This window comes from Arvicanthis niloticus, chromosome 3 (assembly GCF_011762505.2).
Source record: "Arvicanthis niloticus isolate mArvNil1 chromosome 3, mArvNil1.pat.X, whole genome shotgun sequence".
In the NCBI taxonomy this organism is placed as follows: Eukaryota; Metazoa; Chordata; class Mammalia; order Rodentia; family Muridae; genus Arvicanthis; species Arvicanthis niloticus.
The window spans coordinates 93464263-94040978 of record NC_047660.1 but is presented as its reverse complement, the minus strand read 5'-3'; the positions used below and the strand labels follow the sequence as shown (position 1 = coordinate 94040978).

Genomic DNA, 576716 nt, shown 5'->3' with positions numbered 1-576716 from the left:
CTTCCTAATTTCATACTGAAGTACAACAGATTCTAATATTAAATTCTATTTTTCATTTTCCCACATTGTTGAAAGTACACACTTATCCATGGTCAACAAAAATTCTTTGATTCAGTATGTGTTTTTTTGGTGTAGGTGGGAGTTTTAATATCACACTGGAAAGCACAGGGTTAGAAGTCAGACATGTTTCTTAATACTATCCACCTGAGCCAAAGCTAATTTAATTCAGAATGCACAAGCCACGTTAAAGTCTCTAAAATGTTTTGATGTTTTTTTAATTTAAAAAACTGAATGTGAGATTAATGAACTCACCCTGGATTATTCTCATCTTTACACTGATACATTCATGAAATTTACCTTGAAATATTCTAGAGGAGGGACCACACAAGTACAAGTCCTGAGGTTTCAGGAGAGTCAGGATGCAGTTGTGTAGCAGAGTGGGTTTCCAAGAGTGTTTTCAATCTTCCTAAGGGTCAGTTCATCATCAGTGAGGACAACAGTGGTACTTACGTCTCTGATGAGGCATATGCAGTCTGAGTTACAGAAATGACCTTTTTGATAGGCATTCTGAAAGAGCCTGCCTCCTTTTGGTTAGTACTGGTCATGTGATCAGTTCTGGCCACTGAAATGTCAGCGACTTTGCTGTCTCATTTCCAGGTGAGTACACTTAATGGCAAATGTTAATAGTCAACCTTTTCTATTCAGCCTTATAGATCATGGCAGGATGCATGGACAGGAAAATGTGATACAGTTAAAGCAAGTTGGCTTGCCAGGCTGAAACTCAGAGTGGTTCTGCCCTGGAAGACTTCCTTGTGGCTTCAAAAGGCTTTCCAGAAGCAAGAAACAGCATTTGATGCATTAAACCCCTAAACTTGGGGTTATTTGCTACTCTTGTAGAACTTCAGTTGAATCAGTTGCTGTGGTAGGACTGTAATGATTTAATAAGGTCATATACATTAAAAATACATAAGCATCATCAGAGGTGGACATGAAATAATATAGTGTAAAATTACAGTTTCTGCACAGTACTTTACCTATAGTTACAGTTCTCTTCAATAGATGGTTACCCGAGATCTTGCTGTTATTGTTTGTGTTTAAATCTTAACTACTTGGTGTGTAGCAGTGTTTTCCAAATTGAAATATTCACTTCTGCAGAGATGAGGGAGCCTTTTAAGACTCATAAAGTAAATAAAACATCTCAGCCAGCTCCAAACTTGCAAGGTTCTAACCACAGTAAGCAATTGCTGGGAAGAGGGGACCCTCCAACCAGTGAGCTGCCTGCAACTGTCCAGGGAGCTCCAGGGGTGCAGCTTTCATGAGCTGTCACCCATGCAGGAGTGACTTTCCAGTGATGAAGTTGCCTCCAGGACAGTGCTGCTTCAGGTTTTAGCTCATCATGCCAGCTTGCTTCAGCTGGCACCTTTTCCTGTCAATGCCTCCTGCCATGAGGCATTACGGTGGTAAGGCTGACACTGTTCTGATGTAACCCGCAAGTGCCATTTGAAACTATCCCTTCTGTTTATCATCTAGGTCAAGTCCCCTTCCCAGCTACACTGGCTACGTGTCCTGCTCCACACAATCTGCTCCTGGGTTTGACAACTTTCTTCCTTACTTTGTGATGATGGGAAGCTTCAAAAGTAAGATACTCTTGACAATCAGGTTAGCGGCCATGTAGACTCTAAATTATGAAGCACAAAACAGAAATTCTCTGGAATCTCTGTCACATGCTCCAAGATTGCAAATTAGCCACTTTTTACTTAGTGACATATGAAGTTTGACTCTTTACCATAAGAAAGAAAGAAAGAAAGAAAGAAAGAAAGAAAGAAAGAAAGAAAGAAAGAAAGGAAGGAAGAAGGAAAGAAAGAAAGAAAGAAAGAAAGAAAGAAAGAAAGAAAGAAAGAAAGAAAGAAAGAAAGAAGAAAAAGAAAAAAAGAAGGTAATAAAGTAATAAAGTCCAGGACAATGAGAAGGAACTAAAACCAGGGAAGGGAAATTATATTGTGAATATTTGTGTACCAATTTTTAAATATGAGAACCAGAGACAGAAACAGGTCAAGCGCACAGCAAAAAGGACCTAGAAATCGAGTCTAAGTCTTGTCTTTGGCAAGAAATGCAAGCAATGTTATAGCTAGACACATTGATTTATGCCCCCGCCGAAGGCCAGACATGCCAGAAAGTGATCTGGCCAGAGGCACAGTGGTATACAAGAGAACCAGCAATCCAGCCACTCATGAGTAGGCCAACTGTACCCATCACTCCTGACCCTCCCAGTGCTTCACCTAGAGTTTACCATCAGTCATACCAAAAGCCTCAGAGGGACAGCAGTCTAGTGCTATCTGGCTCTGGGGATCTGCTCACAGCAGCCCTGTTTTTTGGATTCTCCTAACCTATCATGTGTGCACTCATAATAAACTCTTTTCTAAAAGTTCACCCTCCTTGCAGTCCATAAAATTTCTTTTTCAGATTTACAAGGCAAAAAGGGCATGGAGCCACAGACTTGGTGGAAGTTTGGGGACTGTGAGCTTCTAGAACCCTAATTCCTGAGTTAATCCCTCCTGATGTTTGAAAGCCTGTCTCTCCTCATTGTATTAATAAATAGTTTCATTATTTGATATGCAATAATATGGGATTCATATGTGTACTCATATATACACACATATGTATATATATGTGTGGGTGTATATATATGTGTGTGTATATGAGGTATTGTGTAAAATATGTTACAGATACAATGCAGGTATATATATTATACATACGCTGGATAGTTATTATATACATGGTTTATTTCTGAACAGAAGAATTTGAGCAACATTCCTAGATAGTTCCCAGGAACCAATGACTAGGTGTCTAAATAATATATAATTAAAGCAAAAGCTATGTAAAAATCTATGTGTCTGTGACTGTCAACAGTTATATAGAAAGATGTAGGGACATTAGAACCCTTGCACACTGCCAGTCAGAATGTAACATTGCATGGCAACTGTGGAAAATATCATATTAGACCTTTAAAATTAAGTCTTGCCTTATTAAACAATGCAGAAAGTCTACTATTGGGTACCTAGCCCAAGTAAATGAAATGTGGAACACAGACAGTTTTATACCTATGTTTATTGATGCATCAATCTCATTAGCTAAGAGACAAAAAGTCTGAATGCCCAATGACAGTAATTAAAAACAAAAAAATGGTACATATAACAGTGACATATTATTGAACCTTGGAAATAGGAAAATCCTTGTACCTGCTACATAATATACATAAACCCTGAAGTTATTCATAAGTAAAATAAGGCCATGAAAAAAGACAAATATTCAATCCTAACTATATGTGGAACTTGCAGTATCCAAACACACAGAGGCAGGAAATGAACTGGTAGTTGCCAGGATGTCAAAGTTCCAGGAATTAATGGCAGTGATGGTCTCAATAGCATTGCAAATGCACTACACACCATTGAACTGTACACCCAGAAATAGTTAAACTATGAATTTGATGTTAAGTATAGATTTGTACCACAGAGTTTAAAAAAATACAAAAGCTATTGGAGCCACAAAGCAAGTGGAAGCCACCAAGAAAAGTCCCGTGTGCAAGCTTAGTGCTCTTTCCCGATGGCAAGAGCAGGGCAGCATCCTTGAGGAAGTGGGGATGAGGGTGACAGCAGCCCCGGCATGCCAGCCAAACAGTTCAGTTGAAAGTGCTCTGACATCTAATTTACCTCCACTTTCCAAAGCCTCCAGTGCTTTCCCACGTCAGTGAGAACCTTTCATTGCCATGACTGCTCTGCCTATGGAGTCTGGGAGATCTTTCCAGCTTCATTCCAGAGAGGAGGTACAGATGGCAACATTTCTTGTCTCCTTGTCCCCTGCCAATCCATGTGGCTTTCTTTCCAAGACACCCATGTGTGTGAATCACTCTCCTTTTCACCCTCACCGTTCATTTCTTTGCCTGTCTGAGACATATGGAGGCTGTGAGTCAGTGTGGGCTGTTTCCTATGCCACTGTCAAAGTTAAAGGCAGCTCCAGAACCTGGGCAGCTCATCTTCCACCTGTGGAGCTGACTAGGAGGCTGGATCAAAGTCTGAAATACTAAAATAAAAATGGCATGGGGACAGACATTAGCCTGCTCAACCCAGAAAATAACTCAGGACCTGTTGGCAAAGAAAACACGTTAATTTGTATCAATCAGCATTAAAAAGCACCACAAGGCTGTTCAATGGGATGTTGGCTGAATCAGGGGCACCTAAGAAATGTGTCTGTCAATGATAGGCCCACTAAATGTACTGTGGAATACTGAAAGGGGGGTACTGTTAAGTGCCCTTGTGTAAATGGGACAACATTCATGTCAGAATTGGCGGTGAGCCACTTGCCAAAAGGAGTCATCTTGCCCACTTTCTGGCTACAGCTCTTAATGGAGTCTATGCCCCCCAGCTCTCTCCCCTAGTAAGGGTGGAGTGATACATCCACATGGGATAGGAAGTTTGTGTCTCCTGAGAAATTCAGCACTCTACCACATGGCCCAGCCATCTTAAACATATTTTCCCATGGAATTTAAAGCATAATTCCATACATAGATTTAAGCTAAAATGTAATTATACTGCCACTGTAGTTAAACTACCACACACTGTAGGGTTTTATTTGTATGCATGTTTTCAAGGCTGACCTTGGTATTAGATAACATCTGGGGAAGGCTATTTCTGCTGCTCTCAGCTTTCCTTAGTTACTTAGTTCTTTGTCTGGGATGAAGGCCTCCAGAACTTTCCCCTTCACATTGGCATGTCTATTGGTGTAGTCTTTGTTTAAGCAAAGATTGTTTCTTTCTGGTCTTGCTTAGGCAGACTATATGGAAATTAGTATGGAGACTTCTCAAAAGACCAAAATCTGGACTCCACATGCCCTGAAGAAGTCCAAGTGACCGTATCACAGAGATGCATTGCATTTATGTTTATTGCTGCATTGCTCACAGGTACAAGACTGTTAATATTTTCCTACCATCATTTCTCAACATGTAAGGATCAAAACAATGTCCCTTTGGATTAAATTGTATTCAAATGCTTGATTTTAAAAACTGCCATTTGATTCTTTGAAAATCCATCTTACCCAATCAGAATGGCTGTCAACAAGACAGCAAATGCTAATGGGTCCTGCAAAGATCTGGGGAAGGAAGAACATCCCTTTCACTGCTGTTGGGGGTGTAAACATGTGTGGCCACCATGAAAGTCAGTATGGATGTTCTTCACTAAGCTAAACATAGAACTATCTGTGATCTAGATATACCATCTTGAGATACATGTTACGGGTTCTCTATCAACGCGCCACAGGTATGTACTTACTGTGACACTGTATGAAACAGCAAGGAAATGGAGCAAGCCTAAAAGTCCCTCGATGATGAATGGATGATGAATGTATGAGGTAAACTTGGTGTATATACAAAGTGAAATATTAGGTAGCCATGAAGAATATGAAACTATGACATTTATAGGAAATGAATACAACCAAAAATTATGTTAAACAAAATAAACTAGGCTCATAAAAGGAAAATACTACATGTATATCTTACATAAATAAACAAGATTGAAAATTATATGTCTGTATATATGCATATATGTTTATATATGTATTTGTCTGTGTGTGTGTGTGTGTGTGTGTGTGTATTTGTATGTAGGGGAAAGGTCATAAAACTAAAAGGGGGATCATGAGCAAGGACAAAAGGAGATGGGAATACAGTAACAAAAAAAGCAGAAGGGAGCTGCAGAGATGGCTCAGTGGAAAAGTGCTTGCCACATAAGTATGAGAACCTGTGTTCAGATTGCCAGAACCCTTGTAAACCCGATGTGGCAGTGCTCACTGTAATCCCAGCACTCCTAAAACAAGATGGGAGACAGAGAAACAAGTTAAACATCATATTTCAAAGGATATGAATAATGGAAAGTGCATTGAAGCAGAGTCATTTTTACAATTAATCTTCTATACACATTCCGGAGCAGTCATGAGCTATACACTCAACATAGTACTTCATTTGACCAAATCAAATACGTAGAATCCCAGTTTTGAAGAAAGCCAAACTGGCCTAAAGGAGAATACAGTTAAAATGCCCAGAGCCTATCACCCAGCAGTCGCAGGGGTGGGACTCATGCTTTGCTCTGCCTAACTTCAGAGCATCTGCTCCCAATAGCTGTGAATTATTCTCTCCAATGCAAAAATGTTCTGGGAGACCAGGCCTAAACAGCCCTTTGGGTCAGTGCCACTTCAGAAGAGGTACCAGAAGTCATTTCACAGATGGAAAGACCAATGCGGGGAGGAGGTGGGCAGGTTTTCTCTAGTCTATGAATCAAGCTTTACCCTGGTTGTTACATTTTAGTCCAGAAATGAAATCTCTCAAACAGTCAGAATATCAATATCAACAAGAAAATCTTGGCTGAGTAGCTAAGATTTCATGCGAAACTCATGAAGGCATTCCACAGAGTGTGAGTAAGATCGTCCTGTTGGAGGAACTCATTAAGACTATTTGAACTATCAAGGGTTGATTGTTATCATTAGCTCCCTGTTTGTATCTGCTTGTATAGGCAATTTCCAGGTTGTTAATGGGATCTGTTTTTAAAGTTCACATGGCAATCAATGATTTAGAAATCAGACTGTATTTTTGCCATAGAAATAATATAACAAGTGCTTCCAGGGTAGCCTATTAAACCCCTTTTAATACACAATGGCTAAAGTACAGTACACAAAAGACCACTTTCCTGCAGGTTTAAAAATAAAACGTTTAATAAGATGCCAAGCAAGTTTTAATTCAGAAATCTATGAATGGAGTTTGTTCTCTACCTGCACTTCAAAGCAGAAGAGAGAATTATTAAAAAAAAATCCATCTCCCAAGAGATATGAATGTTTTCAACTGCCTTATAAGACAGAATAAACTGTAGTTACATTTAGTTTTAAATAACTGATTTCATCAAATATGTAAAGGATAGTTATATAAACCTGTTCATGTTTTAATCATCAAAATATTCCTAATAACAAGATTTTCATTTTTGTACTTAGTATAAATAGGCTGTCATACCAAAATACCATGGACTAGATGGCTTAAATAACAAAAATTCATTGACTCACATTTCTGGAAACTAGAAAGGCTAAGAGTAGGTTTCCCAACAATTTGGTTCCTGATGAGAACTATTCTCCTGGCTTGAATAAAAAGAAGAAAGGGAGGAGGGAGAAAGAGGATCAACAAAGAGTGATGTGCCTGTACACATGCATGTGGAGACCACAGAGCACCCTTGGGTGTGTTCCCCCAGCCATTCCTCTTGTTGTTTTTGTGACAGTGTTTCTCAGTGGTCTGGAACTCACCAGATAGGATATACCTGGTTTGCTATGAAGTCCCAGTACCTGCCTGTTTCCATCTCCCAATGCTAGGATTATAAGCAATCTCTACCAGAACCAGCCTTTTCATGTGTCTGTGGGATTGCTTGGGTCCTTACACTTACAGTGTTTGGGTATTTTTATTTACAATACAGATGTCATCCCTTTTCACCATTTCCTCTCCCTAGAATCCCCTATCCCATCCCCCTCCTCCTTTATGTTTTTATACCATCTTGATTACATGCTTGTATTAAGTTCAGTTCTAGGTTGAGAGTCTAGTAATATAATAAATGCAAATACTCAAGGAACAAGCAATACAATAAACACAAATAGTCAAAGAAAAAGCAAGGCATTAAACCCAATTACGTGAACACTCCCGTGATCACTGTTTCTAAGGGCTTATCAGGATGACCAAAGTATCTGAATCTACTTCCCTGTCCTAGCCCAAGGTCATTTTCATGTCTGAAGCCTATTTCCTTGTTCTAGCCTAAAATTTAGATTCCAGTCTGAAATTACTTCTTTGTTCTAGCCTAATATATAGGTTCCTGCCTGAGATTACTTCTTTGTTCTAGCCTAAAATTTAGATTCCTACCTGAAATTACTTCTTTGTTCTACTCTAATGTCAGATTCCTGCCTGAAGCCTACTTCCTTGTCCTTGGCCCATGTCAGATTCTTGCCAAGCAGCCCCAAAGGTCTCCATCTCTCCCTATTTTTTTATTTCATTAACAAGACTGAGCCTGTCTTGGGTCATTCTAACAAGTATTCCTTCTTACCCATCATGGAATATGCATTATAAAAAGCAATGCACTTCTATCCTAGGCTTATACCTAGGCTGTGCAGAATCTTACCCATCCTTGGCTTGTCAGCCTGTTAATTTAATAACTCTGTCTGGGGGTCCATTTTCAAGTTTAAGCCATGTACTTGGCTGCCAACATGATGTTGTTAAAGACAAGCTTTCATACAATGGGCAGGAATAAAAGTATTCCCAGGACAAAAATGACTAGCATGATCAAGCTATATATGCCATTTTTGAAGCTTGACCAAAATAGAAATACTGACCTCAAGCCATGGGTAATTTTATCTGCAGTATCTACCACATCAATGCTTACTTCTCTATGATGTTAAGTTAGCAAGAGATAAAGTTGAGGCAGGATCTGGATTTCAAACAGGTGTTAACACATGTTTTAAGGCTCTTTTAATTGTCAAGTTAAAAATACTTTTGTTTCTTCTACAGTATTTAATGTAAGTTGCATTGATTGTACACCTTCTAATTGTGTTTGTGTTTTGAAATCTGGCATGTCAGTTATGGAGGTCTATCAACCAGCTTTTGTTTTAGTGCCCTGAGTATCATAGAACCTTGATATTCTAAAAGTAGCTTGCAAGTACTGTAAGAAATGAGCCAGGCTTTAAGCAGAAGCAAGAGGGTAGTGGGCTTGATTATTGCTGGTATAACAGCTTTAATTACATTAATTGCTAGCACCACTGCTTCTGCAATTGTTAAGACACAAGAAATTAAAATAGCTACTTTTGTTAATCATTTAGCAAAAAATGTTACTAATGTGTTGAATATACCAGAGGATTTAGATAGGCATTTGGAAGAATGGATTGATGCTCTTTATCCTATTCAAGTTACTGGAAGGAGGTTCAGAATTTAAGGGTAAGGAGCCATCTTGAGTGTCATGCCAAATACCATTGGACTCATGTTAGCTCCACAATTTACAGTGGTAGTCATTATAATTAGGAATAAGTTTAATGACACGTGCAGTGTATTTGGCATAATCCTAACACCTCTCGAGATGTTTTAACAATACATAGGGAGCTTATGAATTTCAAGAATGCTGCTCTACAACAAACACTTTAAGAACCAAGCTATTTCCACAGACCTAAAGAACTTCATCTTCTTGGTCCAAATTTCTACTGACTTAGGACTCATCCTTGATAACCCCATTTAATGTTAATTACCTCCTAAAATGCTATATACCAATGCACATACATCATGAATTAAGTCTCAACATCTCATGGGATAAGAGTGTGTGATTAAGTACATAGTGCAAAACTTGACAATAACAATCATTTCTAAATCATGAATAAGTTACACAAAAGTGTTTTCATGCAATCCTGCCTTACCCCCTGATATAAGTAGAAGCTGTCAATTGGGCTATAAGTGGGGACATGATCAGCCTGGTCTCCTTATTTGAGGCTGTGGTGCCTATGAGGTTTTTTGGAGGCTCATGTTAATTGTCAACTTGAAGCCCAGCAGGCCAGCCTCTAGCAGACCTGTGAGGGATTGCCTAGTAAGGCCAGCCTCTGAGAATGTCCCTAAGGCATTACCTAGATTACATGACAGCGGGGTGGGAGGACCAGTTTCAGTTGTGGCTGGCACCACTGCTGGGCAGGGCATCCTGGGCTGCATATCTGAGATGGAAACAGTGATCTGAGCTCTAATGTGCCTGCATCACTCCAATGCCCTCTACTCTTGAGCAGTCCTTTCAAGCTCTTGCCATGGAATTTCCATCACAAGGTTCTGTCATCAGGAACTGTGAGCTGAATAAACTCTTTTGCCCTTAAGTTGTTTTGTGCAAGTATTTCATCCCAGCAGCAGAAAGAAGCTACAACACCTTACCTCTCATTTCAGTCTGATCCAGCTGAGGAGGACCTTCTTCCTGTCCTCCAAGCCCAGTAAGTAGAAAGGCACCACACCCCGTAGCAGCATCTCATTTAACACCAACAGCGTTCCTTCTGCTACCCTCCTTGCTGTCTACCATCCTTCCTTGTTTAACTATCAACCACAAGACATAACTCACTTGCTATTTTTCTGTCATCTCATCACCCCCGCTGACATGTTAAATCCTTAACAGCAGGGATTTTGTCCTTTTGTTCTTTCCAAGAGATGTCATACTTCAGGGTTCCAAAACCTGCAAACCCCAGTTTCACAATCTCTGTATCTACATGTGCATTCTTTAACTAATGTGTTGTTATTGGACTGTCTTCCTTAAGTCTTCTTCATAAATAGAATAGATTCTCTTCTGTCTGGCAGACGATTTATTGGAAGATTTATAATAGGTCCTCAGATCTGCAGATTGAAAATTCATTGTTCTGACATTTGGCAAGCAGCCTTTCCAGGAGTCCTTGGTTTTCCAGTCATTCCTGTAAAATTCATGTTTCCTGTGTTTCCATAGAGTGGTATAAATCTAGCTAAGGCTGTTCTCTAATCAACACTCATTTGAATTGTGCAACTGGGCAATGTTTTATCACCCAGTAAAATTATATCTGCAGTCAATGATGTATTTATTCATGGGTAACCAGGATTGTATTATTTAAAACCCAAAATTATATCTATGGTGAAAAAAAAGACCTAGCTCAGTGATTATGATCATTTGATTTCGTTGAATTAAATTTTACTACTTCCTTAAATCTGCTTTTTATCAATTTGGGTTTTAAAAAAAAATCACCATCATTGTCAAAAATAAATCTCTTTCATTGCTTCCAAGTAGTTCTTAGAACTGTACTTCTGTCTTCTGTTGGTGCAGTTCCTGTCATGCAGCTTTGCTCAGATGTTGCTGCCTTGAAACCCATTCACTCTGACTTTCAATCAGCTGGACTTGTTCAAACAGGTTCCAAGAAGGCTCCTAATGGTGCTAAAGTGATAAATGAGTTTGCAAGACTTGTAACCTGGGAGGTAGCCTGTGAAATCAAATTGCTTTTTAACTTTAGCTGAGAGCTGAGAGAGAATGCATTGTGTCCTGCCTATGTTTTCATAGCAAGACTTGCATTTCACGGGTTTTGTCCATTGATATCAGTCCTTCCTGTGCATTACTCAAAATGCAACCTTGAGTTGAACACAGTCTCAAGCATGCTCCTTTGCAGGATCTGTTCCTCTAAAATGTTAAGACGACATCTAAATACCACAAGGCTACTTGCATATTTTAAAAAGTTCTGTCACTTGCAGGGAAATGGATATGACTGGGGAGTATCATACTGAACAAATTAAGCCAGTTTCTAAAAGAATATACCGGGTGTTTTCTCTTCTTTATGGGTTTTAGGGTGTTTTTTTTTTTTTGGTGTATGGAAAAAAATTTATTAAGTTTTTACAATGTAGTCATTGCCCCCCCCCCCCAGTCCACCCTCTTCCCACAGTTTCTTGTCCCATTCTTCCTCCTTTCTGTCTCCAAGAGCATGTTTCCTCAGGCCCTGCCAGGCCTCTCCACTGAGACGGGGCCTCAAGTCTCTCAAGGGCCAGGAACATCTCCCACTGAGGCCAGACCAGGCAGTCCTCTGCTGTATATGTTTCCTGAGTCTCAGACCAGCTAGTGTATGCTGACTTGTTGGTGGCTCAATGTCTGTAAGATCTTAGGGGTCTGGGTTAGTTGAGACTACAGGTCTTCCTATAGGGTCACCCTTATCCTCAGGTTCTTCCAGCCTTTCCCTAATTCAACTACAGGGGTTCCCTGACTTCAGTCCAATGGTTGGTTGTAAGTATCTGCATGTGTCTCAGTCAGCTGCTTGTTGGGCCATTCAGAGGGCAGCCATGCTATGTTCCTCTCTATAATCACACCATAGTATTACTAATAGTGTCAAGCTTTGGAGCCTCCCCTTGAAATGGATCCCAAGTTGGAATGGTTTTCCTTAGTCTCTTCTCCATTTTTGTCCCTGCAGTTCTTTTAGACTGGAACAATTCTGGATCAGAGTTTTTGGCTGTGGGATGGCAACCCCATCCCTCCACTTGATGCCCTGTCTTTCTACTGGAGACAGACTCTACAAGTTCCCTCTCCCCACTGTTGGGCATTTCATCTAAGGACCCTCCCTTTGATTCCTGAGAAACTCTCACCTCCCAGGTCACTGGTACTTTTTAGAAGGTACTTTCTAGCTGCCCTCAGGGCTTCTCTTCTGTCTCTATCCCCATACCTGATCATGTTCCCCTTTTCCCTCCCCCTCTCCTCTTCTACCCAGATCCCTCCTTCCCTCTGCCTCCCATGATTGCTTTCTTCTCCCACTCAAGTGGGATTGAAGCATTCTCACTGGGACCTTTTTGGCTTATTAACCTTCTTGAGTTCTGTAGATTGATATCCTAGGTATTCTGTAATTTTTTGGCTAATGTCCACTCATTAGTGAGTACATAACATGCGTGTTCATTGGGATCTGAGCTACCATACTCAGCATAATGTTTTCTAGTTCCATCCATTTGCCTTCAAAACTCAGGATGTCCTTGTTCTTAATAAATGAGTCATATTCCATTGAGAAAATGAACCACACTTTCTGTATCTATTCTTTCATTATTGAACATCTGGGTTGTTTCCAGCTTCTGGCTATCAAAGATAGGGCTATAGTGGAGTACCTGCCCTTGTAGTATGGTGGAGCATCTTTTGGGTATATGCCCAAGAATGGTATAGCTGGGTCTTCAGGTAGATCTATTTCCAATTTTCTGATGAACTTCCAGATTAATTTCCAGAGTGGTTGTATCAGTTTGTAATACTGCCAGCAATGGAGAAATACTCCTTTTTCTCCACATCTTCACCAATATGTGTTGTCACCGGAGTTTTTGATCTTAGCCATTCTGATCAGTGTAAGGTGGGAGATCAGGGTCGTTTCTATTTCCATTTCCCTGATCACTAAGGCCTTTGAACATTTCTTTAAGTGCTTCTCAGCCATTTGAGGGTCCTCTGTTGTGAATAATCTGTTTAGTTCTATACCCCATTTTTGTTTTTTTTTTTTTTTGAGGTTAGCTTCTTGAGATCTTTATATATTTTAGATATGAGCCCTCTATCAGACGTGAGGTTTGTGAAGTTTTTATTTTCCCAAGCTGTAGGTTGCCAATTTGTCCTATGAACCTTACCTTACAGAAGCTTTCCAGTTTCATGAGGTCCCATTTATCAATTCTTGATCTTAGAGCTCGAACCATTAAAATTCTGTTTAGGAAATTTCCCCTGTGCCAATGAGTTTGAGGCTCTTTCACACTTTCTCTTCCATTAGATTCAATGTATCTGGTTTTATGTTGAGATCCTTGATCCACTTGGACTTGAGTTTTGTGCAAGGTAACAAATATGGATCTATTTTCATTTTTCTACACACTGACTGCCAGTTAGACTAGCATCATTTATTGAAAATGATTTCTTTTCTTCTATTATATACTTTTTGCTTCTTTGTCAAAGATCAAGTGTCCATAAGTGTGTGGGTTTATTTCTGGGTTTTGAATTCTATTCCATTGATTGACCTGTCTGCTTCTCTACCAATACCATGCAGTTTTTATCACTATTGTTCTGTAATACAGTTGAGGTCAGGGTAGGTAATTCCCTGAGAAGTTCTTTTATTGTTAAAAGTTGGTTTTGATATCCTGTTTTTTTTTTTTTCATATGAAATTGAGAATTGCTCTTTCCATTTCTGTGAAGAATTGTGTTGGCATTTTGATGGGGATTGCATTCATTCTGTAAATTGTTTTTGGTAGGATGGCCATTTTTACTATGTTAATCCTACCATTCCATGGGCATGGGATTCTTTGTGTGGTTTAGGTATCAGATGAATTGTGGCTTCATAGAATGAATTAGGTAGTATCTCTTCTGTTTCTACTTTATGGAATAGTTTGAGGAGTGTTGGTATTACTTCTTTGAAGATCTGGTATAAATGAAACTGTTTAGATTGTTTACTTGCTCTTGATTTAACTTTAGTACATGTTTGGTACATTTCTCTGTCCTATAGTTAGTTTAGCTAGGGGTTTATATATCATGTTGATTTTCTCAAAGAACCAGCTTTTGGGTTTGTTGATCTTTTGTATAGTTCCCTTTGTTTGTATTTGTTTGATTTCTGCCCTGAGTTGGACTACTTCCTGTCATCTACTCCTCTCCTCTCAGGTGTGTTTGTTTCTTTTTGTTCTAGGGCTTTCAGGTATGTTGTTAAGTTGCTAGTATAGGATCTTTCCAATTTCTTTCTAAGGGCACTTAGTGCTGTGGCTTTTCCTCTTAGCTCAGCTTTCATTGTGTCTCATAATTTTGTTTATGTTGTCATCATTTTCAATGGATTCTATGAAGTCTTTAATTTCTTTCTATATTTCTTCCCTGACCAAATTATTATCGAGTAGACACTTGTTCAGTTTTTATGGGTATGTGGGTTTGCTGTTGTTTTTACTGTTATTGAAGATCAGCCTTAGCCCATGGTGATCTGACAGGATACATGTGATTATTTCAATCTTCTTGCATCTGTTGAGGCCTGTTTTGTAGTTAATTTTAGAGAAGGTACCATGAGGGGCTGAGAAGAAGGTGTATTCTTTTGTTTTAGGGTGAGATGTTCTGTAAATATCTGTTAACTCCATTTGGTTCATAACCTTTATTAGTTTCACTGTGTTTCTGTTTAGTTTTTGTTTTAATGTCCTGTCCACTAGTGAGAGTAGGGTTTTGAGATCTCCCAGTATTATTGTATGGGGTTCAATGTGTGCTTAGAGCTTTAGTAAAGTTTTTTAATGAATGTGGGTGCCCTAGTATTTGGGGCATAGATGTTCAAAATTGAGATTTTTCCCTTGGTGGATTTTTTTCCTTTGATGAATATGAAGTTTCCTTCCTCATCTCACCTGAAGACTTTAGGTTGAAGGTGTATTTTATTGGATATTAGAATGGCAACTCCAGCTTGTTTCTAGGGACCATTTGCTTGGAAGACTTTTTCCAGCCTTTTTCTCTGAGGTAGTGCTGTCTTTGTCATTGAGGTGTGTTTCTTGAATGCCACAAAATGCTGAATTCTGCTTGCATAGCCAGTCTGTTAGCTTGTGTCTTTTATTGAGGAATTGAGTCTGTTGTTATTGAGAGGTATTAAAAACAGATGATTGTTAGTTCCTGTTATGTTTGATGTTGTAGGTAGCATTATGTGTATGTGATTCCCTTCTTTAGGTTTTATTATGAGATAATTAATTTCTTGTTTTTTTCTTTGGTGTAAGTACCCTCCTTGTGTTTGAGTTTTCCTTCTAGAATCCTCTGTATGTCTGGATTGGTAGATAGATACTGTTTAAATTAGTTTTTTTCATGGAATATTTTTTTCTCCACTGATGATGATTGAGAGTTTTGCAGTGTATAGTAGGGCTGACATTTGTCTTCTCTTAGAGTCTGTGGGACCTTTTTTTCAGGTTCTTCTTGTTTTAGGGTCTCTGTTAAGAATTCTGGTGAAATTCAGATAAGTCTGCTTTTGTATGTTACTTGGCCTTTTTCTTTTACAGCTTCTAATATTCTTTCTTTGTTCTGTGCTCATCTCTGTGTTCATTTACTGTTTTGTTTATTATGTAACAAGATAATTTTTTCTGGTCCAATCTATTTGGTGTTCTATAGACTTATTGTATGTTTATGGGCATATCTTTCTTTAGGTTGGGAAAGTTTTCTTCTATGATTTTGTTGAAGATGTTTTCTAGTCCTTTGAGCTGGGAATTTTTGTTCTTTTCTATTCCTATTATTCTTAAGTTTGTTCTTTTCATTGTGTTCTGGATTTCCTGGATGTTTTGGGTTAGGAGATTTTTATGTTTTGTATTTTTTTAACCATTGTGTCAGTATCTTCTAAAGTATCTTCTATGCCTAAGATTCTCTCTTTTATCTCTTGTATTCCATTGTTGTTGCTTGTATCTGTAGTTCCTAATATTTTTCCTAGGTTTTCCATTTCCAGGGTTGCCTTCATTTGTGATTTCTTTATTGTTTACTTTTATTTTTAACTCTTAAACCGCTTTAATTTTTTTACCTATTTGATTGCATTTTCCTGTATTTCTTTAAGAAATTTATTTGTTTCCTCTCTAAAGGCTTCCACCTATTTACCTGTGTTTCTCTGTATTTCTTTCAGAGAGTTATTTATAATCTCTAAAAAGACCCTATTATCTTCATGAGATAGGATTTAAGTCAGAATCATGGTTTTCAGGTGTGTTGGTGTATCCAGGGCTTGTTGTGGTGAAAGAACTAGATTCTGATGGTACCAAATTATATTGGCTTCTGTAGCTTATGGTCTTCCTCTCACCATCTGGTTATTTCAGGTCTTAACTGGCCTGTGCATCTCAGTCTGGACCCTGCCTCCTGTGTCCTGGCCCTGGCTGCAGCAGATCTTTTTGGAGGCCTCAGACTGTGGAGTCTGTTGCCCTGGGTACAAAAGATCTCCTGGGAGACCTTCAGACTGTGGGGTCCTCATAGAGTCAGACACACTGATGATCTATCTCAATGGAAGTCACAGACTCATTTCTTATATTTTATATAGGTAAGTAAAATTATGAGCAGTGTTGAAGTAGAAATGAAATTGTCTAGAATAACAAAGGAAACTAATGGGAGTGAGAGGGTATGGAGATATGTGAAAGGTATACCCCTCCCCCCATAGACTCATGTGTTTCAATTTATGGCCCATAGGAAGTGGCACTATTAGGAAGTGTGGCCTTGTTGGAGTAAGTTTGTCCTTGTTGGAGTAGGTGTGTTCTTGTTGGAGGGAGTGTGTCACCGTGGAGGTAGACTTTGAGGTCTCCTATGCTAGGGCCATACCCAGTGTGCAACGTAGCCTTCTTTTGCCACCTGCAGATCAAGATATAGAACTCTCATCTCCTTCTCCAGCTATGTCTGCCTGCATTCTGCTATGTTTCCTACCCTGACAATAACCTCTGAAACCATAAGCTAACCCCAAGTTAATTGTTTTCCTTTATAGATGTTGTGGTGGTCACACTGTCTCTTCACAGAAAAAAAAAAAAAAAAAACACCTCTAAGTCATAGGAGTAAAAAAGGAAATAGTAGGAGCAGGTAAAAGGAAATGTGCTCGATATACCATGTATGCTCATGTAAAGATGACCTATGCCACATGAACAGTGAAAAAAGTTAAATCTCTTTCAAATTAATTAAGTGCATTGGAATTCAGTCTTTGATAATCATTTAAGGCACTAAATTTTAAAAACTTGTAAATGGTAACCAATGACAATATCAAAACCCTATGAAATAGCAAATATGTATAGTGTCTACTATGTGTTCACCCTTCCATAAAATACAAGTAAGAGCAACACATGGGCTATACCTTTGGGAAACAATAAGCCAGTCTATCCCCAGTTCAATGAGATACTCTTTCTCAAGAGAGTAAGACTGAGTATGGCAAAGTAGAACATTTGCTGTCCTCCTCTGGCCTCCATGTGTAGACAGATGTATGTAAATCCATCCACACAGACATGTGTGTATACCACAAAGAGGGGGTGGGTATTACATTGGTGCTTATAAATAATGGATAAATAATGAAATAATGAATGTTATAAAATATCCCAAGAACTTCAGACATTGCCTCCTGATGGGAACTCTGCAGTTGTCATGGCAGGGAAGTGAATCCACTTCCCTGAAAGAGATGAGAATAAAAACATAGGTCATATGACTTCACCAACCTGTATCAGACTTTAGGGAGTCTATTGTCAGGCAGTTCATTGTTGGTAAATTTTAAACACAGTACAATTTGGGAAAAAATTTCAGGCAATAATCATTCAATTCCAGGTTCACAATAAAGCTTAAGGTGTGACTATGTAGAAACTCCTGTACAAAATACATGTGACCATGAGGTTGGCTTCTATAGATAAAAGACCAAGAATCTAATGTGGTCTCTGACAGATAGTATAAAGATCATCAGGCAATAAAGTAGGAGTGATATCTCTCCTAAGGATGTGTAACAGGAAGAGAAGAGTCTGCAAACATTATTCTAGGGAATTTGGGTGTGGTCTGCCTCCAAATATAGAAGAAAAAAAAGTCATCTGCTCGTTAACAAAATCTACTCCACCTTCTGTGTGGGCAGTTATTATATCTCCTCCACTACGAAAAGGCCCTGTATGTTTAACATCCCTGGTTTCCCTAGTGATCTGTGATCATAAGGACCTTTGTGCCCCCAACATCTCCTCCTTTATAATATTTCTAAAGAAAATAAATAGTGGCTGTAGTAGAGAACATAGCAGCATTCATTGCTTCCATGGTTATTCTAATTTGTATAGACAAGCACAAGAGAATTATAAGACTAGATAACAGAAGACCAAGAAAGGGGGGAATCCATCCTCAGTTTACCCACCTCTTAATTACCACTAATATTTTTGCTGTAATCAAATGATTATAATATTGCCAATTCCACACAAATCTTCGTAAACAACTCTTAGCATGACAAAGAATAGCATACTGTCTCCTGTCACAGGTGTGTTTTTTATCTCTCCTGACAAAAGGAATTTGGATTTTGCATTGCTGAGAGTTAACATGCAGTATGGTCATTAGCATACATAACATCATTTTGGGTTTAGTCTTTGTTGTTTTCCCAAAGTCTCAGCTTGATAAGTTAAAGTCCTAATATCTCCTCAAGTTTTCAGCTTACTCCTCCTCTTTGGGGTGTTGCTTTTTGATGGATTTTTTTTTTGTCTACCTTCATATGTTTCATTGGTCCAATGGTCTCTGGATGTCCTGGTTGGATGCACCTGATGAGAAGTGTTCAGGGACTTAGTTCATTTTCTGGGAATAGATAAGCATAACCTCATCCAAATAGTAACATTGGGTCTTTTTCATGATTGATTTCTAGATCATTTCTTTTAACATATTTTAGACTGCATCTCCTTTATAACAAAATGCATTTGAAGAGCAGAAAAAGCATTATCTGTAGTGACAATTTTTGGAGTTTCAGTTTCTTTGAAAAACACAGAAGTATGGGAATGTGCTTTTTAATCCCAGTGTGGAATATGGGGCTGCTTCAGATCATTGACAGAAGCTATGATTTGCCTTGTGCTCTAGCAGGAAGTAGTCTATTGATAACTGATGAGTTATTACTCCAACAGTATGATGAGTATTATTCTGGCAAAATGAGCCAATTCAAGCCAGATTAGAGTATATAAAGGTAAGCTTATGAGTGACTTTCCTGGTCCCAAGGAACAAAGCTAAGGGATGTTGCCATGGGGAAGGAGACAGAGGCGGGGAGAAGAGAAAGAAAGTGACCTCAGAGAAAGAGAGGGGGAGGGGGAGGAAGAGGAGAAGGAAGAAGAGGAAGAATAGAGATGGAGGGAGAGAAAGGGAGGAAAAAGGAGAAAGAGAAAGGGAGAGAGGAGGGAGGAGACAGAGAGAGAGAGAGAGAGAGAGAGAGAGAGAGAGAGAGAGAGAGAGAGAAATTTTTATAAGAAAATGCCACTGAGAGAGAGGAAGCCAAGCACCTGGCTAGAAAGTTCAGAGTAGTGGACAGGGTATGCAAGGTAGTGACTGAGGGATACAGGGAGGATCTAAAGGCCAGGTCCACTTTGCTATGGTAAATATGCATTTCAGCTGCTTGTTTCAGGTCTGATTCCCAACATCTCAGCCTTTTGTTGATAATAAATGAATAAGGGGCAATGAAAATAGTGACTACTTTCTGCTGACACTAAGGATGACATCATCTTTGCAGATCCTAAGAAAACTGGGATGCTGGTCAAGTCCTGGGGAGCTGATTGTCTCACTGCTGTCTAGGCCATGGAGCTCTCTGAGAGTAGGAGTGTGCAGGTCCAGTTAAAACAGCCTGTGGGGCTGGACCAGAGAACCTGTGGGTAACTGCTTTGGTGCTGTCCCAGATGCATACTTTGAGTAAACAAAGTATGAGTAAACTTTGAGTCTTAGCAGGATACTGGAACGGAAGCATAAAGTGGCAGAAGATAAAGTTAAGTAGCTTAGGTAGAAAATTTATTTTCTTAGGTGTACATTTGAAACTTTTAGGACCATGGTCTTGGTAGTTGGAGAAGAAGGAATCCCAGGACCAGGGAAAGAGAATAAATCCCACCCTCATAAATAGGCAGATGGGAAGAGAAACAGGCTATTGATTGGTAGTACTTACCTAGAGTCCACTTGACGTGTAAGAGGTGGATTCAAGTAGATTCCCTGAAGTTTATAAGAATCTTTTAAGTTTACAAAAAGAGATAAATTTTACAAATATCAGCATTGCCCCTATTTAATGTTAAAGCTCTGAACTTTGAAGTCTCAATACAACAGTAGGACAGCAAAGTGGAAGAAATATGAATCATTTTTCCTTCCTCCCATGTACCTTAAATCACTTTCCTACCATCAATCAAGTTTTTCACATCCTCTAACATTCATAATTTACATTTACCAACCCCAAAGCACCTCCCTAGACACTCAAACACTTTCTTAGATCCTCAAACACTTTCTTAGAAGCTTTCATATTCTCAGAACTTACATAAACTTTAACCTTTATGCTTTCTCCTGTCAAACAGTGATGGTTTGAATATGTTTGGCCCAGGGATTGGCACCATTAGGAGATGTGGCCTTGTTTGAATAGGCATGACCTTGTTGGAGGAAGTGTGTCATTGTGAGCATGGTCTTTAAGACCCTCATCCTAGAAGTCTATCTTCTCCTAGCTGCCTTTGGAACAAGAGGTAAAACTCTCAGCTCTTTTAACCTCATGACTGCCTGGATGTTGCCATGATTTCACCTTGATGATTATGGACTGAGACTCTGAACCTGTAAGCCAGTCCCAGTTAAATAAGTTGCATTGGTCACAGTGTCTGTTCAGAGAAGTGAAGCCCTAACTAACACACCAACTATTCACCATGAGACACAGGTGGTGGATTACTGGGAGCAGTCATTGTAAAGTAAGTTCCTTTAGATAAAGGAATAATAAAAAGTTACTTCTTTCACGAGTCTTCAAAACCCTTAGAGATCTGAGAAGGATAAATTTTACCAGTAAGCAGGAAGTATAATCCAAATGGCCTATGTACTAATTAAAATAGCAAACATCCATCACCTAGATGGTTGCCCCACAAAGTTTCAGTGATGTTGATGTCTTAGTTGGGGACACAGGGCCCAAAGTAGGATCAGTTTTCAGCTGCCAGGCCCAGCAAATCTGAGAGGCCTTCCTGTGGAGCAGGAACTTAGAATACTGTCCTTGAGGTAGGCCTGGTGTCCTATTTGTCCACAGTTTGTACAGGTTCCTGGCAGCAGGAAAGACATTGGGGCAGTATGCTCATTGGTTATCATACCACAATCTAGGTGAAGCCATTTGTCATTGTGCCTATATCTTCTTGGAGACCTAATAGGAAGTCACTGTTAGAATTTGGGAGTCTATCTGTTTTGGTAAGTTTAACCATCTTAGATGCCATATTCAGCATGTCTTTAAAGTGCCTGAGGACAATTATGCTCAGATTGTGGAGTTCCAAAAGACCACCAAGGAACCAATTTTGATGCAAGTCACACAAGGGTCTTTTATTACAAGCTTGTTGGAGCTTGTAATCCAATCCCGTGGATCGAAAATAAAAGCCCTGATAGCAGGAGGTAGAGCTTTTGTAGGGAATGTGGCAGAGTCATTAATTTTCCATATAAGTAGGCTTCTGATTGGTTAGTATTTCAAGCTTGTTTTTGTGCCACAAACAGGCAGGACCAGTTACAGAGTGGTTACAAAGGTCATCCCTCATGACTGTTGAGTCATTTATCAGCAAAGACTCCTGGCCTCCTTAGAAAAACACAGACTTCTCCTGATTGGCTGTTGCTATGGGAGATGGCCCTGATCTCTTGCTCAGGCCTTGCCTATGGTCTTTTCCTGGGACTAGAAAGCTTGGTGGGGCTGCGGTTGGTACATACAGGGGCCTGCATTCAAAATGGAAGACAAGGACCATCTATCTATCTATCTATCTATCTATGTAAAGTATATTTGAATAGACAAACTTTGTTTGTTTCTAGTCACCCATCCTAGGCTTTACCTTGAAAACTTATATGTGGGTAAATAAGGTTTGAGATTATCTGCTCTAAACTGTACCTGTAATATTAAAATAAGGTACCTTTTAAGAGTGAAGACATACAGCATAACCATAATTTTCAGAAGACAAAAAACAAGTTCTAATAAATGTAAATAATTTAACTGTCTCCATGATCAATAGCAAGTAAGTTAATATTATGTTACAAGATTTGGCTGTCAAGGTTTGCTGCTAAGCAAGGTACACTGCTGTTTTTCTCCCTTTCCTTCTCCCTATATTCTGTTTCAAAAAAAAAAAAAAAAAGGTTGGGAGAGTGGCTATGCAATTGCAGGTGAAAATGTGGGGATCTGAGAAAAGCAGCTGAAATGGGAAAACTGAAGGGTTCACTCTGCTCTGTGTTTTTAAAAAGGTTGCAGAGTTTGGTGTGCAAATGGTAAACTTGAAGATGGTAGTGGAAGTGCTGGAGAGGCAAGGAACAGCAGGAAAGGGAGAACAGAAAGGTTCGATTCAGCTGATTGGGCAAGAAAGCTGGGGTTTCTCACAGAAGAAAAGAGGAAAAGAAACTGTGCCAGAAGGCAATTGGGTCAGAGAAAAGCTGAAAAAGTAGGAGGACATTTAGAGAGAAAGAGTTAATCTCAAACCAACTGGACTGCCATAGTGAGAGGGGAAGGGACTGGGGTTACTAAATCACCATTGGTTTTCCCAGTGGTCATACAAGGTCTGATATCAAAATGCCTGGTGCCTCAATTGTAGGAAATACGGTTATTTGCAGAGACTATGACCAAACTGCAGAAGGTCTCAGATCCCAAAATGCCAGAAGCATTAACTGTGAGATATATGGTACTTTCTGCCAGAAAGGTGACCAAGACAGCTCTAAGGGCAATGTTTGGTTTTTTTTCTAAATGTAAAACAAAAAGAAGGCCTAGGCTTCCAGGGGTGTGCAGGCAATATGGCAAGGGTTGCCACTGAAACAATAAGAATGTATGTCCAAGAGATATATCCAAGACAATTTCATACCATCAGGAACAATCCTTGGAGACCTGGCTCAGCCCTGCCCCTGTCCCCACCCCATAGCAAAATTAATGAGCCATTTCGATCAAGGAACAACAGCAACTGAGAGACACTGGGTTATAGAAAAAAAACTGTGGAATTAATGCGGCCTATATACTATAAGGATATATTAATGGAAGAAGAAATTAGATATCCTGACAATGAAGATCAAACTTGCCCCAAAGAACTCTATGCCCCTAATCAACAGGAAGCAGTCTAATGATAAATTGCCCACTTTCTGACCCTGATTTTATTCAAGGAGTCTCTTTCCTTTCACTTCTATCCTTTTTCCTCTCCTATCCAGTGTCAGGAGGTTGAAAAATTAGAAAAAAAGTGGTTGGAGAGGAGTGGAAGAAAGGAGAACTCACGAAATAGCCAAATACTAGTGATGATTATCCTTTAAGATGAAAAATTTTATTTAAAAGTTTAAAGTTAGCCATCCCCTACCTGCAAAACTAAAAGAAGAGAAGCACACATAGACACAAACATACATATGCGTGCACAAGCACTCACATAACTACCACCACACTCAAAATAATAAGAATAAACAATCATTAGTCATTATTTTTTAAAGATGTATTTATTTATTTTATGTATATGAGTACACCATTGCTCTCTTCAGACACCCCATAAGAGGGCATCAGGTCCCATTACAGATGGTAGTGAGCCACCATATGGTTGTGGGGAATTGAACTCAGGACCTCTGGAAGAGCAGTCGGTGATCTTAACTGCTGAGCCATCTCTCCAGCCCAAGGTCATTATTATCTCTCAACATCAGTGGACTCAATTCCCCAATATAAAGATATGGGCTAACAGAATGGATGCAAAAATAGGATCCTTCATTCAAAACTACCTCAGCAACAAAGATTGACAGTACTCTGGAGTAAAGGCCTGGAAAAAGGTTTTCCAAGCATGGAGTAGCCATTCTCACATCTAATAAAATGGACTGTCAACCAAAGTTAATTTTAAAAAAATGGAGAAGGACATTTTATACTCATCAAAGAAAAAAAATCCATCCAGAGAAAGTATCAATTCTGAATATCTATGCCCCAAATGCAATGGTATCATGCTTTGTGTAGCTTTTTGCTACCCTACCTATGCTCTGGGAATGGTGCTACCAGCCTGCATCCAGCTTCCCTTGAATCCATGGATAAAACATACACACACAGTTGGTCCTTTTCAACTTGCCTTTTTTTTCACAATTGCTGGACACTACTATCACCTGCCTGGATAACATGCCCTTACCTAATTTAGTTGGTCAATTGAATCTAGTCCCTGTTAAACATCTTTGACCACCTGCCTATAGGAGCAGCCACAGCAGACCACTCCTTCCAAGACCTCACATGGTTGCCTAGTTCTCCTCTCTCCAAAGCATGGTGAACTCCCTCCTCTTCTTTCTTGCATCTTCTCTTTTCCTCCAGGGACCTGGAAGCCTCACCTGTACCTTCCACCCAACAATTGACCCATGGCTTTCTTTGCTGACAGAGCAAGAACCAATTGGGAAACAGGACCTTAGCATCAAAAACCACTCCTACAGCACCACATTTTTCCCTTTTTGATTCCTCAGCTGAGACAGAAAGAAAGATGATTTATTGTATACAAGTTATCCCTGGCCTCAAGTGAGAATACAACTAGTCCAGAATGCCAAAGGTCCAGGACAGAGGAACAACAAGACTGTTTTCGTTGTAAGAAAGGTAGCTAGTTTCTCAGGTAATCTCAGTGAGATTACCAGGTCCAGGTTCGCTGAGACATTTTACTTACAACAGCATACAGTTCAACAACTTGTACCAGCACCCCCATCTTCAGCATCCTTTACTTTGGCTGCTACAGGCTTTGTGGGTGCAATAGCCAAATTACATGGACCTCTGCCTCTTCTTTCTTTTCTTGTGTGTTAGCCTGCCCATTTGATTCTTCTGCCACTTTGCTCTCACAGAACAGGAGTTTCGACAAAGATGATGCTAAGGCCAAGAACTGCACTAACATTTGTAAAAGAAACATTTCTTTTACATATTGAACCTTACATATCAATAATGCCAGACATCAATATGTCACTCTCACCACTGGACCTGTCATCTAGATAAACTAATCAGAGAAACAATGGAGCTCATAGATATTATGAATCAAACAAACCAAAGAGATACCAACAGAACATTTCACCCAAACATAAAAGAATAGACCTCCTTCTCAGCACCTCATGGAACCTTCTCCAAAGACTGACTATATACTCCATCTCAAAGTAAGTCTCAACAGATACAAGGAAATTAAAATTCCCCCTATATCTTATCACACCACCCAGGATTAAAGCTGTGCTTTAACAACAACAGAAACAATAAAAAGCCTACAAACGCATGGAAACTGAACAATTCTCTACTCACTGACCACTGACTGGGTCAAGGAAGAAATGAGGAAAGAATTCAAAGACTTCCTAAAATTCAATGAAAATGAATGCAAAGCATACCCAAACTTATGGGACATAATGAAAGCAGTGCTAAGAGGAAAGCTTTTAGCACTAAGTACCTTCATAAAGAAATTAGTGATGAGAGGTCGGAGTTATCTAGAGCCAGTCTGACTCCATGAAAAGCTACGAACTGGAAGTTTGGGAGACTAGGCCTAAGTTTCTGTTTCCAAGAAATGAGAATCAGGATCTAGGAACCAATGGTCAGCCAACCACAGCTGTTAGCAGCCAATCAAAACAATGCCTTGCCACCTTGGAAAGTCCCCAGAGCCCTAACTAATCACAAAGGCGCCCATACACCTGGAGAAAGAACTAATCAATCAAGGAAAAGAAAGGTAAAAGTCACCCACTCCTACCCAAGCAGGCTTTAAATTATCTCTAAATTATTATTTAAATACACAGATATGTGTATTTTTTGTTTTTATTTATTTTAATTGGATATCTTATTTACATTTCAGATGCCATCCCCTTTCCCCATTTTCCCTCCTTAGAAAACCCCTATCCCATGCCCCCTTCTCCTTTTTGCTTATATACAATTTTTAAAATGTTAATCAAAGGCTGTCTAAGTTTGTTAATGCTCAATATCAATCAGAAGTGTAACCTAACACCCAACCCAGATATATCAACTAATTTTGACTGTTGGAGACATGTAAATATCTGCCTCCATGTCTGGCTCCCCTCTTTCTCTCTCATCACCTAGCTCCTCCTCTCCTTCTCCTCCTCTTCTCCTTTTCCTCCTTCTCTCCTTACTCCTCCTCTTCCTCTCCATGCTCCTCCCACCTTAGCTCCTCCTACATACCACCCTTCCCATTAAAATAAAACTTTTCTCTCAAAATACAGTTAGAGAATAACTATACCAATTTATGTCAGTAAGGCGCAAGATAGACCTAATACCCAGTCTATCATTTTGTTGACTAACCAGAACCACTGTCATCTCTCCTAAATAAAAGAATTAGTTCTGACTCTGGCTTTTTTCTTGGCTTTAGAATGAATGTCAGCTGAAAACCATCCTCTCAAATTTTTTCTCTCAAAGTAAATAGCTGGGATTGGCTATGAGACTATAAGTTTCAACCCCGTCAGAAATCCAGAATAACTGAGTTAACAGAAATTATGTGAAGCACAAAGCATAGCTTCTAAAACTTAGCCAATTTATAGAGACCACTGAACACCTGGACAGTCTCTATACTACAGAACGTTGGAACATCTGATCTTCAGCCTTCTGGCCCAGGATCATCTGACAGACCTAGTGATGCAGAATTATTAAGGGCCAATTACTCTGTCTTGGCAGATATAATCAGTCGACTATTCTGCAAGTGTGTCCTTTTCTGGACAGTAATTTGTCTGTAGATGGAAAGAGGCAATTCTTGCCTAGTGGCTGTCTCACCACAATTGGAATAACTCCAAAGATGCTCAATTTCTTCTTAAAATCCAAGACAGGAAGCTATCAAGTGCAGACAGGTCTCTAATCAAAATGAACACTAATACAGAAATGTTTGTAAGGTCAATTCTATGGATTTATGATGTTTTTAAAACCAACTATCCATGTAAGGCAATCTGGACTGTTGTCTGTTAACTCCTCTCAGCTATTTCTAAATAAAATATAGAAAACACCCTAACAATATGCTCAAAGCCATGAATTTGTTATTGGTTCTTAACTCACAGTCTAACCATCTCAAGTAAGTTAAAAAAAGTTAAAGAAGGACTGGGTCTAAGCCTTGTATTCTTAAATGTGTTATACTGGCACAATGCCTATGAGAGTAACACTATTCATCTCGCTTTTATATTAATAAGAAGCTCGTACCAATGAAAACCTTAAATTTGAAATCAAAGTAAATTTTATATCATTTAAAAAATTATAACTTCATCTTGATATTAATTATACAGATTTCTACCAATAGGTTATGGCTATGCAATAATTCCTAGCTAATCCTCCCTGTTCCAACAAAACCACTACTTTTCCCTAGAAAGACAGCCCAATATTAACCACCTCAGTCCCTAAGCCCAGGGAATAGGGGCGCCAACTTTTCATTAACTTCTTCAAGCTAATTATGGGTGTTGAGATATTAGAAAAGGGGTTGTGGGAAGAGTAAATTGATAAGCCTCTGATGCTGTGTCTTCACTGCATCCAGCTGGAATTCCAGAACATCAGAGGTTCCAGCAGGTCTGCTCAGCTTGCCTGATGAGTAGATACACCAAGGCTATGTGTTCTGCAATATACAATTCTCAAAACAAATTTTAGTATCAAGATAATTTTTTGTTTGAATTCTGAAATCTAGTCTTCTGGCGGCCTGCCTCTGTCATGTCTAATCCACATAATTCTAAGAGTTTCTATGTGGGTGTGCTCTTACCATTCTCCCATTCCTGCTTCCCTGCTCTCAAATTCCCCAACACTAGGGAATCCAAACTTTCTGGCACCAAGGTCCTCCACTTCCACTGATGCCAAACCCCTTACCCCATCCCCCCTCCTCCAATTACTATGAAGGTATGCTCCCACCATCCTCCCATTCCCACCTCCCTGCTTTTGCAACTCCCCAACGCTAGGGAATCCAGACTTTCAGGTACCAAGGCTGTCCACTTCCACTGATGCCTGACAAGGTCACCCTCAACTACCTATACAGATGGAGCCATGAGTCCCTCCCTTTGTGTTCTCGGGCTGCAGATTTTAGAATGGCTACTCCAGCTTGTTTCTTAGGACCATTTGCTTGAAATTTTGTTTTCCAGCCTTTTACTCTAAGGTAGAGTCTATCTTTGTCACTGAGGTGGGTTTCCTGCATGCAGCAAAATTCTGGGTACTGTTTATATATTCAGGCCATTAGCCTATGTCTTTTAATTGGGGAATTGAGTCCATTGATGTTAAGAGATATTAAGCAACAGTGATTATTGCTTCCTGTTACTTTTGTTATTAGAGGTGAAGTTAACTTTATGTGGCTATCTTCTTTTGGATTTGTTGGGAGATGGTTACTTTCTTGCTCTTTCTAGGGTATAACTTCCCTCCTTGCATTGGAGCTTCTCTGCTATTATCCTTTGTAATGCTGGGTTTGTGGAAAGATATTATATAAATTTGGTTTTGTCGTAAAATATCTTGGTTTCTTCATCTATGGTAATTGGGAGTTTTGCTGGGTATAGTAGCCTGGGCTGGCATTTGTGTTCTCTTAGGGTCTGTATGACATCTGTCCAGCATCTTCTAGCTTTTATAGTATCTGGTGAGAAGTCTGGTGTAATTCTGATAGGTCTGTCTTTATATGTTACTTGGCCTTTCTCCCTTACTGCATTTAATATTCTTACTTTGTTTTGTGCACTTGGTGTTTTGATTATTATGTGACGGGAGGTATTTCTTCTTGTCTAGTCTATTTGGCGTTCTGTAGGCTTCTTGTATGTTTATAACCATCTCTTTCTTTATGTTAGGAAAGTTTTCTTCTATAATTTTGTTGAAGATATTTACTGGCCCTTTAAGTTGAGAATCTTCACTCTCTTCTATATCTATTATCCGTAGGTTTGGTCTTCTCATTGTGTCCTGGATTTCCTGGATGTTTTGGGTTAAGAGCTTTTTACTTTTTGCATTTTCTCTAACAGTTGTATCAATATTTTCTATGGTATCTTCTGCACCTGAGATTCTCTCTTCTATCTCTTGTATTCTGTTGGTGATCTATGACTCCTGATTTCTTTCCTAGGTTTTCTATCTCCTGGGTAGTCTCCCTTTATGATTTCTTTATTGTTTCTACTTCCATTTTTATGTCCTGGATGGTTTTGTTCAATTTCTTCACCTGTTTGGTTGTGTTCTCTTATAATTCTTTAAGGGATTTTTGTTTTTCCACTTTAAGGGCTTCTACCTGTTTACCTGTGTTCTCTTCAAATTCTTTGAGAGTGTTATTTATGTCCTTCTTAAAGTCCTCTATCATCATCATTAGAAGGGATTTTAAATCTGAATCTTGCTTTCCTAGTAATACGAGGAATTCGGGACTTTCTTGTGTGGGAGAACTAGGTTCTAATGATGCCAAGTACCCTGGGTTCCTAATGCTTATGTTCTTGTGCTTGCCTTTTGCCATCTGTATATCCTTAGTGCTACCTGCCCTGTCTCTGACTGGAGCCTGTCTTTCCTATTATCTTGGTTGTATCAGAACTGTGTGGGGTGGGTGTAACTACTGGGGTAAGAGCTGGAGCCCAAAATCTGCTCAGTGCTCAGGTGCAGACAGGATACTGCCCAGGTTAGAGCTCTGGGAGCCCTGCTTCCTCTGAGTTCTTAGAGATTGGGGGCAGAGCTGCCACCCAAGATCTGCTCAGTGCTCTGGCCCAGACCGGAAGGTACCAGTGCTCCGGGCTGGGAGTAACTTCCTGGGTCTTTATGGGTCCAAGTTACTCCCTGTTTGGGGCAGACGTTGCTGTCTGCTTACCTAAGATACTGCCTAAGTTAGAGCTCCTGGGAGCCCTGCTTCCTCTGGGTTCTCTGTGACTGGGGGCAGAGCTGCCTCCGGGATCTGCTCAGTTCCTGGGCCCAGACCAGAAGGCCCAATTCCTGTGTCTCAATTCCTGAATTGGTAGACTCATGCATGCAGGAAATTCTGCTAAATAAAGACTTTTTGCTTTTGAATACTATTTGAGTTTGGGGTATCATTCTCCAGTAATTCTTAAACCCTTATATTTGTATGTTCATCCAGGATTTTCTGGAGAACACACACACACACACACACACACACACAGAGAGAGAGAGAGAGAGAGAGAGAGAGAGAGAGAGAGAGAGAGAGTGAGAGGAGAGAGAGAGAGAGAGAGAGAGAGAGAGAGAGAGAGTCAAATAGCTAAGTGTTTTGGGAAAATTTCTTTCCCAGCTAATTAGTAAGTTGGGAGTGCTTCATCTCTGTCTATATCTGTTTCTGCTTTTCTGTTGTCAATCTGAAAGCAAAAAAGAACAGGAGACATGTATTCTGTCACCCACCCTGGGACTATAGAAGATGCTCCTGAAACACATCTGGGAAAACTTGCTAGTTCTCATCTGATATTTGAATTGCCTATAGGTCTGTGGACCTTCTATGTACAAGAAGGAAGACCATCTAAGACAACCTTTTTCTTTTTGGTTTTGCTTTCCTGGGAACACCTTTATGTGTCTGTGTTTTATGTGCCTGCACATTGTTTGTTCTCCCCTCTTATCTTGAGAGACACCACAGGCAGACAGACAGCTTCATTCCTCTGGACCTAGTCCAGTTACACTTCAAGGACTTCAGATGCCTGGCAGAGAATCTAAGCTTAACTGTATGATTGGAGAAACTAACCATATTTTGCAGAACAAATAGCTAGCAGGTTTATAAACTCTTGTTTTTTATCTTTAACTCCTGAACTGTGGAATGTCTGCATCCTTTTGGCAGTACATCTGGGTTTGGGGAAAAATGGTAAAAACTTCATTTGCTGACTCTTCACCCCTTGATTTAGTTTGAAGATTTTTAGAAAAAAAAAAGTGGCTAAACTGGAAAAACAAAAACTGATAAACTGGTGCTGCCCTTGGAGCCCTGCTTTCTGCCTGGATCAGGCTGGCAGCAAGCAAGCTTGGTCTATGCAAGGTGCTCTTACAGGGCCAGCAGCTTCCCAGATTCTCTGGTAAGAAAACTGATGGCTGTTTCTCCTACAAAAATCTCTGTGCCCCCCAAAATTGGATTCAAAAGGTGACAAGGTACTCTGATTTTGAAATTACAGCTGAAACTGAGTAAGAAAAAAAATCTGTCTAGTCTAAATATATAAGTATATATGGCCACTTCATGTTTGTTTCTGACTAGTCTTAAATGTAGAAATATGTTCTACATGTCTTGGTTACAGATTATTGGCTTATAAATTATTGGGTATGGTTAAAAATCTGTAACATTAGTAACAAAAAGTTAGCTTAAAACTGGTAACTCAGGGTTCAAGCCACTCTGAGCGACAATACACAGCATGAACCAAGCCAGAGAAACAGGTCTCTAAAGACACTGTCAAATTGGGATGGTATTTTTATGTAGTTCCTATCCTAAAAATCAGACTTATAAAAGATATGATTTTTAAAATTTTTCTTTAATGAGGTATTAAAGCTTCATCTTCATGCATTGGTATACAAGAACTTTTCTCGCTGGCAGCCAAACTTTGTAACATAAAAGTATGCACTTGATATTAGTTTTAGAAACACTGAATTCTTTAAACTGTTTAAAGACATTTTAAGTTGTTTGTCTTCTAAAATTATGGTAATACTGTTAGAACTTGGTTTTGTCTTCTAAAAGTTGTAATTATGCTCTATGACTTCATTCTTTTAAAAAGATACTTTATTTTGATATTGCAAAAGGAACTTTTAAAAAATTATATAATTATGGGACATTTTAAAACTTATTAAATAATTAAAACATCGGTGGTGGTGTGATGGTTATAATAAAAGTTTTATTAGACAACAATAATCAGGTTATAAACCTATGGGGGGGAGACAATTTTGATGGAAAAAGCTCAAGCAGTCTCTGTGAAGATAGTTATGGATCTGATGTTAAAAATAACAAATATAGCAACAAAAATGATCTTGATGAAAAAAATAAAGAGTTGTCAGGAAAACTGCAGGTTAATTTGAGATAGTGATTCCAAATGAATTAGAAAAACTGTAAAAAAAAAAAATGCCCCAATAAAACCAATAATCTATAGTTAGAAAAGTTACTACAACTTAAAAAAAAAAAAAAAAAAGACCTTATTGTTCAGGGCTGTCATAGCCACAGTTTGCAAAAAATTCAGCTATTGATTAGTGCTATGATATCAACTAAATATTCATTCCTGAGGTTTTTAATTTGTTGTAGCTTTGTCTTTTTCTAATATCAAGTATTTATTACTCTGTGAATTATAATAATTATACCAGCAATGAAAATTAAATAATTTGATCATTTTAAAACTGTAGTTAAAAGTCAAAACATTAAAGTTAAAATTTACTGGTTTTTAAAATCTACCTCCTCTTTTCAGTTTGCCTGAGCTCTGGCAGAGCTTCAGAAGCCCAGAGACTGATAAGAGTTTTCTCAGCCCCAACTTATTAACCTTTTGCTGTCTTGATACTGGTTTCAGCTTAAACTTAACTATAGGGAAACTGTTAGGTTCTGTTTTGTAAGTCTCCTTATGGAGTATGCTTTTGGGTTAAAAGTTTTATTTTAATACTAGAAGAGCCTCAATTAAAAAGTGAACTTTAAGGTCAAACTTAACAGAAATCTATTGCCAGACTAAAAACTGACACAGTTAATAAAAGACTAAGCTTTATTTAGTCTCCTGTTTTACATTTGAAAGTTACAGTTTAGAATAGATAACTGAAACAACAATTGTTTAGCTCAGATATGCTAGGCAGGTACTGGCCCTCAAACCAGAGATACACTGAATATGGCATGTAATGTGGTTAAATTTACTGTAACTGAAAAAGACTCTCAAATCATAACAATGCACCCTCTCATGGTCTCCAAGGGAAAAGGGCACAACAACAAAGACATCCACCACCAGGATTGTGGTATGCTAACCACTGGATTAACTGTCCCACTGCCATGCCAAGTGCCAGGATATTCTCTGAACTGTAAACAAACAGAGGACACCCAGAGAATTGATTGACAAGTTAAGGTTATCCCTACTCCTCAGGAGAACCTCTCAGAATTGCCTGGCAGTTGAAGACTGATCCTACATTGAGACCTTTGTTTCCAAGGAACTCATTGAAATCATGGGAACCTAACAGAGTGGCCATCTTGATAATGGGTAAATCTGTCATTTTAATTGATAAATAGTGAGTTTATTACAATTTACCTGTCTTCAAGCTCTCTTGTTGCATTGACAGCTACTTGCAGTTTAACAGATAAACAGGCAACTAGCTCCTTACATTATAGTAATCCACTACTGTATTAGTTGATTATTGGTTAATTTATTAGTTAAATCTACTAGGATTCTTGTTTAAAAAGTCAGACAGGTTTGCTTTACTAACTAAAATATAAACAGAATTCAGTTGTAGCTTTTTATTGTTCCATTTTGAAAACTTCCTTTGCAATAGCTGTTTTCAGTAATAACTACTCATGCTTCTGATAAACGATTAGATGAAAAAAGGGTTCAAAGTCTATGCAAACTCCTAATGTACTACAGCATATAAAAGTCTGAGGGTGTAAAAGCTTAGGTTCTGAGGACCTAGAAATTATCTAAGGAGTGTAACTCCAAATTGTAGAGATATAAAAAAAGCAATTTAAGCTATCTAAAAAAAATAAAATGTTTCAGATTTCTTTACCTCATCTGTGCTATTATTACATTAAGATTTTAAATGTTTGAAACTTTAGTATTGATCAATGAAGCTCTGATAAGCAAACAGAGCACTGGCTGCTAATGATTCAGTCACAAGCTCAAGGTTTTGTGTCTTTTGTTGTCTTGTAAATGTAAACTTAAAGGTCTTTCTCATCATTTTAAAAACATCTCTGTACAATCTGTATATCTATCCCTCTGGACTGAAGAAAATGTTCCATTCCTTTTAACACAAAACTATAGCTTTTACTAGGTCTCGAAGACATACATCTATTCCTATTATCTTACAGACACCTGTTAACTGCTTTTCCTAAGATAAGATTTCAATGCCACAGTAAATATGCATTGTATAACCTCATGTAAAGTTCACATAATCTTCAGAAAAACAAAAGTTCTAAGATTTGGATCTACTTACCACAGACCAGATAGACATCAGATGGGTATGCCTATCTGTTCTTGAGACTAGAATTTATTCTTTGGTCTTGGGGTTTTTCTTACTTTCCCCAATTACTAGACAAATTTTAATTTCTATCCCTAGTCTCTATTTGTCTCAGCAGATCTTCACCTGGCTGACAAACTCCATCCAAGGACCACTTGTGGAGCTACTGAACTCTACACTTGCTGAAAGCTGATGTTAACCAGCCCAACCAATGTGATGGCTCCCTGTATGTCACCTGGATCAGATACTAATTAGACACTTCTAATAAATGCCCCATTGCCCAGCCTTTGACTAACGTTTCAGTCTTCTTGTGCTCCTTTGACAATGTCCTAATGCCAACAGGAATCAGTTACAGGATCCAAGCTAATGTTATGAGAAGCTGCAAACTGGAAGTTTGGAAGACTAGTCCCAAGTTTCTGTTTCCAAGAAATGAGAATCAGGATTCAGAATCAACAGTCAGCCAACCACAACTATTGGCAGCCAATCCAAGGATGACTTGCCACCTTGGAAAGTCCCCAGAGCCCTAACCAATCAAACAGGCACAAATATCTCTGGAGACTGAGCCAACCAACCAAGGAAAGGAAAGGTAAAAGTCATGCACTCTTACCCTAAACAGCTTTAAATTGACCTTGCATAGCGCACATCTGTGTCTTCATTCCTGGATGGGGAGACCTCTGCATGAAGGAAATTCTTCTGAATAAACACTTTGCTTTTGTATACTATTTGAATTTGGGGTATCATTCTCCAATGATTCTCATACCCTTACAGTGAGATCTCATAATAGCAATTCAGAATCTCTGAAAGTTCAAGAACAAAAAGAAGCAAACATACACAAGAGGAGTAGATGGCAGAAAATAACCAAACTTAGATATGAAATCAATAAATTAGAAACATAGAGAATGGTGCAAGGAATCAATGAAACCAAGAGCTGGTTCTTTGAGAAAGTCAACAAGATAGGTAAAAATCTCTAGCTAAAAATAACTAAAAGGTAGAGAGAAAATATCAAAATTAACAAAATCAAAAGGTAGGACATGAAAATAGAGGACATCCAAAGAATCATTAGGTCATACTTCAAAAACCTGTACTCTACAAACTGAAAAATCTAAATGAAATGGATAATTTTCTTGATAGATACAGCTTTAAAAAACTAAATCAAGACCTAACCCTTAAAGAAGTAGATGCAGGCATTAAAAGTCTCCCAAAATCCACACCTCCAAAAAATAGCCCAGAGACAGACTACCGGTCTGGTTCAGAATTCTACCAGATTTACAAAGAGCTAATACCAATACTCCTCAAACTATTCCACAAAATAAAAACAGAAAGAACATCGCCAAACTTATTCTATGAGGCTGCAGTCACCCTGATACCTAAACTACACAAAAACTCACCAAAGAAAGAGAATTTCAGACCAATTTCACTTATGAACCTTGATGTAAAAGTATTCAATAAAACATTTGCTAACCAAATTCAAGAACACATCAAAAACATCATCCACCATGATCAAGTAGGCTTCCTACCAGAGATGCAGGGATAATTCAGCATATGACAATCTAACAATGTAATCCACCATATAAGCAAACTGGGGGGAAAACATATGATTATCTTAGTAGATACTAAAAAAGCATTTGACAAAATTTAATACCCCTTCATAATAAAAGGCTTAGACAGATCACAGATATAAGGCACATACATAATTACAATAACAGTAATGTGCAGCATGCTAATAGCCAACATCAAATTAAATGCAAAGAAACTTAAAGCAATTCCATTAAAATCAGGAACAACACAAGGCTGTCTACTCACTCTGAATCTGTTCAATATAGTACTTGAAGTTCTATCTATAGTAATAGGACAACAAAAGGAGATCAAGGGGATACAAATTGGAGAGGAAGAAGTAAAAGTATCACAATTTGAAGATGATAGGATAATATACATAAGTGACCCACAAAAACGCAACCAGCTGATATACAAACAGCAAAGAGGCTAGAAAGAAAATAAATTCAGAAAATTAGTAGCCTTCCTTTATACCAACATTAAAAGAGCTGAGAAAGAAAGCAGGGAAACAACACTTCAAAATAGGCACAAATAATATAAAATATCTTGTTGTGACTCTAACCAACCAAATGAAAGACCTGTATGACAAGAATTTCAAGTCATTGATGAAAGAAACTGAAGAAGATATTAGAAGATGGAAAGATCCCACACTCATGCATCCATAGGATTAACTTAATAAAATTGGTTATATTACCAAAAGTAGTCTATAGATTCAATGCAATTCCCACCAAAATTCCAACACAATTCTTTACAGGCCTTGAAAGAACAATTCTCAACTTCATGTGGAAAAACAAAAGACTCACAAAATCTAAAACAACCTTGTATAATAATAATAATAATAATAATAATAATAATAATAATAATAATAATCTTCTGGAGGTATGATCATCCCTAATCTTAACTGTACATACAGCAATACAAACCACAGGATATTCACACACACACACACACACACACACACACACCAAGACACATTCACCAATGGAATAGAATTGAAGGGCCAGAAGCAAACCTATACAACTATGGACACTTGATTTTTAACAAAGAAGCTAAAACTCTACAGTGAAAAATACAAAGCATCTTTAACAAATGGTGTGGGACTAACTGGATGTCTGTATGTAAAAGACTGAAAATAGATTCATATCTATCATCTTACACAAAATCAATTCCATGTGTACCAAATGCTTCAACATGAAACTGGATATATTGAATCTAATAGAAGAGAAAATAGGGTATAACCTTCAATGCATTGGCACAGGAGACAACTTCCTGAACCAACAACTCAGGCACTAAGACAAACAATTAATTAATGGGACCTCATGAACCTGAAAAGCTTCTTTAAGACAAGGACACGATCAAAAGGACAAAATGGCAGCCTACAGAATGAGAAAAGACATTCACCAAGCTTACATCTGCCAAATGGCTAACATACAAAATGTAAAAAAGCTCAAGAAATTAGACATCGACAAGCCAAACAACCTAATTTTAAAAATTAGGTACAGATCTAAACAGAATTCTTAATAGAGGAATCTCTAATGGCCGAGAAGCACTTAAAGAAATGTTCAGCATCATTAGTCATCAGGGAAATGCAATTCATAACGCTAAAGATCCATCTTACACCTTTCAAAGCGGCCAAGATCAAACACTCAAGCTGTTGAGGATGTAAAGCAAGGGGAACACCCCTCCATTGCTGGTTGGGGTGAAAACTTGTACAACCATTTTGGAAATCAATCTGTCAGTTTCTCGGAAAATTGGGAATAGTTCTACCTCAAGACCCAGCTATAGCACTCCTGGGCATATACCCAAAAGATTCTTTACCATACTATAAGGATACTTGTTCAACTATGTTCATAGCACATTTATTCATAATAGCCAGAAACTGGAAACAACCTAGATGACCCTGAGCTGAAAAATGGATAAAGAAAATGTGGTGAGTTTACACAATAGAATATCACTCTGCTACTAAAATACTGACATCATGAAATTTTCAGGCAAATGGATTGAACTGGAAAAAAATACCCTGAGTGAGTTAACCCACACCAAGAAAGACAAACATGGTATGTACTAACTTATAAGTGGATTGTAGGCTTAGATTTTTCAAAACTTACTTTTAGTAAGAGTTCTATAATGCTTTGACTCACCCCCTTTCTAGCCCAACATCCTAACGTAGGGAGAAAAGATGGTAAATAGGTCAAGAAGTTGTGCAACTGTTTATAAGTAGTTATTTGGAGCAATTCCAATCTCTGTATGTCATGATACCAGAATTCCAGTTCATTAGTGTCACCAAGTACAAATCAGTATCAGTGACACAATCCACCAGAAACATCTCCATGACTTCATTCTTTAAAAAAAGATACTTTATTTTGATATTGCAAATAGAACTTTAAACCATAAATATAGTCACAATGACAAACATACATATCAATGGATATTAGCCATAAAGTACAGGACAACCATGCTACAATACACAAATCCAAAGAAGCTAACTACCAAGGAAGACCCAAAGGGTGTTGCCTGAATCTTATTGAAAAGAGGAAATAGAACATATGTCAGGGGCAGACAGATGGGGAAACTGGTTGAGGAAGGATCGGGGAGAGGAGCAGGATGGATCAAGTGGAAGGAAGTCAGATGGAGAGAGTACTTGGAGAGAGAACTGGAATTGGTGGGGAAGGGAGCATCTCTGGGACAAACTAGAAATCTTGAACAATAGAAACTCCCAAAACTCTTTGATCGTGACCTAGCTAAGACTCCTAGCAATAGGAAACATGGAAACTGAAATGGCCATCTCCTGTAACCAGAAAAGACTTCCAATGGAGGTACTGAGACACCAAAACAACCACAAAACCTTAGACCCACAATTTGTCCTGCCTACAAGATTTGTAGGAGTAAAGACTGAACAGAAATTGAAGGATTGGCTTACCAGTGACTGGCCCATCTTGAGACCCATACCATGAGAGAAAGCTCACCCCTGACACTATTGATGATATTCTGCTGTACTTGCAGAGTGGAGCCTAGCATAACTGTCCTCTGAGAGGCTTCACCCAGCAGTTGTCGGAAACTGATGCAGAGACCCATAGCCAAACATTACTTGGAGTTTGGAGAACCCTGTAGAAGAATGTGGGAAATGGATTAAAGGAGCCAGAGAGGTCAAGAACACCACAAAGGAACCTACAGAATCAACTAAACTGGACCCGTAGGTTAGTTGACTGACCTGCCACTCAGAAAGCATGAATGGAATAGACTTAGGCATTTGGCACATACATAACTGTTGTGCACCTCAGTCTTCAAGTGAAACTCATAACAGCAGGAGTAGGGAATGTATCTGACTCTGTTGCCTGCCTTTGGATACCTTTCCTTCAACGCAGCTGCCTTGCCTAGCTGCAATGGGAGAAGATGCACCTAGTCCTACTGTAACTTGATATGCCAAGGCAGGTTGTCCTCCCCTTTTCTGAGGAGAAGAGGAAGACAGGAAGATGGGAATGAGAGGGAGGGACTCAGAGGAAAAAAGGGAGAAGAAGATGCAATCAGCATATAACATAAATTAAAAATAAATAAATAAGTAGAAAAGTTTAAATTTAGCATAAATATTATGCAAGGATTTAGGTAGGTTTTTAGAATATTCCTATTTATTTACTCATTTATTTATATATAACATGTCAATTAAATATAGTGTGACCCTATGAATAGTAAAGCATTTTAAAAACATGATTAATATTAAAAAATTTTAAAACATTGGGTAGTATACTCACGACTATTATAATATTTTAGTTGTAATGTGTAGGACCCTGAAAGGCAGCCTGGTTCCTGGTTAAGCAAAGGCTAGAAACCCCGTGACCCTGAAGGGGCAGAAAGCATTTCGCCCTGCTCCTAGGCACCCGGCTCCTGTCACGTAGCTGCAGCCCCCCACAGCCCTCCATAGAACTGTGGCCATCAGTCACATAGGAGCAGAACCCCAAGCCCCTCCACAGATAGAGATTGTGACCTGTGGTCACAGATCTCCATTTTAATGAGGTACCTAAAGGCCTGGTGAACTTAGCCAATTAACTTTCCTTCCCAGAAACTCCTCCCTCCAAAAGACCTGCCCTGAGGAATGGGGTACAGTTTTACTCATTCACTTTCTGCTATGACAATAAATGTCTTAAAAACATGGACTGCCTCTGTTCATTGGGATCCACCATGGGAAGCCAAGGAGAAGGCCTTCACCTAAAGAGTCACTGTCTAAGATGTCTAACCTCCCATAGAAGGCCTCTCTGTGTTCCCAGCCATGGCTGCCAAACCAGCCAAACCCAAGCCAGCCACCTTCCAACCAAGACAAGACAAGCCCAGCCACAGCTGCCCACTGACAAACCAAGGACTCATCCTTGCAGGATCCAGTTGTAGCTCTCCCCTCTTTATCCCCCTTGGCCAAGGGCTAGATCATACTCAGTTCTCAGCTCTTCTGCGGCTCCCAGAGGCACCTTAGGTGACCAAGATCCTGAGGACCAGATGTCCCAGGCCTCCCTGCAGGTCTGGAGACCCCTGAGCCAGCTCTAGCTGTCCCCAGGACCTCAGACTGCACTTCTCCAACCCCAGAGCGGTGTCTGTGGCTTTCCTACAGCCCAAAACTTGCCTGGCGATGGTGTGGTGTAAGTGCAGTCTAAACTCCCTCGGTCCTGCCCCCCTGAGCAGCCTGAGCCCTGTGGCAGAGCAGACACAGGGCCCACTAACCCTACAGTAATGGGTCATACAAATGGGACATACATAAAGGACTCTTTGGCAAAGTTAAGTTTCATATACGACACAGTGGTATTTTTCTAGAGTTCCCAGTGTTCCACACTACATTTAGAGCTGTGTTCTGTAGTTGACTAGTTAGGGACAGTCGTTGTGCGTTCCTGTAGTGCACTTTAAGGACATATCTCTACCTGACAGCAGAGACTGTCTAAGACACAGAAAGACACAGAGACAGATATTTTCAGATAGCAAACTGACGTCCATTCTCTATTAATTATGATTAGAAGTCAGCAATACTGTATAAAATTTGTCCTTATGCTATAAAAAATGAATGCCTTTAATAGGGAAACGCTCTCATGAACTCCTTTTTATTTTCCTTACCAGAGTCTGCTCTATTGTCAGACCAGGGAAAAACATAAAACTAAACAACAAAGAAAACTATTTAATTAACAATGGTCATTAACTTTTAAAACTTTTAAAATTTAAACTCAAAGCTTTTACCCTGGAATTTTGGAGTCTTTAAATTTTAGGACAATTTTAATTTTGATCTCAGGAAGACTTGTCTACTAGGTATCAAGATATTTAGAAGTAGCTGAGTGAGAAAAAAAAAAAAAAAAAAAAAAAAAAACAGCAAACCCCGAAGTAGAAAACAATTGGGTTTTCCCATGTATTCAAGAAAGTAACTATTTGACTGATTCTATAAATGAAACAAAATTGTGAATAATATCAAAGCATAACAGTTTCAGATACGAAGAAGTTGTTAGAAGGTTCTAGTTATTATTTGTTTGTTTTAAAATTTATTATTTATTTATTTATTTATTTTATATGAGTACACTATCACTGTCTTCAGACACACCAAAAGGGGGGATTGAATCACATTACAGATAGTTGTGAGCCACCATGTGGTTGCTGGGAATTGAACTCAGGACCTCTGAAAGAACAGTCAGTGCTCTTAACCACTGATGGCTCTAGTTTTTAATACATTCAATAGGCTGTTTAGAGAAACAGATTCTCAGGCTGCACCAAAAGTAATTTTAAGTCAAAACTTCAAAATAATCTTATTTTCATTGATTGTATTTTTGGCTAAACTCTTTTGGCCTCTAAGGGGACCTAAGAAACATACAATATGTTTGCATATTTTTGAATACTGTATTATCCAGAAGAAAAATTTCTTGATTCCAACTCTCTACTCAATGATAACTTGGTCAGGAAAGAAATAAGAAAGAAATTTAAGAATTCCCAAAATTAAATGAAAATGTTGACATACACCCAAATTTATGGGATATAATGAAAGCAGTGCTAAGAAGAAAATTCGGAGCTCTGAGTGCCTCCAAATAAAAACTGGAGAGAGCATTCACTAGCATCTTAACAGCACACAAGACAGCTCTAGAACAAAAAGAAGCAAACATACCCAAGAGGAGGAGACAACAGGAAATAATCAAACTCAGGGCCAAAATAATTAACTAGAAACAAAGAGAACAATAGAAATAATCAACAAAACCAAAAGCTGTTTCTTTGAGAGAATCAACAAGATAGATAAACCTTTAGCCAAACTGACTAAAGGGTCCAGAGACAGTATCCACATTAACAAAATCAGATAAAAAGGGAGACATAACAACAGAAACTGAGGAAATTCAAAAAAATCATCAGATCCTACTACAAAAGCCTATACTCAACAAAACTGGAAAATCTAGATAAAATGGATGGTTTTCTAGACAGATACCACATATCAAAGCTAAATTAAGAGCAGGTAAATTATCTAAACATGCCCATATCCCCTAAGAAAATAAAAGTCATTAAAAACCTCCCAATCAAAAAAAAAAAAAAAAAAAAAAGCTTAGAGCCAGATGGATTTAGTAGAAAATTCTACCAGACCTTCAAAGAAGACCTCATACCAATATTCCTCAAACTATTCCATAAAATAGAAACAGAAATAACACTACCTAGTTTATTCTATGAAGCCACAATTACTCTGATACCTAAAGCATACAAGGACCCAACCAAAATAAAGAACTTCAGACCAACCTCGCTTATGAATATTGATGCAAAAATACTCAATACAATTTTTGCAAACTGAATCTAAGAACATATCAAAACAATAATTTATCACAATAAGTAGGCTTCATCCCAGAGATAAAAGGTTGAGTCAATATATACAAATCCATTAACATAATCCATTATATAAACAAACTCAAAAATCACATGATCATTTCCTTAGATGCAGAAAAAGCATTTGACAAAATACAACACTCCTTCAGGTGAAAAGTATTGGAGAGATCAGGAATTCAAGGCCCATACCTAAACATAATAAAAACAATTTACTGCAAACCAGTAGCCAATATCAAATTAAATGGAGACATACTGAAGCAATCCCACTAATATTGGGGACAAGACAAGGATGCCCACTTTCCCTATATCTATTCAATATAGTACTTGAAGTGCTAGCTAGAACAATAAGACAACAAAAAGTAATCAAGGGGATACAAATTGGCAAAGAAGAAATAAAGATATTACTATTTGCTGATGATATATTATACATAAACCACCTCAAAATTTTACCAGAGAACTTCTCCAGCTGATAACTCAAATAAGTCAGTAGCCTTCCTTTATACAAATGATAAACAGGCTGGGAAAGAAATTACGGAAACAACTCCCTTTACAATAGCCACAAATAATATAAAATATCTTGGGATAACTTTAACCAAACAAGTGAAAGATCGGTATAACAATAACTTCAAGTCTCTCAAGAAAGAAATCAAAGAAGATCTCAGAAAATGGAGAGATCTCCCGTGCTCATGGATTGGCAAAATTAACATAGTAAAAATGGTCATCCTACCTAAGGCAATCTACAGATTCAATGCAATCCCCATCAAAATCCCACAATTCTTCAAAGACAGAAAGAGCAATTCTCAAATTCATCTGGAAAGGCAAAAACACCCAGGAGAGTGAAAACAATTCTTAGCAACAAAAGAACGACTAGGGGAATCACCATATCTGACATCAAGCTTTACTACAGAGCAATAGTGATAAAAAAACAAACAAACGAACAAAAAACTGCATGGCATTGGCACAGAAACAGACACATTAATTAATGGAAGAGAATTGAAGATTCAGAAATAAAACTACACATTTACAGACTCTTGATCTTTGACAAAGAAGCCAAACATATACAATGGAAAAAAGAAAGCATCTTCAATAAATAGTGCTGGTCTAACTGGCTGTCTCTATATAGAAAAATGAAAATAGACCCATGTTTGTCACTTGCACAAAGCTCAAGTCCAAGTGGATCAAGGACCTCAACATAAAACCAGGTAAACTGAATCTAATAAAAGAGAAAGTGGGAAAGAGCCTTGAACTCGTTGGCATAGGGGAACATTTCTTCAATAGAACTCCAATGGCTCATGTTCTAATATCAAAAATTGATAAATGGGACCTCATGAAACTGGAAAGCTTCTGTAAGGCAAAAAACAGTCAATAAGACAAATCAGCAACCTACAGCTTGGGAAAAAAAATCTTCACTAATCCTACATCCGATAAGGGGCTAATATCCAAAATATATAAAGAACTCAAGAAGCTAACCACCAAAAAAAAAAAAAAAAAAAAAAAAAAAAAAAGCAAACAAATCAATCAAAAATGGGGTGTAGAACTAAAGCAAGAATTCACAACAGAAGAATCTCGAATGGCTGTGAAGCACCTAAAGAAATGTTCAAAGTCCTTAGTGATCAGAGAAATGCAAATCAAAACAATCCTGAGATTCTACCTTACACCAATTAGAATGGACAAGTTCAAAACCTAAAACATGTTTGTGAAGATATGGAGAAAGAGGAACGCTCCTCCATTGCTGGTAAGATTGCAAACTGGTACAATCACTCTCAATCTTGAGGCTCCTCAAAAAATTGAAAATAGATCTAATAGAAGACCAAGCAATACTACTCTTGGAAATATACTTAAAAGATGCCCCACCATGCCACAGGGGCAAGTGTTCCACTATGTTCATAATGGCCTTGTTTGTGATAGCCAGAAGCTGGAAACAACCCAGAATTCCTATGACAGAAGAATGGATACAGAAAATATGGTTCATTTACACAATGGAATATTACTCAACTATTAACGACTAGAACATCCTGAGCTTTGTAAACAAATGAAATGAACTAGAAAATATCATCCTGAGTGAGGTAACTCAGGCCCAAAAGCACATGTATGGTATGTACTCACTAATAAGTGGATATTACCTTTAAAAAAGTGTAGAATACCCAAGATACAGTCCACAGAACTCAAAAAAGTTAACAAGCTGAAGGGCCCAAGTGAGGATGTCTCAGTCCCATTTGGGAGGGAAAAGAAAGTAATCACAAGGTGTGGGGAGGGAGGGAGGAAGGGAGGGAGTGAGGGAGGAATCTGAGAGGGAAAATTAATGGGGGTAGGGGAGAGAAAGAGGGCAGTACGATCTGGTATTGAGTGAGAGAAAAGGACTGAAGCCCTGAGGGCCAGCAGAAATAATGGAAACAGGAAACCTTGGGACATAGGAGGTTAGGGGCACCCTCCATAATGTACCAGAGACCTGAGAGGTGAGAGACTCTCAGAACTCAAACCTGAGATGAAATGCCCTACAGAGAGGAGAGGAAATTTGTAGAGCCCACCTCCAGCAGAAAGAAAGAGCATCAAGTGAGAGATGGGGTTGTCATCCCACAGTCAAAACTCTGACCCATGATTTTTGTCTGAAAGAACTGCAGGGATGGAAATGGAGAGGATCCTGAGGAAAAGAAGGTCCAGTGACAGGTCCAAAGTGGAATCCAGCTCAAGAGGAGGTCCCTGACAGGTCCAAAGTGGAATCCAGCTCAAGAGGAGGTCCCAAGGCCTGACACTATTACTGAGGCTGTGGAGGCACTCACAAAAGAGACCTATCATGACTGCTTTCTGAAAAGCCCAACAAGCAGCTGAAAAAAGTCAGAGGCAGATATTTGCACCCAACGAATGGACAGAAGCTGCTGACTCCTGTGGTTGAATTAGGGAAAAGCTGGAAGAAGATGGGGAGGGGGGTGACTCTGAAGGAGGACCAGTAGTCTCAATTAACCTGGACCCCCGAGAACTCTCAAACACTGGACCACAAACCAGGCAGCATATACCAGCTGATATGAGGACCCACATACATATACATCAGATGACTGACAGGTAGGTCTAAGTTCAGTCAGAGAAGATGCTCCTAACTCTCAAGAGACTGGAGGCCCCAGGGAGTTTAAAGGTCTGGTGGGGTGGGGAGTGGATGATGGGGACATCCTCGTGGAGACGGGGATGGGGAGGAGGTATGAGGTGTGGAACAGTCAGAAGGTGGACAGGAAGGGGAATAACATCTGGAGTATAAATAAATAAATAAATAAATAAATAAATAAATAAATAAAAGATTAAAAATAAGTTTGTCAGCTATAGTGAGAAATTGTTGAGCTGTACAACCAGGGGAGCATGTGGAATTTGTATATAAGATTTATCTTCCTTTTTCTTTTAAAGAATCATCTATAAAAGCATTAAAAAGTAATCTCCATAGGATTTTAGGAGAAATTTTAGGGAGTACCCATGGGATATTTTCAGAAAATCTGAAAAGGTAATATTCTAGATAATTATCTACAGATTCAAAGTAAGATGCTGATGCAACTTACCAATTACTACCAATGCAGAACTAATATTACTTTTTAATGCATTTATTTAATGACACATACTCTCTATAGGCTCTTTAACAATAAGTTTAAGACATGTCCTAATTGTAAATATTCCTGCACTAGATGTTTGGCTGGTTTTAATTTTTTTCCATAAAGGAACCATTGATATTGAGTTATTCCCACTATAAAGGAAAAAAAAACTAACTCTGGGACACCCAAGGTAGCTCATGCTGTGACAGTAGAGCCCCTCCCTTCATTCCTGGGAACTCAAGCATTGCCTTTCTGTAATGGCAGGCCCTGCAGATCTATAGCTTTGAATATTGTATTTTTCTGACTCTTAACAGAAACCTCTGAATGAAAAATAGGTCGAGAGAAATAAAGAAATTAAAGACTTTCTACAATTCAAAGAAATGAATATACAACACTCTCAAACTTATGAGACACAATGAAAGCAGGGCTAAAAGAAAAGTCCACAGCACTAAGTGCCTACATCAAATAATAATAATAATAATAATAATAATAATAATAATAATAATAATAATAGATATCTCATACTAGCAACATAGCAGCATACCTGGAAGACTTAGAATAAAAAGAGGTAGGCATACCCAAGAGGAGAAAAATGGCAAGAAATAATCAAATTAAAAGATAATATCAATAAAATAGAAACAAAGAGGACAACACAAAAAATCAATGAAATAAAGAGTTAATTCTTTGAGAAAATCATCAAGATAAAAGAACTCTTACCTAAACTAACTGAGGATCAGAAATGAAAAGGGGGACATAATAACAGACACTGGAAATTTAGTGAAACAGAAAGACATTCTTTAAAAACTTCTCCACAAGTTGAAAAATCTAAAAGAAATGGATAATTTTCTTTATAAGTACAACTTTCCATAGTAGATCAGATAAACTACTTAAATAGCCCTACAACTCCTAGTGAAATAGAAGCAGTCATTAGAATTTCCCAGCCAAAAAGCACCCAGGCCCAGACAGTTTTAGTGCAGCACTCTACCAGACTATCGAAGCATAGTTAATGCAACTACTACTAAAATGATTCCACAAAATAGAAACAGAAAGAACATTGCCAGATTCATTTTATGAGGCTACAGTCACCCTGATACCTAAACCACAGAAAAACTCAACAGAGAAAGAGAATTTCAGACCAATTTCCCTTGTGAACATAGATGCAAATTACTAAATAAAATACTCACGACTGAATCCAATCCATATAAAAAGGTAATCCACCATGATTAAGTAGGCTGGATCCCAGAGCTGTAGGGATGGTTCAACATACAAAAATCAACAAATGTACAAAAATAAACTGAAAGGGGAAAAAAGTCATCTGATCATTTCTTTAGATACAAGAAAAGCTTTTTGCAAAATTCAACACTGCTTCATGATAAAAGTTGTGGAGAGATTAGGGATACAACAGCCATACCTAAATATAATAAAACCATTTCACGGCAATCATATAGCCAACATCAAATTAAAACAAGAGAAACTCAAAGCAATTCCACAAAAAAAAAAAAAAAAAAAGACAAGGTTGTCCATTCCCTCCGAACATACTTGATATAATACTATAAGACAACTGAAGAAGATCAAGGGGATACAAATCGGAAAGGAAGAAGTCAAATGTTGATATTCACAGATGATATGATAGTATACTAAGTGACTCACAAAAATCCCATCAGGAAATTCTGATAGCTGATAAACACTTTCAACAAAGTGGCCAGACACAAGATTAACTCAAAAAGAAAATTTGTAGCCTTCCTATATACAAATGGCAAATGGAATGAAAAAAAATTAGAAAAACAACATCTTTCACAATATCTTAAGATAAAATATTTTGAAGTAACTCTAACCAAGCAAATGAAAGACATGTATGATTAAAACTTCAAGTCTAAAGAAAGAAATTGAAGATAACAAAAGAAAGATGTTCCATGCTCACAGATCAGTAGAATTAACATAGTAGAACACTGATAGCACAGGCATGAAGATCAACAATTGATTAAATGAACCTTGGGAAACTGAAAAGAGTCAGTAAAGCAAAGGACACCATGAATCAGACAAAGCGGCAGCCAACAGAATGGGATTTTTTTTTTTTTTTTTACCAACTCAACACTCAATATGGGGCTAATATCCAAAATATATAAAGACCTCAAAAAGCTAGATATTAACAAACCAAATTCTTCTTTTAAAAAGAAGTGGCTGGAGAGATGCCTCGGTGGTTATGAGCACCGGCTTCTCTTCCAAAGGGCTTCATTCCAAAAGCATGAAAAACCTACTGAAGATTAAAAAAAAAGATGTAGTGATATACTCCAGATGTAATAACAAGTGCCTAATACTCCTTTTCTCCCCTGATAAAAAACATCAGTCTTTGGCAACTCAGATCATTTCTTTCACATCAGTGCACAAGGTAAATAAAAGTTCCCCTAATATTTTGACAGAGTCACTCAGATAGTCCTGTGTTGATAAGTATGGAACAATATAAAAATTCAATGTTCAATTTTTCAGACTTTATCCTATTTTGAAATTTTATCTACATGGATATTTTGCCTACATATATATTTCTGCACCCTGTATGTGCAGGCCAAAACAGGGCGTCAGTTTGTGAACTGTCATGTGGGTGCTAGGAATCAAGAGCATCCAGTGCTCTTAGCCACTGAACCATCTCTCCAATCCCTACAAATAATTTTCACAAAGTTCTATTACCTTCTGACAGAGGCTCAGTTTGATACTTATTCTAATTCATAACCTACATTCCATTCGTCATCTACCTCTTGAGTGATTCACACCGTATCCAGAGACAGGCAGGATAAGACATGGAGTTAGAATATGGGTTTAATGAGAAGCAGGGAATGAGCAAAGTTCAAAGACAGAGTAAGATTTAGAGTATATGTTGGAAGAGGATGGTATAAAACATGATAAATCAGAAAACTGGAGGGAGGACTGCTAATAAACCTTATTGAAAAACAATGGAAGTTCAAAGGTACCTTTAACAATGAGGATGTAAACCCACCCTGGCTCAGAAACAGAGTTGTGTCTTCCTGATACCTCTGTGAGCATTGACATCTCTTCTGGAATATGCATCCCTAGAAGAACACCCCATCATGGGAACAACATAGAATGGCATCAACTAAAGGAGAAGCAGCAGCTCATCCATTTTTCTCTCTCAGAAAGTGGGTTGCACTTACCACTTAAGTTGCCCAACTAGTAAACTTCAGCCCTTTGGGAACAGTAGCATTCTACTGTTGGTCTACTTGATTTTACAAAACACCATTTAATTTTCCTATAAAAGTCTGTGCTGTATTCCATTGTAAAATGAATGAAAATTGACTTCAGAGTCTTGAGAATTTTGCACCCTGCTTTGAAACACATGATGAGGGTGAATTGCTAAGTGTGAGGATTCGGTCAGTAATGGCAGTTGAATCTATGGGAATGAGAAGAGTATTAGACTTTTGTCAACTTGAAACAGGCTGGAGTCATCTGGGAGGAGGAACCTCAATTGAGAAAATCATGCCATCAGAGTGCCTGTAGAAAGTCTGTAGGGAATTTTCTTTCTTAATGATTGGTGTGGATGGCTCAGCCCAGTGAGAGTGGCACCAACCCTGATCAGTGGACCTAGGTTGAATAAGAAAGCAAGTTGAGTATGTCAGGAGGAGCGGGCAGTAAACAGCTTTTCTCTGCTTCAGTTCCCACATGATTCCTGCCTTGAGGTCTCTTCTCAACTTCCCTCAGAGATGGATTGTGAGTGGGAAGATGAAGTTAACCCTTTCTTCCTCGAATTGCTTTTGATCATGGTGTTTTACCACTGCAGTAAAAAACAATTAGATTTAAAAAAGATTTCTTCTTTGTTGTATTCTCCATATAAGAAAGGAGCAATCGGGAAATACAAGAAAATGGGAGAGCCAAGAAAAATGTGTCCTGTTGTTTAAGAAAAAAAGAAAAAAGAAACATTAGGGCTAGAACAACCAACAGGAAGCCAGCTTCCATAGAAATTCTGTTCATCTGAAGCCACTTCATACAGATATTGTCTTTTGAGAAAGTTTAAGTTTCTAAGGCAGTTTAGATGAGTGACTAGAAATAACATTCAAATTCCTGAAGGTTTCCAAGCTCTGGAAGTCATAGGATAGATGACAATTATATAAATTCAGCTTACCTGAAAAAAATACTTAATACTTAATGTTCTTCTGTATCCTAAAAATTACTAATAAAATTTGTGTATTTTGGTTTCAGTTTATAAAGTTTATTAATAGCACAACAAATTATATATCATCCTGTGAGGCTCATTGTCTGAGTCCAATTATCAAGTCTTTGAATTGTCTTCAGTCAAAAAGATTTAAAAAAAAAAAAAGATTTTATTTATGTCTGAGTACACTGTCATTGTTTCCCGGCACACCAGAAGAAGGCGTCAGATCCCATTATTGATGCATATGAGCCACTAGGTGGTTGCTGGGAATTGAACTCAGGACCTCTGAAAGAGCAGTCAGTGCTCTTAACCACTGAGACATCTCTCCAACCCCAAGATTTTATTTTTAAATGTACAAGACCAGATCAAGTTCAAAGTCTGCAGGTGGAATCAGACCACACCATCGGAAGTGATGCTCAACAACCATAGGAGGAATTTGTTCTGAATATGAAGGTAGATTGTTTTTTTAATTTGATGGCATGACAGCTAATGTAATATGCAAAGATGGTCCGTATTTACTTCAGGTTTTATGCTTATAATATTATTCGTATTTGTATTTTAAAGTATATACTACAGTATATGTAATATTATAGTATGCATATACTAGAATATTTCATATGTGTGTTATATATAAAAATCACATTATTTCATATTACATTGTATTCTTCTGCCTGATTGAAGCTTATGATTTTCAGATTTAGATTATTGAGGAACCTCCACACTCACTTCCATGAATGCAATACTACAAATTTTTACCAGTAATCTTTTTAAGTAAAAAAAAAAAAATTACCTTATTTTTCACATCTTCATGAGTATTTGCTGGCACATTTGTTATTGGCATATAAGAAAATCATTGACTTTTTCCACATTGATTTGTGCACCCTGCTACCTTGCTTAAAAGGTTTATCAGATCCAAAGCTTTTCTGGTGGAATCTTTAAGGTCTTTTTTAGTTATAACGTCAAGTCATCTAAAACTCGGAATTTCGCTTCTATTCCTATAGGTGTCAATATTATTTATTTTTCTTAAGTGCTTTACCTAAGACTTTGAGCAAAATATTGAGCAAGGGCTTAGAGAGTGGGCACCCATGTCTCTCACCTGATTTTAAAGGAACTGCTTTCAGTTTCCCCCCATTTAGCATAGTGTTGGCTATAGGTCTAGCATATACAACCTTTACTGTATTGAAGTATGTTTCCTCTATTCTAAATTTCCTTGGGAATTTTATCACAAAGAGATGTTAAACATTTTAAAGGGCCTTCCTGTGTCTATCGAGATGATTATGTCATTTCCTGTCCTTCAGTCTATTTACATGCTGTATTATTACATTTATTGGTTTGCTTATGTTGAGCCAATTTTGCATCTCTTAAGTGAAACTTACTTGGTCATGGCTATGATCTTAATGTGTTATTAAATTCTGTTTGTGAGTATTTTATTGGCCATTTTTGTGTCTATTTTCAACAGAGAAAATTGTCCTTTTCATCGTGGGTCATGTCTTTATCATCTTTTTAGAACCGAGACAATGCTGACTTGTAGATTGACTTTGTAGATTTCCTGTTCTGGCTTATGGAACAGTTTGAGAAGCACTGTAAGTCTTAGGTCTTCTTGAAGAACTGAGAGAATTCTGCAGTGAACCTATGTGGTCTTGTGCTTTGCTTGGCCAGAAGGCTATGTATTATTACTTCAATTTCTTGAATTTTTTATAAATTTGTTTAAGCGGTTCATGTCCTCTTGGCTTAATTTTGATGGGTCATATGCATCCAAAAATTTATTAACTTATTGTAGGATTTACACATGTAAGAATATAGGGTTTCAAACTATTCCCCAATGATTCTCTGAATTTCATTGCAATCTGTAGTAAACCCCTGTTTTATATCTAGTATTATTTATTGTGCATTCTCTGTATCACTCTCCTTAAATTAATGAGAGTTAGTCAATTTTGTTTATCTTTTCAAAACTAACCCATTTTTTAATTGAATCTTTGTGGTTTTCTTTTAGTCTCCAGTAAGAAGCCCTGATATTACCTATTTCTTGTTATGTACTGCTTTTGGATTTGGCTTGCTCATGCTCTAAGATCTTGAGGTTTATCATAAGATTATTGATTTGAGCCCTCTTGTGTTGGGGATTGGTTCTAATCCATTGACTGAATTAAGCATCTTCATGTCCAATCATTGAAGGTCCTTGTCCCCAATTGGTTTTTGATCAATCAATAAAGATGCTAGTGGCCAATGGGTGGGACCCTTAGTTTTTGTGGGCTAGGGCACAGGAGAGAGGAGGAAAGACAGATGATCACCATGATGTGGTGGGAGATGGATCACACTTTAGAGCTTCAGGAGAGAGAGCCAATGAGCCAAATAAGAATTCTGGTAAATGGCCACCGGCCACTTCCCCTATTGGGCCTGGGGTAGCAGGCAGATGATTAGAACTGCCCAGCCTTTCAAATTATGGCATTTCAAAAAATAAATTAACTGTGTGTCTTTCATTTGTGGATCCAAAGAGTTCCTGGGGGGGGGGTGGTCTGGAAGCAAAGCAGTGTAGCCCAAATTACTGCTACATTCTTGCTTTTCAATGTAACCACAAATAGTTAGAAACTTTCCTCTTAGAAATATCTGAGCCACATTGCAGAGGTTCTTGTGAAGTTGTGGGTGTATTTTTCTTTGACTCTAGAAGATTTTTTTTAAATCTTTCCCTACTTTTTTCAATAAATGACTTACCAACATGACTGTGTCTCCACTCTGCAGGTATTTGTGGAATTAGTAGTTTTGCTGTTGATTTATCCCATTGTGACTATCATGAAAATACTTTGGGGGAGGGTATCTGTGTTTGTTAAGACTTCTTTTGTGTCCTATCAATGAATCCTATTTAGAGAAGCCTGTTGCAAATAATATATATTCTATATTTGTTAAGAACGACGTCTCTATGATATTCAAATCCATCTACAGTTTGATCTGCAGGATAGTTTAATTTTGCAGATTATTTGCTATTTTTTTTGTTTGTTTTGATAACTGTTGTGGTTTGAATCAGAAACATTCCTACAGTTTTTGTCATTTGAACATGGGTCTCCTAGTTGGGAGTACTGTTGAGGTGTTTTAGAGGGACTAAGTCCCTGAGATGGAGGTTGAGGTTAAAAGCTTCAGTCTCTGTCTCTTTGTCTCTCTGTCTCTCTGTCTCTGTCTCTCTCTCTGTCTCTCTCTCTGTCTCTCTCTCTGTCTCTCTCTCTCTCTCTCTCTCTCTGTGTGTGTGTGTGTGTGTGTCTGCTTGGTTCTTATAGTTCACAATGTGAGCCTTCAGTTTCCTGCTCCTGCTACCATGTCTACTTCTTGTTGCTATGCTTCCAACATTGTGTGTTCCATTTTTTATCCTCCCATACATAATGTCTCTACCACCGCTTCCCCTCCCAGCTTTCCTTCCAGTCCTTCCCTCCTTTAAATCTCCCCTCTCCCCCAGATCCACCTCTCCTCCATTTCCCTTCAGAAAAGAGCAGGCCACTCATAGATATCAGCCAAACATGGTAAACCAGATTGCACTAAGACCAGGCACGTCCTCTTGTATTAAGGCTTGATGAGGCAAGCCAGTAGGAGAAAAATGGTCACAAAAGCAGACAAAAAGTCAGAGACATCCCCTACTCCCCCTGTACAGAAGTTCCACAAGAACACCAAGCTCTGCAACCATAAAATATATGTAGAGGACCTAGTTCAGACATACCCAGACTCCCTGATTATCACTTCAGTCTCTGTGGACCCCTGTAAGACTTGCTTAGTTGAATCTGTGGGTTTGGTTGCTGTGTCCTTTGATCCTTCTGGCTCCTATACTCCTTCCTACGTCACCCCTCGCCTCTTTCAAAGGATTCCCAAGATCTGCTTAATGTTTTGCTGTGGGTCTTTGCATTTGCTCTCATCAGTTGCTGAATGAAGCTTCTCTGAAGATGATTACACTAGGCTCCTGTCTACAAATATAACAGAATATCTTTAGGAATAATTTCATTTACTTTTTCTTTTCTTTTCTTTTCTTTTTTTTTTTTTTTTTTTTTTGTCAGTCTTGTTTGGTTTTAGCCTAGGTCTCTGGGCTATCTAGCCTCTGGTTCCTGGCCCTCCAGGCAGTGTCAGTGATGAGTTCCTTCTCTTTTGTATGTGTCTCAAGATGGACCAGTCATTGGTTAGCTACTCACACATGTTCTGCACCAACTTTGCCCCCAGCATAATGGACAAAAACTTTATATCTGGGTTGCTATGCCAATCCCTCCACTGCAAGCCTTGCCTTGTTATAGAAGATGACAGTATCAGGCTCCATAGCCCCTATTACTACGAGTATTCACTAGGGCCATGCTCATAGATACTGGAAAGTTTCCATTGCACTAGGTTTCTTTCTTGTCCCTGAAATGCTCCATAATCCCAGGCTTCTCTCCCAGTGCCCTCTCCCTCCAGCCCCACAACCTGATCCCCCTTGTCCCTATCACTAATCTCTCCCAGTCCACCCTTAAAATCTAATCTATTTCCCCTTTCCAGGGAGATTCATGTGTCTCCCTTGAGCTGTTCTTGTTACTTAGCCTCTGAGTCTCTAGATTGTAGCATAATTATTCTTTACTTTGCAGCCAATATCTACTTATAAGTGAGTCCAATACCATATTTATATTTCTATGTCTAGATTATGTTATTTAGAATGCTTTCTAATTTGATTCATTAGTCTGAAAGTTTCATGATGTTATTTTTGTAAACAATAGAGTATTATTCCACTATGTAAATGTACCACATTTTCTTTACTCATTCTTTGGTTGAAGGACATGGAGTTTGGGTATATACCTTTGGGTACATGTTCAGGATTTGTATATCTGGGTCTTGAGGTAGATCAATTCCCAGTTTTCTGAAAAAAAAAACATATTGATTTCCATAGTAGCTGTATAAATTTGCACTCCAACCTGAAGTGGAAGAGACTTCCCCTGGCTTCACATCCTTACCAGCACGCATGAGCTGTCACTTGTATTTTTGATTGTAGCCATTCTGACAGTTGTAAGATGAAATCTCAGAGTCATTTTGATTTGCATTACCTTGAAGGCTAATGATGTTGAACATTACTTTAAGTGTATCTTGGCCATTTGAGATTCCTCTGTTGATAATTCTCTATTTAGATCTGTATTGCATTTTAAATTTGATTATTTGATTTGTTGATATCTAGTTTCTTGAGTTCTTCATACATTTTGGAAATTAGCTCTCTGTCAGATGTGAAGTTGGTGAAAAATCTTTTTCCATTCTCTAGGTTGACATTTTGTCCTATTGATTTTTTGCCTTACAGAAGCTTTTCCATTTCATGAGATCTCATTCATTAATTGTCCATTTTACTGTCTGTGCTATTATTGCTGTATTCAGGAAGTTGTCTCCTGTGCCAATGCATTCCAAGACAATTTCCCATGTTCTCTTCTATTAAGTTCAGTGTATCTAGTTTAATGTTGAGGTCTTTGATCTACATGGACTTAAGTTTTGTGCAGGGTAATGGGTATAGATCTATTTGCATTCTTCTACATGCAGACATCCATTTAGAACAGCACCATTTGTTGAAGATGCTTTCTTTTCTCCATTATTTGGTTTTCATTTCTTTGTCAAAAGTTAAGTGTCCATAGGTGTGTGGGTTTACTTCTGGGTCACCAATTTGATTCTTTTGATCAACCTGTTTGTTTTTTATGCCAATATCATATAGTTTTTACTACTGTTGACCTATAACACAGTTTGAGCTCAGGGATGGTGATACCTTCAGAAGTTCTTTTATTGTACAGGATTTATTTTAGGTATCATGGGATTTTTGTTTTTCCATATAAAGTTGAGTATTGTTCTTTCAAGCTCTATAAAGAACTGTATTGGAATTTTTGTAGTAATTGTGTTTAATCTGTAGATTACTTTTGGTAAGATGGCCGTTTTCATTATATTAATCCTATCAATCCATGAGCATGGGAGATCTTTCCATCTTCAGATATTTTCTTCAATTGCTTTCTTCAAAGACTTGAAGTTCCTCCTTCCAGTCTGTGTTGGTGCCCAGAGCAGACCCTAGGTGCCAGCTCTGTACCCAATTCCACAACACCCAAAGGAGGCTGGACTCCCAGGAGCTCCACCATATCCAGGATCATAGAAAACATATTGTTCCTTAACGTTATAGATCATTTAAGAGCTCATACTTGATTGCTTGGACCCCTTAGGGCAATGCCACAGCAGAGTTGTATACCAGGCAGATTATAGGCCTTATACAGGAACAGTTAGCCAAGCAATCTCATTCTTTACACCATCAAAATAGTAATAGCTTGAGACAACAACTTGGTATTTCTAGAGAATGTGCACATCAAATTGTAAAAACTTGTTTTGAATGTCCTCAGTTTCTACTTGTACCACATAATGGTGTTTAATCCTCTAGGATTCATACCTGATCAATTAAATTGAATGTATGTTACTCATATTTCTGATTTTGGACAATTAAAATATGTACATGTGACTATTGACACCCTGTCAGGCTTTCTAGTTGTAACTGCTTTAACAGGAGAAAAAACTAAAAATGTAATTAATTATTGCCTACATTGTTTTTCTATGCTGACTGTTCCAAATCAGATTAAAACAGATAATGGAACTGGCTATTGTAGCCAAGCATTTGAGACTTTTTGTCAATAATTTAATATTATCCATATAACTGGAATTCTTTATAATCCTCAAGGACAATGTACTTGGGAGAGGCCCATGTAACTTTAAAACAATATCTTCATAAAATAAAAAAGGAGGAGGTATATCCCTGTACACCAAAAATTTATTTAAATCATGTTCTTTTATCTTAAATTTTTAAAAATTTGGATGTCAAGGAACTTTCTGCTGAGTGTCTATGGCACCCTACAACTAGGCATACTTATGCCTAGGTGAAAAGGAAGGATCCACTTACTGGCATATGGCATGATCCTGATCAGGCATTTACTATGGGAAAGAGGGCATGTTTGTGTATTTTCTGCAGGATGCTGAAGAAGCATGGTGGCTGCCAGAGTGACTGGTGAGACATGCTGATGCTGGGACAAAGAATGATGCTGACCTGGGAGCTTGCTGAGTGCCCTGGAAATGGTAACTGGGAAGCTATATTGGACATATGTTCCTGACCCACCTTTGCTTACCTATATCCCAAATGGGACAAGCTGCCTTGCCTCAAGTTTTTAGACCTTTCTCATTTCTGTTGATTTTGAAATTCAGGTTTAATCAGAGGTGGTGTGATAGTATATAAGGGGCTATTTTAATATTTTTTAACATGTTGATACTGCTTTTATGACCTAGCATGTGATCAATTTTGGAGAAAGTTTCATGAGGTACCGAGGAGGAAGTATATTCTTTTGCGTTTGGGTGAAATATTCTGTAGATATCTATTAGGTCCATTTGGTTCACAACATCTGTTAGCTCTATTATTTCTCTGTTTAGTTTTTGTCTAGATGGCATGTCCATTGGTAAAACCAGGATATCGATATCTCCCACTATTAATGTGTGAGGTTCTATATGTGATTTAAGGTTTAGTAATATTTCTTTTACAAATGTGGATGCCATTCCATTTGGTGCATAAGTGTTAAGGACTGAGGTATTATTTTGTTGGGTTTATCCTTTGATGAATAGGAAGTGTCCTTCCCCATCTCTAATTTTGGTTGGAAGTCTATTTTGTTAGATATTAGACTAGCTACACCAGCTTGCTTCTTAGGTCCATTTCCTTAGAAAATCTTTTGCCCTTTACTCAGAGATAATATCTATCTTTAATGTTGATGTGTGTTTCTTGCATGAAGCATGAGGATGTATCCTGTTTTTTATATTTATCTGTAACTGTTTTCCTGTCTTTCTATTGGGAAAATCAATCCACTGATATTGAGAGATATTAATTACCAAAGATTGTTAATTCTGTTATTTTTTTATTTATGTCAACTTGTCACAAGCTACAGTAATCAGAGAAGAAGCCTCAATTGAGAAAATGCCTCCATGAGATCCCCATTTTCTCAATTAGTTATCAATGCGGATGAGCTCAGCCCAGTGAGGGTGGTAAGAAAGCAGCCTGAGCAAGCCAGGAGAAGTGAGCTTGTAAGCAGCACTCCTCCCTGGCCTCTGCATTAGCACCTACCTCCAAGTTTCTACCCTGATTGAGTATCTGTCCTAACTTCCTTCAGTGATAAACAAAAATGTGGAAGTGTAAACTGAATAAACCCTTTCCTTCCCGCTTGGTTTTGGTTGCAGCAATGTTAACTCTAACTAGAATATTTTGGTGGTGATGGTAGTGGTGTATGTTCCCCTTTTTTGGTTTTGCTGGTGTTAGATAATTTATTTCCTGTATTTTTATGGTTGTAACTAATCTCCTTTGGTTGTAGTTTTCCTTCTAGTATCTTCAGTAAGGCTGGATTTATAGATAGATATTGTTTATTTTGTTTTGTCATGGAATATCTTGTTTCCTCCATCTATGGTGATTAAAATTTTTACTGGGTATAGTCCTCTGGGATGACATCTGCAGTCTCTTAGGGTCTTCAAGACATCTTCCCAAGTCCTTTTGGCTTTTAGACTTTCCACTGAGAACTTGCATATAATTCTAATAGGTCTGTCGTTATATGTTACATGGCCTTTTTCCTTTGCAATTTTTAATATTCTTTCTTTGTTCTATATATTTAGCGTTTTGGCTATTATATAATTGTGGAAGGCTTTCTTTTCTGATGCAAATTACTTGGTGTCCTGTAAGCTGCTTATACATTCATAGGCATGACCTTCTTAAGGTTAAGAAATTTTTCTTCTATGATTTTGTTGAAAATACTTTCTGAGCCTTTTATCTGAGAATCTTCTCCATCTTCTACTCCTATCATTATTAAGTTTGGTCTTTTCATAGTATTAACAAATTTCTTGAATGTTTGGTATTAGGAATTTAGATTCAACATTTCCTTTGACCTGTATATCACTTTCTTTTTTGTTGTTGTTGTTGTTTTGTTTGTTTGTTTGTTTTTTCCAAAACACTTTATTTATCAATATTTGTATAAACATATATACTTATACACGTATACATATATAACCAATAATTAAACAATAAGATGTATTCAAAAAGTATGGGGGGTTGGGAAAAGTGGGAGGAAGGAGAGAAAGGGGAAAATTATGTAAATACATTGTTCATATATGAAATTCTCAAAAAGGAATCCAGTTTTTTAAAATGTTCAACAGATTAACTAACATTTTACAATATGAAAATAAATATGACCTATAATTATGTTAAAGGACATTTTAACTCACTACAAACTTTGATGTTTAAAATGAGATCAATAAAGATTATTTTACCCAGCATATTATCAAAAACCACAATAACGTTTTATAATTCAAAGTATTTCTGAGAACAAGAAAATAGATTGTCAGGAGCTAAGTCAGCAGAACCAGGGGAACACTGTGTGTGTGTGTGTGTGTGTGTGTGTGTGTGTGTGTGTGTGTGTGTGTGTTTTATCAAATCATAATTTTTACTTTTTAACATGCGGGTTATAAACACAAAAATGCAAATGCAGTATGTGGTGTAGGGGATGACACAGGAGCATAGGTGTTCAGGGGGAGTACAGATATCTTTCAGAACAGGGTATCAGCTGGGTGAAGGTTCAGGGGTCAGGTCACTATGACTCTGCCTATGATTCACTTGTCCTTATCTAATTTGGTACTATCTGCCAAAGGCTGCCTATTTACCAGTTGACCTGTATATCACTTTCTTCTGCACCTAATATTCTTATTCCACCTCTTGTATTTTGTTGATGATGCTTGTGTCTGTCCTGCTGTGGTAGGATAGCTGGGCTCTGGTGATTCCATATTGCCCTAGCTGTTCTTGATTGTATTCTTATACTGGCATCTAGGCAGCTAGATTTGGGATAACTATAGGTCTAAGAGCTAGTTTCTGAGTTTGTATTTGTTGGGTGGATGTTTTGTTCCTTGTTTTCTGTTTCTTCTTTGATCTTCTGGTCTTTGTGGTTTGTATTTCTGGCATCCAGTGTCACCTCTGGTCCAACAGGTAGTCTTTATCAAAGTTGGAGTTCTGGCACTAAGTGTGGTCTTTGGTCCAAAAGGCAGTCTGGGTTTTTCTGACTGGATAGGGCTGTACCTGTTCTGGTTGATGTGGCCTACAGATATCTGTTAATGTAGGAGTAGGGATCACAGAACATTAGGGGACAAACTGTGGACAGGAAGAGATGTCAGCAGCTTTGTCTTTGGGATCTGAACCAATGATGTGGGAGGGTTCCGAGGGCAGGTAAGGCTCTTACCTGTTTTTACTTGCATGGCTTGCAACTGAGCATCAGGTATCTGTCCAAGGTCGGAGTGAGGCAATGGCAGCTGGGGTGGACAGGTCTGGTAAAGTGGTAGAATAAATAACAGCTGGGTGGGTCTTTGGGATCTGAACCAAGGATATGGTCATGATGTGTTCTTAACCTTGAAAACTATAAGCCCTAATAAACTTTTCCATAAGGTTCTTTTGGTCATAATGTTTTATCACAGCAACAGAAAAGTAACTAATACACTGACCTGCATAAAGATGACAGTGATGTATTAACTTCCAATCTCAGACTCTAAGGGTGACTTTGTCAAGAAGATGTGTTTCTAAGAATGAAACAGATAGTTCAATCTGATTCACTCCTCCACTGCTTATTTTTTCTGGTGAGGTAAAACCACTTACACTTAAAGTTATTGTTAAGAGGGGCTTTCAAATTCCTGTCATATATTTGGGTGCTTCTCCAGTTAGCTGAGCTACTGTTTCTTGGTTTTTTTTGTTTGTTTGTTTTTTGTCTTCTATTAGCATTTAGGGATTCCATTTTGTTTTGCTGCACACATGTTCCTTTGTCCAACTACTTCTGTCATGAAATGTATTCATTCCTGTAGTCAGTCCCATGATTAAAATGTCTTCTTTCTTTGTGTATAAAGTGTCTCTTTGGTTCTCTTCTGCAGTGCTGACTTGGTGATAATGATCTGCCTTAACTTGTGCTTCTTTTATTAATTTTTTCAAGTGATTATTTAAGGCCTGATATATTATTCCATGCTTTCCTAGTTTTAGGTTTGTTTGAAAAAAAAAAAAAAAAACCTTATATTAATTTGGTGTGTTTACATTTGTAGGTGGGTTGTGTTTTTTCCTTGTAACTTTTAATGTAGTTTCTTTAATTTGTGTTTTTAACATTTTGAGAATAATACATCATGGAGAGGTTCTACTCTAATCATAGCTATTTGAGTTTATAAATATGTGATATGCTTTTACACGTCTGGTTCTTTATATTAGGGAGATTTTTCTCCTGTAATTTCATTCAATTGATTTTCTACTTCTTTAATTTTTATCTTGGGTATTAGTTTTGCATTGTGAATACTTAAGTTTGGTTTCTAGATCATGTCTCAGAGTTCATCATCTGTCAAGATTACACTTTGTTGGGCTTCTTGTTTGTTTGTTTTATTGGTCTTTAAAGGTATTTATTTTCTCTCACTTGCCCTTCATGCCTGAAAGTTTTTCCTTCTGCCTGTTTGATTTTGTTGGTGGTGATTTTCACTGTGGTTTTATTTGGTTGGTTGATTAGTTGGTTGGTTGGTAGGTAGGTTTTGGTTTTTGTTGTTTTGTTTTGTTGGTTTTTGTTATTTGGTGTTTTGTTTTGTTGACCTATTGTGTGACTCATTTTTATTTATTCTTTATTTTAAAATCTCTGTTTTCTTGCTAAATTTCTTTCACAATTTGCTAATTTTTTCCTCACACATTTGTTCATTTCTTGCCATTTATTGACTTTCTCCACTATATTGAGGGCCAGACTCTCCTGATCCTACATCAATCCCCTTACTTCACTTCTCTACTTGTTTGTATTCTCTTTGAGGTCATTGATCTCTTGTAGCCAAATGATTAAAATAATCCTCTGCTGTTTTACCCACACAGAAGCTTTGATTTTAGTACTTGAAAAGTTATGATACTTTCAAAGAGTCACATTGCCTTGAATTTTCTTGTCTTGCAATTTTATGTTTGTTATACACATCTTTGAGACAAGAAAGGCTTCTTTTTTCTCTGCTACCACTGATTTGATCTGGCTTTCCTGAATTATTTTTCCCCATGTCCCTGTGTCTCAGAACTTTTGAGCTCTCCTATCTCAGCTTTGTGAATTTCCAAAGCTCCTCCTCTCCCCTGACCCCATAATTGAACCTGGTTTTTGTTTGTTTGTTTGTTTGTTTGTTTTTCTTTATCCTAATACTTCCTTCTCATCAGGACACATAAGATACAGCTTTAAATATGCCACCATTCATCACAGCTAAATATTGAAGTAATCAGCGTAAAGTTTTATTGTGTTGTTTCTTTACTTTTAATTGAATAATAGTATTTCCCTCCAGAAATGAAAGACTGGCAAAGGCAGGATACACAAAAGAAAAACCACCTCACAACACAAGTGTTAAAAAAAAAAGATTCCACTCTGATGAACCTCATGCAAACTTGAAATTTTCTCTAAATACAACAATCAATAACTCCACAGTAGCACAACTAAACTGAGGCAACACAGAACAATATAAGTGAGCTAACTTTCCCACATTGAACTTGGAATTTAAACCCAGACATTCCCCAAAGAAGAAAGCACCAGAAGCTATAGTAAATAAAATTTGGGGAAGTCGAGTTTCATAGGAAACACATTGTAATAATGCTTCAATAATTATCTATTGATAACCAATTCTGAAAATTTATCTCAGAAGTGAAACCCTGACCAATTCATCCATGACGTCTTGGCAAAATACAGATTTGCTGTAAGCCTTCCCCGCCCTTCCTGGCTCTTCCTTGCCCTTCCCTTTTCTCCACTGTTCTGTCACCTTATCTACACTCCAGAAGTCTACAAAAACAGCCAGGACTTTAATTGGAATATTTTTGTTGAACTTTTTTCATTGACATTTATGTTTATTTATGTATAGGGCCTATTGCCATCACATAAGTATGGACATCAGATGGGTGCCCGAATTATGCAGCGAATACAACAGGGCATCAGATTCCCCTAGGACAGAAGTTATAGACGGTTATAAGAGCTTGTGTGGGTTCTTCAAATCAAACCCAGGTCTTCTAGAGGAGCAGCCAGGCCTTTTAACCTCTAAGGTATCTCTTCAGCCCCTTCTTTGGATTTTTACCACTGATATTTTGTGAATATAGTGCATTGCACCAGTCTAATAAATAATTTGTTTTCTGAATTAGTTCTTTTATGAGTGTGTTCATTTTACAAAATTGTGAATCAATTAATTTAAAATATTAATGGTATAAAATTCAGTGTGTATTCATGGTGATTATCTACAAGGGGATGTCAAATTCCAGGCCCAATTATGTGTACTTACTAAAAACACATTCACAAATGAATAGAACTCAAGATCATGAGTTCTATTAATTTTAATGTTCCCAAGATGAGTCAGAATTTTTAAAGAAAATGGCTCATTTGCTTAGATCTCTAGCTTTGGAAGTTGTTTTAAATTAATGAAATTGGATGTCCTGAAATGTTTAAGTTGATGCAGAGTTTTCCTTCCACTTGTGAGGAATCTTTCAGTGATTAAAGAGGTTCTTAATTGTATTTTAGTATTAAATAAAAACTTTCTCTCAACATTTAATATTTTAATTGAATATGTATGCTTTGCCTGGCATTATTCACTTCAAAATTGTGTTTCAACTATTAAAGTGTGAACTTCATTAGGGTTTTCATATCTCTGTGAATTGCTGCATCATTTTCCACTGCTCAAACCTAAAATATTATGTGACAATAAATATTTAAGAGGATAGATTCAACAGCAATTTTGGCTGATAATATTCACCATAATGAAGGAAAATATTATCATAAATATGTATTAACATCCAGTTCACCAGAAAATTGAATATTCTCTGTTGCTTCTAAATTTTAGTAAGATACCTTGACATGAGAGACACAATCTTGTACAAATTTATTATCCAGATAAATAGTCTAAGCCAAATGTAAGTTGGTTTATACACACAATGTATCTTAATTTCTAACTTTTATTTTCTTATTTATAAATAAATTCAGCTACATATGACTCTACATCTATATATCTAAGAAAATTGTGGTATGATTTAATGTAGTCTTTATCTGGTTTTATCCTCATATAAGAATTTATATAAAATGAATGCACACAGAAACACACACATACAAACACACACACATACAGAGAGAGAGAGAGAGAGAGAGAGAGAGAGAGAGAGAGAGAGAGAGAGAGAGAAACTTTTGATAGAAAATGTCTCCTCAGAAGATTTGGTATATTGAAGATTTCATCCCCAGCTAGTATTCTATTGGCAAATTAATTTCCATCAGTGGATTAAGACACTGGAAAGCTCTGAGTTAATGATATACTAGTAGGTAGGGCCTAGTTAAAGAGAGTAGAACAGTATCCATGTTTCTTTGAAGGATGTATCTTGTTTGTCACTTCCTGTCTTTGTCTATGTCTGTCTGTGTCTCTGTCTCTGTTCCTCTGTCTCTCTGTGTTTCAGTCTCTGTGTCTTTCTGACTCTCTTTCTCTTTCTGTTTTTCTCTCATGTATGTTTGTGTTTGTGTGAGTGTGTGTGTGTGTTAAATGTATGTTTCTGTTCATCATTCTTAGCCATCAGAGAAATGATAATTAAACTTTACTGAGATTCCATCTGATCATATCCCAATGACTAGCCTCAAAAGAACAACAACAACAAATAACAAATGCTGTTGCAGATGTATTGAAAAAGGGTTCCTTACACACACTAGAGGGAGTGTGATCTTATACAGCCACTGGGTAATGAGTATAGAGGTTTGCCAAAAGACTAAAAACAAATTTTTTATATAACCAAGCTATGCTATTTATGGGTACATAGGCACTCCTCTATGCACTAGTCACAATAGTGAGGAAATGGAACCAGTCTACATGTCCATCAAGAATTACATAAAGGAAATGTGTTACATATACTCAATGGAATTTCATGTAGCCTTAAAGAAAAAAATGAAATTATGTGCTATGAAGATAGCTCTCAGTAGTTGATAAAGTGCTAACAGGAGTTCATAAATCTGATTCCCAGCATTTATGTAAAACAACAAAATCAAACTGGCTGTGTCAATGAATTTCTGTAATCCCAGAATTAAGGAGGCAGGGAAGACAGGAGAATCCTTGGGGTCAGCCTCAGCAAATTGTCAAATTCGAAATCCAATGCAGAGACATTGTCTCAAAAAATAAGATAGAAAATTTCTGAGAAACAACCTCAATATTCACCTCTGTCCATCATATGCACACATACACACATTTTTGTACTTGCAAACACACATACACAAAATCACATGCATACACAGAAAAGAAAAATGAAATCGTGGCCTTTGTAAGAAAATAGACGAAAGTAGAATTCATTATATTCAGTAAAGTAGGCAGATTCAAAAAGGCAAATACCACATTTTCTCTTATATGCAAAATCCAAATTTAGAACAATAAATATCTGTGCACATTTGTACCATGAAGTCTCTTTCTCTCTCTCTCTCTCTCTCTCTCTCTCTCTCTCTCTCTCTCTCTCTCTCTCTGTGTGTGTGTGTATGTATGTATGTATGTATGTATGTGTGTGTGTGTAGAAGTTTTTTAAAAAGTGAGAAAAAGTAGAAAAATTCTTAGGAGCACCGAGGGTAGTGATACACATGTGACATGAAATTAGAAGAAGGAATAACATGGAGGAAGAAATGGAACCAGTCAGAGGAACATTAGAAGTATTATGAATGGCAGTGAGTAAGAAAGGTGGTGGATTAAAACAAAGTGTAAGGATGTATATGTGTGAAGATCCATAATAAAACCTATTACTCTACGTGGTAAGTTCAGATTCATTAGAAAGTAAAAATAATGTAGAAATTTTAAAAAAGCTTCAAGATAAGCTCAAACTAAAGCAATTTTTGATCACCAAGTCAGCATCACAGAAAATAATTAATGGGTCTTACATATAATGCTAGAAAAGTTTCAAGCATGTGAGCACAAGAAGGAATTCATTTTATCCATAAAATAGATAAACAATGGAGTTGGAAGACTCAATTACATCTACCTCAGTAGAACAACAAATCCTAACATAAGCAAAGGAGAGTCAAAAGAACAACAATGATCATATCAACACAAAAAGCAGCCAACAAAGCTGCAGGAATAAGAGGTAGCTCTCAATCATAGCCCACAATTTATGTAGTTCTAGGAGTCATAATTCTCTAATTCAACAATGTACACCTGATGAATGTATTGAGAATCATGGTTCAACTATTTGTTGCCTGAAAGAATCACATCTTTCTATGAGAAATTTGCACAGACTCAAAGTGAAAAAAAAAAAAATAGATGGCAATGTATTAAGCAAATGGAACCCAAAATATAAAAGAGGTTGCTACAGTTTTATCAGGTAAAGTAAACTTAAAGTCCAAACTATAAATGAAAAGAATGTCAGTATATATTATTAAAGTAAGCAACTCATTTAGAAGTCATGACTATGGTAAATATACACTATCTATTGTCAATTTTATGGAACAACCAGTACTAGATGTTAAGGGTCAAATAGGTCCAGATACAATAATAGACAATGGTACAATAACTCTGCCATCAATAGATAGATCATTCAGACCAAAGAAAAAGGAATTAACATAGAAATTTTAAACTTAAAATTTAACATTAGCCTTTTGGAGTTAGCACAATATTATATCTATCAACAGCCAAAGGCATATTCTTATTAGCAGCTAAAGGAATTTTTTATAAAACAAATCATAAATTAGGCTATAAAGCAACTTTTAAGATGTTATCAAATCAAAACAACTTTTATCTTAGAAGAAAATAAACTTGGAAACCAACAAGAGAAATGAGAGAAACTAAACAAATATACCAAGAATGAACAATTCACACTTGAATGGCCAATGAGTGACTAGAAAAATCAGAGAGTAAATGAATGATTCATAAAATCAAATGAAAATATAACATATTAGAAATTAGAAAGATGAGCTAGAAAGATGGCTCAATGGATAAGAGCACTGACTATTCTTCCAGAGGTCCTGACTGCACTTCCCAGCAATCACACGATGGCTTACAACCATCTGTAATGAGATCCGAACCCTCTTCAGGTGTGTCTGAAGACAGCAACAGTGTAATCACATATATAAAATAAATAGATATTTTAAAAAAAGAAATTTAAAGATACAGCAAAGGCAGTTCTAACATAAAAGTTTATAGCTATGGGGAGTTATGTTAAAAATCAGATTATAAATGTAAAAATCAATAATTGATATAATTGTTTTATAGAAACAGGACCAAGTAGGAGACTAGGAGAGATAATGCAGGGCAGAAGTTAATAAAATACAAAAGGAAAGAACATGAAAAAAGTCAATGAAGTAACTGGTTGGTTGTTTATAAAGATAAAAGTAAGATTAACAAACCCTGAGGGGCACTTGGGGCACAACCAGCAGAAATGAGTTATGTATGGTCCTTGACCTTCTTCTTCTGGTCCAGGGCTTTCCTTCCTGTTCTAAGGAGACTTTTGAGACCCCAGAATCATCCTTATTCTATGAGGAAATTTATGGGGGCAGCCAAGAAAATCTATCTTAGATACCTCCCCAACCAATCCCCCACCAATTGGGTCCACTTGGGGCAGAGCCAGCTCTTTCACCAGCAACAACCATCTTAGCCTCTCCCCCAGCCAATTTCCTGCCTGCCAGGAGCACATCCAGCAGAGGTAAGTTGTGTTGTTACCTAAGATTCATTGTCAGGCTCTGCCTGCTTCTCTGAGAAATCCTGTTGAAATCAGGAACATCTAGCCAACACCAGGAACAAATAGATGGCTAAAGGACAGCATGAGAACACAATCAAAAAGGACCAGGGCAACATGGTACCACCAGAGCCCAGTTATCCTGCTACATCAAGCTCTGGACATCCTAAAACAATCTAAGCACAATAAGATGACCTTAAATCCAATCTTATAAAGTTCTTTAAAGAGAAAATGAATAAATTCCTTAAATAAATACAGTAAAATACAATCAAACAGGTGAAGAAAACGAATAAAGCTGTTCAGGACCTGAAAACAGAAATAGAAGCAATAATAAAAACACAAACTGAGGGAATCATGGAGATGGAAAACCTAGGAAAGATAACAGGAACTCCGGATGCAAGCATCACCAACAGAATACAAGAGATAAAGGAAAAATTTAAGGAATATAAGATGCAATTGAAGAAATCTACACATTGTCAAAGAAAACACTAAACATAAAATGTTCATGATGCAAAACATGTAAGAAATCCAGGACATATCAAAAGACCAAACTTAAGAACAATGGGAATAGAAGAAGAAGATTCCAAACTAGAGCCCCAGAATATACCTTCAACAAAAATTAAAGAAGAAAATGTACAAAACCTAAAGAAATATATGCTTATATACAAATAAAAAGCTTACAGAATATCAAATAGATTGGACTACCAAAGAAACCCTCCTGCCACATGATAATTAAAACCCCAAATGTACAGAACACAGAAAGAATAGTAAAAGCTGCAAAGGAAAGGGGCCAAGTAACATAAATGCAGACCTATCAATTTAGGCCAGACTTCTCAATTGAGACTCTAAAAGAGAAAAGAGCCTGGGCAGAGGTCTTGTACACTCTTAGACACCACAGATGTCATCTAAGATGACTATACCCAGCAAAACTTTCAATCACGGTAGATGGAGAAAAGAAGATATTCCATGACAAAAGCAAATTTAAACAATATCAACAAATCCAGCCCTACAGAAAATATTTAAAAAGAATACTCCAAACAAAGCAGGCTAACTACATTCATGGAAACACAGGAAATAAATAACCCCACACCAGCAAACATAAAAGGGGACACACACACACACACACACCACTACCACCAACATCAAGATAACAGGAATTAACACTCATTGGTCATTAATATCTCTCAACACTAATATATTCAATTTCTCAATAAAAAGCCACAGACTAACAGAGCAGATATGAAAAACAAGATCCAGTATTTGGCTGCATACAAGAAACACATCTCAGCAGCAAAGGGCTGGAAAAAGGTTTTCTAAGCAAATGAATCCAAGAAACAAGCTGGGGTAGCCAGTCTATATCTAACAAAATAGACTCCCAATCAAAATTAGAGATGGGGAAGGACACTTCATACTCATCAAAGGAAAAAACACCAAAATGACCTCTTAATTCTACATTTCTATGCTCCAAACACAAGGGCACCCACATTCACCAAAGAAACATTACTGAAGCTTAAATCAGGCATTAAACCTCATGCATTAATAATGGGAGATATCAATACCACACTCTCACCAGTGGACATGTTATCTAGACAGAAACTAAACAGGGAAATAATAGAGATGCTATAAACCAAATAAACTTAACAGATATTTATAAAATGTTTTATCCAAACAGAAAAATATATACTTTCTTTTCAGTTCATAATGGAACTGTCTTTAAAGTTGACCACATGCAAGGCACAAAGGAGGTCTCAACAGCTACAAGAAAACTGAAATAACCTCCTGTATCCTATCAGACCACCATGGATTAAAGCTGGAATTTAACAACAGAAACAACAGAAAGCCTACAAACTCAAGGAAACTGAACAATTCTCTACTCAATGACCACTGTATCAGGAAAAAATAAGGAAATTAAAGGCTTTCTAGAATTCAATGACTATGAAGGCGAACCATACCTATGCTTATGATATGCTTATACCATATAGCTGCAATAAAAATAGTGCTAAGAGGAAAATCCATAGCACTAAGTACTTTCATAAAGAAATTGGGGAGACCTCATACTAGCAATTTGAAAGCACACCTAAAAGTTCAAGAACAAAAAGAAGCAAAAACCACCCAAGATGAGTAGATGGCAGAATATAATCAAACTTGGAGCTGAAATCAATAAATTATAATCAAAGAGAACACAATGAATCAATAAAACCAAGAGCCGATACTTTGAGAAAATCAACAAGGTTGACAAATCTTTAACCAAACTGACTAAATGACAGACAGACAATACCCTAATCATTAAATCAGAAATGAAAGGGAACATAAGAACAAACACTAGGCCTTCCAGTCTGGGCCCAAGCACAATATCTCTCCACAAACCAGCACTACAAAGGATAATAGCGGGAAAGCTCCAATACAAGGAGGAAAATTAAACCCTAGAAAGAGCAAGAAAGTAATCCTTTTCCAACAAATCTAAAAGAAGATAACCACACAAAATAATTCCACCTCTAATAACAAAAATAACAGGAAGCAATAATCACTGTTTCTTAATATCTCTTAACATCAATGGACTCAATTCCTCAATTAAAAGATATAGGCTAATTGACTGGATATGTAAACAGGACCCAGCATTTTGCTGCATTCAGGAAACCCATCTCAGTGACAAAGACAGACTCTACCTTAGAGTAAAAGGCTGGAAAACAATTTTTCAAGCAAATGGTCCTAAGAAACAAACTGGAGTAGCCATTCTAAAATCTCTAGCCTGAGAACACAAAGCGAGAGACCCATGACTCCACCTGTATAGGTAGTTGACGGTGGCCTTGCAAGGCATCAGTGGAAGTGGACTGCCTTGGTGCCTGAAAATTTGGATTCCCTAGTGTTGAAAATTTTGAGAGCAAGGAGGCAGGAATGGGAAGATGGTGGGAGCACACCCTCATAGTAATTGGAGGAGGGGGCATGGGGTAAGGGGTTAGGCATCAGTGGAAGTGGTCTTGGTGCCTGGAAGTTTGGATTTCCTAGTGTTGGGAAATTTGAGAGCAGGGAGGCAGGAATGGGAGGATGGTAGGAGCACACCCTCATAGAAACTCCCAGAATTATATGGATTAGAAATGACAGAGACAGGCTGCCAGAAGACTAGATTCTAGAATTCAAACAAAAATTATCTTGATACTAAAATTTGTTTTGAGAATTGTATATTGCAGAATACACAGCCTTGGTGTATCTACTCATCAGGCAAACTGAGCAGACCTGCTGAAACTTCTGATGTCCTGGATTTCCAGCTGGATGCAGGGAAGACACAGCATCAGAGGCTGATCAATTTACTCTTCCTCCTGCCCATCTTCTAATATCTCAACGCCCATAATCAGCTTGAAGAAGTTAATGAAGAGTCAGCACCCCTATTCCCTGGGCTTGGGGACTAAGGTGGTTACTATTAGGCTATCTTTCTAGGAAAAAGTAGTGGTTCTGTTGGAACAGGGAGGATTAGCTAGGATTTATTGCATAGCCATAACCTACTTGTAGAAATATGTATAATTGTTATTAAGATGAAGTTATAATTTCTTAAATGGCACAAAATTTACTTTGATTTCAAATTTAAGGTTTTCATTGGTATGAGTTTCTTATTGATATAAAAGTGAGATTAATATTGTTACTCTCATAGGCATTGTGCCTATATAACACATTTAGGCATACAAGGCTTAGACCCAGTCCTTCTTTAACTTTTCTAACTCATTTGAGATGATTAGCCTGTGAGTTAAGGGCCTATAGAAATTTCATGGCTTTGAGCTTATTGTTAGGGTGTTTTCTATATTTTATTTAGAAATAGCTGAGAGGAGTTAACAGACAACATTCCAGATTACCTTACATGGGTCGTTGGTTTTCAAAACGTCAGCAGTCCACAGAATTGATGTTACAAACATTTCTGTAGTAATGTTCATTTTGATTAGAGACCTGTCTGCTTCTGACAGCTTCCTGTCTGGGATTCTAAGAAGAAATTGAGCATCTTTGGTGTTATGCCAGTTGTGGTGAGACAGCCACTAGGCAAGAATTGCCTCTTTCCATCTACAGACAAATTACTGTCCAGAAAAGGACACACTTGCAGAATAGTCGACTGATTATATCTGCCAAAACAGAGTAATCAGCCCTTAATAATTCTGCATCACTAGGTCTGTCAGATGATCCTGGGCCAGAAGGCTGAAGATCAGATGCTCCAACGTTTTGTAGTATAGGGAGTGTCCAGGTGTTCAGAGATCTCTATAAATTGGCTAAGTTTTAGAAGCTATGCTTTGTGCTTCCCATAATTTCAGTTAACTCAGTCATTCTGGATTTCTGATGGGTTGAAGATTTATAGCCTCATAGCCAATCCTGGCTATTTACTTTGAGAGAAAAGATTTGAGAGGATGGTTTTCCGCTGACATTCATTCGAAAGCCAAGAGAAAAAAAAGTCAGGTTCAGAACTAAGTCTTTTAGTTAGGAGAGATGACAGAGGTTCTGGTTAGTCAACAAAATGATGGACTGGGTATTAGGACTATCTTGCACCTCACTGACCCAAATTGGCATAATTATTTTGAGAGAAAAGTTTTATTTTAACAGGAAGGGTGATATGTAGGAGGAGCTAAGGTGGGAGGAGTAAGGAGAGGAAGAGGAGGAGTAAGGAGAGGAGGAGGAGAAGGAGAGGAGGAGCTAGATGACAAGAGAGAGGGGAAGAAACATGGAGGCGGATGTTTGCGTGTCTCTGCCAGTCAAAGATAGTTGATATATCTAGGCTGGGTATTGGGTTACACTTCTGATTGTGTGGGCATCTTGTTATTGAGCATTACCAAACTTATAAAGCCTTTGATTAACATTTTAAATAATTGTTTAAAAGCAAAAAGGAGAAGAGGGGATTGGATAGGGGTTTTCTAGGGAGGGGAAATGGGGAAAGGGGATAGCAGCTGAAATGTAAATAAAATATCCAATAAAAAAATTTTAATAAAGAATGAACACTAGAGAAATCCACAGAATCATTAAGTCTTACTTCAAAAGCCTGTGCTCTACACAATTGGAAAATCTAAACAAAATGGATGATTTTCTTGGTGGAGTCCACTACCAAAGTTAAATGAAGGTCAGGTAAACAACTCAAATAGTCCTATAACCCCTAAGGAAATAGAAACATTTAAAAGTCTCCCAACCAGCAAAGCCCAGGGCCATAAGGTTTTAGTGCGGAATTTTACAAGTCTTTCAAAGAACAGATAACCAATGCTCTTCAAAATGAAAACAGAAGAAAATTGCCAAAGTCACTTTATAAAGCCACAATCACTCTGATAGCTAAACCACACAAAAATTTAACAAAGAAGAAGAATTTCAGACCAATTTCACTTACAAAATTCAATGTAAAAGTACTCAAGAAAATACCTACAAGCCAAATCCAGGAACACATAGAAAAATCATTCACCATGATAAAGCAAGCTTCATCCCAGGGATTTAGAGATGGTTCAACATATGAAAAACCCATCAATGTAATCCATCATATTAACAAACTAAAAGGAAAGACACATAATCAACTTACTAGATGCTAAAAAGGCTTTTGACAAAAAAAGCCTCTACATGTTGAAAGTCTTGGAGAGATCAAGGATACAAGGTCTATACCTAAACATAATAAAGGCAATGTATAGCAAGCCAATAGCCAACAACAAATTAAATGGAGAAAATTTTACAGAATTACACTAAAATCAGGGACAAGACAAGGCTTCCCCCTCTTTGTATCTATTCAACTTATTATGTGAAGTTTTAGCTGTAACAATAAGATAATTAAAGAAGATCAAGGAGATCCATATTGGAAAGGAAGAATTCAAAATATTACTATTTGTAGATGATAAGATAATATTCATAAGTCACCCCAAAAATTCTACTGGCAAACACATACACCAAATAAACACCTTCAGCAAAGTGACTGGATTTTAAAAAATCAATTTTTAAAAATTATTAGCCCTCCTTTATACAAAGGATAAAAGAACTGAGAAAGAAATTAGGGAAGCAACACTCTTTACAATAGCTATAAATAATACAAAATATCTTAGTTTAACTCTAACCAACAAAGGGAAAAACCTGTATGACAAGAACTTCAGGTCTCTGAAGAAAAAAACCTATCAGAAGATGGAAAGATCTCCCATGATCAGTGATCTTAAGGATTAACAAATTAAAAATGGTCATCTTACCAAAAGCAAGCTACAGATTCAATTCAATTCCTATAAAAATTTTAAAACAATTCTTTACAGACCTTGAAAGAACAATTTTCAGCCATGTGGAAAAACAAACAAACAAACAAAAAACATAATAACTAAAACAATCCTGTACAATAAACAAACTTCTAAAAGTATTACCATCCCTGATCTCAAGCTGTATTACAGAGCAATAGTAATAAAACCTCTATGGTTTTGGCATGAAAACAGACAAATTGATCAATGTAATAGAATCTAAGACCCTGAAATAATCCTACACACCTACAGAAATGTGTTTTTTGTCATAGAAGCCAAACTCATACAATGGAAAAAGAAAGCATCTTCAATAAATATTGCTGTTCTAACTGGATGTCTAAATGTAGAAAAATGAAAATAGATTCACATTTATTACACTGCAAAACACTTAAGTCCAAGTGGATCAAAGACCTCAACATTAAACTGGACACTCTGAATTTAATAGAAGAGAAAATGGGGAACTGTCTTGAACACATTGGCATAGGAGAAAAATTCCTGAACAGATCACCAATAGCTCAAGCACTAATATCAACAATTATTAAATGAGACCTTATAAAACTGAAAATCATCTGCAAGTCTAAGAACAAAATGGCAGCCTACAGACTAGGAATACATCTTCATCTGACAGAGGGCTAATGTTTGGGACATTGAGACAAGGGACTGGGGTACATATTTTACATAGCAAAGAAAGCATATCTGGCCCCTGGGTTTTTCCAGAATCTCTCAGTTCTTACCTGGCATATCCTGCCTACAACCTTGAACTTCTAGCCCAGGGACTGGGCTGCCCTTTCCACAGAGGCTGATCCCTATGTAGTCCAGACATTTTACTAGCTCTCTTCTTCTTCCCTTTTCCTTTTCCTTCTCCTTCTCCTTCTCCTTCTCCTTCTCCTTCTCCTTCTCCTTCTCCTTCTCCTTCTCTTTCTCCTTCTCTTCTCTCTCTGTGCATGCACTCTTTTTCTCTTTCTCTTCCCCCTTCCAGATTTCCCCATAGCGACTACACTGGCCTCAATCTTTGGGGACAGTGAACTCACCCAAGAGCAGCTTACCAATAAACCTGCCTTTAATTTATTCTAATCTGGCTTGAACTGTCTCTTTTCACTGGCAGAAAAATAACCTATCAGCTAGTATCCAAAATATGTAAAGAACTCAGAAGTTAACTACCAACAAACCAAATAACCCAATTAAAAATGGGGTACAGAGCTAAACAACAAATAAATCTCTAATAGCCAAGAAGCCACAAAATGCAAATCAGAATGACTCTGAGATTCCATTTATACCTTTCAAAATGGCTAAGATCACAAAATAGCCCATGTTGGCAAGGGCAAGAGGAGCACTCCCACATTGCTCGTGAGAGGCCAAACTTTTACACTTTCAAATCAATTTGGCTTCTTCTCAAAAAATTGGGAATAGTTCTACCCCAAGACATAGCTGTACCACTCCTGGGTATATACCCAAAAGATTCCCCACTATATCACAAGGATATTTGCTCAACCATGTTTATTCCAGCTTTATTTATAATACCCAGAAACTGGCAACAACCTAGATATCCTTCAACAGAAGAATGGATGAAATTCTCTGCTGTTAAAAACAAAGACATCATGAAATTTTCAGGCAAATGGATGGAACTAGAAAATATCCAAATATCTTGACTAAAGTAACCCAAACCCAGAAAGAGAGGCATGGTATGTACTTACTTATAAGTGGACATCAGCCTTAAAGTACAGGATAACCATGCTATAATTTAAAGACTCAAAGAAAATAAGTAATACAGAGGACCCAAGGGAGAAGGCTTGAATCTCACTCAGAATGGGAAATAAAATAGACACTGGAAGTGGATGGATGAGGGGAGCTAGGTGAGAGAGCGGGTAAGAAAGGGACCAGGGATGGTAATCAGGAGTGAAGAGATGGGGGTGGGAGAGCATTGGGAGAGAGAACCAAAATTGGTGATGACAGCTTTAGGACTACCTGGAGACTTGAGACTCGGGAGGCTCCTAGGAATCTATAGAGGTGACTCTAGCTGAGACTCCTAGCAGCAGAGCATGTAGAGATTGAAGTGACCACCCCGTTGCCAGGCAGGACTTTCAGTGGAGGAGTGGAGGGACATCAACTCATCCAAAAAACCTTTAACCTTTGTTTTGTCTACAAGATGTGCAGGGATAAAAAGGGAGCAGAGATTGAAGGAATAGCCAACCAATGACTGGCTCAACTTGAGACCCATCCCATGTGAGAGATCCAACCCCTGGCATGATTAAGGATACTCTGCTATGCTTGTAGACAGAAGCCTAGCATAAATGTCTTCTTAGAGTCTTCATCCAGCAGCAGATAGAAAGAAGAATGGGAGAGAGAATTGCGAGAGCCAAAGGAATCAAAGACACCACAGAAAACTTACAAAGTCAACTAATCTGAGCCCATGGGGGCTCACACCAACCAGAGAGCATGCATGAACTGGACCTAGGTCTCCCACAATTTGTAGCAGATATGTAGCTTGGTCTTCATGGGGGTGGCCTAACAATTGGAGCAGGGCCTGTTTCTGACTCTGATTCTGCCATTGGATCTCTTTCCTCTAGGTGGAATGCCTGGTTGAGCCTCTTTGGAGAGGATGCACTTAGTGCTACTTTGACTTGATGTCTAAGGGTGGGGTTGTGCTCAGAAAAGACTTCATCCATCTTTGAGGAGAAGAGTAGGGGGATGATGAGGGAGGGATTTGTGAGGGTAGTACAAGGAGGAAAGAAGAGAGGGCAGTCTGTGCCCAGGATGTTAAGTGAAATAATTAATTAATTAGTCAACTAATTTAACTAATTAACTAATTAATTAATCAACTACTTTTACAAACTTTTGACCAAACTAAGTTTAAGAAAGAGATAATTAGAATTTAAAATTTTAATACAAAATGGGGACATTACAACAGATACTAATGAAATACCAAAGGTTATTGTATTTCAAAAAATGGAAAATCTAGAGGCAACATATAAATTTCTAGACATTTATGACCCATCAAATTGAATCAAGATGATAAAATTAACTTATGCAGAGCTATAACAAGTAACAAGACTCACACAGTAATAGTCTTCTAACAATGAAAAACCCTAAACTATTTATTGGTAAATTTCATCAGATCCTTGTAGCCACCCGCGGCCACAAGTCAACTGGATTCACCTGAAAGGGGGGCTGGGAATGAAAGGGGAAAGACAGCGAGAAGAGATGAGGCCAAGACAAAGTTCTCTGATCAAGGCCCCAAGCTTTAATGTTCAGCTCTCAATTTAAAGGGGAAGACCCAACCCACAACCCCTTCTGGTTTCAGATGGGTGGGATAATCCATAGTCAGTTCCAGGTCACAGCCGGAGATGTCTCAAGGCAAGCCCAGGGGCAGTTCTGCTGTGTTCCAGGCAGCCAAGGTGGGTAACTCCACCTAGATCCCGTCACTTGACCTTGCTGTGGCAACCAAGGTCTCTCAGTCCTGCTCTTGGGGGGAGGGGGGGAGAGTACAGATCCTTAAAGAACTATCACCATTGTTCTTTAAACTATTTCACAAAAGAATTGTTTTTTTTAAAAAAAAAAAACCACTAAAAACCCATTTATATGAAGCCAGTATTACCCTAGTTGCAAAACCAGATATGGTATCAACAATGCATACAGAAAGAAAACTTAGACCAAGTCTATTCTTAACAATGAACTTGTAAAACAAACTCAATAACACATTAAATAGCTGTGTGCAAGATCATGTCAATTTTATTTCAGAATACAAGGATTGTTCAACAAGTGCAATAAACATAATGCAGCATATAAAATAACTTAGGCTCAGGAGTCACATCTTTTCAACAGAAGTAAGGAAACAAAAAGCCTTTGACAAAGTTCAACAATAATTCATTATAACAACTCTTAAGAATTTAGAGAGAATATGCCTTAATATAAAAACTATGCTACTTGGCAGGAATATGACATTGGCCAAGGACATGGAATTGGGCTTTAGGCAAGAAACTGAAATTAGGCTAAAACAAAGAGGTAATTTCAGGTAGGAATCTAAATCCTAGGCTAGAACAAAGAAGTAATTCCAGACAGGAATCTAAATTTTAGGCTAGAACAAGTATGTAGGCTTCAGACATGAAAATGACCTTGGGCTAGGACAGGGAAGTAGCCTCAGATTGACTGAGTGCTGATTCTCTAATCTAATTTGTAAGTATGAGGAGGACAAAGAACAATCAGTTACTTGCCCTGTCAGAGTGATCCTATTAGAGCCAAAGTTTTGTGGGCTAGTCAGCGGGCGTGGGAATGTTTGTTCTGCTATTTCTGCTACCAGACATCAGAAAGGTCCACTGCTGAAGTGACTCCCACACATATTTCACTCTCTTTGGGGGTGGGACCTGGATGAATAATTTACCTTCTAATGTGGTGAGCAAAACAAATTTCTGAGCCCAACTCTTATTCATTAAAAACAGTTGTTTGCTAATAAAAATGTCATACTAAAAAAAGAAATAGGGCAGAGAAATGTACAATTATCTCTATCTTCAGATGATATGTTTTTGTACCTAAAAAAAATATAAATACTCTATGAGAAAACTCCTAGATCTGATAAATACTTTCAGCAAAGCCTCAGGATACAAAATCAACACATAAAACAAGGTTGTAGAGTGGCTAAATTACTAGAAGCACTTTACAGATGCAATGTAATCCCCAAGACCATGCCAATGACATTTTGGGAAAAATAAAAATGTTAATATTAAAATAAATGTGGAAATTTATTTTAAAATAGAAAATAAATCAGAAATCCTCCAACAGCCAAAGCAATTGTATACAGTACGCACAATACTGAAGAAAGAATCATAACACTTTATTTCAATTGTGTTTTGATGAATAAACAGACCACAAGCCAATAAGAACAAATCTACTACCAAGGCGAATAAACCTCTATGACATTAAAATTTGGATCACTTGACTATAAGAACAAACAGCATAGCAGAATGAGGAGTCTGCATAATGAGAAACAGCCTTTGCCAACTGTACCTCTAAAAGGGACTAATATCTAAAATATATAATAACTGAAGAGTAAGTGCCAAATGCAAAAATGACAAATAAATTAAGTGACCTGTTCTCAGAAAAAAATTACAAATGGCCAGTAAGCTTGTGAAGTTTTTTTTTTCAACTCTGTTAGCCATTCCTGAAATGCAGATTAGCTTGATATGCTTCTCACTCCAGTCAAAATTGCTATCAACAAGGAAAAATAATGTTAAGTGTTGGAGGGGATCCACCCAAAATGAACCTTTATATATTGCTTGGGAGACTGTGCACTGGTGCAGCCATTGTGAAAACCAGTACAGATGTTCATAAAATATTAAAAATGCTACCACCATGTGATCCAGCTACTACACTACTGGATTTACACCCAAAGCAATCTAAGGGAGCATACTGTGCAGACACCTGCTGAAATATACTTTATTTATAGATTGTTATTGCCTGTTGAAGCTTACTGAGAAGCTTCCTGGAGGTATGTAGCTCTTCTTCCATTTCAGATACATGTTTGTCACAAAGTATTCTACAAGATCCTTTGTCTGGAGACAGGTTGGCCCCCTCTCCGTGAAAAAGAGAAAGGAGAATACCAAAACAGTACTAGTAAAAACATCATACCCCTGTGAACAGCTGAAAGGTACACCATCCTCAGGACTCCAACAAAGAAACAAGCTGAGAAAGCCATGTTGAGCAAGGTAGTATGCATCACTCCCCACCGCCTCTGCATCAGATCCTGCCTCCAGGTTTCTGCCCTGCTTGAGTTCCTGTACTGAATTTCTTTGGTGGTCAATATCAATATGGAAGTGTAAGCCAAATAAACCCTTTCCTCCCCAACTTGCTATTTTGTTGTAAGTTTTTTCACAGCATTAGAATGACTAAGACACTTGCCATATTTAATAACTCATTCGAAATCAAAAGCATGGCTCTGGTAGAGCTTTATCCAATATGGAACACCTGCTCACCCATCTTTTTACAGATTAGTCACAAAGGCAAAGATATGAGATGAGCCTCGATGTCCATTACTAGATGCAGGGAAACAGAAACTGTGGCCTATAAACTGCATGAAGTGTTTTTAACTGTAAAGAATTGAAGTGTCAAGTATAGAAAATTGATCAAACTGGAAAGCGATTATGTTAAATAAAAGCTAGGCTCAGACAAAAACTATGTTTTTTCCTTATGTGGAATCTAGATTTTACTCTCTCTCTCTCTCTCTCTCTCTCTCTCTCTCTCTCTCTCTCTCTCTCTCTGTGTGTGTGTGTGTGTGTGTGTGTGTATTCACGCGCGTGCGCACGTGTGTGTGTGTGTGTGTGTGTGTGTATTCACGCGCGTGCGCACGTGTGTGTGTGTGTGTGTGTGTGTGTGTGTGTGTGTGTCGCACACATCAAAGTAGAAGGGAAGCCATATGGGGAATGGAAGCAAAGGAGAGGTGACAACTGGAGAGAGTGACCTGGAAGGCAAAATCAAATATTGTATGCTTTTTTTCATATGGGATAATATTTAACAATATATTTGATAACATGTAAGTATCTATATTACTTAAAATCAGGGGTAAGAAAGATACCACTGAAAGTGGAGAGAGTGAGTAGGGCAGGATGATTGGGGAAAACATGAAGAAAGATGGAGAACATCCCAAACAGTCAAAACGGGAAAGAGATCTCCAAGTGGCACTTCAGGACTGCCCACTGTGACCCCTCAGATTCCCTCAGCCTGCCCCAAAGGGCATGCCCTCCTCTGACATTTAAAACATTTGATGCCTATAGTGTCTGAATAAACTAAAGCTAAAACAAAGCCCAGATGAAGCTCAGCTGCTGATTGTATCAATCTTGTCTTTCCTACTAACAATATGACCTAAGGTGCAACACCATTTTCATGCTGATGAATATTATTTATACTGTTCTACACCCATAATGTCTGGCCTATGATCATCAAACCATTGATACATACAATGAAGCATGTCCAAAAGAGAGCGAAAAGTTGATAAAAACAAATATTTGGAGAGCTCAGATGCTGTGTTTATCAGACATGACTTTTCAACTAGTTGTGATAAATTAGAGGCAATAGTATAAAATTTGTAAAATAAGAAACATTAGAAAATGTACAAACATCAGCCGAGAACTGCACTAGTTCGGTTTTTGGTACTATAGCAAAATATCTGAGGCATCATTTATAAATGATAGGAGTTAACTTACCTTCTGGTTCTGGATGCTATAGAGTCTGGAAAAACTACTACTAATATCTGCTCACCATCTGATGAAGACCTGTGGCATCAAACCCTGAGGGGGCATCAAGTATTGAAATAGAAAAACCTTACCCCTTGGGTCTTTCTTCCTTTTATAAAGCCATTATGGGGCTTTATCTGATTCTTATGGCCTCTCTTCTAAACACCAATAACACATCAAAAGAAGATTAAGTTTTCAATCTACAGTCTTTGGAGATGAGACATTCCAAGCACAGCAAGAATCAATCAGAACTGACAAAGTAAAAAACAGACCCCACCAAAATATTCCTAGGTTGTTCATGCCTTTTCAAAGCTTGGGCTTCAAATTACGTTATGTCTAGGTAAATCAACAAAAGTTATACAAAAGATACAGAGTCAGGAGTGGCAATTAGAAGCAGTACTAAGTAAAGTGGTGTGCCCCCCAAAAACAAGAAAAGAGGCAAGTAAGTTATATCTCTTCTGTAATATTTATAGCTTCCTGTGGTTATCTAAAATCACAAGGATCAGATTCACCCTCTTCTTCCTCCATCTTTTCTGTCCTTCTGTCCTCTCTGTTTCCTGTCCTCTGTCTCCGAAACTTTCAGCCCCTCCTTACTTTTTCAGTGTTCAATCACAGTCTTATATTACACCTGCCCTCCCCTGCATATTGACAACAATCAGTAATAGTCCACTCCTTCATTTGAGGATATCACCCCTCTTCAGGGCAGACTTTTCCTGTCCTGTCTCACTGTCCCATGTGCTAGTCTCTGGAAATACCCAGAGACATGAGACAATTTCACGAACCTCTTAATACACCATCAAAGTTGACAGTTGATAACCAACCGCCACTATCACTGTGCATCTTTATCAACACAGCATAGTTGCTTCTTATTTAAAATCTATTCTGGCCGGGTGGTGGTGGCGCACGCCTTTAACCCCAGCACTTGGGAGGCAGAGGTAGGTGGATTTCTGAGTTCGAGGCCAGCTTGGTCTACAAAGTGAGTTCCAGGACATCCAAGGCTACACAGAGAGAAACCCTGTCTCAAAAAAACAAAAACAAAAAAAAAAAAGAAAAGAAAAGAAAAGAAAAGAAAAGAAAAGAAAAGAAAAGAAAAGAAAATCTATTCTGGCATGTATTGGCTTTTACATCGTAGAGTGTTTAGTTTGTTTACAGCTAATTATTATTACAGTTAGTATGATTATTCACATGGATGAATTATAGTTCACCGTTTGGTTCTTTACTCTTTGTTCTACTGGTTCCCTTATCCAACAATTTGTTCAATCTTGGTGGGCAGCTTGTATCAATATCAATTGTTTTTGACTTCTTTGTGTCGGTGTTTTGTGAGTTGAGAATTTATTGTTATAAATTATAAACCTAGAATTTTTATTTTACTGGATTATGGAGATTTGTGACAGCTAGTCATGGGGGGGCAGTAAATGGGAAAATATCGAGCAGTTCAGAGGCAGTGGAGCAGGGAGAGCCTCAGCTTGCAGTTCTCAATGGGGGAGGGGAAACTGTGTTAATAGAGTGTGAATGGCATTAGTGTGGGTTGTTTTTAAAAATTACATACAACAGATTCCCTAATGGAAATGTGAAGTCAGGGGTGACTAGTTTTGATATTTATTTCTGTTTCATTTTTCTAAAAGAGGACCTCACAGGATAGCACTGGACTATAGGTCACTTTGTAAATAAAGCTGGTCTCAAACTCTTGGCAGCTTTTCTGCCTCTTCCTCTTGACCTAAGCCACTGAACTCAGATTAGTAGTATCTGAACCTACCACTGCTGCCAGCCCCTGACATAAGGCTCATGCTTCTTTGACCATTTAACATGAATTTCATAGCAGTGGTTCTACAGTGGACATCTCACTTCCTGGATTAGAAGGCTGGTTCTGTCTCTGCAGCAAGCATTTAGCCAATGTTGTAGTACCAGGTTCCCACGTGTAAACAAATGCAAAAAGTAGATGATAGATAGATGATAAAAAAGATAGAAGATAGATAGATAGATAGATAGATAGATAGATAGATAGATAGATAGATAGATAGATAGGAAGGATAGATAGATGATAAAAAGACAGACAGACAGGGTGAGCACTCTTTTAATCCAGCACTCAGGAGACAGAGGAGGCAGGCAGATCTGTGAGTTCAAAGCCAGCCTGGCCTTCAGAATGAGTTCCAGGACAACCAGAGCTAACACAAAGAAACCCTGTCTCAGGAAATAAAAGTGAACTATCGAAATATAAAACATGGCAAATGCATTTAAAAAATAAAAAAAGCTTTCATTTAGGAGAGGAGAAGCTAGGTGATGAGAGAGAGAAGGGGGGGGCATAGAGGCAGATGTTCACGTGTCTCCACCAGTCAAAGATAGTTTATATATCTAGGTTGGGTATTGGGTTACACTTCTGAATGAGCATTACCAAACTTATAAAGCCTTTGATTAACATTTTAAAAAAATGTATAAAAGCAAAAAGGAAAAGGGAGCATGGGATAGGGGTTTTCTAGGGAGGGGAAATGGGGAAAGGGGGTGGCATCTGAAATGTAAATAAAATATAAAATAAAAATAAAAAATAAATAAAATAATTCCATAGCAAATCAAAAAAGGTATATTTCAATGTGAAATTAAAAAACAAAAACAAAAAACTTTCATTTAAATTGTATAGGTAAGAGAATAATAAGTTTCTAAGTAAAAGATAAGGACCCTAAGTGATGAACATTTTGAGACAAAGAAATGAGGACAAATGTTGCGTTTTCTTTAAATAAAGAAAGAAAAATTTTAAATTCTACTATGTTCTTTGCCAAGAAAACTAAGTTCTGGTAGGAAGATTCATTCCCACCAGTAAACTCACTGCAATATTCTGGATTCCTGTGATTAGATTATATACATTTACATTACATGCACCCAACCCTCAGTCTCTGCGCTCCTTATCCACAGATTCAACCAGCTACAAATGATCTTCTTTACTGAATATGTCAAGATCCTTCTTTTTGTGTCGTTGTGGTCTAAGCAACAAAGACAGGATAACAACCATACATCATTTATGTTGTATTAGGAATTATAAGTAATCTACAGATGATTTCAACTTTATAAGAGAATCACAGAGGTTATATACAAATGCTGTTATTTTATGTATGGGATTTGAGCATCTATATCCATGAAATGTCACATACATGTTAAGAAACACACACACCAACTTTCCATGACAAAAAAAATAACAACATATATAAATGATCAAATTATATTGACTTGAGGTAATACTTTCATAAGAAGTTTTCAGGCTTGTGCAAGCAATAAAAACTCTCCAACCAAGGAAATGATCTATTTAACTTTTAATGGTCATAAAATGCTGAGGTATGGTTTAGATCTGAAATCTGCCATATAGCATGCTGTATTCAATGCTTATTCCCCCAGCTAACAGCCCTATTTTGACAGGCTATGGCATTATTGAAAGGTAAGCCCTTTACATTCCCCCCAAGGTATCTGTAAGCCCCCATCCAGTATGGTAAAAGAATGTCCAAGAGCCATGAAGAGTCTGCTCTCCATTTGGAAAGTGCAGTTACTAAGGTAACAAAGAGTCGGTGAATTTTATGCTACTACAAACTCCATAGCTTGAAATAGGACAAACTTCACCTACAACATTTGAAAAGCCGTTTGCTTAAATTTCTGAAGCTTTTTTGTTTTTGTGAAAAACTGTTCCTGGGCTGCTCCAGTTTTTTAAAGGCAGTCATTTGCATCAATTTTGGGTAATTATTTTTGCACAGCCACACATATCTCTAAATAAAATATCCATATTGTTATTTTGATTTTCCAATTGTTTATTTCTCACTTTGGGTGATGAGTGTTTGTCTCCTGCTCCTCCTGCCTCACGCTCACTGTAATGTATTCCCCAGATTTATTACAGTTATATAGAGGATATCAAAAGTCATGATTATTGATATTACAATGGTAGAAATACTATCCTTAGATGTGCTATTAAATGAACTGTGTTTGTTTTTCTTTAAATTTCCTATTTTCCTCTTCTGGTACTAATAATTTCAGTACCATTTAATTGATCATCTGATATTCATATAGTTATTGCTAATTCAAGCACTCATTTTTTAAATTGATAAATTTATTTATGCTTCATCCTGATCACAGCTTCCCCTTCCTCTCCTCCCAGTATCTCCATCTCAGCTCCCCTGCAACTCATAGAAACTTCCTCCCTTTCTCCTCAGAAAATAGGAGGCCTCCCATGGATATCAACCAACCTTGGAATATCAATTTGCAGTAGAACTAGAAACACCTTCTCCTATTGAGGCAAGACATGGCAGCCCAAAAGGGGAAAGGGATCCAAAAGCAGGCAACATAGTCAAAGACAGCCCCTGCTCCCACTGTTACGAACCCCACCTGAAGACCCAGCTGCACAACTGCTACATGTGTGCTGAGGGCCTAGGTCAGTCCCATCGTCATAGAGAACTGAAGCTAACTTCCAAATGTCTCTAAAAATGTCCAGAACCAGCTTTTCAAATGAAGACTGTTATTTCCAATATTGGATTGATTTCTAGACCAGAACATGATTGAGTATGAATAACTGCTCACATTTAAGAACAATACAAGAGTCATTATAACTTCTCTTTTTGTATCTATTCCACAAGGTCTAAAAACTTGAGGCAAGGCAACTTGTCCCAAGTGAGATATAGGCAAGCAAAGGTGGGTCAGGAACATATGTCCAATAGAGCTTCCCAGTTACCATTGTCAGGGCACTCAGCAAGCTCACAGGTCAGCATCATTCTTTGTCCCAGCATCAGCATGTCTCACCTGTCACTCTGGCAGCCACCATGCCCCTACAGCATCCTGCAGAAAATACACAAACATGCTCTCTTCCCCATATTAAATAGCTGATCAGGATCATGCCATATGCCAGTAAGTGGATCCTTCCTTTTTACCTAAGCATAAGTATAGTTGTGGGGCACCATAGACACTCAGCAGAAAGTTCCTTGGCATCCAAATTTTTAAAATTTTAAGATAAAAAGAACATGATTTCAATAAATTTTTGGTGTACAGGGATATACCTCCTCCTTTTTTATTTTATGAAGATATTGTTTTAAAGTTACATGGGCCCCTCTCACAGTACATTGTCCTTGAGAATTATAAGGAATCCCAGTAATATGAGAAATATTAAATTGTTGACAAAAGTGTCAAATGCTTGGCTGCAATAGCCAGTTCCATTATCTGTTGTTTGTTTGTTTATTATTGAATAATTTATTTATTTACATTTCAGATGTTATCCCCTTTCCCCAGACCCCCAGAAACTCCTTATACCATCCCCCCTCCTCCTGCTTCTATGAAAGTGTGCCCCCACTCATCCACTGATTCTTGCCTCCCCACCCCCCGAATTCCCCCACACTGGGGCATCCAGCCTTCTCAGGACCAAGAACCTCCTCTCCCACTGATGCCCAACAATGCCATCCTCCACTACCTATACAGCTGGAGCCATGGGTCCCTCCATGTGTGCTCCCAGGCTGGCTGTTTAAACCCTGGGAGCTCTGGTTGGTTGTTATTGTCACTCTTCCCATGGAGCTGCAAGCCCCTTCAGCTCCTTCAGTCTTCTCTCTAACTCCTCCATTGGGGACCCAGTGATCAACAGTTCAATGGTTAGCTACAAGCAACCACCTCTGTATATGTCAGACTCTGGCAGAGCCTCTCAGGAGACAGGTATATCAGGCTCCTGTCAGCATGCACTTCCTGGCATCCACAACAGTGTTTGCATTTGGTGACTGCACATGGGATGGATCCCCAGGTGGGGCAGTCTTCGAATGTCTCTCCTCCAGTCTCTCATCCACACTTTCTTTCCATATTTGCTCTCATGAGTATTTTTTTACTCCTTCTAAGAAGGACTGAAGAACCCACACTTTAGTCTTTCCTCTTCTTGAGCTTCATGTGGTATGTGAGTTGTATCTTGGGTATTGTGAGCTTTGGGGCTAACATCCACTTATTAGTGAGTGCATACCATGTGTGTTGTTTTGTGATTGAGTTACCTCAACTCAGGATGATATTTTCTAGTTCCATCCATTTGCCTAAGAATTTCATGAATTCGTTGTTTTTAATAACTGAGTAGTATCCATTGTGTAAATGTACCACATTTTCTGTATACATTCCTGTGTTGAAGGACACCTGAGTTCTTTCCAACTTCTGGCTATTATAAATAAGACTGCTATGAACATAGTGGAGCATGTGTCCTTGTTATATTTGGAGCATCTTTTGGGTATATGCCCAAGACTGGTACAGCTGTGTCCTCAGGTAGTACTTTATCCAATTTTCTGAGAAACCCCCAGAATGATTTCTAGAATGGCTGTATCAGCTTGCAATCCCACCAACAATGGAGGAGTGTTTCTCTTTTTCCACATCCTCACCAGCATCTGCTGTCACCTGTTTTTGATCTTAGCCATTCTGACTGGTGTGAAGTGTATCTCAGCATTGTTTTGATTTGCATTTCCCTAATAACTAAAGATGTTGAACATTTCTTTAGGTGCTTCTTGGCCATTTGATATTCCTCAGTTGAAAATTCTTTATTTACCTCTGTGTCCCATTTTTACTAGGGTTATTTGATTGTCTGGAGTCTAATTTTTTGAGTTCTTTGTATATATTGAATATTAGCCCTCTATCAGACATAGGATTGGTAAAGATCTTTTCCCAATCTGTTAGTTGCCATTTTATCCTATTGACAGTGTCCTTTGCCTTACAGAAGTTTTTTAATTTTATGAAGTCCCATTTGTAAATTCTTGATCGTAGGACATAAGCCATTGGTGTTCTGTTCAAGAAGTTTTCCCCTGTGCCCATGTGTTTGAGGCTCTTCCCCACTTTCTCTTCTATTAGTTTCAATGTATCTGGTTTTTTTGTGGAGGTTCTTAATCCACTTGGACTTGAGCTTTGTACAAGGCGATAAGAATGGAATAATTTGCATTCTTCTACATGCTGACCTCCAGTTAAATCAGCACCATTTGTTGAAAATACTGTCCTTTTTTCACTGGATGGTTGTAGCTCCTTTGTCAAAGATCAAGTGACCATAGGTGTGCGGGTTCGTTTCTGGGTCTTCAATTCTATTCCATTGATCTGTCTGCCTGGCTCTGTACTAATACCATGCAGTTTTTATCACTATTGCTTTGTAGTACAGCTTGAAGTCAGGGATGGTGATTTCCCCAGTAATTCTTTTATTGCTGATAATTGTTTTCACTATCCTGGTTTTTTAGTTATTCCAAATGAATTTTCAAATTGCTCTTTCTAATTCAATGAAGAATTGAGTTGGAATTTTGATGGGGATTACATTGAATCTGTAGATTGCTTTTGGAAAGATGGCCATTATTACTATTTGAATCTTGCCAATCCATGAACATGGGAGATCTTTCCCAATTCTGAGATTTTCTTCGATTTTGATCTTTGGAAACTTCAAGTTCTTGTCTTACAGATCTGTCACTTGCTTAGTTAAATTCACTCCAAGGTATTTTATGTTATTTGTGACTATTGTGAAGAGTGTCATTTCCCTAATTTCTTTCTCAGCCTGTTTGTCCTTCAAGTAGAGGAAGGCTACTGAATTGTTTGAGTTGGTTTTATATCCAGCCACTTTGCTGAAGTTGTTAATCAGGTTTAGGATTTCTCTGGTGGAAGTTTTAGGATCACTTAAGTATACTATCATATCATCTGCAAATAGTGAAATCTTGACTTCTTCCTTTCCAATTTGTATCCCTTTGACTTCCTTTTGTTGTCTAATTGCTCTGGCTAGGACTTCCAATACTATACCGAATAGGTAGGGAGAGTGGGCAGCCTTGTCAGGTTCCTGATTTTAGTGGGATTACTTCAAGTTTCTCTCCATTTAGTTTGATATTGGCTACTGGTTTGCTGTATATTGCTTTTAATATGTTTAGGTATGGGACTTGAATTCCTGATCTTTCCAAGACTTCTAACATGAAAGGGTGTTGAATTTTGTCAAATGCTTTCCTAGCATCTAGTGATATGATCATGTGGTTTTTTTTTTTTCTTTGAGTTTGGTTGTATAGTGGATTACATTGATGGATTTCCGAATATCGAACCATCCCTGTATTCCTGGAATAAAGCCTACTTGATCATGATGGTTGATTGTTTTGATGTGTTCTTGGATTCAGTTTGCAAGAATTTTATTGAGTATTTTTGCACTGATATTCATAAGGGAGATTGGTTTGAAGTTCTCTTTCTTTGTTGGGTCTTTGTGTGGTTTAGGTATGAGTGTAATTGTGACTTCATAAAACAAATGGGTAGTGTTCCTTCTGTTGTGGAATAGTTTAAAGAGAATTGGTATTAGGCCTTCTTGGAAGGTCTGATAGAATTTTATACTAAAACCATCTGGACCTGGGCTTATTTTAGTGGGGAGACTTTTAATGATTGCTGCTATTTCTTTAGGGGTTATGGCACTGTTTAGATAGTTTATCTGATTTAACTTTCGTGTCTGGTATCTGTCTAGAAAGTTGTCCATTTTATCCAGATTTTCCAGTTTTGTTGAGTACCGGTATTTGTAGTAGGATCTGATGATTTTTTAATTTCCTCAGTTTCTGTTGTTATGTCTCCCTTTTCAGTTCTGATTTTATTAATTTGGATACTGTCTCTGTGACCTCTGGTTAGTCTAGCTAAGGGTTTGTCTATCTTGTTGATTTTCTCAAAGAACCAGCTCCTGTATTTGTTGATACTTTGCATAATTCTTTTTGTTTCTAGTTGGTTGATTTCAGCCCTGAGTTTGATTATTTCCTGCCAGCTACTCCTCTTGGGTGTATTTGCTTCTTTCTGTTCTACAGCTTTCAGGTGTGTTGTCAAGTTGCTAGTGTATGCTCTCCCCAGTTTCTTTTTATAGGCACTCAGAGCTATGAGTTTTGCTCTTAGCACTGCTTTTATTGTGTCTCATAGTTTTGGTATGATGAGCCTTCATTTTCATTAGATTCTAAAAAGTCTTTTATTTCTTTATTTCTTCCTTGACCAAGTTATCATTGAGTAGAGCATTGTTCAGTTTCCATGTGTATGTGGGCTTTTTATTGTTTTTGTTATTATTGAAGACCAGCTTTAATCCATGGGAAACTGATAGGGCAGAGGGAATTATTTCAATTTTTTGTATCTGTTGAGGCCTGTTTCCTGACCAATTATATGGTCAGTTTTGGAGAAAGTACCATGAGGTGCTGAGAATAAGTTATAATCTTTTGTTTTAGGATAAAATGTTCTATAGATAACTGTTAAATCCATTTGGTTCATAACTTCTTTTAGTTTCACTGTGTTTCTGTTTAGTTTCTGTTTCCATAATCTGTCCATTGATGAGAGTGAGTATTGAAGTTTCCCACTATTATTGTGTGAAGTGCGATATGTGCTTTGAGCTTTAGTAAAGTTTCTTTTATGAATGTGGCTGCCCTTGCATTTGGAGCATAGATGTTCAGAATTCAGATTTCATCTTGGTTGATTTTTCCTTTGATGAATATGAAGTTTCCTTCGTTATCTTTTTTGATAAGTTTTGGTTGAAAGTTCATGTTATTTAATATTAGAATGACTACTCCAGCTTGTTTCTTGGGACCATTTGCTTGAAAAATTGTTTGCCAACCTTTTATTCTGAGGTAGTATCTGTCTTTTCTCACTGAGGTGCATTTCCTGTATGCAGCAAAACGCTGGGTCCTGTTTACATATCCAGTCTGTTAGTCTATGTCTTTTTATTGGGGAATTGAGTCCATTGATGTTAAGAGATATTAAGGAACAGTGATTGTTGCTTCCTGTTATTTTTGTTATTAAAGGTGGCATTGTTTGTGTGTCTATCTTCTTTTGGTTTTTGGGTGGTTTTTTTTTTTTTTTTTTTTTTTGAAGAAGAAGAAGAAGAAGAAGAAAAAAATTACTTTCTTGCTTTTTCTAGGGTATAATTTCCCTCCTTGTGTTGGAGTTTTCCCTCTATTATCCCTTGTAGTGCTGGGTTTGTGGAAAGATATTGTGTAAATTTGGTTTTATCATTGTACATCTTGGTTTCTTCATCTATGGTAATTGAGAGTTTTGCTGGTATAGTAGCCTGGGCTGGCATTTGTGTTCTCTTAGGGTCTGTATGACATCTTTCCAGGACCTTCTGGTTTTTATAGTCTCTGGTGAGAAGTCTGGTGTAATTCTGATAGATCTGCCTTTATAAGTTGTTTGATCTTTCTCCCTTACTGCATTTAATATTCTTTCTTTGTTTTGTGCACTTGGTGTTTTGATTATTATGTGACAGGAGGAATTTCTTTTCTGATCTAGTCTATTTGGCGTTCTGTAGGCTTCTTTTATGTTCATAAGCATCTCTTTCTTTATGTTAGGAAAGTTTTCTTCTATAATTTTGTTGAAGATATTTACTGGCCCTTTAAGTTGAGAATCTTCACTCTCTTCTATACCTATTATCCTTAGGTTTGGTCTCCTCATTGTGTCCTGGATTTCCTGGATGTTTTGGGTTAAGAGCTTTTTACTTTTTGCATTTTCTCTAACAGTTGTGTCAATATTTTCTATGGTATCTTCTGCACCTGAGATTCTCTCTTCTATCTCTTGTATTCTGTTGGTGATGCTTACATCTATGACTCCTGATTTCTTTCCTAGGTTTTCTATCCCCAGGATAGTCTCCCTTTGTGATTTCTTTATTGTTTCTACTTACATTTTTATGTCCTGGATGGTTTTGTTCAATTCCTTCACTTGTTTAGTTGTGTTTTCTTAATGTTATACATTAAGAGATTTTTCTGCTTCCTCTTTAAGAACTTCTACCTGTTTACCTGTGTTCTCCTGTATTTCTTTCAGGAAGTTATTTATGTCCCTCTCAAAGTCCTTTATCATCAACATTAGAAGTGACCTCAAATCAAACTCTTACTTTTCTGGTGTGATGGGGTATTCAGAACTTTCTATGGTAGAAGAACTAGGTTCTTATGATGATGCCAAGTAACCTTTATTTTTGTTGCTTATGTTCTTGCACTTGCCTTTTGCGATCTGGTTATCTCTAGTGCTACCTGCACTCACTGTCTCTCACTGGAGCCTGTCTCTCCTGTTATCTTGGTTGTATCAGAAGTCCTCAGATCCTAGCTGTCTCTGTGATCCTGTGATCCTGAGCTCCTGGGAAGAGATCCTGGGAGACAGGGTGCTTCTGGGATCCTGAAATCATGGTGTGACCAAGCTCCTGAGATCATGTGATCCTATGATCCTATGTTCCTTGGTGTGTTAGAGCTCCTGGGAGTCCAGCCTTCTCTGGTTGTTTTGGGATTGGGTGCAGAGCTGGCACCCTAGGTCTGCTCAGGGAACCAGTGCAGACAAGAAGGACCACTAATTTTTTTATGAAGGCACTTAATACTATAAACTTTAATTTTAACCGTTTCATTGTGTCCCTTATGTTTAGATACATTCTGCATTCATTTTCATTGAGTTCTAGAAAGTTTTAAAATTTATATCTGTATTTCATCCTTGACCCCTATGATAATTGAGTAAAGAGTTTTTCAGTTTCCATAGATTTAAGATTTTCTGTTGTTTCTGCTCTTGTTCAAGTGCAGCTTTAATCCATGGTGTTTTGGTAAGATTCAGGTGGTTGTTTCAGTTTCCTGGTGTCTGTTGAGACTTGCTTTATGACTGAGTACACAGTCTATTTTCAAGAAGGTTCTGTGAGTTGTTGAGAAGAAGGTAAATTACTTTATATTTGGGTAAAATGTCTGTAAATATCTATCTGTTAGACCCATTTTATTCATAATATATGTTAGTTTTATTAGTTGTCTGTTTGGTTTTTCTTAGATAACCTGTCCACCGGTGAGTATGTGGTATTGAAGTCTCCCACTATTAATTTATGTGGTTCCATGTGTGATTTAATCTTTAGTGATGTTTCTTTTATGAATGTGGGTGTCATTGCATTTGGGGCATAGATACTCGAATTGTCACATCATCTTTGTGAATTTTTTTCTTTGATGAGTATGAAGTGTCTTTGCCCATCTGTTTTGATTAATTTTGGTTGAAAGTCTAGTTTATTGGATATTAGAATAGATACTTTAACTTGCTTCTTGGGTCCATTTGCTAGGAAATGTTTTTCCAGGCTTTTATTTAGGATGATATCTATCTTTGATGTGGAGGTGTATTTCCTGTATGCAGAGAAGGGAGGATCCTGTTTTCCCAGTCCATTATGCTAGCCTGTGTCTTTTTATTGAGGAATTGAGTATGTTGATGTTAAGAGATATTAATGAGCAATAATTGTTAATTCCTGTTATTTTGGTGGTGATACAGTGGTAGTATGTATGTATATGTGTGGCATGTGTATGTGTGTATTTATGTGTGTGTGTGTGTGTGGTTTTTTTCCCTTTGGTTTTTCTAGTGTGAAATTATTTTTTGCTGTGTTTTCTTGAGTGTAGTTAATGTCCTTAGGTTGGAGCTTTTCTTCTGATATTCTCTGTATGGCTGGATTTGTGAATAGATATTGCTTAAATTTGGGTTTGTCATGAAGTATCTTGTTTTCTTCATCTATAGTGATTAAAAGTTTTGTTTGGTATAGTAGTCTGTACTGACATCTCTGATCTCTTGGGGTCTGCAGTGTATCATCCCAGGTCCTTCTGACTTTTAACATCTTCATTGAGAAATGATGCGTCATTCTGATTGGTCTGCCTTTAAGTGCTATTTAGCCCTTTTTTCTTGCAGCTCTTGATATTCTTTCTTTGTTCTGTACATTTAGTGTTTTGATTATTATATGGTGGGGATAGAGTTCTTTTCGGGTCTCATCTATTTGCTGTTCTGTAAGCTTCCTGTACATTCATAGACATGTCTTTCTTTAGGTTGGGGGGGGGGTCACAATTTCCTTCTATGATTTTGTTGAAAATATTTTTTGGACCTTTGAGCTGGGAATCTTTTCTCTTGGTCTTTTCCTAATGTCACAGATTTCCTGAATGGTTTTTGTCAGAAACATTTTAGATTTAACATTTTCTTTGGCTGATGTATCAATTTCTTCTATCATATCTTCTACACCTGAAATTCTCTATTCCATCTCTTTTTCTGTTGGTGATGCTTGCATCTGTAGTTCAGGTTCTCTTCCCTAGGTTTTCCATCTCCAGGATTCCCTAAGTTTGTGTATTCTTTATTGCTTCTATTTCTATTTTCAGACCTTCATGGTTTTATTAAGCCCCTCACCTGTTTGATTGTATTTTTCTGTATTTCTTTAAGGGAGTTATTTATTTCCTGTTTAAAGGCCACTATCATCTGCATAAGATTGCATTTGAGGTCATTTTCTTGGGCTTCAGCTATGTTAAAATTGGTTGGATAACTAGGCTTTGGTGGTGCCATATTGTTCTGGCTATTGTTAATTAGTGTTCTTATCCTGGTCTCTAGTCAACTGGGTGTTGTGAATTTCATTTGATGCTGCATGTATTGTGTTAATTTGGTCCCCAAAATTGCATGAGAATCCTCACATTCACACATATGACACTGAGAGATCCTGCCTCCAGTTGATTTTGATTGGTAAATAAAGTTGTTGGAGGCCAATGGCTGGGCAGGGAGACATAGGCGGGACTTTAGGATTCCCTGGCAAGGGACCGAGGGAGGAGCAGGAAGAGAGAGAGAGCTGCCATGTCAGGAAACAGTAGATGCCATATCTGAAAGAGAACATAGCCATCATGTAGGTGCTAGGGAACTCAGGCTGAGAGGGATCCAGGTCTGGATCCAGTGCAGCCAAGATAGGTTTTAGTAAGCAATAACTCAGGAATATCTAAGAGATAGCCACATGGAGGTTTGGAAGTGGCCCAACCATTGAGCTGTTCAAGGTATATTAAAATATAAAGCTGTGTGTGTGCGTGTGCGTTTGCGTGTGCGTTTGCGTGTGCGTGTGTGTGTGTGTGTGTGTGTGTGTGTATGAAGACAGGAGGCCAGTCTCAGGTGTCATTACCAGCAATGCTTTTTAGAATGTTTTAAAGATGGGTACTAGTTTTATTATTTAGTATTATTATACTTAGGATCACTTTGGCTTTAATGAATGTTTTGTGGTTCCATATGAATGTCAATATTTTAAAAGAACATTTCTGAGAAGTCATTAGTATATTGATGAGATTGCTATGGATAGTATGTATGGTTATTTTTAAAAGTATTCTAAAAATAGTTCTACAGATCCTTGAACATAGGATATGTTTTCATTTCTTATGTATTATTTATTATTTTAATCAGTGTTTCAGAATTTGATTGTAGAGATCTTTTAAATATTTGGATAGATTGATTCCTGAATATTTTAAAATTTCTTCTTGGCAAGCTCCTTGCTGGTATGTTAATTTAGTACACTGTAACTTAATTGAATTTATTTCTGAGTCCCAAGTCATTTTCTGATGGGGGTTAGTTAACTAAAATTTTAGTAAAGATTCTCATATCTAATATTTATGAAATATATTTCAAATATGAAATATATTTCAAAACTGTTTTAAATTAATGCATCTTGATATTTCTGTGGTTTTTTTTTTTTGGTTTATAGAGAATTTAACAGGACCTGTAGGTAACTGCCATTGTCATATATGAATGTAAATATATGTGTTTACATACATACACATTTTATACACCCTCTCCACAGTTTCCCCTATTGTTTACATCTTACAGTGACTCTTGGCATTAACTACTCAGTACATTTTGATGAATGTGCACTAAAATGTAGCTGTCACAATAGTAATGTAGAACATAGCTTCATTACTCTTCAACCCTACTGGCCTCCAGCTATTTATCACCATCCTCCTTGTTTCTCCTAAACCAGTAACTGCTGCTGGTCATTTGTTGTCACTGTAGGTTTTGCCTTTGGTCCAGAACTCTTTATTTTTCAGAAGTCAACTTGAAAATGATTAGCATTGTTTTCTTTTTAGACAATTAGTGTTCCAAAAGTGCTTGACAGGGGCAACAAATGAGACCAAAGCTAAATTTCCAGAATTCCTGAGCCAAGAATTAGAAAAATGCAAAGAAACTATAAATTTTGGGTCAACATAAATTTAAATACAGAGATAATATGGTAGATTAGCAAAGCCAGTAGATACAGGAAATCAGTGTAGCTCAAAATAAGAATTTTCACTAATAAAATGTCATTCTGGGTGATGCTTTAAAAGTAGAAAACTGGACACAGACAATATGAATTTATTTTTACTAAAAAAAAAAAAGAAGAAAAAAAAGAGAAAAAGGTATCTTTTCTATCACCAAGGACCCAGGGGCACTTTTGAAATGGTTCATTCCCTACCTCATATGAAATGCAGTTTTATTGACCAAATTCAGCTTCTGGAAAATTATTCTGTTTCTGGAGCAGGATAATTCAGGGTAAGACTGCCCATCTAGCTGAAAGACAACTAGAGTGCTTTCAGAGTTTGTAGTGGTAAAGACAAGCACCTTCCAGGGCTTCCAATGACCACAGGTATCCTTTGAATTGCTCTTATGAGCTAGGATGTAGTAAGTATAACTATGAGTCAAAAATAAATTAACTATAAGTACAGATCAGAATTATTCTAAACTGTTGAAGTTTAGAAGTATATGATGATGAGGGGTGGATGATGGAAACCATACTCAATATGCATCATCACGTATTAAATATTGTTAAGTCTGTGGACTTTTTTTGATGTTGTCACATTTAAATGGTTAGGGTACGACAATCCAGAATATTTTAAGCCTTTCAAAAATATCTGTGAAAAAGAAACACATCAATAATTTCTTTAAATAAAGCCAAACTCTATCATCTATGGACATTAGCACTGCTAGCCTCGTGTGGCACTATAGCACTTGAGTCCAGGGGGAAACTAAACCATACCTGGTGAGAACCTTCATGCTGGATAAATCTGTAATAAAAGTGAAGGTTAATCAACTATGGAAGATAGAGAATGTGGGACAATGCTTCATCCATTTATCAGGAAACAATGTCAGCTGGTTTTATAACTAGGCTACTCCTGGGAAACCAACATTAATTCAAAGTTCCTAAACATATAATCATCTGTAGGTGTCCAACTTCCCAACACGCTTATAGTGATAATTCAATTACAACAAACTCTTAGAAGGCGCATGGAAATGAAATTCCACCTGCTGTCAACAAATTCCTAGATTCTTAAGGAGATAAACAAGGAATTATGACGTCCATCTGTGTCAGAAAAAAAGAAATTCTATGGCTAGAGAGATGACTCAATGGTTAAGAGGGCTATCTGTTTATACAGAGGACCTGGTTTCAATTCCCAGCACCTACCTGGCTGCTCCCAACCATCTGTAGCTCTAGTCCCAGGGGATTCAATTCCCTCATTGGATTCTTGCAGGCACTGCATGCACATAGTACACAGGCATACATTTGGGCAAAACACACAAAATAAAAATAAATATTATCTCAAAAAATGCTACCTGTGAATTCATACCCCTCTTAAAATTCTATGATGTAAAATTATGTTCTACACAAAACCATGATTTTATCTAGACTATCGTGATCAACATGAAATTCACTTTTTAAAAATTGAATAGAAGTAATAATAGTCAGACAAAAAATAGTCATTCTTACTTGGAAAATTGATTGGTTCAATAGTCAATGAAATTCTTTGACTATAATAAGCATGTAATTATTTGTTTAGGAGCTACAGATTATACTCAGACAATTCATTCAGATACTTTATTACAGAAGTCTTTAATTACTGAGGTTATGCAAAATATTATTAGCAAAAAGGAGGAAGAGTTTGAAGTGTAGCTGCAGCAATGAATGAACTTCAGTCATTTCATTATTTCTGGCTTCATTCTCAGAGATCCTCTACACCTTGGTGTCTTCACACATAAACCCTGCTTATTTCATGGTTATTATAAATACTAAATATGGGGTGAAAATATATTGTGAACCTATGTTTTAGAAATGTATCATATAATGTCATATTCATACAAATACCTCATAGTACTAAACAAAGGGAAATAGGAATATAAACTTCAGAGATTTTCAATTTGTAAACATGCCTTGGGTCTGGAAAGAAGACAAGAAACAAGAATATGCTGAGGATATCAGAAGAGAGACTTTCTATGGTCTCTAAATATAAGAATGTATAATAGAAATAAATCATCCTTAAAAGTTTTAAAAACTCTTTCCAAACTATAAATCAGAGTTAAATATTTTTCATGTTGTTTTCTGTCATTTTTCTTTTATTTCCTCAAAACACTTTATTTATCAGTATTTGTATGTACATATATACTTATACATGTATACATATATACATACATATATGCACAATAATTAAATAATAAGATGTATTTGAAAAGTATGGGGGGTTGAGAAGAGTAAGAGGAAGGAGAGAAAGGGAAAAATTATGTAAATACAGTACTCATATATGAAATTCTCAAAAAGGAATCCAGTTTTTTAAAATGTTCAACAGATTAACTAGCATTTTACAACATGAAAATAAATATGACCTATAATTATGTTGAAGGACATTTTAGCTCACTACAAACTTGGAAGTTTAAAATGAAATCAATAAAAATTATTTTACCCAGCATGCTAACAAAAACCACAATAACGTTTTATAATTTAAAGTATTTCTGAGAACAAAAATACTTGTTGTTGTTTTGTGTCATTTTTCTAATAATAAATTGTTCATACATATTTATTTCTGGATTCACATTTTTTACTTTCTGAAACCAGATAGCCAATTAGCAACACAAAATAGACTCTGGCTTCTGCCTGCTTCCTAGTGTGTCCACTCTGTATGTTCTCATGTCACATCCACACATCCTGAGTATAGGAATCCATAGATGTTAACTGCCTGTTCCTTCTCTGTTTTCTTAAGAATTCTAAGCAAGATATACTTAGGAAACTGGATTGCTTTGGGAATCGCTAAGAAACTCACCTATAAATCTTTAGTTAGCACATTTTGAATGTAACATATTACATGAATTTCTGTCTCTAGGACTGCCAATTATTCTGCTTTTTGGCTGAGAAATGTCAATGTTGACAACAACAACAACAACAAAAATCCAGGTAAAAAAATGAGGTAGCATTGCTTGGTGAATTAAAGCTGAATGGTTGATAAATGTTTTTCCAAAGACAGTCTGGGTCTGGTGAGTGGTTACGGGATGGAATGTAAGTTTAAACTGCCTTTAGTTTTTATTCCATGTGCATATTTGAACTCCCTCTGCTCAAGGAATCTAGAGGAATAATTGTTTCTTGTAATAAATTCTTTGTACTCTGGATTTGAGACATTATAAGGTTGCTAATGATGTTCACACAGACGCAAACCCACTGCTTTCTTTATTCTCTGTGCCAGAGTATCCTTACAGAGATTTGAGAATCCGGTCGAACTGCACAACTCTGCTTCATTTTTCTAGCTCCGATAATTCAGGAAATGAAAATGTAAGCTGCTCATGCTGAAAATGAAGATGTACTATAATTAGAGATCCAGGAAAAGCACTAACCTAGTTAAACACATGTCTTTATTAGGAAGGATCAAGAAAAAAAACATAAACTTGTGTTTTTAATATTTTTGGCTTCATTCTCAGATATGCTGACATAAAAACGAGATGACATTTTATAATGCCAGTTTAGAGATGGAAATGAAGAAGGAGGGAGAGAGCCAACAGTCCTGGGTACTTTTCTCTTGAACACAGTTTTACAAAACAGAGCTTGACTGAAGTGACAACTCTCAGCTGCAAATGGCCAGACGGGCTGGGAGTCAGACTTTTCAAAGAACTACATAAAACTATGTAATATCTGTAAACACACCCACCTTCCCCTTTAAGAAAAAGCTAGAATCTCTCTTAGGATAGGACAATAGAGTCCCAATTGATATTTCAATATCGATATTGGAATGTTGAATAAGAATTCCTTAACCTTTAATATGCAGGTGGGTAAGATGCTCAAAGGAGACAGGCTGGGTCCCAAACTTCTCACCTGGATCCTCATTGTTCATCTCCATGAACATGACTCCCAGAACAAACAGTTCCACATACCACTGTCTTTGTGAATAGTCACCTGCACCTTAGTCTGACTCCCATGTTCATAGTCCTGTTCTCAGCTTAAAGCACTATTTACGTCTTTTCTTTGGGCTTGGAATTTTTTCCCAGATCACCAGAATGAGATGAGAGATCCCAGATTCTCTCATCTCTCATTAAGGTTGTCCCCTTCACTTTATATATTTACATGATACATACAGTGCCAGAAAGAATATTTGTTTGCAATCATAAGTCATTATATCTTTATAACTAGAATCTTTTTTATTGGATATTTTATTTACATTTTAGATGCCATCCCCTTTCCCCATTCCCCCCCCCCCCCAGAAAACTCTTATCCCATGCCCCCTTTTTCTTTTTGCATTTATACACTTTTTAAAAATGTTAATCAAAGGCTTTATAAGTTTGGTAATGCTCAATCAGAAGTGTAACCCACTACTCAACCTAGGTATATCAACTATCTTTGACTGGTGGAGAAACGTGAATATCTGTCTCCCTGTCTCCCCCCTCTTTCTCTCTCTCATCACCTAGCTTCTCCTCTCCTTCGTCTCCTCCTCTCCTTACTCCTTCTCTTCCTCTCAGTACTCCTCCCACCTTAGCTCCTCCTACATATCACCCTTCTTGTTAAAATAAAACTTTTCTCTCAAAATACAATTAGAGCATAACTATACCAATTTGTACCAGTGAGGTACAAGATAGTCCTAATACCCAGTCCATCGTTTTGTTGACTAACCAGAACCTCTGTCATCTCTCCTAACTAAAATACTTAGTTCTGAACCTGGATTTTTCCTTGGCTTTAGAATGAATGTCAGCTGAAAACCATCCTCTCAAATCTTTTCTCTCAAGGTAAATAGCCAGGATTGGCTATGAGACTATAAGTTTTCAACCCCGTCAGAAATCCAGAATGACTGAGTTAACTAAAATTGTGGGAAGCACAAAGCATAGCTTCTAAAACTTAGCCAATTTATAGAGACCTCTGAACACCTGGACACTCCCTACACTACAAAACGTTGGAGCATCTGTTCTTCTGCCTTCTTGCCCAGGATCACCTGACAGACCTTAGTGCTGCAGAATTATTAAGGGCTGATTGCTCTGTCTAGGCAGATATAATCAGTCGACTATTTTGCAAGTGTGTCCTTTTCTGGACAGTAATTTGTCTGTAGATGGAAAGAGGCAATTCTTGTCTAGTGGCTGTCTCATCACAACTGGAGTAACTCCAAAGATGCTCAATTTCTTCTTAGAATTCAGTACAGGAAGCTGTCAGGAGCAGACAGGTCTCTAATCAAAATGAACATTGCTACAGAAATGTTTGTAACGTCAATTCTGTGGACTTCTGACGTATTACTAGAATTTTAATTCATCATGACCTAGACATAAATGTTTCTTTTTATTCCTGATTCATTGAACAGCATCTGACCATAATGAAGAAATAACTAATAATAAATGTCTTAAAAATAAAACTAGTCTACTGTTCTCTAAAGTATGTGTGTGTGTGTGTGTGTGTGTGTGTGTGTGTGTGTGTGTGTGTATGTGTGTATGTATCAAAAGTTATTTAATCTCAAAGGAATCTGCTCCCACCCTCATGTACAAATAAAACTAACTGCTCAACCCAGTTTAAAGTATAAGAAAACAGTAGGTCCTTAGTGATGGACTGAAGCACCTAGAAAAGTAGATTTGTTTGCTGTTCCTCAGAAATAGGAATAGGATGAAGAGGAGGAGGGCAGATGGAAGAGGAGAGGCAGGAGGAACAGGAAGATAAATGGAGGGAGAACAAAGGGAAGGCAGAGGAAAAAAGAGGAGGCAGAGGAGGAGGAAGACAAATCAGAATAAAGAAGAGAAGGAGGAGATAAAAGACTTAAAAGCTTGTAAGGATATGTTATTTTTCTAACTAAATACACAAAGTTAAATATAAATCTATTGTAAAATTTGCATGTAAAATATAAGTCATATTATAAGAAAATATGTACTTGAATATTACAAGGATCGATGGTTGATTAGGTTCAGTGGGAAATAATTTAATTCTTTCAGAGTATTATAATGATATAGTTTAAAATGTAACTATTAATGTATTTCTAACTTAGAATTTCTATGTTTCTAAAAGAACTATTTTTCTCCTGTGCCAGTATGTTCAAGGCACATAAATAGATTTAGTGTGCCCGCTTTCATGTTGAGGTCTTGTGCAGGGTGATAGATATGGAGCTATGTGCATTCTTCTACATTCAGACATCCAGCTGGACCAACACCATTTGTTGAAGATGCTTTCTTTTTCCTCTGCTGTATAGTTTTGGCTTCCTTGTCAAATATCAAGTGTGTGTAGGTCTGTGGGTTTATCCTTGGATCTTCAATTCCATTTTATTGATCAACCTGTCCAGGTTTTGTTGTTGTTGTTGTTGTTGTTGTTGTTGTTGTTGTTGTTGTTGTTTGGTTGTTTGGTTGTTTGATTGGTTGGTTGGTTGGTTGGTTGGTTGGTTGGTTGGTTGGTTGGTTTTTGCCAATATTATGTCGTATTTATTACTATTGCTCTGTAATATAGCTTGAAATCAGGGATGGTGGTACGTCCAGAAGTTTTTGTATTATACAGGACTGTTTTAGCCATGTGGGATTGTTTTTAAATATGAAGTTGAGAATTGCTCTTCCAAGGTCTACAAAGAATTGTGTTGGAATTTTGATAGGAATTTCATTGAATCTGTAGATTGCTTTTGGTAAGATAGCAGCTTTGCTATGTTAATCCCCTGGATTCATGAGCATGGAGATTTTCCAATTTTCTAATATGGGAGTATCCCCTTTTCTGAGAAGGGGAGAAGGTAATGGGGTAGGGGCTTGTAAGGGTGGGACTGGGAGAAGAGGATGGAGGAGGGACCACGATCTGGATGTAAAGTAAATATATATAAATTAATATAAAAGAACTATTTTATCAAAAGCATCTTTAAAACAGGAAGATATGTATAGTAGGGTCAATAAAATGGTAAGAAAATAAGCAATAAAACATATATATGCAAACTAAAAGTATTAAATTTCAATTTAGCTGTATATTTATATTGAAAGTTTTAGACATATTAGATATTAGGAATATTAGTTATAAAATAGTCGTTTGTAGCAAAAAAAAAGCCATTGAGTTAAAAATCAATAACTTGATATGGTTAAACATACCAACTCTTTAAGATTTTCTGAATTTCAAACACTTATAATAGCAAATGCCACTTTGATGCATTTAAGCCTCACAACTACTTGCATGTTTTTCAGTAAACAGCTGAAGAAATAACAATTCAGAGGCACTGGTAGATTATCTCTAAAATCTGCCTCATCTCCATGCCACCACTCTATGCTCTCTCTATGCACACACTCTTCATGGATTACTAACATCTTTACCTAAAGGCTTCTATTTTTATTGCTGGTCAGAACTCCTTGGTTGGATACTCAAACCTAGCATTATAATGAACTCTCTTTGCATTACTATTAACAAAATAAGAATCAGGAAATACTTTTTGGGATGCATGAGGCAACGCAAGCCATTTCTCAGACCAGTATTTGTCTCCCAAGAAGCTCCATTTTCATCTTTAAAACTTTATTATTGTGTTATTTATCTGGAGGAAGCACATTGAAAAATAAGTTTACAGGCTGAGTTAAACCGTGGAATATAAGATATAATAAGAAATGATATACTTGGAGACCAATAAATTATTTGAGCTATGAAAATAATGTATAGAAAAATGAGATTAGCCCAGAGAAAATGTAGATAAAAATGAGATTAGAACCAAATAGTAGTATGTGTAAATATATTTTTAAGTGGAACAATACTTGAGTTTAGTAGATTAGAAGCTATTTTGAAAATTAAGATGAAAAAATTCTACTCTATAGAACAAGAATAACCAAATAAACAAATACAGTACATGTCATGACAGTTGGTTGGCTAGAGGATCAATGATATTGATAGTTATGGGTATGATGAAGAGAACTCTAATGCCATTCTGTAGGGACTTATATACTTCCCTGCAATCATTTCCAAACATCATTGGATGGTTAAGTGTTCCCAGTTAGCATCAATCATACAAGCCAAGGCAGAATCATGACCTTCATTAACTTCATCATATAAAAATGGCATTGATTTCAATAAGCTTCTTGATTAACTAAAAAAGAGTTAATAAGAACCACAGAAGAATAAATAAATAAGATATCATGTATTAAAAGACATTTATAGCATGTAAATTATTTCTGGAGACCAGTTGAAATCTTCTTCCCACGATTTGCCTAAGCTTGAGGAAGTGCAGCTTCCACAAGGAAGTGCAGCTTGTCTGCTCCTGATATCAGAACAGCAGCTTACCAGAACGAGATGAAACCACAGGACGTCCCTCCAGTGACTGACTTCGATATGAGAAGGACCACAAGGATGTCCCATCAGGATGTCTCCCCAGATGGCTGACTTCGATATGGACTGCTCTTCTTCCTCGTATTGTAACTCCCTCCCCATTTTCTTGTATAAGTTGAGAGTTGCTTTCACATTAAATGAGACCTTGACGAGTTTGTATTCCCTTGGTCTCGTCCTTTCTCCCGCCCATGTTCCTTTTCAGGTGAGATCCCCCTTGATACCCACGAATAACTAGAACCCGCGGGTCAGGTTAAATTATTAAACATGGAAAATTCATAATAATAGTAGTAGACATTGCAATGAAAAGTATTTGCCTATAGCAAGTGTTATTATCTGCTTACATAATTTGAATATCTGTGCCTTTAAGCACATACCCCAACCCTAGACAAAGCACACCAGGCAACTAAGGAATGTTGAGAGCAAGAGAAATATTCTTCCCCAAGGAAGAGCCCACAGATGCTTATCCAATACCAAGTGGTCAGCCCAGAGAGACCATATACATTGAATGGACTGACCAAGCCAGGCTGTATCTAGGAATGAATATATATATATATATATATATATATATATATATATATATATATATAAACTTTTTTTAAAAAACAGGTCATGAATTTGAGAGAAAGTGGGGGTGCATGGAAGGGACTACAGGGAGGAAAATACAGGATTAATTGATGTAATTACATTTATATATTTATGTATATATGTATACATACACACATACACACATATATGTGTGTATGTGTGTATATATATATATATATGAAGATTTAATGAATTGAAAAGAAAGCAAGTAATTACATAATTATTAATTTTCAATGGTGCCCATGGTATTAACTAAAAAGAAAATAGCATACAGCATGATTCTATTTCAGTAGCTACAAACATTTGTGTTTTATCTCTCTGATGCTATGGGTATACAAAGCAAGAGCAGGAAGCAGAATGTGCCAAGTCAGGCTGTGAAGACAGAGATGAGAAAATGTTACACATAGCAGGCATATATGAGTAATTATATCGTTTACAGTTAAATGCAAATTTATGTTACTTTTATAATCTGAAAACAAATGCAATTTTTTTTTATTTTGTTCTTGAGACAGTTCTGACATGAAGCCTAGGGTGGCTTGAAACTGTTTCAGCCTCTGGAGTACTGGAATCATAAACACAGACCATCATGCCTTGCAAAAGGTAAAATAAGAGGGGTCTAATTGGGGATCAGGGAGAAGGTAGATAAATACAGAAGAAGATAAAATAACAGCAACGATATCTGGAAAAATCATAAAGAATCATTGTATTGACAATCTACCTAAACAATATCTATACAATGTCAGTGTATAAATATACACATATAGTTTGAATGTAATTTCCACATCTAGACTAATAATGTTCCCTCCAATAGCCAAGACCAACCAACAAAAACCCCAACACAAGGTTGGAGAAGCCCTTATTTTTTGAGTTGCTGATCAGGGTCAATGAAATGAGTCCCAAAACACTATTGCCTGCTACTGCTCTTCCCAGGAGTGATAAGGTAATTTCTTATTACTAAAGATAACATCTACTTCAGGCACAAGACACAGTTCTAGCCTCTGAGCTAGAACTGACATGAATTCCTCCTCTTTGAGGACTACTTTTCATAGCACTAGAAGGTGCCATGCAAGGTACCAAAGGAGGAAAACAACCTTTAGCTGCATAGCTATGGTGCCTACAAACCACAATGGTCAGTATGACACAATAGCCCCCAAAATGCAGTAGTGGCACACATACCTTAGCCATAACCAACAAATTTCTAACTGGAGTTAAGACCTGTACAATAAGAGGGAAATCATGACTGATATTGGAAACCTAGCCAACTATCTCAGAATAAATGAATTTATGGATCATGGAGGAGAGCTTACAACTACAACTTTACTTAACCCAGCACAATCTCTGACTACATTCTAAACGTTGCTTCTTGTACCTATAGATAAGTATAATCCTCATGCCTCATCATGAAAAATTTCTGTTAACAAACTGAGACCATTACAGGAAACCTCAACCAATTAAAATGTGGAGTTATAGAGGGTAGTTCCAAAAGATATATCTGCAATACAACCCTTACACCTAAGACTCAAGGATCATCGCAGAAAGACAGGCAAAAAGATTATATGAGTCAGTTGAACAGAAAATTTACTGAGCCTATGTCTCCCAGAAATGTCAGAAACTACACCCACAAAGTCTTACCAATATGACTGCCAACACATGAACTAAAGTTTTTGAAATTAATATATTACCCTTACAACATCACCAAGATGTAACAGTGTCTAATCTTATGAAATCACATAGCACATGAGCAATGTTCATATAAGTTTGCAGGACACTTAACTTAGTGTTGGTCTGTAAATCCAAACAAATAGCTAAATTCAACTTTCTGCTAAAACAAGGTCCCCCACTATTGTCAAATTATACGTCTAACCTGAGCTCTGAATCATCTGAGGTACTCAGAAACTGATGGTACAGGAAGTCACTGCATTGTATTGATGCGCTCAATTCAACCAACTTCAGGTGTACCACAGTTAGTAGGAGGAAATTATTAGTCGTTCTCTATTTAAGATACTTAGAGAATCCACATAAGAGGTGCCAACTTTGCACAAGAATATTGACTAGGCATATAAAACACACAGTTATACAGACGTCTCCAACCCATGTCACTTAAGAAATCTGCTTTGAATTAGTGCACAACATTTTAACCCTGCCCCTTAATGTATTTGATGAACATCTGGTGATGTGGAGAGAAAGTATGATTTTTGCCAGGGCAGATACCACAGACATGGTGCATCAAAGGACTGAGGCTTTCTATGAGAGAAATAAGCAGTCTAAGAAGGAAGGATTTATTAACCAGCCATGCCTTCTCCAAAGTGTTTGTAAGGATTTCCGGGTATTGGGGTGGCAGGAAAAGCTTGGGGCAGAAAGAAGCTGCTGATGGGGGTGTTTACTCAACTTGCAGGGTAAGTTAGTAAAGGCTAATGTCACCCATTAAACATGTTTTGGTCCCTTTGAGATTCACCTCTTTGAATTTATGGACCACTTTTTTCTCACTGAGGAGTCTAAGGTACTTCATTGTAGTGGAAGTTGAGGCTGGAACCTAGCTGGGCTCTTTGTTTTTTTTTTCACATTTCTTCAAAGAAGCCTTCAAACCACTGAGGTGCAGCTTTGAAACTGTTATTCTCCCTGACATGAGAGCTGAGCTAGTGTAGACAGAGGTACTCTTCTCATCTACTTAAACAAACGCTCCAGAAGGGAACCAGTGTTAAACAAAGGAGGGCTGCACTTTGTGGGCAGGTCCCTCTAGCTGTTCATCAGAACAGGTTCTACATGAAAAGCTCTGGCCCCTACCCACAAAGACATGAACCCAGCAACTGCCTTTTGAAAAAGAAATGTCCCCCATAGTCCCTCACAGCATTCACTTGACTTTGATTTAACAGTGTTTACTGAGGCCAGGTGGGCCTGGGGCCCTGGGACAAAGAAGGCCCAGCATGAGGATGCTTAAACACAGTTAAAGCTGGCCTTACCTTCACCTGTGAGGAACAAGAACCAGCGTGAGAAATTCACAGAGCTGTGCGCAGAAAACATGACCGTTACATGAAAGAAAAAGTTCAAAGGGGAGAAATTCTCCAATCGTAGGAGAAGAAACAAAAGAAAAAGGAAGTAGGAGCAGGACCGCTAATGCTAATTCAAAACACTGAGCATGTCCAGAGCTGAGCATGCATCTCAGTAGCACCCACTACCGGAAATGCTGTTCCCCTAGAAATGCATACTAGGTTCCTGGTGGGGATTGGCTTCCTCCCAATCTTACAGACTTCCTGGTAAGAAAACAAAGAAGAAGTCATAGCCGAGACAAACTAACCAAAATAATATTAACAATTGAAATATGAACTGCTTTTGTATTTGAAGGGTGGTGGGATAGTTTATTATTTTGTTTTATAAAATTATGCTAAAAATAAGATTTTTTTATAAGTTTTCCATATCTCCAAGAACATTAGAAAAGCTCCGGGTTTGTGTGAAGATGGTGAGACAGGACCAGAGGAGCCAGCAGAGGGGACGGGTTCAAATATGGAGCAGTAATGAGCTCCTGAGAATGCAGGAGATGAAAGAAACTCTTTGGCACTCTGGCGGGGGAAAAACAACTAATTTTCTTAGTACATAATATGTTGCATCTTTTTATATCACTTACAAAGGAAACGTTCTTTGGTTTCTAGAGTAAAAGCTTCATCTACAGCTCCGTTGGCTGACTCTGAAAAGCAATGATTATAGAGAGTGTAATTAAAATAATTACAAGAGAAATGGGTACAAGTCCTTACCATGAAGCGACTTTAAAATGCCATTTTTTTTTTTTTTTTTTTTTTTTAGGGAAAATGGAGAAAATAGAGGGTATTCAAGCATACATATTTAGGCCATTTAGACAAACAACTTTTATTGAGTACAAGTTCATTTTAATGTAGCAAGATGTTAACAAGCTCCACCAATGTATTCTTTCACGATGGATCATTTTGGAAGAAGTTCTAAAACCCAGCTTAGTGTGTGGTTTATCCTTCCCAAGCGAACGGGGTCACACAGAACTTCTTCACTACCTGAGCTCAGAAGGAGCTCCTGCAGACCTGGGCAATGACTGCGAAAACCTCAGTTTTGGATGCTTTTCCCTGAAGGTAACAACTCTGTTGTCAGTGAGACTTCAGATTGCAGCAAGGATGTGTAGGCCTTTCCCCCATCTATTAGAGAAATGAAGGTGTTCCTGGTGGATTTACAATTTCTTTGACACAAGTTGTAAAGGGCCTGGGAAAAGAGAGATACTCACTTCTGCTGTTGGTTAATTAGTTGGGTAGCTTGGATGTTTCTAACTTACTAAATGTCTCTAATATGTTGGAATTGTGACGATCTTTAACTTCTTTAATCCTAGAAAGCACTTTTTAACAAATATTTCTTTCTGGCACAGTGGCTAGGAGATGTCTGTCGTGAACTATGCTGCCTTTAGGAACCTTATAGATTAGCTATGACTGGTACAGACTCTGTCACTTGTACCAACTTGTTCCTTCTCAACCCACCTCCCATTGAACAAGGCCATTTTTGCATAATATCATAGCTTGGATATGAGAATGATCATTTTGGGCACCAACAAGATTTTCTTTTTGTAACTGTGCTTCCATCCCCAAAGCTTTACAAAGATTAATCCAGATCATATGGAAGCTGATGAAGTACTTCCAGTTTTGATTCCTTCATCACCTTCCAGAGCAGCTCCAAGAACAGTAGATCCCCTACTTTGACTACCTAGAAGAAGGAAAAAGTAAGAAAAAAAGGAAAGAAGGAAGGGAGGTGGGGGAGGGAGAGTAAAGCCAGTTCAGAGAAGCTAACAAGCCCAGAAGGGATAGTAAGAAAAATAAAGAACAAAGAATATTCTACAAACTGAGACAGTCTGAAGTTAGTTACTAGTAAAAATATAGGCTTTTTCTGGCAATGGAGCATGCTCACATGTCTCCTACGGTATTACAAAACAGTAAGGAAGGTTGCAGAGGCTATGTGGAGTAAACTGGTAATTTTTAGACAAGCAACCCTCCTGTCTCTACTCACATGGTTCACTACATTCCGGGTTCACTACACTGTGGGCTTTTGAAGATGGAATTGTAATTACAAAAAAATAGCATTAACCTTTTTGGATTACTAACGTACACTGGGCTCCCTAGGCTACATTTAAATGAGAATAAATGTACATGAATAGACCAACATGATGACAAAGGTGATCAATGCTAGAAAGTGAAATGAAGTCAGATTTTCATGCTTCCTCCATACCATAGGAGCCTCTGTGTACAGGCAGGAACTCTTTATGCAGCTTTGATGGGACTTCTGATTGCTGCAAAGCAGACTGCATTACAGCTGTATTGTATATTGTGCTGTGTTAGCGGCTCACACTGCATGAGTCACAGGATTAGGAAGAAGTGGTTTCTCCTGATCTGTGATTATTACAACTATTTCAGTCTCATGAAAAGGATGGGAAATGGTACACAGTGATTATCTTATTATTTGATCTTCAAGCAAGCTTAGATATTTTCTTCTAATGCATAAGGTGGGCAGAACTGTCAGGGACTGAAGGAGAACATTCTTCCTTCATCTCTCTGACCTAACACAGGCATCTTAATAGATACCAAGAAGAGAGCTACTTCCTGAGTCACAGGATATTATAGTTCAGCCAAACAGGAACAGGATGCTCTTATAGGTTATAATATCAATACTTTATACTGGACTTTCAGCAGAGATGTGACATTCTAGGTGCTTATGGGCATCTTTTCTCTTCAGGCTCCTTTAACTAAAAAGGCTTCCAGCCACTCAACCCTTCTTTGCCATTTTATTGAATTACATCTTTTTAAAAAAATTATTTATTTATTTATTATGAATACACTATTCTGCCTGCAATGTACGCCTTCAGGACACAGAAAGCACCAGATCTCATTGTGGATGGTTATGAACCACCACATGGTTTCTGGGAATTGAACTCAGAACCTCTGGAAAAGCAGCCAGGACCCTTAACCTCTGAGCCATTTCTCCAGCCACACCCTATCATTTTATCATACTTATAGCATATTGTAATTGGATACATAGATCCACTTATTCATGAGCACAGGAGAAAGCATGGCTATTGAGGCACATGGCTGGAAGGAGCAATGGTTCCACAGGTAGTTCCAGGAGGCTCCCTACCTTATATAGGGAAACCCCTCTGCTTGGAAATGCATTCCAGAAAGTTCCTCTCCTCTTACAGAAAGCACCTTCATGCCTCTCCTCCTCTCTGGAAGAATTTCACTTGGCAATGACATCTGGGACCATCCAAAACCTAGAAGGAAGTTTTGTAAATCACAGCTGTCAACATCTGCTCACAATTTAGGAGCTGTGCTGTTCAACAGACACATGTAATGGCTAAGGTACAGGAATGGAAAATTCACTTGAGAGAACATAAAATAATAAATGAGTGTAAAAATATACAACTTTAGGGGGATTCAAATACAGACTAATGACTAATACTTGAAACACTATTTCCATCTACCTTTTTTTTAATGCAGAGCTAGGGAGTTGAAGAAATGGGTCCATTAGCAAAGACCTTGCTACACAAGTATAAGGACCAATGTTTGGATGCTAAGCCAGGACCCACATAAAAATTCAAGCATATTGTCAAACACCTGTAGTCCCAGCACTAGAGAAGAAGACACAGGAAGAAGATCCTCTGGACCTTGCAAGCCAGCCTGTCTAACCTTCCAATGAACTCCAGATTCAATGAAGAGGACCTGCCTCAAAAAATTAAGGTGGAGAGCAATTGAGAAAACATTCCTGGCCTCCATACACATGTGTACTGGCAAATACGCTCACTCAAAACACATTTGGACACATTTAAGCACACAAGAAAAACAACAGTTAATGATAATGAACTTGAGCTAAGATGAAACCCATATACTCATCCGCTGAAGATTGTCTTTCTCTTTTGGAAATGAGCGAAGAAGGAAGAGAGTGAAGTTAATAGCTGTGATTACTTCCTTTTGAATCACATTGAGATAAGTCAAAGTACAGTTAATAAAGTGTAAAAGCATTTTTTTCAGTACACTTATCATTGTAAATATTTAGAAAATGCCTCTTGGAGAATATCTGTGGTTCCAAAAGTGACAGAAAGTTAGGAATATATCAAAGACTGATCAAAAGAAATGGGTACTAAAGAGTCTATAATGATCAGAATACAAAATAATATATGGGATATACAGACATTCCCTCTTTGAAGATCTACATAGAAAGTACCTACTGCAGAACCGTATTAGATACTTTTCTCCTACTCAGATAAAACACCATTTATTTGGGCTTACAGTTTGAGACAACTAGGGTCCATACTGGAGGGGACAGCACTGCAGTAGGACACAGACATGGCTGCTGGACCAGAAGCTGAGACATGAGTGTCACTTCTCAAACTACAAGCAAGATGAAAAGAGGAGACTCGGATGCTAGCGAGGCCATGACAGTTCAAAGCCCACCCAGTGGCACACTTCCACTTTAGAAGCCCACACTTTCTAAACCTCCCTAAACGGTATCACCAACTGGGAAGCAAATATTCAAATGCCAAGAGCCTATGGGGGACACTGTAAATTCTAACAACCATAATGCCTGACATTATTTTAAGAGTCAGATGAATTTTCAAAAACAAGTCTTGTTTTGCATTGAGCATTTATTTCAGTTGGTAGAGACAGATAGTATGCCTATAAGAAAATTAACAATAGTTTTCACCAAGGACATTAGTTTATTACTGTAGCCTCCAAAACCATATCCATAAACAAGAAATGTGAAATGATTTTGTTTTTAACATAAAACCTTTCCAAAGTTAACATGTCAAAGTTCTAATAATGTAAAAAAAATGCTAAGTGTGTCTATTTGAGAAAGGCACAAACCCAAGGAAATTCTAGGTCTCAAGAAAGAAGACAAGAGTATTGTACCTTTGTCCATTTTGCATTGGCTACAATTTTACCTGGCTTAATAAAAGCATGTTTTACAAAGCTGAAATTCCTAGAACCTATATGTAAAGTAAGTTTGTTTACAGTCTTGCCTTTTTCCCCCTCATAGTTTTTACTAAGTTTGATGAGTTATTTTTTTGTAGCTTTATCAGTTGCTTTATTTTTATCTCCACCAGGAAGGCTAGTTCATGGCAGCAAGGGTCTGGTTTGTGTCATTTGCTATGGTATCCCCATCACTTAGCAGAGTGCTTGGCAAAAAGCATAATACTACTTTTGGTTCTCTTTCTTACAACCCATCTCTGTTGTGAATTCTACTTCTAAAATACTTGTAGGAGCTATGAGAGATGGGAATTTTGCCCAATAGATTACAAGCTAGCATGTTAATCTGATGCAGAATCGTAGGTGCTGACCAAGAAACTCTGCTCAGCAATAAACATCTCTATTGCTTATGACATAACAGTCAGCAGTGGCTTCACACTTACATCAGAAACACAAGAAACTCACAAGGAACTGTCACTTCACATGACATTCTGGTGAGACAGGCTGACTCTATGACAGGCTTCAAATTTGCAGTTCAGGAGATTAGGCCTAAAAACATAGGCTTCAGGTAGCTAGTCAGAAATTACCGTGCCACCTGGCCTGAAGCAAGGACAATGGGTCAGCAACAATTCCCAGCCCTCACACTCCTGTAATAGTTCTGGAATGTCCTTAAGAGATAGAGCAAGATATGGCCACCCAACCTGGAGTTCTTCAACAACAGATTCTAGCTCCCAGGCCCTAATAATGGTTTTGGAATGTCCCTAAGACATAGAGCAAGATAAGATCAAGATAATTCGCCTAGTGTGCTTTAAATGGAGCCTGCAAGCTCACTTAAGTGTCTATCTTGGTAATGGGAGACCCCAGAATGCTGCACCTTTGCAGAGTAAAACACTCTTAGCATTTATATACTATTTATATATTCTTCGGTGAATCATAGACCCTTACAAAACTCACAGGAGAATAGCATCAGACTAACTTGCTAGTTTGCAATCCACAGGGCAAAATCCCAATCTGACATAGCTCTTATGTGACTTTTTGAAAATATCAACCATCATTCCTACTGCTTAGCTCCATTCCTTCTTGGGTTTTTCTCAGCATAACCTCAGCTTGTTGGCTTCTTCTGGCCCAAGAGTTTACGGTCCATGCAGGTAGGGCTTGGCTTCATTTTACCTGTATCTCCAATCTGAAACAGTTGCCAGAACCATAGTGGTTCTTTGTTACCACTCTAGTTGGAAGTATGAATCTGGGAGAGTAGAGCCCCAAAAGAGGAAGACTGAAGTCTCATAGAATAGCCAACTTTATTCAGGGCACCAGAAAATTTATATCCTGAGGGCATTCTGATGGTTAAGCAAAGTCATGTGAAAAAAGTTCACTTGAGTTCAAGCTGTATACACCACAAGGGCAAGGTCACAGGAGTTTAGGCTATATATACTCACGAGGGCAACCCATGCACGGAAACATCATCTACATAATAATAGTAAAATGATGGTGTAAACTCATTCCAGTTTACACCTGGGAAGAGTGAAAAAGCACTAAGAACAAATCCATATTTGGGGGGAACTGAGGTCACAAGACTGTCTTGTTTACTTGGAATTTTCTCACAAACTCTGATATCTCCTCATACAGGTTCATTCCTGTTTTGACACTTAGTGCCTAAGAAATTCTTCTTAAATGGCTTAGTATGAACATTTAGTCAAGACAGAGTCAATCTTTCATTTTGTTAGAATTAGATATTATTTAGTATATAATGAATTAATAATCAATGGTAAGTCATAATTAATGTGTTAGCTAATGACATAATGACTACATCAATATGCAAAGAATGAAGCAACTCATGATGTTCTGCCTTACCCAGATTCAGCATTAAAGAAGTTTAATGTTGTTCTTAATGTATATATTTTTGAGAAACATGCATTTATAAGGTTATAAAATAACCTTCTAAATAAGCAATAAGCAGAGTGATTAATAATGTGTCAAATTTTCCTTTGTGATAACTGTTGCTCAATCTTCCCTTTAAGTTGAAGCATTTCATCCTGGAGGGAGGAGGAAGATACAAAAGACTTGAAATAAAAACAACTTATAAAGCTAAAGAAGCTTCTGCAATGTACAAGACTTACAAGATTGGGTTTATCAACCATTTCCTTTTCTATTCTGGCTGTAACTTACCTGGTTGAAGTGAAATACTAACTTTATAAAGGTGTAATTCCAGAAACTAAATATAAAGTAATGGCAACTTACATAGTTTCCTTGAGATTTAGTTTCATGATTTCAAATGAAAAATTTTTTTCCTTCTTTGTGATTGTTAAGTTGATTATAAGAAGAACAAATAAAATTGCCTATTAAGTATTTAAATTACTGATACTTTCACTTATAACTTGTTAATTTGTTTGCATTACACTCCAATTTATTTTGATAGAGTTGAGTGACTTTTCCTAGACAGACAGAAGTAACTGTTTATTTACCCCAGATAAGGCACCAAAAACAAACCAAAGAAATGATTCTATCCAAGTCTAGCTTAGTGAGCCAGTGAGTTTATTGGGATGACTACAGGAATGTGGGTTAGAGGAGCCTGGCTGACTCAGGCAGTTGCATCACTGAAAATCAGACCCAATGTGTGTGACAAGTCACCAAGGCTGTATCCCCTTGTATAACTTGCAGCCGTATCAGAGAGCCAGACATTTCTTCTCCCCAATAGTTCTTATTGCTTACATAACCTTGGGGAGGGATCTTGTAAGTCTTGTACATTGCAGAAGCTCCTTTAGCTTTATAAGTTGCTTTTATTTCAAGTCTTTTGTATCTTCCTCCTCTCTCCAGGATGAAATGCTTCAACGTAAAGGGAAGATTGAACAACAGTTTTCACAAAGAAAAATTTGACACATCATTAATTACTCTGCTTATTGCTTTCATTTTATAACCTTCTAAATGGATGTTTCTCAAATATATATATGTGTGTATATGTATATATATATACATTCTTTATATACATATACTTACACACACACACACACACACACACACATATATATATATATATATATATATATATATATATATATATGAGAGAGGGAGAGAGAGAGAACAACATTAAACTTCTTTAATGCTGTATCTGGGTAAGGCAGAACATCATGAAAGCATGTGAAGAAGCATGAACGCATTCACCTCTTGGCACACCAGAAGAAAAGATTGAGGTAGGGACTCTCCAAGCCACACCTCTAATGGTTACATTCTCCAGGTATGACCTACCTCCAAGAGTTTCCATAAACTCCTGAAAGAGCACTACCACCTAGAGACCAAGCATTCCACACATATGCCTATGCGGAATCTACAAACCATGGCACTCAAAATGGTAATCATGGCTCTCTGCAAAATGGTAATCACCAACAATTTTACCACAGTAATGTAATTATTATCATTTTGTTGTATTTTCTTCCAGATTGTTTCCTATGACTATTTTTTTTAGTTTAAATGCAGTGTATACGCTGCTTTTATTATTTTGATATCTTGATTTTTCACTTGTTACATAAATATAATATGTTCCCACTTTACTATAGTTGTTCTCCAACCATTATTTTCTGATAGCTACATCATTTTGTCAACTAAATATATTATAGTTTACTTGAACATTTTTCAATTATTTGTTACTTGGGTGATTTCCAACTGTTCACTTAAATAAATTTTTAAAAAACTTAAAGAAAAGGGTGGGGGAATCTAGTTTCCTTTTCTCTCTCCATTCTTTCTTTCCTCCCTGCTCTCTTCTAAACCAAAGCACAGCATGCCTGACCCTTTTGGGGAAAAGAACTGAATTCTTCCAGTCCTCACTTGCAAGAGAACACTGCTGAATAATTCATGAGTACATAACGATGAAAGAGATATACAACATCTAGCTGATTATTAACATAATACAGCCAAATGAAACATTATCCTAAGACGTCACTTAATTGCAGCTCTGAAAATGAGACTTTGAACATTTTAGAAAGAAGTCATATTTGAGATGTAAATAAATACATTTCAAAATTATTTTAAGGCTTTGCCTAGTGCAAATTCTTTCCTATAAATGGTAGTTATTGGAAGTTGTTCCCCACCCCTTGCCACACACACACACACACACACACACACACACACACACACACACTAAACAGGAATAGAAAATCAGCCCTTTCAACTTATGTAGTGAATAATTCAGAGAATAATGTAGTAAATTTCTAAAATTTCTACAAATAAGACGTAACATAAAATCACCTAGATTTTTGTCTATGAATGTTAGTTTTACTTTTTCATTAGGTGCTATAGGAAACAACTCAAATAGGAGCATAGAAACTACTTCAAACACTGGTAATGTTTGACTATATAATCCCCCAAAGCAGTATACTTCTTATATCAAAAATGGAAATGAAAAAACAACCAAGAAACACAAGCACAAAACATTTACCTTACTTAGAACTGAGAGAAAGGAGAAGCAGGCAGGATGGAGCGTGAGTGCCAACATCTACACAGGCCAGGAAGTGCATGAGTGATAGGAAATGTGTGGGTGTGCCCACTGCAACTGCTTCTCAGTCCCTCCTCAGTGGGACTTCTGCTGGCTGCTCACTAGGTCTCCTTGTGTCCTGGGGTTTCTGATTTCCCATTGCTTCCCAGAATCAATGACTTCTTATCACTACTTCAGCTCTTTACTGTGGTGAGAATAATTCCCCCAGTGGCTTCCAAACAAGGCAAGTGTTTTGAATACTTCCATGTCTGAAAGTTTTCTTTCTTCTCCCTATAATCCTACTCCATGATCAACAGTTTGGCTGGGCTCACACTTCTCTTCAGAAGACTATGTTCCAATGTATTTAACAACAGTTTGTGGTTGCAGTTGAGAAATCTGTGCCATTCTGACATCATTGTAAAGGAGAAGACCTGGGGAGATGTGGGTGTCAGGTGACTGAGGTTAAACTAAGAGGTGCTAGTGGTGCTGATGATGACTTTTTTTGGAAAAGTGACTCAGTCTTCATTTCAGTTCTTGCTTTGGTACTTCTCTTCACTGTGCTAATCTGAAGCTTCTTGTTCAGACCCTCTATAGTATACAACTGTTATTGAAAGGCAGGCATCCAGGATAATTGCTCACTGCCTGAAGAAGTCTGTAAGATCAACTGCTCATATTCCTTGTTGTTTATACACACACACACACACACACACACACACACACACACACACACACACACCATAATCCCACTTCTGCAATATTCGTCTTTTCCTAGAGCTGGACTGGATCAGAATATTTTTAGGCTAATGAGTGTCCCATCAGCTTTCTGTATTTCATCTTTTTTCAGCCACTCCAATCTCCTATGTACTTTGACCTTGTAAAATAATATTTTTAGTTACTTATTGATTTCCCTTTAAAGTGTTGAAGAACTGGATAGAAGAGATAGTTATTCATAATGGAAATAAAAGGAACCTGGATTCCATCCCTGGGGTGGAAGGTCTGTCCCTGGGGTAGACCCACAGAGAAAAGTCAGATATGGTGGTGCTCACTTGTAATCCCAATGCTGAGTATGTAAAGATAGATGAGTTTCTCTTATGAACTAACCACGTAACCTAGCCTAATCAGTGAGCACTAGACCAATTGTCTTAGTTAGGGTTAGCATTGTTGTGAAGGGACACCACGACCACGGCAGTGCTTATAAAGAAAAACATTTCATTTGGCCTGGCTTAAAGTTCAGAAGTTTAGCCTAAATATCATCATGGTAGAAAGCATGGCAGCATACAGGCAGACATGGTACTAGAGAAGGAACCAAGAGTTCTATATCTGGGATCAGCAAAGCAGCAGCAAGAGACACTGGACCTGACTTGAGCATCTGAAGCCTCAAGACACCCGCCCCCCAAAGACATACTGCCTCCATCACAGTCACACCTACTCCAACAAGGAGTAGTGTTCATAGTGCCGCCCTATGTGCCCCTGCATGTCATTTTCATGCAAATGATGGCCTCCCTGAAGGCTCCTTGGTTCTCCCAGTCTACTATTCTGTTCCCCTCTCTAAGATCTTGGAGCACTGTGAACCCATTTCTACTTTCTACATTGCTTTCTTCTAAAACTACTACACCTACATCCCATGTAAGACATTTGAACACTTATGCCTGCCTGCTCATTGTGCTTTGCCTTCTATTTCAGGGCTCTTATTGTAATACAGACTACTACTTCTGTGCAGCTGCATAATACCTGAAATAAGCAATCTCAGACTTTAGTATACTTATAGTTCACTTGGTGGAGTTATTTAAAATGCAGAATTAATGACTTCACCTCAAACAAATTGACAATGACAGTCCCAGTGTCTTAAGAACTAGGTACTTAACATGTACCATACATAGTTCTTGGATGCCTTAGTTTCATTCCCTGCTCCTGTGACAAAATACTGTGACAAAAGCAACCCATGGAGAAAGGATTAATTCTGGATCACAATTCAAAGGTATGGTCCACCACAGAAAGGAATTTAAGGCAACTCCACAACAAAAATAGAACAATAGACTAAATAATCAGAAATTTGCAATTCTATAAGGTATAACTAAAAGGAGTGAAATATGTATAAACAACCCAGGAACAACTGACACAAATTTGTAGATGTCATGCTCATAACCACATTTAGAATTAGAATTCCAACATTTTATAAATAAAAATGGAGAACAACTGCAAATCAACCAATGTAATTCATCCATTTAGTTCCTGGGCAAATATTTAGTCTTGTCTTTAGGAAATACACCACAGATAATGGTTAATATCAATTGTCAACTTTACACCTCAATTGTGGAGTCACCTCAGATGGCTATGAAAGACTATTTTGTTTGTGTTCATTACGCTGGGAAGGCCAGTCCACTGTGGGTGGCACCATTCCCTAGCTAAGGTCCTGAATTGTATAAGTAGAGAGAGGAAGTTGAGTAGAAACATACATGCATTTACTCCCCATTTCTTGACTGTGGATACGATGTTCTATTTTGTTGTGTTACCATTAATTTATATCTTACAAACATTCTATTTGCAAAATTCTTGACTTGACAAATGTATAATCAGTTCAAGCCATGAAAACACCATAGATTAGGTGATTAGAAAAAAAGAATTGTAAGAGAAAACAAAGATGGCAGCTGTGACCAGCAACCACTACATAGCTCTGAGGCATCTGGACCATGGAGGCTACGAAGGGTGATACAGCAGCAGAAAAGGAGCCACAATAGCTCCAGAACTACTAAGTAAAAAAAAAAAAAGAGGCAAATTTTATGAACAGATGAGTTTAAAAAGTGGACTCATGAAGTTGCAATGTTGATGGAACATACCCTTCACCATAATGTCTCAGTCAGCAGGCTGCAAGCTCCAAGGTCATGCAGGAAATGCAATGGCAATACCATTGTCTATGACAGGGAAATGTACAGCGGCATGGAGCTCTGACAGAAACAGGTCATTAATGAATAGACAGTGAGCTCAGGACAGCTGCAGTGACACATGCCTGTTTCCAACATCACTATGACCAATGAATATTCAGTGAGTATATAAGCCACAAAACTTGGACCACATTTTCTTCTTTTCTTTCTTTCTCTCTTTCTCTCTTTCTTTCTTTCTTTCTTTCTTTCTTTCTTCTTTCTTTCTTTCTTCCTTTTTTCTCCTTCTTCTTCTCCTCCTCCTCCTCCTTCTTCTTCTTCTTCCTCCTCCTCTACCTCTTCCTCCTCCTCTTCCTCCTTTGTCCTCCTCTTCCTCTTCCTCCTTTGTCCTCCTCTTCCTCTTCCTCCTCTTCCTCTTCCTCCTCTTCCTCCTCCTCCTCTTCCTCCTCCTCCTCTTCTTCTTCCTCCTCCCTCTTCTTTGGTAGGAGGAGGTCGTGAGGGTGAGTGTGCAGACCTGGGAGCACTGAGAAGTAAGTGTGATTGAAATTCATGATTCAAATTAAAAAATTATGAAAAAAATTAAAAAGCAAAAATGTATTTTATCAAAGTTCTGAAAGCTGGAAATCCAACATTTGAATATAATTATAGCTAAAATAAATGTGTATACATAAACAGAACTTCCTCAATTACTTAAATGTAGCAGGTCTTTAATAAATATTTGTTTTGTGAGTGAAATTGCCAACTCCTATAAAACAATACTATAAGATGGCAAAGAGAAGATCATGTAGTGTGTTTTGCTTTAGACAAAGTCAAAATGAAAATATGGAGGCATGAATGTTGATGGACTTGCTTTAAGAGAGGTCACTAAGATTTCCATTGGGCATAGAAAGAATTTAAATATTTTGTTTACCTGTGTTTGTGTTTTCTCAACAATCTCTGTTTAGCACATTGAACTATAAATATCAATGGAGATCAATACAGATGAAGTCAGCAAAAGGAATAAGTACCACACCTATAATTTGAATAGTCACTTTTCAAATGAAGCTATTGAGTCATTGGAAGCTAATTATGTGCATTGCACTTCACTGTCTTTCTCTGTCTGTCTCCCCCTGGTTTCTCTCTGTCTCATGTGTGTGTGTATTCACAAGTGGGAGAGTACATGTATCAGTGGGTTATACACATATGTGAATATGTGGAAGCTGCTGTCATGTGCATTCCTTTATCCCTCTCTATTTTACTTACTGAGGCAGGGCAGTTAATTCAGCTATTCTAGCCAGGAAGTTTGGCCCAGGGCCACCTTTGTCCATGTTGGCCTCCTGGGGATTACCAGCAGGCTGACTGCCACACCTTTTAGTATTGTCTTGCTTTTCTTGTGGGCACTGGGGTCCAGAAATCTGGTAGGAGCTGCTTTTATCACTGTGTTACTTCCCCCAGCACCTCCACTCATTACAACTCGTTGGTCGAAACGCAAGTTTCACAATTGCATCCAGATATGGCAGTTGAAGTGGTCTGCATCCTCCTAATATAAGAGATAAACTTGGCAATGAATAGTAACACCTGTCATTTAGAACAACTGTGGAAACTGTTTCAACACAACATTGCTCATACTCTCCAAGGTGTGTTGTGACACATTTTATGTTTACTTGTGTGGTGGCATCATTGTTTGACCTCCCCATGGGATATAGAAGCAAGAGATGGGCTTAGAGTGTGCTGACTGCACTTAGATACACAGCAATTGCCTTTCCGTGCCTGTCTGGTGTCTGAGTGGATCTGAAAAGACAATTTTGGTCTTTGAGGTTTCAAAATTGATTGAAAGTGAACCAATTAGGGCTTTTTATTCGACTGGAAAAGCCAGACCTAAATGGTGCCCCCAAGGGAAGAGCAGCGTTGAGGAACAGCATGGAGAAGGAAAGGTCTGATTCTTACAAATAAGGCCGTACGTCTCCCTCAGCAGTTCTTTTCATTGCCTCTTGGAAGAGCTGAGCAAGTTCAATGAAGAGAGACAGAAATCAGATCCGGCTGCCCACAAGAGGAAGAGACAGCCCCTTCTGTGGGACACTCATAGTGCATGAGAAAATCACCTTTTCTTCTCTTGGCAAGGCTAGTGGAGAAAGAAAATCAACAAATGTTGCTATTTACAATTGACCTCAGCTCTTAATTCAAGAATGAATGGGGAAGCCACTTCCTAAAGCCCTGCCCTAGGAGAGGAGCTATTGGCTGCAAGGGGTTGGGAGTCAGGCAGTTTCTCTCAGGGATGTGGTCCATGCTAAATCTCCTTTGCCCCATTGCATGGCCTACACCTATGGACACACAAGAAGTCCTATCTGGAATACAGTGGATTTAAAAATGATAACATGAGGCTGAGAGGGAAATGAGTCTGGGAGGAGTTGGAGTTGGGGAATAAGGAGTAAATATATCAAAATGCATTGTATACATAGATGAAATTCACAAAGAATAATAAAAATATATTAAAAGACTGAGAAGGCTACTAGAAATATGGCAATAAGGATAATATATTCCATTTTATCTTTGACTTGCTGTAGATCTTCTTGCTATGATAATGATATTATGTTAATATAGGAAAATATATTTATTCTTCATTGATACAGACTGAAGTATTTGGAGGAATAAAGGGTTGCATCTCTAACTTATTTTGAAATTATTCTTAAGCATGCACATGTATGTGCCTTAAGAGTGATAATGCAGCTGAATACTAAAATTGGCCAAATACAATGATTCTTTTAGTGTATTTTAAATGTTTACTGACAGCTTATTATTATGCACTATTTTCTTTTATTATAGGATCATGTATTTCTCTTTGAATAAAGAACAGTTAATTAGAGTTCTGCTTTCAGCTTACATAAATCGAATTGTAGTTATAAAGACACCCATTACTATAAGATAAAGTAAAATTACTTGCAAAACAATGAGCATAGAGTTCTTCTAAATGTATCTTTTTTTCTTAATATTTTTATGTCTCCTAGAAGCACCTTTCTATTGATTCTTCCAGGATGTCCCAGTTAGATTTTATAACACAGATGACTCTTCTCATACCCACAATTTATCAGTTTTCATGCCATGTACCTATCTATTATAGTTGAAATAATTACAGCTGATAGTACCAAGTTTGGGAAGGAAGTACAGCTGACCTATGGTAAGTAAATGTCTCCAGAACTTAAAAAGTCCTCGAGGTATAGGAGGGTCACTCCCAGTCCCAAGTTTTGGTGTGCCTTAGCATCAGTAAGCTTGCAGGCAGTTGAGCTGGTAGACCTTCTGAGTGGAGTTGGGTCAGATAATCTCTATTGTAGTCAAATGTGGGGTAAACAGAATTTAATACTGCTCATAACCTGTCCAGTTTCTCTTCCATTAACTTTCCATGATTAGACCAGGTTATACACAGCATTTCCATCAAGATGGTGCCAAGGCCGTTTTCTCCAATGAAGTGGAATCAAAGGTTCCAGCCTCAGACTTAAGCTTCTACAACAACTGCAATCACCGTGAATTCGTGAGTGCAATGACCCTCATGAGTGCAATGTCATAGCCAGGAGATGCTGTTTCTCAACAGTCCTTTCCAACCTCTAGCTCTAACATCTTTCCATCCCCTTTTCCATGAGGATCTCTGAGCCTTTGGGATAGGGAGTGTGATCTATACTACTGTGATAGTTGTTATCTGCACTCCTGTGGATCTCTGCTCTAACTGCCACCCACTGCAAAAAGAAGCTTTCAGATGAGGGCTAATCTGCTAGCATAAAAGTACATATTAGAAGGCACTGTGATACCATATGCATTTAACTCTCTCCAATATTAACAATCCAAATAAAAGGCTGAAGAACTCATTCAATCTATAAAGTGCTGAACATACAAGCATGAGTTTGATCACTTGAACCCATAAAAACAACAACAAAACCTCCAAAAACAGGGACAGAGACAGTGAATTCTCTGAGCCACTAGTGAGTCAGCCTGGCTAAACACTTGTGTTGTCTCCGAGACTCCACACCATGTATACACACGTCCATGTGCCCCACCACCAACACATCCCTCCTACAGACACACTCTTAAACATACAAGAACCCAGGTCAAGCCCATTGTATTTCTTTGTTTTCTTTAAGTAGTTTTTAACAAAAATGTCTAGATGATCAAATTACAATGATCAAATTACAGGGTTCTTTTTTCAACAAGCAAAACTATAACTGGATATTCACAAAGAACACAAGATAAACTTAAACTTCAGTTTTTCACCACACACAAAATCAAACTAAAAATGGACCATACATGCAAATTTAAGAGTCCAATTCATAAAACTTGTTTTTGAAAAATTGGAAGATATGGTGGTTTGAATAGGAATGGCCCCATAGACTTATGTATTTGAATGCTTGGCCCAAAGGTAGTGGCACTATCAGGAAGTGTGGCCCTGTTTGAGTAGGTGTGGACTTGGTAGAGGAAGTGTGTCACTATGGGGGTAGGCATTGAGGTCTCCTATACTCAAGATAGGCCTGGTGTGCTATATATGTGTTGTCTGTGGATTAAGATGTAGAACTCTCAGCTCCTTCTCCAGCATCATGTCTGCCTGCATACTGCCATGCCTCTTGCCATGACACAATAGATGAAACCTCTGAACTATAAGCCAGCCTCAGTTAATTGCTTTTCTTATAAGAATTGCCATGCCCATGGTGTCTCTTCACAGCAATAAAACCCTATCTAAGACAGATGGAAAGTTGGTGTTTTTCTGATCAGAACAGATTTTGTAAGTAAATCACAAAAATCCCAACAATAAGAAAAAATGATGAATTTATGTACCATGAGGGTAAAAAAAAAAAAAATCTTTCTTCAAAATGTATGACTCAGAATATGCAACTGCAAGCCACAGACTATTGGAAAACACTAGAAATAAGAACTAAGAAAATATTCAAAAGAAGAGTTCGAACAATGTTCTTGCATCAAGAGCATATGCTTACAACGTTAAAGGAAGACTGAAATCCAAGAAAATAAATTTGATTTCATTAACAAACTCCATGAGACCTGTAGATATTACCCCTTACTGAGTGGTCCCTGGTCCAGCTATTGGTTGGTATTTCTTACCCCTTCCTGTTATGTCAAGGGAAAACATACAGCTTCATGAATATTTCTGAGGTTGTTTCATTACAAATCTCTCTCCCACCCTATAGAATGCATCAAATTTGAAAACCGAGAACAGAGACTTCATTAAGTGTGTTCTTAAAACTGGCTCAACCCTGCTCTGTTAATCATGCTTATCAACTAAATGTTTACATTTGTGACTGAAAATAAAGCAAGAAAGGGAAGAGTAGTTCCACCAGCCCTGTGGCTCTGCTGTGAGCAGAGCTGACTTACAAGAAGAAATGTGTTATGACTTGAATTTAAAATGTTCCCTGCAGGCTCATATATTTGAACACTTGGTCCTACCTCACAGAGCTTTTTCCTGAGGTTGTGCATCTTTTTGGACTTGGGAACTAACTGGCCTATGTGGATATGTAGGGTTGGTCCTAGAAAGTTGTAGCTGCCCAAATTGTGGTGAGAGGTCTCTGCTTTCTAGTCAGCTATAGAGAGGTTAGCAGGCTGCTTCACAAACCCACCATGCAGCCCCCATGTCTTCCTTCCCAAGATGAAATGAATCTTCTCAATGAGCCATAATTAACCCATCCTCCATTACCTTGCTTATCATGAGGCACTGGTAGCAGCCATAAGAAAGGAAAACTAACTAACAGAAAAGATAAGCACTGGATAGAAACTTAACCCTGGTTATAACTTTGTTAGCAATGATGAATCGAAAAGCAGCTCTATGGTGACCTAGGATGTTCCAGAGAAACTGAGAATTAAAGCAGAAGACCTATCTTGTAAAATGTATACTGACTCACACAACTTTACCAAACCCAACTATAATGTGCAAGATATTTAATGTCAGTTCATTCAGGATTCTATGTACAAGACAAAACAATAAATAAACAAATGGGAAAAGTGGGAGGAGCACTACTCTACTTAGCTACCACAGTTAAACTATGACATAATTCCCACAGGACTCCCCATCTCCATTCTGCACAATGTTCTTCCTTGGTCTCAGGGTTGTGACACAGGAGTCCTTTGTACATACAAATGCATATGCTGCTCCCTTCTACCACAGGCCTTTTGTGAATATGTGTTTCTTCTTCCTGGGTCAACCTTCCTCATGTGGAAGATCTGGTTAATGCATCCAAATAACAGCTTACAATCAACTATGCTATCATCTGAAAGCCTATTTTTGGCCACCAGACCAAAGGTGTCAGCCTCCTACCATAAGGTCGCTGGCACTATGCACCTTAGTTCCACTTTAAGCCACCATTGTAAAGTGCTTGCTTTTGTAGTTGTAAAAATGTCTATTTAAAGTTCTTATACTCAATTTTATGTCAGGTTTATATAAGCTCAATTAGGGCACTAACCCTGTCTTTTGGTCTTGATGCAACTTCGACCAATGCAACTTTTTGGTAAATGCTCACAGTTGAATTATTAAATAAATAACAGAAAAAAATCAGTCTCCCATGTAACAGAATTTCAATAGTTTGTATAGTCACCCTTCCCTCAAGATGGGGTGTGTAACGCTCATGTTGATTAGACAGCCATTTTTATTTCCATTCCCTTTATTCTCTAGGTGCCACTGTCAGGAGTACTTGAGCAGTGACTACATTTCACACTGTCATCCTCAGCAGCCCAAAAACTTCCTTAATCTTTCAAGGACCCCCAAACCCAAGATTCATAGCTTCCATGCAGAAAAGACCTTTAGGATTAGCTGGTATAAAGCAGAATTGGAGATTTTATTAAAGGTATTTTAATACAGTTTTATGCATGAAGGTTAGGAGAAAAGAGAGGTGCTCAGTAGAAAAGAATTACCATAGAGGGTACACATTCCTCAAGAGGGAGTTACAATTAAATGTCTTGCTACTATATAAGATTTTGGTGGCTTTCAAGTTTTAGCTCAAGGGACTGCTAAAACCCCTTTCTCTCATTTCCTCTGTTCTGTTTTGATAAGTGAGATTACAGGATGGCTCCAGAGGTGCCTAGGGTGGGTTATAATCACAGCAAGTTAAAAATGGGAGTCACAAGGGATGTGGAATTCCTAGAAATGTTCAAATTTACAGCTGGAAAGGGGGAAAGTCCTAGAATCCATGCGCAGGACATTTGCAACAACTACTTTAAATTCTAGGTTTCAGTTTCACATGTATTTGCTCAGCCATCAGCTATCCCCCAAACTACAACGCTGTGTATATATTTTCTCTTGTCACTGGACTTTTCAGGTCTAATGTTCTCTGTGATGAGACAGTTCCTGTTCCCCTCTCAATCCCCTCTGATCTCCATCCCTGTGCATGATAGCACTCTACATTCAGCTACTCCAGACTAAACCCCAGATAGCATGCCTGATTCTCCTTTCTCATATACTATACATATACACTCAACTTTCTTCCCTGTTCAGAATCCTATAGTGGCTCCCCTAACTCTTAGAATAAAATTCCAAATTATAATGTAACCTTCAGATAGACCATGGTGCAACTGTGCAGCAGAGATCCCAAGATGTGACAGAGAGTAAGCTGAGGCTTTGGTGGCTGGGGGACACACCTCTCAAAAAGAATTTGCTAGGGTGCTGACAGCTAAGCTCACACCAAAATCTACATCTGCATATTTTATGTCTTTTGTTTTCAATTTTTTATATAATCTTAACTTCTACAGGAAAAGAATAGGGAAATTAAGAATTTTTCTCTCCCTAGATCAGGCCAAAAGAGTGAATACCATCCTCCTCCCCTCACTCACATTACTAATTCTAATCTCCCTCTTACAATAGTGGTCCTTTGTTGCCTTCTCTGTCCCATTTCCTCCATTGTACCTTCTTTGCTAATTCAGCTGTCCTAGCAACCTTACTCTATCTCAAAGATACACATAATCACTGCAAAATTTTTTGCACTTCTTTTCCTGTGCCCCAAAGGCTTTCTTCTCCCAGATACCTCCAGTCCTCAACCTTTATGTCTTTCAGAGCACATCATAGCCAGGCACACTTGTATACAACTATAATCCAAGCACTGAGAATATGAAGGCAGAAAGATAATGAGTTTCAGGGCAATGCAGCCAGTATAGTAAGATTCTGTCTGAATTTAAAAAAAAAAAAATCCATCCTTACTGAAATGGAAGGGCCTTCCTCATCATGATCTAAGACAGCTCCTATTCCTCTACCGCTTATTATCATTTTTGTGCTTTTAATGGCACTTATCACTAAGGGCATTGTGGTCCATGTTTATTCATTTATGCTTTTGTCACTATATTGTGAACTCCTGGAGGTCTGCCTATGTGGCTAAGCATCTAGACACTCAATAATTACCCCACGAATGAATGAATAAATGAATGAATATGAGTGTCAGTGTCAACTATGTTGAATTATCTGGCAATTTGGATTTTTCAAGTTCATTTGAATTTGAATAGGAAGTTAATAGCTAAGACTAAAAGGGATAGCAATGCAAAATACAATTTAAAAATGATTAGCGCAGAATGATTGCCAATCTCTCCAAACCGCTTATGAAAAATAAAAGCTTTATTGTTGTCATTTTCTAATTGATTTAAGAAACTGGAGGATCAGACAAATTATTTCTTTTACAGTTTCCCTTTAGCCTTCCTCTGAAAAGACTGTCATCAACTTCTAATCCTGACAGCCTTATAGCCATGATATTGTGTGTCAGTGCAAGAATGGTGTCATTTATAGGGAAAAACAGCAGTACTGAAAGCAGTAATACTGTTAAATGACTTGCCCTTGATTATTGGACAGGTAGAATATGTGATGTGGGCAGAAAGTTAGTGTCAGGTTTTCTCTGTTGTCTTACTGTTAGAGACCAACACTTAAATTTCTGAGTTAAGTAATAACAAAACGAAACTAAAGACAAAGTGACCCCGTGATTTCTATCTTAGCTAATGCATACTTTACAGTCACATTTCCAGGATGCCACAGGAGAATTAAAAGAATTATTATATATGCCCATCTCCATTTCTTTAAAGTTGGAGTGGCAATGCTTACTCACACTCTGTTCGGTCCTCTTCTGCATCTGGTCAACCAGAGCCAATGCATTTTATCTGCTAAGTAAGTCTCCAAGTCATCAACTTGGGGCACTTGGTAGTGACTGCCTATCTCGTTAAATTACAAAATAGTTCCCAGAAAGGTCTTCTCACAGTCAGCTTTTCTTCCTTCTGGTTCACTCTATGCTACACAGTATTAATATTCTACTATGTATACCTAATAATGTCCTCTATTTATTAAAAGTCTATAGTAGCTTCCTTTTGCTCTTAGGAGGATCATATATGTATTGGTCTCAACAAACTCTCCAGCTCATTTTGAATTACCTTTATTTCTTTACACAAGAACCATAGTGAGCTCTTATTCCTCAAAGATGTCAACAAACCCCTTTTAGGAATCATTCTGGTTTTAGATCAAAGGTTGCTTCACTGAAAGAGCATCTCAGTACCATCAGACTAAAAGTACCTTCTCTCATCCTCATAGCTCTCAACACTTTCATCCTGACTCAGGATATAATGGCAGATCAAATGTGCTCATGTGTACAGTATTTGTCATCTCAATCACAGGGTACACATTCTGAAAACAGCTATTTTCATAGTATTGTTGACTACTATCCTCCAACATTTAGGATAAAATCTAGCAAAATGTAAAAATGTACTAAATATTTATGATGCAATCACATGAGAATATACAGGCAAATGATGACAGGGAATTTAGACTACATTTAAGAGAATTTTATGAGCACTAACAAACACTGGGTAGGGATGCAAGAAAAATGTGGAAAAATCATTTCCAATGTAAACTCTTTTAAAAATAGAATATATTTATATCTTTCTAAATCTTCACTGCCTAATCCTGTAACCAATGGCTACATAAGCCTATTGATGTTTTAGAATGTGGTTAGTCTTAATTGAAACATGCATTACAGAGACTTAGTTAAAATAAATAAATCACTTCAATAATACTCTTAAATTGTATATTGGTTATTTGTTGAGATAAGATTTTGAGTGCATTAAATGACAGATGTTGGTAAGTTTATTCTTACTTTTATTCTTTTACCTTCTTTAACATTACTGTGAATTTAAGATGCATAGGGCACCTCTTATGATAACTTTCTATTAGACCTTAGTATTCTATAATATGAATATTTTATGTCTTCTCTTTAATATGTACTGAAACTTAATCCTCCATCATAAGAGGTGAGACTGTTAGTAGTTCTTAAGTCATGAAGATCCCATGCTCGGAAGAAGAATAGGGGCCTCATTAAAGAGTCACAGGCCACTTAGAATTGTTTGCTCTGGTATTTATTCTGCCATATAGTACACAAAATCCCTCCCCTCCAGAGGATGTCATAACAAAATACCACACTGACAGAGGATATTGGAACCATACCAGATGTCAAAGTTGCTGATACCTTGATCTTGGATTTGCTAGCCTCCAAAATGACAAGAAGTAAATTTCTGCTTACTTTAAATAACACATTTCATTTTGTTACAGCAATAGGCTCAAGGACAAGAGTGACCCTGCCTAAAGCTAGGAATAACATCACAGGACAAGCCACAGTCATGTGTGAGATGGGCAAGGAGTCAGAAGGAGCTTCCTGTGTTAAATTACATCAAAACTGTGTGCTGCAACGGTTTTCTTATTGATTAGATTTAATGAGTGGAGAAACAAATAGCTGTGAGGACATGATGTGCTAATATGAAAACCCTTCATGTTTGAGCAGCTTCAGCCAAGTCCTTGCTTCTATGTGAGGACACTCACTGAGGGCCGCTGCAGCATACCTACTGACTGCCAAAAATCAACAGGAGGAGACAGACAGGTAACCTTGATACCTTCAAGCTCCTGGGAGTGCCTTTGTTTCAAGGCAAGCATCAGGTAACATAACAGTTGAAGGGCACAGAAGCAAACAGCATGAGTCTGGATACTTTGGCTAATCCAAGAGCAAAGTGTACCATTGGGCTGGGTCCAAGATCTGTTTGAAATTTGAACATTAACTCCTCAGGAACAAGCTTGAACTTCAGTTTGGGGAATTTTTAATTGGATGATTCTCACCAAGGAGTCACAACATCAAGTCAGAAGTTGCTTTGTTTCACATCACATTTTTCTTTGATATTGGTAACCCAGACAGTCATACCCTCAGCATGATGCAGTTTAATCATAAAGGGTAAGCCAGTGTATTTTGTAAACTTCAATAGTCAACCAGCATTTGTACATACATACTGCTAATTTGGCCCATTGACACCAACCATTACTATTTTCATCCCTGGTGGCTACAGACTGCCTTGTCAACAGTCTATAAAAAATGTGCCTGAAAAATTACTGTCCCATTTAAGTAACTGGCAGTGGGTTGTAAGCATCATGACAGTCACCTCTAGCCATTACATATCCCCATAAACAAAAGAGCTACCAGTTGAAGAAGATTTAACCAGTTTATACCCATTATCTGTTCAGTTAAACCACAGTCTTGTTAAGAACTGTAATTTAAGAGCTGAATGGTGGTGGAACATGCCTCTAACTCCAGCACTTGGGAGGCAGAGGTAGGTGAATCTCTGAGTCGGAGTACAGCCTAGTCTACCAAACAAGTTCCCAGACAGCCCTGGCTATACAGAAAATCTCTGTCTAGAAAAATAACAACAACAACAAAATAATTATAATTTACCTCGGATCAAGTAAAGTTTGCAAAGAGGTCCCACAGAAATTCACAGATCTCTAAGTAACACACTGTGTGGTGCTGCAGAGGAACAAAACGAGAACTACAGCAGAAAGAACCAGGGAAGAAAAATGAGATTCTAGAGGGTGGGAATAGTACATGGAAAAACGTCAAGAATCATAAATGAATTTAGGATATTTTATGAATTAATTGGCTATTGACTGTCTAAGAATTCTATGCACATTTGGAAGAATATGTTTCCATAAGAAATGTGACCCAAATGATATTCTGAAATAGATTCTGGTAAACTCTTTTTTTTTTTTCTTAGAAAATATTAAAATGAATTGTAGAAGAGATAGGATTTGTCTATGTCTTTAAATTCCAAGTGTGGATTCACACATTCAGTAACGCACTTTAAGTAGACAGTCAAACGAATACAGCATTTGGGCTGCTGAGGACTTTAAGGGATAAAAGACACATGCTTATAAAAGAGCCACCTATTATCTTGATTCAGCCAAGAAGGTGGCCAAGGGAGGCAGGCATGAAACAAATGATTTGAGAAAACTGTAAGAAGTTGAAGGATGGACAATTTTTTATGCAAAAATAAATGATGTAATCTAGTAAGAATTTTGGTTTCATAAAAACCCAGTTATGTTATGTGAATATGTTTTTGTTTTAATCTCAGGTACAGAGTAAGAAGCTGCTCCACCTCGGGTGATTATGATTTTCCTCGTGCACTTGCAGGGGCCTGATTTTTGCCAGTTGCAGATAGTTTAATTCTGAGCACTCTGGAGAGAATATAAATGGGAGATCCCTGAGAGGGTCTGTGGCAGCGGCTGCTCCCCCTGCTGCTCCTGGTCCCTGCTGCTCCTGGTCCCTGCTGCTCTGGGTCCCTGCTGCTGCTGCTGGTGTTTCCTGCTATTGCATTTGCTAAACTTTTAGTTTACTATTGCTGGATTTTTGGATATTCTGACAACAAAGATTGGACTTGCCCCTAGGAACCTAATATTCCTAATCAGCAGGAAGTAGTCTAAAGAGTTCTATGACCCCTTTTCCTTCTAATCCTCTTTCTCTCCTACCAAATGTTGGGGCATTGGAAGGGATTAGGTTGGAATAAGGGTTGGAACTGTGAGAGATATAAGAACCCAATAAAATAGCTAAAAATAAAATACACCAACAAAGTAGTATTTCTTGAGGCAGGAGAAAAATACAGGTATAGAAGAACCAAGAAGACAACAGATGCAACATCACTAGTAACCTGAGCACTGGTGGGGCTTGTGAGGTCACATTAGGACTTTGTGGTTTAGCCTGAAGAAACTGGAACCACTGAACAGAAGGATTGCTTCTCATTTGCATTGGATCTCATTGGAAATCTTATCCAAACAGTATGTGGAAAGTTAGAGGAGGACACAGCAGAGGTATAGAATGCCAGTAAAACCTCAATTGTGCTTAAAGAAAGAAGGTTGGGGGCACAAGAACACAAATACAAGGCCTTGAGAGTTGTTGTAGAAATTAATAAAATAGAAACAAAGAGTCAAGGAATGTGAGAACTGGCTCTTTGAGAAGAAAAACAAGATCAACAGACTCTTACCCCAACTCTCCAGAAAGAAACAGAAGTCCCAAATTAGCAGAATCAGAGATGGACAGGGAACAATTGTAACAAACACTAGCATTTCTAACATTATAAGGAATACTTCAAAAACCTTAGTTTAAAAAGTGGCCATGAATTTGGAGGAGAGTGGGGAGGGATATACAGGGAAGATCAGAGGGAGGGAAGCAAAAGGAGAAATGTTGTCGCCATATTATAATCTCAACAAACAAAGCCAAAAAACAACAAAAAAAAACCTATGCTTCATTAGGTTAAAGAAATATCTAAAAGAAATTTGTGAGTTTCTATATTCAACTAAACCACCAAAGTTAAACCAAGAAAAAGTCAACAACCTAAACAACCAGTCATTGAAATAGTTATGAAACAGTTATTTAAAAAAAATCTACCAAGTAAAAAAGCCCAGGACAAGATGGATTCATAGGAGAATTCTACCAGACTTTCAAAAAACTACAACTAGTACTTCTCAATTTACCTTTTCAAAAAAACAAACAGAAGCACTTCCAACTTTTACAAAACCAATATTACTCAAATACCAATACCAAGTAAAGGCACAAAAGCAAAGGAAAAGTAAAATGAGCAGTTTCTACTTTAAGCTCCATATATCATTCAACAAGACAAGTTGGAGAGAGATGAGGTCATGCCTAGGCAGCAGATGCATAGTTTAATTTGAATGCATGAGTTGGGGATTACCTTTGAAATACATAAAGACTGATAAATGGTTAGCCATCTGTGGCTGAGACTCATGTAAGATAATTTGGGTTTTAAGCATAAGCTTTCAAATCACAGGGAGAGTAGTTGGAAACCTAGAAGAGAACAAATTCCCATGAGAAATGCATGAGATGGAACATGATCAGAACACTGAAAAGTAAAAAAGATTAATGACAGAATGGTTGTAGGAAAAGAAATAGTGTCATTGATATAAAATAAAAGGATTTTCCAGAGGAGAAAGTGGTCAAAAAGGGTGATCAACTAAGATGAAGACTGATCAATTGCCGCAGGAGTGAGAGCCTTGGCAGGATTGGCCACTTTGGGAAGAAAGATATGGTAGACTGGAGTATGAGAGAGCTGAACTGTAACACCCTACAATGCAGATGACAGGTGAGTAGATGATCCTTAAAACATGTGTCTCTTAAGGGGCCAATAAGGGGAATGCATGTAATGAGGATACCCAGGGTTTCAGGTGGAGGAGGGTCGACTTTACTTGCCCAGGTTAAGAAGACAGCAAGAAAAACAGAAGGGAAAAAAAGGTTGGGGAGAGGGAGTCTCAGGTAATCCTAAAAATCGAGAAGAGATGGAAAGGAAGGGGCAAGGGATTCAAAGAACAGGTAGAACAGGCTGCATCTTTGATAGAAGGAACAAAAGACAAGGGATACGGCTAAGACAAGACAATCCTTTCCTGCTGGAGTCGAGAATATTCCTGCTCATGGTTTCTACAGTGTCTGCACCACAACAGAAATGGGTCCATTAGCTGAGAGGAGGTAAGATTGACGAAGTGTCACAGGAGTTGATAGTAAACATAGATACTAATGTATGAATTGTTCACAAAAGCATGGAGGGCATCATGCACAGTAGTACAACTGCAAAGGAAAAACCAAGGAGTGAACGTCCTTATTTCACACCCAGAAAGTTTGGATGAAGTAGGTATGGCAGCCATGCCTGCAATCCCAGAAGCTAAGAGAGAAGCACATTCTAGGAACAAAACAGAGGGAGTGATGAGTGTTGCTGGATGGCATAAGGTTCATGGAGCAGGAAGACACAGGAAGGGGAAGAAGGAATGGATTGGAACTGCATTGTGGTTGAGTAGAAAATGCCAAACTTTTACATCAGTGCTAGAATCTAACATTTGTTTGCTTTGATGTTATTGCTATGTCTAGAGATTGAGTATGAACTGAAAGTGTTCTTTGCATTTGGCAATGATCGGATTCAGGCATTGTGTGGTCTACTGGTTCTGACTGGGAGGGTTATCTATCCTTGAAATCTGTCCATATCAATAAGCTCCCATTCATTATTCATGATTAAGTCTTTAGCCCTTGTGGAAAAGGTTTTATATGTGATCTGAGGAGCTAAGGGATGCCAATCCTAAGTTCTGCATACCCAGGATGACAGGAACATTTAAAATTTAATTAAAGACACATTCCTGCTCTTATTTCTAGATTTTTCTTATCGTTGAGTGCCCCGTGTCAAAGGGGAAGTTTCACTACACAGCATTCTAGACTGATGGCTTATTTGTTGTGGCTATGTGTCAGCTCACAACCATAGCACAAATTGCACCACAAACAAAGGGAAATGCAGCAAGAGCATGAGCAAAGGTACATAGGACACACTTCATTCATTACAAACCACAGAACAACTTGAGAGCATTAATATTAATCACAGTGTACTGAAGCAGAAAAGAAAACCTGAACTTCACACTTGATCAGTCTCACAAGTGTAACAAAAATTAAAATGTAATGGTGGCAGGCTCTTGAGAGATAGATGAGAGGACAGATTGGTGGAAGACGAGTGAGAGGAAAGATAGACTGGTAGACAGAATGTCTACATCAGAAGCTTCAATTAGTATCCATTAAATTTTGTTCATTAAAAATGGAGAGACATAAGATGTATTTGAATATTTGAATAACATCAGAAAAGTAACAGTAATCAAACAATTTAACTGTTTATTCTGTGTTGGTCTTCAGTGAAACCTAACATGCTTTATATGTAAGGCCAGACCCAGGCTCAGAGGATTAAGTTGGAGAATCATGAATAGATAAATTAATCTGTGCAAAATTACATAGGAGGGAAGCTTTGACCAATCAAATCTTAGTGTTTCACCCATTATGAAAGCATGCTGAGGCTGTCCTAAGAGAGATTTAAAAAATATTTTTAAGTAGTAAAAAAAAAAATTGTAAACTAGACACAACAGAAAAAAAAAGAAGGAAGGCTCAAATGTTTGTCATCTTAGATTGACCCTTACTTATTACAAATACTTTAACAGTCACATTCAGAATTTCCTAGTAACTGTTTCTGAGTGAAATGAATGCAGTATTCTCAGACAATTGAAAATTTAAGTGAGGCTCAATATATGTACCAAGTAGTAGGCCTGATCAATAACCTTTAATGCTATCAAGGTTAAGGAGCCAGGTAAGGGTACAAAAGGAAGAAAAACGGATTGGAGAAGATGAAGGAAGCATGGTGGCTAAATACAATGTGGTATTGCCTTGGATCTGAAAAGGAAGAAAATCAATGGTCAAATCAATACATATGGATGAGCAATTTTACTACTATAGCATTTAACAACTAATTATTTAAAGTTAACATTGAGACACACTTGTAAAGAACTGCACATACATTAGATTAAAAAAAGACAAGCAATTTTTTCACATGCTTGAAATAATTTGAATGCTCCTAGCTGAGGAAAAACTCAGTCTCTCAGATGCATAACCAAATATCATCTAGAATGTTTCCTAGCATTATTATTATTCCTCTTGATTATGCAACCATTTTGTCATCTTTTTGTATTTCTTTTTTCACATATCAATTTTTGAGAAAATAGCCCAAACTCTCTTAAAATAATGTGGTGGCCTCTGATTTAGACACTAAGAAAATTGCTTGTGAAGTACCTCATATCCAACATCCTGACACTTAACAATGTATGATTCACTTAATAAAGTTTTATTGAAGATCTCTGTGCTGTCTGCCTGTCACCAATTCATAACAGTTATGATTCTAATCACACAGACTCTCAGTTCTGTTTGCTAGGAGGCATCAATGAAGGACTATGGTCTAATGCTGAGACTGTCCACATTCCTTGTAAACTACAGAGGAATAGGTCTGGCCAAGCTTGGGCCTACGTTGAGTTACAATAAAAATTAGCTCAAGGGTAGCTTCAGATGGAGGCAGAAATATGTTTCACTGGGCAAAGACACGTGTAGCAAAGCCTGATGATCTGGCTAAAATCTTCAAATCACGTATGATGAAAAAAAATAAAACCTGATTCCCACAAGTTGTCTGCAGACATCTACATGCATGCTATGGAACATATACATGAATATACAAAAACACACACCAAAATAAATAAATAATAGATGGGTAGGTAGGCAAGTAGGTAGGTGGTTAGATAGACAGACAGACAGACAGATACACAGACAGATAGATAGATAGATGTAAATATGTATTTAAAAATAGTAGCTTCAGAAACTTTCAAAGGCCTCTCAAATGAATGAAGTTCTGAGGAACATTAGGTGAAAAGGGAAGTATTCCCAGCTATCTTGGTGATGGCTAAGTTTTAACACAAATACCCTTTACCTGTTGGTCTTTTGGTCTTCATATTATTTGTTCCTTATTCCAGGACTGAGCAAATAAAACTAAATGAGTATTAATTATTTATATAATATAAAACTCTAGGGGTAAATCTGATTTTAGACTCAAAGATTCAAACAAATCCATGTATTGAGGTTTGAATATAAAGAGTTTTCCATGGGTCCACATGTTTGAATAATTGTATAGAAGTTGTTTGGAGAGGCTATGGAACCTTCTGGAAGTGGGGTCTAGATAGAAGAAGTGGATCACAAGATAGTGAACCATGAGGACCATGATGCCCCCAAGTGCTATGTAACAGGAAATTCCCATCCACCCCCATTGCCATTGCCACCAGCTGGTCTCATCATCATTCCTGTCTCCAATATGAAGGGCCAATACCCCCCAAACCATGAAATAAATCCCTCTTCATTTAAGTTGTTTCTGTCAGGAGTTTAGTCCCAGCAATGAAACTAGTGATTAATATACTATCCTGTCTAACTGTTGCCTCTCCATCTTAGGAAAGATAGAGTTGGTGTATGCTACAGTGGGTTTGAGAGGAGTTCCTAGAGATTCCATTTTTTTTTTCTCATTCATGCTCCATCTTTTCTTATCCTTGTTTGTGAGAAAACAACATTCCTTTCCCTCAGTGCTGACAGAGCTGAAGATTCACTTCACTGGCCCAAATCCTGTCATGTGACTTTCTCTAACCAAATGATTATGATACACGTTGAGCCAAGTGTTTTAGTAAGATTAGCTCAGAGGCTAAAGGTAAAATGATATTGGTATTGGGATAAGAGAAAATAGATCACCTTGGTAGTTAGTCTTGTTTGTCAACTTGATTGGAATGAAAAAATGCTTAGTAGATTAGTTAAGCACATATCTGGGTGAGTCTCTAAGGGCTTTTCCAAGAAAGAGTACATCATAAAGGCTGTGAGTTACACAATGGCTTAATCTGTTGATAGATTCTAAAATCTGAACAGTCTTTTGGAGCTGGTAGAAACTGAAGGATGGAGCCTGTTTAAAAGAGCTGAGTTGGGGTGGAGCTTTGAAGATACCTGGTAGTAGCCCTTCTGTGCCTCACTCTGCTTTCTGTTCACTATGAATGGAGTGTAGCATCTTCTTATCTCCATGATGCACCATTGCATCCCAAGCTCTATTTCAGCACAACCAAGGATTCCGGACTCAAACCTCTAGGGATTTTGTCACAATAGTGCAGAAGTAACGTGAGTGTGAAGGAAACAAATGTCAACAGTACCACACCAACATATCAGTAGCTCTGGTTCACATTAAAAGTTATGGAATTTGGATAATCTGTAAAGACAAATGTGATACCCACCCATGTCCTAGCATCTTCCTCTCACTGAGGATAAGGAGTCATTATCAGCACTGAATTAAGAACACTTAAAAGTGTTAGGAAGAAAAACAAAGCTCATATGATTGGAATGTTTTTGCCAGAAAGATTTATTAATCTGTGTATAGCTGGATTCATATGATTAACACATAAACCACTAACCCCCATGCTTTCAAGCAGAGAACCCACAGAAATCGAAGCTGTGATCTCAAAAGGATTTAGCTGTTCACTGAAAAGCTCTGCGATGCTTTCTTTGTGAGCATACAGAGAAATTAAAAAGGAATTCATACAGAGACACAAAAATAGAATTTATAATGTAGTACATTGAATACTGTTTATATTAATATAAACCAGCTTGCTACTGTTGACTGAACTGAATGTGCAAGCCTAATGAGCTTGGACAGCTACCCAAAAGGACCCATCCAGAGAACTGAACAATTGCTGGAAAGGCAAACCCTCAGCATGGACTTTCTTCAAAGGGTCAATAGAAAACAGTGGGGGCCAGGAGCAAATCATACAGTTTTGGCAGGGTTGGGGGGAGAAGGAAATTTTTGTTAGTTCCTATTCAGGGAACATTAGTGATACTCCCTCCCAACTATGCTAAATGTGTAGCATTATAAATTAATGGCTAAGCACAATGATACATATGCAATCAAACAATGATAACACACAAAGGGGTTACATTTCCCTCCCTGTTTATGGAACTCATTGAACTGTGTCTACTAGATACTTACTAGTACTAGTACTAGTACTTACTAGTACTGATTATCTGTTTATCATGCTGTAAATGAATAGAAGCATGCAAGAACAGACTGAACCAATGTGTGGTGAACTTTAGTTTTCACATGAGCTTAACCTTCTCTTTTAGACTTATGTCCAAAAAAACCATCGAGTGTGTGCATATTTTTGAAAACATATTTATATACTTAAAGTTAATTTTAGAGTATTTTAAAGATTTTTTTAAATTGCATGTATGTCTGCATGAGTTTATCTGCACTATGTAAGTGCAGGTGCTCATAGAGGCCACAGAGCTTCAAATCCCTGGAACTGGAGTTTCAGGCTGCTAGGAGCCACCTGACACAAGTGCTGGGAGCCAAACCCAGGTCCTCTGCAAGAGCAACGATTGCTCTTAACCTCTAAGCAATTTCTCTAGTTTAAGGCGCGTGTGTGTGTGTGTGTGTGTGTGTGTGTGTGTGTGTGTGTGTAAAATATCTATACCATAGCTATCCTCATCTACATAGGGTCTTTGAACAATTTAGAAAGGGGGTCCATTACAAATGAGTCTTCCCCACAGTACATGCAATTTAGTGAAAAGAAGTTTTTACACAAAGATAAAAGCTGTTCTCTGGAAGTCTGGAAGTGGTTAAGATGGGTCAAGTCAGATTCTCTTTCCTTTCCAGATTAGTTATACTTAAGGAAAGAAGTATACCTTGCTCATGGTTCAAGGGTGGTACGTAAGATAAGACAGCAGGAACTTGAAGCCATTGGTTGTGTTGTATTCATAGTGAGAAGAGGCAGTACATGCCTATCCTCACTTTGTTCACTTTCCTCATACATGTTTGAGGACCCCAACTCATAGAAGAGTGCCTCCTATAGTGGGAGGGGTTTTTTGCCTCAACCGATCCAGTCAAGAAAAATCTCCCACAGGCATTCCATGAGGCCCTTCTCCCAGGGGACTCAAAGTCATCAAGTTGAAACCTGAGACTAGCCGTTAAATTCTCTCCACCTCAATGTTGTCAAAAGTTAACTGTTACAATCTTTTTCATCCCAGAGAACACAGAATAATTAGAGAGAATAAGGCAGCAATTATCTTTCTTAATTTTTTGAAGAGTCATTTCCCTATGGTCAGGATATATTCGTACAAGATTCTATTAATGTAATTAGCAGCTATGATAACCACTTAACACAATGTCTTCGTTAAAAATTAAGATTTTCCTCAAATAATTTTCAACTCGATCTTTCCCACTAGTATGTGCCCTCCATGGGGGCTAGGTGACATAAAATTATTCTAATGGGAGTAAAAAAACATAATTTGTATATGGCCACAAAGATCCTCTAGTCTAATCTGATGAAAACTTTCTAATTCAATGTCACAACTGTAGAAGTACTTTTATCTCTCCTGTATCAGCAAAGGTTAATTTTGTTTCTCTTCCCAACAACGTTCCAATGGCTATTGTGTTCAGCCAAAGTCTCCCATTCTAATTCTAAGAGCTGGGATAAACTGGGAGCAAGGAAAATGGAGAGAAAAAAATCAATGATGGGGAAATAAGAATCTCTTTAATCCTGAAGCAAATACAAAATGAATTCAATTTTCACAATAGTATTCTGATTTGCAGCCAAAGACCAAAGAAGACTGTGTTTACATTTCATTAGGAATGTATACAGGCCACATTCTCTTCTGGCTCACTAGAAGCCATGAAATAAGCTTGCTCCTCTCAGTTGTTAGATTCTGCAAGCTGAGGCTTGTTCTGTGCATTGAAGTGGACAGAAGTAGACTGTGAGCCGGTTCTGAGTTTCAGCTTTTGAATAGTTATCCTTATTCTTGGCAGAATTCTTGGGTATGGTGGAGGAATTTGGTTACAGCAAAAGTAACAGCTGTCACTTATTGACAGCCTACTACATATCTAACACTAGATAGGCATTCATAATTGATTTTCATATTGTAATTATCCTAAGCCAGTGAAATAGTTGATTGTATATGAAGAAACTAAAGCTTGACAAAGGCAAATAACTTACTTGTATCCTAGAGAGGTACAGGTGTCAGGATGGGATTGGATCAGAGGTCTCAAAATTCAGTCTTTGATGGTTCCTTGCATATTTATATGGTGACTGAAAACCAATCTGTGATACAGAATGGACATGTCTACAGGTATTTTTTTTTATTTAACTAAATATGTTAATTCTAGAAGTATACTGAGTTCTGTAAACATGTTAGTTGCAAACATGACATGTCTCATCGAGTAAGACATAGATTTGAGGATTGTAGATTGCCAAATCCATTGGTGTTCATATGTTTCAGTATTCACTCAGATTTGGGCGGAGGGTGGAGATAACATACACTTTAATGAGAACAGTTTCTGCAATAACTGCATTTATGTTCTGAAGCTGTGTGGCATCAGGACTTTGCGTCCTGCTCCACAGGTTTCAGATACCCCTGCACCACCAACTCCCCAGTACTCTTGAGGCCGTGATGGACAGATTCTCTTCTGTGGGAAGTCCCTGTGGCAGCTTCAGGGTTGGATATATATTATGTGTTTAACCTCTTTCAGATTTACGTTCAACACCAGGATATTCTTGTGAATTTAAGGGCTGTGTGCCTTCTGTAGTCTAGGCATCTTGATCATAGTCTTTTCTCAGCACGGATGCCTTTTTGTACTTCTTATTCTTGTAAGAATGTGCAGTTTATGGGGATTCTGGGGGTTCACCACAATATTTTTCGTGATCTTCAGGTATAGACTGAAACAATTTATCTGGAATGCTTGATCTGGTAAATTTGTGACAAATCCAAACTCTACCAATGAGAGATTCCACATCCATTTTCACAGTCTGTAGTCTGGCTAGATAGAGCCCTCTGAAATACTGAGCTCAAAACCCTAGCCATAGGGTAGTAATTCTTCTCTTTAGAGGCTGCGAGCAACAGCTGTGGCCAGACTGAATATCTCTGCAACTGGAAGCAGTGGAAACAGCTCAATTTTTTACACATTTTTTTCTTAATAATTAACCAGATGCAAAGAAAATGCCTCAGGCTAAAAAAACTGATTCCAGAAAATTCTAAAAGTGGTTGGAAAAAATGATAGCATCTGAGTAGTTCCTAAAAGGGTTACATTGAGAAGCTTGCTTAGGTATATTCATTTTTCTAAAATATATCGAATGATTTAATGGTTGCTTGGATACACAGCGATTACTTAATTTATTCACCCATCCATTTAACAGCATTTAAGTTGTACATTATGGACACTGGCAATACAGCAATAACCAAGGAACGTATAGTTCCCATCCTTGGAGGACATATGTAGAAAAAGATAAATAAGCAAGACAATAAGCAAACTAGCTACAGATCAGGGTAAAGGAAATGCTTCTATAGAACAGTCACTAAAAGAGGCATTCCATCTTATTTGTCAAGGAAAGCTTTATTGAAAATTGAAGGATAAAAAGAAGTTAGATATGAAAGATCCAGGATTACAAAGGTAGCATCATAACAAAGTTGAACAAGTTTGGGAACTGTGTATAGCTGTGGTAGAAGAAACTAAGGATAAAAATCCAGAGCAATAGTAAGACCCTATTGCTGAAGACACAACTTTCTTCTATCACTGGACATGGAGAAATCAAGCTGATTTCAACCCTGCTGACTAGCATTCCTGCTGAAAGTACTTTGGAAGCTGCTGGGGAAAAAGTAATCATCAACACTTCCAAGCTACACACCCTGCAGTCTACAACAGAGAGCTGCCAGAAAGTTGTACTTGGGCACCAGTGGCACAAGTGTTATAGGAATAACCAACCACTTTTTGATTGGATTTGAGCCCCAATACATGAGATGGACTCCACATCTAACACTGGTAAAGTGGTCAAGAATCTAAGACTAGATAGGTCAAGGGCTCTATGAGAAACCTACTACTATTATTTCCTAAGAAAAAAAATAGCAATAATTGTTGTGGGTTGCCCTGATGCTGCTTGTATTCTGATGTTAATTCTGCTTCCTTGAGAAGGGTTGCCCCCAATGAGCAGTCAACCACCTATTCAGGTGATCTCATGTGAACTTTCTCTCCATTCTAACTGGTCAATAAAGGCTAGAGCCTGTGATTGGGCAGTGGAGGGGAAAGGTGGGACAAGAGGTTTGTGAGAGTCAGAGAGGAGAAGGAGCAGGGATGAGGAGGAAAGAAGAGTAGGAGGAGAAAAACGTGATGGGGCAGAACTGCATGGCCAGGGAAAACCACAGGTAGCAAAGGGTCTGATAGCTGGGGAATAAGTTAGTACAGCACTAGGTCTGCCCAATCTAGGCACATAGTTTATAATTATAATAACTGGATTGTGTGGATTTTATATGGGCTTATTGAGGTTGGAAATTACTGGAATAAATAATAGTTGCTCGTAGTAATATATTCCTATACTCATAGAACAGGTCCTCATTAGAGAGGATTTTTCTTGCAGTAAGCAGTAATGAACAAAGCAACCTGAAACTGAACACTGTGCATAGATTGAGATACTATGGGACATTAAGTCCTAAATGGGATGTCGTCATGAGACCCCTCCCCTCAGGGATCAAGGTCTATTCTGAAGAGGGGACAGAGAGATTTTAAGAGCCAAAGGTCATGGATGATTCCAAAGAGAAACAGTGTCTTCTGGACACAACAGGACTGATACACATTTGAACTCACAAAACTATAACAACATGCATGAGTTCTTAACAGGTTCAAACCAGACAACATTCTAGAACTGAGAAATGGACATGGACACAACACCTCATGCCTAAGAAACTATTTACAATTGATACCTGCTAAGAAAATGAAAACAAGTTTTCTTGAGTGAATCATCACTGGACATATTAACCCAATTTACAGCTAATATCTATTTAATAGCAAATGACTTAAAGTGTCTGTGGAATTTTTAGGGTCAGAGCCTGCGGCCCTGCCAGTCCTAACATGCTAGGCTTACCCACCCATCCTCAACAGAGCAACTAAAGAGACAAATGGTAGTGAATAGCACAAAAAAATCCTCCAATATAGATGCATTGGAAAGAGAGACAAATAAATAGATTTAATGACTACCACATACTCAGATCATCCCTGGGCTCCTGACACAAGGCTTAAATGGTAAAAGAAGATGAAAGGGTATACATAGCTAAACAGTCTTGGTCAAGATGGAGGATAATCAGTAACTGCCCATCATTGTCCACCTCCAGTTTCTTCTGAATGTTTGATGGTTCCACAAAGCTATATGAAATCTCTTTCCAGGGTACAAGTTCCTCCTATCCAGGGAACCAAAGCCCCACCCTTTTTATTTTCCTAAGCTGAGATCCTATGAACATGCCAGTCTTTGGTGTTTCAGTACTCTGATAGTAAAAAGGAGAAGTAGACGTGTCTTTTTAAGATATTTCATTCCTGTGGGTATATTTATCAAAGCTTTTTAATAAGGACTAAAAGAGTTCACGATATTTACTATAGGTTTGTTATATATAGCATTTACTAGAGCTGTGCTTGCTCCATCACCTGCCTTTCCATTACTTTTTTCAAGAAGGAGGGTTAGATTTTTGTCAAAGGCCTTTTCTGTGCCTTTGAGATAATCAAGGGATTTATGTCTTTGAGAACATTTCTGTGATGCATTACATTGATTGATTTACATATATCAGATCATTCCTAAATCTCTCTTGATCATGATGAATGATCTTTTTCATCGTTCATCTTAAACTTGGTTAACAAGTATTGTAGTGGGAATTTTTCATTTACATTCGTGGAGGAAATTGCTCTGTAATTTTTGTTGTGTCTATCTGGTTTTGGTATCAGGGTAATACTGGCTTTATTAAAAGACTTTGGAAGTTTTCAATTCTGTGAAATAATTCAAGTGGCTATAGGCTTATATTTTTTAAAACCTACTTTTAATAAGGGTTCTTAAATGCTTTAATCTGACTTCTAGGCCACTACCCACTAGAGGTAGTGGAAAGGAAAGGATCATAGGGCAAAGGAGGATGTGGATCTGTTTAGAAATAATTCTTGGGACCAAATCCAATCTGTATTGTCAGGATATCAGCAGCTCAGTTTCCAGCAATCAGCAGTGGCAATTGATCCACTAGCAAAAACCACTCATGAATCAGCAACAGTTTGATCCAGAAAAAAGCACAAAACTCTGGCAATTGTCTAGAGTCCACAGAAGGGGCAAGAAGCTGCCAGAATACCAGCAGAAGTTCTTTGGTGGTGTTTCTCTTCATGAAGCCATGACAAACAATGGCCAGTAAAGAGGGGCAAGGTGAACTAATACCACAAAGTCTCATCAGTGAAGACCATCAGTGAAGACCAGCATCAGCAAAACCCTATAAAGAAAATGACAAGGTGAACCAATACCATCCAGCATCATCCACTGTCTGTTGGGCTATATTTATATCCTTTCCAAACATCACATGTTCTCTCAAGCGTCCCCTCTAGCAAAACATCACATGCCCCTTTTCTAGGCTGCTTCCAGAAAAACATCACATGTCTGCTTCAGGATAAAAATATCGTCTCATAAGACAGTTTCCAGAAAAACATCACATGGCACAAATGAGTCTCCAAAGAAACCAGAAATTTACATTTCGATTGGCACTGGTGTTAGTTCTTTGAAGATCCAATAAAATTCTACAGTGAATCCATGAACTAGTATTTTTTAAGTTGAAACATTTTATAGCTACTTGAATCTAATCAATGATTTATAGATAATATTTAAATGCTTGGTTTTATCTTGGTTTAAGTCTGTATGTCATATGTAGCTAAAAAACTCACCCATTTCTTTTATATCTTCTAATCTGATGGGAAATAGGTTTTAAACATATGTGTTTATGATTTTCTGAGTTTTGTTGGTATCTGTTATAAGCGTTCTTTATAATTCCATTGATGTGTGTCTTTTCTTTTTTTGTTAACTTAGCTAAGGGTTTGTCAATCTTGATTAACTTCTAAAAGAGTCAACTCTTTGTACTATTGATGCTTTGTATTTTTGTTCTTGATCCTGTTTCCCATTTCATTGATTTCTCCCCTGACTTAATTATTTCTATCTACTCTTTGATTTATTCTTGTTTTTCCAAATCCTTAAGGAATCTCATAAAGTTATTTTTATTGACATTTCACAGACTTTTTTCATATAGGTACTTTAGCTGTAAACTTCTCTTGGAACTGCCATGATGATACATCATATACTGTGCTTTCGTTTTCATTCCGGATTTTACAGTTTTTTTCTTCTTAACTTCTTCAGTGACTTATTCATTGTTCATCAGTATTCTGTTTCATTTCCATAAATTTGTATGCTTTCTGTAGTTTCTCATATTGTTGATATATAGCTTTATTTGTTGTAGTCAGAGAGAATATAGAATACTTCAATTTTCCTGAACTTGCTGAGAATTGCTGTGTGTCCTAATAGGTGGTCTATTCTGGAGAAATTACCATGAGCTTGTGATAAGAAGAAGTATTTGTTAGTGTTTGGATGGAGTGTTCTGTAGATGCCTTTTCTCCATTTGATTTATAGCTTTATTTAACTTCAGTGCCTTTGTTTACTTTTTGTCTTTGATGACCTGTCTAGTGCTGAGAGTAGGATACTGAAATCTAATTACTGTGCTCAGGTTCATCTCTGACTTTAGTGTTTGTTTTATGAAATTGAGTGCACCTGTGTTTGGTGTATATATTTACAGTTATAATAGCCTCTTGACATATTGTTCCCATAAGGAATATGAAGTGGCCTTTTAAAAGTCTCTGCTGACTAATTTTGGCTTAAAGTTTATTTTCGTATTATAGTAGATAGCTATGCCTGCTTTTTCCATTTCCTTCTTCCATGCTTTCACATCCCGAAGTAGTGTCTTATTGTCAATGGTGAAGTGTATTGCTTAGAAGGACAGAAACACAGATTCTCTTTTCTAATCCTATCTGCTGGTTTATGTCATTTTATTGGTGAGTTGAGACCAATTCAGAGTAATTACTGAAAGATGTGCACTGATTAAGTCGTTTAGTTGATTCTGTGATGTTTTTCTTTCCATTAACTGTCCTAATACTGTTTAACCTCCCCCCTACTGTGACCTCTTGGGTATGCTTATCGTTCCCTTCTATATAAAGTATTTTTTCCAGTATTCTTTGTGGAACTGGCTTAGTGGTTAAATATTCCATTAGTCTGTTTTTACCATGGACAGTTTTTATTTCTCTTTCAACTGTAATAGGTACTTTAATAGATGATAGTTTAGGTTGGTAGGCTTGATCTTTCAGAACTTGTAATACATCTTTATAATTCCTCTGTCTTTTATCCTCACCAACTGAAAGTATGTCAAAGAGACCTAAGCCTTTAAATTTTTCATTTCTGAACTGAAATCTAACATGGAATATGTTAAGCATCTTTCCAATGTTGTGACAAAGTGCCCAAGAAGCATCAGCTTAAAAGGTTTATTTTGGCTCTACTTCATGGTCATTTGGAAATAACATAGTTTTGGTTACAGTGTAGGGTACATCTATCAATTCTACACAGTTCTTTTTTCTGTCAGGCTCTAGCCATGTTCTCCTCCATCGAGTATCTTTGGTGGGGATCAGGAATGTGGTATACACACTTTTAAAAATTGAATCCCAATTCTATTAGCCTAACGCATATGAGGAGACATGTTTTTTTTTTTTCAAATGTGTACTCTTGCTTTAACACAAAGAATTACATTGAAACAAGTTGTTTGGAATTCATGTTCCTTACATAATAAGGAATTGAACACGATTTTATAACACATAACCCAGGCTGAAATAATTGTGAATCTGAGTTGTACATGTTAGCTGGAACTTAAAATTAATAACCCAAGGTAATAGAAAAATACTATGTGGATTGTTATAAGATCCACTTCAAAGTAATGGGAAACTCATTGCAAATATGCAGCACCTGGTATGCGTGAGTAGTTGGACTTCAATTGGAAGAGGTTAGTGAACAGCTAATGCTAATGTTCAGTTAATGCTAAATGTAATTACTTTTTTTGATTCAAATCAATGAATAAGTGTCAATAAAGACCCCTTCTCTCTTTACCTTAAACTTGAACAGCTTCTTTCAAAGCTACTTCTAACAATGAAAGCTTAATATCTTCATATAAATCATTTAGATTAACAGCAGAAACCATACATAGACAGAGATGTGGGCTACTTAGAGACATACACACAGAATGCGTACCCCAGGTGAATGACCCTAGAGAGTTGAGATCAATTCACCTGATGCATTGGCAGAAAAACACATGGGTCATAATCCTGTCCCCATCAGGACTTTTGTCTTCTTACAAGAATGGTATGGCAAAATTCCAGGCAAGCCAATTTTCCCTCTGCTCCTTGCTATGGGTCAGCATATCTGCTGGTTCATCTATTCTTATGTTTAATAACTAAAACAGACATATCAGGTTGAAGCACATGAATTTCTTGTTCCTATAGATTTAAAATGGCTGATTTGCAGTAACTTCAGATGTTCCATCTAATAGTTATACTTTGTATTCATAGAGTTCAAGGTATTTACTTTAATAATGTAAAAAACAAACAAAAAGAAACAAAAAACAAAACAAATAAAAACAAAAAAACGGACCTGACACTGAAAGTTGGTGTCATGTAGTCAGGTTAAGACCAAAGTTTCCCAATGACGAGTGCTGTAGGTAGGTGTTCATGGTGTTAGCATGTTTTATGGTTGAATTTCTTATGATCTTCCTGGCCATTAGTGTACTTTTACTTTTTCATTAATTAACCAATATAATTAAAAGATGAGGTTTCTCATCAAAATCTAGACTTGATTTCTCATCAAAATCATGTCTCTTATAAAACAGGGAAATATTTGCACTGTGTCCAGGGCCAGCATTGGGATGAAGAACAATGGATATTCTGTAAATACAAAATATCAAACTATGCAACAAGAATCTCAATAATCAAGGAAAATAACCTTTTGATGCATTATTTGAAGAACCAGAGCTAGTGCAGAAAACCCTATGGAGTAAAACACCAGAGACTAAATGAAGAGGAGGCATTGTTTGCCTCTCTGCTCCTCCCTTCCTGTCCTCCTTTCCTGTACCATGGGAGTAGTCATTTAAGCCAACTCTCTGCTCTGTCTTAAATCAACTGTCCATCAACTCTTAGCCCTGGCCAAGTTAATAAAAGTTGAAAAGATATAAATCAGATTGGGCAATATGCCCCCTCCAGCAGGGCAGTAAACAGGGTCCGAGGAGATCACCTGAAAGAGAGAATGGGGGAAAACAGGAGAACACAAAGAATGACTATTTGTCTATAGTCTGATCAAATCATAATTTTTACTTTTTCACAAAGGGGTTATAAACACATAAAGGCAGGATGTGGGGAAGGGGATGACACAGGAGCGTAGGTGTTCGGGGGAGTACAGATATCTTCTAGAACAGAGAGTGTCAGCTGGGTGAAGGTTCAGGGAACAGGTCACTATGACTCTGCCTATGATTCACTTGTCCTTATCTAAGTTGATACTATCCACCAAGGCTACCTATCCACAAGGTCTATGACTATACAGGTTGGTAAATTTCTACCAAGGCTACTTGTTTACAAGTCCTTATAGCCATCTGTTCAGTATTTTTCCACAGAGATCAAGACTTTGTGTTAGTAGGCTGACTTAGGCCTATGGCTGATTTTAGGGCTTCAGTATATATGCAAGGCTGCCCCTGACAGCAATAGAGTTATTTCTTTTTTCTTTCCATGTGGATTTGTGTTGTCCGTGGTGTGTGTGTGTGTGTGTGTGTGTGTGTGTGTGTGTGTGTGTGTGATTATTCTATATCTTCCTCTACTGTCAAACATTACTTTCCTGATATCTTGTTTCAATTAAATTAAAATTTATACTTTTTACTGTAACCTAAAGACCACACATTCTAGCACTAAAGTATTTTACTCCAATAATACTAGCTGCTATATTCTCAGGAACACTCCAGATACAATCTCTCATAAAGTTTTTTTTAATATATATTTTTTGTAACAGAAATGATGTTTTCCAGTTTCTCAAAGGAGTGTCTCACCTGTCTGATATGAGCTTACTTGCAACTTCACACCGTTTTCTCTCATCAGCCTGCACACAAGTGTTCCATTGGCCACTCTTGCTAATTTCTTTATTTTTCACTTAAATGATATTCACTGATATATTCTTATCAAGAAGAGGTATTCAGTAAATATTTACTGAGTGAAGCTCAAGACCCAGGAATGAGTAAATGCCAATAAACAACATTAAGCCCTTAGCTTTATATCACAAAAAGGCCTTTGTTGGGAAGTTTATTGTTCTTAGATACCAGTTAACTAACCAAATTAAATTTCAAGCCAGAAAAACTTGGGATTTGTCTTTTAGCAGAGTTATTTCCATACCCTCATTGCCCAGCAAGATATTTTAATTGAGAAAGCACAAGTATCTTTATTGTAAAACCAAATTGAAGGAATATCTGGATCCTAAAAATCAGCCTTAGAAGAGAAAGTTTAGAGTCAAAAACAACCACATGAATCTATGTGAAGGAAAAAGTAGCTGACAAAATGAATCCCAAATAGGTTTAGAAAGTGGGAGGGGCTGCTGAGACCTTTAGAGAATAAAAAGATGCCCTAAATAAACTTTTTAAAAAGCTTCTTGTTTTCAGTGTTTAGATAGCAATGGTTTAAATCCACATTTAAGTTCCCAATGATGGGGACTCTTAGACCACAATAGTACATGGCAACTAAGGACAAAAATAAAACATCAAAAGAAAAAGCCTTCATCAATTCAGCCATCTCATTGTTATGATTCTCTGCAGACAGCAAAACAAAGTACCATTTTCAGTCATTACTTCTCATCTCCTTATATTTTGGCGCATGACTCCTTTAAATGATACTTATCAGGTTTAAAGAATAGTGCAATCATTTCCATAAATAAGCATTCAAACATTCCATTTTCCCCAAAAGATTGCTCATGTCTATTATAGTACCCTCTATATTTCTATTCCAAATCCAGGCATGACCCTGCTCTCGACATAACAAATAAATTGAATCATATAGTATGAGTTTACAATCAACCAATATACACTCCTTTCATTTAACCTATCATTGGTATCTAATCATTATGTAGACATTATCTTCAGCTCATTCTTTGGGTTGATGAATAATATTTCACTATAGATCTATCACAAATGTCTACTGGGTAGCTGACAGACATTTAAGTTGTTTCAGTTACAGCTGTGATAAATAGTGTTGCTGTGAATTTTCAAATTATCTTTGTATAGAGAGGTTTGCACCTCTTTGGAGTAGATGCCTGCAGGTAAATTTGATAGCTTGCATTAATATTTTTATATTTAACTGTTTGAGAAACTTTCAAACTGTTTATGAAAACGCTAAAACATTTTACATTCTCACTAGAAATATACCAATATTTCTGTTTCTCAACATTTTCTCACATTTGTAGTTAACTTACTATAATGATTCCGGTGGGCATGAACTGTTTTTTAATTGTGGTTTTAATTTTCTCTAATGACAAATGATGTTGAGAATCCTTATATAAACTCAATAGTTGTTCCTGTTATTGTGTTTTCCTTCATTTCTTTTTATTTTTCTTTTCACTTCTCTCATTTATTTTGAGACAAAGTCCTACTCTGTAATCCAGGCTGGCCTACAACTCACTATGTAGTCCAGGCTAGCTTTGAACTTTTGGCAATCCTACCTCAGCACCCCAAGTGCTGAGATTACAAACATGAACTTTCCTACCTGATCATCTCCAACTCTTCCTTGATAAAGCACCTACTCATTTGTCATTTTAGTTTTTATTTAAGACTGAATTTTATGTACATCTACAGATAAAGATAGAAGTACACTGTTTTGATATTCAGTTGCTCCACCACTATTTATTGAAGATACTATCCTTTAATGAATTTCCTTGACATATTTGTCAAATACCAATTCATTACAAACATCATTTCCCCTCTCTGTGTTGTGTTCTGTTGACATCTTTATGCCAACATCACACTGTCTTGATAATTATTAGCTTTTAGATTAGGAGTAAAACCCTTTCAACTATTTCTTTTCTAAAAATCATCTTGTTTATTCAAGGTGTATTTATTTTTATATACTTTTAGGACATAATTTTAATCTATGCAGAGAATAGTCAGAATTTTCTGTAAAATTTATATAAGGAATTTGCATTAAATTTCTAGACAAATTGCTGTAAAGTTTCTGTCTTGATAATGTTGAATCTTATAGCCAAAAGCATGGAAAATCTTTCTATTTATAGCTTAGATGTTCCATACCTACTATCAAGAAAAAATGTAAAATTATAGTGTAAAGTCCTTACCTGTTTTAATAATCTTGTGCCAGAAATGTTCATTCTTTTAAACAGATATCCAGCAAATTTTCTAAATGAATTATTCATTTCAAAGAAATCTTTTCAATTTTCATACTCATCACGTGGGTTTTTATCTTGTTTTGGTACAAATTTCACATACATTCAAATACAACAATTATTATTGATTCACAGAATTGTGAAACTATCATGGATATTTAATTCCAGAGCCTCTTCATCACTATCCAGAGAATACCTGCTCCCATGAACAGTCACTGTCATCCTCTTCCACCTCCAGGGTACAACTACCACTGAACTAATTTCTGACTTTATAAGACCTAGGCATACCATATAAAGTCATATCATATGATGGTGTTTTTCACTTATTATAATGGTTTCATGGTCCATCTTGTTGTATCATGTATCAATACTTGATTTATTTTTATGGCTGAATATTCAATTCTATAGATATATCATTTGTCATTCTTCAAATGTTTATTAGACATTTGTTTATTCTCATTTTTATTTTTATGGTTAATATTGCTAATTACTCATGCCTACATTTTATGTGGACATATGTTTTCACTTGAATTACTGAGTAGTGAATATTTTACATAGAAAAGAGAAGAATGTGAGAGGTTGTGACATAATAAGAGAATGACAGATTATATTATATTATTATTGAGCATATTTAGTGCTTCTCCACAAAGGACAAGTATACATCCCTGCCTGGTGACATCAGCTTTTGCCATGCGATTTATTTTGGCCATTAAAATACAGGAAACCCTTACAAATAAAACCCCCAGTCCAGGGATGGGTTGCTTCTTTTGGAGCTTCTGAGCAGAGAGGTCCCCAAAACTTCTAAACATTACAAGCCATTGTCACTTCTCTCAGTAACTCTTTAGAACTTAACAGTGAAACCCTATTTCTGAAGACAGTACATTCTTAAATTACAGAACATGAAAAAACAAGTTTACTGGTGTGTTAAAGATAATATTTAAATCAGTGTGTCCCAATCTTGCTTGTTGTTATGGGCCGCCATCTTCCCAACTAGGCAAGGCCTGAGCCCATGTGCAGCAGCGTGCTCTCACTGTTGCTCAACTCTGACCGAAGCTCATGCTGCTGGCCCCAAAGCACTGCCCTGCCACCCATGAGACACCAGTGTGGGAGATGACTCATCATTCATTTGGTACCCAGTAGAAATGAGAGTGTAATGCTTAAAGATTATCCAAAGGCTTTATATGTTTGATAATGCTCAATTAACAAGATGCCCACACAGTTAGAGGTGTTACCCAATTAACTAACCTAGATATAAGTTGTTACCCAGGTAATCCCAGCACTTGGGAGGCAGAGGCAGGTGGATTTCTGAGTTCGAGGCCAGCCTGGTCAACAGAGTGAGTTCCAGGACAGCCAGGACTACGCAGAAAAACCCTGTCTCAAAAAAACCAAAAAAAAAAAAAAAAAAAAAAAAGTTGTTACCCAGGTCAATCCTGGACCCGTGGTTCTCCATGGCTCCTACATCCTGTCTCTCCTCTGCTTTTCCTCACTCCTCCTCCTGACTCCTCACTCCACCTATATTAGCTTCTCCCAAATAACTGAATTTCTTGTAAAGTGTAGGGAGGGAAATATTCTGCTACACTGGTGTCTTCATCTATATGGGCTACCTCTCCTGGAGCTGAAAGGTGCTGAGTACAGTAGAGGAAAAAAAAATAATCACCAATTATACCCAGGTGTAAGCACTGTGAGCTACAGTGATCATTGGCCTGGTAAGACATGCTCATGGGTGCATAACTGGCAGGAACATTGTGACAGGAGCCTAGTCCTCTCCGATTGGATTTAAGTCCTATTTCACAAGTTAAAACCTGTACCTGGCACCATTGTTGGGCCAAAAACTATAGTTAGGCAGGTCATAGACCCTAGGTGAGAGCCTACTTTTATTATTCTGTAAATGGACATAGTAGTAAACTGACTCCCAAGGACTTATCATTATACCCACAGACCAATGCCTCACTCAGCCCTCGTCTGAGAAGCTTCTATTTTCAGTAGATGGTGACAAACACCAAGACTCACAACTGGCCAAATTGCAGAGAATAAGAAACTACTCATCCCTAAAGAGATGCTTGTTACTCAATGAAACACAGTGCACCACTTCCTCCCAAAGTCTAAGGATTTCTGTGGAAGACGAAGCAGAAACAAGCAAGTTGCAGCGGAAATGGTTGACTTCAAGGAACATGTCGGCTGGACACGGCAGAGCAACTGCATAGAGGTTGCAACAGCACAGACAATACCTGCGTAAGCCCACGCCAGAGACTAGAGATGGGAATGGGGCTCAGAATGCCACCCCTAATGTGAAGCTGTTGGTGATTGTTAGCTCCTGGAGGAGGGAGAGAGTGTTCTCTCAGCATGTGGTCCTGGCTGGCACGGTGACCATGCTTTAGCAGGGGACCTCACTTCCAAGAGTTGGCAGCACAGGTAGTTTTGAAGGATTCAAAGAAGCAAAATTGAGTGAGTAGGAAGTAAGAGTAAATGGTGGATATGATCAAAATATATCTTATGAAACTGTCTAATAACTGGTAAAAATTTTAAACTAAATTCAAGAGACCATTCATGCCAGTTTTGGATAGAAGTGTTAGGAACCCTTACATGGTTTCCTACTGTGCTTGTATTCCATTACTATGGTAACATTCAAGGTAAGGACTGGTCCAGCAACTTAGGGAGACAGCATCACATGGGGCTTCAGCTAACTGATGGAAATCAGAAAATAAACCTTCATTATTTTGAGCTTGAGTCCAGGGGGATGTTTGTTCCTGTAGACTAAATCTCCTCAGCTGTCTGAAACAATGATTGCTGATCTTTTGCTCTCTAAGTATGGTGTAAAAGGTCGAGATATCTAAATTAAAATCTGTTTCCTTAGATTTAATTCAAAAGTCTAAAAAGTTAGACAAAGATTTTTTTCTATGAAAAGCCTCATCACAATTATCATCTGTCCATCTAAATCTACATAAATTAGCATCATCCTTCTTACATAAAAATGCTTCCAATATTTGAATAAATGATGCTACTGTGCTAATATTCAACTAGAGAATTTGCAGTTCCAAGGATACTCAGGTGAATGTTCACAAGAGCATGCACATTCTCGTACATACTACACTCATTCATACATGCATATGTCCTCAAATCAAAAGAATCTGTTATGGATTAAATAGCAAAAGTACATCCTTTGGGTTATTTTATTGGAGTGATTTTAATATCATATACTAGGTATTTTTTTAGATAATGAAAAATCTTATAAATTAAATCCATCCACTTCTCAGCATGTAGCAACTAACTACAATGATATGAAGCAACCACCACAGCAGGCGACAGAGAAGACAGGTTATCTACCACAACCAGTGCCGGTGGAGAAGGCAGGTTATCTGCCACAATGATCTACAGAGGAGAAGACAACTTATCTACCACCACAACAGGCAACAGAGGGAAGTGGCTGTTAAGACAAGAACGAAAATAAAAACCAAAGGAATACATTTCACATAGTATAAAATTAACATTATTTATGACAGGGGTCAGACATTTTTATGCATTGAGAAGTTTACCCAGGATAGTATACTGTTAAAGATCCATGTTGTATTACAGCTCCAACACTGCCTTTCATGTTTGTTTAAAAATAAAAACACATTCCTTGAAACTAATGATTTCCCAAACAAGTAAATAAGCAGAAAACAGAGTTTCAAAATATGTCTTTACAGATTTATATTTTCCATTTGATATTTATATTTACCTTTAGAAGAATTATAATAGTATTTTAAAAAATACAGGGTTTGGAAAGGTGCAACCAAACCAATGAAGGAGATAAATAAATGGGACAAAGAACTCAGGGAAAGACAGTTGATAGCTTGAACTATTCGGTTTTAAGTATCTTAATTCTAATCCTATCTCAGAAGAGCAGCAGCAGACTACTTAAACAATATTACACAGTGATTGCATCTTTATTCTGTAGGAATCTGAACTCTGCTTACAACGTTACCATTTTGTTATCTAAATATAGCTACCATTAATTTTTATTTGCTCTAGTCCATCATCCATGATTATTCATTTGGGAGATTATGTTTGGTCTCCTGCTTTTACTCTGAGAAGTGTTAAGACCATATGGAACAGGTAGGACTGGTAAGAATCAACACCGTCAGTGAAGAACACCACAACACTACCAAGACTCAGCCAGGGGCTACGCCAATGCAGCAAGTCGCACTTGTTTGAACTTCTTGGGACCTGAACCATAAAATATTTAAAATAATCCTATTCTGTATTTTAGACATAAGATAAAGGTAGTCAATGACAGTAGTAGTTGACACACGGGTTTATTTTTCAAACCAATATGTTTTGGCATTAGGCACATTTGTACACATGCTCTGTCTGTTCTGTATGCTCATCTGTGCTCATAGACACATTGACAAAGTTTACGCATTCTATACGATACATCACTTCCACCAAGAAAGCCTAATTTATACGTCTCATGGCATTTGCTAAGAAATACCATTTTGTGAGGTTAGCACTGGCTTATCCTATGCTGTCTGATGTTCAGTAAAATACATGTTACATCAGTACCTGTCTCTTAGCATGGCTTGGGAGTTACCAGATGAATGAAAACAAGGCACAGAGATTAGGACCTAACAAGAGCAAAGTTCTCAGCTAGTTTTAGCTTTTTGAGTTACAGAGGAGCAGGGCCTAGAATATTGAGTGTGGCATCCTGTACCTTGCATAGCGTTTGTATCAGCAGCTTTCACATGCCTGGTTTTAGACGAGTAAGGAACTAGTCCTGCAGAAACACTCCCAATTAGACGGCAAGAAGAGAAAGAACAGCTTCACATGGAAGAGAGAAGTACCAGTTTGGGAACTGAAGGAAGTTCAGATATAAGCACCACATCCCACACCGTGTGGTAAGAGGGGGTTCCATGTTCAACACCACTGAAGGAACTTGTTTCTGCTGAGGATTATACTGGGAATAAGATCATAGTGATAACATACTCAAAAGCTCAGATTCTTTTGTTCAACTTGGTTAACACAACTTCATCTTGGAAGAGCAGCAAGTTTATTGCTATAAGGTGTAAATATGACTAAAGCATACTGTAAAAAAGCTCTGAAGGTAACAGAGGGGTTATCCCAGCTGCTCCACTGAAGAGCCCACTTCAATACTGCCATGCCTCACCAAAACTGCAAAGCCCTCAGTACAGTTTGCAGTTAGCTCAGCAATCTGAGAATCCCCTCTTGGTAGCTAGACTGGTTAGGGTCTCCCCTCTAGGAGTTGTTTATGCCTTTTCATACTGCTGGAGAGAGACAGTTGAGAATCCTGTTCCTGGAGTCCTGTGACCTTTTGTTTTCCCCCTGGGACTTATGAGCACCCCCCTCCCTCCTAGAGGGAATGTTTCCATCCAGAATAAAGTAAATTTCCATATAATGCAAAAGGACAGTCTCCCTCTTTGCAAAGGCAAAGGAGAAAAACAGTGTTCTAAAAAATTGTCACCAGAGGTATTGACAACGCTAGTTCAATTAGACAAGTAAATTCAAAGCTGTATGCAGCCTGCCTAAATATGGTATTTTAAAAGTTTGTTGTTACAGTGGATATTTATCTGCTTCTGGCTGCTCAGTAGGAATTCTTCTTCCTTATAAAGGACCCCAGAATTTTCTCAATATCTATAGACATTTAATTAATTTAGTCTTTTTAAAAATGCATTTTGCAAGTATATTCATTTTCTTAAACCTAAATGTTTGATATTGCATAAGATACTAGGAAACTATCCATAGTTTAACATTCAATGCCTAGAATAACACTGTTATCTAGCCTTCAGGCAGCAGCTGGATCTGGGAATCTCAAGTTTCTGAAAAACTTTTGGAACCCTTGGTTATCTTAAGTTAGGAAACAGTCTCCATGAATCTCACTGAGCAGAGCCATTTGAGAAGAAAACCTAAAAATAGTATGAACATCAAAAACCACATGATGCTATTATACCTTCTTGTCAAAGAACACGTTACTGCTGTCAGATCACTAGTTAAACAAATACCTTTGGATATCACTAATTTTTCTCAATAGCAACTTGGCTAGGACTACACAATAGACACAGTTCAAAAATATTTTATGATCTCAGCATAATTATTACTCCTAAAGTCAATCACAATGTCAAAAAATCTAAACTTTTCAAGTTTCAAGCATTTTAGTGTTATTGTGAGACATAACAAATTCTGATTACCAAACTAACAGTTTTATTCTCTTTATGATGAATAAATTATGAGCCAAAGCCAAAATATAAACCATAACTAGATTGTAGAAGGAGCAGTATATTCTTAATTTGAAGAGTAGGTACTTACCAAATTGTGAATCATAGACATTTAACTTAAATAGCTACTTGGGCAAACAAAGATTCTGCCACCTTGAACAGCTGTTTCTAGCCTATTCTGTTTTAAATGCCATCCCATATCCTTTAATAATATTAATATACCACAAAATTACTTTCTTCGGAGAACAAAAATGAACATTCGAAAGCTTGTAAAGTGACTAATTCTTAATGTTGTCAAATTAAGTTAAGCAATTTAATGCAATTACTAAATGTACTGACTTCTTAAAAAATTATAGCAGTTAAAGAAACAGTTTCACTGTCTTTTATAATACACATAAATAGCTTGTTTTAAGCCAAGTTATTTGAGGAGGCTGGCTTTTTCTCTCTCACAGTTCTGGTAGACATTCTTGAAGGCATACTCAAATCCAAGATTCTGCACACAACTAGCATTCATCCAAATTAAAGACGAGCAATTGCTATTATAAGATTGGATTTTGTCCCATCTCTGGTTTAAAGCTCATATCTTTAAAGAACTATATATGGTTATTTTGCTTTATAGCCAACCACCACTGTGAGTGTTAAGGGCAGTTCTCATTGTATGTCAAGCTGATCTGAGTGTGGCAGCTTTCAGATTTACCCATTGTCTGAATAGGCCTATACCTATCTTGCAAATGAAAATACTACTATCAATGTTTTCAATTTGCTAGGAGTTCAGAGTGTTAGGAGCTGGTCTTTGGCCTTGCAGCAAGTGATCTTATATTCATACAGCCTTAAAATTAAGAAATAAGTAATAAAAACAAAACTACTAGAGTAATAACACTCACAGATATGCAGTGATTATCATGTTTGGATCTGTCACATTTTTTTCACAAGAATTGAGTGTGCACATGCATGCACAAACACACACACACAAATTAAATTAGTTGATTTTTAATTGGGGTTATTAATTTACCCTTAATATGTAAGCTCTTAACCATAAAGGCTTGCAGTGAAAAGGAATGTGCCAGATATAACATGAACTTTAAAAAAAGAAGTACTCAATATGCTTGGAAGGAAAGCAGGGTGGGTAAATAGGTAGGCTAGTATTGGAGAGGAGGTGGGGGCTTGACTTTACAGCGCCAACACAGGCTCTGTTCCCATAGAAAGATGAGAAGCAGAAAACTGGTGTGGTTAGATTCACTTATTTTTCTTTTGCTTTGTAGTGTGTGTGTGTGTGTTACGTGTGGCATATGTATACGTTCATATGGCATGTGCACATGTGCATGTGGATGTGTATGGAGAGCAGAGGTTGACATCCACTATCTATCTCCACCACTCTTTATTTTATTTTTGGCCAGGGTATGTCACCAAAGTAGGAGCTCACCAATTCCACCAGACTGGCTGGCCAATGTGTTTCAGAGATAGCCCTGTCTCCATTCTCTATCTCCTCAGGATCTGGGACAACAGATGGACTGGCTTTTCCACGAGCACTGGGGATTAAACTCAGGTTTTATTGCTTGTATGATAGGTAGTGGACTGACTGAACCTACTTCCCAGCCCTGAGATTTGCATTTTATAAATATATTCTTACCACACCATAAAGGGTTATCAACAGAATGTTATAGGAACGTGTTATCATAGCTTGGGGAAGAGAAAATGATCTATCAATCAAAAAAGTCAATCAGAGTAGAGAATACAATGAAGGGAAGATGAGTCGATTTAAGAAACATTTAGATAGAATGTTTACATAGTGGGATAAATAGAATGTCATGGTTATTTACTATTGTGTAAAACTTAACCCTTCCCCTAATTTAGTAATTTTCAATACTTACTACATAAAAACCTATGAATTAGAAGTGTTCTTCTGACTCTGGACCAGTCAAAGGGAGGTGCTCAATGCTGACTGAAGGTGGTTTTGAACTATACAAATAGCCTCTGTGGCTGGATTTAGAATCACCAGAGGGACAGAGCTCTGAGGTGTTTCCAGACAGATTTGACTAAGAAAGATCCACCCTGAACATGGGTGGCACCACCCCAGGGGCTAGGATCCTAGACTGAATAAAATGGAGAAAGATCGGAATCAGTATTCATCTCTGTGTTCTGACTAGAAATGAAATGTGTCCTCATGTTTCTGCCATCACGCCTTTCTTGTGTTAATCAGGAGATTTGCTGCAGAAAAAGCAAGTCTGCCATTTTGGGCCGAGTTTGACGCAAGCTTTATTCAATACTGTTCAAGAGATGGATTCTGGTCAGGACCAGTACCTGGAATTTCCCTAGTGAGTGGCCCTGAGACAAGTGTTGCAAGGGTTTATAGAGAACAAACTATATAGGTCACCTTACTTTTTCCATGGAGCGGTTCTTATTTTCAAAGAACTACAACTCCCAGCATCCCAGAAGGTTACCTGGTCCCTGGGGAGGTGGGGCTTACAGGTTAAATGCACTTGCCATAAGGGATTACTCTCCTTCCTTGAGTTGCTTTTGTCAGGTATTTTGTGACAGCAACGGAAAAGGTTAACTAATAAAGGCTTTGCCTAACTTCACATGTATTCTCATTAGAGACTACAAGGTCCACACACAGGGGAGAAGGAGGGACAGGATTGGTGAGCTGTAGCCAAGGGATAATTACCAAAAAGGATTCTCCTCAGGCCTTCAGACTCCTTCATGAACTACAAGAGAATAAATTTCTTTCATTCTCAAGCCACTTTTGTGGTAACGTCTTACAATATCCACAGCAACCTAAAACTCTCTTTGGTGCTGTTCCCTATCTATGTTCACTGCGTTCAGCCCAAGTCGAGATTATTTTCGCATTCATTTAATTACTGCTTTTCTTACCCAACTTATAACCGGGGTGCAGGTCGGACCCACTGTTTCAGAGCTACTCTCTCAGCACCGTATCTGGAGCACTCACCTCAGTGTATATTGCTTTGATTAAAGAAGCCTTACCTTTTGAAAGGGTCCAATGCCCTTGAATAAACACCCTCATTCCCTAGACCTTCCCAAACTTATTACATTTTGGTATTTCTCAAAGAACCCAAGTATGGGAGTGTATAAACCAAAGACTACCCAAGCAAACAGCAGTTACCAAAGTTTACAATACTTAGAGCCGGTGTGAAGATACAAGATCCGAGTTAGACCCTGGATTAGGTAACCCTATGCTTTTGGGGGGTAATGAATTACAGAGCTGTTACAGGTGGACAAGTCCCTCAGTTGCCTAGGCAATGGCTCAGCCTAGCCAGAGGGAAAGCACTCCGAAGGGCTCAGTGCGCAGGCGCCTCCCGGGAGCCAATGGGCGCAGCAGCAAAGCCCCGGAGCGGGCTGCGCGGTTCCCGCGGGCGCGGTCGGTTTGTTCCCGGAGGTGGCTGCTGGGCGGTCACATAGGTTACACGCAGTCACTCCGCCGGCGGAGCCCGCAGGCCGCTGTGCCATCCCCTGCCGCGGCGACCCGGGCGGGACCCACGATGGCGCGGGTCGGCGGCAGGAGGCTCAGCTGACTGCAGGCGCGAGGTACCGAGGCGAGCCCGAGCCAGTGGGGCCCAGAGCCGGCTCTGCCGGTCTATCTCCAGCCGACAAACTCTGTGCCTGCCAAACCCAGGGCCCTCTGCGGGAATGTTCAAAAATGAGTACCAGGTAACCCAAAAGGACTTTCGCACTGTCTGGCTTCCTCCTCCAGGGTGAGCTGGTCCGTGATTCTAGGTGTGAAGCCTCCACTCCCGGGATGAAAAATAATTAGTGAATAAGTTGTGGTGACCTTGAGGTGTGCACGTTTCCAGCTCAGTGCTTTCCAGTGCAAAATCAGTGGTTCTGATTACAGAGCAGGTCGTGACCCTCTTCCACTCCACACACCCGGAATCAGAATCTTGAGCACAGGACCCAGAAATCCTGAGTTGTTAAACACCTGGGGTTTTCATTATTGATGCCCTCTGATATCGCAGAGCTAAATAAAAAAAAGTGAATGAATGAATTCCAGAATGAATCCTTTTAAACCCAGAATTAAAGTAAGCACGTGTGCTGTGTTCTTTTTCCTGTTTGTGACTCTCCAGCCTGGATGTACATCAGGATTAGTTGGGGAGTAAATACAGATTTCCTGACCCTCTGTCTGGATCTGGAGATGAAGATGTGTAGATGGGGTTAGCGGGTCTACTTTTTAAAGCAACTCCCAACCAAGTCTGATCCAAGGATTGCATTTGGACAGGCTGCTTCTGAGAGTTCAATCACCTTGTCCAATGGATGGCTTCCTTTTTTCAGCTCACTGAATGGTTTTCTGCACCAACTCTCCTGCCCTAGGTCTTCTTACTTACCTTGAAATTGGCAGTCTATAGAGCATCTTCATTTGTCTATTCACTCTGACTATTGTCAGAGTGCCCAGTGGCCCATCCCCCAGGCTCCACCTCTTGGTCGGTTACTTGTCTTTAAAGCACTGTGTGCAGTTCTTTTGCCTCGTTTTTTAGAAATATATTCTACGGTTTAAAATAAACTTCATTTAATCTTAGTTCATGTAGATCAAGTATAAAGTTATGAAATAACAGATGCCTACTGTGGGCAATTTGGGAGACAGGAAAAGAAGTGGGGGGAAAGATTGGCTGGGTTATAAACCCAGCTGGCTCAAACTTAAACTTTATAGCAAAATGACCTGCCCTTAGAAGCAGTAGCATATACAGTTTTACACATAATATGAAGGGAGACATTGTCTGGATGTCTGAGGCAAAATTTGCTGAAGTGAAAAAGGTAGTAAGTTTTCACAAAAAAACCAACAGTTTTTTTTTTCATGTGCTTCTTGTAATTCAAGCCATATTTAGTCTTCATCTTAGCTTCTCAAATTTTTCAATAAATTCTTCCTTGGAGATAATCATTTAATACCCCCATTTTTATGAGCAGAGTATATGGGCAGTTAGCAATATCTTTAGCATTTTTATATTAGTATGACTTTGTGATCTTGAGTTTATAGTAGGTAACAATCACTCTATAGAAAACACTCTTTTTGTTCTTCCTCTTTGTCTCCAGTTTTACTTGTTTAAAAGATATTGCAGAGGTGTTCAGTAAGAACCCCCTTCATTTAGCCCAGTCCTTCCAGGGCCTTATGAAGAATGGGTCTGAGATACGTTTCCCCTCTATTGATAAGTCTTCGATGGCACTATTAAGTCCTTGCGTATGCCACGTGTTGTCCTTGATATATGTTTGCTAGCCTGTGTGATCCAACACAGATGGATCACCAAACATCATTTGACAGATGGGAAAAAAAAATCACGACATTCAGTAGCTCCACATTCAGAAAGTTAAAAAGAAAGTATGGATGGAGCCCCAGTCAGTGTGACTGCTAAGTTTATAATCACACATAATGATAAAAATGTACTGGCTTAGTTCACAAATTGAGGTTGAGCCCTTTAGACTGGTATTTTTCGAGTACTTTGCAGATCTGATCCATACTGTTCATGTCAGGTCAGTGAGCCCCATCTGTAATATTTCTGTGGCACAATTGATGTTTATCATGGTTTTAAAAGTGAATTCCGTACTAATTCACTACTAAGGTGACCCAAATCACAAGGGCTGTGGCTTTAATATACAGCCAAGGTATAAAATAGGCATAAAATCAGGGATACTGTTTCTTCCTGCATCTGTTAACTGACAGATGGCTGGAACACTGGTTTTAGACTCCTTGTGGTGGATACAGTTTCTCCCATCGCATTGTATTTCACTCTGCATTTCTTGTTCTTATTTTCTAGGGAGGCGCATTTGTTGAAATTTTTAGCGCTCAGGGGAAAAATCCTGGAGCGAGATGGAAGATCTTGGGCAGTCCATCTGTGATTTGGAAAGTAAGTGTTAGAAATTAAGAGTAGCATCCTGGGAAGAAATACGAGAGGTTATAGAGCAAAGAGGCCTCGGTCAGACTTCAGAACTGATTTTCTCGTTCTTTCACCCGCGAAGGCTTTCATGCTGTTGGCTCTTTAGCTGGTTAAGACCGCCACATAGTGTGTCACTGCTTTGTGTCTTCTGGGTCCTGCTTCATCATTTTAGCTGACTTTGATGTTAGTGGAGAAAGTCTTTCTAAGCCCTGGACCTCTTGGTTTCCTGATTCATCATCTCTGATGCCCTCCTCCATTCTACAGCAGCCTTACCCTTCCCATCTCAGTCCACGCCTCGTCGCCACAAATAGCAGGACCTCTGAAATTACCAAGTGAGACACAGAGACATCTTTCTCTGACCTCAATCTTTGATTCTTAAGGTCACTTGTTCAGGTCTACTCTGCCGTATTTGTTCTTCAGTCTGATCGGGACCTTCAGGCCACACAGTCTTCTGTTTCCCTCATGTCAGGTTTAGTTACTTTCTCTGAGTTCTCTCTTTCTCTCCGCTGAGGACACTAACATGTTTCAGTCACTTTCCTTGAATGCCTTTACTTTATCGTGTCATGACACCGGCCTAGCCAGTCCCTGTCAGATTCCCTCCTAGTCTTTCTTTGCCTCTGTCTAGGTGTCTCAATGCTTTGGGATTGACAGCACTATAAATCCAACCCCAATAGTCCGGAAAATTATCCTGTTATGTTCTTGTCAATCTCCAAAATGAGCTTTGCCTATTATCTATGCTTTCCAACCACCAAACGGCCGATTTTCAATCCCATCCCACAACCAGGGCATGCCCTTCTCACTCACCAGAAACTGACACCCCCACTTCCTAGGGAAATCAGGTGGAAGCCAGTCCTTCCTGCTGCAACTATACCTGAAATTCTGTCTCCATCCATATTCTTTGTTTCTCGTTTAGAAGCAAGAGACCAATGCCTTCAAGGGAAGAATAAGAATACCTATTGATGAAACTTAAAGCTACCATTAAGTTTTTAATATTTGTTAAGTATGACATTAAACACACTGCACAATGTTCTATAAGGTAAATACCTTAGTGAGATAGATAGCTACACGCCCCTCTGATAGGTGGAAACATTAAGGCATAGAAGGACAAGGATGAAAGTTGTTTAAGTGGTACTGTGAATGAGGGAGAAGGGCCATTCAGCGAGTATGCACCAATGGAAGCTCTTTCACCAATGATGCCACCATTGTAATATTTTGCCCAGGCTCATAGGCCCAAGGAACTGTGGATTAAAACCTATGAAACCCTGACCTTACGATAAATACTGCTTGGCTTTCAGTTGTTTATGTTGGATATGTCATCACAGCCGCCCAGAATAACTAACGCAAGTGCTAAGAGTCAACCAGGCCTCAAGTGAAGCTGGGGCATAGAAGAGCATTCCAAGCAGAGAGAGTAGTCCAAACATAATCCTTGTATTAGGAACTGAGAGAGCTGCTGGTGCCAGTGGGAAGTGGTTATGTTTGAAGAGTTGGGTACAGACCAGCATATAAGTGTTTTGTGGCTATGTTGAAAGTTTGGGTAGACTATTGAAAGATTTTAAATATAGGCCCAATGTGCACATAAGTAAAATTAATAATACGCTTGGTCCATGTATGTTCATTGCAAATGCATAGGGGATACTATTACAATAGACACTACCTGGACATATTTATTACAGAATTCTTTTTTAAGAAGATTTATTTTTATGTTTACATGTGTGTTTGTCTGAGTATATGCCACAGATATGTATGTGCTTGTGGAGGTGAGAGGACAGCATCTGACCCCCTGGAGGCATAGGTGGTGGTGAGCTGTCCAGCATGGGTGCTAGGAACTGAACTTGGGTCTTCTAGAAGAGTAACAACTGCTCTCCTCTGCTTAGCCATCTCTCTAGCCCCCTTGCTTAACTTTTTAGATAACCTTAATTGTTACTTTTTAATTTATATTGATTTTAAATAAATTATATTTAGAATTTTGAAAGTCACGGGGGATGTGAATAATACATAATTAATTCCATTTGAGCTAGTTCTGAAAGCCGAGAACATGCAGTGTGAATTCAGCACTGGTTAGGTACTTTCTTCTGCTGCAGCATGGGGTGGTAATCAGCCATGCACCTAGATAGAGATGTGTACAGGAAGAAAGAAGCAGCTCTATCCCAAACCAGATTAGCGGCTTTGGAATTCCTGAAGTTGGAGAACTTTTTTTTTTTTTCATTTGGAGGAATGATCTTTTCACACAATAAGAAATTAGCCATATGGTTAGTGTGGTTTTCTGTTCCATCCACAGCAAGCGAGCCTCGGGTAAAAAACATCATCAGTGTTTGAGTTTATTTTTAAGTCTCTTGAGAGAGAGAGAGAGAGAGAGAGAGAGAGAGAGAGAGAGAGAGACTTTTCTGTTGATTTGCAGTTCCAATTTTGTAAAAGAAGCCAAATAAGGTATGTTTCAATGACTGCTGATTTCATTTTGTTCCATAGGAATTTGATAAAGAAGTTAAAAGTTTTGTATTTGTCCTGGAAGGCAGCAGCCAAACCAACAGAATCCAGTTACCAAAGGAGAATAAGCAAATCCGTGAGTAAGACTTCTAATATGGCACCTTAACATTTGACAGAACTACTTTTTGTGTCTTAGAAGCAGGCATACTGGTAAGACTTCTGTGGCAGGCGCTGGTGTGAAGTCACGTGATATTTTTAATGTGGAAAGCAGCTGTATGCCATGCACTTTAGAACAAATCCTGCCCCACTGTCTTGTTGAGATTTAGAACTATTCCAAGACCTAGGAGATTATTTGAGTAGCCACTTGTTATAATGATATTTGTTGAGCCTAACTCTGCCTGAGGGATTTTTCACAATACTGCTTTACAGGTGAGCTAACAAACATGGAGTTCTTAGTAGAAAATCAGCAGTTAAGGCAAAATTTTGACATGAACTTAAAGAACAAAAAATGATAAAAATAATTTATATAAGACATTATTGGTAACAATAACTGATGAACCTTTAGGAATATTAATATCTAATAAGTACAGATATGAGTGTTATTTAACAGACAGCTGCAGTAGTTACTTGATTCCAGTGTGGAAATTAGCAGCCTGGTTTTAAAGAAGACAGAACACTGGGAGCTGACTTAGAGTGTGGCCCAGAAGGGCAGCTATTGTCAGTGAGTAGCTGGGATTTAAGGCTGTCACCAAACTAGGCTTTCAATCAGGTGATGCAGCTGGAGTAATGTAATGTATTTGTATAACCAGACTTTTCATGAGCTATATCCTGTCAGCTAATTGTAGATTTTTAATATCTTGTAGAAATAGGCAGTTCTCTTTTGCGTTTACCACTTATCTCCTCTTCATTCATTGAGTACATTTATTGAGGGACTGCAAGCAAAGCTTACTGACAGAGCACTTACCTGTAGGCCCATGGGCCTGGGTTTAACCCAAAACCTATTAAAAAGGACATCTATTGAGTACCTTCCAGGCACCAGGTACTGTGGGAAGACATGCTGTTCACACTTCATTTATCTAATTTTAATTTTCCTTGTAAACTGTACAGATTCTAGGCTTTATGTACCACTTCAAGCACTATGTGACATCCTAAAGTTCTAAGATGGGAATCGAGCCATGCAAGTTACAGATAGAAGATGGAGTGGTACCTGTGTTTCTTTATAAACCAATAAGAAATCAACCTTGAATGAGAATAGATAATTATTGTTAAGATTTTTGAATTAACTTGCTGCTATAAGTAAAGATGGCTTCCTCATAGTCCCCGGTTGGGTGTATGATTGGCAGCAGATGCTTTGTTGCTGCCATTTTTTCATTTTTGTATACATTTGTATTTGGGAGTAAAGTGACCTGATGCATGTGTGCAACATAGCTTTTTTTTTTTTTCCTTACAAGAGTGAGGTGCAGTTCACCTGTTTCAGGATATCGACTTTATGAAACAGATACATTCTAGGAACATGGCTGTTTGAAGCTGGCAAATCTTTTTTGCCATTTTTGTTGGGCTTGTAAAGACAATCCAGCTGCCTTCTAGTGCCCTCTGCATCTGTGGTCATGATATTGATGGCGTCACTTAGTCCTAGCAGCCTTCTCTTTGGCTCTGAGAGAGAGTCCTCACTTTACCCAAGTGACTAAATACAGACTCCCCTGTTCCCCCTTTCTATTCTTGTTCAGGTTTTTTCTTTTTTTTTTTTTTTTTTTTTTTGGCTTTATTTTTCCCTTAATTTCCTCAGAAATCTGGTTTAATGTATTATAATTACCTCTTTAAATGTACTGATGATGGCTTTTAATTAGAAGAAACAGACGAATCTTCTAATGTATTTCTTACACAATGCCCTGCAATTAAAAATTAATCTGGCTTTCCTATAGCATGCGCAGCAGTGTAACAAATGAAACAGTTTGCGTGCTTTCTCTGGCACTAATGCCTTTCACGTGAGCTCTGTGGAAGTTTTGATAAGAGAAGTTCACAGTTATTTTTACTTGTATAAAATGACCTTCTGTGTGAGGTTGGGATGGTTAAACTGAAATTAGAGAGCATGTCTTGAATAGAGGAGAAGTGGCTTTCAATTAGCATCTAAATTAAGTTCAATTATCATTATGCATTCCTATTTTAAGAATAAACATACACTTTATGCAAACTTGACATTCGATAGTTCATTTGTGTTTCTGACAGTATTACTTACAAGAAAAGATTTCATAATAAAATTATGTAAGTTTGACTGACTGCTCCTAAATACTAATCTTTCTGAGTTAAATTGTTCTTGATGAATCCTAAATAAATAAATCCTAAATAAATAATCTGTTGTGTTTTAAACTTGTTATTACATTTATTTATTATTGTGTGACTATATGCACGCACCACGGTGTGCATGGAGGTCAGAGGACAACTTAGGAGAATCACTTCTCTCCTTCCATGATGTGAGTTCTGGGAATGGAATTCAGGTCATCAGCTTGGCAAGCAGTGTCTACCTACTGAGCCTTCCTATAGCCCTGTGGTTTCTTTATAAACTAATATAAGAAATTGATCTTGAAAGATAATTATTTTTAAATTTTTTAAAAATGAATTGATGTCATTAGCAAACGATGACTTCATCATAGTTCCTAGCTGGATATGTGTTCCATGGTGCTTGAAACGGTATAGAAAGCCTAGAATCTGTGCAGTTTATAATGGAAATTAAAATTACAAGTCAGGTACCAAGCAAGTCTTTCCACGGTGCCTGGTGCATGGACGGGGCTCAGTAGACGTTTGTTTTAATGTTTTGTTTTCTGTTGCTAGGGATTGAACCCAGGCTCATGTGCCTGTTAGGTAAATAAAAGCACCCATCAAATAAAGGAGCATGTGACACAGACTATCACTGTCACACTGTATATGTCTCCAGGGTGTGAATCATCTTCCTTGTAGCCTCTAACTCCATGGTGATATACAATTGATGTTCAATACATTTGTTAAATTTGCCACAATAAGAAACTTTGATAATTCTGTTTCTAGTTTCTAATTGTAAGCATCTGCCCTTGGTAATGACACTTTAGTGTATCATTCACCAGTTAGATAAATCTCTGGCACCCTTGAGCATGGACTATGTTCTATGGAGTTACCCGTGTGAGAAGCATCACTGTCATACATAAATAGCCAGTAGGGACTCTAGCCAAGAGTCACGTTCAAAGTCATTGGTTTCCCCGCTGAATCATCTGAATCAAATAGCATGTGTCCAGCCATCTGTATCCCTACAGCCTAAGTTCAGCTGTTCTGAAAGATGAGGATGGCTTCTTGTGGTTCCCCCAGGCCTTCTACTGCTACTTTGCTATTCTTTTTAAATTATGTCTTACTCCATTTAAAACCCTTAAGTGACTTTGATCTCACCATTGTATTAAACGTTCTTAGCAGAGTGAATGGTCCTGTGTTCCCAAACCAGTGGCAGGTTCTCAGTCCACCATCACCTCTGGGAGCACCTGAGAGAGATGGTGCCTCCTTGATAGTCTTGTCTCGCTTCCCTCCTTGGCTATCTCAAACGTTTGTTCTTCTTCCTACCTTATACTAGACTGTGGATAGTTCCCTTTTGTCTTTCCTCTTCTCCTGTCACCATCTGAATGACACAGTGCCCTGGACTTACATTTAGCTCTGTAGCTATGGCTCACGCCCTGGTTATCAGCTTCAGGATGGTGGATTTTTAATGCCATTTCCATCCAAACTCCTGTCTTGCAGTCAGGTATTTACTGGTCTGTTTTCCTGGACTGCCTAAGAGTAGTGTATAGAAGGTGCAGCTCCTGGCGAGGCTGCTCAGAATCCCTCTCCCACCTAGGCTGCCTCATTTAAGTTGTTAGCAAATAGCATTGTCTTTTCAACTGAGGAGACCAAAATTCCTCAGTAAACCAGCTTCTATTTTTCTTTATTCTCTCACTGAATCCATTAAGAAGATATTGTTGGTACTGGCAAAAAGATTGAATCTCTGCTTGCTTCTTACCCCTGGGTGCTGCCCACCCCACTCTCTCAGGCGTGGATTATTGCAGTTACTCTCTACTGGGGCTCTCTGCAGTCTGTCATCAAATTAGCCAGAGTAGAACTCTTCAGTTACGAGTGACGTCTGAACCGTGTAATTCCTCTCCCGAAAACTGTCGCATTTCTTAAAATAACTTTTCAGTGGGAATATAAACTGTCTGGTTCCCTCTCAACTCCCTGGCTTTCTCTCTCATTACTCTTTCTCTGGCCTGTGTTCCACCCCTTCAAGTCGTGTTGCTGTTTTGAAATCTAGCCTCTTTCCTCTCCTCTTTCCAAGCCTTTACCAAGATGTCATTTTTGCAGTGAGACCCACCTGACATGTACTCAGGTCACACCTGAGTCTGTGTCTGTGTGTCAGCCCTCCTCCACTCACTGCTCGGCCCTCCTCCACTCACTGCCCAGCCCTCCTCCACTCACTGCCCGGCCCTCCTGTCTTGAGCAGCATTGATGACAATGCAGTGCTTAGAGGTGTCATTGTTTCCCCAACCATTTTCAGAAAGTGAATTCCACTGACAGAAACAGTTTATTTTGACTTGTTTACCTAGCACACAATCAAGTCAATCTGTATTGGAGAATTTCATGAATGAGTGGCATCCCACTGGTTTTAGGTTGGCCAGTGTCTTTCACGACTTCAAGGCTCCAAATGATTGGATTTCACATCTATTTTTTTCCCTCTTCAGTGTCTTACACCAGCTGACTGAACATTTAGAGGTTCATTCCAGCCGTGAACATCCCTCCTCCATTATAAGATGAACAGCTTCCACCTACAGTCTGTTTCCCTCTCTTCTCACTCCTACCCCTCGCCTGGCCAATTCCTGCTTGTTCTTCCAAGCTCAGTTCCTGGGTTGTTTCTTGAAGACTACCTTCACTGACCAGCCACATCCCCTCAGGCACCTATGGGTTAAATTCTGCCATGGAACCCTTAGCCTTCTCTTTTGTGAAACAGTATTGCACAATCCAAGAGGCCACAGATTATGCCAGTCTCACTATGAAAACTTTACAGCAAGTCTTGTGAACAGTGTGTGGTCAATAATCTTCATTCAATGCTAAAGCTAATTCATACAAATGATTCTTTGAGGTATAGATGGAAATTATTAACCCACTTTTAGGGATGAAAAGGAAATTAAAGATGTGCTAAGGCTGAGACTGGAACCATGGACTGAGTTCATCCTGACTTTTCTGGGCAGTGAGGAGGACTAATTGTTGGGCCTCATCTCGCTTCTTGGATGACATAATCCTTGTAAAATATATGTGGTGTATGCAATCTGTCATTTGCTCTAACGAAACACCTGTAAAACCACTGCTTAAAACTATTGGCATTTTACAAATTGAGCATGTTTTTCAGTATTTAAAAGAAAAAGAAATAGGGGCTTTACCCCTTTAACAAGGAATTTCTATTTTATGGACTTGATGGACATTTTTTTAAGCTAATAGTATTTATACTCAGTATTACTTGGAGTGATTTTAAATACACAAAAAGTCGGTTTAAATGTCCTAGGCCAGGGGAACATATACTGTAGTGCAGTTTATTTAGCATTGCCTGTCAAATGGTATCAAAGCTCTCTTATCTTTGTGAGACCATCGCCACACATGAAAGGCTTTTGGAAACTGGGGCCTTGGTGTGTGAGAGACAATATTGAATGGCAGAGTCCCTTGTCGAGAGGAAAGGAATCTTTCATTTCTAAAAATGTCCTTTTACATGTGCCTCTTTATGTTTGAAGGGAGCAATGCTGATTCCATGAGCTTTGTGGCATACATTAGGGACCTTTTAAAGGGGTGATTTCATTTGGCCTGGTGTTCTCCAAGCTCTCCATACAGCTGAGGCCACTGTGGAAATGGCACTACACTCATGTAGACCAATCAGTGTGAGGGACCAGAGAGGCCGGCTGACGGGGCTTATCTGAAGTGACCTCATTCCCATTTCACTGTGCTTTTGTGGGTCAGAACTCTAGTTGCCACACTGGGTCTGTCTGTAACTGTGGTAGAACACGTTCCTAGAGAATTTTCTAAGGTAGAGACTTTCCTCTCCCCATTTCTGTTTTGCTTACCTTAGAATTTCTCTCCGAACACATTTATGAACTTGGTATTTTAAAAGAAGTTATTCTTGTATAAGTTGATGGAAATATTAATAAGCATTAGTAAACATATTTGGCCAATTGTGGTCGTTTATAGAAAATTTTGGGATAAAACATAGACGTGGCATATGTAGCTCAGGAATGCTGTAAAAGAGTTTACACTAGGAGTCACAAACCAGAAAGTCTTTGTATAAAATGATCAAGATTGTATTGCTGGAGTAAAATATTTAAATTTATTTAGCTTACTATTAGAATCAATAAAACATATCATCACCTTAAATCAGTTGCTTTTCTTAGAGTCCTATGTCTGTCTGTCTGTCTGTCTGTCTGTTGGTCTCTCTCTCTCTCTCTCACTCTCTTTGTCTCTTTGTCTTTCTGTCTTTCTGTCTCTCAGTCTCTCTGTGTCCTTCTCTCTGTCTCTGTTTCTCTCTGTGTCTGTGTGTGCATGCGTGTGTGTGTGTGTGTGTGTATGTGTGTGTGTGTGTGTACACTAAACCAAGCTTTCTACACACTGGGCAAGCATTCCAGCCATAGGCAGGCTCTGAACCTGAGGATGACCTTGACTTCCTGATCTTCCTGCTTCTGTTTCCCAACTGCAGGATTGCATAGGACCACAGTCACACCTGGTTCTTCCTTAAAGTCTTCTTTTCTGATTGTTTCTGTTTTGGGGGTCATAGACAAAGTTAAAGACATCTCTATGTTCTACACAATCCTTTGTACCCAATGCAGATTTGTTCCTAACCTGTCTATTTCAGGAGGTGTGATCCTTGTGGGGTTTGTTGTCATTTTTTATTTCATCAAGATTTGAACCCAGGATCTCCTGTATGCCCTGCCTGCCAAGTTCTTCTACTTCCTACTTCTAGCAATACCCTCAGAAGGACGGCATTAACACAGATGCACAGTCAATTCGGAGATCAATCAGAATGTCAGAACCTTAGAGGGAAGGAATTGAGTGACCTGTTGTAGAGAAACTGTAAAAATCAACTGACTTTGTTTAAGCAGTTACAGACTTCAGCTATCAAAAATGCGAGGAGGGTTGGTTTTACTGCAAATATTTTTATTAATATGAAACTAGTTATAGGGAATAAAAGCTCTCAGTTCTCAGTGAGAATTAATTAAGAGCATGTTAACAAAGGGGACTGTAAGTGAGACTGCTCCTTCACCCAGCTCACTGAAGACCGTATGATCGAGATCTGCCTCACTGAGCCTCCTGATGCACTTGTCATAATTAGAGTCGCTCTTCGAGAGCTGCTCGTCTTTATTGAGTTGTTTAGTAAGACTATAAAACCTGTCAGTGAGTGAAAATAATTGCCACGTTTTTATGGCCACGCTGATGACAATCTATAGTTCAATTTTATATGTGTGTCTCTTGTGTTTGTGTGTTTGTATTATGTGCTCACCTTCTCTTATGGCATAACAAAAGAGTGTATAAAAATCCTGGGTTTGATTTTCATAAAAATTTCACCAGCGCCCCAAATGGGACTTTAAATTGCAGCATTGGTTGATGTTTGATTCAGTTGTCATCAGAGTCTTCACCTTTCTAGTCAGGTTTTAAATCATGCATGTGTTACTGTAGGCCTGTCTGCTCCTGTCGTGCTAAGTTCTGCAGTGACTGTTTGTTTTTGTGTACATACAAGTGGCCTGAACATTTCATTATATATTTTTTCCTCTCTTTTCTAGTTGGACTGATCCAGAGGTTTCTTGTGCTTCAGATTTACATACCCCTGGGACAGGACTTCTCCACTGAATTACTGTAAGATATACAGGACCTCTTTGAATGTTTTATGTACATTAGACATTTGATCAATTGAACCAGTACAAACATTAATTGCAAGTGGCAGGGTTTTTTTTTTTTTCAATAAATAGTAGTGACTTACCAGGTTGATGTGAAGTAATTAAGATAATTTAATTGTATTTCTTGGATATCGCTGTACTGTATCATTCCTTGGGAGAAAGAAGGCAGGTCTTACCTGTTTCAGAAGATGTGATGGATTATGATTTCACTTTGTCCTGTGTCTTAGAAGACCTATAGTTGGCTTACCAATTCTACTATGATTGAAAGACTTCTTAATACTATTTACTGTAGTTTTGACACATTGGTTTGTTTTGCGAGTGTAGAAATGGCTGGGAGTCTGTTTATTTTCATTGACCTTGCAAGATTATTTAGTAAAAGTGAAAAAAAAATACTTTTAGTCAGTTGAACTATGTGTTGTGTGAGATAACAGTAGTAATGCAAATAATATTTAATTTGTAGCTTATACAGAATTGGATATTTTCTAAGATTTCTTGATGAACTTATGCATTTTAAATAAACATTCATTACATGTTTTGTTTCTAATTAAAAGCTATACACAGTTTAAGCTCAGGCATTTGTCTTCTCTTCTGGACAAAAGTGAGTTTCTAATGAAGACAGTTTTACTCTAGCTTTATCAATGTTTAATGCAAACTAAATGAGAGAGAGAGAGAGAGAGAGAGAGAGAGAGAGAGAGAGAGAGAGAGAGAACACATTCTTAGTATATGAGAGTTATTAATTATTCTCTGCACCAGCTAGGAAATCAGTGACTTTTAAGTTGCCCAAGAATCTGAATTCAGATAGCTTTCAGACACAGCCTTGTTTTCTTGAGTAAAATTTAGACCGATGGAATACAATACACTTTGGTTTTACTCAACCTTAAGCCCCTGTGAACTTATAAGATCTTCTTTTATCATCTTCCCTAGCCACAGCATTCTTTAAAATAGTTCTTAGAGAGAGAAGACCAAAGCATCATTTGATGCTCTTATGTACCACTTCCTGGTTTCTGCAGAAAAGAGCATTTTCGGGACTCTAAAGGCCCGGAAAGTGCTGCTGAAAGCTTTATTTGCAGCACAGGGGAAAGTGATTTCTGAGTTGAAAGAAGGCAAATTATGTGTCAACCTTGTAAAGCTCTTTACATATAAACTCGAGTCTGCTCTCCCTTTACCTGGACCTCACCACCCACGCTTGGAGCCTCTTCAGAGCTGTGTTAAAGATGTTCCCGGTCGGCCTTTTGATCAGAGACCTATGAGTCCCTTGGCTGGACCTTAGAGCAGGATTCCTTGCCAATGAGACCTCCTGTTTTCTTGGCAATTATTAAGCTTTATTTGTGCATAAGCACTTGAGCATATCACCCTAGACTAGGTCACAGGCTATCTTAGTTAATTTAAATGACAATTAAAGTTTTAGTTATTAAGAAGCCAACAGGTATCTTTAACCTGGTCCTAGCAGGAGGGAAGGTGGTACCTAAGTCCACCCAGCTACTCTTTGCTGCCATACTGCTAGTCCTCTCCTGCTGTGTGTGTCCGTATGGGAAGCAGTTTTGAGATGAGTTGGGATTAATGATTAGATTGCAAATATGGTTCACTATAATCGTTGATTTCTATGTTCTCATGTCCATATGAAAAGTGAGTTGATTTTCTAAATGATTTTGGTTTTATAATTCTAGGAAAGTAAGTTCTGGACAAAAAGGTTAAAATTATTCAGTAACATGGGTGAGCACTTTCTGTCCTGGCCAGACTGTGTCAGTTTATCTTTTATGGATGGAATTTGTTACTTATAGTCAAAGAATTCTGTTTCATGCAGAAATGATAGGGACCATGTTTTCAACAAAAGGAAGACAGAATGATAGGTATAGATTTTCCTTCTAACACGTTTTCCCCCTTGCCTTAAATGAAAGGGCTTTCTTTCAGTACTCTTCCTGTTGCAGTGTTCATAGCAGTGTAGCCCTAGGCTATTTTAAATAATCCATTTCCCTAACAAGCTTGGAAAGTCACCTAGCAGAACCATATCTAGCTTCTAAATTTCTCCAGTGTCAGATCAGGGAAAGGCATTTTGTTTCACAAAGGTTTTTGTTGTACATCAAGAGCTTTTCATAAGTGTAGTCTTGTCCGAAAGTTTAGGAGTTGAGCCATCATGTCTTCAGCCTCTTCCTGTGTCTTTTATGCTGCCCGGATGATTTATTGTGTCCAGGAGGACATGGTGCACAGGGACTGGGAGATGCTTTAGAGCCAGCAGCTGCTCAGCTTGAGGGCTTCTTCATTCAGTGAGAAATTACTAAAGACCTAGTATTGTCAGGCAGTCTGCTGCCCCAGGGATTTGAAATACCTTAAATCTGCACTGGTCTCCCACCCTCGCTGCTGTTTTTCCTACTTCCCAAACACCATTACCATCGTCTGGGTTGTTCCAGCTTTCTCTGGCCTTCCCAGCTCCCTCCCTCTACTGTGTCCACATTGACTGCAGTCACTGTGAGCTGTCTCAAGAAAACAAGTGGGGATTTCCACAGGTGAGCCATGGATGAACGCCTATGGTCTTACCATTCTGTCTGCATGTTCTGGTTCACCTTTTTCCCTTCTCAGACCCTCCCCTCTGAGTGTTACTGCTCAGGCCCCATATCTTTCCATCCTCGTGGTTCTAGTCCTTCCTTGCAAGCCAGGTGAGGTCCCATTTTTTAGATTCTGATGCACAATTAATTTCTGTCCCTAAGTTATCCTAGCCAGTTCCTACTCTGAAGAGCTTCTTTGTCCAAGAGGCTTTTTTAAAAATCCTCCCTTCAAACTAAAGGGAGGATTCCATCTCTAAGGACCCTTTCTAACACCTCGCTTGTCTCCTTTATTGAAACCCTAAGAGAGCCTAATTATGGACTTAGGTGATAGAGTTTTGAGTTCCATGAAGACAAGACCGTGTGTACTGGACTCGGCACACTGTTCTGACACTTAGCAGTGGTTCTGAATTATGGGTGCATCCATTTACATCTCAATAAATGTTAGGATGACAGAGGAACAAGCTCCACAGGGACTGTGAAGTGTAAGGTAAAAGAAAGGATGCTGACAGATCTACAGGGGAACTCTGGGAAACTTAGTGGTAGATTATGTAATTTGTCTCACCTATGGAGTGACAGTAACAACCCTTCATGGGTACATTATGGATGCTAAATGAGAAAATTAATGCAAAGTAGTAATAATTTCTACTTATTAAACATGATATATCTAGGAGTTACATTATCATTCTGGAAAGTTAGCTTATTTTAGTTTAATAAATACAAAAAAAATAAGCTGCCTGACAGGTCATAATATTAGCCATTTGGTCATTGATTAAGCTGAAGTCTAAAAGATGAAGGGACTGGTCAGGGCATACAGTCCTATTAATTCCTAAAGCTGGGGTGCAGATGCTTAGTTTATGGTGAGGACCTGTGCTGCACATCACTGCCCCATCCTGATGCTCTTCTGACTGTACACATACAGTGAGAGTAGATACGCAGAGGATCCTCCATTTGAATCTTAGCACAAGATGAAGGTGCAAAGCCTCATGCATCTTCAGGTGCTTCTCATAATGTATACTCAGAGAAGGAAAAGGCTTTCTCGCTGGGCTTTTCCACTTCACTCCTGTGAAGGAAATAAATGATTGACTTGAACTTTTTGCTATTGTTGTTTTTCCTTTTAATCTGTTTTGAAAACCGAGAAGACAACCTGATTATTGATTCTTTGCTTTGGTTCCTGTGTAGACCTCCATTTCTTTTAAACATCAAAGAATGCTGTCATTCACCATCTGTACTCATGGCTAAGAAGGCTGCAGACTATTCCAAGATTCAAGGAGAGTCCCATGTATTTAGCAGTGTAGTAGCAGAAACCTTATTGAACTTTTTAGTATGGGTGTCAGCCCACAGCCCTGCTGTCAGCCTGTCCCCTACATTTTAACAAAGGTCATTTTGAATTGTATTAGTTGCAGTTTCCCAACGTATTTTAGTGTAACTTTGTCCAACTGGCCTGACTAAACAACAGTTTTGTAAATCTTTTTTCCTTTTTGTAGCTTTCCATGCTGTATTGTGCTGCACTGTTGGGCAGCAGTTATAGGTGCTGATACCTGGTGCTCAGGAGGAGCACCCGAACCTGCTCTGCTGGGGAAGAGCTCACTGTATCTTGATTAGAAATCCACCATTGCTCTACTTCATGCCATCAATTATACTGAATGATTTTGCATTCACTTGGGCAGACACTGTTAAGCCGCGTTAGTTCTTTTCTCTGTCCTGATTCTGTCATTATCTCGGTGAATCCTGAGATTTTGGACTGTTATATGGCCAATGAATTGACATGATTTTTTTTTCAGCCAGATCAGCCAGTGCTTTTTCAGTATGTGGGTGGAAAATGCTGTGAACGCCCATGTGGTAGTCTTGATGTGCTTTTGGTAGAGATTAAGGTTCTCAGCCCATGGGTCTTAGAGAATGTTATTGCTACAAGGTTTCATATATTGGGCCCTCAGCTGTTGAAGGTGTTGCTTGTGTTTAGAACCTGACAAAGGTAAGAAGGAAACACTAGGTTGTTTTTTTTTTTTTTTTTTAAAGATTCCCTAAGAGAGTGTGTAGCTTCGGCATCCTTCAATGGTGCACTGCCACAGTCTAATGCTGAAATTGTATCCGAATAGAAGCTAGAGTTCAGGAATTCAGCCTGGGATTTATGTTTATTCTAGAATTTTTCTCTTGTGTTACCCATACCCAGGTGCATAACCTTGGGCATGGCAGCTACAAGTGTATGGCCGTTCTTCCTCGCTAAGTGGGAATATGAACTGTTTGTGGTCATAGTTAACTGTAGACAGTTTTTCTCTGTCTTTCCTAAGAGATTTTAGGGCCCTGTAGACTTCATAGCTGCCTTTCCCAACTCTATATTATAGAAAATTGAAACATCCTACCAAACAAAACTCTACCCTCAGGCTAACTTAGTGAAAGTTTCACTTACATGACCTTTTCTAGTTTGTACTTAGTGAAGCACAGAAGTCAGAAAAGACTTTGTGCCTGCCTTTGCCTACCTCAGCCACATCAGAAACAGCAGACCCGCTTGCAGATTTATTTGCTTCTGTTCCCTGCCTATACCTGACATCATCTTGGCCTCTTGAAAGCCAGCACAATTGAGAGAATACCTAGATCTGGTATCTTCAGGTCAGGGTGACATTGGCAAATGCTTTCGAGATTGTGTCCATTTAACCAAGCACAAGCCATTATGGGAATTTGCTTTCTTATCTCTTTGGTCATTTTGATGCCTTCCCTTGAAGAGCATAATGGTGGCTGTCTCACTTCCAAGTTACTTGTAAAAAGAGACGGTATCCAAACGCAAAGTATTTTAGTATTCAATGAAATCCTTTTTTCCTTCTGTGAAATCTTTTATGTTACCACTGTAAACTGCCTCAGACTGGGGGAAGTGGGCAGAAGCAGCAGCTCTCTTTACACAGATGCTGTCTCCTAGAGCAGCAGTGCATGTTTCTTGATCATTCTGAATGCATCTCAGGTCTCATCCCACCTTCTATTTTTTTTCTTTTTAAAATCATCAGTATTTAAATCTCATTATTTTAATTATATCCAATTAAATGTACTTGCATAATCAGTACACTTTGTTACATACATTAGTAAAGAGAGCACTTTAAGATGCTTTGCATACTGACTTTCTCAACGTATTAAATTTGCATGCCTTAAAATAGGTTTCATGTAGAAGTTTTAGATAACACATGTGACAGGTATATAAATCAAATGTCACATGCTTTACTTGTTAAACATGCTTGTAAAAGGTCTTTCCTCATGTCTTAATTTGGCTTTCTTTATTTATTTAAGTTATTTTGTAGCACCCTTTATGTAGCCTAGATATTTGTCCAAAGTGAAAATGAAATACCAGCAACAGAAAAATTACACATATGTATATAATTGGAAGAATTCTTATTCTGAAAAATCATAATAAAATGCTACACATTTTTTGGCTTTGTATAGTTAGTAATTGCTTCTTACCAGTAGTCAGGGTGTAAGTCAGGGTCCTGTGGTCCAGCCTCCATGAGCTTGAGAGACACTGGCCATTTATTCGCATGGTGATTCTAGGCAAGGTGCTGAACCCTCTGGGTATGACCACATCATCTGCACAACAGGTAAGAGATGAATAGCTATTTACTGGGATTTATAACTTGTGTATCTCCTTAGATGAGAGTACAGTGATATGTAATACTTAAAGCAGTCATCTGAACTATTTTAAGTTGCCTAAGAAAATTTCATGGCACTGGTTCCTGAAGAGAGACCCCTGAAAGGAGTTTTTCCTAGGAGGCTTGCATCACTGCTGACTCGGGGTCCTCTATCAGAAGGAAAAGACTGTCAGGGACAAGGGGAGAGGGAGCCTTTCCTGCTGCTGAAGTTGGGCAGCTACCAGAGAGCTCATAGTACAGTTTGGGCACCAGCAGAGTCCAGGTGACTACACCAGCTGTGAGACCACAGATGCATATTCCAAGGGGACCCAGCTGGAGACTGGAAGTTACCTGTGATTGACCGAGATTCTCTGACACTTGTGGTTGCCCTTTACCTTTCCTCAGTGGGGTCACTTAGGACGACCTAGCAAGTCCACATCTCCCAGTCGATCTTGCTTTCTTCTATCTCCTTTCAGGAGAATGAGTCTTCAATGTTGTGACACATAGTTCTATCTATCTATCTATCATCAATCATCAGGAGATATGCTTTCACTGATTTGCATCTCATTCTGTCTCACTATATTTTCTATTTATTCTGATAGTTAATTTTAAATATTCAAATAAAAGTAATTTGAAACAGCTACAAAAATGTTATGGATTTATATAGTCTTACTAATACAATGTATAGTCACATTTAATGTATTTAATGTGTTTTCATTAATATAACTCTTATAATATGAAGATGTTCTTTGTTAGTACATAAGTAATATCATGGAATTTTTCTGACTTTGATTAACTTGGCAAACATAACATATAAGGAAAATTTCCTACTGTGGGGAAATATCATAGCCATAGAGTTTTTGATTTTGAAAAAAATTTTATTAACTATGGGTCTTTAAAAAGAAATGTACTTGTGTGTGTGTATGTGCACATGAGAGTAGATGCCCTGAAGGTCAGAGGCATCAGGTCTCCAGGAACTGGCGTTATAAGCAATTGGTGAGCCATCAGACACAGGTGCTGGGAATTGAACATGGGTCCTCTGCAAGAGCAGTACCCACTCTTAACTGATGGTCCATCTCTGGTCCCTAATAATGGCCATTTGAATGTATAGATTGAGATACTTTAGAACATTTAGTTGAGTGCACCTTATGGTAGCATCTATGGAACCTTTATGGCACTTATGTCACAGTGGACATCTTACCTCTATGCCTCTACAGCCAGCTCCAACTCCAACCAGAACATGAGATATTTGAAAGCCTGAGCATACTGCATTCTCATGAGGCTACCATTAAACTTTGAATTTTTTTATCCCATTTGTAAAAAAAAAAAAAAAAAAATACTGCCAAGATATTACAATAGATTGCAGCAGAGCTAGTTGAATTATGCATTATTACAGATAGATAACATAGTACCTGATCCATAGCAATCCATATATGGTAGTTTTCTGTTGTTATTTCTAAACCTTTGAACTCCTTTTGCTGTTTTCGGTTTCTTATGTTGTGTGCTCTGGCAGCAGGGAAAAGAAAAAGTATGAAGACAAAGGTGGTTCCAAGTTGGTGAGACAGTAATAGTCTCATTCAGGATTCCATTCGTAGAAATAAAGTTTCAGAGCTAGGTAAAAGAATGTTTAAAATGATGTGATATTGATTTTGAAATGGCTGTATTACTTCTGTTACTTCAGAAACAACAATGTAACTTTCCACTGTGAAATCTTACCTACATTTGGAGATGAACATGCTTACATGTTTAGGATGAGTACAGGAGCCAGTGCTTCACCAAAAGGTTGCCATCCATGGGTATAGTTCAGTCTCTTTAAAGCTGGATAGCAAGACTTAGTTAACTGAAAATGACATTGCAAGTTTTGGTCACATTCAAAATTCTGTGTTTAAGGTAACTGAGTATCTGCTTTAATTTTAAAATGATTGGAATTTTAAGTTATAAAAGTTGGTCTTGGGCAGTGAGCGCTCTGTGCAAGGTCTCTATAGAGTTGGTTGTCACTGGGCATCGTGGGCTTTTCTGGGGTTGATCCTAGCTAGCTCTCCCTCTTAGCTAACTCGATTTCCGTCACTTGCTGTAACCACCTTGGTACTGAATTCCTCACTTACTCTTATTTTGCTGGCTCAGGTTTTTATCCAACCTAGTTTTATTCCTTTACCTTTTACACATTAGCTTTTCCCTAAGGGCAAAGCAGACTGTACGCTGTATTTGTTACTTTCCTGCTGCAATAGAAAATCTTAACCCCCCCCCCAAAAAAAAAAAAAAAAAAAAAAACCAAAAGGTTTGTTTTGGCTCATGGTTCAGACAGGATGAAGTCCGTCATGGCAGCAAAGGCTCAACAGTGGCAGTGTGAGGCCGGACTGCCAGTTAGGAAACAAAGAGAAAACAGGAGGAAGAGGGGGCCAGGCATTTAACCTCAAAATCTACCCCCAGTAACAAACTTGCCCCAGTAAATCCCCACTCCCCAAACAGTGGCACCAACTGGGGACCAAGTGTTCAAACGTGAGCCTATGGGAGATACTTCTCATCGGGTCTGATATTGATCCTCCCAGGTTATTCCCTGGGTCCTCTGCTAGTCAGTTATAAGTTTCTGCTTCCTAGGTGTCTTCATAGTTGTAGACATGATTTCTTTGAAGGCAAGGACTACATCTTAGACATTATTTGTGATCTCCATAATACAAAGAAGAATTGTATATGCGTGGTGAGTTCTTAACGAGATTGCTTGTATTGTACTATAGTGAAATGTTTTGATAAACTCTACGTTGCTATAAGTATAAACAAAGAAGAAATAAGTCACAGTAAGAAAGTAGACAATAATTAGGACAGGGCTTTGGTCCGCTTTCCTTCCTCAGTCCTGTGTTTCTGAAAAGCTAGTGAGTCACCATAATTCCCTTTTCCACTCTCCCACCCATGTATGGAGCAAGCCTCTGCTAGCCACACTTCACAAGATGACAACTGTATCAATGGGGAAGGTTACAAATGGGAAGGAGAAGTGAATTTTCTCAAAATGGTCATAAAAGTGATTTTCAAGGCTGGACTGAAGCTATGGAGCACAACGTGTAACTGAGATGGAAACTGTTTCTAAGCCTATAGTAGAACTCCCCGAAGACTACTTTAATTAAATCCAAGCAGTTTCCCTGTTTATTGGAAGACTTTAGTGATCTTACGTTTTCTATCTGCTTCATACTTAAAAGGCTATTACAATAAACGGTTCAAAACAATGACAATGAATTCTCAGTATGGTTGGAGGTGGGCTGCATTTGTTAGCGGTAAATAGAAGCAGCTGCTCTGCGTAATACAGTCTTCCTTTTTCCCTAAGGTTAAATGCTATTGATTTATAATATGGAAATTAAATATCTGAGCATTATTAAAAGTAGTACATTATTATTGATATGCCACAGTGATTTCAAATAAATATACAAATCAGCCATATTTTCACAAGTGCTGTGTTAGCATACATAACAACCTTTAGCAGCCCAGTTTTCAGTTATAGGCAATCCATAAATCTTATCAATTTCCTGATTTTCAATAGAATAAAAATGCTGAGGCCCCCAAAAAAGAAAGGTTTCTCTTATTCCTGAGCCCCTCTATCCCGTGTGTGTGTGTGTGTGTGTGTGTGTGTGTGTGCTGTATTTGGCTGTGTAACCTATGCCACACAAGAAATCAGCTACCTTTCTCTGTCACCAGCAGTCTTGAGAGTCGGTCTCCCTAACTGGAAGCCTGGAGCTTCACCATTTCAGCTAAGCTGCTGCGCCAGCAAGCTCTCAGATCCAGTCTGGTTACAGTGCTCTCTCACCCCCAATGCTGGGGTCACACCCATGCCAGGCTTTTCACATGGGTTCTGGGAAACCAAACTCAGGTCCTCATGCTTCTAGAGTAAGCACTTAACCTACTGAGCCATCTCCTTAGCCCACAGTCCTCAGGCTTCTTAGTGGCAAGACTGGGTCTAAAATCCTAGGCTCCTAGCTAACTGGCTTTCTAGTTTCTTACCTAACACACACACATACACACACACACACGCACGCAAACACACACGTTTGGGGATCGAACACAGGACTTCATGCACACTAGGCAAATGTTCTACCCAGTGTGACTCCCCAGCCATTCCCTGGATATCTGTGCTGTCTTTTAGCACTTGTGGTGCAAAAGGAAGATAAGGTAACCTGATTTCATAATCATGGGTTCTGACATATTTGTCTGTAGGCCTCAGGCTTTGATCAAAAGCAACTGAGATGGCTCAGTGTGATTACCATAGGAGTACTTAGATTTTTGAACCAGCTGTTCTTGTGAAGAACAGCTTGTGTATGTTCCTGTGTCTACATACACTGTCTAGTTATAGAATAAGTACTTCAGGGCCATTTTCACAACTGGTGCAGCCCAGGCTAGTAACTCTGCAAATATCAAAGTTGGTATCAGCAATGCCTGGTGAACTCTCCCATCTCACAATCAGCACTACCACTTCAACCACAAGCAGAAGTTATACATAGTGTACCCCATACACTGTGTACACCACACGTCTGACATGTTAGTGTTTACATTTCTATATGGCTTGCGGAGATTGTGGGTCTCCGGCTCCAATATGATATACTATGTCCCCACATTGCACTAATAACAGCCAAAGAAGTTTACAGAAGTATTACACTATGGTGCCTAACTGGAAATAAACTCAGTGTTGCATAACAAACTGATACTACAAGAAACTTTTCAAGAGAAGGTCACTAACCAAAAAGACCTACCCCATGAAAGTGGTAGAGAACGCCATCCTACCAGATGTTCAAATATCACCATAGTGACAAAAGAAATGTGAAATTTCCAAGAATTATTATACATTCTAAAGATGTTAACTCTAGTAACAGGTCCCTAATGTACCTAAATAGCTGAAATGCCTGATAAATAAGAAAAAAGACTTAAAGGAGCTCACTAAGGTCCCGTAGAGTCTATATAAATGTTAAACGTGATGAGGAAGACAATGCAGGATGTAAGTGAAAAATTCAGCAACAAAATGACCCCATCTCAGAAGTGAAGAGCTCTCTGATTCAGGTGAGAAGTTCAGTCAAAAGCGTCACCCGCAGACTAGATGGAGGAAACGGATATTGGAGCTTTACACGATTTTTATTTTTTTGTATTCTATAAGGGGTAGGGGCACAGTGAAGGAGACACTCCAGGTCCTCAGGATATGACCACATTAAATTACCAAAATCTATTCCTGGCATGCCTAAAGGAGAGGGGATTAGGATTAAGAACATAGAAAGTCTATTGACTTAAATAATAGCAGACAACTTCTCTTATCTTGAAAACCACACAACATATATGCACAAGGGGCTTATAAAACTTCAAATAGACTTGTGACCAGAAAAGAACCTTGCCATAACGTATCAAATAGACAAGAAAGACAAATTTTAAAGTCCTCAAGAGAAAAGTACCAAGGAAAACTCCCTAAGCTATTAGTGCATTTCTCAGGAGAAATTCTACAGTCCAGGAAAGCATGACCATTAGTTCTCTTGTTGCTGATACAAAATGCCCGATAAAGGCAACTTAAAAAGGAAGAGTTGGCACTGGAGAGGCAGCTCGATGCTTGAGAGCACTTACTGCTGCCTCAGAAGGCCCAGGTTCACTTCCTAGCACCCACGTGGGAGTTCTCAACCATCTCCTGACCCCTTCTTGGGAGTCTAATAACCTTTTTGACCTCCCTGGGTACTAGGTACACATTTGATACACATATAGGCATACAGGCAAAACACTCATATGTTTAAAATCTTAAAAAGTAATAATAATAGATAGATAGATAGATAGATAGATAGATAGATAGATAGATAGATAGATAGATAGATTAGATAGGCAAGCAGGCAGACAGACAGACAGACAGACAGACAGACAGAATTTATTTTGGTATACAGTTGGAAGGGATACAGTCTATCTTGACCAGAAAGGTATAGTTACAGAAATCTGAGGTGATACCCACAATCAGAAAGCAGAGAGGAACCATATGTCTCGATTTGTTTCCTTCTTTTTACTTAAACAGAACCCAAGTCCATGGAATAGTACTGCCCCATTAAGATTAGGTCTTACCTTCAATTAAGCCTCATAGGAACACCCTCATAGATACAATGGGAGGTGATTCAATAAAATTGTCAATGAAGGTTAATTATCACAAGTCCACTCCTTGTCAACCTGACACCCAAACACATCACTTTTTCACTATTACCAGATGGAAGACTTCTATTTCAAGTCATGAGTGAGAAAATAATTGTCAACTTAAGTTACTGTATTTGTCAAGGCTGCTCTTCAAAAGCAAATAATGAAGACTTTCCAAGACAAGCAAAATCTGAAGGAATTTCTGTCTAAAAATCCAGCCTTATAAAAGGTGTTTGAGAGATTCGTGAATCCAGAAAGGGAAGGAAGACAGGTTGATAGTTTGGAAAGTATAACTTAAAAAAAAAAAGAAAGAAAGAAAAGAAAAGCTACTCAAAAGATAAATACAAAACAAAACAGAAATCATCATACATTATCGATAAAGTAAATCATCCGTCCACAAGTAAGAAAAGAATCAAAGAATATTCAAAACAAGTAGAAGAGAATCAGTAAATGGCAGGCATAAATATATACCTTTCAGTAATAATTTTAATCTACATAAAGTCATTAATAATTCTCTCAGTAAAAGAGATGAACTGGCTAAGTAGTTTAAAATGCGAGGCAGAACAATTATCTACAGAACAAGAACTATTCATCAGCCAGACACACAGACTGAGGATAGAAAAGTCTATTAGCAGGCAAGTAGAATACTCCAGCAAACAGAAGAAGCTTACATGTTTCACATAACTATATGAAAAAACACAGAATTTAAGATAAACACAGACGATGTTAAAGGTCTCTAAATAATAAAGGTAGCAGTTCATCAAGACTATAAAGATTGTAAATCTTTATATACCTCATGTTGGCACACTGAGGTTTATACAGCAAACACTGTTAGACCTAAAAGGAGATATGGGCTGTAATATAATAATAGAGGGCATATTAGGACTTTGCTGTCATCAATAAATCATCTAGACAAGAAGAAACAAAGATCCATATTAAACTGTACTGTAAATCAAATGGATTTAGTGAACATTTTCAGAACATTCCATTTGAACACATATTCCTTTTGCTGGTACACAGAACTTTCCCTGGAATAATATATGGTGGGCCACAAAACAAGTTTTTAAGAACTTGAAGTCATAACTTGTTGCTTTTCTGATCACATGGAATAAAAGTTCACAAGAGAAACTTTAAAAATTTTAGAATACATGAAGATCTAAGTAGACACTTTATTTTTTTTTTTTTATTTTTCTGAGATCAAGTTTTTCTATGTAGTATTTGCTGGCCTGGAATTTATTACTATGCAGCCTAGGCTGGCCTAGAATCACAGAGATGTGTCTGCTTCTGCCTTCCAAGTACTGTGATTCAAGATACCTAACACCATGGCAATCACATGGCACTTCTGAATGTTCAAGTGGATCACTGAAGTCAGAAGGAAACAAAATGTTTAATCCCTTGAAATATATAAGAAAGGAAACATGGCATTCCCAAATCTATGGTTATAGCAAAAGTGATATTAAGTACTCTGTAATATCAAGAACCTACATAAGGACTTAAGAAAATATTCAACTAAATAGCCATGATTGCTTAGAAAAGCAAGAACAAACCAAACCCCAAAGCAGTAGAAAGAAGCAAGTGGGGATGTGGAGATGGCTCCTTGAGTAACACGATTGCTCTACAAGCCTGAGGACCTGAGCTGGAATTCCTGGAACCCACAGAGAGACAGATGCATTTGTACCTGTTTAATCCAGTGCTCCTGGATGAAATGTATTGAATTTGACACTAAAATGTGGGATCCCATGTTCATAGATTGGAAGGATTAATATTGTCTACACTGCCCAAAGAGAACCACAGGCTTCCCAACAGAAGAGGACCAGAGAAAAGCAATTGTGAAATTTATATGGAAGCGCAAAAGACCCCATGTTAACCAATATCACTGTAAACAAAAAGAGCAAAACTTATAATATATTATTTCAGGACACATTTCAGAGCCTGTTTTGGCATAAAACCATACAGCCCCATAGAAAAGACTAGTGGCCCCAGAAATCAGGCAAAGATCTACAACCAATTGGTTTTTTAGAAAGTTGCCAAAAATATTTTGAAGAAAAGTCTCTTTAAGAAATCTTGCCAGGCAATCAGGGTATGTACATGCAGAAAATTAAAATTTGTTTTCACTCACCATATACAAAACCAATCAATACAGGTCAAAGACTTAAAATAAGACCTGAAGCTCTGAAAGGTCTTGAATTAGTTACTCTCTGTTGCCATGATAAAATACCATGAACCAAAAGCAACTTAGAGAAAAGGGTTTATTTTAGCTTATGGTTCCAGATCGTTGGTGTGGTAGTTGGAATAAGAACTGAAGGAGCTGAAGGAGTTTGTGGCCCCATGAGGAGATCAACAATGCCAACCAACCAGAGCCGCCAGGGTCTAAACCACCAGGCTGGGAGCACAAAGGGAGGGACCTGTGAATCCAGCTGCATAGGTAGGGGAGGATGGCCTTGGTCCCATGAAGACTGGATACCCCAGTGTGGGAGAATTTGAGGGTGGAGAGGTGGGAGTGGGTAGGTGGAGTATATCCTCATAGAAGCAAGAGGAGGGGAGATGGGATAGTGGGGGTCCTGGGTGGAGGGGACATGAGGAAAGGGGATGACATCTGAAATGTAAATAAAATATCCAATTTAAAAAAAAAAAAAAGAACAACCCCCTTAGGTACTAGGAGTGGGATATTGCTGTCACAGTCCTGACCATGCTTTCTTTAGAGAAATATGGAACTCTGGGAGTCCGGATTACAAGAGGCAGTTGAACAGTTTAAGCGAGGCTTAATGAGCCATCCTAGTAGGAGCATGGAAGACAGAGGTGCTGAGGGTGATTTGACCTGTAGGAGCCCACTTAAGTTTTCAGAGGAGAAGAATATTGGTAAGTGGTTCAGAGACCATTCTTGTGCAAAGAATGTGGCTGTTTTTTGCTTTTGTCCAAAAACTCTGCCTGAGGCTAAATTGAAGAGCTTGGGATTCATAGTGTTGGCAGAGGAGCTATCAAGACAACGTAATATTGACTATGTCGCCTGGTAGTGACCACTTTTATGCAGATCTATAATGAAAAGGAACAAACTGAGTAAGGAAAAATGCAAATAAACAGTTTGAGGAGAAAAGGAACACCAGGAAGTATCCTGGAGGTTAAGTCCATTGCTCAGGGAGGTAAGTTTAGAGGGAAGGCTGATGGAATAAAGGGAGTGGACCTCAGGTCAGGACTCCACTGAGCTCAGCCTCCAGCTTATGAGAAAAATCAAAACAAAGCTTAAGGAATAGAAGAAACCACTGGAAACAGAAAGCTGATGCAAATGTAATAGAATTAGGAGGCCATGTTCTAGCATTAGCAAGCAACAGAACTTTGGCAGCTTTGGGCCATATGGTTCAGTCAAGGATACAAGGAGGGGGGTTGGAATCTCCCTCCACAGCTAAGAAAAGCTGTCAAGGCCAGACATGTGTCAAGGGAGTGATTGTATGGGGTCCCAGAGAAGCCCTTGAGTGAAGCTTTGAAGGTGAAGCCTGGGTTGCCAAGATTTTAGAGATGCCAGAGTCATGCATGGGACACTTGCTAAGGAAAGCTCAGGCCTGGTGTGGAAACAGCCCAAGAGAGAGAAATGTGTTGCAGCCAACGAAGTTGAAAGAAGTTGGAGATCTGAAGAGCACTTTGATGTCAGACATGGAGATGCTGATTTACCCTGCTAGTTTTCAGTCTTTGGTCCAGTATTTCCTCACTCTGCTCCATTTCCTCCCCCTTTGGAATGGTAATGTTTATTCTTTGCCATTATATGTTAGAAGTATGTGATTTGCTTTCTAATTTTGATTTTACAGGAGTTACGGTTAAGAGATTGCTTTGAGCCTCAGAAGAGACTTTGACCTTTTGACTCTTATACAGTTTTGTGACTGTGATAGACTTTGGGACTTTTGAAGTTGAACTAAATACATTTTGCATTATGATATGACTACAGCCCTACGGTGGCCAGGGAGTGAAATGTAAGGGTTTGAATAAGAATGGCCTCCATAGGCTCATAGATTTCAATGCTTGGTCATTACGGAGTAGCACTGCTTGGGAGGGATTAGAAGGTATGACCTTGTTGGGATAGATGTAGCCTTGTTAGAGGAAGTGTGCAGATGATATGGGCTTTGAGGCTTCAAACGCCCCAGCACTAGTATCTTTCTCTTCCTGCTTCCTGCAGGACTGGGTGTAGTACTCTCAACTACTTCTCTAGCACCATGTCTGACTGAGTGCTGCTGCCATGCTTCCCACCATAATGATAATGGACTAAAACTCTAAAAACTGTAAACAGTTCCCAATTAAGTGCTTTTCTTTTAGGAGTTGCCATGGCGACAGCATCTCTTCACAGCAATAGAACACAGGCTAAGACAGATAGTGTCCATCAGGGTAGGAAAGGGCAGGCATGGCAGCAGGGGCCAGAAGCCAGACGGTCACATGATCTGCATGTAGGAAGCAGAGAAAGCACAGAAAATAGTGCACGACTCTAAACTTTGACTATGTAGAGCACAGTCTACCCTGATTAACCATGGAGGTTTGTGCAATATCATTAAGATAACCTTAGGATCCCAGACAGCAGAAACACATCACCTAGGACAAGAGTGGCATCACAGAGTCAGTCTAATGAAAACTTGTGACTACTCTTTACTTCTGAATAGCAGTAGAAGGGCTCAGAAATGACTGCAGATGTTACTGGCAGGTGACTTTGGTGTGTGCTTACTAAGGAAAGACATTCATTCACATACAACTATAGAACTTTCAAAAACATATATCATTGACAAAGTACTATGTTGTGTGCTACAGACATCCCATCCTTTATGGCTGCTATGGCTGTGGTCCAGGATTACTCACTATATAGAACACACATGTTAATGTGGAGTGGTTTCTGGTCTTTCTGTGTCTTCTGCATCAATGACATTTTGTAACATTCAGGTCGGTTATTTTATAGAATGTCCCTTACTTGGTCTGTCTGCTATCTGATTGTGATTAGAGTCCTGGTTTGCATATCTGACAGGAATTGTATGAAAGTACTATGTCTTTCTCAGTAGAGTTTCCAGGAGGCTGCTGGCATTCATGTGAGATGAGTTTTAGTCACTTAGTTCACACTGTCTCATAGTGAAGTTACTATATAGTCATTCATTTTGGAAGGACACAATTGGGGACTACATAAATGCCTTATTTCTTATACACTACCTTTATCATAATGATTTCTGCTTAAAATAATTTTTACTATAAAGGCTATAAAATAATCTGAATTTTAAGTTATCTTCTAATGACACAAATAAGAACCAAGTATGGTAGTCTTGGCTGTCTGCCTAGCATATTTTGTCATGCTTTTCTCTCCCTGAATCACCTGAATTTTGTTTATGCTTATGTACCTCCCCCCATCAGCAACCTTTCGTACCTAACAAAACTGGTCCTAGAGCAGGTCCTAGAGAGGTGCTTAATTGGTAGGTCAGTCAGCCAGTCCTTTTGTTTTTTCATGTTTGTTCTTGAGGATTGGGAATCTGACATACTCAGCCAATTTAAGGAAGTTTTAGGGGTTTTGTTTGGGATGTTGGACTAGAAGCACCTCTTTACACATTAACAGGATAAAACCGATGCTGGGTATCAGAAGGAGACTATCAGAGAAAAAGTGGGCCAGGCGTGCCTGTTTTGAGCCTATGGTCGCTGCTGATGCGAGCTGTTACAACGGTGTTAGATGAGCTAGCTTGGGTTGGTTTAATTCTGTTGCTCCTAGAGTCAAATAAGCACCAATAATTTTTACTTGACATTAAAAAAAATGGTAAGAAAGTTAAATGAAACCTTTTCAGCAACCAGCAAAAAAATAAGTACAGTTTTTCTTGTCCTTGGCAGCTTGGTGACAGAAGCATGGCTTCAAGGAGGTTACAGTGGCAGAACAGCATGGATCCCATCTATCCATGGTCCCATCTACACAGGCTCGAATTTTTGGTAGTGGCAGCTAAGGCTGTGGGGAAGGGCAGGCTGCAGTTGGACTCATTTAGTTACCTCGTGCATTCATTCAACATGTCGACTGAAAACAGTGAGAGACCAGACGCTGGTGTGTTGTGGTCACGTGAAGCTCAGGGAGGTCATCGCAGGTGGTGCAGTGATTGCAGGCAGGTGTGGAAACCAGCATCTGAGAGCTTTGATCCATTCATAAAGTTTCTCCTTCGCCCTTCCCATCTCCCTCTCTCCTGTACTCCCCCTTCTCTCTCTCTCTCTGCTTTTCTCCCCCTCCCCCACTCTTTCCTTCTGTCTCTTTTCTCATAGCCTGTTCCATGTTTCTGGTTTATTTCAAGGCTCACCAAGCTAGTTTTATAACAACTAATTGAGAATAGGACAGTTAGTTAAGACCACTTTACCCAGTCCACTCGTGTCCGTTAGTATACAGATAGTCGCAGTAGTCCTACCCCTACAGACAAGGATTCGGAGCAGAAGTCAGGAGGAATTTTGAAGTTCACTGCTAAAAATAATTATAACTGCCACAGCCAAGTGAGAGCATTGTAAATAGAAAGCTTGGCCCACAATGCCTTTCTTCTTTCCTCTAAGGACAGTCCTGTCAGTATTAGCACGTTTTTTTTTTCCCCATTTGAATTCTTGCTAAGATGCCAGATGTGATAGCTCCATCCTAAGGGTTGGAGTAACCATTCCCACATTGTTTCTCATTTCACAGAGTGTGACACCTCCACCGGTGACATTGGATCTGCATGTTCCCATGCCCCACTACACTATTCAGACAGACGAGTGGTCCCAGACACATACTAGGACAAGTTGTATATATGATACTGATATACCTGAAGTTAAAGAACAACCATCATCTTGATCATGCAAAGCTGCCCAACATCTGTCTTCTTATCATACTCCAGCCCTAACCATTGCCTGGGATAGAAACCCATGTAGAAACCCATTCAAGAGTTCCACACACGGTGCTTTATGAGTGAACCCAGATGTTTGGCTTCTAAAGTTTAGGTCAGATTTCCGAACAGTACAGAGATTGCACCCCTCAGCTTTAAACCATGTCTTAGTTAGAGTCTTATTGTTGTGAGGAGACACCATGACCATGGCAACTCTCAGAATGGAAAACATTTCATTGGGGCTGGCTTACAGTTCAGAGGTTCAATCCATTATCATCATGGCCAGAAGTGTGGCACCCTGCAGGCAGACATGGTGCTGGAGAAGAAGCCTAGACTTCTACATCTGGATGGTGGGCAGCAGAAAGTGAATGCTACTTTGGACGTGGCTTGAGCTTCTGAGACCTCAAAGCTCACCCTGCAATCACACACTTCCTGCAACAAAGCCATACCTACTCCAACAATGCACTATGGCCAAGCATTCAAACCCTTGAGTCTCTGGGAGCTATACCTATTCAAACCAACACACCCTACATCTCTAGGGTCCAAGAACAGATGACAGGTGTCCAGCATTTTAAAGACATGTTCTTACCTATCATCAGCAGTTCAAGTGTAGAGGAGGCCACTTGTAATTTATTTAGTATAATACCATATCTCCACCGTTGTGGAAAGCTTTCCAGGAACAAGACTAACTCCTGAAACAAAGCAGATGGGAATCAATTGCTGTAAGATTGTGAAGCAAGGCAGATGTGGCAGATCAATTGCTGTAAGATTCACTGAGCTGTTGCTAGGAGCTGACTCTTGCTTCCGAATCTCTCTCCATGCCCCTGCTCTTCTCATATGCATCCTTGTCCAGATTCTGCTTCTTCCTCACCTTATGTGTTTTTCCACTCTTTTTACCTCTTATTGCCCTATGCTTTCTCATTTCTGTGTTGTCATTTACTGGACCCTCTTGCCTGTCCTCCTCTCTCATGTCTACTTTTAGGAGGAAACTTACTCATTACTGTTCGAGGGCCCCAGGTGATGCTAAATGACACGTCTACCACCCTGGATGCTAACCTCAGACATTTTAGGCCTCCAAAGAAGAGAATCCAGATACCCATCTCCTGTACCCATTCATCACGATACCAACTTTATGTTCATCAGCTCTTAAGCCTATTTTGCCCATCCTCCAATACACACACAGACATACATTTAAATCCAAAGAATGATTGCACTGCTATGTACTGGTAAATGGGTAGCACCTGTCTCTTGGTAGGGGGTGGGGCTCTCATGTACAGCACTTGCTAATTCCTGTAGTGTAAATACTCCCACCACAGCTGATTGCAAGCTGTTAGCTAGTTATCAGCCATGAGGGCCTGAATGAAGATGCTCACGGTGGAGTCTCATAAGTCAGTCAGGCCTGTCTCTAGACCACAGTAAGGAAGGGTCCTCATTTGCACCACTGACTCCATCAATACACATTTGAGGTTAGCCATCAATATGTGCATGGCTGTAATTTGAAACAGCAGATGACTGTTCACACTCCAACAGACTCCTTTTTCAGAACCACCATGGAAATAATTAATAGCAGCAGTATATGATAATTGTCACAGCACTACCTTTTAGTCTGATTAAGTACAATCCAATCGCAAACACTGCCAAAAATATTTAAACCTGTCACTGATTTGCAAACTGTTACTCTCTCTCATGTGTCTGAGCTCAGTCAAAATACCACTTAAATTGACATAACTTTTTGGAATATAAATGTCATAAGATTTTCATTAATATTCAGTTAAAAAGTAAAATATCACTCAGTTACCTTATTTCTCATATTTACATTTTACATTATTTTGGTGGGCTTTTATTATTCTTAAAGTAGCTTCATATTCTGTTTTATGATACATTCTTTCCAGCAATAGCTTTGCATACAGATAGGAATGTTGGGAATCTGGTTTGGGCTGATATTTTTTTTTCATTCTGTTATGTGATTGATTGATCTGGTCAGTGAACAAGAAATTCTTCGAGGCCATCCATCACTCCAGGCAGCCGCTGAGCTAAACCTTCTAACTCACTGCTTCCAGTCAGTCATGCACGATTCGAGTTATAAATATTGAATGCACAAACAACTGTTTAAATTAGCTCTCCTATCTGTTTTATGCAATTTCAGGAGATGAGCAAGCTGATACGTTGTTTAGCAGCAAGAAATAGAAAACAGTGAGTTCAGCATCATCCTTCCGTACATCACAGAATTCATCCTGTTGGCAAATATTTGGATCAAATTAATTCTTATTACCTTAAGTTAAATTAGAATTAAAGCCACCAAGCATGGAATTTATGTAGCATTCTTTTGGATTTTATAGTTGAACAGTAGGACTGTTAGTAAATTTAGCAATCTGTCATATATATAGTAGCCAATTGTTAAATACTTCTGTGAATTCTGTTACCTCGTTACAGTAACAAAAACAGGGTAGTATTTGGAAAATATTTGGGCAGGAAGGAAAATAGCAGCTGGCTTGTCCTCACCATTATGGTGAGCATGTAGCTTGTGCAGGTGTCCCTGCTTCTGTTGATGCTGTAGCAAGCATGCACACTTTCACTGCAATTGATATGCATAATAGATAAAATACCAACTGTCTGCCTGGACTCCTAAAAGGTTTTTTGTATGCAGTACATTTATGTAAACTTCCCAAATCTCTGTGTCTTAAACTTATTATTCAAAATATATTATGCTGGGATAATACAATTTCAAGTAAAAAATGTGTGCCTGCACCTTCATTAATAGCAAAAACAAACTGATTCCTGAGGAAAAAAAATTATCTGTCTCCCTTCCTGGGCTTGCAGGAGTTTCAGCAGCTTGGCAGTAGAATTTCAGCTTCACAGGTTAGCAGGTCAGGCTACTGTAACAGACATTGGTCACTGCCAAGACTCATTCTCTCTTTTCTTGAAAAGTGTTGGCCAGGATAGCCATGACCCCAGCTACTTCCAGCCATTGAAATGTAGCTGAAGCTTTCTGGGCAGGGCTCATTACATTGGCCAGAAACAGATTGTGTGGCTACCTCTAGCTAAACCAAAGTCAGGGAAAGTGAGCTAGTTCAGCTGGGTCTATGGCTGTCCTGACCAACTCAGCTGCTTGCCCTTTTTATCTGATTATTTTGTTTGGTTGGCTTTGGAGCTTTGTTGTTTCCTCCTTTTTGCTCGAACTATGACTACGATGCTGGCCTACAGAGATCCAAGGCAGGGCACTGGAGACAGAACCAAATGCTAGGAGTCTCCTGCTGTCCTAGAGGCTGCAGCCTGTCTTGAACTGCGTCTGCCCTGATTTGAGTGAGTCAACTCATTCTCATTTCAGCTTTTGTTCCTGATGTTCTTGGAGGCTAACCCTTTCCCCAGGATGGAATACTTCTTACTTCTCTTCCTCAGTTAATAGCAAAGTCTTCTTGGTATTGTGCATGTGTTTTCTTTTAAAACACAGCCTACCGTGGAATTTTAAAACCAGAGTGTGCCTGTCCTTATGTGGATATGAAGTAGGCCAGCAGTGCTTTATGAATAAGCCTTGTTGCTTACAAGTGAGTACTATGAATTACTAATAAGTATTTATGATGATGAAAATCAACAACCCTGGGGAAGTCAGGAAAGTTTTTTCATCGCTGTGTTCTCATCTCTCAAATCTTATTTCTTTTCTTTCTTGGCCCATTCCTGTCTTCCTCACTGTCCAGTGCTCCTAGCCCAGGGAAGGAGACCAGTTTCTAAACAGTAGTGGCAGCGTGGTATGCTCCAGAGGTATTGTCAAGCGTGCAAAGCTGCTTTTATTATTTCCCGGCCTGAACACTTCCAAGGATCATTGATGTGGTGCTCTCAGGGTTTTTCATTCTGGCTCAAGTTGTTATTTCCAGCCAAATCTGCCGCTCACTCCTTTCTGTATCTCCTGTAGGACCCAGACTGTCTGTAAGACTACTGGACTATCCGATCCACAAACCTTAGGACTCTTTCAAGTTACTGCTTCTCTTCTGGACCCATTCTCTCCATCTGTGAAATGTCACTGCCTCTTTAAAACTGAGTTAGACTATCCTTCGCCCTGAAGCTGGCTCTTCCATTAGAATTAAGATCTACTGCATCTACTATGGTGTTTGTAACACTCTTTGTATGTTCTATAACAGCATTTATTCAGTTGATGCATAGTTATTTACAGGTCTGCCTTTTCCAGTAGACTGTGACTTCCACATAGAGATGAGCTGTGTTTTAATTTTCCGCTCTAGTATCTAAGTCAGCATTTGGAAAAGAGTAACTATTCAAAATTTGAACGATATTTTATTTTCTAACAAGAAAAACAAGCTTGTTTGGTTTTTTTCTTTTTCTTTTTCTTTTTAAAGAAATACTTGTTTTTAGAATTTTTTTTTTCGTTTTTAGAAATGCTTGTAGAAATACATTTTTAGAAAAAAAAGAAAAGTAATTCTGAATTCTCACTACTCTACTCCTTCACTGAGTACTAAGAGTTCGTGATTGTTGACTGTTATCCTGAGGATAACATACTGTCAGGGGTTCTTCCTCCTCAGTTACTCAACAGTGACCCACCCAGGTCATTGCTGCTCTTGTTTTCATTGACAAGCCACCACTGTGACTTTCTTATATCCATACATGTCTTCATGTAGCACACATGTGCAAAGATGCCCCAGAGTTCCCACAGGGATTGGTTCTAGGACTCCTCAGATACCAACATCTGGCTCGGTGTTTGCATACAACCTACATGCACCTTTCCGTCTATTGTGAAACATCTCTACTTATAATAGTTACTGTAGTATAAAAGCTATGTAAATAGTCATGCTGTCCTGTTGTGTGTATACAATGAAGACACAGTATTCCCTGCAAATATTTGAATCCACAGTTGGTTGAATCCTCAGGTATAAAACCTGTAGAATGAGAGGACTGACCATTAAGACAAAAGAAACTCACCTCCAGGAAAAGAACACTCTTTTCTCTTTCAGGCCAAGTCTTCTTATGGTTGGGCTGAGCCTGGGCTTTGCCTAGCTTCAATTTGATCCAGTTCATTGCTGCTTCAGGTCTTTTGAGGGAGAGGTTAAGTCCATTCCTTTAGCAGGCCTATAATTCTGATTCCAGGTGAAATTTTAACAGATTTATACATGTGTGAAAGGCTGTCCAAATGTTAGTGTCTTCCTCTGTTTTACAGCTCAGGAGTCGGTTGGGTCCTAAGACCAGTGATACTCTTTGTCCTTTATTACTGGAACTCTCTGCTGTCCAAGGTCTGGTCCTTCCTGGCTGTGCTGGCTATTTTTATGTTAACTAGACACAAGATACAATCATTTTGAAAGAGGGATGCTCAATTGAGAAAATGCCTTCATAAGATTTGCCTGTAGTACAATTTCTTAATTCGTGATTGATCTGGAGGACCCAGCCCATTGTGGGTGGGCAGGGGCAGTTCTGCAGTGCATAAGAAACCAGAAAGAGAAGGCCAGTAAGCAGCATTCCTCTGTGGCTGCAATCAACTCCTCCCTCCAGGTTCTTGACTTGAGTTCCTGCTCTGACTTCTCTAGATGATGAACTGTGAGCTGTAAGATGAATAAACTCTTTCTGTTGTTTTTGGTCGTTGTATTTTATCACAGCAATAGAAACTCTAACTAAGACACTGACCATCAATCCAAAACCAACTGAGAACGGCTTCTCAGTGCTCTTTGAAGAAGGTCTAAAATGCTTCAGAGAATATTCAGCTCTCTTGGGTCTCTGTTGAGACCTGGTAGCTGAAATCCCAGAACTCAGCAAATAAAATTCTCCCCACCCTCTTGTTGCTTGTACATAACATCAGTACTTGTAGACCCATGGGAAAGTTGGCAGAAAGGTGCAGCTTGCCTTGTAGTGGGTGCTTCTGGGAATTCTAACCACTCCAGCCCAATGCAGCCACTAACACTAGGCTGCTTCCTCCCCATCCGTATTTGTGGCTGATTTCTTATCTGTCTTTTGCTCTACTAGAAATGAAAACAGGGGTACATCTCTCTGCTTTTATGAAGAACTCATCTATGCCTGGGATTTAGTTCATTCAAGTCTTTTTGTGTGATTGCCCTGATGGATATTTTTATTGCGATTTTTATAGTTGTTAGACTTGTTTTGTATCAGGGATGAGGGCAGGAGTCTTTTCAAATTATGGACACTAACCTCCCCTCTCTTTCTTACCCACCAATTGAATTGTTTCTCCTTACATCCATATGTGTGTTATGTATATAGGCATGTATATACATATAAATGTATATACACACACAGAGACAGACTATTATATATCAAAAACCAAAAGTGTGGGAATATAAGTTTTTTCTTTTTTAAAAATTTATTTTCTGTGATTGTTTTTCCTACATGTATATCTGTGCACCACATGTGTGCCTGGTGCCTTCAGTGGTCAAAAGAGGATATCAGATCCCACAGAACTGGAGTTCTAGATGGTCAAAAGCCACCATGTGGGTGCTGGGAACTGAAGCCAGAACCTCTGCAAAAGCAACAAGTACTCTTAACTGCTGGACCATCTCTCCAGCTCCTTCAAATAGGTCTCATTAATAAAGAACCATCTTATAGTTACCCTTGTTCTATTGTTAACTTATATCCAAACTACTAAAAGTACTGTTATAACTGTAGAAATAATTTCACGTTTCTTTTTTAAAAATTTGTTCTTCTCTCATCTATTACACCCTGATCGTAGTTTCCTGTCCCTTCTCCTGTTCCTGTCACAGTCCTCCCCTACCTCGCCTCTCCCCAAAGCCACTCCTTCATTTTCTTTCAGAAAAGGGCAGGCCTCCTAGTGATAGCAACCAAACATGGCAATAAGACTACGCACATCCCTTCATACCAAGGCTGGCTGAGGCAACCCTGTAGGAGGAAAAGATCCCAAAAGCTGGCAAAAAAAAAAAAAAAGTCAGAGACAGCTGAGAGAAAGAGTATTCCTCTTGCTGAAACTATTCCATCATCTAATTCTCTGTGTGTAGGGTATTTTTGCAAATGAGAACTTAATTCTTTATACTGTCTTCTAGACTCATAAACTCTAGAAGTGAGAGTAATCAATACTTAAATTTTATTAATTCACAAATACTGTAGTCTGTATTGAAGACTGTATTAAGACTCAGATGATGAAAACATTTCATTACATTAGTATATTGAAACTTTTATAACAGCAAGAGCTAAGGATTCAGTTATATCTTTTATCTATCTGGAAATATATGTGGGACGTTAAGCAAGATGTCATCAGTCTTATTTCAGGCCAGTTTAGTTTATACAGAGTTGTATAGAATGACAAAAGGAAGTGCTCAGGTAATATAAAATGCTATGACATCAGACTGCACACATGGCATATGTTTTATATGGTATTTCAGTGAAGTGTTGTTTGTCACAGCAAAATCTTAATACTCGTGTATCAGCTAGCTTCTGGACAATAAACCAAGCCGTACTGATGTAATGGTATTGTATGGGTCCTTCTGGTGCAGCTGAGGGTAGTGAAGTTGGATGAGCTTGGCTAAGTTTATCTTGTTAATGCAGTTGAGGTATGGTTATAGCTGACCTAGGCTCCTTACCAACGTTTGGGCTCCTCACATGTTCCTTTTAGGTCAAAGCTGATCAAACAGAAACGACCAAGGCCCATCCTTTGCAGTGGCATGCACACAGCTGAGTGATAGGCACACACTGTCCCTTTTCAGATCTAAGCTCAGAACTAGCTTACCATCTCTTCTCACCCTCTGTTGGTTAAAGTTAAGCAAAGACACTCTGAGAACTAGAGTTAGAGACAAGCTCTGCCCAAATGGCTGGGAATCACTAAGTTCCATGGAAGAAGATGCAGATAGGGTGCCTGGTGAAGCTCTGGAGCCAATGCATTGTCCTCTGCAAAGGAAATGGCCTCCAAATGCTCAGAATGCTATGGTCAGTGTTTTGTCTGGGAAAGCCTGGGACTTGGGGTCACAGTTCTTAGAAAGCGCAGTCTGTGTTGCTTTTTGCTGACACATCTCAGGTTTAACAGAGGTAGGCAGATGATGAAAGGAGCTTAGTGAGACTGTGACTGTGTACAGACTGTGGCACTAAGGGCTAGCTAAAGAGGTGGCGGGCCCTTCTTATCTTCTGCTGACTAATACCAAGAAGACGAACAGGCCAAGACTTTTGCTAAATCTTCCAGATTTTCAAGAGGACTTAAAAAAATCTTTCAGATCATTAAAAAGAAAAAAAATGACATTTGCCAATCTTAAAAGCTAAGTAAAGCCAGAGATTTACCAACTTTAATGGCTATTAGTAAGAATTTCTTAAATTACCACGAGAGTATATATGTGTGTGTGTGTGTGTGTGTGTGTGTGTGTGTATGTATGTATATTCATTCATAGATATATATTATATCTATGAGGTAGGGCATGTGTGTTAAGATAGAGTCTCACTGTGTTGCCAATGTTAGCCTCTGGCTTGCAGTCCTACTGTCTTAGCCTTCTGAATACTGAAATTACAGGCATTGACCACTATGCCCAGCATGAAACGTAAGTCTCATATGAACAGTTATAAGATTCTTATTATTATGGCTCTCATATATTTTTCATGCCTCAAGGAAGCATCGAGGATTCTAGCTGGAATGAAGTCTTACTGTCTCTCATGTGCCACAAACAGACCTCTGCTTGTGCCACGCATTTATCGAGCACCTGCATCAGCATCAGAAACTACTCGAGCTAGTTACGGTACATCAGTACACAAAGCAAAGATCCCTGCTCCCACAGAGTCCATGTTCTCTCTTTGTAGCCTGAGTGCCTTGTCCTAAAGCTGAATCATCACCATCTTTCTTAGGTTTTACTCAAAAGTGTTGGCAGCAGAAGCCCTGTCATGTAGCTGGCTCGGGACCTTCAGTAGGTAGGAACAGCCAGAGGCAGCAGCAGCTGGCACATTTAACAAAGAGACAGTGTCAGTTAATCTAGTGTTTGCTAAATGATCTGCTTGTGCATTTAGTTTAAGCGAAAGCCATTTTTACAAGAGCTCTTAGGACTGGCAGGAAATGAAGGTGAACTTAGAAAAGCTTTGTCTTATTGCAGGGTGTGGCTTCTACTCTATGGGGCTTGGCTTTCTTCCTGAAGGTTAGTTTTGTATCTCTGCTACCATAGTGCAGTGAGGATTGACTAATAGTTCATCATCTGACCAGATACACCAGTCCTTCCATTTTCAAGCCAAGTCATGAAAGTAGAGAGCAAATGTCTTTAGACTTTTGTCCCAGCAAACTGGGCAGCAGACATCAGACTACTGCCGACACTGTGTCTGTTTTCTGTAACTTGGATCTTTGATACCAGTGGGCTGCTTTGGTGTGCATCTGTTGGCATAGAAATATAAAAGGCAATAATATCAATATAACCAAACTCTAAAAGCAACCTATGACTTGCTATTCTGAAATATATAACTTGCCAAGTATAGCATCATCATCTGAATCTCAATAGATTTAAGTTTCAAAATATCTGTAAACAGCAAAGCTTTTCTGGCTAATACTTTGTATGACAAATGTTCATTTGCTTCCTTAAGTATTGAAAAACCGTGGCAACTGTTTTCCCTGCCTCCACCCATTATATATGTTGGAGATGGAGACTGGTGTGTAGTAAAGACACTAGGCTGCTCTAATGCATAAAGTGAAAGTGTGTGTGTGTGTGTGTGTGTGTGTGTGTGTGTGTGTTCAGATGACTGAGAATCATGCTACAGTGTTTCACAATGTTTAAAGCCCTCAAAGTTTTCCCCCTTCCCTGAATTGTTTTCAGTGTGATTACACATTCATTCCCCTCTAATAACTCTTGAAACACTTTAAGAAAAGTCTTTTAATTTGTCACATGACTTTAGGAAACATCATAGAAAACGCTTCTCTGCCTTTTGGCTAAGATCAAATGTAGGAAACATCATAGAATTTTCACTCAGAAATCCCTGGTGACTTATACCTGTGTTCTTAACTAAAATCCTAGGCAAGTGACTTAATTTTCTGAGAACCCAGTTTCTATGTATGTCAGAAGAGAAAATCTCTACTTGATGTGGGGATTACTACAGAATGATTTTTAAAATGTTTTTAAGCAAGGCAAATTCTAGGTCTTATTTTAAAATGGTCACAATGGTCTTTTTCACATCAACTTGTCAAAGGCAACCCTTGGGGGAGAGCAAATGGCAAGGAAAACTCATATCGCAACAAACACTGAGCACGTCAGACAGGAACAGGGAATAGAGCCTCCAACCCAGTGTTCTCTGTAGAATCGACCTTTGGCTTTTGTTATGGTAACCAGAATTCATAGCATTACTTCTCTGAATTCACAGTTATAGCATCAGCTTGGTAGTTCTTAAAGCATGTTACTAAAGTGATGGAGTTTAGAGATTTTAATCTGAGTGGTATTTTTAATTAATAATCAGTGCCTAGCACATAAAAGGTGCTCAACTGATTTCATATTCAAAAATATTCTCCTTAGTTAAAGCCATTTTAGTTACGCTATTCAGAAGCACCCATTTTTCCTGTGACTTTTGTTTAGAAATTGCAGGTGTCATCCTCAGCTAGTGCCATGTCTTAGAAGATAGGGAGGAAGAGGGAGGGAGCCAGCCAGCCCTACCTAGCTTACTCTTAACTGGTAGGAGTAGGAGACATCGCTGCACATGAGAAAACTGAGGCCTGGGGAGTCATCTTGCCCAAGTTCTTCTAAGTAGGTTAACAGAGATACAGCCCCAACTCAATTCTGTTGGGCGCTGGCAATCCATGTGCCATAACTTCATTATTCTGGCTCCTAGATAGGTTAGGACAGTGGCCAGCAAATAAAGGAAGTGACCATGAAGCCTGATGACCCAAGTTGGGTTCCCTAGAGCTCCTGTGGTAAAGAAGAGAACTGACTCTTTAAGTTTTCTTCTTACCACTAATTAACTAATTAATGCCATATCTATAAAGATGGTGGCCTATCAAATACTATTTTAGTATGTTTGGCATTTTTAAATGCCCAAACTTACTTGTTTTATAGTTTGCTGTGTGTCAGCTTTTATTCCTTCTCTTCAGGCCATCCTAATGGCAGAGTCCCTGGGAGTCCCTTGAGTCCTATAGTCACATCAGATACTCCCCTCGACACTGAAGCCAGCCATAGTTAGAAGCACGGGCAGCTATTCTTAAAACAATGCTAATATAGACATGTTTGTTAATAAGACAATTCTTGCTTTTTAATCTTTAATTGAAATTCAGTTTTCTTCATTATTTCCCCTCATCAGGTGTTCTTTGTCTCCATTTCACTTTATGAAGGATTTCCTTTTAAGGTTGAGGATCTAGTCAGAACCTTCTATTTTAGTTCATTACTGGGATATTTTCCTCATGTTACTCATCTAAGCCCCCAACTGAGTGCCTCCCAGCCTATGTCCAAAAGACTCTCTCATATTCCTGTCTAAGTGCAAAGCCTGTTCTTCTGTCAAGGGAAGTTTCTCCTCTCCTCTGTCTGTTCTCTGATTCTCCTGGAGCCTCCACTGTCCTCACTGTTTCATGTAGTACTAACAGACCTGGAAATGTTTCCAGTTTCCCTACACTCTTTCCCCAACATTCCTGAATGTCCTTCTTATCAGGTATCACAGTCCCCTGCCCACCTTGGTGAGGATTGTCTTTCCAGATCATCCAGTCATCCCCCCCCCCCTCAATTTAAAATAGTAACACAGATGTGTGTGCATTTACCATTTATTATTCTCTCTGACTCTGGCTGTATTACATTGGTTTTTAAACCTTTCCCTCACACCGTTGTGCAAGCTGGTTGACACAGAGAACTGCAAACATAACTTTAGCAATTTAATGGGGGAAGCAAAAACAGAAAGTTCAAATGTAACTTTTCTATTCCAAATTTCCAAGTTAGCACTTTGTATTTCGGATGTTTTACATGCTGAATATAGTTAGATATAAGCCCCAGAACCCTATTAAGATCTGATAAGACCATTACAAATTAGCTCTGGTGGTTACCAAAACAAGCCTAATGCAAAGCCCTTTAAATGTCTAGAGTTTGTATCTCTCAGACCATGTGCCATGACTATTGTAGGCCTCATGGCTTGAAACTATCTCGAATCCACCCACCCCTTCCTCCTCCTATGTAAGGAGCTCTGTGGACAGTAGTCACTGGACATCCCTGTCTTTTTCACTTTGTTGACACTGACACTGTTTGCATTCTAGCTTAAGTCCCTGTATCAGGCATGGAGCAGCCTTCTCCTGGGCCATGCAGGCCGAAGGGGAAGCCCCTTTTGTTTAATAGTTTGTTTAATAGTTTCTGGGACAGCTATTACCAGAGTCAGTACCGCAGTGGAATCTTTGGAAGCTTTTCAGAGATGCACTTGGACTGAGTAGTACCTTACATTATCCAAACAGCACAGGAGCAAACACCAGCTGAGTGTTTGCTGTACTCTGGACTCGACATGCTCAACCTTATGTTTGGAGAATAGACGGTGCATACTACCCTTACTGTGGCGTCTGTGGGAACTTGCTTATTTAAGCTCTTTCTGGATCACATACATTCTCTATCCCTTCCTCCCAAGGCAGAAGTCAGATCATGTAAGAGATCTGTGTAGACATCAGTACTGAGAGAGGTGCCTAGTTTTCCTTCTTCTCTTCATTTCATTACCATAAAAATAACAGAAGAAGGCATGCAGGCATCCACAACTCAATGAGACTAGACTCATCCTCTCTGAGCCTTATGGTCTGAGTCTTTAAAAGAACTTATTATGACCAAAATATCTGAGCCTACTTCCCTGTCCTAGCCCAAAGTCCTTTTCTGAAGCCTACTTCCTTGTTCAAGCCTAAAATTTAGATTCCTGCCTGAAATTACTTCTTTGTTCCAGCCTAATGTCAGATTCCTGCCTGAAGCCCATTTGGTCATCCTGATAAGCCCTTAGAAACAGTGATTATGGGAGTGTTCATGGAATTTTGTTTATTGTCTTGCTTGTTCTTTGACTATTTGTGTTTATTGTCTTGCTTGTTCCGTGACTATTTGCATCTATTGTATTGCTAGTTCCTCAACCTATGTAATTCAAATGGTATAAAAGCAAAAAGGAGGAAGGGGGATGGGATAGGGGTTTTCTAGGGAGGGGAAATGGGGAAAAGGGATGGCATCTGAAATTTTAATAAATAAAATGTCCAATAATTTAAAAAAAGAATTCATTATGTCCTAGAAAAATAGCTTAGTGAAGTGCTTGCCACACAAACCTGAGGACCTTAATTTAATCCATAGCACCCATACAAAAAAATAAAATAAAATAAACAAGCACACACACAGACACACTCTTTAACCTCCACTTGCCCAAGGCAAGACATCTTAACCATCTTGGGTCATTGGTAGTATGTCTGACTTCACAAAGGCAGAGGCCATGGTAATTCTTTACAATGTCAGCCCAGGGCCCTTCAAGGCTACGAAAGAGAGCAGGCAGGTGTAAATTATAGCACTGTCTTTGGGAAGCTCACAGTCTGGGAACATTGTCCCTCAATTCTGAATTGGAGACAGTAATGCCTCTCTCACTAAGCTGTCATTAGAATTCACATTTCAAGATAGTATATGAAGTGGCCAATACATTCATCACCCAGACTCTCTAGTTCACATCCCAGGCCACTGTCAACTGTCTGTAAACATTGTGCTTCAGTTGTTTTCATTGAGAAGGTAGGATGATGATGATGATGGTGATGGTGATGGTGATGGTAATGATAATTTTCACAAAGCTTTTGAGAGGACTGAATATATTAGTGCAAATTTTGGATACATAAGAAAAGTTCAATCAAACTGATGTATTATAAACAACAAAATAACACATAAGAGCTTCTAAAATCAGAGAACAATGTTGTTCAAAGTGGCCATTGCAGTGAGATAAGGAAGTTGTGCCACAGTGTAATACAGCACTTTTCCTCTTTGAAAGCTTCTTGTTAGGAAGAAAAAAAAAAAAAGTGTGCTTGGTGAAAAAGCTGATTTACATTCTGGTGCTAACTTCCTGTCATCTTTGTTGATCAATAATAAACAGGTTCAGACCAGCTCTTTGCTATTGTTTGTTTTCTTGGCATAGGATACAGTAGGCAGTGAGTAGATTCGTTTATACACCTGGCCTGAAAAACCTGTTTAAGATATGTTATTAAGGTAAATAAAAATTTTCTCTGTAACAGCTTTTTGCTCATTTGTTACAGTTGGCATAAACCACAGCTGTCTTTTGTTGTGGTTTGGCTGTTGGTTTTGGTATTTAGTTTTTTAGTAGGTGAAACTTATCTGCATGAATAAGTTTGGAAATGATACTGTCTGGCAATAAAACAAACTTGGGTGTTACTTAGGAAGGAAGTGAGTAAATATAGTTTTGATTTCTTCATATCCAACGGTGTAACATGAGATTGGTAACTATTACTCTAGGGTGTGTGGAGAAGCATTCCCCGTGCCTGTGTTGTGTCTTTCTTCTATGGCTTTGGCTTATGAACTGGCAGTTGCAGTAACGGAGACAGGAAAGTCCCATAATCCATAGGGAGCAGAGTTGAGTGCCTGGAGGGCTGGTGACTTAGCTCAGACTGAAACACCTGTCAAGGCTTGACTCCATGTCACAAAGGAGAAGACTGTCACCCTACCCGAAAGCAGGCAGGGAACGAATTCTCTCCTCTGCAGTGTCCCTAGGACTGAGCAGCTGAGGCCATCCACATCTGGGAGGCAGTCTGTTCTACAAATCTGTCTATCTCAGACCAACTTTCATCTACATTCCTAGAATAAATATTTAACTAACTCTGTGATCACTTAGTCAGGATGATACCAAAAAAAAAAAAAAAAGTAATCTTTATAGTCATTAGATAATGGGAACTTTATCTTTTGTTTGAAGATGAACTTTAGATATTCTTTTGAATTTAAATGTATTATTTTGAGAATTTCATACTAGAGTACTATATTTATAGCAGTCCCTCCCTCTCTGTGCTGCAACTCCTTTTGTGTCCCTTCCATTTTTTCTCAGATTTAAGACCTATTCTTTAATTATTAATTACCTATATATGTATACATACGTAATCACACACACACACAAAATCTACCAAAACCATTTACCACCAAACAATGTGCTCCGACCACTTGGAATTTAATAACCTATCAGGGAGCTGCTCCCCAGAGAAAGTTAGTTCTCTGTCTCTCAGCAACCTTAGACTGCCTATAGCTCTTCATCTAGGAGTAAGACCTTGTGAGATTTCCCCTACCTACATCGGCATCTTCGTTAGCCTTGCCATTATGCAGGTCTTATCTAAGCAGCTATAGTGTTGAGATCTCATGGGAACAACCTGCCATGTCTAGAAGACAGTCTAGCAGCAGAAGCCCTGTCTGCTGGCTCTTAAGGTTAGTCCATCTTTTCTGCCATGCTTTTCCCGAGCCTCAAGTGTAGACTTTGCATTGTAGGTACAGCGACTGGATTTGAGCATCACATTGTCACACGCTGCCTTTATTTTAACCAATTGTAGTTCTGTGATGGACTGTGTGTGTGGTAAAAAAGAGCTTCTTCAGAAAGGTGTGAGGGGCTGCACTTATCTGTGAGTAGAAGGATAAGTGATCTGAATGCAGCTAGCTTGTACTGGTTTTAGTGAAATACCAATAGTTGATTCCACTAATGTTTCCTATTCAAAATAATTTACTCTAATTTTAGAAATGGTCTAACTCCTTTTTATTGTTTTAGATAAAATTTTTATTTTAATTTCTAGAAATTTTTATTTTAATTTTTATTTTAATTTCTAGAAATTTGATGGGAAATTATTGACAACAGTTTCTGCGGTAACTGTTTTGGAAAATTTTCGGGTGCAGACAAATTTTCAGTCTAAAAAATAGATTCAGTGGCTGGAAGAAGTCTCTCCACAGAGAGACACAGAGGAGGGCGGGCTGCTTTGTGCAACTATGTCTTCTAATATTCTCTTCTAAGTGCCTCGTAAGGCTGTGCAGTGGAGGCAGTCACCCTCTGTCGATGCAGAGAAAAGAGGTGTAGGTAGTGTGGCCAGAAGGGTCTCAGAGCACAGAGGAAAAATGTTTCAAAAACAGAAAAGAGATCATTTGGAAATGCAAAAGAAAATGGAGATGCTTAGAGGAGCTTGGAGTCCCTCCTCAGAGGGAGAGGCCTCCCTTCACCTCACACGGTACCAGAGCTCCACCTGCTGTACAAGAAAGGCAGAGGCAGACCTGGTGCCATGAGGGACTTTCCCCACCCCACTATTAGTGTTTGAGATTTTTAATCTTTTGGCTCAAGCCAAGCTGTTGAAGTTCTCCTTATTCTTCAACTCCACTCATCCCTTGTCTTCCTGCTGATTTCAGTTTGAAAGATTTATGTTACCGTTTCAAAAGTGGACAATTGAAGGAAAACATGATTGGAAAGTATATTTGCTGGTTTGTTGAGGTGTCTAGAAATGCATGTACATAAAGTGCAGTTTACAGACATGGTATACCTGCATGAAACATGGTATACATATGAGAGAGACATGGTATGTCTGCATGAAAGGTGTGTGGCAAAGGCTGGAGAAGGAAGATGTCTGTATTGCCAGTGAGAACAACTCTGGTTTTAAATATTTGAATTCTCTGACACTAATTTTCCTGCTGCCTTGGGAAAGCTATTTGACTTTCTTTGTGTGCTACAGTTTCTCCAATAAAAAAAAAATCTGAGAATGACTGCACTGGCTTTTCTCTGCCATGGAGAATTCTTATCAGATAGAAGCTCAGGTAATGCCCCAGTTATCCAGCAGCCACACTCTAGCCTCAGCCATCTATAAAGAAGCCAGAGCAGAAAGGGGCTGCATGCACGAGAAAGGCCAAGCCCATTGTCTTGCACTTGGGTGAGGATTAAACCTATCAGCTACAATACTGCCACTGTACAAAGCTGGGGTATAAATTGAGCACAGTGAGCTATTTGTGTGTGCACAACTGTACACTTGGGTGTGTCCATGTTTCTTCTCTGCATAGATACATAGATTTTTTTTTAAAGGGAAGATAGAAAAAGAAGAAGAAAATATGAGTGTCCTTGAAAATTCATCATACACGTAACTGGAGAAGGTGCCCAGAAGCCCAACAGTATTCTTAGCCCAGAACATGGGATAATCAAGTAGAGAGTTCAGTCTGCCACAGTGCTGTATAAGGCTTTAGCAGATGTATTCTGAATCATGGTTAGAATGTTCTATAAAAAAAAAACCTTTTATGTTTGTGTATATGTACATCTGTTTGTGTATGTATGCCATGTGTGTCCAAGTGCCTACAGAAGCCAGAAGAGAGCATTAGATCACTAGATCTGGAGTTAAAGTGGGATGTATTTTATCCAATGTGGGTGTCAGGAACCAAATGTAGTTTCTCTGAGTGAGCAGCCAAAGCACTTCACTGCTGGCCCAGAAAAGCTCCTTTTACACATAACTTTACAATGCATTGATAGGGAGGTAGGTCTGTATACATACCCTGGCCAACAAGATGGAACCAGTTTATACCTGGGTAACTAGGGTTCTGAGTCTCCTTAAGAGCACCTAAATTCTAGACTCAAAAAGAAGATTAAGGACAATTTTATAAGTGCTTGAGAACAACACAAATGGGTGAGTGAGCTGTAAATCTTAGCAGCTGTGGGGAGGAGGAACTACAGAAGAGGAAGAGATTGAAAAGTACCAGGAGTGAGTCCTCACCGACAGAAGAGCAGAATGAAATTCCGGGTCCTGGAAAGCACGCCCAGACCTCACTGCTGCATGTTGGAAGCTCTGCAAGCAAATACATAGGGGAGTGATTTCTGGAAAGAATACGTATATAATCCCTCTAAGAGGATAGGTTTTTCTCCCATCACTTTAGCATAGCTCCAGGTAAGTTAGCCTTCTTGGGGTGGGGGTGGGGGGTGTCTCCTTGCCAGAATATTGACAAACCCAGCAGGGACAGTGTGTGGTGTTCTAAGTCTTTGGAGGAGATTAGGCTATCTCCACCTAGAGCCAGACATAGGCTCCATTCTTTTGACTTGGAGAAAATATCTTTTCCTTAAATAGACCTCAGCAAAGCTCAGCTCCTTCCTACCTTTCCTGTGAGAATGTAAGTCCTTATAAGTGGTAAAGCTTATGATTACTTTTCTAGTGTAGAGTTCAAAGTTTCATTGCCCTAGAGCCTTAGAAGGCTACCAATCGCTGTCTAACTATCTAGCATTTCCCCCTCAAAAGATGGACCTTAAAATCATTGAGGAACCAGACCAAGGACCAGCATTCCCCAGATGATAGATATTGCTGCTGCTGCTAGATCTTAACCATATAAGCCCAGGCTAGCCTTGAACTTTGACCCTCCTGCCTCAGCCTCCTGAATTTAGAGATTACAGGTGTGCTACCACTCCTAAGTAACTTTAAAGGTTTGTACTAGCAAACAAGAATCATAAAAGTAATTTATGTGAAAAATATTGACTAAGGTGGGGGTGATCTACTTGCCCAATATGAGTGAAAGCTTGGAACATTCAAGAACATTTAATGTTGAATATTTACTGAACACACCTGTGTACACTGAACCTTTAAAGGTTATAGGGCAGGAGCAGTGTGTCCCTGAGTTTCTGTTGGATGTGGTAGCTGAAGAAATCTGACTAGAGAAATGTTTGCTTTCTTAAGTCACAAAATATTCCTGTCAGGCCCTTAGCTCAAACTGATACAATTGGCCTCCAAAACAGTCATGCCATTTAAAATCTATCTTCTTAAGAGACTAGAAATGTAACTCAATGGCAGAGTTTACCTATAATATGGACTAAGTTTGATCCCTAGCATTGGAGAGCAAAAGTTTTCTGGAACAAAAGCAAAGTCTGGTAGAAGCAGTCCTGTTGTTAATGTATTTTTGTTGACTAGCAGTGCTTCACAGGAGCAGCACAGGCCAGCCCTGCTGCCCATGAGGCGATGGCATTAGTAGTTCTGCATTTGCGCCCCTGCAGTCCAAGGGGAGTTCTCTTCTTCAGTAGGCTGCTAACATTTCTTCTGGGAGAAGTGATGGATATTTGGTTCTAGGGGTTGTCAAGCATGTGAGTCGCCTTTGTACTTAACACATTGTGTACCTTCAGGTGTACAAAATATTACAGATGTCTTCCTGAGAAGAGACTCCTTCATTTGTTCGTGATTATGAAACATTTTAGTGTGCCTTACATTTGCCAAATTTATTCAGTAAACATGAGTACCTACTACATGACAAGGGCAGATCAAGACAGATGAAAATCTCTGTTTATATTCTATTAGGGAGAAAACAGGTTAAAGGAAAATTCATTTTAGGAAAGCAAAACCCAAAATCAGTTAAGAAGCAAATGCATAGTTAGTAAGGGAGTGCAGAGAAAGCTTGCTTTTAGAAGCGTGCTGAGGACAGGACCTACCTACCAAGGAAGGAGGAACATTTGACATGTGACCCACAGGTGGGAATGAAATCATAGAAAAGCTGAGAAGAGCAGGTGAGGGCAGTCCCTTGCCCTGTGCAGGCCTTTGTTCCAGGCATTCCCACATGCCCTGTGCAATGCTAGCTGCAGTGACCCTGCTCCAGCTGTTTTAAGGTTTACAGCAAGCACTCAGGCAGATATGGCACTTTTTGTCCACATAAAAAGCCAACATCGTTGTATTACTTATCTATTGTTGGGACGAAGAGGCGTGGCCAGAGAGCTCTGGCTGTACCCCACACCTCCCCAGCAGAGGCTGGTGTAGAGGCACTAAAAGGCATTCTCCTTTGATTTACTCTGCCAATACAGATTTCTGTCTCTTTGGAGTTGTTAATTTCTTCATCAACTATCCCATCCTCCCAGGACCTCTCCGCAGGAGCTGTTCAAGGCTGCTGCTCTGTTTCCAAGGCACTGTCAGCACACAGAATGCGTTCCTTGTACTCCTGGCTTTATTACTTGCTATCATTCAACACCACAGGCCCCTCTCAGCCATTTGGGGATTCTTCTTTATACAAATTACTTTCATTTACTGTAATTTTTATCCTTTATCCATGGGATTAACTAATTTTGAAACTGCCTCCTTTGTTTCGGGTCATAGTTCTTTCCTGTTGTGCTGTATCTTGAGCTTCTGCCCTGTGCTTTGCTAATAATAAACAAATAAATGGCTCATTCTGTATTCTTAGCCAAATGAAGTTATAGATGGTAAGCATTAATTTTTAAAATACTTTTCTTGGCCAGAAAATTTCGCTGCTATTTATGTTTACATAAACTATAAAAATTAATTTGCTCCCACTGTTGAAAAATAATCACTTGTGAGATGCAAAATCAGTCTTGTTTATTTTGTTGACACTCATGTGTAAGTCAGGCATTCCCATCAAAGCTCATGGTATAGATTCATCTTGGAACAGAAATGGACATTCCACAGTTTTATGTTTCTTGGGTAAAGTGGAAATATTTAGAGAAGTTTATTAATGAATTTTGAAAACTTTGGTCATGAACTTTCGGTGTCCCCATTTCGTACTTCAGCAAATCTGAATACATCTTAAAGACAGGAAATGAGGACTGCTTATCTAGCAAAACTCTAGGAAGGATTTAAAATGTAATCATCATTAGCAACATTCTAAAAACGGTATGTTTTTCCTTAGTACATTGACTTCCTTGCTGTAATGTTGTGTGTTTGCTTTCCTTGTATATGAGACACGCCACTCTTCCTACTATAGAGCTAAAGCCAGTTATGGGAGAGTGACCTTGATTCTGTGGGACTTAGTTATCATCAACTAGATTTTTCAAATAGTTCTCATCTTAGTAAGATGAAGGCTCACATGATGGCTCATGAGGTAAAGGTGCATACACATGGAAAATAACGAGATGAATGTAAGCAAAAAGAGAAAATCTAAAGAAGAAAAAAGGAAATTTCTGTTTCTGATTCAAGTCATAAAAGACTTTAAAATGTATGCTGAAATTCTATCCGTATTTTCATTATTTATATAGTTTACATTTATTATACCATCAGTCTTGTTAAAATATAATATACTAATCTTATTTCCTGTTACCTTAATTGGAAAAGATGGATGTTAAAAAACGAATAATAAGTAAGTATTTAATGAATGAGTACTGTCTGAAACTTTTACAGAAATAAAGCAAAGTTTAGAAATAACGAAAGCTCAATATTTTACCTGTATGTTTCTTTTAGGTCTAAGGGAAGGTACAGAAATAGTATCTTGCCTAATTAAACTGCTATAAAAATTAGCATCAGCTGATTAGCTTATAAACAAAAGAATTATATTTGTCACAGTTGAGATGAGAGCATGATTTGACATATTTCACTTCATGAGGAAACATTAGAAATTAGTGTCACCATTTACCATGTCCCATCTCAGTGTTCTCCTGAATATGAGAACATGTGCCAGCCGAGGCCCTGTCTTACTGGAACAGTGGATTCTCCTGTTACTTCTACAACACATGAAATACAAACAAGAAATAACATTTGATATTATAATAAGGTGGGGTTTGTTAGCTATTATCACTGTATACCTAAACCATTGTCACAGAAAGAGACTTTAAAGTGTGAGTCTGTCAGAAGTTAAAGGACTTGAGTCTCTAATTTGCTAAGGCTTATTAGTATTTATGAGTGTTGGATTTTATTGAATAATTTTTCTTCTATGTTTGAAATGATCAAGTTTTTTTAATTTGTTATTTCATAATAAAATTTTTCATATTAAATACCATTTCATTGCAGAGAAAATCCTGTAAGGCCTCACAGATATTGAGGTTTTGTTTCATTTTGGTTTTTTTTTTTTTTTTTTTTTTTTGGCTTATTTCATTGTACACTGAGTTTGATAGAGACATATGTTAGATGAGTAAATCATTTGACCACATCCGGCCCTCTCTCCAGGACTCCCCTTTCTTCCTCCACAGTTCTGCTTCTACTTTCAGTCACCTCTCTAGATAGATAGATAGATAGATAGATAGACAGACAGACAGATAGACAGATAGATATCTGTCTGTGTGTGTGCATGCCCATCTGTCTCTGTGTGAGGGTGTTTGTGTGATTTATGTGTCTATTTAAAATCTATAATCCACGAATGAGAGAAAACATGTAATATTAATCATTTTGAGTCTGTCTTATTTTACTTAATATGATAATCTACAACTGTATCTATTTTCCTATGAGCAAAATAATTTTATTCTTCTTTATGGCTGAATAAAACTGTATTGTATGGTATGAATACCATATTTTCTTTATTATCTGTTGATGGACACCTAGGCTGATTTCATAAGTAGGCTGTTATGCATAGACTTCAGTAAACATGTTGCACAAGGACTTAGATGCCTTCAGGTATATAACCATAAGTCATGTGGTAGTGCCTCCATACTGATTTTCATACTGGCTAAGTTACAATTCTAACCAGCAGTTTATAAAGGTTCATCTCCCCAGTCTTCCCCAGCACCTGCTGTTATTTGTTTTCTTGAATTCATTTCAGAGTTCACTCATGTGCTCTGTTTCATTGGATATTCTTATAATTATTGCCTTACTCTCGTTGTCTGAGTTTTCATATAACTTATTTTTACTGGAATCAATTACTGTGGATCATTTTCATTTGTCATTTTCAGTGGGTTGTTGCTGCCCTGATTTTTTATGTTTTCTGTGTTTCTGCATTGAGACTTTTATATTTGGGGTCAGTTCTTCTGTTGGATTTAATTTTTAGTATTTTATTTATGTGTTTGTGTTTATTGGGAGGTGACATGTACCATGGCACATGTGTGAAATCAGAGAATAAGTTGTGGGGATTACTTCTCTCCTTATATTATGTGGGTTTCAGGACAAGACTCAGATACTCATGTATGGCAGCAACCATCTTTAACAATGAGCCATCTCACCAGCCCTGAATTTTTTTAATATTTAAACTGAAACCATTTTGTTTCAGTTTAAATATTAGCAACATTCAAATAGGACTAGTGGATAGGTATAGGTATAGATAGATAGATGGATATAAATAGGTATAGGTATAGATAGATAGAGATATAAATGATATATATATAGGATATATCACATGTAGATGCAAAAGAGGAATTAGTTCTATTTTCTATCTTTATGGAGGTTATGAAGAATGGTACAGTCAAAGACAATGGTATAGAATAGAACTCAAGAAAAGAAATGTTAATACCTCTTGGTGTAGAGCAAACACAGGTCTTATTTTGGTGTTTTTATCAGAGATATATGATAAAAATGGGGGATAATTAAAGAGTACTATTACTAAGTAAATGCTCACAAAAGGAAGGGAAGCCATTTGAGGACGAAACGGGGAAAGGAGTATAAAGCTTGTCTGCCACCAGTGCAAACATTGGTTGGCTGGAGAAAAAAATAGCAAGTTCAGGCAGTGGTGGCTTAATCTAGAGAAATAGACACAGACTTTCTGCTTGTTCTATAGGCAGTTTTTTTTACATCATTTTTACAAATTAGTAATATAGGGGCTAGAGAGATAGCTCATAGGTTAAGAGCACTGACTTATCTTCCAGAGATCCTGAGTTCAATTCCCAACAACTACATGGTGGCTCACAACCATCTATAATGAGATCCAATGCCCTCTTCTGGTATATTCAAAGACAGAAACAGTGTACTCATGTACATAAAATAAATAAATAAATCTTTAAAACAAAAACAAATTAGGAATATAATGTTTTGTTATTTTATTTTTCTGATATCTTAACTAGTTTTGGATTCTGACTCTCTGTAGGGATAAGAAAAAGGAAAACCAGGAAGGGTACCCGAATTCCTTGAATTAGGAGGCTTTACAGCCAGGCAAGGAAGGATGGGTTTTGAACATCAGAACAAGATTTCAGACTCTCAGAGAAAAAATTCAGAGCTGATATAAACAAAGATAAGAAAAAGCTACAAGGAATCAAAAATATGTGGAGTAGGGTCACCATCCCAAGCACCTCACCAAGCCCCATTACCTCGTGCAGGTCTGTAAGATGTACTCGTTGATCCGTGAGAACACAGGCACAGAATAACTGTAGCAGCGCGGCCTAGGGCTGTCACTGGTTGTGGATTTTTGACTCTCTGTAGGAATAATTTTTAAAAATGTCTAATCCTTTTGTCATTAGACTTCTGTGTATTATTATAGTGTTATAAAGGGAAATGACGAGCAAGTCAAGAGTATCCGAATAACTGTAATTTGAAATTTCAAATTACTTCTCAACCGTAAGCTAATTAATATTTCAAGGCTGGCCCCACAAAAGTTGAAAATGCTTTAGTTTCTCATTCCATGCTGTGAGGCTGCATCTGTCTTCACAGTGTGTTGAGTTTGTGCCTCTGTATTTACAGTCTGCTGATGTTGACCTGTGCATGGATCAGGCAGTAGAAGAAAGGGTGGGTAGTGGCAGCCCTCAGACCCTCCAGGAAGACTACCTGAGAAGTTGCACTCAGAATCAGTCATTTAGTTCATAGTTCAATGGCAGGGACAAATACAGTGGCTCACAGATTTTTCTGACATTCAGTGGTACTGTCCATTGTTTTTAAAGGAAGAAAGCTAATGACAGTTATAGATGGTTTACTGCAAGTAAAGTTCTTTTAGGATCTTCAGAAAGGATGGAGTATCTTAAGTAGAGAAGATTAAGCATGACAGAACAGAATATCATCACCACTGTCCTCTGACAACAGCATCCTTCCTGTCCTCAACCCAGTCACACTTGCATTCATTTCCCACCCTTAGTCTCAAGACATAATAATTAGCCAAATGAACAGCAACACACAACTACCATGTTCAGAAATAGCTGGGGACACCCCTGAAGTCATGCCTCACAGATGGTAAATTAGAATAAAACTTGAAGAGAGGGTATATGGAAATATTTTAGAGGCATATGCCAGAGCCAGACTGCCTGTCTGGTTCCAGCCCTTTCTCTCATACTCACTGCCCATGCCATCCAAGTCTAGTGCCTCAGATTCCTAATCTATAAAATAAGCCTCTTCCATGGGTTCGAATATTAGATGATATTGATAAAGCATGTAACACAGGGAAAGCCTGGTATCTCTAATGAACAAACCTTTGAGTAGAAGAAATAAATATACTTTCTGTGATCCTTGTGTGGAATGATGTTTAGTGTTGAGTTTTTTTGTTGCTTTCTTTTTGTTTAAATCTCACTATCCCCACTAGTCAGGCCTTTCATCTGCACGTGGGAACTCCTGAGACGCAGCCCAAGCCTCACTCCCTGATCTGACTCCATCTGCTGCAATTTGAGAATATCATATCTTCTATGATCGTTCACCCTTCACATTCATTCCGGTAACTTCTTGGATAGCCTTCTCTTCAAGTCCTGAGGGTTACCTGACTGTAGGAGGAAACTAGCTCAGGAACCAGGGTTAGAACATTCTAGACTCAGTGGGGAGATGCCTGGAAGCTAAACACATTCAGTTAGTGTAGACATTGTGCTGTGCTTTCTACCAAGGCAATGGCAGATGATCCACCATGCTTCCTCATGGATGCCCCTGGCACACTGCCAGTGAGTCATGGCAGCCTTGAAGTTCTTTTGAACAGAGCCCTACAGACCGTCACTCCCAGGCATCTGATGCTAGAACTTTGGACAGAACCTATTTGCTCTCCAGGATTATGAGTTTTAAAATAGACAGAGTTTTCTTTAAATGCATTTTTTTCTAATATTGATTTTCCATAAAAGAAAGAAAGAAAAACCCGAGGACAAGACATTAAATCTCACTTTTGTGAAGGCATTTCTCTCGGGAGCAAATATAATATGACTCAGAATATCAGCATCTCAAGCAGGCCTTTGGCAAGTCAGTTGATAGCTGACTTTTTTCACAAGTGCCTGAAATGTTAGCACTTAAGATGGGATCAATAGACTTTAGATACCAAGCGGGAAGTGGAGTTGACACTCTTACACAGAAGTTCCCAGCCTGGATTTCAGCCTTGTCATACTGAGAGCTGCCCTTTTCTGTACAAAGCTGGTTTAGCACAAGTAGCTGGATCCTTAGGAGCTTCAAAACTCTGTGAGCACGAGCATGCTCAGTTCGCAAAGTTCTAGATGTGGATGGAACTGATCAGTTCTCATTGCTACACTGAAATACCTAAGGCATTTGCCTTACAAAGCATTTGCAAGCGTGTTCCAGCCTACCTCCAGACACAGACTGACTCTTATCTTTCCATAGTCTGTCTATAATAGTAGGCTCGGCTTTCCCAAGCAAAACTGCACTTTGGTGACTGGTCTCTGTCCTGTCCTGGCTTCCCCCTTCCCACATTTCTTGCAGGTTCATATGTAGAGTTCTAACCTTGCTTTCAGGTGGGGTGTGGGGCACTAAGCAGATCTTCCTTGCCAGGTAGAGCTGGTTTTATACTGTTTCCTGCACTCTTCCAGTGTGCTGCCTGCCTTCACCCCACTGCACATTCGTGCCTTTACCATCCCAGTTACCCCACAAGAGAACAGACTTTCCAGAATTCCTGCATTCCCAGAGTCTTTCAGGAGGGAGGAAACCCTCAACAAGTTTGTTTTCTAGGACACTGTTATGCGTAGGATACCCACAGTGGCCAGCACATGCCAGTCAGAAATGTCCATCTGGATGTTTTCTGGCATGGCTGATGTCATGCAAAAGCTGCTCTATGTTGTGTGATTTTGCTCTTAGAAAGCATTTGCCTCAGCTATTTAATTAATCTTCTTAAGTTCTGAGTGTGAGCTGTCACACATTCACACCTCTGTTCCCAGCTGAGAAAAAGTGATAGGAAGGAAATGTGGGTATGTGAGTGTATCCACTCCAAGACAGGTTGGCAGCTGGGCTGCTGTTGTCCTCCCGATGGTGCCACCCTGCTTGTTCACAACAGTGACCCATACGTGCTTGGTGTTTCCTCCTGACTTGTCAGTGGGCATTCTTCTTGCTCTTCCATTGCTTCCTCACCTCTTTTTACTACTTCTCCAGTCTGGGTATTCTCCAGGCCTTCTCTTTCCTGCCAACATACAAAATTCACCTTACTTCTGTTTGTGCTTAAGTGTGACGGGCAGTTTACAGAGTAGACTTTAAGTGGAATCGCCCACTTCTTGTGATCATCTTTGAAATGCATGGTATGCAAATGAAGGCAGGGTGTGCCTCTTTTTAAAGGACTGACTACAAAAGCCCTTGCTTTCCTGAACACTGCTCCTGCTTCTTAGGACAGTGCTCCGAGATCCAGGATCATAATAGGATGCTCCTCTTGAAGAGGCGTGAGAGACACACTTGTGAGTTCAAGTATAGCCTTGTGGAAGTATTGTATGCAGACTGTGCCTTGCAGGGTCACCGACCCCACCCCTATCTAAAACATGCTCCCTGCAGCCAAGTGTTCCTGTACTCCAGACTACTCCCTGTCCCCTGTGTTCTTGTTAAATTAAAAAAAGATGTCAAAATGAGTAATATTCTAGCACCAAGACCACCACAGACCCTAACAGGTGATGTTAAGCTATTGCTCTGGAAATATCAGTAAAGGGAATGAGCATCAGCCTTGCCTTCAGAAGCTTCAGCTCTTCAGTTTTAGAGCACTGGGGCCAGTAGACATTTTCCTCGTAAGTAAACAGTGAGTGGAGCATCTGTCACTTATGCAAATCTTTATGTAAAGACTTGGGTGTTTTCTTAGGTAAAATCATGCTATGTAGAAAAAATAAGATTAAATAAGCTTTCTTAAGTGCTGCCTGAGTTTAGAATTATATAGATTATTATATTTCTTTAAATACATGATCTCCATATGAAGACCTCCAAACTCGGGAGACCCTTACTCAAGTCTCAGGAAATCATGGCCACCCCAGAATCACAGGACACCGTACCGGGATGCAATCAGCAGAGGTTTGTTGGAGAGAGTTGGCTAGCCAAGGGCCAAACTGCTCGTCCACACAGAAACAAAACTTGACAAAAGGCCAGCAAGCTGAGGGGCTTTTTTTTATAGCACGGGGTGGGGAAAGGGAGGAATTTTCACGAGGTTACACGTGATTGGTTGCATTTTCGAGCGGTTCCACATGATTGGTTGTTTTACAAATTTTGAACATCAGCAGGCTGTAACACTGGGAAAACCTCAAGGGGGGGGGGAGGGGTAACCAAGAACAGTGGAAAGTTAGCTAGTTCTCAGAACCACCCAGGTGATTTGCATCTTTCTCTGTGGTCAGGAATGTGTCTTCTTGCTTTGGGCCTTCCCCACCCTGAGGCTTGGGGAATGTTAATCCAGCAAGTGTCCTTTGATTCAGGGATAATGTCCTCCACCCGGAATGTGTCTGGGGCAGTGAAGGCCTGAAATCTTACATTCAGTTCCACCTTCTGGAACCTGCACTCTTTTTGCTCAGGTCTAAGGGCAAAGAAAAAGCCTGTATATATTTCATAAAATGGTCTTTATAATTTTTCACTCTACACATAGACACTGTTACCATTCTGGCATATGATCTAGACAACATTATTCAATTGATATTCACTGCACACCTTGAATAGCAGGCATTTTTGTACAGATTGTCACTGTCCTAATATTCTGGAAAAAAATAGAAAAATAAGTAAAGTTACTGATGGGGCCACATGCTCAGAAGAATACAAAGAGGAACCAGGAAGGCAGTTCTTAGACAGATTTACATTAAGACTTGAATGGAAGCCAGGCACAATGACACACCTGTGATCCCAGCACCTGGGAGGGGGAGGCAGGAGGGTCAGGAGTCTGCGCAGGGTCATTCTTGGCTACATAGTAAATTGCCAGTCTGGCTGAACTATATGAGACTCAGTTACAAAACAAAACAAGACTTAAAGAATCAGGAAGATCTAGTACTGAGGTGAATGGGTGGCACGGGCACCCACACAAAGTAAGCTGCTGGGAAATGTAGGAACACATCAGGTGTGAATCCGGAGGGCAAGTGGAAGAACAGGAGCATCAGTGAGCTCTGAGCCTGGAAGGTGATCCTCAGCTGCCTCTAATATCATACTTAATTAGTGAAACAGAATCTGACCTCAGGACAATGGAAGATGCTCAGGTGACAGGGGGCAAGAAGTAGGGGACTTTTTTCTTTCTTTGCTTCAGATTTTCTGTTCATGATCCTTCCAGTGAGAACTTGGTACAGTGGCTTAAATACCTTCCCCAGCCCCTCCAGACTTGAGAATGGTAATGGTTTCCACAGTTAGGATTTGGGGGACGCCTCGCTTTTGCCAACCCTCCCTGTACATCTGCGACACATCAGTTCATTTGAACCCTGGAAGTGAATTCTGTTCCTGCTAGGTTGCTGGCTTTGGGAATGAGGCCTGTTTAGTGAGACTAGGCAATTTATAGGCCCCTGTGAGCTAGGAATTTAGATTCTGTTCTCGGGCCTGTGTGAGGCCAACCGAGTTACACCATTTTCATGCTGTGCTTTCAAGATGGCTACTCTAGATGACATTAAGGCTAAGGTTTTGAGGGAAGCAGGAATAGGAATGGACAAAGGAAGCCCAGCTGGGAAAGTATAGAAATGAGTGGGTCTACCCGGAACTGGCCGGCTTCACAGAGGGGATATGAATCGGAAGTGATAGGTTTCTGATTCAAGCTGCTGAGGAGCAGTGATGGTATTAATTAAGGATTTTTTTTTTATTTAGTGCATTATATTATTTGTAGAGATATCTACAGAGAATGTCAAGAAAACAGTATAGTTCAAGAAAAAAACTCATGGCCGGAAATCTAAATCAACTTTATCAACATGCAGATAACATTTAAAATAGGGCAGAGTAGATATGGTCCCTATGAAAAATATCTTTTGATTTTGCAGTATTAAAGAGGACTTAGGAGCTCCTGGCATTTAAAGGCCTTTAGAAGCTATTTGAATGCATATTGCTTTGGAGCTTTTGGTTTTTTGTTTGTTTAGGTTGGTTGTTTTGTTTTTTTTATCTCTTTGTGGTCCTGACTGTCCTGAAACTCACTATGTAGAGCAGGCAAACCTCAAACTCACAGAGTTCCTCCTTCCTCTGCTTCCCTTCCAAGGACAGGGATTAAAGACATTCAGCACCACATCCAGCTTGAATTCACACATTAATTCATCCCAGAACATTGTAAAAATAGTTTGTAAATCCAGGTTACAGAAAAGGAAAAACAAGAAATCAAATGTAAAAGATGCTGTTTTATACTTCAACCATAGAGTAAGCTTACCGTCTCACTGAACATTAAGGGAACAGTGCATTCGCACAGTATAATGCATAGAAACATCTTTGTGTGGGGAACTAGACATTGGCTGCAGAACTGAAGGACTTAATTTGCCTCCACATTTCAAACTTACTGCAGACGAGCAGAATCCTGTTCAGCTAGCAAGTTTCTAACATTGTCTAACCTAATGGGGAAGGTGCTTGTGTTGTTAAGTTTCCAACCTAATCCAAATTAAAAGGAAGATGGTCTAATTTCATCTTTCATTTTCTAAAAAATTGTAGGATAAAAGAACATAAAAATGTCAGTTTTGTGTTACCATTAACACACTGTGTAACATCCAAAGCAGCCAGGAGCCCTGCAGTAAGACAAGTTCTGAGGTTTTGTGTAGATCCACGACAGATGATCATCTTCTGACTCTGGGGACATATAAATTTTATCATATGGCCTTCCAGTGTGTATATTATAGTGCTGAACTGTCACCCCCAGCATCCATTAGAATGATATTGACAAAATGTCCACTCCTATTGAGCTAAGTACTCAATAAGCCACTGTAAGTAAATTGTTGTGTTCCTAGCTGGAAGGCCAGTCTATCGATTCCCACATGGCTTTGGGCCTGGTGGAGAAGCCCTTCCTGCTGTTCCCTCCTGGGGTCTGCAACAACTTTTTAAACTCTCAGATAGCAAAGAACCTTTTTCTAACATTGCTTGTTAATATCCTGTATATTTTTTGGTGTATTTTATTTCAAATGAGTAGTTAAGTATTTACCAATGCTTTGCTCTTAAGGGCTTAAAACATTCCAATTAATATTATATTGTGTAATAACATATACATGTCTCTAATAAGAATAATTAGAATTTCTTTCCACAAGGACAGTGTATTTCTATGAACAACTCCAAGTCTCCTTTTATCCACAGTAGGATCCTGGCACTCACTCTCCAGCACTTGGTTTGGTGACAGCAATGCCTTTTGCCTCACCTGTCTTGGGAATCTCTCCATGTTGCTACATGGTAAACTGTCTCATCCTTTTTAATAGTTGCCATATATTTCTGGAGTATGGTGTGGTTTGGCTTATTTAGATCCATATGGTAGACCTCTAAGCTTTACCTCTGCTTAATGTCAGTGTTACAATGAATATTCCCATATGCTTCTGTTTGTGTACTTGTGAAATAGCATCCCTTTAAAGAGGTGTGAGATTATCATGTAAAAATAGAATAAGAGAATTCTATATTGCCAACTTTACTTATAGTGGTATATTCAGGAAAGCAGAAATGGGAAGAAAAATATTTAAACAGTAAATATTCAAGATATTTAAGAACATCTGACAGATTTTTTTTTCCCTCTGTTGGAAACTCATTATTTCCACATTTGGGAAGTAGAAAATTTTTCAAGTTTTTAAAACTCCTGACAATTGGAAAGCCTTAATAATCAGAGTTTGTGCTGTGCTTTATAGTGACAATTTGGAATGTAACTGGTTTGTGGTTAAAAATGCACTTGATCACCAAATATCTTTTTTATTATAAGTTTTGGACAATGGTTGTATAAGGTGGTACTATTCATTTAACCAGAATAGTCAGTGATGTGGAACAGGCAAGGCTCCAGTGCTACATAGGAACAAACAGCTGGAAAGCTAGTTTACTTTCCAAAATAAAGGCTAAGTTCAATGGCAGTTCGTGGTAAACCATGTCTAGAAGATAAGAGAGTGTGTGGTAGAAATGTCTGTAACCTGAACTCTTTTCTTTCAGAGACTGCTATTTTTTAAGTGCTCAAATTACACACGATTCTAGTTTCTCTACGGAATTGTGTGCTAGAAAGCGCAGGTACTAGGACATTTGCATCAATCGATACAGAACACATGCAACCTGCTGTCTTAGTTTCTTAGGACTGTGCTCAGAAGCTGCCACAAACAACATGAGTTAAAGCAATAGTGACATAGGTTTCAGAAAATAGCCCCGTCCTCCCCTACCCAACCCCCAAGACAAAGATATTGGGAGGGTTGCTTTCCTCTGAACATCCTGGAGACTACATTTACAAAATCTCAAATTATGACAGTCTTATGCAGTCTTAACTTAATTTCAGTAGTGTATAAAAACTATTCTGTTCTCTGTCTCCTCCTTTGTGCTATTGTTATACAAATTACTCCCCTATATTCTGTCATCCTAAACACAGGCTTATAATTACCAATTTATGCTTTTCTTTTTTGATATGTAAGAAAAATTTGGTTTTGGTTTGCTTTTGTTTTCGAAGCAGAGTCTCATTGTGTGACCCAGGCTGGCCTGGAAGTTACTAGAGCTCAAGTTCCCCTTAAAGTCTGTCTCTTCCCACCTCATCCTCAGGAGGCCTGCAACCGCCACGCCCAGCAGCTTGTGTTCTTAAGTTCGACCATGGAGAGGGAATGTTACAGCAGATATATTTGCACTGCTTTTTGTGTTTGTCCATTTTCTTACAAGCTGTAACTAGTTTCCTTCTCATCTGCATGGAAGTTCCTAGGCACTGCCCTTTTGTGTAAGCCAGAAGGACCACTGTATTGTTTGTTGTTCTTGCTGTGGTCAAACATGCGTCAGAGCAGCCTGAGGAAAGAAAGGTTGCTCTTGGCTTGCAGTTTGAGGGACAGTCCTTCATGATGGAGGATTAGCAAAGGATCACAAGGTGGCAGCAGGCCACACTGTATCCAAGATCAGGAGGCAGAGAATGAAGCCTGCTGCTCTGCTCAGCTGCTGATGCCCACGGCCCAGCTTCCTCTCCCCTTTCTAGTCAGTGTATGACCCCAGCTAGTGTAACGGTGCCCATCATGTTTAGAGTGAGTCTTCCCACCTCAGTTAACCTAATGTAGAAACCCCCTCACAGACTGCCCAGAGCCTCACAGCCTTGATGCCTCTGAACCTCCATAAGTTGGCAATCAACCCTACAACAGCTGCTTCCACTATTTGTTCAAGGTGGGGTTGCTAGCAACAAACTCTCACAATTTTGTCTGTATTAGAATATCCTAGTTTCTTTTCCATTTCTTTTTTTTTTTTTTTTTTTTTTTTTTTTTTTTTTGGTTTTTGGAGACAGGGTTGCTCTGTGTAGTCCTGGCTGTCCTGGAACTCACTCTGTAGACCAGGCTGGCCTCGAACTCAGAAATCCACCTGCCTCTGCCTCCCAAGTACTGGGATTAAAGGCGTGCGCCACCACCGCCCGGCCTTCTTTTCCATTTCTAAATAATGAATCTGCTAATTCGGAATCCTGGGTTCATAGAGTTTTTCTTTTTTTCTTTTTTCTTTTCTTTTTTATTGGATATTTTATATCTTCCTACCGCCTCTGATGTCGCTGATTTCTGGTGAGAAATCAGCTATTACTCTTCATGTGGATCCTTTCTGCACAGTGAACCGTTTCCCTCTTGTTACTGTTGGTATCGTCATTGGCTTTGGCTCTCCATGGTGGGGTTATGAACCTTTTAGGTGTTGCTTGTGTTTAGCTCATTATATGTGGAGTTTTCAAGCTTCTTGCATGTAGAATTGTTAAGACTTCAATCACATGGTTGAGTTTTAGCTGTTACTTCAACACATAGTGTTTCTTTCCAGTGTCTCTTTCCTCTGCCCCTGATCTCACTGGTATCTGGTGGTTTCATATCCCTCTGGTCTCTGGGGCCATGGTTATTTTCTTCATGATGTTAAAGGTAGGTCAGCCCTACTGGGAGAAACAAGTCTGTACTGCAACCACCTCAGTACAGACAGATGAACTGTGTCAAAGCCCAATATATATTCATGATAAAGACTCCAAAAAGTAGGATAAGGGAAGGATAAAGGAAAAGACTTTGTATATCATACTTAATACCAAATGCTTTCTTTGAAAGACCAAATACTTTCTTCCACGGCTAATCTTACCATCGACTTGACATACTTGGGAAGGAGTAACCTCAATTGAAGAGTTGCCTCCATCAGATTGCCCTAAAGGTGCGTCTGTTGGGCATTTTCTTTACTGCAGAGGTGGAGGAGGGCCCAGGTCCCTGTGGACTGTACCATCAACACAGGTGAACCTGGTCCATATAAGAAAGGTAGCTAAATGGGAGCCTAAGAGCAAATAAGCAGCATTCCTCCATGCTTTGTGCTCAGGCTCCAGCCTTAAATTCTTGCCTTAGCCTCCCTTGATGATGGAAACAGAAAAAAGAGAAAAGAAGGGACAAAGGCTACATCATGTTCCAGTAAAGCATACAGGCAGAATTGTTTCTCTTTTCTAAACAGGGAAAAGAGTGCTCAGTGAGTTTAAACTTCAATAGAAGGTATACAGAGAAAACTGACAAAATAAAAGTCCTCATGGTAACTGTACAGAAGTGGAAGGACAGATAAAGATGGAACCATTTTGTATTTGCCTTGAAATTCCAATCCATAACCACATTACTACACACCTAAACATGACACGGTGTATTTTGTCATGCCATTTTGCAATCTCACTATTTCTGTATGCATGGGCCTAAAATGTGCATTTAAAGTTGGTAATTTTTAGATTATAATAAGAAAAAAATCAAAATCATCAAAACCACTTTGGCTTCAAGAACAAATGATTCTGATAAAGGAATTTAGTCTTCTGAAGTATGGCATCAGTTCTGCAAGTTCATCCTAGCCTAAAGTGAACATCCCCAGCGGCTGGAAAGGATGGCACATAGCAAAGGGAAGTGCAGAGAGAACTGAATAGGTGGGTTTGCCACCCCCACCCTAAGGTTGCTGCCATTCATTCAAATTCATACTGAGCTTGCCAGGGTGAAAAAATTGTCAATCAAAGATGATGATATAAAAATGAACCGAAGATTGAATTGAAAAGTAATTCTCTTTTCAAGTGGTTTGCAAATCTAGACGTTAAGTTTGGAATGAATGTGGTTAATGACCATAGCTGTGAGCACTGTGTACCTGCTGATCACTGGAATAGTATTACACATTAGCTTGATTTTTCTGTCGACTCCCCATTTATTTCCTCGACGTGGTCTCATTACCTTTTCTACTTTGCTGCTGACCCTTAGCTATGAGTGCTGGCTTGAAGTTGTAGCAGCGTTTTAACTTACACGTATTTTTTTTTTTTTTAATGCATCTTTAGGTAGAAGAGGGGTAATGTCTCTGTTTCTTCTTTCTCTTTTTTTGTTAGGTCACAGGAGGTTTTAAGTGGTGGAAATCAAGCCTGTATTACAAGTGAAGAGCTGCTTCACAAGCAGCCTTCCTTACAGCAACTAAATTGCCCCCAAAAAAGCTCACTCGCATCATGAAGCTTTGAAGTAGTCACACACAGGCATTTATATTCTTTCTCTCATGAATGACTAATTTTAATTTTTTTTTAAAGTAGCAACTCAGCTTGCTTTCAGAACCATTTAAGCTTAGCACATGATTTTGTTTTCCTCCGAAACCAACGACTCTTGATTATGAGATGGGGAAGGTTTGCATATTGATTTTTGCAGACAGTGGATAAACTCCTGTCACATTGAGAGGCCTAGTCTTTAGCTAGGCACGTGATCTTGTGGAGATTCTCTCCAGTGTCGGCCACAGTGGCTAGGTCTAAGAGATCTGTTTTGTGTGAAGTGAACCCTAACCTCTGTGCCAGGGAGGAGGGGGGAGGGATGCTCCTGCTGGATGGAGCCTGTTGTACACTTCCCACTGAGCCCCACAGCTCAGTAGGTCACTTCTCTTAATACACTCCTACAGGATGCATGCAAAGATCTACTGTGGCAGAGAAACAGCTCTCTCTTCGCATTTTCATACAGTTCTGTAGAGTATTCTGTCTAGACTGCCCTTTCCTGTAGATGCGTGTGTGGTTCCTGCCTTCCGCTCTGTCCAGTGCCATCTTCTATGAGATGCCTTACTAACTGGTGATACTTTCCATTCATGTCACTCTCTGTTGTCTATTTTTCATAGCACTCGTTAGGGAATGACACACTCTATAATTGTTTTTATGTCTTACTCTTTTCCCTGTTAGAACACATGCTTTATACATCCGCCCCATGCTTGTCACTGAGGAAGCGCTCAGTAAATAGGAGAGCAAATGTATAATTTTGGTAGGGTTTTAAAAGAGGAAGCTCATCAAGTAAATTCAGTTAGATTAATTAAAACTCCTGAATCATCTTTGTAGTAACTATGATAACCAGGTGTAGCACTCAGTAACTTATAAAAAACACACTGAACATAGAAGCCTGTAGTGACATCTACACTTTTTTTAAAAAACCATAAATTCATTGCAGCAGGATCCAAGATTCCATGACTTAGAATCCAGAGTGTTCACACTTTTCATTATGGGATGGTCACTGATAGAAGCTTTGTAGACATGAATGATCCACTTAAACTTAGTTATTAGAAAACTTAAAACTCCCAGTCTGGAGAGCTTGTTAAACAACCCGCAGACAAGAAACTCAGGGAAGGTTAGGCCTTGGGAACTTTTCTTTGTGTCCAGCTACTCCAGGTATCTTTCACATATTCTCTAATGGAGTCCCGACAACTCTCTTATAGACTTTTACCACTGTCCGCATTTACAAGTGAAGAAATTAAAGCATGGAGATTAACTGATCTTCTACTGTTGTTCAAATAATACATGGTAAAGCAGGATTTGAAGCCAGAAAATCTTGCTTCAAAATGATTAAAAAGAACAAGTGTGCCATGTTTCTGTGTATGTATTGTATATATGCAAATAAGCGCATGTGTGCATGTATCCACATGTGTACATGTGTGTATAGGCCAGAGGTTGATGGTGCATGTCTCCTCGATCATTTTCCATCTTGTCTTTTGAATAAGATCTCATGGAACCCAGACTGGCTGGCCAGCAAGCTCCAGGGATCTGCTGATCTCTGCTGTCTCCCACCTTGTGATAGGGTTATAGACACACAACCACACCTGCTGTGGATCCAGACTCGTCCTGTGTTCCTCCATCAAGCACATTAGTGATTAAGCCATCTTTCCATCCCCCAGTGTGACATAATTCTGATACAGCTAGTTGTAAGTAGCTAGTATGAACTCATAACTAAAAACTAACTTGGACAAACCAATTCAAACCAGTATTGATGACTGAATTGTCTTTCCATCAAGTTAAAGAAGGCTTCCCATCTTATTCTTAAACACTGGGAACTTGATGAATCACTGAGACCTAAAGGAAGAAGATGGCTCTGTGGAAGTTAAAGTGAGTGCTTTCTCTAAATTCTAGAATAATGCCAAATTCTTTAACCCCATTTAAACTCAATAAAAACATGACTGTCAGATGATAAAACTGAAATACATGGAACTACATATTACTCGTTTATGAAAATACAAGATTTCCTTCCTTTTATGGCCTATAAAATGCATATGTACCAATGTGTAGATCAAAGAGAGAAATTGAAAAATAGAAATAGAAGTAAAAAATACACTGAAGTAAGTAAAAAAAGAGATGTGATTGTTTTTAATCTGGAAATTTGGGATGTTATTTTGAAGGACATGGCATTTCCAAACAAATTCTGATGAATGATTATAATTCATGTTGGCAAAGCAAAGAGCAAAGGGTTTCTCAGAGAGTAAAGGTGTAAAATTTTGAAAATAATAGCATGAATATGTTTAATGTCCAATAAGGAAGCATCTGCTGTTGTGATCATCACAATCCCTCCAGTGTCCATACCATGCCATATCATCTGGACATGCCTCTGTGAAGCCGCTGCAGGAATGGTAGACAGTTTGTTGCAGGCTTGCTCAGGCTGGACACAGCTGGTTGCCAAGGTCCCTGGAAGTGTCCCTTCAACTTTGGGGGCTAGGAAATATGACTATGTGCTCCTTTTTCCATTTCTTAAAGTAGTATATCCTGTAGGTCTGATGAATGTCTCTCCAGAGCCCATGATGGAACCATGTTGGCACTGATAATGCTTCTTACCTGTCTCAGAGACCCTGATAGAATAGCGTTAGCACTGACAATGCCTTCTCCACTGAGATTTCCTCCTTGGCTTTTAATCTCCTGATTCCCTTAGTCTTGCCTAATGGGATCACTTCTCAAGATGCTCACACACTTCCCTATCTAATATTCTATTTTTGAGGGTATGCTTCTGAAAGAGTGCATAACACAGCCAGGTTTATGAGAATAACCATAAAAGACTGGAGTGCCAAAGACTCATAAGAGTGAGAGACTTCAGCCAATGTTTACTTATAAGGTGAAGAATGTAAGTGCTAAGACAGAACAATCTAGTCACTGTTGCAACTTTCCAGTTCTTTCTAAATGCACTTTCCTCAGATTTAACAAATGAAGTCTCCTCACAGTATCCCCAGGAGCATCTCTCACCAAAGAGAGACATTTGGTCAATTTATTTATTTACACTTAGGTTATATTTTTCAAAAAAGTCTATGGATTCTTCTCTGTTTACCATAAGTGGTTCTAGACAGATGAGAGCACACTCTACAGAAACACTTCATTAGGATTTTTTCCTGTGGTAAATACAGTGTGTTTGTCAGAAGGACAGTAGTATTTACAAGTAGCTTTGGCCTAGTCTCTCATGTTTTCTAGAGCTCCATAATAGTGAAAGGAAGTGAGTACCCACCTCCGCCTCCTCCCTGCCTCATAAACACTCAAAATTTCAAAAGCACAGGTCCAAGTGTCCTTGTTAGTTTTATGTCACAAGACACAAGATAGAGTTATTTGGGAAGAGGAATCTTCAATTAAGAAAGTGCTCCACATAATTGTCCTGTGGATGAGTTTCTTAATGACTGATATGGGTGAGTGAGTGGGCCAGCCCATTGTGGGTAATGCCACCTCTGGGCAGATGGTTCCTAGAATATAGAAGAAAGCAGGCTGAGCAAGCCATGAGGAGCAGGCTAATAAACAGCATGCATCTATGTGCTCGGTTCCAGTTCCTGCCGCCAGATTCCTGCCCTGGCTTCCTTCATGTTGGACTGTGATAGAGAACTAACAGTAAGCTAATGAACCCTTTTCTACCAGCATTTCTTTCGGTCATGGTGTTTGATCAGAGCAGGAACTATAACTAAGGCACCAAGCAACTGTTCTTCTTTGGATTTGTCAAATGGACTTGTAAATAGTGTCACCCTATTCCTCTTGTCTTACCTTAGGCTTTAGAATTCCAGACTCGGACACATGCTAGCTGTGAGACCCTGATCAGGTTTCTCAGTGTCTCTGAGCCCCTCACTAGTGGTAAGCAGTGAACCCTGAATCTCATTTCATAGAACTGTTCGGAGGAGTACATGAGCAGCTCCTTGGAAATGGTTGGCAGGTTGTGGCACGTGATAGGGATCTCGGTGTTTCACTTCCGGCACCATTCATCCCTGTTTATAACTATAGTCCTAGAAATCACACACCCATGTAATAATGAAACAAAATGAAATAAACTTTTAAAGAGTGAAAAGGCAGAACCAAAGCATCTTTATACACTGATGACATGATCAAGTACCAAAAAAAGCCTTTTAAAAAATATGTACATAATTTATAAAATGCAAACCACAAGCAATATGAGAAAAATCAGACAAGGTCTAAGTGATGTAGATGCTTTTCTTATGACTAGATTGGAAAACTCAATATTGTTTTTCCAAAATCGACCTTTAGATTCAATTTAATATAACCAATAAACTAACTTTAAATCAGTACCTAGACAGACAGGAGTTCCTAAAATTTAGAAGTTGTGCTAGTCAAAAGCAGGTACAGAAACAAAGATTAAACAAATCTTTGAACAAAACCAAAGACAATTAATCTATAATATTCAAAAGAGTATTTTATTGGCCTAGAAAAAAACAAATGAAGACTGAAAAATTGTTGATCAAGGAATGGTCCAAAAATAGATCCACATATAGGCACACATAGGCTTGTGTGGTATCATTTGAGTGTAGCTTTTCCTCCAGCATTTCCTGTATTAGTAGCATGACTCCTCCCCGCCCTAGTGTTTTGGGAGATTATATGGATCTAAGAAGTGTAAGCCTTGTGGGAGGAGCTTAGGTCATTGTGGGGGATGCCTTCAAAAGGGTTACGATTGCTTTTCATGGGACTTTGAGTTTTTGCAAGTGTGAGTTGTTCAAAGAGCAAGTCCAACTTATAAACTGGTCTCTGGCTTCCTCTCTCAAAATGCAGTCTTCCTCCTGATAGTATGATGTCATCCACTGTCTACCATGGGACCCTTACAACTGAGCTGATGCAGATACCATGCCTTTGAGCCCCCATAATTAGTGTAAGCTAATAAACCTCATTTAAAGTAAAAATGCATAAGCCTTGTTTTAAAATAAATTTACCCAACTTTAAGTATTTCATGATAGCAATAGAAAACTGAGTAGAGCAATATGATCAGTTTATTTTCAACAAAGGACCATGAAATCTCCATGAGGGAAGAAAATTGAAGAAATGTTAATGGGACAACTGAAAACAGAAAATAACCTCCCCATCACATACAACACAGAGAAACTAATTTGGGATTGTTTGTAGAGTGAATGCAAAATAGTAAGCCTATATATATGTATATGTGTGTATGTATATACATACATACATATATATGATTATTATGATATATATTACATATATATACATTATACAGATCATTGTGCATATGTTTGAGAACTTTAATAATTGCATAAAGGCAGAGTGGAGCTAGAGAAACAGCTTAGTTGGGAAAGTGCTTGCCACATAGACATGAGGACCTGAGTTTGATCCCCAGTGCCCAGAGAAACAACCAGTTGAGGCGGTATGCACTTGTAATACCAATACAGATGAAGCAGACAGTGGGGATCAGTGAGGTTTGACAGTGAGCCAGCACGTTGTAATCAGTGCATCCTGTATCCCGTGAGAGACTCTATCTTATAAACCAAGGTTGACAGCTGAGGAAAAACACATAGTGTTGACCTCTGGCCTCTATATACATGCACACACACACACACACACACACACACACACACACAAATGTACAAATGTTCAATATCATTAGTCACAGGGAATGCAAATAAACTCACAATAACTATTTCCCATTGAAGCTGGCTGAAATGTTAAGTACTAGTGACCTCAAAAAGGTGAAAATGTGGAACCCTGCACTAACTTTGAAGAGATATTTCCATAAGATGTTTCTGTCAGCTTAGTGAATCAGCGATCCCATTGCTAGTTATTTACGAAGAAGACGAAAGTATGTGCTCACCAGAAGGCACCACAGGCATGTCCACAAGGTTTGAGTTATTAAAACTGATCCCCAAACTGAACTCAGCAATTTAAATGACCTATTGCTATCTGGTCAATGAGGATGTGTTTTAAAATCTTCATATTGAGTAAAGGATTCAAACACAAAAGAGTCTGCTGTACACAGTCCAGCCTGTAAGAAGACAACAGAGGATGGAGCACATCTGAGACAGAGAAGATGGGAAGCATAACTTCCCACTAACTAAGGAGTGTCTCGGAGACCAAGAGGGAACTGTCTACAGGAATGGCTATAATTTCTTTGGAGGGGTAATTAAATTAATTTGTACAGTCACAAGAATACACTGAAATTTGTGTCTCAGTGGTATAAATGTTACCCTAATAAGGAAATAAGAGAGGCTGCAGAAATGGATCAGTGGTTAAGAGTACTTGCTGCCCTTGCAGAGAACCAAAGTTTGAGTGTCAGCACTCATGCCAGCCAGTTCACAATGGTCTCTAACTGCAGCCCCTGTAGATGCAGTGCCCTGTTCTAGCCTCTGTGAACACTGCTCTCATGTGCACACACTCAACACACAAAGACCATAAATTAAGATAATGACAATAAAAAATAAACAACACCATAACTATTTCATAACCATTTATAGTGAAGGGTAGAGTGTAGGTCCTATCATAGCTTCGTGCTTTGGACAGTAAGCTTCTAAACTCCTTATCATGGTGTAATGACCTTATGTGATTGGCCCTTGCCTATGCCTTCTACTTCCTGCCCCTCCTTTACCTCTCCATCTAAACCATGCAGCTGCTACTGTCTGAATAGGCAGTTTCTCATTAGCTAATTGAGAGTCTTTAATTTTCATCGTTATATTTTTAACAACTTTCATTTATTTTTTTTTTCTCTTTATACATTTCTACTTGCCTTTTCTACCAACGAAGAAGTTCCAAGAGACTGGAACTTTGTCCTTCTCAGCTTTGTGACCCTGGTGTGTTCCCCAGCATGTCCCCTGGCTCAGCAGTTATTCAATGCATCAATAAATACATGAATATTAGTGTCGTTCTATATGCCAGTGTTGGGACTGACCGCTGCTGTTTACACTGCAATCCTTAATCCAAATTATAGACAATTTTAGTGTTTATTCCCTGCAAGCAAAGCAGACCTTTAACCTGGGTCACATACGATTTGGCTAACACAGCGCCTCTTTTTGCTCCTTCTCCTTTGCAGTCTTTGGGGTCCCCATCTCTTCCCCAGGTACAGCTTACCAGAAATGACACTGAGAAGTATCCCTGATGATAACATTTAATGTAATCATACTTGCTCCTCACATCTGTTCTCTTCCTGATGCTGACAAAATAGCACACACAGACTGTTTGAGAAATTCGTGTTTTCAAAATGTACTTCTACCATGGTGGGGAAGTCAAGGCAGAACAGCCCAGTTCACATCATGGTGGGCCAGGAAGCAGAGGCTGCCAAAGCTCTGCTGGACTCCACCTTTTCCTGTGGTTTCCTAGGTCCAGCCTACATTCAGAGGCACTCCTCGCCTCTCACTTGGGCCTCTCTAGAAGTGTCCTCGCTCACACCTAGAGCATGCCTCTGTATATTAAGTGAGTCTTTGGCTTGCACTGAGGTTTATCCCCATACACCGTTAGAAAAGTGTTTATGCATACCCACAGCATGGTACTTTTATCTCTAAAACAAATATGTTTCTATACTACTACAAGATATAACACAAAAACAATGTTTAAAGGATGATGTGGAAGTTCTAATATATTTACTCAGGTCAGTTGTCTACAGTTGAAGTTAAGGAGAGACCACAACATTGATGGGAAAGACCATGTGACACACTCAAGTTAATGCAGTTGAAGTTTAATCATTAGCTCAGATGATAGCTTGGGCAGCTTTCTTTCTTTCTAAGTTAAACAATGTTTTCCTGTAGTGCAAGAGGAACGGACTTTGGGGGAGTCTAGAATGTACTCTAAAATCATCTCATGTTATAGTTAATGCTAGATGTTTTTCCACATGCTATAGGGACTACTTTAGAGGTAATAATGAGATTATAGGTATTTTATGGGAACCAATGAGATACTAGTAAAGCAGGGATGGGGGAGGAGGCATAGAATTACAATACAATGGAGTATGTTGGGTTATTTTTGTTTGTTGCTTTGGTTTGGGGTTTTGTTTTGTTTTGAGACAGGGTCTCATTATGTAGCTCTGGCTTGGTTGGACTCGCCCTGTAGATCATGTTAGCATCAAACTCACAGACATCCTCCCACATTTTTAAAAAATAATTACACAATAAATATTAATAATAATTACTTAAATGTTACCTTGAGGAATTGATCATTATCAAAGAGTGGGTGTGTAATACATCCATAAAGAAGTTGCAACCGTGGGGGCAGCCATCCATTTCTTGGTAAAGGGAAAGGTTTTAAGAAAGCATCAGTTTGACAGCACAGCAGCCCAGGCTGGTTTGTGAATTTTCAGCCTGGCGTGTTACCTTTGAGACATAAAGGAAGCAGAACATAAAAACTGAGCCTCTATCAGCTTGAAGCAAACCTAATCTTTGTGATCATGGCTGCGGTCTAAATCTATTATAGATGTTCAGATTTGGTGTCCTTGGTATCACTGTGGGGCGACCTGAATAGTGAGCAATAAACTTGTGTATTAAAATTCTAGTTGGGAGATATGTGCTTAGGAAGTGAAACCGACACTTGGTGCTTCATGTCTGTCTCTTTGCAGACTAAGAGCCTATGGAAAATGACAGGTGCACTTTTAGGGAAAGAAACCCATAATGTTTTCCTATTTAGTAGGTGACAGTTTGTCCCAAGATAACAAAAACTTAAGGGGCTGGAACAAGCATGGTTATTAAAGGCTAACGGTTTCCCAGTTCATACAAATTGAATTTTTTTATAGGCTGGGGGACTGTGGAAATCTAGTGTAGAGTGATGAAATAAATTAGCATATTAAGTGAATTTATACATGCAAGCCTGTGAGCGCTTTGAATTTAAGGAAGAAATTTTATTACTTCTTGAAAGAAAATGACAGTTCTTCAGTTCTGTGTTCGAACTCCATGTTAGAAAGAGCCTATTTGATAAATTATATCATTGTGATGATTATCCAAAGAAATGTATTTTAAATTTATGGGAATCTCTCCTTCCCTTTCTCCCCTCTCCCCCTCTCCAGAATTACTGACTTAGGAAACATCAAAAGAAGACTGTATTTATCGACAGTACATAAGGAAGTGTCTTCAACACCTCTTCATGCAAAAATCCCACTTTTCATGATCAAGCGTAAAATCGTAAGTATCACATGAATGGTCCCTAAAAGAGGATTATGTTTAATTCCCAAGATACTTATTTTGGGCCTTCTCTGTGGATAAGACCTTTTGTTACGTACCATGATGCTATTAAAACTGAATAAAATACATATCTTTCCTCTTTGCCCCTTGACATCCACTAGGTAAAAGAATATTGTTCAAATGCAATGTCATCAAAGCTGTGGAGGAAGCATGCTAGAAAGAGAGATGCCACAATTCTGTAAAAGGGAAAGAAATTATTTGTTGGCTAGCTGCAGGCTTCCTGCAGGGGACCACTTTTGTGTGGCATTGGAGGACATGTAATCAGGGAGAACCAGGAACCCAGCACCCTAAGCAAAGGGACAACACAGGCAGAAGCTTAGAGGCTGGAAGTGGTGAATCTCTCAGGAACACAGACTAGTCATCACTCTTACCAGAGTTAAACAGCTGATGAAGCATAGGACCACGGTACAGCAGCCTGGCACAGCTGGAAGACTTGGCCTTCCGAGTGACTTCAGAAGGGTCTGCTTGGCGGACTAGTGTTTCTCCAACTTCAGACAGGCTGGGTTTTCTTTAATGGTGCTGCTCTCAGTACCATGTTTGTACACCACCTGTTCTAGAATACACTTCATTCTTTGCTTTAAACTGTCTCACTCCTTTTTGCTTTACTTTATTTTTTAAAGGCTTTATGTAACTTTTACAAATAGAAAACTTTATACAGTCTTCCAAAATAAAATATAAATAGTGCTGTGGAGATGGCTCAGTTGATAAAGTGCTCACTGCATAAGCATGAAGGCTGGTCTTCAAATCCCCAGAATGCAGGTAACTGCTAAGCTGGGATAACAGCCACTTGGAATCCCAACAGGCAGGAGGCAGAAGAAGGGGCAGGAGGTCCCAGGGGCCACCTGGTTAGCAAGACTAGGGAGAATTGGAAAGCTTTGAGTTAGCAAGTGACCCTGCCTTGATAAATATGGAGCAGATCGGTCAAGAAAGACAACCAGTGTCAACTTCACACACATGCACATACACATGCATGAGCCACTGTCATGAAGAAGAGAAACTTCTAAAGCTGTGGAGGGACGTGGATGCAGGTCAGTGATGCAGAGCCTGCCTTGTAGGCAGTAGATTCTGAGTTTCATCCCTACCACCACAAAGCACACACACAAAGAAAGGCTTTTGAACTAGAAACGGAAAACACTTCTATGGTTTGAGGAAATAGTTCTGGTAGTGAGGTCTGCTGCCACCATCTGAATGGGTCAAAAGTGAAAATTATGGGACCATTTGCTGTGACTCAGGATGCAGGAGGACTGGGTGGCAGCAATGAAAGAGTGGATCTGACACAACCTAAGATCCTTGTGTCTAAATGAACTGACACAATCGCACACAGAACACCAGAGGTGTGGTGCCTTCTGCAAAAGTAAAAAGAGCTAGGGTTGAGACATTTGCTATGTTTTGAAATATGTATGTGTGTGTTTATGTATAATTTAAAATATACACATAATAGAAATAATAGGTTGTGAGACGTAAAATCATGCCAGGAAGTTTGGTAAGGTAGAGCAGGTCGAAACCCAGAGCCCTAATGGGCACACACCCAGCTCCATGCCAGACTCCTGACTTGTAACATGTGCCATGCTTCTCACATAAAAGAGACGTGACCATAGATCATATGGGCTCAAGACAGAGCTTTTCATGCTAAGAGGTACCTAGAGGCCTTGAGGGCAAAGCCAATAAGCTTCCCTTCCCAAACGTTCATACCTGCAGAAGGTATTGAATCCCAGGCCCACCCTGGGAAGTGAGGTATGGTTTTACACAGCCACTTCCTACCATGACAATAAACACCTCAGAACCATGGACCTTCTCTTTTCATCGAGACCAGCTGTGGGGAGCCATGGAGAAGGCCTTTGCCTACAGAGATTATATTAGCCTTCTAATCTCCTTCAGAAGGCCTCTCTGAACTCCCAGCCACAATTGCCACCAAGCCTGTCACCATCAAACAAGGACAATCACCATGGGACCAGCTAGAGCTCCCCCTTTCCCTCTCCCTCACCCTTGGCTAGACCCAGCCCTCTGGCCCCCACTTCCTTCTCAGCTCTTCCACAACTCCCAGGGGTGCCTGGATGTCCAAGGGTCTGAAAACCCCATGGCCCCAGCCTCATCACCACAGGGCCAGGCATACACCCCACACACACACAGCCAGCTCTGGCCTCCCCACATCTCAGACTGTGCTTCCCCACCTCCAGAGCAGTGTCCCTGTGCCACACCCACCCCAGCAGGCTGCACCTGGGTTAAGTGCAATCAAACTCCTGTGTCCCACCTCCCCAAGCTGCCTTGCCCTGTGGCAGGAGAACACAGGACCCCAACCCTACAATAGGTCATCCCTGGGTGTGTGTGTGTGTGTGTGTGTGTGTGTGTGTGTGTGTGTCAATGGGAATTAAAGAAGAGATCAGCATGGATTTCAGAGAGGGATACAGCAGTTGGGGGATATGTAGGGGGCTAGTGTTGTACATTCAGTATTGTATGAAATTCTAAAAGCTATAATATTGCTAGTTTTAAAAATCTCATGTTCATTTCCTCATTTATAGAAGCAGATAATATGAAGTATATAAAGTATATGTACCACGAAGATGTTGAGATTTACATGTTTAACAGGAAAGCTTTTAGAAAGTTCCTGAAGTGCCTTTAGCCCTGGGTGAAGGCCACCCCTGCTATTTGCACTTTGAGTGGTGCTTGCTGTAAAGCCCTGGAATCCTTGTCATTGGGCTCTCAGCCCTCGTGACCTCCATACTCTGCCCTTCACTCACCTGTTTACCTGCTGCCTTTTCCAGTAGACAAGCATGTCCACATGTCCTTATTGAGCTTTTAGCCCTAGTTCCTGTCAGGACACAGTACACAGTAAGTACTTCAGTGTTTGTTGAACAAATTGGCAAGTTTTAACGTGCCTCCTGGTAAAATAATAAGGAGTGTTTTGTAGCCAAATCATATAGGCTTTGTCATGTACTCCATGACTACACAAGTGTCCAGGAACATTTCAACAAATGTGAGGAACTTGCTCTTCTTCCTCTTGTTTTCCTTCCAATTCACCATGGTGAAGCAGAAAGTTGACATACTGTGTTCCCACTGAGTCTCATTGAACTAAAGCTGAGTCGTGCTTTAAGGACAGTTTCTATCTCAAGTAGCAGAGAAGCACACCCCTCCCATCCAAGATACCATCCCCAGGCACCACTAGCTGTAGTGAGAATTTTGGTTCAAAAAAAAAAAAAAAAAAAAAACCATTTATGTTCTATGAACATGTTTCTGTTTTTGTCACAGGTCTGGGATAAGAGGTTGCTTCATAGCTGGCAACTAGGATTTGCTCCATGCACTAACAGGGGCAGGATTTTTGCCAGCTACAGATAATTTAATCTGGGGAGCTCTCAAGAAGGTACAAATGGGAGGGCCCCGAGAGGGCCTGTGGTGGCTGCTGCCCTTGCTTCTGCTGGTTCCTTCTGCTTCTGGTTTCTTCTGTTGGATCTATTGGATTGCTAGTTTGCTATTTGTGGATTGCTGGGTATTCTGATAATGAAGGTTGGACTTGCCCCTAGGATGCCTCTAATCGTCGTCGGGAAGTGGTCTGAAGAGATCTGTGCCTCCTTTTCCCTTTAGCAGGCATTCTTTCCTACCTAGTGTTGAGGAGTTAGAAGGGACTAAATAGAATAAGAGTTGGATGGGTGGTAGGTAACCCAATACAATAGCTAAAAAACAACAACAACAAAAAACAAAAACAAAAACAAAAAACAACGTCAACACCTGCCTGCTCTTGGTATAATATCTGCTGTGGGTTGTTTTCAGTTTTTGTTGTTGTTGTTCGTTTCTGTTTGTTTTGTTTCTATTTTTTTGTTTTTCCCAGGTCCCTCACTTTTTTCTATTCATTATCATTTGTAGCTATCTTGATGGCAAACCTAATTGGGCATTCTAAAAGCACTTCAGCTAACATTTAAATGTTGGAAGATCTCATACAAATTCCTGACTTCTGACCCCTATAGACATCTCAGATTTCCTCTTCTGAGCCCATGACATTTGTAAAGGAGCTGAATATGAGAGTCCTCTCAGTTGTTAAGGTGCACGCACGCACTAAGAGGCCTCCACTTTACTCAGCTGTTTGCCTGGGACTTCTAGCAGTTAAGTAAGGTACAGCTCTGATTCAGAATTGAATTGCTGGATTGTTCACTTCTCCTTCATCTGTACCTAAATCTTTTAGATACCAACAGGCAATAAAATTAAATTCTTATAGCCATACTGATCTGAATATTTAGATATAGGCCATTTTATGTTTCAATTATCCTTAAATGCTAACCTTCCAAATTTATTTTTCATAGTATTCTTAATTATAAAGATTCACTTTAACCTTTAAGTTATAGCAATTTATATTTTAACTTGAGTTCTCAGTGGCAAGAACAATTTTAAAAATTAATAACTGTCACATTAAACCCTGGAAGTACCCACTTAGTCAGGACTCGCTGGAATCCATTTCATTTCTTCTTTACTATAAGTCCAATTAACTGGTGAGGATGTCAGATGTACATCAATGTCTTGCTACTGACAAAACATATGCTGTAATATCTAATAAACGTGATTATTTGAGTGGGAAGTTCACGTATGAGATGTTATTCAGATTGAGTCACTCACTGGGGATCAAACAAAGCAATGTGGTAAATCACCATGCCAATTCTTTAGCAGTCTCTGTGACTCAGACACCTAGTGTTTCTCATTTAAATGAATAAAACACCTTGTGAACTAAATTCAAGTGGTATTTGTTACAGATCTTAATACAAGCTAGAGGTCTAGTATATTGCACCCAAAACTGTTCAAAGTCCATCTTACCCAATTTTCTCAAACATTATGTTTCCCATTGAGCTAATATTTGGATTTTTTAAAACAATATGTAATTTCTTTAGTACCACTGAATGAGAAGGGAATGAAAGAGTCATGCTTACCCAGATACACGGTTATCTAAGATGTGTCAACTAGTTTCTTAAAATCTTTATGATCTAGTCTCCACTATGGTATTTATGGCATTTATTTAAGGGTTTGTAACTGTTTCATCTCACCAGAATGATGTCAGTCTTTAATATCCATTTTTCCCTCTCTATTCCTGTCAGGCTAATACAGGTGCTGCATTTATTTGAGGAAGGGAGAGCTTGTCCTCTGCTGACCTCAAGGGCTTGAGGAAGCACCACCAGTCCAAAGGCAGCTTAGAAACAGATGACCTTTAAGGCTAGCCTATTCTTAAAGCATGTACACACGCAGGATGCTGTTGGCAGTAAAGTGTGAGCCTTGGGGCTTTATTACAGACATCTAGACTCTGGTTCTCTTGTGTTTTTACTGCAGACCCTTAGGCCAAGTCTGTACATTTCTCAGCACTTCAGTTTTCCTGTCAGTTAAGCAAGTCAGTGGTGGAACTTGCTCAGTACAGTTACTTGAGCTAAATGAGTTTTATCTTAGGAACACCGAGCTCACAGTAAATGCTCACTTAATACTAGGTTTAAAAAAATCTGCTGTTTTCTCCAGACATGAACCCAATTAACTTCTGCTATTGAAAATGAATGCCTGCACTGGTTTATTTTAATTAAGAAATATTAATTTGCTAAATGTGTGTGAATCCAAAAACAAATATGATCTTTCTCAAGGATAGTATAATACTGCACAATTACTCATAGGAGACCAGGCCAAACAGCACTGCTATTCAAAGAAAATACCAGACATGGTTAGTCAAACTGGATATAAGAGACATGGCTAGTCAAACTGGAAATGCTTACAAATAATCTAATTTCCTATAGGAACAACATTTGATGGTTTAAAGTAAAATTTAGAAGATGGGTCGTACTGCATTCACAGTATCCAATATACAATAAAAGACATTTGTAAAGATACAGAGTGAACAAAGCAATATCTAACATGCAAGGATGGGGATCTAAGATGGAAGGTGACACCCAAATAAGGACTTCTAGTTCTTCCCAGAGACTATGAGTTGGGAAGCACCTACTCTGCAATATGGTGACAGCTGAGATTGCAGAAGCAGGGCCAGAGTCCCTTCCAGAGGGTCAGACACAGTTGGACTGCTCTGCCTCCAGTGCCCAGTGCTTGTAACTGCAGAGGATTAGAACCCAACTTAAGAGAAAGGGCACGTCTCTGAAAGTTTGCATCATACTTTTGTAAGTTAAAGAAGAGAAGGCATAAAAAGCAGCAAACCATATGCACCATCTACACCTAAGAGGAAGCATGGAGACCAGCCCACACGGCTAGTAATAAATCTCCAAACTAAAGGCAGCCTAGCCAGAATTCAGATTCCTCTATACCTTTATAGAAGTACAGCCAGTGCTCCTCAAACTGTTTCATAAAACAGAAAGGAAAACTTGCTACCAAACTCATTTTGTAAAACTAATATTACCCATATAAAATTCAGATAAGAATACAAGGACAAATATGATTATAGTCTCCTGATAGAAACACAGTTGCATAACTTCTCAATAAAATATGTGGAGGCTGAATTCCAGCTACTCATTAACAAGATCGTTTACTATGTTTGGGCTTCCTTCCAGGGATGATAGAATTACAAGACCTGTCTTAGTTAGTGTTTCTGCTGCTGCGCTAAAACATCATGACCAAAAACATGGGGGAAAACGGGTTTATTTTGTCTTATAACTTGTAGTGTGTTGTTCAGAAAAGTCAGAGTAGACTCTCAAGACAGGAACTTGGAGGCGCACTGAAGCAGAAGCCATGGAGGAGTGCTGCTTACTGCCTTTTTCCCCATGGGTTGCTCAGCCTGCTTTCTTACAGCATCCAGGCCACCTGCCCAGAGGTGGCACCTCCCATGGTGAACTGGTCAGTGTGATGGGGGAATTTTACCAAGTGAGGTTCCTTCTCCCAAAATGAGTTCAGCTTGTGTCACCTTGACATAAAACTCTCCAGCACAACATATTAATCACTCAGTGGATGCAGGAAGGACCTTTGAAAAAATGCAGTATTGCAACAGGATGAAAGTCCTAAAAAAAAGTTGGACTAAAGGAACAGACACCAGTGTAAGAAAGGGTAAATATGACAGTCTGGCAGCCAACATTATTATAAGTGAAAGCCAAGCTTTGAAATTTGCCTATAATTAGAAGTGAGATGAGTTTATCCTCTTTCTCTACTCTCATTCTAGATAGTGCTTGAAGGGTTAGCACGATAAGGAAAAGGGAAAGATACAAAAGAGAAGTCAAAGTACCTGTTTGCATATAATATAATCGTGTCTGTAAGAGACCCTAAAGAGTCCACCAGAAAACGTAAAATTGATAAACCTGAAGAAAGATAAGATAGACGTAGAAAAATCAGTAATTTCTGATGGAACATGGAAGCAGAAAAGGCTCAGAATATCCAAAGCAAAGATGGATAAAAAGAACACGCTGGTGATGTCACAGTGCCTGACTTCCAGTCACTATAAGCCAGGGTGACAATAACAGCACGGCTCTGGTGGCAAAAACAAACACGTGAGTGACCGCAATGGGATCAAGGCCCCAAATTAAGCCCACACAGCTACAGACATCTCATTTTCAAGAAGGGTGCTAAAAACATGCATTCGAGAAAGATGGCTTCTTCAACAAATGGAAGAAAAACTGGATATCTAAACGTAAAGGAGAAACACTAGACTCATATTGCTAATTCTATATAAAAATCTGTTCGTGCAGGATCAAAGACCTTAGTGTAAAACTTCAGTCCCTGACTCTGCCATAGGAAGAGATTTCAGTACATAGGCATAAGCAAGGACTTTCTGAAAAGAACTCCAGGAACTAAGATAATGAAAACTGACAGAAGAGGTTGGATGAAATTAAAAAGCTTGGCACCGCAGAGGAAACATTTGTATGGAGTCAGCCTGCAGAAGGGAAGAAAATCTTTCCTGCCTATACATCTTGTTACAGGTGTGAATCAGAGTTTAAAAAACACTTGCTGATGTTGCCAGTTTCTTAAGTTCAAAGACCAAGAGTTGTACCAGATCACAGAATAATAGAAATAAAAAGTTTGTTAAGAAAGGCATTCCCAAGAATTGGACTGAGCTGGGAAAAGGCTTATAATGAGACTTTATAGGTCCTGTACAAAGCACCCTCTTTCTCTCGTGTCTGTGTGACATGGGATTTCTCATCTGTGTGTTCCATATAACCTAGGTGGGAAAGGGTTCCCAGGCCTCTACCAACTGGCTTTCCTGTAAGCTCTGGCTCTTTCCAGATCCTACTCTCCTGACAGTCTGACCGAGGAGTAATAAATTCCTAGAATATGTAAAGAACTCGGTCTTCTCACACTGCATAGCAAGTGATTTCTATCTGTATAGCCATCTTCCCAGCCCAGTTGTTAGTCATAACCATTAGTGTGTGAGAAACACCTGGGAGATGAGCAAAGTACATTCCTCAGTATTTACTTGAGAGTATATTTACTTGAGAGTGTTTTCATAAATTATTTGATATTGAGGCCTTTGGCCTAATGGATGGTTTCTTATATTAGGAAGTAGTGAGCCTGTGGACTGTATGTTGGGTGAGTGGAACATTGATTGGAGGAGGTAGGTCTCTAGCCACATTTCATGGAAGAATATATTTTGCCCTGGCCCCTTCTTGTCTCCTCTGTGCCTCTGGCTGCAATGAGGTAGACAGTTTTCCTCAACCTCACCCTTCCCCATAGTGTTCTGCTTTGAAATGGGCACAGCAAATATGAAACTTTCTAAAATATGAACCAAAATAATTCTCTTTTCTCAAAAATTTGTCACAGAAAAAATAATTACTGGCATAATTTGGCACTCTAAATGTGTACAAACTTAAATAAGAGAGCTTGAAAATGTATGAAAAACTAAAAGAAACAAAGGGGAAAGGCAAATACAGTGTAGCAAAACTGCAAGGCCACTCCCTTTATTATTCACTTTACATTCCAATCACAGTTCCTCTCCCCCCTCCATCTCTCCTCCAAGTTCCATCATCTTTTTCCCATTACCCCTTCATTTTCTCGGAAAAGGAGATCCCTCCTCCCAGTGTCAACCCAACCTGACACCTCAAGTCCCATTAGGACTAAGTGCATCCTCCCACTGAGGCCAGACAAGACAGCCCAGGGTAAAAGGATTCAAAGGCAGGTGACAGGGTCCAAGTCAGAGATGGCCCCCCACTTCAATTGTTAGGAGACCAACATGAAGACCATGCTGCACACCTGCCACATATGTGTAGAGGACCAAGACCCAGCCCCATTGGGTTGGTGCTTCAGTATCTTCAAGCTCCCATGGGCCCAGGGTAGATGACTCTGTAGGTCTTCTTGTGGTGTCCTTGACCCCTCCTGCTCTTCCACAAGACTCACTGAGCTCCGCCTAATGTTTGGCTGTGGTTCTCTGCACCTGTTCCCACCAACTGCTGGAGAAAGACGCTCAGAAGACAGTTATGCCAGGCTTCTGTCTGCACACATAGCGGAGTATCATTAATAGTGTCATGGGTCGACTCTCCCAAGGGGTGCATCCCAAGTCAGGCCAGTCATTGGTTAGTGATTCCTCAATCTCTGCTCCATCTTTATCCCTGCTTCATCTTTATCCCTCCACATCTTGTAGGCAGGGCAAATTTTAGGTCTGAGGTTTTGTGGGTAGATTGGTGTTCCCCTCCCTGCATCAGAAGTCCTGCCTAGCTACAGGAGGTGGCCACTTCAGGCTTCATATCCCCCGCTGCTAGAAAACTCAGCTAGGTCACCCCCTTATCCTCCCAGAAGCCTCCTCAGCTTGTCCTTGAGATGCTCCCCACTGATTTTCCTTCTCTCTCCCAGCCCTCTCATTCTTCTCCAGCTCTCCCCATACCCGATTGCCAAACCCATTTTCCTCCCTGTCTCCTCTCCTACCCATTTCCCTCTCTTAATTTATTTCCAATGTCTATTTTGTTTCCCCTTCTGTGTGAGATTCAGGTATCCTCCCTTGGGCCCTCATTCTTAGCTTCTTGGGGTCTGTGGATTGTAGAATGGTTATGCTGTACTTTATGGTTAATACCCACTTATAAGTTTATGAGTACATATCATGCCTGTATTTCTGGGCCTGGGTTACCACACTAAGGATAATATTTTCCAGTTCTATCCATTTGTGTGCAAATTTCATGTTGTCCTTGTTTTTAATAGCCGAGTAACACTCCATTGTGTAACTATACCACATTTTCTTTATCCATTCTTCAATTGAGGGGCATCTGGGTTGTTTCCAATTTTTGACTTTTTTTGAATAAAGCTGCTGTGAACATAGTTGGGCAAGTGTCCTTGTGGGATGATGGAGCATCTTTTTGGTATATGCCCAGGAGTGGTATACCTGGGTCTCGAGGTAGAACAATTCCCAATTTTCTGAGAAACTGTCAGACTGATTTCCAAAGTGGTTGTACAAGCCTGTATGCCCACCAGCAATGGAAGAGTATTACCCATTGCTTCACATCTTTGCCAGCATGTGCTGTCACTTGAGATTTTAATCTGAGACCTTTTGAAGGGTGTAGAAATCTCAGAGTTATTTTAATTTGCATTTCCCTGATAACTAAGGACATTTTTAATTGGGTTATTTGGTTTGTTGTTCATTTATTTTTGAGTTCCTTATATATTTTGGATATTAGCCCTCTGTAGGATATAAGTCTGGTAAAGATCTTTTCACATTCTGTAGGCTGCCATTTTGTACTATTGACAGTGCCCTTTGCCTACAGAAGCATTTTAGTTTAATGAGGTCCAATTTATCAATTATTGATCTTAGTGCCTGAGCTATTGGTGTTCTGTTCAGAAAGTTGTCTCCTGTGCCAATGTGTTCAAGGCTATTTCCTACTTTCTCCTCTGTTGGATTTAGAGTATCTGGTTTTATGTTGAGGTCTACATTGACTTGAGTTTTGGACAGGATAATAAATATGGATCTATTTTCATTCTTCTACATGCAGACATCCAGTTAGACCAGCACCATTTGTTGAAGATGCTTTCTCTTTTCCATTGTATGGTTTTGGTTTCTTTGTCAAAAATCAAGTGTCCATAGGTTTATGGGTTTATTTCAATGTCTTCGATTTAATTCCATTGATCAACCTGTTTGGTTTTTTTATGCCAATACCATGTGGGATCTTTTTAATTACTATTACGCTGTAGTACATCATGAGATCAGAGACAGTGATACCTCCAGAAGTTCTTTTATTTTACAGGACAGATTTTACTATCCTGCGTTTTTTATTTTTCATATGAAGTTGAGAATTTCTCTGTCAGGGTCTAAAATAAATTGTGTTGGAATTTTGATGGGGATTGCATTGAAACTGTAGATTACTTTTGATTAGGTAGCCATTTTTACTGTTAATCCTACCAACCTGTGAACATAGGAGATCTTTCTATCTTCTGATATCTTCTTCAGTTTCTTTCCTCAGAGACTTGAAGTTCTTGTCATACAGATCTTTAACTTGCTTAGTTAGAGTTACACCAAAATATTTTACATTATTTGTGGCTTTTGTGAAGATTGTTGTTTCTCTAATTTCTTTCTCAGCCCATTTATCATTTGTACAAGTGAGGGCTACTGATTATTTTTTGAGTTAATTTTTTAATCTAGCCACTTTGCTGAAGGTGTTTATCAGCTTAGGAGTTTTCTGGTAGAATTTTGGGGGTCACTATCATTCCATCTGCCAATACAGGTAATTTGACTTCCTCATTTCCAGTTTGTATCTCCTTGATCTCCTTTAGTTGTCTTACTGCTCTAGCTAAAACTTCAAGTACTATAGTGAATAGATATAGAGATGGTGGGCAGCCTTGTCTTGTCCCTGATGTTAGGAAAATTGCTTTCAGCTTCTCTCCAATTAATTTGATGTTGGCTATTGCCTCCCTGTATATATCCTTTATAGTGTTTAGGTTTGGGCTTTGTATCCCTGATCGCGTCAACACTCAACACTTTTATTATGAAAGGGTGTTGGATGTTTTTCAAAGTCTTTTTCGGTGTCTAATGAGATGATCATGCAGTTATTTTCTTTCAGTTTGTTTATATGGCAGATTACATTGATGACTTTTTGTATGTTGAACCATCCTTGGATCCAATGGATGTAGCCTACTTGATTGTGGTGGATTATGTTTTTGATTTGTTCTTGGATTCCATTTGCAAGTATTTTATTAAGTATTTTTGCATCAATATTGTTAAGTGAAATTGGTCTGAAATTCTTTCTTTATTGAGTCTTTGTGTAGTTTGAGTATCAGGATGACTGTGGTCTCATAGAATGAGTTTGCAATCTTCTGTTTCTAGTTTGAGGAATATTGGTGTTACCTCTTCTTTGAAAGTCTAGTAAGATTCTCTCTAAAACCATCTGGCCCTGGGTTTGGGTGGGGGAGTTGGAAGACTTTCGATGATTGCTTCAGTTCCCTTTGAGGTTATAGGACCATTTAAATTGTTTACCTGTTATTGATTTAATTTTGGTAAGTGGAATCTGTCAAGAAAATCATTTCGTTTAGATTTTCCAATTTTTTGGAGTATAAGCTTTTGAAGTCAAACCTAATGATTCTTTGGATTTCCTCAGTGTCTGTTGTTATATCAACCTTTTCATTTCTGATTTTGGTCATTTAAATACTGTCTCTCTGCCTTTTAGTTAGTTTTTCTAAGTGTCTACTTTGTTGCTTTTCTAAAAAAAAAAAAATACAGCTTTGTTTCTTTGATTCTTATTATTGTTATCTTTGTTTCTATTTTTTTTTTATTTCAGCCCTGAATTTGATTATTTCCTACCATCTACTCCTCTTGAGTGTGTTTGCTTCTTTTTTTCTAGAGCTTTTAGGTGTGCTTTTAACTTGCTGTTTAAGATCTCTTTATGGGACAGTTAGGGCTATGAGCTTTCCTCTTAGCACTGCTCCCATTGTGTCCTGTAAATTTTGGTATGTTGTGCCTTCATTTTCATTGACCTCTAGAGAGTCTTTCATTTCTTTCTTTAATTCTTCCCTGACCCTATGGTCATTGATTAGAGAGTTTTTCAGTTTCCATGAGTTTGTAGGATTTCTTCTGTTTATGTTGTTATTGAAGTAAAGCTGTAATCCATGGTGGTCTGACAAGATACAAGTAGTTATTTCAATTTTCTTGTATCTGGTGATACTTGCTTTGTGACTGAATGTATAGTCAGTGTTGGGGAAGGTTCCATGAGGTACTGAGAAGAAAGTATATTCTTTTGTGTTTGGGTGAAATATTCTATAGATACCTGTTAGTTCCATTTGATTCATAATGTCTATTGGTTTCATTATTTCTCTGTTTAGTTTCTGTCTAGATGATCTATCCATTAGTGATAGTGTGGTGTTAAAGTGTCCTGTTATTAATGTGTGAGGTTCAGTATATAATTTAAGCTTTAGTAATGTTTCTTTTATAAATGAGGGTGCCTTTGCATTTGAGTCATAGTTGTTCAGAATTGAGATGTCATCTTGATGGATTTTTCCTTTGATAATTATGACATATCCTTCCCCATCTCTTTTGATTAATTTTGTATGAAAGTCTATTTTATTAAATATTAAAATGACTACATCAGCTTGCTTCTTGGGTCTGTTTACTTGGAACACTTTACTCTGAGGTAATGTCTATTTTTGTTACTGAGGTATGTTTTTGTATGCAGCAGTATGATAAATTCTGTTTTTACATCTATTCTGTTAGCCTGTGTCTTTTTATTGAGGAATTGTGTCCATTATGTTGAGATATATTAATGACCAATGATTGTTAATTCCTGTTATTTTGATATTTTGATGTTGGTGGTAGGGGAGAGAGAGGGTCAGAGAGAAAGAGTATTTTGGTTTTGCTGGTGTGGGATTATTTATTTTCTATGTTTTCTTGGGTATAATTAGCCTCCTTGTATTGGAGTTTACCTTCTACTATCTTCTGTAGGGCTGGATTTGTGGATAGATATTGTTTAAACTTTTTCATGGAATATCTTGTTTTCTCCATTTATAGTGACTGAAAGTTTTTTTGAGCATAATAATCTGAGCTGGTATCTGTGGTCTCTTTGGGTGTACAAGATATGTGCATAGAGCCTTCTGGATTTTGGAGTCTCTGTTGAGAAGTGAGGTGTAATTATTTATCTCATTTATTTGTAACTTGGCCTTTTACTCTTGCAGTTTTTAATATTCTTTCTTTGTTCTGAACATTTGTTGCTCTACTGGAGCCCGATGTTGGACGCCAAACTGTTGCGAACCCCCCACGCTTGGGCACCAAACTGTTGCGCTTACTGGAGCCCGATGTTGGACGCCAAACTGTTGCAGCCCGTACTGCCCGTTCCGGTCCGAGGGTCAGGGTCTAGCGAGAGAGAGAGTGGGGATAAAGGGGAAGAGACTCGAAGAATGGAGACAAGACAGAGATTCTGATCAAGTCTCGTTTATTGAAGGGAATTCTGAGCTATTTATAGGCTTTTGCCACGTGCCTTGTAGGCGCGTGGATACCACGTGCCTTGCAGGTGTTGATATGACGTAAGCCTTATAGGCGTCTATAGCGTGGACAGCACGTGCACCGCAATGTCTTGCAGGCGTGGATAGCACATGCGCCTTATAAGCATGTATGGCGTAGATAGCACGTGGACAGCACGTGAACTGCAATACCTTGCAGGCGTGGCCACCACGTGCACCTTGCAGCTGGGGGCAGTAAACAGCAACACAAAATATGTGGGATATCAGAGTGTGCTTCAGCTGTTGTAGGCTATTGAAAACCAAATCTTTCGTCAGGGTATATGGTTCCAGATGGCTGCAAAGTTGATCTAGCCGCTTTCTGCTAAAGTCGGCTCCCAACAAACATTTAGTGTTTTGATTATTATATGGCAGGATGATTTTCTTTTCTGGTCCAATTTATTTCATGTTTTGTAAGCTTCTTCTGTGTTTATAGCCATTTCATTTTTTTAGATTGGGGAAGTTTGCTTCTGTGGTTTTATTGAGAACACTTTCTGGGCCTTGAAGCTGGAATTCTTTGCCTTCTTCTATTTAATTATTCTTAGGGTTAGTATTTTCATAATATCCTAGATTTCTTGGATATTTTGCATCAGAAACTTTTTAGATTTAAGATTTTCTTTGACTGATGCATTTATTTCTTTTGTTGTATCTTCTATACCTGAGATTTTTCTCTTTGGTCTCCTGTATTCTCTTTGGGATGTGTGTGTGTGTGTGTGTGTGTGTGTGTGTGTGTGTGTGTGTGTGATCCTGTTCTCTTTCTTAGGTTTTTCTATCTCCAGGATTTCCTCAGTTTGTGTTTTTTTTATTTCCTCTATTTCCATTTTCAGATCCTGAACAGTTTTATTCATTTTCTTCACCATTTTATTTTATTTCTTTAAGTGATTTATTTAATTCCTCTTTAAAGGCCTCTATCATCTTTATAAGAGTAGATTTAAAGTTATCTTCTTGTGCTTCAGCTGTGTTAGGATATCCAGGGCTTGCTGTAGTAGGACAGCTCGGTTATAGCTGGGCCGTATTGCTCTTGCTCTTGTTGACTGTGCTCTTGTGTTGCCTGGATGCTGACTGGCCTCCTCAGGGAGGCAGAAGGAGCCTTGTGCTCTTTCTCAGGACAGTGAAGTTCCAGGGACAGCACCTCTCCTGGCTGTGCCCCAGGTAGAACTGAATATTCCTGTGGGCCTACTGACAGAGCTTAGGGGACAGAACACATCACACCTCTGTTGTGCCCCAGATGGACCTATCAGGCTGGGTATTGGCAGGCAGTGTTCTAACCTGCATGTTCCCGGAGCCAGGCAGGTCTCCTCTGGAGGGAAGAGATGGAGCTTCTGTTGGCTGTGGGGCAGTGTCTGTCCTGGGTCCCAGCAGACCTGGATATTCCTGAAGCCCAGCAGGCCTGCTTGGAAGGGAAGTCAGTAAAGCTGGGGGTCAGGTGGACAGAATGCAGCTCACCTCTGCTGCCTGGCCTACTCCTCCCTTTAAAGCTGTTAGAAAATCAGGAAGACAGTATGCTAGGCAAGTGCTGTCAATCAACCTGAACTAACATTTATTTAAAGTTTATCTAATGACTGCAGAATATACATTGTTTTCAGGTGTACATTTAATGTTCACTAAGATTTGTAAAATGTGAATCTCAAAAACATAGTGAAGATGACAGATTGTCTTCCCGCTGTCAATTTTCTTTGTTGCCTAAGTATTAAACTCTAACAAATATTTAAGGTTAATAGTTCTTTCCTGCTGCATTAAAGTTGTATACAGGAATACAGTAATTAAAGACTGAGAAAATGTCAGACAGCATAAGGACTTTAATAATATATAATACCACCAAGAATAATGAAAACGTATTTTATAAAGATCAACTATGATTCAAATAATCCTCTTGTCAGGAGTAAAGAGCTTATCTTCTTTTCCAGAACTTTATAGCATACTTCATAACATTTATATGAATATCGAGTTATTTGTTGAAGCTTATAAAAATTATATCCTTTATAAAATCAGCTAATTCAGAATATATGTGAATGTATTTCTATTTTCTAAGGTGGATTTGTGAAATGTTTCCCCATTTTTTTCTTAGGATCCACCTTCTTGGTGGTAGATCCATGGAAAAAAGTTTCCAATTCTCAGACATTTATTTGCTTAATGATTAAAAGATGAAAGTGTGTGTGCATGGAAGCATGAAGGCATTTGCATATGTTCATATATCCATGCGTAGACACACACCTGCCATTATCTACTGAAAACTTTCCAATCAAGCACGAGTCAGGTAGAGTGAATAAAGCATTATTCCTGCCATGGATAAGTGCTGGTTTCCTAGGACTCTGGAGGAGGTTGGCTCTCATTCCCTAGCAGAGCTGGTAGTACAGTGCACAGCAGAGTTCAGATAAGCAGAGATGAAGGAAAGGCCCTGAGGTGAAGTGATGAGCATGCTCACCTGTCTTGAGTACCTGCTAAATGTCTTGTTTAAAACCAAACTGAGTGACAGCTTCAAGCCTTTTCAGAAATAGAAGACTGAGAAGTCATTTAACTTGGAATATAAAGGGGGACAGGTGTGTAGTAGAAGGGAGAGTTGTCACAGAGCATCACTTAGCTCCACTGTGTGTAACATTTGTAGTCCCATTAATAAAATCTCACAATATGGAATCCTAGAGAAAAGAGAGTAAACAAAAGATGATAATCTGGGGAGGATGAAGTTTAGAAAGTAAATTTTCCTGAAATAAGGTCAAGTGGTGAATTCGTTTTTAAAATTGGTAAAAAGTAAATAAAATATGGAGAAGAGAAACAGTTACTGACTTAACAGTATGAGCAGGTAACACCTTAAGAGCACTGGGCTTTTATTTGCATGTATGATGGTGATTTAAATGGTTTTTAAGTAATTTTTTTCTCAATTAACTGCAATGGTTGGTTTTGTGTGTCAGCTTGATACAAGGTAGAGTCAACAGAGACAAAGGAGCCTCAGTTAAGAAATGCCTCCATAGATAAGGCATTCTCTCAATTACTCATCAGCGAGGGAGGCCCAGCCCATTGTGGGTGGTGCAGTCCTTGGGTTCTAGAAGAAAGCAGGCTGAACCAGCCATGGGGAGCAAGTGAGTGAGCAGCACCCTATGGCTTCTGCATCAGCTCCTGCCTCTAGTTCCTAGCGCCTTGTGAGTTCCCATCCTGACTTCCTCCAATGATGGATTATGATGTGGAAGTGGAAGCTGAACAAGCCCTTTCCTCCACAGCCTGCTTTTCATAGTTGTTTCCCTCACTGCAGTAGAAACCATAACTAAGACACTAACCCATCCTAACCCCTCTCTTTGTAATTGTGCTAAAGTTGAAGGTACATGTCTGCCTCTCTTCCTAAGACAGAGGACTTATGTGTATTTATGTGTGTTTGTATCCCCAGAGGTGAGGCTAGTGCCCAGCACTTATTATTTACACAGTGTTTGTGAGGGAAGAATGAGTTTCATTCCTAGTGGCTTGAACTAGTTAGCTAGAATAGGAACATGTTAAGTCTTTTAGAAACTATAATTTACAGAACAATACTGCTTACATAATACACTAATGAATAAAGAAACCCATACCTCTGTTCCCTATGTTCTGGGCTTCACTAGGCCATCAATTTCCACCTGACAGGCCCATCTATGGATTTGTTTCTTATCTCACATCATACTTGCATAACTGACAGACACTTGTCTTTCTGTCTCTCAGTGATCTTTATTTTAACCTAGCTGCAACTCATTCCAAAAGACCTCCTCTGTCACTCTGAACATTCCTACACCAAGGTTGACCGAAACTTAACTTCCCAATGCTCTGCATTTGCACAGTATATTTGCAGAACTTCAGAAACATTTGCCTTGTAAGGTGCCCTTCCTGAGCCTTCACAGCTTGGCCTCACAAGCTTTACCTCCCCTCCCCCCGGAAAGCCTCCCGCCCATGCCATAATCCAGCTTATGACCATTATCCAGCCACTCTCAAACCCACTTCCTCCCTAGCTAACTCCCGGCTCTGTGATCCACAAGTGAACATAGTATTCTCGCTGCCTAGGAATGTAACTTTACTGTTGAGACATCTACAACAAATCTTTTTGGTTTAATCAGTAACTCTGAACAATCTCTTACTGATCTGTTATTGAGATAGTCTCGGGCTTGCCTCTATTTTAAAATCAATATCCTTCCTAGAAAAGGTCTTAATTATAAACTGCTTCTAAAAATCACCGACGACTCAAAGATTTTAAGAGAAGCACATGAAAGTTTACCACTACTTTTGTTTTAATTTTAGAAATTATTTTTTTTGCTTTTATCCTGCATTCTTAAATATGTCTTGATTTCTAAGTAATGGTTATTTTTCCTCTTTCTTTATTCAGTTAGACTATAGAATTCATTTGATGAAGTACCAAGGAATCTAATTGTGTAATGGGCTGGAATTAGTACCTGCAAGAGTACTTCAAAGTTGGCACACACCCAGCATAATTACAAACCCTTTAAAAGAATCTATTTCTGTATAATAGGTTAATTGGTTGTAAGTAGATAGTACTGGGTACCATTTAACCAAGCATCTAATTTAATCCCTACCCTTTAAAAATCAAAACTAAAGTATCTAATTGTAATCAAATTAATCCCCTTGAAAAGAGCAACAGGCTATTTATCTCTAACATTCAGGCTTTACGTGATGTAAAGCACCTGCCTTTAGCCTCCCTTTAGCATGGTGCCCACGGACAAGAGAGCTGCTTTCCCAGAGCTGCCACCATGTTTCCTTATGGGAGCCACAGTCAGGTGACCAGTGTGTAGTTCAGATGATGGTGACTGTGGAGGAGAATCAAGGCCACTTTAGGACAACTTAAGTCAAAACAGAAGGAGCACACTGGAGCCGTTCCATGTGCCGTGAGACCCTGCTTCTGTGCCATGGAGAGTCCTAATTTGCATCTGCTTCTCTTGATCTTAGTGGTGCAATCTGTGCATTGACCTGGTCGCCTTCACCAGTGAGATATTTAAAGGAGCAGTGTTCCAGTCGTTGGATGGAATTATCGTCTCTGCTAACTGTAAGCTTCGGAAGATCTTCACGTTAAAATCAAAGCCTCAAGAGACCGCTGATAAAGACGGTATGCTTTCTCTTCAGGTTTGGGGGGCTCTTCTCTAGGAGAAATGTAAGAGATAAATAGTAAGTTAGAATAAAAATGTAGGTTATAGACATAAAAATTTTTACATTGAAAACAGTTTTGGATTGGCTAATTTGCATTACCATCTGCAACGTTCAAGTCTGCCTTTCCCCACACCTTGCCAGCATTTCTGTTGTTCCCACCCTGACTGCCCCTCTGAAGGAGGCAAGATGGACACTCTGTAGTTTAAATGCTTCCTGGCTAAGGGGGTTGAACATTTTTTTCATGTTTAATACTCTTTTGTACCCTTTTTTCGCTCTTTGGAGAACTGTCTGTTTCATCAGTTTACTTAGTGATTGAGTTGTTTAGATCTGGGACAGGTTGTTCTTTTGATATTCTAGATATTAATCCTCTGTAGATATTCACCCAATCTGTAGGCTGTGTCTTCACTTTTTCACTCGGCTCACTGTTTACTTTGGAGTGCAAGCTTCTTTTTTTTTTTAATTTTATGCAACCCTATTTCTCTATTCTTGCTCTTGCTTCCTGGACTAACAGAGTCCTTTTTAGGAGTTTCTGCTGATGCCTCTATTTTGATGGTTTTCCTAATTTTCTTCTCTAACTGCTTTAAGTATCACGTTAATGTCCTCTATTAATTTTTGTACAGAGTTTAGGGATCCAGTTTCACTTTGTTTGTCTGTTTTTAATTTCAAGATACTTTTATTTTAAACAGTTTTGGATAGTATACATTTGGCACATTCTGACATTGTACTGTTTTATGTGTAAATAATCCTGTTTTTCCTGTAACATTTTTTAAAGAGGCTGTTTTTTTTTTTTTTTTTCTTTTTTGTGGTTTGGGTATCTTTATCAAAAATCATTTTGCTAAAGTTGTATGGGTTTAATTTCTACTCCACTGTACTGTTCTCTTCTCCTGTTCTGTATATCTGATTTGTAACAGGCCAGTACTGGCTCTGCTAAAATGTCTGTGTGGTAGGAGTTAAAAGCAGACATTGTGATAGCAATGCTGCCATTGCTTATTGACTGTTAGCATTGTTGTCTCTGCTCAAGGTTGATTTGGGTGTTTACTGTCCTCTGTGTGTCCATGTTAATTTTACAATTGTTTTTTTCTAGAAGTAAACTAACTCTCTCTCTCTCTCTCTCTCTCTCTCTCTCTCTCTCTCTCTCTCTCATTTCCTTTCCTTTCCTTTGTCCCTCCCTCTGTGTGTATGTGTGTGTGTGGGGGGGTGCATGGATGTGTATATTTAAAAGAAATTATTAAATCAGCTTACTTGGAAATGGTAACAATGGTTGTTTCATTGCTGAGATACTGAGAACCAGGTAGTTGCTTTGTCCTTGAGACTGGGTGCCTTTTTCATTGTGTATTCCAAGATAGCCGTCTTGCACAAGAGAGGACAGCAGCCCAGGAATTGCTCAGTCACATGGGCTAGGTGTCTCCTGAGGACCAGTCTAGCAAAGAACACCTAGAGTGAAGGCCACTCACTGGTCCTCAGTCAGTGACAGAAGCCTGGACATGCTGATTCTAATAGCAGCAAATGAATTATCATCATCAACATCACCATCATCATCCTCTGCCACAGCAGCAGCAGCAGGAGGAGTTCCTTCCTCCACATAGCTCCTTTTATCTAAGCTGCTACATGAAATGGCTTTCTTTTAAACAGGGTTTCTCTGTGTATGGAACTCACTCTGTAGACCAGGCTAGCCTCAAACTCAAAAATCTACCTGCCTCTGCCTCCTGAGTGAGGCAGCTTCATTGTATTTTTTAATGTTATTTTATTTGTCTGTTCTTTGAGAATTTCATACAGATATATAATGTCATTTGACTCTTGATAGAGAACGCATGGAATATGTAGATCTCTTTCAGTGAGATAGCCATTTTATGATATTAATTGTGCTGATCCATGAGCCTGGGCGAGCTTTCCATGTCTCATGTTTCAAATTTCTCACTGTAGATATCTTTTATTTTCTTATTTATGTTTTTTCCAAGATAATATTTGAAGTTTAATATTTCAAATGAAATGGGGTTGTTTTCCTGATTCATCTCATCATGTTTTTGCTTGTAAATATAAATAAACTACTTACTTTTATATGTTAATTTTTATATCCTCATACTTTGCTGAAGGTTTTTCATCAGTTTTAGAAATTTTATGTTAGAGTCTTTAGACTCTTTTATGTACAGGATCATATTTTCTTCAAATAGAAACTAACTTCTTGCTTTCTTGTTTGTATTCGGAGCAGACTGGTGTGTGTGTGTGTGTGTGTGTGTGTGTGTAACTTGAAACACGAGCAAGGAGAGGTATATGGGAGGTTTGATGGGAGGATAGGGAAAGGGGAAATGATATAATTATATTATCTCAGAAAATACATTCATTATTGAGTACCAAAAGTTAAAGATATCGTCATGGAACACAGAATTTTATTTTCTGACTATGAAACCCAGTTTTTAAAAATTCAATAAACTAAAGCTAGATCTGACCTAGCTAGCATTCCTTAGCTGCCTTTAGTTCTTTGCGTAGGGTGGAGGCACAGAGCGTCCACTTGTCCACCTTTGTGTGTCTATCATTGTTCTTGCTCAGCTCAGGTTGAGGCAGTCATGTGGGTGATAATTTATGGGGGCAGCTTCTGACATTGTTAGGAGACATAATGTCACAGCAAACTTCTTGTTCCTCTGGCTCTTACAATCTTCCTACTCATACTTCAGGCATGATCTCTGAGCCTTTCGTGTGGGAGTTGTTCTATGGTTGGGACTGGGTTCCACAACTCTGCATTTTGATTGGTTGTGGTTTTCTTTAATGGTCTCCATGTGTTGATAATTTTCTCAATATGGGAACATTGCTTGATGTGGGGAGGAGAGAACAATAGAGAGAAGGAAGAACATGGCACAAGTGATCTGATGCGGGGAATGAGAAAGACAGGGGGGGCTCTAAATGGAGTGGGGGGAGACAAATACAGAAGGAGGGAGGAGAATAAACTAATAATAAAAGGATGTCCAAAACAGCATGGGAATCATATTATTAACTACATACCTAAAAAAAAAAAAACCCTATGATGAATGTAGTAAGTCTGTATAAATGTATAGTTTAAATGAAATATACTCTCCTGGACTGACAGTGTTCCTTCCCTCCAAGAGCCATAGACCATCTAGCCAAAGCACCAAGCTTAGGAAGCCCTCTTTTGAGTTGTTTCTCAGGTTGTCCAAGAGACTTCTAAGACAGTACAGGCTGTTACTGTTGCTCTTTGTGGCCCCTAAGAAGTAGAAGGTCTGTCTCTATTGCTGAAGACATCATACACTTCAGACAGAGAGCCCAGAATCCCCTGAGCTGGAACAAACCTGAATGCCTCCTCCATGAAGACTGGTCTTCATAGCTCCAGAAGGCACAATACAAGCTTCCAAAGGAGGGAAACAATGGTCCTGTGAACCACAACAATGACCAGTACTGCAGGATAACCTTAATGGTGCATTAGTGGCATTCATCCCTTGACAATAATCAACAACTCTCCTACTGACTCTAAGCCCCACTCAACAATAGGGAATTTATGCTTGGTACTGGAAATCTAGCCAGCTACCCAGGACTAGTGAAGTCATGGATCGTAGAGAACTTCCAACTCTGCCATTTTGCTTAAACAGCATAATCTCTAACTACATTCTGTACTTATACCACAAATAATAGTATTATCATTAAATAAATATATAATATTATAATTCTTTCTTGGAGAGTTCCATACATTTATACATTATATTTTGATCACATTCTTCCTCCCCATCGAACTACTGCCCACCCTCACACCACATCTATGTCCTGCTACATGCTACAGGGCCATCCACGTTCATCACTGCTCTATTCACAGTATCTAAGAGACAGAAACAGACTACGTAGCCATCAACTGATGAATGGATAATAAAAATGTGATACATACATGTCATAAAATTTTATTCAACTATAAGTTATCTTTTTATGTATACTTGTGTTTGGCTTGCAAATGTTTTATTGAGAAATTTCCTATCTGTGTTCATCAGGGAGATTAGCCTATAGTCTTATTTTTATGTGTATATGTTTATTAATTTTTGTATCAGTAGTGCTGACATAAAATGAATTTGATACTGTTCTTTTCCTTTTTATTTTACAAAATAGTTTGATGGAGATTGATGTTTAGTTTTCCTTTAAAGGTATGACAGAATTCAGTAACAAAGCTATCTGAGCATGGAGCTTTTAGTTTATAAGCTTTTTATTAGTACTTCAGTCTTATAGTTCACTACAGGTCAATTTAAGTTTATATAATCATAATCGATAGATCATGTGTGTCTAGATTTTTTTCTAGACTTTGCAGTTCAGCAAGCAAAACTACAAAGCATACAAAAACTCATCAAATTTGAACAACACACTATTAAATAATGGCTGGCCAATGGGGAAAAAAAACAGGAAGAAAATTTAAAAATCACAGAATTGAATGTAAATGAAGACACAGCACACAGACCTTGTGGGCACAATGAAAGTGTTATTTATGGAGAGTTTATAAAAACAAATACCACCTTAACAACTGAAGTCTCAAATTCACATCTTTTAAAACAACGTTTATTTTTATGTATATGTGTTATCTGTCCTTACACAAACCCAGAAGATGGAATCAGATCCCATTACAGATGGTTGTGAACCACCATGTGGTTTCTAGGAATTGAAGTCAACAGTCCTGGAAGAGCAGCCTGTACTCTTAACCACTAAGCCGTCTCTCCAGCTTATCAAATGTGTTATCTTAATGGTGCACAAAATCTTGGAGAAACAGGAATAAGCCAAACCCAAAATCAGTATAAAGAAATAATCCAAATAATGAAAATTTAATGATAAGGAAGCAAAACAGACAACACAGGGATCCAAATGAAACCTTGATTTGGATCTACGAAGTACTAAACCATGAGTGTGTGTGACTAGGGGAGCTGACCTGGAGCAAGAGTGAGATTGAGAGTCAAGAGTTAGGACCACTCTCTCCCCTTTCTTAACCCTATGTGTTCAGGCACATGGCCTCTACCTCCCCCACCTCTAAGGGCAGTCACTTAGGCTTTGGCCAAATTACAGATTTAATTTCCTCTCTCCTGATAAGAACCTGAGCAGCAGGCTTTTGGAATTCCTCCTCATTGCATTCCCAGCACCCTCGTCTTAGCCAATAATGTATACACACCCTGGAAATCCCTACCCACTCCTCAAGATCTGTATTGCCCTTGGTCTCCCCAATAAAGGTGAGCTAGCTGATCCGGAAAGTTAATCTGCCATTCTGAACCCTGCATCCACACCCTCAAACCCCCTGCCTCATCTCTGCTCCCCTTACCTTCATAGTCCAGTGGCCAATAACCCATGAAGAAGGGGAGATCCACATGAAGCATATTGACAACCCTTAAGCAATGTATCCAAAAAAAAAAAAGATACAAATTAATAAAATTAGAGATGAGAAGGGGAAATTGTAGTAGACACCAGTGTAACTCAGAAGACTGTGAAGGAACATGTCGAAGATGTTGATTCCTGGAAGGTGGAAAAGCTCTGCTCCATTTTTCACATCAGCCACACCTTTGGGGTAGCATTGTGCATTTTAGTAGTTTGATTTGTTCTAATAAAGTAATTTTGCTCATAATCATATTAATTTGTTCTGGATAAAAATGATTTTACTACAACTTAATATAACAAAAACATGTATATGTTTCACATTTGTTTCTTTTTGTTTATGATACTGCTTTCTATCTGAGCTGGTACTTAATTGCAAACAGGATTCTCTTTAGGTGGCTGAAAAAGTAGAGGGATTTTTTTCAAGAAACTTGCCAGTGTACAATATATCAAGGATATCCAGAAAAGCAGGCGTCCAGTCTATAGCCATGAATAAATCTATCTTGCTCCTACCACAAGACTGTTCTGCAGATGTTATCCCTCTCTATAGCCACTGAAGCTGTGCAGACTCCTAAGTCAGGAGTTCATAATTCCATCTGGACTCTAGGCTCAGGAATTTCTATTATAGCAGCCCCTGTCCTCTCTCCCACCAGCCTCACCAGAAGTAGATTCCTTCTTAATCTTCTATTGAGTGAAGCATGTTATCACAATTGTCTGATCTGTGGAGCCCAGATTACATGCTGCAAAGGAGGCTGTATGGTTTCTCTTTCGAAAGCAGGACACATTGTATGGGAACGCCACCAAATTCAGAAGGATATGCAGATGACTGAGGATCCAAGAGCTCTGTAGTTTCTTCACTCTATTCTTACTTTGAATTTTTTTCATGTAGTGATTTGACAGCAATAATAACTTCCTATTGAATGTGTTAGAAATGGAAAAAAACTTGAGTTCTTCCTCACATTGTTTGTATAAAGAGTAATATATGCATTATTCTTAACTTGATTGATATAATCAGCAGATTACTCAGTTGTCTAGTACTTACATGCTAACACACATGCTTGTTGTATGTGTTATAAACAACAGAAGCTATTGAAGGAATACTAACGTTCCCCTTCTAGTTTCACCTGGGATTATATTATTAAAAATTGATTCTAGAAGCTGGAAGCAGAGCTGCACATAAGATGTCAGAGGTGATTTCTTAGAAGTTGATCTGTGCACTCTAGACCTGGATGTGGGTCTTTCACAGGGCATTGTGCCAGTACATGCCATTTGATAATAAACATAGCTGTGCATGTTGACAGTTCCCCAGAGAGATCACAAGCAGATCACAACCTGCTCATCTTTTCTATCACTCAGAGGCAACAGTTGAAGCTACAGTAAAAGCCAGAAGCCCTCTAATAAGGTGCTACATGTGCTCTCCATCAGCTCCTCGGAAGTCAACCACAGCCTGACTAATATAAATAAAGAAAAGGGGAAGCTCAGCAAGTTAAGTGCATGTTTTAATATCCAATCCTGTTTTAAGCTCCTGTCAAAATTATGATACAGGAAAAAAATTAAAAGGTATAAATTCACAGGATGCAGAATGAGAGAAGAGAAAAAAAAAAACTTTTAAAGGAGCCTCTACATTTTTTAAGCTGAAGGGATGTCAAAGGAGAACACATAAAACTGAAACCTACAAAAAGTTGGGCAGAATTCTGAAGGGACTTTATGCATTTGAGACCTTCATAGGATAAGGGATATAACTAAAGATAGGGAGAGTGGTCACAGCTGCTTCAAGTGGCTTTCCTTCTCTGCCTGCATATAACCAACCACACAGCACATGTGTTTGCTGAAGAAACTGAACCACTAGCTTTTGAATTCAGGTACATCAGGCACATGACATGAGTTAAAACTAATAGGAAGAAAATTTATGGCTGGGAATGTTTTATCTGTGAGTTAATAAGTTAATATAAAAAAAAGAATAATTTGTTCTTCAATTATCTTCAGTAGTCATTTTATTGAAGCACGGGTGTCATGTTGTCAACATTTTGTATGAATATAGAAGCATGCGCATATTTTACATATGGCCCTTGTAGAGATACAGCAATGTGAACACAGTTCTGTATTTCTGTAACCACCATTCTGATCAAGAAGTTTGAGCATTAAAAATATCATGAGCATGCCGCTGTCCTTACCTGATTGTGGCTTCTCCCTCCTCACTTCTGTCAGATTAATTGTACCTGACTTTGAACTTAATAAAACTGGGACCTCGGGCCCCTGTTCCTTCACTATGGATCTGTCTGTGCTATGAGTCCCTGTGGTGTGCTACTTATCACACTGTGTACTTCAATGTTTACTGAGTAGCCCCTGCTTGTCTATGTTCCTAGGCTGTTATAAACCACGCTGCTGGAAACAGGTCTTCTCTGGTTGGAGCTCCTTGGTTGAACTTTTTTTAGCATTTGCCTTTAGCTAAATGACAACACTTCTCATTCTTCAGTTGTCCATATTGATTTTAGAATTTCACTTGATTTTTAAAAATAGTTTCCATTTTTCTAAAAGAATTCATCTTATTATCAGATTTATCAAGTACATTAAACAAAGCTATTTTTAAATTAATGTCTCATAATTTCATTATCTGAATCCATTTGTAGGTCTCTTTATTTTTTTTGGCTCTGTCTCTTTTTTAATTAAAATTTGCATACACAGTATACAAGATGATACAATTGTTGTGGTATTTTTATACCTGGATATGATCGTGTGCCATCCTCATGCTTGTTACACCTGCTGTCCTCTGTCACCGTCTGCCTCGTCCTTGCTAGTCTCTTAGGCCACCAAATAGTCTCACCTTCTACTTTGATATCATGTATATTTCATTTCTCTCTCTTCCCCCACTTACAATCTTTCTCCTTTATCATGATCCCCTTTGTAGTTTCATTGCACACACACACACACACAACTAAATTCAGTAAGTCCACATATGACAGAAAACAAGCCTCTGAGTGATAGAAAACACTTGTATTTCTGGGTCTGGCTTTTTTTATAAGATGATGATTTACAGTTCCACCCATTTTTCTATAAATGTCATGATTTAATATTTGTACAGCTGGTTAAAGCTCTATTTTGTTTATATACCAAATATTCTTTATTGATTCATGTGTTTATGGGCCTTTGTGTTGGTTCCATTCCTTGGCCCATGTGAAAAGCGCAGGGATAAACATAGATGTGCAAGTACCTCTGTGGCATGCTGATTACACGTTCTTTGGGTGAATTCCCGGGACTGGTTCAGCTGGGTGACACAGCAGCTCTAATGTTACTGTCTTGAGAAACTGTAGCGCACAGCCTCGCCAATAAGGAGCACGCCACACTCAGGATTCTTCTGACAGCATTTATTGAACAGCTCTCATGATGGAGAAACGGGGAAGGATGCCGAGCTCAGAAAGCCCGCTGCTTAGAGCTTTGTGAGACGTGCAGATCCCTCATTGGCTCAAATCTTTCATCCAATTGTCATACTCGGTTTTCGCGCCATGCGCAGGCGCATTCTCAAGTAAAGCTTCCGTGAAGAACCAGGAAGCAGAAGCCTGCGCCATCTTATAATGGCAAATGCGGCTCCTCACATCTCCCCCTTCCTTATTAAACTGCAACAACAATCGAGGGCTGTTAGGTTGCCGATCTAGCCCACTGTTCTACCGATAGGCGTTCAAGGCAGTTAAACAGTACGAGACCCTCCACACCTTTTATCCCGTGCAATGGGAACCTGAGCCCCGGGAAGTGTGGAGGACCACCACTAGGATACCTGGTGCAATGGGAACACGAGCCCTCAGGATATCCTGTTAAGTGATGGTGTCTCATTGTTTAAGCAGATTCAACCAGGCTTGAGGGGATGTTCCCTGCTCCACAGAAAGCAATGCTTGCGTGATCACCACCTTATCCTTTTGATGTTGTTGTTTGAATTTACAGAGCAACCAGAGGGTAAGCAGCACTCCCCCAAAGATCATGCAGCCAAATAACCCTACCCCCACCCATTCCTTAAAGTAAGAAAAGTATTTATATACACAAGCAGGAGAACACAGGTGAAAACATTTTACCACGTGCACCATACAGCTGAGGTCACTAAACAGCAAAACAAGCTATGTGGGATAAACAATATATTTATCAGAGTGCGCTTCAGCTGTTATAGGCTTTTGACAACCAAGTCTTTCATCAGGGTATATGGTTCCAGATGGCTGCAAAGTTGATCTAGCCACTTTCTACCAAAGCCATCAGTTTGAACAGCATGAACCCGAGAGACAAGAGACTTAATATCTAAACCGTTGATATAAAAGCAACACTCTTTAAGGCAACACACAACTTCCCCTGTTGGAGAAGTGAAAGGTCTAAGCCTTGTACCCACAAATTTATACCAATGAAATCCTTGAATTTTGCATCAGCTTAGTAACAATTATACAGATTAAGACAGCCTAATATTAACCACCTCAGTCCCCAAGTCCAGGGAATTGGGGCGCTGACTCCTCATTAACTTCTTCAGGCTGAACATGGGCGTTGACTTTTAGAAGAGGAATGAGGGGAAGGGTAAATTGAAAGCATCTTAAGTCTGTCTTAACTGCATCCAGCTGGAAGTCTTGGGCATCAGTGAACATGCAGGTGATAAGATTCATTCTCCAAAGCTGTGTATTCTGCAATATACAAATCTCAAAACAAGGTTTAGTATCAAGATAATTATTTTGATTCTCTGAAATCTAGTGTTCTGGAGGCCTACCTCTGTCATGTCTGATCCATATAATTCTGGAAGACATAACTACTACCTTAATGACCTCTTCAGAAAACTCATAGAAAAACTTTTTCCAAATCAGCCTTTCCTTAAGCCAGTAACCAGAAAAACCTTTAGAGTTTTTATCCAGAAAAAATATTATACAACTCAGAATCACACCCATTTTGAAAGTTAAATCAATTAACATTATCATTCTGCTTAGCTCTCTGTCTAGAGCAGCCTTCTATTTATTCCTCGCGTCTTTAAAGCCTTTTTCATCTGTTTTTACTCACTTATTTCTTGCCCCATTTTCATTACTACAACCTTTATCTATTTATCTGTTTTGCTCTCTTGACTCAGAGCAGCCTGTAATTTACTCCTTGCATCTTTAAAACCTTTTTCATCTGTTTCTATTTACTTATTTCTTTCCCCGTTTTTGTTACTATGCAATCACCTTTGTTTCACTTCCGAATTCAGCCAGCTCCGTCAATCGACTGGTTCTCCAGCGCAGGAGTGAGGATGACCGCTTCCAATTCCCGTGGTGTCCTTCACTGTATCCCGCTTACTGGAGCTCTAACATTGAGGCTCTGTCCAAATTAGCCTTTCCTTCTTAGTTTTCTTCTCTATCCTAGTTTTCTTTTCTATTTTATTAGCGCTCTCTCCCTTTTCTGCTTCTGATAGGCTATCTTGTTGTTAAGCCAAACAAGACCCACCATACCTTGCAGAAAAGCATCTAGACTCTCCTCGCCGTCAGTTCTGAATCCTCTGCGAGCCAACAGGGTCCTTCGTGACTGGTCAAAACTCCGAGACGTTTGGCTCCGCCCGGGTTTCAGTACCAAATGTAGCGCACAGCCTCGCCGATAAGGAGCACGCCACACTCAGGATTCTTCTGACAGCATTTATTGAACAGCTCTCATGATGGAGAAACGGGGAAGGACACCGAGCTCAGAAAGCCCGCTGCTTAGAGCTTTGTGAGACGTGCAGATCCCTCATTGGCTCAAATCTTTCATCCAATTGCCATACTCGGTTTTCGCGCCATGCGCAGGCGCATTCTCAAGTAAAGCTTCCGTGAAGAACCAGGAAGCAGAAGCCTGCGCCATCTTATAATGGCAAATGCGGCTCCTCACAAGGAACTGCTGCACTGGCATCTGTATTGGCTGCGCCATTTTACATTTCCACCAATCGAGTGTAAAAGGTCTTTTTTCCCACATCCTCACCAGCAATCATCACTTGCATTCTGTCTGTCACTGAAATCGGGGTGAGATGGGATCTCAGTGTAGTGTTAATTAGTATTTCTCTAATGGTGTAGATGTAGGAGTTGTGTTGTAGATGAATCTATCCCCTGAGTGTGTGTGTGTGTGTGTGTGTGTGTGTGTGTTTACCAGTTGTGGTATTTTGTAATAGTCTGCATCTTCTTCAAAGAGAAACTTCTTCGATGAGGGCTACACGTGTCTGCAGGTATAAGGTTAAGTATGTGGAATGAAATTAGAAATTAGACAGGTTTAATAAAGTGTTAGCTGCAGGTTCTTCTCTGAGATCCATATGCTCACTAGCCTGGAGTAGTTGAGTAAGTTCCCATTATCATGCATTATTGCTCTCCTGTTGGTTGGGCTTTAAGTACAATTAGACCTCTGTGGGTTATTACCAAAATATTGGTGACACTACTGAACCTTTGGGGGATGTCTGCCATGCTGATCATTGTTGGGGTTCATAAGCATCATAGGCAGGTAGGACTATCAGTTGATTCCCTTTCTTGGCTGTTGTGTACACAATCTAGTCCTCAGAAAGGAGACTTTCCTGACAGATCCTCTGGTACTGTCCTGAGGGATAAAAGTGCTTCAAAAATATCACTGCCTCATAGTCTGTGCCCCTCTGTGGAAACCAGGTGTGAGTAACAGTAACCAAGAGGACCACGACTTTTTGGAAGTGTGTGATGTGTGCAGCCTTGTCACACTGCCTCTTTAACCAGTGTCAATCCTTTCCTTCTCTCCCCTCCTACACTAGTGGTTCTCAAGCTTAATAATGTTGCAACCCTTTAATATAGTCCTGATATTGTAGTGACCCTGGCTCTAAAATTATTTCATGGCTACTTCATTACTATAATTTTGCTACTGTTATAAATTGTAATGTACATTTCAGAGATGCAGGATAGCTGATACTCAATTTCTGTGAGAGAGTCGTTCAAACCCTCTGGGGTTCATGACCCACAGGTTGAGAACAGATATCCTATAGGAAATCTTCCTAGAGCTAACATCAAGTCTGTCCTGTCAGCTTGTGGGGTGCACAAGTGCCAGCTGGAGGAACAAAGGACTGTGTGGTGGTTTAAATGAAAATGTTCCCCCATAGACTTATAAGGAACAGCATTATTTTTAAGAATGTGTGGCCTTGTTGGAGTGGGCATGGCCTTATTGAAGGAGGTGTGTCACTGGAGGTGGGCCCTGAGGTTTCAGAAGCTCAAGCCAGACCCAGTGGCCCTCTCTCTTCCTGCTGTTTATGGATCCAAATGTAGAACCGTTAGCCACCTCTCCAGCACCATCTGCCTGTGTGCTGCCATGATGCTGATGATGGACTAAACCTCTAAACTGTAAGTCACCCCAATTAAATGCTTTGCTTCTAAGGCTTGCCATGTTTATGATGTCTCTTTCTAGCAATAAAACCCTAAGACAGACTGGGACATGTTAGGGTTCCTGTACTCCTGTGATGGCAAGTATCCTGGACGTGAGGAGCCTTGGGCTAGTTTCTCCAGTATCTACTGATGCTAACATTGGCTTCTCAGGAAGTCTTGCATGGTGGATAAGACTAGATGAGAAATCTAGCTAGAAACCGCAAGCTGTTCCCACTGGTCTGTGTTCATCTCCATGGTTCTTGAAGCCTAAGCCCCAGATCCATCTCACCTTTGCATGATTGTGTTCAGGCCAAGGAAAAGCAGAGGACATTCTCACTCCGAGGATGATGTGCAAGCAGCACTAGGTCTATCCTTGTCTTCACCAGTGGCTGCGATTCATCCAGTACTGCGATTTTTGTTCTGTGGGGAAACTTTTAACTGTTTCAGTCTTGTAGCTTGCTGTGGATCTGTTTATCTATACTTTCTTGATTTAACCATAGTAGGTCATATGTGTCTAGTATGTATGCATTTCCCTTACGTTTTCCAGTTTTCTAATATAGGCACTCTTTGCTTTAAACTCTCTTCTTAAAAGTGACTTGATTCTACCTCAAGACAACTTCCAAGAAGTTGTCTTTTTGTTTTCATTCCTCTCTAAGAATGTTTTGCCTCCCTGGATAGCTTTAGTGACTTTAAGTCATTTAAGATTGTATTATTCAGTCTTCAAGTATTTATGTGGTTTTTAGGGATTTTTAAAGACTTCCTTTGTGATCTGTACTGAAAACAGTTTTATAAATCATATGAGCTGCTGAAAATATGTCCTCTCTCTATCTGGTACGAAGAAAGAATTTCCTGTGTCTGTATAGATATGGATGGCACTTGTCAATAATAAACTCGATGGTCTATAGCTTAGGCAGGAAAAAGGTGGTGGGACATCCAGGAGGCAGAAACGATTCTGAGATAGTGCTAAATGGGAGATTTGTCTGGGAAGAAGTGGCGAGACACACACATGGTACCTGAGGACAGGTAACCAGCCACCTGGCAGAATGTAGATTAGAATAAATGGGTTATTTTAAGTTCTGATCTAGTCAAAGAAGAGCCTAGCTATACAGCCAAGGTATTTGTAAATATATTTTGACTCTGAGTCTTATTTCTGGGAGCATGGCATTGAGAGGAAGAACCACCTAACTTCTATACTGTTGAGCTGAATATTCTGTAGTTTTCTTTTAAATCCATTTTACCTGTGGCCTAAAGTATTAAGTTTCTTTGTTGAGTATTAAAGATCTGAATTAGCTATTGAAGTCGCCCACTAGTAATCACTGTATCTGGACCCCCAAGCATTTTTATCATGCCCATACATACTTGCCTACTGTCGATAGAAGCATACTTGTTGTTGAGTACTCAGGCACTCTTTTTGTAGTCTCAGATACATTAATTGTTATTTAACCACACTTAACCATCTCAATAGCTTTCATATCCTCTGCTGGGTACGAGCTTCCAGAAGGCTGTGGTGGCCTCCCAGTAGATTCTAAGCCAGCAGAGAGTGGCTACCTGTAATAAAGTCTTTGTGAGTACACACATAACAGAAACTGAATAGAGTAAGTACGGGAATTAAAACATGCTCTCTATAGATTCCTAATTCAGAGCTGTTTAACTTCATGTAAGCTCTATGCTCTTCTTCAGAATTGGTCCTCAGTTTTAAATTAAGCTATAAATGTTTAAAATAAATAAATAAAATGACTTAGTAATTGGCCTGAAGGAGGGAAACAGGTAGGATGTTAGTGGTTACGTATAAGGAGTTAATTTCCACTTTGACCTACAGAACACAGAGCTGCCAAATACTAGATGGGCATAAAGTGGTTTTGTTTCATGAAAGTGGTACTAAGGCCTCATTAGGGACTAATGTGCCATGAAGTCTGAGAGCAACATTGTGAGCCAAATTTCCTAAGTTGGCACAATGCTTTATGTTGGGCACTATCACAAAATATATGAGGTGACCAAGTTAAAAAGAAAAAACGTTTGTTTGGGCTCACTATTTGGTAAGGTTTACTCCATGGCCAATTTGTTTTGTTGCTCTGGAGCTGTGGCAAAACAGCAACTGATTGTGGGTACTTCCATAAGGTGTTCCATGTAGGAACACCAAACCCTTTATCATGGCCTAGAAGCAAAAGAGAAGAAAGAAAGATAACAGGTGCCACAGTCCTCCATGGGACATGCTCTCAATAACCTGAGGAACTCTTACTCAACCCTACCTCTCAAAGGCTTTGTCATTTCTAAGCACTGCCAGCCTGGAGTCAAACCTTGAAATATGAAGAACATTTAACATCAGAAGCCTAACTAATGGTTAGGCTTCATTAAGTAATTGTTTTTGTTGTCGTATGATGCTACCTGAAATTTCTCTCAGAGAGTAATTTAAGTTGTAAGAGTTCTTAGAGAAAAGAGAGCAGATAAATCAAACTTCCATGTTAACCACGTTCCTACAGGATTCAAACCAGAGTTTTGTCATAGTTTGTCTGCCATCAAAGAATATAGGCTGGGTATGGAGTTGCAATACCATCGCCCTGCATTTTGGTACATCTCCAGAGTCAGCCTTGGCTATATCATAAAACCACATCTCAATATAACAGATAAGGAAACTGTACTGAGTTTATATCCTCAGGGATTTCTAACTAACCCCTGTAGTTATAAACTCAGGCTCTCTGTTGCCTCTTTGGGCTTTGTATCCTACTCTGCTCACACAAACTCTTTAATACAGAGTTCATGATTTCTCTTCATGGGATTCAGTGTACAGTTTCACATTTAGGTTCTGATTGTCCCAGTTCTAATCTTCTTTCAACATGAAATCTTAATAGTAATGGTATTGATAGAGAAATATGAAGGAATTCAAAATATGTTGCATAACAGATGAATCTGAGTTAGTTTCATTATTTTTTCTGAATGTGTTCTGTTTTGTGAGTTCATTTATTGAATTACTTTATACTGGTTTTCTTTTGTTTAATGTGTGGGTTTGAGCATCTCACTGAGTAGTCCAGGCTGCCAGTATGTATCAGCCTCCTGAATACTGAGATTGCAGGTTGTGCCTCCACACCTAGCTTCATATTGACTCTCTAAATGCCAGAAACAAATATAAATGAATTAAAAGTAAAAAGATGAAAAATACAATTTGTAAACCTAGTATTCACACTCTTGGAAACCATTGTATTGCCACTGAGAATTGAGGGTTTGAGTTAAGTCATTCATTTCCCACCTCGTGATTAAGACATTAGGCAAATGGAGGTAGCTCATCTGTCTTTATCATTGTGAAGGTTTTATACTTTCATAAGGATGGTTTGGACTAAATTTTTCTGGCTGATAATCAACATATACAGTTTTTTCCAATAGATTCTAAAACTGTCAAGAAATAATGAATAGTAATGTGTGTATATGTATATACATATAGATAGGTAGGTAGGTAGGTAGATAGATAGATAGATAGATAGATAGATAGATATAGAAGTGAAAAATAAAATTGAATGTTGCCTAAGTGAACCACATAAAGTTGTTTTACATTTTTGTTTATTTCCTTTAAGTCATTTACTATTATGTACTATTGTGTATTATTATTGTGTATTATGTATTACTATTGTGTAGGTTTGTTTTGTGCCATGGAGAATTTTGTCTACTGCTTTCATTTGACTTCTCTTTGATTCTTTCCCATAGCATCACCATCTTGAAAATACATTTTCTTGTGTGGTGCTTTTGGTTTTGGGGGGTGGGTTTTGGTGTTTTGTTCAATATCGTTGTCTTATTTTTCAGTTTTATCATTGTTGTTGTTCTTGAAGCATAAGAAACACTACTTTGTTGAGTCTGCTTCAAGTACTAGTAATTTAAGTTGGTTTTTTCCAGTAACTATAAACACTTGTTTATATAATTACTAAATATCTAATATTTGAGTTTCTAATAAATTAAAAGTACTAAGTAAATCACACATGGTTATGTTCCCCTTGCCTCCCAACACTTGTGAGGCGGAGGCAAGCTGATCTTTGAGTTTGCAACCAGTCTGGTCTACACAAGAAGTTTCAGGTCATCCAGAGTTACATAATGAGACTTTGTCACCAAGAAAGAAACAAAAGAACTACAAATAATAAAATAACAAGTAAAATTACTAAAGTTCTATAGCCATTTTAAGACTTTTTTTGGCATATATATAATTGATTTGAAGATTATTAATTCTAATTTCTATTTCTGCTTCCTAAAATGAAAGGATTAATATATTTACAATAAAAAGAAACAATACAAATAAATAAGATGAAATGAATAAGATGAAATCGATAAGAACATGAGTAAAAAATTTGCTAAAATATCCAAATACCTGTATAAATATAAATGAAGTTAAAGTACAATTTGAACTCTAGCAGATGACCTCACCTTGGAAGTGTTCACAGGTAAGTGCTAACAGTAGAGGAAGCTGGATGAACACTTGACAGGAGACTCTACTCTTTTACTCTGTTTTGTTTGTTAGTGTGTATGTGTTTTCATTATTTGATAAAAAGTTTAACTTAAATAATGGCTGTGGGCGTTTCAGTTTTCAGTGATGTCTTTATGCTTATTGATCTCATGACTGAACCCGGTACACTACGAATCTGAATTGAAGTGTGTATGTAACCAGTTCTCTCAGTTCACACCTCTGGGATTAAAAAGTCAGTAGAGTACATGAGAATGGAGTGTAATGGCAAATGCTCTTGAAGAGGCCACAAAGAGAACCATTACTTGTGAGCTAACCTTAAAAAGTAATTAAACACAATGAAGACAAATCTCTTTTTAAATTGAACATGAAGTTTTCCCAGTGTGTGCCCAGACTCAAATCACGATTCTGTGATCTTGCTGTGTGTTATATGTGTTCGCCGAATGCATGCCCAACTCAGTACACAGTTCTGTGTTCCTGCTGTTTGAATGTGTTATCTACTTTAATCCTCCCGATGCCTGAAAGTAAGCACCAAAATTCTCATACTCCTTTTAGTTCTTGATTTATTATTTTTAATTTTTTAAAACTACTATGCAGAGTGCTTGGTTTCAGCCTGGCTTCCTCTGTGTTGTTACTCATCCCCTTCCCCCACTGCCCTTCCCAAACCCTCTGATTCACCTTCCTTCCCACAGGGCCCTCTTCTGCTTCAATGCCTTGTGCACTCCATTATCTTTTCTTCCCTGCCCGTTCCCTCCCTTAAGATCTTCCCTCCCCTCTTTGCATGGCCCCTTTTGTAGTCCCATCACACAAACAAAACATGTATACAGATTTGAATGTAGCTTCTCCATGAGAGGAAGCATAGCAGTAGTCTTTCTGGGTCTAGCTTTCTCTGCATACCAGTGACTGACAGTTCCACCCATTTTCCTGCAGATGTCATGATTTCAGTTTCCTTTGCATTAACATCCCATTGTGTATAATGTAGCGCCTTGCCTGGTTTACTCAACAGTTGATGCTCATCTAAATTATTTCCTTTTATAGATAGAGTGAGCAGTACAGCATCTCTTTGGTAGAAGTTGGGACTTTAGAGGTTATCACTTAGAAGTGATATACCCTGGTCAGACATCAGCTCTAGTTCTAGTATCTTGAGACATTGCTATTCTGATTTCTATAGAAGCTGCCCAGTTGACATTCCAGGACATCAGCAGCATGTGAGTCTTCTTCTACAACACTTCTTTGCCAGATTTCTTGTACCTTATTTTAATTTCATTTTCCTGGTAGCTAACAAGGCTGAATACTTTTTCAGATTATTTACTGGCCGTTTGTATTTCTTCTTTTGAGAACTATCTGTTCAATTCTTTAGCTCATTTACAACTTCTGCAAAATTTTAGCCTTGATGTCTATAGAATGAACGTGGCATTTCTGGGTAAAAGGGAAATTAGAAACTGCTTCTGTATGACTTATGGAGAAGAGTCCCAATCATGCATGATTCTTATGAATGAAAGAATATTGGAAACACAAACAACAGAAAAACACGGGGAAACAAAGACAGGTCAATAAAAGGAAAAAAACTGAGGTGAGAGCCTCAAAATCCTTTGCACACGTAGTAGTCAAGAGTGGCCACTGATGTGTGCTACTTAACATGGATGGATGAGAAGCTGATCAGGAGAGAATGAGGTGGCTTGCAAGGATGCAGCCAGATCACATGCTGAGGGCAGAGAGAAGCCTAGAGTGGTGCTGCCTGTGAAGCATAAGTTGTCCAAAGCTGCATTCTAAAATGTTTGGCTTTACTTGGTTTCATTATAGAGTTTGCTCAGTTGGCAACAATGGCTTACATTTGGGGTATGGGGGTTCTTCATTTCGAATAATATATGGTATTCCATTTTCAACAGATGAACCCACAGATATTATTCCACGAAGCTGTCAACTCTCAACAGATGTTCCTCATGTCACACAGCTGCTTAACATGACAAAACTCCGCCAAACTGAAATTAAATTTGGAGGTCATCCTCTAAGATCCGCAGAATCAGGTATGCACAGAGGCCCCTATAAGCATCGTATGTGTACTCTACCCCTTAAGGTACCTTTCTCTAAAGATGGCCCTGTGCCTTGCTCTTCCATAGTACTGTCAATATACAAGGCCAGGCCTGTAAGCACAGGTCACTGCCAGCCCAGACAGACAACCTACATAAAGAACTTGACATGTGGACATTTGACCCACATAAAACCCTTTTTACATCAGTACTGTGATTCACTGGGGAAAAGAAGAAAGTAGGGAGAGACATGAAGCAATGCTTTTCTGTAGACTGGTTATTCCTTTTCTATAGAGTGGCTATTCCTCTACTGAAATGCACTTTATTCAAGGACTACGATGAAAGGCAAACAATGCTGTCCTCTGTGAAGGAGCTGTAGGAATGGAAGGACTGCAGCTAATGCAAGTTCACTGTCAGATTAAAAAGGAACTGCAGTTCAGCTGTGGATAGTGCTGCCCTGCCTGAATATGTATCCTTCGATTTTAAATAGTCTCCAAAATTTTTAAATACCTTCTGAGCTAAAAAAAAAAAAAAAAGAAAAGAAGGCTTTCCATGTTCTACCTCTGTACAGACTTCATCACAGTTGACTAAATCAATGAAACACCTTTATATCAAACCCAATATAAGCTCAACTCCCTAGATGTTTGAACCCCTAGGATATTTTTAAATTACAACATTTAACAGTTCAAAATATTTTTTTTCTGATGTCTTCACTCCCCTCAGAGAAACTCTTTGTTAATTTGGCTAGTCTTGTTTTGTTTCGTTTTAACATCCTCTAGTGATTGTTCTATGCATCCAACCAACACTGAGACCACTGGATCACTCAGCCTGGGAAAGTCAAATGATTCAAGTAACACGCAAATACAGGGAGGTAATTCTAAGGAAGCTAAAGAAAAGTCATAGTAACAGACCATCTTTGAAAGAAGTTGATCCTGGAAGTATTCTATATATTTTTTCATATTTATAATAAATTAATAAGAGACTTATAGAAGTATGTCAGGGCAGAAGGTTGAGTAAAAGCAAGGAGATAACACTATTTTTCAGTATTGCTTGAGGAAAAAAGAAGAGATTTACTTTTCAAAGGCTCAGTGTAAGGAATGGCTTGAGTGATCCAACAGTCTGTTAGAGCTGCGCTATGGGAGTGGCCCTCATTCCTCAGGTAAAGAGGTAGAGTATTTTAGGAAAGTGGATTTGACAGCAGGATTCCAGGTGAGTTTTAAAACCAGGTGAGATATGAGAGAACAGAGAGTAACTAACATGTCTCTGCAGTAATCAGACAAAATGGCAAGGGTTCAGGATGACAGAAGCTGGGCCAATAGAAAGCAGTGGCTCTGAGGGAAGCTGTGGGGACAGTGGTGATACATGGCTTCTCAGATAAGAGCAGTGGTCAAAAAGGGGCTCAGAGCTTGAAAGGAGGTCAAATAGAAACAGGAAAAAGCAGATGTTTGTGATGAAGGGTTGAGAGCAGAAACTTCCTTATCCACCTGTATTTTCTCTCTCAGTTTTAATCAGCATTACATGCAAAAAGTTATATATCACTAACAAATTGGCCTTTTTGTCCTTTTTTGCAATACAAAAGAAGTTTGTATGTAAGTAGGCACTATATTATTAACCCTTGATTGCACCATTCCCAAACTCACAGAAAAGCAGAGGGACAATGTATAATGCAAACCTTACCTGTTTCATAATTATCAGCTTTGAGTAGGACTTTTTGCTAGCAATGGGGCAAATGGTGAAATATATGTGCATGCTATCTGTACTATATAGAACTAGACACAGAGAAAAATAGAAAGATTTCATGCAAGCAGTGTTTATTAAGGAGTCATGGGAAAACATATAAAAAAACATAAATGTAAGCTCACTACCTTTCAGGTGGCAGCTTAATCTTAAGATTTGCCTCAGAGTGCAGGAAGAGTGTTTTCAATAACAAACCCTGTATCTGCACCTAATGTAGTTTGATACTTTTCAATAACAGGAATGACTAAGCTGTGCAGCACATCAGATGACATGATTACAAGTAGTCTCTTTTTGCCCTCTGTCCTTCCAGTGGAATGTTTTATGAACTGTCTTTAAAATAAATACAAGTAGGCTGGAGAGATGGCTCACCGGTTAAAGAGCACTGACTGCTCTTCCAAAGGTCCTAAGTTCAATTCCCAGCAACCACATGGTGGCTCACAACCATCTATAATGGAATCTGATGCCTTCTTCCAATGTGTCTAAAGACAGCTTCAGAGTACTAATATACATAAAATAAATAAATATTTCAAAAACTAAATAAATACAAGTGTATTCACAATATCATTGTCATTTTTATTTACAGGTCTCAGAGATGCAAAAACTGAATAAGATTTAGTAAATACTAATTACATCAGTGTTACAACTAAACAGAAATATTTTCATAGGCTATATTCAAGCCCAACTTACAGAGAAGAATATTAGTATTCCTTTTGCTAATCCTATAAGTGTACTCTTGGTGCATAATAACAGTCAATTCAACTTGAATCATGTACACAGAAAATCGCTAATTGCCAAAATCCATGAGTAGATTTCTTTTTCTTTGTGAATACCAAATATATCCATTTGTAACCCATTACGATTGCTCCTCTTAGATCAGTCTCACGGCACCAGCATGATAGCCAAAATGACATGAACATACACAACACTGTGTGGTTCTCTTCCTACAAGTACATCTCAGAAGTTGATTTTCATATATGTGGACTTTAAAGCTTACTAAAAAGGAACATATTAATGTTCTCTCCCTGTACAAGGCATTTGATTTGAATGGCATTTGTAATGGATATGCCCATGGGCAGATGGTTTTTAACTATGGATAAGTGTCTTTATTTGAACTATTTGTTTTCATCTTTCAAAAAGTGGACTCCCACAATGGAACTTAATTGCATGAGAAAATGACTGTGTGCTCATATAATTGGATGTGTGATGCTCATGTGAATTTCAATACTTCATCATAAATGCACATATTAAAAGACTCCAATAAAGCCTCTAGAGAAGTAGCCACTTCCTGTAGATTTTCACACAACCAAAAAAAAAAGAACACTTGTAATTTTTTAACTGTTTTAAACTGTGTTTTATTGAATGCTATACAGATTAATCAAGAACACTGAATGAAATTAATAAAACCACTGTTTCTAAGAAGCTTTTTGTTTTCAAAAAGCTCCACAATAGTAGCATTTTCTCTGTCAGTTCACAGTACACATTAGCTAATGACTTTAGGACTATGGAGTCAGATAACCTTACTTTCAATAATAGGACCCCAGTTTAATTAAACCAGAGAATATGGTCTGGTTATTGAAATGGAGCATTCAACATTAATGACAAGATACAGTGCCCACCAAACACAAATCAAAACTAGTAATTGAAAATTGGAAGGTGGCTTTCTCTAGTGCTTGCCTTTTCACAGCAGGTACCTTACTGGACTTACACTTTCTTTTTAAATAAGAGGAAATTGTCACTCCAACCTCCTACTACAACTTCAGATTAGCAAATTAATGCATCTAAAGAGAAAAGAAAAACAGAGAGGTAAAGAGGGAGGGAAGGAAGGAGGAGGAAGAAAAGAAAGAAGAAAGGAAGGAGGGGGAAGGAAAGAAATAGAAAAAGAGAAAGAAAGAAAGAAAGAAAGAAAGAAAGAAAGGAGAGAGAGAAAGAAAGAAAGGAAAGGAAAGAGGAAAGAAAAGAAAGAAAGAAAGAAAGAAAGAAAGAAAGAAAGAAAGAAAGAGAGAGAGAGAGAGAGAGAGAGAGGAAGGAAGGAAGGAAGGAAGGAAGGAAGAAAGAAAGAAAGGAGGAAAGAAAAGAAAGAGAGAGAGAGGAAGGAAGGAAGAAAGAAAGAAAGAAAGAAAAAAAGAAAGAGAAAGGAAAGGAAAGAGGAAAGAAAAGAAAGAAAGGAAGGAAGAAAGAAAGAAAGAAAGAAAGAAAGAAAGAAAGAGAAAGGAAAGGGGAAAGAAAAGAAAGAAAGGGAGAGAGAGAGGAAGGAAGGAAGAAAGGAAGGAAGGAAGGAAGGAAGGAAGGAAGGAAGGAAGGAAGGAAGGAAAGAGGATATAGTAGTAAGCATCTTTTTATACTGGAGAAATTTGTATTAGATTCTTGTTTAGAGTCCATATTATAAAAAGAAGATTCAAACCAAAAACTAAAATCTACTGTGAAACAGAACCTAAAATAAAAATAAATTAGTGTAGGGGCTGGAGAGATGGCTCAGCAGTTAAGAGCACTGGCTGCTCTTCCAGAGGTCCTGAGTTTCGTTCCCAGAAACCACTGTGTTCCACGGTCTAAATCCCAGGCATAGCTGTTGCTCTTAATTCTTACTCAGCCTACTGTGGCAACACCATCACAGTGACCATCTCACAGATGAGGACACTGACCTGCCACAGATGAAAAGTGAGCGAGTGGCACTTGAGCAGAAAGGCTGGCGTTGGAGATGCATCTTTACTACTGACTCACTTCACAACCTCTCCTTGGTATTCTGAAGACTATTTCCCAGAAGCCTGCTGGATTTATGGGAAAATGTCCTATTTCCAATCCAAATCCTGGACCAAATAAACTATGCTCCTTATTCAGAATAGAAAACTTTCTCAAAATAAAACCATTCCCCTTAAAATTAGTTTAATTGTTTCTCATTAAGTATAAGGAACTAGGCTAATTCTTGCTTTTCAATAAATCAAGACCTACTAGAGAAAAGTCTACCCTGCACACTGCCTCGGGTCTTGTGGGGCTGGCCCAGCTTCACACACTGTCTGAGCTCCCAATCCAGTTCAGCACAGAAAGATACAATCTAATTGCAGTTGTTAATATTATTTTATTGCCTTTAAAAAGTGTCACAAACTTTACTATTAATGAGATAAGACTACATACTGGTTTTAATTATTTGCGAACGTTGAAGATGGATTGTAATCTCACAGAGCTTTTCCCGCTTGAGGCATTTACCTAACTGCTTTTCTTTTCATCACGTTTCCGTGGCTTGTAGACTGACAGCTCTCCAACAGTCAAAAACCAGCATTCAGTTGAATTCTGCACACTGGGAATTGACTCTCAAATTAGCCAGTTACCCCACAGCCCACAAGTACCTTTTGGAATGCCTTACCTACCAGGCACTAAAGCCTTCTCTCATATCCCCACCCCCAATCCCCAGCTCTCCTACCTTTGAAATAGGACATTAAAGTCAATGTCAGCTGATTAGTTCCTCATAGACCTCATTAGCCCCTTGACATGCATTGGTTTATAATATTCATGAGGTTTTGGTACCTACCAATACAGTCATTAATCATCCATTTTGAGATAACGTGTTTTTACTTAGATGGCTTTATAAAATTGCATAGAAAACAAATATTGTATATGGGAAGAATCTTATGTGATTCCCCTCTGATGCATGTTAAATGAGGGCAGGCAGCATCATGTAAATTGTTTTTAAGGCAAATGAATAGAAACATGGTTTTTGACTCCCTGCTCAGACTATGGACATAGCTTAGTTTCTTCGTCTATGGACACAGAATAAGAACATCACACATAGCAGAGAACTGAAAACCACATAGGTATCTGTGGTATCCATCATCCTTTAGGTCTCAGTGAGAATTCTTGACCCCAGAGTTTAAACACCAAGCCCTGCTGAGCAAAGTTAGAACCATTTATAATTTTTCTAATCATTGAACTGTTTATTGATTTTGTGCTTTAACAACCACCTCCTCCATGAGGGAACACCTCATTGGATGAGGTAGTGTTGCATCTTACTCCCTGTCTCACTCAATGCCAGTCAGGCAGCACCCAATCCCTACTAAGGAATGAATGAAGAAAGAAATAAACGAGTGTGAATAGGTTCTGTAAGCTTTAAATGTTATTCAAGATGGAAAAGTATTAACAACCTGTTTACTAGCCATCTACACCCTCCAAGACACAATACAAGTATGTAACATTTCTGGTTTCATATAACCTTAACAGAAAATGCCACGACTTAAGTACATTGTTATCCCAATCTTGAGAATGAAGAAGAGAAGGCTTTAAAAGGTCAGATGTCCCGTCCAAATTAATATTGCTGTACTAGAATCAACCTTTGTTCATGTTTTATATATGCTATAGAACAACACAATATGCTAAAATAAAAATTAACCCCAAATCTGGACCCTGGCACCAAGTTCACTGTTAGATGAAAGTGTTAGGCATGACCCCAGTGGTGAAGGCTGAAATGTGGCAGGGCTGGCTGGCTAAGCTTTGAAAATCTTGCAAGCTTAAATGACAATAATAATTAGAACATTGTATCTTGAGACCAAAAAATGAATGTTTATTTCTATAAAAGACAATTAGAGAGTACAGCCTCAGGTTTTACAATCTAACTACAAAGGCATGCGCCCATCAGTAAAATAGCAAAATAATTAATGGTAAATCCCTGACCTCCATCAAGTTCACTTTCCACAAGAAAATTTCCCTCAAGAAAATGAAATGCCTGGAGCAGGATTTTAATGTAATCTTGATATTTAGCCTTACTTTTATGCAGATTGATGTCAGCTTTTAAAATAGCTACTTTTAAATTCAAAGCACATGCATTTCTGCTTATAGTTTCTTTCTATTAAGATTTTTCTTGTTAAAGAAACTTTGTCCCTTCCGCTTCTTATTTTAGAAACCCAAAACCTAAATTACTTTGCCTTGTAGGATTTAATTAGGAGCCTATCCAAACAAATGCATAATGTAATGCACGTTAATGGAGAATTAACTTTGACAGTTAATATGATTCTAAGCAGTGAATTATTAAGACAAAGAAGGATTTGCAAAACTGGTTTGTTCGTTGTAGTATCAATCTTGTAAACTTGTCTTAAATAATGGAGCATTTGCACTCTTTTATGGCCAAAATGTAAACTTTTTTTCAAAAATAGACTTAAATTTAAATATATTGTGGTGGCTTATTCTGTAATCGCAACAATAGATCATCTTCTAAAATCCAGGATATTATCTAGTGTGGTAGCACAAGACAGTGCAAAGTTTCCTCCATCTTGTCTTCCTGCTGAGACCACTTCAGGTTTGACTAGAATCTGATCTCCTTGATGGGGAATCCCATGGAAATTGCCCAACTCCATTCTAGGAACCCAAGGTCAGGATGCCCTAGCTAACTTATCTTAGGTTTTGCTAACCTATCTTCTGTGCAGCCCTCCTCTTCTAGCTGTTTTTCTGAGCTTCTGGTAAAACTGCTTGCTTCAAATGGCTTACTTTTGCAAAGCCCCCTGTGGCTACCAAGTGAAGTTCCAGGACATGGTTTCTGCCTTTAACAACTCTGTGTTCTAGACACTCGGGACCACTCAGCTCTCCCCACCCCCAAACACTTGGGTGTGGTATTAGCCATCTAGAATAAAGACTTTAATTGGCTGTAAACTTCATCTGAGGGCTTATCTCTGGAAGACTATCATGACACTAGTTTTCTGTCATTTAGGATATGACAGCATTTCAGGTTTACCTGTATCTTTAATCCTCACTGCATGTCCAGTTAGCTCATCCCAAGTGTCATCCCTAAACACATACCATGCTAAGTATACTCAGTAGGTTTTTATGCATATGCCTGTGCACCCATGTATGTGTGCATGGTACTTGTTATGTGTATATGCAAGTGTGTATATGTGTTCCAATATCTGAAGAGATTGTGAATGTGAATGGAAGTAGGTGTTGGCCATGGTAGGAGTTGGAGGAAGAAGGAAGCATGTGTAAATACAGTACTCGTGTATAAAATTCTCAAAAAATAAAACATTTAAATTTTAAAGGTTCTAAGTGTAAGATGAGCAGTTGATATGTTCTTTTTTTTTTTTTTTAATATTGTGGATGGAACTTCATCTATGTGGTTGCTAAACTCCAACCCCAATCTTTGTTTTAATCTTAAATTATGTCTGTAATTTTGGTGAAATTTAAACATTTTCTCCCATTTGCCAAACTGGGCTTGACAGACAGGGACACAGAATACAAAATGAATGGTCTTTCACACCAAAAAAACTTAAACTGGTTGGAAGGAACCTGAATTTAGAGGATGAGTGTGAGGAGAAAACAAAACAGGGAAGTCACCCTCGTGAGGGATTTGAAGGGAAAAATGAACTTGTAACTGGACAGTATCTGAAATAGATTGCAGGTGGTAAGGGCTCTGAGAGCAACTGGGAAGTCATCGAGGAGCCATTGAAGGAAAGTGAAGGAGATAATACACTTCCCCTTCTGTATGACCTCTGGCTGCATTCTGGAGAAAGTACAGAACACTGGAACAGTTGCAAGAGTATCTTCGGTAATTTGTATACTCACCATTATTTGAGAATTACTATACACAGATTTTTTTTTAATTAAGATACTAAAAACATTTTTCCCTAGGGAAATAATTTAGATAGAATTATTTTAATGGAACACCAAAATATGCATTGTTTTCTTTTTAGGTAAGCAATTTAAATAAAATTATTCACCACAACTAAACAAATACTGAATTGTACGTTCCTCAGACATTTTCCTGGAGATTATCAGTCACACAAATGTTGACTATGGAGTTTTCCTCTTGAGGAGTCTAGAGGGATGTGATCCAACACAAGCAGTTCACAGAGCAGTGGGAATGAGGTGGAGGGTTCAAGAAGAGCAAGTGTGGGATGCTCTAGGCAGAAGGAAGTGAGCACCTGAGTGAGGAGGGAGGCAGGAGGGGCAGGCAAGCTCAGAAAGACACTAGGGACCAAACCCACTGGAAGGAGAGGCTGGGGTCTTACAGAAAGCCTTAAAATGCCAACGGCATAGTTTAATGTGTTGGACAACAGGGTAACCCTGAAGGTTTTTTGAAAAAAAGTAAACAAAACAGGGTTACTTCAAGGATGGCAGATGTTCCTGTCACGTTTCCTACTTGGCATACAGCTAATTTACCTCTTTGAGCCTTCCCTGCAGGTATGTGGGCTACATGACTAAGTTTGAGAAATGTAATGTAAGGTGTGCCAGCTCCTACCTCTCTTCTAAAACTTCTCTCATAATCTTTTGTTCTCTTGCCTTATCAGAAACACCCTGTAGATTCTATATATCTGACACACTATTTACATTTTGAATAGGTGTTGACATCAGAACTGAACTTAAAGAAGTGCTTTTGACGTAGTGTCTGTTACTTCCCCATTAACGGACTGCCTTTCTTCAACAGACCAGTTCATCAGCAGTGGAGCAGGCAGCATCCGGAACAGTAAAAGTCAAGATGTTTGCCATATTGCCTTTGGATCCAGGGTTCTTGGACCACCTCCACTCTCTGGCAGACGGAACAACCTAAGGCTCTCCACTGAGGTGGGCAGAAGGTTTGAAAAGCTTACCCAAGCAGGAACAGAGGTGTTAACAGACTTGTGGGTTGTGGGAAGAAGGAAGGAAAAGCTGACTGTGTGCCGGAAAAGCTGACTATGTGCCTGAAGTAGGCTTATAAATTTTCAACAGAAATTTTGGATCTTAAATGACTTTAATTTTTTTTCTGTCATGTCAACATAATTAAAATTTGTTGTAGTCCTTTTATTAAACATGTTGTTACAGGCAAATCTTTGTGAACATATGTTGTCATCTCTGGCAAAAGGAAAGTTGGATGTAACCATTCAATGCACAGTTTCTCAAGTGGTCTGCTTTTTATTTTTAACTTCCTTCAGGTCTTTGACATGTTGGATGATTCTTACTCAGCTCTACCTGTTGCAGGCAGGCATAGCTCACAGGGTATTTTAATTTGTGTCTAGGAGACCTGCCTGCCTGCTACTCTGTCGCATGTTGTCCGTGACCTTCCATTTCTAGGATTCTCTAAGTTCCCTTCCTGTCACCTTTTAGAGTCATTTCCTCTGAGTTTTTCTAGCTTTTTGTATAAGTTTTTGACTAAATAGATTTTATTGAAAATAAATCCAATTCCTGTATCTTTAAACATACATATTAATTCCTTTCCTTACAGACAGTAAGATCCATTGGGGGCAAAAATAGCCAATTGTGCCAGCAGCCTACAGAAGAGAAGCGTGCTAACAGCACAAATGAGTCAGCCTTGCTGACAGCTCAGTCTGAACAGCCAGTAGAGAAAGGAAGCACTCGCCCGATGAAGCACACCACGCCTCTTCCTGGTGAGAAGGAGTCACTAGAAAGTAAGAGCCAGAGGAGAGTAGTAAGAGAGGTTCTTATTGAGATGACCCAAGCAGGGTTCAAGACTGAGCTAAGTCCAGAAAATGACCATTTAATAATAAGAAGGGCTGTTGGAATACATTTGGAAGGTTTATACATGCATTATCTTGTCTTCTCTGTCCTTTTGTTTATGGTGTGATCTTAAGTAGCTACAGTGTCCAGGTTTTGCTTTCTGACAATGATGCCAAAGTAAAATAGCATCTCATTAGCATGATCATTTGGAAACTCCGTATTTATTTTCTGATTTCAGTTTCTGTTTGCAGAGTACTGTTTATTTTCCCTCATTGATGGAAAAAACAAAAATAAAAACAAAAAAATCAGCAGCTATGTAGGAAGACTGGTCTCATTTCAGATTGAGAGCTCAAGCCGGACACAGAAGTAAAGTGATTTGCAGCTTGACTCTACTAGAAAAATTGAGAACAGAATGTAAGACTTAAAGTTGTCTTATAAGGGTCTGTCCTTTTCGGCCTGACTTTAGTAGATGAGGAGAGGAGGACATTTGAGTTAAGTTTACTTGAGTTAGAAATTAATGGTGGCCATTACAGACAGTGTTGCCTGTGGGGATAGCACTTGGTGTCAGAAAATGAGTACCACAGACATGCAGTCCCTGTTCTCCAATGACTCTCTGACGCCTGGTTCAGAGTTCTTCTGGAACCTCAGTTCCTTCAAGCATTATGCCCGGCCCTGGCTGTGGTGGTGAGTGGTAGGTGCCTCAAACTTGTGGTGAGGAGCCAATGACAAGAACCAGTTACATGTAAGATGTTGCTTCAAGAAGGGAAGGACTTAGTAAATATTAACTGCTATGATTATTATAAATACCAAATTATATTTCAGACTTCTTTTCCATTATTGATCTTACCTCACCAGGCCTTTTTGGAAAACTCCTTACTCCTTTAGACTTCCTTTTTACAGAAAAAGGAAATTTTCTATCAACTTCATTTTTTAAATATATTTATATATACTTTTAAATATAGCATGTTATATGAGTGACATCAATCACACTTCTTGTGGCCCTCTTTAAATATTATAAATCTTATTCTTTGGATAAAATGTATCACCCATATAGAAATTTTATGAAATAGGAATGAACACCTATTTTCTGCAAAGGACTAAGTTGTGTTTTTATATAGCCTGAAATTATTTTTAAATGTTACATAAATATTTTCATTATGGTGATAAATATGTTTATTGTATTATTTCAATCAATATAGTACTTTCTGTTCTGGCTTTTGTTCTTTGATATGGAAATGTACCAGCCAGTCTGCCAATTCCGTATCCACATCCCCCTCAAGAGCCATCAACAGATAAGGGTAGCAACAGAAGAAGACTTCGGCTAAAGAGCAGCAGTGGAGACAGGACAGAGGCGCACTGTGGTATGGCACAATTTCAATCCTATCTCAGATCTGTGTCTTATTCAGGGCAGTTGAATCTCTCTGCAGGTTGTAAATTTCAAAGTATTATCAGCCAATTCATTTAAAATATAAATGTCTGTTCTGCAGGGATTATGGAAATCAAATGTTCTGCAGAAGTATTGCTCCAGAGTCTACCCTAACAGAGAAGAGCAGGACTCAGTAGACAGCCGCACAGAAATGCCAGACCCCTCCCTTCACTCTCAGGGCTGCAGACAGCTTCCATTGTTCTTTAAAAGAAGCCAAATGTGAAAAAGGAAATTCCTGCCTCAAGTCTTTACCCAAATCGAGCTTTATTATCATTTTTCAAATTGAATGTGTACCTTTTCTTTTAAAGGAGGCTCTTTCAGAACTCTTGGTACACTGCTGTGTCTCCCTTTGGATTCCTTACATATGATACAAAGCAGCTTCCAACATAAACACTTCCACACTTAAGCGTTAGATAAATGTAAGTCACTGCTAAAGTTATCCCTTTAAAGATGGGATTGGAGGCATGTTTATGTAGCTTTATAGACATATATTTGTCTGCCTTGAATACAGCCCAGGGATATCATGAATAGATCTGTTAGCACTATTTCCCCAAATGTTAAGATTCAATCTGCCAGGTTTTATGTTATTTTTATTAAGGGCAGGTAGAAGAACTAATTCTGTGATAATGTTCATATCTATCTTCTTAGAGTGATAAAGGAAAGAGCTTGTTTTAAAAGAATTATAATGCAATTCTTCTATGAAATCCAAGAAAAAAAAATATAAGATCCCTTTAAAATTATATGGGTTTTGGAATTCTTTTTATTATATAACTATAAAAGTTAAATCTAAAATGTCCCTGTGCAAATATCAAAGTAGTTCAAGATAAAGCTCTACAAAAATACAGCAGTTTATCATAAAACATTCAACTATTTTTAAAAATGCTCATGAACTATAATGATACTTCTTATTTGCTTTCAAATAACTGAATGAAAAATATACACAATTAATACCACCATTCAAAAACAACTTTTTATAAATATCAATAAAATAATAGAGTGGAAATATCTCTTTCAATAAAGGTAGTTCCTCAGGAAATAACAGGAGTGAAGAAGAAGTCGCCATGGCCCTCAACAGTATCACACAGCTGAGGACAGAGCCAGTGAGAGCCAGCACTCCAGAACCCCCAGCTCCTGAACAACCAGGTTGGCATCCTTAGTATTCACAAAACATAATTATGCCAAATATTACTGGAAATTTGGGGGAGGTCTACCACCCTTGTCACCTGTTACCCAGGAAATTGGAGTCCCCTCTTGAGGTTCACCATTTCACTAATAAAAGGATTTAAGAACGTGTTCAATTGGTAACTTAGAAACAGTTTTATTAGAGTTTGAAAGAAAAACTGAAATACAGACAAGCCGTAAATCATAGCAGCTTTTCTGTTGAAGAAAATTAAAGAGGAGGAAGAAGGCTGTGACGTTTGAATTAAGCCACCGTGAAGATCACCCAAGAGGGCACAGGCAGTCTCAGGGTGCTCCGGAGTGGGCATTCTGGAAAGGAAAAGTACATTATCTCATTAAATGGTTAATTATTCTACCTCTGTGTTTATCATGATCTAAAGTAGACTTATCTCCCGAGGGGTGGGTGATCCTGCCTTTCTGACAGTTATTCCCTTAGCCAGACTAATGACCTGCCCATATGGCTTAACGCTTTTGTATTATGAGTAGCTTGGAATATGTTCCTAATATGTCTCCACAGAGACCTTGATTTCAACTACTATAGTCCGAATATTTCAAACTCAGTCATTTCAAAAAATGATGATGCAATTATTTACTGAAATTTATCATATTTTGTAAGTTTTACCCTCAATTTTATGTCCACCTTGAATGGATGAAAGAGTATTGCAATACCCCAGTTGTCCCATTCAAAAGTGAAACTTGAAAACACTAAGCCTTGCCCTTACACCAACCTCCCTCAAGCCCATCCTCTGGTGTCCTCTTCCCCATGGAGAGCACTGAGCTCATCAACATATCTTGCCTCGCAGGTGTTTGCTACTTTTACAAAGGCAAATTGTTTTTGAGCAAGGGAAAAGGAAAATAAATGAAAATTGTTTGTAGTTTGTCAGTCTTATTTATGCAGTGTTGAAACCTTCATTAAAACGTTAGGCGCAGTTAGTGTCTCTAGCATAAATCTGACTGTGTAGAGAAACTAATTAGATGTTTAGGTGATCATTCTCGCATTTATCTTGTTTGCTGCAATATTGTGATTACACGGTAATTTACATATTTCCCTAAGAAAACACACCAAATTATTCATTACAATTGATATGGAAATACTTGAGGTAAAAATACAGATTCCAGAAAAGCTTGTGGTAGTAAGATATTTAGTATTATGTCGGTGTAAAGCAGTCCTCTTACTCTGACTTTCTGGCAGTTAATAATGTTTGGCAAGTAGGTCATTGTCTAATTGAACAGTGAAGATTCCCAGAATCCTTTCTGCTCCTTTGCTTCACACATTCATGTACATAACATAGCACATTGGCTTTTATGACAACTTTCAGCCTTAGGCTCTGCCCATGAAATTTTTATAAAACAACAGTTGTATATAAACCAGGCATACAAATCAAACATCTGTGATAATAAAATTTCAGAAGAAATTAACTTCAAATAATTGTTTATTTATATATATATATGTATATATATATAAATATATGTATATATATAATACATATATATAATTGTCAATGCTGATATTTTTGTATTTATAATTGTTGATGCTGCAAGTGGTACTTCACATAGATACATAGTATTTATAAGAAGAACAGACAAAGAGCTGAGCAAACTGAGGACAACACAGTCTGTATTTCTGGGAAAACCTGCAGAAGGGGCCCCTAGCATAAGACTCAGACCCTGGCATAGGCCAGGTACTTACAGGACAAAACAAGGAAAGGGGAAGGAGATGGAAATCTTTCTTTCTCAGACTACAGTGAGCCACTGCTACAGGGAGCCAGGGAAGTAGGGTGTCTGCTGGGATGAAGAATTCCAGGTCACTAACAGACATCTCTTGCAGTCAGTTGTTTCTGGGATTCATAGATCAGGGAAACAAGAATCATCAAAACAACCTAGAAACTAGTTACTTTCATTCTGGGAGTTGTGGTTGTTTAGCCAAAACAAAGACACTTTACAAATGGCATGATCACTGCAGACAGCATAAAAGGCCTATTTTATCAATTACTGGAAACTCTGCCCAATCCTAAGCCACAGTTCACTCAGTAACTTTTATTGTTCTTACTGTTGAACTCTAGCTGGCAACTAAAACACTAATTTTTTTTTTAATTATACATTCTGAAGCCAGACATGGTGGCACATATCTCTAATTGTAGTCTCCCGGAGATGGAAGTGGATCTGTGAGTTGTATTTCAGACTTGTGCACACAGTGAGTTCCAGGAAAACCAGGGCTACATGGAGAAATACTGTCCCAAAAAAACAAAATCAAAGAAAGAAAAAAAGAGAACAGAAAACTCTGTATGTTCAATAAAAAGACTACAACTCATAGCCATCTCAAACCCAAGCCCAGATGTTTTGGCGGCATTTGTGCTATAATGGTGGTGTGATGTACTTGGTACGCATTCAGCGTTGGGACTGCAGTAAAGTAGCACCGTGGGGGACCACCATCAGGAATACCTGGGATTCACTGTGCATTGTATTTTGAACTAGTTTGTGACTGTTACATATTCAGAACTCTTTTTACTCTTAGCAAAATTTTTGCAACCTCAAAGCTAATTTATACAATCAAGGATTGAAGACACTGTTTCAGAGCGCTCAGTCAGTTTGCAAAACCCCACTCTGTGCCTAGACTCATGCAGAAGGGTTTCCTGCCCCAAATAGGAGTGTCCAGTCAACTTGTCCATTTCACCGGCCCACACTGACTCAAACTACATGTACCACAGGGCAGGTAGTGAGATAACATAGATCCAGCCTGCTCTGGCCATGGACCAGAACAATACAAGTCTTTCCCTGGCATATTTTATCAACCCCCTTAGCACTCACTCATTTTACGTACAATGGTCCATGATAAGCACCTGATGGGTGCAGTTTTGAACTATTCACCATTTGTGCTGTAATTGTTGTTTTTGTAAGAGGTTTCTGGGCCTTGCTTTTAGAGTGTAAGCTCTGTAGTTGGCAAATCTTAGCTATCTCACGGTTACTTTCATTGTGGCCTATTAAAGGGTCAGGCAGAAATCACTCCATCCACTGCATGGCTATGCAGAACATGCGAAAGCCCACCACTGAGACAATGCAGGAAAAAAAGTGCATTCAAGGAAAAGGGCTGAATTGAAGAAACAATTCTCTCCTGCAGTCTTTCTAAAGGAAGAAAGCAAGCATTGCCTTTAATTGCATTTCCTATAAACACTGTCCTCTCACATTGCCTAGATCATAGTTATAAAACCTACTTTAGTGTGATAGAAAAGATGAACATTTTTTAAACAGTTGATAATTTTTTTCTTATCAGTCATGTACAGGATTTTAAAGAAAACAAGTAAGAGCAAAAAATTATATCAAAGTACCTTCTAAAATTAAATATACAGTTGTATTCCAAATAACAGTATTTCTATGGCTTTAGAGTTGTTTGCAGTATCTGCTCAGTTTAGTCTGAGAATTATTTCAATCAACAAGAGGCAGAGAAACAGACCGTCAATCATCCTTCCATGTTTTCCTTCATGCGTAACTCACACAATGACCAGATGGTCTGTTTTAAAAAGCTTGCTATGTACTGTACTCTGTCTTCCTGTGGTAAAAGAGGAGGTATTAGTAACTCAAATCATTTTAAATTTGGACAACTTCCCTCACTGGATGTCAAATTAATGAGGTTGTGCTATAAAGAACTTGCTGCAAGACAGGTGATAATTATTTCAGACTTACAAATTTCCTGGCCAGGGTTTCAACTCAAATGGAGAGGAAGTGTAAATGAGTTGCCTGTGGCTGTGGGCACTGTTCTGTGGGGAACTGTTTAGCAAGACACAAGATGGTAGAGAAATTACCTTGCCTGGCTTCTGCCTTATCTGATAAACCTGTCTCAACAAGAAATGTTACCTAACCACCTTCCAAAAGAGCACTAATGGAACGCCTCTATCGTTATCATCTTTCCCAATGTCAGATGAGTGGATATTTCCTGAGAGCGATGGCCTGACCTCCGACCCAGCATGTAGCAGCCCATCCTTGCTCCTAGATGGAGACTCCTACACTGCGTCACACCTGTGGCTAGAAACCAGCAAGGACAGTGAACCTGACCAGGCAGAGGAAACCCAGATGGCTCCCAAGAACATTTTCACCTTTTCCTCTAGACCAAGATCAGCGCCTCATGGGAAGAGTCATGATATGTCCCCCAAGGGGTACCCACTTATTGTGGACCCAAAAGAGGACAGCCGAGTGACCAAGGAAGACACGGAGTTGGAAGGCGATTTTTATGACAGTGACAGCAGCGAAGAGGTACACAACTTGATGAGTAAAATAGGCATAAAGCATGGTGTCCCACTCGTGCCAGTAAGCATCAGACGTGTTGGGATGAAAGAGGGGTATCAATTGCTATTTATAAAAACACAGCAGATTGCTCTGTCAGTCAACAGTTCCATCCGGTTGTTATGGTAACACAAAATTTGTGGATTTTTTCATTATTAACAGCCAATTTCATGTTTAATTATGGAAGCCAGTTTTTCAGTTGTTTATATTTTTCATTTTTAACTTTGCCTCACAGAATCAGAAATAATTTATAGTCGAGTACATGATAGCAAGACCACTGCAAAGCTGACAAGCCCGTGTCAGGGTCTGTGGGGAGGCTGTGCTGTGGTTGCTAAGCATTTGAAATTGACACTTTCCTGGCTCCTTCCTCCCTACCATCTTCTCACCTTAGACCTATTAGGACTCGTTATTTTCCATATGGTCGCAGAATTGCAAGAGTTGTGCCAATTAAAGTTTAGATAATGAATCATGAATTAGTACTGGGACTCTCCTTATAGGAGTGTTTGTCTGGAATTACTTAGAATATAAATATGTTGTAAGGTAGTGAACTGATAAAAAGTTTGCTTATAAATTTTTTGACACCAGATTTTGGCTTAGCAACACTTGTGTTTAAAAACTAAATGCTATGACTTCATTTCTGTGTGAAGCGAATTTGGGAGGGGTGTATCTCATCAATGTGTGTGCATGTGTGTGTATTTGTAGACCCTATGTGTTGGGTACACTTGTGTACATGCATGTGGAAACCTCGGGTGTCATTTCCACCTTTTTTTTTCTGGAGGGACAGTCTCACACTTCCTTGGGGCTCACTAAGTAGGCTATTGTTGGCAGGCCTGTCTGTGCCTTCTCAGGAGCCGCCTCACCCAGCTTTATGTGAGTTCTAGGGCACAAATTCAGGTCGTTCTGCTTGTCACACAAGTACCTTACCCATCTCTCCAGCCTTCTAAGTATATTTATCTTTATTCTTAACGATGGTAATTTGTGTGTGCTGAAGAAACATATCTTAAAAGCACCATAGCCAAGTAAAAGTTCAAGAAAAGATTTGCCAATACTCTGATAGAGAAATAATTAGAAAAACTCCGATGTGTACTTACAAACCTTTGAAGTAGCTGTAGCACATGAGAATGCCCTGTGGAATGTGCATCGCAGATTAGGTCCTCACCTCCCACAACACAGCCAGCTGAAAATACGGGCATAGCTCGGAGCTTTAGCAATAATTGTGGGGCTTATGCCTTTTAATGAATTTTGTCAACAAAATATATGTAGAATCCTGTTTATATAATATCCTGGGTTCTGTGTGTGCTGAAGTAACACATGATGCCAAACATAGTTCATTTTATGTTTAATATCAACACTTAACTCACTATGTTAAGTGTTGCTATTAGACATACCTATGTCCTTTGTCCCTGAAATCATTAAGCTGTAAAAATTAGGAAAAAAGTCGTCCATCTTGCGCATCTAATAGGGTCTCCATCTCACATCATCATCTCTAAGGTATTACTTGGGCAAAGTGCTCAGTCAATGCAAAGCACTCCACACATACAAGGGATGAGCTATGTCTTTCCAAGGGGCACACAGCACCATCTTTCTTACTTACGCCCCGAAGACTTACTTTAATAATGGAAATTTTCTGGCAGATGAGAAATAGCGATTCCCTGGGAAGCAATGAGAGTGGTTTTCTGAGGAAGTGCCCTGGAAAGAGCTTGTCCTGAGGGACTTAGCTTCCCTGTTTAGATGACACATAAGCCTCAAGCAATCAAGTTCTCTGAGGAAGTGATGACTTTCAGCTGTGTGTGTGTGAATTTGATATCGTTTTATGTGCTTTTTTTTCTATTATCTCTTCTTCTGATGCCATTCAATGTTTATTATATAAAATGTATTTATTAATAGCTATGAAATGAAAGTAATTCATCATGCATTCCCCCTGCCCCAAGCTCTGACTGCATAGCAATCTACTCACCCTGTGCCAGGCCTTGTCTGTGCGGCCAGTAGCATATGGTTTGAGTCTGTGGTGGGACCATGTTATTGCTAACACCTGTCTGGCTCACTGGGACAGAAGCCTTACCGTATTATGGAGTCAGAGGTATAAATGATATACAAACCAAGGTATTAAAGTGTTAAAAAATTAAAGCTGGACTACATTTATTTACATAAGTGTAACTACAAAATTTATTTCCTTTTTTGTTTGGTTGTTTGCTTGGAGGATGTTATATTTCCTTGCACAATAACGTCTCTTAATTTATTGTATAAGCCATAGGAAATTGAAGTATATTTTTCAGTGTTTATTTTATACCACCTCCAAGTTTTAAGAAAGATTACTTTAGATAACATGTTAGTGTTAGTTAAGTTGTTTAAGAATGTTATATCCTTAGAATAACATAATTATGTTAAAACATTATTTTATAATATGAACAAGTGGTAATTACATTACTTCTATACTTGAAATGTATACCCAGTAATTAAAATACTTTATGTAATATTTGACAAGTAAGTGATATTTAAAGATAAATTAGTTTAAATTCAGTAACATATAAACCAGGTAGAATCACATTGTGTTATTATTATAAAAGAAAAGTATACATTCTATAGTAAAGACTAATTAAAGATATATTGTCTTTATCATTTAAGGTGCTGCTAGCTTAATTAATTAATTCACATCTGAGATCACACCGGGAGAGCCGCACTTTACAGTGTGAGTTTTTAGAGCATCCTCTCGTACTCTCTGCTTGGTGTGTGTCTTATTCCCCAGGCTGTCGCATGTACTGATGTGCTGGTGCTCAATTAATTTGAAGTTGTACCTTTTATTTGAAAAGCACATTACAGAAATATATTTCATGACGAGCTATAAAATTGAAACTACCATGTAAAATTAGAAAAGCTGTTAAAACAAAGGGCCTGTCACACTGTCACAGCGTCTGAAAAGGCCATTTGGCGTCCGTCATTATTCCCAACATGGCTAGTAGATGCACCTGGCTTGCAATTTGAAGTAGCTTTAAATTAATGTTTCATTATTCCCTTAATTTAATTTTACCTAGAGCTATAGTACTGTCACTTTGCAATACTCCAGCTATGGCTGTGGAGCACATACTGATGTAGACGGCTTCAAAGCCACCTCCTCATCCTGTACAATTCAGATTGCAGCATTCCCCGGGGATATCCATTTGGGACATAACTAAAGATAGACTGGCTCCCTGCCACATTCAGATTAGGTGGGAAATCTTTGATAGCTTCTTTTCATCCATTGTATGGAAGCCTACAAGGAACAAATGTGTAAATATCAATGTTAAACTTGTATTAGTTCTTTCCTGGTATTGGTACTTTTGAGGTATTTTTTTTTACATTCAGTAATTTAGTTATTTCCCTTCATGCTGTCTCCTAATAGAATAAATTTCTGGGTTATGTTATAAGTTACTCACCTCTACATTCGTTTGATTAGCTCGTTCTCACATCTGTATACATATAATGGAATGAATCTTTGATCCACATGTGACATTTTATGTTTCTGCGTAGACTTTGAAAACTTAAATGTCAGTATATGCATTAGGAAAAATGGAAGGACTTTTTAATATATTGCCTCACATTTTATTCCTGCATTACAATGTAATGTATTTTCTAGAATAACCTGCCAGGCAAATCTAATATTTATTCTGTGTGAATAATCTTTCTGGCCTGTTCATATCAGCATGTCTTTATTATTACTGAGGCACTTCTGAAAAAGTCAAAGGCCTCTTCATCCCTTCTACTGGACTGTGAATTTTTGTATGGGAGGTAAAGAAAGCATAAATCAGTTCTGTGCTTAAAAGCCAAATTTCTACCATTTTTGGTAGGAGCTATATACATCTTGCAGATCAATGTTTGGTTTTAGATGGGGCTTTCTGTAAGAACTCTTTAAAGTGTTGTGTGTCAAAAGACTATCAGATCTACTTTGTTGGAAAATGTGCTTGAATTTGAACAATTACAGGAACCTTATTACCTCTCTGATGGATATTTACTTCCACTGTCCCATTCCATACAGTCACTGCCTCGCAGCAAACCCACAATACTGTGACAGAAATGACTAGCTCAGCCCAGTGTCAGACAGGATGAAGGTTAGGTGCTTGCTAAGGACCACCCTGCTTTCCTCTCACTTTTGTTTACACACTAGTAAAATGAAGTGGAAGACACTATGTCATCCACAGAGAACTATAGTATTACTTTGATAGTTTACTGTAGTAGCCAAGAAGTAGAAATACTGTTTGGAAATTGTTGTTATGAAGTCATTTAAGATACATTGGAATGGCCAATTTGGTTACCATGAAAGAAGAAATTAAGTGTTCATTTTTGAGACTATCTAGCTATAATTCGTCCAGATAACTACACTCTTTCTTCAGCAACGTAAGGATTATCTCTGCCTCAGCTGCTTGCCAGCCCTCTTGTACAGCTGAAAGGGGTTGTCAATTAGCATATTTAAAATAGAGCCCAAAACAAAAACTTCCACTGGCCAGATTGCAGTTCAAGTTTGCCATCAAAGGTGAACTTGGAATATTGCTGATGCATTTTGTTACAGAACTGTTAAGAATGTTATAGATGTCTTTTCTTTAGATAAATATGACCATCCAGTTTTACAAAGGCTAGAATGAGTTCTGTCCTAACTCATTCAACATGAAAGTTGTGATCCAAAGAGCCTGGGTCCCATCTGCTCTGTCAGTGGCCCTCAAGAGTCATTAAAATTATCTTTTTCAAAATTAGAGCTCAGCAAGAGCCATCCATTGTGTGCATCCAGAAGTGATTGTCCAAATGCCCATCTGCATGGCCTTCTAAGAAATGTAGCTCAACAAAGGAAGTGCTGGCTCCTCGGGGAAATCATCCTCTTCAGTGTACATATGCTGTGCTACAGTTAATCAGACACACTCCATTGATGTCCCTGGCACTGGGGCATGACTGAATATTTAACAAACAAATGTTTCTGGGCCCAGTAGACAAACGGTTCAAGAGATTTGGTTTTTCTTAATATATGTTTTATATGGTATATGTAATGTATATGATATATATTAAGTTAAATCAAAAGCATTTTGTATTTGTCCTTCTGAGAAGTGGATGAGCAGATGGGTGCAATGTGAAAATGGTAGATGACCTCTTTGCGACCTCTGACAAAGTTCATTCAACTGCTGTGTGGGTTTTCAGTAGTTCCGTGATCAACCAAAGGGAGAATGGAGCTGTTCAGTTCATTCTTAGCAAGCTGACTTTCCATCCATGTAACAGATGGATAGAGCTAATACAAAAATCCTCAAACAAGTTGAGCCCAGATGCATTACATATGTGAGATCAACGAACAACATCTATACCTTATAAAATTGTGAGGTGGAAGCATTACTGAAGAAAAGGACAGATGCTCTCTGTCCTTTTCTTAGAGAAGACTATAGGACTTTTCTCTAAATGAGAAGCTGAGCCAGTGTCCAATATTAATTAAACTTAGTTCTTCTCAATCATCCCTTTCTGAATCTGGTATAAACTACACTTAGTGGTCCTGGGGCAGCCAATGGGAACGTTATCTCTAGTTCCCTGTGCAGGTTCTCCAGTCCTCTCCGTGTACTTAAAAGAGCCCAGAAGCACATTAGCATGGAAATACACTGGCTGGGGTATCCGTTTTCCTCCTGGCTGATCTCCAAACCAGGATACAACTTAAGAAATCTGTGAGCTGAATGCCTAGATCCATGCGCATGGGTGATTTCATGTTTATCAACTCTGAGTATGCCAAGCAAAAAGAAAGGTGATCCTGTGGAAACTTCTGGAAGCAAGAAAAAGCTGCACATTGGTGCACTGTGGATAGAGAGAGACTTCTTATAGTGAACTCACTTGTGCATGGCATTCTAAATGAAGCAGCAAACATCTGGGTTTGTGTCACTCTTCTTCACAAGAGCGTATCTGCACCCTGGAGGGGCCTTCCTTACTGCCTCTTACTTGTGGGTAACATTGCTTTTGCTACTGTCCTGTCTCTGGCATTATGGGTTTTAAATTTCATTTGTTTAACTGGTACAGAAGAATATAAAGCCTGTACAGATTAGTGGCGTGCTGTGTGATGCTTCAACACGTACATATACCTTGTTCTTTAAATCAAGTTAAGCATATCTTCTCCACCTTATTTATTTATGGCAAAGACTGTTTAAATCCTTATCTCTGGGTTTCTGGAGTACACAGTACATCCTTAGTATTCATAATTATCCTGTGGTGCTATAGCAACAGAACTGGACACTTCTGACTGATTCAGTACCCTTGCTCTGTGTGACTTTCTTACCCATGTGTCTTCCTATGGTGCTTAAAAAATACTGCACATGCCATGTAGCAGAAGCCTCGTAAGTACTGAATTAATGCTGATTGATTGCAAAAGGCTCCTAAATCCTGCCTGTGACCTATATACATATATACAATAGCTTTCATTTCAGTGTAGGGGTCAAGCTCAGGGCCTGGTGTACACTAGGCAAGCTCTCAACCACTAAGCTACACCCCAGTCTAGTTACTCTGTGTGTGTGTGTGTGTGTGTGTGTGTGTGTGTGTGTGTGTGTGTGTGTGTGCATGCGCATGCATAGAAATTGAGGATGCTTTGATTAAAAAATAAATCCCGATGCCATGTGTTCATATCAGTTAGAAGTAAATGATTTTGCTTTGCTTTGTTTTGTTTTGTGTTTGGAGAAGACAGAAAATTATATAGCAGCCAGACCAAAATTTTAAAATGGAAGGAAGGAATGAAAGAAAGAAGGAGAGGGGATGGGAGGGGAGACGAGGCAAGGAGAGGTGAGGAGAGGTGAAGCGAGGCAAAGCAGGCTGGCTATGCTGAGTCTACAGGGTTCTTAGAACGAACCCAGAAGGTGCTTGTTGACTTTTCTGTCTCCCTTCCTTTCTAAACAAGCCTAACTGAGGGGACAGGCATTGTTCTGGTGTCACTAGCATTGTTTCTAGTTTGCTGTCCTAAGACAGGTTCTTGAGCAATGTGAGCATCCTCACAGCACCCTGTGTTAGGAAAGAGAAGCACACAGTAAGTGGCTGGCATGAGAGAGTAGTGCCTCCGGGGACTGTGACAGGTACAGAGATAGCCACAGTGTCACCAACCTTTCTTTAACCATCTGTGGGACTCTAATCAAAGTTTGTAGGTATTTGTAAAACTAAATAAAATTAAAAATTAGGCCTGATAAGTACCAGCAAGAAATGTCCCTAAGAAATAGACCCTCTGTAGTTGTCACATAGATCAGCAAGCTGTTCTCAACAGAGGCTTTAAGGCCAAGCTCGATAGCACTACTGTCTGCTAATCCCAACCTTCTTCCCACAGAAAGAAGGTCCCAAGATGGCACAGAGAGTCCCTATTAGAGTTTTCCAGAATGGTTGGGTATGGCAGGCTCTGCTCTTAGCATGCTCCTTCCAACACTGACATCAGCCTGGCTTCTCCATCATCAAATTCCTGACATTAGCACCTTTGCATTTTCTACTAAATACATCAGTCTTCGAGTTCGCCTCCCTTTCCACTGTACTGAACATTCAGGATTAGAGCCTGGGCTCTGGAGGCCTCAACAAGCCAGGCTTACACACCTGTCTTCAGAAGCCCAAATAAGTCAGAGTGAAAAGCAGAGGCAGGAGATTCAGTCAGTGTACCTACACTGGGAAGAGGCGCAAGTACAAGGATCCAGTGACTTCCCCAAGCACATCCTCGGGGCCCTAACACAGTGTTTAGATTTAGAGGGAGAAAGATATGCATAGCTACATAGGGAAGTATCCATCTTCAGTGTCTGAGATCCAGTCTCTAAAGGTGGACTGACAAGGTGTCAGAATTGTCTGAAATCTCTTTCTGGGAGACAAGCACCTAGTTTTTTCTTACTCCCAGCATGAGATCCCTGAAGAAATCTGATTTCTTGGGGACCATTGTTTCAATAGTCTAATGGCCAAAAGGAGAGCACAAATGTCTCTCCTTACGATATTCTCTCTCCTGTCAGGACAATTACACTGTCTCAGCACTCCACAAACTGTGACAGGGCTGCCATTCTGTGTCACTATGATATTCTGTTTCAAATCACATAATTCCTCATCGCCTTCTAAATTAAATCTCCAGATGGCAGAAACTTAGTCTACCATTAGTTGTCTCTGCCAACCACGTTGCCTAGCACAGGATGCTACACATGATCACAAAGAAAGGAAGTGAGGAAGCCAGTAACAGACACCCTCTAATGAAAAGTCTCTCCCTAGCCCATGCTCAGATTAGAACGCACTTCCTCGACGTCACGTGCTCTTCATTATCAAGAGAAGATTTCACCTTCCTAAAGGGATCATTATTATTGAACATATATGAAACTAAACACTCCAACATTAACACCAACTATTTTGTTTTAAGATACCAAACTTTGGTGGTAACAGTGAATTTGGTTCTGCGTAGCTGTATAAATGGTCAAGGCATAGTTTGCTGAGGCTATGTACATTTGATATCAGGGCATGGGCCATCAGACACCACCTAATGCCTTTGAAATGTGCTATGGTCTTATCTGTCCCCCGATATAAGCTTATTTAACACTCATTTGTTCACTGTATGTGAACATAAGTGAGTCAAATTAGAAAAGTCAACCGTAAAGTACATACAATGATATACTTGTTTCTTTAGATATTACAATATAGCAGGACATTTTTATGGTGTAATATATAATATTATATAGCATGGAAATAGCACTGTATTGCTCCTTTCTAATACTTATTATTTCCATGGGCATTGATTTTAGAATAGAATTTGTCTTCTCTCAGCTCTTTCCTGTGGGTAAATCACAGAACTGTGTGTGTGAAACTCTCCTAACATTCACTTCCAGCTTTCCAAGCAATTATGTTGAAGAGGACGTTGATCTTCTCTGGAAAAATAAACTTTCCGTTGAAATGTTCATGGAAGGAAAACACGTTATAAAACAAGTTTTATTATCTACTGCTCTTAAACAATAAAACTGCCTGCCAGAAGTCAAAACACGGCCCACTGAGCCCACATTTTCTTAGAATACAGTTTCTTCATTTAAATAAGCTAGATTTTGTAAGCTTTACTTCTCTCTCTTCCCACAGTCAGCTTCACATCTAGACAAAGTGCACCATTCTCAGATGCTCTAGGTAATTTCTGGATCCTGTCTTAGATGTTCTTTAAAGCAACTATGTGGGTTTTTTTTTTTTTTTTTTTTAATGTTCTCTGATTACTTACTTGGGGGAGACAAATAGGCATTATCCAGACTACTTAGCATATAGAAAGGCATTTTAGCAAGTGATTAGCACCTATTTTTAATTTGTATAGCTTATTTTAGCTGCTCAAGTTTTTCTCTTCATGTTAAAGTAAAATAGGTAGTGTCTTAATCATAGAGTGTATTAACTTGTCAAAAGCTTGTACTTGGTATCTTATTCACAAGTTTCTGCCCAAAGTGATTTTCAGTGTATTCTTCAACATGGGATAACCACAGTATCCAGGCTTCTCCAGTTTCAAGTACCAGTACGTCTGCACTAGCCCACTTTCAGAGCAGAACAAGCATATGGAAGGTAACTAGAAAAGGGCTTCCTGGAAGCAGGAGCTCCAGAAAGCAAGACTCCCTCAGTGAGGCAAACAGATAGAAATAACTTTAAAATAACATGCTACTCAAGGCTCTGGAGAGGAAAATAACTCATCTAATGTATATATAAAGATCAATTTATTAGATAGCTTACAGAATCAGAGGCTTCAAAGTCCCACCGTGGCCATCTGCGCTTGTATAGCTTCAGGAAACAGTAGCTGCTCCAGCCAGGAAGCTGGAAGCCTCAGAGCAAGAGGGACCAGTGACAGCCCAGTCCAGGACTGGAGGCCTAGAACCACTGCTTTAAGTCAGCACAGAAGGCATCAGGACCTGTTGCCTGGTGTGCCCAGGTCATTGCAACAACAAAAAGTGCAAACCTTCCCCTTTGTCCTGTGTAAGACCGTATCTGGTTGGGTAATGAGACTCACATTTGGCATGGATTTTCCCATTAGTCCCTGACCCAAGTGTAAAGCTTTTCTGGAAACATCTTTACAGAGTCAGCTAGAAAGTGTGCTTTAACAATTTTCTAGGCATCTCTCAGTCCAATTGCATTGACAGCCAAGATATTTTACAAGATATAGCTTGTCTCATACTTTTCTAGTCCTAAAGGGAGGAAGGTGTTCTTAGAAAAGCCCAGATCCCCTGATCAAAGCAGAGGAACCTACTGTCCCATCACACGCCAGCTTCAGCACGCAGAACTTTCCTAAGACATGTCAGGGAGGAAAGCTAAAACGGATTCTAGAAGGGTCTGTGTGTGGCTTAGTTGTGGTTTCTGTGTGGGAGGGACTTCCTGCCAGGCTGTGCTTTGGAACACTGTTACAACGGTACTTATTCTTCATCATTTGGGTGATCAGTAATGTATTTTCTTTCCCATTCAAATGTTTTAGATCATTTACAGCAGCTGTTAAAGAGTGTGCTGCACATCCCAGGGATAATAGAATGCCTCATGCTTTTAATGAGAAAGATAATTATGTGGTTTTCATCATAATAGTTATTTTTATTTCCCAGTTACTTCCTATAATTTGAGTGATCACTGTCTGCAAATTATAAATGAGGACCTTGTTTTTTGAGCCAAACGCTTGCCAGTTAAATTGACAGATTTTCAATAACAATCTACATTAGGAACCATAAAAGCATCATTACTCTCTTCATCTTCTGGTCTCTCTGCAGCAGTTTCACAAATAATAAATGATACAAGTGAAGGTTAAGAGTAGAGCCATGTCCTCGGCGAAGTCTCAGAACCGGTCGTGTGGCTGGCTGCATGCACATCCATCAGATTGACTTTTCCCTTTCTGCGTTAGGACTTTTCTTTCTCCACTTTCTCATAATCTACACTCGGAAGCTGGAAAATAAACAGGATGCTGCAGAACAAGCCACACATAGTCCACTTTCTCAAACAGGTAAATTCTTATGTATTATGCCCAAACATGTTCTATATTTGTTAAAGAACAAAACTTCGGCTCATTTGTGCTCCGAGTATTTTGAAATCAGGTGCTGTCTAGCACAAGTCATGGACCTCTTAACTTTGTTATCAGTAAAGTGGAAGTAGCTGGTGTATCTGTATACACATCCCATTGTACTAAGCTTCCATTTGATTTTCGAGACAGAGACTCTCCTAGTGCCCACTGCTCAGAGGGTGGCACTCACGTGTAAAAGGTTACACTGTCCAGGGACAACAAGTGCTAGAGGTACAACTTTACATGCATTCTTGGTAACTCCGGAATCACTGTCCGTGTGCAACATGCTGTGAGAATAACTGCATGCCACTTCTTTCTAATGCTGATAAACTCTCTTCAAACAATTCTCAAGCAGAACACTGAAAGCAGCGTTCATACAGAAAGAGCAAACCACTTGTTTTATGACAAGTTAGGGTGAAAGTTGTCTGTAGCATGTTTTTCATTTATAAAATACTGTTAAAACAATCCAAAAGACATTAGTTGTCTAACCTTGTTGTACTTTCATTTATTTGGTTCTACTAATGAGTTGAAATTCTAATAATCTGGCCTCGTAGGTCATTCTACAATGCTGCTTCCCTTGACCATAGCAGAGGCAAGCCTCAGCAAGTCTTTCCGATCCAAACATCCCTGTGGCTTCCCCTGACTTTTTTGCTGTCGCTGTTAAATACAGTCTGTCAGTCTATATGTCCAAAAAGTAGCTTACTTCCTATCTGGTACTTTTTTTTTTAACAGAACTAAAATCAGAGCCCAAAAGTAAGCTTATAAAGGCACAAGTGGACTAAACATTCACCACTTCTCAGCAGGGTTCTGCAGCATACCAGGGAGTGTCAGGAAAAGGAAAGGAACCAAAGTTTGGAGAGAAAGCTAGTGATGTTCTCCTCCCTCAAAAGGCACTTGAGTCAAAACAGTTCCCAGAAACCCTTTGGATTATTTCAGGAGATTTTTTTTTCTTTTTTATTGTCCCAAGTTCAAAGCCCACGTTTCACACGTCTCTTCTGCCCTAATGCAAGCTTTTAAGTCACTATTCCACTTTCCAGCTGAGGAGCCAGACTTAGCAGAGGCTCCAGAAGCATGGGCATGGGAGGAATGTAGTCTTTGGTGAGGAGGAAGGGCTCCACCGTGTTGCTTTCCACTCATTCGAAGAAGTGTGGTCTCCGTGTCAAAACCCAAACTATAGGCCAGAGGGATGACTCAGCCCCTGGAAGCTCTTACTGTTGCTGAAGACACATGTTCAGTTTAACTCCAGTCCCAGGCTTCCTCAAGCCTCCTTCAGTATCCGCACTTGTGCACATAGCTTCCTACTGACACATAATTGAAGTTTTCAAGTAAATAAATGGTTTGAAAACTCACACTGATCCGTTCTTATCTGTGACAAGCCATATCATCACTGAGATCCATGGTTCCCATTTGTATGACCGACAATCTTACATTACTAAGGCAGAAATGTTATTGGAGGCAAAAAGTAGCCTTGCCTCACCGAGGAGTGAAATTGCAGCAGGAACGAAGTGTTCTCCTGAGACACACTTGAAGCACAAGTTCGCATTCATCATTTTACAGTGGGTTCTAGATGTTTGCAGCTATGAAGCTTCCTCAGATGCTGTGCCTTCTCCACAAAGGATTCCCCCAGAGACCCAGAGAAATGGCTTCTCCCCTCAATTTAACTCAATTATTAAGAGTGTTTTCACCCACCAGAATTCTTTCTTTAAAATGTTTGATTCAGCATGTTTTTAATGTATTATCAAGGTACAGTCATCACTATTGTCGTCTCAAAAGATGACAGTCCCAGCCAGCAGCCATTTCCATCACCCACACCATGTTCTGGACAGTTGCTGGTCTTCTCTCTTCCTGTTCTGGACATTTCATACAGATGGACCCATCATAGGTGACATAGCACTTGATGCATTCTGTATAAGGATTCTCTACAGGAACAGAACTGACAGAACACACACAGTACACACATACACACACACACACATATATACATATATATACAGATATATGTATATATATACATATATGTATACATATATACATATATGTATGTATACATATATACATATATGTATATATACATATATGTATATATACATATATGTATATATAATGTATACATATATGTATATGTGTGTGTGTGTGTGTGTGTAGCAATGGAAAGCCCAAGAATCCAGTTCATTTTAGTTCACAAGGCTGGATATGCTGAAATCCCAAAGAAGCAAGGTCTAATGCCAATGAAGGAATGAACTTGCCACTGAGAATGAAGGCAAGCAAGCAAGGAGAGAAGAGCTTCTCTCTGTCATGTGTTTCATTTAGGCTGCCACCCAGAGTGGCCCTGATTAAAAGTGACTCTTCCCACTTCAAAACATTTGAACTGAAGGTGGGTCTGCCCACTTTAATGATTTTCTTAAGAAAAATCCTCCACAGATGTACCCAGCTGCTTGGGTTTTAGTTCATTCCAGATATAGTCAAATTGACAACCAATGACAGCCATCACACTATATCTGAATCCTTTATATGGCCATGCCTTATTTCCTTATTCATTTATCAGCTGGAGTTTGGATTGCTTCTATTTTTGGCTATTACAAGTGAGGACACCATGAACTTTTTTGGCCAAGTTTCCCTGTAGGCAGGTGTATTCAGTATTCTTGAGTACATATGTAAAAGTGAGATCTCAAAATCATAGGAAACTCTGCTCATAACGTGGAAAGAGCTGACAAACTCTGTCCCAAAGTATCTACTCTGTTTTCCATTCCCGCAAGCAGCATCTGAGGGTTCCAATCTCTGCGTGTCCTGATCAGCATTTCTTGTGGGCTGTCCTGTGTTTAAGCCGTCCTCGTGGCTGTGAAGTTGTAGCTCTCTGATTTGGTTTGAATGTTTGTCATGACTAATGATGCTGGATGGCTTGCTGTGCTTCTTATCCATTTCTGTATCTCTTTGGGGTGTATGTCTATTCAAGCCTTTTGCCTGCTTTTAATTAGATTATCTCATCATTATTCATTTGTAAAAACTCTGAGTAGAATTTGAGTGAAACCTGCTTACCAAACATACGATTTGAAATATTTACTCCCACTCTGTGGGCTGCCTTTTTATTTCCTTGTGGCGCCTTGTGAAGCATGGACATTTTAAATTTTGATGAACCTGTTATTTTCCTCTGGTGCTGTGCATTTGGTAGTGTATCCAAAAGGCCAATGCCTGACCGAAGGCTATGAGTGTTTACACTGAATGTTTTTTTCTGACACTTTTATAGTTCTGACTCTTCAATTATTTTTGTGACCTATGTTAAGTTGATACTTTGTATGGTGTTGGGAGGTGGTCTACCTACATTATTTAACATGGAAACCCAGTGTTCCAGCATAGTTTTGATAAGGGAATTTCTCCCAGTTTAATGATATGTGAGATGTATCTATAACATGCATGTATGTTCTTTCTGCCAGCACGTTATTGTCTCTATCACCCTAACTCTGTGTAAGCTACAAAGCCAACAAGTATGCCTTCCCCAGTATCACTAGTCCCTTGCCTTGCTAGGCTACCTAGGTTCCTTGCATTTCTGTATGAATTTGAGAATGTCAGTTTTGGCATAAAAGGCAGCTGAGATCTTGATGGGGATTTACTAAAACAAGCTTCTCTGTTGCAGGCTTGCTGCCCAGGGTGGGGCTAATGGGATGTGCTGTGGACCTTTGGGGGGTGGGCTGCTCTGGGAAGTCCTCTGTCATAGGCACCAGACTTTGAATGGTATTGTGAGAGGCAAGTCCCATCTTTTTTCTTCTTCCCATCTCTTGCTTCTCTTGCTTTATGATGTAAAAGAACCTCCTCTACCACATGACCCCTGCCATGCATCTCTGGCACCCCACCAGAGGCCTAAAGCTGTGAGTCTGCCTGTCTTTTAAGCTGGCACTTCCAGAATCGCCATCCACATAAACCTTTCCTGCTAAGTTCATGATCCCCAACACAGCAGTGCATGAGGGGGAGCTGGCTAACAGGGCTGACATCAGAGCCCAGATCATTTTGTGACTATCACCATCTCAACCATACTTAGCCTTCAAACTCATAATGTATCTTTCTGTTTTTCAGTCTTTCAAATTTGTCATTCAGTGGCGCTTCATCATTTTTATAAGCAAGTTTTAGCTTCTTTTGTTAAATTTACTTGTAAATATTCTCTTTTTATGGAATTGTTTTCTGATTTTATTTTTATATGTCCATTGCTAATACATAGAAGTACATTGATTTGTATCTTACTACTTTGGTGAACTTGTCTATACATAAGATCACATTACTGTGAAAAGATAATTTTACTCCTTTTTGTGCCTTTATTTCTTTTTCTTGCTTTATAGCCTTGATAAATTGTCACTGATGTAATTTTTCTTAATTTTGTTGATTTTGTACTTTGCCTAGTATGGTCTTACTATTGAAGTCTAATCCAGACAAATACAGCTAGGATATGTACTTGATGCCAGACATCAATCTTGAGAATTACCCTGGCGTCACTATGCAGTTACCACTGCTGGGCTAGCACTCTGAGCCATACATTTGGATTGCAGGCATGTCAGACATTGCTACCACCTATGCTGGACATCTAAAATAGACACCTCCACGCAATAGGGTCCTGGATGAGAACATCTGCTGCATGCCTAAGGTCAGGAATTCTTCTCAGCGCTAGAGGTTAAACACCGACAAAGACAGATGAGGCTTCTCTCCTCGGTGGGTTATAGCTGTTGAAAAATAAGGAACAGCTATATAGAGGAATTTATGCAACTTTTATAGGAAAAACCAAAATGTAATAGACTGGCAGAGCTGGGTACGTCAGTGATGATCTGGGTGGTCGTATTTGAGCTATGATCAAAAACTTATGAGATACCAGAGGTGCAAGTAACCTTGGAATGGTGTTGTAGGCATCAGAAACACGGGGTACAAGGCTTCAAGAATGAAGTTGGGCAGTGTGACCAGAAGGTAAGTTAGAAGATGAGGTGAGAGAGCTCATGATTTTTAAAGGAGGGCAGCCTCGGTTCCGAGGATGACAGTATTTGGAGGGCTTTGAGTGAGACATTAAGATAATCAGTGACAAGCCTCTGGCTTGGATGCAGTAGTCAGGGACAGAACAAGTGTTGAGGCCCACATTCTGCCTCAACACTTACTCCTCAACACTTTTGGGGCTAAGTGCTCTGGTCAAGAGAGAGTGTGGCTCTTGGGGCAAGAGACGCGAAGAATGGAGACAAGACAGGGTGTGATTCAGTCTCTTCTATTTTCTCAAGTCTCTCTTTTTGAGTCTTTTCTATTGAAGGGAATTCTGAGGTATTTATATACACAAGCAGGAGAACACAGGTGAAAACATTTTACCACGTGCACCATACAGCTGAGGTCACTAAACAGCAAAACAAGCTATGTGGGATAAACAAGATATTTATCAGAGTGTGCTTCAGCTGTTATAGGCTTTTGAAAACCAAGTCTTTCATCAGGGTATATATGGTTCTAGATGGCTGCAAAGTTGATCTAGCCGCTTTCTGCTTAAGTCGGCTCCCAACAAACAAGCTCTTTTGCTGCTGATTCAGAGTCAAGATGAAGGCAAGCAGTAGATAAATGTTTGAGGTATGGAACTAATATTAACATATTATGTGGAAGAGGAAACAGGCAGCATTAAAGATGGCCTTAGGTTCAGAAGTTGAGAGCCTGAACTGATAGTCTTATAGTCCTACTATGGAGTTCAACCATTAACTTAGCCTCAAGGTCCTCCCACCTGGAGTTAGGGACGGACATCCCATTGAAAACCACACTGGAAGCCACTTTATGGCAGAGGAAAATTAAAGGCTCTTACACAAGGAGAGAGAGAGAGAGCTGTCAGTAGCCCTCAATTCAGAAAGGTGCTACTCTTAGGAATGTCTTCTGAAATTGATTTGCTGAGTGCTTGGTAAACTTCTCCTTTGCAATGTTTTATTCATATTTTAATAGAGTTCTTTAATATGAAGCTCAAATATTTTTAATTAAGAAAGAAGTGCAGCCCCTGGGTAATATTGCAGCCACGTAGATAGCGGGTAATTAAACTTCTCTGTATACACAACTGCATTCAAGTCATTATGAATGAGCCATTGTAAGCCTGCAATGTCGTTCTATGAATCTTTAAACAAACAAACAAATAGACTTATCTAAGGGGCTTGGAAGCTCCATTTGCAGTGCATATACCATCAAAGTGAGAATGTGTGTAGTAGCCAAGAGAAGATGGGGCTTATTAAAAACTGGTATCTTCATAAGAAAGATGAAAGGGCCAGAGTACAACTTCAGGTGCCTTCCTTAGGGGAAAGAATTATATGGTAACCTTCAGATCTCCATTTTTATCTCAAAATTCAATTATAGAAGAATACTTTTTAGCTGTATTTTAGGTTTTGTTTAATCTAAGCGTATTGTTCTTTAGTTAATTGTCACAGCATTTAGCATAGCATGTAAAGGGATTAGATTCGCTGTCTCTCTCATGTGTTTCAGCTCAGAATTAGAACGGGAAATCAGTATCACCATATTTATTAAAAAGTAATAAAAGTCTATGTAATTTTTTGCTCTCCAAGCTTAGTAAAAAAAAATGAATTTTAAAATTATTTTTAAGTTCTAAATACCTTATTTCATTTATATAAAGTTCCACATTTTCTAAGTTACACAGTACTCTTTATTCAAAGGGAAGCCATCTGTCTCTCTTTGAATTTTCCACTGGAGTATGCCATTTACTGCAGTTTTTCCAGCAATACCCCATTGTTTAAAGAATTTAGAAATGTGTTTCTGAGCCCTTGCTTGCTTCAACTACAACAATATTGCTCTGTTCCAAGGACCTGCTTTAAGATCAGGTTCCATGCATATTGGACATATGTCTACTGCCCTGGCCCCATTGTGCAGGTTCACTTAGAGATGACTCACCTACATTTGACAGTTCCATCACAGGTACCCATTGCCCTCATACTGCCCTGGAGCCAACTGGCAACAGGCTTTTCCAAACAGAGCACTCCATCAAGCCTACCTGCATTTTCTTCCTTCTAAGCAGATAAGTCAGGAGCCATGGATACAGTGGCCTGGAGCACTAACTCAAGTCAGACAGACCTGCAGAAGGCTGTGTGGCATTCTCCCTTTGAGGCCTTGGACTTGTTATTTATGTCTTCAGCCTCAGTTAACACATTTGAAGACCAGAGGTTCAGGGGAGACAATGATTATTCATAGCATTGTTTTGACTGTGAAATAAAATACTGTGTGTAGAACATCTGTCCCACAATCCAGTAGGCCATTGTAGAAGAAAGATGGGCACATTTACTGACTGCTCAGTAATATGGAAACCACTGTTTCTGGCATTCTAAGGTGAATGAAAGCTTTACAAATTAATGACGTTGCCAAAATTAATTACAATGACTGTTTGGTGAGTGGCTGCTGATATGGGCATATGCTTCTTGAGTTTCGTAGTTGAATCAGCTCTACACCGAGTGAATTCATGTGTTCTTCTATGAAATATTTGGAAACAGGAGTGGGGATTATTTGCATTCCCCCACATTCTGTGTGCCTGCCCTGTTCCCAGGGCTAACCTGTAAGTGGTGTAACTTCATAGATGATGGGCAGTATCAAATTATGGCAGAACTAGCAGCATTTCACAGTCTAGGGTCCTGAATCATACTGAACATTCCCACCAGTTTATAGCTTTCAGGAAACAGTCTGATATTTATGTTTTATCAGCATTCTACTCTCTCCTATCCCCAAGAAGACAAGGTCTTTGCCTAAGTTTTGTCTAAGTTTATTGCTGAAACTACAGAATCCAGGGATTAAGTAGCATTCATGTTGTTCATACATGTATGAATTAGCAGAGGAGCATGATCCTAGCCCCTCTGCCTTCTTTAGAGTGAATATTTAATCCCAACTCCTACTAGCGCTACATAATGGTTTGTGTCTTGCAATTTATTACACCCAGTGTCTAGTTTAGTTGTAAGGCCCAATTCTCTAGAGCAGAAGTTACATGAACAAATGAGAAGCTGAGGGATTGTCTATAATTTGGGTAGCATTGCTGTAGAAGAGTAGAAGTCATTAGGACCCTCTGGCATCTGTTAGTGGGCAGCGTGGTAGCAAACACTGTGCCTGCTGCTGTCATGTGACACAGATGTGATTTCAGATTTTCAAAAGTTGAAGAAACTGGGCCTGAGGAGACGGGTCCAGTGAAGAGCTTGCCGTGCAAGCATAAGCACTGGCATGTGGATCCCTAACACTTACGTAAATGTCCTGTAGATGTAGGGACCACCTGAAATCCCAACATGATAAAGAGATAGAAGATCTCTAGAGCAAGCTGGTTAGTTAGACTACCTGGATCAGGACGTTTTACATTCAAGTGAGAGGTACTGCCTCAGTGTATAAGGTGGAGAACAATCGAGAAAGACATTTGACATTGGTTTCTAACTTCCACATAAAAGAAAACTTTAGATGATTTTTTTTAAATCTAAGAACCAACACTCATGCAAGCATGTACATACACACAAGAAAGAAAGAAAGAAAGAAAGAAAGAAAGAAAGAAAGAAAGAAAGAAAGAAAGAAAGGAAAGAGAGAGAAAGACCTTAGAGCCTGCCATAACTAGTTCCATTACAGTTCAGGTGGCAACTTGACTTCTGTTGACAGTAGGTGTGCACAGGTTGGTCATCACTTTTCTTAATCCCACGAAGATGTTCCGTCTTCACGCCCCAAACTTCACATTGCTTACTCTGCTCTTTCCATTTCTATAATACTCAGTAACCTTACTTACTTAAGTACCTCAGTTCCCTAAAGAAAAGCTGAATATTATTTATTGAAGGCTGTTCTGCTTGTCCCACGTCCAAGGCTACTGTTATCTTGAAGATGTCATAGCCTTGAATATGAGTCCTCTTCAGCTTGACTCTGCCACATTCCTTCTAATGCATATTTAATTATTAAGCTCAGGAAGTACCTTGAACTCAACAGATAGCTGCTGGAAAATTAGAAATCAGTTTTCAACTCACTGAAAGGTTAATAAAAAGAATCCAGCTCTAATTGTCAGAATCCTTTCTGCAACTTAGCAAGTTGACGAACAAGGAGAATGTATGAAAGTGTGTTTCTGTGTGGATCATGGGTTGTGCTAGACTCTACAAACGCAGTATATCAATATAAAAAAAAATCTTTAAAGTTTGCTTTGGGGCCCTCCTTCCAAAGAGTACAGGCACATGGGTTACACTAAATATTACCTATCTATCTCCTCCCAAGGAATGAAGCTTGAGTTCAGTTACCTAAGAATTTTCTTTCTGAGTCTTTTTGGAGGATAGGTGTATATGGAATGCAGGGCTGTCATGAATTGGGTGCAGAAAGGTGTTGGCCTGTGGCAGATATTCAGTGACACTGGCTCTTGTTACACGTAGATCTGTGACTACCATTGACATAAAATACAATCTCGACTCATAGAAGTTGGTCCTTTTGAATTACCGTCCTGTCGTGTATGTTGTGTGAGCTGATACCAAATCCTCCACGCTTGGCCAAGTGTTCTAGGTCTTCCCATGGCTCAGTCTTTAAGTTTTAACTTTCCCCTTGTGTAGTAGTCATATGCTGCGGAATACCGTAAACGGTGAATGAGCAGGGTAGCTGCGTGTGTGCTGCTTTACACTTCTATTTGAGCTTCCTGCTTGTTCCTCGTTCCCATCATTGATTCACTGTGTCCCCAGGATGCGTAGCACACCAGTGAAGAGATGCCCCAAGATGCTAGTGCACCATCAGTTACTATTTTAAATAGCAGTTCCAGGAACTAAACATGGCTGCAAGCACAATGGAAAGGAAGTGAATTCTCAAATTAAAATGTCAATTAAAGTTAGCTTAGAAGAATGACCTCTCATACTATTCTCGCTGTCACATAGGGCACCAAAACAACTTCCAAAATTCTACTTACATCCACAAAATGCAACATCAAATATAAGTGCGGGAATGCCACTCGCTCTCCAGTTAGGCTGATGTAGAACTGCCGGAGTTAGTTGCCAGACATTAACTTTTAGGCCTTAGACTTCATTATTATGGTACCCAGAAGCATATTTCATGGTCACAGTCTGAACAAAGTCATATAACCATCATCCCAGTTAAGAAAAAACAAAACAGTAACACCTCAGAGGTCCTACTGTGCTCTGTAACTTCTCATCTTGTCACTTGTACTGCTGTCCCCAGGATCAGTTTTACCTCCATATCTCTCTAATGCTCTCTCTTATAGCATTTTGTTGGTCAGAGTCAATAGCACATTCATGGTTGCATAGTTTTCCTGAGTATTCGAAACATCATTTATTATCAGTTTTACTAGGGTAGTATTCAGTTGGTAACTATTAATGATATATCTTTTGGCGAAATTTTAGACTTTTACTGAAGCTTGGTTGGAACAGAGGAGGCAGTTTCTTGCTATAGGATTTCGATTATTTAGAGCTATCCTCATCCCTGTTACCTTGGGTTAGTATTATTTCTTTTCTAAAACAGTAATGTGCAAGTGTTACTTTCTAATCTAAAGGTTTCCTATGAACATGGTCTGCATGCTTCTGGCTTGACTCTCATTTTTGGCCTGAGGAGTGTACTATACTACAGTATCACCCATTGTGAAGGCCCAGATTAGACACCATTTTCTCCCGTGAAGCTTCCCTGGACTCAGAGCTCTGAGTCATCATAGGTATTATGCCCTATCACCTACCACACCCTTGAGAGTGGGCGAGTAGTACGATACACTCGGCCTAGTTTGAAACAGTACAGAGGTGGGGTGCTTTGGTAGACTCCACATTAGAATAAAACTCGAGGCTCAGCCAAAGCTAGATGGGTACTCTACCATAAACTAAACCTCCGCTCTTGACTCACCTCAGATTTGGAGTTTTTACAGCACAGTGTTTCTGCTGTGCAGTAAGAGTCATGTGTAGTCACAATGGGGACTTGATTCCTAAAGAGATTTATAGACTCCACAGCAAAAAAACTTGAGAATGTTCCCTTAGCTCTGTTCCCCTCCCATCTGAAAACCGTGAGATTCTTGATCTGATCTGATCTGGTCCTGGGGCTGTATCTCACTTTTCTTCACACTGTAAATTGAGACTGAAGCTCCGAGATTTTGCAAGCAGATATTTAATCAATTATGCTATTCCACACTGAAATCTTGAAAAGACACTAGTCAAAGAGCATCAGGTTCAAAGATTATTTTACATGTCGTGTTTTATCTTAGCTAGAGTTAGTTTTCCTTAGCTGACATCAAGGCCCTGTGTGGCTATCTATGTGGTCCTTTGCTGGCTTATGGCTGTCTCATCCCAGAAATCTTATTTGCTTTGCTAACTACAAGGCTCATGAGAGCAACAGCCATTCCTAATGCAGTTGTTCTTAACCTGGGGGTCGTGACCCCTTTGGAAACGGAATGACCCTTTCACAGAGGTTGCCTAAGACCAACCTGCATATAAAATATTTACATATTGCATAAAATTGCTACTCATAAAGTAACAAAGTTATAACTATGAAGTAGCAGCAAAATAATTTTATGTTGAGGGGTCACTGCAACATAAGGAACTGTATAAAGGGCTGCAGCGTTAGGAAGGGTGAGAGCCACTGCCTCAGTGCCTTTGCAACTAATACTTGAAGACAGATCAAAGAAAATAACAACCTGAAGGATGTAGGTAGGGAGCAAAGAACTTGCCAGCTGAGCCAACAGCCTTCAGCCATTGCCTTAGTCCTAACAAAGCAGATGGGCAGCATCTCTCCTTCCTACAAGGATGTTTGGAGGCAAAACTAGGTTCCAGCTAACATACAGAGTCCTTCAGAGTCAGAATTACACAAAGCACTGTTTCTTTCAGTACGTGGGTGATGCGATTAGACAATATCTTGTGTGTGGAGTCCCCTTGATGTGAAGACTATACTGCAGGCCTCCTCTAAACAATAATAAGGACATGAGCCTAGAGGGATTGCAGGTGTCCTGACCAATGAACATCTGAATGGTTAGTAGCCTAACACTCCCTGAAGAAAGTGGGCCTAACAAAACCACCAGTCTGGCTCTGCTATGGCCAGGACAGGCATCCATGGTGGGGAGAGAGTCAGAGACAAGATGAACCCTACCTCGGACCATAGGCATCTGGCAGGAATGAGCCCAAGACAGACAACACCCCCAAGTGTGGCCATGCTGGCGGGCCTGGGCATGAGCAAGCCCCAAATGACCACCAGTCTAGTGCCACACAGGCCTATGGGGGCAGACCATGCCCAAGATGACCCCTGCCTGGTGCCATAATGCACAGGTCAGGCATAGCACTCCCGAGACTACACCTGAAACACAGGAACCTCCAGGTGCCACTAAGAGGAGCAAGTAAGAGGTAGAAAAAAGAAAGAAAAGAGAAACAGAAGGATGTGTGCACAATGAGGAGAGGCAGAACTGGAGGCTCAAGGGAAGTGAAGACCGCCTGATGTTAGTAGCCACGGATGCCACCCAGAACCATGTCTGGGTCCATTACCCTGCAGCAACAGGGGTCTGTTACCACCAAAGGCCAGGCAAACATCCCTGGTCTAGGCTGCCATACAGTCGCATGTTGCTTGCTGTCTGAGGGCTGTGCAGAAAGGAGAGCAGACCCTGGAGATGAGAGAACAGGAGAGCTGACCCCATCCCAGCCAGCTATAGCAGTCAGAAGAGCAGGCCCTGTACATGGCCTAGGAAGCATAGTAGAGCTGGCCCTAGTTGCAGGAGAGCTGCCCCCAAGGGTATATACATGGTAAAGCTGGCCCTGCCACTAGACCTGTGTGGTGGCAAGGACAAGGAAGAGATCTCCCCTCGATTTCATCCTCACCACTTAGAGCAGGCAGAAGAGCTGCCCCTGCCCCTCACCAGCTATAGCATTTGGGAGAGTGGCCCTGTGCCTAGCCTGGGCAGCACAGAAGAGTAGACCCTGATGGTGGGGGTGCAGGTGAGCTGCCCATGAGGGTGTGAGAGTGGGGAGAACTGGTCCTGTCCCTCACTGGCTGCAACACTCAGGAAAATGGGCCCTGAACCCTGCCTGGGCAGCCCCAGGGACATGGGAGTGGGAGAGTTGGCCCTGACCCTTACACTGCAGCATTGAATGGTCCACCAGGGGCAAGGCAGGAGAGCTTGCCCCAGTGGTGTGAATGTGGGAGAGCTGGTGGGCTGACCAACTCAGATCTTCTCAGGCCCAGATCCAGGGCTTTGATTTGACCCACCCCAACATCTACCCCGTCAGTGAACTGCTGGGGTCCATAAAGGAGCCGGTCCTACAGATCCAAACTACAAGAGCACCATGACACAAAACAATAACAGGACATCTGAGAGGAGTCCCAGAGAGGATCTAGAATTGATAGTGTAGCAGAAGCCAGAGGCCTTATGCCAGACCAATGAGTCACTGCAATGCACATTTGCAAGCAAAGAAGTGTGGACAAAAGGGTACACTGTGGGACACACTGCGACACACTGCAGCTTCCACAATGAGATTTTTTTTTTCCTCTGTTGAGGAGGAGGTTGCAAAGGAAAGTAGGTATGCGGGGAGGGGGAGATGAGTGGGATTGGGGTTCATGATGTGAAATTCACAACATTAAAAATAATAAGGAAAATAAATGACTTGGTCTTTCTTGTGATTTTGAAGTAGCTTAAGAGACTGCAAATTAAAACTGTCTTAGAGAACTAAGTTAATTACCTGTCTGCCACCAGTTGCTCTATCTATAACTCTGGGAGAAGCTGTTTCCTCCTCTGTGCCCCTTCCAGATGGCAGTTTATTTCCTTATGAAATAAAATCATGAGACTACATAAAGTTCTAAGCAAGCTTAATGTGAAGGAGCCTAGCATGGAAAGGAGTCCCAGTAAGCATTTGTGGAATGAATCATGCCATCTTCTTTATTTGCACTACTGTAGACTACTGTGGTAGCCCAGGCAGGTAGTCCTCACTCTGGCTTCAGTACTGGCCACAGTGGAAGGACCTTACTAAAGATCACCAGTTCCACTGCCAGCAAACTTAATTAGCTATCAGTGTCACCATGGACTTCAGTGAGGCATCCTCTGATCTGCTAGACAGCTAATGATAGTCCCTCCTGTGCTGCATTCCTCGACTATCCCAGTTCTCTCTGCAACAGAAAATGAGGAAAGGGAACAGCAATAATGGATTCATGACTTGATTGTCAACACTGAGGTCCTGCAGGGATATTTTCCCACTGAGCCATGAATTTCAAAGACAACCCATTGGACCAAACCCATTTAAACCCAAGGTTTAAACTGTCCTCAACTTTTAAATCTCAACCACATTAATTTCTATCTTTCTTTTTATGTCACACACAATTTTAATATAGTTATTCATGAAGGTATGTGTATTCGCTATGACAATAACATATATACAAGATAATCAGCTTTTAAAGAAAATGGGTTTATTTTGGCTCACAGTTTGAAAGTTTCAGTCCATGATTGGTTGGACTTGTTGTCCGGGGGCCTGTGGACAGCACATACAACAGCAGCACATTGCAAAACGTCATGGACATGTTGGGAAAGAGAAAGAAAAGGAAGATACATGGGGTACCCCACAATCCCCTTTAACGGCATGACCAGGATAACCTGAGACCATTCGATAGCCCACCTCTCAAAAGTTGCTCTTCCAGGAGCAGCAAGATGGCTTAGTGGGGAAATGTGCTTACTGCACAAATCTGGATATCTGAGTTCAGTGCACAGAATCCACATTAAGGTAGCAGGAGCAAACCTCTCCGCAAGTCCTGCAACCTCCACAGATGCCCCATGACACACATGCACAGGCACGCACACGCACACGCACACGTACACAGGATGGGGATGATGGATCTACTCTGTAGCACCTGAGCTCTAGGTGGCTATGTGAAAACCAAACTGCACAGTTTTTTCAAATGCATGGACGTCACTAGCCTGCTGAGTGCTGTTTGTGCAGTGACAGCATCTGCTGATGTACTACTGAGTCCATCAAATTTCCCTTGGTATTACTGTGGCTTCCACAGATGACGAAACTGAGGCATGAAGAAATGGATGATATTCTCAGTGATGACTGGAACTGGCAAAACTAGGGCCTGGCTTTAGATCTGTCTGACAGAAGCTCTGCCTCAAACTCTCTTGTTTTCTTCTCAGCACCCAGGGTTGCAGTTGGGGCACTGTACAGGCTGTGGACTAAACAAACAGATTGGATACATGGGTCAGTCATATCAAGGACATACCGACTTCTTCCTAAGGAAATATTGAGAATTTAAAGTGTCATTTTCCATTGTAAAAACACGTATTAGTAATGCCAAACCAACTGACATGCTGGTGTGACACACTGGCATGTCAGATCCACAACTTGAAAGGCAGGACAGCATGTTACCTGTTCCCTGCTGCGCCCAAAGTTAAGCAGGGGTTCATATCACTTCTGGTTACTGAACTGTTTTTTAATTGAGGCAATTCATATACCACTAAAATCACCTGTTTAATGTACACAACCCAGGAATTTTAATATATTCTGTAACCTCCATGGTGACCTGGTTACAGAGCATCTTCACCATCTGCAAGGGAACTTATATGGGCAGGTGCTTCCATTCCTTCTCCCAGCTTCTGACATCTTAATCTACTTTCCATGTCTATGTATTTGCCTACTCCAGACTTGTCAGATAATAGAAGAACATGATATGTGGCCTTTATGTGTGGCTGCTTTCATGTAACATAATGCTTTCAAGGTCCTGTAGACTGGAATGTAATAAACTTATTAGCTTTTATGACCAAGTTACAGTATATAAAATAGATAAGTAAACTTCCGTGGGTTAGTTGATGGACACTTGGCTGTTGTCACCTTTAGGCTATTTGGATCAATGCTGCTATGACATTTGTGTACACCATTTTGGGTTGCTTTGTTTTTCTATGTGGGGTGTGTGTGTGTGTGTGTGTGTGTGTGTGTGTGTGTGTGTGTGTGTAAGAAAATATGAATTTTTGGTTCCCGTTGTATATGTTCAGGCATGGATTTTTGGGTCTCATGAGCACTCTATGCTTAACATTTTGAGAAACTATAAGCTCCATTTATGTTCCCACCCAGCAGTGTGTACAGGGTCTCACTTTTCCACAGTTGGAGCCACTTTATGTAACCACTGTAACTGAGGCACACACATCTTCTCAGTGACAGTGAGCCAATCACATTGTCGTGTGCTTACTGTTAGCGTGGCTACTTCTTGTGACTTTGAAATATTTGCTTTTTTTAGTGGTTTTTCATTGGAATGTAAATGTTGTTCCTCTTGTGATATTTTTCCCAAAGCTTCTTAAATGCTCATTAATGCTCCTACATTCTAACAACAGAAATAATCCATCAAGAAGACATAATAATTGTAAATATGGGGAAGCCAAATTCAGGACTTTTTTCTTTTTTTTTTTTTTCTTCGAGACAGGGTTTCTCTGTGTAGCCCTGGCTTTCCTGGAACTCACTCTGTAGACCAGGCTGGTCTTGAACTCAGAAATCTGCCTGCCTCTCCCTCCCAAGTGCTGGGATTAAAGGCATGCGCCACCACTGCCCGGCTAGGACATTTTTCTTAGCTTCATAAAACAAATACTAATGATAATTGAAGGTGAGCAAGGTCAAGATGCAGTCACAGTGGCTGACTCCGGGATCCCTCGCTCATCATGAGATAGGGAGGGCAAACTACATTTCAACAAAGAAATGTCAGGTAAGCTGTGCCATACACAAAATGAACCTGACATATACAGAGAATATACGCTTTTCTCAGAAGAACATGTACCTTCTCTAAAATAAACCACGTTCTAGGTCACAAAGCAAACCCAAACAAATTCCAAAAGGTTAAAATGGCTTCTTACATAGTATCAGTTCATAACAGAATAAAACTAGAACTTAATAACAAGAAAAACCTCACAAAGACTTGGCGACTTGTTGGTGCACTCTTGAACGATCCAGTGGGTCACTGAAGAAATCACTGGGTTTTTAAATACTTAAAAATGAAATGAAAATTTAAGCACAACTAATAGCCCGTGCAATGTAGTGAGTGCTTGCATTAAGAAATCTGAGCAATCTCAAATAGCCTAAAGATGCACCTCAGGGCCATAGAAAATGAGGAAAAGCAGGGAAACCTCAGCAGAGTGAGGAAACAGCCTACAGAAGAATGGAAGGAATGTTTTTGCCAATCATACATCAGGCAGGAAATTAACATCAAGAATATATAAAGAATTACAAAAAACGTAAACACCAGAAAAAGGAAGAAATCGTCCATTCAGTAAGTGAGCTGAGGAACTGAACAGATGGTCCTCAAAAGAAGCAGCACAAATAGCCAATAAATATTTGAAAGGTTGTTTGATATCTTTAGCTATCAGGAAAATGCAAATTAAAGCTGCGACGAGAATCCATCTTACTTTATCTGAATGGCTATCATCACAAAAAATAAGCAATCACCCTTACACACTGCTGGCAGGAATGGAAACCAGACCAGCCACTGTGGGGTTCAGTGTGAAAGCTCCTCTAAAAACTAAAATCTGCCCTATGTCCTGGGTGTAATCCTGAGGACAACCCAAAGATTCTCAGTCAGCATACAGAGAGACTTGTATACTCCTGTCTCCTGCTATTCTGTTCACGAACACCCGGGTAGCCATCAAAGATGGATGGGTAGAGAGAAGATGACGCTTACACACAATAAAATTTTATTCAACCTTCAGAAAGGTCCCATTTACAGGGAAATTGGTGAAACTAGAGATCATTATGTTAAGCAAAATAAATTAGATGGAAAGACATGTACTATATGTTTACTCTCATGTATGGACTTAGAAGGGTCTGGGTGGGAAGATAAAGGGAGCTGTGAGAGGGAGAAGAAGGAAAGCATAGGTGAGGGAGAAGAAGACACGAGAGAAAGTGTCGTAGTACTTGTAGCATGACAAGGAGTTACCATATTTGTAGTGAAAATGTATTCAGTTTTAAAAGGAGGAGAGAGTTCCGTATCTGTGAACAAAAGGGAAAGCAAGATGATGAGCTAGGCTCTGACAGCGATGGCAAGCGACACTGTCCTCAGCATGTAAAGATGTTTTATAAATCAATAAGAAACCCATAATATGGGTTTTTAATATGACCAAATAGGGACATGACAAAGTACATACAAAGCCTTCCCATGATACCTTAAAAAGTTATTACATGTATGGGGAGAGTGTTCTTCTGGAGCCATGAGTAAGGAGTTATTTGAGGTTCCCCAACAACACCCCAGAAAGTCTGCTCGTCATATTATCAAACAGCAATATTTTAAAAATTCAAGTTAGGGAGATGGCAATGTCTTATTAGAAATCATTTGGTGTCTTAGGCACTCCAAGAATTGTTTTCAGGATTTTATTTTTTCCTAAGATAATAAAAAAGAAAAGGCAGTAACAATTCAAAGTGTCCTCCAAGAAAATAAGTAAAGGTCTCCATGGGAAGATCTGAAAGTTCTGATGTTTTATAGGAAGTCCTTGTGACTATAACCAATATTTCCAGACATGCCAGGAAAATTCAAATTACTTTTAAGTTATGTATTAGACTTAAGTGTAAAGTACATTGCTCATATGTAAGGCCAAGTTTTAGCCATGCTTTACACCATAGGAAAGGAAACAAAATGTGTCCAAGTTTTCATATACTAATTCATTTCCTATATATTGAAATAAGATTTATGTGCTGTCAAAATGGCTCAGCAGGTAAAGGCACTGCTGCCAAGCCTGACAACCTGAGTTCCATCTCTGTGACCCATATAGTAGAAGGAGAGAACTCACTCTGGCTAGTTGTCCTCTGCTGTACATGTAGTCCATGTCACTTATGGGTACACACGCACACGCACGCGCACGCGCACACGCACACGCACACACACACAAAACATACGTTTTTTAATAATTAAAAAAAGAAATAATGTTTATTTGTGTTACATCTGGGGACTTACAGTGGTAAAATTCTTTCATTACCTTAAGTCTTAGTTAAGGTTTTACTGCTGTGAACAGACACCATGACCAAGGCAACTCTTATCAGGACATTTAATTGGGGCTGGCTTACAGGTTCAGAGGTTCAGTCCATTATCATCAAGTCATGAACTTGGGAGCATCCAGGCAGTGTGGTGCAGGAAGAACTGAGAGTTCTACATCTTCATCTGAAGGCTGCTAGGATAAGAGTCTTAAAGCCCACACCCACAGTGACACACCTACTCCAACAAGGCCACACCTTCTAACAGTGCCACTCCCTGGGCTGAGCATATATAAACCATCATACCTTCAAAGCTGGGCTTTTGTCTAGAAAAAGAGTTTTTCTTTACAGAGCTCCTTTTAAATTGGCTGTGGTGACTTGCACCTGTAACCTCAGCACTCAAGAGGCTCAAGTAGGAGGATTTCTGTGACTTCAAGGCCAGCCTGGGTTATGAGGAAACCCTTTCTCCAAAATGCATAAGTAGTAAACAGATAAATTCATTTAATTAAACACTGCTTTGAGTTTAGGCCCTGAAGTTAAACACCTACAAATCTTCACCGCGGGAATCCAGCTGGAGTCAGGCAGTCATGGCAGCAATCTGTGCAGAGCTCATGGCTGACTAGTCAGTCGCAGGGCAGTTAGTTAGACAGCTATAATTGAGACAAATGCTAAAAGTCAAAACTTTTAAATTCTATGAGAACACATAATAGAGGAGCTGGCCCCATTTGTTATTGTCAGAAAAGGCCTCCCCCAGGAAGAGTCATATCTGTTAGCCAGCCAGGCAGCCAGAGGGGATTAGCATTCGCAGGCAAACTAAGGCAGATGCCAGTTTGATGCTTTTGAGGTCCCTTGTGAAGGCAATGTGTCTGTGTACTAGGAGCAGAGATTAGGTGGAGTAGATATAGTAGCCTCTCATGAAGAGCCTTTAGGCCTCTCTTGAAGGTAGGGCAGGAGACACAATTGTTGATAGCTCATAAAATTGAAACCGCAATACTCTGTCATATCTCTGTCTCTTTCTGGATCAGGAATACAACTGGAGAAACTATCAGCCCAGTCAGATGAGCGAATCTGAGTTGCAGATGCTGGCAAGCCTCAGGCGGCAGCAGAATGAAGATCTGGAGGATCCTGGGGCTCCTCATGGCCTGAGCGCATCCCAGGTGGACAACTGTAATGTCAGCATCAGTACCAGCAGTGATGACACAACCACGTGGAACTCTTGTCTCCCACCTGTGAGTCCTGCACTTTGCATCTATCCCCTCACCTTCAAAAGGAACAAGCCCAGACTTATCTGGGGAAAGTAGAGCCAAAAATGAGCCACCAACCATGAGACACATGCAGAGCTCATTCTGAAATAGGCTTTTAAGGGAAGGAGAGATAGTGGAGGATGGCATTACCTTATATTGTCTCATACCTGCTTGGAAATGTGTGTATGACCATTGATTGTCTTAGTTCTCTATTGTTCTGCACAATAGATGAGAAACAGGTCACTGATATAAATACAAAGATCTACTTTGTTCAGTTCTGAAGGCTGAAAAGTCCAGGGTTTTTATGCATTTTCCCATGAAGGCAGGGAAAACGGAGCAGGCATGGGGAGCGGAACACACACTAGTGGAAAGGGGCACAATGAGTCTCGTTGTCAAGAACTTGCTCCCACAATAATGGGATTAATTCATTCACAAACTCAGAGTCCTTGCCCCCTAACTACCTCTGATCCCACCTCTCTCTGCTTCATGGAGGTGATGACGCTTCTGATACACAAATCACAGCAGTGTATAAAATCATGCACCGAAATGGGCTCTGACAATTCCTGCTTCTAGCACAAGCCCCTTGCCACATAAAAGAAACATAACAGTTTTCAGTGAAATACTTACTAAATGAATGAACAAAGGGGAAAGACCGCAGACACAGTAAATACTGCTCAGTGAGGACAGGAAAGAACCTTCTGTACTTGTCACTGGTGCTCACTGACTGACTCCTCCCTGTGTTTGAGGGGTTATGTTAGGAGCTGCAGAGAGTATTTTTAGAGGCTAACATCACCACATGTTCACATGTTAAAACACATTCGTATAGCTGTGGCCTAGCAGAGAAGGACATGTAAGGTAACTTTGATGCAGGGCTTGTACATAGCTATGAATGTAGCACAATGGTCAGGTCCTTGCCTAGCATGTGTGACATCCTGGCCTCCATCCCCAGCATGGAAACGCTTTAATAAACAAAAGCTGCCTCTTCTCATATTAATCTGTCTGCAATCCCAACTGAAGTAGCAAGAGAATAACTCTGACTTGTACAGTGCCAACATACATTACTGACCATCTCTTGCCTACTTATTTAGGAGCCAAAGGGAAATAATAAAAGTCCCTTAATAAAAACATACATTAGGGCCTGGGGAGACAGCTCATCATTCAAAGTACTCCCTGCTCTTATAAAGAATCTAGGTTTGGTTTCCAGCACCCATATGGTAACTACAGTTTCAGGATATCCTGTGTCCTCTTCTGACCTCCACAGGCATCAGACACAAATGTGACTTACAAACATGCAGACAAAACACTCGAACACTTAAAATCAAAATTAATAAATCCTTAAAATTTTTAAATTATGTTTTAAACCTACATAAATATTAAATTCAAATGTAGTAGACAGAAAGGTAAGTTTCACATATTTGATACCTATTGGTTTTGCAATCTGCTTCTGTGTTAGAGCCAGTTATTCCAGGCCCCAAAACAGTTTTGTAGACATTGTGCGTCTCCGGAACCTCTTACCTCATAGTCACGTGTGGTACCTGAGGCCTTCCAGCTGCCATTAGCATTTCCACTTCCCCTGAGAATACTGGGGATTTCGAGAAGTGGCCTAGCTGTCTTCCTGACTCTTGATAAGTGAGTTGCTTGTCAAACAGGTGTTGCAGGCATCCAATGAGGTTCCTGTGCCCTTGAGAGGACATGCAAGTCATCATGGGCAATGAATCCAGAGTCTCCAAAGACATTCAAAGGTGGATGGACACTCACCACCAGTGTTCCCTTAGGGCCTTTGTCTCCATCTCCCCTACCCCCAACTTTCTCTTGCTTAATTTGTGGTTTCATTAGACACAGCCATGGATACACATAACTTTCCAGGCAGCCTTAGTGCTGGACAGTATCTATGTCCCTATGACTTTGGCCACAGAGCATCCTCTCACTGGAGTAAAGATTACAAGGGTCACTTGAAGACAGAAGTGAAACAGTGCCTGTTTTATAGAATATTCTCCAGCAGTCATTTAAACCGCAGTTAGAGAGAGAACAGCAGCCTCCGGATGGAGCCCATTTTGTCAGGAAGTGGCTCAGAGACCAGGAGTACAGAGGGCAAGCTGAGAAATGATTATTTATGGACTGAGAAGTCTGAACTCTTGGTTGCCCTGGATACCGGGTTCTCATCACTGTCCTGTTCTGGCAAAAGACAGAAGTCTCCTGCATGACAAGTACCCTGCTCTCAAAGCACATGGCCAAAAATAGCACCATTAGTAATGAACTTAATAACCCCTCTATTCAACCAAATGAGATATTGGAAAGCCTATTTTTTAGACAGAAAAAAAATTTGAAAAATCTTACCTTTTGTATTCATAGGATATGTTTATTATTTCATCAAGTTCAGTTTGCTCCACTATTGGAACTATCAACAAATGGGAAATTGCATTCCGTAATGAACTCTGCATCCTGCTGCTCACGTGGACTTTAAATAGAGCAATTTACAAGCATTGTTTCAGCTGCTCTCAGAGCTTACGCCTTTCTCTTCTCCTGAGAAAAGGAGTGGAGGTGGTAAGAAGCCAAATGACAGGCTTCCTGGCATTTTGATGCCCTGCCCTCTTTTGTCTCAGTGAATGGTGTTGCCCCCAATGGCCCTTGAGCCAGAAGACTGGAAGACATTTCCCCTGTTCCCACGTTTTCCTTCCCCTATATTCATATTAGTCTTCAGATTCTAAGGCTCTTCTATTTGTTTCTTTTTTTAAGATTTTATTTACTGACTTATTTTATTTTATATGTATGCATGCCTGGCCTGCATATACGGATGCCTACCAAGTGCATTCCTGCATATACGAGTGCCTACCATGTGTATTCCTGCATATATGGGTGCTCACCATGTGCATTCCTGCATATACAGGTGCCTACCAAGTGCATTCCTGCATATACAGGTGCCTACCAAGTGCATTCCTGCATATACGGGTGCCTACCATGTGCATTCCTGCATATACGGGTGCCTACCAAGTGCATTCCTGCATATACGGGTGCCTACCATGTGCATTCCTGCATATACGGGTGCTCACCATGTGCATTCCTGCATATATGGGTGCTCACCATGTGCATTCCTGGTGCTCTTGGAAGTCAGAAGAGGGTGTCAGCACCACTGGAACTGGAGTTGTGAATTTGTGAATGGTGCAAACCGTGATGTGGATTATGGGAACCAAACCCAAGTCTTCGGCAAGAGCACCAAGTGCTCTTAGCTAATAAGGCATCTCTCCACTCCTATTGCTTCTTAACCACTACTGCCTAACACCACAAACTCGGCATAGTGCTGTTCATCTGATTTTCTCATACCCCCTCATCTTTTTGCCTCTGCTCCAAGAGCCACAGGCTAAGGGTTAGAAGAACTCACTCAAAAGTCAGTGTCATGAGGCCAAGGCCAGCCTATCACCTTGTAAAGCATCTGGTGCTGAATTTGAAATACAGTAAGCACTTAGTAAAAACGGAGGTGGCTGAGATGTTAAGAACACCTGCTGCTCTTGCAGATGGCCAGAGTTCAGTTTGCTGTACCCTGCCTGTAACTCCAGCTCTAAAGGATCCAACATCCTCTTCTGATCTCTGTAGATATTCATTCACACATGTGGCATCTACTCACATGGACATACACACATAAACACAGTGAATCTTTTTAAATTTTTATTTTTCATTTTTCACACAGGACCTTTGTAGAGCCCAGATCTGCTCTGCTCTCCTTCCCATGTAAATCTCTTCACTGATTCCCCATTGCCTCTCGAGTCTGACACAGAGGGGTCTCTGCATTCTGAGAGACCACCCTCATCCCAGACTCACGTCTCCCTTCTCTCCACCCTTCCTTCCAAGCTTTCAAGCTAGTTATAGTTCCATAACGGCGCCCTGAGGATATTAGTGTGCTTTGCACTGGATTGTCCCCCAGACAGCTCTAGGGCTTTCTGTGGCTCTACTCTAGGCCGCACTGTGAAGGCTTTATCTTCCTCTGTGCCCAGAGCCAGGAATATCTACCTTCCATCCCAGACTTGCTCATCTGTGTTACATCCACTCATTCTGCTCCTCTTTAGTACAGAGTGTTGAGGACTAGCGGGATGTTGGAGCTAAAGCTCGTCCCCATCTTAGGATGGTCACAGAGTGACAGAAGCTCTGTAATTGAGGATGATGAGTGGCAGTAAGACAAAGAACTATGGGAAGGTGTAGGAAGGATTGATTCATATCAACATGGCCTCTAGGTCCCAGGTGCACTATTAGACGGCATCACTTAGTCCAGAGCTCAGGAAGGAGTACAAGTTCACGTGCAGACAAAAGGGAGGAAGGAACTTCAGATTCCAGACAGGGGCAGACTCAAGTCTGTGGAGGTGAGAGCAGTATCTCTCCTTATGCCAGATATCCTTCTCTTCAGGCCCTGCCTCTCCCTCAGCTCACACAGAGCTTGAAACTCACCATTGCTGCCTAGCTCCGTCCCATCCAGCATATGCACCAGCACGTGACATTCTGCTCCAGCCAGTGTCCCCTGCCCCTGTTCTCAGCCAGCCTGCCTGCTCTTCCATCCCACTTTCCCTTTGGGACACACCCACTGGTTTGTTTGGATTTTGTTTCGGTTTGGTTGTTCCCACCATCTGCTCTGCTTACATGGTGGCTAACTTTTTATTAAAGAATTCTTTTACATTCATTTATCTGTGAGGGGTATGCACCATGGCACAGGAGTATAGGTTGGAGGACAGCCTGGCAGTTAGTTGTTCTCTTCCACCATGGCAGTCCCAGGGAATGACTGAAGTCAGTTGTCAGGTTCTGTGGAAAATACCACTACCTGCTGTGCCAGCCCCTAAAGAATTTATTTTTAAATTGTTTTATACTCATTGCAGGACCGTAAGTTACAGAAATATCAGATAAATGTCCCTGTCCTCCCATACATTCAGCCTTCTGCCTTGTCATTGGGTCAGCTCTAGCACTGAGCAACATTAAATATCAAGTGGCCCCAGTCCTGGGTATCGAACCCATAAAGACACTCGAACAGGATGCCAGACGGCTGCCTGTCAGTCATTGATTAAATGAAACAATCAGTAATATACACACTAAATAATTCCTTTTTACTCTAAAGTAAACTGGTTTTCATCAGCTCCAAAATAAACATCCGCTTTGTTTTGCTTAAGTAAATCTTGAGTGGCACGTGCAATATTTTATGTTAAATATTGATAATAAACATTTACCATATGCCCAGAGAAGCTCTCCCTCTGAGCAAGGCTTCATGAGCAATTGTATGGAAAGGAGACTGAGTGAGGCCTCGTCCAATATCTGCCCTTATGGGAAGATGTCACAGATGCTTCAGTGTGGAACTAGAGAGTATACACAGAATACAGTGACATTTTTAGCAAAAGCTGTTGTGTTTGCCACAAGCTCTGATTCCTAGCATCAGTACAATCCCAAGCAGTATGTACTGTTTAAAAGGTGTTTAGATGTAATAAATTAGTCATTTCAAAGTGTAATTAAATGTAACCATATTTCTCCTCACAAATTGGCTTTTGTAGCCTTCTTAAGCTAAATGAATCAAGCCTACTGAGAAATCCATTGGCCTTTGACAGACAAATTTTTCAAAGTTTCTAACTTAGACCCAAATTCAATTAAAACAATACTTTACAACTTCTGTGGAAACCAGGCTACAAGCGATCGATTTTAGAGGCATTCTGGAAAGAGTAGCCCTCGAGAGATTTGTTCAGAAACTGGGTTCTAGGCAGCCTTGGGGAAGGAAGGAAGACTTAGTTACAATCAATTTTTAAGTAAATGTGTACCTGATTTTGATTGGCAACAACATGAACGCGTTCCATTCATGGTGAGTGTGTGGTGAGGGCACATGCATGCGCACACACACATGCACATACATGAACACAAATGTAGTTTCATATGATCACCAAAACAACATAAAGCTGTTCTGGGCCCAAATCCTATGTTGGTCGTTAACTAGAATCACCTGTAAAATGAATTCACCAAAGGGCCTTTCCATGTTGCCTTACGGCAGCAAATGAGCCAAGCTGCCAAAACAGGAACCTGTTTTGACAAGTTTTCTTTTTATGGCTACTGGGGCTATACAGGGCCGTGCACATGGACTGAGGCTCTACAAGCAAAGATGTGCTTGTACTTGTCTGGTTGAGCTTACATACTGGTGTCCCCACTGCCACCCACAGAGCTTAGCTAACCACCTTAGCTGGTTTCCTTTTTTAAAAAAACAAAAAACAAAAAAACAAAAACAAAACAAAACAAAACAAAAAACTACTTCAATTATTTCTGCCCCTTCATGAACCTAGAGTCAAGAAAAGCACACCTAATGTGCATGCTGTTCTCTGTGTTGATGCCTCAAAGCTATCATTTCTTCAAATTAGAAATCCCCATACCATAACCTAATATCAAATATATAAGCCTTCCCAGCTTGGAAAAAGTGAGCAGGGGGACTTAAATGCTCATCTTATGCATCCATCAATGTGGCATATTGCAGAGCAGAATATTTGGAGGAAAATGAGGCAAAATTCACTTAATAAAATCCCAAGCATATGCTGAGGTTCTCAGACAAGTTATTTATGGCCTTGATTAACCTTGCGATATTATTGCCATTTTCAATAGATTTTACATAACAACATAAAAATATTGTCTGTACCTCTCAACATAGCAGGATTATCTTATCTCTTGTTCTTTTATTTAGCCTTCCCTGCTCTCCCTTACCTCAACATTTCCAGCAAATTGATCATAGGAAATCAAAGCTTCTGGGTGGTGGTTAATTTTATGAGCGCCGGTTCCTGGAACTAGGGCATAGCAACAGCGCCACCAAAAGGACAGACTCCTCAATTGCTGGGCTCCAGTTCACTTGTTTGCCAGGAGCTTTTCTGTGCTTTACATGATTCCAGGCTGCTGTGCCTACAAAACTGGCATTGTAGGTGTTTCATACCTATTAGGTCTTAATTTCTTCTAATCTCCAGAGTCATTAGTTCCTCAGCTCTTTTGGGATATGCTGGGCTTGTTTTTTTATCTGGGTAAACTCAGAAGGTAGGGGTTTGATTGTGCTGTGCTGTAGATAAAATCAGATGAAACTTAGAAATGATGCAAGAAAACTGATATTAGAGCCACAGTAATTTCTGTGCTGTCAGGAGAAAATATGGCTATGTGTGAGTTGTTCTGGGCCTAGCGACCACGAAAGTCACCTTACAATATGAATGGTCCTTATTCTCAGAGTGTGTGCTGCCTGCTATATCTTAACTACGACAGGCCCACATTTATCAGTGTGCTTAAAAATGTACTGTCGTTAATTTTAAATGTATAGTGACATGCCATGAGGGTCAAATCAAGTGAATTTAATTTATAAAAATCTGACAGTCTCATATACTTCAGACAAATGTATCTTGGGACTGCTTCTTTTCTCCGTGCCGTGCCGTGCCGTGTACTGAATGGATCCTGCCCCGTTGTTATTCAGAAACATCGTATTCTACATTCTGCTTGAAATCCCGAGCAGCATTAAACAATACAAACAAACTAGGGTTGAGATGGAGCCTCACTGAATGGGTACAAATTCTGGCTGCACTATTTCCTGGCAGGCATGGTCTTGGGTTAATACTAGTAGCTGAATATCCTCTTCTAATAAATGGGGTTAATTATATATAGTTCATGGGCTTGCTGTGGGGCTCAAATGAGATAATCTCTCTCAAGAATTAGCATGAAGTAACTGCGCAGTAAATCTAAGTCGCTGCAGTTGCTGTTGTGGCTATTTGTAGACACAGTAAGTTGCTGCCGTTATTGGTATTGGTGTAGTTACTTCTAGGCATCAGTAATGGTCTTTTGCATCTACTTCCAGTATTCTCTAGATACGGCTAAATTCTAAAATCAAACCTTGGTTTTATTTTTCTATCACAGATACCATCACGGGATGTTACCTACCTAAAAACAAATTTGCTGATATGTATATATAGAAACACAATAAACAGAAAATGTCTCCTTTACTACCCACCCTAGTTCCATGGCTCATATGTTTTTCATGACACAAGAGCCCACAAAAAGGGAAAAAAAAAGACCCAGAGAAATGGTTAATGGTTACACCTATGTCTTCCAAGAGAAATGGTTACTTGCATATTTCATGCTAGATTAGACAGTGGAAATTCATGGAGAAATATGATATAATAAAGGGAAGCTTAGCCAGGCCTTTTGATCAGCCTCCTCCCCGTGTTCCTGCCCCTTGAGAGAAGAGCGTTCCTTCCTTCTGGGTACAGGGAGGGTCACATACGGATGTTGAGCCCTGGTTCAGGGGCAGACCACAAACTCCTTCCTCAGTTGTATGAGGTACAGAGCAAGGGAGGGGATTTCGACCTTGTCGCTGTTTCTGTTTCTCAGTGCAAGATACCACGTGTGGGGTAGCACATCTTCAGCCCCATGAGGTCCAGTGGGTGAGGTTTGGCTTCAGACAGACAGCCTCTGGTCTTTCTACCTCTTCACATGAAGTTTTTCCTCCTCAGAAAAGCTGCTGTTGAATGTTTCCAAATACTTGTGAGTCATTATTGGCTGCGCCTTTTCCCCCCTTGTATCACTGAATCTATTTTATGTTATCTAAACTTGACCAAAGATGGAGAGGGACGAGTGCACAATGCAAAGAGCTGCACCACCAACACAGTCGGCACTTTCCAGGGAAGGACAGACAGCATCTGGAATAAGGGCTCGGGATGCATGTACATGGAACCAATGGTTATAAAATTCAGGAGTGGACATTTGCTTGAATATCAGAAAGTTCTGGAAATGCCTGTGGAAATAAATAAGCAGAAGTCCATTCACCGGAGGCCTTGGTGCTGCGGAACTACTGAGTGAATACCAATGACTCCATTATTGGGAATAATTTCCTATACCAGTGTGAGCTGATCCAGAGAAGCAACTCTTGCTATGAAATAATAAAGACTAAATTGTCAACTAAATTTCACTTGCAAATCGCTGAAAGTTTGATTTCTCTGGTGAGATGAGTTATGCCTTATGACATATTTCCCTTCCACTGTTCTCCCAGCTGTTACTTCTGATTACCGAGATGGTGCTGCAGATCAGTCACCAAAGTATCTGAGAGCACTGAAATGCAGGGTCACCACAGGGAGCCAGGCCAAGTGATTCTCACACGGGCGACTGACACATATGAAGGAACACTTGCAAGACAGTGTAAGAGTTTACTCTTACAAACCCCACCACCTGTGGTATTAATATTTTAGGACCCTTAAAATAAGGATTATGTGGGGAATGAGGAAGGTAGTCTCTTTATGTATAGCCGTCACAGCCACACCACACACCACTCAACACACAACACCACACACCACACCAGACACCACATACTACACCACACACCACTCAACACACAACACCACACACCACACCAGACACCACATACTACACCACACACCACACACATCACACACCACACACTACACCACACACCACACCACACACCACACCACACACATCACACACCACACACTACACCACATAGCACACCACAGCTGTTGACCTTGGCTTGGGCTCTGTACTGAGGGACCACATTTACACACTGGGGTAAGGAAGCCTTAACAACCCCACTGGGAGTAGGAGTTCTGTATGCAATTCACAAATACATGACAAGTTCCAGCGTATAATAAAATATGAAGTACAAAATAAAGTGGTTTCCGTGTTAGAATTTTATCATTGTTAGCCACATAAGGAAAATATTTAGAATTATCCTCCAAATGGAGTTGGTGTTAGCTGTAACGAACTTTCTCCCCAAAGAGGAAAAGAAATCAAGTTTTATTATGGGCATTAGTTTATTTTTCTGTCTTGTGTTTTGCTTTTTGTTTGTTTGTTTTTCGGTTGTGTTTCAAGTAATGATGACGGGTTTATTGTGGGGGTTTGAGAGTCCTCATCTCTATTAGCCCCACTTTGTCAGCTCCTTTTGACCAGTGCTCACAGTTGTCTTATACAGTTGGGGGACCTAAGACTCACATGAATAATCCAAATTAATGGCGATGGAAGAAGTGATCCCCGCAAACTCACTGGCATTGAGACATTACTATGTTTTGCTGTGTCTCTAGTTACTTTCAGTGCTTTCAAAAAAAAAAGAACTTGGTTTCTTTTGCTGTCTCTGGAAACAGCAGCAGCATAAAGACTCCACAAGGAGAGCTTTGTTTCCATTGCACATGCTGTTGAGCGTTATAGCCAGCAATTAAAGTGGCCTGGGTTTCATGGGTTAGATCACCCTGTGACTTGCTGGGTCTCTTGGAGCCTTTGCCTATGCTGTGAAGGGGACCCAGCTCTTTCCTGTAGATGGAGTATCAGAAATAAGATATCAAAAAATGAGAACTGTTGATATCAAAATATCAGAAATGAGGGTTGATGTGAAGGTGTGCACAAAGGTCACCAAGCTGATTGGTTTCTTCCTCACAGATGCTTTGTCTCTTTCAGCCTGTGAACCAGGGCCGTCACTATCAGAAAGAAATGAATCCACCTTCTCCATCTAACCCTCGGTAAGAATCATCAATAACCTACATTGTTTTAATTACCATGTTATTGGTATAATTATGTATAATCATAGCTACATGGTTTTTATTAAAGCCCTTTGACTTCAAAGGTTATTTTTGGTTACATGAAATGTATTTGCTAAACTCTCCAAGTGTCTCCCAGGATCCTTATTTTGTTGGTGGTGGTAGTGGTGGTTGTTCTTCTTGTAGTTTCTTTGTTTGGGGGACTGTTTGGTTTGATTCACTTTTGATACAAAAGTCTTACCATGTAACAGCTGTCCTGAAATTTTCTGTATAGATCAGACTGGCTTTGAACACACAGAGATCCATCTGCCTATGCCAGCATCCAGCCAGAGTTCATCTCTTTTGAAGTTTTATTTCATCCACTTTTCTTATCCAAACAGTATAGTAGTGGGAACGATCCAGCCGTGTTCACACCTGGCTACAGGGTTTTGAGCAAGAGACCTAACATAAGGTCACTCAAGCACAATAATTACTTCATGATATTTTGAGGAAGTTCAAAAAGGCAAGTACATGAATGATTCTTGGCGCAGTTGCTGGCACGTGGCAAGCTCTTATGAGCAATAACTTATGATTTTCATAAACATGCCATCTTAATAGGTAGTTGATGTCTTTAATACAAGTGTTTTATATTCCTTTAAATTTAACAAGATACTATATAAAAATTCAAATGAACTTTTTTCATAAATTTGTAATCTCAAAATATTTTGATATATTAAAAATATTATTGGCTTCTGGATCACTTGTTAACATAATTTTAGGTTGGTCAGGAATAAACAAATCTGAATGATAGTTTAAAACACATATAATCACCAGTCCACAAGAGGCTAGGATAGGCAGATTGCTACAAGTCAGAAGGCAGTCTGGACTACATGGTGAGCCTCAAAAAAATATATATAGTATTGTAATACCTGCCTCCTTATACATATTTATGGAAGCTAGTTAATTCCAATGAATCATTACTTCATTACTGTTTGTTATGCACTCAAGGGTTATTGGAAGCCAGTGAATCTCCAGCTCTGCTAACAGGCTTAGTTACAGGAATGCACCTCTGTGAGTTGCCCTGCACAGTAGGCTGACAGCAAGGAGAACATTGCTTTCTGGCTCCAGGGTGCTGTTTGTTACATCGTGTTTGAGTTCAGACCACCATGACCTGATGCAAAGACAACCTTGCAGTATTGAGAAAGCTGGGAAGGGGGAGAAAGGAGCAGAAGGAATGTGTTTAATTAGAACACTATGCTGCATTCTAGAATAGGACAGTCAACTCTCCGGATGGTCTGGGAACTAAAAAGCCAGCCGGCAGCCAGGCAGGGTCCCTTCACCATCTCTGCTTCCATCCTCCCTTCTGGCCCATTCTTCTCTCTGATCACTAGCTCTGTCTACTTCTCATTCCAAATATGTCTGTCCAGCAGTGCCTGAGATTATATATATCAATCTGCATATGGAGGCTAACAAACTATGTCTGAATCTCAATTTCTACTTTCAAGGTGATTGGCTTAGATTGGACCAAGAATCCAATTTCTGGTCAAATCTGCAGTGAATAGTCAGCTGAGCCGTGGAAAGGTGCTAACAAGGCTCCTGGGAGACCATCTGCATGGCTTAGAGAACTTTTATTAGAACTGGGAATATTTATGACATGAGAAGAAATTAGCACTCACCCTTGTGTTCCTGGTCCATGCACAACTTGGAGACTTGTCACTGTTACAAATAATGAGTTTAAAAATGAAACTATAATTTCAGTGTATATAAGAAGGAATTGTCACATAGATAGATAGATAGATAGATAGATAGATAGATAGATAGACGATAGATGCATGAATGGATAGATAGATAATTATAATTTCAGTGTATATAAAAAGGCATTTTCACATAGGTAGATAGATAGATAGATAGATAGATAGATAGATAGATAGATAGATGACAGATTAATAGATGGGTGGATGAATGGATGGATAGGAAGGAAGGAAGGAAGGAAGGAAGAAAGAAAGAAAGAAAGAAAGAAAGTGCCACTTGCAAACCCGCATAATACATTTCTTTTCTGTCTGTAAAAAAAGCTAGAAACTCAACTTTAATCCTAACTGTAAGAACTCGAGAATTTGTAGTTTGAACAGTGAGAATGGCAGTAGGAGATGCTAGATTCCAGCCTTGACTGCAGAAGAGGAACAAAGGGACCCTCGTTTCATCATCATCCAAATGCTAACTGGTACATTATCTCACTCAAGTCTTCACTCTTTCTAGATGTCATATAATAATACAAATACCCTCATGAGTAAAAGGAAAAACTTGGAGTTAATGCTGTCAGGTCCAACTGTAGGATTCTGTGACTTCCACATGACTCATTCCCACTACGAAGAGTCACATGGTTTGTGTTTATTTCACCAAGCTGAATGAGTGATGGACATTTTGATAGGGTAATATGTGACTCTGACTACCCCTTTTCCAGATTCATTCCAAAAGATAGAATACAAGAAAATTCACCAACAGAACAAACATTATTTTTATGCAACCAAGTGCTGTTCATTCACTTAGGAAAAACTAGTTTACATTTCTACATAATGAAGTTTAGAAGAACAAACTAAAAAAAAATAGAAGGTATTTTCAACAGCATTTGCTAGCAGATTAGCCAGTTTCATACATATATATATAGTTATATAGTTATATATATTATGTATATAACTATATATAGTTATGTAGATATATAGTTACATAATATATAACTATAAATATATCATATATATAGTTATATATCATATATCATATAACTATATATGATATATTTATAGTTATAACTGTATATATTATATAACTAGTTATATAGTTATATATATTATATAACTTGAAAAAGCCTATAGCTTATGTGCCGTAGCTCCTGATTCATAAATTCAGCAGCCTGGGGCATTGAGAGAAAGGCATTGTTGGTCTGTAAATATAGAAGATGGTAAAATTCTGAGATCAGCATGTGTTATCATCATATAGAATGGGATGGAATGACTAATGTGATACATGTGATTTAATTTCAATCAAAGGCTAGCATTCTGCTTTGGATTGATATTTATTGTGTTTCTTAAAAACCATACCCTACACTTTATGTCTCAAAATATATAGGACTTTACAGTTAGGGGGACAGATAGTTAATATGAAAGCAGACATGAGAAGCTAAGTCTCTAAGTACACCCTCATGGATAAATGAACACCTAGCCTGAATCCTAGATGGGAAGTTTTGCATGGGGAGAGTCTGAGCTGTGGGTAAAAAGCAGGCATTAGTATGATTATAATCAGACCAGAGTCAGGAAGCATCGGCATATATCCCCACCAAGAGGACAGCAGAGTGTGGCCCTGTGACAAGTGACCACGTTAAGTTCTGTGGAATGCTGCAACTACTCCAAGCATCTCAGAACCTAAGATTTTTAAATCACATATCCTTGTGCACACAGATGTACAGATTTAGAGTCAACTTTCAATTAACTTCATTAATGTAACAGAACAGTCAGCATCCTCGGGGTCTTTCGTTTACATTTTGTTCTGGAAAGATTTTCACTTCTGAAACATAATTGCTTTCTTTATTTTGGGTGTGCAGATTAATATCAGAGATAATATACAGTCCACAAAGCAAGCAAATTCAGGTGATGGAAAGTTGGCTTCAGGTTGGAAATAGCTAAAACACTGAATACATTCATAGCTTGTTTTCCTCGCAGTGAAAGCATTCGCTTGTGCTCTCGGGGCAGTGCTTGACACTGGATCAAGGTAGGATGCAATGGTAATCATTTTCCCAGGAAAATTACAGTCTAGGAAGTGAAATGTATATGGTTCACCTCATCACATACCCCAGCGTGTCTCAATTTGCAGCAGAGCCATTTTCCCATACATCCTTAGGCAGGGGGTGGTATTTCCTATTATTTTTTCCTAATGCACCAACTGATATTTAGGCAGCCTCTCAGACGATAGGGCCCTTCCCTCCCCATCTTCTGATGCTACCTCGTGGGGCACTGACAGCTTTTACAAGGTGTAGAAATGGCTAACATAATCTAATACAATTTAGAGGAGTGTGGAGCAGGAGGAAACAATTTCACAGTTCATTCATGTTGAGAAATGTTTCCTAGCATGTAAACTTGCATGCTGCCAAACAGAGCAAAATGGATGCCGTTTGCAGCCTCAGGTCATTTATTTCAAAATACCATCTATGGGCTTGCGGGTTTAGAGCCGTCCCTTAGGCACAGCTATTTCTATGTTTATGTAGACTCCTCAGAACAGTGCAGGGTACTTTAGCTCAGGAATGAATGTCATGAAGTAAACTGTGATTGTGTTCTGGTTGTGTGTTCATGTGGATAGAGTTGACTGTCACTCTTACCTATGGAATAGTGATGCTAGCTGCTATTTCACAACCTATTGTAAATTTAGGGAGAGGAAGGAATGGGCTCAAGGTTTTCCTAAGGTTCTAAATGTTTATGGAAATAAACAATATCGAAAACAGTTCGAGTTCCCAAGCAGCAGCAAATGGCATGGCTTTCTAAAGTGTTTGATGTTTATCACTATCTGCAGGTTGTTTTTGGTTGGGTTTTGCTGTTGTTGTTTCTTTAAATGTCATTATTGCAGATTACGTTAGGATCTAAATCCTTTGCCGCTTTTCCACATTTTTGTGTGGTATGAACATACTTATAACTGCAATTATCTGATAGAGCTCTGAAGACCCTGACAAAAGATTAATAACCCATGACCTCAGTTCCTGCTGGCTCAGCCCGCCTGGTGGAAGCCTAGCATGTGCAGGCTGCTCAGCCTCCTTTATTTCTCTCTCCCCACTTGTCAGGATTCTGCCTAAGACCCTGCCCTCTTCTAGTGCTCAAGCCCCTTTTCCTCTGGCACAGAAAAAGAGACGATGTGCAAATAAGTCCATGGAACTTGCACCCAGGCTCCTCTTTCCCTTCTTACATCTGGATCATCTCAAAACAGAGGACTGAAACTCTCCTTCCTCAACAACCATCTCATTCTTCTTTTGTTCTTCCTGCTGCCTGGGTTTGCATTATGTCTTGCTCTGCACATACAGAGGGCAGATTGCTCTGGTCATTCATTTCTCTTGCTATCTCTCTATGGGAAAAGACATCAGCACCTCTTGATTTTGGTGTTCCATTACTACAGATTCATAGTTGTCTGAGGCTCCAATTCTCCATATTTAGAGCTCCGCTGCTCATGTGTTCAAGGCCTGTGTCCAACCTTGGTGCCACTGGGGAGGAGTGGAAGCTTTCTATGTGGAGCCCTCATTGGAAGAATCACACCATTAGAGGTGTGCCCTTGAGGGTGGGCAATGTGGAGACTCAAGCTCCTCCCCCTCCACATCCCCTCATCCTCCTCTTACTCTTCCTCCTTGTTCTCCTTTCTTGCTTCTCTCTCTCTCTCTCTCTCTCTCTCTCTCTCTCTCTCTCTCTGTCTCTCTCTCTCGTGTGTGTGTGTGTGTGTGTGTGTGTGTGTGTGTGTGTGTGTGTATGTATGTACCTTTTGTTTGTCACAGAGTGAGCAGTCTGCTGCATGTCCCTCACTGTGGGATACTCGTCCATATCAACAAAGCCAATAACAAAGAATTGAAATCTCTTGTCTCTGAACCAAATTAACCCTTCCTGCTTTTAGCTTAGGTGTGTGTTACCGTGATGGAAAGCTGAGTAACACACCTTCTGTCTCTTATCTGTTTCTCCCTCTTGCCTATATTGTTGTCTGGGTGAGGATAGGTGCTCCATCAGCCTTTGAGTTAAGGGAACGAGGGAAAGAGGAGAAGGAGAGACAAGTGGTGGTACCTGGGATACAATGGGAAAGGAAACTGCTTATCCTGAATGTTAGTATGTTCTTTTGTGTGCTTGTTGGAAAAGGTCTGTTTGTCTAGACCAGTCATTCATATCCGCTTTAAGAAGTCAGTATCACTTGTTAGCCATGTGTTTGGGTTACCTCTGCTGAAGAAGGTGCAGGTAGCCCTCGATGGCCTAGATAAGCAAATGGAGCATTGTTTTAAAGATGCACAGTTGTGTCTATGTGTATAGATCTAAATGCACATATATTGTGAGTAAGAAAAAGGGGTAAGAACTTGAGCCTGAGGATGGCACATTTAATTCAAGCATCTTCCTCCCACCCTGCCCTTTTTGTGAAGAGATCCTGGAGACCACTGCTCTACTATGAAAACAGACGTTTAAGACATCTAAGCCCCTTTCTCTCCAATCTCCAGCCAAAGCCAGATTTCAGAATGGCTTTTCTTGCCTCTGTGCTGCCTCAGAGAAAGCCCCCAGGGAGAAGATTGCCAGAAACAAACCAAATCCCTTGAGAATGTCTTTGTGCTTTTCACCTCCAGCCACTCATAACCCAGGACAGTAACCCACCCAACTCAGAGAACCATCTCTCCCCTGGGCTGTTCAGCAATTTATCTGCAGAACCATGTGGATGAAGAGCAGACAGCTCGTGGTCACCTGCCCGCCACATCTTCCTCCACTGCCTTTAACTCTTGCTGACCTGTCCATTTATCTTTCAATCCTTTGCTCAAATCCCAGACCCTAAGTAGCCATTGCAGCAAACAACTGGCAACCTGGGTACCCCTGCCCACCTACTCAAGATGACTTTGTCTTTGCTTTCTTTTCTGTTCATTCCAGGACTTGCCTCTAAGCTGAGTGACCCTATTCTTCGCAAACTTGGCAGTGACTAAATCTCTCTTAGGCTTCTGGCACTCACCACATTACTCAGCCCAAGTCTTCTAGTTTCTCCACAGTATGGATTAAGACTGGGAAACATAACCAGTATTTTAGTTACTGCCATGTTTCCCAAAGTTGCAATTTTATGAAGGCCTTCACAACAGTAGAGAGCATCTTCTGCCCCCACCTACCCAAAACCTCTATGTCTGAAATGACACATCCCTAAAGAATCCAGGCATCTCTAACTAGCAGAGTGTGGTCCCTCGGGCCTCCTGTTCACTGCTATTTGTCTGGATAGGAAACCCACATGCCTGTGGCCCATAGTCCAGTGCAAAGACGGTAATTACCAAAGCAATTGTTCACCATTCTAACAATTGTATAGTTTCAATTTTTAATAAAAGATTCTGTTTTTTAGACTAATAAAAATCCTTTAGCAAGCAAAAGTAGTAATTCTAGTTTGTAGCATCTTGGTTCTACTAAAGATAAGGGGGCAGGGCAGGAGAGAATGCAAGTCAAGATCTCAGAGAATGACACATTACCCTAAGAAATGGAAGACTATAATTATATTCAAGCATCCACAGCCAGTCATGTCTCTAAACCCACTGTCTCATCGTTCATTTTGCAGTGCAATGCAGCCGAGCTTCCTTGTTTTGAAAGGAGGTGTGTAGCATTGGGGGGAGGGGAACTGGGGATAGCCACTAGAAAGTCCCAAATGCCAGGGACCCAAGAGGTTCCCAGGACCCAACAGGGAGGACGTTAGCCAAAATTCCCAACAAAGGGGAGATAGAACCCATAGAAACTATATCCAGTGAATTGGCACAGCCCCCATTTGAGAGATGGTAGCCACCCACCCACCTCAAAAATATTAATCTAGAATTCCTCCTGTCAAAAGGAAATTCAGGGACAAAGAGTGGAGCAGAAACTGAAGGAAAGGTCATCCAGAGACTGCCCCACCTAGGGATCCAGCCCATCTGCTGACACCAAACTCAGACACTATTGCTGATGCCAGGAAGTGCTTACTGACAGGAGCCCGGTATAGCTGTCCCCTGAGAGGCTCTGCCAGAGCCTGACCAATACAGATGCGGATGTACACAGTCAAACATTGGACTTAGCGTGGGGACCCCAATGGGGAAGTTAGGGCAAGGACTATAGGAACTGACGGAGTTTGCAACCTCATAGGAAGAACAACAATATCAACCAACCAGATCCTCCCAAAGCTCCCAGGGACTAAACTACCAACCAAAGAGTACACAGCTGGTACCCATGGCTCTAGCTGGATATGGAGCAGAGGAGTGCCTTAACTGGCATCACTGGGAGGGGAGCCCCTCAGCCCTGTGGAAGCTCGATGCCCCAGGATGGGGGAACACTAGACCGCTGAGGCAGGAGTGGGGGGGAGCACCCTCATAGGGGCAGCAGGGAGGGAGGTAGGAGAGGATAGTGGGCTTGTGGAGGGGAAACTGGGAAGGGGGATAACATTTGAAATATAAATAAATAAAATAACCAATAAAAAAATGAAAAGAAAAAGAAACCCCAACAGCCTGAGCAATTTAAAGTGTACTTCATCCCTTAGCTTCAGTGGTGCTCAGTGTTTCTGAAACCCTCACCCCATGACCTTAATATGCCCTCCATGAGCCTGAGGACATCCCAAGGGGGCAGGTCCACTCTGTGTGTCCTGCATGCAGTGTACAGGCAAGTGAGGGGAGAGGAGCACACCAAGCCTGGCACTGGGGAAATGGCAGCCTTACGAAACTGGCGCTCGTGCGCAGACTCCACTTCCGTCAGTCATTGCCTGCTTCTTCCCTGTATTTCTTTTCATTGCTCTTAATGAAAAACAGTATGTCCTTAAATTGATTGAAGTTAAAACCTGATTTCTCATTTTAGCAATATATTATGTTTATTGGCACTTATAGCTTTATATTGTGATGTTCATTACACATAAAATCCCACTCAGTATAATAAACCCCATGTGAATCAAATGTTTGGCCTGTTTCAAATGACTCCAAGGTGAAAAGGCAAACAACTCTTAGCTGACTTGATTGAACTAATGCAAACATTACTGTTGTATTGACTCTTTCTTGCCCATTGATTTTTAAAAGGCTTTGCAACCTTTGCTATCCATTAAGGCGAATCAGATGCAATTTGGTGCTCAGGACAAGAAGACACTGTTGGGTGTTGGGTATGTATCGTCATAGGGGAAAGAATCATTCTTAAACAGACTTATCAGAAAATAGTTCCTATATTTTGCTACGAACAACTTCTTTGTCTTAATTTTTGAGTTAATAATTGGGACTGCTGGATTGTCACAAGGATACATTGCTCAGTAACAAGTGAAGAGAAATGGCAAATTGTAGGTGGCTTTATTATTACTTACTGAACACAGTTAAAAGCTAGAATCTCACATGGCCTTGTATTTTTTCGGTTCGTGTGTATGGCAGATACACATTATACTAATAATGCTTCCTCTTGTGCGTGGGATTCATCTCTCAATTAGAGATGATTCTTCTCACAAGTGTTGAAGCTACTAACAAGTGTTGGCCATTAGAATTCAAAGAAATTTTCATCATGGTCTGGTCAGGTTTTGGCTTGGCAAAGAGTACACTCACCTTGTTCTTCACAATTTGCCCTCCTGCAGACTCTTCAATAACATTCCTACTGAAAACAAAAAAACTGCCTTCATTCTGCAAATACAATTAATGCATAGTCAGGGTCCAGGAAAGGCTCTGATTGTGGCCTCCTGGACTAATGGAAGTGGGAGATGAAGGAGGGCAGCTGCCCACGTGACAGCCTCTGCATTCTGAGAGTGAGTGTCCAGAAAGTGCTGTGGGCGAGGCACACAGTAAATGAAGACCTTATGTATTAGGGAAGGAATGGATCTGTCACGTGGAGGGATTGTGAGTCGAGGAGCGGATCAGCTGATTACTCACAGTCAGAAGGCAGCTTGGTAAAAAATGTGCAGGAAATGATAGGCGTGGGTTTGTGCTGATTTAATGATATTCTTAAACTACAATAACACTGCGGCTATAATATAATAACACACTTGGCTTGCATTTTTAAAATCATCAACATATTTCTAGTTTGACCTTAAAAAATGCCTTGGGCTATTCTCTATTAAAATTAGTAGCTTCTAAATTAGGAAAGAACACTCTCTAAGACATCACAGCAGTGCCCTCACAAGTATACCTGGCCTTTCCCAAGCTGCCATGTACATGGCTTCCCTCCAACATCTTTCCACAGTGCCTGCTTCTCCTTCCAAGCCTAATTTTAATTGTATTTTAAGTATTTCAAAGCCTCCTGTAGGTCTTGAGGCATTTCAATTAAGAAAAAAAAAAAAAAACCACCTGTCTTCTACCAGCCATGTTTGGTGGCATGCTCACCTGTCCTCACTGGCTTTCATTGTCATTTTTTAGCCTTTTATGGCGCTTGAAGAGTATCTATGAATAAGCCTCCTGCTTTCCCATGGGATGAGATGGGGTCGGTCTGAGTGCTCACTCTGTCATAGCAATGAAATCAATCACTTTTATTTTGTAACATTGCAGATATTCATCAAAAAAATTTTAACAGAATTTATATTTTATGTAAATAAATGTGAGATGTGAACAGCACACGTGCTCCAAACTTGACGAGAGAAGGATGGACTTGCATCACCAAGACTGTCTCTGATGCTTTTGAACAGTGTTTGTTCTAACATCTTAGCATTTGTGCCTAGTACAAATGCACCGTGGCTTGTTCCATGTCATCTCTTGGTTTGCCAGTGATGGCTTTGTGTAATGGCATTACATGACACTTGAAAGGAGCTAATATTTGCTGTGTAGTTCCTCCCACCTTCACCTCCCCCTCCAAAAGAAACAGTGTAGATGGGGAACCATTGAAGAAAATTCTTAAAAATTGTATAGGAACGCTAAAGTGTAGCTCTTCTGGCCAGGGAGGGGTGGGGAAGGACTCTGCTTTCTTTGAGGAGCTGTCCACTGGGAGTCTATAAACAACACAAAACAGACTTGGTGTATTTTCTTCTTTTTCTTTTGTGGGGGAGAGGTCACAAAGGTGGGGGGATGGACTGGGAGGACTAGAAAGTATGATCAGGGTACCTTACGTGAAATTCCCAAATAATCAATAAAAATATTAAGAGGGAAAAAAAAACTTGTATCTAACCCCAGTAGCCACCACTTGAATCCTAGATGACGACAGTTCAAATTATGGTGCGTGCGTGCGTGCGTGCGTGCGTGCGTGCGTGCGTGTGTGTGCGTGCGCGTGTGTATACCAGTCACCAGGATTCAGCATTGTTGTGAACTTTTCCTATTCCAAAATTAGCACTCCCAGGTTAGAATAAGTAAAGGAGCCACTGGAAGAGCACACCAAGAATGCGGCGTCTGAGGTGTGTCTGGCAGAGACAGTTTGCTGTGTCCTGGTGCCCTTGCCTAGTCTGTCATCAGGAGTTAATGGTGCTGTCTGCCCAATATCTCCAGCCCTTCAGATGTTCAGGCGTGTGTTTGGTTGGCACTTACACAGTCTCCTTCTTTGGCATGCTGCCAACCACCCCACTCATTATAGCCAATAAATTAGTAACAAAATGTTTAGTTATTGTTTGGCATTGGCACACAGAACAAGTGGGTTTTGGAGGTGGCTTAATGCTCTGGTTATAGCACAGTGTCTGGCAGTAAATGTGGGTTTGTATTCTTGAGAAATTATTCAGCCTTTCCAAGCATCACTTCGGTTATCCAAAAGTAGTTACTTTTTTTCCAGGTTTGCTACAAGGGTTCAATGAGATCACACATGGGGCCTCTCATAAATATTTTTATAAGTGGTATTAATTGCATTAATAATACAAAAAGTTTCATGATTTCAAATAGTAATAATAGGGTGTCAGTAGTAAACTGGGGATAGAGAAAAAAATCAGAATATGAAGCATCCAAGCATCACAGGAAGGCTAAGGAGGTGATTTACCCAGAGTCTCTTCAAACTCTGCTCATCTATGCCAGGAAACAGGCTTGGCACACTACCAGGCATTTCCTTTGTTTTCAGACAAGATAACAAAAAACCTTGATGCCAAACTTCATGAGCCTCCCTCTAATGTCTCCTCCAGAACAGTATGTTGAGCCATTGCCTTCCTCACGTCTACTTTAGTAGCGCATCTGAGTTGTTTGGTTCACTCTCCAGTCTCTTACATGGTCTACTCCGATCTTTCTGGCCCTGACATAGTCCTGCCCAGCCCCCTTGGCACACTGTTGGGCTTACACAGTTGCCGTCCTCTCAGCTGAACAAGACAATTTAGATGTAATGCAAACCATGTGGACTGCAGCTAAGCGTCACCAGGACGCTCACCACGTGGTGCGGGGTGGATCCTGTTCACATTTGTAGTCCTCCTGTCTCACTAATGGCTTACATTTAGTGTCTAGCCACCTAGACCGCTCACTGTCTTTCCCTTGGACTGTTGCGATAGACTAATAGGGAGTCTCCATGCATCGCTGGTGCCTTTCACCACAGCCTGTTCCCCATAGAACGGATAGAATGATCTTTGTAAACACATATCTGAGCTGCCTCCTCATCATCATCAAACCTTTCATTCACAGGATACAGATTGCAAGACTGAGTGGCCAGGACTCTGCCTGCTGGTACAAACTTATTTCATACAGTTTTCCTTTTAGGGGTTTGTGTACAAGCCATGCTAGCCCCCTCCCCTCTGCCTGTGTGTGGCTTTTCCCCACAGTGCCTTCCATCTTCACTGTGTCCACCTTGCCTAGTTCACAGCCTTTCAGCTACTGTGCTACCTGTCAAGAATCCTGCAACATGAACTTTTCAGAAGTTCTACATTGTTATGTGATTCATTGGTTGCTGGTTGTCTCACCCTCCACACGCTGATTGATGGCTGTCCTGCCCTCCACACTGTATGCTTTACAAGGACAGCATTGAGAACTAGATTCATAACCTCAGGGTAGGAAAAGATTGGGACTTTATTAAAGGACACTACTTCAGGTAAAAGACACAGAACAGAATAGAATATTTGCAATACAAGGGTTACAGCCCACAATATATAAACAAAACACAAATCAGTAGAAAAGAAAATAGAGACAACCTAAAAGAAAGATAAAATGGCCAAGACCGACAAGGCATATATAAATACCCTGTGCTTGGGACACTGTGTGCACTGCCAACGGGTGAGAGTGCACTACTGGGTAGGTATGAATATAGCATGTAAATGCCTCAGTGGATATAGATACCCTTCCCAGAAGGCATGAACACCTGCAGGAAGGGAATGAACATCCTGCCAAGGGGTGTGAATGTCCTATTGGAGGGCTGTGAACACAGTGATGATGGATTGATGATGCACTGCCAGGGGGATATAAGTTGATATAACTGCTTTGGAAAACTGTTTCAGACAAGCTAAACATACCAGAGCTTTTTATCCAGCAATAACACTCCTTCATACATAGCCAATAAAAGGCACCCAGAGGTGTGCATCCAAAGTCACATCTAAAGGTTAAGGGTCCACTCCAACCCCTAGAACTGCTGTAGCTTTTTCCTTATCTAAAGCAGCACCTGAAACCCAGCTGCCGTTAGTCACCAGCGCCCAAGGGAATTTCTTGCTAATTTAGCTATATAGACACCAGCACCCTATTAATGTCAAAAGTCCTTCCTGACTTTCCCATGGAACCCTGGGGCTCATCCTCCCTGTTAGGTCTCTCTGTGAGCCTTTATCCCTGGTTATTCAGGGTGTCATTCATTACTGACGGACTCCACCTGCACTGTCAATAAGCTCTGTCTTCTCATTGTGTACTGCCAGTTGATCTGCAGACCCCAAGCAGCGTTAACGGCCACAAGCTGGAGAGAACTGGTTTTGTGCTAGAAGAGATAAATAAACTGTGCTGTATTCACAAGACAGAATACTAATTACACCCAAAAGCATGGACAAATTTGTCAAATACAATATATAGAAAAGACCCTGGATAGCTGAGGAGTACATAGTGAGTGTTTCCATTCATACATGGATCAAACTTGCCTTTTGAGCTGTAGCGTCGCCATCTGGTGGCCCTGAGGAAAAGAGCAAGTTGTCTAAAAGGAGCAAGAGAAACTCTTGGCTACATACAGCTTGCATTGCGGTCGGTCCCTGAATGATTGCTGGTGCATCTTGCCATGCAGAGTTCACGGGTGCAGTTCTGGGTCTGATGCAGTCCGAATGCTCTCTCTGACCCTGCAGTGTCTGTCGCTGTTTCACAGTTCTGCATGTTGCTTTCTGTAGAGTGAGAACCGCGTGAAGGCTGAATAGCTGCTGTGGTAACACTGAATAATTGCAGTGCCTCCACTAGCCTGGCCACTGGAAAGAGTTATTACCTTCCCTCAGAAGCCTAATGGGCTCGCAGGAATGGCCCCTGCCCGAGCCACAGGATCATTTCATCTCAAGTGTTTTTTGAAAATAGCATTTTCCCCTCGTATATGTTTAAAAGTCCATTTGTCGCGCACATCGGCATCCTATCACAATATTTCTCATTAACTGAAATGTTACAATTAACGTAGTCTGCAACTGCGGGAAAAATTAATCTCGTCAGCGGAATATCCTGTCAGCTTTCTCAGCTCTTTATTTTCTTGTACAGCTAGTCAACACGGGGTGGGGGGGTGGGGGCAAATTATCATCCACCTGATAGAGCCGTTTTTCAACTTACCCTTGTTTTATTTGAGTACTGAAACAAAGTATAGCCAAACATTCCAAAGGAAAATGGAAACCACTATGCAAATACCATTTCTGATAACCCAACACTTAGTGAGGGACAAGATACCTGTGGTTATCTTTACCGAAAGCCCACAGGGCTGAATTACAGCACTGAATTAAACCCCACCTACTCTCTAAGCTAAATCTCCTGGGAAGGTTTAAATGAATTTGTATTTGTATTCTAATTTTAGGACAATTAATTCTCTCAGGTTAGAAAAGGCTGCTGCTGTCCCCTGTCCCCCCCCCCCCCTTGAGTTTCCAAAGGCTGAGCTAGAATACATTCAGCCTGCTCTTGCCTTAAAGGCTTGTAAAGATGCCTCATGGAGCTGCTCCACCGGGGAGCTCTTTCTGGAATCTCAACTTAACCACCACTCAAACAGTGTGGTAGATTTTATTGCGTGACACCTTTTGTCAAGGGTTGGTTTTGTGCATATGTCCTCACTGGGCAGTCTGTGTTCATGTCTCATCCGTACCTTTTTTTTTTTTAACACGGGAATACCCAGGCCTATGAAGCTCTTGGCTTGAGACAGGATGAGTTTTGGCTTTGCCCTTACTTGACTTTGAATATTTAGGGAAAATTCTCAGTTTGCAGATTTAGCTAATGGCACTACAATGTCACTCTTCTCTGTTTAACATTCAGCTTTGTTAATCAAGAAAACCATAGATTGGCTCTTTGCATGTTGATTAAATTGATTACAGCTGTGGGCCTTGATAGCACTTTTTTTTCCAAGTGTCTCTAATTAATCAGACAATGCTTGATTGGGCTTTTCTGTTTTGAGGAGATAAACTGACTTCCTCCAGAATTTTTACCCCGAATCGTTCTCCATTGCGAGGTAAAGATGTGAGTCACTGCCCGGGTGACTTTTTGGTTTCCTTTTATCCTTCAGCAACAACAACAACAAAAAAAAAAAAAAAAAAAAAAAAAAAAAAAAAAAAAAAAAAAAAAAGGAAAATAGGAGAAAAAAGAAACAAAGAGAGTGAAAGGAGAGATGGAGGGGGAAGAGGATCCTTTTGAAAGACAAATTAAAACCTAATATTAAACATCACATACTCAGTTGAACCCACTGTTAGGGTAGCCTGCCCTCTACAGGGAAGTGTCTCTTTTACTCTCCTGCTCTAACCATTCCTTGTCAACCTGTGTTCTTTGAGCTGTCAGGTGTAGCCTACAGCATACTTTTCCTCAAATTCTAGTTTCAGGAAGGAGGTTTTACATGGCCACCCGCTTTTTAGTCATAGCTCCAGTTGAAGCACCTGTCATTCATGCACCTGACCATTTCCAGGAGCACTGCCAGCACGGAAGAAGACCTGGGATGCTCTGCTTTCATCTTTAGAGTCCATCCGTCAAGTGAGGCAGGTCACCAGGACCTTGGCTTATGTGGAAGGAGGTAACAGTGAGAAAGGCCACCTGTTTTCCTGTCCCTTTCCCATCTGTATATGGGTCCATAAAGCGTGGTATCCAATAAGCACTTGCTCACCTTAATCACTGACGTTGGATGTTTTTAGATACTTGAGAAGACTTGGAGATCTCATCATGGTGGAAGACCCTAGAGAGAGAGATTCTAAGGTTAAGACAGAAAGTGCCTAGGGCAGCACGTGGATCTGAATGGTAGGGTACTTCTCTAGCAAGAGCAAAGCCCTCATTCTATCCCCAGCACCAAAACAACAACAACCCATAATAATAATGCCTGAAGTACAAAACAAAAGTGCAGCTAAAGTTAGAAAGGTAGAGAATAAAAGAGATATCTAGCCCCTCGTTTTTATTGTCAGGTGTAATAGCGACTAACAGCTTCTTAGACACCGAACATCTAGAAACTTCCTATATGTATACTAGGAAACACAGCTTATGTGTGCTTTTGTTTGTGGCTGGGATAGTCCTAGCCTCTGCACTACTTCTTCTGTGACCCTTCAGTAAGGAGGTCCTGAGCACCTTTCTGAATTTGTACAGAGATATTGGCATATTTTTTATAAGCTTCTAGAAATCCCTTCCTCATTTGGCTGGATCTGGACATCTAGGTGGTCTCCACATGTTTGTTATTGTCAAAGGAACTAGAACCATCATGTCCATGTGCTTTTCTTTCTGAAGGCCACAGTGAATTTCTAGCAGAAGAATTATACAGCCAAAGGTAATCTGATAAGAATTGCCTAATTGCTTACCCATTCACTGATTTACTCCTGCCAGAAATCTAAGTACATTCCCATCTTGTTTGTTTGTTGTTTGTGACAGGATTTATTAAAAAAAAAAAAAAAAAAAAAAAATATTCAGGCAGTCTTTGAACTCATTACATGAATGAAGAATATCCTGGATTCCTTCCTCCCTCCCTCTGCCTCTGCCTCTCCCGTGCTAGCATTATTATAGGTAGGCACATGCCAACACTCTCAGCCCATCGCCCTCTCTTAGTCTCTTAAGGCCTTAGAACTTTTACCTAGCTGTCAGTAAAATATCATTATTTTAATTTGCATTTCTCTGTGTACATATCAAACATTTTTCCATGCATTGAAGAACATGACATGTCTTTTTCTCTTGACTCTATGTTCCTAAGTTTCTGGGGTCATATCTTAATATGCTTAGCATTCCTATGGATCCAACAGAGTGTTGATCACATGAACACTCGATACCTATTTAGATGTAACTTAACAAATGAAGCACACAAAAATAATCTAAAGAAGAATGGAAACTCCTTAAGGCTAATTGCCATTGCCAGAGATGGTGAAGATCACTGTGAAGAACCATTTACACATGGTATCTTCTTGGGAGATTGTTGTACAATGTCCAGAGCAGAAAAGACTCTGCTACACACTCTGGTTCTCAAGCTGGGGCTTATGAGTCATATTGACCAAAGATGAATTAATAGGAGAAGAACATACACATTCCCTTTGACACTACTATTTTAAGTTTTGCATCTACATTGAGGCTTTCGAAGAGGGGAAATGGAGAACCAAAGAAAAGTAGAGGCTTATACATCCCTTAAATAGAGATAGATTACATACAGAAACACAACATGAAAAGAAACGGAAAGGGGCTTAGTACAGAAGCAGTAAATTGTGGGAAGAAGATAAGGAAGTGTATAAGAGAAACTACTGGAAGATGAGAGTTCTTTTCATGAGGATTATCCAGATTGATCTTACTACCAGATCCCTATCTTTGATGAAAAGAATGTTCTCTTTTCCCCGATATTTAAGGGGAAAAAAAGTATCTTTAGTGTAGAAAATTTATGTCCTACTTTTAGGAAGGCATAAAGAGTCAGAAAGCTCCAACTTAAGGAATCAGGATGATAGACTGGCATCTACCAACAGGCGTGTCATATTCTGACCCCACATTGAACTGCAACTATTTTGGCACCGTAAGAAATTACTCTTGTCAAGAGGGAGGTTCTGTGTTTATTTCCATCTATTTCCATACACCTAAATATTTAAATCATACTATCATTTATTCCCAGTTGCACAGCAGTATAGCCCTAGCTGCTCTTCATGGCCCCTCGCTAATCTTGCACCCATCCATTCTCTACACGTCTGCACTGAGGTCTTGCTAAAATGTACATCTATGGTTCTTCCAGACTAACGGCTTTTGCTTGATTCCTTAGGGCCCTCATAACTTAGTTTGCCACTCACGTAGTCTATTTCGTTCAGCAACTGAATGTAATATATATATATATATATATATATATATATATATATATATTACATACATGCACACATGCACACACACACACCAGATACATACACACTTCTAACTGGCTATGATGTAAGAGAAGATGCCGTAGAAGAGCAAGGACTCCAGTGCTTTGTGGGATAAAATGTAAATTAGCGAGGCCATTATGAAAATCAGCATAGAGGTTCTTCAAAAAAAAAAAAAAAAAAACTAAAGTAGAACTATCAGAGCATCGTGTTGTGATACTACTGAATAATTTTAAATCCCTGAAGAAACTTAACTCAGCATTCAGCAGTCATACCTGCATACCCATGTGTGCTATGGCACGAGTCACAATAGCTGGTTTATGGAAATAGCCTAAATGGCCGTCATCAGTGAAAGTACAAGTGTATAGTTAAACGATGGAACTTGATCTGGCCTTGCAGAACAATGAGATTATGAACAATGAAGGAAAGTGGGTTGAACTTAAAGATCGTTTTAAGCAAGTAAGCCAGAATCCCATATTTTTTTTCTCATATGCAGAATCTAGGATATGTGTTGTGTATAGGTAGGCATGCGCACACACACACACACACACACACACACACACACACATACAAGGGCAACTATTTGAAAAGAGGAAAGGAGGTTGCAGGGCTGCAGAGTAGAGGTGAGACAAGAGAGTGAAATTGGATACGTCACATGATGTCCATGTAAGAAAACGTCATAGTGAAACCATCATTTTGTACACTGACTATATGCTAATAAAAACTGTCTGGTCTCACTAATCATCAGAGAATTGCAAAGCAAAACCCACAAGGAGATATTCTCCCCTTCTTAGAATGGCTAACATCAAAAAGACAAAAATGAACGCACGCAATGATGTGTGTGCCCTGCTGTCCTTGGCAATGTAAATTAGTAGAGCCATTATGGAACGCAGTATGGAGATTCCTCAGAAACTAAAAATGAAAGGAGCATGATTCTTCAGTCTCTTTCTTATTCAAAATATTGTGTGAGTACTGTATCCCGTTTCTAGCCTTCAACTCTTCCCATGTCCCATCTCAAATTAATAACCTCTTTCTTAATTATTATCACTATGTTATCCTAATATATTGAGTCCATTTACTGTTGCCTATATGTATATATTTAGAGCTAAGTGCTTGGGATTGGATGACCTATCAGGGAGTTCTCCCCTGTAGAAAACTGATTCTTCTCTCAGCCGCCTTTGATTGCTTGTAGCAGGTCTATCAGTAGGGCCTTGTGAAATGCAGATTCTGTTTAGGCAGACATATTGTTGACATTCCCTGGGTGCAGCTTCCCAGTCATCCTGCAGCTGTCCTGGCCCTCTGGCTCTTGCAGTCTTTCTTTCCGCTCTCACTGTGGTCCCTGAGCTACAGATGTAAGGGTTGCATTGTAGATGTATCAACTGGGAACGGGCATCCCACCGTTACTGCTTCTCTGCATTTTGATCAGTTGTGGATCTCTGCAGCAGTCTCTACCTGTTCCACATAGAAGCTCCCTTGATGAAGGGAGTGAGAGCCACACTCTGTGAGTGTAAGATAAGTATGGACAGTACAGTGAGCAATGATACTGATTTAGGACAGTGTCAATTGTAAGTTCCTCTCTTGGGTCTGTCACTTCTCCAGCCACCAGTAGTTGGCTAGGTTTACAGTTCCACATATAACTTCCCTCCTGTTGAGCCGACCTTAGGTCCAATTAGGCAGCTGATAGTTATCCCCACGACAAAAGTGCCACTGTTACTCTGCTCAGGATATCTTTCTGTTCTTGTCATTGATGCTTCATAGTCTTTTGGGCTAAGTAGGACTACTGAGCACTTTTGTCCCCTGGCTTGCACAAATGTACACTTGCAATGCCAGTGCTGGAGAGGCAGAGACAAGCAGATCCCTGGGGCTGGCTCAGTGACCAGCAAGCCTAGCCTACTTGGTGAGTCCCAGGCCGGTGAAAAACCATATCACAAAAAACGGATAGCTGGTTCCCAAGGAATGACAGCAGTATTGTCCCCTGGCTTAAACAAATGCACACATTCACACCCATGCATGCACACACAGGGGAAAAGAATGATGTGTTGTAGCATTCATGGGGGTGAAATCCAGATCATCGTGCTGAGTGAAATAGGATGGACACAGAAGGGTAAACTCACTGTGCTCTCATCCATTCGTGGGAAGAAGTCAGTCAGTTTTGTAGAAAGTAGAATGACATAGCGCACACGGGAAGGGAAGAGCAGAGGGAAAGGGGCAGAAGGAGACACCATCATGAAGTGAAGGCGTTGCATTTTGTTCGTTTTTAGCACAGTAGAGTTGCTGTAAGTTTAAAGAATATGATTCATTGCAGAATGGCTAAAGCATACCAAGTCTCCAACATTGTAAGGATGGAAATATTACCCTGATTGGGTCATTACATCATAATATGTGTGTGCATTGAAGTACTGTAAGGTACCTCACAGTGTGCACAAATCTTGTATCTCAACTGAGGCACATGCCACATTCTGGGCTTTTGGTATTCATGTGTTTAAAAGATACAGAGCATCTGTTCTGCAGCAGTCTGCTTGGTGGCAGTTAGAGCTGGTTAGAGCTCCCTCCATCATTTAATTTAGGGTATAGCTGGGAGCCTACAGGGAATGCCTGGGAGCTGGGGGACTTTTGCCGCAGAGAGCATGAAGCAAGACAGTTGCTTGGAAGCAAGACAGTTGCTTGGATTTTGCTGATGGGACCAGAGTCCACGGCAAGGACTCAAATGTTGCAGAGAAATTTCCATTTCACAGTTCCTTCCTCTGAGTTAGAGACCACTGAACATGGCCTACAGGTTACATCCTGCCCACTGTGTATCATCTCAAGGCCCCATCGGAACCCAGTTCAGCACCTTTTAAACTTACTCCTCTGGCTGATTTTCACAGCACAGCAGAAGGGAAAGCAGGAGGGACATGTGGCTGGCTCATACACTTACTGTCCAGTGCTTTCCAGAAAAACTTGAACCATCACCTCCTGGAGACCCAAGATACAAAATTTCTTTCTTTGGGAATCCAGCAATACATATCAGACACACAAGATCAGCCTCCAAATTCCTAAACTGAAAGTTTTCAGTCCATGTATATTTTGCTTTTTAAAAAAAAAAAAAAAAAGTGAGCCAGTTTTTAGAAGAAATTAATTTCCACAAAACTGAGATACTTACCAGTTTTCCACTCAGTCTCTTCTCTGACCAGAGAAGACTTATAGAATCCAGTTTTCTTTCAGTGAATAAGAAACAATCATTGGTAACAAATGGGTGTCATTAGGAATTAGGTGTTGCAGCACTTGGGAGGCAGAGGCAGGCGGATTTCTGAGTTCGAGGCCAGCCTGGTCTACAGAGTGAGTTCCAGGACAGCCAGGGCTACAAAGAGAAACCCTGTCTCAAAAAAAAAGAATTAGGTGTTGCTGCAGCCCGCCAAGTTTGACAGAACTTCTGTGAGAAGTATTTTATCAGATCAGCTCCTCTGCCCAGAGCTTTATGGTAGTAGGCATCTAAGCACCCCAATAGTATCAGATTTGATGTTGCTAAATAAGTGTTCATCTAAGTAGCCACCAGATTACAGGCAGCCTCACTGCAAGGGGACCCTTTAAGGACACTCAGATTAGCTGATCGACCAATGAGGACAGGACAGCCTCTGTTCTGGAGTCTTTTTCTGTCCACTAGAATGCTTCCTCCATCAGACCATGACACTCTCAGGGCAGGAACCAAAAATATTTTATCCTGCAGCTCCCAGGACCTGGCTTACAGGAATTCAGTCAGTGGTTACCATATATACAAAGAGATGATAAGCTAACTTGTGTTCATATGTTTTTCGTGTGTGTGTGTGTGTGTGTGTGTGTGTGTTGTATAGTGTTATCTATGTAGAAACACATTAATAAAATTAATGTATGTAAAATAATTATCTTACCAACAAAATCTTGTTTAAATATTGAAACTGAAGTCAGCCTATCCTTTGTTTGGATGTGTGTGTGTGTGTGTGTGTGTGTGTGTGTGTGTGTGTGTGTGTACAAGCATGGCATGAAGTCAGGTCAGAGGACACCCTCATGTGCTCATCCTCGCTCTTCACCTTGTTTGAGACAAGGTCTCCTGTTGTTGTCCACCACTTTGTATACCAAGTGAACTAGCCTGTGAGTTTCTGGAGACTGCCCTGCCTCCACCTTCCCATCTCTCCATAGGAGTTCTGGTATCACAGATGCACACTAACATACCTAGGGATCCAAATCCAGGTCCTTTTGCTTGCACAGCTGGCATTTTACATGATGAGCTACTTCCCAACCTAAAACCAGTCTGTCTTAACTGATTACATTGTTTTCAATTCTACAAATATCTGATTCAGCTTTACTCAAATAATGTCCACTATCTAGCACATAGGTTAGATGGAATAATTTTTAAAGTATTTTATTCACTAAAATTTGAAGGTCCCTGGCCTTATTAGAATTCACAAGATAGCTTTTATTCTCCCTTTGCACTGTATTTTTGTGTGTGGTATTTAAAATGATCCCACTACCTCAACTCTTAAATAAAGGAGCTCTCCCGTGTTTTGAATGGGGGATGTGTCGGGAGCCTGACCAAGTCCTTGAGAGCAATAGTAGGGAGAAGAAGATTTAGGCTGTGCTCAGAGAACAGGTCTGACAGAAAGAATGCTAACTGACCAAGGAGTGGATGTCTCCAGTACAGGGTGAGAGTTAGTGTCCAGCATGAAGGGAGTGACAGTCATAGCTGAGGAAGTAGCCAGAGGGTTGAGGAAAGGACAGTTCTGAGAGTAGCTGATCAAAGAACATGAGGGGATTCCAGAACATGGTGGCTAGGGTAGGAAGCTCACATAAATGGCTCGGAACTAAAACTGGGATAAGTACCTGTCCTCCTTACTTTCTGTTGCTGTGCTAGCTTACACATCTGGATCAATATCCATCATTGAGAAAAGTCAGGGCAGGAACCTGGAGGCAGGAACCGAACCAGAGACCATGGAGGATAGCTGCTAGCTGCTTTGCTCAGCCTGCATCCTTATATATCCAAGATCACCTGCCCACAGGTGGCACCACTCACAATGGACTGTGCCCTCCTCCCACATCAGTCTTAATCAAGAATCTGCTCCACAAGCAGGAACCATCGAGAAAAGTTGCTTGCTGGCTTGCTCTCCCATGGCTTGCTTCCACGGCTTGCTCAACATGATTTTTTATTTCAACCCAGGACAACCTGCCTAGAGGTGACACTGCCCACAGTGGTCTGGGGCCTCCCTCATCAATCACTAATCAAGAAAGTGCCCCAAAGACTGGTCTGGTGGAGGCAGTTTCTCTGTTGAAGTTCCCTCTTCCCAGGTGACCCTAGATTTGTCAAGAACTAACCAGTACAGCAGCTCATAAAAGAATCTGAGCTGGAAGTCTCCATTCATCTCCTGTCTTTTGCTTGCATAAAGGAGGTTTAAAGTGAACCATGATTAACACCAAACACATACATGGAGGTAAATGTGTCATGTACAGTAGCTTGGCTACTGAACAAGAGAACAAAAAAAAAGGGAGAGGAGTTCTCTTGAAAAAATAGGTACTATTGAGAATATATAAAGTATTGGGGTTTTTTCCTAAAGGCTAGAGCTCAGGGGCAGAGTAAAGTGCACATACCCATATTTAAAAGGGAAAAGGAGAAGGAAGAGGATCAGTTAGGCAAGAAACTGGCCAAAGCTGGACCGCCATTTCTCAGTGTGCAGTGTGGTCCCAAGAGATATGACAATCCTGGGCATAATGGGCACTGTGCTATGTCCTCTGCCTTCTACTTGGAAGGTTCTAGAAAGTACTATAAGAAAACACCTTGGTTGGTTGTGTTTAACCCATGTTTAGTTAACATGCAAACCTCTGTTAAAATTATAGTTTGTAAATGGCTTGTCCAGGGAAAAAAAAGCCAAACAAAAGAGTTACTTCAATTAAAAATGTAGTTGCATTATATATTAACTAATTTTCTATTGCTGTGATAAAACACTGTGACCAAGGCAACTACAGAAGGAAGGGCTTGTTTGGGGCTTACAGTTCCAGAAAGTCTACAGCCATCACTGCAGGGAGCGGCAGGCAGGCATGGGGACTAGAACAGCAGCTGAGAACTGAGTGTTTTCATCTTGGACCCCAAACAGTAAGGAGAAAAAGCCAACTAAAAGTGAGAGTCTTTAAACTCTCAAACTCAGTGACATACTTCCTTCAACAAAGCCACACCTCCTAAACCTCCACAAAATGTGTCACTAAGGACCATGTATTTAAATGTCATGGCCTATGCAGGGCATCTCATTCAAACTATCACACATGTACTCTAAATTATTGTTAAAATAATATGAATTGTCAATAGAATTTTAGTTATTGCAAAAACAAATATATATATAATTATATATTATATGTATAATTATATATATTATATATAACTATATATAATATATTATATATATATAATATATATATTGTCTTAGTTAGGTTTTTACTGCTGTGAACAGAAACCATGACCAAGGGAGCTCTTTTAAGGACAACATTTAATTGGGACTGGCTTACAGGTTCAGAGGTTCAGTCTATTATCATCAAGGTGAGCAGCATCCAGGCAGACATGATGCAAGAGGAGCTGAGAGGGCTGCATCTTCATCTGAGGGCCATTAGGAGAACACTGACTTCCAGGGAACTAGGAAGAGGATCTTAAAGCCCAAGCCCACGGTGACACACCTATTCCAACAAGGCCACACCTCCAAATAGTGCCACTTCCTGGGCCAAGCATTTACAAACCATCGCATGTACCTTACACCATAACAGACACACATACGCTAGACTAAACTCTAAAGGGATCAGAAATCTAAATTTTAAAAATGAAACCAGACAAATAATTGGAAGAAAACATGGGTAGACTTCTATAAAATGTAGTTGTAGGGGAAGGTTTTCTAACTATGACTCTAACTATTCTTTTATAAAAAAAAAAAAAAAAAAAAAGTGATTGGTACATGTGACTACATGAAAATAAGAAACAATTACATGGGGGAGGGGGTCGGGTAAGCAAAGACAAATGGCCAAACAAAAATAAAGAAACTGATACAATATGAAAAATACATGAATGTGTATGGGTAGGTAGATACATTCATACAAACACACACATGCACACATACATATACATTCACATACATGCATATTTATGTTTGCATACATGTTTGTTTCTTAAATGGCCTTAAACATGAAAATGAAATCTAATCCATTTATCCTAAGAACTAAGACAAATCAAAACTACTTTAAGAGAACGGTTCTCATGAACCAGGCTGGGGAGAATTTAAAAACTAAACATGGTATCTTTATAGTTTTTGTTATGGGGAAACTGTCATCTTGCACATCGCTGATGAGAGAGCAGACAGGTGGTGAGGAGATTGTCGGTACCTAATTCCCCGCTGTGCATGGAGTTTGTCAGTATCTGACAGTGCCAAGCTGCCTTCGTTCCAAGGCTCTCACTTGTGGGATCTTTCCATGGAGTCGCCTCCACGGCTATGAAAGAGAAAGGCTAGATCACCACTGAGCTAATTCCATCGTAAGTACTGGCAACTGCCCAAATGTAGGACAGGGTTAGAATAAGAGGCAGCAGATGCACGTGATGAGCCATTCTGTAGCCGTAACAAAGCCTGGGGAGGAGTTCTACAAATGTATGGAAGAGTTGCGGAGTATATCAATGCTACAAGCTAAAACAGGAAGAGTGCCTTCAGATGATACTGTTCTGTTCTCCTGCTCACCTGCTTTTCAATACTCTTGTTAAGAAATGAGGCCCCTGGGCTGGTAATTTGTAGACAACCTCATGATTTTCTACAATACAGGAGATTTTTGGTCAGCTATAATTAAACGAACTAAATAAACGGTACTTACTAGAAAATGTCCCATTAGCTTGAATGTCTGTGACAAATCCTTTCTGATGTCCTTAATGTGTTATTATGAAATTCAATTACACAGCATGTTCACCTCGCCTATTTCAGCAACCATAATCTAGGGATAGCTGTAAGCAGTGATTGAAAGTCTCTTAAATATTACAAGTAGGAACTGAGTAATTTTTATGTTAAAATACTTGTACACTGGGAGAATGAGAGGCTTGCAGAAGGAAAACCTCAGCTATGAATGGGTGAATGCTGAACTATGTAATGGTCTGGTGAGCATGCAGCCATCTCTTACTGGTTGGACTGGTTTGGCTACCTCCCACTTAGCTTACCACTGTAGATCAGGCCATAGCCTGGGCTTTCTTGATCAGATTATCACAAGTGAAATTTACTGAGTGATAACTCTGTACCCAGATCCATGCCAAGTGGGATTTGTCTAATTCTTTAAGCAAAACTCTGAAATGTTACCATCTTTCTCCTTTGTATAGGTCAAGCTCAGAAGCATTAAGTGATTTGGACAAGCTCTTACTGTAGGGAACATGGAGCTGGCGCTGGCCTGAGAGCTGGCGATCTTTGCTTCCAGTTAGAACCCCTTCCCACTGTAGATTAAAGAAAGTACTAAGTTCAGAAATTTAGGAAGAACATATTATAAGAACATGGTCTTGCTTAGAAGAAAAGGGTAAACACTATAGGGTGCTAATATCCAAACAACAAATAAGATTGACATAGGAAATTCCCTGCCCTGGCCCCTTCTACCTAAGCAGCTGAGGAGCAGATTTAAGGATGAGAAGCATTTGACTTGTGCCTTCTAGATGGCACCATGTGAATTGAACCCACCCAGGTATCTAGGCGGGGACAAGAGACTATGAGAGGAGGCAGTAGGGCATTAAGGTGGTCCCATGTCGGAGCCAAGGCTGACTTCTGCTCCTTACATGGAGAACACTGTCATCCACAACACATCACATATAATACAGTGTCAAGCTTTCTTAACCCAGGTCAGAAAGAGCATCATCGCCGCTGTATTTCATCTGCTTTGCTAAAATAATTTCCTTATGGAAAAAAAGTATGTACAGGATGGTGAAATGTCTCAGTGGATAAAAGTGGTTGCCACCAAGCTGGAGGACTTGAGTTTGATCTCTGGAACACATAGTGGGAAAGAAGAGAATTAACTCCTACAAGTTGCCCTCTGACCTCCACATACACATCATACACCCACAAATAAATGTGCTGGATCATAAATGTACTTATATTTTGATGGCAAAATAATAAACTTTTTACCATTTTTGTCTGTTATTTTTGAGATTACATTAGAATTATTCATTTCCCTCTTCTCTACCTACCTCTAATCACTTCCATATTCTTCTCTTTGCTTTCCTCTAAATTTATAGCCTCTTTTCATTAACTGTTCTTATATACATACATACATATATACATACATACATACACACACACATTCCTAAATAAAACCTATTTAGTCTGTATAATGTTATTTATATGTATGTTTTCAGGATAACCAACCGGTACGAAGAGAAATGGTGATCATTTAGCCTGTGGTTTTAATCAAGCAACTCACTGGGTAAATGTTCAACTCCTTATTAACCTCTTCACAAAGCTGAGTATTACATTCTTGACATTTTTCTTGCTGAAACATGAAGGAAGATAAAGTGTTCCTCTGTAAACCCCAGAGAAGTAAAAACCAAGGGGGAGCATCAAGTCACTGTATGTATGGGGCTGCAAGCGTATGGCTCACTTCCCCTCTCTTCTCTTTAGAGACTGGCTGAACATGCTGAGCCCACCAATTGTCCCTCCCAGCCAGCAGCCGGTGGAGCAGTCTCTAGACTCCTCTGCAAGTTTGAGTGTGCAAGGTAGGAATGCAATAAATGCTATTCATAAAAAGGGTAAGTTGCAACAAAAAGAGTCAGTCACGCAGAGACACCTCTGCCTTCATACTGACCATACAGGCTTGCCCATTCGAGCTGAGGTCACCTCTGCCTTGCTTTTTGTAAAGTCCTTTACTAAACAAGTTATACAGAGATGAACTGTCTCTGTCCTTCTGAAGGCTCAACCCAGGGTGGCATGCAGTTGATGTCTACATAAACCCCCACCTAATTTCCAACTCTACCACTTCCCACTCTGTGACCACTTGTGAGTTTTAATTGCCACCTCTACAGTTCCTGCCCAACCCTACATGCTGCTTCTGTGGAGAGAGATTCAGCAGGGCATGATCTTTGAAGCACTTAGAACAGTGACTGCCAAATACCAGCAGTTGGTATCATAGGAAAGCAGCCCCAGCTTCTTGGAACACGGGGATACAGCCATGCACCGCATGATGTTTTATTCAGGACTGGACCTCACACAGGTGACACCGGTCTGAAAAGATTACAATAGAACTGGAAAATTCCTTCTTCCTGGTTTCCTTTCATCACAGCCATCATACGATCATAGTGGGACACATTTCCTATGTAATTGTGGGTTGCTAGTGTAAGCAACCTGCTGGACCACTGGTGGTTAAAAGTATAACACATAGTCACACACGGTCCATGCTGCTTCATGATAAGTCATTTTAGAATGTTCTCCTTCCTACTAAAGGCTGTTTACTGTGAAACAGCATGCCATGCTACAGGAACAGCCTCGGACATCTCTGCTGTTTGCTGCTTCCTGATCCCATCAGGAGGCACAAGTGATGGAGCACTGTCCTCTCGGCTTGCACAAATTAGCACACTCTATGACATTCAGACACACACACACAATCACAGCCTTTCTCTGTATCACTGTGAGATCTCATTGTGAAATGACTTTGCCTGTATGCATTTTCCTTAAGGCAGAGGTGCAGCCCTTTCACTAAAGCAAGGCCAGGACATATCTATGAACAGTGCGAGCACCGGTGGGAAAAGCAATGAAAAGCCCCCTTGATGTTGTCTGTGATGGGGAATTCATGAAGCTAAGCCAGTGGGTTTTTGTTAGGATCAGGGAATCTAGGTGTCAGGAAATTCAGAAGGGGAACACTAGAGACTCTTTGGACTGGAGATGAAAGTCAGTTGTCGAAGTGCCTGGTTAGCATGCATAAAACCTAGTGTGAGGACACACTGTAAACATTAACGTTAAGCACAGACAGAGAGACAGATCAGGAGCTCAAATTCCTGTTCATCTGGTTTCAGGCTAGCCTGTACTACCTGAGACTTTATCTTAAACAAAGAAACAAACTAAAAGTCTCTGTTGACAGCAGTGGTTAGGTTAGCAGGGGTGGGAGGAGACTGAAGTTCATTCAAGTGCAAACTGGAGTGACAAATGACCTCCAGTAGGACTCTGAGACACTTTTCAGAGTTGAGTCTTGAAGATGGAAGAACACTACATCTAAAGTTTTGTTGTTGTATTTTTTTTTAAGTGAAACTAATATAAATTGCTCCAGTAAAAGTGCCAGGTCCCCGCGCCACTGCTGCCCCACTGCCCCAGGAGACAGTGAAGCATCCGTTTTTCTTCAGGTGTGGAGAATTGAGTGTGAGAGCTCATACATCTGACTTGTACTTTGTGCCTGCCCAGGGGATGGAGATGTCTCTGTGATTTACTGTCTGAACTAGATTATGCCCCTCAAATTGGGAATCTTTATAGAGGTGTACATTTATAATTACTTATGACAGAAAAACAGAATCTTGGTTGTCAGGAGGAGACCTTGCTGTGATGGAACAAATAATATGTTATGTTAAGTGTCCTAAATAAAGCACCGGAACCGGGCTCATGGTCCTTGAGCAAAGGAGATATATATATGGTTGAAGGGTGTCTTCAAGTTACCACACATGGCTCACTTCTGGCCGTGGAAGCTACACAGTGTTGAAGGTAAACAAAACTCCTGCTGAGGACAAGTTTTAGAAATTCATGGAGTTGTAGCAGCATGCTGGCCAGGGTTACCAGATCAAGAGCAAGTCCTCCTGCCTGTGACACCTCCCTGCCCTCCCCCACCCACTCCACCTTGCCCCCATTCATCAGCTGCCCACTTCCCTTCTTCCTAGGAATTTGTACTTCATACCTTCAGGAGCTAATGTTTCTCCTGTTTGTTCACTATCTCCCTCTATGATATGTGTGGGTGGTTTGAAGTTAATTAATACCATTATAAGTAGTATTTCCTATTTGCTTAATCTCGCCGCGATAGGCAGCGTAGCACAATCTGTACTTATCTGGTACGCTGAGATAGGGTTTCCAGTCAATCCTGTAAAATATTTGTCAAAGAAAAATAATGTTCAGGTTTCTGGTTGGTGTCAGAAGAGGAAGGCGTGGCTGCAGTCATCTGGAAAGCATCCTGGGATTCTGCTGCCGTTCGCTTACACATGCTGAGACAGTGCATTTAGCCCTCACACCACCATCATGAGGCAAATATCAAAAAAAAAAAAAAAATTTCTATTGAGAGTTCCTGGTCTACCGGAAAAACTAAACATCTCCAGGATCCAATCACTGTGTTTTTAATGACACACAGAGAGAACAAAGAGAATGAGACTTCTGGCTACTATGTCAACCTTGGACTGTGTCAGCTCTCCCACCCCTGCTTGTTCAAAATGGTTATTCAGGGTTGATGAGATCCAGGGCAAGGCTGGGACCACTGAGCCATGGACCTGTAAATCTGGAGTCTCTACATGTAACCTGCCACTTTATGGCCAGCCCAGAGTTTTATGGAGACAGTTCACCATGTTCTCTCTCTTTCTCTCTCTCTCTCTAATACTAATTTCTTTATTCATTTCTTTTTTTTATTCCCAAGTAGCCTTAGTATGTAAGAGACTGCCAGTTTGCTAACTCAGGGACCCAGGTCCCTGAGCAGTTTCTGGAATGTTTTGGGTTTTCCAAAATCTTTTTTTTTTCAACTTTGAAAATTATTTATTTAAATTATAAATAAACACATACATATATAACATATTTAATATATAAATAAATAAACATAAAATTTCATTAATTTTAAAAACATAAAACATCAAAACAATTATATCTATTGTTGTTACTGTGTATTTTAAACACTACAGTGGTATTAATTCATTTTTCTTTTTTTATACAATTTTTTAATGTTAATCAAAGGCTTTATAAGTTTCATAATGCTCAATATAAAAATGCCCATGCAATCAGAAGTATAACCCAATACCCAACCTAGATATATCAATTATCTTTGACTGGCTGAGACACTCGAACATCCACCTCCATGTTCCCCCCACCTTTTGTCACCTAGCTCCTCCTCTCCTTCTCCTCCTCCTCTCCTTCTCCTCCTCCTCTCCTTAGTCCTCTTCGTATCCATACTCCTCCCACCTTAGCTCCTCCTACATATCACCCTTCCTATTAAATAAAACTTTTCTCTCAAAATACACTTAGAACATAACTATACCAATTTATGTCAGTAAGATACAAGATAGACCTAATACCCACTCCATCATTTTGTTGACTAACCAGAACCTCTGTCATCTTTCCTAAATAAAAGACTTAGTTCTGAACCTGGCTTTTTTCTTGGCTTTAGAATGAATGTCAGCTGAAAACCATCCTCTCAAATATTTTCTCTCAAAGTAAATAGCCAGGATTGGCTATGAGACTATAAGATTTCAACCCCATCAAAAATCCAGAATGACTGAGTTAACTGAAATTATGGGAAGGACAAAGCATAGCTTCTAAAACTTAACCAATTTATAGAGACCGCTGAACACATGGACAGTCCCTATACTACAAAACATTGGAGCATCCAATCTTCAGCCTTCTGGCCCAGGATCATCTGACGGACCTAGTGATGCAGAATTATTAAGGGCTCTGTCTTGGCAGATATAATCAGCCCTTAATAATTCTGCATCACTATTTGTCTTTAGATGAAAAGAGGCAATTCTTGCCTAGTGGCTGTCTCACCACAACTGGAGTAACTCCAAAGATGCTCAATTTCTTCTTAGAATCCAAGACAGGAAGCTGTCAGGAGCAGACAGGTCTATAATCAAAATGAACATTAATACAGAAATATTTGTAACATCAATTCTGTGGACTTCTAATGATTTGAAAACAAACTATCCATGTAAGGCAATCTGCACTGTTGTCTGTTAACTCCTCTCAGCTATTTCTAACTAAAATATAGAAAACACCCTAACAATAAACTCAGAGCCATGAATTTGCTATAGGCCCTTAACTCACAGGCTAACCATCTCAAATCAGTTAAAAAAGTTAAAGAAGGACTGGGTCTAAGCCTTGTATTCCTAAATGTGTTATACAGGCACAATGCCTATGAGAGTAACAATATTAATCTCACTTTTATATCAATAAGAAACTCATAGCAATGAAAACCTTAAATTTGAAATCAAAGTAAAGTTTATATCATTTAAGAAATTAAAACTTCATCTTAATAACAAGTATACATATTTCTACCAATAGGTTATGGCTACGCAATAAATCCTAGCTAATCCTCCCTGTTCCAATAAAACCACTACTTTTCCCTAGAAAGACAGCCCAACATTAACCACCTCAGTCCCTAAGCCCAGGGAATAGGGGCACTGATACTTCATTAACTTCTTCAAGCTGATTACGGGTGTTGAGATATTAGAAGAGGGGCTGGGGGAAGAATAAATTGATAAGCCTCTGATGCTGTGTCTTTACTGCTTCCAGCTGGAATTCCAGGACATTAGAGGTTCGAGCAGGTCTACTCAAGCTTGCCTGATGAGTAGATACACCAAGGCTATATATTCTGCAATGTACAATTCTCAAAACAAATTTTAGTATCAAGATAATTTTTTGTTTGAATTCTGGAATCTAATCTTCTGGCGGCCTTCCTCTGGCACGTCTAATCCATATAATTCTGGGAGTTTCTATGAGGGTGTGCTCTTACCATCCTCCCATTCCTGCTTCCCTGCTCTCAAATTCCCCAACACTAGGGAATCCAAGCTTTCAGACACCAAGGCCCTCCACTTCCACTGATGCCTAACCCCTTACCCCATCCCCCCTTCTCCAATTACTATGAAGGTATGCTCCCACCATCCTCCCATTCCCGCCTCCCTGCTCTTGAAATTCCCCAACACTAGGGAATCCAAACTTTCAGGCACCAAGGCCGTCCACTTCCACTGATGCCTGACAAGGCCACCCTCAACTACCTATACAGATGGAGCCATGAGTCCCTCCCTTTGTGTTCTCAGGCTGGAGATTTTAGAATGGCTACTCCAGCTTGTTTCTTAGAACCATTTGCTTGAAAAATTGTTTTCCAGCTTTTTACTCTAAGGTAGAGTCTGTCTTTGCACTGAGGTGGATTTCCTGTATGCAGCAAAATGCTGGGTCCTATTTATGTAACCAGTCAATTAGCCTATGTCTTTTAATTAGGGAATTGAGTCCATTGATGTTAAGAGATATTAAGGAACAGTGATGGTTGCTTCCTGTTATTTTTGTTATTAGAGGTGGAATTATCTTTGTGTGGCTATCTTCTTTTGGATTTGTTGAAAGAGGATTACTTTCTTGCTCTTTCTAGGGTATAATTTCCCTCCTTGTATTGGAGCTTTCCTGCTATTATCCTTTGTAATGCTGGGTTTGTGGAAAGATATTGTGTAAGTTTGGTTTTGTTGTCGAATATCTTGGTTTCTCGATCTATGGTAATTGAGAGTTTTGCTGGATATAGTAGCCTGGGCTGGCATTTGTGTTCTCTTAGGGTCTGTATGACATCTGTCCAGCATCTTCTAGCTTTTATAGTATCTGGTGAGAAGACTTGTGTAATTCTGATAGGTCTGCCTTTATATGTTACTTGGCCTTTTCCCCTTACTGCATTTAATATTCTTTCTTTGTTTTGTGCACTTGGTGTTTTGATTATTATGTGACGGGAGGTATTTCTTTTCTGGTCTAGTCTATTTGGTGTTCTGTAGGCTTCTTGTATGTTTATGGGCATCTCGTTCTTTAGATTGGGGAAGTTTTCTTCTATAATTTTGTTGAAGATATTTATTGGCCCTTTAAGTTGGGAATCTTCACTCTCATCTATATCTGTTATCCTTAGGTTTGGTCTTATTGTGTCCTGGATTTCCTGGATGTTTTGTGTTAAGAACTTTTTGCATTTTGCATTTTCTTTGACATTTGTGTCAGTATTTTCTATGGTATCTTCTGCACCTGAGAGTCTCTCTTCTAGCTCTTGTATTCTGCTGGTGATGCTTGCGTCTATGACTCCTGATTTCTTTCCTAGGTTTTCTATCTCCAGGGTAGTCTCCCTTTGCGATTTCTTTATTGTTTCTACTTCTATTTTTATGTCCTGGATGATTTTGTTCAATTCCTTCACCCGTTTAGTTGTGTTCTCTTGTAATTCTTTAAGGGATTTTTGTGTTTCCTCTTTAAGGGCTTCAATCTGTTTACCTGTGTTCTCTTCAAATTCTTTGAGAGTGTTATTTATGTCCTTCTTAAAGTCGTCTATCATCATCATTAGAAGTGATTTTAAATCTGAATCTTGCTTTCCTAGTGATATGGGGAATTCAGGACTTTCTTGTGTGGGAGAACTAGGTTCTAATGATGCCATGGGTTGCTGATGCTTATGTTCTTGCACTTGCCTTTCACCATCTGGATCTCCTTAGTGCTTCCTGCCCTGTCTCTGTCTTTCCTATTATCTTGGTTGTATCAGAACTGTGTGAGGGGGTGTTACTACTGGGGTTAGAGCTGGGGCCCAAGATCTGCTCAGTGCTCAGACGCAGACAGGAAGGAACCAGTGCTCTGGGCCAGGAGTGACTTCTTGGGTCCTAGTGGGTCCCAGTTACTCCCTGTTTGGGGTGGGCATTGCTGTCTCCTTACCTAAGATACTGCCGGGGTTTAGAGCTCCTGGGAGGCCCACTTCCTGGGTTCTGTGAGACTGGGGCCTTAGCTGCTGCCCAGAATCTACTTAGTGCTCGGGCCCAGACAGGAACGAGGTTTTCCAAATTCTTAATAGAACAATTCACAAAAACTTCAGCCTGGGTTTCCTGCCTCATCCCTAGGGTTTATAAATGTGGGAGACTTCTGAAATCAAATGTTAAGCAGTGGACTTTACAATTTCTTTGCAAGCAGTAAAAACTCACTTCAAAAGGAGTCTCATACAGAACCCCAGTATAGAAAAGAGGATGAGCATCTCAAAGTCCTACCCTGGGACTCTAACAATCAGTCACAAATTGGTTCAATTCAGCCTGTTGATTGCCTTAACAGGTAAATGACTTGCCCAGAGGTCAAATTTTCAGTCAGAGACCATGCTAAAATGGGGCTACAGTGACCTCAGCATCTTTCTGCTGAACTGCTGTCTAGTTTATAAGTGTGTTTGGTTTGGTTTGCTTTTTGGTTTGTTTTGACTTTTTTGTTTTGTTTTGTTTTGTTTTGTTTTGTTTTGTTTTGTTTTGTTTTGAGTTGGAAGCTCAGAGAAAAGAGAACATCCATCTTGATATTTTTGGGACAAAACTAACAGCTAAAGATACATGAGTGATGTATCTGTGTTCTGGATCTTCATGTGTAATTTGATTCTCCCAGTAGCCTCTAAACTTTAGAGTCTAAAGTATGGGTTCTGTTATCACCCCATCTTCCACATGGTTTTCTGGGGCTGTGCAGCAATGCCCTGGACCACCTCACTTCCGTCCGGGAAGGAGAAGCCAGTGCTCGTGGAGCAGCTGGAGGTAGGAACACACTTTATGGGCAGGGAACAGCATGGTAACCTAACTAATGTAATTCTAAAAAACCTCCTGGCCCATACCAAAGGAAATGCATGAGTTACATCGGGCCCTGGAACCCAAGAGTCCTGTCTGCCTTATTCAGTAGGATGCTGTGTCCCTGCCAATTTGTGCTCAGCCAGAATATCTTCAGTATCTAAGCACCACCCTAAGTGAGCCATGCACCTGGCCAAAACATTGTGCTTAGAGTTCTGTTCTGACCCAGTCACTGACTGAAGGAGAACTGGCAGGTTCTTCGTGGTTCCTCCTCGGTCGTAATATGCTTGTGGAATATCAATCACCACCAGCCCAAGTGCCCTTAACATTTATTCAAAAAGTGTTTTCTCTGAGCCTGTGTGAAATGTAAAATGGGAAGTGACGATTTCAGAACTTCCTCAAAAAAACTGCCGAGCTGACCTTTTGAGAATGAACCGTACTTTGCTGGAAGAATGGTTGTCAATTTGTTTTTGACATTTGTTCCTTTACAGATATGACCCTTAAATTATTCATGCCTACCAGTTCCAACATAGAATAATAATCACCGCTCTCTTCAGCCGGTAGACCTCTCTGCAATTCACAAAAAAATCTGGAGTAAGAAAGACCTTCCAAGGGAGGATTGGCATTGTCAGAGTCTCACAAAAAGAATGCCCCTGCACATTCTGTATGGCAGTGTTACACAGGCCATTCAGTTGCCAGTCTCCCACAGGATACAACTAGGCAGCAAATGCTCTTTTTATGCATCATTTAAAGTACTATTAAAGAATTCACAGAATTCTCACCATTCCTTATAGACAGACAGACAGACATGGGGTTATCTGGCTACCTGTTCCCCATCAACAGAAGTGTCCTTTTATAGTTACTCTGTTTACAGCTACTTAATGACTTCACACTTAACAATAAGGGTCTAAGAGTTCTGCTTCACTGAGCATCTGTGGTACCTGGTGCCTACAGCAATGTCCAGGACATAGGTAAACACTCTAGAAAGTTCTGATATGCAGATGACTGTTTGGTCTGTGGGAGACACAGGGCAATTTGAGCCAACCTGTGGATTTTCTTAGGATTTATTTACAATGCAAAGCAGATTCAGATGTGGTATCTGGTGGTACTCATGTAATCACAACAGGCAGCCTGGGCTGTATAACAAAAGCCCTGTCTTTTTCTTAAACTTTAATTGACTTTATTTTCAATTCCAGGATGGCAGACATGCATTCTGTCTTGGGCGGCAGTCATTCTTTGTTTTTGATAAGTTCTTTGAGAAGTGTATACAGTGAGTTTTGATCATATTCACCACCCTTCCCACAAGTCCTCCCAGTCCACCTTCCCACTTCCCTTCCCACCTAACTTTGTGTCTTCTTTTTTGTTCTACCAAGGCCAGTTTGTGCTGCCGGAATATTCTTAGATGTATGGCCTTCCTCTGAAATGTGGCTGACTTGTGGGGACAACACTCTTTGAGAAAACTGATCCTCCCAAGACTTAGGGGGAACAAAGAAATCACAGAGCTGACCTTCCCCCCGCCCCCAGAAGAGGGGGATGTAAAATTGGAGAAGTAAAAACAATAACAGAAACTTAATGAGGTTTGCCCCACATGGCATGGGATTTTTCTGCATGTTACCACAATATTGTCCTGTAGGATGTTATGTCTTCCGTGACAGTAAGGACAGGAGACTAAGTAGTCTGGCTCCCACACCTAAGCATGAAGGAGTGCAGAGCCACAGGCCTGACCATCTGCAGCTTGACCTGCACTCTGGTTCTACCACAGAACACCAGCTGAGGTTAGAAAGAACCATGCTGTGACAGGTCCTCTGTTGACTGTTAGTCTACTTAACATTCTTCCTATGAAGCTTTCTGGATTGAATAGTTCTCCTCAGTGTTTCAGGGGGTGGGGCAGAGGTCAAACTCAGGAGTCATCCATCTTGTTTATGGAGACATGTTTTTCATCTTACCATGTAGTCTAGCCTGGCCAGCAGGTCCCAGGGTTCAGACACTGAGATGTTGGGTTCTAGGGATGAAACTCAGGTCTTTGCACTCACTGTGCAAGTATTATGCTCTCCCTCCAATTCTCAATAGCCCTCTTAGTACTCTAGTTAGGCCCCCAACTCAACTCCCAGCTTACAAAATGATTCATGGTCTTCCTATGACCTTCTAGAAAGCAGAAGGCACTTCTACAAGGTACCAATTACCATTTGTTCCCAACTTAAACTTCAGTTAGAGAGATATTTGCTGTTAAATCACTTTCAGGGGCCAGGGCTGTCTCCTCTATAGAGCTCAGGGGTTTTGAGCTAAGCACATGCTCACTACGATAAAGACGTGCCTTTCTTTCAGGAATGTAAGTCAGCTCTCTAATTGAAACAAGCACATTGCTGAGTCCAAAGCTCCCTAGTCCCTCTTCTAGATCCATCCCTACTTATGGGGTACCACATGCAGTCCAGAATTATGCCCAGCATGGAGGCCCAGCTTTCCTTGCTGGTTAGCTCAGTACTGACACCTAGCCAGAAATCATACTCCTGCAAAGCTGTGGGCTCTGTAGGTATGGCAAGGCACCTCCCTCACATGTGCCAAATCACATTTGGAATTATAATAGAGACAACCTGAAAGGAATAAAGTAGCAATAACCCCTAATTAAACATCTGAGTTCCACAGTGTGACCCTTAAATGGCATCTTCCAGATAAGACATGCTCAGTCATCTACACAGAGGATGCTGGGTTCCCAGTGGCAGCTGACCTGTAATCATGCACATGACTTGCCTTCCAGAAGCAATACAGCTTTCTAGTGGGAGGACCTTTCCATCATTCCAACTCCACCCTCGATCCTCTTTCTTCCTCCACATTGAAGGCACCCATTCCCTGAAGACCAGAATGGAGTGTTTCCCAGTAGACCTCCCAGATGCTACTGTGCATGGATTCCTCCCTGCTCTGAGGGATGTTGGTAGGAGACTCTCCAGGCTTCCAGTGCTCAGCATTGTCTTATCTCAAGTGTCATCCTTATTGATTCTCAGGCATGCTATTCCACACAGTGCCCCCTCACTGGGAATCACTTAAACAAGTGTATTAGTGTGCACACACAAATACAGTCAGTCAGTTCTTAGGATCTATAGGAGGGAAAATGCATTAATTTTTTTTTTAATTCTAGAGGCAGCATCAGAAAAAATCGAAAATCAACTAGAGTGTCTTGATTCTGAGACTTTCAATCTGATAAAGTACTGCCCTTTATTTATCTTCAAGTGCTAAGCCTCAGCTTGTACATACAGGTTTTCTATTATCCACAGTTAAAATGCATTAAATATAGATAATTAACATTTCTATTAATTGGCTCTCACAGGTGAACTCAAGGGGTTATTTACCTGAGCAGATGCGACAGAGGGCGGGCAGCCAATACTGCTGCATTCGGTCTGGCTCTGCTAAGCTTTCTCTTACTGCTGTTAACCAATTTCAGAGGAGATGAGGCTGAAAGTTTGTAAATAGATTATTATCTGAAAGGTAATTTTATTTCAGTAGAAATGGCTTTGTTATAGGGAGAAGAGTAAAAATGTAATTTGGACCCCTGTCCAGATGCTCTGAGCCTAGTAGCAGAAAATGGTTTTATTTGTTAATTTGTCCTTTTGGAGTTTCTATAGCCAGTCTTTAAATAGAGCAATTTAGCATTTTCAGGGAAAAAAATTTAAAACTCTGCAGTATCCAAGAATATAATTGAAAATTACCCCATACCCATGCAGGATAATTACCTTTCAAAACATTCCCCAGCACTTGACATCATAGTGGCAATTGCTTAATGATATTATAATTTCATTAAGCAGAGATTCCTATGGCAAAATGATTAAGTTGGAGGCCTCAGAAATTAAATTACAATGAAAACAAAACCTTTTATATATGTTTAAAGTACTTATTTCTATGTAAAATTGTACATAAGCTTACCCAATTTTTGTACAAATACCATTGTTGGAAGTTTTAAAATTCATGCATTTCAAGCTTGGGTACTAAAACTCACAAAAGTATATTAGGCCCATGGTTCTAATGCATGACGCTCCCATTCTGTGGTTGCATGTATCGGGACGAATGCATTTATGTAGCATTTACTGCTTTGGTTTATCTGTGTTGTACAGGAAGAGCCACCTTGATTTCTTTGCAGTTGGGTGTTAGAGACACAGGGCCCGTCACAGGGGTTATTTTCATCTTGAAAGAGCCCCATCTGGCTGTAAAATGTATTTAGTTTGCCCCGTTTAATAGCACTAGCTTGCATCGTTATCATTTTTAGTGCAGGCACAGGATACAATGAACAACTACCATACAGACCCATGTTCTCTTGCTCTCAAAGGTTGGTCTAACCAATGCATTACTAGTAAAGACCAAAAATTAAATGACAGATCCACAAGCACTCATAATTCACTGTTAACCTTGTGACTTATGACTTTCATATTTTCATATTATATTTGATAGAAGATTTGGTTTTCCTCTTTGAAACAGAAATAATTTTTTTTTTGTCTAAGGACTTTTAATCAAAGATGAATTTGTCTTAGTGTCCTATATAAGTCAGTTAGGAACATTTGATTTCATTCTAACTCACAGCCCGCCTGCCCTACACCCCATCCCACCCCCTTATAAAAAACAAGCAAATACGGTTTGGGAGACCTAGTAAGCTATAAGAAACATGCCCCTCTCTTGTCTAACACAGAGAGCCCATGTCCCTGATGAGTGTCTTTGTTAGATTCTTTTGTTGTGATTAAAGACCATGACCAGTGTTTCAGCTAACACTGAGTCAATCTCTGAGAGAAGTCAAAACAGGAAGCTGGAGGCAGGAGCTGATGCAGACACCACGGAAGTGTGCTGCTTACTGGCTTGACCAGCCTGCTTTTCACAACCAGACCAGGGTTTCACTGCTTATAGTGAGCTTGTTCCTCCCACATCAGCCATCAATCAAGAAAATCACTGCAGGCCAGTCTGGTGGGGGAATTTTCTCAATTGAGGTTGCCTCTTCCCAAATGATGTCAAGTTGGAATAAAACTAACCTGCACAATGTTTATAACATTTGTTGAGAGAACTCATTGTATGCCAAATATGAGTTTACTTTATCCCCACTAGAAACATGGCAGGTACTATTAATATCTCAACATACACAAAATAGAGGCTCAGTAGTGAATTTTCCCAATGTCCCATAGCGGTGGGATGCAGAGCCATCTGCAGATTGTCCAAGTGTCTTACCTCCTGCCTCTACAAAGTCTTTGGTTCATGCTTAGCTGTACTGATACATATAACTTACTAAAAACATATAGCTAATAGTTCATTGTTTATCTCATCACCATCCTAAATAGTACAAACAGCCATTAACTGAGCAACTGCTGTGTGCATTGTGCTATGCATATTACCACATCCAATCTAGACTTCCTCATTACCAGTTTGTAAATGATGAAATCAAGGTCCAAAAAGGTCCAAATGAATCTGCAGCTCGTCACCATTCAGGCAGCCATCCTCATTCCCCAGGGATGCAGAATTTGAAATACAGGTATTTTTAGCTCTTCTGGAGAAATAATGCCCAGTTAACCTTTAGTGGCTGCTTTGTTAAGTGGCTGGTATGGTTAAGTCACATCCTTTGGAAAGCAACTGTCAACATCTCCACAAGTGGGGGAAAATAGAACAAAAGCAGAGCCTCAGAGGCCATTCTTAAAGCAATAAAAGAAATAAGGGAAAGGCAATATTCCTTCTCAGGTCTCCTGTTCACTAAAAATTGTGCCAAGTAGCCATGTTGGCTACCACTGTTAATCCAGTGTGGTTGGTAATCCTATAACACTTTAAGGATGTAAACTCTGGTACACTAAGGTCACAGGAGCTCATCATAGGGTCTCTGGATCTGGTCCTTTGTAGTACGTAGATTTCATCTACAAAATCCTATACAAGTATTACCCAAGCTTTTGCCCTCCCTTGAAGACATTTCCATTTATTGGTCAGTTCTAATGCTAAGAAAATTCCTCCTTGTTCTGAGCCAAAATAGGCTTCCCCAAAGCCCTTTGGCCTCCTCCTGGAAGCCCACCAAGTCCTCTGGACTCCTCCTCCTTAAAGCAGCAGGGCTAATGCTGCCATCACTGAGCTTGTTCTTTTCTTGGGGCCCATTGAACTCATTACTCCTGGCCCTTTAAGAGATTCTGTCATATTCACCAGTAGGTTTTGAGACATGAGAAGTCAAATTTGTTCTGCTTCCAAATTTGAAAATATGGGACACCTTTACATTTTTCTAGTCTGTCTCATATTTAAATTCCCAATTAAATGTGTGATTCCACACCCTTCACAAAAACATCAAGCCTGGTGTTAAAAGCTAAATTTGGGCATATTAAGATTTTAAAGAGTGTATTTGAACACATAAGAACTCATGCATTGGTCACCCACCATCAGTCTGCAACCAAGTAGGCTCAAGTGAGAGCAAGAAAACAAGGAAACCTTAGTATGCGCCCTTGAAAGCTAGCCCAAGAAGATGCATGTGATAGACTGAGGAGGAAGCCAGTTTGAGGATGGTAGAAGGTTTCTTAGCAGCAGGGCACAAGTCCTGTTTGTCTGTATTTACATTGATCTGGGACTTTGGTGTGCTTAATAATTTTGGGGCACTGGAGCAAACTCAGATTAACAGCCTGTCAATTAATTTTTACAAGGGTATATGAGAAGGGACACTGAGATTAAGCCTCGTTACTAGGCTTTGTCCCAAGCTCTGCCTCTGAATCACCACCAGGCAACCTCAGATGACCTATTTCCTTTGTAGGCCTCAGCTTCCTCATCTGCAAAATGAATATCCTAATACCTGGCTGTTCTACATGGTCATGACTGTCTAAGGCACTACTGCAAGAGAAACTGCCCTCCAGACTGTTAAGGGCTCCTCCAGTGAAATATCAGCCAGTGGGGCAGACTCATCCATTCATCTTAGTCCTGCTTTTAAGGACTGTTGGTGCAGAACTCACCAACACACATTCACTGCACACTCCCTAAGAACAAACCTGTTTCCTATAATCTTTTGTGCCTGGTACCCACCTCAGTATCTGGCTCCAGAAAGGGCTATGTTTCAGGAGGTAACAAGGGGAATAGGCTGTAGAGTGGCTTCAAAGCCTTGTTCATTATGGGAGCACATGCCTACTGTCCTAACTCCAGTTTACCAGTATCCTGATAGTGATTATGACAGCTTGCTTTGAATTTCCTGGTAAAATAGGAGCCTCCCTTCACCACCTGACTGTACTATGAGCATTTAAGATCATGGACTTTTTGTGTTTTGTTTTGTTTTGTTTTGTTTTGTTTGTTTTGTTTTGTTTTGTTTTTGAAGTCAGGGTATTGCCATGGCCAGGCTGGTCTAGAACTCATGGCCCTGAAGCCCCTGATTATTGAAGTAACAGTTCAGTACCCATCCCAGAAAGATCATAGGCTTTTATTTATGTTTTCAAAAGCCAAATGTCTCAGTCAGTAACTCGCCTGCCACACATGAGGACTTGAGTTCAGATTGCAACACTCGAATAAAAGTCAAGAATGGGAGTTCAGACCTCTATTCCCAGCACTAGGAAGGTGGAGATGGGTGGGTCTCTGAGGCTCATTGGACAGTCATTCTAGCCGATCCAGTGAGCTTCCAGTTAAGGGAAGGATACTAGTCTCAAAATGTAAGCTAAAGAGCCTCGGAGCATGACAACAGCCATTGACCTTCAACCTCCATTCAGTGCAGACACACGCAAACACACACACCCATGGACCATGCAGTTTTCCACTAAACCTCTGTCACTTCAGATTTTTCTCATGCTCACAGCCCACACTTGTCCTTGGTCCTTAGAGGGATGAGCTAACAAAGAGGAAAATGTCCTAAACACCTCTTTTTCTCTGTGACTACCCTCACCCTTCTCACTCCAAAGGGAAAAAAACATAGACTTTCTGAAGGAACCAGGACTCAAACACCAAAGTCGTTGATACTGCTGGGCACACAAGAGAGCTCAGAAAGTATTCTTGTAAAACAGCTTTAATTGCATACTGCATATTGGAAACCCTGCTAATGATTTAGGCAATGGGTGTTCCCTCCACTTAAGCCATCACCTGTAACCCCACGGAGCTTAGACATTCCTACCACAAAGAAAACTATAGCTCACCTAACATATTTTCTGCTTTATGGATCTTAGCTTTGCAAATGGCATCATTTAAATGCATAGTTGTTTAGTGGAACAAAATGAGTAAAGACTCTGTTTTGACTTGGACTCACACTACTCTGCGTTGGACACAGTTCTGGCACATGTGGTTATTGCGTTTTGGATAATCATCCTGTATATCCTGATGCTAATGACTGCCATTTTATCCTTTTTCCTTCAGTCTCCTCTCTATACCATTTGGTTTTGCTTGTTTCTTTTTATTCTATTTTACATAAGAGTAAGAGTGTTTTTCTTGCATGTGTGTCTATGTATTATGTGTACAGTACCCACGGAGGCCAGAAGAAGGTGTTAGATACTGTGGAACTAGAGTTACTACAGAAAGTTTGAGCTGCCATGCCAGTGCTGGGAATCAAACCTGGGTCCTCTGTGTGAAAGCAACCAATGTTCTTAACCACTGCATCATTTCTCCAGCCCCTTATTTGCTTTTTAATCCTTCAATATGGAGTTGGCCCTTTGAGTCCCTGGCATTTCTTCCAAACTTACAGTGTGCTTAAGTGAATCCAGTTCCGACCATGGTCCTCCTTTCCAGCCGAGCCTTTGCCTGCATAGAGAAAAGCTCTTGAGAGAGATGGTGACCCCCACCCTGACTCCCTTCTAGGATTGCACTTTTAAGAATTCTGGGCCAGGCCAATGGCTAATGTCTTGGTGGTTCCCCTTGCCCACAGGTGAAGAGGACCCAAGTGTTGAAGAAGACGAGGAAGTGCTGACTCTGTTGTATGACCCATGTCTCAACTGCTACTTCGACCCTCAGACCGGCAAATACTATGAGTTGGTCTAGCTCCTTCATCTGGAGATGGAACGTAACAGCAGCGTGAAGTCCACAATGGGCACCAGGACCTGGGTGTTGGGCATGGGGGCCCATGGAGTCAAAAGGAATGGAGAGAAGGGCTTTGCAAATAGCATTCAATATTAAGAACATCTGCATTCTCTTTGTAGCTGTGTGTGTGGCTTTGAAAGTTGTGAAGGAATTAAACAGACACCAGATTTTAGGCTTTGAATTTGTTCTTAATTGTTCATTTTAGTCCTCCATGTCTCATTTTCTATACATGTGTAAACAAATTAAGAATTACTCATTCAAATTTTTTCAGTGTTAATCAATAATAAATGATGGCTTGATACACTACAGAAAGTGTATTCTTGTTTAAAAGATGTCTGAAACATTTTTATGACTTGTTTGTATTAAAAATAAAGTATAGAGGCCAAGAGACTGCTTCCTTTTGTTCACCCTGTTGTCCTTACCAAATTATTCCTAGGCAAGTCACCATTAACTCTTAGGAAGCATGAGCTGCTCAGACTCGATGATCAGGTTTGTGGGTATGACCCCACTATGTGCTTTCAGTTCTAGCTCCTCCAGAATTGGCCAAGATCACGGCATTGTTAATCATTGAGCTGCTTCACACTATAATTTACCTTCACTCCTCCGAACTTTTACCACTGATCTTTGAATCCTAATAATCTCACTCCATGGATCCAGATTTAACAAGGAGCCATCATCTAAACACCCTTCCACGGCTCACTGCTTCTGTGACCTGTGCCTAGAGCGAGCAGGGTGGCTTCCTTTGGTCTTTAAGGTGCATCAGAGCAGTTTTGCTCTCATCACAGAGCAGGAAGTATACTCATCCTCCATTTAGGTAAGACAGCCTTGAGTCATGTGACAGGTACCTTAAGACTGAGCCAAGAAAGTTCTTATTAACAGGCATGTTTTGTTATTTCATAAAGGTTTTTGATAAGGAGAGCACCGTCAGAAATGGAAAGTTATTGGTGTGTGGATGGATTTAACAGCAGTTCTCTGATTTCAGTTAATATTGCTTGATAGGGAAAGTAACTTTTTTCCACGAGCAGATTTGGGCTCCTGTCCAAAGGCTCATACATTATTTAAAGCCATGTTTGTGCTTGATAAGCTTTTAATCCCTTTTCTCAGATTATACTTTGTTATGAATTTCTCTCAAATATCTTCATGTTTACAAAATGAAAATGAATAAAACGGGGCTTCATAGAGCATGCAAAATTGCCAAGGACCAGTCTCGGCTTAGAGAGGGGTTCTGAGGAAGGGTTGTCTGGAAGCTGCCAAAGAACAACTGGAAGTCAAATGGTGGGTCCAATCGACAGCCTATGTTCTGCTTGAGATACCTTTCCAGATAGCTCTCTCTCAAGATAGCTCTCTCTTATAATTCCAAAAAACTCTATGGAAAGCCCAGTCTTTTATTTACATATCATCATGAATCATGTCACCATGAATCAACATCCCCTGATTCTTAGAAGAGACAGCAAGCACATTTTTTAACATTAATTTAACATTAATTCAGAGGTCTGCCTGCCTTTGTAAGCACAGACAATAAGCTAGTTGGGTGGGATCTCGCTGTGAGATCACCATTCCTACCACACCTGGGCCTAACCTGGTTCTGTCCCAGTCTGACCTTGTTTATTAGCAGCACCTCGGTTTTATACGTCATTCATTTTACACTCTAGGTAAGGTGCTCATAGAATTCTTGTCAAGAAAATTTTATTTTCTCTTTCTCCTAGTAGGCAGGTTGGGATTCAGTCGTCTAATTGGGTATAGCAAGAATGATCAAAGACTACTTTCAGCTTCTGACCTTACAAATCAGGTTGGAAAGCTAATTTCCCAAAGGCTCTCAGTTGCAGAGGACAGAGAGTAATCCATGATCCTCACTTCTGGGTGGGTTCCTCTCCTACTTGGAGGACTTCAGATGAGGATTCCAATGGTCTACATGCCATTGGATGGACCTTACATGAACCTTGACAGGAGCTTGGGATTTCAGTTCTCTTACTCTGAGTTTCTCTCCCTCAGTTGTCAGAGAGGAAACTCACCAGGCTCACATCCTTTATATGTGAAGGATCAGCATTGCCCAGTTGCCCTCCAAGAAACAGAACTTCCATTCCAGATCAGTAAATGCAGTGGGAGTGGAGAAGTACACGCTCAAGGCAGGGAGGGACTAGAAACATGGTCTTTATAGAAGAGGGTGTGGGTAGAAATGTGGGGGGTAGGGGTGTGAACTCAGGTGGCACATAAATTTTCCTGGGAATAATTTTTAAAAATACATTTGTTCACCCTAGATTGGAAAGGTACTCACAAACCAGAGAAAGGACTCCACCAAAATCCAGGTTAATGAACCAATAAATCAGCTGAGGTTACTTGGAGGTACATGGCTGACTCAGAGGCTGATATACAACCAGGAAGTTCCCTGAGCAACTTACTGGCATATAAATTCCTGAGGAGTCCCACCCACAGCAGGGGCAACACACAAAACATTGTGCCAACTGTAGATTCCTGTGGACAACTTGCAGGGAGCTACTGTATCGGAGATTACCCTGTTTGTGGTCAACTTGCTATGTTCTATGTAACTGAAGAGGGAGGAGGGCCTCAATGAAGGCTGTGAACCCAGTGTGTTTCCTCTCTTCTACAAGGGGATTTTAATGGGCTTACGTTCATGAAGGTCTTGTAGGAGTGCTAACAGCTTCTCCTGGTATAGACAAGGATCTGGGTCCAGTGGGAATCCACTCAGACGTCCATGTTCTTGTGACCCACAATAAGAAACTGGACCGATACACATTGAGAGTAGGAGGAGAAATAATTAACTGGGGCAGCATTCCCCTAGAGTATAGAAGTGAGTCATAGCTGGAGAAAGGTCAAAGGCTCAATGGCACTTGTTTCCAACGGTTGAGACCTTTATAGGTCACTTGTCTAAATGGCTATTTTGCCCAAGCTCTGTCTGCTACACTCGGCTGCCATGGTGGTTAAAGTTTTCTATCTCCGCCCATGGCTTTTCTATATATGCTAATCTTGGCCTCACTCTCCAATTTACTTTCCTGCCACAGTTGACTCAAATCAGCGAGCTTGTGTCCAACAGAGAAGAAACAGCTACACCTCAGGCTGGGTGTGGTTAGAATATTTGTTGCTTTGGGAGGATTGTGCTACCTAGATATCTTACAGATTCCTGACCAGGCTGCAAGAACATTCTTCAGACTCACTTTTCATCTAAAACCAGGAATACTGAAACCTCAATATTCCCCAGCTGAGACCTTCATTACCCAAGGTGAAGAAACTTTCTGCCATTTTCAGTTATACATACATATAACAGTAGGTAACACAGTTAACTTCTAACAAAAGATAATTCTAAGCGAAGGTCCATTTATCATGGATATTGCACCTTTACATCTTAATGAATACTTTGGTTCTGGTTTGTGTGGTTTTAATATAATTTAGAGTCACATTAAGTCAAAATAATTTGACTTATAAGAATTAAATTGCCAATAAACATGGGCCACAGATAACACTAATTTTTACTGCTGACATATTCTTCTGTAGTTAATCACCTGTAATTCCGTGAAGCGTTACCGAAGTGAAGTGTGGGAAATAGTATTGATTGGGTTTCATCAGCTCAGCTCATCACTCTCAGGGTTTTGCTGAACTTGGCAAGATTTAAGCATATAAAGCTTTCTCCTAATACTAATAAGTATTGTCAATATTTTAACCTGTAGATCAGAAATTCTCTCTAATTTGCCATAGAGGATACCTCTGAAGGCATTGGGGGAACTGCTCTTTTTGAGACTTTGGTTACTGCAAATTATCTAGGAGAATCTAGCTTAAATCCAAAAGGGGAAAATACTTTTGTTAACTTCTGATAATATGCCATTCTGAAATATAATTTCTACTAATAGAGTTTCCATGATCTATCAGTAAGTTAAGAGACAGGATTAAAACTGCCCTCAGCTTTACTTTATATCTTGCTGAGACAGGATTATCTTAATTAAAAAGAATCAAGCAAATCTCACCATTTTTTGTTTGTACTGTATCTGCCAGCCTTATGTCACTACGATGAAATACATGATGATACAAGCTACTTAGTGGGGTAAAAAGGATTTATTTGGCATTCAAAGGTCCCATCACACAGTTCTCACTCTGTGGTATGAGATACCCTGTTGGTGCCATCACCTCAGAATGAAGAGCACAGTATCAAGAACAAAGGATTACACCTTGCAATAGGAGCCAAAAGTATATATTGGCCAAACTTACAGTCTTGAGAAAATGTCTCAAGTGGCCTAGGGAGCTTCCACAAGGCTCCACCTCTTCAAGCTTGCCTAGCACATCCCAGTAGGATCACCCCAGGGAGACCAAGCCTCTAAACACAGTAAGCCCCTTGGGGACACCTAAGCCACACCTAAGCCATAGAACCTATTAACTGCAAAACTGAAACATACATTTAAAACCACACAATAAATTCTTTCACATGCTTTTCAACCAACCCCACTAAGGAAAGAAAGCATCCTTTCACCATTAGACCTAACTTCCTTGCTACTTTTAGTAAGTATAATATCCCTTAATATTTCACTTTCTTTGACTTTTGAGATATAGAAAATTCTAAAAATCATGAAAAATCGAATGTGTCTAAATGTTTAGCTACAGACAGTGTTGAAGACAGCGTCTCTTTAATTAGCTTAATTAGCTTATTTCAACACATTCTAATCTGAGGTTGGGTACTCTCAAGAACATCTGCCAGAGCAAATTGATTACTCTTTCAAAAAGTGACTTTTTCCAGCTCAGCAAGATAATCTGTGTATGCTTCGGGTAAAGACTGCAGTGTGGCTCAGTGGTGTGCACTTGTCTATATTTGATCTCTACCACAGGAAAATCACAGAGAAATGCAGTGGGGATGGGAATGGCAAAGGAAGCAGGAAGGGGGCAAGATAAGCAGAGGACTGAGTTCAGACAGTGTATTCTTGGCAGATGTGTTATCATTACTAATAACTACAACTGTGATAAAGGACCTCAGGGTTTAAATTTATAATTTTGGAAAGTTTTTATTCTCAGTCTACATTGAATTTCAGAGAACTCTAAAAATTGCAGCAACTCGGGTCCCACTCCTGGGCAGTCCTACCTCCTTACTCCAGCCTGGAGTTATGACCTGGCATCAGAGTGTTTGCAAGGTCCCCCAAATGGTCCTTATGTGGCTCCAAGGCTGAAACCTTCTAGCCAAGCCACCTCTCCTTGTCTGGGTTTCCATCTCTTCTTGACTTCCTGTGGTACTAGAATGAGCAGTTTGGAGGTTCCCAAGGGCATTCGGTGCCTGTGACATTCAAGAGTTTCAATCAGCAAACTGACCATAGATGGATCTCCTCTGTAGGCAATCCAATAACAAGCTGACGGCTGAGGTCAGCTGCACTGTGGTTGATTACCGCTAGAAACATGCTTGTGTTGCTTTCTTCAGTCTCATTGTGTGTACCTTTCAAGCTAAAGCATCTATTCTCTTTCCTGGCTGTCAGATATATTCTATGTTCCAGGACACATCTGGGTCTCAGCTTCCACATTAATAAGGGAAGGAAGATGCATTATGTAAGTGTTTGAAAGGGATGGGAGCCACTGTCTTGGCTGTTGAGGTCTGCACAAGAGTGACCCCTCGTCCTGGGTGTGTGTGTTGCATGACTCCTTGTAAATGCCTGAAACTGTGACTAATACCAGACTCCTTAGACGCTGCCCCTCCTCCTGTATCTACAAAACCATGAGGAGGTTTCATGTATAAATTGGGCACACAGTAAAAGATTAACAATAACATCAAAAGGAACTATTTCAGTGTGGATTGTAATAGAAGTTATGTGAATGGCCTTTCTCAAAGTGTTTGAACTCATTATATTATAGTGATAGTTCAGTGCTTAGTTTATCATAGCTAACTGAATCTGAAGACAATGAAATTCTCCTCAGAAAAGGGGTTGTGTAGAGAGTGTTTTGTGTAACCAAGATCCATCAGGTCACCAAACCATTCATGACTTAGTACCATTGTTAAGTATCCCAGGAAGCCTTAGGGTTTTTCTATCTATTTTAGCTCTTAGGGGATTCGAGCTAATTTCCTTTCACATAAAAACACATTTATTCTGACCTAAGCAAAAGCAGAGATCATGGCTTTTACCTTCCTTGGACTTATAGTATTCTTCTGAATGTAAGAAGGTGGGAGAGATGCTGAGAGCTGAAAACCTCTCCCTTATGTCACCATGTCACTTTGGGGTACTGACCCTCCCTAAAATCTAGTTTGTACAAAGTCTTAAATGAGAAGTGCTTTGGCCTGGGAAGGAACTATGACAGCTAATGGACAGCATGATGGTGAGACAGAGAAGAAAGGGCAAGAGCAGGCAAGTAATCAGCCAGACAAAAACCAAGTCACAGGGTCTCAGAGGACCACAGGCCTCTGCTCGAGACTTCTGCAGAGTGAGCAGGCAACACTGATTTGAGGGATAAGAATATAAGCTAGATTGTTTGCAAAGTCTTACATGACAATTTGATCTCAGCAAGCCAGGAAACTTGGAGACAAGTGTGATGCCAACTGATGAACTATATATACACTTAGCACATATGAAAGGCTCGGAATGTTTGTTGCTATGGTTACCATTTGTGCCCGAGGTACTGGACCAAGGACTAGCAGGTTTGGATTCTGATGCTGTGTAGTGGTGATTGCATTATTCCTAAAAGTATGCAAGGTCAGGCGCATACTTTTCTGTACACAAGTTAGAGTTTCATATTCTGCTCAGTTAGAAGGCTGAGCTCTAAAATGTTTAATCTGAAAACAGGGGCAGCGACTCCATACAGCGTGCTCAGAAGAAATCAACATTCCTGAGGACTGGGAAAATAGGCCCAACCCTAATTAGAGATTTAATACCTGGTGCCATGTAGACACTTCAGAAACTGTTTGAAACTGGATTTATTCAATGTTCGTAATAATTCAGGTCTGACCCATATGGTTGAAAGAACTGATTCCAATATGAATTTTCAGAATCTTACTCTTGAGAGGGTGAAATAACAAGATTAAAGCAACGGCTGCCATACAAAGCAAGGATCTCAGATATACTGCTCTGACCAACAAGCCCATGTAAATTTATGTTTGTTTGTATGTTTGTGGGGGTGGTTGTTTTGGTTTGTCTTTCTACTCTCTCCTTCATGGTATTGTGTGGACTTTTCTCAGCCATTTCATTTTTACTATCAATTCAAATTCTATTTTAGGGCATATGAAGAATACTTTAAATAAGCACCATCTATAATTCAAACTGTGTACAGTTCCAGACTGGCTCCCTTCCCCTTAGGCTAAATCAATGATGCTTTCCTCATGATTGGATCATATTATGTTCATCTTAATAAATAATCCCTTTCAGCTTTGCCTTTCCTGTTCAGAAGGCCAACTGTTCTTTACAAATGCTATTTTGTGAGAACATTTGCAAATATCTCCTAAAGTTTTCACTCAGAATGTAATCCCAGCTTAGAGAAAGCCTCACCAAGCACATAGAAATGTCTTCACAAATGCAGTTTCCCATCCATCCTTCTCAAAGGGATGCAGCACAGACTCCTAGGAGGACTGGGGATTCACATCTGGGGGGAAACCAGTGATCTGGGGAGGGGGGAGGACCGCTGTTTCTGCCACAGCTTTCAAGCCAGGCTGGGTGTTAGGAACCAACTAAGGTGAGAAGCAGCTTTTGTACTAACTTCACACTATCAAGTTAAGATCCCATCTCAGCACCAGGCTACGCTGTGTGTACCTGCCTCTAAAATGGTGTCTACCGTAACTCTCTCATGGTGGTTTTGCCTACTTTGTCTAAGTGACAAAGGGCATTTGAAGCATCTCTGGATTGGTCCTGAACCATCTCAAGGCACCACTCCACCACATCATCACAGGCCGTAAGCAATACATGCACCATTGTAACAACTACCACTTGAGGTTTACGTGCAAAGCTCACTGGTCCTTCAAATGCATCCCCTCAGTGTTTCTGAAGCATTTGCGCTGAGCTGACTTCAACAAATGTCACCAGTTAATATGTTAAAAGGAAACTGTCTCCCCACTTTTACCTCATAAATCATTAGTGCAGACATGGGGTTATGCCTCTGCTCAACACTTTAAATTATCTTGGAGTTTGTTTCTTGTCAACACGACCATTTACTGAGTTCTCATTCTGCTCCCAACCACTGCACTGAGCAATGCTGTCTTGGTTTCTTTTCCTGTTACCATGATACAATACGTAATGCATATAATAGCCTACAACATATACAGTAATGTATAATATTTACTCTATGCCCTGGCAAAGCAACTCAAGGGACAAAGGGCTTGTCTCACAGTTCGAGGTTGCTCTCCGTTATGCAGGGAAGCTGCAGCAATGGAAATCTGAGGCAACTTGTCTAGTTGCATCGACAGTCAGAAGCAGAGAACAGTAAATACTTCTATTCAGGTCATTTCCACCTTTGTCTCCAGTCCAGGATTACATATTGGAAATAGCACCACCTATGTTGGGTGGCTCTCTTACTTCGACTATACTAATCAAGATAATCCCCCACAAACTTGCTTCCCCCTCCAAAAGCCTTTCTTCCAGGTAATTCTAGATGTCATTAAGGTGACTAACCATCACACATGTGGCCACATTCTCTCTATCCATGTTCATGGCATCTCAGAGATAGTAAGTATCAGTCCACTACATAGCTAGGAAGTTGAAGCCTCAACCAAACTCGGAATCTTTCTGGGAGCCAAGGTGAGATCAGACTTCATGACTTAGCCACCAGAAGCACTTCCGGTCAGCACTGTATGCATAAGACCAACATCACAATGTACTAGTAAACCAAGAGCTCATCCCAGCATCTGGCTTCCCTCTTAGGCATTAGTACTGCACCTGCAGCTTGAACAGTACTTCCTGTTTGTCTACTGCACCTTAAAACCTCTCCACGTCTTTCAAAAGAATGTCCATAAGGGATTACCTTCATAAATACCTAACCACTTTTCAAGGTTATTGATATTTTGTGTGTTGGGAATGTTCTTCCTATTGTCTATGAATTTAATAAAGGGAAAATGTTTCATATGGCATGTAGGTATCATTTCAAAAATCTATTTCTCCTCAGTATGGCATCCATCTCGCCTTTCTATCCCCCTGGTGTTTCTATAGTAACCTGGCATCTCAGCCACCTTCTATTGGCATTAAAGGATCATTTATAATCACCCCCCCGCAACTTGTTCTGAAATACAGCTTCCATCTCACAACACAACAGATCGTGTGAAAGTTTAGCAAGACCTGGAGCATTTCTTATCTTGAATTACACTCAAATTTTCACAAGAGCAAAAGTATCAAGAATGGTGGTGTTGTAGGACTCAGCTTTTAGCTTCACAGCTAATTAAAAGCTTGCTGGCGTGGAGGATCTTGGGAGTCAAGCTATCCCCTTTACACCTGCTACAGTGCCTTACATGATAAGGACAAATAACCAGACACAGCCACAACCTGCAAAAGAGAGCTGCAGAAACGTCTTCCCTGAGGTTAGTCTCACCACTATCCCCGCTGCCCCCACCAGCACCTCTGGCTCCATTATACAGAACAGGATATGGCCAAATTATTCCTCATATCAGATAATCCATTTCTGTAATCGGAGCCTGTCACGGCACAACTACAAGAGCCATTCAAGCTGGAAAGCCACAGGAGCATTCTTTGGAGACACAACCTTGCAAGCTTACAGTGACCTCTTACTATAAGACTTACTGTGAAATCACACTGTGCTATGAATTGTTTTTTTGTGGGGGTGTGGAGACATGCACGCATATATGTGTGGGTGCACACACATGTAGAAGTCAGAGGGCAGCTTCAGAACTTGTTTCTCGGGTGGTAGCCACTTAGTTTTTTGAGTTTTGGTGTCTCACTCAACCCTGGGCCTCACCAATTAGACTAAGGCTGGCTGGTCCACAATCTTCACAAACTCCCCCATCTCAGTCCCCTGGGATTACAAGTATATACCACAACACATGACTTCTTTTGCTTGGGTTCTGGGGCTCAAACATAGGTCCTCATGTTTTCAAGGCAGGCATTTGATTGCCATCTCCCAGCCCATGAACTACTTAAAAAATATATATAATTACCTTATGCTCAATTACATCATGCTCTCATTTAGGTAGATAAATTTTCTAAATCCATCCATTCAAAATGTACCATAGCCACTCCATTCATTATCTCTCTCCAACTCTGTATCAACTGATGGCAACACATAAAGATATGAAATTGTATCCAACCATAAAAAAATTAAATCACGACATTTGTAGGAAACTAAACAGAACTAAAATTACGTTAAGCAGAGTAACTCAGTCTCAGGAAGATAAATAATAATGTGCTCTTTCTCTCATATGTGGATCCTAGATTTTAATGTTTACAGCCATGTGTATATGTGTGTGGAGGCAAGAGTACAGGTCATGGAAGTGGGAAGGGGACCCTTAGAGGTGAATGGGAGATCTTCAGGGGAGAGGGCAGAAAGAGAGTAAGGCTATATGGCAGGAAGTAGAGGGAGCTTTACCCAAGAGGAGAGAGCAGGGGGAAACAGGGAGGGAGCTGGGGGGGGGGGAGATCAATCAATACAACATATGAAGGTGCTTTAATAACGCCCATTGTTCTGTACGTTAACATAAAAACAGGAGTCTAAACCCTTCTCCTAAGAAACATTCCAGGTATTCAGTCATGGGGGAGTGTGCCTGTGATCCCAGCCCTCGGAGATGAGAAGAAGCAAGAGTTTTAGGAGGGCTACATATCACGAGTGGGGTCCACCGTGAACACCCTCCAGCACACACTCAGTCCACCATGAATCTGCTCTGCTGTGCCATCACCCACTAAAACCCTTCAAAGCCCTGAGCCATAATGGCCTTTCCCCCTGTCAAAGAAAGAGAAAACTCCAGGCCAAAACACCCACCACTGGTTTCTTGTAAATATTTAAAAGGAAGGGGTAATACTAATCCTGGTAATTCATCCAGAAAGCAAAACAGAAGGAACACTTTCTAAAAATTTGAATTATGAAGCCAGATTTCTTTTAACAGTATCTTATAAAACTCACCAGCTGTTCATTGTAAATACTCCTACAAGACAAGAGTAGAGGTGGCTTACTTGCAGGACAGACAACCAGGTCCCACCACTACTGCTCCAAAGCTCTCAGACACCCAAGTGTCCCACCTTCCTACAGTGACAGGAACTGTTCAGCTCTAAGGAGATCCCATGAAGGGGAAAAGAAGAACCTGCCCAAGAACCCAAGTGAGAATCCTTTAGTCTTCTCTGCAGCATGAAGCTTTTTCTATCTAAGGGAACAGAATAGACCAAAGCCTCCCGGACTGAAGCTTATAGGTCTATGTTGTACTTCGCTACTCTAAGATTGTAGTCTGGATAGCTTCTCTGAGCTCAGCAAAAAATGAAGGACTCCCTTTTCTTTTTTTTTTTTTTTTTTTTTTTTTTTTTTTTTTTTTTTTTTTTTTTTTTTTTGTATTGTTTTAAATTTGTGTATTTACATCAAATTCTGCTCCCCACTTCCGGTCCTCCTTCACAGGGTTCCTCCCCCCCCACCCCACCCCTTTGTTTCTGAGAAGATGCTCTCCCTGGGTATCCCTTGATCCTACTGCATCAAGTCTTTGCAGGATTAGGCACATCCTCTCCCATTGAGGCCACACAGCAGCCCGCTGCTGTATATGTGTCTGACCAGCCCTTGTATGTCTTTGGTTGGTCTCTGGGAGCTCCTAGGGGTCCAGAAAATTAACACTGTTGGTCTTCCTGTGGGGTCACCATCACCTTCAGGGCCTTTAATCCTTCCCCTAACTCTTCCAAAGGGGTCTCTGACCTCTCTTCAATGTTTGACTGTGGCTATCTGCATCTGTCTCAGTCAGCTGCTAGGTAGAGCCTCTCAGAGGACAGCTATGCTAGGCTCCTGCCTGAAAGTACAACATAGCATCACTAACATTTTCAGGGATTGATGCCTGCCCATGGGATGGGTCTTAAGTTGAGCCGGTCACTGGTCGGCCATTCCTTCAGTCTCTGTTCCATCACTGTCCTTGTGTTTCTTTTAGATAGTACCAAATTTGGGTCAAAAGTTTTGTAGATGGGTTAGTGTCCACATCCCTCCAACAGGGGTCCTGTGTGACTACTGGAAGTGACCTTTTCAGGTTCTATATCCTCACTGTTGGACATTTCAGCAAAGATCACCCACATTAACTCCCAAGAGCCTCCCCATCCCAGGTCTCTGGGACTTCCTAAAGATTCCCCCACTCCCAATCCCAGGCAGCTACTTATTTCCATTTATTCCCCTGGCCCTCTGGGCCTCTATCCTCTCTCCCCCCATTTTTGATCCTGTCCCTCTATTCCCCTCTGCCTTCCCTCTCCCACCCAGGTCCCTCCTTCCCTCTGCCTCCCATGATTATTTTGTTCCCCCTTCTAAGTGGGATTGAAGCATCCTCACTCAGGCCTCCTTCTTGTTTAACTTTTTATGGTCTGTGGGTATATCATGGGTATTCTGTAGTTTTTGACTAATATCCACTTATCAGTGAATACATACTATGCATGCCCTTTTGGGTCTGGCTAACCTCACCACGGATATTTTCTAGTTCCATCAATTTTCCTGCAAAATTCATGATGGAGGACTTACTTTTCCAGGAGAACATCCTCTTCTCTGCCTGACCTTATCTGGTGAGCTCAACCCTATATCCTCTACCTAAGGAAAGCCACATAGTCCTTGGCAAACTTTCAAGTTCAGCTTCTTCCCCCACACACATACCATAAGAACTTGTCCAGAAGGTACCTGGGATTCCTGGAGTGCCTCTCCATGCATTCACAGGACTTTAAACTCTAGCCAATGATTTACTTTCACCCTGAAAACTCCTTCCCACTCTCCAAGGTTCATATATAGCCCTTGGTTGCCCAGAATAAAGTGTATCCACACAACTGTTTCACTGAAGATTGTCTAAGACAGCTGTTTCATTCAGAGCTATAACACTAAAATAGATCTTCAGAGAAGCCTTCCACCCCTGAACTTACTCCTGGCAGGACCAGGATCCTATAGACTCCACCTTTTCCTGACTCAGCTTCATACTTCTGTGAGGTAGAGCCTGAACACCCTAAGGGAGGAAGCAGAGGATGATGCAGAACCAGAGCTGGTCCCCAACATACATACCACAGGTCTATGTTGATTCCAAGACCAGTCAGTGAAGTTCTACCCCATATCTATCTTAGGTCAAAAATAAAATGTATATGCCCCTGTATGTTAGTGTCGTCTAACATCTACCTATTACTCTTAGTAAAGACACACACACACACACACACACACACACACACACACGAATGCACACATGCACATGGGTGCACGCACACACACAAAGTCAACAAAAGATTCATAAAAACTCAATGTGCTAAGACTACCCACTCCATGCTAATCCTCATGAGAAAGTACCACCTATAATTTGCCTAGCAAATGCAATGAGAGCCACAGAATGGATCTGGTGAAGGTTATGATACAAAGGCTTGCCTGCCACCATGGCCTGCTCCCTGCAGCTACAGAATCATATACTAAAATATTATTATGGTGCCCCCCCATTGACAATAAAGATGTAAGGATAAGCTCTGTACCCTAGGCATGGTAACACACTCCTGTAATCCCAGCATTCTAGAGGCTGACACAGGAGAACAAAATGACTGGGCTTCATGTTGAGACTCTGGCTCAAAATAAAAATTGCTCTGTATTTTCAGTCAGAAGTGTTTCAGGGAATGAAAACATCCTGGCAAAGGGAAAACACAAATACCAAGGTATAGGTTCTTTCACATTGTGGCTCAGCTAGGAAAATCATTGAATGTTAAATGCCAGCGACATTATATGACTTAAATTTTCCTATTAAAATGTGTAATATTGGATGATTGTGCATTTTGCTTGTGTTAAGGCAGGGGAGGCTTACTCTCCAAGACTGCAAATGTCATTACAAAGTGTTACATATTTATTAGCCCATCTGCTGCTCCAGCGTTATGGGAGAGGGAGGGAGTCTTAGTATAAGTAATTCCCTCACAGTTACAGTTTTACCACCTGATGTGCAAAATAACAACACTCGGTAAGCATTTATTACTGTGCTGAGCAATTTCAATTTTCAATTGAATTTGTGTTCTTTAAAGCCCACAAAACTGAACATTTGCTTTACTTCAGGTTCCATTTCCATCTCTTGGTTGAAAAGGATATCCACTGGTACTTGGGAAATTCAAGGCTGGAGAATTGCCAGTGTGGTTGGAGTTGGGGGGGGGGGGGTGCAGGTCTCAACACACTACAGTGATAGAAACGGGATCGCGTGATCACAGATATGGCCATTATACGTTACAGAGCGCACACCAAGTAGAGACAAGAGAGGTAAGTTTGAATCAGACTACCCAGGTAGGTGGCTCAGCTGCTGTGTTTTGCTAACATTGAATTGAATTGTCCTGCAAGCTGTGGCTGTTTCTCTTGACAAAATACAAGTCTATGTATCAGTTGAAGGTTCTTTTAAAGGCAACCAGTCCCCAAATAACAAAGACCCCAGCAGAAAAATCCCAGCCAGAGTGTGACATTCATACCTAGGAAGGATAGAAATGAGCTATCAACAGAGTACCCTGTCCCTCTCCTGCCTTGACCCCCCCCCCCAAAAAAAAGTTGTCTTTGAGGGTTGGAAATGATATCACACAGGTCTTTATCCCATAACAAAAGACTGCCTATCCTGTCTTCTTTAACACATGTTCTTGCTACCAATGCTGCGTAACAAAACACTCCAAATTCAAAACACGTAAGACCAGAACCACAGCATTATGCTCACAGGTTTTGTTTTGGTTTTGTTTTTGTTTTTTTTTTTTTTTATGTCTTACCTCAGCTCTGTGATACCTGCAGCTTCAGCTGGGAAGATTCACATGAGTAGGGGACGACTAAATGTCTGGCAATTAGAATGATCTAGAAGCTTCTTCTCACATGTTTCTAGTGTCCAGTCTAGGACACATGAAGGCTAGAATTTAGCTGGGACTACTGACTGAAAGACCTACTTGTAGCCTCTCCACTCGGTTATTTCCAACAGGAGAGCTGGGTCCTAAGATGGGATACCTAGAAAATTTATTAGAACCAGAGGAAAGCTGTACACTCTTGGGATTGGTTCTAATTGTCTTATTTCAGTTCTCAAAAAGCCTCACTTCCAGACCCTGCCCCAAGCTGGCTTTGACTGATAATAAAGAATTGCCGTACAACTGGACAGAAAGATGGAGGGGGGACTTTTAGACTGTGTAGTCAAGAAGCTAGGAGAAAGAGGAGAGACAGAGAATTGCCATGACAGGAAGGAAAAAGATGAAACTTAAAGACCTGCAGGCATGTAAGAATCCAGGAAAGGGGCCCTAGAGGCCAGTTTTCCAGCTGGGTCTAGGATAGCAGAGATGAAATATAGATTTTTAAAAGAATACTGGAGGGGGGTGTTTGTTAGCTGTGGGAGGATTAGAAATGTCCAGCCATTGAGCTAGTCAAAGGCTGGAAAAGTGACTTGCCAGGAACCAAAGTGCTTTAACTAATTCCTTGCTATAGTACACCTTTCTAGAACCAATATCAAAAGTGACATGGAATGTCTACACAGCAGTCTGTGGTTACTGTGATGATACTGTCAATTTGACAGAATCTGGAATCCCCTAGGAACCAAATTTCTGGATATGTCCATGAGAAAGCTCCTAAATTGGTGGAATTCAGACAGGAAGACCCATGTTAAATATGAATGGAATCATATCATGGACTGAGATCCTGGACTGAATAAAAAAGAAAAAATAAAACTGAGCCAGGCAGCATTCATCTCCCTCTACTTCCTGACTACAGATGCAACACAATCAGCTGCTGACGTGGACCAACAGGTCATTCTTCAGTGATGGTGCTAAGGAAAAAGGACCAGGAGATGAGAAATAAAGAAGATAGGACAGGTGGATCAGGAGGTCCTGGACAAGCTGGTGGCTATGTCAATCAAGTGTATTAAGAAGTACAAGATCTCATATGTAGTTCTCAAAGGAAGAAAAACAGGACACAGTCAGTGAAAAGCCGTCATACAACAGGATGAAGTCAGCAGGAAGGAAATCAAGCAATGTTACACAAAGAGGACACAAGTTCATTGTATCTCAAGTACATCATAGATGGAGCACACAACAGCTTTGAAACTGATAAGCCCAGTCTCTTCAGAGGGAAAAGCCAAGTTCCAAGGAACCAAAACCAAGACCCTGACCCCAGGCCCAGAAGCTGACATCAGTGTCTTCTCCCATCACTCTCTATTCAACAAGGCAAGACCTCTCACTGAACACAGAGCCCATCAATTCTGGCTAGTGTGGCTAGCCAGCATGGCTCATGGATTCTAAATGTCTGCCTCCAGAGTGCTGGGATTAGCGGCAGCCATTGTGCTGCCCAGCTTCTTTGTGAGTTATAGAGACCCAAACTCCAGTCCTCACACTTTGACAGCAAGCATTTTATCCTGTGATCCACTTTCCAAGTCCCTCTTCTTCTCATCCCATATAACATAAGCTGTATTATTTTTATATCCGTGCTCTGTGTTATTAAGAATGTGCCTTTGTATTCACATTGTAGGATTTTGTGAAAGGAGTACACATACTCAAGGACTTCACTTCCTCTCTTCTCTGAGGAAAACACCAGAACATTTTATGAAGGATAGCTGTGTCATGTTTTATGACCTGATATGGATCTTCATTAGAAAGTAGGAGGATAAGCCAAGCTGACAAAGGATAAGATTACAGTGGTTCATTTTAGATGATATGCTTAGGTTATCAGACACCCAAACAGGCAATAAAACTAGACCTTAAAACTTCTAGGCTTATCTAGTCTAGATATGAGCTTCATCTAACCCACTGGGGCCAGAGGACATCTCCATACTCTCAGATCTGTAGCTGGGATATACCTATTTTCTCTCACTTGTAGACATCAGAGAACCTTTAGACTTGGGACTAATACCAATGTCCCTTTTTTCCAAGTTTCTCAAACTTCACATTAAACTAAGAGTTGTTGTCAGGTTGCAGCCTGCGTGGGTTCTTTGTTGGGTTGAATTGGGGGTCTGCCCCCCAAGGGGCTAGGGCCATGGCTCAGAGGGATAAAGGCAAGGGAATTTGACTGTGATCACTCCATGCTGGCGCTGGGTGGACATCAGGCTGTGAGAAGCTGCGGGATCACAGTCAGAGGTCCCCCAGGGAGGGAGAAGCTCTAGCTGCATCCCTTGGGGGTGAGAGTCTTGGTCATGATGAGACTTGCTTGGCTGGGTCACAGCTGGCTCCACTTGCTTGCTAGAGTTGATGGCCTCCATGGCTAGAGGTATAGAGAGGTCGTTGTTTGGAGATTAGACAGTGGCTGGCTCAGTAGTTGAAAACTTTCTCCACAGTTCCTCACAATGGGTCCCATAGAAGAGAAATAGGCTATGATCTTAAGATATTTATTGTCATGGCGGAAAATGGATGAAGCTATACACCAGTATTCTCAGGGTGGGCCTGAGGTTAAATACCTTTTGCAAGGAGAAGGGTCTGGGAAGGAATATTTAATTGGCTATGCCCTCTGGCCTTTAGGTATCTCATTAACATGGAGATCTATCTTGAGGGTCTCCGATCATCTCTAGCCAGTGCTTGACCAGAAACCATGCTGTCCTTTCACGATCCTACAAGTCGCCGCTTGTTTTCAAGCCTTTGCACTCAGACTGAATTGTAACGTGGTCTTCCTTCACTCTCTGACTTGCAGGTGGCAGGTTTTAGCCTTGTTGATCTTCACAAATAAATGAGCCAATGTCCATAATAAACTCCCTCTTGTATCCCTGTATACTTTCTTTGGATTGTTCTCTTTTGACTATTACACTATCAATGAAAATCCTAGATATTTTTTTTAATACTACAGTTATTGTCAATATCTCAATTTGTCACAGTTGTCACTATTTTTTGAAATGGTGGTTGCATATGAGACAACTCATTCTTCCCCAAACTATTACATACTAATTAAAATGCATATCCCAAACTTGGATATTTATAAAAATCTTTAACAACTTTTCTAATAAAGTTGGTTTCCTTTATAATCCTATGCCTAAAAACTTGCTTCTGGGAGCAGAACACATGGCTCAGAGGTTAAGAACACTTGCTGTTCTTGCAAGTGATTCAGGTTCAGTTTCCAGCACCTATATCAGGCAGCTCTCAACTGCCTATAACTACAGTTCCAGGAGATCTGATGCCCTCTTCTAGCCTCCACAGGTACCTGCACACACGTAGTACACACATGCACACAGTTACACACATGCACACAGTTACACACATGCACACAGTTACACACATGCACACATATAGTACACACATGCACCCAGTTACACACATGCACAATCAAACAGTTAAATTTTTTAAAGAAAACTTTCTTTTGGAAAGAATCACCAGGCATCTCCAATTATCAAGGGAGGCCATGCCATGCAAGACACACCCCTCAAAATTCAGAATATGTGTTCTATTATGTTGAGCTCTGTGACTAACAGAATTATGAGCTCTCCTAGGTGCTTATTTCGTGCATGGGCAACACCAATGGGATGGTAATTTCTGGAATTAAGAGTAGAAATACTGATTACTCAAAAAACCACTGGGACGACCCTTCAGCCCTAACTATTTTTAGTTAGACCTTTGAAACTTTTGATAAAATACTGATACCTGTTAAAAAGCACTGGCTACTCTTCCAAAGGACCTGAGTTCAACTCCCAGCACCCACATACCTCTTTCTCAGTCCTTCCTCAGACTGGACCTTTCTAACACTCACAAGACAAATCTAAATGATGACTTGGAAAATGGCTGCTCTCCCATGAGCGCATGGCCTTTTAGGGTATGCAAGGTTTTTTAATTAATGGAAAATTTCCCTCACCTATGCTATCATCCTCCACAAGGCACCCCCAGTGGAGCCATGCTGGAGGTTTCTAGGTAGGATGCTTTATGAAGGCTGACATGATGACTTCCTTCCTACTGGGATGATTTGCACGGTTATGTGGTTATCCACTTTGGCATGTGCAACCTTTGCTCAACCTGCCCTTTATTATACTTACTACTTTGCCCAGAGCCCTATGTTCAGACAGTAGCCTCTCAACTCCCTGTGACGTGACTCCTATAAACCCTCTGGGGAGCCAAAAGAAATAATGTCACATCCATGAAATGAGCAAAGGTCAATCTTCCTGTGTGGCCACAGAATGTGCCCCAGGGAGATGGTATCATTATTCCTTAAAGATGGAAGTCATCCAACTTTCTTCTCCAACTGTTTCTGGGTACAAACACAGCAAGGTGTGAGAAGGAAAAGCCAGAGAAGATTCTCACACTTTTCTTGAAAAGCCTAATGTTGGAGGTGGCTCGGTTACATGAAGCCTCTGTAGACACAGGAGAGTCTGTATGGACACATGTGCCATTTTCAAACTCTTTAAGAACCAAAGGAAGAGGAGGAGGAAGAGGAGGAGGAAGAAGAGGAGGGGGAGAAGGAGGAAAACTTTCATTCTGTAAATTCCTTCAGTGACCCTGTAGGGATTTTGTGTGACACATTGCACCTGGGGCTATTCATGCCAGGTACACTAATTTATTGCTGTCAAACTATCCTACAACTTGGTAACAACACAGCACCAAAGGCTGGATAATTGTCCAAGCACCTAGGAGAAAACCAAATATGACTGGTGAGAAAAAAAATCAGTGAAATGATTCCTAATTCTGCTATATTCGTTGACAGGAGCCTAGCACAGTCATCATCAGAGAGGTTTTATCCAGAATTGATAGGAGCAGATACCAAGACCCAGAGCAAAACATTAGGCTGAGCTAGAGGAATCCTTCAGAAGATGGGAAAGAAGAACTAGAGGAGCCAGAGAGGTCAACAATACCACAGGAACATAGTTCACAGACTCAACTAACCAAGGTTCATGGGGGCTCGCAGAGACTGAACCAACAATCATGGAGTCTGCATGGGTCTGACCTAGGTCCTCTGCATATATGTTATGGTTGTATAGCTCGATCTTGTCAGACTCCTAAGAGAGGGATCAAGACCTGTCTCTGACTCTTTTGTTTGCTTTTGGGACCATTTTCTTCCTACTGGGTTGCCTCATCCAGCCTTGATACAAGGTATATGCCTAGTCTTACTGTACCTTGTTATTCCATGTGTCATTGGTATCCTTGGAAGGCCTGCTCTCTTCTGAAGGGAAATGGAAGAGGAGGAGATCCGGGGACATGGAAGGTGGTGGGGAGGAACAGAGAAAAGAGGAAGGGGAAAATGATCAGGGTGAGATATATATATATATATATTCAATTAATTAACTTAAAAAACATGTTTTTCTTTTTATTCCAGAACTTTTCCATTTAACTATTATGATATATAAGAATATTGGTTAAAGCCCTGGAGTCTAGAGGCTGATGGATGAGTCTCTCCTCTGAATACATATAGTCATGGCCTCTAGCAAGTCACTTCTCTCTTTCTTGTCAAGGCTCCAAATAGCAGCTCAGACTTGTACACAGATGCCTAGAGGCAACACTTGTTGACTTAACCTCCTGCTCCAGCTCTCTCCATAGAAACCAGTGGCAGACACTTACAGTCAATTACTAGAGAGGACAGACTGAGCCAACAATTCATATTTTTCTCTCCCTCTCTCTCTCTCTGAAATAAGAGAGAATATATATGAAATATATGTGGAAATATATAAAAAATATATGGGATGTACATATAAAATGTATGTAGAATATATACATATATAGATATATATATATATATATATATATATATATATATATATATATCACATCACCTTGGAAATGGCTGGAGATGTAATTCAGTTGTAGAGTGATTGTATACTATGTTCAAGACCCTATTGTCTATTACTAGCACAGAGAGACAGAGAGAAAGTCCAATCTGATTTCCTTTATAAATATGCTAATGACAAATGTTCTGGAAAACAAAACTAGGGTAGATACTTTACACATAGAGTCCTTTCAACAAAATATACCAGGGTGTCTAGGTGACATCTAGCAAAAAATCTGGGATTTATAGGTTTCTAGAACATGCCTCCAGTAAGTCATCAAGCAACCTTTGTGATTCCCAGAATGGAGCATAGACATGTCTCATGATGGAAATAGCTTTTTGTGGCAGTCATTCCCACTGGCATTGCACAAAAATATCACTTGTAAGTAGTGGCAGACGCATCCCATAGTAACAAGAAGGAACCTAAGGAATGGCATGGTAGTCCCTGGTTCTTCCTGTTCACTTTTGCTTAACCATGATGGTAGACTTACAATCATCAAAGGTAAGATCCCTGGATGACACCATGCTGGAGTTATAGACTATGAGATACACAGACTCTGAAACAGGGTCGCAGTGACTTCAAGTCAAAGCCTACACTGTAACTATGAATTGTTAATCCATTTTGAGCTCCCAGTGGGCGGTCATGCTTCTAGCCACCCACCAGAGGTCTTTGGATTCTCAAATGAAAGGATACACACCCCACACACGCGCGCACACACACACACACACACACACATTTTAATATGCCTAACTAGCTCAGTGGCTGGGCATTTTCAAACCTCCCCATGACTAGCACATACTCCCCTCCAGTATTCCTGAGTTAACACTTTCTAAGTCTGTATTTTATCTTTGCTGCCCTGTTTCCTTCTGGGCACCCTCCCATAGGGGCACTTCCCCTTTGTACCTACATTGCTGGATGATTTCTCTCCTGCAGCTCTTAAGTCTGATCTCTCTGCTTCTGCATCATGGCAATTCTGTTCCTTTTCTCCTCTGCATTTCTTGCTCAGGAATCCTACAAGTCCCACCTCTTTCACCCTGCCCAGACACTGGTCATTGGTTCTTTATTGATTAATCAAAAACCAACTGGGGACAGGGACCCTCAGCATATGAACATTCAGATTCCCATATGATGTGAAGAGCCAAATTCAGACAAAGCGTTAAGGCCAATCTCCAGCACTACACTTGTTTTCTACTCTCCCAGGTCCTCACCCTGGACCTGACTCAGGGATGATATTATGAACGTACTCCTGAAATCCATATTGCCTGTCATATCCTGAGAGTTCGCTTCCTGGTCCCCTGAGTCTTTCAGAAGCATCGGTAGGAAGATAGGGAGACACTGAGGAATAGAGTCCTACCACATGACATGTGTCTTTCTCAGACCCATTTTGAAGCTCCTAAGCCCATACTCAGATGCTCATGGGCATGGGGAACCCCATGATTGATATGGAATGCTCCCTGAAAATAGTTACATCCCTTCAATGGATGTATTCTTTGCCACTGTCTTCGATAATTCATGAATTGAAAGGACTGATCTTAGTGACTGAAGCCATTACAACCTACCAAGAATAACTTGAACTTGCATGGGAACAAGCCATTTTGAAAGCCTATGAACTGCAGGGAAGCATATTGCACAATGATCCCTCCCCTCCCTGTTGAGGGACAGGGGAGCCCCCACATGGAGCTTTACCCAGTTCAACTTCATAACCAATTCAGAGGTTTCTATAGAGTTACAAGTGGTGAAGAAAATGAGACAGACCTTGGTGGCCTGTTTTTTTTTTTTTTTTTTTAAATCTGTGTATCATTTGAAAGTAAATGTAGCAGAGAAAGGGTTCAGAAAAAAATAAAATTCAACATTTATTATGAAACAATTTTCCATAGCACTATAATAATCCATTAACCCCAAAATAAAGCTGATATAATAATTATTATATCAATGTCAGCAACATCTGGTCTGACATTTTTCCAAGGCAAACAAAAGCATCAAGTGCAACTGTGTCTCCTTAGATGCTCTATGCTATTTTGCATGCATGCACACATAGGAGTGTGTGTGTGTGTGTGTGTGTGTGTGTGTGTGTGTGTGTGTGTGTGTGTGTCTGCGTCTGTGTCTGCGTGTATAAAATAAAGCCCATTACCCAAAGAAGAAAATACCTGATGCTAAGAAGGTTCCACGTTAGTCAGGGCCCATGTGTCATCTTACACATATTTTAATAGGGGAAAGGCCTCAAAATTGAATTACTGCCTGACGATTTGGTTCAGAAGAGGGCATTGAAAACAGACCTTGTCCAATCATATTGTGTATGTTTTACAAGGCACATTATAGCACACGTTTAAATCTCACGGATTTTATGCTGCGGGATGAGAGGCCTGGGGCTGTGAGTTCTGAGGTTAGAAAACATAGAAATGGTGAAATAAAATGCTGTCTTTATAGCCATAGAACCGAGTCATAACCCTCTTAGTCTACAAATTGATAATAGGAAAAAAGAAAGTACAAGAGAGGAAGAATGTGTATGCATCTTGGGCTAGGGAGCTGGTGCCATGAATAAGATGCTATATATATATATATATATATATATATATATATATATATATATATATATATATATATATAGAGAGAGAGAGAGAGAGAGAGAGAGAGAGAATATGGGGACCTGAGTATGAACTTCAAAAACCCTCATAAATCCTGCACAGTAATGTGCAATCCCAACCATCTTATAGCGACATAGGAGAAAGAGATAAGAAGATTCCCAGAAGCTGGCAGGCCAGCTAACCTGGCATATGCAGCAGTGAACAACAAAAGACCAGACCATGTCTCAAGCAAGGTAGAAGGTTAAAACCAACACCGGAAGTTGTCCTCTGACATCCACACAGGAGGCATGTCACATGCATCCTCTTGCATATGCAGATGTCAATTACTACCACACACCTCCCACCTATGGTCACCTAAAATGCCACTAGGCATTGCCAAGTAATCCTCAGCCTCAAGAAAAAGTGTGCAACCCCCACCCTCATCTACTCTGAATGTCATTTGGCTATAAAGGAGGGGAAATATATCATTTTCAGAAAAATAAAATAAAAGTGGAGATCATCTTAGAAATCAAACTAAGCCAAGCTCTGAGAGATGAATATCACACACAAATTTTATATATAGATTATAGATTTTTTTAAAAGTTAGGCATGGTGGTGCACATCTGCAATACTAGTACTTGGGAGATGGAGGCCAAATAGTTAGGGCCTCGAGGTCATACAGTAAGTTCAAGGCTAACCTGGGCTACATTAGACTATGTCTCAAAAAAGAAAAAGAACATGAAGGTAAAGGGTGCCAACAGGAGGAGGATGCAAACCAGGTAAAAGAGGGATGACTGTGATCGATGTAGAATACAACATGTGTGTTAATTACTTTTCTCATCTCTGTAACAACACCTGACAGAAGCAACTTTGAGAACAAAGGACTTACTTGGACTCATGATTTGTAGAGATGGGCATGGTGGCAGAAGAGCTCATCACAGGAGCATGCAGTGGTTGCGTGTCTCATGGCTTTGACTAGGAAGCAGAAAGACTGGGGTCAGAAGGGGTCTGGACCATAACGTCTAAGGCTAACACCTCAGTGGCCCACTTCCCGCATCCTAAAAGCTCCACAGTCTCTCAAACAGTACCATCACTTAGGGAACAACTGCTCAAATACATGACGTTTTTACATCCAATCCACATGTACGAAAACATCATGCTGAAAGTTGCCTCTTTGTGTAGAATAACAAACATGAGTAATTTAAAATTTTGAAATCTATTTAAAACTGGAGAAGGGAAGAGCCACTGATATAGGCCTTCCAGACTTGAATGAATGATGTCTTTTGTTTTTTGTTTTTTTCTGCTTATAAGCCACGAAAAGCTTCTGGCATTTTGTTGCAGCAGCTGAAACAAACTAAGACAACATTCATTTGCGCTTTTATTCTTTCAGTTGTTTGAAGAATAATCATTGTGACCTGGATACTTGCTTGGCAGGGACTAGGTTTGGGGGGAACAGGCAGGCATTTGGGACCCCCAAAGGCCTCTTAAGCCAATGAGAACCCAGTGCTCTTCTGAAAGAAGCTGTGGGATCCTGGGGCAAGGTAGAGGCAGGACAGGACAACACCCTACTAGGGAGTAAGGCCAGCCAACATGGGTAGGGAAGCTGAAAAATGGAAGACAGAGCAATGAGTATAAAAAAGTACCCAAAGCCAGAATTGCCAGTGTGCCTGCTGCAGCAAGACACAAGGCTGGACTGGAGAAAAAGTCATCACAGTGAGTTCTTCCCTGGATGAGCTACTGAGGAAGTCACACTGCTTCTCGGCACCACAGCTTGTGTTTTTCAAAGACTGCACAGCACTCGAAATAACAAACGAAAGATTCGTTGATAAATCAAATGCTCATGAAAAAAAAAAAAAAAAAAAAAACCCAGAGGGCAGCTGTCAATATTTTTCTGCTTGTGCTTAATTAATCTAATTTTCTGCAATAAATGTCATTTGAAGATAATTATTGGTAAATTAATATAATATCTAAATGAAACACTTCTCGTGGCTGCTTGCCGATTTGGGGGGTGGGGAGGACACTTATGCACGGAAAACACAAGGCTTGGGTAAAGCCTGAGCCCTGAGGTGGAATTCATTCCTCACTGAGAACTCCAAAGGTTTGGTCCCCACAGTATACTAACAGTAGCATTAAAAAGCATATAGGGAATTGGGAAACGTGAGAAATATTTGCTTGGAATAAAACAGAGCAGACTCTGCTTCTTTTCTCTCGTGTACTGTGAACTCTGTGTTGACCTTAGCCAAGGCATTTGAATCTACGTGATATGGGACAGAGACAGGAAGGGAAGTGGAAGACACCTGCTCACACAGCCACAAGGACATGATGTGTCACACCCAAGACAACACTGTGGGTTTTCGCCTATTATCAAGCAACCCACTAACTCTGAGAACTCTTGTGTTCTCCGCCAATATATTCCCTTCCACTTAGGAAGGCCAGACTTCTCATGATGCCAGCAACTAAGAATTTTGGCCAAGACATAAATAACTGGAGGGAAGAGAGAAGCTGTATATTAATCAAGTTTCCTACTCAGGTTAGGCACTCTGCAAAAGGCAAGAGCAGCTTGCTTTTAGAAATATGACGGTGGCAGCCACAAGCCATTTAGCTTTGATAAATGCAGAGACTGTGGCTTGGAGGGCACCTGTCTCCAACTAAAATGGGAACAGAAAGAATTATGACCAGAGAGAGATGGGAGAGGGCAGTCGATCCATTTACCAGAACTCATGAAATGAAGTCATTAGCCAACAAACAAACAAAGGGCAGAAACATTGTTCAGTCTGCTATCATAACTTGAGGCCCCTACTTAAAAGAATTATTAGAATGAATGACAAATATCCCAGGCTGGTTGTGAATCAAGGCAGCTTTACTTCCTGAATTGTCTGCCTGGATCCTTATTACGCTCCCAGGGAACCCTCCTTAGCAAGCTGCCCACTGTAGAGACTCTGGATCAACTGGCAGTACATGTTTAGGAACTCGGTAAACATTTATTGAAAGAATGGACAAATCACTGCCTCAGTTCTGTACTCCTTATTGTGGAAAAGAAGAGTAATATAGTCTCTAGAAAATGGCCATTCTTTTAGCCACTTGAATATATAACCTCATTTAAGGGTCTTCATTCAAGCATTTTATATGCTTGTACATTTGTTCATAGATGCCAACCTCCAAGATGGCTGCCAATGATTCTTGGATCTTAAAATTTATGCTACCATATAACCCCTTCTTATCCTAAAAAGTAATGAGTAAGTCTGTCCAATGTAACCAATAATGATTCAGAAATGATAAAGGATCAGTTCTAAGCCTACATCATAAAGGATACTATAGCCACCTTACTCTTCTGGATAGCTGGAGAAGAGCTAAACTGTCACACAAGAAGCTTTCCACAAGATTCACATAGTGAAGAACTAAGGTTTGCTTGGTTTGCCAGGAGCCAGCATGAACATATCATACACATAGACAAACCATTTTGGACTCTTCCAGTCCCAAGCAAACCTTCAGAAGTCTGCAGCCTCATGAGCAATGGGAGCATAGAACCAATCATCCAACAGAAACTACACCCTAAGCATGGAGGAGAGAGGAGAGAGCTCTCTGCTGGATCTGTGCTTAAAACAGAAATTTAAAGCCCAAGAATCTGACTTCTCATATAATGAGGTTTGACCCACTTCCTTTCTAACCAGCTATCTGTAAGCTATTATACCAGGCACACTGTAAAGACTGGGCCAATACCAGACCTAGAAACAGATACCTGGTTCTAAAGTGAAAAGGATCTAATGGCTCCTCACTTTCCTCTTTTCTAAGGAATGATTATCTCAGTTTTTCTCAAGTACATACACCAAGATCTCTTGGTATACACAGAGGAGACAAAAAATTCTACACACACAAGAGAGAGAAAGAGAGAGAGAAAGGAGGGAGAGAGAGAGAGAGAGAGAGAGAGAGAGAGAGAGAGAGAGAGAGAAAGAGAGAGAGAGAATCAACTATTCTTTAGGTACATTTATTTTGGTTTGGTTTGGTTTGGTTTGATTTGGTTTGGCTTGGTTTGGTTTTTCAAAACAGGATTTCTTTATGTAGCCCTAGCTGTCCTGGGCTTGCTTTGTAAACCAGGCTGGCCTTGAACTCACAGAAATTCGCCTACTTCTGCTTCCCAAGTGCTGAGACTAAAGGTGTCACCAGTCCTAGGTACATATTCTTATGTATTCATATCCCATAAACAAAAGTTGGCAGGCAAGATTTTACTTCTGCAATATCCCTCAGTGCTAAGAGTCCTTTGTCACCCATAGCTCTAGCTAGGTGAAGTTCATGTTGGAAGATTTCTACACGGGTATAATCAAGACTGAATCTTGTTCTCCTTGATTAAATGATTAGATAGTGAGGGAAAAAAAAACTTTACTTAAAATGTGTAAACGAAAGCAAGACATGACAGTGAATCTTCAGGGTTCCCTTAATCAGTAATTTCCTGAATTTTACACACCAGAGTGAGATCTCTTCACATACTAAATGGGCTGTCCTGTGTCACCATTAGAAACTTCTAGCACTAGATCATGAAAGACACTGTACCTTTCAAAGTGACTCTTGGATCACTCTCTGCAGACAGCAGCCAGTGATGCCATGAGAACATCTAAGCAGCCCTCTAGAGAGACTGCAAAGATGAAGAACAGAGGGTTTCCACTAATTGCAAGCCCAAATTGGACATGTGAGTAAGTTCTCTTGGATAGAAGCATCCAACCCCAATGGAAGTTTTAGATGATTATAGCCCAACCAACATTTTAATTACAACTTCGTTTCTGATTGTATGACTCCAAGCCTGATTCACAGACCTAAACTGCCCCTCGATTTCTGACCTACAAGCATTGTGAAAGATAATAAATACATATTTAGTCTTTTGATACCTCTGGGCTTGGGGGTAATTTGTTTCCATAATAATAGGTAACTGATCAGCAACATGGTGTTATGTTACCAACTGGTCTGTTAACAAAACTTTCCAGCAATACAGAGCTATTGCAATCCCAAACTGTCAACAGAGCAGATGTCTACACTGAATCTGTATAGGAATAAGTTTATTGACAGCCAGACAAGAATGAAGGAGGGAGGGATTTGGGGGGCCCCATCCCTAACTATTGAACTACTTTCTGCAAGTAGATTCATAAATCTATTTGCAAGGGAGGGTATTGCCTTCAGTAAATGAGTATGCATCAGATTCTTGGAACCAGTATGGGTTTCCTGATAGGATGAAAGGCAAAGGACTGAGCGGAGATGGCAGGAATAGCTAAAGGGCATTGGCAATCTTGCCAGACAACAAGAAAACAGTTCTTTTTTCTGGGAAGCCAGGACACCTAGCTTCCCATCTGGAAAAGTCCACCATTGTAAAATTGAAGTCCTTCAATTGTCCAAACACACTTGATTCCCTCCTGCTTGGTTCTGTCCCAACTTAATGAACAAAGGTGCACACCAGTATCCAGGATGGAAGCTAAGTCTTATGAAAACCTGGCTGATCCCTAGTCCTGATAAAAGTGGGTTATGTGTGTGAAAAGAACACACCCAGCAGTAAAGCATGTGTTTGGCAGAACCCAAATGTATTTGATAAAGATCACTCCCTTCATTGTGAAACTATCAGCTCTTTGAACAACCAACTTAGCCAACATTTGCTTTCAATATGTACTTTTTGTGGGTGTGAGCAGAACAGTAAGAGAGAGAGAGAGAGAACAGTATTTGCTTCCAGCAGTGCAAGAAATCAGTCCCCATGAAGCACTGACTGGTCAGCTGGATAGGAGAGAGTGAATAAGCTCTAACAACTGAGCAGAGTTAGAGTGGCAAGCTGGAGCCAATATATGACATTGTATTTCATCCTTTGGGAAGCATGAAAGGAGAATCCCCATCACACTAATAAGTCATAAGGTCTTCCATTGAGAGGGGTACATTGATTAGTGCCTGTTCTTGTGGGAAAAGGCTAGTCAGCCTTATATGGGGGGAAATCCAGGAATGGAAGAGTATTACTACAGGTGACTCCTCTTACTTCTCTATACTTCACGTAAAAGAAGAACAGTGATCATTCTACAGAAAATATTAAGTTCTGTTTACTGATTCTTAGTCCTATGATTAGCAGCAAACCCACATAGTCCAGTATATTTCCATAGACTTGAGAGCTGAAATAATGTTAAAAAACTAGAACTCAAAGCTATCCAAAAGTCAAGCTGAATACTGGGGCACAATGGCAGACACATGAGTTCCAGTGGTCGGGACACTGAGGCAAACACATCATGAGTCTGAAGCCATCCTGGGCTACATAATGAGTCTACATTTAAAAATTAAAAAAAAAAATAAATAAACAACAAAGCTGGTATTCGCTCCTAGGTCCCTGGTCCCAAAACTTACATTCCTAAATAACTACCGTAACACCTAAAAGGATGAAAGCAAATGAAGTCATATTATCCTGTAGAGAGCAATGTAAAGAACCCTAGAATTATATACACACATTTACAATATATAAACGAGGAGAAAATATAACCAGAATATTAACAGATGTGTAAAAACTAAAGATAAACAAAGGGGACTAATTAGTATTAAGCAGAGAGAGATCACTATCCATCTTAATTAGGGGTTACTATTGCTATGATAAAACATCTTGACCAAAGCAACTTGGAGAGAAAATGATTTATTCGGCTTACACATCCATAGCATAGTTCGTCACCAAAGGAAGTCAGGGCAGGAAATCAAGCACGACAGGAACCTGGAGTCAGGAGCTTCTGCGGAGGCCATGGTGGGGGGGGGGGGCGTACTAGCTTGCTTCTTGTGGCTTACTCAGCTTGCTTTCTGATAGAACCCAAGAACACCAGCCCAGGGACAGCACAATCCATAATGGGCTGGGTCCTCCCAGAAAATGCCTTACAGGCTTACCTAGGCCAATCTCATAAACACATTTATCAATTGATGCTTCCTTTTCTCTGATGATTCTAGCTATGTCAAGTTAACATACACTAGCCAGGACACTGTTATGTTCAGTAGGCCCTGTTTATCCATATGCTGAATTTTGTCATTTTTCATAGTCTATGAGATATACACATACACAGATGAGAGCAGGGTGGATTGTACACTTTCTATAAAGACAGAACTACTGGCTGAGAATGTAGCTCAGTTGGTAAAGTGATTGCCTAGCATGCACAAAGTCTCCAAACCACATAAGCCAGCTCTAATGATACATGCTTATAATCCCAGCACTAAGGAGGTAGAAGCAGGAAGATCCTCCTCCTCAGGAAGTTCAGTATCATCCTCAGGCATATAGTTGAGGCCAGCCTGGGCTATGTGAGACCCTATCAAACACACACCACACATACGCATAGACAAATTGCCAGTTTCTCTGAGTAACATTTCTTATCCAAGTACAGAGCTAAGTTAAGCTAACAAGCCATTGTTCTCACTGACCCTATTCAAGGGACTGACATACTCTTTTTATGTATTTAAGTCAAGGCGAGCTTCTGCAACCATTTTAAGCATCATTTCAGTGACCCAGTGTGCTTGCAGAGTAGGGGTGGACAAGGATCACCCTGGAGTGATGGGTCTACCATGCTGAGCTTCCCTCTACAAAGTGTATCCTCAAGGCATAATCTGGACCCTCCCAAAAGCAAATGACTCAGCTCCCAAACTCTTCAAAGACAGGAAAGAAGAGGAGACCCTCTCCCAAAAATTCTGCCTTTCACTCAAGTGCTGGAAGTGATCTTCCCAGTCTGCCCATCACACAGAATTTCACAGGGTGCAGTTCAGCCTCAGCAGAGTGCTAAAACATTAAGCTGAGTGTTGGGATCCTAGAGTCACCTCACAAACCACATGAGCATGATTTCAGTCAGACAGAGATCGTTTATTGAGCAAATATCCCAGGACTGATTGATCAGGGCCACAGAACAGATTTGGGAATGGAGCTGTGATGTTAAGATCCTATAGGGCTTTTAAGCCTAAATCCACAAACATCTGTGCCAAGTTATTCCACCACTCATTCTTTAGGGATAGGAGATTTCCTTAGAAACCTGTCTTTGTTGTACATTTATCCTGTTCCCATTGGTTGTGGTATTCAACTGTGGCAGGGAATTTGCCTTGTCTAATATTCATGTCTTAACTTGTCTACCAGGATGGGACTTGTCTTGTCTAATAAACAACATATGAGAAAATTTCCTTATAATATTAGTAACAGAACAAAATGACAGGCTAGCCAGGTAACAGTTACCTAGGCCTTAACACTGAGAACTGTAACCTCACTGAATTCCACTTGTGCCTCCTAATCAAGAGTCTGGTTTTGCTCACATTCAGTCCCTCGGTGCCTAGCACAAGAGGCAGTAAATGATGTTCAACTCTGATGCATTCAGAAGCCCTCAATCTCTACAAAGTCATCTTCAAGTAAAAGTCCAGCTTCAAAGAGAAGTGTTTTAAGTTCCATTTTTATACTTATGTTTCTCAAGGGTAGCCAGTTTATTAGTGAAATACTTCCCCCTTCCCAGCTGTCTCACCCCAGCTTCAACCTGTTGAGAATACATCTCCAATACCCCATACCTCTGACCTCAAAGACTTACCCACCTTCATCCTCATTGCCTGTGCAGTTTGCTTCCCCAGTGTGTCCTTTTTAGCCTGGTCTTTCTCCCTTTCTTCCTCGGCTGTCTACTTTTTAAGAAGATTCCATACAACAGAAGATCTGAGACCCGGGTAGCAAAGTTCTCTCCCACAGGAAGGGCACGGGTGTCAAATGTGAAGGAAGTAGTCTTGAGTGACCAAAGGCATCATTAAGCACAAAAGGAAAAAAAAATTACTCATCTGCAAAGGAATTTGAGGAAAGGCCACCGAAGGGCGGTGGATAGATGAACAAGGCGTGTTAGTTTTACAGGAACCCAGCCTGTCACATCCTCTCTCTGACTCCAAGCAACATCAGAAATGCTCTATGTCAAGCACAATTTATCCAACATCCATAGGAATCAGACTGCCCAGATAGCAGACACCATTCTCTCCTGAGTCCTAAACCAGGAAGGGCTCACAAGGCTTCATGAGAGGCCTTGGCAGAAGCTGAGCCCACAGACTTAAATAGAAAAGTCCTTCCATATAGAAAAGACCAGGACACATGAGGAAACTAGCAGAGCAAAATTAAGTGCAATGATGCTGAGCCTGGGTGGGGCCAGGAAGGGTACTGACTTAACTCTAAGTACATCACGGCCACAAATGGTCCAGACTAGTATGACCTGCAGCCCTGAGCCCTGAGCCCTGAGCCCTGAGCCCTTGGTTCTTTCTGGCAATTTTGCTATCACCATTTAAGACAAGGTTTTCTTTAAATGTCCATCCTACTTCTTTCTTCCCTAAGACCTCATCTATGCTCAACCACAACCTCTTGAAGAGGAGTGGGCTTCACTTAAAGTATACGGGAGCCCTGATTCAACCTGACATTCAAGGCCATACTTATTTTTTTTATTAGATATTTTATTTACACTTCAGATGCCATCCCCTTTCCCCATTCCCCCCCTTAGAAAACCCCTATCCCATGCCCCCTTTTTCTTTTTGCATTTATACATTTTTTTTAATAATGTTAATCATAAGCGTTATAAGTTTGGAATTGTTCAATCAGAGGTGTAACCCACTGACAGACCTAGATATAACAACTATCTTTGACTGGTGGAGATACATGAATATCTGCCTCCCTGTCTCCCCCCTCTTTCTCTCTTTCATCACCTAGCTTCTCCTATCCTTCTTCTCCTCCTCTTCTTACTCCTTTTCTTCCTCTCAGTACTCCTCCTACCTTAGCTCCTCCTACACATCACCCTTCCTGTTAAAATAAAACTTTTCTCTCAAAATACAATTAGAGCATAATTATGCCAATTTGTACCAGTGAGGTACAAGATAGTCTTAATACCCAGTCCATCATTTTGTTGACTAACCAGCACCTCTGTCATCTATCCTAACTAAAACATTTAGTTCTGAACCTGGCTTTAGGATGAATGTCAGCTGCCGACCATCCACTCAAATCTTTTCTCTTACGGTAAATAGCTATAAGTTTTCAACCCCGTCAGAAATCCAGAATGACTGAGTTAACTATAATTGTGGGAAGCACAAATCATAGCTTCTAAAACTTAGCCAATTTATAGAGACCTCTGAACACCTGAAAAGCCCCTATACTACCGAAAGTTGGAGCATCAAATCTTCAGCCTTCTGGCCCAGAATCATCTGACAGACCTTGGTGATGCAGGATTATTAAGGACTGATTACTCTGTCTAGGCAGATATAATCAGTCGACTATTCTGCATGTGTGTCCTTTTCTGGACAGTAATTTGTCTGTAGATGGAGAGAGGCAATTCTTGCCTAGTGGCTGTTACCACACAACTGGAGTAACTCCAAGGATGCTCAATTTCTTCTTAGAATCCACGACAGGAAGCTGTCAGGAGCAGACAGGTCTCTAATCAATATGAACATTAATATATAAATATTTGTAGCATCAGTTCTATGGACTTCTGATGTTTTGAAAACCAACTATCCATGTAAGGTAACCTGGACTGTTTTCTGTTAACTCCTCTCAGCTATTTCTAAGTAAAATATGGAAAGCACCCTAACAATAAACTCAAAAATATGAATTTGCTATAGCCCCTTAACTCATAGGTTAACCGTCCCAAATAAGTTAAAAAAGTTAAAAAAGGGTTGGGTCTAGGCCCTGTATTCCTAAAGGTGTTATACAGGCACAATGCCCATGAGCGTATCAATATTCATCTCACTTTTATATTAATAAGGAGCTCATACCAATGAAAACCTTAAATTTGAGATCAAAGTAAATTTTGTACCATTTAAGAATTTATAACTTCATCTTGATAATAATTATACAGATTTCTACCAGTAGGTTATGGCTATGCAGTAAGTCCTAGCTAATCCCCCCTGTTCCAACAAAACCACTACTTGTCCCTAGAAAGACAGACCATTATTAACCACATTAGTCCCCAAGCTCAGGGAATAGGGGCGCTGACTCTTCTTTAACTTCTTCAAGCTGATTAAGGGCGTTGAGATTTTAGAAGAGGGGTGGGGGGGAGAGTAAGTTGATAAGCCTCTGATGCTGTGTCTTCACTGAATCCAGATGGAATTCCAGGACATCAGAGGTTTGGGCAGGTCTGCTCAGTATGCTTGATGAGTAGATACACCAAGGCTGTGTATTCTGCAATATACAATTCTCAGAACAAGTTTTAGTATCAAGAAAAAAAAAAAAATTTTCCCACCCCCAGGGGCCTGACTTTTTTTTTTAAAGATGTTGGTTCTGAAGACTTTTTTTTTCCCGCTTCTTAAAATTGGTTGTAGTATTTACATTTCAGATTTTATCCCCTTAGCCTACTTCCTCCCACCACCCAGAAACCTATCCCATCTCCCTCCTCATGCTTCTATGAGGCAGTGACCACACCTACCCCCCTCACTATCCCCTCCCCGCCCTCACATCCCCCCCCCCACTGTGTGTTCATTCATTCATTTTTCATTCATTTTTTTTTATGGGACCAAGAAACTCCTCTCCCATCTATGTCCGACAGGACCATCCTCCCCTACATATACCTCTGGAGTCTTGGGTCCCTCCCTATGTGTTCCCAGGCTGGTGGTTTAGACCCTGGGGGGGCTCTGGTTGTTTGGTATTGTTGCTTTCCACCTGGGGTCAATAACCCTTTCTGCTCCTTCAGTCCTCTCACTAAGTTCTCTATTGGGAAACCCCTGATCATATCAGTGGTTAATTGTGAACATTGTCCTCTGAGTGTTTTAGTCTTTGGCTGACCTCTAAGGAGACAGCTATATCATGTTCCTCACATTATGCACTTCCAGCCATCCACAACAGTGTTTAGATTAGGTGGCTGTACATGGGGTGAATACCCAGGTGGAAAGGTCTCCTGATGGCCCCTCCTTCAGTTTCTGTTCCATGTTTTGTTTCCCTATTTGCTCCCTTGAGCATTTTTATTTCTCGTTCTAAGTAGAACTGAGGCATCCCCTCTTGGTCGTCCTTCTTCATGAGCTTCATGTCAAGGCCATACTTATATAACAACACACTGCATGTCTGCTACATATGTGTGGGGGCCTCATTCCAGCCCTTGCATGTTCTTTGGTTGGTGGCTCAGTCTCTGAGAGCTTCCAGGGGTCCAGGTTAGTTGACTCTATTGGTCTTTCTATATGGTTCCCCTTCCCTTCAAGGCTTTTAATCCTTCCCCCAACTCTTCCATAAGTGTACCCAATGTCTGTCTAATATTTTCCTGTGGGTCTCTGCATCTGTTTCAGTCTGCTGGTGAATAGAGCTTCTCAGAGGACAGTTATGCTAGGCTCCTGTCTGCAAGCATAACAGAGTATCATTAATAATGGTTGCCTGGAGGGTGTGGAATAAGGGAAAACTGGTGAGAGTGAAAACTTGTACAACCACTTTAGAAATCAATTTGGTAGATCTCAGAAAACTGGGAATAGTTCTACCTTAAAACCACTCCTGGGCATATACCCAAAAGATGCCCCACCATCCTACAAAGACATTTATTCATCTATTTTCATAGCAGCTTTATTCGTAATAGCTAGAAACTGGAAACAGCCTAGATGTCTCTCAACTGAAGAATGGATAAAAAAAATGTGGTGCATCTATACAATGGAATACTATTCAGCTGTGAAAAAGAAAAAAATACCATGAATTTCACAGGCAAATAGATGGATCTTGAGAATATCATCCTGAGTGAGGTAACCCAGTCTCAATGTATGTATATATATATATATATATATATATATATATATATATATATATATATATTGTATATATTCACTTATAAGTGGATATTAGCCATAAAATACAGGATGTTCATGCTACACTCCACAGACCCAAGGAGGCTGGACAGGAAGGAAGGGAAGGCACAGGCAAGGATGCTTGAGTCTCACTTGGAAGGGGGAATGGAATGGCAGATGGAGGGAGGAAACTTAGTGGGAGAAAGAATGGGGAGGAGAGTAGAGAGTTCAGAGTCGGGTATAGGAAGAGGCAGGGGGAATGGCCAGATAGCCATGAAAATGAATGGAAATCTGCAATTGATGAGGGGTAGGGGGCATCTCCAGGAAGAGATTGAGCCCTGGGACAGGGGAGGCACCCAACAATCAATGGGGATGTCCTTAGTTGTGACTGAAAGCATTAGAGATATGGAGCCTGAGGAGGTTGCCTCCTGTGGCCAGGCAGGAACCCTGGTGTAGAGAGAGGGACACCAGCCTACCCACAAAACTTTCAACCCAAAACTTATCCTGTCTACAAAAAAAATGCAGGGATTGGGGATGGAGCAGAGACTGCCAGAGCAACCAGTGGCCCAACTTGAGACCCATCCCATAGGCAAGCACCAGTCCCTGACACTATTAATGATACTCTGTTATGCTTGCAGACAGGAGCAAGTTGTCCTCTGAGAGGCTCCACCCAGCAGCTGCTCAGACTGATACAGACACCCACAGTCAAGCAGTAGATGGAGCTTGAGGACTCTTACAGAAGAATAGAAAGGATTGCAGCCCCGAAGAAGATAGGAACTCCACGGGAAAACCAACAGAGTCAACTAACCTGGACCCTTGAAAGAACATACATGGGCTGGACCTAGGCCTCTTTGCACTTATGTAGCAGATGTGCAGCTTGACCTTCATGTGGGTCCCGAACAACTGGAGCTAGGGCTATCCCAAAAGTTGTTGCCTGGGAGAAGAAGCACCTAGCCTTGCAGAGACTTGAAGTGCCAAGGTGGGGAAAATACTCACGGGGAGCTCCACCCACTCTGAGGAGAAGGAAATGGGGAAAGACTTCTGTGAGGGAGTGATGGGGGGGCAGGGGTCAGAGGCAGTGAGTGGAATGTAAAGTCAATAAGTAAAAAGTAATTAAATTTTAAAAATTAGTTAAATATAAAAAATAATAATAATGGCTGCCTGGTCTGGCCTCAATGGGATGATGCACCTAATCTGGCAAAGACTTGATGTGCCAGGGTAGGGGAACACCCAGGGAGGCCCCACCCTCAGAGGAGAAGGGGAAGGGGCTGGAGGGAGGGGCCAGGAGAGAGAACAGCATTTGGGATATAAATAAATAAATAAATAAATAGGAAAAAAAGTATAACACAGCATCCCCTCACCACTCCAGAAAAGGTGTGGCCCCAGCTCTGTAAACACCCTCTTCTACTCAGAGCCAAGGGCTAAATTTGCACATTCACATTGGTCTGTCAGGATGTGACAGAAAATTTACCTGCTCAACAGCCTAGGGAAAGGGAGCTGCAATTGGCAGCTGGCTGAGGCAGTGGTGGGATGAGAGGAAAGTTTCTGACAAGGGAACCAGCTGCCTCACCAAACTGCTTCAGAAACAAGCTGAATGGACTTCTTGGAATGGATGCAGCTGCGCTATGATGTGGAACCATGAGCTACAGGTAGAATTTGTTTCAAGGCTGACACTGGTTTGACTAAGATGGCCCTGAAAGGAAAAGCCACACACTGTGGTTAAGGCATTAGGATCTTTCTAACAAAGGCCAGGCAGATTTATTATGATCCTTGATATGAGAGTGAAAGTGAAGATTTACCTTGCCAGCAGCACCCAACTGCCTGCCAAGGTGATTTTCCATAGCCACAGCATGGAAGTTAGTGTAAGCACCCCGCTGTGTGCAGGCCCCTGGGCAGTGTTTACAGACAACGTAAAGGAAGAGATGAATGTCTATTTAGTGAAATCTCCCAGCAAGCATAGCTGGGAGATTCACAGTCTGTTTATCATTCCTCTCTATACCTCAGTCTCCTCAACATAGAAACACTGCCTTTGGGCTAAAAAGATGCCTCAGTGGATAAGTGTTGAATGCACAGGTATGAGAACCCAAGTTCAGGTCTCCAGAGCCCATATAAAACCTGATCAGGAGTAGCAGCTACCTGTAATCCTGGCCCTCAGAAGGCAAAGACTAAAGATCTGAGGGATACACTGGTCACCTAGACCAGCTGGGATCGGTGTGCTCTGGATTCAGTGAGAGATCCTGCCTCAATAAATGAATGGAGCAATGGGAGGATAATACCTATGGACTTCGGGCCTTCAGACATGTGCACACATGCATTTACACAGTGTGTTTACACAGTGTAAACATACATATACAAACACACACAAAAATAAAGAGTATCTTCACCTGGACTGGAGAAATCCAAAAACATTGTTTTGAAGGGCATACTGACAGGTCTGACTTAGAAGGCCTTGAAACCGAGGTCTCAAAATGGCATCATCTGTTGGAATTTGGAGGGTAGGCTGGGCAGTGACGACTTATGAGCTACTCTGCTTACTCTTGGGCTGAATCACATTCCTTTCTGCTTCAGGCTCTGCTAGATAGACATGCTCTCTAGATTAAGGTTTCTTATGACAGGCTGCTTGTCCGAAATTCTTTATAAAGACCAATTAATGTCATTGGAGCTTGGAGTGAACTCCTAGAACATAATTAGACAACTGTCATTAAGCCTATGGAACAGTAAGCCCTGAGAACAGTCAGCAATGGGAGGCTGTATTTTCCCTTTTGGCTTCCACATGAGGTAGCTGTGGAATAGGGTTGAGAAGGGGCACTCAAGTGTCAATGCCACCCTCTGGCCAGTGTTCCCAAGACAGGATATAATGAAACCTTGTGATGGCTTTCTGTACAGGAGAGAGATCCTCTACTGGTTCACAATAGCTGACTCTTTAGTATTATTGAGAACTGATTGATGGCTTGGTATTGGCCACAATGAGAGTAACTACAACACAGAAATCAATTAAAGCTACCAACAGGGACTTTGAGAGAAATGAATAGGGGCTTGTTTGTCATCATGCCGCTGGCTCTTACCAAAGAAAAAGTCTAGGGACATAAGGGTTTGCAGGCCATTCCAGTACCTGGAGATTCTAGCCAGCTCTCAGGTGGTTATCTGAGTCATTTTTGATGCAATAACCACCTTCCCCTCATTTTCCAGGATCAGTCAACCAAATCTGAGCTCCTTCTCCCAAATAGTCTACATGGTGCCTGCTGGCCTCCTCACCAGCACTCTTTCCTCATGGTTATGCCAGAACCAAGAATTTTCCCAGTCTGGGATTTAGCATACTTTATCTTTGCTTCTAGAATGTTCTCTCCCTGCTCCATTAAGAGTAGTTAGTTCCCAACCTCAAAGTTATTGCTTGTGAAATCTTCCCTAAACTATACTATCTTTTGTGAGAGAGGTCTGTAGAAGTAGATGAGGGGTCTCCTGCCTGCTCAGTACTACAATGGGTGCCAGAGAAGATCCAGACGAGCTCCTGTGTCTTCCATTGTGTCATCTTCCCACAACCCCCTCTTATCCCTAGATAAAATCATGAGGAATCCGATGCCATCTGATCGTCACTCCTGCCCTAAGGCATTTTTTAAATCTCTTCTTTCCCTATGGCTTCAAGAGGTCACAGGACACTCACTATTGACTTGTCCAAAAAGCAGAAAAGGATTTTGGCTCTACCAGACATTCTGGGCATCAGTGAAACCACTTGGCCTCTAGCATCAGCATCAGACAAATACTAGCATAGAGATCTGTCATCTAATAAAGAAAAATAAAATGTTCTAAGAACATGTGAACATACCTAGGAGGCTTTGCCAAGAGCTAAGCTATTGATACCACCAAGTGACACGGCAAGCCTCAAGGTGACTTCCAGTGACTTCCATTACCTAACGAACATAAGCCCCTCCTTTGAGCACAGGTGGGAACTTTGGCTCCCAGTATAGAAAAAAGTTGAAAGGATTTTTCTTATTAATACCTCATTTCGGTTTATTTGTATTTAACCAGAAAAGAGATCATTCAGTGAGTATGGATTAACTTACAGAATGCCCTTAAATATGGAGCTATACCCTCCCTAGGTTTAGAGATGCTTCTTGTTGTTGGGTGAAGTGAACAGCCATGCCACAGAGCCTACCTGGCAAAGAGTTATAGTCCCAACCTCTTCAACCTAAGCATAGTTTCCAGCCGACAGCATATAGACATCTGGGACCTTCAGTCACACTGCAAGATATATGTTAGCCTGTCACAGAACATGAATGAATTTGGAAATGAACTCTTCCCTAGGTGAGTCTCCAGTGAGCGCTCAATCCAACTAATGCCATGATTGCAGCCTTGAGGGATGCTAAGTATATAATCCAGTGAGAATGTGCCTAACTCAAGAAACTATGATGCAATAAATGTGTGCTTCTTTGAACCATTTAGAATGACAATTGGTTAGACCAGTGGGTAAAAGGCCACACCATGAAAGCCAGAAAGAAGACCTGTTTTCTATCCTTGGGACCCAAGTAAAGGTGGAAGGAGACGACCAACTCAGCAAAGTTGCCCTCTGACCTGCACATGTGCATCTAGGCACACAGTGCACACGTGCTATGCATCATATATATAAAACAAAAGTATTTTTAAAGGCTACAATAATTGTCATGGAGTGATGAACAATTAATATAGACTATACGATCTCTTCCAGGTGAAAAATAGAAAGAAATAGTTAAGAGAAGAAATAGTAAGTAAAACATTAATAGACTCACTTTGTAACATCTTCTTTGTGGTAGTGTGAAGTGATGTCTGCTGCCATATAGAGAATTTTGGTTACTCCCTATAGCAGCATATTTTCCCTGCAAGTTGGGAGGAGGTAAGGTGGAGGCATAAGGAGAGGAAGAGGAGGAGTAAGAAAAGGAAGAGGAGGAGCTAAGGCGGCAGAGCCATAGATGACCCTGATTGGCAGAGCCCTCTCCCACACTGGCGTCTCATGGGTGGTTGAGACTGCGGCCTGAGCTGAACAGCTGAGAGGCAGCAAGTACACAGCAGCGGCTTGTAGCCACAGGCCTTGTCTAGTCAGGAAGATGGAGGCTGATTAAGAACAAGCCAGATTGGGAGCCGCCATTTTAAATATCTCCCTCAACAACTCTCTATACTATAAAACTTAGCCATTCATCAGTATATGAAGAATTTACTATGTGGCAAGCCCTATGTTGAAGACGAAAAACTCACAGATAACTGTGACAAAGCTCTTTAAGAGGTTACAAATGAGGAGACAGACAGCATACGGCAATGTACTATTCTTCATTAGTTATACCTACAAAAGCTGCCAGGGTGGATACTGTGAACAGACCATGACCAGAGAAGGACAAAAGCCTGCTCAGTTTTGTGCCAATCAGATGGGAGAGAGAGTCTGAGAGTGTGCTTATATTATATCTGGGTCCCAAGAGGTAACCACTAAATTTTCAGAAATCTCCAGTTAGAAAGAATACCATTATTAGTTGAATTATTTAAGTGTATAAGTAAAAATATATTAAGAACAAAAGTAGTGCATACTCAATACCCACCAGATATTAATTATTTGTCTGCAATTGGCTCTTCCATGACCCCTGAATTTTCCATGAGTATGTTGTATGTGTAGAATGGTACCTCTCATCTCTCTCTTTCTAACATGCTATGAATAAGTTCTGTCTAAGAAATGGTACCTCCCATCTCTCCCCAACTGAATGTTTAGAAAGTTGATGACAGCAGCTTGAAACCATATGCACGATGTATATCTACTGTGATAACTGAGACACTGCAACTCTGAGCTTGGTCCATTGCTGCCTGGTTGTCGAAACCTTTAAAAAGAAAGTGACAGGAAAGTATTGATAATACAGATTAAATCTGAAAAATCTGCCATAATTATTCCAACCATTATGTTAGAAATAGAATCAAAATTTGAGGGAGCTGGGTGTAGTGATATACACCCATGATCACAGCACTTGGGAGGCAGGAATAGGAGAGTGACACATTTGAGACCATTGTGGGATGCACAGTGAGATCCTGTCTCCAAAACATAATGGCAAGAATATTCAAAAACTGGTAACCTGATTCAGCAAATGTCACTAGTGTCCTCAAGGATGAAATTTTGGCATGTATCTTTCTTGTTTTACTGTCTCCGACTCATTAACATAAAAACAGCAACCTGACAGACAGCATTAGATTCAGTCATAAGTGACTTGATAGACTTCTTTGCTGAGTCAGAAACTAAGCAAATAAATATTCATGGTTTAACTTTGCCATTGCAGGACGATAGGTTGGCTTGTACATGTTGGTAAAAATGAGAAACAGCGGAGGGTCAGTTGTGAGCCAATTGGCTGTGTGAGGTTTACAGTAGAGAGTGCTGAGCTGTATACTTCACCTCCATCAATCTCCTCTGAGGATCCAAGGTACCCAGCATGACATTGATGAGGACTCTTTCCTGTCATCCTTCACTGTGCATAGAAAACTGAGGCCCAGAGAGAGGAATTTTCAGACCCTGTGCCCCTAGATGACAGATGAGGTTGAGGTTTTCCTGAGCATCTTGGGAAAGATGAAATGTGAGCATAGAGGGACACATGGAGAGTAAGTCCTCCTCCAAATGCTCACTGTAACCATAGCAACAATGATGACAACACATGGAGGAAACCAGAAACAAAACTCTTCTTTATTTTCATATTTCTTAGGGAATAAACTATTTCCTTCAACTGTCAGGGAAATTTTGTTTTCAGAAAATTTTGAGTACCTGTTATAGAAGTCCCCTCTTATCCAGCAGAGTGACATTCCAGGATCATCAGAGATACCTAAAATCATGGAGAGCAGCACGCCCTATCTATTGAATGCTTTTTATCCCATAAATGCATGAGGACTAAGAACAACAAGCAGTTGTAGTACACTGTAACAAAACACTAATTACATGCAGTATCTCTGCCCCACTGCTCTTGTTCATTCATTCTGAATATGTTTCCATGTAATATTTCAAGTTCTAGGTTGACTATAGGTAACTGAAACATCAGAAATAGAAACCACTGATACAGGGGAAATCAAATACTATCAGTCTAAGGATAAGAGATAGAAGAGGAAGGGAGGAGGAAGGATAAGCAGGAAGGAAGGGAAGGAGAGACAGAGGGAGGAAGGGGAGCAAAGAAACAAATAGCAGAACCATCTGGTAGTGCCTACCCTAGCTGTATCCAGAAATTGATGGGTATATTTTTCCTTTCCGTTGTGTTTTGTAGGCCCAGCCTGGTTTCTAACCCAGGGAAGGTATCCATTAAATATGTTTTATTGATAGTCAGAGAGCTGAGTGCTGTAGGGATTGGCCAAACCCAAGGGCCAGCCTCTTCTCCCAATTACTAAGGTGCCTAGAGAAGACCTGAGAAGTAAACCCCAAATTGTGCCATATGTACCTTCTCCAAGGTGCCCTGCCTGGCACATCCCTGATGGAGCCCCCTGCTCAAGGCCCAGTTTCTGGAACGGGAATTCTAGTTCATCCTCCCTGTACCTCTGCCTATTGTAAGGTAGACTCCATTGCCTGAGGTTTAGATTCCAGCCGACCCAGCCACCTAGAAGCTAGGAAAGGCAAAGACTTCCTGGTGCAATGAAAGAACAATAGTCAAACTCCAATTTTAAAAAGCTGTAAGTCTGTCATAAAGATGAACTGCTTCCTCTTCAGGGCTTCAGGATGTCTACCCTGCCCAGGGACTCCCAACACTGGAAAGGCACTGGTGATGTGGAAGATCTTAGTTCAGTCCACACTCAAAGACCATCTCTGTGTGTTAAACCTACATTCACACACAGGAGGACATAGACAATGGGACACCTGGAAGAGAGAGAAAGGACAGTAAAGAAGGAACATAGTACTGACAGCAATCTGATTATAAAGTGTTATCAGTTAAGTGTGGCAGAAGGGAGAGAAATATAAAAAATTAACATTTCTGCCAGAGCTACAACTGTAGCTCAGCAGTAGGACACGAATATACTATCCACACGCCCTTGGGGGCCATGCCCAGCATGAGAGAGAAGGCAGGCACAAGAGCGGGTGGGATAGAAAGAGAAGAGAAAGGAGAGAGGAGAGAGAGGGGAAAGAGAAGAGGGGGGAGGGAGAGAGGAAGGAGGGAAGAAGAAACAGAGGGAGGGAGGGGAGGAGGGAGGGGCAGGGAGGGGGAGGGAGGGAGGGAGGGAGGGAGGGAGAGGGGGGAAGGGAGTCTGGTTAGATAAAAAAGGAAAACAAAATCACAACTCCACTTCCAAGGGACAATCATTTATGAACTGAAGTTCTCAGAGCTGGGAAGTCACAGGTCCAGAGATAAATTATCTTGGGCCATCCAAGCCCTCTAGATAACCACTTACTGCCCAGATCTGTGTTTGACCTGATAGCCTTGTGACCAACAGGTATAAATTCATTTTGGAAAGTACAAAAAAAAAAAAAAAAAAAAAAAAAAAAAAAAAAAAACCCTAACCAGGCTAATAATGTCTTCAGATAACATCCAAGGCTTACACAAGAGGCTTTCCAGCTTTGCTGTAACCAGTTTTCTTTTTTCTGTTCCTATGAAAGCTTCCTTAAAACTGTTAGCACATTCGCACGTGGCGATTTCTCCTCATGGAGTGTTCTGGTTTGGTAGCTTCTCTGCACCATTGCTAACAGGTTTCAGAGCATTTAGCTTAAGGTGCTATTTTATTTTATTTTATTTTATTTTATTTTATTTTATTTTATTTTATTTTATGTGTATGGGTGTTTTGCCGTCATGTATGTCTGTGCACCACTTGTATACCTGGTGCCTGAAGAGGCCAGAAGAAGGCACTGGATGCCCTGGAACTGGAGTTACAGATGATTGTGAGACACCTGACGTGGATGCTGGGGATCAAACCTTGACTGTTGAGTCGTCTCTCCAGCCTGGAAGGTATTCATTCTGTTTGCTTTTAACACACAGTTTCAAGGAGTTTGAATGTTTATTTGTTTGTTTGTTTGTTTGTTTTCAAACTACTCAGTTGGTTAAACTGAAATCATTTGGCTTTTTTTTCCCCCTGCTACTCATTCAGTATTTATTTCAAGAAAGGAGGAAATGATTAAGATAAAAAAAAAAAAAAAACTGCCATTTGATACTCCAGCCAACCTTATGTTTGATAATGGCATTAAATAAGCTTATAAATATTTAGAAAATGGACAGGTCTAACTAAAGATAATTTGGCTTTAAATTTTCCTCAATGGAGAACATTTGATCCTAAACAGATTCTTTCTTTGTACACCAACCTGAAAGACTTAGGCAACAGAATTAAAGAATAGAATTAAAAATGAATAGGTGACCTTTATTACAGTCCATCTTACAGGGGTACAAATTGTAGGTCAAAGGTTTTAAGACTGTGTTGGTGTCCCAAACCCTCCATTGAAAGTCCTGCCTGGTTAAAGAGGTGACCAGTTCAGACTCTGTATCCCCTCTTACTAGGCATCTTGGTTAGGGTCACCCTAGTAGATTTCATGGAGTTTCCATTGCACTAAGTTTCTGCCTTGCCCCTAAAATGCCCCCAATTCCAGTGGTCTCTCCTAGTATTTTCTCCCTCAATCCTTCCCCCGACCTGATCCTTCCTGTTCCCATCCCCACCCACCCCAGTCCACCAGTGATATCTATTCTATTTCCCCTTCCCAGGGAGATTCATGTGACCCACCTAAGCTCTCCTTGTTATTCAGCCTCTCTGGGTCTGTGAGTCGTAGCATGATTATCCTTTACTTTACAGCTACTAATCACTTATAAGTGAATACATATAATGTTTGTCTTTGGGGCTAGGTCACCTCACTCAGGACTGATGAGTTCCATCAGTCTTCCTGAAAATGTGATGTTGTTATTTTTAACAGCTGAGTAATGAATACTCCATTGTGTAGCTGCACCACATTTTCTTTAACCATTTTTCAGTTGAGGGACATCTAGGTTGTTTCCAATTACTGGCTATTATGAATAAAGCTGTTTTAAACATAGATAAGCAAGTATCCTTGTGGTAGCATAAAGCATCCTTTGGATATATACCCAGGAGTGGTATAGCTAGGTCTTGAGGTAGATCAATTCCCAATTTTCTGAGAAACCTCAGAAATTAAGGGAATGGCCAACCAATTACCAGTCCAGATTGAGACCCATGCCATGAGAGGGAGGAACCCCTGATGCTGCCTTGGAGAGCCAGGAACAGAGAATGGATACCCCAGGCACCTAGGATAGAACCAAACATCACTGGCAAAAAGAAATCAATAAAATAAAATGCTCCCTAATGATATTATGCTATACTTATAGACGGGAGCCTACCATAATTAATGAGAAGAAACTGATGCCGAGATCCACAGCCAAACATTAGGTGGAGATCAGAAAATCCTGAGGAAGAGACAAAGGAAGGATTGTAGCAGGAGTCAAAGGGAACAAGGACAGCACAAGAAAACCTACAGAATCAACTAACCTGGACTCAGAGGGGCTCACAGAAACTGAAGCAACAATCACAGAGCCTGCATGGGACTTGACCTAGGCCCTTACATAGATGTTACGGTTGTGTAGCTTGGCCTTCTTATAGGACTCCTAACAGTGGGAGTGGGGGTTGTCTCTGACACTTTTGCATGCTTCTGGAACTCTTTTTCTTTCACTGGGTCACCTCATCCAGCCTTGATACGAGGAGAGGTGCCTACTCTTACTGCAACTTGTTATGTCGTGTTTGATTGATATCCCTAGGAAGCTTGCCCTTTTCTGAAGGGAATTGGAGGAGTAGATGAGGGAAGGATGGGGGAAGAACTTGGAGGAGAGGAGGAAGGGGAAACTGCAGTCAGGATGTACTGTAAAAGAGAAAGAATGAAAAATGAAAAAATACAAATATGCGGCCTACTTTAAAATTTTTGAACATCTAAAGAAAAAATGAGAAAACTGGTTTAAAACATTAATAAGAGCTCAAGAAACCATATCTACATTAAAAGGAGATGTTAAAAGTGAATTGAAAATTAATAAGAAAAATTTAGAGATCATGTCAGAAGAAAGATAAGCTATACACACGCACACACACATGCACATACAAACACACACACCTATATTAACTTTTCTCAGTCCCTTTACTCTCATCTCACATTTCCTCTTCCTTCTTTATCTCCAAAAGAAAATTCCCCTCTGAGTCCAGGAAAAGAAGATCCTAGGCTGTCTTAACATTTCCCATCTGTGAAGAAAAGTCTCTGTGAACTGTTTAATAGGGCTCAGTAGTAATCTAATTCCACACACGATTCATCTTTGACCTTCTTCCTTTTCATTAGACCTTTCTTACATCTCAAAGATAGTGACATGTGGCATTTCTTTGTTTTACTGAGATGTAAGCCCTGGTTGTGTTATATGTACCCGTGATAACTGTCTTCACATAAAACAAAGCTCAATCTGTACCTACAACTCCTAAAAGTAAGAAACAAAACACAGAATCACCCAACTTAACATTTCTTAAAACTGGTTACTTACTACAATCACTATCCTTGGCCTAATTTAAGACATGTGTGTATGAAATTACAGACATCATAGGCTATATTTTACCAATACATTTAAACATCTGAGAAGTTTGACTATGCCATAAGCCTTTTAGCATTTTTAATTTGTTGTATCTTAACATTTTTCATATCAACAGAAACATAGTAAACCAACTGGTTGGGTCCAGTTAATATCGTCCCTCTTGTTCTTAGTGGGGAAAAGTTCATCTGAATATTTGGCTTTAAAGTATAGGTTTAAAATAGAGTTGCCTCCCCCACAGTAGACTACATTTTGGTCTTCCTAACATCGTATGTCATAAAAACAATATTTGACCTCCTATGTACAAAGTATGATGTGTGGTCAACAGGAGACACACTGTGAGCTGAAATCCTCTCCCCAAAAGAATTAAGCCATGTCTCTGATTATTATTTTACAAAGCTAAATGGCTGATTAGAACTTCTGTGATTAGAACATCTGTTAACTCACCTGTTTCAGGCCCAGAGACAAATTCTCTTAGGATATCTTAGCCCTTTAAACAGTCATCCATGGTCCACCACTGTCTGTTCTAACATCCTATGACTATCAGGAAAATTTTGGAGTACACAAATATACCACAAGTTTCCACCAACTCAAAAGCTAAAAACATCATCAGATAGCATCTGAGACTAGTAACAGAGACTTCTCCATTTTGAAGTCACCTGCCTCCCTCATGTTTCCACCAATTTTACTTGATTCATGATTTTTTTTTTCTGTTCCCATGAAAACTTCATAAAACTGTTACATTAGAACATGCTACTTGGGAGAACCCAAATCTATATCCCTGGGTCATGATCACTTATATTTTTAGTGATATTACTTTAGAACTTGTCACATTCTCAGTCTTTTATCTCTGCATGTGTCATTTGCATTAATGTGATCCCAATGCACATATTGTGAAATTAGTTTCTGTGTCAGAATGGAATAGCAGATCTTCTTTCCACATCACTCAGCCCCTCCCACTACACTTTCTTAATCTACCCCAGGAGATGGGAGGCTGTGATTGATATCCGGGTTACATGTGGAAAGTAGAGACGGTCTAGACAAATGCATTTCAAAGTGAAAGTTACTTGATAACATTAAGGGAAAGACAGGCTCTTAGATAGGCATTTCCCATGTGCTGCTCTGAATATTTCACTATAAATAATATTTTTTCCATAATCCTTGAAGCATGTGAAATGTTTTTTCCATTTCATATGTATGGGCAAAGGAGAATTACAACTATGTTAGTTTTATCATCACTGTGTCAAAGTTCCTGAGAAAATTAACTTTAAGGAGGAAAGAACTGCTTTGCTCATGTTTCCACCATGAGGAGGACATGCTAGAGAAAAGCAGTTCACATCACATGGCCAGGAACTAAAGAAAATACAAGACCAAAAACAGGACATCACTTTCAAAGGTCATCCCCCAATGAGCTACTTCCTCCAACAGGCCTTACTTAGCTTCAAAAGTATCCAACAACTTCCATAATAGCAAGGACCAACAGCCAACCCTGCGGGAAGCACCACATACTCAAACCATAACAAAGCCACAGATGGAGTCAGGATGGTTCCCCCAGTTAATTTGAAGATGGGATGAGCATGCTTGGTTAGTGTGGGTAAGAAGGAGGGAGATATGAGGAAGGAAGGATGGTCAGAAAAGCAACCACGTTCAGTTTGAAGATGGAAGAAGGACACTGATACAAGCCTAGACATCATCTCAAAGCCAGAAAGCAACATCTTCTCTGGAGCCTTCAGAGAAGACTACGGCTTTAGCTTAGTGAGATCTGTGTCAGACCTGGGATGTAAGCCATCTTCTCTCTCCTCTAGAGAGAGCAGGACACTCACAACCTCCTGTTGGAAGGCTCTGACCCTACCTTCACCTTTGTCAAAGGAGCTGTAGGATCTGTGGGAGGCGACAAGGGGGAAAGTGTCACTGATCCTTTCAAGAGAAATTGCTAACTAGATTGGCAGTCTATCTCTGACAATGACTTTCATGCTGAGTCACTGATTTAATTACAAAGATCATGGCATAAGGCACCTGTGGCACGATAGATCCAATTACTGAGGGTAAAGAAATGTAAATCGTTGGTAGCTTATTGATGGTACCATGTAGAGAGGCAATGCTTTATATCTTCCGACACACCTGGCTTCCCTTTGTTACCAAGGCCCATGGGTACTGTGAAAAATGATACCAATTTGGTGTTGAAGTGATCACAAAGAAACCCTGGCATAGATCCTGGTACAGTCTCTTCTCAAAGATTAGAATTAAAAGTAACTGGTATAACAGACATTTATTTTATCGGTGAGCCAACTCCCCTTGCCTGTGCACCCAGAAAGTCAGATATGATCTTTAGACACCCACACATGTGTTCCTCCCTTGCATACACACTAATGCTCAAGCACATGTGCACACTATGCAGTCCACAAGCAGATATGCTCAGAGTGACTGCTCTGTATTTGCTCTCTGACTAGCAGGGAAGGATTTGTTTGGTCCTCTGTGGTTTTTTTCCATTGAATGAAGCATTCTAATTCCAAAACACACCAGCTCTGGGGAAATAAACTTAAGCGTCAGATTAGTTTTGCTGCCTTTCAGGAACACGGGACTGTACATAATTTTAAACAACAAAAAAAAAGCCCTCAATTCAGAAAATGCCTTGTGTGTTCTGACACTCCAAAAAAGCAGTGCACTAAAGGGGCCCTGATTGTTGGTGTCTATGATCTCAGAGAAGAGCATATGTGTAAGTGTTCATTGTTCCCACTTGTGAGCTATCTCAACATGGGCAAATTGCTTTTAACTACTCTGTGCCTCAGTTCCTCCATTTGCAAGTTGTAGGTAATAACAGTTTTATGTGGAGGTTTTTAAAAGATGAATTACAAATATATGTATATCTCATTTAATAATGTCCTTTCTAAATTTTTTGTTGTTATTTTCTTGGGACTGGGTCTCTTTATAGTGTAGGCTGGCCTTGAACTCACTGTGTAACCAAGGATGACTTTGAATTCATCATCCTGACTACACCCCCAAGGCTGGGATTATAAGCATGTACCACTACACCCAACTTTACAATACTCTTACTCCTATTTCCACATGCATCTATCATCCACACCATACACACTCATACACTGACACACTCAAACACTCACATACTCAAACACTCACACACCACACATACACACTCACACTCTCACACTCACATACTCATATACTCACACTGACACACTCACGCACTGACACACTCATGCACTGACACACACACACTCTCACACTCACACACTCTCACACTCACATACTCAGATAATCACACATTGACACACTTATACACTCACACACTGATATACTGACAGTCTCACACACTCACATACTCACACACATGCTCACACACACTCACATATTGATACACTCACACACTCACATACTCACACACAGGAGAGCTCTAAATGCCTAGCTTTAGAGAGCCTAAAGCAAGCATGACACTCTCTACAGTGTGCAAGTGTATGCACTGAGAAACCATCTCTGAGAATTTCTATGAGTAGAGGGGAAGTGCCTCAGGCACAAGAGAGAAGACAATACAAAACACACACCACAACTGGGGCAGGAAGCAAGCCAAAGCAGTCCCAGTCCCAGGAGGCATTGCTGGGTTATTTTTTTTTCACACTAGTAAAGGGGGAGTTTCAAACTTTTTGTGTTGGGACTATGTTAATTTTATAACTAAACAAAAGTTATGTATTTTTGCCCTGGAATAGCTTCCCTGACACATGGATTGCTGTTGATAAAGCCAGTGTCCTGAGCTCTTTGGTTACACTAAGGGATGGTGACTTTTCCCACCTTCTTCTCAACACTGACAACATTTTGGCAATAAAGAGGTATGGCAGTCAGGAAATAAGGAGTACACAGTCGAATACCAATTGTTACATTTTCATTACTCCTAGTTCCAGAAAACTTCATATCCAGACTTGACACAAGCAGACCCTGCTTTCTCAGTGTTGTCTTCCTCTGAAAGGGGTGTGGGGATTAAAATAAGCAGTTTCCTCTGTCCCTGGAAAAGCCGAATGCATAGATGATATTACGCCATGATCCCAAGTTGGGACAACTGAGCATTCCAGTTCAGGTTGCAGACGTGGCCAACCTTTTGGCAATGCAATACAACCTTGGCATCTTCAAAGTTCATGCTCAAGAACCAATCAATCAAACCATTTAAAAAAAAAAAAAAGGTCAAAAGTATTTAAGTAAACTTGGGATTTTATGTTGGGCTGTGTCCATGGCCATCTGTGTTCATGGCCATTTGCAGCATGCAGCATGCAAATTGGACATGCCTGGAAGGCTAGAATATTTTCTCTGACTCTATGCTCACAGCAACCTTGTAACAAAGGGACTATCCTACTCATAGAAGACAATGGCCCTACAAAAATGCTTAGGGTAGGCCATAAAACCATGCAGCTCCACAGGGTCACAGTTGGTGACCGGACTGGTCCTTGTTAATGCCAGCTGTGTGACCAGAACTCATGCTTCATGTGTTACTTGCTGTCTTCACCAGGTACTGTCTGAGGCCCAGACACCATTGTGGTGGACACTGTCAGTATCCCATGACTGTGGAATTCACTTTCCAGTACCACAGGAAAGTCAAGTGAAACCCGTGTTGGAGTCAGAAAACTGTACCTCAAAATGTGGCAGTCTGCCATGCTGAGCTGAAGAGCAGCCTTGGAAACTGGATCCCTTTGACCTTCTTCCTTCTTCCTGACGTACAGTGTGGCACCTCACTGGTATTCCCCTTCTGAAAAAACTTCTCCTAAAGGAAATACAACTACCTTAAACTCCTTGGGACTCTATCCCCTAAGAGAATGATGAACTCTCAGAGAGGAGGCCAAAAGCCATCACCAAACCCAGCCTGGCTTTTCATGTCCTCACAGGACAACAGGCCTTGGGAGATTGCCTGGCAGACTATCTGTGTCTGCAGGGAGGCTCCTCTTCACCTGTACCACCCACCCCACCCCAATTTCTCTCTTCCCTATGAGAATAGAACATTACATTCTGACCCTGCAGATTTTCAAATTGTGGCTAGCTCTGGTAGGCATGTGCATGTTAATAAATGTTTTCTCTTGATAATCTGCCTTTTGTTAGAAGGGTGCCTGCCATGACTTTTTATGATGGGCAGGAAAGAGATTGCCCCCTTTTCTGCCCATATAATAGTGATATTTTCAGTATGTTTCAAATGCTATACACAAAATATGACCATACTTATGTAGAAGGACGATATGGATGCCCACATCCTAATTCTGCCACCCGTAAATATGTAATGTTTCCAAGAAAGCCAAAGGTTAAATTTACTTATCCATCTGCTGGTCTAAAGAGAGCCAGGATTATTCAGACTACCCATGTGGGCCCAATGCAATCCCAGGGGTAGTCCTTAAGATGGAAGACAAAGCAGAGGGTGACTGAGGGGATAGAAAGAATGCTCAGTGAGAAGCAATGGTGCTGGCTGTGGAGAAGGAAAGAAGTCCCTGGAGCCTCCTGTGTAAGCCCCTGCCTGCTGGCACCTTGATCCTAAGTGAGTACCAGATACATGTTTGAAGTCACCAAGCTTGCAGGTCACTTGTCACAGCACCTCCAAGGCTGTCCTTAGGGAAGCTGCCTCATATGTCACCTCTTGCTAGAAGAGATTCCCAAGATCATTGAAGCCAGAGCTTCCTGCATGCTAAACATGCTAAACAAATTCATAACTTGCTACCATTTTCAATGGTTTGCTTGTTTATTTGCTTTGGGGAAGGTTTCCCCACCCCCAACCCCATCCCTGAGCCCCTGAGGTGTCTTGAGCAGCAACATTCAGAACATGAACACACAGCTTGCCCTACTCTGCTGGCCTCAGACGCACTGCCTCCCACCCTCCCACCCAAGGGGCTGCTCCCTGCTCTTCCCTGCCACTGTCTTCTGGCATTTGTCTTTATTTCCTGACCAGCTGCTGTACCTTATGTCCCAAGATACTCATCCCAAAGAGTCTCACATCTTTTGGGGAGAAATTGGGGTTAACAGATGGGCCCACCTTGGCCCACGTGTATAAGGACCAAACGTACTTCTGGACAATAACATATCCTAAATAGATATATAAAGAATGTAAGTCTGCATTGGTGACAAAGCCTAGAATGTTAACTCCCTCCCAATGAACCTGGGTGGCATATATTCCTTTCACTATGCTTTTTTTCCTGCTTCCTCCATCCACCTCCACCTTTAACTTATAATTCACTGTGCTCCAACCCAAACCCAGAGTCTTTCTCCCCCCATGCCACCTCCTCTCCTGGTTGACCCTCATTTTTAACCCAAAAGCCCCCCTTTCCCTAAGTGGGCTCAGCACCCTCACCAGCCCAATGCACTGACTCTCTGTACCTACCTCAACCTCACTCAGACCCTGGATGGTTTAGCACCACTTGACGGTTTTATTATTTGGTTTGGGGGAGGAGGTCTGCTCCAAAGTTGTTCACGATCCGATCGCATCCTAGTATCACCTGGGAAGGCTGGCGCTGCTGTATTTGGAAGAAAACAAGCACAGCCCTGCCCATGCCCCTGCCAGACTTTAGCCTCATTTCCTCTGCGGAGAGCTCTAGATTAAACTTCCTCCTTCCTGGTAAGGGTGTTTAATGAGGCAGGGAGGGTTTATGGCAAATCTCTTCCAAACTGGGCTCAGCATGGGTAGGGCTTAGGAGCAGCTACCCTCCCAAGGAGCCCAAGACCTGGCTTGTCACTCCCTCTAGACAGCTGCATCCAAGAGCAACTGCTAGAGAGGTCCAACCCCCCCCCCCCCCACACACACACACACACACACACACAGAACCAAAAGGCTGCTCTCTTCAGCAGCCAGGCCAGGAAGCAGTTGGCAGGGCCAAGACTCAAAGCATCACCGCTGATTCGTCGCCCCTTCAACGCAAAGGTAGTGAAGACTGAGCCCTAAGCCTCAGGTATGTCTCTGCCAGACCAGAGGGGGCTTTAGTTCTCGGTCCACATTTTTAAACTAATGATAGAGGAAGGGAGGATGGGAAAAGATAAAGCAGTATGCCTGAGAAAGAAAGCAGGAGAAGGAAAGGGAAGCCATGTAACTGAAGAGACTTCTGAGGCTGCAGTGAGGAGACAGAGGAAACTTCGTCTGAGGGGGTCCAGCCCAACTGACTGAGGGGAAGGCTAGTTTATTACTCAGTGCAGGTCATGCTGTGATTGATTAGTTATGTCTGCTGTAGATTCAAAAATAAGATCTAGGGTTCAAAAACCTGGGATTTGAAACTGCTCACTGTAGATGCTATCCCTTGACCACAGGGAATCTCCACATGTAATAATTCACCCAGGAAATCTCCACATGTATTAATTCACCTGGTTATACGTGCTTTTAAACACACACACATTCTAGATGAACATCAAGTTCCACAAATATTTGAATAATAAATAGAGAAGGGCAGGATGTTCTCTGGCCACAAATTTCACTGAAAAGGTTGAGCTGAAAGGTTATGACAAAGGTCTTGAGAGATTTCCTGATAATGTATTGTCAGACTAGTTTTTCTCACTAAGATCTGTTTTCCTCATCTGGGAAATGGGAATGAGGGGCTAACTATCCTGGCTCAGTGTTAGCTCTCACCTGTTAGGCATCTGTGGGAGGAATCACTGAAACATAGATAATAGCACCAGCCAGCTCCTAAACAGTCTCCATGGCGGGTCGGTTCTCATCATTAGTCCCCTCCCAAGGAGGGGAGCCAGAGGCCAGGGAAACTTCATTCTCCCAGGCAGAATGGCTGCAGAGTTTGTACCGGGGTGCTATGCCTCAATGCCCTGTGATACAGCTGCTTCTGGAGTGTCCCTGAAGATGGGTCACTCACAGAATAATTAATTGAGCACTTTCTGTGAAACAGGTAAACACGCCATTGTTTTTGCCAGAAAGCAAACAGGAACCTGTGGGGGACCATCATTATCAAATCAGTTTTGTTACATGCTGTGCAGATGGCCTGAGAGTTAGGGACAACAGACTTCTCTCAGGTGGTTAAATTAGCTAAGGCAGTGTGGAGTTAGGTGGGAAGACAGGGAGGTGAGCAAAGGGGGTGGGGTGGGGGGACAATAGGGGCTTCTGCAGACCAGAGGTGAGATGGGATGTGTCACACCAGGTTCAGCACAGCTGTAGGGGAGGGTTTGACTTTGCCAGTTGATCCATCTGTGTCTGCTGAGCTACACCTAGAGACTTGGAGTCTTCTCCCTCGTGTTTATCATTTTACACAGCCTTATTTGAGCTTAGGCCTTGTCAGCAAGCGACCCCAGTTGCTTACTGTATTCCAGTAGGACTTTGGGGATCTGAAGAGCTGAGTAACCTAACCTGCTCACTGACTCTGGCACTTTTTCCTTGGTGGAGGATATTTGCTTGGCAACACTTCCTTAGGCTGAAGCAGTTACTCCTCCTGGGATGAAAGCAGTCTGTCTGGAGGTGTGGACAGCCAGTAGGAGGACTGTCCCTTGGAGAAGATGCCGAAACCTCCAATGGCTGATACCAATCCTTTGCCTTTGGAAGCTCTCAAAGGCAGATGGGAACTCTGAAGTTTCCTCCCCAGAAACCAGACAAGAGATCCAAAGTCACTGAGAGAGCTCCCATGCCCTCAGCAGTGGATCACAGCTCTGCCTTCTGTTCTGCTGTGTCTCCTTGGACCAGGTGCTTCATCTTCTGTACTCGTCTAACCCCCCCTCTCTCTTTGCAAAGAATGGGTCATCTGTTTTACAGTAGATAAACGCAATCCGTTTGTTTGTTGGAATCAGTATTTTGGTTTATTTCTTTTCCAAAATAATGGGGACATTAGCAAATTCCTGAAGGCTTGACATGTGTAAATTAGCCAAGTCAATAATGTCAAGCACCTGCCGCCGGACTGGCATGGAGGAAATGAATCCCAGCTTGGTGCTCTTGTCAATGTTCAGCGCTCATTGTAGCCTAGGTACAGTGCAAGCCACCAGGCTTTTAGCAGTGACAAAATGCTATCTCAGGAAGTTCACAGTCCATCAGAAGAGTCACGCAGAAGACTGTTGAGTAAAATAGGCCACACGCCCTACAAGAGACATATCGTATGGGTCAGTTTTCTGTCATTGTGACAAAATGCCCAAGAAAGTCAACTTAAAAGGTTTATCTGGGTTCATGTTTTCATCCGATTGCTGTCTGTTGGATCAGGACCCATGGTGTGGCAGGGCATCACGGTGAGGAGCATGCAGTGAAGCAAAGCTGCTGGCTTCATGGGGACTCGAGAGAGAAGGGAAAGCATGATGTATGGGTGGAGACATGGTGAGCCCTTGAAGGTCATACCTCCATGATCTATGCCTTTCAACTAGGCTCCACCTCTTAAAGTGTCTACTACCTTCTAATGGCTCATTAAGCTATGAACTCAACAGATTAGTCTAGGCCTAAGGCTAGAACTCGCATGATCCAGTCACTCCCAGAGGACCCACCTCTGAACACTACTGCTTGGGACCCAAGCCTTCAACGCATGAGCTTTTGGAGGACATCTCACAGGCAAACCACAACAGATAGGTGCGGATTCTGTGTGATCAATACAAGCAACAACCACAGAATGAATGACAGGTGATGCCCATGGTGGGTTGACTCCCTGCCCAGCCTGGCCTTGGGCACTTAAATACAACTTTTCCTGGTGGGTCTCAGTTCTGGTTTATAGGAGAGCTATTGAAGTCTAAAGAGAAAAAGCATTCTGCCAAAGGCGGAAAGGCTGGGGATGGTAGTGACGGACATCACAAAGGAGGAAGACTTTCAAAGACATCACAAAAATGGCAGACTTCACAAAGGAGGCTACATTCCACAGAGGATAGGGTCCCAAGCAAAAAGAAGTCAAGGCACCTATGGCAGAGTGAAGTGTGGTGTCAGCAGCTAGAGTCAACACAGACAGCCTGCCTGCCCATGGGCACCATGACAAGGACTTAGATCTTCCACAGCTATTCCTCCAATGAAGGTAGCGTCAGCAAGGTGGCGTCAGTGGAGATGGCATCAGAAGGAAACTGTTGCTGAAGGCATGAGGAGCTGGCCTGATTCTATTATCCTTGTTGGGGATTACAGTGATCAAACTCTGGAGGGGAAGAGACAAGAGTAGGAGTTTAACTTGAATCTTTCCCAACAATGCAAATGGGAAAACCTTTGTGTTTCAGGTAGGACTCAGGTCCCAATGAAGAAAAGAATAAAAGACATACATTGGCGTGTAGAATAGAGAAGTCTGGGGATGACTGCGAGACTCCTAGGACTCTGTCTCCAAGTTGCTTTATCCTTCTGCAAGCTGTCCACACAGGAGAGTTGCCCCTACAGGATAGCAGAGAGATCCTCAAACCCTCTAGGTTCCAGGCTGGGTGTAGTGACACATACCTTTAATCCCCAGCACTTGGGAGACATAGGCAGGTGGATCTGTGAGTGTGAGTTCAAGGCCAGCTTGGCCTAGGATAGCCCAGGATGTTATACAGAGAAACCTGTGGGGCCAGTTGTGGGGCCAGGTTCTGTCCCTCTGCTGGGCATGGCTGCTGGGGAGGTAAAACGCTGGCAGCTTGACTGCCCTTATCCCAACACCACCTCTGGGAGGGTGCTGGGCTTCAGAGAATCACCAAGACACCACTGGGGTGTGGGGGCGGGTGAGAAAGTGCACTCTGAGATGTGGAAAAGCCGAAGCTGATATTCCCTGACTCCTGGGCATCTAGTCACTGCTAGAAAACTGCAGAGAAGTCAGGAATGAAGTGTCGGGGTCCACAAGGCCAGGACTATTGGAGTCCCCCGAGGCTGAGGCTGGGAGCACCAGCTTAGCTCATTGGCAAAAGTAGTGGCAGGTGCCTGGAAGTGCAGAGAAGCCTTCTACTGGAGACTTAGGCAGCACGGCTTTGTATGCAAAGGCCTTCTCCATGTTCCCTATGCCTGTGGTAGATGAAAGAGATAGTCCTTGGCTCCAAACTGTTTATTGGTTGTTCATCATGCAAAATGAATGCATACCAACTTCTCGGGGTGAACCAGAGAGTAAATACCTTTTGCAGGGAGGAATGGGAAGTAGAGCTTGTTGGCTACATCCTCAGGGCTTCTAGGTACCTCATTAGCATGGGGAACTGTGTTCTGGGCCTACATAACCACAGGTCATGTTTTCTTATGTGGGAAGTTTGGCACATGTTCCAGGCCAGGAATCTGGCAGGGAGCAGGGAGCCACCTACTGTCTCAGGTGTGTACCCCAAATTTCCAGGGACTCAGACCTCAACCTTACCAAGTTTCCTGACAAGGTCCATTGTCCCACAGAAACTCTGTCTTGAAATAAAACAAAAAACCTCTAATTCATCTGGACTCAAGACCAACAGAAAGGCAGCTTTTCTTTGCTGGAACATTCTTCAGGGAGCTCTTATCTGCCCAGGATGATCTCATCTCTGTGATCAATGGATGTCACGTACTGTCTTCATCAAGGTCTGGACCATTTGGCCATAATGGAGTCATAGATTAGGGTCAATCCTATCCAAATGAATAGAAAACACAGATCTTTTCCCAAATGGTCATCAGAATGCTCACTGGTAAAACAGAATAGCTTCTGGGTGTTAGGCAGGTGTCCATGGCAACAGATGCCCAACACATTCTCACTTCTTCAGTGCTTTCCTGGTTTAACTAGTTACAGCAGTGATAGATAGCAATGCTGCCTGGGCATTCTACCTAACTGTCACCAGGCAAGATGCTTAACCCTTGAAGGTCACGATTTCCTCAATAAAAAAGAAACCTGACAAGACCGTTGGGAAGTTAAATGGCAACATGGGCCTCAAAATTGGCATAACAATTGTGCTTATTAGAATCAGTGTTGTGATTATTTCTTCTTTGGTCAGATATCTGGCTCTTAGACCTTTCTAGATAAAACATATCCAAGCCCATCCCCAAGAGGCACCCATTTTTGAAAGATCTGGCAGAAACCAAGTTACCTATGAATGAGTACACTTCTTCATGCTTGACCTAAAATGACTCAAGTTATCGGCAGGCCTGCTGTGACTAAGGAATGAATGAACCCTGACAATCGAGGAAGTCCCACCCTGGCTCAGATAGCACTCTGGTGACCCCAGCTAGACATTCAACAGAGAATTCTGGCGACTCAAAGTGCTTACCTGAAGATGTTCGTCCCTGAAGTTGCCCCTGCTCTCTCCCAATTGAGGGAAAGGGAAGGGCTGTATGAACAGATGTTTCCCACTTTTCTCCAGCTGCTTGGTAGAAATCTGGGTACTCCATTGCCCATTCATTATTCAGAGGGTGTCTTGCTCTGGGATTACAGGGCCTTGGGAGAGTTTTTACTTCTCAGGCAGCAGAGGTAGGGGGAGAAGATACTGATCAGAGAGCATCGGGCCATGATCTCATTCAGATATACTGAGAGGAATGACCTCCTGAAAGCCATGTAAGGATACCCAACAAGCAGCTAGACACCAAAGTGACCAGGTTCTCATGGACCTGTTTCCTGGGGAGATTAGCCTGCCAGTCAGGAGAAGGAAGGTGGAGACAGAACCTTAGAAGCTTCTCTTCATCCCAAACACATTTCCATCCTCCATCACCTAAGCTGAGACAAACCTCAGCCCAGGGAGCTCCCAGGTTCATGTGCCCCTTTAGCTAACAGAACTATGCATAGAGAAAACTGGCTAGCTAGGTCCCATGGCAGGCAGCCCAACACCTTCCATAAGGCTTTACTGGCACACATCCACGTCCACCCACATCCATGTCCACACACATCCACATCCACCCACATCTACATCCACACACATCCACATCCACGTCCACCCACATCCATGTCCACATACATCCACATCCACCCACATCTACATCCACACACATCCACATCCACGTCCACCCACATCCATGTCCACATATATCCACATCCACGTCCACCCACATCCATGTCCACACACATCCATGTCCACATATATCCACATCCACCCACATCTACATCCACACACATCCACATCCACGTCCACCCACATCCATGTCCACATATATCCACATCCACCCACATCTACATCCACACACATCCACATCCACGTCCACCCACATGTCATCTGCAGTTTCCATTCTGCTCATGCAGCAAAGATAAATTGCCATCTCTGGGGACAAACCTACTACCTGGCCCAATCTACAAGAGCTGACCAAGCATGGGGCTCCTAGAAGGGCATGGTGACTTGTGCCTGTGATCCCAGCCCTCCAGAGGTTGAGGCAGGAGGATTGTAAAACCAGCCTAGCATGTGTATAGGGTTTGAGGCCAATCTGGAACCCTGCCTTAAGTTTGAAGAGAAAAAGTGGCCTCCTGAGACATATGGCCTCATCTGAAATCTTTTCCTGATCTGACTCTTAGCTATATCACCTGAATATTCTGTGACTCAGTTTCCCCAGAATCGTTACTGATCTGCTATAGGATTAAATCTGTCAAAATAATTCAACATTGTGAAATGCCTCGGACAGAGTATTTGACATCTTTTTCTGGGAAATCTTTTCTGAGGTGCTAGGAAAGTAAAATCTCTTTGATCAATAGGTGCTAGAGAGATGGCTCAGTATATTATCAGGTATCAGCTTACAACTTCCTGTAAGAGGATCTGACACTCTCCTCTGGCCTCCCCAGGCATTCTCACGAGCAAGCTCATACACACGAAGATATATAATGCCTTAGTTGTGTGTTCTATTGCTTTGATAAAGCACCACAGTCAGAAGCAACTTGGGGAGGACAGGGTGTATTTAATCTCATAACTCAGATCATATCCCCTCAGTGAGGGAAGGAAGGGCAAGAGCCCAAGCAGGGCAGGAACCTGAAGGCTGAAGCTAAAGCACAGGCCATAGACTTGTGCTGCTTGCTGGCTTGCTTTCTCATGGCTTTCCCAGCCTGCTTTGTTATATACCCTAGGACCACCTGCCCGAGGGTACCATTACCCACAGTGGACTGGGACTTTTCATATCAATCACTGATTAAGAAAAAGCCGCCATAGGCTTGCCAATAGGCCAATCTTATGGACACATTTTTTTTTTTTTTGAATCATGGTTCCCTCTTCTCAGACACGTCTAGGTTTGTGTCAATTTGATAGAAACCAATCAGTACCTGCATAGTTATTTAAAAAAAAAAAATACAATACTGAAGACAAGGTATTATGAAAATAAGCTATTTTCTTTGTTAAATAAATGTCACCAAACAAAATTTTTCTTGCTAGCAGCCTCACTTTTTATGGATTTATTCACTGCATATCTCCCTCTGTATTGGTGGCATCATCAATAATGTCCTGTAGATACCAGGACTTTAGGGGCAGAGCTTATCCAGGGATGAGTGGGAACCTTCCATAGCCTCTGGTTCCAGGTTGAGCCTTAGCAGGACTGTCAGTATGTGTTCCCCAGTTTTCACTCTTCACCATGTCTCTCTCCACCTTGGTCTTGTCTTTTTTTCCCCCTGAGCTGTGTCCCCTCACACCCATCACTGCCCTCCCAGTACTTTCATCTCCCAAAGTGTGGGCCGACACTGTACTTCTGCCCTTGAGGTATTCAGGCATCATTTCTACCAGAACGAAGGGAACGAGTGGGTTTGCTGGATCTCAGCCTGGCAGAGTGAGTGCAAGTGTGTGTGTGTGTGTGTGTGTGTGTGTGTGTGTGTGTGTGTCTGTGTGTGTCTGTGTGTGTCTGTGTGTGTGTGTGTATGTGTGTGTTCTTCTAGACAGTATTCAATGAAACTAGATAATATTCCATAAAACAACAGCTCTCTTTTATTGAGGGTGGTGAGTAACAAGGGCTTTATAAGCTTTGGGCAGTGGGCAGGGTTTCCAAAGACAGTTATTGGCTGGGGCTGAGGTGTGGGAGCGCTTTGTTTGCATAAAGAGGGATTCCAGGTGCTTAAACCTGCAAACTAGCCAGGGAGGCTACCTGACTTCCCCAAGAAGACTGCCAGGTAAGGATGGATTGACCATAGGGCTACATGCCCCAGGGCTTGCAGATGGAGAATAGGGAAGGAGTGATCTTTACTCCTGATCTCAAGATGAGACTTTGGTCTCAAGATGAGACCTTCTGGGTTTTGGATGCTTGCTCCAGGTGTGTTCTTCCTGGTTGTACTTGTCTCCCTCACCAAAGTATTCATCCTTAGTAATGAACACCCCACCCTACCCCCAGCAGTGATGGGCAACAAGTAGAAACTCCTGGAAGAACAGACAGTGATCTGTAGCCTTCAGTGACAACACTTAGTCTGTGAAATGTCCAAGAATGATGTGGAAATAAACAGGGCTTAAATTTTCAGAAATCAGGTGGACTCTATAAAGTCTGGGTGTGTCCTCTGGGAGCATGATACAAAATAAAAAGGAAGGAGCTGTTTCAGTGCAAGGAAAAGGCCAGTTTTCTTTTCTTCATTTCCCATACATCATCTGGTGTACACCATACACTACACTACTGATGCCCATACCCAGACGTGCGGCGTATAAATGCTGTCTAGAGTGGCTGCAGGCAGCAGAGAAGGTAGCCAAAAGCTCAGGACCATCGACAAAGCAGTTCAAGTACTTTGATGGAGGGGTCCTTGTGATGGCAGGGAAGGTCCAAGAGTCAGAACTTAGCAGATGAAGTTTTCACCTCACTAGAAGATGCTGGTGAGATGCTCTGACCCTGACCCTCCCCTTTTGAAAGTCTGTCCCCAGCCTAGGGAGAGAGGCTCCTTTCACAGGCTACCTTGCCTCTGGGCAGGTCATGGTTGAGCTGAAAGTCACAGAGAGCTCCAGGAAACAGGAAGAAACAGACATTCTGTATCCTGCAGGGTCTTTATGAAATGCCGCAATGGAGATCGGAGTGTGTGGGGGTAGAGTTCTGATCAAAGCATGTCTGGCATGCTCAATGCCCTACATTTAATGCCTAACACTGTGGAAGAAAGAAAAGGCAAGGAGACATCATGGGCAGCAGGCAGAGATGCCGTGATGATACTGTGATTCCACAGAAAGACTAAACATCCCTATGGGAATGATGCCGAGGAGAGCATAAACCGAGAGCCCGGAGGGCTGAGCCCTGTAATTAAGATGGCAGGGTGGTCTCAGCCCACAGCCCTTCTAGACAGGGTGACCTGCTGCCTGCCCCCTTCCACAACAGATAGCATCACCTCTTTTTCAAAGGGAGAACTAAGACCCCCTACACAACCTTACAAGCAGCAAGCCCCCGTCTGCCTGACCCCCAGAAGTGGCATCTTTCTCAGTATAGCATGTTTGTCACTGGCTAATTCAGTGACAGCCAGCCCTTCATACACAGCTGCTTAACTTCCTCTGGCAGGTCATGTCCCCACTGGGAAAGGATACATGGAACTGGCCCAGACTTAACAGAAGCATCTCTAGGGAGAGATCTTAGCTAGTGCCTCTCTCCTGGCCTCCATGTCAGTAAAGCATCTGATTGGTCTTGTTTGAGTCCCATGCTAATTCCAAAAGCAATCACAAAGGACACCAAAAAGGCTGGTTTGTCAGCCCCATATGTCAGGGTTAGGGTAACATGATGAATCTACCTCTATCCAGGACCACATGGACATATTTAACCTTGACTTCCAGGGCCAGGGAAGGCTTCCCAGAGAAAGTGTTTTTGTTTTGTTTTGTTTTGTTTTTTGGGTTTTTTTTTTGTTTTGTTGTTGTTTTTTTTAACCAGGAGTCCTACAAACTGAGTAAGATTGCTCCACACTAAGATAGACTCTTAGTGTGCAGACAAAGGACTAGTTAGGGCAAAGTTCCAGGAGTGCTCCAGAGTGTAACTTGTCACAGTCATTCCCCTGTGCCTGGTGCTGAGCCTGGCTTCACACTGACGCTTGGCAAATGCTTCAGGAATAAAATCCACAGCCTGCTGTGTGGCCTTGGAAATGACTTGGCCTCTCTGAAGTTCTGTCTCCTTCTCCACGTGGTGGCTTAATCATCCTACCCTTCTAGGACCATGCCGCATTCAACTCATCCCATCCCTGAATGTTTGTTGAGCATCCCTCAACGCTCCTGGGCCTGCAGGCACAAGGCCTGCTAGGGAGAAGAGTATCGGAGCTTCTAAACTGATCTGGGGACAGAAATCATCAGAGAGTGTAGGAGGGACAGGACAGAGGGACAGGCCCAGGACAGGGAGGGCTTGAGTGGCTCTCTGATCAGGGAGGAAAAGCACAGCTCACAGCACCTGGGGGCCTCCTTACAACCCTCCCCTTATTCCTTCCCCCACAGACCCCTACCTGTTGGGTATTATAGAAAATGCTACAATTGGGTGAGCACTGGCCTGCAGTTATAGCAATGCCCTAGGCCACCAGGCCTGGCTGCATCTAGAAGGAAGAAACATCTTCCCTGAAACTTTGCAACCTGAATGACCGGTTGTGACAAGGAAGCTGCAGAGAGAACTCTTCCTCTGCCCCCCCCCATGTCACCTGCTCCTGGTGCCTTTTTCCTCCCCACCACCCCCCACCCCCAGCAGCACACCAGCCCTAATCTCTGGCCCTACAGCACCCACTCGGCAGCCAAGGTGAGCACACTGGGGACTCTGGAGGCCAGGGAGCTCCTGGAGTGTCAGGTGGGAAGTCAGGAACTCAAGCAGGAGGGATTTCAGGCTGGAGAACCCATAGTCAAGGCAGTACTGTGTGCTGCTCCCCAATCCAACCCTGAAACCAGATCCTGCCAAGCTTGGCCACCCAGCCAGAGTCTTCTGTGTGCCCTGGCCCTCTCTCCTCCCCTAAATAATGTTGCCTAATTCTTAGGTGTCTGAATATCCACCAAGACTCCTCATTCTTTCTCTCTACTTCCCTCAAACCCTCTACCCATCACCCTCCCCCACTGCTTCTGCTTTATTCTTAATTTTTCCTTCCTCATCCCTGGGTCATCTCTGTTTCTTTGTACACTCTGTTCCTGTCCACGTCTGCAGTATCCCAGCCCTGACCTTCTACCTTGTCTGCCCCCACGTGTACATAGTAGTGGATGGGGCCCAGAATGTCCTTCAGTTCTCATCTGGGAGCCCCTGGGCCACAAGTCATGTTCTAAGGACCCCATGTCATTACAATATATTTTTGTATCTGAAAAAAAATGTCATTTGACTCTCTGGGAAGTTAAAGGGTCTGTAAAAGCTTTCTTGAAGGGAGGTATAAGTGGAAGGGAGTGGGGACACAACAAGGTAAAAGAATCCTGACTCTGTAGACTCTGAGAAGGTTATGGCAGTAGGTCTTCCCACTGGAGGGTTCAGTAGCTGTTACCATTATGTAAATCTGAAGAGCCGATACTGCCTCAGTCCTCCCACACAGACAGAAGAAGGCCAACAATGTTTGACTTGATACAGTTAGGCTTGTGAGTGTGTGCCCCTGTCTCCTGTCTTACCCAAGTCCTTGGCAGTTGGACACTGGAGACTGTTGAGAGCATGTCTGTTAAGATAGATTCTTGAGAGAAAAAAATTCTAGGGGGGGAGGGGAGGAGAATGAAATCACTACAAAATTAAAAGATCACTTGCCCCAGGCTCTACCCAGCCCTCCCCTCTCCTAATTACCAGCTGGCCTCCAGGAGACCCTCAAAGTCGCCACATTACTGGCAACTGCTCAGCTTCTCAAGGCAACACAGAGGGTTTAAAATGATGACCCAGACCCTGCCACAAGAAGGGAGAAAACACTGGTTTAAGCTCTCCTCTGAAACAAAAAGTACAAGAAGTCAAACCCTGAGGGGAATGCCGAGGACCCTGTAGCCACAGATATGTGTCCAAATCTGTCCTCTTACCTCTACCTGCTGAATGACCTTGGGCTTAACCACGGTGAGTTGTCCTTACTGATCCCTGTAAAGAAATGTTCATAAGGCACCTGGCAGGAGCTTGCCTAGTAGTCCTGCCTACTCCTGTCTCCACACATCAACAAAAGTCACTCCTTTTTACTGATGCTTTGAGTGGCTGACAGCCCCGGGCAGGTGGACAGGCAGGAGTAGGGAAGAGATGCAGAAAGGAAGGGAGACAGGAAGAGAGAGGGGGGAGAAAGGTGATATGTTTTGTAAAAAACAATATGTTTTGTAGAGCACGGTATGGTGCAGTGGGAGGGGTGCCTCAGCAGACCCATGCTGAGGCATCCCTCCTTCCTGAAGTACCAGCCATAGCACGGGGCTAGTATAGAATAGAGTTTATTTAGGGCATGGGAAGGTAGGTTGAGAAGGGACTAGAGTGGGGGGGGGGGGGAACAGAAAAGAACAGACACAGAGAGAGAGAGAGAGAGAGAGAGAGAGAGAGAGAGAGAGAGAGAGAGAGAGAGAGAGGAGGCCAAGGCCAGGAATGCAGGGAGAGAGGGGGAAGAGGAAGGACAGAGAGATCAAGAAAGGGTTGGAGAAAAGGGTCAGAGAGCAAAGGGAGACCAGACGGTCCTTTTTATAGCAAGCCAGGCCTACCTGGCTGTTGCTAAGTAACTGTTGGGCGGAGCCTAAAAGGAATGCTGACATTCTAACAAAGAGAATGAAGGTAAATCAACTCTTTGAAAATGTACCTTCCTCTACTTGCTAACCTGTGCAGTCACTAGGTGAAATACAGAAGCCCTCCAGATGAGGTAGAAGGGACAAGAGCTGCTCCCCTGCTCACAGGGCAGGTGAGAGGAACCTGGGCCAAAGGATGTCAGTCTCAGTTCTAGCACCCCCTCTGATCTTAAGACCCCAGAGGTCAGTTTGTAATTGGTTTTTCTTCTCTCCACAGGTTACCACTGACCCCAAGCCCTTCTTCCCTTCAACAGGATGAGAGTGACAGGTATGATGGGTCTGCAGCTTCTTGGGGTGGGACCTCTAAACTTCGCTTCGGGCTCATTTTGCCATCATCAGTGTCTACCCATCCCAGCCTCAGAAGTGGTTCAGTTTCTCTTGTCAAAGGCCCCAGCAAGACCTCCAAGAGGGCATGCTGCAGGGGAACCTGGGGGAATGAAGGACAAGACCCCATCCCTATTGTGTGCCTAACCTTTGGATACTGTGACATAACCTTGGCATCTACAAAGTCCACACTTTAGAACCACTAATAAGTTACTAGAAATAAACAAATAAATAAGTAAACAAACGAAGCTGTGTGTGTGAGCATGTGTGTACACAAGTGTGCATGTGTGTACACAAGTGTGCATAGATGTCAGAGGTAATATCATCTGTTTCCTTCTCAATCTCTACTTTTTGAGACAAGGTCTCTCACTGAACTTGGAATTCCCCAGATGTGAAACCCCAGGGACATGCTCATCTCTACCCACTTCTTCTGGTAGTGCTGGGGTTACAGACAAAGATCCCTGGACTGACTCTGACGTGTGTGCTGGGGACCTGAGCTTAGGTCTTCATGCCTGGAAGCCAGTTCTTTACCCACTAAGCCTATCTCTCCATTCGTTTAAAAAAAACAAAAAGAAAAACAAAAAAACCCACCACTTTGAATGTTTTTTAGGTTTATGATTTTTGTGATTTGTGTGTGTGTGTGTGTGTGTGTGTGTGTGTGTGTGTGTGTGTGTTGGGTCACATTTGTAGCTATCCTAGGCTGCCTGTGTCCTGTAGGTCATAGTTTGGATACACCTACAGGCTGGAGGAGCTGAACAACTGCTGTCTCCAGTGGCCCCATCTGTCTAGAATCCCACCTTGCAAACATCCAGCTCTGGCCAGAAGTTAGAGGCCACATTACCAACTTCAAGGATAGCTTTGCAGGGACCTCACAACAGGGACCATGGTAACACAAAGGTCTTGAGGGCACACCCCCAGAGTGGACCCCTTTGTACAAGCATTGAAATGCAAAGTGTGTCCGATACACACACCCCATTTATCCTCCCAAGCAACTATGAGAAGGCATGGTACCTGACTGAGAGTCAGCTTACTCTCCTGAATTCCAACCTTACTCCTTCCAAGCAGTCATGGGAAAGCAGCCACCTTTTCAAGCTTCCTCATCAGTGAAGTAATACATTTACCAAACACAAAGATTTAGTAGATGAATTGAGATCATCTATTTTAAAGCTGTCAGTATAGTACTTGCCACAGAATGGGTGCTGCCAAGTGTGGACCGGTGGCCGAGGGGAATTCCACTTTACACCAGAAGACAAGGAGATCGTATGGTTATGCTTTCTTGTGCTTGCAAGGCAAAGCTCCTGGTACCCATCCCATGTATGGGATTGACCTCCACTCCCAGTATAGGAGCCAGAGTCACTTCTGCCTGTAAGTCAGGGGAGGTTGGAGAGCTGTATCCTGTTCTGAAAATGCTAAAGAAGTCCACTGGGTCGTCATTTGTGGTGGTTTTGAGATGATTAAAAATAGGAAGGACACCCCTAGGTCCTACTACTATGACTATTATACCAAAAATGTAGGCCATCCATCTACCCATCCATCCATCTACCCATTTACCCATCTACCCATTCACCCATCTACCCATTCACCCACTCTTATACTCATTATCTATCCATCTTTCCATTCCATCCATCCATACACACATACACACACACACACATACATACATACATCTGTTTTTCTTTCACTCATCAAATACATATTAATACATGTTCTGTAAACAAAATAAAACCCTTGCCTTCAAAAACATCCCATTCCAGGAAGCAGGGTCGGTTGGCATCCAAGTAGTACGATGAAGGCATTTGAATAAAAATAGGTTGAGGTGAGAGAGGCTAAATGAGGAGACGTTGTTGCAGCTGGAACAGTGCAGGCCAGAGGCCTCGGCAATAGACGTTACCACAGCTACTCTTTAGCACTGACTGACTTTAGCTGAGAGAGGGTGAATTCCTGCACACAGTACAGAGGTTCTATCCCTGAGGATTCTCTCTGGGCAGCTAACTGGAGCCCAAGGAGGAACACCTTGAACTTATTCACAACGGCAGTTTGGGACGTGTTTCTCATCACTGATCTCACTGTCTGATCCCAGCATGGACTCTTGTGTGGTCTCAGCACAGTCCCATGTTGTAGACATGATCTGTACCCATGGCAAGAGTCCCCTCCCCCCCCCCAATTCCCATCATGTTGGAATTTGGTAAGAACAGGAGGCACCGCAGCCTCCTGTTGGGTAATGCAACATGATCTAACAGCATTTCCCTACTCGAAGGTCTGATTCGTTTTGTGGTCTTCATCTTCACTGTGGTCACCATGTGGGTCTTCCTCCGAAGCTACACCAACTTCAGCAGGAAAACCATCCGTCTGCCGCGCTGGCTGGGTGAGTGGGGCTTGTGGCCATAATCCACAGAGCAGGGATTGGGGTACTGAGAGCCTTTCTCCTGAGGTGAGTCAGGAGACAGCCAGGTGTGATGAGCTGAGCTGGCATTGTGGGACATGGCATAAGATTTCCAGGCTGCCAGGAAGCTATGGGGAGCAGAAAAGTGATCTAAAACCCTTATTCCAGGCAGAGCGGAAGGAAGGAAGGAAGGAAGGAAGGAAGGAAGGAAGGAAGGAAGGAAGGAAGGAAGAATGTTGTCTGAGTTGCACATGAAGAAGTAATGCTATCTGAGTTGTCAGTGGCTTCTCCTGCCTGTTGTCCTCTCTGCTTCAAACCTTTTCTGAACAGGGCCTGCATGTCTGCTCCATTTCACCTTCAGCTCCCTTCTCAAAATAAGCAACACATGGACCCCATTTGTGATCCAGAGAAACAAATAGACTTAGCTACAATGTTCAAAAAGATAACAGTGCACTTCTCTAACGGAGAGTCTCCAGAGATGCAGGTGTTTGCCCAGAGGGAAAGACGGACAGAAAAAAACCCACCTGCAGCCCAGACTCACCATCTTCCCCTCACTTCAAAGGCTTCTGCTCCAGGTGGCACACACCCTACTTTTTGATTCACTGTGCTGATGTTAAAGCCTACATATTATTACGGCACAAATTCATGCTTATCCTTATTATACAGAAAGATAATGATTGGCTTTCTTGGTGACTCCATTGGGCTTATTTTATGCACTTTATAACTTGCAACTCTGCTGAAGAAGAAAGCTACTAAGTATCCTAAGAGAGTGAGGACAAAGGTACTCTGAGAGAAGCTTTTCTAGGCCACTAAGGCCCAGGGCACAGGAATGAGGAGGTTAGGCACTCCTCCTAGCTTACCTGTCAACCCAGACAGAAGAGACAGGATCAATAAAACTAGTTTCTAACTGAGAAGTCAGGTGTGGCTGGTTCCAGGAAGGTACCCAAAGTCCCTAGGGCATTCAATGGATGCTGTAGTTGCTTTTTGTTCTGTTTTGGTGTTGGTTTTGTTTTGTTTTGTTTTGTTTTGTTTTGTTTTGTTTTGTTTTGAAACAGTCCCACGTAGTCCACTGGCCTCAAGTTGACTATGTACCAGAGAATGACACTGAACTCCTGATCGTCCTGCCTCTGCCCCTGAGTGCTGGGATCACAGTTGGGCACCACTGGGCCTGGCTTATGGGATGCTAGAAGTTGGACCCAGATCTTGTGCATGCTAGACAAGCACTCTACCAACTGAGCAAAATCTCCAGTCTACTAGTTGCTGCTTTTCTTCAACAGGGTAGAAGCTCCACCAATGGTCAGCCTTGCTCTAGGACACATGATGGCTACCAGCTGTCCAGATGCGCTCGTGTTCATTCCCTCTCTCTCTCTCTCTCTCTCTCTCTCTCTCTCTCTCTCTCTCTCTCTCTTTCTCTCTCTCTCTCTCTGTCACACACACACACACACACACACACACACACACACACACACACAAAGGGGCCAAGGGAATGGGCTTTGTCTCCAGAGGACTGTGGTATTGTGGTTGGCTCAGCCTTGGTCATTTGCTGTGCCTAGGGCCCAGAATAGGCACGCTCCTACCCTGACATTTTCACATCCACTGAAGGAACCTAGCACAGACAGGCATTCCAGAAGGAGATGGCCCAGGGACAAGCAGCACAATTCTTTCCTTCACTGAGGCCCTCAAGATCTCACAGGCTCCTCCCAATGGCCCACTGAGTATCACCGTGATGCCCTTCTATGTGTTGTTAAGTAAACTGAGTCCAAGGGGTCAGGGCTCAACCTCCAGGCTTCTCACAGCATAACACAGCTTGATTTTAAACATGAATAATTTGTGTCCGTGCATATGTACGTTTATGCATGTGTGTGTTCAGTATGTATGTATGTGCCTTACGTGGGTGTGTATATGTGCATGTATGTATATAAGTCTATATGCATGGGCACCTATTTATGAGTGGGTGGCAGCAACAAGTGAGGAAAAGCTTCCACATGTAACAGGGGACCTGATTCATGTCAGCAGAAGCACATCAAAGTCTCCTGTTCCCCCTGCCCAGCCCCCTCCCCATCCTGCAGGAGGATTAAGTACCTTTTCACTAAATAGATTCTTTCTCTCAAACAGGCATGCCCCCCAAGGAGATCCGTGAGTATTTACACGGCCCCATCCCCTCATCTGCCCCAGGGTTTCTGTCCCCAGTGCTGCAGGCCCCAGAGAAATACAGGTGTCCAGGGTCTTCCAAGCCCACTCCTCTGTGACAGTGGCACTGTGACAGTGGTAACTCCAGAAGCAGGGTCTGGGCAGTCCCTCTCAGCCATTCAGACCACTAGGGATTCATAACTCTTTCCCTTCTGCATTTCCTTCTGGGTAGTCTAGATGACACGGCACCTTGCCTCCTCTCTCTAGACCCTTACCCTGTTATGAGTCAAAAATGAAAGAGGGCTTCAGCAAGGACCAGGGCTCCAGAGAAACAAAGAAGATGGAGGGAGGGAGCCAGATGCTATACCCCATTCTCATAGGTATCTCATGTCAAGCTAACACACCCCACATAGGTTCCAGGAGTGTTTCCTTTCTATAGGTAGGGAAACCAACTTGGAGAAGTGAGAGCTCCTGGCTAAGGCCAAACAGTTGTAGTGACAAGTAGGAAGTCAATCATTCCCACCCTGCTAGTCCAGAGCTTTTTACACAAGGCCTCCCAGCCAGGTCCCTCAACCCCTAACCCCATATGGTGACTTCAGAGAGAGCTGAGCCCTCAGGGTTAGGATTTTCCTGACCAGAAAGACATGGGAGCCTGATGCACACAGGATTGCAGAGAGCAGACCACAGGAATGAGCGTATTTATACACTTGACCTTATCCCCTGAAGCGTCCTCAGTCCAATTACGAACCAGACCCAAAGAGTTAAGACATCTTGCAAATATTATCTGCTTGGAGAATAGAAAACTTAAGCATGTAGACTACATCCTACCCTTCCTACTGCTCCCATGGCAGACATCACTAATCAATTCCCACATCCCCACTCTCCAAGTTCATAGCCAGCTTCAAGAGTTTTATCATTAAGCCTTTCACAGTAGGTCCAAACTGACATTTAAGAGAAAACCTTCTAGTCCATTCTGATAAAAACCAACTCCTTTAAAAAAAAAAAAAAAAAAAAAAAAACCCAACTCCTTGATTTGACAATTAGCAAAGATAATTGGAGAAGCTTCTAGCAAAGCCATGTAGCAGACTGGTGGAAGAGCAATTTATAGCTGAGGGATACAACACACACACACACACACACACACACAAACACACACACACACACACACACAATCAGAGTCCCTGGAGGGATGGGGCCCAAGAGTTTGGAAGAGCTGTGGAGACAGCCCTTTCAGCCACAATCCAGACAGCAGATCCTAGCTCCCTGTGACTAAGATCCCGCCCCCCCCCCCCCCCATGGGCATCATTTCCCTTCATCCAGCAGCCTGGTGGTAAAGGCTGGATGGTCAGAAAATCAATTCCAGAAAAGCCTGCTTAAGCTGGCCTGTTGACATCAAGCTTGTCGGACTTAGCTGCAGTTGATCAAGCAGGCTCTGGGAACTCCAGCTGTGGTCCCCAGGGAGAGAGGGGAGGTGGGGGTGTGGGTGCTAGAACCTTTTCCACCAGTGAAAGCCAGGGAGACCCTCTGCTTGCTATTCATCTCTTTCTTCCCAGCCCAAAGCCAAGCCAAACCAGGGGGCTCAATGTTCACCCAGTAAAGAGGGACCAAGCACCCACAAATGCCCAGGCACAGGGTGGGTCTACCAGGGTGGTCCAGCAAGGCATTGTACCAGGCTCTCAGCAAGCTCTACAGGAACAACCTCAGTTAGGAAGCCTCCAAATTAATTCTGGGGTGTCTAGACCCCCAGCCAGAGTCCTGTACATTTTGATGCAGTTGGTGGAGGCCCGGCAGCGCCCAGAAATGAAAAAAACCTCCAAGCCCGGACCCCTTCCCCAGATGCTGTCCCTATGAGAATGCTGTGTTCCTTTCCCAGAGACCCCGAAGTTCAAATGTGGGCTCAACAAGGCCTGCCTAAAGAACTTCTTCGCCTTTAAAATCAGCAGTGGAGCTGCCAATGTCGTGGGTCCCTCCATGTGCTTTGAAGATGAAATGTAAGTACCCAGGGCAGCTGTGTTTCTTTGCATTTCACTCATCCATTCAATCATTCATCCATCCATCTGAAGATCCAAGCTCCGGGACAGGCCTGTGAGGAAGCCTGCCTTTTCCAGGCTACCTTCTACAGCAGGTACCACATAGCGATCAGCCAATGAGCCCCCAGCTCAGTCACACCTTGGTAAGTTGTCCATCCCTTCCCAGCACAGGTGGTTGGGCTCTTATTGTCCCCATTGTAAAAGAAAGCAAAGTGAGGCTCAGACAGGGCCACCTATCAAGCCGAAGGAAGGTCTGTGCAATAAGCAAGTTGCTAAGCTTCTGATGAAAGGGATGTCACGTGGGGAAAACTGTGTACCCGTGCCCAGCCCAGGAAGTTACGTTTATCTGACACCACAAAAAACAGGATAACAGAAAAATGAGAACAGATCAGTGTTTCCATTGGGATGCTGAACCTGAATGCAACTTGCTTGGGCAAAACAGGAACTGTACTCGTCTGTGTAGTTCAAATGCCAGAGGTTCCCAGCTTCAGGATGAACAGGATCCAGCAGCTCAAACGGCACCATCGGGTCTTCTTCTCCCAGCTTCCTTAGCTCTGTCTTCTTCTGCTGGCTGCTCTTTCCTCCACTGAAGATGGGATGTCTCTGTGGATGGGGGAGGCCACAACTCTGGCATATTAGCACCACCTTAGCATATTAGCATCCCCAGGGCCAGAGCTAAGACTGTATCTCCTTGCTGCCTTGGGACCTACGTCCAGTCCTGGCCTAATCACCATGGCCGAATAGCAGTCTGCTGCCCTAGAAACCACAGCCTAAGAGTGGGAGTGTACCGTGGTCCTGGGGAGTGGCAGAGCACAGCGTGTGGATGCTGGGATGCTGGGACCCCAGCTGAGCTCCACAAGGGAAACAACCATTCTAGGATGGCAAAATTCTCTTTTCTACTTCTTCACATCCTAGAATGGGGGAGCACCCCACCCTGCCACACCTCAAAAATCCTGCGCAGGGACTCTGCCTCTCAGTCCATGCAGACTGGCCCAATGGACTAATGAGCTACAGCATAGAAAGGCTCAGGCCACAGGCTTTGGAAGCCCAAGCTACTACATGTGTTTCCTAGTGCTTCTGCCTTGGGCCCCAGAGGTAGGCCCTCTGAAAGTCCCCAACACTAACGCAGAGCTTTCCTTCTGCTCCCGGGACCACTGGCCTAGTTCACTTTCCTTCTTTATCTGCAGTATCATGAGTCCTGTGAGAAACAACATAGGCAGAGGCCTGAACATCGCTCTGGTGAATGGTGAGTGACCCAGGAAGGGGACCTGTCACCTGCTGAGTCACCCTTTAGAACTCAGGACAGGGCAAGGCTGGACAGGGGAGGAGCAGGTCTTACAGTCCTGATGGCCCTAGGCTCCTGCCCAAGAATTCACTGCTGTGACCCATGGCTCCACCCTCAAAGCCAGTTCAGCTCAGACCAACACACAGTGGGCAGATGGTGACAGGCTGAGGTCGCACGCTGAGTATACATCATTCTTGACTTTACAAGTGTGAACAACTAGTGTGAACCAGGCCCTGTCAGGACACTCAGAACAGCAACAAGGACAGGACTGGCTTCATGATCCCTATAGGTATCGAAGTAGGGGACTGAGATGTGACAGGTAGGGCAAATGGTTCCAGAGTGGGCGATAGCTAGCTACAGCTAAAACCCAGCAGGGAATGGCCAGGAGAAAAGGAGAGACACTCCTTCCAGGCAGCAGAGAAGGGAAGAGGGAAGGAAGGTCCCAGATTGAAACTTCTTGTCTGACCCCTCACAAAGTGATTAATAATAATAAAGCTAACATATTGAACATACACTGTGTAGAGACTAGAACCCAGAAGATTGGGCCATCCCCAGGAGGTAGCCTCCTTACACTACAGTGTCTCCAGCATGTGTCTAGGTCGAGGCATCAGGCTCTTCATAGATAATAATTAGCCAGAGCAGCAAGGCATAACAAAACATGGCTGGCTCCTAACCTTTTGCTGTGCAGAGCTTCCTTTGAGAAACAATTCAGACTATGCTACTCACCTCTACCCTGACTAGAAAAATCCCGTAAGTGAGCAATGCTCACAGAGACACAGAACCCCTTCCAAAGTCCCTGGGTAAAGCTCCATATGGCTCTGAGACTCTGGGCGGGCTTTGCCAAAGTAAGCCTGCTCCCATTTACAGGGAGAACTGGCCATGGCGTCAAGAAGCCAGAACACTGCTATCCCCTCTGCAATACTGCCATCTAGTGACGAAGATTGAGACCTGTGGCTTTTCTCCTGATTGCCAAGGGGTTTTGCCCCCAAACCACAAAAGCCATTCAGACCCTGAAAATCTAAGGACCATAATTACTGAAAATTCCATGGCTTCCAAAAGTTAGAAGATTTGGCTTGCAGATTTCCCACTTATGTGGGAATAGTAATTGATAATCATGCCCTTATAGTTTTTGCCGAAAAAAAAAAAAACATATCTAGTAAACTTACTGTTTTAGACACATTCCATTTCAAACCAACAGCTCGTTGAACTTGTGCAGAAATTGAGGATGAAATGCTGACTTGTGTGTGAGCAGCTGCCCTGACAGAACACAGATCTTGAGTGGTTAGATTCCATTGTCTTCTGGACGTTCAGCCAGTATGTTCTACCTCTCGAATAAGCCTCGGCCCAGGAACTCTTAGGCCCCTCCTGTGCCCCTGCATGATTCTCACAGGACCTAGTTCCCCTCAGTTCTCACTCTGGTTTGAGGCCTTACACTACCTATGGGTCAGATTCAGCAAAATGACAAGCGGGGTGACTCACATTACAGGAAGTAATAACGCTCTTTCCACTAGGAACTACAGGCTACGTGATGAAGAAGGGCAGCTTTGACATGTACTCTGGAGGTAGGCACTGCTGTTGACACTGATGTCGTAGGGGCTGAGCTCCTTATGAGGCAGGGAAGTTGTGGGCACAAGGATGGGAAGGTTGAGGGCCATCCTGCCACTTTAAACACCTTCCTGGGGTCTGGGTTAGACTTAGGCACAGATCCTTAGATGACGGTTTGAGTATTCTGGTTTATTTAGAATCTGATCTCAAGAAATGCCCATGGTAGGTCAAAGGAGCGGGACAGGAGACAAAACAATAACAAAGCCAACCTGTGGAATTAGAGAACTGTCGCACACCGTGTCAGGCACAGACCAGGGGGTATGCTTGAAGCTCTGGTTCCTCATCACTCCCTAGAATTCTGGCTTGCCCTCAGAGTCAAGAGGGTTCTTAGAGGCCAGGCAGAACTCTAGGCCAAGAAATGTCATTGTTGGCATTGATTCAAAACATACATGCACCAACTGTTGAGCTGAGGATGAGGGCATAAGGCCCTGGCACCTACTCAAGCCCTGCCTGGGAGAGCACTCTATAAAAGTCGAGGCTGTAGTGATCTCTAGTGGGCCCAAGCATAGAACGTAGACTCCTAAGGTCTGGACAGGACCTCTGAAAGGCGCCTCTCTCCCCATCTCTCTGCAGATATTGCTTCGCCACATAAGCATGTTTTGTTCTTTTTTATATATATATAACCCCTGTGCGTATATACGGCTGACTTTCAGGATGTCACTGCCCTCGTCCTTCTTTAGCACAACAGACAGAGCAGGTCTCCTTGGGCTGCAATCCAGGCTTCTGAGTCCCATGAACAGTTTGGCTACCACTTTGATGCTCTATAAAGCATCTATAGTCCTGACATTCTTCATCCTTTTTTTTTTTTTATCAGTGGCCCTACATTTTTATTTTTCACTGAACTCCACAAATTGTGTAGCCAGCTCTGCTAACAATTTGTATGTGTATTGCATGCCCCAAATTACCACATGTAAACCTCACAAAGACACCATGCACAGGGCTATTGCTCATCCTTGTATATATGTCACAAGACCCCAGACAGCTATTTTGTTCTGTTTTGAGACAGAGACTCATGAAGCCCAGACTTCAAACTTCCTGTGTAACCAAAGATTACCAACAGTCTAGGATGTCTGTCATAATTTAGAAGATACCACGTGGTCTTGGACAGTAGAAATCTACAAATTCTGATCTTCCTGCCTCTACCTCCCAAGTTCTGGGACTATAGGCATGTACCATCACACTAGGTCTATATGGTACCAGGGATGCAACTCAGGCCTTTGTGCATGATAGGCAAGTATCCTAGCAACTGATCTAGATACCTAGCTCCACCCCAGGGGACTTTAAAATACCAGTGTCTAGTCACCACTCTGAGTCACATGAATGAAGTCCCTTACTATGTTCTCTCATTTCCCTGCCCCATGACAAATGCAGCAGGAAACCCCACCACCATCATACTGACTGCATCTGGCTTCTGGGCTTCTATCAGCCTGGCCCAGGTCCTCCCTGGGTCATTAGAGTAGTAGAAGAGAATAAGGATGACTAGCAGTCATTTCTCCTAAAGACCAGCATCTCTTTTCTTCCTTCCCCAGACCCCCAACTCCTGCTGAACTTCCTTGCAGAAATTCCACATAGCACCCTGGTGATGGTAGCCTCCTATGATGACCCAGGGACCAAGTAAGTGGGACACTCCATCTGCTAGGTCTCATGAGGATACAAGCCTAATACTTCCACACTTTCCTGCATGCATTTCCCTGCTTTCCTGAAAGCCCTACATTTCAGCAAACTATCTTGAGAAATGAATCAGGGAAGTATGGGAAATTTTCTGGTGGTATGACCTGCCCTTCATTACAATGGTGGCAGACTCTTCCTACCCAATAGTAAGTAGCTGGTTTCAGAAATTATAACACAATGACATATATCATTATATGTGCACACAAGAAGACACATTGCAAATGATGGTGTGAAAAATATTAAGGACTTGCAAGGATGCTCACTGTCTTAGTCAGTGTTCTATTGCTATGAAGAGACGCCATGACCAAAGCTACTCTTATAACAGAAAGCATTTAATTAGGGTTCTGTTTGCCCATTTCAGAAGCTTAGTCCATTATCATCAGGGCAGAAAGCATGGCAGCAGACAGGCAGGCATGGTATTGGAGAAGTAGCTGAGGGCTACATCCTAATCCACAGGTAGAAAGAGAGAAAGAACAAGAGCCTAGTATGGACTTTATCCCAGTGACGCACTGCTAGGGCTAGTTTGGCTCTCCTGCTTGCTCTGATAATTCTTTGTCTCAGCCTTCAGAGGCTACAAATGCAGGCTATCACTGATATAAAGATTTCACTCTACATCTATATATACACCTACACCTGCATTTACATCTGTCTTACTCAGCCCTAGAGGGTGAGTGTGGTGGTTTGAATAAGAACGGCCCCCACAGGCTCATACACTTGAATGCGTTGTCACAAAGGAGTGGAACTATTTGAAAGGATTGCAAGGATTAGGAGGTGTGACCCTGTTGGAGGACACCTAACTCACCTAACAGCACATTTCTTAGACTGGATCCCATCGTTAAACAACTCATGATCATGTTAAAATGTTTATGATGGTTTCTGCAAGGCAAGAAGGGTAAGCTCCACCTTTAAGTTAATAAACATGTGTAGAGCTCAAGCTCAAGCATATCTCCCGGCCACAAGAAAGTTCTCTTGGAAAGTCTCAGACCCCCTAGCCCAATCCCGATGAATTTTGAGAGCCTCGGAAGTCAGGTGCTCCAGGTACAATGGAGAGTGGGGCCAGTCTTTGGGAACCTCACCCTGGTCCCACCTCCCACCAATGTCTTCAGCTTCTCCCGAACTGTTCTCTCTCTGGCAGAATGAACGACAAAATCAGGACGCTCTTCTCCGACCTGGGGAGTTCCTACGCCAAGGAGCTGGGCTTCCGGGACAGCTGGGTCTTTGTAGGTGCTAAAGACCTCAAGAGTAGAAGCCCGTATGAGCAGGTGGGTTCCTGTCTGCCTCCCTGTGTGAGTGAGGGATAGGTGGACAAGGAGCTGCAGGAGATGGAAAGACAGTAACTCACATAGGCTATATTGTTGGTCAGAGACTCTTTTCAGAACCAGCATGTAACACTGCCTGACTGCTCAAAATTCACCTCAGTTTTTGGGGGTCCAAGTGGACAAATCCCAGCAAGAAGCTACCTTGCAAGGGGAGGCTCATAAAAGAATTTACAAGTGCCCAAAAAGAGAGGACAAAAGGAGAGAAAGAAAGAAGACAACACTAAATTGAAGTGGAAGAAAGAAATATAGAGATAAAGCCAAGTTGGGGTAAGAAAGAGGAGCTGAATGGCTGGCTTCTGGTCCCAGCTATGACTTTGACAAGCCCATGTTCCCCAGGCCTTTCATCTCACCAGTAAAGGGAAAAGTTTTGGAGCTGTGGGACTTTGAGTCCCCTTGGGGGCTCCCTATGGAGATTATGACCATGTGCCAAGAAGAGAACAACAGGATACTGCACCCCAGCATGTGAAAAGAAATACTGAACTCTGTGCCCATGGCCTGAGGGTAGCTCTGAGCATGGGGGTCTAGGAAACTTCAGTGTGGAGTTTGAAGAATACTCACAGGATGGAGGAGGAATAATCAGAGCTTGAAGGCTCCGGAGAAAGTTAAACCTTCTCCCCTGTTTTGTACACCACAACCTGGAGTAATCCTAGAAACCTAGCAGAGCTGACCTGTCCTTCCCATCACAACCCAGATCCCAATGGGAGCTGAGGGGTAATAATTCTATACAAAGGCTCTGTAGACTTAAAAGGCAAGTAATGGAGGACCCATACGGGGCATATGCAAGAGAGTGGCAGGATCCAACCCATAATAAGCACTCACTCTGCTCAGGCATATGTCAAGCAAGTTGCTGGCTGGGGCCCATCTAACATGCACGGTGAAGCAGATATGATTATCATCTTAGCCCATGTGTGAGATACCACAGGCATGGAGAGCTCAGGTCTCAGAACAACTCTGAGAGGCAACTCGCGTCTCACAGAGGTTCACCCAGCTTCATAAAGATGTCCTTGTCCCTCGGGAAGGAAGCCTCACTGGCCAAACACAAAGAGCACCAGGGAAGAGAGCTGGGAGGCAGAGAGGATGCCTATGTGATCATGAGACAGGGCACAGCAACCCAGATGTGTAGAGACTGTGAGATGCAGGCACAGAGGGGACATCTGAGGGGACAGAGCAGAGTGGGGCTGAACTCTGGGAGAAGGGCCCACTGGGGCTATGTCCTTGACTGGGCAGTGCTGGCTCATATATTTGTGATTCTATAAGGACATATCCACATTAGAAATTGTGATCTGTTCTTACATCTTTGCTGTGACAGAGATTTGAGAGGAAAAAATGGAAAGGGCAGATTTGCTTTGGCTCCTGCTTTCAGAGGCTTAAACCCAACATGGCAGGGAAAAACAGCTCACCTTATGAAGGCCAGAGAGCAGAGAGCAAAGGCCAGGGCTACCGGCTTTCTTTTTTTCCCCCTTTATCCAGGCTTCCAGCCTATGAAGGGGGTGGCTTGAATTGATAACTTCCTCCTTCATTAATCCTCTCTTGAAACATCTGCACAGATATATCCAGAAAAGTATTTTACACTCCTCAGTCCACCATCACCCAAATTTAGAAATCAGGCCTAGTTCAAGATAGCCTAAGCAAGAAGAAGAGAGGGAAGAATATCCATGGCCTCTGGGTGAGAATGCAGGGTCTGGACTGGGCTCCAGCACACAGGACAGTGGGTGGAGCTAAGGCTGCGCTGGCCAGGCAGGTCCTCTGTCTTCCTCCTTGTAGGGAAGGGTCCATATCCATCAAAAGCAGATGACCATAAAGCAAGCCCCCAATGATGTCCTATGTTCCCATACTGGTAACACATTAGAGAAATCACATGAAGAATTTCCCACACAAAGTGACACTACCTCTCCATGCCTCAGTTTCCCCCACAGAATGTGCAGATTAAATACATAAAACAGCTTGGGACAATGCCACACATGCAGCAGGTGCTCGATGACATCATGATTTGGGGCTTTACAGGAGGTGAGAGAGGACTTTGGAGAAAAGCTACAGATCCCCAAGCACCTCCTATCTTGATGACCTTGTGGGGTGTAATAGGCTCTGATACCAGTGCTGAGACCTTGAGCAACTTGTGGTCCTCCCCTGAGCTTCTGGTCCCATCCAAAATGAGGCTGTGGGTGAGGTGTGTGAGTCCTCTGAGAGCCCAAGTACAGATGCTTTCTCCATGAGTCCTGGACAGCCTTGACCGCTCACTGTCTGAAACATCTCTCTTCTCTCCCTAGTACTTAAAGAACAACCCAGAAACAAACAAATATGAAGGCTGGCCGGAGCTACTAGAGCTGGAGGGCTGTGTGCCACGGAAAGTAATGTAGGTGGCCTTGGCCCTTCTGGCCTAGGGAGCCAAAGAAATGCCTAACTGACTTGAGAGCAGAACCCAGGAGTGCTGGGTCTATGCTGACAGGAGCTGACTGGGAGGAAGAAAGGAGAAGCCATATGGGATGCTCTGATCACCCCCTGCACAAAGTGACTCACTTCCCCTCTAAGGAAGCAACAGCCTCCCACTGCCCCATGGTGACCAGCTTGAGGATGGGCAGCCATGGGCCCTGCGGAACCGGCTGTGGTGGAGAGAACAAGACCTTCCAAGACTGCCCATGGTTGTCTCCAGAAGGACTGACTGCCTACACTCACCTGAGCAGGATTAAATTCTATTTTTGCTGATTTTGAACTTTTCCAATCTCTCCCATTGCTGTGATTCTCCCTGGGAACGTACTGGTCTGGTCTCAGTTAACATGGGTCCTGGTCTGGACAGGTAGGAGACAGCTCATTTGGCAGCTGGGATGGAGCCTGGTTTCCTGAGATTTCAGTCGGGCAGGAAAGACCTTGGTTCCCATGATGGACAGGAGCACGAGAGCCTAGAAGTCAGGGCACACAGACTGCCATCTTGATATGCCCTTTAAAGGAAAGCCAGAGCTGGGTCAAGAGGAAGGGAAAGTGTCTATAGTATTGAAACATTGCCTGGCTTTGGGGTCCCAGAGGCAGAGTCTGAAACAAGCACACAAGGACAGGCACTGTGTTTGGGGTAGGAGGCAGACAATAATGGGTTTTATCAACTCTGCTACTGGAGACTAGAGTGAACTCCCATAAGGAACTTTGGGAGTCTGTAGAGCACACCCCACAGAGATGGCCTCACAGAGATCTTGAGATATGGGGTGTTCATATGCCAACACCACCCAGCCACTTGGTGATGGAGGGCTGCTGTTGGTGGTGTGTATTCCTAGGCACTTCTTGTCCACCCCATGTAGGGACAAGAGGCCATCTGTGTCTTCACAGGAAATCAGTGGCCAAAGAATGTGGGTGCCAGCTGCCAGTAGACTAGTGAGTGCAATGAGAGGAAGAATAATCAAAAGACATGCATGGTGACAAGACCGTGGATCAGGATCTCTGAGAGGGTTCAGTGCCCAGGTTCTAGATCCATGGTTCTCAACCTAGGGGTCATATATTAGATATCCTGTATATCAGATATTTGCATTTTGAGTCATAACAGTAGCCAAATTATAGCTATGAAGTCTCACTGAAGAACCTTTATGAGTAGGGGTCACCACAACGTAAGGAACTGTATCAAAGGGTCACAGCATTACGAAGGTTGAGAGCCACTGCTCTAGATCAGATTCTAGAGGGGCTCACAGAATTGTGTGCTGGAAGACTCCGAGCTTTATTGGCGGGAGAGACCCAGTCTCGAGGGGTAAGTTTCTAAGCCCTGGGCACAGGGAGGACTTTACCTATGACAAAGGCCTGGTGAAGAGAAGAGTTTGGGAACCCTGAACCAGAGGCTATGGTGGTATGAGACACAAGCCCCAGTGTGAGAGCCTTGAGCAAGCTGAGCTGAGGAAGTAGGATGCCCACTCAGCCATTCCAATAAGCCCCTATGTTCCAGACTACCCTAGAATGTCTTCAAACCTCATAAAAACTCCTGAACCCACACCAGTATAATGCATCAGAAACCCACTGTGGGAGTGACATGGCAGCCAGTTTTCATGAACGCCTTCATAAACAGATTCCTAAAAAGGTTTATTTACAATGGGCAAAGATGCCCTATCAGAGTTACAAGAAGCCAATAAAGTCTTCAAAAAGTGAGTTCATAGCCAGAGTACAGGACTTGGCAGACAGCTCTTAGCAGTGGTCACTATTTTCAAAGGACCTGGGTGGCCATCTGGGTGTATGTGAAGACACTGTTCACACTACATAGCATACCAGACGAGGTTGAGATTAGGTAACCAGCTGAGAACTGAGCAAAGAGACTCTGAGGGATGAAGGGGCTTGGCGAGGCAGCAGGGGAGAGAGTAACAGCAATACCACACCCAGGTCACCTCACCTACGATGGCTTCAAATGGTAGCATCCATGGGAGCCCATCTGGAGAGTGCCAAAGAGTCAGCTAGCAGCAGTGGAACAGAGAGGTGTGTGTTTGCTTGGGCAGACCCGTGAGCAAGGCCCGGGAGGGCTGCAGGCTGAGTGGATGAGCTGAGCACCAATTTTCTGTGCCAGGCAGAGAACTTGGGCCTGGGACAATGGTGGTGTGGGTGTTTAAACTAGACATGGATCGGTTAGGTCTAGTTTTTATAAAACTCCATGTTCTGTGGAGGCGAGGAGGCCGAGAAGCGGCAGGAGATGATGAGCTAAGTCAGGAGGGCTCTTGTGGGTTCTCTAACTCAAAAGGTAAAGTGGACGAGATTTGCTTATTGACTAGCTCGTGGCTGTCAAGCCTCCAAGAATCTCTGCTCTGAGGCGTGTATGGGCTTACTGGATCCAAACCAGTGATTGGCCTGCTGTGTACCCTAAGAAAGCCAAGTGTAGCATGAGCGTCCCTGAAGCTGCAATTTTGATTTACACCAGCAGATGGAAGCCTAGGAATGAAAGGGAGGACAAGGTGCCCTGGCTTTCACCTCTTGGAAAGCCATGGAACTGGGTCTCTGGGTCTCTCTGGGTCTCTCTGGGTCTCACCAAAACACAAAGGACTTGTCACCTTTGTTGGCATCATGATAACAGCAGCACCTTGCCACTGGAGAACTGCAGACTCCTAGAAGCTCTGCCCAGAACCAAACATCAGTACCTTCCTCCGTTCATCCAGGTATCATGGAATAGGGACCACAATATTCCCTTTCACATACAAGAAGGTTCAGAAAGGTCAAGTGTCCTGTCTAGACCCACACAGATAAAGTGCCTCCGAATAAGACCTGGAATCCCACTGTCTCCGTCACCACCTGACCCCACCCTTCACTTCACTCTGAGGTAAATGATTCTCTCCTCTCTTCACTGCCTCTCCTCTCCTCAGTGTGCGCCTGAACGCCTCTGATGACATTTGAAAGTTGCACAGAACCTTGGGGTCAACATCCCAGCCCTAACATCCCAGCCCTCTGCCATTGTCGTTGTAGCTTTGGGAAGAATAGAAACCGGTTGGTTACATGATTTGTAGTGTCTCTCCCCTCTGTGATCCTGGCGACCTCCCACTGGTTACTGGAAAGGAGTAGATATTTATTTCCATCTTACAGATGAAAAGCAAGAAGCTAGGGGGTGTGGAGTCACCCAATGAGAAAGTACAAAGAGGGGCCCGGAATATCTGATCCTTAGCCCTCCACTTCCCTGGGGCTACTCTTATCCCTCCTGCTCACGTAGTGTGGTCTGGACATTGTACCAGTTCTTCTGCCCAGAGCTGGGCTTCAAAGACCAAGAGGAGGCTCAGTCGCTAGGCTCCCATGCAACTTATAAACCCTATTTCAGCAGGAGTCCAGAGGGACGAGGGAAATGTAATGAGCCTGTGAAATTCCTTTCCTCCTGCCTCACCAAAAGCCAAGCCAGTGGATAATTATGAAAAGGATGACCGAGGGGAGTGACCTCAGGTTGACCGCTCCAGCGGATGGCCATTTGGGCCCTTTGCAACCTCTCTCCCAGCAGGAAGGAAGCTAAGCCCATGCCAGACTGTACTGGAGAAGAAAGGAGTGCAGAGCGAATGTATGTTTTCTTGGCCAGAATGTGGGCTGGAGAGAATACAGCACAAGAACTATGGAATTAAAATGCCATGCACATGATGTGTATGTGTCTGTGTGTGAGGGTGTGGCACGTGTGCATATCTGTGAGTGAGTGCACGTGTGTGTTTGTGTGTAATTGCATGAGTGTGTATAAGTGTATGAGTGAATGTGTGTGTATAAGTGTGTGTGTAAGAATGTATGTGTGACTGGGTGTATGAGTATATGAGTGTGTGTGAGTGTGTATATGTGTGTGTGTGCATGCGTGATTGCATGGATGTGTATGTATAAGTATATGTGTGAGTGTGTATGAGTGTGTGTGTAAGAATGTATGTGTGACTGGGTGTATATGAGTGTGTGTGAGTGTGTATATGTGTGTGTGTGCATGTGTGATTGCATGGATGTGTATGTATATGTGTGAGTGTGTATGTGTGTGTAAGAATGTGTGTGTGACTGGGTGTATGAGTATATGAGTGTGTGTGAGTGTATATATGTGTGTGTGTGCATGATTGCATGGATGTGTTTGTATAAGTATATGTGTGAGTGTGTATGAGTGTGTGTGTAAGAACGTATGTGTGAGTGAGTATATGAGTGTATGAGTCTGTATGACTGTTTATGTGTGGGTGTGTGAGCATACATGTGTAAATGAGTACATGTGTGGGTTAGTGTGTGATTGCGTGGTTGTGTATGTATGAGTGTGTGTGTGAGTGAATATGTGAATGAGTGTGTGTGATGTGTATTTGTGAGTGTGTGTGAGCATGTGTATATGTAATGTGCATATGTATCCGCCAGATGTAAGCATATGGAGACGAGATGTTGATAAGATGATTTCCAATGTCGCTATCTACCTTGTTTTTGAGACAGAGTCTCTCACTGTATGAAGGTTAGAGGAACAGAAGTGATGGAATGAATCTCTGACAGGATGATATATATCAAAGGGGGATTCATTACAGTGACTTGCAGGCTGTCATGGTGATTCTTGGTTGTCAACATAATTACAACTAGAATTACCCAACCCTCCCCACAAATGGAGGTGCATACCTATGATGGAGGTTTGCTTGATTTGAAGTAAAAAGATCCACTTCTAATCCAGGTCTTGAGGTGGGAAGACAGACCTTTAATCCAGATCTTTTGATCTGGGAAAACGCAGGTCTAATCTGGGCTATGCCTACTGCTAGAAACCTACGTAAGAACAAGAAGAGGGAAGCTTTTGCTCTTTGCCTGCTTGCTCTCGCCCTCACTAGCAAGTCCATTTCTTCACTGGCATTAGCACCTACTTCAGGAATCTGGTGTCTCCTGAAGACCAACTGAGACATCCAGTCTCATGGACTGAATGGATTAGCTGGACCACAGCCTGTAAGTCATTCTAATAAATCCCCTTTCTGTATATAGAGAGATCGTCATTTTGTAAGTTCTGTTACTCTAGAGAACCCCAATACAGCTGAGTTCTGACTCATCCAACAATGACTGTCTCCCAATGGAAAGACCTAGTATTTGTTCAGTCCATGAGGCTGGATATCTCAGCTGGTCTTCAGTGCTTGAAAAAGTAGGTTCAAACCCAGAGAAGGAATGCCTCAGCAGCAGGACAGATGAACTTGTCATCAAGAGTGAGGGCAAGCAGGCAAAAAGCAAAAGGCTTCTTTTTTCCATGTCCTTTATGGTAGGCTGCCTTCTGAAATGGGGGCAGGGGAGACATGTAGGGTGGTGGATCTTCTGGCCTCAGGTGATCCAGATTATGTCTTCCCACCTCAAATGATCCAATCAAGAAAAACCCCTCACAGGTGTGTCTAGCTGCTTAGGTTTTAGTCAATTCCAGATTAAACCAGTGGAAAATCAAGATTAGCCATCACACAGAACCAGGAGCTTACTACTCCAGCCCCCAGGATTTCCTGCCTCTGCATCCCAGCACTGGGTTTATAGGTAAATGGTCTTCATACTTGTATAGAAAGCACTTTACCCAATGAACCCTGCCCCAGCCCCGTCCTGACCTCTTTCTGAGAGTGAGGCAGAACCCCCTCCATGCTTAGACTGTTTCAATAACTCCACCACCATTGGGTGGCACTTGAGCTACTACAATGGGACCAACATTGTACTAAGGCCAGAGAGATACTAATAAACCAGACATGACAAATCCATTCCAGATGCAAGAGGTGAGCAAAGCCCACAGAAAATATTTCAGTTGCTAAGTGCTATGAGAAAATATTGACCAGGGAGCCCAGGAGGTGACTTTGCATGGGAGACCAAAGAAGGCTTCTCTCAGGAGGTAATGCCTGACAGTTGGGGGGCAGGAAAGGAGAGAATTCTGGCAGGAACCAAAAGAGAGGAGAAGGAGGAAGAGGAGGAGGAGAAGGGAAGGGGAACAGACAGGCAGAGAGAGAACAGCAAATGCAAAGGTCCTGTGGTATAGGGTGGGTACTGTGGACCAGACTCTTGAGGTGTTGGGGGAAGAATGAAAGTAGGAAACAAGGTTCTAGAAGCAAACGCAGCTTAATCCATCTTCCCTGTAAACCTGGAGGGGGTGGGTATTTTATACAGTTGGCCCTCTACCACCGAGTGGTACTGTAAAATCAGCTGCATGTACTTCATAAAACCTGTTCCATGCCAGGCTCTGTTCTCTAGGAAATGGGTGGCAGCAGGACTTCTCCTGTTCCAAATCTTGGGAGAGCCGTTGAGTTAAGGTGTTAGCTACCAGGGACTCACCAGTGGGCACAGAACTCGGCAACATTACTATCAGCACGGTGAAAGCAGTGCCTTGCTATGCAGAAGCTTTCTCCAGAGGGATACTTCCTTCCGTCCTCAACCTTACAGGACGGGGCCATTGTAGCCCCATCGTAAGGTTTTATTATCTTCTTTTCCTTTGATTTAGAGAAAGAGTTGCACATAGCCCAGGCTGGCCTTGAGTTCACCCAATTTTCCTGCCTCTACTTCCTGAGTGCTCAGGTGGCAAGCACACACCAGCACACCACTTTCAGTCAGTGCTGGGGACTGAACCCAGGTCTCTGTGCACTCCAAACTAAGCTTCAGCCACAGCTCAAAGGATAAGTTCATAGGTGGCATGATTCAACCGATATTTTAGTAAAACAGAGATTTCAGTATACATGGGCTCACCCACCCGTACGAAGTGTCAAGAAAAGTTAAATCAGGTCCCCAGGGCTACAGAGCTGTGAAGGGCAGAGCTAGCATTTAATCCCAGAGTGACTCCTGCCTTACTCTACCCCAGGCTGGTGTCAGAGAGGAGCCTAGTGGTAAGAAAAGGAAAGTGACTGCTGGGGGCACTTTGAGAACTTGGCCTCTGGCCTGGAATCCAACCTCCAGACATTTTCCTGGCCTGAGCCCAGCCGGCTGCCCTCCAGCCGTCTCATGGCACCGTCCAAGTGAATGATAGAGTCTGCTCTCAGAGTTTCCGCTCCAGAAGAGCCCCAACCCGATTGTCTTCAGCGATGTCCTATTAATAAGGCTGTCCAGCCTGACACTGACATCCCCATACAGGCCCACCCTGCACTCCCCCTCCCCCAGCTGCCCTGAGAAGCTCACCACTGGCTGTCTGCTAGCTAAGCCGTGTGTGGCCAGAGGGGGAGGCCAAGTCCTGTGGCCAAGCCAGCCAGAGTTCACCTGCCTCACCCCAGCTGTGTGACCTCTTCATCTCTGCTCTGCTCCATCTTCCCGGTTGCCTTAGTTTTCCTTCTAGAGAGAGGCAGGAAGCTGGGAGATTAGGATCCTTGGGGATCCCAGAGGACCTTAAGCTGCCCAGGAATGTGCAGCTCCACAGTTTGACTGAAGTGTTGCTGGCTTTGGAGCCTCTCTGAAAGCCACCTTTGTGTATTGGAGACTAAGCTGTAAAACAAATCAGCCTGGCCAGGAGATCCTGGACCTAACTCTGAAGCCCACCCAATCCTGGGACACTCTGTCATCTCTGTAATATCAAGGTATGCCTAACAGGTCAGTTTGGGAAGCTTCTAGAATGTTCCAAACAGTGGTTTGAAATTTTTGCTTCCACAAATTAAAAATGCCTTGATTTGTTCTTTGTAGTAATCCTGGTTATGTCCAGGGGATTGACTTTGCAGATTAAAGCTTTCAGGGTTCCAGGGAAGCTCATAATGCGCCCAAGACAAGCAACACTGTCTGATCTCATCTCAAGGTTCACAGTGCTTCCTCTCACCCTGTATTTTGTCCTTGCTTCTCTGTTCTGCCTGGCTATGCTGTTTGCAGAGGCCATGGGAACAATCCAGAGAAGAAGGGGGGGGGGGGAGCCTGTGTGTCAAACAGGAGTTCTGCATGTGAATAGGGGGACTGGACCCTCCAGTCACACCCAGGAGTCTCAGCCACTCATGCCCTCAAAGCTGTCTCCAACTCACAGATTTGCTCTGGAGAGCTGGTTGGGGTTCAAGGCAAAGCCTGTGTCTGATTTCTTCATTTCTGCAGTGAGAGATAACCTAGGTTCTCTGGCTGCTAAGGGAGTATCCAGCACAGACAGATGGATGGAGATAGATAGATAGATAGATAGATAGATAGATAGATAGATAGATAGATAGATAATAGATAATAGATAGATAGATAGATAGATAGATAGATAGATAGATAGATAGATAGACCAAGCATGATGACAATTACAGACTGACCAACCTGCTGTCACCAGATACAGGGATGTGGGCATGTCACTTAAGTTTTCTATTCATTTCCTTGTGTGTAAGAGTTGCCATCTAACAGACTCACTGTGGGAATTATATAGACTGTGACGTGTTTAGGATAGTCCTATGTGTGTAGGCTATGCACCAGCCTTGCTATGTCATTAGAACTATGTTCAATTCATTAGCCATCTCAGGCTTTGCCTTGAGCCTTGACCAGCTTTCCACAGCAAATCCCAGCTTTGAGTTGGAGACAGCTTTGAGGGCGTGAGTGGTTGAGGCTCCTGGGTGTGGCTGTTACTCCATGGGTAGGGGCATATTGACCATTTATTTCCTCCTGATGCTCACCCGGAGAAGAAGATGGCCTCTGCAACCAGCATAGCCAGGCAGAACAGAGAAGCAAGGACAAAATACAGGATGAGAGGAAGCATTGTGAACCTTGAGATGAAATCAGACAGTGTTGCTTGTCTTGGGCACATTATGAGCTTCCCTGGAACCCTGAAAGCTTTAATCTGCAAAGTCAATCCCCTGGACATAACCAGGGTTAATACAAAGAACAAATCAAGGCATTTTTAATTTGTGGAAGCAAAATTTTCAAACCACTGTTTGGAACATTCTAGAAGCTTCCCAAATTGACCTAGTAGGCATACCTTGATATTACAGAGATGACTATACATGTGCTTTCCTGAGTAGGAGCCATATTTTAAGCTTTCACATTAGCAGAACCTTTCTTCAACTTAAACCAAGACAAAAAGATGGGATGGATCTCTGCACTTGATGGATAAGCTGAAATGAAGTGTTTCTTCCTCATGGAGCCCAAGAGGCACAGCTGAGCTGTGCTGTGCTGATTCCCATAGTTATCTCCATCCATGATGAGAGGGTCTAGCTGGCACTTGCAGCCACACAACCCACTGGCAGGCTCCTACTCTATGAGCACCCAGATCAGTGGTTCATGGACTCCTTAGTAGGATTCCTCCATATCAACACCTCGTCTCTCTCTCTCTGCCTACCACCTCAGATAGCAACTCTGAGAGAAGCCAAGCATCCCCTCAGCTCCCCAGGACTGTGGGAGGTCACAGCTGGGACTCCGTAAGGACTCACAGCGGAAGAGTTAATGTAGGTGAGGCATGGGTCTAGAGCCCATAAAATGTGAGGAGGCAGCATGTCCCCAAATCCTTTGACACCTGACCACGTGATTCCCCAACTCCTAGACACACAGCACTCCTCTGAGGCAACATTGCCCACTTGGCTTAGACTCAGCTCTTGTGCAAACACTGACAGGCACACATCACAAAATGAAGGAGAAAACCAAGAAGAAGGGGGAGAAAGAGGAGGAGGAAGAAGAAAAGGAGGAGGAGGAGGAAGAGGAGGAAGAGGAGAGGTACAGAACAGAGACTGCCAGCTTCAGTTTTATGCTGTCCTCCCCTGAGCATCTGTATTCACTTGAGAGATAAAGCTGCCGCCTTCATTCCTGTTGTGGCTCAATTGTCTGGCCTTTGGTTCTGAGGCTTTGGAGACTTTGCCTGCCTGGCACAGAGCCACGTGATCCACCCACTTTTCTTCAATCAATTTCACCAGCATCTACAAGGGAGGTCTACCCTTATCCCCGTTTCACAAGTCAGGACACTGAGACTCAAGGCTCATCAGTGAGAAATGGCACAATCAGGATGCACTGAGAGCTTCCTAGGCAGGAAGCACTGTGTGGGCCAGACACGCTGTATCCTCACCCTTCCCAGCACCTGCACTGAGTGTAGAGGTGGAAACAGACCTAGGTCAGGAGTTGACATTCCTTGGAAATCAGGGGATGTGGTAGGGTCAAACAGAGGCTCCAACCTCAGTTTCCTCCAATGTAAAGTGGAGGTAAAAATACTCATTTGAGTTAATCCCAGAACTCAGAAGGCAGAGGCAGGCGGATCTCCGAGTTCAAGGCCAGCCTGATCTACAGAACGAGTTCCAGGATAGCCAGGGCTACACAGAGAAACTTTATCAAAAAACAAACAAACAAACAACAAACAAAAAACCCAGAACCACATTTGGTGTTGTCGGAATCAGCTGTCACGAAAATCAGTATCTTGGATGTAACCCTCCCCTCTGGTTCTCTGTCTAGAAACTGAAAAGGGCAAGTGAATTCACTCCCTTACCCCCCAGCCCTGGTAAAAAAACAACAAATTCCAAGTATCCCCCAGCAGTGGGTGGCTACCTTTCTGGGCCTTCCCCTGGAAGTCATAGAAGATGGTCAGGCCACGGGCCTTGTCGCTATGCTTAGCAGGACTCCATGCAGAGTACACACGTAAGCCTCTTGTCCAAAATTTACCAAGAATCTCAGTGGAGGATCAGTCAACTGGCCCCTCACCCTTTCCATGGATGCAGCAGAGCCAGTGCAACTGCGCAGGTCACATGCCCAGAAAGCAAGCTAGTTTAGTGCCAGCCTAAAAGACATTCAAGTGTAAGAACCATACCCCCAGGCTAGGGATCGAGCAGGACCTGTCAGACTCTGGACTTTGCTGTCTATCCCAGGATCCTCTGCCACTGCATCTGCTCAGTCTCTGAATCTGGCAGGCCCCAGATGTTTTTCTTCTTGGCCTGAGCACACTGCTTAACGTGTTATTGTCTCTTCACTGTGACCAATCTTCCCATTAACTCCCACCTTCAGAATGGCCCCAAACTGCAGCTCTTAGAAACCAGAAATGTTCCTTGAGGAAGCCTGGGGTCAGAGGCGAGTGGCTCTTGGCAGTCACTGAAAGGCTCATTTGAAAGCAGATAGGAGATAGGAAAGCAGAACAGTTTACTCTCAAGGCTTCTCAGTGGGGCTTTTCTTAATCTGTCCCTGGCCTTCATCAACCTGAAGCCAGAAGTTGAATTCCCAAGCCTGCTTCAAACAGAGTATAGGCTGGGCACTGGGCAAGGCATCCAGTTGATGGCTCACTTACTGGTTTTGGAAATCCAGCTGCCCTATGCTGTCAGAGGCCTGTGCCCCGGTGCTGGCTTTGGCTGCTGGAGAAAGGAAGAAATACTCCCTTGTAATAGCTCAGTGCTATCACACACAACCTTGTGATGACCTCTGGAGACCAAATTTTCTCCTGGATATCTTTATAGATGCCCCCAACCCCAGTAAAAATCACACACACACACACACACACACACACACACACACCAAACAAACAAACAAAAGAACCGCAGGTTGTGAGGCAGGTTGTGAGGGAAGGAAAAAGTTCCCTTAGCTGACGCTTCCACCAGGAAGCCTTCCCTAGGAGGCTCTAGAATATCTACACAGAGTAAGAGCTTCCATAGCGAAAGCAGACATTTGTCTTAGAGAAGCACATGTAGAACCAGTCCTAGTGTGAGGTCAGCCTGGATCTGATCACTTCCCTAGGCCACGGCCAATCACAGCACTTTCTCAAAGCACTCTGGGGTCCACAGGGCTGACAGCAGTCGTGACTACATCTTCAACCCTGTAATTTATCATAGGAGAAAGAGAGACTGTGTTTGGGTGACAGTTTAGCACTGTGTCTTCAGCTCCTAGCACATAGAAGAAGCTCAATAAATTGAGCGAGAGAAGAGAGGGAGAGGAGAGAACTTGTTCCCCATGAAGGAACTCAAGGGTAGACTGAAGGTCAAGCTCTCAGGAAAGCCGGGCTGAAACTTGCAGGTTCCCTACTGTATCTGCTACTGTGAGGAAACGCCAGACAAAAGCAACTTCAGGAAGAAAGCATTTGTCTTGGTACATAATTGACCTGTCAGGTCTCTCGTGGTAAGGAAGTCACAGGAGCAGGTGCACGAGGCAGCTGGTCACACTGCACCTACAGTCAGGAAGCAGAAAGAGACAAACGCCCCTACTCAACTCAGTTTCTCCTTTAGTCTTAACACTGGGGCCCCAACCCATGGCATGGTGCCACCTTCACTTAAGGTCAGGATTTTAGACTGAGTTAACCCAACATCTCCATCACAGGCATGCCCAGAGGTTTGTCTCTTAGATGATCCTAGCTGGGTAGTGGTGGCGCACACCTTTAATCGCAGGACTTGGGAGGCAAAGGCAGGTGGATTTCTGAGTTTAAGGCCAGCCTGGTCTATAAAGTGAGTTCCAGGACAGCCAGGGCTACACAGAGAAACCCTGTCTCAAAAACCCAAACCCCGCCCCCCCCCCCAAAAAAAAGATGCTCCTAAATCCTGTCAAGTTGACAAATTGGCTTAGACATCTATCCAGTACAGAGTATCCGGCACTGGAGATATGCAACTGGGAAGAACTGGGTACAGAGCCCAGTAGGAGAGGAATAAACACCACAGAGGTTCTGGTAAATGCTGGGGACCCTGAGGAGAGCAACATGGAGGATTAAACACTACAGGGCCCCAGGAGGAGGCCCTGGTACCCTGGTTCATCTGTGTGTAAAGACTGACCAGGTAGAGGAAGGAATCAGATTTCAAAAGAATCTAGCCAGTCCTGTAATATGAGATCCTGCATCCTTTACCAGGAGCCAAAAGAACAAGGATTGGGATAAATGGCCTTGTTGACATACGTATGGCCTTGTTAGAGGAAGTATGTCACTGGGATATGGGCTTTGAGGTTTCAAATGCTCTAGCCAGGCCCAGTGTCTCTCTTCCTGCTGCCTGCTGATCCTGATGTAGAATTCCCAGCATCTTCTCCAACACCAAGTCTGCCTCCATGCTGTAATGTTTCCTGCCATCAGGACAACAGACTAAGCCTCTGAACTGTAAGCCAGCCCCAATTAAATGTTTTCCTTTATGAGTTGATGTGGTCATGGTGTCTCTTCACAGCAACAGAACATTGACTAACACAGGAGTAAAGTGAGGCCAGGGAGAAGATAAGAAGATAAGAGGATAGAAACAAACCTGTCTTTAAGAGCTAACCCTGCCCAAGGTAGACATCCAGGGCCTGTGAAGCATGTCAAACAGCCTTGACTTCAGTCGAGAACTCACATTCCTCTCACAGACACCAAAGTCAAGGTCCCCCAAAAACATGCACAGCCCAACCAGCCTGTACCTACACTCTGGGGTTCACCCTTCTCCTCTACAGTATCTGTAGAGTGAAAAATTATAAAGGCCATTTTATGAAATATGTGTAGATTTCTTTGCCCTTAGACCTGGGCAGAAAAGTGCAGATTCCAGAACGAGGAACTGAAAATAAGATTTCAGGCCTTCACTTTCCCCGGGGCACATTCTAGGTGGAGGACACTGCCCCTGAATCAAGCCTCAAGCAGCAGGCCCACCTATGGGTGGAAAAGGCCCAAAGCAGGAAGACACATTCCTGACCATAAAAAATACAAGCCATCTAGGTGGGGCTGTGACTGGAGGAAGTGAGAAATATTTTGTAATGACGGCATAGGGGACAGTGACTTGGTAAGGCTACATTTTTGAGAAAAAATGATTGTACTGAGTAATTTACATGGCTATTAACCTTTCAGGGTGGGTTTCTCTGGAATGTTTCGCTATTCTTATGTTATGTATCCTTGGCAACCCCTCACCCCCTCCCCACTCCCCTGGTTTGTGGTTTTTCCCTTTAAAACCCTCCACGGACTGGATGTTGGGGTCGGACCCTACTCCTGTGCGAGTACGTGGTCAGACCGCTGGCTGCCAGCTCTTTTCCCTAATAAACCTCTGCTGATTGCATCCAGGTATGGTTTCTTGTGATCTTTGAGTGGTCGTGATTTCCTGAGACTTGAGGAAGGGTCTCCCAAGTATGGGGGGTCTTCATATCGATATTACAAGAAGACAAATTAAGAAGGCCTTCTCAGAGTTAGAGAAAGTGGTTAGCTGGTGAAATGAAGGTCTGAGCTTTAGCCCCAGAATCCACATAAAAAAGCAAGACATGGTGGCGTGCTTGTAATCCCAGTGCAGGGGACAGATTGGTCTCTGCAGCTTGCTGGACAGCCAGCCTAGCTAGCAAGAAACCTTAGCTCAAAAAGAGAGCAAGAGAGAGAGAGAGAGTAAGTGAGAGAGAGAGAGAGAGAGAGAGAGACAGAGAGAGAGAGACAGAGAGAGACACAGAGAGAGAGAGAGAGAGACAGAGAGAGACAGAGAGAGAGACACAGAGAGAGAGACAGAGAGAGAGAGACAGAGAGAGAGACAGAGAGAGACAGAGAGAGAGAGACAGAGAGAGACAGAGAGAGAGACAGAGAGAGAGAGAGAGACAGAGAGAGAGACAGAGAGAGAGAGACAGAGAGAGAGAGAGACAGAGAGAGACAGAGAGAGACAGAGAGAGAGAGAGAGAGAGAGAGAGAGAGAGAGAGAGGAGAAGAAAAGGAGAAGTGAAGAGGATAGAACCCAAAGAACAGCACCTGAGATAGGTCTCTGACCTCCACACACACCACACATATGTACCTCTTGTACACATGCACACACACATACACCCACACATACATACACAGGCACACCACACACATATGTACTTGCTGCATACACACATACACGTGCCTGTTGCATACCCACAGTATACATGTAACTGCTGTACACACACTGCACACACACACATAGCAAATGCACAGCACATGCACACAGGGTTTGGGGGCACACACAGTTCACAAACAGCATTTGGGGGCACACACAGCACATGTGCACACAGGGTTTGGGGGAGATAGGTAAAACTGCCTCCTAACTATTGGACTACCACAAAATGACTCCACATGACCGAGGAACTCAAGCCCACATTTCATCAAAGCCAAAGTGTGGGTGCCGAGGGATAAAATGTGCTGTTCAGGATCACACTACCAGTTCAAGACTGAACCCTGGCTACAGGGGACCCCAAAGCCCACATTTCCCAAGCATTAGGATTGAAGCTGTGCTAGGGTCAAAATAAATCTCCACTGCCAGGGAAGATAACAACACTCCCCTCCCCCTGGGAGCCTCAGCAAACAGGGTCCTTAAAGTTCAGAAGCATCAGATTTCTTTCTGGGAGGTGGAACAGGAGAGGCCAAATCAAAGGGAAGCTTTCCTGCAGGCTGCGACCCAAATCACAACTCCCTGGCTAGGCCAGGACCAGCTCTCAGATAACAGGGAGTTTACCATAGTGCCTGAATAAGGGGCTTTGTTCAAGGAGAAATCAGATCATGGAGCTTGGGGCCTAGGGAAGAACAAGGTCTGGAACTTTCTTTTGCTACTCTGAGTAGACTGAAGACAGAGGCAGCCTGGGAAGCTGGATAAGCCTCCCTCTGTCACAGTGATACATTGTTCCTAAGGAAGCTTGGAATAGGTCCTGAGGTGTCCCCAGGGAAATGGCACACCTGAACTCTGCCAGGACTGGGCCAGAATGGGGGCTGGGAATGGTGTCCATCATTCTGAGGGACAAGACAAGGTTTTCTCTATCTGCCTAGCCTTTTAGAAATGCCTTGGGTCATTTTGGGGTGCATGATGTGACAAATGTTTATGGAGGGTTCCCCGAGCCCTGAAGCAACCAGGCTCTACACTGGCCTGGTTGCGGTGCTATGGCCAGCTAGGCACTGGTAGTGCCACGTTAGTTCTCTGAGGCTACTGTCAAAAACAATGGGCAACTGGCTGGCTGGAAACAACAGAAAGATTTTTTTTTCTCCCAGTTCCAGAGTGGAAGTCAAATGTTGACAGGGTACTTCCCAGAAAGGCTCTAGGGATTTGTTCTAAGCCTTTCCTACCTCTCCTATGGCCAATAATAGAGGTCCTTGGTCTGTAGGCACATGCCCAGATCAATCCAGTCTGTCATCCCAGCTTCCTCATTCTCAGGGTAGATTGTCCTTTTATGACTGTGTCTTGTCTTATAAAGATGTCATTAGGGGCTTTGGAGATGCCCAACCAGCAAAGTGCCTGTTGTGCACAAAAGACCTAAGTTTAGATCCCAAATACCTACATAAAAGCCAGGGTCAGAGGCCTGTATCTGAAACCCCGGCCTGGAGCTCATCCAGCTGCCAGCCTAGCCAATCAGTGAGTTCCACGTTCAGTGAGAGACCTTGTCTCACAAAATAAGCTAGAAAAGGAAAGCAGAAGACACTTGATATTAACACTTGGTCTCCAAGCAAACACCATATGCAAATATATGTCTATGAATATGTATATATACATATATATGTTTGATACATATGTACACATACATATCACACACAATATGTCAGACCAAGACCCACTCTAAAGATCAGAGAGTAGACATGAATGAATGAATGAGCCTGTGGCAACCATAAAAAGAGCTCATTCATTTATTCTGAAAATAGTTCTAAGACACAGAAAAGACTTCAGCCCAGCCTCAGGACCACCTTGGTGGTCATAATCTGCTCAGCAAGTCGCATAGTATAAGCTGAGTACCCAGCACTGGGAAAGAGCAGAGTGTGTTTTTTCCTTGGCCTTCCTGACTTTGCAGAATACCCTAACTCTACTGGTTACCATGGCAACAGTTGAGTGCCAGTATGGACATGCCTCAAAGAACCAGCTGTCCCATCTGAGTATCTGAGCTCATTCTCCAGGACATCCATCCTTCAGTAATCCTGAGGCAAGGGAGACAGAGAAAGATCTTATAGTGATAGGGATGGAGTTTCGGCCACTCTTTGAGGACTTGAGTTGAGATTTAGGGTCTATGAGAAAGAAGACATGGTAGTTTGAATATGCTTGGCCCATAGTGGGGTGGTACTCTTAAAAGGTGTGCCCTTGTTGGAGGAAGCGTGTTACTGTGGGTGTGGGTCCCCTCCTATGCTCAGCCTCCACCCATTGTGGAAGAGAGCTTTCTCCTAGATCTTAAGGATGTCAGTCTTCTCCTGGTTGCCTTTGGAACAAGATGTAGAACTCTCAGCTCCTTCTCCAGGGCTACAATTCTCACCTTGATGATAATAGACTGAACCTCTGAACTTGTAAGCCAGTTCCAGTTAAATGTTGTCCTTTATAAGAGTTGCCTTGGGCTGGAGAGATGGCTCAGCAGTTAAGAGCACTGACTACTCTGACAAAGGTCCTGATTTCAATTCCCAGCAGCCACATGGTGGCTCACAACCATCTGTAATGAGATCCCATGCCCACTTCTAATGTGTGTCTGAAGACAGCTGCAGTATACTCATATGAATTAAAAATAAATAAATAAAAAAGAGTTGCCTTGGTCGCGGTGTATCTTCATAGCATTGGAAACCCAAAGACAGGAGACCAAGAAGAAACTTCAGACTCTCAGAGAGATATGTCCCAGGAGCTCATACCTCCAGGAAGTAGTGTCACCAAAAAGAACAAATCTGGTGCAAGGCCCTCTTCCCCTTGGGTCAGAGAATCAGCATGTCCCCTCTTAAGTATATTCTAAAGTTACAGCCGTGCTGCCTTTCGAGGCCTCATTCAGAACTGTTCACTGGTCATCCTGAACCCAAGGGAAGAGTCCTAGAGCCCCAACCTCAGCCCTCCCTCTAGATGGTCAGTTATTTTCTTTCTGCTAAGATCCCTACTTGGGTCCTTCTTTGTAACTAGATGCAGGATTTTGTGACCAGAGGATACATAGTATTCTGCTTCTTGCAAGTCTGTTTCTTTTTTTCCTCAAATACTATTTGTGGGTAGGTAAAGTCTAAAATGCCCTATTATAATTGTGAAATTTTTAAATTATTCCAATAGTTAAGTATCTACAAAGACTGTTTGGAAAATGTATAGATACACAGGGTGCAATGAAGTGCAGACCCTGTTAGTATTCTGTCTAAACTCCACCTCCCCAGTTACCTGGCAACAGCCAGGTATGCTTCTCCCCACAGTTACCTGGCAACCGCCAGGTAGGCTGATCCACTATAAAAGGGACTGCTTGCCCCCTCCTCTCTCTCTTATTCTCTTACTCTCTTACTCTCTCTCTCTCTCTTACCCTCTTGCCTCTCTGTCCCCTCCCCCACCTTCCTCTCTCTCCACGTGGTCATGGCCGGCCTCTACTTCTCTCTCTCTTAACTCTTCCACCTTCCTCTCCCCACCTTTGCCCTTTCCCCTGAATAAACCTCCTCTCCCTTGGAACTGCGTGGTCCCGAGTGGTCTATTCTGAACTGCAGTCAGATTTCTTACATTGGTGCCGAGACTCGGATATGAAAACTCAGGGAATTGCTATGCTGCGTGGGCTACCCAGCGGCTAGATGCAGCTGCCAGGCGGGACCGATGCCGCGTGGCCTGCCTCCACCACCTCCGCTGCCGCCACCACCTCTACGCCACGTGGACTCCATCGCTGCTATCTGCCATCACCGACCGCATTAATTTCCACCGCTGCTGCAGACTAACTACGCCTGTGGCCCACCACGTGGTGCTCTGCCACGTGGGTTAGGCAGCCAGACAGGCCCACAGACCTCACGGTTCCACTTTCCTGATACCAGACTGCATAAGCCTGCAAACACACACTGACATATTGATTGGTAAGGAGATTCCAATTGGCGGGAGGGACCCTAGACATCCAGATAAGGCCTAGCCAGCCTTCCCTGGGCTGAGAGGTGTTGGCATTTGTCTGCCCTAGTCCCTCCTAGCTGAACTACTACTTAGGACATTGGCCGCTGGGTGACCCCCTCCCCCTCGAAAGCAGTTTACAGTCTCCCTCCCCGCTCTGAGCTCTTGCAGCTGACGAAAATCCTGGTACCAGGTAAAACTGCTTTCCGCGAATTCCGGGAATTCGCCAGGGCCCCTAGATAATCTCATGACGGCCTGATTATCTAGGCAGTTGCCTGATTTCTTGCCGTCTTTCTATCGAGATATGTTAGCTCGGTAAGCCCTCCCTGTCACCCAATAGGCGCTACATTGTCTTTGGCCGCACCCTCAGACACCCCACTGGGTTGTCTCCTTAAAAACCTCAGATCTCTAAAATTAACGCCTGCTTTGAGGCCTTCCAAATTGATTCATCACTACAATAAAGTTTGGATTCGGGTAGATGATGGTTTAAAATGGCCACCTAATGGCATACTAGGCCCAGTCATTTAAAAGGGTCTTCATACATACATACAGCAGTCTGGTAAATGGAAAAGTTCCCTATATCCAATCATTCATCTACTTTTGCTCTAATCTCTCCATGTGTTCTGCCTGTTCCCCACCTCAGTTTTTTTTAGCCATCCGCCACTGATCAGAGTAACCATCCTCATGGTCCCATGAAAGATTTCCTGAGCTCAGAGCTAACCCTTTTCTTCCCTGACCCTCCTTCTAGAACTCCTCTTGGGTGAGACACATCCCCTCTCCTCTTGAGACAGTTTCTCGCAGCTGAGTACCCCAGGCAGGGCCTGGACAGACTGTTCTCTCTCACAGGAGCACTGGCTCCAAGCTCTAGTCCCTAGCGTGTCTCCCCCAAGGGTCAGTCCGCCGCCTGGCCTCTTCCCCACTTTGCCTTCTCTGTCATTTGTGGCTGGCTGTGACCATTTGGCTCAGCCGGTTTGCCTGAAAAGCAGCGGGTCCAGGACCCTGCTTGCTCCCTTCCCCTCTGTTCCTTAGCTCTGCTCTGGGTCTACTCCTTACATTCTGTAAAGTGAGTGCAGACCCTTACCACCAAAGGCACTGGGCAGTGACTTCCGGCTGCTAACAGGTAGTCCCGCCCTACCGCCACAGCGGACCCAACCTGCAACAACTATGCCCTCAGCTGGGGGACCATAGCCCCAACCTGCCAGCCATTTGATCGTATGCCACTATTGTCAGCTTTCTTATTCTGTTCCTAGCCAAATGTTTTCTTGCTAATACTAAAATGTGCTTTTCTCTACCTACAGAACCCGCCAAAAGCTACTTAAAACTCTTTCCTATCCTGTCTTAATAGATTTTTACTACTGCTATTAAATTCTATTCAGTTACAACCAAACCTTATGGCTCTCAATCTTGTCAAAAGTCTGCTAATACTATATTTAAGTTTATGGCCGACAGAACTCCCAAAGCCTGTCACAGTTGACCCAAGATGGTTTCAGAAGACTTGGACACCTAGAAGATACAGCCTGGATTACATGCGATGATACGGTCACTAACAAATGCAGTGGGCTAAACTGGATGCTGTGAGTCAAATGACTTGGCTAAACCAAGGTAAGTCATTTCTCATGTCATGCGTATCCATTCCACAGAGAAAAAGCCCTGTGTCTTCTGCGCTTGGAAGCCAAACTGACTTCGCTCAAGAGACTATGGAGACAATGGGAACTGTTGGCTAGTGGACTCTGTCATTTTTAAAATAATATATAACTGGTAGATTATTGTTTACTCTTTCAGACTTCTGACTACATTGACAGCTAAGCTTTCACAGATATTATCTGTTACCTCATTAACTAAACTCAGTTGCCATCAATTAAATGCTTCTTTTTTCCTCTTCTTGCTATGCCACTGTCCTAATATCTGAGTTCCTATAAACTCGCCTACCTCTAATAAAACATGCCACTATACAATCCAACAAAGGTTCGTCTTAAAGACTGCTTATGTTATTAACTCATGCTGTTATCTCTTTTGTAAACTTATAAGCTACAGGAAACCCACTCAGATCTACCTTTCACGGACCAAATAGATGCCATCTGGATAAGTATATCTGCCTAAAGTTCCCACTTACCTATTCTAATGGGTGGGATCCCTCTGGGTTTCAAATGTACATCTTAGAAAAATTTTCTTTCCCCCAAATGTACTTAATCTTATTCCCTACATCTTGTCAAGTCCAGGCACATCCAGAACAACTCCAGAGAAGCAACCTCTATATGCTCCATCTCCTGGCACATACACAGCTGCTTCTACTGGACCTGCTCCTTCTGACCTGTCCTCAGATGGCTCCATAGACCCTGGACAGCAGGAAACAGCCAATTCTCCTATGACCGGACAAACACCCCAATACCCATTCTTCTATGTTCCCTCTAGAGACTCGTCGCCCCCAATGCCAGCAGGAGGTAGCCAGATATCACAACGTCCCTATTCCTGCTTCACCGTCACCTCTTTCTAATTTTTCTTTTTTAATTAAACCAAAAAGGGAGGAATGTTAGTATTCTGCGGTCGGATTCTTACAGACACAACCATCAGTTAAAGCAAATAGCTGTCTGTAGCCTGGAAAGAAATCTGCACCCTAATGGCCTTTCTTCCCCACCCCTGTCAGGTATCACCACGCTCATGGTCATTGTTTGTCACTCAATTCCAGAGTTCTCACCTCTTTCTATTCCGATTTAACATGAACACAACCAGTAGGTACTGTCTGACACAATTTGCTACTTTCACTTAACACCATTTTCCTAAGATTCATCAGTGTTGTCCTGTATGTCTGGAACAGATCTTTAAGTATTCTACTATACAACTTGTCCATACCATGGCTGACTAACATTCAGGTATTCTCCACACAAAGACAGGAGGATTCAGTGGCCAGCCAGTCTAGCCAAATCTGCAAGAATTGAGACTCTGTCCCAAAAAAAGAGAACACAAGTGTACCCTTCCCCCAGGCCGCCAGCTTGTCAGGCTGAGCAGGCCAAACACCCTGTTTACTACTAGAGACCTAATAACAAAGGACCTGGGAAGCTGCCTGCATTGGAGACCCGAAGTCTGCCATAGGAGTCAAGTTGAATAGATTGCCTGCTGAGCTTTCTTGTTGTGATTAAGGATGCATACCCCTCACCGATGCTGCTGAGCTGAAGTGCAGAAGAGACTTGTCTTGTGGGGGTGGGGTCTCCCCCTTTTTATTTGATGGTCTTACATTAAACTTTGAGCCTCAATCAGAGAACTTTGTCCTGACTTCATCTCTTCCCGCCCTTTCCCCATCTTCAGCCTCTCTTGCAGGTGAACCCGGTTCAACTGTTGCTGCTGGCGACAACACACAAGGTGAATGGCTCCTGAGAGCGACACCTGAGATTGGACTCTGACCTAAGACACACACACAAACACACACACCACAAAACAACAAAAGAGAACACAAAGCAGTACCCCTGAATATCTGCAGTAAGAACTGGTAGTACTGAAATCACTTCTAACCTAGGTACCTGTCTCCTACACAATTTTTCTGCTTGTCTGCACCAGATAGCAAGCTCAGCTTTGAAATGCAGGGATGTATTTGTCCTTGGAAGCCAGTGGTTCTTTACCCAGGGATGTCCTTCAGTGGGGTCAGCCCTTAGGAGAGGGGAAAGTTTAGTTCACTACTTTGCAAAGCCAAGCACCCACCCAAAGTGGTGGACTGAGCAGAGAGGAAGGCTTTTCTTTTTTTTTTTTTTTTTTGGTTTTTCAAGACAGGGTTTCTCTGTATAGCCTTGGCTGTCCTAGAACTCACTCTGCAGACCAGGCTGGCCTCGAACTCAGAAATCCGCCTGCCTCTGCCTCCCAAGTGCTGGGATTAAAGGCGTGCGCTACCACTGCCCGGCTGAGGAAGGCTTTTCTAATTCTGGATGTGGGTCCCTTCCTCCCTCTACTCTTTGGCTAAGAAATCAGCAGGGTACCATCTTCCTCATCATCTTTCTTACATTTTCCTCTCTCATTTACATGTGTAAATTCTCAACCAAGACTGTCTATGGGTTCATCTCTTTACCTGTTTGTTTTAAAACTTACCAAGCAAAAGACCTTGTCACATCTGCAGGTCATTAGGAAAGCCTGCCTGGTCGTCATCTTCTACTCTAAACTTCTAGTTTGGGCAAGCAGGTAGCTAGCCTGCTTGGGCAAGGGTGGCTAATCCTGCAAGCTACACCAGGCCCCCACTTTCCTTACTCATCCACAGTTGGACCTAAGCCAACTCATGGTATTTTATTTTAAAAATGAGCAGTCAGATTTTATTTCTTACAGCAAGCAGTGAAGCCCAGCCAACCTACAACTGGATGCTCATCTTCTAGAAAGAGAGCCATCAAGACTGAGGAGGTGGCTTAGCCAGTAATGTGGTCTCCCCACAAGCATAAGAACTAAGTTCAAGCCTGTGTTAAATACTGAGCAAGGGTGCATACTTGTGATCTTGAAAGACCCCCAAACGGGGACCCTCACCCAAGTTCGGACCTGCACGAACCCAAAGACACACAAGAAACCATCTTGATGCAATTGCAGAGGAGTTTTAATGATGAGGGCCCTCGGGCCGGAACATATCTCACGCAGGAGATAGAGATTCCGACCCAGGACCCAGGAAACTTGGGATACTTATCGGTAGGGGTTGGGGAGAGCAGGAAAATTTGGCGCGGTTACATATGATTGGTTGCACTTTCACGCGGCTACACATGATTGGATATTTCAAACATCAGCAACTTGCAGAAGCTCAGACCTCCCAGAAAAGGGAGGGAGAGAGAAGTAAACACCAGATAGCCCATTACTCACTTGGGCTTGTTTGGACTTGTCTGGGCATGCCCTTGCATGCCTTTATTTTTCGTCACCCTGCCCCTGCAGGGACTTAATATTTTATTATGACTAAATTTAACAAATTGTTGGTGGTTTTTGCTGACCATGAATTTTGTTATTGTTTCAACGCTGCTTTCAAATTTTATTTTCACAATCTCAGCACTGAGAAGTGGAGATAGGAGGAAGAGTCCATGACCAGCAAGTCTAGTCATTGGCAAGCTCCAAGCCAGAGAGAGACCCTGTCTCATAGAATGTAGGAATAAATCATACAAGGAGATGTCTGGGGTGGGTGCACATCTTCCTGACTGGGCTAGTCCTGATGAAACCATACTGGCAGCAACCCACTCTCTATACATACAATGACAACCTGTTGTCAACATTTTCATGAGTCCAGCTTCACCCCCTTGCACAAGGCCCGAGTGATAGCCTGAGTCTGGGCAGCATTACCTGGCATAGAAGAATGTTCTAAATACCAGAGAAAATCAGAACTTCCAGATACTACCAGCCCCACCCCTGAATATTGGAAACCAGGCTAACCTTAGGAAACATACCAGTCTTCCACCCATGAAAATAACTTTCAAGAGCTTGTGTCCTACATACTTTCTGCACACCAAAACTTTGAGCGCCTGGTTGGTATCACTGCATTAACCCATTTTACAGATGTGTTACTGAGGTCTACCTGGAGAAATGAAGATGACAGAGCTAAGAATAGTCTTGTCATGATCTGCACTAATGCAGGCTGAGTTTGGAGTCACAGACCCCTCCCTAGCCTTTGGAACCCAGAGAATTTCAGAAAGTTGCAAACTGTACTCTTCCATAAGACAGGGCTCTGGAGATAGGGTTGTCTCTCTGTCATCCCAGTAGGACAAGCTTCGTGGACAGCATCAGACATCCCATGAGGATGAACCTAAGATTAAATTTCCATATTCGGCTGTAGCTGGGTGGTCTTTGGAAGGTCACATAAGTCCTCCGAGCCTCGATCTTATCCCACATGGAAGGGGCTGAGGACAGGCGATCTACTGCTACACCTGTAGGCAGCAGAGCCAGTAATTCACGTTGTTGGTGTATCTTGCCTGCTGGGGACATCAGCATCTGCCTCCTAGGACTCATTGCAAATTGGGCTCCAAACCAGAGTGGCCTCAGGCTGTGGACCGCAGTTGGTGATAACCACAATGTCTGGAACCCATGCACAACCCACAGGTTAGTAGTCAGTCAGCATGGTAGCCTTTTATACATTAGCTAGTCCCAAGGTAACCTGAGAGAGGATCCAGGGAACAGAGATGGGCCATAGCTGTCCAGGCCAGCTTGCAATGAAGGGGAGGGGCACAGATACCCTGTCATTAGGTCCCGGACCCTGGGTTGGCCCATGCCAGGAGCTCACTAAATAGCTTTATTTCACCCTGTTCTCTCTATGACTCTGAGTGAAACCAGAGGTTGGAGGATACTATGGGGACTAAACTGGAAAAAGAGGTATTATAAGGGTGCTGGGGTGCACCTACCTCCAGACTATCCTGAAGCCAAGGGCTGGTTAACTGAGGAATAGCTGTGGGCTGCAAGCACTGGCCCGCTACAAAGCATAGCAGCCGGCTATGTCTGACCTGGCCATTTCCCCATGTGTGTCCAGAGCTGCAGTTTTCCATCTGTGGGTCGTGACCCCTTTAAGGTCGCATATCAGGTATCCTGCCTATCAGATGTTTACATTATGATTCATAACAGTAGCAAAATTACAGTTATGAAGTAGCAATAAGATAATTTTATGGTTGGGTGTACATCACATTAGGAGCTCTATTAAAGGGCCACAGCAGGAGGAAGGTTGAGAACCACTGGTCTAGAGGAAACTTGGATTGTGCCACTTAACCTTAATTCCTTGCCTCTTTAACCGAGGAAGAGCAGGGAGCCAGGATCCAATGCTCCTTTGGTATTCTTTCTCCTATTCCTTCTCTTCATGTCTATAAAGAGCAAGTGTTAATATCATAATCAAAAGAACGGGGTTTCTGTGAGTTTGGGATGCTTTTTCTTTTACAGAAGACGTGAATGCCCACAGGAGTTAAACCATTTGCCCAAGGCTACATAACCAGAAGAATGCCATTAACTCTAGCACCCCAACTGTTGGAACCAGAGTCTCCCATTGTCTAGTAGGGTGAGGCCGTGCCTCCCCTTTCTCTAGGACCCAGCCCTGAAGGTGCTCTAGCCTCACCAGCAACCCCAGTTTTTCAGAGACCTGAGAGGTATAGGTCCCTACAGACCTTGGGAAAGTAGCCAATGGAAAGAGGTGCAGGCAACACCACCCCCATGCCAGCTCCACCAGCTCCCTGCTTATTCATTAATAAAAGAATGCCCAGGCTATTTGGGGCACCTGTAATTTTCTACTTGAATAGCCAGGGAAGTGGCTGCCTGCCCGCTTCTCTGCCCTGCTCATGGCGCCAGAATGGAGGAAACGCGATCTTGCCTAACGTAACGGGATCTGAGCCTGGCTTCACGGATGATTTCCCTGCCTTTGCCCCATTCTAGAGGTCCCAGTGTCCCCCAAACCTGTCCCAAAGGAGCCTTGAGGTAAAACCCAATCCAAGTTTGGATCCTTACTAGAGAAGAAATGGCTTCTTCTAGGTGCAGGAAGCGAGTGCGGGTTGTCCATTTGCCACCTGTCAGCCTTTGGGCACGTGACACAACCTCTGAGCCCCAGGTTCTCCCTCTGGATAATGGAAATAATCATTCCCCGTGGCAGGTTTGGATCCAAAGAGGTATTTGGTGTTTGGGATGAGTGAGCTGTTGTTACGGCTACTGCACATTTCAAGGATAAGAAGGAGTCATTATGGAATGTTGTGGACTCAGTATGATCCAGGCAAGAACCCAGAGCTCCTAAATGGGGCAGAAAACAGAGAGCCGGAGCTAAGGATCAACTCTACGATCGGCTCAATCTCCAGAACCCATTTGTTTTTCTTTTTAAACCTAGCATGGAGGTATACATTTGTAATCCCAAGAGACGAAGATGGATCGCAGGGGTTTGCTGCCCAGACTGCTTAGCCTCCTCAGTGAGTTCCAGACCAATGAGAGACCAAAAATATAAAATAATAAAATAATAATAATAAGTAGGTGGTACCTGTGGAATGACACCAGAAGTTGTCCTCTGGCCTCCACATGCATATTCACATACATGCACATTCACATACATGCACCCACACATGCATACATGCACATTCACATACATGTACCCACACATGCATACATGCACCCACACATGCATACATGGACATTCACATACAGGCACCCACACATGCATACATGGACATTCACATACAGGCACCCACACATGCACACATGGACATTCACATACATGCACCCACACACGCACACATGGACATTCACATACATGCACCCACACATGCATACATGGACACTCACATACATGCACCCACACACGCATACATGCACACTCACATACATGCACCCACACACGCATACATGGACACTCACATACATGCACCCACACACGCATACATGGACACTCACATACATGCACCCACACACGCATACATGGACATTCACATACATGCACCCACACACGCATACATGGACATTCACATACATGCACCCACACACGCATACATGCACATTCACATACAGGCACCCACATGCACATACATGCACATTAGTTAAAAATACACAAAAGGAGGTGGCCCAAGAATCTATAGGATTCCCACAGACCCACAAAGTCCTGCCTAGGGCACAGGTGAGACCGGCTGAGATTCACCAAAGACAAGTTGTCAGGAGAGTGAAGGTGACCTGTGTTACTCAAGGTCAGGCAGTGAAGGTAGACACAGGCCATTCCTCCCAGACACCCAGCTGAGCCACCTTGTTCCTCTCCTTAGGAACAAGGGTGTAAGGCAGTGAGAGACCCCCTCCTCCCATGTAGAGACCAAATCCCTCAGGATGTTCAGAAGAGAAAATTGACCAGGAGCCAGTCCCATCTGAAGGACTTGGGAACTAACCAGTGCTTTGCACACAAATCCTCCCCTATGAACAAGCAAATCCAGCTCCTGTATTCCCCATCAGACCACTGGGAAAGCAGACCCACGGAACCACAAAGAATTGCTTAGAGATTTTACTACCTGCTAAGACAATTTGTAACACTCTTCTCAGAAAGAGAACATAATCCAGAATCTAGACAATGTTCAGGATAAAATCAGCCTTTTGTAGACACACAGAGAAGTAAGATCATGTAACCTTTCACACACATACACACACACACACACACACACACACACACACACACACACACAAATTAAACGCTGATGTCAAAATGACCCTGGGCTAGAGTCAGCTTATGCAGAGCCTAAAGATATGGCCCAGGGACTGGCTTCACCATTAAAGGCTGGGCTCACAAGACATAGCCTGCTGTTTGGCACATCATAGATTCCCAATAAATGTCAGCTGTTCATTTCCATGTGGGTAAAATAATTGTCTGTTCCTCTAATGACTTTGAACTGCCTCACATACTGAGTTCCTATTGACTGTACAGCAGGGCCTATAGCAAACCACCACGTGCAATGACAAGAGAGAACCATCCTCTGCCCCTGACTCCCAATATGGGTCCCTCAGCTCCCTGTGGGGGTGCAGGCAGATTACCTCAAAGGGCCCTTTCTCTTGAGGAGTCTGAGTGTGTCTAGTATAGCCAAGATAAGCTCTGAGCTAGAGCCTTAAAGAGGCTGCTAGAGAGTGAATCAGATCTGCTGCCAACGCCTCGTGGGGAACCCATCCTAGGATATTCTTCTCTGGGTATAACAATGCTGGGCTGTGGGTGGAGCTCATTTTCTGAAGGAAACTTCCTGAAGAAATATCTCCTAGCAACCGGCTGCACAGCCCTTACAAAGCCGCACAAAGGCGGCTCCCTTCCTCAAAAGCCCTCCTGGCAACCACTCATCATCTGAGGTTCGGGTTTGAAGAGAGCCGGTGCAAGGGCATCTGGTAGCTTGTAACACTGCGAGGACCACCACCCACACCCGCCACTCCTTCTCAATAAACAACCTAGCCTCGGTACGATGGCATGGCTTCAGATCTGAACTCTAAACTCAGTCCTTTTTAGCTGGGTGACTTAGGGCAAGTTACTTCAACCTCTCTGGACCACCACAAGCCACATTCTACAATCCCACCTGTAAAATGGAAGTGATAATTGTAGCTGTATGTTCCACTCAGATCCTATCAGCAAAGCCAGAACATCCATCCATCCCACTGCTGGCTCACTTCACAGAGAAACTAGTTCATGGCTGGTAGAGAGCGCTGCAACCCATGGTGTTTGGGCTGGGCACACATCCAGGGAACCCTCTTTCCAGTGTGCAATAGCCAGTGACTAATGGTGGGAAGTACAGAAACACATCCCCACTGCTTCAAGGGACATCAGCGCTTCGATACCATACCTCTCTAGACTCCCCGAGGCTGTACTCACAGGACCCCACATCGTTGCTCACCTGCCTCCCCTGCCATAGCTGGTTCTCTGATTCTTTACTGGCCTCCTATAAGAATTGTCACGCAATACATCACCTGTCCCCAAAGTTCCCATTCCAGACTCCTTCTGGGATATCCAAAGATATGATAGTATCTATCTCTTTCAATCTACAGAGAGGACCCAGAAAAAAAAATGCCAATGCCTACACATGGTAGACGCTCAGACCATTCTTCCTCCCATTATTATCATAGTTAAGATTGGGCCTGAGGCTCAGGACAGCCCTGGTGTGCAGGAAGCATTGCATTTGGACTGGCTAACACAGTGAAGAAAGATTAGCAGCTTCCCTTTATTCCTTACTTAATAGTAGTGAATTATTTTTCCAATAAAGGCAACAAAAGTTCATTCTAAAAAAAAAACTTCAAAGAATGCAAAGAGCTACAGAATGAATGAATGAAAGAATAAAATCCCCCTACCACTTAAGTATCATCCCTGAAGAAATTTTAAATTATACCCTTCCAAATGTTTCCCACAGACATTTATATAATGCCTATATAAATATATATGCACACATAAACATGTATAACTGCATATATGTATAAATACATAAGCAATACCAAAATATAGAATATAACACTAAAAATGTCATAATATATACAATTTTAACCCCAACTGTACATTGTATAGAGACAGCACAGTTCATTTAACCAGCCCCTTTCTCAGGATATTTACTTTTTTGACTGGGGGGGGGGTTGGTGGGTGGGTATGTATGTGTACATGTTTGTGTGTGTGCATGTTTATGCTTGGGTACATGTGTACACATGCGTACAAAGTCCAGAGGTCAACATCAAGCGTATTCACCAGTCACTGCTACCTTATCTTTTTGAAACAGGGTCACTGAATTCACCGATTCGAGCTACACTGTCTGGCCAATGAGCTGCAGAGATTAGCCCATCCCCACGTGCTTACCTTCTTGTTAATGTGCTGGAGAGCTGAACTCAAATCCTCAGGCTTGCATAGAAAGTACTTTACCAAGACTGAGCAAGTTTCCCAGCCCCAATCTTGTTCTTATGAACAATGCTGGCTGGTGAACAACCTTGATCATATGTCTCTGAACAAGGCTCAAACCTTTAAACCAACTTCTTAGAAATAAAACAGCACAGGTATTGGGGTGGGGGGGGCACGTCTCCAACAGGATGGTGACAAGTCCAACATTCTCTTGTAGAGTGAAAAATTATAAAGGCCATCTTATGAAATATGTGTAAATTTTTCGCCTTAGACCTTGGGCAGAAAAGCACCTGCCAGCAGGTTTGGGTCCATCTAATTAGTTACAGAGGAGGGGGGAGTTACAGTACAAAGGCCTGTTAAGAACATCCCAGAAACTGACTAGCCAAGGGAAGAACTACACCCTGCCCCCATAGTACGGCCTGCTAGTGTTCAAAAAAGGTAAAACAACCAATCCTGTGCACCCGCTCGAAAGTTCGATTTTTCCCTACCCTGCCCATATATAAGCGCTATGCCCCTGAGCCACGAGGTCAGTCCCTCTATCCCCTATGTGAGATATGGGGATATGGGCTGGCCCAGAGCTCTGATTTAATAAACCACCTCATGTGCTTTACAGCAAGACAGTCTCTTGTGTGTCCTTTGGGTGCGCGCTATCCTGTGACTTAAGTGGACCCCTTTCTGGGGAGTCCCGGACCTTTCACTCTCCTGGAGTGATCAGGTCCCCATACACTCTCCAACAGTAGTGTCATTGTGTTTTCGTTTTTGCTAGTCTGACAGGAGAAAAATAATGGGCTATTGTTACAGTGTGTATTTTTCTTTGGTTTCTGGGGAGGCCACGCACCTCGTCTTACACTTGTAGGCTGTTTTAGGTTTTGCCTGCTGAGAACTGCCCTTGTCCTGTATTGGCAAGGCCTCTCTACCTATCTCTTCTCTTCCCTCCGCCCTGTCCAGAATCACGGGCTCAGTGGCTCCCTGGGGTGTCGTTTCATAATCTTGCAAAGCTCTGCTTACTGCTGGATAGGTGCCCAGGCAGGCAGTTTTAACCCTCTGCCCCAAGCCCCTTGGGCTAGGATTAGTGGGGATTCAGTTGCTTGGATTCCAAGCACCTCTCACCAAGTACCCCACCCCCATCCACATGCCTACCCCAAAAGGACAGCAGAAACCAGATTGGGTTTCTCCCAAATCCCAAATCCACCCAACAAATACATTCCAGGAGTGATTATTAGCATGACTTGAGGAATCTTTTCAGAATTTACCAGAACATTGCTTTTGAGACCAGTGCTCCTAAGAGATTTAAAATAAGCCTATACTCAGGTCAAGGTCTATCACAGTTGAAAACCTTCTAGCCATTGGCCCAAGAATTCCACTGGATAACAACCCATCTCTGGGTGGGTACAATTACCCATATACAGAAAGACACATATCAGGTCCATGACTGAAAAATAAGTAAAAGGCCAGCCTCTTCCTCTCACAGAGTGGGGGATGGGTGAACCAGGCCTCATGTTTTGCACCAGGAGCCCGCCAGCATTGACTTTGGGCTCTGGGACCTTGTCTGTGCAGGGGCAGCTTTGTTCTAAGTACATATATTATATAGCCGAGCCTGCCAGCGACATGAACTGACCCAGCTCCAGGCTCATGACAAGACAGCTGGCCAGCCACTGGGCAGAAATTTAGTACAGAAGTCTGAATCTGGTGCTTCCTTAAACTGGAATCACCTAGCCAAACAGCTCCTTCCAGTGAGTTTTCAAACTCATTTAAAAAATTGCTGAGAGGCACAAAGTACTGGCCAGAGAAGGGGGAAAAGTAAAAACCCTTGAAAGAATGAAAGCAAATGACTTTTCCTGACTTTCCAAAGTTAACATTGGACACTTTAAGAAAACAACCCAGCATGGCAGCTCCATTCCAGCTCATGAGGAAGGGAATGGGGAGGAGGAGGAGCAGTGAATGGAAGAGGAGAAGGTGGAGAAGGAGGGAAGTACATGAGGCAGAGGGAGTGAAGTGGAAGAGGAGGTGAAGGAGGTGAAAGAGGAAGAAGTAGAGAAGGAGGAGGTTGGAGGGGGAAAGGATGATGTTCACGAGGAGGAAGAAGAGCAGGAGGAAGGGGAAGAGGAGGTTGAAATGCAAGAAGAGGTTGAGAGGAGGAGGTGGAGGAAGAAGAGGAAATTGAGAAGAAAGAGGAAGTGGAGGAGAAGAAAGGCAGCATCTGTGAAGGAAAAAGTTAGCATCGCCAGGCATGAGGGTAAAGTGAGTCTCTCCACACCACCCAAAGAACAGACTACAACATTACTCTGTATTCTGTCTGGAGTCACAGTTGAACCAGATGGAAGGAAGGAAGGAAGGCAGGCAGGCAGGAGGAAGGAAGAGGGGGGAAGGAAGGAAAGAAGGAAGGAGTCTAAACTCCCATCAGAAAAGATCCACAAAACAAATCATGAATGACTCTTCCCTCCAAACATTCCCAAAAACCATGAACAGTCCAGTGCAGGTGAATTGCCAGTATGGACTGACACCCTTGCACATCGCTTGGTGTCTGCTTGGAACAATGTGCATAACACAAACCCACTTGCACGTTTGCAAAGAACGGATGAAAATCTTTCCACTGGCTTATAGAAGCAGAGTTGATCCCTGGGCCAATGTGTAAGAAATTATTTACAATGGAGTCCTCTGGGAGTGTGGGGTCGAAGAGCACGGAAATGTTCATTTTGGCTGTGCTCTACACATACCAACATTGGCTAAATCATGAGCAGTGTGCTTTGCCAGTCTGTCAGGACAAAACTCCCTGGAAGGCAAAGTCGAGCTGATGATCAATGGTAATGGAGGTGCTAATGATCTGATTATTAAGTGGCCTCATGGGGGCTTGTTAGAGGCCATCTGCTGTGTGTACTGCAATGTAATCTTAAAGCCAGAATGAACTGGTTACCCATTTTATAAGAGAAAACTGAGTCTGAGGTTAGGAAGCTTGTTAAGACTATATCTGATCATAAAACCCTGTACTTTCGCCAGGCAGTGGTGGCACACGCCTTTAATTCCAGCACTTGGGAGGCAGAGGCAGGCGGATTTCTGAGTTCGAGGCCAGCCTGGTCTACAGAGTGAGTTCCAGGACAGCCAGGGCTACAGAGAGAAACACTGTCTCGAAAAACCAAAAAAAAAAAAAAAAAAAAAAAAACCCAAAAAAACAAAAAACAAACAAACAAACAAACAAAACACCCTATACTTTCTGCAGGGCGTGGCTCAGGCTCAAAAGAGGTTGGTCCCCTGTGGTGGGCTGGAATCTGTCCCGTGTGGTAGCTGCTCTACCATTTATACTCATGCCTGCAGCTTTTCTCCTCTGTTCTCACAACTCCCCAGACCTGCACAGTCCAGTGTGACCCACTTTAATTAAAATGAGTTCAAAGTAAGGTTTCAGGCTCTCCACAGCACTGGTCACCCTGTGAGAGATGAATAGAGAGATGTCAACAGTGGCATCCTGACAGCACAGAAGCAAGGTGCGTGTAGCACGGGGCACTTCTTCTCTCACAAGCAGAGCACTTAATAAACCTGTGCTCTGAGAATCTGAGAACATGTCAGATGAAAAAGCTGAACATCACCAGCATTCTATAAGGCCCCTTAGTCACGCGCCATGCACTACTGTGGCCCCAACTGCAAGATGTATTGAAACTTTTAAGGCCCCAATGCCATAGAAGATAAACTAAGCACATAAGTGTTCATGAGGGAGCAATAGTCACTGTGGGTATGGCTTGTGTTACAACCATTCTGGAGGGTAATTTGGTGACATCTGCTAACTTTTTAGATGCATGTCTTTCTTGGCCTAGCATCTTGATTTCATAGTATCTACCCACAGAAGCCATCGTGGGGACAGGGAGGCAAGCATGGGACATGTGGAGTAAAATTATTTGTAATAGCCAAAAATGAAAACAAACTACATGTCCAACTGAAGGAAACAACACAAAACTGCAAAAGCACAGGGCATCACACTGCACTGCACGCAGCCTCGTGTCAAGGGGGTGAATGGAAGATGAGCTGACATAGAAACATCCCAGCTCAGTCTAAAGGGCTTGCCTGTCAAGCATGAGGACTTCAGTGCTGTCCCCAGCAGCTATTTCAGAAAGCCAGGTATGATGGTGCAAATTCTTGCGGCTGGCGGATCCTTGGGGCACACTAGTCAGCCAGTCTGGCCTAATCAGCAATGGTGGCCAGGACCCGTGAGAGATGCTGTGTCCAAATGCAAAGTGGGCAGCATCAAACATTGTCCTACAGCCTCACACAAGCATGAGTATACACACACACACACACACACAAGCAGAGAGACAGAGAGAGAGACAGAGACAGAGAGATTAAAAAAAAAACACAACATAAAAGACAAGCTACAGAGCTGGGCGCTATGCTCACTGTAATCTGAGTGCTTGGTACGCTGTCAGGATTCTGAATTCTAGGGCAGCCTAGGCTATACAATGAGATCCTGTTTCAAACTCCCTAAACCCCTCAGAAAAGTAAATTGAAAACACGACAAAACAAAAACCTACCAAGACCCTCATGAAGCTTCAAAAGGTAATGGTGCTGGGAGAGCAGTGAGCTCAGGGCTCGCGGAGATGGTGAGGAAAAATAGAATTCCTAGGCCCTGTATGCATCTGGACTGTCCCAATGTACGCCTCTGAAGCAGCAAGGGGTGCCTCATTACCTGTGCTAACTGTTTTTGCAAGCTTTTGAGAGGCTAAATCACCCTCATCACCAAGACCAGGTGTGGAAAGGACTAGAGGCTTTCAACCTCTGGCTTAGGCAGGTAGACTCAGCCTGGATCCTGGAGGAGAGCTTTCTGGGCTTCCAGGGAGAGCCTGAGATGAGTTACAAGTCAGCCTGAGCTACATAGTGAGATTCTATCTGAATAAGCAGTAAGAAGACCATAGAAGTAGGAACTGTGGCAGTTTCCTTCTCTCTTGTGTGTGCCGTGCTATGACCCCAACCAGCAGGAGAATAACGACAGCACAACAGGTTTCTTCTATCAGCGGTTTACTCAGGAGTTCTTGATAGCACAAGGATAAAATGGTGGAGCCCCCGGGACACCCAAGTCCGCGGCTTATATCCACTACTGGGAGCCAACAGGAGACTGCCACGCTTCACCCAGCCATAGGCCCAGCACTGCACACGCAAGATCATCCCATGCACAAGCACACCTCAATGCCAAATACAGAGTTGTTTTTCTCAAAGCACTCAGGGGCTCAGTGCCATCTTTAGGTGTGGCTCAGGGAGCTCCCAACACCTGTGCACCTAGGCTATGAACCCAACAGCAGAGAGCTGAATCCCAGCCTGGGGAGCTGCCCCAGAGTTAAGCAGCAGCTCCAACAGTGCCTGACCTTTAATGGAATCACCGAGTTTGATGTCCTCATCTCTGAGAATAGAGGAGCAAAAAAGAGAGACAGATGTCACCTCACACAATAGGGCAGCTTTGTGAAGGCAAGATGCTGGGGCAGAAGGTACAGGTGGTCCTTGTAACACACCGTGGCTGTGGCCTCACTAAGTTGATGGTCCATGGGGCGGAAGTCAGGGTTCTTGAGTTAAAAACATCCAAGCTTTAAGATTAGCTTAGTGGGAAGAGCAGCTCAACTGATCCTGTGCAAGAGGGTTCCTTAGCTCCCTCCTCTGTCAAGTGAAGTGAAAGCCAGGCATGGGGAGACCCTCCTGTAATCTCAGTCAGTACACAGGAAGCTGAAGCAGGAGGATGTGAGTTCCAGGCCAACCTGAGAGTCAAGGTGAGGCTGGTGAGATGGCTCAGAGTAGAGGTGTTTGCCCCACAAACCTGGTAACTTTAGTCCAGTGTGTGGTGAACAATTGTAATCTCATCACTGATGTAGTAAGATGGGACAGAGACAGAAGAATTGCCTAGAAGCTTGCAGGCCAGGTAGTCTGAGGTGCACGTGGCAGAAACAGGAGAAACACTGCATCACAGCCAGGTGAGAGACCAGAATCAACAACAGAAAGTTGTCCTCTGAACTGCACACTTGGGTTCTCACACATCTTATATACAGAAGGGGGCGGGGGATCCTAAATCAAATTGTCTTGAATCTGCTCACGAAGTTCAACTTGCCTCACTCCTCTTAGGCTCAAAGGACTGTCAGGAGGCTTAACTGAGGCCTTACTAATGCCACTTTATCAGGAGCCCGGTGCCAGGCTGAGGTCACAAATGTTTACTAGAGCTATTAAGTTATCAATGTGTAGCATGGGGGACCCCTCCCTCAACAAGCTCAGTCTCTACTCTCTTGACAATCACAGTCGAATGAAGAATGACAGTCTAAAAAAGAAAACGCAGCCAGAGGCAGACATAGTACCCACCCAGACTCCAAGTTTCAAGGAAAACAACACCCTGAAGAAGTCATGCCCTCCGCTCCAAGTTCAGGACTGACACCCACTTATATTTATCTAAGGCGCAAGTTTGCTCATGTCTCTGTGATGAATTTCAGTGCTCAGTTTGAACTAGTGTAATATCACCCAGGAATGATTTCAGTAACAGATTGTCTGGCTCAGACTGGCCTCTGGGCACCTCTGTGTGTCTTTTTTTTTTTTTTTTTTTTTTTTTTTTTTTTCTGTGTGTCTTGATTACATTACATGATGTGGAAACATCCTGCCTAAAAGTGGGCAACACTACTCTCCGGTGACCTGAGGTGTGAGCTGAGGTGTGAGCTGAGGTGTGAGCTGAGGTGTGAGTACCCACTTGTTACCTCCTATCTCTGATTTATGGATCTGTGTGATGTCCCCGACTCCTTCAGGCTCCTGCCTCTGCTGCAGCTTCCCTGCCAGTGGGGTATCACAACCTGAAACTGTGAGCTGAAATAAGCCCTTCCTCCCCTGAGTTGCTCTTGTCAGAATATTTTATCACAGTAACAGGGAAAGGAAACTAAGGCAGCCTCCCTCTGCCCAGCAATCCAAAGCATTCCGCACAGACACTTGCTCAAATGTAAAAACATTTACCTGGTGAAGAAGTCAAGGCAGAGCCTATACAGAGCTGCAAGCGCCCTTGGCAGTGTCTCCCCTCCCTTAGGGGCCAACAGGTCCTCAGCCAGGCATCTGCATGACCAATGTGTGCACCCAATCAGCCACCATAGAAGGATGTTCATAGTGCATGTTTTTAGTGCTGTTCAAAAGCCACAAAGTAGTTATCAAATAAACTAGAAAGCCAATCAGGGCCGGGCGGTGGTGGCGCACGCCTTTAATCCCAGCACTTGGGAGGCAGAGGCAGGCGGATTTCTGAGTTCGAGGCCAGCCTGGTCTACAGAGTGAGTTCCAGGACAGCCAGGGCTACACAGAGAAACCCTGTCTCGAAAAACCAAAAAAAAAAAAAAAAAAAAAAAAAAAAAGAAAGCCAATCAGAGGAATGGACCAGAAACGCAACTACACACTCAAACTATCAAGAAAGAAGCCAACCCAAACAGCAAATTGTACAGTCCATTTTTTTAAATGGTAACTCATGTCGCCATGGCTCATCTTGAGGATGACTTTAAACATCTGCTCTTCCAGCCTCTGTCTCCTGAGTACAGGGATCACAAGCGTGCATCACTAAGCCAAGTTCATATAGTACCAGAGACCAAACTTAGAGCTCTGTGCATGCTGGGCAAGCACTCTACCAACTGATCTCCAGACACAGACCCAGGCCCAGACCCAGACCCAGACCCGGACCCGGACCAGACCCGGACCCAGACCCAGATGTGTACTGCTGGAGCCAAAGACTCAAGGCCACAGTACAGAAAGCAGAACCACACCTCCTGGAGCAAACAGTAGGTGTTGCCTGGGAAGGAGCTGTTTTATATCCCAATCTGAAAGTGGTTATAAGTGAGCACACACAAAAATTCACTGAGGTAGCACCCAAAATTTCCTTCTCTGTGGGCATGTGCTGAACCTCAATTTTTAGATATGTAAAACCAAACCAAATGCTGGGTGTAGTGGTGCCCACCTTTAATCTCAGCACTTGGGGTAGAGGCAGGTGGGTCTCTGCGAGTTCTCCATAGAGAGTTTCAGGCCAACCAGGGCTACATAGGACAGCCATGTTTCAAAAGACAAAAGTCAAGACAAAATAAACCAAAGTTTCCTAAGTGTCACTTGCTGTGGGACAAGTCTATGGGGATGCATTTTGGACGTCTGTCTGATGACTATGACATTGTCATACTGAGACATTAGTCTCTAGGAGACACAACGTGGCAGAGTGGAAAAGAAGGGACTTTAGGGGACAGGACCATTGAGGTCACCAGCCACCAGCTCCTAGAGACTCTCAGCAATCGGGACATGGAAAGGAGGCAGACGGTGGCCTCAGGAGGTACAGGAGGGATGAAAATGGCCTCAGCTGAGGCAGAGCTGTGGTCAGCAGGGTATTTTACATGCCTGGCTGTAACTGGTCTTTGTTGCTTTGTGAGTTCTTCTTTTTCCCACCCTTTATTCCCCAGGTTTTACCCCTAACACTGGGAAGGAGAGAAACAAGGATGGAAAGGAAAGAGAAGGGGGGTAGGGATCTCTGAATCTAATTTTTTTCCTTTTGTTTCTTCTTTGACCATGGCTACTAACAAACCGCAACCAATTCCCTAAGTGACCTACAAACCACCACCCTGCCTCTCAGGGTCCCTAGCATTTATATACCCTCTCGAAAGTTCCCAGAATTCCAAATGTCATGTAATCCCAAAAATATCTGCAGCTGGCAAAACCACACTTCGACTAGAGCACAAGGCAAATCACAGTCAGCTGCTGCAGACAGTCCACAGCAGCCCCACATCCATGTACCCAGGATTAAAGCAAAACCTCACTCTTATATTTCTGCAGTTTAAAAACAAAACAAACAGAATTCCAAAATCCTCAAAAATGTCACTACACCTGGCAAAAGCAGTGCCCCTGAGGATCGTGGGTGGAGCTGGCACCTGCCAGTCTGTCCTCGGTTAATGGCTGCATGAATTAATTGGCACAGTCCCAGTAGAAGGCTGTGAGTTACAAGACTGCATCAGCAAAGACCCAGGCGGCTTTTCTGAGCTACCTTGCTTTGTCAGTACCTGGGAGTGAAGAGCTCATTTGTCCACCAACCCCACTCAGCAAAGGGGCAGCCCCCTCAACCTGGCCACCTTGCTCCATGGGGCACTTGTTAGCCTTACTCCTGATGAACCCTCCATTTTAAAAGCCTGGCAGGTGTGCCATGGACATTTATTTTTTAACTCAGATCTGGGAGCTGCACTGTCTTTGTAATGCTAAGGCTGTGTGTGAAACCCAGTCTGCTTCTCAGCTCCGTGTGGGGAGACAAAAGAGAAGAGTTTGTGAGTCCTTCCAACTCTCTGGAGTAGGTCCTTTTTCTATGTCCCAGAATTTCCCTCCATGGATGACGTTACTTGTGCCCTCAATACCTTTGTGAAAGCAAACAAAAAGAAGCCTGACCAGTCCCCAAACACTGTCCCTCTTCTCTGTCTTCTTTGGTGGCAAGGCTCAAATTGGGAAGCCCCTGGGGACTCCAGCCCCTCCTATCTATCCCGCAGTGCTACACAGGAAGCAGGCAGCCTCCCTTGATTTGTCTGTAAAACTACACAGTAACTAAAAACTGTGAAGGTCACAGGCAAGAAGAGCCTAGGTGACACAACATCACAGCAGACTATGTGGTATCCTGGAGATGGTCCTGAGACAGAAGGACATTCAGTAAGAATTACAGAAGTATGAATAAAGGATGAATCAGTTAGCAAAAGTATATCAAATTGGTTCCTTCATTTCAAGAAACCTACTATGGCAACATACTCATTTGCATACACTTGATTACACTTGTTTACTTACTTATTTGTAGGAGGGTATGCATGCCGTAGCATGTTTGCAGAGATCATACGGCAGCGGTAGCATGTTTGCAGAGATCATACGGCAACTGGTAGGAGTCATGTGGGTCCCAGGGATTGAACTCGGGTCCTCAAGCTTGGCTTCAAGCTCCTTTGCCTGCTGAGTCATCTTGCCTGTCCTACATACATTATGATGTTAAGGACAGGGACACTGGGTGTGGAATACAAGAAACTCTTAGTACTGTCTTCTTCACTTTCTTCTAAATGTGAAGGGTCCCCAAACACCTCTGCAAAAGCTTGTGTGTCCAAAGCTTGGTCCCAGTGGTCACACAGTCAGTGTGAGGCTTTGGGGAGGTGGTTAGGTCAATAGGACTCACTTCATGGGTGGGTTGGTCTCTTGATGGATTCATAATTTGGTGGCACTGCTGAAAAGTGGAAGGTGGAAAGTGTGGGGTCAGGTGGCTCTGGGGGGGGGGTGTCCTTGAGTCATCGGTGGTTGGTCTGTTCTGTTTCCTGACAGCCATGAGGTCAAGCTTTGCTGTAATATCTACTTCTCCCTGGGATACTCAGCCTTACCAAATAAGACGGCACCAGAGGACTGTAGACTGTGTCTCTGAAACCGTGAGCCAAAAGCAGTCCTTCCTGCTCTCAATTGTTTGCCTTGAGTTAGCAAAAGAAAGCTAATACATTTGTTGTTGCTGCTGTTGTTGTTTAAAAAGCGTGGGTAGAGATTAGGAAACGACCCAGATTAAGAACAGTTGTTATTCTTGCAGGGGACCTGTGTTTGGTTCCCAGCACACACACAGGATGGTTCACATTGGTCTCTAACTCTAAGGGATCTGACCTCCACAAACACCCACACACATAAAATAAGTAACTCTTTCAAGGAGCATATACACACATATTCAAAACATCATAGTAATTTCTCTAGGGAAGACTTTTACCCTTACCAGTCTAGTCCTCTCTGTTGTTGAGGACTGCACTCTGCCTCAACGCTTTGGGGCTAAGTGTTCTGGTCAAGAGAGAGAGTGGGGCCCGGAAGGGCAAGAGACTCGAAGAATGGAGACAAGACAGGGTGTGTGGTCAGATCTTAAGTCTCATCCCATCTCACTTATTGAAAGGAAATCTGGGGTATTTATAAGCACAAGCAGGGGAACACAAGTGAAAACATTTTACCACGTGCACCATGCAGCTGGGGTCACTAAACAGCAAAACAAGCTGTGTGGGATAAACAAGATGTTTCAGCTGTTGTAGGCTTTTGAAAGACAAGTCTCTCATCAGGGTATATGGTTCCAGATGGCTGCAAAGTTGATCTAGCCGCTTTCTGCAAAAGTCGGCTCCCAACACTCTGTGGCCAAAGATTCAGTGATTTTTCAGGGGGGGGGGGGGGGGGATGGGAGGAGACGCATGTGCCATGGTTGTGGTTGTGACCATGGTGGTCACGTGTGGATGTCAGAGGACAACTTACATGAGTTGTTTACCCCCTCCACTGAGTGAGTCTCTGAGATCAAACTTGGGTCTTTTGACTTGGTGGCAAGCGTTGTGACCTGCTGAGTAATCCCCAGGGATGTCTCACTGAATCTGGAGCTCACTAAGTCAATTAGACCCGCTGGCCAGCCTGACCCACAAATCTGTCTCCACCTCCCTGGCACTGGGACAACAAGTGTATGTCACTAAACCCAGCTTTATATGGGTTCTGGGAATCCAAATTCGGGAGTGCTTATGTGGCAAGCACTCCTCTGTAAAATCAGAACGCTCGAGACGCAACTTCATAAAGAGTAAATGACCCAGATCACATCCTGCTGTTTTAGATGCAGAGCAACCCAGTGCTGGCAGAGTGGGTAACCAAGGCTGTGGACATCTCGAAGATACCACAACTTCATGGTGGATTTTGTCCTGTCAACCTTCAGACTCTTCCATCAGTCTTCTCTGGCTGTTTAAGAGACACCACAAAGTCAGAGAAATCAGTTCTATCTTGAGGAGTCCCACTGACTTTTCCCTACCACAGCAATGCCCCCGCCTCACAGTATCACTCAAAGGCTGTTGCTTGTGTTTTGAGACACCTCTCCTGTAGCCCAGTCATGGCTTGTTTAGCTATGTAGCCGGGGAAGGCCTTGAGCTCTTGATCCTCCTACCACCACTTCTTAAGTTCTAGGGTAACACCACCATCCCAGGTTTTATGCTATGCTGGGCCTCGAACCCAGGGCTTCACATCAGCACTCTACCAAGTAAACAACATCCTCAGAACACAAGTTGTCTTTAAAAGTACTGGTGAATAGTGTCTGCTCCGAACCTGCCAGGTTCTAAGCACTTCCTCTTACACCTGCCAAGCCTCACCTTGTAACCCTATGCACGAAGAACTATGGATCTCTGAGCATCTCAGATGAGGACCCTGGCTTCTCTTCATCAGCTCAGCTGGGAACAGATCCCAGGAATAGCGCTTCCTAATCCCATACCTGCTTGCAGCTTTCACAGAGGCCAGTGGCCAAGAACAGGACGAGGTGGGCAGGAGGCCAGGCTGGCAGCGCTCTGTGTGATGCTGCAAGAGTGTCCGGCCACTCGCCCGCTTCCCGGGGCACAGAAACTTCCTGTGTCCCTTGGTCCTCCCACACCCCCGCACACCCCACGCAGATCTAGGAAGCAGGCTGGATCTCACACACAGCCCACAGTAACCAGATCCCCGGCGGGTGGAGCAGCCGGGAGCGTCACTATCACTGAGTAAGACGCTGCTCAAGCCCTCAGTCCAGGCTCCGCGGTGGGGATACACAGCATAGGGCATGACGCAGAAGCTGAGCGAGTGGGCCAATGCGCCCGCCGAGGCCACCGGGCTGTATCGAGCAGTGCTGCTCAGGTCAGGTAAGTGGGAACTACGCCACCACCCTCTGCAGACAGCAGCGTCCCTGGGCCGTCCTTCCTTGGCGCCAGGTTTCTTCCTTCCCATCCTCTCAAAGCTTGGACATTTCTTCATCACTTCTTGCTCTGTCTGTCCTTCCGTTTCTTCTCTCTCCTCTTCCATCCTTGCCCTCTTTCTGAGTATGAAAACACATGTGCGTGCACAAATGCAAACTTTTGCTAACTCTAAGTGACCTACCTGCAGAAAGGTCCAGCGAGTTCCCTGTCAGGGCTGGTGCCAGGCAGGATCCCCCAATCCAAGAGCTTTCAAGAGGCAGTGAAGGTGGTAGGTAGGTAGGTCTGAGAGCAAAGTGGGAGTCTGGTGGGGGATGGAGAGAGGAAAAGCCTTGAGCAAAGTGGGAGTCTGGCGGGGGATGGAGAGAGGAAAAGCCTTGAGCTTTGGCCACCACCCACCAGGGAGTCCTGGTTGTACCGTGGGTGGTTGCCGGTGATAAGGGAACAACGGGCTCCAGGCATCTCAGAAAGCCTTTGCTGACTGTGGATGTGCAACAATTGGAATTTTGTTGATGACTGGTGTTCGTCTCTAACTTTTTGTTTGCTTATGCACGGACAAGCACTGTATTTTCTACTAGGGATACTTTCAGAAGTCTTTTATTCAAATAATAAAATAAATGAATATATGGTCAGCATAAAAATAATTTGGAAAAAGACGACGGGATATAGAAAAATAGAAGGAGAAAATGCCTTCGATGAGGGCTTAGGATGTTTCTTTCCTTGAGGAACTAAACACTAGTCGGGGTTTGGCGAAAGTGAAAATTGCCCTCCCGGGGAAGTGATTTGAAAGCGTCAAGGGACTTGGCCCTTTTGCCTTTTGCCTTAGGCAAGGAGCGGGTCTCAGCTAGTGGTCAGCCAGCGGACTGTGAAGTCAGAAGTACTGCATCTACAATGCATTTTGCCTTGGTGGCGCCTGCTCGCGTCCCCAGGGTACCTAGAGCTCAGTTTTGCAGAGACCCTCCCCTGCCGAGAGAGGGGCACAAACCCATCAAATTAGGGTTTGAACAGGGGTTGCCTTAAGCCCCCAGACAATACCTGGCCAAGGTTTCAGAACCAACAGCGCCTGGCGGGGAGGGAGGTCTAACCCAATGGGCATCGAGCCAGGAGCCCCCAATCAAGGAATCAGATTTCAAAAGTTCACGGAAAACTGGCGGCAAGAGCTCTAATAGGAAGGCCTTGCGCTTTCTCTAGCTGGAACTGCTATTGTGAACTGCCTTTCTCAGCTTACAGCAGACAAGTCAGAGCTCCAGGGCCATAGACGGGTCAGTTCCCCTCTCCCTCCCCCCCTCCCCCCCCCACCCCTCCCCGCCCCTGCCCCACAAAGAGACAGAGGCCTCCTTGAGGATTGGGTGCTTACAGATGAAACACTCACTAGAAACATCAAACATTGTCTAGTTCCACCTTACAATTCTAACAGAACACACTAACTATCCCCTCTTTAGCAAAGAATCTTTTTTTTTTTTTTTTTTTTTTGGTTTTTTGAGACAGGGTTTCTCTGTATAGCCCTGGCTGTCCTGGAACTCACTCTGTAGACCAGGCTGGCCTCGAACTCAGAAATCTGCCTGCCTCTGCCTCTGCCTCTGCCTCTGCCTCCCAAAAGAATCTTTCCATTCATCTCAGAGGTAGAAAACACTTTTAGACTCAGGGCTACTTCTCCAAAGTCAGCCTGTCTCCCTAGGACAGAAATAATGGCAATGACTCTGGCTGTCTGTGACTGTCACTGTCTTCGTAAGGCTCCACCCCTGCCACCTGGCCCACCCACTTCACTCCTATACTCATCCATCTGATCATTACTGGCCTCTACTATGCACTCTGTCTTATGGGGACACAGGACGTGTTGATAGGTAGAACAGGCATGACCTAGGGTATAAGTAATACCCACTCCTGTTGGAACAATGAGAAACGAACTCAGATGGTAGCATGATTTGTCTAAGACAACACAGACCGTTAGGGGTGATGCTGAGATTCAAATCTACAGCCATGAACTCAGGAATTACTCCCCCCACTGTCCAACACAAGGAAAAACAGAAGAGCGGGACTGAGGTGCCCTTTCGATGTGCCCAGGAGAGTGTAGTATGTAATGGGAGAGAGCAACCACACCCTTGGATAGCAGCCTTGAGCCTCACACAAGAGGCTCAAGTAAGAGTACACTACTAGAAAACACGGAGGAGTATAGTGCCTTGGCAAGCCCAAGGCCAGCCTGGGCTACTTAGTGACTTCCAGGCCAGCCTATGTGACATAGCAAGACCCTGTCTGTTGTGTTTTATAAAAAAGGAAAAGAAGCCAGGGAGTTGTGTTTGGTGGAGGCGCAGTATGGTGTGGGGGAAGGGAGTGCCTCTTCGGGGGCCCATGCTGAAGCATCCCTTCCCCCTGCCACACAATGGTATAGTATAGAATAGAATTTATTTAGGGCATGGGGAGGGGAATTGAAGGGGTAGTAAAGGCAGACAGAGAGAGAGAGAGAGAGAGAGAGAGAGAGAGAGAGAGAGAGAAGAGAGAGAAGAGGAGTAGAGGCTGGCCATGAACCTGTGGAGGGGGAGGGGAATGGCGGGAGAAGGGACAGAGGGAAGAGGGGAAGGGAGTTAGAAAACAAGAGCAAGGGAGTGAGGGGCAAGCAGCCCCTTTTACAGTGAGCCAGGCATACCTGGCTGTAGCTAGGTATCTGTAGGACGGAGCCTAAGCAAAATGCCCACACTGTCTCCAACAAAAACAACGGTAACAGCCAGGCACACATCCACAGCTATTTGGAGAGCTTGAGAATCACAAGGGGCAGACTTTATCCCATAATCCTCCTAGCTACAACCAGCTACTAGTCACACGTAAGGATGCTGCACTCTTGTTTTCCTCAGGCATAGCTGACCTGTTCATTTGCTTCCTAATGAATTTCCAATCTTTTTCACTTGAATGGAAGCTTTGATGCTGTTACATGCGGTATTCATAGCTGCCACTTAGGCAGGTGGCCCGACTCAGGGCCAGAGGTTCCTATGCCCTCTGTTCATCAGAACAACTACCCCATTTTAGAGATGAGGAGGTAGGTTGAAAGTCATCTAGCTGTTCAGCCATGGATCCAGGGCTGGTGTCTGGCTTGACACCAGATACTCATAGCACCACTGTCTGGAAGAACTCACCCTGTGACATAACTCATGCTCACTCATAGCTGAGAAGCTATTTATTGTCCCTTCATAAATGTCTCCCAGGCATGTGTTAGTTACTTCCACCTTAGGCAGGAAGACTTTCTCTCTTGCAGTGTAAATAAGAGGGTACTTCCCCAGGTGCTGTATTCTTTGTTAGCCACCAGGGGGCGAAAAACCTCCAATCCACTACTACTACCAAGGAACACTACAATAAAAAACAAAACAAACAAATGAACAAAAATCTGGACCCTGGTGCAACTTAAACCTCCTATAAATGAAAAGGAAGGCTTTATTGCAAATAATTCCAAACATAAAATGGATGAAGTGGTACCAAACAACTCCACCGCTTCTCTGAAATTCAAATTTTTTAGGAGTACTGCTCTCTGTCACCCAGGCAACCATGGGCATTCTGAAATTATATAGTTTATTGTGATCTTCTCATCATACTCATAAGCAGAGGCGGGGGGGAGAAGGGGTAGAAAGGGAGAGAGAGAGAGACAGAGAGAGAGAGAGACAGAGACAGAGACAGAGAGAGAGCATGAGACCATGAGACTATATCCTGGTTTGCCTCACAGCAAGAAAAGTAAAATCAGGGTAAGCTCACTCTTAGAGACCAAATTCACTACGCCAATGGCAGCAGGTTCAGAGCCAGCTTTCAGAAAAAGAACAAAAAAATAGGACTCTTGGTTCTTGCTGCCCTGCCCCACTTCCTGTGTTCCCACTTGAAATCCCTTCCCCCGCCCCCTCTCCGGGGTAAATGTTTCCCAGTTCAAACTTGGAAAGGCAACTCTTAACCAATTTACAGTCTCTCTGTGGGCCCCATGGCGCTACTGCCAGCGAGCTCCTGCCCCTGCCCCAAGGTCCTTTCAGCAGAGTATGGCCAGCGTGGCCAGAGAGGCGGCCAGTTTGATCCGGGGACTGTTTTGTGGGCTTCTTTGGAGATTGAGACTCCAAAACACGGGGTCAAGGAAGAAGTTTCAAGTTGCTATGGAAACCTCTCTGATGTTGCCCATCTGAATTGCTACTGGACTGAAGTAAACTAAGCCGAGAAGAAAGGAAAGCTGTTTGGAAGGGTTTCCCTGCACAACAGCAGGAAATGCACCCCCACCCCCTAACCCCTCTAACCCCCCTACCCCACCCCACACCCCCACACACCCCCACTTCCACACCCCCACACACACTCAGCTTTGCCTTCCCTGGTCTTCAGGACCCTCTCCTCTCATACTTCCCGGAGCCAGGGGTGAGTGTGTCAGGGAGCCGTGGCAGTCTCCTTCAGTCCCCAGCCCACTATGGGGCTGAGTGAGAATTCTGTCCTATAGGCTTCTAAAGTTCTTCATTTCCGAGAAGAGCTCAGGCAGAAAGGCAGCGGCTTCACCTTGAACCCTGAAGATTTCTGGACCACTATCCTGACAGGTTCATTTGCTCAAGCGTCCCTCTTCTTCCATATTACAAACAAACATAGGTGTCACACACAGGATTTCAAACTGACTTTTAAGACAGGTGCTTGAAAGAGGTGGGCTGCTTTGCATCCTTCCTGCTTTCCTATAATAACAAAAAGCAATGTGTAAATGGGTTTTTTTTTCATTATTAAGCCACAAACATTATAGAATAGTAACAAGAGAACAAGGGCTTATTTTATCAAAGAGTAGTTCTCAAATATTAATACCAAGGATTCCTGAGAGGGTATGTGAAATCCCAAAATCCCTATTCCTAGGCCGGGGAGGGCCTCAGTGGTAAATCACTTATGTAGCATGCCCACAAGATTCTGGTTTTGAGCCTCAGAAACACAGAAAGACAGACAGACAGACAGACAGACAGACACACACACACACACACACACACACAGAGTCTTCCCTGTCTAGGCTCCCATCAAAAGTTCTGATACAGTAATCTGTGAGCATATCCCCATCCTTCTGTTTTGCACACTCCAGTGATCCCTAGCTATGAGAGTTGAGATTTGTTCTCCTAGAACTGATCACTGACCACTGCTGACAGATTTGCATAGAAACAAATGGGTTCTCTATGTGTGCATTTAAAGGAGGGGGGGGATTATACTGCATGTTTTCCCTACCATGTAGGGGACATCCTTTACAGGTTGATATTCTGATTGGCACCCACATAAGGTGCCGCAATCTCTCCTGTGGACAGTTGTGGTTTGAATCGTGGTGTCTCTGACTGCCCATCTCCTATGCAGTGTCATGAGCGCTCGCCCAGGACAGGAAGAGCCACAGCAAGTTCTTGGTTTGCATGCTTCGGATGTCTTCAGGTCAGCTGTAGTTTTTGAGCACTGCCCCCATTGCTCATGACAAGACAGAAACATGGTGGGAGTGTTGACCACATGGAGTCCAAGGGTGCAGGACAGGGATAAAATGTACCCGAAGTCACCCCCTCCCATAGACCTACTTCTAATAGCCTGTTCAACCGTAACCCCGTCAGTACATTGCTCTGTTGCTGAAGCTGAGGCCATCACAACTAGTTGTCAGAAGCTCATCTGGAGAGTAAGCCTTCAGCACTGAACTTTAGTGGGGAACACCTCATGTCTAATCCACAGCAAGCATCTCAGTACCGCGACAGAAGGCAGGATAAGAATAAGGCAAGGCCCCTGATGTTGAACTGTCAACCTAGTGGGTGAGCCTGTGGGTCTATACCCAAGTTGGGCTATGACAAAAGCCTTGGTTGGAGCAACAGACAGAGTTATAGCTGTACAGAGAAAATGACACCTTGCCTTCAGGTTTCTTGCCTGACTGTCCTTGGCCATCTGTTGTCTTGGACCTGCTACTAAGACTTTCTAGAACAGGGAGTGGCCAGTATGGGGACTCTCAGAGCCACTTCCTCTAGAATGGACTGGGATGTGGGCTTCTGTCTTTTCTAGACATGAGTAGAAGCTGTCAGAGGCCCTACTTAGAGCCTTTAGATCCTCAGCTGTCAGAAGTCACCAAGGTCAGTTCTGATGAGCCACCTAATGCCCCAAGACATGCCCACTTCCTTCTCTGTACAATAAGATGAAGGAAGCAGGCATAGCAATAGTAGTCTGACAAGTCTTTGGTTTTGATTTTTAAGTGAGATTCCATGTGGCCCAGGCTAGCCTTGAACTGGCTTTGGAGCTGAGGATTGTCTTGACTTGCAGATCATCTGGGATTACAGGTATGAACCACCATACCCAGCTTTATAGTGTGCTGGAGATGGACCCCCAAAGCTTCCTGTATGCTAGGCAAGCATTCTACAGCTGAGATACACCCCCGGCCTTTGACAAGACTTTTGTTGTCCTATTCAGCTGAAGAGTCGAGTAAAATGGAGCAGCCAGGGTGGGAAGCCGGGGGAGGCCGCCATTCCAGGAATTTCCAGAAAGGCAGACTTGAGAGCAGTGGACATTCTCTGTTGTCTACACATTGTTCCTAGAACATCGTCTCATGCCCGAGAATGTGCGACGTTAAGTTTCTGTGGCTTCAGAGTGGTCCACTCCAAATACCCTCCCGCGTCTCCCCTTTCCAGACCCTTCCACCATCTCCCTCCTTCCCCCCTGCAGCTCTACTGTCCTTCCTCTACCATTCCCAGCTCGTTCCCACTCTAGAGTCTGGACACTAGCTGTGCTCACCCTAAAATTCTGTCCCACATAAGCAATGACCAACTCCTTGTGAGTCAGCCTCAGTTGTGCCCACCCTTGCAAGCTTCCAGTCACTGTCCTTCCCTCACTCATTCTTCTACACAGCCATACATCACTGGTTGACACTGTTATATGCACACACACACACACACACACACACACATACACACAGAGAGAGAGTGTGGATTCCCTGAGGACAGGGATACCGTCTGTCTCTATCTCCTTCCCATGTGCCCACTTAGGTCATGCCAGGAATCATTTATATATATTAGATGTTGAGTAAATGAACAGATCCTATGGCTAAAAAAACCCAAAACAGTATGTGGGATGTGTCTGCCTATGATGTGTGTCCTGGCCAACCAAAGCTCCATGAGAAAGTAAACTGGGGTACAGGCCTAGTGTCACTGGCAGGTGCTGGTTTCCTCATGGGGAGACAGGGAATAATGCCAAAAGCCAGAATAGACCCAATGCTCAAGTGAAAGCTAATTCAGAGAAGGCCTTTGATCTACAAGCACCTAGATTGGGTTTGGGGTTCTGCCCACGTCCTCAGCTTTTATTTGTACACATTCTCATTGTGGCCAGGCTCAAGCATGCATGTTGGGGCCCAGCCTTTAGCACGTGACAGTTCTCTGCAGGCTGCATGAGCAAACACCACCTCATTGAGGTCACACACAGACACGCGGTTTCCTCAGCTGACTGACAGGAAAGCCAAAGTACAGAAAGGACTGGGATCTGAATAGGGAAGGCTGGGTGCAAACTCTATCCTCTGCCCTTTTCCTGGGCTACACCCTGCTGGCTTCTGCACCCTGCTGAAACTTCTGTGAAGTTTCAGGTATAAAGTTAATTATGTGAAACTTGTTTGTTTGTTTGTTTGAGACTTGGTTTCTCTGTGTGATTCTGGCTGTCCTGGAACTCACTCTGTAGACCAGGCTGGCCTCAAACACAGAGATCCACCTGCTTTTGCCTCCCAAATGCTGAGATAAAAGTGTGTGTCACCACTGCCCTGTATGCCCACATGCCCAACACATATGTAGATGACCACTTCATTTTATACTGTTTCTTACACCTGTACCTGAAGAATTGCCAAGAACTGACTCAAGATATAGTTCTCTCCCTGCTAGTATCCAAGAACCAAGTTCTAAAGAATCCCTCGATGCAGCAGGAAGCATGTTCCCCTCCCCCCTTTGAGGAAGTGTTGGAATCCCCTCCCATACAAACAAGGGAAATTCCTCCACAGAAGCCAGGAGCCGCCTAGTTCAGAACAAAGCTTGGCATAATTCTTATGCCTCATCAATCTGACAAAAACATGTATTTATTTGTGCCTCTCAATCAGGGTGGCTTGGACATGGTGTTCTGAGTCTCGGACATGGCCACTCACCAAGTGAAATAACGGTTTCTATAGCAACAGTTCTTTTTTTATTGATATCAGAATAAATGGGAATGCAAAACTGCCTCCCATCTTGGGGGTTTAAGGCCCGCCCTTTGGAGGCGGCTGCCTCAGTCATCTGGGACCTGCTTAGCACTCCCTAAGTCTGAGACCTGCAGAGGAGCTAGCAGCCCGGGCACTGCAGAGGAGCTCACAGCCCAGGACCTGTGGAGAAGTAAGACTCTGACCTATTCTGCTTCACATGCTGTTAGGCTGACTGTGATCCAGGAGAAGGTGGAAGGAAGGAGAATGACCTAGGAGCATCAGAACAGCAACTGAACCCTTCAAAATTTAGGTACTGGGACCCTGCCTCACTGGAGTGAGATGACACAGGGATATAAAGTGGGGGTGAGAAATAGGAGATTAAGTAGGCTCTGCAGTCTGGTTAACCTTTTGCTTGTAAATACTGAGAGGAATTTAACATCTGCTACAGCCTCTCTTAAACCCATTATCATACAGTAGGGGTATGTAGGGTCAGCAAGGAGGGTTCACTTAATAGTGAACCGATAGACAGGATCAACAGATAGTCCATGTTCTGTATGCAATGAGAAAAGCGCAGAACTTGGGTTTGAACACCAGAGCTCCGCTCAGATTCTGGCTCCCTTATATACTGGTTATGTGATCTAGAGAAATCAGATGACCTCTCTGAGGTTTGTTCCTAATAAAGGGTTGCCCACCTTCTTAGTTTATTGAGAGTTTTGTGAGTCAGGGACCAGATGCATAGCACAGTACCCAGCCTGTGCTGGAAGTGCAGGTGATGGGTAAGTCCCACCTTGCCAGTGGACATGGCTTCATCATGTGGTACATGGCCAGTCTCAGACTAGAGAAACCAGGCACTAGGGGACTGCCTGTCACTAGGAAGCTGCTATAAGTGGGATGGCCTCTAAATTTGAGACAATCCCTGCACATAGGTTTCTGGGCAGCTTGGATCCTGGTGGCTTTCTTAGTGTGAAGTGTGCTAACCCCTGCTGTGATTTTTCCCTGAGCCAGCTGCCAGGTGGAACAGCTGGCATCAGATCACAAGGGCAGCAGTGTGGCAGTATGTTCATGCTGGTTCCTGCTCAACAGCATGGCACAACCCCCAACCTTGCTAAGGACCCTATATGCCTCCCCCCTTGAAACCTAATCCTTCTTCTCACTGGTAAAACAGTTCCAGGGGACCAAGACCATGAGTTGAGGAAGCTAGTCTACAGAAGTCTGGAGGCCTCTTGCCCAAATGGACAGGTAGCTCCTAGATGAAGAAGAAGGTTGGCCTGAGTCTGCAGGGAGACAGAGAGATGTTGCCAAATATGTTCTTGGGTTACTGGCCAGTGAGCTACAAATGCATACCACCCGCAGGGAGGAAAGGGCAAGCAGGACATGTGGCAGCCAGCTTGTCACTTTTCTGAATGTTTCTCCTTCTCTTGCCAGTGCTTCTCAAAGCCTTCCTTCTGGGCCTGCTGATGCTGAACCAGAAAAGCTTGGAGGGATAGGGGGTTGAAGTCTGGCCACAAGCCTGACAGGGAAAGCTGCTTCAAGCAGCACAGCACTGTTTGTATTTTTTACTGGCTGGTTCTCTGGTCTTCTTGTTCTCAGCCAGCAAAGAGGATCACCTGCCTCTTCCATAGGGGTTTCTTGAGTATACAGAGAGAGCAAAGGGCTTAAATTGGTTCTGCTGAGTCAAAACACGCCGTTCCTGGGAGACAGCATTGAGGTAGAAAGAGTACTAGGTTTGGAGTCTATCAATCCTGGCTTTGCTAAGTACTCAACGTGTGTCTTAGGACAAGAGGCTTACGGTTTGCCTAGATGGAGCTTACTCAGCCAGGTAGTATACAAATTACAGTGTGCATGCCACATCATCTCACAGTCTAAAGACCTTAGTGTGGTGGAGGTTACCATGACCTCCACTGGTCAGAGGCTGAAGAAGGTGTGATCTGTTTGCCAGGGGTCATACAAACTAAGATTATGTGTAACATTTGTCTCTTTTACTTTATCCTCTGGACACTTTACTGGACCCAGTGTCATTTGTTGTAACCGATGCATCAGAAACACAATAAGAACATCAAGGAGAGAGGGAATGCAGTCAGAAGGGGACATGAAGACCATAGTCAAAGCTAATGATTCAGCCCAGTTGGTCAGGAACCCACCTAGCATGCACAAAGCCCAGAAAGTGGGACATGCTGGCTATACCTATAATGTTAGCCCTTGGGAGGAGGAAGCAGGGCAATCAAGAGTTTAAGGTCATCCCTGGCTATGTAGCAAGTTTGAAGCCAACCTGGGATATGTGAAACCTTGCCAAAAAAGGGGGCAGGGTGGAGGAGGTAAAGGGACCTTAGGCAGTAGCCAGGTTCCCACAGCTGTTCTCAATATAAACTTGACCCTGCAGCAAGAGTGTCATTCTCCTCTGTCTCTCTTCTTACTGCCCAGGAAGGGACCAAGGATTGGTATCAAAGCTACTGTTCCAACCAGGCTGTGCACACCCAAAACCAGACTCAGTCTTTAGGAAGGAGCTGTGGGACCTTTTGGGTCACCAGCAGAACCTGTGGAGAATGAGAGGCCCCAGTCTCTCTTCTGTACTCTTCTCCCCATGGCCCTCCCACCTCTAAGAGACATGCAGGCCACTCATTTAGCCAGCACCTTCCATCCCCAGAGCTCCACGCCCTATAGAGGCTCCTCAGTCTTCAGACACCATGATTCTCCAGAGGAGGATGTCTGGGTTAAAGACGTAAGAAGTATGCCATCAACCAGACCTGCTTGTGACAAGTGGCCAGCCACAGCCAGCTAGAGTTACTCAGCCAGAGCAAAGAGGCTTGGATGCTTCCCGGCCCCCTTCCTCCTGCTTTACAAAGGCAGCTGACTATTGAATCACCCAGGAGTTTTCAAACCGCTCAAAGACTGCATCCCTAAGCCAATTGAATTAGAATTCTTAAGGTAGGATTCAATGTCTCCCTGAAGGCCCCGACATGTAGCCAAGGTTGATATCTAATGACTAATCTCTCCTGTTTTAAGGAAAATGAGAGACTAGGACCAGGATGCATTCAAGAGCAGCTAATGAGGTAGCCACACTGCAATTCTAGGCCACTATTCATAGTTTAATCTACGGGAGTTGAGGCCTGAGAGTGCAACTCACGAACTGCGCTGTTATTTGTGGCAGCCTTGGGAACCAGCACAAAACCTTCAAGTCAGAGCTAGCCAAGAGCCTTGCAAGCATCATCAGACTCCAGTACAGAAACTTTCAATGATGTGACAAACACCATCAAACTCCTGTAAAGAAACCCTCAATGGTATGAGGACAGAGCTAAAACCCAAATCCAGATGTGAATGTCAAATACTTCTAAGTCTCCCTTAAAGCTATAAGCCACACAACTCCTCTTTTACCAGCCCTTCCTCTCCCCTGCCAGCTTGTTTCTTTCAGCACTGCTCTTTCTGATGCTCAATTTGTTGCCTCATCATGGCCACACCCGGAATGGTATTTGGTTGCTCAGAACCTCAGCAGCTTCTGGAGTGACCCCAGATTTCTAACTCAGGAGCCCCCCCTGACCTCCAGGATAATCCAGATTATTTTCTGCTTTGAAGTTTATGCAGCGCCTGGTCAGACTCAAGATTTGGGGCTTCTATTGGCAACCAGGGCTGCCACCTGCAGTGAGGCAGGTTGTGACCACACAGCTCCAAATCCTCCCTTGAAGAGTATCTTCATGACAGGACCTACTCAAGGGTCTTTCACACAGAAGCCTCCCCTATCATATTAAAAGGCTAGAAGGCTCACTTTGCAGTCTTAAACCCTGAGGATTCACATGAACCCTCACACACACACACACACACACACACACACACACACACACACACGCTGGAGTTTAGCACTCAGAGAGACAAAGGCAACAGCTTCCCCAGCTCCGGCTGCCCTCTTAGAGACTCCTGCCTCATCATACATCATAGATTTAATTTAAACAGAATGAAGGGTCCAGAGAGATCCTTAAGCCAGGGCTGGCCACTGATGGACCTGTTGTGGAGGTGACCCCATGTGCAGGGCCCAGGACAACATGGGGGCTCCTCTCCAATGTCTATGAGATATTTCAAGACTGACAACAGAAGGTTTAAGCCAGACAAGACTTGTATTCCCAGAGTCACCTTGGAAATCACAACTTCCCGAGGGGGTGGTCTGGGGGATGAAGGAGGTCAGCCAGGCCAAGCTGAGGTTTCTCTGGAATGTAACAGAAGACTAACAGGCAAACAGGAGCGGCATAGTGGAAGTGAAGGAAATAAAAATTCCTAAGGCCTGCTGATTCCATGCCCTCCATGGCAGCCGCATGACCTTTCAGAAATCCAATCTGCCTCGCCCTTTCCCGGACCTGAAGCCAACTGTCCACCCTCACTGTGAACACTCCACCACCAGAGCTTGCTACGCTGGGCACAGTGTGCCTTTGTGCTCCCAGAACAGACCCAGCTTGTTCAAGGTGCGGGAGCCAGACGCCGTTGCCCAGGCCTGGAGCACTCTCCGCTTTGCTCTCGATGAGCCCCACTCCCCAGAGAGGTCCTCCCCGGTACCTGGCTGAACTTCTTCCTTTATACAGGTCTGTCTGAGCCATTTGTAATCTTTAGAGCAGGGCTCCCACTTGCTCAGCTCTCCTCTGTGTACCTAGTGCTACCACAATACCTGGCAAATGACAGGATAAGCATCTGCAGAGTGCATGGCGTGCATTATCACACACTTTCTCAATGGTCATTCCTATTATGTAGTGGCTCTTAATTCTGTGCATTTATTCTGGTCCTACAACTGAATCTCCTACTGTTTTGTTGAATATATATGTATGTCTTTTAAAAATATTCTTATTAAATAATTATAGTACTACATTTTAAGATTATTTTTATATAACCCGCCGAAAGTTATGTGACTTGTTTCTGTTTGCACTCTTAGCATGTTGGCAATATACAATGAGTTCTTCTAAAGATGGTGTGACTGATGAGAAGTGCTCTGCACTGGGAGGCTTGGGGACCAAAATGGGTGAGGACATAGTCAGTAGCCAGACAGTCAAGGAAGACATCGAAGCGTGGTGTGTTGGCAGCTAGGACAAGATGGGAGCTGAAGACATGGAAAGTACTACAGAGGATTTATGTAAAGATCAGAGAACTCAGTAACAGAGTAGATGCCAAACTGGGATCTTAAGGATACAATCAATCAGAATGCATCAAGGCATTCTGATGTATTAGCTCCCGGAAGACATGACCCCATCAACTCAAAAACTATACTCTCTCAATGGGCAGGAAGGGAGATGGTAATCTTCTAACGTTCCCATTTACTAGTGGTCTGGGGATGTAGCCCAGCTGGTAGAGTGCTTGTCCGGGATGCATGAAGCCCTGGGTTTTATTCCAAGCACTGATTAAAACCAGGCACAGTGGAATAGGCCTGGAACAGTGGATAACAAGTTCAAGGTCATTCTTGGCTATAGAGCAATGTTGAGGCCAGCCTAGGCTACACAAGATTCTGTCTCAAAAGCAAATAAATAACTAGGGTGCCTCACAATCATTTTCTTAAGAACCAAAAACAATTAGGATATAACCTGAGAAGAAACCACCTCATGAGAAAGAAACTAATTAGAATTCTCATTTCCCAAGTGCTTCTGAGAATGCTAATTCAATAGAAAGCAGATGCTGGCATATACACTCACAGGTCCAAGCTAGATGGGGTCCAGTGTGAGAGGGAAAATGGATACAAGCTCTCATTCCTAATCAAAAAGCCAGCTCCAATTGACAGCTGCTTGCAAAAGAAAAATTAGTATCCCCCAGTGGGATCTCCTGGGTATATGAAGCACACTTAAGGGGAGGCCTGCAGTAGAGAGAGCCAACTGAAGGCTGAGCAAATAGAAATGAGTGGTGCTTCTGTAGTTTTTGTCTTATCATTTCTCTCTCTCTCTCTCTCTCTCTCTCTCTCTCTCTCTCTCTCTCTCGCCCCCCCCCCCCCCCCCGTGTGTGTGTGTGTGTGTGTGTGTGTGTGTGTGTGTGTGTGTGTGTGTGTGACTGACTTTTGGCTCCTGTATTGTGGTTTCTGATTCTGTGTTTTTATGGGTTTTAGTTTGTGTGTTTACATGTCTCTGAGCCGTATGTGTCTCTTGTGCTTTTTTTCTTTGTTTTTATTCTGATTTGGTTGGGTTCTTTGTTTTTTTAATTTGTCCATTTGTGTTTCAGAGAGATAGAGAAAGTAGGTATGGAGTTGGGTGGATGAGAAGGTGGGGTGGAGAGGGGAGAAGGGAACGTGTGAGCAGAATATTTTATATGGAAAAATGTTTTCAATTTTTACAAGAACAGATGCTCTTACACTTCACCTGGCTACCACCAGAATACCTCTGAATGATAAATCATTTTCCATTGCTGGGACTGGAGGTTGAAGCACAAGAACTATGAATTCAAAGTCATCTTCAACCATGTAAGAAGTTCCAGGACCACCTAGGCTGAGAGACAGAGGATGTGGAATCGCAGTGTGTGTGACGTGGGGACATGCTACCTCCATTGCCACATGGAAACCAACTTAGGCCTCTGGTTCCCCAAGATCTAAACCTCAAAAGTTTTATCACCAATTAACAATCACAAATTAGCAACAAACATTATTATTGAGTGCTCACTGCATATTACACTAGAAACTGCCGATGTCCGCCACACAGAAAAGGCTCAGCACCACCAGCCAGGCTGGCCGACACATGCTAGCACTACAGAGGTGGACAGGAAGCTACAGAGCCAGTACCAGCTGAGGCTTCCCAGGATGACCTGTGTCAGAAAGGGAATTAGGGTGCTTCTGAAAGCAGGGCCTAGGAGGGAAGCAGAATCTGCACCTAACATTCACTGTAATTACTGTAAACTGCTAATCGCCCAGCTAATCGCTAACAGCCAAGCAGTGGCTGTCCCTGTGACTGTGACTTGTTTTTATAGAACTCTCCTCTCCCCTCCCCTCAGCTCCCCTCCCCACTTACCTTTCCTCTCCTCTTCCTTCCTCCTCTCCAGTCCCCTTCTCTCCCTCTAAAGCCTCTCAAGTATCAGGTGCTGTCTGTGGCAGAGAAGCCTTTCTACCCAAATCTGAAGTACACTGACACATGTACTGTGCCATGTACTGTGTGCATGACACATGTGGTAGGAGTGGGGCACACGAGTGTGACAGACGAGACAGCAGTCGTCCGTTTGTTACAGGGATCCCGCAGCATTTCACGTACGACTCTCTGGTGTGGAGAACAGGGAACCGCGTCCCTGCCACAATCTGTGCCCCAAAGGGTGGGCTGGGATGTGGACCTATTTGAAGTAACATTACTTCCCATCACTACAGCCTCCATGTACTCAGAGATCCAGAGGGAGCGGGCTGACATCGAGGGACTCATGGCCCGGCCAGAGTACAGAGAGTGGAATTCAGAACTCATCAAACCCAAGAAGCTGCTGAACCCTGTGAAGGCCTCTCGAAGCCATCAGGAGCTGCACCGTGAGCTGCTTATGAACCACAAAAGGTAGGATGGCACCCAGATGGCTGGCCAAGCAATATCCTGCACAGGCCTGCTGGACTTGGGGAAATGCTTTGGCTTAGCCATTGCCTGGAGCCGCAACAGGGTCACCAGAAGAAAAAGCATGGACCCTAATGCCCTATCCACTTGCTGTATGCTTAGATGCCACATAAATTTACTAAATACCTAGTATGTGCAGGGCACCATGCCCACATCTAAGATACAGAAAACGGAGACCCAGTTTCTGCCCTCCCCAGGGGAAATAAATGTTGTTGGAAGCTTTAAATGAATACGGGACCCCAGAGGGGCTACTGGGCTAGGGGACTATCTATATGACTTCATGGAAGAGATGATATCTAGAAGGCCTAAAGCAGGAGCAAGAATCAACCCTTGGTGGGAGTTGGGTCGGGTTGGCAGAGAAAACTAGAGAGCACACAGATATTGCAGAGAAGGTATCAGGTAGTGATGGCTCTTTCTCGGCCATGCCCTCTATTGGGGGAGAGCAGAAGAGCCAAGGGGGAAACTGAGCTATGTCACGTCTGTGATCAGCAATCACAGGATGTCAAGTGTAGAAGAGGCTGAGGATCCATTGTGAGGATCCTGAGCTCCTGGCTTGGCCAAAGCTGGTGGTAGCTTCACGGCGCCCTCTGCTGGCTAGTTGTTATATTGGCGCTGGTGTGATTTCCATTCTAAGTCATACAACCAATACCCCTTACACATGGAGCTGTTTGTAAGCTTGTTTTCTATTAATATTATCATGTTTCCAGTTGTTTTCCAGATAGTCATTCATTTTAGTATAAAAAATACCATCATAATAAAAAACAGCTTCAGGCAAACTGAAATATTTGCGATTAAATAAATTATGTTGAAGATTAAATATACAGTATAAAATATTCATATATTCGTGTCCTATAGTCTACAAGGAAAGAGTAAACAAATGAGCGGGATCAATATGCAAATGGGAAGACGTGAATGCTAGAAACACTTTAAAGGCCGTTCCATAGGTGACTGATAATCAAGGAAACATGAAACCTGGCATTGTTGTCTCCTAGACTTAAAAAAGTTGGCTTGTAAATGGGGATAAATAGAAATTCTTGTAAGAAAAGTAATTTCCATGAGATTTTAACAGAGCGAAAGCCAGCATTTCCGACGTCAGAAGCTCTAGTAAAATATCCAGTAACCACGTGACACCTAGTCTCCGCAGCCTGGTCTGAAATTCTCACTCAACTGCTGTACCTATACCTATGCCCTGCTGTGTCGTGGGAGGCGGGCCTCGTTGCCTTTCTACATAGTATGGGGCAGTGAGAGCGCCCCCTTCCGGTGTTTCCCAAACACAAAAAGAGATAATGCAGGGATTGGTGTCACGGGAAAAGTCAGAGGCAGGCTAGCAAAGAGTCTCCTGACAGCTCCCCTCACCTGCCAGGGGCCTGGGTATGGACAGCAAGCCTGAGCTGCAGCGAGTCCTGGAGCACCGTCGCAGGAATCAGCTGATCAAAAAGAAGGAAGAGGAGCTGGAGGCCAAGCGGATGCAGTGCCCCTTCAAACAGGAGCTGCTGAGACGGCAACAGAGACTGAACCAGGTGGGTAGAAGGCACCCAGCTCCAGTCTGAGCCCCCTCCAAGAGGAAGGTCAGCATGGGATCAAGAATCTACCTCTGCCCTGCTGTGTGACTCTAGTCCCGTGGCATCACTAATCTGACCCTCTGCTTTCCTATAAGGTCTATATCCTGCAAGTTAGATCTGCTTGTCATCCCTGCCCTGAAAGCAGGTGGAATTTCTGTTCCATAGGTGGAAGGGTCTGAGGCCAGAGGAAGAAATGATGTGAACCAAGAAATTTGGTTCTTACGGTACCCATGTGGGTAAACTGAGATATCTGGGTTCTTGTGTCATGGTAGGGCTGGCTGGGGACATAGATCGTGGCAGAGATAAGGTACATTTAGGGAGAGGAAAGCACTCTCCAGAATGGATATGGGCTACAGAGCTGGAACATGCCCAAGCTCAAAACCCCAGGCTGACCCTTGAAAGGTCATTTGCACATCACCCCCTCCCCCATATTCGGAAATGGTGGGATTTCCTCATGGATACTGTTTTGGTAATGTTTCCTGAAGTGAGGGTAGATTTTTGTTGTTGTTGTTGTTGTTCAGGTTAATCTTCATGACTCTGTTTCAAATGACTACTCTCCCGATACACACCCAAACTTGGGGATGATTTGTAAAACCCACCCCAGGCTTTCCACATTGACAGGACCCTTGGTCCAACCAACACCATGGCTTTTGAGAATAGGAACACCACCCCCACCCCCCAACCAACCCTGCCAAATTCACTTCCTTGTGTTTCTCTGCTACAGCTGGAAAACCCACCACAGAGAGACGAGGACCAATCCCCTGAGTTCATCAAAGTCCGGGAAAACCTGCGCAGAATCACCACACTGACCAGCGAAGAGAGAACACTGTAGAGTTCCCTCCACTCAGCTCCCGCCACTCACTCTGGCCCAGCCCTCCTCCAGCCTTTCTGAACCTGAGGACCCTAGCCTACAATGATGCCAGCTAGGCACACCTGAAAGGCCAGCTATCCCTGGGAAGCTGGAGACACCTTCCCCCCACGTACCCCACTGGAAAGTCTCCAGACTTTTCTTTCTGAGCAGCTGGCCTTCCTGCACCAGAGAGGAAGCCACTCACTGCCAGGAAAGACCTCTGGAGGTGCCATCCCTGATCTGACTCACTGAGATTTCCCTAGAAGTGAGGAAGAGGGCCAGGATCCTTCCACTCTGCCCCAGTTGCCCAATAAGGCCTACTTCTTGGGGCAACTCAGCTCCTAGTGTTAGGAACAGTTCAACTCTGGCTTAACCTGAGGCCAAGGGCATCTGTTTTAGAAATCACAGAGCGAGCAAAAAGGCTTTGTTTGTAGCAAGGAAGGGTGTGGGAGGCCACAGCAGGCTGTGGCCAGGTGAGAAGGGTCCCAAGCAAGACAGCTTTAGGCCTTGCCAGCTTGCCTCATAGTTTGGCTTTTATTTCTCCTCCCCCCTCCCCACTCCTAAATTACTAACCACACCTCACCTCAGAGCTCCCAACCTAGAACAGCATGTTGCCAAGTTTACTGTATATACAAATCAGAGAGTCCTGTGAGCAGTCCCTGGAAGATACATGTCTAACCCACTCCCAGAGGTGGTCTAGGACATGGGTTTGAGCAGATAACTAGATTAAAGCACCCAAGAGTGGCATATCAGAAATGTCTAAGTCTCTTGGCTCCCTGGCCTGGAGGTTCATTCCCACTGCCTCCTCTGAAGCCCCCCAAGTCCTTCATTCATACACACACACACACACACACACACACACACACACACACACACACGAACCTTTGGCCTGGTCAGAGGATTATAACAGCCAATCTTTATTTCTTACTGGTAGAAAAATACTATCATACAATTCTAGCCAAAAAGAAGGGGAAAAGAACCTTAGCTTTCTACAGCTTTTGGAAAGCAACTATACAACGATTTCCTCTGGAAAGATATATATGGTAGTTTGAAGACCCCAATGCCATGGTGATGAAATGGACTCTTAGGTCAATATTGCCAGCACTGTTACCTGAGACCCCTCCCCGTCTCCCCCAGTCTGGGTCTTTCCCACCCATTCTTCTCAACAGCCGCTTCCTCCATGACACCCAAATACTTGAATCTTTTGCTCCTATGCCATTTTTGAGGATCTACAGAGTAAGCCAGGCCTGGATCCTTTTTCCTGAAGAATGAAATCCACGACTCAGCTTTTAAGCCTTTCTCAGGTGGGAGGGAACAGCAGGGCCAGACAAGCAGAGGTTCTCACTCCCCAGACTGCAGATTTCCCTGCTGGGGCCCCAATGGCTCTGCCTCCAGGAAATGACAGTGAATGGAGAGTCTGTCTCTTCCTTATGGCTGGTGCCTGCACAGACGTGAAAATAGACTCTCTCTCTCTCTCTCTCTCTCTCTCCCCCTTTCCCTCCTTCTCTCTGTTTCTAACTCTACAAGTCTAAATCAGTGGTTCTCAACCTTCCTAACGCTGCAACGCTTTAATACAGTTTCTCATGTTGTAGTGACGCCCCAACTGTAAATAATTTTCATTGCTTTTTCATAACTGTAATTTTACTACTATTAAAAATAATAATGTAAATATCTGATATGCAGGATATCTGATGTGTGACCTCACTCCCCCCCATGAAAGGGTCACAACCCACAGGCTGGGAAATGCTGGTTTAAATGCAGTGAAGCTGTCTTAAGTATCTGTTGGTGAGGTATTATGCTGAAGGTGTGTGTTTCCTAAATAAAGAGAGGATTGGGGGTTGTCACCTTACAGGTACATGAGCTGTTCTGACATGTAAAGAGGAGCAGGACAGGGCATCTGGGATAGAGTAGGGCCACTCAAGGGACTTAGCAGTCCCCAGAAAAATGGCAAGTCATGGAGAAGACACTCAAAAGCACAAGAGACCTCAAGGCAAGTCTTCCAGGGGAACTATAGTAGTAGCTACCTTAATACTCTGTGAATCTGTTAGTCCCAATTCCATCTCTCTCGCTGCCTTTCACCAGAAACTGTAAACCTAGATTCTCATTCTCCTAGCCTCCTCTGTAGGGTTAGGTGAGCATGTGACAAGGTACGGCCAATAAGATTGAAGTGAAAGTCTACAGGCGCTACTAGAAAAGCCATGCCGCTCAGAGAGCCTCGCTTTGCCTCTCCCTTCTTGATTGAGGATGCAATGCCTACACCATTAGCAACCATGTTTTACCTGAGGAAAAGGCCAAAAGATCCATAAACCCTGTGATCGTCCGACCAAGCAAGTGCCAACATCTCCCTCCATCTCCAAAATCCTTGTAAATAAAAATAAATTCCTGTTTGGTAAAGCCATTGTAAGTCTGTTTCTTACCTTTCCCTGCTGACACAAAAGGACAGCCTTGCCTGCCTGTCCAGAAATCCCTGTAAGTGAGGCCAAAGAGTTGCATCCCTATTTTCCAATAGAAATCTGTTAGGCAGGTTCCTTACTTCAGAACCTGTACCCTCTTCCACACACCCTCTGATGTGGTCTACCTGATTCTAGCCTGTGAACTGGAACTCTTCACTGATCCACTTCCCTGGTGCCAGGAAGTGTGTGTTACCTGGAAAGATGCTATCTTTCCCTGAGTCACTGCTGAGGCTTCATCCCCTCTGCTGTCTTTATGCCTCCTTAGCAAAGCTGCCCAGACTGTTCTGTTACAGTGTTAAGTCGATCTTGCCATCCTTCATAGAGCCTTCTTCTGGCTCACAGGAGAGTCCTTCAAGCAATCTAGAAGCTTCTATCTGGAAGGTTCTATGTGCCCAACTCCCTCTTTACCCTGACCTTCCACTGTGACAGCGAGCCTGGCAAGCCCCACTGCTCCATTTGCTGAACAGCTGTTGCTGACTGGGAATAGGCTTTCCTCACCCAGCACACACCCTCATTCTCTTCAAGGCCTCACCCACCCACCCACCTACCCAACCCCTCTCAAAAAGAAGTCTCAGCTAAGCTGTTAGCATCTGCAAACTACTAAAGGAGATGAGCATGGGCCATCTCAAAATGCACATCTCAAAATGGCACACTGGTCATTAGGAGTCCCTGCAGGAAAGAGTCACAGGTATGTGCCCAAGCACAGTCTCAGGACCACTATGAAAGCAGCCCAGCACAGAATCATAAACTTAGTTAAAACATGAGATTTCTCTCATGTGAGATTTATTTTTTTTCTAATCTATGGTTTCTCCATCGTAAACTGCAGATGATAACATCACGATACAATGTCCAAAAGGCTGGACCTCCCTGACAGCTTCAGAAAGAGCCATCCAGCTGTCTTTTCCTACATGCAGTAAGCTATAAAGGTTCCATAGGAAGGAGTGATCTCTCCACAACACACCAAATGACCTTGTCACAAGACACCAGCACCTGGGCTGTCCTGAGCCTGAATAAATAACTTCAACCTCTCCGCTCCCTCTCTGAAGTTCCAATCAGTTGGCCATGTATTGTAGTCACAGGAATCCAGGGACTTTCAAATATGAGTGACTAAGGCCAGGAGCACAGATTCGGGTTACCCCAAAACCTCATGTACCCCACAGGAACTGATTCTTTTAAGCAGAAGGAAGTAGCTTTGCTGTAATGGGCCTAAACAAAGCCCAGATATCTCCACTTTTTTATACAGTGATTTAGATCCCGAGGAGTAAGTAGCAAAGTTGATATTTGCCTTTCTGCTGTTATTGGGTTTGAGATGAGACCCTTTCTCAATGGTTCCCAAGGCCACTAATCCCTATTTCCCAACTTCAAAAATCAAAACCCTAAAATTATTTAAGAACCAAACCTAAAGGTTTGGAACAAGGGCCTCCAAAAATTTTTGACGTTTCTTGCCTTCAGCCAAGACAGGACAAAGGACATTTTTGGCTTTGGGCCAAGGATACAAATCAAGACCCCTATGTCTAAACATTCTACTCCATTTTTAGCTTTCATTTTTATCATCCCCCACTGTCTTAGTTAGGGTTTCTATTGCTGTGACAAAACACCGTGACTAAAAACAAGATGGGCTGAAAAGGTTTATTCGGCTTACACTTCTATATTGCTGTTCATCATCAAAGAAAGTTAGGACAGGAACACAAACAGGGCAGGAACCCAGAGGCAGGAGCTGATGCAGGGGCCATGGAGGGGTGCTGCTCACTGGCTTGCTCCCCATGGCTTGCTCAGCATGCTTTCTTATAGAATCCAGGACCACCAGCCCAGGGATGGGACCACCCACCATGAACTGGGCCCTCTCGCATCACCAATTTTAAAAATGTCCTACAGGGAGATCTTAAGGAACAATTTTCTCAGTTGAGACCCCCTCCTCTAATGACGCTAGGTTGTGTAAAGTTGACATAAAACCATCCAGCACACTCACATTCACAGGACCCAACTCACCCACTGTATAAAGGGTATAACTCTGGCCTTAGTGTCTTACAGACAGTAATCTGCCATCTGGACAGTCTTGCTACTTGAGACTTTAGTATTAATCTGTGAGCCCTGACAAAATAAGTGTTTTGTTATTGTATGTGAGATACATTTGCATATAGCATGTGTAATAACTAACACTGTTCCCTGGACTTGTAAGAGATCTAAAATTTGGGGGGTTGCAAATGATATGGCATTTTTACCTTACTGACTCAAGGATCCTAAACTGTACTTCAATAGGAAAACTGAGTTAATTTCTCTCTCTCTCTCTCTCTCTCTCTCTCTCTCTCTCTCTCTCTCTGTCTCACACACACACACACACACACACACAGTTGTATATAATTCTTCTATGCAATAATACTAGTTGTCTTTGACTCTTTTATATTTGTATTACATAAGTCATCTAAGATATAAAGCTTTTTAAAACCACTTCACTGAAATGATGCCCTCCAAACGGTCAATGTTCACTAACCTTTTCCTGGCTTTGTGTTTATATAAGGACTACTCTCCTTAACAAACACAACAAAGAATGATCCACTAGATGGTTAATCAGCAACTTCTTTAGAAGATATTGTTCAAAGGAGAGACGGGGCAGGATGGAAACCAGTCGGGATTGGAATGAGGTCACAGTGAGCATGGTAGAATGTGTCTGTAATTCCCAAACTTGGAAAGCTGAAGACAGACGTTTTCGAATTTGAGGTCAACCTAGTATTGGTGGCAAGACCATGTCTTAAACCAACAAAATGGAATCCCTTGTGCTAGCCTTCCAAAAGTCACTAAAAGTTAATTGGTTACTGAAAACTCGTATCAATAGTTGACACTGAGTGTATTCTGCTTATATTTGTTCCATACATAAGAATTTCCCACCTACCTCAAGATTTAGATGCTAAAACAGAAATGTAACTAACCTGGAAGGAATGAAGATACATCAAAGAGACTCTTGTGTCAGTCACTTGGACTCTCAGACTATTCAAACAATGGACCCCAAGGAATTTGAATTTCCCTCTGGAATCTCATACTGAAGAGACAGAAATCCTAAACTCTGGATTAGTCAGAATGGAAACTTTTCTCCCAGAAGACTTGCAGCTTCTCAGACCATCTTGTAGGAGCACTGCCAAAACGATGATCCGCCAATGATAAACAGGACCACACTTGACCAGAACCGCACAGAGCTACGTAGCTCTGGCCTTCCACTCAAACTGAAACCTCACACTGGGACTCTGGGTCAGGGAGGGAAAACTGTATCTCTTTCTCTATCTTCCCAGTGAAGCCACATTGAGTAGATCTTTTTATGCTTTTCAATATTGATCTGGCTCTTTTAATTGGCTCAAAAATAAGTGACCCAGCCTATCTTGTTGGATACTAGCTGTGATCACAAAGATAGTGACATTATTATCTTCCCAGTCCCCAGCATCTTCACTCCCTCTTAGCTCTGCTGACCAACCTTCTAAGGCAGGAGAGAAAGGGAAAATTGTGGGGACATGGGAAAAGGAGGGCGCCTCCCAGCCCAGAATCTGTTTGAAGCCTCTCAGCAGCTGCAAAGTAGGAATTCCAATTTCATTAACAGCATCTGCTGTAAAGAAGAACATAGTATTCCTTTACATTAGCTGGTGCCATGCTATTGACTGAAGCCCCTCCATTTTGTTTACATGATGGTGGGTCCCAAGACCACAGTGATTTGCATTTCTGAAACTAACATGTTTTCCTGGGTTCTTGGTCCTCCCCTCTTCACCCTAGTTAAATCCTGCACCTGCAAAGGACATCATCCATTACCTGTGTTCTTTAACTCATAACCCCCTAACCCACGCACACTTCACACTGGGTCTCTGCCCGGCCAATATCCAGCCTGTAATCAGGCAGCAGGCTCTGATTCTCACAGTTGTCACTCTTGCAAATTTTACTTCCCGAGAAGATGGGGAGGTCACTCGTCCCTGCTTCTGTGCCTACATTTGGTCCACACAGGAAGCAGGGGTGGGGTTATCCAATGGGCGATTCCTTCTGCTCCTTTTCCTTCCCAGCTCATCATCAGTGTTGCTCTCCACCAACCACCACTGGCTGACTCAACTTTAGGTGTCTTGCAACTGTCTCCCCTCCTCTGGAAGCTATTTCTCTCTGATGGTCCATCAAGGGCACCTCAGAAAGCCTCAGTGCCGGCTTCTCCGTGGTAGTCACATTCACGTTTCCTATCTTTACACTGTCACCACTCGTATCCATGTGCGCCCTCCTGCCCTCTGAGAACTTCTCTGTGGAAAACATGCATTTCCATCTGCTCCCTATTCCCCTCCTGTTGCTGCCCGCTCTGTTCCGCACTTGGCGGCCACTGTTTCCCGGCCCAAGCTGCCGCTCAGGTCTGTGGGTCAGGGTCTAGCGAGAGAGAGAGAGAGAGAGAGAGAGAGAGAGAGAGAGAGAGAGAGAGAGAGAGGATAAAGGGGAAGAGACTCGAAGAATGGAGACAAGACAGAGGTTCTGATCAAGTCTCAAGTCTCGTTTATTGAAGGGAAATCTGGGCAATTTATACGCTTTTGCCACGTGCCTTGTAGGCGCGTGGATACCACGTGCCTTGCAGGTGTTGATATGACGTAAGCCTTACAGGCGTCTATAGCGTGGACAGCACATGGACAGCACGTGAACTGCATGCCTTGCAGGCGTGGATACCACGTGCGCCTTGCAGCTGGAGGCAGTAAACAGCAACACAAAATATGTTGGATATCAGAGTGTGCTTCAGCTGTTGTAGGCTGTTGAAAAACAAGTCTCACGTCAGGGTTTATGGCTCAAGACGGCTGCAAAGCTGATAGCCGCTTTCTGCTAAAAGTCGGCTCCCAACACCCTCCCTCAACCCACTCCCTTCTGTGCCTGGACCTGGGCAACTTCCCTCCCTGAGTCCCATTTTTGAAAAAGCTAACTGTATGCTCAGTCTTCTGATTTCTAAACTGCTTCTGTAGTCTGTAAAACCCCTTTACCCCTGCCTCTTCACTCCCTCTCCGTACCTCCAAAATCCACATACCTACGATCCCAAACTCCAACCCCACTCTGCCCTCCCGCCCCACACCCCTGCAGTGCAACTCTCAGCCAAAACACAAATGATAAGGTCTTCTAGTTAAGGGAAAAGGCAAGTAAACTGACCAACTGGCTCCCATCCATACAGTGCTTTTATAACAGAACCCTTACAAAGTCCACACTGCCTACTAGATAAAAGCTACACTCTAGCCTTTACCCTCCCCAGTGGTTCAACATAATTTATTATATGTTATCTCAACGTACTGGCCTGCTGTCTTATGTCTTCCAAAGACTTCATGTAATCTATGTCATATATTCATTCTAAAAGCTAAAAGGCCTATGATCACTAAAAGGTCACTACACAAAGTAAAAAACAATTACTTTAACTTCTTGATTATTAGTGTTTTGCCTGCACACATATATCTGTGTGACACTCACCCACTTGGTGCCCACAGAGTCTAGAAGATAGTGCTGGACCCCCTAGAACTGGAGTCACGTGCTACAAAACTACATAAAATACCATTCCTGCTATTTTTAAGATGTGTACATACAGTTATATATAGGGATATGTCTATATATAAACACTTTAAGGTATTTTAATTTTTTTATTTTATTATTTGCACGAGCATTATGTCTTATGCCTACAGAGGCCAGAAGAGAGCATCAGATCACATGACACTGGAATTCTGGACGGTTGTAAACTCCCATGTGAGTGCTAGGAATTGAACCTAGGTCTTCTGTAAGAGTAATTGGTATTCTTCACCACTGAGCCATCTCTCTAGCCCCCTAGTTTTGTATTTTGTCTTTTTTTTTTTTTTTTTTTCAGAGCTGAGGACTGAACCCAGGGCCTTGTGCTTGCTAGGTAAGTGCTCTACCACTGAGCTAAATTCCCAACCCCAGCCCCCTAATTTTAAAACTATTACCTCCTCAAAGATACACAGTTCTCTTTAACAGTATATTTAAGTTGATTACCCTGCCTTGCCTGTACTTAAAACTATTGGATATTCAGAATATAGCCGTTCATGTTTTCTGTGTTTCAAATATGGCTTATTAAGTTATAATTCAAAATATTAATGGTTTCAAAATTTTTATATGCAAAATTAAACATAAAAGCCATTAAATTAAAACTAAAGAAATTCTAAGTACATAGCTTGTTTAAGCTATTTACTAGAGGCTAAAGAGGTGGCTGAGCAGTTAGGAGCACTGGCTACTCTTCCAGGGAACCTAGGTCTGGTTCCCACATGGCCGCTCACGATCATGTGTGATTCTAGTTCCTGGGGGTCTAGTACCACCTTTTTGACACAGTGGACACCAGGCAGGCAAGTGGTACACAGACAAATATGCAGGCAAAACAGTAATAATCATGAAGCTAAAGTAAATGTTTTTTAAAGTAACTAAATAAATTTGACATTAAGATATTTGTATAAAAATTTGATTAGGCTATTATAGTTCTAGCTTAATTATAATTCCTAAAGTCAAAATTCTGTTACACTGATGGAAAACTGATGCCTGATTCTCTATTGACAATGATAGGTTTTCTTAAATATTAACCTTCTTTGATCCTTGTAATAAATAAGACACTTAAAGCCTGTGGTCTGCTTTCTCTGAATGCTGTCAATGTGCTCATGTTGGTTAAGACTTCCTGAGCAATAAGGATTCTGTAACACGTAAGGATTAATACCATACTTGGGATATTCCTGCTAAACCACATGATAGTGATGGAATTTATGTTAGTGCACAAAACCCTAGATTTATTCATAAGTGTGGCACATCATTCAAAATTTCATTGTGCCGATGAACTTCACGTCTCTGGATTAATACATAGGATACTGTCACTAATAAATTATTATGTTCCACAGTAAGTCCCTAAAAAGTAAAAACAATCTACATTAATCTGAAAAGATTCCCTCCTGCCCAGAGGGGATGTGCTGTATTTTCTAAGTCCTGATAAATGTAAAAGATATTTACATTTTATCAGATAATTTTTTAGTATAAAAATAATGCCAATCTTGATTCTGATGAGATTCAAGTAAAGACAGTACTAGGTCCCTTCTGTTGTAATTGTTTGTTTACACAGGCCACCTGCCCTACTTAAACCACTTTGGGATACCTATATTTAAATTATTCTGTGTGGGTGATATGGGAGTAAATCTAGTGAAGGAAAAAGTGGTGTGGGGAGCCAAACACTCTCGGAATCTTGATCCAGCCATATCTGAAATGGCTCCCTGCAAACCAGCAAGACAAAACAAACAGGAGCCCAAGGCAATGACTGATTCCCTCGTCTCCACGGAAATCCCCCTGGGCAGTCGACCCCCTCCCCTACAGAGCAATGGGCAGGCAAATTAGATTCAACAGGCAGCTGTGATGCCCGATTTGGCTCCTGATTATGTCACTACACCCTTCTTGGCTGAAAAGTTGTATATAAGTTACTGTACTGAATAGTAAAAGCTATATCTGCACCCCAATGCTGGTCTCCCGAGTCTGAACTCCAAGGCATCTTTGTAGGCTCCGGCTCCACTTCCCCTGACTCTGGGTTCTGATAATTCTAGTCTAAACTGAGTACTCCTTCACCTGCTATCTTTGTGTCTTTAAAACTCACTCTGTTTTTTACTATTCCAACACCAAATGTAATATTTCTATACTCTATGCATGTTAAAAAGTTCAGTGAAATACATTTGCATTGCCAAAACTTCAATAAGTACAGAGATAAAATTCTTGGAGTCCAAAGCCAAACTTATTGTGGGCAATATTAGCCACTCTAATATCCAATCTTTTACTCCCTTCTTTATGTGATTTAATATACTTGTGACAAAACTCGGAACTGCTTGAAGAGATTAACTAAAGAGATTTATAACAACCATAACCAAACCTTTGTTAACTCTCTGATGCCTTCCTCACAACCTCCTCTAAAAAAAAAAAAAAAGCAAAAAAAACACCCCCCCCAAAAAAAAAACCCACCAAACAAACCCACAAATCATATGAATATGTCCTTCTCTGGCATGTTCTGCCATTAATTCTTTTCTTTACCAATCCAAGGGTTACTCAGGCCCAATTTACCTGCAGCTTCATTTCTCCCCACCCTCACAGTCCCCTTTCTCTCCCCAAACTTATATATTGTTGGGACTCCAGTGACTCCTGCAGGCCTTCACTATTGCTGGCATCTCCTTTCTGGCTCCTCTTCTTACCAGAGCTTCTGCTTCTGGCTGGCTGGCTGTCCAGCATCCATGTCCTGTGTCGATGTTTCTCCCCCCACCCCCACCCCCACCCTTCACCATAAGTCTCTGGGTTCCCTGGAACCCCTGTTCACTTCTCACTGTGCCAGAATTTTCAGAACTGGGTTAGGACCCCCTAGCAGGCTAGGATGGAAGCTCATTGCCCTGATTTCCCAAGGCACTTGGATCTCTGACTTCACTCATTTCCTACAAGGTAAACTAAGGCTTACAAACTTTTGTCTGCTCTCTCTCCTGTTTTCCAGGAGCACTTAACTTACCAAAACTCTCCTCAGTTTTGCCAACCCAAATATTCTCCCCTTAGCTATCTTTTTCACAATCTTAAACTTATGTACATGGGAGGTATGGTAATAGGAATTAATCCTCTTTCATAACACCATTCAATCACAATAACTTTAATAAAAAAAAAAAAAACAGCATGGATAGACCCTGAGCACACTTCTCCTCCTTGTGAAGAAGGAGGTTGTGAAGACCTTTAATGGGCTACTGCAACATCAGCCCGAAGGACTAAAAAGCCCAAGGACCTAAAAGCTGGGAGACCTCACAGAGATCTAGATAGCAATGTTTGCTGTCCCGGCTACACCAAGTTCTCATTTCCCTGTGACCTGCTTCATTCTAGCTGAGACAGCCTGTTCCTCCCCCCACTTCTTTGCTACACAGTTCTGTCAGCTTTTACTAAATGTCCTGGGTTCAGTACACTGAGCTCAACAGCAAGTTGCTAAATAAGTTGGCAAACTTTTTTGTTTGTTTTTTTTTTTTTTTTTGGTTTGTTTTTTATTTGTCAATGTTGCTGTTTTTGTGATGTTAAGGAAAAAAGAGGAAACTAATAAGTAGAAAAAAATTAAAGATGTAAAAGTGAAGATGTTTTTAGTAATATATATATAATTTCTATATGGCTAGGGTATTTTTCTTTTTTCCTAGAACAGAAAAGATAAAGCTCAGAAGTCTTACCGAGGTGCAGAAGGTCTGAGAAAGTTACACAAAGGCTATAAAAGAAAGGCTTGGTGACGTGACTTCTCTAGAAAGGATGTGAAAAATGAGACTAAGGAATAATATATGTTATCAAATACATATTGCAGGTTATTGAATTTTTTTAATATTAACTTCAACCGAATTTCTTTGTAAATTAACAAACTTCTGTTAAGTTATTCATCTGATATTGGTAACATATCAAAGGAACAAAATTGCATGCTCTATCAAGATTTATTTTTAAATGTTTGGGTATTATTTATCTTTAATCTAAAGATATAGTAAAGTTAGAAATACCAAACTGGTATTTCTAATCTTTAACTGGTAACTAATCTTCTGGGTGTTCAATGACCACATTTAGAGGCTTATACCTGTGTGGACAGAAAGTCTAAAGGGACAATATTTTTAACTCTTACACTCCAAAATCAACTAAGTCCAGGGGAACGTTCCAGCATCAGTATCTTTCAAAGGCTCCTGTGGCTCTTTGATTCAGCTGTCCTCTTGTTCAAAATATCACAGAGACCCGAAAATTAGACTAGTCACATTCTGCAAAGAGGAGAGCCAACAGGGAGATACATGCCTCAGCACTCTCCAGGGAAGATCCTGCTAACATGGCCTTGACTCATCTCCAATAGATGATGTAACTGATAAGTAAATTAAAAAAAAAAAAAAAAAAAAAAGAATAAAAGAGCCAGAGGTTCCTCCCAAGCCAAATGACCCCCAAGGACTGGACTTTCTAGCGGCCTTGACAACTTTTAAAATGTGATCGATTCAGGCCCCTTGCACAATCCTTAAACATCAAGAAGGAGAATATAACCAAAGATCAAAACCAGAGCGGGGCCAGAGCGATCGGGGAGGGGAAAAAGATCAAAATGGTTGCTAATAATATTTTTTTTTAAGCCTAAACTAGGCTTTAAAAGACAAATGATCTGGGTCTTAAAGAGTTCCCCGTTAAATCGACCCCATGTACAAGCTACTGACGTGACAGGTGCAGTCATCACAGCCTCCCCAGCTGCAGTCAGATGAGAGGACACTTACGATCTTCCTAATCATAAACAAAACACTGCTGGTGTGTATGTTCCTGCTAATTCTACTAACATCTCTTGGCACAAGCCATGTAGGAAAGGTTATGGCAAGCGCATGAGCTTTCTGGAGATGAGACACCGTTTTGCATGGTTTCGATGGGTATGCTCTGAGAGGCATAGTCCCCTGAGACTTCACCCCAAGATTGCTTCTCACTGCTGGTACACCACCTTTCCTGCCACTATTACATAGCTTAATGATACCTGGGCATCAGCCCACCCTATTGGGCAAATTTCCTGCAGATCAATATAAAGATGTACTTTCCTATAATAATGCTGTTTAGATATATTAATAACGACTTTATAGAACTCCTGATTTGAATCAAATTATTTCAGAAGAAAATTTAAGGAGATGGTTTTAGTTGTTTTCCAGAAAGATATAATAAAGTTAGAATCAAGAATAGAATGTGCCCCCTCCTCAAAATAAAGTATAACACAGAAAGTAAAGGCTGCATAATACGGAGTACAATGAGTTTTCATAAACTGCAGTAAGAAGAAAAATAGGCTTGGGACAGGTTTGTGACCAAGGAAAAACATTCATCTTAGGTCAGATCCAGGGATGAGGTCACAGGTGTGCACCATGGTAAATCATGGCCACGTGAAACTGTTGCTTTGAACTTATAATGAGCTTATGGAATGAAAAGGTTGCTGTGAATGTACTATCAACATCCTACTGTAACTCCCTTTTCTGTAACATTTTATCTGTGAGGTAATTTTTTTAAGCACTTAAGAAACTTTTATAAAAAACGTTGAGGGAAAAAATATAGTGTGGCTGATGGATCTCTGCTCCATTCACCAAATGTGTATATGTGTATATATGTCTGTCTGTCTGTCTACATGTATGTATATATGTACAATATGTATATGTGTAGTATATATATTTGCCTGACTATATGTATGTACACTTATGAAATTGATGAAACAGGTGTTCAGGTCCAGCTGAGTGTGTGTGTGTGTGTGTGTGTGTGTGCGTGTGTGTGCGTGTGTGTGTGTGACTCTCTATCCTTTTCTTTCTCACCAGACACTTAAAAGAGTTCAGGGTTTCTTGCTGGGGTTAGCATACCATGACAGGGACTGCCAGCAGCAGGCTAGGAGCAAGACATCTTAGTAGCCCACAGCAGCTCTTTGTTTAAAAAAAAAAAAAAAAAAAAAAAAAAATGTCGTCACCATTTCTCCTAACCTTAGCCCTGGACAACAGTTTCATAGATTTCAGTTGGCCTTGGTGTGCATAATTGTTCTATTATATCTGATATTCCTATTTCTTCTCCTTCTGCTCTGGTGAATTCTGTGAAACTAGATGTTCCTTGATGTAATGAATCTTAAACAATTAAAAATTGAGGCATAGGGTGTAGCACAGCACAGTCCTAATGGCCCAGGTGCATGTTGTGTGCTCTCATCTTGGAAACAATGTAATAATTGCACAATGGTAGTTCCAGATTAATGTTTGACTTGCAAAGAAAGTTTGAAGAGATAATTAGAAAATGAAGCAGAGCCAATATTAGGATCCTGAAAAAGAAAAAAACCATTGAAGTTATGAAGTGAGTTTTGTACATTTGAGAGAGGTTCCTGGATAAGCAAAGTATAAAATACATAAAATTATATATTAGTAAAACTAAGTCACAACACTGGGACTCTTAGGAGAGTCATTGTGTGCAATGCACAGAAGCAGAAAGCTAGTGGAACTACTGAGTTAAGGGTTAACTTGATTCTTTCTGGCCACTGCCTGGCAGCTTTGCCCATGTCATTTATCATTAGAGCTTCACAGGAAAATCCAAGTAGCTGACCTCAGAGCTCTGAGCTCTGAAGTATATTAAGTCAAAAGTTAAAGTTTAAATAATGATAAGTTTGCAATTATTATTATTTTGACCACAGGCCTGGGAATAGGGTGATGTGTTTATAAAAAAGAAAGAGAATATGTTCTATGAATGTGTGTGGTGAGGTATGGGGGAAGGGGGATGTCTCAGCAGGCCCATGACGAGGCACCCCTTCCCCCTGAGAGAGCAGCCACAGGATGGTATAGTATAGAATCGAGTTTATTCAGGGCATGGGGAGGAGAGTTAAGAGAATAGTAGAGGGAGGGAGGGAGGGAGAGAGAGAGAGAAAAAGAGAGAGAGAGAGAGAGAGAGAGAGAGAGAGAGAGAGAGAGGAAGAAGAGGAGGAAGAGGAAGAAAGGAGAGGAGAGGAGAGGAGAGGAGAGGAGAGGAGAGGAGAGGAGAGGAGAGGAGAGGAGAGGAGAGGAGAGGAGAGGAGTCCGGCCATGATCACGTGGAGAGAGGGGGAAGGGAATGGGGAAGGGAGAGGGGACAGGAAGAAGTAAGAGGCAAGAGAGCAAGAGAGAGAGGAGGGGGCATGCAGCCCCTTTTACATTGAACCAGGCCTACCTAGCTGTTGCCAGGTAACTGTGGGGAGGAGCATACCTGGCTGTTGCTACATAACTGTGGGGGTGGAGTTTAGACAGAATGCTAACATAGGGGAATATTGAAACTTTGGGGAACAATTGTAATTCTTGATTCTTTGTGGGATGTGGTTATTCTTTTGAATTTAATTTGGCAATGATTATACAGTGTCTTTTTTCTTCCTGCTTTGGGAGTAAAAATAAAAGACTGGGGCAAGAAAAAGGCAAGAGACTGAGTGTGGAGTGTGGTGTGGAGAGAGTGAGGGGTGAGGAGAGAGTGTGTGAGTGAAAGGAGAGTGCATGGAGTGTGTAGGAGTGAGAGAAAAGAAAAGCGCACAGGAGAAAAGCAGAGTGTGCACAGCCTCAAGCTGAGAGAGAGAGAGAGAGAGAGAGAGAGAGAGAGAGAGAGAGAGAGAGAATGAGAGAAAGACAGAGAGGCAGAGAGCCTGTCAGCTTGTACCCTAAATAGTTGTCTATGTATGTTTATTATGTACCTTCCAGATATCCCTGCTTCAGTTGAGAACTCCAATCCTGTGTCGAGGCTGGACCCTAACAGTTTCTCACCTGACATTATTGCCAGCCCCAGATACTTATGTATGCTTCCATCTGCACTATTAGTGCTGACCCAGCAAATTGCCTGTCACTGTCTGTGCTTTCAGCACTGACCCCAGTCACCTACACTACACCTTGCTGCCTTCCTCAGTTTACCTGGATACTGAGCAGGCTTTCAACAATCTCTTTTGGTTTACAAGGTCTGTATCAAACTGAGGCCGTGCCTAACCACACCCATTGGTGAACAGCTTTGAAACTGGCTCTATTTCTTCATGGTAAAAAGGAGTTTTATCTACTATCATCTCAATAGCCGTGCTATTAACCTTTAGATCTTGTATATTCAGCTGCTGTTTTAATCTGATCAGCTCCTCTAGTTGATCTACACTTAGGAGGCCCTGTGATATTCTCTAACTCCATTCATGTGGGCCCCTTTGATTGCTATCCAATACCTGAAAGCAAGAATAGACATCCTTCTTCATCTTGATTTCATCCAGAAGCAGCCAGATTGACTCAATACCTATCTTCTAAATAACTTTAAGGATAGACCTTCCAGGATAGACCAAATGTTAGTCATTAAGACATCAGATACATAGGAAAAAAAAAAAAACTGAAAAACTCTAGTCACAGCAAAAACTGCCTCCCCTCCCCCCCCAAAAAAAGACACCATGATACTCCAGGTGGATTTGTTACAATACACCAAAAGGACACTAGTGAGGAGATACAGAGACGAAAATAAACCATGCTAGTGAGTGTGAGTTACTAGGGTCTATAAAGAACAGTCCAGGGGCGCTGCAAAATCTCAAACTAGACAGGTCTGACATTACTGGCCTAAGGATTTATTAGGATCTTTTGTCTTTTATGTCGTTCTCCTGTTAATTTCCCTTGATTTTTTTTCTTAAAAATTAACTCTTAGATTGAAAACCTTAGTCATGGACACACATGCCTCGAATTCTAGCCCTTGAGAAGATCAAAAACTTTAGGGCACCTTTAGCAGAACAGCAGGCACCTGATCACACACTCATGCACACACAAGCATGCTCACAGCAAGTCTCCATAAACTGAAGAAGTTTGAGACTGTAACAAATATCTTCTCTGGATACAATGAAACAATAAACAGTTCTAAGAATGGAAGGTTCTGTAATATGTGCCTATATCAGAAAAGAAGAAAAATCTCATAAAGGATATGTAACTTTACTCCTCAGGAAACAAGAAAAAGAACCACAAATTCAGAACAAATTTTGTAATAGGGCAAAATAAACAACTTTAGAACTGAAATAAAATGTAGAAAATAAAAAAGATAAACATAACTAAAAGTTGTGTCTCTGAGATGACAGAATTGACAATTTTTTCTTTTTTTTTTTTAATTGGATATTTTATCTACATTTCAGATGTTATCCCCTTACCCCATTTCCTCCCTGCCCAGGAACCCCCATCCCATCCCCCCTCCTCCTGCTTCTGTGAGGATGTACCCCCACCCACCTCCACACTCCCACCACCTTCGAATTCCTCCACACTCGGCGTCCAGCCTTCATGGGACCAAGGATCTCCTCTCCCACCTATGCTTGACAAGGCCAGCCTCCCCTACATATACAGCTGGAGTCATGGGTCCCTCCCTATGTGCTCCCAGGCTGGTGGTTTAGACCCTGGTGAGCTCTGGTGGTTGGTATGGTTGCTCTCCTCATGGGGCTACAACCCCTTTCAGCTCCTTCAGTCTTCTCTCTAACTCCTCCATTGGGAACCCTGTGATCAGCTCAATGGTTAGCTGTGAGCATCCGCCTCTGAATATGTCAGACTCTGGCAGACCTCTAAGGACACAGCTATATCAGGCTCCTGTCATTTTACCAGATTAAGAAAAGAGAAACTCTTAATTTAATCTGTACTATCCAGGACACCAAGTGGAACAGCAGTCAAACAGAATTGTAAAAGTAGCCACTGAAGAGAATGCAATAATGGCTCTGAAATTTCACTAAGAATGCATATTTATTAAATTCAGTTTTTAAAAATAAAACTTCAGACAGAAGAAGAGAGAGAAACAGACAAAAGGATAGACCTTCCAGGATAGACCTGGAAGTGTTGATCTACACTTAGGAGGCCCTGTGATATTCTCTAACTCCATTCATGTGGGCCCCTTTGATTGCTATCCAATATCTGAAAGCAAGAATAGACATCCTTCTCCATCTTGACTTCAACCAGAAGCAGCCAGATTGACTCAATACCTATCTTCTAAATAACTTTAAGGATACCTCATCCTACCACAGAAGCCATTGCTCAACCATGTTTACAGCTGCTCTAGTCATAATAGCCAGAAATTGGAAACAACCTAGATATCCAATTTAAAAATGTGGTACACTTACACAGTGGAGTGTTACTCGGCTGTTTAAAAAAAAAATGAAATCTTGAAAATTTCAGGTAAATGGATGGAAATTAAAAAAAAAAATCATCCCAAGTGAGGTATCCCAGAAAGACAAATATGGTATATATTTGCTTATATGTTGTTGTTAGCTGTTAAGTCATTGATGAGCAAGCTACACTCTTTAAACCACAAAGATTAGGTAGAAAGGAAAGAAGTAGTGAGGAGGGATGGATCTCTAGGAAGGGGAAATAAAACATATAATTATGGGTGGATGGGGTGGGGGGGACTGAATTGGGAGGATCAAAAAGGGAGGGAGGGAAGAGGGGACAAGGGAAGGAATTCAGGGGTAGGCAGTTAAAAGTAAGTGCCATTTGAGGGGTTGTAGGGAAACCTAGTATAGCAGAGGCTTCCTGTAATATACACACATATGAAAGTGGTCTAAATGAAATTGCCAAATACTGGGGGAGACAAAGCCCAAACTGAACATCTCTCATCACCAAATGAATCTTCCAGTACCAGGAATGAGTTATATCCAATATAGTTGTTGGCCAAAGGGGTCCCAAGGGGACACCCAAACAATCTAGGATATTGCCAAGGCTCTCCACAAGTCAATAGTAAGGCCCCATTGCTGAAGCAACACTTACACAATTCATTGAACATGGAAAAGTCAAGCTGGCGCCTACCTCGACCCTGCACAGATCTGCACCAGATGGAGTCTCAGGGCTGAGAGAAGTGGACACACATGCCCCCCACCTCTATGGCCTAGTGTTTAAAATACTGGAAGGTACTCATCATGCTACCCAAGGAGAAGGCTATACACCAACCAAATCCTTTTATCTACAATGATGACCCGCCTGCAAGATATGCTGGTACATCAGTGGCACACAGCTGGTGGGAGTAACCAACCAAGACCTGATTTAAGGTTCATTCCATAAGATGGAATTCATAACCAACATGGCTTGTGACCGAGACTGACACTAGATAGACCTGGGGGAAACGTGGCAATATAGTAACTCCTAATGACATTCTGCTACACTCATAGATCCAAAGCACTTGTAACAGACAGCGAATAAACTGCCAGCTCTTTATAGTAGTCACTAGTCTCGTTATAGTAGTCTCTACTGCACCCAGCAGGCAGAGGCAGGGGGATCACCATAAGTTTAGGTCAATCTGATCTATATAGTAAGTACCAGACCAGCAAGGACTTCATAGTGAAACCCTGTCTGAAAACCAAACGTAAGAGACGCAGAGAGATTGTTCAGTGGGTAAAGGTGCTGGTGGCCAAGCCCGACAGCCCGTGTTCAATCCCTAGGAGCCACATGGTGGAAGAAAAGAACCAGCTCTCTCTCTCTCTCTCTCTCTCTCTCTCTCTCTCTCTCTCTCTCTCTCTCTCTCTCTAACATTTTTTAAAATATGGAAATACAAATGGAGACAAATTAAGTAACTTCCCATGATCAATGATGGCACAAATGCTTAGAAAGGCCAGATGACCATCTCCACACAGTGAGTCAGGGTTACCTTTATTTATTTATGTAGATGTGTGTATGTAAAAGAGAGGAAGGGAGGAGAGGGAGAGAGATGGGGAGAAAGGAGAGAGAAAGAGAGAGGGAGAGAGAGAGAGAGAGAGAGAGAGAGAGAGAAGAGGAGAGGAGTGAGGTCATCAGTTAGCTTGTGCCATGGTGCACTTGTGGATGTCGGAGCACAACCCTCAGGAGTCGGTTTTCTCCTTCCACAGGGATCAAACTCGGGCCGTGAGACTTGTACCGCAAGCACCTTTGCCTTGTTGAACTATCCCACTAGCCCTGGTTAAAACTTCTTAACCTAACATCATCACCTGTGGGTAGCTACCACCAACAGCTGTGAAGGACAGCCAGGGATCCAGGCCACAGGATCCCAGTATGACAGGTTAGGTGACCCTCAGTCACAGGGAACTGCATCTTTCTGCAGAGCAAACTGGGTACTACCTTGGGGATCATGGGGAGCTGTGAGGTCCCTCAGTGAGCTCACGCTCGTGCACGCATGCACACACCCACACACATTGAGTATGTATGTATGTATGTATGTATGTATGTATGTATGCATATTAGCACACATGGGGAGGATGGCCAAGGCCGCAGGGATAACACTGGAATCATGAAGATTTGGAAGTTTTCTAGGAGGCCTGTGACTTCCTTCCCAATATTGTACCAATCAACAGTGTACATAGGGAGCAAGAGTTCACCTTTGTGATCTGAGGCCTGCCAATTCCAGATAGTTGGCTTATTTATTGCACAACCTGGGCACTAGGCATTACGTGGTTCTTCACTCGCACCATGAAGAATTCACCTACCACCCAGGGCAAAGGCTGGACACAGTGTAAGGCCCCAGTCTGCCTCACCTGTGGAGACCAAGTTCTCAGGACCCTGTATAACATACTGCACTATTCCTCAAATTCGGAGCTGGGGTTGGGGGTGGGAGGTTGGGGACTGTGGGTACACTGGTGATGAGCAGGACACAGACAAGGCCACAATCAGAGCAGAAGGAGGGGAGAGGGATGTTCCTCTCCCCCCCCCCCCCCCCCCCCCCCCCCCCCCCCCCCCAAGAATCACCCGGAAGCCTGTTCAGCTCCCTGTGATGCGACTAACCTGCCCCTCTGCAGGCAGGGCAGGTCCAGAATTTCACAGTGGAAACACCACCTGGACAGAGGACACGCCCCTCAGAGGGATCCTTAGCCCTAAGACTGGAAGCTGAATCATGCCAAAGCTGCCCAGCACCTGATACAGTACACCCCATCGGCCCAAGGACGCTGGCAGGAAAGAGCAGGGCCTCCTGCAATACTGTGGCCGGGCCTGTAAAGTCCAGCCCCTTGGGGAGGAGAAAGGGGTGTGGCCAACAGTCTGAAGATTGGGCCTAAAGGGAAGAAGCCAGCCCTGACTACGGAGCTGCCTCAGGACAGAGGTGAGTCAAGGGTTTAGTCCCAGGCCAACCAGAGAACTGACGGACCATACCAAAGGTAAGAGCAGTAAAGAGCCCAGGCATCTTTAACGGCTTTCAGTTCTGTCTTTGGTCCTTTTGCTGTTTACAGTTTGGTAGGAGGAAACTGGCGACTGCAATAACAAAAATGTAATAAGTTACTTGCTTATTACAGGGAGGGGATTAACAACGTGGGCAGAGGGCTTGGGGTATTAAAGGAGGTGCAGGGAATCTCACTGAGGGCTGACATTAAAACAGAGGAAGCCATGGTGACATCTAAGGAAAGGGTGTCCAGGCAGAAGCAGAGCCCTGGCAAAGACTGGCCATGTCGGAGGCTGGAGAGTTGGGGAACAGCCAGGAGGCAAGGGCATCTGGCACAGAGGAAGCCAGAGGCAAGAAGAGAAGCTAAACCATATAGGCAGCCTCACAGGAAGACAAGCAGACAAAAGGGCTCCTGGTACATGCCAGGCCTCTTGTTATACTCCATAGAGCCTCTTTAGAAGCCTGCAGGGGCTGTGGCCTTACAAGGGTATCCCCTTCCCCAGTCCTGTCCTCTCTGTGAAGTGACTGGGCACTTACTGTATCCTCAGGCTGGGGGGAAGGGGGGGACAAAGGAAAGGAAAACAGGTGACAGGCAGCAGGAAAAGTTGACAGCCAGGCTCTAGGACCAGGGAGACAGGAGGCTAGAGTGCATGAGGGGTGCCCAGTTCTCACAGGAATGCTGGCTGTTGGGAGTGTTGAGCTACTGTGAGGTCTCTAGAGGCTGGAGCTCACTAGGAACACTGGGGAGTTGAGCCTCTGCCAGAGGAAATGACAGAGTCAAATGTCGGGAGGAGAGCACACAGGCTAGCTGGTGGGAAGCATGTGGAAAACATGTGGGTTCCTTTCTTGTAGCTGACCCCTTTCTGCACATTTCCAATGACAAGCAGAAAAGGAAATATGAGATACTGAGGCCAGGTGAGAGGTGAAGGTGGCAGAGTGGTAGCCAAGGAGATGGCAAAGAACAGATATGGTTAAGGGAGCTCAAAGGTGGATGGATGAGTCTAGTTGGTTCTTCACTGTGGGGGGATGGGGATTTCTAAAAGGCCAGAGGGTTGTTATGAAGGAAGCAGGGCCCACCTTGGCTATGGGAGACACAGGAGAGCCAGAGGGGGAAAACACTTCACAGGAAGAGAGCAAGCTTTCTCCTCTTCCTTCTACCTACAGGCTTCCCCTCTTTCTTCTTCCTTTCCCTCATTCTCTTCTTCTACAGTATGGGAATTGAACCCAGGACCTTTTGTAGGCTAGGCAAGCACTCTCCAGGTATTCCACTACTGTTTTGAAACATGGTCTTACTAAATTGCCCAGACTGTCCTTGAATTCATTCTGTACTCCAGGTAGGTCTTGTGATCTTCCTACCTCTGTCTCCCAAGTAGATGCGATTACAGTCCTATACTATCAGGCCTCACTCTACAGTGCTCAAATAGGTATCACAGAAATTGAGAGGCAAATAAAGTGTGTGGGTCCCTCCCAGTGAGCCGGAAGCAGTGAGCCTCCCAGTAAGGTAGAGTATGAGCATAGTATCTGCTTTGTGTTGGACTCCAGCCAGCTCCCGGCCATCTTTAGTGGAAGTCACTCACTTGTTCATATAACTGGGTCTAATGCCTTGCTTTTTCTTTGACTATTGTGTTTATTGTATTGCCTATTCCTTGACTATTTGCATCTATTGTATTGCTAGACCCTCAACCTAGAGCTGACCTTATTACATGCATGTAATCAAAATGGTATAAAAGCATAAAGGAAGAGGGGGTATAGGATAGGGGGTTCTAGAGAGGGGAAATGGGGAAAGGGGATGACATCGGTACTGTAAATAAATAAAATATCCAATTTAAAAAGAAAAGTCACTCACTCAACCTTTCTAAAACTGTTCTCTTCCACGTGACCCCCACTGACTTCATGAAGACTGTCCCAGGCATGTTGTGACACAAACTACACCAGGCATGCTGTGACACAAACTACAGAGGGTGGGAAAGGAGCTCTGTGGTCAAACCATTCAGACCTTGGCTACTGCAGACAGCACTGCATTCACTTGTGAACAGTATGTGGACCACAAGCCAGTAGCCATGAAGACAGAGTGGGCATGTGTTGTCATTCAGCTAGCCAAGAAAGGCCCTGGCTGACCCCAGCCCTAAGCAACACCTTTTGCCCACAGGTTCTTGGCACCTCCCCGTGCTCAGAGCAGACTATCAAGGAAGCCAAACCCTTCCTGAGACAGGCAGATCCAGGATGAAGAGCCCAGTGCACCGAGTGTCACTGAGGGACGCCTGGAGCAGACAAGTGCACCCTGACATAGGCAGTGAAAGGCACTCACCATCCTTCAGCGTGGAGCGGCTCACCAACATCCTTGATGGTGGCATCTCAAACACTGTGCTGCGGTGGAAAGTTGGTAAGCAGCGGCAGGCTTTGAACCTATATGCTTTTCTAGAACAGTCTGGTAACTAATTCTGTACTCCTTAAACTAATAGTCCTTTCTGTTGCTTCTTGTTTTGAGACAAGGCCTCATGTAACCCAGGCTGGCCTCAAACTGCTATGTAGCCAAGGATGACCTAAAACTTCCAATTCTCCTGCCTCCACCTCTCAAGTTCTGGGATTAAAGATGTGGGGCACCATGCCTGGCTCCTATGGTGCAGGGAAACCAGTGTTGTGGATTAAACCCAGAGATTTATGTATTCTAGGCAGCCCTTCTACCAAGCACATTCCATCTATAAGCCTAGGTTCTCTTTCAAGTAACAAACTGATCCTTGACACCACACACCTGGACAGAGCTTTGCAGGAGTGGACAAAGCACGTTTCTCTCCTTGAGGGTCTCTATTGTTTCATCTGTTAAATAACAGTGGAAGCTTGCTTCCCTTCCAACTCCATGAGGCAAGAGGGTGGGAAAATTTGAAGTTTTCCGTATCCAAGCCCTCCAAACCCCTCTGTTCTTTCTGCTGCAGAAAGCATCATCCAAAGTGACCCGGTGTTTAATTTGAAGAATCTTTACTTCATGACCCAAGATGAGCTATACGAGGATGCAGTTCAAAAGAAATTTCATCTTGAGAAGCTAGCCCGGAGCCTGGGCTGGTCAGAAGACGGTCCTGAACGCCTTTATGCTCACAGGTGCTCCTCAGGGACAGCCCCACCAGAAAGGCTTGCCTGCAACCCATAACCCCAAAGACATTTCCCTCAGCAAACAAGGACTTACTGGAACACTAGGATGCCAGATGCCTCTTCCCTTCTGAGCCCTATCCAGGTTGAAAGTGTCTGGACTTGTCTTCCACAGGCTACACTCATCTAAAGCATCTCTTCCTCACAGAGTCCTTGCTGGATATGTCAACTTAAGCTTACATGGTGTTGCCATGAATGCTATCAGAAGCCTGGGCTCAGATGAACAGATTGCTACATGGGGCCAACTTGCCAAAAACTTCCAAATCATCACAACATATGCCCAGACAGAGCTGGGACATGGTAAGCCAGAGCTGGTGCGCACAGTGGTACAGCACAACTCTGGAAGGCCTATTCAAGTTCATAGACGGACATGCTAATTCGAAAAATCCCAGCAGATGGCAGTCAAAGGTCTTGAGGAAGGCATGCCTTTTCCTAATGTCACATACAGTGTATGAGCTACCAGGGGGCAAGTCATTTTCTTTGGAAGCATCAGAATGTCCTCACATCCACAGATAAAAGGGAGATAGGTCTGTGAGAGCAGTCAGGATCTGATCTTATCCCACGTTGAGCCCCAGGCCCACTGAGTACCCTACCTTGGCCCAGTAGTCTAACTCTCCTTCTTGATCCCAAGGGACATACCTGCAGGGCCTGGAGACCGAAGCCACCTATGATCCAGCCACCCAGGAGTTTGTGATACACAGCCCTACAATGACTTCCACCAAGTGGTGGCCTGGGGACTGTGAGTATTCTCCTTCCTACTTCCCTGCCTCTCCACAAGAAAAACAAAGCTGGGACAAGTAGCACTGACTTTGATGCCTCACAGACATCAGGTAGATTTCCTGTTCTAGGCTCTTCACCTTGAGAACAACTGAAATAGATAAGATGTTAAGAATTTCCTCAGTTAGGGACTGGAAGGTCCCAAGGCAGTTTTGAGTAGATTAGGAAATGCACCCAACCTGTGGGCAATGAGGTTAAGAACATGCCACATATTCACTGCCCCCACGCAACATGTGTGTGCACGCACACAACACAAACACTACCCCCACATACAGATATGCAAGCATTCAACACACAGAATCACACACTTCCCTCCATAGTCACAGATATACACAACAGGAGCTGTTCACACAGACATACATGGGCATTGCACAACATACATACACTACCCCACAACACAAACATTGCCCTTATAGGCAACATGTACATATATACACTGCCCAAACATAGGCACTGTGTAGATATAAATATACACATACTGCCCCCCACAGACATGCATGAATACAACACATACATTGTTGTCATACACAGACACACCTGTGTATATACATATAACACATACAACCTCCCAAATACACCTATGGATGTACACAGCACATACTATCCCCATACAGACACACCTAGACTTGTACACAGCACACACACACATTGCCTGCATGCAGAAACATGTACACAAAAATATACACACTGGCCTGTCACAGGCACTCGTACATATATAGAATACATACACTCTCCCCCCAGACACACTTGTGCATATATATACACAATACACCATACACACACACCACCTAGTCTTGTCCCAAGGGCTCCCAAGGACATCATATATTCTAGCCTCCCGAGTTAACACAATAGACTTGCCACTTATCGGAGCAGAGCACACATGCTCTGTGACTAGTTACTGGCTAAACATCCTCCCTGTCACTCCATAGCCAGGCAAGCTCTAATCACATGGATGGATACAAGGTGGCAGCCACACCAACCATCTCTGAGCTCCAAGATAGGCAAGGGCCCCTTTGAGAAATCATTTCTAAGGACTCCACTGTGGCATTTGGAGACCCAGTGACAACATGCCTGATGTGGAAACTGACCAAATGTGTGCATTCAATGGAAGCAAGGCAGGGCTACAGGGAAAGCAAGGCAGGAAAGAGGAAACAGAGAAGGACAGGACGAGGGAGAGGGTAAGGGGGTCAAAGATGAGTGAGCTGTCAATATCAGCTTTCCAGGGAGAAGAAACCCATCTTTAAGACCAGGCTAATGGGGTTAAATTCCAGCTCATCCCCTCCAGACCAGTGACCTTCAGCGTGTCACTCTGTACTCTGAGCCTCAGTTTCCTTCTGTGGAAAATACAACTCCTCTTACTTCATCCCAGAGCCAAGCTCTAGCTGGGTTTTGCTAAGAAATGGCTTTGCTCATTACGGGGCTGACAGAAGAGTGGTCCATTAGCTGTTGTGGTCCGGTACAAAAAGTCTTTAAAAGTTTACTCGCTTCAAACTCCTTACCAAGTCACTTTTGCTCTAGCCAGGATCTTTGTGAGATTTTTTTTTTTTTTCTGTCATCACTGACTTTCCAAGGACCCAAAGATGTCTATCAACAACCTAAGCCCAGCAGGCAGGGGCAAGCAAGACATGGTACACAGGGCGTCCTGTGATAGGCCTCTTTTCTTTCTGCCTCAGTGGGACGGACTGTCACCCATGCTGTGGTCCTAGCCCAGTTGATCTGCTTAGGAGCCCGGCATGGCATGCATGCTTTCATTGTGCCCATTCGGAGCCTAGAGGACCACACCCCACTGCCAGGTAATCCCTGCTGCTTCCTCAAGGACCCTCCCCCAGACCCACCCACCGAGAAGATGGTCCCACCATCTGCCCAATCCTGAGTCTCCCTGTCCTGTGCATCTCCCTGTCCTGAGATGCACAGAAGCTTGGATATGTCTCCCTTGTCTAGAAGAGATCTAGTTGACAGAGCTAATATGATCTGGCTGTTAGACTGGTACAAGATTCAGCATCTGTCTGACTTCAGCTTGCTTACTGCTGCCTGAGTCATAGTACACACATGCGTGTGTGTGTGTTTGTGTGTGTGTGTGTGTGTGCCCACACACCTGCCATACTTCATGCAATCAACTGACAAGCATTCTCATCTCTACCCTCCTCTAGGAATTACAGTTGGGGACATAGGCCCCAAGATGGGCTTGGAACACATAGATAATGGTTTCCTGCGACTGAACCACGTGCGGGTTCCCAGAGAGAACATGCTCAATCGATTTGCAGAGGTTAGGTGCCTGGGAAGGCTGTGGACCCAGACTGCCTAGGGAGGGGGCTTGCCCTTTACACAGCTCCACAGGCTCTGGGCCTGCCTCAGCAAAGCTGAGTTTGGACCACAAGCCTACTTCTCCCCAAAAGAATTTCAGGGGTGCCACAGATCAGGATAAAACTGAGCTTAGGAGCACAATGGTGTTGGGAAAATCTTGCCACGTTAAGCCTAAGACTTCCCATGTGTAAATACTTAGCACATGGTTTCAGAGAAGTCATAAGGTACAGTGACAAAGCAATCCCCAGAAAGAGGAGGAGCTGAGGGTGACCGTGTTGCTTTCTTGAAATCAGTTATAGAACAGATATGCCCCTGATGCAGGCAGAAGTCCTAATTATCCAGCTTTACCTCTTTAGGTGTAAAAGGTGGGGGTTCTCATGCAAGCATTCTTATGTGTCAGCGATCATGCTGCACCAGGGGTCTGCTTCAGATGAGGAAAATTGGAATGCCTGCCGGGATGGAGACTCACAGAGGTACAGCCTGAGGTAACTTGGCTCCAACCCAGCGCCTGTCTTTGTTGCACACAGGTCTTACCAGATGGTACCTACCAGAGGCTTGGGACACCACAGAGCAATTATCTTGGCATGTTGGTGACACGGGTGCAGTTGCTGGATAAAGGAATCCTACCTTCCCTCCAGAAGGCTTGCATCATTGCCATGCGCTACTCAGTAATCCGCCACCAGTCTCGTCTTCGGCCTAGGCAAGCAGCACCCAAAGGCTGACCCTGGCAGACATAGTTGACACTCAGTCCCACACTGACACCAGCTCTGCCAGAGCCATGGTGTTAGAGCAGGTCATACATAGATGCATATATGCACACAAGCACACACATGTATGCAGTCCAGATGGGGTCTCAGGTTCCCTCTACTCCACTGACAGACTAGATAGATTGTCTGGCCTAACCTGTCCCTTATCAGTGTGTTGCCCCATCAGGCTCTATGTGACCATACCTTCCACCTTGTACCATCTGCTGTGACTCAGACTGTTTGCTGAGTTCCAGTTTGTTCTACATGGCTGTGACTAGGGAGAGTATTTGTGTCTGCCAATTGTCAAGGCTGGTTGGTGGCTGTCAGGCTGTGTGTGGTAAAGCCGACTGCCTTAGACTGCATGAGGCTGAACTCAGTGCTGCTTGGCTATGAAAAGCTCAGTCTAGACCCTTTCTTTTCATTGTCACTGCATCTGGCTCCTGTTCCCTCCATTCCATGACACAGAACAGCAAGGGCTGCTCTATGACACCCAGGAGTGGATGTGTTTCCAGAAAGAATACACTAGTTAAATCTAAGATTCATGGAAACAATAGTCTTTTGGGATACGTTCCAAATGGACACACTCTGAAGATGCAGCAAACTACAGTGAGAACAGGAAGTGGGATAGAGCACATCACTGCCTAACAGTTCATTGTGCTCAGGAGAGTTTTTGTCCCAGCCCTGCCGACTGACCCTGGGCTTAATAAGGCCCTCCCAGGCCTATGTCCTACCTGTGCATAGTGAAGTCACTAGGAATGAGCAGCCCTGGGACCTGGTGTTATTTGATGCCATGGACCCCAGGCATGGGCACCAGCCTGCCATTAACATACTGAGGATTAGATGCCAGGCAGCCGAGGCATACACCCTTCTTTCTCCCTCAGCTTCTGTGTCTGTAATATAGAGGTAATTGGCAGAGTTTCAGGGGTGGTGAGGGTGAAATATGATGAAGCTACCAAGCTTGAGTTTCAGAGGCCCTTCCTCTGGAAACCCACAACAACCTCAGTGTGAGGCCTGAGCTTTTGAATTCCAGGCTGAAGGCATCGTCCTTGAAGATACCCAAAGATAGTGGTGACTGTGCTGCTCCTGGACTTCGGGCCTCTATCTGGGCAGCAGGGCTGTCCCACCCTGATTACAAGTGTGTAATATGTCAGGAGGAGCTGTTGCCCAGAGAAACACCAAGCTCCCATCAGCTTTGGGAGCTTCCCACACCCACACTCTTTCCCCATCCCATTACTTGGGCTCTGCGTGCTGGACATATTCCCAAGTACTGAAGACACAGAGAAGGAAATGAAAGACACTTCCTATTTTATGTTCTTTGGACCCAAGTTCATAGCCTAAGGGCTGTTAACCTCAATGCATTTCCTATAACACAGCAGGCACATGGAGGGTCATGAATTCTAGTCATCACTGGTGCAGGGCTACACTCTTTCACCTGGTCTTTGGGTCCAGACGGTTTAGAGTTCAGAACCTTTCAGACGTTCAGCTAAGATAATGAATATATGTGCTATGGACATTTACACAGAAAAAAATGTATGAATGTTGGTGGTAGGTGAGGTTTAAAGCATAGTAGCCTCATGTCGGCCTTGCAACAGTCCATTTTTATGACTTGACAGTGTCTAAGGGAAGATAGTTTGGAGGGAACTTCTAAACCTTTGCTTCTTTTCCCCTACTCAGTGATCCAGAGGCAAAAATCCTGGAATACCAGACGCAGCAGCAGAAACTTCTTCCTCAGCTTGCTGTGAGCTATGCCTTCCATTTCACGGCCACCAGCCTCTTAGAATTCTTCCACAGCTCCTACAGTGCTATTCTGAAGAGAGACTTCAGCCTCTTGCCTGAGGTACACTCTGTTTGCTGGCAACTGCTTCTAGAGGGTGGCAACTGCTGTTGTACTTGTGGGAAAATGACTGCAGATGGGCTCCCATAGGCCCTCAGTCTCCCAATGTCCAAGGCATCAGGATGAATGAACCATAATACGGAGGTCCACTGACCTCTGACCCCTAGAGAGCTCCAACAATGTTAGAGGTAATGCGAGGGTGGAAAACACAGATACACAATCCCCTGTATACGACAGAAACCAAAACCACTCCAAAGTCATTTGAACACATTTGATGGCATACTTTGACCTGAATTAATCTCATTTATTCTACTGGCCACAAACAGAATTATCAATGTGTTCAACTGCCAAGACTTCCCAGAGTCCTTCACCATAGTATACACACCCCACAGGTTCTGCATTGCCTTTGAAAAATCCAAAAACATACCAGGCCTAGAGAGAGCACTGTGGTCCAAGCTGTGCATGGATTCAATACGCTCAGTCTTTGGTGAGGCGGGGACTCACAAACGCCTTCAGTCTGTGTGGGCGCTGTGCCTTTAAAGCATTGCTTTATTAAGTCTTTCCATGGTATCCACCATTTACATTCTTATTTTGCAAGTAAGGAAACTAAAATAGAAAGGGAAAAGGAGGCCTTCCACCCAAGGGTGTGAAAGTCTGAAAGACGGATAGGGGTTTTCAAAAACCAAAACCTTAAGCCAGGCTGCTGAAGGCACCGTCTGCCAGGCCGTTCAGATGCTCTAGCAAACGTCTATAAACTCTGTGCCTTGCACACAACAGAAATTAATTTCTCACTCTTCTGGAGATGCCCAGACTCTGTCATGGTGCTACTGTTGGGTAAGGGCCTTCCTGCTGTGTGGAGAGAACATTATATGACAAGAGAAAGAGAGGGGGACACTAAGAAAGGGGACTTGGGTTTATAACAAAGCAACTCCAGCGACATGGAACTCAGTCCCACGACAGCATAACCTATCCATGACCCAGAAACCCTTGAGGCCCAATCACCTCTTAAATGATTAAGATGACAATTACAGGGCCAGCAATGTGGCTCAGTGGGAAAAGGTGCTTGCTGCTAAGCCTGACAACCTGGTTTCAATTCCTAGAACCCACATCGTAGAAAGACAGAGAGAGAGAGAGAGAGAGAGAGAGAGAGAGAGAGAGAGAGAGAGAGAGAGAGAGAAGCAATTGTATTTCAGCACAAGTTTTTGGAGAAGATAGTACAGCCATTACAGCCAGTAACACTCCTAATGAAGGATTCACCTAACCCATGCCAAAGGTTCACCTCCTTACTCCATTTCTTTGGGGTTCAGATTTCAACACATAAGTTTGGGTGGACAGTTGGACCATGGCACCCTCCTATAACCCAGAAAATGGGCTGATGGTACACATATGCCTTCATTGACAAACTTTCCAAACTTCTGCCTACTGGCAAGTTCCCATGACCCTTATAGGATAGTGGGCCCATTCCCAGAAGCCCCCTCTTCTGAAGATCCTGGAGTCACTAGCTAGGACAGACTTCTTCATTCTTACAGCCCCATGGCCAACTTTATAACTGTGTGTCTTTGTATGGGTCTTAACCTCTGAGTTTTAGCTTTTTGTCTGCTACCTCACAAAACAGCAAGGCAAGCATGGCACCAACCTCACGGCCACGGCCAGCATGCTGCAGGTACTGAGCGGCAAGCCTGGATGGTACTACAGGACCCTTCTATTACTTCGTTCTTGCAGCTCCACGCACTGAGCACTGGCATGAAGGCCATGTTTGCAGACTTCTGTGCCCAGGGGTCAGAGATCTGTCGCAGGGCCTGCGGGGGTCATGGCTACTCAAAGCTGAGTGGCCTGCCGACACTGGTCACTCGAGCGACAGCCTCTTGCACGTATGAGGGTGAGAACACGGTGCTCTACCTGCAAGTGGCCAGGTAAAATCCAGACGAAACAATTCCAGACCTCTACCCTACCCTTGGGCCCCCTTAAGGTTCCATCCAGGGAGGCCATGGAAGAAGTAAGCATTGGAAAATTACCTTTTGAGGGCCGTCCAAATCCCAGTGTGTCCCTAATCTGTCCACTTCCCCCAGATTACCTGCTGTTCCCAGCTGGGCCATCTGTCTGTCCTACACAGACAATAGCATCAGGCTTCATCCTGGACTCTTGCTTCTCCTTTGTCCCCATTTCTCCATAGGCAACCAGGGAGCCCTTGGCAAACCCTAAAGACAATTATATCTTTGTCTCACTTAAAATGGTTCATTAGCTTCCCTGTACCTGAAGGAAACATCACAAGTCATTATGCCCCAGATGCTGCCTTCCTCCATATCCAACCTGCTCAGGTCCTTCTGCCTTGCTGCCCATGGCACCCTTGACCCCTGCCACCTAAAACCACATGTTTCCTTTGAAAGTTATCACAATCCATAATTGTCTACAACTTTCTGCTTAGCTTTTTAGCTCTACTTCCTAGCTAAACCAGGACTTCCTCGAGGGCAGGCACCTTCCTGCCTTGCTCACTGAGGTATTTCAGGCTCAGCCGAGAGCAAACTTGAAATAGGCTCCACCCTGAGAGGCAGGAGGAAACCACACTGGCCTCCTGCAAATAGACTGTTTCTTGCCAGCTGTTTCGGATGGTTGATTCTCTCCCACTCATTTATTCTCTGGCTATTGAACAGAACAAATACTTCAATATCTGAGGAAAAAGGAGTTCACTGACAAATACAATATATAGCATTTACTGGGCTTTTCTTTGCCACCTTATACAAATAATGCAACAGCATGCATTAGGCAGCCTGTTGCTTACACTTGACAAGCAATTCACAAGCACCTCATTCAGTTCTACACGCTCACCCTGTAATAGGCAAGCAGCATCAGTCCCATCATCCTGGGGAAACTGAGGCAGAGGGAGACACAGGCAATTCTAGAGCATCACACTGGTCTCCCAGGAGCCAATGGAGCCCAGGGTTGTCTGAGCACAGCTGTCTCACAAAGAAGCAGCCTGGAGCTGCTACCCGTCTTCCTTGTGTCAGTGTTCCTTCATGTATCTGACTGTCTGAAAAGGTCACACTGTACTTACATCCTAAATCCCGAGGCAAAGATCCTGATGCTGAAGCTTCCTTTTGCACAAGCCTCACAAGGGTGTGTATCTAGGATCTAAGGGAGCCCAGCTCTGCAACCTCTGCCACTTGTTAAAGAGACCAGCACTTTGGGTACATCTCAATGAGAGTCCTCAGAAGATGGCGGCCCTAGGATTGGAATGAAGAGTGGGTGTCAGGAAGAGACTGAACTGAGGCCTCCTGGCTCTCCCCACTGGAGTGCAGCATAAGAATGCATGCCCCTGGGAGTGAGGGCAGCTGAGGTGGGGGCCCTGCAGAGTCTCACACTGTCTCATCTGTGTCTACTCCTCCCTAACCCCAGGTTTCTGATGAAGAGCTACCTGCAGGCTCAAGTGTCCCCAGGCTCCACACCACAGAAGCCTCTCCCTCAGTCTGTCATGTATCTTGCCACACCAAAGCCAGCCAGGTGCTCAGCCCAGACAGCAGCTGACTTTCTCTGCCCAGATGTCTATACTACAGCCTGGGAATATGTGTCTGCCAGGTAAGCCAGTGCCAAGAAGTCAGCATCCAGCAGAGGGTAGGCTCCTTCCCACACTAGGACCTCTCGGACCAGCTGGGTGGATACTAGTGGACAGTGCCCTACAAATCATTGCCATCCCTAACCTCTCCAGACCTCTTAGCTCCTGTCTCTGTGAGAACAGAAGAAGGGACACTCACCCTCAGCCATGGACCACCATCATTTCTTTATTCTGGTTCCCCTCTGGCTAGTGACGGGAATTTCTTGAACCTTTAGGCGATTTCCAATATAACAGATACACTCATACACAAATCACTGTAAATGAAATGATATGTAAATCAAAACAAGTAAAGTAAGTAATGCTTTAAGTCTGAACTATCCCACAATCTAAATGTAATTTTTAGAGGCAAGTGTATTTCCACAGTACCCATGTAAAATAGCAAAGCATAGTTAAGAGTAATTGTCAGGCTAGTGCTGCTGGTTACCGGCCTTATTCCATGTATACTGAGAAACCCTGTCTCAGGGAATACAGCAGGGAGTGATAGAGGGGGATTTCTGAGACCCACTTTGACTTAGGAAAGTACATGCACCCTGCAACACACACACACACATACACACATTTGCACACGTGCACATGCATGAACACACATATTAAATAAATAAACAAACAGAAGTAATTTTCAAAAGTGTGATTATACCTCAGAATCGAAGAACTAGATTATATTCAGGGTCTAGAGGAGTCCAAGGAAAATGATCAAAACCAAGGACCCAGAGCTAGAGGGATGGTTAAACAATTAAGAGCAGTTATTGTTCTCGCAGAGGACTCTGGTTGGATTCCCAGCACCTACACAGGGTAGTTTACAACTGCCTACAATATAACACCAGTTCCAGGGCATCTGCCACCCTCTTCTGGCTTCCATGGGTGCCTGCATGCACATTTTATACAAAACACACAGAAGCACAAATATATAAAAATACAGAAATCTTTTTTTTTTAATATATAGTATTTGTTGTGGTGGAGCTCACTGTGTAGACTGCACTGTCCTCAAACTCACAGAGATCTGGTTGTCTCTGCTTCCTCAGTGCTGGGATTAAACGCATGTATTTATTACCATGCCTGTCTTAAAACATGAATTCTTATTTTTTTTTAATTTTTTTTAATTTTTTTTTAATTTTTTTTGAATTCTTATTATTTATTTTAATTCTATGTGTATGAGAATTTGTCTGCATGCATATCACCATGGACATGCAGTGCCCATGGATGTCAGAGTTGGCACTGGATCTCCTGGAACTAGAGTTACAGAAAGTTATGAGCTGCTGTGCAGATCCTAAGACTTGAACTTGGATCCTCAGGAAGAACAGCCAGTGCTCTTAATTGCTGGGCCATCTTTCCAACGCAGAACATGAATTCTATTTAAAAAAAAAAAAAAAAACAAAACAAGAACTTGCTCATTCTGTCATTTAATATGTATGACCAATACGGACTATATGTCAGGCATGACTGAGTGGTCCAGAAGCTGGGAAGAGGAGGCACACAAACACAACACCATCACTGAAGAGATTCAACTACCCAGAAGGGAACTTTCTGAATTCTGCCTCAGACCAGAATGTCACAACTGGAGAAAACATTTCCAACATACATTAAGAAAGCTTACATTCCAACTTGTGTCCCAGAGAGGGTGACAGCTATTTTAGGATCACAGGCAACTGGAGATATTTGCTTATTTGTTGTACAAATACTTTTAAACGCTCACAGTTTGCCAGGCACTGTGTTCAGAAGTGGGGATCAACGAGGAAATTAGCCTGATAAACACGAGGGACACACAGCTAAGGTAGCTGGGAAGGTCAGGAAGGGAAAGAGACTGCTGGGAAATAAAAACACCATTCTGTGCCTCCTGGCTGGGAACTCACTGTGCCATCTGCTGATCAGTTCCCTGACAAAGCAGAGCACATGTTGCCTAATAAACAGTTTGCTTTACAACCAAATTCTAAGGGTCAGATGGACACACAGAGTAGAAAACAGATCGAAGGTTAATAGAATGGCAAATGACTAGGTTGGCAGCTCAGAGGGCAGGCAGTGTTTTTCTAGTTTTGTTGTTCAGCACCTGAGGTAGGACTTCTAACAGAATTGCCCTTTGAAGAAAAAAAAAACATTCTCCTTGTCTGGTCATAGGAGCAAACCAACAGAATGGCCTGAAGTTACCTGAAATCCTAAGGGGGGAAAAAAAATCCCCAGGAGACTAAAGCAGGAGGGTGGAAAGTTCTAGGTCACTCTGGGCTACACAGCAATACCCTGTCTCAAAAGAGAAAAAGGAAAGCCTTAGCCCTATTCTTTATTAGCTGTGTGACCCTGAACATGTTAATTAACCTCTCTGGCACTCAGTTTTTCCCACTGTAAATTGGGAATGCCTGCCCTTAAAGAGCCGCTTATGAAGCAGTTAGCTCTCAGGCAGTCAGTGAGACCGTTTCTATTCTGGAGAGACCCCAAGCAGCCCATCAAGTCTCTCTTTTCTTTGGTCTCTAGGCTCATAAGAGATGCAGCACACTCTACCCAGACACTCATGAGATCCGGGGCTGACCAGCATGACGCCTGGAACCAGACTGCTGTCATACACCTTCAGACTGCAAAGGTGAGCTGCCTGTCAGCTGAAGCCGAGAAGGGCGTGTTCCCTCTCCCAGGCAGGACATTGTGCTGAGAGTTCACATTCTTCCTCGCCCCTGCCCCACAGGGACTGCCCTCCTCTCACACCCAAGGCTGAAGTCCAGAGAGTTTTAATTAAAGGACTAATTTCCAAAGCATCTTGCTGGCAGCTCTTAGGAAGAAGCAATGAGGCGTTTCTACTGGATTTGCTTCAGGCCGTTCAAATAGCTCCTCCCAGACAGAAAAGCAGGTCAAGTCTCCCCTTAGCCCCACAGGCAATCCTGGGATGTCTGATTCAATTTTCATTATCTTTTGTGTTTGTGCATACTTCACCATCAGTCGGCAAATATTGAGCATGCACTCTGCACTAGCACTGAATATGAAACAGCAAAGATACTGCCTACAAACAGCTATAATCGAGGAGGATAGGGGAGGAAATGGCCGCTGATTACAATCCCTGCCAAGCCCAAAGGACTTTCCTGAAGAAAGGGGTGAATGGGCTAAGACTGCACACAGCAGTTGGCTGTCTGAGGGTGGTAGCATGCAAGAGGTTTCCCCGGCAAAGAGAGCTGAAGGTATCAAAGCAGGAAGAAAAGGCCAGGTGCCTCCCCAGCCTGGAAAGGAATAAAGATCTTCCTGAGGGGATGCCAAAGCAGGAGAATTGAACTAAAGTGAAGCAGGCAGAGCAGGGAGGAGAGGAGAGGTTGGCGAGGCCAGAGGCCTTCTGAAGCAAGGTAAGAAGGTTAGTTCTTCTTTCCCTGCAGGGGGAGACTGCCCAGTTTGGGAGAATCAGAGCTTCCTTCTAGAAGAACCATGCATGATTCAGGGAGTGAGAGGAAAGGTCTGGAAGCTAATCAGAGGGAAGCAGAGGCAGTCTGGTCCATCGCGGGTGGCTCTGCCATGAGCTGGGTGCAGGCTGTGGGGAGAATTGGGAAGATACAGAAATACTGTGGTATAGGACACAGGACTCAAAGTCATGAGGTGGGAAAGAGGAATGCCTCCTAAGCTGGGGCAGCTAGGATGTCAGTCACCAACTGAAGACCAAGGCACTCATTCCTACTCCCAAGGCCCAGGCCTGGGAAACAGCACTCTCAGAGCTGTCTCCTGAAAAGTACCTACAGAGGCCCTCAGGCCAGGCTGTCAGGCAGACTGAGCAGGAATGCCACCTGGTGACTCAACTACACACACCAGGGCTGGCAAGAACTCTGCACTCCTCAGTTCCTGGGTCACTGAGCTCCACTCAGCCTCCTGCCCACTGTGCATGGACCCCCACCAACCAGAGGGTTAGCCAGGACTGTGCACTCTCCTCAGATCCCAGGAAAGGAGCCACGCCTGCCCAATGTTCATTTGCCTGTCTTCTAATCTTTTAATAATTTGTCTTCTAATAATTTGTCTGCTCTGATCTTAAACACACCAGCCGCTGCTTGCCAGGGCTCCCTCAGTTAGCATCAGCGAAGCTGGCAGAATCCTTTCTAAAGTGGAGGACAGACAACACAGAGGAGTAAAAGAGCTGAGCCAAGGTACCATCCTTTCCTGTGCCACAAAGGCCCAGCTGTGTCCTCAGGGAGCTCCCGGGGAGAGACCTGCTGTTGATGGCTCCTCTCATCCCCTGGCAGAACTCACAGAAGGCATGCACAAAGGAAGTACTCTGAAGCAGCCCCGCATTCAAACAATTTAACAACAGGAAGTTAACAACGGGAAGGGTCCCGAAGGCCTCCCACTAGGGAAGGCATTCATCCTTTAGATGTTGGGTTGAGTGGAAAGGGAACCCCAGGAAAGGAGTCCAAAGAGCAGAGTGGCGGCAGTCACTTTGTCACAGAAGCACTCTATAATAAGTGGTTAAGAACCAACAGAGCCAGAGCCCGCATGGCCTACTGAATGACACTGCTTATATCCAGGGGCTTCTGCTCTAGCTAGGATACCTTTCACACATACCTCAAGCCACATGCCACAGTGCACACATGTGCACACTGCCTTAACATGGCAGACAGTAAGTAGCTGTTTTCTTGAGAAAAGTGAGGCTGCTGCCCTTCAAGTAACCCAGGCTAGCCTCCAACACACATGTATTCTTTCTACTTTCCAATGCTTCCGAAGCCGTATCGAACAAAATGAGGAATCAAAAGGCCCAGTTTCACACTTTACCCAACCCCAATGAACACACACAGATGCACGCGCGCACGCACTCACACTTACACGCACATATACATATTCACACCACCAGTCACACCTGGAATGAACAAGACAAAAAGTAACCACCAGTCCTCTAGGACATACACATACTCCAGCCATCTTGCCAAGCTTCCAGAATAATCTGTGGAGCTGGGAATGAGCACCAGTGTCCTGTGCATCTTTGTATCTTCGTAGACTCACTGCTACTTCATCACTGTGAGGAATTTCAAGGAAGCTGTGGAGAAACTAGACAATGAACCAGAGATTCAGCGTGTGCTCCAACGCCTTTGTGACCTCTATGCCTTACACGGTATTCTGACTAACTCAGGGGACTTTCTGCATGATGGCTTCCTGTCTGGGGCCCAAGTGGACATGGCGAGAACAGCCTTCCTAGACCTGCTTCCCTTGATCCGGTGAGTGACTGCTCCTTGAAACCATGTTAGACCCTGGGGCACGGACCAATTCTCGAGCTAAGACCTTGTAAACTTGGGGTCTGGACAAGCTGAGACTTAGCATAATTATACCAAAAAGAAAGCATTAGGACTTAATGAAAGAAACTTCAGAGGAATTGGGAGAAAATTAAAAGTTAATGTGCTTAAGAATAAATTAGGGCCTGGCAGTGGTGGTGCATGCCTTTAATTCCAGCACTCAAGAGGCAGAGGCAGGCAGAAGATCTCTATGAGTTTGAGGCTAACCTGGTCTACAGAGTGAGTTCCAGGATAGCCAGGGTTACACAAAGAAACCCTGTCTTGAAGAACTCTTCAACATTGGCAAGGAGCAGTGTCTAAGGAGTATGGATACAATCAAGGCTGCTACACGTGGGCATTTAATACTAATTTTAATCACAACCAGCATTTAGTGAGGTTTGTGTACTATCATATGCATCGTCTCATTTGATCCATACAGTCTTTGGATTGGATCTAATCTCCCTGTTCTGCTGAGGAAGAAGTTTAGGCTTACATGAATAAATTTATGCACCATGCATGACCAGGCAGAGGAACTAGGAACACTCAGAACTTTCTGGCCACTGACCATGCACTTGTTGTCATCGGTGTGTTCCGGTATAAGGGGTGTTTAGCGCTATGTGTATGTTATGCATATCCACGTCTCTGTGGAATGTGCTTTAAGTAAATCTGTACCAAGTCTAATTAATGTGTTTTGATACTCCCTTAGCTTCAAGATAACTTTCTTAGACTTAGCCATCTGCATACTGATTTATAAAGCAGTAATAGATACTTTTAGGTGTAGAACTGATCCTGTAAAATTTAGAGCCATGAATACAAGCAGTATTCATTCTGTTGTTTTTATTCATATAAAGTAAATATTGCTTTAAGAACACATCAAAACTGAAGTCTGACCTGACCAGTCTACTGGAAGAAACAGGTATTAAACACTGTTAATTATTTACTAGTGTCAGTATAATTTTTAAAAAAAAAAGTTAACTGAGAATGCAATGTTTTTGAAACCTTTCTAGGCCAAAAATATGATGCTTATTATGTGTGGAGGGAAATGTCGTTTTCCATGAAACTCCTAATAGCTCTCATTATTAGTAAAAGATTTTAGATTTGTATAGATTTTTCATAAAAGGTTAAAAATCAACCAAGTATTGTTTTGTTTCTAAAACGCAGTACTAACAAGCCCTTGTGGCTACATACCAGCACCTGACTGGTAGCTAGTGGCTAATAAATGTTTGTTCAATTAAACCATCAAATATGGAGCCAGAGAGATGGCTCGCAGGCTCCCGACCAAACAGGACAATTTGAGTTTGATTCCACAAGGTGGAAGGCCAGCACCAGCTTCTGTAGTCATCCTCTGACCTCCAACCACACACCATAGCATCCCCACCAAAGTAATGTGTAACGATATAAACAAGACAGTCAAAAGCATACCTAGTACAATCATGCCAGGGGCTAAACTTATCCTGAAGCAGGGGATACAGTATGGGAATATTAAGGATGCAATTAGTGCTATACAGTTCAAGCTCAAGTTGACCTAACTTTAAAATGATTAGCATTTTAAAAACACATGAAAAAAGTCACTTAGTCCTGGCTGGTGATGATCAGACACATAAGACCCTTAACACCTCATAAGCATGATGCAGGGTGTGTGTGTGTGTGTGCATGTGCGTGTGTGTCTGTGTCTGTATCTATGTGTGTGTATCTGTGTGTGGTATGTGTATGTGTTTGTGTGTCTATGGTTTGTGTGATGTGTGTTTATGTGTGTCTGTATGTGTGTGTGTGTGTGTGTGCGTGTGTGTCTGCATGTTTGTGTGTGTCTGTGTCTGTCTGTGTCTCTCTGTGTGTGTAGTGTGTCTCTGTGTGTGGTGTGTGATATGTGTGTGTGTGTGTGTGTGTGTATACATATGTCTGCATCTCTGTGTGTGGTGTGTGGTATGTCTGTTTGTGTGTATGTCCATGTCTGTGTGTGTGTCTGTGTGTGGTGTGTGGTATGTGTGTTTGTGTGTGTGTCTATGTGTCTGTGTCTCTCTGTGGTGTGTGGTATATGTGTTTCTGTGTGTGTCTCTGTGTGTGTCTGTGTATATTTGTGTGTGTCTATGTGTGTCTGTGTCTCTGTGTGTGTGTGGTGTGTCTCTGTGTGTGTCTGTGTGTGGTGTGTGTGTCTGTGTGTGGTGTGTGTGTCTGTGTATGTGTGTGTCTGTGTGTGGTGTGTGGTATATGTGTGTGTGTCTGTGTCTCTGTGTCTGTGTGTGGTGTGTGGTATGTGTGTTTGTGTATGTGTGTGTGTGTGTGTGTGGTGTGTGTGTGTGTATGTGTGTGTGTTAAGCTGCACTCTGCTTTTCTAAGTGCTTGTTGTGGCTCCAAAGACAGAAGCTGCCAACACATGCCTGGAAACCACAAATTGATGTACTTACATTATGGATCCTCAGTTGCCTTTCTTACTACAGGGTAATTATGCAGGAAACAGACTCCATGCACTTATAAATTCAGCATCACGGGTCTTGACTGGATTTACCACCAACTCCCTCAGATTTCAGGGATGACAAAGCAAGGGTAGGACAGTATTCTAAGAGATACCAAAAAACCAGCTCCCAGTGTGAGGCCAGTGAACTGGCCCAGCTCAGTTTTAGCACTTTAAGTCCTGCTAAACACTAAGGGACTGCTGAGTAAAGGTGGCAGATTGAACATACACATTTATTTCCGGAGCCTTACTGAAACATCAGTAAAAACATCAAATATATATTTGTTTTGAGACAGTGTGTGTCATGTAGCCCAGACTGGCTTTGAACTTGCTATACAACCAAGAATAGCCTTGAACCTCTGACCATCCTGCCCCCATCTTCCTGGAGCTGGAATTACCAGCATTAGCCATCACACCCAGCTTTTATTCAGTGTTGAGGTTTGAACCCAGGGCTTTGTACATGCTGGGCAAGCACTCTACCAACTGACAAGTCTAGCCCTTTGTGGTGGTTTAAATAGATATGGTCCCCATAGACTCATGTGTTTGAATGCTTGGTCCATAGGGAGTGGCACTATTAGGAGGTGTGGCCTTATTGGAGTAGGTGTGGCTTTGTTGGATGAAGTGTGTCACTGTGGGAGCAGGCCTTGAGGTCTCAGAAGCACAAGCCCAGGCTGAGTGGCTCAGTCTCTTCCTGCTGCCTGCTAATCCAGATTTAGAATTCTAGCATCATGTCTGCCTGCCTACAACCATGCTTCCCACCATGATGATAATGGACTAAACCTCTGAACTGAAACCCAGCCCCAATTAAATGTTTTCCTTTATAAGAATTGCCATGGTCATAGTGTCTCTTCACAGCAATTAAAAGCCTAAGACAAAAGTTGGTACCACGGACTAGGGCATTGCTATGATAGACCTAACCATACTTTTGTTTGGAGGAATGTGGAACTTAGAACTTTGGATTAGAAAAGTAGTGGAATGCTTTAATTTTGGTTTAATGGGTCATACCAGTAGGAACATGGAAGACAGTAGTGCTGAGGGTAATTTGAACTGTGACCTGGCTCAAGAGATTTCAGAGGAAAAGAATGTGGCCTAGAGCTTCTTCTTTTGATATTTTGGCAATACATGGCTGGTTTTAGCCCTTATCTGAAAAGTCTGCCTGAGGCTAAGTTGAAAAGTTTTAACCAATGGCATTGGCAGAGGAAGTTTCAAAACTCTGCTTTGTGGTTACCAGTGTTCACTCTTACAAAGATTTATAATTTATAAAAGCAAGCTAAGCAAGTAAAAATACAAACTGTACAGTTCAAGGATAAAAGAGGCACTAGGAAGTGGAATGGAGCTAAATCCTGTGTTCAAGGGAGTTGTGGTAATCCCAGAGAATGTCAGAGACAAAAAACAAAGTTCAATAATTTTTAAAAAGAAGACCAATCAGTTAAAAAAATGTTTAAATTTCTTAAAGAAAACCCACATTCATGGTCCATCATGTGAAAGACACATCAAGGGGGAAAAAAAAAAGACAAAGAAAACCAAAGGATGGCAAAACATCAATAAAATGATTCAAGAAAATTCACCTCAAATGAAAGATCCAGAGCTTCAGGCTGAGAAGATCCACAGTGCTTACAAGTGGGAGACAGCTGCCCCCATCCCCCACCTCTCAGCCCCTACACACAAGCACACATGAGGGGAGAAAAGTATTCTGGGAAGAAGGTAAGCGTTGTAAGGGAGCAGAGTGCTTACCGGGGTTCCAGATGTTCTTGTTCTGGTTTTTGTGTGCTTCTGGGGATCAAACCCATGGCCTTGAACATGCCAGGCAAGTACTCTAGCTCTGAGCTACAGTTCCAGACCTTCAAGCATTGAAACAAGCCAAAGAAGGCCTGTCCAGTAGGGTGATTTGAGGAAAGGCCTGAGAATATAGGGAAGGGGTTTCTAGGAATCATGTGGCTACCAGGAGAAACCATCAGTCAAGCTGAGCACAATGTAGAAATCACAAAGGAAGGAAACTATAGTGCTTGGTCTACCTAGAGGCCAGAAACAAGGCCGCAGAGGTGGAAAGTACAGCTGGGGGGAGGTAAGATGAAGGGTAGAGTACGGGGGCAGGTGAAACAGGAGAGAATGGGAAGATTTAGAACACAAGACACTTAGTATAACATGTGTCTATTCACGCCTAGGGGCTATACATGTGTATGTAACTGCATATGCATGTTTTTTTTAATTTGGGGGTTTGTTTGTTGTTTGTATGCAAATATGTGTGTGTGTGTGTGTGTGTGTGTGTGTGTGTGTGTGTGTGTGTGTGTGTGTGTACATGTCCTGGAACCTACAAATGGGCTAGATGGACTGGACAGTGAGGCCTAGTGATATACCTGTCTCCATCTGCCTAAAATAACAGATGCTCCATACAACACCTAGCCTTCCCCCTGCCCCCATATAAATTCTGGAAATCAAACTCAGGTCCTCAAGCATTCTCTCAACTGGGCCATCTCTCAGCCTCTTATATGCATTTGTAATATAAGGCAGGGGCTGGGAGTACAGCTCTGAAGGCAGAGCACTTATGTGCTTAGTGTGCATATGGCATAGGTTTAAACCTGCAGCTCCCAAATTAATCGTTCTATATAAACTAATAAATAGCAGCAAGGAGACAGGTCTAGAAGCTAAGGCAACAATCCAGGTGAGAGATGATCACAGGCCAAATGACCATGAACGCTGGCTGATACAGTGGGAAGTGGACAATATGTGGACATGCGCTGAAAACAGAACACGGTTTGCTGACACAAATGGCACAGGATAGAAAGAGGAAGTCAGGCCATTTATCATAAAGGGGAAGGCTACAGGAGGGCCAGGTTTAGATAAGACAGACAAGATGAGGAGTTTGTTACGTATTCAGGGCACTGGAGAAGCCTGTTAGAAATCTAGTACAGATGCCAGAAGCAGGTGACACAGGATGGATAAATTTGGAAGTCAGTGGTATGTGGCTCATACTTAGAGCTGTGAGAGATGTCATCAAAGAGTAAGTGAATGAGAAGTGTCAGGACCCTCAAAGATATCGGGGGAGTAACAACAGTTATTCCAGTGAGGGGCTGGAGGTAAAAGCTGACATTAATCCAGTCTCACCAGAAAGAGCAGAAGTAGCAGAAGCAAACAGAATACTCCTGAATTCAGGCAAAAGGGGAACCATGATCTGGGATAGATAAGAGAAAGGAGGGGCGAAGCATCTTTGTTTATTTTTAGATTTCATTTCATTTCATTTATAGTATCATTTTTTAAAAATTTCAGAATCCCTTTTCTACTTTCTGAATGTAACTGACATTTTTAATCTTATTTCATATCTGTGGTGTCTTGACCTTCTTAGCTCTTTGAAGATTTTGGTGATTTAAAAAAAAAAAAGTCTCTTTTCTATTTTGAAGTTTTATTCTCCCTGCAGGTTCCTTTGAATCCTTCAGGTTGTCTTGTTCTTGATTATCTGGGTCTCCATCTTTTAGATTAAGGGCTTTCCTCTGGTGGTCCCCAAGTGTCTGATCTCAGGTGAGAGTGGGGTGTCAACTAGCCACATCTGGATTTTATTTCAGTTTTTAATTTTATAAGTATGCCTCCATATATGTAAGTGCACCACACGTGTGCAATGTCTGAGGAGTTACAGACAGTTGGGAGCCACGTCTAAGTCCCTCAGCTAAACCAAGAGCAGCTAGTGCTATTATCACTGAGCCATGTCTCCAGCCACCCCAAAAGCTTGTCTTAAGAGAGATAACAGCAAGTGTCAATGCTGATGGAGTGACCTTGAGGGTTTCTGATGCTATATAGGAAGGAAAAGTCTTGTCTTAAGTATTGTTCTCCAGTAGGCTAGGCCTCAAAGCATGTAGTAGACCAAGGAATGGGCAGAGCAGAGACAACTGATACTGAGAGAGGGCTCTGTCTGTAATGCTCAGAGGTGGGAACCTTACCAGTGAAATAGGACAAAGAGTCACTCTGGTGAGGAAGGAGGAGGCAGATGCCGTAGACTTGAAGACGGAAGAGACTGTGAAATAACCACGCGGCAAGTGAGTCAGTGAACTAGAGCAGTGGAACATGACAGCTAGGTTGTGGCTCGGCTCATGTGAGCTCTTAGGACAACAGTGTAGCTGGTCTTTCCAGATTCATATGCTCACATAGGTGGTGGCAGAAAACCAGTAAAAACAAGGAGTGGACTGGCCTAAACCAGCATGATAAGGAAGAAAAACTGCTGAATATATTCTTAGGGGGAAAAAATACAATGGACTGATGACTTTCGGCTAATTACCAAGAGAAATGAGACCACAAGAGTCATGATGGATATTAAACAAGAAGTATAGTTCATCAGCTCTTGCCAAAATAGGAGGCTCAACAGTTATTGTCAAAACAGGATTAAAAGCCAGCCAGATGGCTTGACGGACAAAGGTACTTGATGCCCACACTGACGAGAGTTCAATCCCTCTGCTGATGACGTGTGTTTGATGCCTAAGATTCACAGGTGGAAGGTCTACTGACTTTCCACATGTAGTGCACAGTTCAAGGCTCGCCGGAGCCACATAATGAGTTCTAGACCAGACAGAACTACAGTGAGACCCTGTCTCAAAAAAAAAAAAAAAAAAAAGTGAAAGTTCAGACCAAGCAGACCTTAAGCAAGACCTTATCTCAAAACAGAATAAAAATGTAAAACTCACAGATATAATTCAGTATATTATCTTAGCCACTTCAAATGTTTTGATGTCATAGTCATAATGTAAATATTGAATATTAATTAATCTTGTCAAAATTACAACTATATTAAGAGACAGGAAGGCCAAGGGGAGAAAGCAGAAGGTTGAGGGGATAGGTGTGAAGAGAAGCTGCTCAATCCAGCCAGGTGTGGAATGTATCTGCAATCCCAGCCATTAGGCATTGGGGGGTGGGGGGGAGTTAGGACGCTGAGATGAGTATTGCATGCCAGCCTGGGCTGCACAGAGTTCTAGGACAGCCTGGACGGCATGGTAAGAGTCTGTCTGCTTATACTCCCCCAAAAGGAAACCTTTGCTTTTATACTAGTCAATGGATAACAGCTAAAACTGAAGCATCAAGAAGTTGTTAGCATTTATACAGGTAGGTAGGTAGGTAGGTAGGCAGGCAGGCAGGTAGGTACATACATACATAAGTACATACATTCATATATGGAGATATTTGTGTAACTATCAGCAAAAAGACTAACAACGTCTCTGGGGAGAAGAAACTGGAATGGAGTTGCTGGGTGTACTAGTTACGTTCTGTTGTGAGAAAACACTGACCAAAACAAACTTGGGGAGGAAAGGGTTTATTTGGCTCATAGGTTACGGTCCATCACTGAGGGAAGCCAAGGGAGGGAAGCGAGGCAGAACCTGGAGGCAGAGACTAAAAAGGAGACCATAGAGGAATCCTGCTCACTAGCCTGCTCCCCATGGAGTGCTCAGTTGCCCATTTTATACAGGCCACGCCCACCTGCCCAGAGATGCTACCTTCCACAGTGGACTGGACTCCCACATCAGCCATTAATCAAGAAAACGTTTCACAGACATGTCTACCAGCCAATCTGATGGAGGCATTTCCTCAAGTGGGCCTCCTTCTTCCCAAGTGACTCAAATTTTCGTCAAGTTGATAAAAACTAACCAGTACATTGGGAGATAAGATAACTTTTTTTTGTTTATTTTTTTTTCCAGTGTTGGGAAATGGATCCTTGACTTTATACCCACTAGGCAAGCCCTGGTTTTTAGATAACAAACCTTAAAGAACTCTTGGATTCTTTATCCTGTAGATATATACCTGATTAAAAAAATAAAACCGAAATAAAAAGGTGAATATTTAAACAGCCGATAATGATTCAACTTCTAATTACTTCCTGCGGGTTAGATTCCTAAGAGCAAGGTGAAATGCTCACAATTTGTTTCCTCTCTCAGGAAGGATGCCATCTTGTTAACCGATGCTTTTGACTTCACGGACCATTGTTTAAACTCAGCACTCGGCTGTTATGATGGGCATGTCTACGAACGCCTGTTTGAGTGGGCTCAGAAGTCCCCAGCCAATACTAAGGTAGTTGCGTGAAACCCATTATAAATTATGTAAGACAGCTAAGAACAAGCAGTAAATACATCTCAGTGTTTTTCCCCATTGTAATCGATTCTGCTTAGGTTGAAAAATCACTTGGCATAGCACATCTGTTTAAAATACTTTCAGAGAATACATAAAAAGAAAAAACAGAGGTGTGGCCTGGCAGGAACTGAAATCAGCAAAATGCACAGCTCAGAACATGGAAAGGGCATTAGGAGAAAGGCTCATTTCTAAACTGTGGCTTGACATACCCAAAGGCATATAACACACAGCAGCAAGCTGGCTTTTACATTAACAAAACTAATAAATCACAGCAGTGCACAAAGCATCTTATTTCCAGCCTTTTGGCTCTGTTTTATGTAGATAAGTGCACATTCAAAGGGGATGGGGAAATCTGAGGTGCTGCCACCAGTGGATAGGAAACGCACAGCCATCATAAGGGGGTGGTAATGAGACTGTCCTGGAAGGGAATACAACAATGCCAGCTATGCCAGCCTCACTGGGCAAATCTAAGAACATCAGTGAATATTGCACTTGGAATTCAGGAAGCCCATAGTGAATAGCAGATTTACACAGATAATCCCAACATGGAATCTATCTATCTATAGACACACACACACACACACACACACACACACACACACACAAGTTGATTCACAGCACAGGGGATATTAGAATTTACAAAGCAGTGTTTTCAGATGGTGAAACTCTCTCTAGTCCAACTTCAGAAATATGTCAGAGAGCACAGCGACAACACTCGGGCGTCCGCTAACAATTTGCCAGGTGTTATTAGACAGCTTGTATTGTCACACACCAGAGCTTAGCTTAACATTCTTATCTGAAGTCAGAACCTCCAGGATGGCTGCCAGATACAAGGCTGGTCCATCTCACTGAAGCACCATCCACAAGCAGACATGGTTTTGGCTCAAGGAAATAGAAACCACTGCTCCTTACAGCTAAGCTACGACTAGTGTATTACTACAGAAAATTAAAGTTCTTCCCAAACCAGCCTACTTCCCATGGTCTCAAGAGAGATCTGTGTCCTCTAGTGCTCAATAGAACCATCGCCCTGCTTCACTGTCCACCTGTCAGCAAATGCAGAGACACATAGCTCAGACAGGTTTAATTGGCAGCACAGGAAAACGTTCCTCTCCCCTAGACGCCTCGTGGTCACTAAAGACTCTAGCGGACTATTTTGTTTTTCTTCATTCTTAAAAGTCTTTAGTCTGGAAACCATAGCAGGTTTGTAGAAATGAGATGTGCCAACCTACCTCACTGACTGACTCTGTAAATTGATGGCATATTTCATCCCATTCCTTTGACTCTACTTCCTTCGACACAGAAGCAGCAGTGCACACAGATGCCACACACGCTCACCAGCCTGTCTTACACTACCTCATTAAAGTGCCGCGGTGTGGCTCTTACATGCGCAGTTTAGGAATGTGAGGTCACAAATGACTTTGACTTCACTTAGTCAACATGACACTTGGTTGACTACTAATATATAGCCACGTGATCTTACACTTCCAGCTCCTTTGAAAAGCACCAACATTTTTAAAGTCTAGATAAGTTTGATCTGCCATAATTCTGAGGTGCAGCAGATATTTCTATAATAGAAGAAAGGTGCATTACAGATTTTTAAGTAAGTTAACAAGCAGCTATGCTGAAACACACCCTGTGGACAAAAAAGTACAAGTGGGATTATATTTCACTGGTGTTCTGCTGGGAGTGAAGTGCTACATGCTAGCTGCATGTCTTAGCTCCACGGAGTCTCTGTGTGGGGCAGGTTGTGCTGAGCCTTCTCCCTAAACAGGATATCAGCTCCCCTGGTATACTCTGTGACGTCTGCTTTTGGCTTTCTGACTGATCTAGAAAACTGCCACAGATGGATCTCCCTCCTCACTTGCGATTCCTAAGGAAGCAAGGAGGAATCATCAGGGGCCATTCAAACCAAGGATCCTCCCCCTTTTTAGTGTTTGTTTGAGGGTCTTGTGTATTCCAGGCTGGTCTTGAATTCCTACTCTCCAAAGGCCAGGATCACATGTATACATTCCCACACCCCAGCAAAAATCCTTTTCTCTCAATAATTCTATTGTAAAAACATGTCCAAGAAATAGTAAGAAGTGTTAAGCACATCTGGTTCATCCATTCAAAGAATATTTACTGTGCAATGCTGGTGTTGAAGAAGCAGTGGTGTAGACCTGTTAAGGACCTCATAGTTTTACTGTGGACAGGCAAAAGGAAATAAACAAGAAGATACCTTGGAAGACTAGGGTTTAGCTATGAAGAGAAGAACTCAAGACACTGCATTAGAAAATAATAGGACCACTAAAATCAGGAACAAGACAAGGTTGTCAACTCTTGCCGTATCCATTCAATATAGGAAGTTTTAGCAGAGCAACAAGAAAACTAAAGATAAGGGGATACAAGTTGGAAAGGAAGGAAGAAGTCACAGTGTCGCTACTTGTAGTTGATATGATAGTATACACAAGTGACTCCAAAAATTCTACCAGGGAACTCGTACAGCTGATAAACACCTTCAGCAAAGTAACTGGGGGGAAAAAAGGAGCCTTCCTATATACAAATGATAAACAGGCTGAGAAAGAAATATTATTCAGCTGTTAAAAACAATGACAATGAAATTTGCAGACAAATGGATAGAACTAGGGAAAAAAAAATCATCCTGAGTGAGGTAACCCAGAACCAGAAAGACAAACATGTATGTACTCACTTTTAAGCGGATACTAACTGTATAAAAGACAATCATGCTACAATCCACCGACCTAGAAAGGCTCCAAGGAGGGCTCAATGGGTCAAGTATAAATTTCTCTTTGAGAGTAGAGCATTGGGAGAAACAACCGGAATTGGTGGGTGCAGGAGGGATCTCGGGAATGAGCTAGAAACCAAATGCAATGGGAACTCCCAGGAATCTACAAGGGTGACCTTAGCTAGGACTCCTAGCAATGGGGGATACAGAACCTGAACCGGCCATCTCCTGCAACCAGGCAAGACTTCCAATGAAAGACTGGGACACCAGCCCAGCCACATAATCTCCAACCTACAATTTGTTCTGCCTACAAGATGTGCTGGGGTGAAGTGGTACAGAAACTATGGGAGTGGCCAGTGACTGGTCCAACCTGAGACTCAGGCCACAAGAGGGAACCCAGCCCTGATACTGCCTGGAGGACCAGGACCCAGAGCAGGATAGCCCAGAGACCTAGGATAGAACCAAACAGACTGAAAAAAAAAAAAAAAAAAAACCTATGAAACAACACCTAATGATATTCTGCTATATGCATAGACTGGTAATTGTCACCAGGGAGCTTCACCCAGCAACTGATGGAAACATTAGACAGAGCTCAGGGAATCCTGCAGAAACAGGGGAGAGAACTGTAGGAGCCAGAGGGGTTAAAGACATCACAAGAAAATCCACAGAATCAACTAACCTGGGCTCATAGGGGCTCACAGAGACTGAACCGATACCCAAGGAGCCTGCATGGGACTGACCTAGGCCCTCTGCCCATGTTACAGTTGTACAGCTTGATCTTCTTTTGGGACTCTTAACAGTGGGAGCCAGGGATATCTCTGACACTTTTGCCTGCTTTCATGACCCTTTCCCTCATACTGGGGTTAACTTGTCCAGCCTTAATACAAGGGGAGGTACCTTGTCTTACTGGAACTTGATAGGCCGTGTTTGGTTGATATCCATAGGAGGTCTGTCCTAGTAGATGGCATCAGGGTGCAGAAGAGTGGGGAACTGAAAAGGGAGAAGGAAAAGCCAGACCAACAGTCAGACAGACAAAAGAAAGATACTTAGGAGCTGAATATATAAGAAGGAAAGCAGGAAATGCTGGGGAAGCTTATTCTGACACAGAATATTGCCTGGTTCTACTTTCTGGTTCCTTGCCTTGTGATTCATATTCAATTTCAAAGACCCTCAAATAGTAAAAGGCTTCTATCTGTATTACATTCAGAAAGTGAAGAAGAAGCTGTAGGGTTTTCTTTTAGCCACCTGCATGCGCAAAGTCTGCCTAAGAAAAAATGCTTTTTGGAAGTGTTTACCATATGTTCACACCGTGACTTTCAAAAATAATTAGAAAAATTAAAACTCTTAGGTAATGTTACTTTTTTTAAGTGAATACTTAATTTGAAAGTGAAGTCATTAATTCTAAAAGTGTTCTTTTAATAATGTACTTCTCATAAACATAGGAGAACGCTGCCTATAAGAAGTATATCCAACCACTAATGCAAAGCTGGAGACCCAAGCTGTGAAAAGTGAAAGGATTCTGGATCAAGAAGCACCATGGCCTTACTGTGGCACATATAAAGAATTTAGAGCACAGGGTGGAGTGCTGTTTGTTCAAATCAGTGAGTAAACTAGTCCATGAATGGATGTTCATCATATTAGTCTACTATTGAGTATGTTTGAAACTTCCCCTTGTCTGTTTGTAACATGTATTTGGCTAAATGCTAGGACTTTGCTTTAAATATAGCAAAAGCTAATAAACTTGTTAGTTACTACTTGTGTTGTTTGTTTATCTAGGGGAATGCTGGGACTGAAAGGTCAGAAAGGTGTCAACAGGCATTCTACCACTGAGCTACCCTGTGGCACACTTCCTTTAGCTTCCCCTGAGGCTTTACATGGACACACAGGCAGTCCTTCAAAGGTGCCTAGCTGTGCTGTAATCTAAATCAAATACAGATGCTCAGAATGCAACATACCATTTTTTTTCAAGTCAACTGTTCTGCATTAAAAATTAAGATTTCATAAAGAGACAGAATTATCTCAATATACCCAAATACAACCAACCTACATTCTTCATTTTGTTTTCAATTACACAACATAGAGCAGTTCTGACATGGTCTGCAGCTAACCTAACATGAACAGGGCCCTGATCAACCCCTAGGCACACGCACATGCCTAAGTGGAACTCAGAGGTGTCACAACTAGCTGGAGTTGTTACAAGTGGTTATAAGCGTTAATGTTGGTCCCAGAAGCCATATTCCAGTCCTATGCAAGAGCACCAAGAGCCATTCCCCCCAGCCCCCTCCACAACAGTTCCAAACCCAAATCATCTTTCTTCATGATGATTTTAGCTGGCTCCGCAGCACATGACCGACTGGGGTCTTTATTTAGGAAACCCTTTATTAGTTTACAATTGGAGCATATATTCCAAACCGTAACCTCTTCTCACCAGTTCATCAATACACCAAAACTATAGCAACCTGCTAATAACATTAAGGTATCCTAGTTTGAAGATGAGGTAGTTTTGAGTTTCTGTGGTGGTTTTGGTGTGGGGTAGGGAGGGGATAATTTATCAAATCTTAAATTTTCAAAGAGACAATCTTGGAACAGTCGCACAGAGGAGAAGAAGAAGAGGGTGTCTTGTCTTCCCTAGAGCCAAAACCGCAGAGGTCTACGATTCCCCTAAAA

The 576716-nt window shown here is 41.4% G+C and overlaps 4 protein-coding genes, 4 long non-coding RNA genes and 1 pseudogene across 15 annotated transcripts; 5 read left to right on the top strand and 4 right to left on the bottom strand.

The window, feature by feature from the left end:
• Positions 1–142666: 142666 nt before the first annotated feature.
• LOC117704999 (large ribosomal subunit protein uL30m pseudogene) lies at positions 142667–143152 on the bottom strand (annotated as a pseudogene).
• Positions 143153–163165: 20013 nt separating this feature from the next.
• Positions 163166–381704, top strand: Cfap20dc (CFAP20 domain containing). Of its 3 annotated transcripts, none has more exons than XM_034498162.2 (16): positions 163166–163457; positions 165551–165640; positions 168137–168230; positions 175900–175972; positions 239362–239476; positions 258803–258959; positions 278005–278142; positions 287282–287418; positions 288056–288218; positions 289533–289649; positions 290735–290857; positions 294810–295141; positions 326071–326274; positions 336727–336788; positions 364463–364557; positions 381146–381704. In XM_034498162.2, exons 1-16 carry the CDS (start codon positions 163437–163439, stop codon positions 381256–381258), a joined length of 2034 nt encoding a protein of 677 aa, XP_034354053.1. In that variant the 5' UTR covers positions 163166–163436; the 3' UTR covers positions 381259–381704. The 3 variants fall into 3 exon arrangements, with proteins under 3 accessions (XP_034354053.1, XP_076787646.1, XP_076787647.1); XM_076931531.1 differs by having other exon boundaries at positions 163167–163457; positions 288056–288239; XM_076931532.1 differs by lacking the exon at positions 364463–364557 and having other exon boundaries at positions 163167–163457; positions 288056–288239.
• LOC143441776 (uncharacterized) lies at positions 347674–435535 on the bottom strand. Of its 2 annotated transcripts, XR_013109452.1 has the most exons (5): positions 435241–435535; positions 433515–433644; positions 405512–405597; positions 352643–352711; positions 347674–350693 (listed from the first exon to the last, which is right to left on the bottom strand). It is a non-coding gene; the product is annotated as an uncharacterized LOC143441776 (long non-coding RNA). The 2 variants fall into 2 exon arrangements; XR_013109451.1 differs by lacking the exon at positions 405512–405597.
• Positions 435536–435663: 128 nt separating this feature from the next.
• Fam3d (FAM3 metabolism regulating signaling molecule D) lies at positions 435664–463759 on the top strand. 2 transcript variants are annotated; one of them, XM_076931534.1, is made up of 10 exons: positions 435664–435805; positions 448516–448566; positions 450880–450987; positions 453121–453141; positions 455009–455126; positions 456353–456411; positions 457962–458012; positions 459585–459669; positions 460862–460988; positions 463313–463759. In XM_076931534.1, exons 2-10 carry the CDS (start codon positions 448554–448556, stop codon positions 463400–463402), a joined length of 672 nt encoding a protein of 223 aa, XP_076787649.1. In that variant the 5' UTR covers positions 435664–435805; positions 448516–448553; the 3' UTR covers positions 463403–463759. The 2 variants fall into 2 exon arrangements, with proteins under 2 accessions (XP_076787649.1, XP_076787650.1); XM_076931535.1 differs by lacking the exon at positions 435664–435805 and adding an exon at positions 447256–447600.
• Positions 437484–447465, bottom strand: LOC143441775 (uncharacterized). Its single transcript, XR_013109450.1, has 4 exons — positions 440105–447465; positions 439062–439167; positions 438715–438940; positions 437484–437917 (listed from the first exon to the last, which is right to left on the bottom strand). It is a non-coding gene; the product is annotated as an uncharacterized LOC143441775 (long non-coding RNA).
• On the bottom strand, positions 455542–506555 carry LOC143441777 (uncharacterized). 2 transcript variants are annotated; one of them, XR_013109453.1, is made up of 3 exons: positions 506184–506555; positions 503097–505025; positions 455542–455768 (listed from the first exon to the last, which is right to left on the bottom strand). It is a non-coding gene; the product is annotated as an uncharacterized LOC143441777 (long non-coding RNA). The 2 variants fall into 2 exon arrangements; XR_013109454.1 differs by lacking the exons at positions 503097–505025; positions 506184–506555 and adding an exon at positions 470586–470905.
• Positions 505626–526490, top strand: Fam107a (family with sequence similarity 107 member A). 3 transcript variants are annotated; one of them, XM_034498967.2, is made up of 4 exons: positions 505626–505948; positions 521452–521626; positions 523044–523200; positions 523967–526490. In XM_034498967.2, the coding sequence occupies exons 1-4, from the start codon at positions 505870–505872 to the stop codon at positions 524072–524074; spliced, it is 519 nt and encodes a 172-aa protein (XP_034354858.1). In that variant the 5' UTR covers positions 505626–505869; the 3' UTR covers positions 524075–526490. The 3 variants fall into 3 exon arrangements, with proteins under 3 accessions (XP_034354858.1, XP_034354859.1, XP_034354860.1); XM_034498968.2 differs by lacking the exon at positions 505626–505948 and adding an exon at positions 514181–514338; XM_034498969.2 differs by lacking the exon at positions 505626–505948 and adding an exon at positions 514192–514458.
• An 18513-nt stretch (positions 526491–545003) lies between these two features.
• Acox2 (acyl-CoA oxidase 2) lies at positions 545004–575803 on the top strand. The gene is made up of 15 exons (XM_034498962.2): positions 545004–545134; positions 547286–547519; positions 548070–548232; positions 548429–548580; positions 548912–549019; positions 550731–550850; positions 551208–551323; positions 551889–552061; positions 553782–553944; positions 555664–555854; positions 557335–557514; positions 560015–560120; positions 562496–562713; positions 571132–571264; positions 575492–575803. The coding sequence occupies exons 2-15, from the start codon at positions 547360–547362 to the stop codon at positions 575552–575554; spliced, it is 2046 nt and encodes a 681-aa protein (XP_034354853.1). The 5' UTR covers positions 545004–545134; positions 547286–547359; the 3' UTR covers positions 575555–575803.
• Positions 562720–569825, top strand: LOC143441774 (uncharacterized). Its single transcript, XR_013109449.1, has 2 exons — positions 562720–563683; positions 568635–569825. It is a non-coding gene; the product is annotated as an uncharacterized LOC143441774 (long non-coding RNA).
• Positions 575804–576716: the final 913 nt, after the last annotated feature.

Excerpts from the sequence above, each read along its gene's own strand:
- Cfap20dc (XM_076931531.1), top strand. The coding sequence starts at position 163,437 with ATGTTCAAAAATGAGTACCAG. Across the intron at positions 163,458-165,550 it reads TGTTCAAAAATGAGTACCAG|GGAGGCGCATTTGTTGAAAT; the intron begins GTAACCCAAAAG and ends CTTATTTTCTAG. Across the intron at positions 295,142-326,070 it reads ACAGTGACAGCAGCGAAGAG|GAATACAACTGGAGAAACTA; the intron begins GTACACAACTTG and ends TTTCTGGATCAG.
- Fam107a (XM_034498967.2), top strand. The coding sequence starts at position 505,870 with ATGACGCAGAAGCTGAGCGAGTGGGCCAATGCGCCCGCCGAGGCCACC. Across the intron at positions 505,949-521,451 it reads AGCAGTGCTGCTCAGGTCAG|CCTCCATGTACTCAGAGATC; the intron begins GTAAGTGGGAAC and ends CCATCACTACAG. Across the intron at positions 523,201-523,966 it reads GGCAACAGAGACTGAACCAG|CTGGAAAACCCACCACAGAG; the intron begins GTGGGTAGAAGG and ends TCTCTGCTACAG.
- Acox2 (XM_034498962.2), top strand. The coding sequence starts at position 547,360 with ATGAAGAGCCCAGTGCACCGAGTGTCACTGAGGGACGCCTGGAGCAGA. Across the intron at positions 550,851-551,207 it reads GGACCACACCCCACTGCCAG|GAATTACAGTTGGGGACATA; the intron begins GTAATCCCTGCT and ends ACCCTCCTCTAG. Across the intron at positions 553,945-555,663 it reads ACTTCAGCCTCTTGCCTGAG|CTCCACGCACTGAGCACTGG; the intron begins GTACACTCTGTT and ends TCGTTCTTGCAG.
- Fam3d (XM_076931534.1), top strand. Across the intron at positions 450,988-453,120 it reads CCGTCTGCCGCGCTGGCTGG|GCATGCCCCCCAAGGAGATC; the intron begins GTGAGTGGGGCT and ends TCTCTCAAACAG. Across the intron at positions 459,670-460,861 it reads TATGATGACCCAGGGACCAA|AATGAACGACAAAATCAGGA; the intron begins GTAAGTGGGACA and ends TCTCTCTGGCAG.